At 50.5% G+C, this 441,137-nt stretch overlaps 39 protein-coding genes and 2 long non-coding RNA genes across 110 annotated transcripts; 25 read left to right on the forward strand and 16 right to left on the reverse strand.

Annotated features, from left to right (window-relative positions):
- Positions 1-18,894: 18,894 nt before the first annotated feature.
- lamc3 (laminin, gamma 3) lies at positions 18,895-54,538 on the forward strand. The gene is made up of 28 exons (XM_086135239.1): positions 18,895-19,435; positions 22,027-22,331; positions 28,403-28,533; positions 29,650-29,834; positions 32,172-32,360; positions 32,844-32,964; positions 34,386-34,484; positions 35,457-35,593; positions 35,751-35,870; positions 37,653-37,851; positions 38,897-39,000; positions 40,802-41,032; positions 46,508-46,696; positions 46,774-47,019; positions 47,096-47,249; positions 47,326-47,468; positions 47,688-47,866; positions 48,580-48,742; positions 49,170-49,381; positions 50,168-50,244; positions 50,337-50,471; positions 50,878-51,040; positions 51,135-51,281; positions 51,348-51,450; positions 51,565-51,767; positions 52,342-52,482; positions 52,569-52,668; positions 52,790-54,538. The coding sequence occupies exons 1-28, from the start codon at positions 19,060-19,062 to the stop codon at positions 53,050-53,052; spliced, it is 4,815 nt and encodes a 1,604-aa protein (XP_085991365.1). The 5' UTR covers positions 18,895-19,059; the 3' UTR covers positions 53,053-54,538.
- A 2,381-nt stretch (positions 54,539-56,919) lies between these two features.
- Positions 56,920-63,318, forward strand: aif1l (allograft inflammatory factor 1-like). Its single transcript, XM_086135538.1, has 6 exons — positions 56,920-57,105; positions 57,244-57,305; positions 58,866-58,932; positions 60,591-60,632; positions 60,761-60,926; positions 61,680-63,318. Exons 1-6 carry the CDS (start codon positions 57,081-57,083, stop codon positions 61,768-61,770), a joined length of 453 nt encoding a protein of 150 aa, XP_085991664.1. The 5' UTR covers positions 56,920-57,080; the 3' UTR covers positions 61,771-63,318.
- Positions 63,319-64,135: 817 nt separating this feature from the next.
- prkaa1 (protein kinase, AMP-activated, alpha 1 catalytic subunit) lies at positions 64,136-70,919 on the forward strand. Its single transcript, XM_086134247.1, has 9 exons — positions 64,136-64,277; positions 65,567-65,708; positions 65,988-66,081; positions 66,648-66,792; positions 66,964-67,051; positions 67,140-67,364; positions 67,556-68,075; positions 68,417-68,543; positions 68,700-70,919. Exons 1-9 carry the CDS (start codon positions 64,181-64,183, stop codon positions 68,969-68,971), a joined length of 1,710 nt encoding a protein of 569 aa, XP_085990373.1. The 5' UTR covers positions 64,136-64,180; the 3' UTR covers positions 68,972-70,919.
- Positions 70,920-71,983: 1,064 nt separating this feature from the next.
- Positions 71,984-82,660, forward strand: LOC147191316 (secretory carrier-associated membrane protein 1-like). 2 transcript variants are annotated; one of them, XM_086134252.1, is made up of 10 exons: positions 71,984-72,220; positions 73,432-73,544; positions 73,652-73,735; positions 74,088-74,195; positions 74,279-74,390; positions 80,184-80,312; positions 80,390-80,549; positions 80,632-80,733; positions 81,246-81,363; positions 81,430-82,660. In XM_086134252.1, exons 2-10 carry the CDS (start codon positions 73,482-73,484, stop codon positions 81,568-81,570), a joined length of 1,017 nt encoding a protein of 338 aa, XP_085990378.1. In that variant the 5' UTR covers positions 71,984-72,220; positions 73,432-73,481; the 3' UTR covers positions 81,571-82,660. The 2 variants fall into 2 exon arrangements, with proteins under 2 accessions (XP_085990378.1, XP_085990379.1); XM_086134253.1 differs by lacking the exon at positions 73,432-73,544 and having other exon boundaries at positions 71,985-72,220.
- On the reverse strand, positions 82,571-84,349 carry lhfpl2a (LHFPL tetraspan subfamily member 2a). Its single transcript, XM_086134254.1, has 2 exons — positions 83,923-84,349; positions 82,571-83,349 (listed from the first exon to the last, which is right to left on the reverse strand). The coding sequence occupies exons 1-2, from the start codon at positions 84,347-84,349 to the stop codon at positions 83,093-83,095; spliced, it is 684 nt and encodes a 227-aa protein (XP_085990380.1). The 3' UTR covers positions 82,571-83,092.
- Positions 84,350-84,626: 277 nt separating this feature from the next.
- arsb (arylsulfatase B) lies at positions 84,627-100,282 on the reverse strand. Of its 3 annotated transcripts, XR_015103411.1 has the most exons (9): positions 99,754-100,279; positions 98,637-98,823; positions 98,337-98,527; positions 97,892-98,099; positions 97,423-97,666; positions 96,559-96,629; positions 96,294-96,416; positions 88,363-88,483; positions 84,667-84,814 (listed from the first exon to the last, which is right to left on the reverse strand). XR_015103411.1 is itself a non-coding variant. In XM_086134249.1 (8 exons), exons 1-8 carry the CDS (start codon positions 100,003-100,005, stop codon positions 84,630-84,632), a joined length of 1,461 nt encoding a protein of 486 aa, XP_085990375.1. In that variant the 5' UTR covers positions 100,006-100,279; the 3' UTR covers positions 84,627-84,629. The 3 variants fall into 3 exon arrangements, 2 of the variants coding, with proteins under 2 accessions (XP_085990375.1, XP_085990374.1); XM_086134249.1 differs by lacking the exon at positions 88,363-88,483 and having other exon boundaries at positions 84,627-84,814; XM_086134248.1 differs by lacking the exons at positions 84,667-84,814; positions 88,363-88,483 and adding an exon at positions 94,807-95,916 and having other exon boundaries at positions 99,754-100,282.
- A 136-nt stretch (positions 100,283-100,418) lies between these two features.
- dmgdh (dimethylglycine dehydrogenase) lies at positions 100,419-109,161 on the reverse strand. 2 transcript variants are annotated; one of them, XM_086134244.1, is made up of 16 exons: positions 109,018-109,161; positions 108,269-108,437; positions 107,839-107,937; positions 107,472-107,636; positions 107,022-107,226; positions 105,221-105,469; positions 104,553-104,751; positions 104,313-104,482; positions 104,029-104,182; positions 103,794-103,959; positions 103,590-103,720; positions 102,580-102,797; positions 102,029-102,186; positions 101,890-101,949; positions 101,375-101,509; positions 100,419-100,933 (listed from the first exon to the last, which is right to left on the reverse strand). In XM_086134244.1, exons 1-16 carry the CDS (start codon positions 109,140-109,142, stop codon positions 100,721-100,723), a joined length of 2,616 nt encoding a protein of 871 aa, XP_085990370.1. In that variant the 5' UTR covers positions 109,143-109,161; the 3' UTR covers positions 100,419-100,720. The 2 variants fall into 2 exon arrangements, with proteins under 2 accessions (XP_085990370.1, XP_085990371.1); XM_086134245.1 differs by lacking the exon at positions 100,419-100,933 and having other exon boundaries at positions 101,373-101,517; positions 101,889-101,949.
- A 7-nt stretch (positions 109,162-109,168) lies between these two features.
- Positions 109,169-114,386, forward strand: bhmt (betaine-homocysteine methyltransferase). Its single transcript, XM_086134250.1, has 9 exons — positions 109,169-109,308; positions 111,076-111,168; positions 111,666-111,798; positions 111,951-112,063; positions 112,175-112,366; positions 112,707-112,854; positions 112,923-113,105; positions 113,249-113,477; positions 114,145-114,386. Exons 2-9 carry the CDS (start codon positions 111,145-111,147, stop codon positions 114,323-114,325), a joined length of 1,203 nt encoding a protein of 400 aa, XP_085990376.1. The 5' UTR covers positions 109,169-109,308; positions 111,076-111,144; the 3' UTR covers positions 114,326-114,386.
- A 1,757-nt stretch (positions 114,387-116,143) lies between these two features.
- Positions 116,144-125,578, forward strand: jmy (junction mediating and regulatory protein, p53 cofactor). The gene is made up of 10 exons (XM_086134246.1): positions 116,144-117,282; positions 119,892-120,065; positions 121,333-121,483; positions 121,559-121,728; positions 122,052-122,217; positions 122,291-122,490; positions 122,598-122,672; positions 122,743-122,835; positions 122,963-123,407; positions 123,969-125,578. Exons 1-10 carry the CDS (start codon positions 116,539-116,541, stop codon positions 124,277-124,279), a joined length of 2,529 nt encoding a protein of 842 aa, XP_085990372.1. The 5' UTR covers positions 116,144-116,538; the 3' UTR covers positions 124,280-125,578.
- A 708-nt stretch (positions 125,579-126,286) lies between these two features.
- homer1 (homer scaffold protein 1) lies at positions 126,287-131,735 on the reverse strand. 3 transcript variants are annotated; one of them, XM_086134371.1, is made up of 10 exons: positions 131,311-131,735; positions 129,974-130,016; positions 129,753-129,884; positions 129,584-129,676; positions 129,243-129,284; positions 128,829-128,971; positions 128,458-128,617; positions 128,138-128,248; positions 127,979-128,059; positions 126,287-127,581 (listed from the first exon to the last, which is right to left on the reverse strand). In XM_086134371.1, the coding sequence occupies exons 1-10, from the start codon at positions 131,313-131,315 to the stop codon at positions 127,393-127,395; spliced, it is 999 nt and encodes a 332-aa protein (XP_085990497.1). In that variant the 5' UTR covers positions 131,316-131,735; the 3' UTR covers positions 126,287-127,392. The 3 variants fall into 3 exon arrangements, with proteins under 3 accessions (XP_085990497.1, XP_085990495.1, XP_085990496.1); XM_086134369.1 differs by having other exon boundaries at positions 129,974-130,130; positions 131,311-131,734; XM_086134370.1 differs by lacking the exon at positions 129,243-129,284 and having other exon boundaries at positions 129,974-130,130; positions 131,311-131,708.
- On the forward strand, positions 131,709-134,967 carry dtwd2 (DTW motif tRNA-uridine aminocarboxypropyltransferase 2). Of its 4 annotated transcripts, XR_015103419.1 has the most exons (7): positions 131,709-132,695; positions 132,927-133,017; positions 133,265-133,359; positions 133,594-133,792; positions 134,124-134,252; positions 134,328-134,419; positions 134,637-134,786. XR_015103419.1 is itself a non-coding variant. In XM_086134372.1 (6 exons), the coding sequence occupies exons 1-6, from the start codon at positions 132,508-132,510 to the stop codon at positions 134,814-134,816; spliced, it is 882 nt and encodes a 293-aa protein (XP_085990498.1). In that variant the 5' UTR covers positions 131,709-132,507; the 3' UTR covers positions 134,817-134,967. The 4 variants fall into 4 exon arrangements, 3 of the variants coding, with proteins under 3 accessions (XP_085990498.1, XP_085990499.1, XP_085990500.1); XM_086134372.1 differs by lacking the exon at positions 134,328-134,419 and having other exon boundaries at positions 134,637-134,967; XM_086134373.1 differs by lacking the exon at positions 134,328-134,419 and having other exon boundaries at positions 132,510-132,660; positions 132,927-133,174; positions 134,637-134,967.
- A 1,112-nt stretch (positions 134,968-136,079) lies between these two features.
- On the forward strand, positions 136,080-143,494 carry LOC147191324 (cytotoxic granule associated RNA binding protein TIA1-like). Its single transcript, XM_086134368.1, has 11 exons — positions 136,080-136,312; positions 137,255-137,351; positions 138,137-138,235; positions 138,934-138,988; positions 139,510-139,597; positions 139,753-139,828; positions 139,918-140,023; positions 140,766-140,864; positions 141,043-141,127; positions 141,510-141,794; positions 142,451-143,494. The coding sequence occupies exons 1-11, from the start codon at positions 136,287-136,289 to the stop codon at positions 142,572-142,574; spliced, it is 1,140 nt and encodes a 379-aa protein (XP_085990494.1). The 5' UTR covers positions 136,080-136,286; the 3' UTR covers positions 142,575-143,494.
- Positions 143,495-144,262: 768 nt separating this feature from the next.
- c17h2orf42 (chromosome 17 C2orf42 homolog) lies at positions 144,263-149,542 on the forward strand. Of its 6 annotated transcripts, XM_086134358.1 has the most exons (10): positions 144,263-144,372; positions 145,130-145,480; positions 145,674-146,340; positions 146,639-146,761; positions 146,837-146,941; positions 147,467-147,571; positions 147,660-147,760; positions 147,832-147,994; positions 148,081-148,260; positions 149,101-149,216. In XM_086134358.1, the coding sequence occupies exons 1-10, from the start codon at positions 144,280-144,282 to the stop codon at positions 149,199-149,201; spliced, it is 1,989 nt and encodes a 662-aa protein (XP_085990484.1). In that variant the 5' UTR covers positions 144,263-144,279; the 3' UTR covers positions 149,202-149,216. The 6 variants fall into 6 exon arrangements, with proteins under 6 accessions (XP_085990484.1, XP_085990483.1, XP_085990486.1 ...); XM_086134357.1 differs by having other exon boundaries at positions 146,639-146,941; XM_086134360.1 differs by lacking the exon at positions 149,101-149,216 and adding an exon at positions 149,419-149,542 and having other exon boundaries at positions 144,264-144,372; positions 146,639-146,941.
- Positions 149,458-153,797, forward strand: LOC147191326 (GRAM domain-containing protein 2B-like). Of its 3 annotated transcripts, none has more exons than XM_086134365.1 (14): positions 149,458-149,541; positions 150,123-150,274; positions 150,398-150,491; positions 150,982-151,069; positions 151,170-151,273; positions 151,333-151,428; positions 151,603-151,674; positions 151,943-152,023; positions 152,100-152,259; positions 152,487-152,582; positions 152,811-152,883; positions 152,970-153,074; positions 153,182-153,251; positions 153,341-153,797. In XM_086134365.1, exons 1-14 carry the CDS (start codon positions 149,467-149,469, stop codon positions 153,377-153,379), a joined length of 1,305 nt encoding a protein of 434 aa, XP_085990491.1. In that variant the 5' UTR covers positions 149,458-149,466; the 3' UTR covers positions 153,380-153,797. The 3 variants fall into 3 exon arrangements, with proteins under 3 accessions (XP_085990491.1, XP_085990492.1, XP_085990493.1); XM_086134366.1 differs by having other exon boundaries at positions 149,459-149,541; positions 152,142-152,259; XM_086134367.1 differs by having other exon boundaries at positions 149,462-149,541; positions 151,000-151,069; positions 152,142-152,259.
- Positions 153,798-154,468: 671 nt separating this feature from the next.
- LOC147191327 (TNF receptor-associated factor 2-like) lies at positions 154,469-162,614 on the forward strand. The gene is made up of 11 exons (XM_086134364.1): positions 154,469-154,612; positions 155,579-155,791; positions 155,944-156,022; positions 156,264-156,362; positions 156,466-156,627; positions 157,068-157,142; positions 157,213-157,287; positions 157,857-158,423; positions 158,811-158,988; positions 159,088-159,236; positions 159,298-162,614. Exons 2-11 carry the CDS (start codon positions 155,604-155,606, stop codon positions 159,514-159,516), a joined length of 1,791 nt encoding a protein of 596 aa, XP_085990490.1. The 5' UTR covers positions 154,469-154,612; positions 155,579-155,603; the 3' UTR covers positions 159,517-162,614.
- A 65-nt stretch (positions 162,615-162,679) lies between these two features.
- Positions 162,680-185,575, forward strand: LOC147191328 (tenascin-like). Of its 8 annotated transcripts, XM_086134350.1 has the most exons (28): positions 162,680-162,794; positions 163,880-163,996; positions 164,791-164,862; positions 168,029-168,155; positions 170,246-171,918; positions 172,535-172,798; positions 173,172-173,287; positions 173,864-174,017; positions 174,109-174,378; positions 174,673-174,858; positions 175,025-175,114; positions 175,192-175,455; positions 176,219-176,494; positions 177,776-178,048; positions 178,689-178,961; positions 179,057-179,329; positions 181,121-181,393; positions 182,219-182,341; positions 182,739-182,882; positions 182,960-183,079; positions 183,161-183,298; positions 183,381-183,514; positions 183,636-183,768; positions 183,916-184,067; positions 184,268-184,364; positions 184,444-184,605; positions 184,789-184,952; positions 185,023-185,575. In XM_086134350.1, the coding sequence occupies exons 5-28, from the start codon at positions 170,283-170,285 to the stop codon at positions 185,131-185,133; spliced, it is 5,826 nt and encodes a 1,941-aa protein (XP_085990476.1). In that variant the 5' UTR covers positions 162,680-162,794; positions 163,880-163,996; positions 164,791-164,862; positions 168,029-168,155; positions 170,246-170,282; the 3' UTR covers positions 185,134-185,575. The 8 variants fall into 8 exon arrangements, with proteins under 8 accessions (XP_085990476.1, XP_085990477.1, XP_085990482.1 ...); XM_086134351.1 differs by lacking the exons at positions 162,680-162,794; positions 163,880-163,996; positions 164,791-164,862 and adding an exon at positions 167,626-167,854; XM_086134356.1 differs by lacking the exons at positions 162,680-162,794; positions 163,880-163,996; positions 164,791-164,862 and adding an exon at positions 179,929-180,237 and having other exon boundaries at positions 167,943-168,155.
- Positions 185,576-191,471: 5,896 nt separating this feature from the next.
- On the reverse strand, positions 191,472-205,726 carry pik3r1 (phosphoinositide-3-kinase, regulatory subunit 1 (alpha)). Of its 4 annotated transcripts, none has more exons than XM_086134344.1 (15): positions 205,496-205,726; positions 203,607-204,181; positions 200,886-200,978; positions 200,678-200,752; positions 200,170-200,301; positions 199,779-199,980; positions 199,609-199,691; positions 195,158-195,359; positions 194,892-195,072; positions 194,691-194,816; positions 194,477-194,619; positions 194,176-194,352; positions 193,911-193,985; positions 193,665-193,835; positions 191,472-193,576 (listed from the first exon to the last, which is right to left on the reverse strand). In XM_086134344.1, exons 2-15 carry the CDS (start codon positions 203,950-203,952, stop codon positions 193,387-193,389), a joined length of 2,196 nt encoding a protein of 731 aa, XP_085990470.1. In that variant the 5' UTR covers positions 203,953-204,181; positions 205,496-205,726; the 3' UTR covers positions 191,472-193,386. The 4 variants fall into 4 exon arrangements, with proteins under 4 accessions (XP_085990470.1, XP_085990471.1, XP_085990472.1 ...); XM_086134345.1 differs by having other exon boundaries at positions 205,492-205,726; XM_086134346.1 differs by lacking the exons at positions 203,607-204,181; positions 205,496-205,726 and adding exons at positions 201,741-201,854; positions 201,944-202,328.
- A 3,157-nt stretch (positions 205,727-208,883) lies between these two features.
- Positions 208,884-210,174, forward strand: LOC147191330 (uncharacterized). Its single transcript, XR_015103557.1, has 2 exons — positions 208,884-209,005; positions 209,165-210,174. It is a non-coding gene; the product is annotated as an uncharacterized LOC147191330 (long non-coding RNA).
- Positions 210,175-210,933: 759 nt separating this feature from the next.
- On the reverse strand, positions 210,934-241,533 carry LOC147191331 (microtubule-associated serine/threonine-protein kinase 3-like). Of its 4 annotated transcripts, XM_086135557.1 has the most exons (30): positions 241,072-241,533; positions 234,168-234,306; positions 233,032-233,168; positions 229,728-229,759; positions 227,030-227,110; positions 221,590-221,678; positions 220,630-220,699; positions 220,435-220,513; positions 219,899-220,053; positions 219,741-219,816; positions 219,459-219,668; positions 219,035-219,136; positions 218,818-218,950; positions 217,652-217,713; positions 217,465-217,556; positions 217,166-217,374; positions 216,933-217,071; positions 216,665-216,797; positions 216,358-216,523; positions 216,179-216,280; positions 215,975-216,097; positions 215,550-215,662; positions 215,356-215,486; positions 215,105-215,283; positions 214,457-214,645; positions 214,145-214,374; positions 213,936-214,058; positions 213,662-213,798; positions 213,369-213,553; positions 210,934-213,285 (listed from the first exon to the last, which is right to left on the reverse strand). In XM_086135557.1, the coding sequence occupies exons 1-30, from the start codon at positions 241,210-241,212 to the stop codon at positions 211,082-211,084; spliced, it is 5,961 nt and encodes a 1,986-aa protein (XP_085991683.1). In that variant the 5' UTR covers positions 241,213-241,533; the 3' UTR covers positions 210,934-211,081. The 4 variants fall into 4 exon arrangements, with proteins under 4 accessions (XP_085991683.1, XP_085991684.1, XP_085991680.1 ...); XM_086135558.1 differs by lacking the exon at positions 227,030-227,110 and having other exon boundaries at positions 215,356-215,662; XM_086135554.1 differs by lacking the exon at positions 227,030-227,110 and having other exon boundaries at positions 215,356-215,662; positions 215,975-216,280.
- Positions 241,534-242,332: 799 nt separating this feature from the next.
- On the forward strand, positions 242,333-246,926 carry bcl7a (BAF chromatin remodeling complex subunit BCL7A). Of its 4 annotated transcripts, XM_086135989.1 has the most exons (6): positions 242,333-242,515; positions 243,771-243,852; positions 244,293-244,389; positions 244,474-244,623; positions 244,807-244,889; positions 244,968-246,926. In XM_086135989.1, exons 1-6 carry the CDS (start codon positions 242,424-242,426, stop codon positions 245,034-245,036), a joined length of 573 nt encoding a protein of 190 aa, XP_085992115.1. In that variant the 5' UTR covers positions 242,333-242,423; the 3' UTR covers positions 245,037-246,926. The 4 variants fall into 4 exon arrangements, with proteins under 4 accessions (XP_085992115.1, XP_085992113.1, XP_085992114.1 ...); XM_086135987.1 differs by having other exon boundaries at positions 244,293-244,623; XM_086135988.1 differs by having other exon boundaries at positions 244,807-246,926.
- On the reverse strand, positions 244,065-260,458 carry clip1b (CAP-GLY domain containing linker protein 1b). 3 transcript variants are annotated; one of them, XM_086135984.1, is made up of 21 exons: positions 260,312-260,458; positions 259,221-259,371; positions 258,504-259,024; positions 257,987-258,111; positions 257,447-257,648; positions 257,172-257,369; positions 256,721-256,824; positions 256,573-256,633; positions 255,599-255,703; positions 254,944-255,105; positions 254,779-254,874; positions 254,365-254,422; positions 254,059-254,144; positions 253,409-253,483; positions 252,217-252,302; positions 251,177-251,267; positions 250,930-251,095; positions 250,579-250,631; positions 250,384-250,496; positions 249,757-250,040; positions 244,065-245,315 (listed from the first exon to the last, which is right to left on the reverse strand). In XM_086135984.1, exons 2-20 carry the CDS (start codon positions 259,327-259,329, stop codon positions 249,806-249,808), a joined length of 2,646 nt encoding a protein of 881 aa, XP_085992110.1. In that variant the 5' UTR covers positions 259,330-259,371; positions 260,312-260,458; the 3' UTR covers positions 244,065-245,315; positions 249,757-249,805. The 3 variants fall into 3 exon arrangements, with proteins under 3 accessions (XP_085992110.1, XP_085992109.1, XP_085992111.1); XM_086135983.1 differs by lacking the exon at positions 244,065-245,315 and having other exon boundaries at positions 247,569-250,040; XM_086135985.1 differs by lacking the exons at positions 244,065-245,315; positions 255,599-255,703 and having other exon boundaries at positions 247,569-250,040.
- Positions 260,459-260,980: 522 nt separating this feature from the next.
- Positions 260,981-263,699, reverse strand: denr (density-regulated protein). Of its 2 annotated transcripts, none has more exons than XM_086135711.1 (8): positions 263,506-263,699; positions 262,949-263,043; positions 262,349-262,368; positions 262,191-262,275; positions 262,018-262,098; positions 261,812-261,928; positions 261,585-261,724; positions 260,981-261,312 (listed from the first exon to the last, which is right to left on the reverse strand). In XM_086135711.1, the coding sequence occupies exons 2-8, from the start codon at positions 263,031-263,033 to the stop codon at positions 261,268-261,270; spliced, it is 573 nt and encodes a 190-aa protein (XP_085991837.1). In that variant the 5' UTR covers positions 263,034-263,043; positions 263,506-263,699; the 3' UTR covers positions 260,981-261,267. The 2 variants fall into 2 exon arrangements, with proteins under 2 accessions (XP_085991837.1, XP_085991836.1); XM_086135710.1 differs by having other exon boundaries at positions 262,018-262,106; positions 262,190-262,275; positions 263,506-263,698.
- Positions 263,700-265,382: 1,683 nt separating this feature from the next.
- On the forward strand, positions 265,383-275,936 carry hip1ra (huntingtin interacting protein 1 related a). The gene is made up of 33 exons (XM_086135982.1): positions 265,383-265,777; positions 265,891-265,954; positions 266,632-266,774; positions 266,977-267,033; positions 267,120-267,200; positions 267,574-267,650; positions 267,734-267,795; positions 267,976-268,116; positions 268,353-268,410; positions 268,494-268,569; positions 268,706-268,828; positions 268,992-269,114; positions 269,489-269,672; positions 269,770-269,858; positions 270,208-270,324; positions 270,396-270,497; positions 270,905-271,087; positions 271,599-271,709; positions 271,791-271,985; positions 272,164-272,311; positions 272,664-272,750; positions 273,020-273,127; positions 273,245-273,381; positions 273,529-273,639; positions 273,757-273,815; positions 273,909-273,939; positions 274,024-274,086; positions 274,228-274,328; positions 274,402-274,507; positions 274,614-274,737; positions 274,803-274,864; positions 274,983-275,525; positions 275,607-275,936. Exons 1-33 carry the CDS (start codon positions 265,697-265,699, stop codon positions 275,646-275,648), a joined length of 3,789 nt encoding a protein of 1,262 aa, XP_085992108.1. The 5' UTR covers positions 265,383-265,696; the 3' UTR covers positions 275,649-275,936.
- A 1,179-nt stretch (positions 275,937-277,115) lies between these two features.
- rilpl1 (Rab interacting lysosomal protein-like 1) lies at positions 277,116-285,038 on the forward strand. 3 transcript variants are annotated; one of them, XM_086134977.1, is made up of 9 exons: positions 277,116-277,751; positions 278,245-278,392; positions 279,461-279,579; positions 279,797-280,027; positions 280,345-280,506; positions 280,831-280,881; positions 281,851-282,011; positions 282,082-282,180; positions 283,806-285,038. In XM_086134977.1, the coding sequence occupies exons 1-9, from the start codon at positions 277,437-277,439 to the stop codon at positions 283,906-283,908; spliced, it is 1,389 nt and encodes a 462-aa protein (XP_085991103.1). In that variant the 5' UTR covers positions 277,116-277,436; the 3' UTR covers positions 283,909-285,038. The 3 variants fall into 3 exon arrangements, with proteins under 3 accessions (XP_085991103.1, XP_085991100.1, XP_085991101.1); XM_086134974.1 differs by lacking the exon at positions 280,345-280,506 and having other exon boundaries at positions 277,119-277,751; XM_086134975.1 differs by lacking the exons at positions 280,345-280,506; positions 280,831-280,881 and having other exon boundaries at positions 277,124-277,751.
- Positions 282,351-289,693, reverse strand: kmt5aa (lysine methyltransferase 5Aa). The gene is made up of 7 exons (XM_086134978.1): positions 289,553-289,693; positions 288,803-288,944; positions 288,139-288,382; positions 287,960-288,047; positions 287,370-287,429; positions 286,649-286,839; positions 282,351-285,863 (listed from the first exon to the last, which is right to left on the reverse strand). Exons 1-7 carry the CDS (start codon positions 289,559-289,561, stop codon positions 285,653-285,655), a joined length of 945 nt encoding a protein of 314 aa, XP_085991104.1. The 5' UTR covers positions 289,562-289,693; the 3' UTR covers positions 282,351-285,652.
- Positions 287,019-290,044, forward strand: LOC147191338 (uncharacterized). Its single transcript, XR_015103505.1, has 2 exons — positions 287,019-287,449; positions 288,169-290,044. It is a non-coding gene; the product is annotated as an uncharacterized LOC147191338 (long non-coding RNA).
- A 646-nt stretch (positions 290,045-290,690) lies between these two features.
- sbno1 (strawberry notch homolog 1 (Drosophila)) lies at positions 290,691-302,552 on the forward strand. Its single transcript, XM_086134997.1, has 33 exons — positions 290,691-291,060; positions 292,666-292,785; positions 292,864-292,962; positions 293,055-293,285; positions 293,354-293,486; positions 293,578-293,678; positions 293,755-293,851; positions 294,542-294,702; positions 294,788-294,921; positions 294,989-295,079; positions 295,177-295,338; positions 295,525-295,660; positions 295,743-295,848; positions 296,245-296,398; positions 296,490-296,672; positions 297,238-297,335; positions 297,431-297,582; positions 297,653-297,865; positions 297,941-298,111; positions 298,195-298,364; positions 298,447-298,578; positions 298,657-298,792; positions 298,884-298,996; positions 299,082-299,153; positions 299,319-299,418; positions 299,489-299,563; positions 299,805-299,951; positions 300,060-300,154; positions 300,771-300,857; positions 301,055-301,192; positions 301,285-301,361; positions 301,730-301,923; positions 302,154-302,552. The coding sequence occupies exons 2-33, from the start codon at positions 292,666-292,668 to the stop codon at positions 302,294-302,296; spliced, it is 4,221 nt and encodes a 1,406-aa protein (XP_085991123.1). The 5' UTR covers positions 290,691-291,060; the 3' UTR covers positions 302,297-302,552.
- A 1,340-nt stretch (positions 302,553-303,892) lies between these two features.
- On the forward strand, positions 303,893-305,882 carry cdk2ap1 (cyclin dependent kinase 2 associated protein 1). Its single transcript, XM_086134998.1, has 4 exons — positions 303,893-304,118; positions 304,815-304,909; positions 305,091-305,217; positions 305,399-305,882. Exons 1-4 carry the CDS (start codon positions 304,052-304,054, stop codon positions 305,464-305,466), a joined length of 357 nt encoding a protein of 118 aa, XP_085991124.1. The 5' UTR covers positions 303,893-304,051; the 3' UTR covers positions 305,467-305,882.
- A 408-nt stretch (positions 305,883-306,290) lies between these two features.
- On the forward strand, positions 306,291-314,010 carry mphosph9 (M-phase phosphoprotein 9). Of its 6 annotated transcripts, XM_086135773.1 has the most exons (23): positions 306,291-306,354; positions 306,953-307,219; positions 307,622-307,772; positions 307,878-307,967; positions 308,067-308,485; positions 308,644-308,846; positions 309,125-309,237; positions 309,456-309,566; positions 309,651-309,853; positions 310,020-310,169; positions 310,756-310,843; positions 311,018-311,194; positions 311,275-311,322; positions 311,624-311,688; positions 311,759-311,860; positions 311,931-312,059; positions 312,200-312,336; positions 312,412-312,546; positions 312,706-312,826; positions 312,898-312,989; positions 313,053-313,213; positions 313,320-313,394; positions 313,488-314,010. In XM_086135773.1, exons 2-23 carry the CDS (start codon positions 306,993-306,995, stop codon positions 313,590-313,592), a joined length of 3,102 nt encoding a protein of 1,033 aa, XP_085991899.1. In that variant the 5' UTR covers positions 306,291-306,354; positions 306,953-306,992; the 3' UTR covers positions 313,593-314,010. The 6 variants fall into 6 exon arrangements, with proteins under 6 accessions (XP_085991899.1, XP_085991897.1, XP_085991898.1 ...); XM_086135771.1 differs by having other exon boundaries at positions 309,456-309,853; XM_086135772.1 differs by having other exon boundaries at positions 312,898-313,213.
- Positions 314,011-314,354: 344 nt separating this feature from the next.
- Positions 314,355-329,705, forward strand: pitpnm2 (phosphatidylinositol transfer protein, membrane-associated 2). Of its 2 annotated transcripts, XM_086135760.1 has the most exons (27): positions 314,355-314,946; positions 318,670-318,812; positions 319,733-319,947; positions 320,049-320,170; positions 320,237-320,470; positions 320,604-320,936; positions 321,368-321,463; positions 321,604-321,708; positions 321,793-321,857; positions 321,926-322,010; positions 322,329-322,482; positions 322,585-322,774; positions 323,317-323,436; positions 323,517-323,728; positions 323,814-323,989; positions 324,106-324,276; positions 324,343-324,462; positions 324,581-324,739; positions 324,810-325,010; positions 325,271-325,419; positions 325,515-325,631; positions 325,731-325,847; positions 325,917-326,065; positions 326,146-326,295; positions 326,631-326,814; positions 326,892-327,020; positions 327,154-329,705. In XM_086135760.1, the coding sequence occupies exons 2-27, from the start codon at positions 318,735-318,737 to the stop codon at positions 327,523-327,525; spliced, it is 4,203 nt and encodes a 1,400-aa protein (XP_085991886.1). In that variant the 5' UTR covers positions 314,355-314,946; positions 318,670-318,734; the 3' UTR covers positions 327,526-329,705. The 2 variants fall into 2 exon arrangements, with proteins under 2 accessions (XP_085991886.1, XP_085991887.1); XM_086135761.1 differs by lacking the exon at positions 324,810-325,010 and having other exon boundaries at positions 314,380-314,946.
- Positions 329,706-329,936: 231 nt separating this feature from the next.
- Positions 329,937-342,909, reverse strand: LOC147191343 (kinesin-like protein KIF2A). 2 transcript variants are annotated; one of them, XM_086135776.1, is made up of 21 exons: positions 342,360-342,909; positions 341,596-341,690; positions 341,410-341,529; positions 341,269-341,323; positions 340,143-340,277; positions 339,575-339,675; positions 339,397-339,492; positions 339,254-339,308; positions 339,024-339,186; positions 338,574-338,664; positions 338,442-338,505; positions 338,255-338,346; positions 337,888-338,030; positions 337,574-337,778; positions 337,370-337,480; positions 337,169-337,236; positions 332,284-332,361; positions 331,770-331,914; positions 331,584-331,685; positions 331,370-331,505; positions 329,937-331,299 (listed from the first exon to the last, which is right to left on the reverse strand). In XM_086135776.1, the coding sequence occupies exons 1-21, from the start codon at positions 342,418-342,420 to the stop codon at positions 331,214-331,216; spliced, it is 2,202 nt and encodes a 733-aa protein (XP_085991902.1). In that variant the 5' UTR covers positions 342,421-342,909; the 3' UTR covers positions 329,937-331,213. The 2 variants fall into 2 exon arrangements, with proteins under 2 accessions (XP_085991902.1, XP_085991904.1); XM_086135778.1 differs by lacking the exon at positions 332,284-332,361.
- Positions 342,910-343,057: 148 nt separating this feature from the next.
- Positions 343,058-349,499, reverse strand: LOC147191344 (zinc finger SWIM domain-containing protein 6-like). Its single transcript, XM_086135779.1, is given in 9 exon segments — positions 343,058-344,862; positions 345,244-345,390; positions 345,523-345,558; positions 345,561-345,668; positions 345,794-345,946; positions 346,354-346,516; positions 346,613-346,761; positions 346,883-347,239; positions 348,732-349,499. Coding segments are annotated over 9 exon segments (2,178 nt in total). The 5' UTR covers positions 349,120-349,499; the 3' UTR covers positions 343,058-344,185.
- Positions 349,500-350,219: 720 nt separating this feature from the next.
- LOC147191345 (aryl hydrocarbon receptor-like) lies at positions 350,220-358,079 on the reverse strand. The gene is made up of 11 exons (XM_086135775.1): positions 357,343-358,079; positions 356,132-356,310; positions 354,350-354,450; positions 354,183-354,272; positions 353,981-354,092; positions 353,797-353,906; positions 353,219-353,406; positions 352,943-353,052; positions 352,710-352,851; positions 351,451-352,561; positions 350,220-351,294 (listed from the first exon to the last, which is right to left on the reverse strand). Exons 1-11 carry the CDS (start codon positions 357,399-357,401, stop codon positions 351,211-351,213), a joined length of 2,286 nt encoding a protein of 761 aa, XP_085991901.1. The 5' UTR covers positions 357,402-358,079; the 3' UTR covers positions 350,220-351,210.
- Positions 358,080-358,506: 427 nt separating this feature from the next.
- Positions 358,507-362,163, forward strand: LOC147191346 (vesicle-associated membrane protein 8). Its single transcript, XM_086135792.1, has 3 exons — positions 358,507-358,649; positions 360,024-360,188; positions 360,864-362,163. The coding sequence occupies exons 1-3, from the start codon at positions 358,647-358,649 to the stop codon at positions 360,999-361,001; spliced, it is 306 nt and encodes a 101-aa protein (XP_085991918.1). The 5' UTR covers positions 358,507-358,646; the 3' UTR covers positions 361,002-362,163.
- LOC147191347 (heterogeneous nuclear ribonucleoprotein D0-like) lies at positions 361,367-369,683 on the reverse strand. Of its 13 annotated transcripts, none has more exons than XR_015103577.1 (9): positions 369,246-369,683; positions 368,248-368,416; positions 367,597-367,758; positions 367,379-367,510; positions 367,191-367,290; positions 366,904-367,050; positions 364,158-364,269; positions 363,742-363,806; positions 361,367-362,269 (listed from the first exon to the last, which is right to left on the reverse strand). XR_015103577.1 is itself a non-coding variant. In XM_086135784.1 (8 exons), the coding sequence occupies exons 1-7, from the start codon at positions 369,416-369,418 to the stop codon at positions 364,187-364,189; spliced, it is 966 nt and encodes a 321-aa protein (XP_085991910.1). In that variant the 5' UTR covers positions 369,419-369,683; the 3' UTR covers positions 361,367-362,269; positions 364,158-364,186. The 13 variants fall into 13 exon arrangements, 10 of the variants coding, with proteins under 10 accessions (XP_085991910.1, XP_085991908.1, XP_085991909.1 ...); XR_015103576.1 differs by having other exon boundaries at positions 364,154-364,269; XR_015103575.1 differs by having other exon boundaries at positions 363,706-363,806; positions 364,154-364,269.
- Positions 369,684-369,765: 82 nt separating this feature from the next.
- Positions 369,766-372,460, forward strand: enoph1 (enolase-phosphatase 1). The gene is made up of 6 exons (XM_086135791.1): positions 369,766-370,107; positions 370,569-370,670; positions 370,764-370,966; positions 371,218-371,350; positions 371,790-371,913; positions 372,196-372,460. The coding sequence occupies exons 1-6, from the start codon at positions 370,024-370,026 to the stop codon at positions 372,333-372,335; spliced, it is 786 nt and encodes a 261-aa protein (XP_085991917.1). The 5' UTR covers positions 369,766-370,023; the 3' UTR covers positions 372,336-372,460.
- A 614-nt stretch (positions 372,461-373,074) lies between these two features.
- On the reverse strand, positions 373,075-383,152 carry sec31a (SEC31 homolog A, COPII coat complex component). 9 transcript variants are annotated; one of them, XM_086135765.1, is made up of 27 exons: positions 382,916-383,152; positions 381,707-381,786; positions 381,484-381,607; positions 381,196-381,397; positions 381,027-381,122; positions 380,549-380,689; positions 380,325-380,467; positions 380,123-380,222; positions 379,884-380,045; positions 379,393-379,545; positions 378,716-378,940; positions 378,530-378,604; positions 378,203-378,451; positions 377,876-377,978; positions 377,577-377,755; positions 377,326-377,452; positions 377,062-377,207; positions 376,745-376,921; positions 375,969-376,157; positions 375,778-375,885; positions 375,594-375,690; positions 375,205-375,435; positions 374,677-374,732; positions 374,377-374,589; positions 374,191-374,301; positions 373,941-374,012; positions 373,075-373,854 (listed from the first exon to the last, which is right to left on the reverse strand). In XM_086135765.1, the coding sequence occupies exons 2-27, from the start codon at positions 381,783-381,785 to the stop codon at positions 373,675-373,677; spliced, it is 3,738 nt and encodes a 1,245-aa protein (XP_085991891.1). In that variant the 5' UTR covers position 381,786; positions 382,916-383,152; the 3' UTR covers positions 373,075-373,674. The 9 variants fall into 9 exon arrangements, 6 of the variants coding, with proteins under 6 accessions (XP_085991891.1, XP_085991889.1, XP_085991890.1 ...); XM_086135763.1 differs by having other exon boundaries at positions 375,160-375,435; XM_086135764.1 differs by having other exon boundaries at positions 375,594-375,693.
- A 665-nt stretch (positions 383,153-383,817) lies between these two features.
- lin54 (lin-54 DREAM MuvB core complex component) lies at positions 383,818-395,076 on the reverse strand. The gene is made up of 16 exons (XM_086135487.1): positions 394,962-395,076; positions 391,322-391,956; positions 390,399-390,510; positions 390,162-390,301; positions 389,591-389,746; positions 388,809-389,001; positions 388,672-388,745; positions 388,396-388,593; positions 388,209-388,303; positions 387,790-387,858; positions 387,085-387,187; positions 386,865-387,002; positions 386,568-386,770; positions 384,293-385,922; positions 384,095-384,133; positions 383,818-383,888 (listed from the first exon to the last, which is right to left on the reverse strand). The coding sequence occupies exons 2-14, from the start codon at positions 391,925-391,927 to the stop codon at positions 385,721-385,723; spliced, it is 2,289 nt and encodes a 762-aa protein (XP_085991613.1). The 5' UTR covers positions 391,928-391,956; positions 394,962-395,076; the 3' UTR covers positions 383,818-383,888; positions 384,095-384,133; positions 384,293-385,720.
- Positions 395,077-395,513: 437 nt separating this feature from the next.
- Positions 395,514-398,689, forward strand: cops4 (COP9 constitutive photomorphogenic homolog subunit 4 (Arabidopsis)). Its single transcript, XM_086135718.1, has 10 exons — positions 395,514-395,641; positions 396,038-396,117; positions 396,217-396,368; positions 396,458-396,561; positions 396,632-396,785; positions 397,000-397,150; positions 397,253-397,423; positions 397,643-397,758; positions 397,977-398,061; positions 398,300-398,689. Exons 1-10 carry the CDS (start codon positions 395,568-395,570, stop codon positions 398,431-398,433), a joined length of 1,221 nt encoding a protein of 406 aa, XP_085991844.1. The 5' UTR covers positions 395,514-395,567; the 3' UTR covers positions 398,434-398,689.
- Positions 398,690-399,865: 1,176 nt separating this feature from the next.
- LOC147191352 (placenta-specific gene 8 protein-like) lies at positions 399,866-415,245 on the reverse strand. Of its 3 annotated transcripts, XM_086135719.1 has the most exons (8): positions 414,600-415,245; positions 413,022-413,137; positions 409,428-409,495; positions 403,164-403,290; positions 402,463-402,578; positions 401,330-401,454; positions 400,109-400,250; positions 399,866-399,946 (listed from the first exon to the last, which is right to left on the reverse strand). In XM_086135719.1, exons 5-7 carry the CDS (start codon positions 402,545-402,547, stop codon positions 400,146-400,148), a joined length of 315 nt encoding a protein of 104 aa, XP_085991845.1. In that variant the 5' UTR covers positions 402,548-402,578; positions 403,164-403,290; positions 409,428-409,495; positions 413,022-413,137; positions 414,600-415,245; the 3' UTR covers positions 399,866-399,946; positions 400,109-400,145. The 3 variants fall into 3 exon arrangements, with proteins under 3 accessions (XP_085991845.1, XP_085991846.1, XP_085991847.1); XM_086135720.1 differs by lacking the exons at positions 413,022-413,137; positions 414,600-415,245 and adding an exon at positions 404,050-404,163; XM_086135721.1 differs by lacking the exons at positions 409,428-409,495; positions 413,022-413,137; positions 414,600-415,245 and having other exon boundaries at positions 403,164-403,713.
- adamts6 (ADAM metallopeptidase with thrombospondin type 1 motif, 6) lies at positions 404,463-439,402 on the forward strand. 4 transcript variants are annotated; one of them, XM_086135715.1, is made up of 25 exons: positions 404,463-404,584; positions 404,815-404,946; positions 405,905-406,368; positions 406,544-406,920; positions 408,846-409,017; positions 410,257-410,645; positions 410,745-410,893; positions 412,027-412,070; positions 415,243-415,348; positions 417,058-417,204; positions 422,424-422,565; positions 424,178-424,285; positions 427,208-427,353; positions 428,452-428,515; positions 429,635-429,737; positions 430,094-430,227; positions 430,403-430,526; positions 430,859-430,939; positions 433,003-433,166; positions 433,243-433,381; positions 434,176-434,305; positions 435,181-435,385; positions 435,932-436,108; positions 436,195-436,351; positions 437,760-439,402. In XM_086135715.1, the coding sequence occupies exons 3-25, from the start codon at positions 406,269-406,271 to the stop codon at positions 437,867-437,869; spliced, it is 3,468 nt and encodes a 1,155-aa protein (XP_085991841.1). In that variant the 5' UTR covers positions 404,463-404,584; positions 404,815-404,946; positions 405,905-406,268; the 3' UTR covers positions 437,870-439,402. The 4 variants fall into 4 exon arrangements, with proteins under 4 accessions (XP_085991841.1, XP_085991842.1, XP_085991843.1 ...); XM_086135716.1 differs by lacking the exon at positions 404,463-404,584 and having other exon boundaries at positions 404,640-404,946; positions 410,257-410,462; positions 410,562-410,645; XM_086135717.1 differs by lacking the exon at positions 404,463-404,584 and having other exon boundaries at positions 404,640-404,946; positions 410,257-410,462; positions 410,562-410,645; positions 422,486-422,565; positions 424,182-424,285.
- Positions 439,403-441,137: the final 1,735 nt, after the last annotated feature.

The following is a 441,137-nucleotide window of genomic DNA, read 5'->3' on the forward strand; positions in this document are numbered from 1 at the left end:
CCTCTCGGTGGAGCGTCTTCAAGGTCTCGCCACGTCACACCAGCAGAATGGCGACAGGGGACATTTCGGGCTTCCAGAGCCGGAGCGGCTACCTGCCCCCGCAGAGGCCGGCTGCCCGGCGGGCATTGCGTCTGTTGGGGTCGATGCTATGCCGTGCTATTCAATTTTGGTTTTCCTCCGGGAGAGCGGCCTAGAATTTAGGAGGAGGAGCCCGTTGATACCATCGAGAGGCACAAAACAGACGACAGCGCAGTGAGAAAGAAAGACGAGCAAAAGAAACAAAGCACAACTCGGCCAGCAACGAAATTGCGATATTCAATTGATTCTGCCGCCTATTTTTCTTTTTTTGCTTGAGTGGCTTGTTGGTATTGAGGATGATCATTTCTTGGCTTTTCATTGAGCGTTATCGTGCTGTATTGACCCGTGGGTGCGGGGGCACCGTGAGGCTTCGTTCTGGCCGTGACAAAAAGCAAAAACAGAAAAATGAGTCTTTGCCCCGCCTGTGGGGGCGGGCCACGCAACACAAGCAAACGGGTGCGATTAAGGCTCTTGTGCGACCGCTCCCCCCGCTTCGGTCGCATCTTAAACGAGATTACTTTTAATGGGATCCCGGCGTCAAGAATATGACTCGGCCTTCGCGCGCCCTTTTATGTCGGATCCGCACCTCTTGAGCGGATTGGGAATTAGGCAGGTAGCTCATCCCGATGGAGCACTTTGTTATTCTTAAATCATGGGCGGAACGTTCAACCTTTCTGAGCCGTTTGTTGTGCGTCTTAGCTGACGGGCGTCTCGGGATTTGCAGCGCCCGTCCAACGGCCCAATTATCCTTTCGCGTTTCTCGGATTTATTTGCCGTCTGCCGCGTTTTGCGTGTGGAAGTAGTCCGACGATGAGCCAAAGCACCTCCGCCTCGCGCGTTCCAATCTGGACCGCCGCGTCTCCAAAAGGGGCACCGTCCACTGTGAGGTGGACGTGCTCGCCGCTCCGTCACCTTGCCGCCTATTTGGGAGCGCATTTTTGGACCATATTATTCGTCGGGATGTAACGATAACGGCGGTATCGCGGCACGAACATTGCTCCGATGCCGTCGTCATGTCAAAGCGCCGCATCTGTTCAATGGGCCAGCTTCTTTTCCATCGATGCAGCTCCCTCTGGTGGAGAGTTTATGACGTGACGTTTTGGCCACCCGCCGCGAAGACCCACGCGAATGGTTTGAGTAAAAACGGTTCTCGCTTTTGTTTTGCTTTGTTGACGACAATACTGTCATTTGTGTGTGTGGCATCCGTTCAGAAAAACATTTCTCGTAGCTGACATTATTGTCCACTGTACATTTTTGATGTCATTGTTTGTGTGTGAAACTTCAATTCAGGAAGACATTTCTCGTTTTATTTTTTTCATGTGTAACTTTTTGTTTAAAAAAAAAAAAAAAAGAGAATACAAAATCAGCTGATTATTATTATTATTTTTGGTCGGGTGCTAATTTGGTCGTTTTGCTTGCGTGATTGGTTGGCGACCGGTCCACTGTATATCCTGCTCCCTTGTGCCCCCCCCCCCCATAATGACAATTGTCTCACTCGTGCTCCTCGGCAGGACACATTCGTCATCGGCGCGGCTTGTCCCTTGCATACGTGATCACAGTGAAGCTCATTTTGCAGCCCCCAACGCCGCGTTTCAAAACAACAATTTCATCGCTCTGCTCCCCGTCGGAATCGTGCGCACCCGTTGACCGTGCGACCTGTAATACAGGCGCCGAGCTTTGCGTGGTGGGGGGGGGGGGGCGGGGGCGGGGGCCTTTCCAGAGGACAGAATGAAAATGGCGCACTCCCAAAAATGACAAAATGAATAAATACAATTAATGGGCTGAAACATTACGGCGGTTAGAAGGAAAAGGGGCTGGGGGTGGGGATGAAAGTGACTCCGGTTCTTTCATCTTGGGGTCAGAAAAAAAAAAAAAAAGAATCCGATGCTGCCGAAGAACCGGTGTCAAGGGTGCGGGACATCGGCAAAAGTCAATAGTCGAGGCAAATCAGCAAACGTTAGCAAATTTGCCAGCGGAAAACAACCATGAGATGTGTGTCCTTGTCCGCTTGAAAGGTGCAAGATACACGGCGGGCCAGTGAGCGCGCTCTCCAACACAAACACAATTTTACATCCCGATATATATTTGTCTTGAATGAGCGACAGACCTACGGAAACACTGCACGTCGAGCCACAGTCCCATGAGTCATTCTTGGCAGAGGACAAAGAATACGCGTCAATTGTTTTATTTTTTTGTCATGCGTTGCTCTTCGTTTTGAGTGTTACTTCAAAAGTCTGTTCGGACCAAGGCCTTTATTTTGCCTCGATTCCGCTGCCGACCAATCGCAAAAAGAAAGAAAACCTTTCATGGAAGAGATTTTTTTTTTTCAACATCTAAAATAATAATCATTTGTCAGCCAAGCTCGGAGAGTTTGGAATTCCACGCGGACCAGGCTAAACATAGCGACGGTGGCGGCGAGCAGCCCGCTCCCTGAGGGGAAACGGGCTAAAATTATCACTTCAAAACGTGTAAAACGGCCAAAGTCTGACACGGGAAGTAATTTGACGAACGCTGAAAGAAAAATGAATAATAGAATTGCTGACAAAATGTCTCAGAGGATCAGCATTGAATTGAAACCACAAATAAACCAAAGCAAAAGCAGGACATGCTACCTTTAGCTAAGTGTTAGTTAGCGTGTGCTAATTAAAATTTTGAATTCATCAGGCGTTTTATCGTTTGACTTACCTTTCGCAATGCTATTAGGGCTAATTTAGTGCGTATATCGTGTTTTGCAGATGACAAACTTCGATTGAGTCAAGCTATGCTAGTCTGTCGTTATCTCATTTGTGTTTCGCAACTCTTAATAGCATCCTATTAAATTAGTTATTCAAAGATTCCATTCAACAATAACGAGTCACATTTGACAAAGTCATGCTCATCTAATGCTATTTGGGCTAATTCAGTGTACAATCCTACACGACGCAGTTAGCAGAGCTACGTTGACGTGTTACGTTTAGCAAAGTTACGATTGTCCAATGCGGTCAATTGAAATTCATCTCTTCTTTTATCATTTATCATTTTATCTGTGGTTTTATTGCTTTGTTCTTGATCGTAAAGTGTCCTTGAGTGTTTTGAAAGGCGCTTATAAATAAAATGTATAATTGCTTCAATCAAGAACTATGTTTCCGATATTGCGCGAAGCAACTTTATGCGTGTCGAATGCTATTTAGGCCTTTCGCAGCTCGTGTCTGAGCAAATTGCGTGGCGGTTAGCGAAGCTAGGCTAGGTTAGCCGTAATGGCAATGCGTTGCTTTCAAGGGTTCCTTTGTCCGTTTTGCAATTTTCAGCTTTCGAAGCTCACGCGCGCCGTGACGGGTTGTTCCCGGAGCACCCACACGGGATGCCATTTTCAGTCGGCAGCAAGTGGCAAAAAATGTCTTTTTAAAGGTGTCATTTCTTCAATGAAAAATAATCAAATCAGACAAAATATTGACTTTTTCCTGCTGAAAATGGCAAAATGAGTCACGTCTTCCAAGTGACCGTGTCGTACGTAAACGCCGCGTCATAAGGATGATGCTCCACCCCCTTGAATGTGGACCCTCCCACGATCGCAGCACCTTAGCCGACGTCACGTCCCGTGTCAGGATAAACTCGGAAAATCCGTAGCTTTGCCATCTGCGGCGTTAAAATTTGGATCGAGATTCATCGGTAATCCTCGAGGAAAAAAGGAAAATTTAAAAAAAAATGGTGTTTGAGCAGACTTCAACCAGGCCAAGAGTTTCTTTCCCTCTCGTTGGCTGCCGCGCTGAGAAAACCGGCCCACTTTGTGCCAGTCGTGCCAGGCGATAATCTTCCTCTTGGCACGGCCGGAAATCAAGCGCGGAAAATATTCTTATCGGGGAGCGACAGCAAACATCCTCCCCCGTATCCCGGCGGACGCCCCGCTTAATTGATTTTGCACCGTCCCAACCGCAGCTAGCGCTCGCTTATTCACCGGCCGGCTCGTCAGCCCCCTTTTTTTTTTTTTTTCTTGCCATGCCGACCACTGATGTTGTTGTTTTTGTTGCGCTGAGATGATCATGATGATGTAAGCTTTTTTTTTTTTTAAATGCTTTGAGTCATATCCCATCACTGTCATTGATGAGCAGCGTACGCGGCCGTGCTACCGACTGTTTTTATTCCAATAGGTCCCGTTATTTCCCAAATGTCCGGGTGTCTATTCATGTGGAGGAAATGAGATGATACGCTCGATAGGGCAATAAAAGCCAGAAAACGTCATTATTTTACCACAGCCTCTTTACCTAAAACAAAAGGAGGGCCTGTTTTATGGAACCAAAAGTAAGGCGGAATTCTTGTTGGAGTTGTAGTGGGTAAATACAAGACCGATATCAATGATACCGATGCATTTGAAGAATTGTGCATCATCGGATGAATCGCAAGTTTTTTTTTTTCTTTTTAAATGACGAATTATCCATCGATCCATCCATTATCCGCTTTATCCTCACGAGGGTCACCCTGAACTGGTTGCTTGCCTCTCGCAGGACACGCGTAGACAAAAAAAACACAATCACAACCGGGGCGTGATCAGTTAACCGACCGTGCATGTTTTTAGAAAGCGAGTACCCGCAGAAAACCCACGCGGGCAGGGGGAGAACATGCTAGCTCATCACAGGAATCGAACCTGCGACCTCTGCGCCTTTAGGCGGGCGTGCTGACCAGTCCATCACTGTGCCGCCTATTGCAAATTTGTTTACACGCATTATTTGACGGCTACGGCGGTATTTAAAATCGCTTCGTTGCCGTTGTCACGCTAGATGAACTTACAAAGTCCACAAGTCTTCACCTATCGCAAATCGCACTTTATTATAATTATTTGTATTAGTGCGGAATGCCTCTCGGGCTCACAAGTTGAAGGGATGGGGGGGGGGGGGGGGCGAAAGCCCCCAACAACACAGGGGGCAGCTGGCCAGGACGTGTATTCCAGCCTAATTCTATGCCCGTCAGTAGTCGCCTGCGAAGAGGAGCCATTAGAGGCCGAAGAGGGACGGATGGAGGGCAGAGATGATGAACAAGGGCGCCCACGGCGCGACGTGATTGCGCCGCAACCTTTGATCCCGGGTATTCGGCAGCCGGGAGAAAAATGGCCCGGCGCCTGTCACCGATGTCATCAGCTCCATGGATCTCGGTTGTCGAGAAGACGGCGGTAAAGGATACGCGATATCCAAGGGGGTGCCATCGGGCCTCATTGTGTTATTTTCAACACCGCACAAAAGCCAAAAAAGCCAGAACGAGGACGGGCTCGCAAAACCCTAGAAATGTAAATGTGCCATTCATTGCTCACGGCACCGCTCTATGGCTGATTAAAAAAAAAAAAAAACATCTTAATAGCTAAAGGTGCTACAAAATGTGCTTGATGTTTTGAAATTGTTTTTTCTCTACTGATCACTTTGAAAGCCTCCTTTTTGTTGAACTTTGGCAAAAACTGGAGGCGGGGGTGGGGGGGTGGGGTGATTCCATTCAAGAGGTGGGAGGTTCTCCATCGGGCACAGTCGAGGTATTCTTGTATTGACGATGGCCGCCCAAATATTTTCTTTTAGTGCAGTAACAAAGTTGTTCCCCGGAAGGCTAATCGGGACTTGAGCGCCGGATGCGTAGTTGTCACTGGCTCTGATGTGTTTTTTCACTGCCGTTCAACTGTAGCGCGTCCTCTCATTGGCCGCGCTCCTCGCACCTCCCCCCCCCCCCCCCCCCCCCCCCCCCGCGCCTCGTTACCAACTCCAGTTTAAACGTCTGTCGCGTTTGTTCTATTTTGGTCTTGTGTCGCCAGCCAAATCATCCGTTCCCGTCTCACCTGTTTTGGGACTAATCTCGAACGGCGGGGTTGATTTGTTATCGTTTCTTTTGACATCAAAGTCGACACGTCGGATCAAATTCGCCGGTTGAAAAATTCCGCCGAGCGAGTGTAGCTCGTACACGAGCGGGCGAATGGAAAAGGTGCCGAGAAGCACCGGCGGCGGCTAGGCATCGATATCTCATGACTCATTCTCTCAGCGAGCGGCTTCGCCGGCATACGTTTACAAAAACCACAAAATCGACTAGAATAGCGCTCGACGGGCCGCGGGCGAGCCCTCCGGTTGACGTTTCGTCGGTGCGTAACGCTGCCCGCGTTTCCGTGAGAGCTGATCACGCTATACGCGGGTCAAATATCCAATATCGATACGGTATCACGATACAACGTGGCATCTCTTATGCCACTGCGGCTATCGTACCGCGACGGCTGGATTCCATCTCGCGCTCGCAGTGTCTTTTGATCAGCACGCGTGGAGACAAATATCAAGTCGCACAAATGATAAGAAGACGATATTAATCCGGCGAGGCCCATATCATCACGCCGTGGTCTCACCGATTGAATCGGCCCAGTTGGATCGAATATCGACATAGTGACGCACCGACGAGACAAAAACTTTCCCTTTCTCAGTTCCATCGGAAAAAACGAAACCGGTATCGAACGATGGAGAGACGTGCAGCGAGCGTATGGACTTATTCATGCGTTTTTTTCCATTCCTGCCCCCCTCGAGTATTTAACTTCACATGATGCGAGCGGGTCCGCCGCGGTCAACAAGGTAAGCCGTGAAGCCTCGCTGCGTCTGAATTAATAATGCGCTTGCCGGGCAGGAGAAGGAAGGAAGGAAAGAAAGGAAAAGAAATCATGCTCACACATACGGAAAACCCCGTCGATAATGAATCACCTGGCCTCATTAAAACGCATCCATAATGCATGTTCAATGGAAGAAGTAGGATACGACTCGTGTGTGTGTGTGGTTTGCTTTGACCTCCAAGAAAGAGCGGGCGGGGCCGTGCCCCGCAGCCTCCGCGGCCTAATTGGCTGGCTTGTCACTTGTCAACTTTTGGCGTAATTGATACGAGCTAAGCGCCGCCCCTGAACCCGCGCCGGCCGCGCCTCGCTCTTCGTATTCGTCTTTGATTTAGTTCTTCGCCCCGCCGACCTCTCGTTTCCCCCCGCCGGCAACGTTTTGATCAATATGTTGGACAAATGTTGATAACCTTGCGTGATCTTGTCAAATGGACGCCGGCGGTTCGCACGCGCGCGCGTGCCGGCGCATCCGCAAGCGCCTCGGTATTTGCGGTCGTGCTTCGGCGACTCGATGAGACCGGGGGGAGCCTGCGAATCGGACCATCCCGCTTCGGAGCTCTCGTCGATTCGTAAAGGGGCCGTGAAAATGGAGCGCCCTAACACGCGACTGTGATAGACGGGCGAACCGAGGTTGGAAATTTGGTTGAGCGGGTGACGCGATGTCAGAATGTCCCGGCGGCGAGTTGGTGAACACGAGCGACGCGAACCTCCGGACGGAATACGACTCGACGTGGGGCGCCGACAACCTCGGTCACGCCGCTGACGGCTGTCGGGCCGACGAGGCTTTCGCCGCTTCCTGCCAAGCTTACGTCCTCACATTTTGACATGCTTGAACTGCCTATCTCGACTCCAGCTCATCTACCTCCGCGGGTGTGTGTGTGGGGGGGGGGGGGGGGGGGGGGTCGGTATAATGAGTCGGCGCCTCTTTCACGCCCCGCTGTGAACATGACAAGGAGACATGAATGAGCCGACCCTTTGACATGCACGGGAAGACAAATATCGACTCCGCCGGCTCGCCGCGTGCGGACGTCTCGCGAACCGATTGAACCTCCCCCCCAAGGGGGGAAACTCGAGAGCGGCCGTCGCCATTTTGGCTCAGCGTTTCCGCCAAAGTGTCCATCTCGCGCGGTCTTTCCCAACCGGTCTTGAGCCCAAGCGTCCACTTCGCATTTGAAAACTCGCACGGCTAAACAGTTGGAGGGGCGCGCTGGAAAAATGAAATCCGAAAGGCCAACGAAGCCCCGGAAAACGCCAATAAACTCAAAGTGACAAACCAAAACCCACGACAGTAACGCAACAGTCCCTCGAAGAGAAAACGAACCCTTGACGTGATGACGCCGGGGGAGAAGCGCCGCTTTGGAGCCGAAAGTCGTCTTGCTTCGGCCCGGCCGCTAACCACCAAAATGGCTCATCGGAAGCGCTTTCCTCCGGGATGGAAGGAGTACGCGCGCTGCCGATCGGCACTTTTGTAAAACTCGGAACCAAACCGGCAGACTAACTTCCCCGGGCTCCGAGCTCATTGACCTTTGCCCTTTCCAAGGTCAAAGTCCAACACCGCTGCCTTATCGCGCTGCCGCGCCACAGTTACGCAAGTCGTGGGGGGGGGGCGGCGGCGGCTTTAATGAGCATCAAATGGGGGAATGGCGTCGGCGCGATGGAAATCAATGGCTCTGCCGTGGGGGGGGGGCAAAAAACCGATCGATGAAGGATGCACGGCAACGGTACTTTCTCCCTCATCTCGGCGTGTGCGTTTGTACATCTTCAACATGTTTACAGCAAAGCCTCGCTCGCCGCCCGCTGCGTCTCCTCCCCGAGGTCGTCCCGGCTGTTCGTATAAAATTCACAGGTGTTTTTCTCGGCGAGAGCGTCTTCTCGTCCTGTTTGAATAAAAGACTACAGATTTTTTTGGGGGTTGGTCTCAATCCACATTTTTAGCCCCCTCCGTTATTCTGTCCGGTTGGGTGGCTAGAATATATCACGCAGACCCGAGGCACCGGGCGGGGGGGGGGGTTGCGACTGCGCCGGATCCTCGCTAATATTGCGACGGGAGCGCACCAGTGAAGCTTTTCATTTGAAAAAAGAAAAAAAAAAAAGCTTCAATCCGTGAAACGACAAGCTCGTCTTTTATCCCTCCGCTTGTTTATTTGTACACGGCAACCCTGAGAAGACCGATGAAGGAAAGCTCCTTCTTCATATTTGCACGTCGTTCCCTTCTAACGCCGCATAATCACACAGAGGATGTTCAAAACGGCAAACGATTCGCAAGCTCGAGGGATTTACGCTATCCCCCGCGAGACACCTTTTTTGGGGGAGGGGGGCGGTCCCCCAGCCATCAAACGGCTCACCTGCCGCTTCCATTGAAACTTGCGGCGGCGCCGTCAAAAGACTTTCCTGTTATTGACGAGCTTTTCTCACAAATCAGTACGACCGCCTGTGCTCATGCGTCGCAGGGAGGGGAGACATGTTATTGTTCACGACTGGTTTGCGCTCGCAGGCCAAACGGATATTGAAAGAGGGCGGCGCGGCTTCAATGGCAACGTCTGCCGTCGGGCACGCGGAAGGACAAATTGATTCCTTGCAAACAGTTGGCGGCACTCTTTTTTTTTTTTTTTGTGTGATTTTTATGAGTCGCTTTGCCGTTGCGGCGCCAAGTGCTGGCCGCTCGTCACGTCTCCACATGCCTCGGGGCTCTTCGCGCAGCTGGTGGCGGGCCGGAGGTGGAAACGGTCGGCCGGGGAAACCGCAGATGCAGCGGGTGGAAAGTGCCGCGCCGGACGCATTTTTTGCCGGGCAAAAAAGGTGGCGAGGAAAAGAGAAAGAAATGCCGAAAATCCATCCGAGTTTCACGCCAGTGCTCCGCCCCTTTTCATGAAAGCTAACTGCCAATTTAGCACCGCCGTTCTTTCCGCTCTCGCCGTTTCCGATTTAGGCAAATTCCCACGTTTGTTCCCCCGCAATTGCCGCAAAATCGCCAACGTCTTTTAACCGCGGCGGGTGGCTGAGCCGATCGTTTCCGTGCGTGCGTCCGCTCGTTTCTGTCGGAAACAAGTCAAGTCGCTAGAGGGCTACTAAAAACGGCGGCCATATTTGATAGACGGCGGCCCCGGGCTCAAGAGGCGGGAGCGCCGCGTGAAACGGCCGAAGCTCGTTGAACTTTTGCCGGGGCTTCATCAATAATGTCTGAAGGGGGGGGGGCGCAGGTCGGAAGCGGGCGGATTGTAGCCGAGCGCCACGCAAACGCCGGCACGTTAAACCCGATCCGTGCGGCTCGGGGCCACCGCGCCAGAGGAAGTGAGCCAGCTGGAAATAAAATTGGTGTCGCGGGGAGACAGCGGAGGGCAATCGGAGGCCGGGGGGGCTCGGACCAAAGTGCCGCGGGGCATTTCCTGAATCCGGAGGAGATGTCCCGCTGGCAGGCCGCCGGGGGGCCTGATTTGGGATAAAAATGCTGAGACGGGGATGAGCGAGCGTGTCAAACGGCCCTTTTCCAGCGCGCTCGTTCCGGGCCAGTAGCGCCACTTCTTTCTTTCGCCGCCAGCCAAATTGGCTCGCGTTCCGGGGCCTGAAAGTCGCCCTGGCGCCCATCAAACACCAAGTCCTTTTTTTGGCCGATGTTGAGAACACGCTCGCGCGGTGGAAGCTAGTTTGAAAAGCGAATGTTCTCTGACCGTTCCGGCAAGAACGCTCCGGAACTGTCACCAAAGCACGTCCGTCACGCTAGCGTTGACCGGGACTAAAAGTCACCGTCAACGCTTACGAAAATGCTCTCCATTTGGTGGAATTTTGGCGTCCCCCCGATTTCTGGCCCCCCCCCTCCTTGCCGAATACACGAATGCGCCGTTATTTCCCCTCCCCGCCACCCCCGTTCGGCTCCGCCCCCACTCACGATCGTATCTGCGGACCCGCGGCCGGGATGTTGAGCGCGCCTCCGCCGTCCCGTCCAAAGCGCCGACGTTGTCGAGACACAAACGGATCTTTACGAGAGCCGCTGTGCCGTCACGGCCGTAATTGAGCGCCCACCCGGCGGCGCGACGCCGCTATTAAGTTTCGCCGGGGCTCATTGTGTTGTTGAAGCCTTCGTTTGCACGCGCGAGCTGCGGGACCGTAACACGATACGACGCTTTCATTTCTCTCCCGTTGCGCGCGGAAAAGTCGTCTCCTCGCTTGCGTTCCCAAAATAGCGCTCGGCCATCTTGACCCTTCAGTCGATAGGGGAAGGCGGTGAAACCTGATTAGGCACGGACGGCATTCCGAGCTGTGCCCGCTTCGATTTCCCTCGGGGTCGGGGGGGGGGGGGGGGCTCAAAGGCGGGTCCGATCGCACGCGGGCGGCTCGCTAGCCGACAACCACTTGGGATGCATTAGAAAGGGAAGGCCCGTCCACACTGGTGCGCCGTCAGCTTGGATTTTCTTCCACCATTCTACACGATCTAAAATCTCCTACCCCGAAAATCTATAAAAAGGCTCATCGCCCGTCGCAGCGCCCCTGGCGTCGTCGCGGACGTCCGTCGGTGTCAGCGGGTTCGCGTTGTGGATTTTTCACAACGCGGCCCCCGCGCGGCGTCTTTATGACTCGGCCAAGGTCGCATTGCTCCTTGTTGTCTTGGCGACGGCCACGTCGGGAAACGACGCAAACGAGGCGCGTAAGAGCGCGCGCCCGCTTGCCGTGCGAAACGGGTGTCGGGTGCGTGCGGACCCCCCCCCCCCCCCCCCCACCAGGGCCACAAAAGTGCAGCGGGCGGCCAGAGAGAGTGGGCGGGCGGGGCCGGCGCAAAGGCTTAACGGGCGTCCGTCGTCCTGCCGCGTTTGCGCTAAAGCGCATCGGCTTGTTATTGAACGCTTCTAAATTGACTCGCCAATTGTCTGCCGGGCGCCGAGTGCCGGCGCCGAATAACAATGAAGGCGAGCGAGGCTGCCGGCGGGGGCGAGGAGCAAGTGGAAAAAAGGAAAAGGGCGGACTCATCGATGAGCCATTCCTTCTAATTGCGAGTTTGAAGCCGGCCCGGGGCGCAAACGCGCCGAGCGCTCGCACGTCGATCGACCGCTGGCCGCCCGCGGTCGCTCGAGCTCTCCGAGCGGCAAACGCCCCCCGACGGACGCAAATTGGGCGGCTTGAGAACCTGCTCGGCGGGCAAAAGGGGGGTCGCGCGCCCGAGTCGGGCCGAGCGGCCCGGCCGCAGTGGCGGCGAGCGCCCTCGCCGCTGCGGGTGGCGCCGCCTGTAATTTGCCCGCCCGCCTCAAGGAGCCGGCTGTCACTTCCAATCAGCGAGCATATCACTCGCGCTCGCCGCCTCTAATTAGCAAAAGGCGAGTAAAAGTCGCCCCCGGGAAGCCCGCCTTCCTTTTTCCCTAATTGGCGCATGAATTAGACGAGGAAAACGCAAGGCGCGTTTGCCGGCTTTGCTCCTCTGCTCCTGCCGAAAATCGCATGCGGTTGCGGCGCAGGCGCAGGCACGGGGGGGTCATGAATCTGATATGACCAAAACAGTTGCCAGCGGTTGAGGAGACAGAGAAAAAAGACATCTCCGTAAGAGCTTCCCTCTTCCTGGCGGGGGCTGCCACAAGACCTCACAAGGGGGGGTGGCCACCCTGTGGCGCCGCCCTTGTGGATCCTTAACGTCCAAACAATTTGCCGTCTGCGGTGAAGCCAACCTCAGGAATCCGTACCGCTGGCAAAGGTCGCCCGTCGGCACGACGAGCGCTACGCCGGGCTGCCGAAGGGGAGCGCCCGATTCCCGAGCGGAGCGCCTCTCCTCTTGATTTTGTCGCCGCCGCTGTCGAAGAGCGGCGCGCCTCATTAGCGCACGCTTCGCCGTCGTCATCCCTCGGCAGCCCATGAGGAGTTCGGGCTCGAGTTGGCGCTCCGACGGGGACGGCGGCGTTCGCATCAGACGAACCTCGGTCTTGTTGAACCGGGCGACTTTTAGATCAAATGCAGCTGCGGAGGTGTGTCACCCACCCCCCCCCGCCCCCACCCCTCCTTATTCGCAGCGATTGAATTATGCACCTCGGCTCGATTTTCTGGTTTCTCAGCCCACAGGCGGCACCGCTAAAAAATGCATGGCGAAGAAAGACGGAGGCGGGGGTGGGGGGGGGGGGGGAAGAAAGGCTCGTCCAACTTCTTGCTGCGCCGATCATTCCGGGTGCAAGTCCTGCAGTCAGAGGCAAGCATCTCCTCAATCCCGCCAGGCCCGCGCGGCAACCGTTTGCCAGCGTCGCCGGGCGGCGCCCGCTATTAATAGCGTAGCTTTAATAACATACTTCCGCACGTCCGCCTTCTCAAAGTAATCATACGCGAGACAAATTGTTGAATTATTCATAAGGGCGCACGCGTTTCAAACATGATATTTCAGCCCGGCTGAGGAAAAAAAGTGCTTTTGCTACTTTGGGCGGACAGAACAAGGACGAGCGGATGATTATTTATGGTCGGGTCGCGAGCGCATTTGTCACCTGAGCCACCAGGGGGAGCAAGAGGGAGGAAACGGCACCCCTTCCGGGGTCGGCGCTCCAAAACATCCCGGCCTCACCCGTCGCGCGCTGCTCGCCGCGTCGCAACGTCAATCGGGCGACGGACGCCGTTTGGCGAGAGCGTCGGCGCCAACGGCTACGCGCGATAGCAAAATCCCGCTCCTTTCAACGCCACCGAGCGAAGTGGCGTCAGAAAGCCACGCGTTCATCTCACCGAAGCAAAAAAAAAAGACTTTTAACTCATTCAGTACCAGCCAATTCTGGACCAAGTCTGAAAAGACGTTTAAAAACGTCTTTGGGAGTGAATGAGTTAAGAGCTGCTAATTGCAGTCATTTTATCTTGCCTCGTAAGTCACTCTCGCTGCCTTTAGTGAGGCAAGCTGTCCGACATCATAAACTCAAGCATCGCTGACATCGGGGTATCCATATGGGACAAGAGGGGGGGGGGGGGGGGGGGGGGTTGCGATGGCGCCATCTTGTTTGGTGTGTTGCCTTTTGCTAATCAATTTGCGGCGCGCGTGACAGCTCCCCCACCTGCCGCGCTCCAGCTCATTTGCTTTGCTAATGAAAATCAAATTGGCAGCTCCAGTCAGAGGAGCATAAATTACGCCGCCGCAAATAGGCCGGCCAAGTGGACGCGCCGCCGGATGAAGGCTCGGGAGGAGACGGACGGCGCTTCAGTCGGGTAATAACGGCCGCCCTTTTCACCGCATTCCCCAGGCAAGTCAGGAAAAATGGCGCGCGCTATTAATGCCAACGTGCGCGCTGCCCCAAACGTCACTGCACGCTTTCGCTTTTTCTGGCCGTTTGTCTCGGGTGTCATTCCGAAAAAAGGGGAGGCCCTCGCTTCTTCTCGACGTCTGGTTGCGTTGCAAAATGTTTTTCTCCCGTTCCCGATCGAATTCAGCAACCGTTTGAGAAATATCGCACCGCTCCGACGTGTCCTACAATTGACGCTAGCCGCGGCAATTTTCTCGAAACGGGACCCGACGTTGAGCCGAGCGGGCGTTCCTTTTCTCGCATAGTTGTCACACCAACTCGTTCCGGGGAGCTGATCAAAAACCACCGGCGTACTGCAATTCCCTCTTCGACCTTCTCTCCCGTAGGGGCGCTGTCGACGCGGCGCGCCCCCCCGGCCGCCATCGATTCCGCCCCACCTCTGGCCGGTTCTATGAAGGCCTTTTCAACTGCCCCCGAATCGAATGCGCGCTTTGCTCTCCGATTCACGCCAAACGCCTTCCGTTCGCCCGCCTCGGAGCGAGGGGGGGCGGCACCCGGTCATCACTTGACTCATCAGCCCTTCATGTTTGCTCCTTTTAAATCCCCCCCGTGGCTCAACGTTGCGTCGATGGAACGAGGCATCAAATGCAAAAAAGAGGCGCAAAAGTGGCCACGGCGGCTGATCCAAGTCTTTGGGGAGGGCAAGCGCGGCTTGACAAATGGCACGGTAAATGTCATTCGAAGCCGACCGTGCTTGAGTGCGGAGGACGGGGACGGACGGAGCTAATTCGTCCCGGTGCTAATCCCCATACCGCGCATTCTCAAAACATTATTAGGACTCCGATTGACGGCCAAGAACATTCTGGTCATGGCGGTGCTTTTATTTGCGGATTTACTCCCCCGTACTTTCCCCCAGATGAGTGTGGCTTAGACCGTGCTGGGTTGTTAGGATGATGCCGGGATGACAACCTCCAGCCATTCGCCGCGATCATTTGCTCGAAATAAAAGGAGGGGATCAAATTGTTGCAAGTGACACAACCGGATGGTCGGAGTCCACGTGCGGAAAGTGATCTGGGGAGGATACAAAAAAAAAAAACCCTCCCCACTTGGCTTTCCCAGTGTGGAATTCCCAAAATGCGGAAGCCGAATAAGGCCGCTTTAAAACCCCGATCATTGCTCCAACCCCGATTTGAAACGGAGCTTCGAGCTTGGGGTTTGAGTTACCGTTTCAAGCCTTTGAATTCCGACCCCGGAACTCCGCTTTGAGACCCTCACCTTGGCTTCTAAGCCCTATTTCAGAAATTGACTCCGCCCTTAATTGACTTAAAAGTCAGGTCAACTCTTGCCGCATCTTTCTGCTTTTTGCACCGGGGAGAACCGGAAGGACACTTTCACACCATCTTATCATTTTTGCTGATGACCGGAACACCTATACATAACAGTCTTGACATTGTTTCGTGAGCCCAAATGGTGGCGGACGTAAGTTAAAATAAAAATAAAAACAACAACAACGCCAAATTACAGTTGTAATGACTTTACATGCAAGTCTCTCGCAAGCTAAATGAAGACAATTGGGCGAGGGGGGGGGGGGGGGGAGATAAATATGCGGAGTGATTGCTGAATGTGTCTTTCTCAAACCTACAGTCGACTCATTATAAAAGCAAAGCACCCGAAAAGCAGGACGGGGGCGGCTTATAGCGTGGGAAGTTGGGAAAAATCAGCACGCCGCATTCCGAACGTTCGCTTTAAAGATGGTTCTTCATATGCCGAATTGCACTCCACTAAGTGTCACGGTTATTGCCCTCTTTTTTTTTTTTTTAAACTCTCATTTTGGGCCGATTTGTACAGAGGTAAAAAGGGGAGATAAAATGCATCATTTGATGTCAAGTGTCTTCCAAATGCAGATTTAAAAAAAAAAAAAAAAAAGGAAGCCCACACTACAGAATAAAAGTTTGAAATTTGCTCCAGTAGACGTGCACGCAACATGAAATTGTGTAAAATGCTCTCGTGGAGGTGTGGAGAACATTTCTGCTGTGCGTATGCAAACTTCAATTTGTGTTTTTATGAAAGAGAAAACGTGCGACATTCGCTGTACGCGCCCTTCGATGTGCATATTGCACAAGATACCCGATGGCAGGGGCGCCTGAGCTTGTTTTGACTTTTCGATCAACCGACCTCCGGCGCTAGCGGTCCCGACGTATCGGGCGCCCCTGCTCTATGGCAATACATCCTTGAATAAGAAGCGCATATTAAACATGACATCTACGCTATGTGGTGTCCGGATCAAGCTGGCGCGATCGGAGGAGGGGGATGCGAGCGGAAATGCAGTGACATACACAAAAAAAAAAAAAAAAAAAAGGGTTTCAAATCTCGAATCTGAATTATTCACGAGCGCGCCTCTCCGTGCGCAAAACGTACATTTTGGCTTGTTCGGTCGTTTGCGCCGTTTGGATGGTCAATTTGTCTCAAGTACATAAATATGCGGCGAGGATATAAAAGTGTAAATTGGAGCTGCTGGCCAAGTCGAGTCACTCCTAACCTTTTTGTTTGGATAGAGTCGTTTTTGAACTAATTGCTCTCATTCCTCAATATATGCAGCACTCAGACGGGAGGAAAAAGACAAATTCAAAAAAAAAAAATGCAGTGTTGTGTTCACCTCACGGATGGATGGTTTCAAGTTTCTACAAACGGAAAACACCAACGTTTTTGGCTTGGGTTGCGATCGATGCCGGCGGCGCACAATTAAACGCCCTTCCACTAGAGGGCAGAAGTTACCATTCGACGGTTCGTTGCCACTCGCGCGGCAGACCGACACGCTTTGGGCTCGCGTCATTTCTGAGCAAGAAAATCTGCGCCGACCCATTAATCCGCCAATATATTTGACTGCCCGCCCGGAGCGGCGCGGTAGCCGTCGAATCCACGTTTTGATGGCTTCTCTTCCTGCGGTTCGTTGCTAGCAAATAGCCGTGTAGTTTTAGTTTCGAACGCTTCAAATTGTACTCGGATATTTCAACGCCGCTCCCCCACTTGATCGGAATGCGCATCCCGATGAGACGGCTTAAAAGTATTTCGGTGTGAAAACCTTGAGAAAGAAACAACAAAGCCTGTTTTATGTATGAATCCCGAACAAACACCAGAGCCTCGAATTTTGATGATTTGGCGGAGTATGACAGATATTGTTTTTTTCCCCTCCGCGCTCTCCGCGCCGCTGCATCGCGTACAAGGCATCCATTAGTGGCGTTCTCTCCCCCCCCCCCCCCCTGCGCTCCCTCCTCCGAAAAACAACACAAAGTGAGCAAGCATCCATTCATCCATTAGCTTTGGTTATGAACTCGTTGGCACTACTCATAAAACGCCTACGTGGAAGAAAGCGTAGGCTGGAGTGTCGTTGAGCGCGGCCGCGCCCGCTAATGATGTCACGCTCGGTTGAAAGAAGAGCTTTGAGAGGAACCCGGATCATGTCGACCAGGCGCCGCCGCCAAACAAAGCGCGTATGGATCAACCAACCGGATGGATGCTTTCGGCTCGACGCGGTCGTGAACCCATGTTGCAAAAACAATTTGTATGTTGTGGTGAAAATGCTCCACAGGAGAAAAGAAAAAACATCGCAGTCGGGCAAACGAGCAAGTATGGGCACCCGCGCTATACACAAATGAGACGAACATTTTTGGCATTCGCATACAACCATAAATGCTCATTTTGCTCGCCCATCTCGGCCATTTTAAGTTCTGTGTTAGCATTAAGCTAGCAGCAGGCAAACCTGAGTGACGGTAACATGTCAAGCGCGAGTGTCAATAAACAGCTCGAAGCCTCTTTTTGGAGGACTTCTTTATGATCTGCCACGCTGTTGTTTGTCGTCGAGTTTAGCGCTCGACACGTCCGTTTTTTTTTTTTTGCTCGAGAGTCCTTCGCCGCTGTAATTTATCCGATCACATCGACTATTGGTCAGATCAACCGACATCGCGGTTCTCCGTATTTTTTAAGCGTCGTTTTTAGCGTTAGCCAACTAGCGCGAGCTGTCCTCCTGGCGCGCCACGGAGCGTCTCTGCAGGCGGCGCGGCAATAAACGTGAGCTACATATTTCAGCCACACTAAATGTCTGTGTTTGCGCGGGGTTGAGCCGAGCCGCAGTTAAAAAAGCCGCGAAGCCTGGAGAGCGACGAAGGAATTGACAGCTAGCTGATGCCGCTGCACTTACCCCCCCCCCCCCCTTCGCCATGTGCCAGCCTGAGTGCAGACGGCCTCAATAAATCAAGACAATCACACGGCGGCGTGTACAAAACTTGGCCGTAAATCCCCCCTCGGATCATAAATGTTCACATTCCGAGCGCAGCCGTCCGTCCTGGCTGTCTTTGTTTGCCCAACGTAATTGTGTTATTTCCGTCTTGTTTTTTTTTTTTTTTTTTTTTTTTTTTTTTAAACGGGATCTGTGCGCAGTTCATACATATCATTGATCTCTGCAATCACTTAAAGAGCTCGAAGGACAGTTGGCGCATACTGAAATTTTGTTTTGCTTTGATGTCAACGTGATGTCTTCCCTTTGGACAATCTGCAAAACAAAACATGACCGAGTGTTCCGTACCGTAGTTGAAAGCATCGCATCCAGAAGACGCCATTTCTTTTCCCCGCCGCCACTTCTTGCTCAGCTGGCGCCTAATGTTGCTCTCGTGTCAAACGTGGACGCCAGAAGCTTCTTGTTGTCTTAGCATGCCAGCTAAGAAGAGTTAGCGCGCGGCGACGCTCACGATTGGACATCGAACGGCTCGTCACGGCAATGACTGTTTGTTTCCGCTGAATTTATTTCACGTGAAAACGACGCGACGTGTTCACCGCGCTGACATCGGGCCTCAACTCGCCGATGGATAACGCCGGAACCTTTGAAGCTTCTCGCTTTCCACCAGCAGATGGAGGAACGCTCCCAGTCTGCCGCGGTCACCGGCGCCGCCGCCCACCGACGAGCCCCCCCCCCCCCCCCCCCCCCCCCCCGTCCCCGGATCCTCCTCCGATGAGAGGAGTTCCCGCGCGGACCTTGACAGAGGGGGAACACATGTTGAGGCCGGAGAGAGCGAGCTGGGATGTCTTTGGCTGCGGGGCTGCTCTTGGTCGATTTTCATCCCTCCCATCAAAGTTGCGGTCTGTGAGAGAAGAGAGAGACGCATCCACACAGCGATATTTTCTCGGGTGAAGCGACCAGTGGAAATGGACGCCCGTCTCGCCGTGTGGTTTCAGCTCCTGGCCTGCCTCCTCCTGCCGCCGGCCGGCGCCTCCGCGGACCCCTGCTACGACGAGCGGACGGCCGCCCCCGCCCGCTGCTTGCCCAAGTTTGAAAACGTGGCCTTCAATCGGAGCGTGCTGGCGTCCAACCGGTGCGGCTCGGCGCCCGAGGAATTCTGCACGCAGATGGGCTCGGCGGCGCGCCGGTGCCACCTCTGCGACGCTTCGGCCCCGGGCTTGGGCCACGGCGCCGCCCTGCTGACCGACTTCCACAGGAACGAAGAGCCCACCTGGTGGCAGAGCCAGTCCATGTACTTTGGCATCCAGCACCCCAATTCCGTCAACCTCACGCTGCGTCTGGGTAAGAGCTCTTCGGTCTTTGTCTTGAAATGTCTTCCGTTTCAACGCTGTCGCTAACCGACAGGGCGGCGGCGGCGGCGGCGCTTGCCTTCCGCTGGCCACCTAGCTTGACATTCGGGTGCCAGCGCCACGTGCCGTCCGCGATGGGCGCTTTGACGTCCGGTTTTGTCGACAGCAGTGGGCGCTGCTGGGTAAAATGCCCCCCCCGAGATGGCTGAAAAGGGGCGGATGCTTCTTCCGATTACGATGCAGTGAAACTTTTTGCAAAGTAGCGCGGCTCAACTTTGAAAATGTCACTCTTTCAATTTGGAAGGCTGACAAATGTCTGCCTTTGTGCTCTCCGTTCGCCATCTCCGGGAATAGAAAGAGAGCGCTCGCGTCGGTAATGCGACCTAATTGAATGCAGACGCTTCGCCGCGGTTCCCCCGTGATGGGATTTCACGCGGACAAAGCGGCTGAGCCGCGACGCTTTGGCTTTCGCCGCCGCTTTAGCGCGGCCGCTCGGGCGCCCGCGTCTTTGCGCGTCGCTCGCCCCCGTCGTGCCGTCGTCGCTTAACGGCAAAAGACGTTGACGCGGCTTAAGGTCGGAATGTGTGAGTTTTGCCGAGGGGCATCTTGACGTGGCCCGACAGCGAGCGATGTCGAGCAATCTTCGCGTCAGCTTGCCTCCCGCCGCTTGGAGACATCCCGCAGACCTCCGCCAAGGCCCGAACACGGGCCGCTTGCAATATTAATGCCTTCGTGTCTGTGATCAAGGGACAAAGTGCACTCAGATCTTGATGTCAACTCGGTGACAGTAGACCAAAATCAAAGCCTGCGAACTTGTCCGACAGCATTTTCTTTGTTCCGTTTGCTCCTCGGAGCCAACGGCTTTTCATCGCCTTCCGCATTAGCTTTAGCGTTGGCAGGCACGCGCTACTTCTCCAAATTGAGAGGAGCCAGACGAAGGGGCTCGCTCGCCTCCCTGTTCCGTTCACGTTCCGTGAAATCCCCCCCTCAAAAGTTTCACATTGGAACGCCGCGTTACCCATCTGGATGTCGGCGGGGGGGGGGGGTCCGGACACATTTGTTGTCTTTTGCTCGGCCAATCTAAACACGCGCTCGCCCAGAATGACAAAGATGGCGGCGGGAGTCTGGAGGCAAACAAAAATAAGGAGGGGGAAGCGGCGGGGGGGCCTTAGAAGAAAGAAATGTTGGTGAAGAATCGGGGTCAGCTCCCCCCTCCACCAAAAAAAAAAACACGAGCGTCCTTGAAGTCCGCAGCTGGTTCTCATTGGGCGCAGTCAACCAACAGCAACATCCTGACTCGCATATAAACAACAAGCAAATGTTTCTAGAACACGGCTGGAAATATTTAGTCCCGCCCGCTCTCCCAGACTTCAGTCTGGACAAGAGTCCGCGTGAGGTCAAAACCTTCCCAGACTGCCCCTTTAATAGCGGCCAACGAGCCCGAGAAGCCCAGTCCATTATCTTTCAGGGATGAGCTCTCAATGAGACTCTCGCTCAGGTCAGATATGCATCGTAGGTCTCGGGATGAACTTCAAACGCTTGGCAGGGCGTCCGGGGATCCTTCGTTCAAAAGTCAAACAAATGGCTCGGCACGGACGAGGGCGCTTCGCGGCTCAGCGCGGCCACCGAGACCCGGCAAAATCTTCCCCGCATGCTAAAAATACAGAAAGACATCGCTCCGGGTTTTGCAGGGTTCAAAAAAAAAAAAAAAAAGGTCCATTTGGAATACGAGGCGAGGCAAGCTGGAAGAAAATCTGAAGCTCTACCTGGGGAGAAAAATCAAATGGTTTGCAGTCTCTCGGGTCAATGGGTCTTTCTTTTCAGCGCCAGCTGCAATTTTCCATCACTTCCCTTGCCCTTGCATTGATCGTCTCGGCGTGTTGCCATCTTCGCGACTGTAGCTACAGCAACACGGGAATGAATTCGCCCCCCCCCCCAGAATGTGGGCCCTCGCCACCTGTCCAAAACAATTCACGAATCATTTCACGTCGAATGCACGAAATTACACAAATATCCTTTGCGGATGCAAGTTTGCCTTTCATCCCTGCTGGCTGTGGGGGGGGCACGCATCCGGCGTCGTCTTGCGCCTCCGTGATGAGTTGTGCCGGCAGGGCTGCGGTCACCTCATGCAGAGAGTAAATGAAAGTTTAACGATCTTTTGGTTCACAGAGGAAAGAAACCATTACGGACGGCTGCGAAAACAAGAAGCCTGCGCGGTACCTGGGAGGGGGAGGGCGCCCCCCTGCGAGTGTGCGGGGAGATGTCGTGTCTAATGACGTAGGACAAATTTGCCTTTTGTTTTAAATGTCTTAAATCGGCAATAGCCCCTTTCACGATGACCGGAAAAGTTAGACACGTTTTTTTTTGGGAGGGCGGGGGGTTGGGGGGGGGGGCGCTTTTTCCTGTGAACAATGCCGGCATGAAATCGTGCCTACAGAATCCACCTGGCAATCTTCCCGAGCTTGGCGACGCGTAGCGGAAGAATGGAAGCGGTTCTTGCGAAGACACGTGGACCGGCCCTGGGGCCCGAATAGGGCCCTCTTCGGCTCCAGCCGACACCAAGTTGTACATACGTTCCCACAGGGAAGGCCTTCGAGATAACCTACGTCCGACTGAAATTCTACGGCAGCCGGCCGGAGAGCTTCGCCATCTACAGGCGCGCCGAGGCGGACGGCCCCTGGCTGCCCTATCAGTTCTACAGCGCCTCCTGCTGGGAGACCTACGGCAAGGCCGCCAACGGTTTCTTGCGCCTGGGGGATGACGAGAGGACGGCGTTGTGCACCGACGAGTTCAGCGACATCGCGCCGCTCACCGGGGGGGACGTGGCCTTCTCCACCCTGGAGGGACGGCCCAGCGCCTACAACTTTGACCGCAGTCTCGTCTTGCAGGTCGGTCCTCGCCGTTTGACAGCTTTGGCCTTTAGAAATGTAGTTTCAGGCCCCGCCCATATTTTGTTTGTTTGTTTGTTTTTAAATGACTTACAGTATGTCGGTGGTTGTTTGGCGCATGGGCACAAATAGTCAGCGCCCCCCTCCCCGCCGCCCCTCCTATCCTCGATTGCCTATTGTCCGCAGAGCCGACACAACACGGCATTGTGAAGCGCAACACGACGACGCTCTTTTGGAGCAAGCCGCTCCCTTTAAATCTTTGTGCCGTGGCTTTTTCAAACGGGGCCCTCAGACCCCCGCCGAGTGCAAGACGGCAGCCTTCCTCCTGCCTGATCCCCTTTTAATCTGAGAAAAGATGGGGGGGGGGGGGCGGCCAAGGCCCCATCATCTCCTCAGGCTTAAGCCGCGCCGTGCGGAAGAATAAAGACGTTTCCGACCCGCCCCCCCCTCACGGCCGCTATGCGAGGTCCTCTGTGTGCCCTCCCTAAGAAAAATTGGAGACCGAGTGCGCGATTGGATTATTCCCAGTCGACGGCGCATGGCGGCTGTCAAGCGTCAAGCGGCGTGGACGCGTGAAATCCGCACAACAAAGTACATTTGCTGAAATGTGCGGCTGCTCAAAATCATCTGCCCGTGCGCCTATTTTGTAGGTACCCCCCCCCCTCCCCTCTGAAACTGAATGTACGAAACGTCGAGTTCCTTTATCCACCAGGATGCCACAAGATCGCAAAAGCGTTTTTTTAGACATGGCTTTGGCCGGGGCACAAAAGCCATGAACAAGCCCCTCATTTAGTCGTCAGCCCGACACGGCTGCAGCGCCTCAGCAGCGACTCGCGTGCGCTTTCAATGAGTAGTTTTCACTGTCGGTGGACAAATGACACCTGAAATTGCTCTCGTTTGCCTGCGATTGGCTTCGCCGCTTCTCCTTGTTTGGCCCCAGCAGAAAACGCTTCCTTTCCCGTCGCTTGCCGGAAAGCCGTCGGCGCGGCGCGGCGCAGCCCAGGTGCCGGCGACGGTTGCAATCGCTGATTAATCCGCGAGCCTTTTAATGTTTTCGTTTCCATTGTGAGCGCGGCGTAATCGACCGGGGCCCCGTCGGGTGGGCGGGAGATCGGCGCCGAAGGCTCGCTTACGTCCAAAGGCGCCCGCTAATGGTGCTGCTGGCGGATCGCCAAGGCGCACGGGATCAATAAGATGGACGCGTACGTAGACTGGGTGGCAAATCTCTCGCCGGTGCCCGCCCGGCGCCATCTCTGACCGGAGGACAAAAATACGGCCCAGTTACGGGCTTTTTTTTGAAGTGGCTCCAAAGCGAGAATGTGGCACAAACCATCCCGGCGTTCCAGACGTCGTCCTCCGGCCGTGGCTCGCAAGCGGCCGATCTTTACTCCGCGCGGCCGCCAAAGTCCTCGACGCAGAAACGTGATGACGTGAACAAGATTTACTTTGCGGTTTCGTTTCACAGAAGATGTGTAGGCAGGCGCTCGGGAGAGCCAACTATTTGTGTGCTCGCAATTTAAAAAGTCCATTTTCCACACGCTGTCCCCGATAAATACCCCTTCAATGTCTCGTCGCGGATGGGTGTTGTCGTGAGTAAAAAAAAAAAAAAAAAGAGCAGCCCCCATTCAAAGCCGCAATTGCTCTTCGGTACAAAGTGAGCCGTCAAATTAAATGCGGAAGAGCACGTTCTTCTCTGGCGGTGACAGCGGTTGTTCCCGCTTGAGCTACCGCTAGGAGAAAATGATGCAAAATAAAGTGCTTATGAAAAGGGGGGAGGATTCCCGCAAGACCACCGCTGCATTTTAAATATGGATTCATTCATTTCACGAGACTATTGCCGGCGCTGCTTTCACCGAGTCCGGTGTATTTTTTTTTCATTTTGAATTTTGCGCGGATCCCTTCCGGTAGACCCGCTTGACGGCAAGCACTCTGCAGAACTTCCGCTAACAACCCGGGTTAAACTTGACTCTTTTCTGACCTGCAAAAATCACTTCGATGACGTCTTCTTTCCTATTAGCTCGGCTTTAGCGTGACCAAAAAAAAAAACCCCTCAATAGGTGTATTTGCAATTGACAAAGAGCAAATAGGTGAGAGGGTCGGCTACCTTTGAGCTAAGAAGCACGCACTAGCCGAAGCGCTGACTTTTTCCCGATGCCGTCATTCCGAGAGAAACAAGCGTGCGTCGGCGTCGGCCCAAAGCAGAACAAACGTAGCCTGCGGAAAGAGAGAAGCGGGCCACTGGTCATTTGGGGCGACTCCGCTTGGCATTTCGCGTCGGTGTCCCTCCGTTCCGCTTTATGGCTCGTTAAATTAGAACGGCAGCGCGCCGGGATGACACGATTGGTGAAAGGCGCTTTTCGCTTCAGCCCAGGTTAGCGGCGCTTCTTTCTTTTTCCACCACCGAGAATTTCCCCGGTACTTGAACGCGGTCTTAGGCATCGCTACAAAGTTTCGGCGCTAGCCGACTGAACGACCGCTCCCAATTCCGATGGCCGCCGCTGAAATGATGACGTTAATCCTGCCGAACGATCGCACGCGTCTTTAGCGTTTCAAAATGTATCGGCCGCGCAAAAATGAAAGAAAAAAAAAGCCAAACGCGGCCGTTCCTCCGGTAGGCACGGGGGCAGGAGTTTTGGTCACGCTCGGGGGGGGGAACTGTCCTAATTGTGTAAGAAAAGCAAGCGGAGCCGCCTCGCCTCTAAATAGCGCCGCCCAAGAAGGCCACTTTGTTGCTGGAGGTTAATTAGCATTGCAGTCAGCACCGTGACTTTTGATTTGTGCAAATCGCAGCAAAAGCTTAATTAACTTTCACATTCTGGTGCGGGGGAGGCGCCGGCGCCGGCGCCGGCGTCGGCTGCGACTCAGCCAGCGGTGGCGCAAAGAAAACACTCCCGATTCAATTTGCGGCCACCGAGATTCCGAGGCCATCGCCGGCGTCGATTTAACCTCGGGGACGAGATGTCGTCCGGTCTCCGCCTCGTTTCCCCCTTGCGCGCGCGCACACTCGGGGCGGTGCCCTCCATTGCCAAAGCTAAATCACTTTTTTAATTTGGTCGCTTCTCTTCGCCCCGCGCGGGGCGTCTTTCGGCAGATTGTCATTCCGCGCCCGTTGGCCACTTTTCCGAGGGCGAGGTCGAAAGCGGGCAACTCCGAATATCGTTACCAACTTTGGCTTGGGGGGTGATATTGATTGTTACGTCACGTCGTGTTCCATCAAATATGTGGAGATTTTTCTTTCAAGTGGAGGTCGTTGTTGGTTATTGACCCTTTTTTTTTTCCCACATTTCACTTTACTTTTTCTATTTCCCGCGTTCCAATAAATTCCAGCAAAGTCCCGAAAAAAAAGTACATGATGAATTAAAAAGTAGTTTCCTTCAAACACGTGTGCGAATTCCACCCTGGCTTTGAACAAATTAGTCAACTACAAGGGGGGGGGGGGGGTAGGCCCAACCTGAAAATTGGCTTCAGAGCAATTCGTTTTTGTTTTCGGTGGCGTTTGGAAGGAACATTTTGGAGCTCCACTGGCTTGCTTTCAAAGTGGTGAAATCGGATTTGTTCCAAGGTCACTTCATTGCAACATCCTCATCTAATAAGTGTAAATAGGCCGTGCTCCGTACGCAGGCGCGCATTCCCCGAGTATGCCTTTTTCTCCCCCGATTGTGATTTGTTTTGACCTTTATGCAGACTCATCGCTGCGCCCGCGCGCGCGGGCGCGTGCGTCTTTTACGGCTGACGAGTGAAGTGGCGTGTGAAGTGTCTGCGTATTGGAAAGTCTCCGGAAGCCGAAGGCACAAGTGGCGGCGCCGCGGAGGGATTAAAATGCTAATAAAACGGGCGGGGATGCATTTTCAGGTTTTTAAGCCCCGGTGAAATATGCATGAGTCCCCGGTGAGGCCGACGCAGGGGACGCCGCACGCCTAATGCCGCTCACACCGCCACCGACAGTTTCTTTTTTTTTTTTTTTTTTTTGCCGCGGATAAATGTCATTTGAACCTTTGGACACCGGCCGCGCCTCTTGACAACTTCCCCAATCGTCTGTCCATATGCCCAGCGAACCGATCAATCTCCCTCCCCGTTTCCGCCGACATAGTCGGCTACCGATCAACTTGCCGATCTATTGACTTCATTACCCACCGACGTATTAGCTCGCCCGGCAGCTGATGCTTCGATCCGGACGGCAGACAAATCTTTTTTTAATGCGCGTTTTCATTATTCCCGACAGCCCCTTTTTTTTCGAGTCCAATCCCGCATTAACAGCGCAGAGCCAACTATTTATCCGCCGTGATAGATTGTCTGTCTCTGGCCATTTCAGCAGAAGTTGTCTGCTGCGTTGTGAGCTGTAAACAAAGAATGGCCGCTAAGCTGAAACGCAGATCTTGAAAAAGAAGATGGAGGCCGTTCGTGCGCGTCGGAGGAAACAGAAATACGCCGACACTTCTGTAGAACAAAATGAACTCCGTCATCCAAAGGACGCTCGCTTTGCGTCAGGATGAAGCTCGTAAATGAGCAAGTTTTCCAAAAACGTTCATCGGTCGTCTCTTTCCTTCGTCAAACAGTCAGTCGGTCATTCGGTTAGCTTGAATCTTGGTGTGTTTGTAGTTGGTTCCTTAGTTCTTCGGGTGAGGTGGTTCATTTAGCTTTTGGTTTGTTAGGGTTAGTTCCCGCCTGAGCTAGCGTTGATTTAGGATTAGCTGCATAGGGTTCATGTTGAGGGTTGATTAGGATTTGGGTCGGAGTTAGATCGGGTCAAGCTTCTTTGTTTGTTTGTTTGTTTAGCTTCCCAGTTAGCGTTCTGGTAGCCACCCCGAAGAGCAAAGGCAGACGCCGCCGGCGCCGACTCTCTGTTCCTGCCGCTAACGACGCGGGCTAAACTTAGCTCTTTTTTCGACGTACAAAGCACTCGGAAACCGTAACGATGTAAACGGGGGTGGACTGTCATGCTCGGCTGACGCTTGCCATCTTTGAACAGGCTGTTAAAAGGCACGCTAGCGCTCGCTCGGCTACATGAGAGCTTGTTTAAAGGTCATGAAGTCGACATCCGAGGTGACGACTGGCTCATTAGCATCCGCTTTTGATGCCGCGAGGTGCCTTTGGGGTAACGACAGTACGCGGTGGTTGATTCTCTAACCTGTCTTAATTGGTTCGCGACAACAAAGCCACGACTACCCGGCTTTCAGTGCCACTTTTCAAAGACTGCCAAAGTCACAAACCAGCCGGGAATCAAACTTTTTCTCTCGGGCGAGCCTCTTCAATTTGCCCGCTCTCTCTTTTGCTGTTCCAAGCGACTGCGGCATCAAGCGCTCTCCTTTCTTTTACCTCGCCTCACTTGCATCTCCCGCTTCCTCTTGTTGACGCTTCCCGCGTTTGTTTCCCCGCCGGCGCTTTCTTCTCGCTCCATCCCGTCTTTACCGTTGCGGCCGACTCAAAAGGGAGGCGCTCCGCGTCGTATCCGAGAAGGGGGAGCTTAGCGCGGCCGCGACGGCACCCCGCGACGTCTTTTTGGTCAAAGTAATCCGCCTCGAGCCTCTTTTTCACATTCGTCAGAGTTCTGTTCTGTTCTGTTGGCCGTTTTCATCGCCGGGAATGAAACCATCTCGCTCGAGCGGTCGGACGAGTAAATCGGCCAAACGGCTCCGGCACGCTGCCGAGGCTTTGGGGAATTGGCACATGGGCCGGGGCGACGTGGCTCGGTGATGGAGCGGTGGTCTCCCACCCCGGAGGTTGGCGGCTCCATCCCAAGTGTCCAAGTGTCCTTGAGCAAGACGCTGAAGCCCCAGTGGCTCCTGGTGCTGCGTCATCGGTCGCTCAATGAGGCAAGCGCGTAAAGCGCTTTGAGAACCCCCCCGGGTCGAAAAGCACCGGACGGGTGACGGCCCATGTACCGCTTATGTCTTCTTTCTCTTTGAAAGATACTTTGTCGGGAAAGAGGAGTCGGGTCTGGGCCGCACGTGGTCGTGACGTTTCATTGTATCGGCTTTGGCGTTCTGAGGAGGCCTCTGGACCCCCAAAGGCCCGATCGTGTTGACGCATCCATTTTGTTCCTCTCCCCCGCTGGCGTTTGTGTTTTGCAGGAATGGGTGACGGCGACCGACCTGCTGGTCTCTCTGGACAGGCTCAACACCTTCGGCGACGAGGTCTTCAAGGACGCCAAAGTCCTGCGCTCGTACTTCTACGCCATCTCGGATTTCTCCGTGGGTGGCAGGTAACGGATGCCCCCCGATAGTTGCAACTGCCGGGCGGGAGAGAGGGCTCGTCGTGTCCTTTACTGAGCCAATGAATGAGCAGCTACCCGAGCGTGTGCGTTTGCTCATTCTGTTCGTTTTGTGAGGCATTTCTGACTTAGTTTGCTCGTTTCTGTCGTCTGTTGGTTGGTAAAGTATTGTTTGCCGGCGGATTCGTTCGTGAACGTCAAACGTCAGGATCCCAATTGGCGTGACTTAAAACTGCGGTTGTTTGCCACCCGCCGAGGAAAGAGCAGCAGACGGCACCGTGCCCGGCGCAAGGTAGCGCCGTTAAGCATTTGCGACCAACCCTTCAGCCGGAGTCTGAAATTGATCTGGCACCTGTCACGGCTGCTCAGGCTCAGCAGGCGCAGGCGTGACAGATCGCCCGGCAACCTCTCGACACCTGAGGGAGGAGACCCGCGTGACAACGCGTTAGTCAGGCGACACGTGCCGCTTCCGCGACATGTGTCGCGGGCGGGACCGCCGTGACATTTCAATAAAAATTGCGCGGGTTGCACGGCGACGACAAGCGCGGCGGCCTTTATGTTGACGTTCGCCGCGTATTGCCGGCGCTCGGAAATTCATTCCGTCGCACGCGGTCGAGCGACGGCGCCAATAAGAGAAGCCCCCGGGTCAACTTCGGCGTCGCGATACGACGCGCGGCGTCAGTCGTTGACGAGACTGGTCGCAGTCGCTTGACAGAACCCGCTGACGCTCCCGCGAAGCGCTGGACAACTCCGGGGACGATTCCGCTGACACCTCGGCACATGCCAAACGGCCGGCGCAATCAGATTTTGACGCTTGTTTGTTGGAGCTTTTCTGGGTCAGGTTGTTGTCTACTTGGCTGTTTGGCTTCGTCTAGTTAGCGGTAGTCTAAATCACTACTTGTTCAGCCAGTTGGCTTTGCTCAATAAATCCGCTACGTACGGTATTTATTCATGTTTGTCTGTGACCAACCGGCCGATTATCTGCTAACTTACTGCAGTAAGTAACTTCAGAGTAAGTCGTGACTGCAGCCCTGAATCGCTCGCTTCGATCAGAATTTTTCGGGATGATCAGTTCAAGGTGATGACCGCGCACCGCCTCGTTCCCAGATGCAAGTGCAACGGCCACGCCAGCGAGTGCGCGTGGGCGGCGAGTGGTCCAGATGGCGGACACGGGCGCCTGATCTGCGCCTGCCGGCATCACACGGCCGGAGACGACTGCCAGAGATGTCGGCCCTTCTACCAGGAGAGACCCTGGGCCAGGGCCACCGGGGAGTCGGCCAACGAATGTCTGCGTAAGTTGGCTTTGCTATCAAACGCGCACGACAAGCACGTGAAAAACAGAAGATTGAAGTCCAAAAGTTCAACGTTTGTTTATTCCTCTCGTTAATTCCTCAGCAAAGCTTTGTTAGTTTCTTCAAAATGTTAGTTTTAATTACATAGTTCGCTAGCTGGCTAGCTAGCTAGAAATGCTTCACAAAACTACCGAAGCGATTCATGGCCAATATGAGTGAGTCAGTTAGCTACTTAGCTAACTCGCTAGTTAGCTAGCTAGCTAGAAATGCTTCGCAAAACTACCGAAGCGATTCATGGCAAATATGAGTGAGTCAGTTAGCTACTTAGCTAACTAGCTAGTTAGCTAGCTAGCTAGAAATGCTTCGCAAAACTACCGAAGCGATTCATGGCAAATATGAGTGAGTCAGTTAGCTAACAAGCTAACTCGCTAGTTAGTCAGCTTTAGAAAAAGAACAAGACCGATTCCGGCTCAATGTTACTTAGCGTCGGCGGCAAAGGTTGATCATGGTCGCTTCAGAAGCGATTCCCATGAAAAATGTGACTTAGTCGCATGAGTTTTGTCCGTTATTTGTTTGAGTCATGTTTTGTCGCAAAGTTGGTCGTGATTTCGAAATATCGCTCCTAAAACCGTGTCGCGCGTGACCGGCTTAAAGGATGACATGAATTAAAAAGTAAATAACTAAAGGCCGCTGTGGCACATTCTATAAATATGCGGGGATTCTGGAACACACTGTACCTTTGAAGCAGCATCTGTGGCTTTTTTTTGTGTTGACGCGCACATTTGAGGCGGCGTTGCGCATCTGTTTGCCAGAAGCATCGGCGGTGCGTGTGAATTGGAGTATTTATCAGTCTTGGCTCATCACGCTTTGACGGAAGGCTGTCAGGGAGGACTCGAAATTGGCTCGCTTTGGGGTTCAGAAAAAAAAATAACATCAAGTCGACAAGTCCGCCCACCCCCTCCCCCTCTTCCATTCCAAGTCGATTTTGCACTGGGCTTGTTTTTAATTACTCTTCCCCTTAATTCCAAGCAGCAAGCGCTTTAAATAAAACGGCGACTTAATCGGTTCCTTCTAATACTAAATACATCAATGAATCATAGAATGTGAAGTCTGTTGGTTCCGTCTTCGGTCCACAAGTCTTTGTAATTGTGCATTAGCCACCGTAATGGGCTTCCGCGTCGGAGGACTGTGTTTATTTTCTGCTAATTTTCATCAACGGAATAATAAACTCCAGAATGATATCTTTTCATTCCGCAACATAAATTTGAGCTGGAGTAACTCCTAATGAATGGGGGGGGGGGGGGGGGGGGGGAAGCAACCCGCTAATAAACGCGTCGTCCCACCCGCACTGGAGTGAATACCTTGTTTGGCATACGTTTGTGCATACCAAGGGACCGCTAAAAAAACAACAACAAAAAAAAACGGTCGGGTCTCAACCACCGGACCAAACCCAGAGGAGCCATCCGGAGGCGAGGCGTAGCTCCTGCAGGGTCGCGTTATGCAAATTAAAGAGTGCCGAGAAGCAGCTGACGGGACTCTGATGTGCTGGGCCAAGGAGACGTTAGAGACTAAACGGAGGCTCAGAGGGGATGGAGCCTTTTCTGTTGCCGGCCGGTCCCTCTCTCTGGAATGAGCTCCCACTGAACATTGGGCAAGCCTCCTCGCTGCACCATCTCAAAACTCACTTGTATTCTTTGGCATTTGACTCAGCATGACTTTGATTTGTTTTTGGTTTTGCTGTTCGAAAAGCCCAACGGAGGCAACCCTCATTTGAAGCTTCAACTCGTAACCCGCTCTTTGCAACCTTACTTTGTAACCCATGTCTGAACCCCCCCCCCCCCCCCCCCCCCCCACGCAGCCTTCAAACGGTCCATTTGCTACCGGGCCTCACCGATCAGTCAAGAATTGACAGCATTTTCCTTTCATAGTCGGCCTATTAACGTTGAGCGGTGGTGGTTCGGGGAGCATATGGCTAACGCTGGCACAACAGAGAGAGCGACAGAGAGAGCCGTAGTCATCATAAAAGGGGCAATTTCACCTCAATCCCCCCCCCCCCCTCGGGTTGGCTGGGCAAAAACTAGAGAGGGATTTGCAGCCGGGAGCTCCGACGCGGCCTTATCAGATGACTAATATGCTCTCGTATCAACACAAATGACAAATTATGCTATCTCCAAGCCCCGCCAGCCGAGCGGCTCCTCATTAGGCCCGCGTGAAATGAGATTAGCGGCCGGCTCGGAAACCATCACCCAATCCCAGAAATCCCGCTCTCGACGCCGAGAGCCCCTCCGCCGGCTGACGAGACGTCTTTCTGCGGCCTTCTTTCCGACCTCCTTCCAGGGTGCAACTGCAACGGCCGCTCGAACCGCTGCGCCTTTGACCCGGAGCAGTACCGCAGCACGGGCAGCGGGGGGCGCTGTCTGGGGTGTCGGGACAACACGGACGGCGCGCACTGCGAGCGCTGCCGGGAGAACCACTACAGGGGCTCGCCCGACCGGCCCTGCCTGCCCTGCAACTGCGACGGCAATGGTGAGTTGAAGTTGACTGACGAGAAAGAAAGAAATCGCGAACGAGCCAAATTTGAAAGCCTAAACCTGCCCTCACTTGAAAGGCTAACCATTCGCTCCGAAAGCCGTATTTGAAAGCCTAACCCGAAAGGTGAAGTATTTCATTCGGCACCAAAAGGCAGGCTTTCTCCCGGCGCGTGCCGGCAATTTCGCGACGCAATTCCTCCGGGCCGCCGGGCGATCGTCCCGTCCAATCGATCGGCGGCGATAACGGACTCCATCCGCCGTACAATCCGCCGCCGCCAGCCGCAATCATTTCCCGCTCGTCCCGGCCGCCTCCTTCGCAAACACAAATCCAATAGCAGGTGTTCTGTTATTCCCGGAATCGATTAAGCAGGCATTGACCGCTTACGGCTCGCCATTTTCTCTCTCTTGTGTCTTTCCGCCATACCTGCCCCCCCCCCCCCGCACACACACACACACACGCGCTGCCCCGGTCGTCCAGGCTCGGTGAGCCTGCAGTGCGACAGCGAGGGGCGATGCGCGTGCAGCGGCCGAGGCGTGACGGGGGACAAGTGTGACGCATGTCGCCCGGGATTCCACTCGCTCGGCCCCGGCGGCTGCAGGTGAGCAGCGACAAAAACCCGCCGGCGTTGCATTTGTCTTCGTTGTTCCGACTAGTATTTTCTTTCTTTTCTGATCAATCCCCAATTCCCTTTCAGCAACAGCATTTTGGTCCGATTGTGTTTGTAGCTTTTTTGGGAGACCTGCTCCGAGCTTGAGTCCAGACAGCCCCCCCCCCAAAAAAAAAACTCCATGAGTCGCGTCGGGATCACAATGTTTGTTTGTTGACGATTTCCAAACAAGCTGCATGTTTGCGGATTTTACATGAAGGCGAAGCGAGCAGTACGCCCAACAGCAGCATTAGCACCTGCAACACGTTTGCATAAGAGCATTAGTCGGGGGCTCACATTAGCATATTTTTAGAAGCAAATCCCGCCGCCGCGGCTGACTGTGCGTCACGTGCAACCGAAAATGTTTTCAGGCAGCTTCCCATCATTTTTTTTCCTCCCCCCCCCCAAACTGCCTCGCCCGCCCGCTGTGCCGCAGTTGCTTACGCGTCGCAGCGCGCGCGCGCGCGTGGATGACCTCTGACCAAACCTGCTTGTTGCCATGGCGACCTCATCCATCAGCTAAAGTTCGGCGGAGAGATGGAGACGCGGGAGAAAAAATATGATCCTCCCTCGTCAAACTGCCCCTGCCCGTGAAACCAACGGGAAGCCATTTTGAATCCAATTCGGCTCGCACGTTGGAGGCGTGTCGTTGATCCTGGTCGAGGGATTCTCCAGAAGCTCGCCAATTCGGAAGAAGTCCAGCGATGACCGACAGGAGAACGGCCCAATCTTTGGGCCCATCCTTGGCTTCAAATTGAAGCGGCTAACTTTTCGGAGGCTTTTTTTGTGGTCATTTCTGATGATGATCGTCACGCCTACCAAATTGGATGTGGCGACATCAAACTGCGTTTAGGGGATTTTCAAAAGATGAATGTCAGAGCAAATCAAATGAAAGGGATTACATTTGGCTTTTGTTTGCTATTCAATGTTTTTTTTTGGGGGGGGGGGGTATTTCCTCCAATCCTACATGGAACATGCACGTTGAACAGAGATAGGAGCACGCCGAAGCATCACACGTCGGCTTACCTGACCGCTATTTATTCGATTTAGCGAAACGCAGAGGGCGACCGACGACGCCCCGACCGCGCACACGCAGAGCGCTTTCCGTCGCAGATGCCGAAAAATCAGGCGGCTGAGCGGCGGTGTGAATTATTCAGCCCGCTGGAGCAGAAACGAAAGGGAGACGACTTTGCTGGGAGATAATTAAATTATTTGCAATAGCGCCTCTCATTAAAATTAGATTTGCTGTTCCAAACAAAAGCAATCAATCGCAAAAGGCCGCCGAGCACCTAGCGCCTACACCCCCGCCCCCCCCCCTTTTTCTTCTTTTGGGGGCGCCTCACTGACTGCTTTTGTGGACTTGCTACCCACAGACCGTGCGAGTGCACCCCCGGCGGCAGCGTGGGCGACTGCTCGCCGCTGGACGGCGCCTGCCGCTGCAAGGCCAACGCCGAGGGGGGAGGCTGCGGCAGGTGAGGCTCCGCCTTCGCGGTGGGTGATGTCGTTGGCTCTGACTCATGCATCGGCCGAGTGGAAGGAGGGGGGGGGGGGGGGGGGGGACTTGACAGACTCCAAGCATCCTCCTTCAACGGGAGGGTGGTTTGAACCCGAGACCCCCCCCCCCCCGCGCCCCCTCAATTTCAATCAATTTCCCAGGCCGATCCAACGACTTGTTCTTTTCCATTTTGCGAAGCGACTCCGACACCGCACCCGCTTTGCGATGGAGTTGGTGTTGACCCCCGCCCCCCCCCCCCGCCACATTTGACATTATTCGGCGTAAACATCGAGTGTGTTCCCCGTCGTTCTCTCTGTGAGTGTTTTTCTTCAGGCTTCCTGATAGGAGCGCTAGTTGTGACCTGATGAAGTTGGGAGCGCCGTCTTAGCGCTTTGCCTCCCCCCCCGGGGTGGCAATCACGCAGCTTCACTTCAAGTACTTTGGGCTTTGATGGCATTTCAACAGGATTTTTCGAGTTTTTTTTTTTGGTTGGTTTTTTTTCTTGTTGTTGTTTTTTTTTAAGACCTGAATAGACGCAGACGTTTTTCGGCAATTAGGGACTTGTGACTATTCGGACCTGACGTTTTGGATTACGGACGATTTCTGCCCTGATCCCGACTGGCCTGTTACGTTTGCCGGCTTGACTATTTATGTGCTTTTCTCGTCTTTTAAATCGTGCGTTACTTTGTGCCGCGATATTTTTTTTTACTTGCCTGTATGTTCAATACGCAAACAATTAAACCAGAAAAATGGACTTGAGCTCAGATGGCCTTCGCACACGGACGGCTCCGCTTGACTCCCCGTAGGTTGCAGCGCCTCGCAGCTGCGTTCCATTTCAACCCAAAACGCACCAACGCGGCCTCGGTCAAAAGAAAAAAAAAATACACTCAAAGATGTCGGCGAATGTTTTTTAAAATATATATTTTTTGGACCGTGCGCGTGCGCGCAGGTGCAAGCCAGGCTTCTTCAACCTGCAAGGAAGCAACCCGGCGGGCTGCCAGCCGTGTTTCTGCTTCGGTCACTCGCTGGCGTGCTCCTCGTCCGCTCGCTTTGTGGCCGTCAACGTCACTTCGGATTTCATGGAAGGTAAACGTTAATCCGGCGGGCCGGATATTTTTCCGTTGGATTTTGCTACGTTTGGCGAAAGCCAGCTCCGGCCTGGCGTTAGCGGCGGCGCTCGTTTCAACCGCATTTTTCTGGCGGAAAACCAGGCGCTAACCGCCCGCTTTCTTCTCGGCTCCAGATCAGGACGGCTGGCTGGGCGAGTTCTCGGGCGGTCGGCTTGACGCCCTGCTGTGGAAGGAGGGCGAAATCCATTTGCTGCCTCTCTCCGAGGAGGACCCCGGCTTCTTCAGAGCCCCGGGTGAGCGCCGCCGGAAAAGCATCGGCGCCGAGTTCCGCTCGGCGGGAATGCGATTATCTTATTTTTAGAGAGTAAACGCCCCCGCCGTCGTCAAGACGGGATTGACGCCGGCTTTAGCCGCCGTCTGGAATACGCCGGCCTCGTATCTGTTGTTCCGAAGATTAATTGTGGCATTTGGCGGCGGGTCCGACTGCGGATATTCCTTTATCGGAACCATTAGAAGATAAGGGAATAAGCCGGCCCCCGCGGCAGGCCCCGGCGGCGAAGGCCTGACGGAATTGACCGCGTTGGAGAGGCTACAAAGTGGAAATTGGCCTCGCCGCCAAGCGCGCGAGGAGCTCCGGCGGGGGCCCCCGCCGTCCGCAGCCAGAAGCAAAACGCGCGCAAGCCCGTTAAACGATGCCTCCCGCGGGGTTCCCGCCTAAATTGCCGCCATCTTTGCAAAGACCTGTCGCAATCGGGCCGCTCGAGACTTGCAGATTTTTCTCTATGTTGTGAAATTAAACTAAGGACAAAATGGGAAGAAAAAATCTTCCGTCTGTAATTTGTTACGTTATTTTTTACATATGTATACCTCTCAATGAATTGTCCGATTCGTCGGTGATCAGAATATTTTTCTGGCAAATATCAACATGGGCCTCCAAAAATCTCGCGCGGTCGGGCTCATATTTTTGGGATGTAGGCTGGTCGGCACTAATGGCGTTACGTATCGCTATTTTTAGGTTGGGTGTTTGGGGGGCTTTTGGCGGCTCAACTACGGAGATTAGAGTGCGCGCAAATATTCCTCACGTGTCCTCTACTCCGTTGCAACAAAAAGGCGCTTTTCTATTTCTGTTGTTCATAACATGTTCTGGGATGGAAAGTGTCAAATCTACGGGAATGCATTGCTGTTTGCGCCCCCCAGGACAGGAGTCCATCCATCCTTTTTAAGAAAGTCACAAGGGGCCAAAGACGGGCCTTCGTGATGCCCCCCCCCCCTCCTCCGGAGACATAAGCCGACAGCCGTCGGGACCGCGCGTCACGCTCGTACGCTCCCCCAAACGGCGGCTGACAAGCGGGTGCGGGACTTGGCGGCGACAGTTCCGCGGTTAGCGCCGAAGGAAGACGGGTGGGGGTGGCGGGATTTCATTTTGCTCACTGCGTCCTCGGCGACAATCGGCAGCCGCCGTCGCTCTCGGTTTGGAATCGACGCTTGCTTTACGTCACCCTTCCAAATTTCCACTTTTAGCGGGTTGCATCGGGGATTCGTTGTATGCTAAAAAAATTAAATTCCAGAAGCAAAAGTTCAGTCGCGGACATGATGAATGTTTGCTATTGAATTTTGCTGTCTTTTCATTGCGGCGGCTTTGGCGCCAAACCAAATTTCAACACGGTTTTTCATTCGTTTACTTTCATCGCGGCGACTTTCGCTTTGCGGCGAGCGCGATGGGCCGCTCGCTGTTAGCGACGATGCCGAGGAGGCTGGAGAGGGTGGGCGGTCCTCTCGCTCGAGTCCTTGCGGCAATCGGGCTCGGAAAGGAAAGTGCCCAAGAGGGTCGGTCGCATTGGAGGAAAAAAAAATCTCCCCGGCAGAAGGCGAACGCAGATACCGGCAAACGGTTTGCCACATTTGAGCAAAGAACGACTACAATTGCTAAAAATGCAAACATCAAATGATGATGATGTATGTCGAAGATACGTTTCTTTTTCCTAGCTCGAAAATGACGGGGGGAATCTCCCCCCCCTCCCCCCAAAACCAAGCACCAACGAGCCCAAAATACCGACTCGGTCTTTCTCCCGCAGACAAATTTGTGGGCGACCTGAGCCGCAGCTACCTGCAGCTCCTCTCCATCACCTTCGCCTCCGAGTCGGCGCAACTGCTTCCCGAGCGCATCGCCGTGCTCCTGGACGGCTCCGGAATCGCACTCGCGACCGAACTCCAAGCCGGCCCCGCGCGACACGCCGAGCCCGGCCTCTCGCCGCGCAAGACCTTTGTCCTCAGGTATGAAACGCCGCAACCAAAAATGAGAAAAAGAGGATGCGTGGCTGTGTGTGTGTGTGTGTGTGGAATACCGCAGTAGCCGCAACACCCTCCCCGCAGAGCATCCGTGCGGGGAAGGTGCGCGTGTTGTTCACAGAGAGCTGCCGCATGACATGACTTTTTCATTTCTTTTTTTTCTTTTTTTTTCTTCTTGCGCATGTTCTCGGCCTTGTCCCGAACATGCCCGTGCTCAGAATGGGAATCGGTTCGCCACAGGCGAGAAGAAATTGGCTGGGCGTTTGGGGCAGGCAACAAAAAGGAACGTCCCACGTGCGGTCACTCCGCAACGTTGTGCGCGCGCGTGCGCTTCAGTTGTCGGCGATCCCGTTTTGATTGACGCCAAGGGCTAGATCAACGGAAGCGCCGAGCGCACACGCGATGGACGCGGGCACGCCACTTTCTTGACTGACGGTCCGCCAATTGCCGCGCGGTTAAATCTGTTAACCGGTTAAGCGGCGGCGGCGGCGGCGCTGCAGCCGGCTCAAAGATCATCGCGCCATCGCGGCAGGGCCGACGGATTAAACGGAGGCGCGAGGATTGGAGCCGAGGTTCCGGGAGATAAGGCGGCGAGATGATTGGTTGGCGGGAGCGGGCGCGCGGCGCTGCCCTCAAATGTGCAACTTTTTCAACTAACGGCGGCAAGAATGAAGAACGGCAAAGTAGCGGGTGTTCACCGCATCGTACTCGCCGTTCTTCGTCTCCGGGGAAGGAGCCGAAACGCACGGCACTACGCGTGCGCTAGGCGTCGCCGCCGCGCGGCATTCGCAGATCGTCCGGCAGCCCGGCCGCGGCGTCGAGAGCCCCGAAGACGTCAAAGTCGGCGCATTCGCATCCCCCGCCCGGTTCCGCCTTCAGCCGCGGAACGTGTGCGGCGGCCAACTTGTAATCATCCCCAAATGTGAAGATTAGCGGCGCGGCGCGGCTAAAGCGTGATCAAAGAGAACGCTACGCATCTGCCGTTTAATCTGCGGGAAACTAAGCGGATGTGTTGCGGGTGTCGTCGCAGGCTTGATGAGAGGCAGATGACGCCGAAGCTGTCGGCCTCGGAGTTTCGCCGGCTCCTGTGCAACGTGACGGCGCTGCGCATCAGCAACGCCGGAGGACTCAACTGTAAGTTCGCCGACATCAAGTGCGGTGGCGCCTTGACATACGAACACATGTTGTTGTTTTTTTGGCTTTGACTTGCAAGTAAAAATAAATAAATAAATGGAGGTCCAAGCTTCACAACGGTGACGGCGAGAAACAAAGTGTCGCGAAAGCAACTTTGGCTTCAAGCGGGCCGGCTGAATGCGAACGCGTGATGGGAAACGGCCACGGGCCGCTTCCTGAGCCGTGTTGCGACGTGATGACACTTTTAGGAAACGAGTGTCGCGGCAGCCGCATGAATAGCCCGCAGGCCGTGTCGGATTTTATTTGTGTCGCTTCCCCAAAAAAAAAAAAAAAAAAATCTGCGTTCTCAAGTGTTTTTCTAGAGCGCTTAAAAACTACCAGCGCTGCGGACAGAGCAAATATTATTGATATGGCAATCAAACAATCAATGAACAACAAAAACGTAAAAGTAGAAAGCACAAGAAACACATGCCGAGTCAAAAGCCAAAGAACAGAAATAAGTTTGAAGACGCCTTTGAAAGATGGGCGGCGAGGGGCCTTGCCCAACGGAGAGGGAGCGGCATTACAAAATGGACCCCCCCCCCCCCCCCCAACGAAGTTTAACCTGGAAAACGGCACTCGAAACAAGGACACAACTAGGAAACAATGTAATGGTTTTTTTTTTTTTTGTTTTTCTGGGACATTTGCTCATGGAGCCGACGTTTCAGTCACACGCTCATCAATAATTGGAATGCGGCAGAAAGGATTTGAGCAGAAAATGTTCAAAGCGGAGAACACGGCGAGCCGTACCCGGTGCAAAAAAAAAGAGGACGCTTATTCCCAAATGTTGCTCTGTCGTTCTAGAAATGGTTGGGGCCGCTTCCTCTTATTCAGCTCCGTTCCGATTGGATGCCGTTTTGGAGAAAAGGCCTCGACAAAAAAGAGCACGTCGAACACGATCGTGCACTCGGACGAATTTTTTTTTTTCTCCTCCCCGTCCCGCACGTCCGAGGAGCGCCCCGTTGTTTCCCTCCCGCCGAGGCGGGACGCGAGCTCAGCGGTCCCGTTTCGCCGGAGACGGATGAAAAGGATCGGCGGCGTAATGAGGGCGACGCCGGCGAAGAAGGCGGAGCGTGACCCGCGTCTAACGAGCGGCCGTTGCCGACATTCCGTCCGTTTTAATGAACGGCGACTCGGTTTGCGGCGCGGCGGGATAATAAGACGGGCCCCGGGCCTGTCCTCCGGAATTTTAATAGCGCCACTGAGAAGTGAGTCCAAAGTGTGAAATGGGGCTCCTTTTCAACACACAAATTCAAAGTTATCAACTCATTCAGTAGCGGCCGATTCTAGACCGAGTCCGAAAAGACGTTTAAAAACGTCATTGGGAGTGAATGAGTTAAATGGACGCTCTTCATCAGTCGTGCATGTGGAATTCCATTTTTGGATTTGAATGGCATAGGATGTTCAGCCCAGTCATTAAAATAATGACAGGCAGCTCTCTCGTTCTCTGCGCGCCGTTAGAGGGGGGGGGGGGGGAGTTCAAGAGAGCAGAAAGGTGGCAGAGGGAAGGAATTTACATTTCGACAAGCAAGTTTGAGAAGCAGATGATTGATTGAGCCACTGTACAACGATGATGGCTTCTCTCTCAGCTCGGATGAATTGAAGTTGTTCAAGAGCTGCGAATTGTCGTGTGTGTACACGCGGCAAGCGGTCTGCGGCGTACGACCCCCCCTTTCGCCTTCGGGGCCGCTTCTCCGGCTCACCTCGGATGATTCCGAGAAGGCACGGATGAATTTTCCATCGGCTTTTGTGTCGTCCGCAGACACATCGCAGCTGGCGGGCGTCCATCTGGTCTCTGCATCCCCCGCCGGCGCCGGCGGGACGGCGCCCCCCGCCCCCTGGGTGGAAAGCTGCACCTGTCCCAGCGGCTACGTCGGCCGCCTCTGCGAGCGATGCGCGGCCGGATTCACCCGGGAGGTCCCGAACGGCGGGCCCTTTTCCACGTGTGTCCCGTGCGACTGCCATGGGCACGGAACCTGCCACCCGGAGTCTGGTAAGCAACGGGCCGCCATTTTAGACGCGGCTTTGGCCCGAGCGGCGCTTCACTTTACAGTTGCCCCCCTTGCACCGATCATTTTGTCGTCGTCGTTGTAGTTTTGCGGTCTCTTGGAGGAATCCTTAATCCCCCCTTGACGTAAATAGACTGGTCGGATCCGGAAAATCTCCCCCACGATGAACTTTAAACCATCAATGTGACACTTTGTTTTGTTTTGTTCCCCCCCCCCCCCCAACCGAATTCACTTTTTGGGCTTCGGGTTTGTCGCTATTCTGATTCACTTCCCGCAGGCGATGCCCTGTAAAATAGTCAAGCGGCAGCTGTTGGGCGGGTGGCGCAAACAACCCCGAGCTTCATTTATTTATTTTGACGTGCATGTGCGAGGCCCCGGGGGGGGAGGGGGGGAGTATTTCTCCCATGTTTTATCTTTCCTCAATCTCAACCCAGTTAGCAGACGCCGGCAGCTTCGCTTATGTTGTGTTTGTAATCAAGGCCGGCCGGGATTGTAATACGGTGATTTGGGTTCATTAATAACAGAGGGAGGGGGGGGGGGGGGGGCACAAAAGCGATTAAAACCCGTTTGGTGGCACGCCATTCGACCGAAACTTGAGGTTGTGCTGTTGCTATTGGCCTGAGCGTTGCCTGACTTTTTTCTTCTCGAGTTGTTTTAACGACGGCGGTTTGAAAGCACGCACGCGGCACCTGCGGGACCACCACTGGAACGGCAACCGCCGCCGCGTGGATTTAAAATGCGGAATGATTGTGTGAAGAAACAAGTCTTCAATTGATTTTGATCCGTGACAAAAGCCTCATTAAGTCGGTGGTGGTCTTCCAGCAGTGTTTTTTCTGAGCGCCTGATGAAACCGGTTCACCGTCTCGCCGCCGACCACGTCTCATTTGCTTGCACGTTCCGTACGGCTCTTCGTGTCGCGGGAGACTTTTTTTTTTTTTTTTTCCTCCCCGAAACACTGGCCGGCTTGTTCCCGCTCTTTTTCATCTTTCTTCGTTGTCGTCGCACCTGCTCATCGCTTCGTCTTCATCGCGCGGCACTTCCTGAGCGCTGCCTGCCCTTTTCCCGGAATCCTGGGCATTCCCGGGACGTCATTAGAATTTGCGGTTATCAAAGATCAGGTCTACTCGGTGGAGTTTAAGGGCTGACCAAAACAGCGGCGCCGAGCAAGTGGCGGTCGTAAAGATAAGATGATCAAATGTTGAAACATGGTTTCCGCGGAGTCCCGGTGTTGACGGAAGGCTGATATTTGATCGGCGCTGCGTATTGTGTGAATTAAGTTTATCTCCGCGTTTGCTACAGCGGACCCAAAGTAAATAGGACGTAGGAAAAAAAAAATCACGTTTTATAAAAGCTAGCAAAAAAAGAAATAAAATAGCGGGGTCACAAACCCTGAAGCCAGGTTGGAGTGGTGTTGACGGTAAATCCTGTGGTGGAGGTTCCGCATTATTGTGGCCATCTTTTAATTTCGTTTTCAACTCCAGTTTCACTGTAATTTAGCGACTCTTTCCAGTAGATTCTGACATTGTTGTCACGCCGCACTGGTGCTCGACAATGGCGCATAAAGCCAATGCGCTAACTATAGCTCCCACTTTGAAGATATTTACATGCCGCTCGTAGCGCGCACGCAAATGAGGAAACGCGTACGCAAGACGGAGCGCCGGGCGTCCCTTTGAGTCGCGCTGAACACCAATCCCGCGGCTTGTCCTTTTAGCGCCAGGCTACGGAAAGCCGCTAGCTAAAATTAGCCTGGGCTTGTCGCCGGGCTTCAGTTTCAAAGAACTGAAAATGCTGTCGAGGGAGTCGGTAAGGCGTGACCCACCTGCGGTTTCTCCGCCCGGAATCGTAATCGCCGCGTGATCACGGGAGGAGCCGGAACCTGATCTGGGGAGTGGAATTTATTCCGCCTCTGTGGCGGGAAATCGGCGCGTCCGAATCGTGATTTATTAGCACCGGCGCCGCTTCAGTTTTACCGCGGTGCGACGGCAGCACCTTGCGAAAGGTTAACATCCGTCCCAGAAATGAGCAACGTTGCCCCGATCTCGCGCGGCCTCATGATTGAACTTTGATCTCCGCCCAGAGGCTAACGACATTCGGAACGTACTCCGCCCGAAGCGGCCCAGCGGACCACGCTTGACCGCGTTCCCGTCTTTGTCGGCTTCCTGTTCGGACCGTTGGCGCCGATGGCCTCAGAGAGACGGCATTTGAGAAGGGAGGGGGGGACTCTTTTGTTGGTAAACATTGAGTCACCGGCTAGCATGCTAATGAGGCCAGTGTTTGCTTCTGCATTCATGGATGCAATGAGACAGGTCTTCTTTTGAAGGCAGTTCTCTTCTTTTTCTCACTGCTTTTGCTTCACAAAAAAAAAAAAAAAAGTCAACTTGTGTTTCTTGGCGTCTTCTGCCAGACTGCAGCGCTTGTGACATTTAAGCCGTGCAAAGCAGCCGCTCATTGTTCCCGCTCGCCGAGCCCCTCCCGCGGCCCCCGAAAAGTTGGCCTCGCACAAATGTCAACGTGACAAACAAGTACGTGCTGAACTCCGGACTGTAAGAATGTTATTTATTTGTTTGTTTGGGCTTTCGTCCGCTTCCGGGCCCGTGCGGTTAGCAAAAGGCGGCGACTGATGGATGGGCGCAAAAGCTGCAAACAAATCAGAGCGTCGGAAGGCGGGGGGGGGGGGGGGCAGAGTTATTGCGTCTTTACCTCCTTTTGCCAGTTGACTCTGAATCCCGGGATGTTTTGTCCTTCCCCCCGACCTTATTAGTTTTGTGCGATTTGCGCTAAGTTATCAAAGTTCACCGGCACGCTCCGCCCACATATGCCATGAAAACTCAAATGGTAGCTTCACCCATCTGGCCAGTATTAGCGTTCACGTATTTAGCACTCGGACTGGAGGACGAGTTCCTTTTCGAAGGACTCTCGGAGATGGTCAAAATGACTCGAAAATGGCTGCCGCGAGCCAAAATGGCCGACCTCCCGCGCATGGCTTCTTGAGATTGTTTTGTGGGTCCCCCCCCCCATTGAAAGACATGCCCACCAGCCAACAGATATTATTTGACTCCGTTGAAGTGGCTTTGGTGTGATTCCTTTAAAAAGAGAAACTCTGTATGACAGCAATGGGATAGTGGCGGAAAAATGTCAAACGGTCTTCTTTTTTTGGGGAGTATCAGCCAGCCGTCATCCTACAGCTTGTTTGCAGCTAAGTGAGCTGGCACGAAACCCGAGGCCACCTCATTATGGTTTGGAGGCAGGAAATCCCAGCCAGTCTGAGCCCAATAGAAAAAAGCTTTCTGGAAAGCGGCCGCGGGGTTAGGACGGGTCGGCCGGTCCCGTAGGTCCATGCGCTCGCTCTGCCGGGATCTTCTTTAATGAGTCTGCGGGAGAGAGAGACGCTCCCGACGGTGGAGCGGGGGGAATCGGCTTTTCAGAGCGGGTCCTGTTCCGAGACGTGCAGGAGGAGGACTTTGGCCTCACGTAAGAAACGAACGAAGAGCGCATACTGTAACCGGCCTTGTTCGTTTAGCTTAGCTTGGTAAGGTTTCTCGCTCCACAGATATGCACAATTTGACATCACTAGCAAGCCCTGTTTACTTAACTGGCTTACTTACCTAATTTGGCCCCGTAATATTAAAATTCCACAAAAACAGAGCTAGCCCATTTCGCTTCTCGGGCTTAGCGTGCTAATGCGACAGACGGCAACCTGAGCTCCTAACATGAGCGTTTTGGCAACGGGCGGTTCCAATTGTTGAAAACAGAAGCACGTCGCTGGCCTCGTTCGCTTAGCTAGCTCCGTAGATGCTAACTTGGCCCCATAATATTAAAATTCCACAAAAACAGAGCTAGCCCATTTCGCTTCTCGGGCCAAGCGTGCTAATGCGACAGACGGCAACCTGAGCTCCCTAACATGAGCATTTTGGCAACGGGCTGATCCAAATTGTTGAAAACAGAAGCACGTCGCTGGCCTCGTTCGCTTAGCTAGCTCCGTAGATGCTAACTTGGCTCCGTAACGTTCGCTTTGGGCCGACACGAACGTTTGCATCCGAGAGCCAAGCTAGCCCCGTGGATGGTTCTGTATGTGGATGTTCGAGGTTTCTTTCAGTCAAATCGGGTCCGTTGCCGCGTTTCATCGAACCCTTCAAAAAACGGGCTCAGAATGACAACGGTGGTGGCGCGAAGCCCTCCCCCCGCTCGGTCATCTTCACACGCAGTAAAGTCGGCGCATTTCTGCCACCACCGTTAAATTCATCACGCCTCATCGGGGATCCATACCGCACTCACAGCGCCCGCCGGCGATGTCATAGCTTTGCCATTTATTTAGAAAACAATTCGGAACCCCCTTTGGGCAAAAAAAAACAAAAGAAAGAAAATGTATGAAGCGGTGGTTTTAGGCAGAGCCGCCATGTCGTTTTAGCCTCAAATAACAGCTTCAAAGTCATCCGGGCGATAAAGTACCTTGTCGTTAAAAAAGGGAGTTTGCGGGCTCTGCTGTCGCCATGGCAACCTGATCACTTGGTCGGCATAATAATAATAATAATAATGAAAGCCTCCACACCCCCCACCCCTAAAAAAAACATTAGAAAATGAAGTTCCCAGAACAATAACAAAAATGTTTGCTGTAATTACTGCTTTCATTGGAAGTAAATCCCTCACAGCTCGACTTCTTTTTATTTGAGCAACTCAGGGGCATTATTGAATGGCTTTAATCAGAATGATTATTACAGCAAATAAATCGCCATTTTGGGGCGTCCTTTCCTCTTCCTGTGATTATACCGGCGATGGAAAGCCCTTTTGAGGGACTGGAAGAATCTCTCTCTCGAAAAAAAAAGCTTCACTCTTCTTTCCCTGACGTGTTGCTCGACATAAATTTTTCATCCAGATCCACACAGTCGACCCCCCCCCCCCCCGAAAAATGGACATTACTTATGATCTACGAGAGAAAAATCTGACTTTTAATCGTGTATATGTGCTGGGGGGGACACGCTCGGTAATCCAGCAGATGAACGCCTCCTGATCTCGCAGCGTGTTTAATATGCCGGCCGTGAATAAAGAACGCCGCAATCCCGTGTCGAGACGTACGATGAAATCGAAGCCGCTCGTGAACAAGGACGCCACTTCGCACGGCGTCGCGTTGAGTGCGGGCGCGATTAGGTCACTGCGCCACTGGCCTGCACAGCCTCCGTCATTTATCTTCTTCGCCCGCTCTTGCTGCCGCAATAAATCGTAGAGAGAAAAAAGCAAAAACAAAAAGCGTAATTAATCTGGGATGGGGATTCCCCCCCCCCCCAAAAAAAATGTTTATGCACACAAATGGCTCCAGGATTTCAATGCGCATTTATTTTTTCCCCCTTGGACTCCTTCATAGGCGATGCCGTCTCATTTAGGCGTGACGTGCCACCAAAGTTCGGCCGCGTTTTGAGGATGGAAACTGTCGACGCCTTCCGAGATGTTCATTTCCATTCCAGGCGAGTGCGAGTGCTCCGACTTCACCGGCGGGCCGACCTGCGAGCGTTGCCTGGACGGTTACTACGGCAACGCTTTGGCGGGCACGGCGGGCGACTGCCGACCCTGCCCCTGCCCCGGCGGGAGCGGCTGCGCGCGGGTGGCGGGGACCGAGCGGGTGGTCTGCACCGACTGCCCCGCCGGGCAAACGGGTGAGCGCAGCGTGCCCCCCCACGCCCCCCCGAGGTCACGGTCCGACCCCGCCCTCCCTCCTCCCTCCCTTCGGCAGGTGCCCGCTGCCAGATGTGCGACGACGGTTACTACGGCGACCCGCTGGGGCGCCGGGGGGCGGCGCGGCCCTGCGCCCGATGCGACTGCAGCGGCAACGCGGACCCCAACGCGGTGGGCGCGTGCGAGCGGCTGAGCGGCCGTTGCCTCAAGTGCACGGGGAACACCGAGGGCGACCGCTGCCAGAGGTGCCGCCGCGGTTACTACGGCGACGCGCGCGGCCGCGCCCCCGGACCCAAGTGCAAGCGTGAGTCGCGGTGAAGGACTCCGACGAGGAGGCCCCGAGCTCTCGGGCGCCAAACGTGCCGATTGTCATTTTCCAGCGTGCGGCTGCGACCCCGCCGGCACCTCGGGCCGCGCTCCGGAGTGCCACCCCGAGACGGGAAGGTGCGAGTGCCTGGACCACGTCGCCGGGCGAGACTGCGGCCTCTGCCGGGAAGGCTTCTTCAACCTGCGGCGCGGCGTCGGGTGCGAGGGGTAAGGAGACCCCCCCCCCCCCCCCCTTGGGGAGTCGTCGGAGAGCACTTTGAGGAGTTGCCCCGCCCCCCTCCAGGTGCGCCTGCCATCCCGTCGGCTCCTCGTCCGCCGCCTGCCACCCCATCTCGGGACAGTGCTCGTGCAGGGCCGGCGTGGAGGGGCGCTCGTGCGACGCCTGTCGAGCGGGCTTCTTTGGATTGTCCTCGCGCGGATGCAGAGGTACGCTTTTTTCCGCTTTCATTTCAGGCGCGGGAAGAGGAACAGTTCAAGCGTCCTTTGGGAAGAAGAGAAAGAAGACGTCAAAGGCGATTTGTCTTCTGTCAACACAACAGCGATTGTTGCGATTGCCAGAATAGAAACGAGAAGAAGAACGATCATACGAGCTAAAGGCATTTGTTGGCCGGTCCCCGTTGATGCGAAGCAGATCTTCCTCCCCAGCCTGCGACTGCGACCCGATGGGCGCCGTCTCCATGCAGTGCGACGGCGACGGCGCGTGCCGCTGTCGGCCCGGCTTCGCCGGCCCCCGCTGCGACAAGTGCCGGCCTGACTACTTCTACCAGCGAGGCACGCACCAGTGCCAAGAGTGTCCCGCCTGCTACGGATTGCTGCGGCGGCAGGTGGGTTCGCCAGACGACTCGTACTCAAAATAGTCTCCCCAAAGGGCCATTGCGGTTGCAAAGTTCCTGAATATCGTTGAGCGGAATTGACTCATTCACTCCCAAAGACGTTTTTAAACGTCTTTTCAGAACCTCAACCCACTTCAGACCATGTCGGTGATGACAAGTGTTCCAGCGCCCCCCCCCCCACCCCCCCAAAAAAAAGTCAGCTGTTGACAAACGTCCCGCACTGTCACTTTAGGGGTGACGTCTCATATCTGGAGAAATTCCCTTCCCGCTTTGTTAGATAGCAAGCGGCCTTTCACCGCGCGCTTGTTATTCATTTATTCATTGCTTCTGTCGGACGACTTCATTTCCCGCCTCGGGATGTCGAAGAACGGATTGCCGTTGTGCAGTTTTTGTTGTTGTGTTTCCGGGGGGGGGGGGGAGTTGCGGCCGGAGAATCTCGACCTTTTCTTTGTTTGTTTCCAGCCGCTGCAAACGGGGCTAAAGGCAAGGCCACAGAAATGGCAACGGCGGAACATTTCCAGCAGTGACTTTGGCCGCTTTACTCGGTTTCAGTTCTCCAGAGCAGACACGCGCAAAAAACCTCGCCCTCATTTATTCATTGCCTCACGGCCGCATTTCCCAGCTCGGAATAAGTCCCGATTGCCGCCGTCGTCGTCGTCGTCGCTGCTGTTGTTGTTTGACACCAAACGGTCGCTTTCTTCCAGGCGGAGCAGCTGAGGGCGCGCCTGCGTGACGCCGAAAAGCTCCTGGCCGGCTCGGATTGCCGCCGCCCCCCCCCGCCGGGCGACCCGACCGTCGGCATTCACGACAACCAGCGCGACCCGCCGGCGCTGCCCAACGCGCTGGAGGAATTTTTGGCCTTTCGAGGTAACCGGCGCCCCCCTCTGGCTGTCCGGCTCATTAAAAAAAGTTTTTTTTTTGTTTTTTTTTTGGGGGCGGCAAATGTCATGAAACAAAAGAAAGCAAAGGGCGGCCATCGGAGATTGTAATTGCGCACTCTTCTACAAGAGTTTTTTTCTGCCCTCTGATGTCATTTTGGTGCCGTGGAAACAATGTTGAAAAGAGGTGAGCGGCTTCATTCGGATGAAAGTAGTGCTTTGCCACCCACTTCTGCCGTCTTGCTGCCGAGAAAGGAGGTCAAAGTGAGTCGAGGAGCTCGGTATCGTCCGCTCGCTTGGTTTTTGCGGTGGCGAAATGTAATCAAGAGTCCATTGGTGCTCATAAAGCTCCAAGTGGCAAATATGAACCCCCTGCCCGCCGGTCCGGGAACTTCTGGGATCTTCTTTGCTCGCAGAGGCTCAGCGGGCCTTCGCCGGGCAATTTTACGCTCTGGAGGCGTCCGCGGGCGCCCTGGCGGCGCGGCTGCACGAGCTGGCGGCCGCTCTCGACTGCGGCGTCGAAGAAGGGGGCTCGGGGGCCCCTTGCCGGACCCTCGCCCGGATGGCGCCGGTCGTGGGCGAGTCTCGGACGCAACTGCGGCAGGCCGCCGAGGAGCTGGAGATGGCGGTGGGTGACTTCTTCAAGGCGCCTATTTTATCCTTCTCCACCCTGTGAGTGGCAAAATCGGGGGGTGGGGGGGGGGACACGCAGGATTTGCATGATCCCAAATAAAATCGAGGCAGGACTCCAGGAAGATGATGTTTTGGGTTTGTTTGTTTTTTTTTGGTGCCCTCGCTTTGAACCGTGCGGGATATTAAAAAGTTGAGGAGGTGAATGTGGCTTGCGTGGCAGGCCGCCATCTTGCCGCCGCTTCTCTGAATGCTGCCAGACTTTCAAAGTTAGCGACTGTTTAGAATTCAGCCCTGACCCCAGTTTTACTTGTGGGTGGGTGGGGGGGGGGGGGGTAACAAGTTGGGTGATGCGAGGCAGCCGAGTGGGTGCGAGGAAATTGGGGCCCCCAGTCCACCCACAAAAAAAATGTCCTGACTGAAACGAAACGCGTCTGCTGTTTTCAAGTGTCCGTTTTCGGCTCATGTTGGCAATTTCCAGGTCCCTCCATTTCTATTCTCTGGAGAGTCCCTTGATTCTTTTTTTTTTAAATTCAGCCCCCGAAGCCAGTTCTACTTTGCAACCTCATATTTGCTAGGCATGTCAATCTTGGGGTTGGGGCGGGGGGGGCTCTGCTCAAAGGCCGGAGGTCTGCCATTTTGTTTTGAAGTGGCCGTTTTTTTTGGTAATTCGAGGGCGGCCGTTCTCAAGCGGCGCGCCGTGAGAGATTGTCGGGTGCTCGGCGGGAATTTTGTTTTGCCTGCCGTTTTTCTTGGAAGCGCCTCATTTTGCCTTTTTCCTTAGATGGTCCCTTTTGAGGCGGATTCCGGACCAAAGCAATGGAAGATGACGCTCAACGAGTCTCGAGCCTTAAAGAAAAGGTGGGTGTCTCCGCGCTCCCTCACGCGGAGGAAGGAGCGCGCGAAAAGCCGTCCCGCTGCCGCCATTACATGCGCCTCTTCTGCCTTCGTAGCCATGGCGACGCCGCCGAGCGCGCGGAGGTCGCGGCCGGCAGGGCGCTCGCCACTTCAAAGCACGCCTTCGGCTTACTGATGGCGCTCCTGCGGGACGACTCCACCGACGAGTACGTCGAGGACCTGACGCAACGGTAGGCCAAGACGGGCGGCGCCGACGCTCTCGTTTTAGGCGACGGGTCCGAGTCAACGTCAAACCAAGGGGATGACTCATAATGTATGTAAGATGACCGAACGACTTTAGGAACACCCCCCCCCCCCCTGCTAGCTTCACGCTAACACATAATAAAGGAGGGAATCGGTGACTCTTACTCGGTTGCGTCTGTATGAATGTGTGATACTGCCCCCGGTGGCCAAGGCAGGCACGTCAAAAGGAGCAGCGCAAGATATCGAGTGGAAGCATTAAATCGAGATGCGCAAATAGTTGCATTCTTTCAATTCCGCGTCTTATGCGCTCCGGTTTTTTGGGATCGAGGGCATTTCCATCGATGTCACCATCGTTCCGAATGGCGACGTCGCCTTCCTCCCGATGCCTTTCAGGATGACAAAGATGCGCCAGCGGAGACGACATCTGACCGCCGGGGCGAGCGAAAGCCACGCCGATGCCGAGGCCCGGCGCGAGGACGCCGTCGGGCTGCGGCTGGCCCTCCGGAACATCACGTCGCAGCTCGCTCGCGCCAACGCCAGCCAGGCGCTCGCCCGGGTAAGCGCGTCGAGCGCCGAGACCGTCGGGCCGGTCTGAAGCTTGGAGGTGTGCCGGGCGGGCGGGACGAGCTCACGTTGTCCTTCCTGGTTAGCGGGGCGGCTCGCTGCTGAAAAGCTCTCAAGAACTGGATCGCAGCCTCCGGTCCAAAGACGACCTGGTCGGCAACATCGCCGACGACGCTCGATCCCTGGCCCGGGCCGTCGACGGCAAGCGGGAAATTGTGAAGCGCGCGGCGGAGGTGATGCAATTGGCGACGGGGGGGCCTCGGCGTCAGGCGTGCTCACGGTTGCTTTGATTTCTCCAGCTGCAAGCTCGCGCCCGCTGGCTCAACGTGGTGGCCTTGGCCTCCGTGGTGGAGGGGAAAGCGGCCGAGTCGCAAGAAATCGGCCTGCGCCGGGATCTCCAAAGTGAGGATGTCCCCCTTTGCCGCGAGAAACGCTGCAAAAGTCCAAATCGCGGCAGCGATGACGCGTTCGCCGCGCGTTTTTCACGTCTCCATCCGCTCTTCCTCTCCCACGCAGACGTGCTGCGCGACTGGCCGCGTCTGCAGGCCCACGCCAGAGCCGCCATGAAGAAAAAGAAGCCCCTGGAGGTGAAAGTTCTGGCCGGCGTCACCAATCTGCTTTCGGAGATCCGAGAGATACTCGGGCCGGCGCAGGAAAACTCCCGCCTGGCCAGAAACCTCTCGCTGGAAGCGGAGCGCGCCGCCCGCGCCGTGTCCGAGGTACGTCAACCGCGACGCCTCCTTCGGGACCGCGGCTCTGCGAGCTCGGATTCCCGGTGGAGAAATTTGGTTTTATTTGACCGGCAGCGCGGCATTCAGCGGGTGCGCCTCGCAGCGCGGAGGTGCGGGGTTCCATTCCGGGCCCCGGCCTTCCTGTGCGGTCTTTGCATGTCCGCCGGCGCGCCTGCGTGGCTTTTCTGCGGGTACTCCGCGTTCCTCCCGCTAATGGATGGGTGTCTGAAACGCGGGCCGGGGGCCATTTGCGGCCCGCGACATGACCGTTAAAACCAGACTCGGTTTGTTTCTATACCGTCGAACTTTTCTCGACGTTCGAAGCTACAGATAAGCCGCCTACGATGAAACCGTTTCTTTCCGAAGCACCGCGGCGACTCAAGATAATTCCATTTTCAAGGCGAATCCACGTTTGCGCTCGATGGATGAAATTCTGAACGCTGAGCCGGGATTCGTCCGACCCTAATTTGTCTTGAGATTAAGCCTTGAGTCGCTCGCGGCTGTTGAGTGTCAATCGCGCCAACGGCGGCCCCCCCCGTGTTGTTTCAACTCTGCGAGCCAGGAATCGAAAGGCGCCCTGACGCAGGCGAAGCACACGAGGACCGCCTTGGCTCACCTCAGCTCCCACGCGGAGTCCGTCTGGCAACGTCTGGAAGCGCAGACGTTGCGAGCTGACGGCGCAAAGTTCCACGCGCCCCCCGAGGTAGAGTAGACGGACGACTTTGCTTCGCCGCGCCGCCCCGCCCGCACGCTTCGCGATGCGCGCTGAACCCAGCCTGGCCTTCCTAGACGGCGCCCCCTCTGGCCGACGTGAAGAAGGACGTGGAGGCGGCCAAGCTGCGGTTGGAGGCCTACTCGCAGACTCTCACCGAGCTCATCGGCAAAATCGGTAAAAGCTTTTTTATCTCCAAACGGCCGCCACTTTTTTACGATCGGGAATGACAAAAACAACCTCGGCGTGGGATTCTGATTGGCATCCGTTTTGCCATTTGCCGTCCCCTCCGCGCCAGACGCCGACGTGCCTCTGGAGCGTTTCCGCCGCGTCCTGAACGAGACGGCGCAGCGCCTGAGCGCGCTGCGCGGCAGCGTGGACTCTCCCCAGTTGCGCGCCAAGATCGGAGCCCTGCGCTCGGCGGCCCGGGGCCAACGCAGCCGCCTGGCGCTCCTGGAAGAGGACGTGCGGGAAATGGCGCGCGAGAGAGACGGCCTCAGGGACATCGCCCTACACTTGCCGCCGTCCTGCGCCGAGGCCGGCGCAAAGGGGCGGGCCTAACCACTGCAACGTCTTCAGCCGGCAAAAAAAAGGGGTACGCCGGTACCTTGACTTAAGAGCGACCCGACTCGGGAGTTGTCGCCCCGCCCCGTCCATTTTGTGGGTTGTGTTGTTTCTGTCAGTCAGTTGGTTTCCCTTTTCCACCGCTGACAAAAAGCACCGAGTGCTCCAAGTATGAGCAACGACAACACAAAAAAATCATCCGAGCATCAGCTCCTATCTCGTACGCACCCACGCCCTCCGTCGGGTCACTCGTAAGTCGAGCTAGCGCCGCGCTTGAATGACCGTCCCCGCATGAACGAGGGCAAGGAGAGCCGCAGTCGCCGACGCACTTTCAACCCTTTATTTGAAACAAAATGGAAAATGAGAACACTGGCAGGGAGCTGCTGGCTGGCACAAGCCCTGATATAACCGGCCAACTTGACTCCGCCTCCGGATGTCGCGCAATAGGCCACGCCCCTTTCAAGGCACACATCCGCCGCACGAGTGCTGCAGTACTCGGTGTTTTTGTTTCCATGACATCTTTCCACCCTCTTTTTTTATGTTTCATGCAATACTGTGCTATTTTTAATTAAAAACACATTTTTCCCCCCAAAAAAGTGTTTTTGTTTTTATAATAATAATAATAGATTTTATTTAGTTGCGGCTGAGCAGCGGCAGCCGGTCCATTTTGACACTTTCTCCAAACTACGTATTCTTTTCGGGAAATGATAAAAATTCTTGCCACAAGTCTTTGACTTGTACGAAAGTTCAAACGGGACTTGGGCTTATAAATATGTTGCAAGATGATCGATCAGAGCGAGAGCATAAGCGGAGCGGTGACTAAGCGTTGGCGTTCCCCAGAAGCCGGAAACCCAATTAATGGCGATACCTTGCAGAAGAGAGAGAGAGAGAAGAGAAAAAAAAGCACCCGCATCGACACGCCATTAAACACCAGGGCCTGCTGAGTCAGAGCAGTGAAAAATGTGACTACTGAGTCACAGTAAGCGTTTTTTCTTTTTTGGGTGAGGAGGGTTCTCCTTCTGGAGCAGAGCCCTCAATAACCACTACAGCTAACGAGATGCGCCTTCATGATAAATAAATTTAAAAAACGGCCCGAAAATGCGGACGAAAGCTGGCGGTGTTGTCATGAACACATCGGAAAAAAACGACGGCCGATTTGGGATCACGTGGAGCACATCACAAAATATCGGGATACACCCGACACATCGACGCAGGCAACAGCTGAGCAATTAGGATGTAAATAAGCAACGTCGCCTTACTTCATTCTACGAGAAAAATATACCTCATCGATGCACTGCAAATAGATCAATATACACTGTGTGTACTGTATATAAACTGTACGTATGGATATGTATGTACAACGGTAGTCTTTCCTCCCGTAATTGGATTTCCTTCTGGGCCTCTCATGTCACAACCTTTAGTAACAACTTTTTTTTTTTCTTTTTGCAAAATGTATGATTGAATTAAGCGGATCAATATTGATAACGCCGCTTCATTATTGTCCTGGTCGGAGTGCATCCGCTGTTGTTTTGCAGCTCGTCACATCATCTAATTAAAACATATCGAGCCAATTAGTCAAGCCAATTTGTCCTCTCTTTTGTTTTGCACGAAGCGAGGAAACGCGCGACGCCTAAATCCATGCAGACAAAATGGACGACGTCAGCGTAAAGTGTGACACCGCGAAGCATCTAGTTCAGCGTTTAATTTGATTCGGGTAAAAAGGAAAGGAGGTGTGGGCCTTTTATTAATCACTTGATGCTTTTGTGCCTTTTTTTTGTCTACTTTCAAAATTGAGACATGAGCACGCTCAGCAAACTTTTGTCTTTTTAGTGCCACCCGGGCACGGCGCTCAACACCTTGAAAGATACAGGAAGCCAGCCACTTTGGTTCAAAGCGGCCATCAACATCCAGCGGAAGTTGGCCGATTGCGATCCAATGTCAACAAGGGCACCGTTTTTCCTCATTCGTCACAACTACTCGTAGTCTGTCAAATTTGAGCGATGCGCAAAACAACAACATGAAAGTAACGACGCCAAAAAAGAGACAGAAAGTCCGCCGTTTTGGTGGAAAGCCGTATTTTTGCCCCGTTTCCAGGTGGCCTTCAAATGCAAAATCATGCCAGAGATGTTGTCCATTGGCTTCTCAATTTGAATCGCAGGTTTTCATCGCTGTATGTGGGCAATGAAATGTAATGACTCGCCATAAAATAGGAATCCGTAATAACTCGGCAGTTAGCCCTCCTCCCAAATTGTGTTGAAACGCAGCAGCCCCCAAAGCCAGTTTCACTTGGCAACATGAAAGTTGGCCATGGTGTCTCTCATGAGTAGAGCCACGAAAATGTCTCAAAAAGCCATGCCGAAGAGCACACAGACAGTCGGCCATCTTGGTGGCCATTTTAGGCTCTTTTTGGCCATTCCCAGCTCATGAAGTGCCGTATTTGTTCGTGTTTTCAGGAGCATTGCTGCAGCGAAAGTGGCCTCCCAATCTGGGGGTGGGAAAAAAAAAGCACTCCAACGCGACTCGATGCTGCCCTCGTGTGGCCGCTGCGAAGAACCACTGCCACAGCCACTTCATTAGGTACACCCTGTGTCGTCGGCCCGAGCTGTCGAAGTGTTGACGGTCAACAGAGCCCGCAGGAGCATTTTGTTATCTTTTTATTTGATTGTTTTAAGCTATTTTTATAATAATTACCTGTCTTGAGGAGGAACAGAGTGGCATAAAATAGTGTCATGCTTGGATGAAGGTAGTTTCCTAAGTTTGGCAAAATTCCACGGAGTTTGAAGATCGAATTGCTCAACTTCAAGGCTGTTGTGTGAAAAACAACGCGAGTCAAAACGGCTGCTCCAATTTGCTGACCTCCATCACATGCACTCCCATTCGCATTGCACCTCTAGCGAGTGCGGAAGGTAACACTCATCGAAATCGTCTTTTCTGCTCACGTCGCTCTCATTTTGCAATTTTAGTCATCCCGCCTCCGTTCCCCGCAGCTATTCATCCCTCCTCTCTTTCCACGGATTGAGATTTTTTTTTTTTTTTATCCAAAGCCTCCGAGGATGCAATTACCCCTTAACATCTGACCCGGTTCACCTTAAGCCTCGGGGTTTTTTTCTGCACGCGGTTTTGAATTATCACCCACAGCGCGGTGCGAGCCGCGACTTCATTTGCATCGGCCGCCTTCAAACGTGTGACCAGTCGGCTTGTTCTTCGTTTTTAAGACATTAAAACTTTGCTTCGAACTCTTTCAAACTGGGTGGCATGAAAGGAGAAATCGGCGATCATTTTAGTTCGATAGGAGCGGTGCATCCTTTCTGCAATTATTTTTCCCTGTTCTATCCGGTTTGCACGACCGCTTGTTCGTTCGATTTGATAGGTTGCATTCACCCCAACGACATTTGTTTCTACTTGAGCCAATTGTTCTCATGATGCTTTTATGATGTAGTGCCGTTGCCGAACTATCGGCACATTGGCCTTTATTCGATCTTTGGTGTTATTTTGAATGGTTTTATTTTGTGAGTTTGGAGCAGACTTTTACTTTGAGTCACTTCGTATAATTGAATCAAACAAGATATTTTTCAATGAGGTGAATTCAGGTTCATCACATCGCCACGCGAGGGCGAGCGTGAGCAGCGTTTGGAGCGGAAACCAATGTTGCAATTTTCAAAATAAAAGCTAGCAAATGCTCTTGTGCGCGCTTGTCGCTTCAGACAAGTTTCAGAAAACGTTACTATGTTTTCATATAAGAGTCAAGAAAAAAATAGTTCACTTCTACGGTTCATTACGCCTCGAACGCGGAGCTTTCGGTGATGTTGTAATTTATTGTGAATAAAGATCACCGGATATGCATTATCCCAGTAGGTCTGGCGCGACAGCGGTTGCCGGTGGCCACCGAGTTGAGAGAGAAGCACACGCAGCCTTGGACCGAGCGAGGTCGGAGCATCATCGTCCGCCCGCCCGCACGCTCGCGGTCGTCTTTTCGGCTCTCTAACTTGACCCGAAAACTGGATTGAAACACGCAAACCGCTGGGATGCCTGCGAGTAAAAACGTACAAGGTAAGGTGACATGTTTTTAAATTGGCCTTTATTCCTTTTGTTTCGGTGACTAGCTTCAATTCCGGTCATTGCGACGGCTCGTCGAAGCTAGGTCACGTCTATTTTGACGTCTTTTCGCTCCGTCTGTGTTCCATTTAGGAGGAAAAGCCTTCGGGCTGTTAAAAGAGCAACAAAGGCAAAAACTGGAGGAGGTGAACCAGGTAAACGGTGTCTTTTGTTTGTACGTTTGACGGCAAACGTGTCGGCTCTGGAAGTACGCGCGCGCACTTGACGGTGTGACGAAGCTTGTGGACGTCACCTCAAAATGTCTGAGCTTATTGTGCGGCATGCCGGTGTTGTTGTTGTTTGGGTTGGTCGGTCTGCGAGGACGCTTTTCACTCCCAACGTCACACCTGTCTCATCGCTGCTTTGACCCGACGGAAAAGGTGCGCGCGCGCACGTGCGGGCCTTTTGATGGAGTCTCGATGGGGATGAAGTTCCACTTTTGCATGTGTTATTTCCCTGTTGCATTTCCTCGTAATCGGCCCCCGCCCCCCTTTGTGAGAACATGAAAACGCAGTGCATGAGGCCTGTGGGACATTCCTGTGCATCACTGCGTCCTTTTGTGTGTCATGTGCTCGGGTTGCCCCGGGAGGGTGGGATCCCCGTTCCCCCCAAGATGAGGGTTGTGAGCCAAAAATCGGTGTTTGTCGCTTTTGGAAAGCCTGCCCTGATATCCATCTGAAGGCTGGCTGGACTACGCTCCGTCTTTGTCCCCACTCGGAAGACGGCCAAGTGCACTATAGTTTGACTGTGTCTGGCTTGAATATACAGTATAGATATAGAAAATCGTCTTTTACAAGTCTGACCTTAATATGATCGTCAAGAACAATGAAGAAAAGCCCAGAAAGCTTTGTTATTGTTGATAAGCAGCTGCGCGCTACTTGACAACCGCATCTGTGGGCCAGAAGAAAAGTAACGGACGCTGGATCTTAACGTTTATGAAACTAATGTTGTGTGTTCCTACAGAAGAAGGAAGCTCAAACGGTTGTTTGAGAATTCTGCTTGACTTTATCGGTTTCATTCGACCTTGCGTTTGACGCACACTCCACCTCTTAAAATAAAACAGATCTAGACTAAAATAAATACAAATTAAAACGCAGCGCCCCCGCCCCAAAAAATGGATATAACAAATCAAAACGAACTAACCTTGCCCTAAAACCCAATTGAAATCAAGTGAATTTAAGTCAAAAAGAAATAAAAGCCACCCTATAATGAAAAACCCCATCGTATCGTTCAAACGTCTACGGTGTCGGCGCTGACACGATACCGGCATGGCTCGAGGCTGGAATACGTGTTATTCGGACACCCGGCAGCCGATTTTACAGTAGCCGCATTGCTTCTCTCACCACGACTTGGTGTAATGCTCATCGCGATGCCGTTGGAACGGACGCGAGCGCGCGAGGCTCGCAGCGGCCCCGTCGCGATCCTCGTCACGCTTCGTTCGAAACGCAGCAGACTTCTGGAGGTCGGGCGAGAATGGGACTCCACATGGCGGGATTGCTTCATTATCATTTCATTAGCGTGGATCCCTCCTGGCATTCCCCCCCCCCCCCACCCAGCCCCTTTCACGCCCTGGCGAGGTGTCCTACTTTTTATAAGCTCACTCAGTTGCGACAAATCAACTCGGACGAGCGCCCCTGTTGTTGGCATGTTTTGTAACCTGCTTTGACAGCAAGAATTGACTTAATCCCTGCGTTTCTTTTTCCACCCGCAATCAGGAATTCCTGGAGGACCAGAAGTACCGGGATGAAGATGACCTCGCGGAGAAGCTGGAGGGTTTCAAAAGTAAGCAGACGCATGTCGTCGATTGTACGGCGCAATTTTACGGAGTCCGCTAACCTTCCGACAAGCGGAAGGGGAAATGCTTTGCGAGCGTCCAAACATCGCACAAGCTTAAATGCGATTGAGCTTGGGCGGTAGCGGTGAAATATGTCAAAGTTGTTTTCTTGCTTTATTGGCGAGTGTTTCAGCCTCAATAGTTTCATAAATGACTTGGCGCACGCACTTCCTCGTATGGGAATAGGCTGCGTTGCGGTTCGCGAGGCCGATTCCAGTCCGCGATGGAATGCGGCAGAACTTTTTTTTTTTCTTTTTCTTTTTTCTCAGCTGCTGTTATCGCGCAATGCGGACCTTTGCTCCCACCCGCCGGCCAAAACAAAAAGCGCCGTCGCAGCGACCTCGGCGTAACAAATAAAAGCGAGTTGGAGTGCGCAATAAAAGGGGTGAGCATTTCCTGTCGTCTCCCTGGGCGCCACTCTTGTTGTTTTTGCTTTTGAACTGTGGCTGCAAAATTTAGCATGACGTCAAGCTGCTTGGAGAAGCCGCAGCAAAAGACTCCCGCGCTCCCCGAAGACCACAAACGCCGCGTTTCTTCTTCCTCCTGGGTGTTTATTCATGCTGAGAATTTTCAAATATCAACCAGTTTTTTTTTTTTTCCCTCTTTACATTGAGCCAAGGCGCGCGCATATTTTGCACTGGAGAACAAGAGCACGAAACGAAGCTCCTCAACTCACTTCAACAGAGTTTGTTGGCACCCGGGCAGCGCACCGTGGCGGTCAAGCGAGACCTTTTTGGAGATGAAGCTCCTCATCCGTCTTCAATGTAGTTCCGCCGCACCAAGATGACACAGATGGCGACTCGACGTGAATAGAGGGCGCAAATAAAGCCCAGTTTTCTTTTCTTTCTCATCAGACTACGATGTCGGCTAGCGGCGTTAGCTGTAGGGGTCAAGGCGGGGGACGGGCTGATCGCGTTTGGTCTTGGCCGTGCGCCATCTTCACACGGGACAATATGCGGTGTGTTCCAAAATTCCGGATGTCCGCGAAGGCGCCGGCCGAGAGAAAATATGCACACCCCCCCCCCCCCCTGCGGGGCTCTCAAGAGGCCGCGGACTTGGGTCGGCTTGTGTTCCGTGACTGCAGATGATCAGCAGGCTGTGTCGTGCGTGCGCGTGCGCGGATGAGACGAGGCCTACCCCCCCAAGTTGGGGAAACAGGCTGCTCATTGTCCCCGTCCCGCTCCCCCTTTAGGTTCGCCCCGTTAACACGGTTCCGAGCACATTGTGTGACAGAACGTGCCATGCCATGAGAGGAGAGGAAACGGGCCACCTTTCAGGGGACCACAAGTGGACTCTCCCAAACGGCAGATGTAGAAACACGCTTAGTTTACCGTTGAATGCGTTGCTCGCTCTGAGCGCATGTTATGAAAAGCCATGGATGGAAAACGTGTACACTTGTGAATGATAATAATTCATCGGGGGGGGGGGGGGGGCCCAAAGCGTCTCTCTCAATCTGGGTTGGCCTCAGGTCAGCTGATCTTTGGCAAATGAGACAAAAGCCACCTGTCGTGATCAGCTGCTCGTTCCTTCTTTCGGCAGGACATGCTCTGTGTGCCCCCCCCACCCCCACCCCTCCTCCTCATCTCCTCTTCTGCTTGTTTCCCAGATAAATATGCTGAATTTGACCTGAATGACCAAGGCGAAATCGGTGAGTCACTCGGATATGAAAGTCAATCACCAAACGACGACCGACGCGGTGACATTATTTGGGGGGGGGGGCAAATCGTAAAACTGTCTTTTCCCCAACGTGCGTTCTATTTGACGATCTCGCCTCAGATCTGATGGGCCTCAAGCGCATGATGGAGAAGCTGGGCGTTCCCAAGACCCACTTGGAGCTGAAGAAGATGATCGTGGAGGTGACGGGCGGCGCCAGCAGCAACAGCATCGACTACAGGGACTTTGTCAAGATGATGCTGGGCAAACGCTCGGCCGTGCTCAAACTGTGAGTGGGGATGAACGCCCGCGTGCCGCCTCGCCCGTTAATCTCCGCGCCAACAAAACCCGGCCGTCGTTATTCTTAGCTGCGGGATCATGTGATTAGGGAAGTGATTATTTGTGAGTCGCCGAAGACCGCCAGAAGTTTCGCACGGAAAGGCGCCAGCAAATTTGAAATGTTTTTTTTTCTCATTATTGTTATTATTTTGAATCGGGTTATCGCGGATGATCATTTTTAAAGCAGCTGGCCTCGGCCTCGGGGGTGGGGGGGGGGGGGGTGAGATGCACGTCAGCTCTGCGGGCCTAAGCCGGCCGCACTGTTGAGTGGGCAAATCTCCTCACCCCTTCAATGCAGCGAGCGCAGGAAAAGCCGCAACTTTTCTCCTTTGCCCTCCATTTTTTTACTCGAATGAAACAGATTGGCGGATATTGTCGGGGGGAGTTGAGCGCTCAACAGTCGGTACAAAACTTCCTATACATCCGCCATCGTCATGATAACCCCCCCGGCGTCCTCGCTGCCAGCTTAAGCGCCAGTTTCAAGCGCCGGAGATCGATTTCAATTTTAGTTGTGGAAAACGAAAGATCTGCTGCTAACCCGGGCTCTGGCCCGGAACTAGCGTTGGCACAAAAATATCCGCTCGGGGGTTTATAACGCCGCCTGCTACTCTGACAAATGAAAGTGTTTTCACGCGGGCCGTGCAACATGGCACCCTGGCCCATTTTGCTTTTGACTCTTTTTTTTTTTTTCCTCCTTCCACAGAGTCTTGCTGTTCGAGGACAAAGCCAACGGGGCGGCGCCCTGCAAGCCGGACGGCCCGCCTCCGAAGCGGGACATCGCCAGCCTGCCTTAAACCCCCCCCCCGACCCGGCCCCAATTCCAACCCCTCCCCTGCCTTCACAGGCTGCTTTCCAATTTTCTTAACCCTGGTGGACCACAGATGGACGAATGAGGGTATTTTTGTGATGTACGGTGCGTGCGAGGTGGCTATCGTCGCTAAACGATGCTTGACTGTGAATATTATCCTTGAGGTAAATAGTAGCATCCGTAGCGTATGTCTTTTTTTTTTTAAATAGTGGAGTTTTGCGTATTAAGGGAAAATGCTTTTATTTGTTAGCCAAGCACAAGCAGCTTTCTTCCTCCCGTTTCCACAGTAGCCTCGCAGGGATTCCCGCCACGCCAACCTCAGGCCGCGTTTCAGAGATTACAAGATTACAAGCCACCCCCACTTCCTGCGGCGCCGGAACACTGATCTGGAATCAGTAACTAGTTTGTCGAGTCTGCGTTTTGGACTTTGACTCACGCTTGCGCCCTCGTTTGAAGTCAAGCGCACGTGTAGGAGGACCGTGACCAAGTGGTACAAATGTGAAAAGGCAACAATAACAAGAGTACAATCACGTTCTTTCCAAGTGCCTCAGTGTGGAAACAAGGGGGGGGGGGGTGATCCCGAGCCGTAAGTCAGAACTCCACAAATCCCTGAAAATCGGTCTTTGATGCTGCGCCACATTCTTTGAGTGTTTACAAGTGATTGCTCCGCCTCTACCCCTTCCCCCTCCTCCTGTTTTTTTAAACTCTTTAAATGTTATTGTAAAAGCTGTTGACTGAACATTTCGGTTTTGGCACAGTTTATAAACAAATTTAGTCGTAGTAACGGCACCTATTTTTCTGACACCCTCCCTACTCGCTCCGCCCACCTTCACCTTCGCTCAACTAACCTGGCCGGTCCATGTCAATTGTCATTTTTACTTGAGTCGCGGACCGCAAATGGCCCCGTGCCATAGTTTGGGACACCGCTGTTCTAGTCCGTTCTAGGCTCTTAGCAGCGCACGCCCGACTTTTTGGTGCGTATAGAACTGTAAGATCCGGCGAGCACCAAATACAAAGTTTTTATATGAACTTTCCAACCGTCCCGAACCACTCGAGTCAAAAGAGACAAAACTCAAAAGTGACACGCGCGGCAGCTAACCAGTCGACGGCGAGCACGAAAAGCTAAGCAGTTTACCTCGCTAGTCAAGTATTTAGGTGGGAGGGGGGTTTCCTGAAATGAAGCCACTTATGAGGTCCACTTTGGGTACACTGATGCTAATCTTTGAGTGATTTAAAGGGTTGTTTTTCCAAATTTTACCAGCTTCAGGACCTTGGACGTACCACTCAATTATCACTTTTGTTGTCCTCTGTGTATGTGCGCTATGATTTGTGCCCGTCTCCACTCGCACTCGGTCTAACTGTGAACGTGTCATATTTTTAGGCCCATCTCATGCATTTTTGTTTTATTGGGAGCTGCTGCTGTTTTGCAGCATGCAAGCATTTTTTTGTTGCGTTGTTTATTAAAAAGATGCACATAGTTGTTGTTGGTTTGTTTTGCAGACACCAAAGGAATTAAACATTTCTTCTGACAGTGTCTACGGTGGGATGTTTAATGTGGTGCTTTTGCAAATCACAGGAGCAGGAACCATTTTGCATCTCACTATACCCGTCAAAACGTGCTCGTCTCTTGAGAACACCGTATTCGATTGCTTTGAGTTCTGAATAGCGATGAGTGGCGTGTGTTTTGCATCGCTGCTACCACCTACCGATCATTTTATGCATGCATCGAACCGAGGGTGTGCCCCAAAATTGAAGACCTCAAAAAGAACCAAATCAACTTTATAAAATGGGGTTGATATGACGGCAGCGGCGCTTTGAAGTTGTCAGGCTTGGAATTTTTCCCCAACTGTATTTATAAAGCGTTTTCGGCTCTATCACGAATCCACCCCTTCATTCTTCGCAAATGCTGCCAAATATGAGCATATTTTTGAGACTAACGCCTTTTCTGGTTTACTCTGATGGCCAAATGTGGTAAACGGGTCCTTGTTTTGTTTAGATTACTGTACTGGGAAGTGCACGTTGAATGTAAACAGAAGATAAGGACGCGAGGGTGTCCCCGAAGCCTTAGTGGTCTACGCTTTTTGAACAGACTCGACAGGACACCGTTACTGTGTTCAAAAGCTGATTTTATTTCATGTTGACGTGCCAAATAAGTCTTTAAACACTCGAAAAGATCAACGTGAGTAAACTGAAATTGAAACCGAATCAGGGGTTCGCCCTTGAAGTTTCCGAGGGGAGCCCGAAGGCACCGCGCTACGTCATTTACGTTGGACGACGTCGGGCGAGCGGCGTCGACCCCTCCCACTACGTGCGGCGAGGAGGCTCTCTCCGAGCTCGGCGCTCTCAGTCCAACTGCCCGCCGCTTGCTGCTTGGTTCCCGAGGCCACTGCGGGAAGATGTCGACGGAGAAAACCAAACACGAGGGCAGAGTCAAAATCGGACACTACATCCTCGGCGACACGCTCGGAGTGGGCACGTTCGGGAAGGTTAAAGGTAAGAAGCAGCGAGACAAGAACCCACCCCCTCACACTTACTTCGACTGAAAGATGGTGGCCGGCGAACCATTTTAGCATCGCGGCTAATTCCCCAAGCTAACTTGTCAACTGGGGAAAGGCATCGCACTTGCTGTCTCCTCCTGCTCCCCGTTTGCTCAACTCGTAAAGACGTTACACACCGCACGTTTTGTTCGGGGCGGTTCAGTTGGCGGCGCGGGGGGGGGGGGGGGGGGGCTAGCCGGAGAGAGCCACAAGTCGCTCGTCAAGGTAGCCACCGGGAAGTGAAGCTCTCCTAATTGACGCTAACGCGAGCTAACATAGGTCGAGAGCTATTAACCACGCCGCCGAAGGCGTCAACTTATTAGACTGTCATCCTGGTTATTCCATTAACAGGCGTATTATTTTGAAGCGACACTCATGGTATTTCGGTGAGGGTGGGGACTGTGAAGTTTTGTACTTTAGTGGTGATGGGTAGGCGGGGGGGGGGGGGGTGTGAGTGACGTGACCCGAGTTTAATTGATCCCTCTGCTATTATTATTTTGTTGTCTTTGATTCTTTTGTGGTCTTGTAAAGTTCCTCACCAAGCAGCACCGCCATGAAGTAGATCTTGATCTGAAAATTTGTCTTTGCATCGATGACACGGTGGTGCTGCAGCTTTGCTTTCCTCTTGCTTTTCTTGAATCACTCCAAACTATAAAGATGCAGAGTCAAGTAATTAAATGTCTTCGACGTAAAAATAACAAAATATGTTGTCACGTTATTTACAAAATTGCAAATAAATAAATAAAAAGTAGCGACCATTGGAAATCGGGGTGATTTTTTTATTTATTTTCTATGGTTTCACTCATAAATATGTATTTGTCGATGCAAATAGCTACCATCGAACAATACATTGCTGTTGACTGTTGTCCGTCTGCTAGGGGGAAGGAAATGGGAGGCACAAAAAAAAAAAATCAGCGAGCCGGGTGGAACAAGGTCGACTTGGTCATTCATAAACCAAAGGCTTGCCACGCAACTAACTTTGGCCAAATTTGAACCGCTTGTACTGTTCACCCCTCTCCGTGATATTTTTGTGAGATTTTCCTGTTGTAGAATATTTACCCTGGCTCAATAAAGGTTGGTAAGCACTGTTATAGACTCATAAAAACGTTTTATTAACTGTACCGGCACTGTGTTGAGTATGTTACACTGCGTTATCGCCTGCCCTTCCAGTTTTGAAATCTCTATTGATCATTTTGGAAACGGGGCAAAATGTCATTTCATTGTTTTCTTTGCGTCCTCTCGCAGTGGGCCAACACGAGCTGACCAAGCACCAAGTGGCCGTGAAAATCCTGAACCGACAGAAGATACGCAGTTTGGACGTGGTGGGCAAGATCCGCCGGGAAATCCAGAACCTCAAGCTTTTCAGACACCCTCACATTATCAAATTGTAAGTCCTCGACTCTGACCCGCGCGCATGTCCCCTCCGTAGCGATGCGTCACGCGGCGGCTGCCCGCCGTGCAAGAGGGCAAGGGAGAAAAAAAAAACATCTGGGGGAAAACGAGAACCCTTTTGAGAAGGGGCTGCAGATGTGGGAATCCCCCTTCCAGGATGACCAGGCTGCAACGGTCGCCGAGTGGGCACCGTTAAGCAAATGCATTTAGTCCCGACCTTTTGCTGTTGATTGCGCTTCCTTCTAACCGGCCGATCCCACGACGATCCCCACAGGTACCAGGTTATCAGCACCCCGACGGATATCTTCATGGTGATGGAGTATGTCTCGGGTGGGGAGCTCTTTGACTACATTCTCAAGAATGGAAAGGTGATCTCCTTCTTCCCAGCGTTTACATGGACCGACTAAAAAAGAGAGAGAGGGAGAGAGAATCACATGGCGTATTGATAAAACCACATATCACTTGAGCGTCAGATAGCTTCATGCTAACACGCAGTGCGAAATTCCCTTGACGGGCTAACGTGTTTAGCAGCAACATTGTGGCGTTATAACCCTTTAAGCAACCAATACGGCGACATTTGTGGACAGACAATATAACAATACTCTTGAGCCACAGCGGGAAACGGCTAATATCGCTTTTTTGTGGAACTCTTCATCGTATGTGTTGTGCTGTACACAAACACCAGAATGGGCAACGAAAAATGTACTCGCGGTGCACAAACGGTTAAATTGCTTCCATCCTCTGGATTTATGTTACCGCCGAGGAGCTTTTTGTTATTTTACGAAGAGCAATTTTGAGAGCGGCCAGGCGAGAAAGAAATGGGCCACGTTGTCGGCCTCGGCACGTTTTACTGAGACGTCGGAACACGACGCGAGCGGTCGGTCTCTTTGCGCTTCTCGCCTGGCACTCAATTTGCGTTTTTTCCTTCCGGCAGTTGGACGAGAAGGAGAGCCGCCGACTGTTCCAGCAGATCATCTCGGCGGTGGATTATTGCCACCGGCACATGGTGGTGCACCGGGACCTCAAGCCGGAAAACGTCCTGCTCGACGCGCACAAGAATGCCAAGATAGCCGATTTCGGTGAGCGGACGCCCGTTTTGGTGTGGCGCGGCGTCAAAGTGCATTTTGCCTTTGAATGAGTCCCGTCCATTTGTTTCATCCGCGCGTCCTTTCTTTTCACGGGCTTAAGAGTTGACTGCAGGCCGGTACCGCTGCATCGAGTCTCCTAACCAACCGCTGACGTGTGAACAGGTTTATCAAACATGATGTCCGATGGAGAATTCCTGCGGACGAGCTGCGGTTCCCCCAACTACGCTGCCCCGGAAGTGATCTCGGGAAGGTTAGGAGCGTTGGCTGGCGGCGCCTGTAAACATTCCGTCTTAGTTTCAATGTTTTTTTTTTTTTCCCCCTTTGCCTTTTGTGGTGAGATTATACGCCGGTCCCGAGGTGGACATCTGGAGCAGCGGGGTGATCCTCTACGCCCTGCTGTGCGGCACCTTGCCGTTCGACGACGACCACGTGCCGACGCTCTTCAAGAAGATCTGCGACGGCATCTTCTTCACGCCGCCGTACCTGAACCCCGCCGTCACCAGCCTCCTAAAGCACATGCTGCAGGTGGACCCCATGAAGAGAGCCACCATCAAAGAGATCAGGTGAGGACTTTGGCAAGTGGCGCGGGAGGCCCCGCGCAATCCTCCTTATCGGCCGGGCGTGTCAAACGCACAAGGAATCTGGCTCCGGCAGTCTGCGATACTTTAGCATCGCAGTAGCAAAGCGACTGCGGCGAACCGAGAAAAAGCCGCAGGGCGGCACCGTGACTGGTGGGCTTTGTTTCCCCTCGCAGAGAGGATGACTGGTTCAAGCAGGACCTTCCCAAGTACTTATTCCCCGAGGACCCGTCCTACAGCAACAACATGATCGACGACGAGGCCCTCAAGGAGGTGTGCGACAAGTTTGAGTGCACCGAGGAGGAGGTGCTGGCCTGCATCTACAGCCGCAACCACCAGGACCCGCTGGCCGTGGCCTACCACCTCATCATCGACAACCGCCGCATCATGAACGAGGCCAAGGACTTCTACCTGGCCTCCAGCCCGCCCGACTCCTTCCTGGACGACCAGCACCTGGCCTCGCCCGGCGCCTCGGTGGCGGCCGCGGTCAAGCCGCACCCGGAGCGCGTGCCCTTCCTGGTGGCGGAGACGCCGCCGCGGCCGCGCCACACCCTGGACGAGCTGAACCCGCAAAAGTCCAAGCACCAGGGCGTGCGGCGGGCCAAGTGGCACCTGGGCATCCGCAGCCAGAGCAGACCCAACGACATCATGACGGAAGTGTGCCGCGCCATGAAGCAGCTGGACTACCAGTGGAAGGTGAAGTGGATCTTTACGCCTTAACGGTCATTGGGTCGATGCTCATCGAACCCGCGACCTGGCCTCTTCCGGTGCGCTGAACAAAGCAAACGCCGTGACGTTGTAACATTTCCCATGCACACCTCCTATTTTTTTGGGGGGGGGGGGTTGCGGAAAAAATGAGTGTCTTGGCTGTTTATGTAGTCAGGCCAGAGTATTGGTTTTGCTCCATCTTGTGGCATCTGCTACTTTGAAGTTGCCGTGCTGTGACCTGTGCCCGCCAAGCGTCTTGAAAAGTAGTAAACCAGCAACAATTGAGAGAAATGCTGACGCTGACAGGAATTGCTCTCCCGTGCTTCCAGGTTGTGAACCCCTATTATTTACGCGTAAAGAGGAAAAACCCGGTGACTGGCACGCAGACCAAGATGAGCCTTCAACTTTACCAGGTGGACAGCCGAACCTACCTCCTCGACTTCCGAAGTATAGACGGTACGTCCTAAGCTCACCCGCCCGTGCACGCTGTGTTGAACGTGAATCCAAACGGACCGCAGCCATTTGCTGCCTTTGGGTACTTGAATCCCTTCGGTTGAGGGCATTGGGACGCGCAAACCAAACCTTTTGCCCGACGTGTTGTTTTTTTTGTAGACGATAGCTTAGAAAACAAATCCGGCACGGCGACACCTCTCCGCTCCGGATCGGTCGGCAACTACCGCACCGCCATCAAGAGCGAGGCGGACGCCGCCGACTCGGCCGCCCCGCAGCACAAGACGGCCGCCGAGGGCTCGCTGGCGTCGTCGCTCGCCTCATCCATCGACTCGACGGGAGGCGCCGACGCGCCGTCGGCGCCTCGCCCCGGCAGTCATACCATCGAGTTTTTTGAGATGTGCGCTAACCTCATCAAACTGCTGGCGCGATAGCTCGGCGCACGCGCGCACCCACGCGTACGTGCGCGCTTCGATCGCTATAGCCTTGTTTGCTCTCCGAGTGTGTTTTTTAGCAATAAGCGGGCAATCCGTCGGCGCTTCGGCCCGGGATGGCCGGCGACGCCCGGATGAGCCGAGAGAGAGGGAAGAGCACATTTTGGATCGGTATGTCAACACCTTGTGAAGTGATCACACTGAATTCGCTGTCCCGTCGAGGTCAGCCAGCTTCCGGTGCAAACAAACAAAAAAAAAAATCTACTTTTTCTTTTGTTTGTTTGGGGGGTTTTTTCCTGTGCGAGAGAGGGATGAAGAAGCAGCACTTTTGCGCACCTTTCTTCTCATTCCTGTTGTTCTCGTTTTGGGGGTTGGTTTGGTTTTCCTCGAGTGGCGTTCAACTCGTCAGGAAGTGCAGTGGACCCCAACCCCTCCTTCTCAGTCTCACCATTTTTTTCTTCCAATTGTGTCACCTCGCCCCATCTTTGCAACAAGTAGCTGAACATCACAATTCACAAAGGGTGTTTGATCCAGTCAATTTTCAAAGACGCGCATTTCTTAGTCCTTCTGTAGTTGCTCCAGTTGCTCTTTAATATGTGTTGTGTAAATCCATCTCAAGTGAAAGTAACTTTGGTTCTCCAGATGAATTGCTGGATTTTTGTTTTTTTGTCCCCTCGTGTACTTTTTGTAATCCGCATCACTTGTCAATCAGAATCCAGCGTTGTTTCACAATGTATTCAATTCCTATTAACTCATTCTAACAACACGTATTCATTGCCGTCCCTTTTGCCAAGAAATCGGGTTTCTTCTTGGTGATCAATTAAAAAAAAAAAAAGACAATCTTTAAATCCGGATCACCCCCTCAGTTTGGAAATGCTGGAGCTACTGAACGCTGTTTGACAGTTCAAAATTCTGACGGCGCCGGCCACCCGCCTCAACCCCCAATAGTCAACCATTAAAATGGCATTTGTTGTTGTTTGCTTGTTTTATTGTTGTGTAAATCATTTGAAATTGTGTCGGTCATGATGAAGCGTTGCCTTTCTGTCTGCAGTTTGTTCAAAATGCCATAAGCAAGCATTTCCCCACCCCCATGTATGTACTTTTTCTCAAATGACAATTACTCGAACAGCATCAGCTATTTCGAGACCCGACGATCTTATGAATGTGCCACCCCTTATGGAAATCTTTCTAGTATCTACTGTCCGGTTGCCTTAGTTGACGGGGGCAGGGAACCTACAGCAACTTAATATGGCCCCAAAACGTTGAACATATGTAAATCCTTCTGATTGACACGAATCATATTTTGGTGGTATTTTTTTCAGAGGGCTGAAAATCGGACAAAGGGTTCCCCGCTGCTGCCTAACAATCATAATCAGTACTGTTGTTTTGAATGATTGGCTCAATTTAATTGCCAGGGTGAAGTCCCACATAAGGAAAAAAGATCCTTTTTTTGGGGGGGGGGGTGAATTGACACACTTGAAATAATTGTTGCCAAACTACTGCAGACCTCTGATTCTTGACGGCTGTTGGAGATTTTTTTTTTCGTTGTTTTGACACAATCCTTTGTTTTAATGAAGCAGTATCAGTGGTTGCTGATTTTGACAGCTTTAGAAAAGATATTGATTGTTACATTTCATTCCGACTGAACACCTTAACATTTTTGTTGAAGTAAGAGTTCATGGAGTATGGTAAGAACCAGGGAGTTTGGGGAAGGGTGTACATTTTGACTTAAAAAAAATTGTGCGTGTATGTGTGCGCGCGTGTAGAAAGACGAATGGGGGGGGGGGGGGGGATATGTGACTGGGTTGAAATTTGAACTGCTTTATGGCAAGGGACCCAACTTTCCAAGAGTGATCTGTGTGTGTGTGTACATATGAATGGATAGTGTCGGAATCGTTTGTATACACAACTGCCTAAATAAAATGCTAAATTGCACACAAACCTTAAAGGCTTGTCAGTGTATTCAGTTTCAGTCGTGTATTTGAGAGCAACTGTGGCGTCGGGGTGCATTTTTCAACGTATTGAATTTCGTTATAGTGATACAAATAGAAAAATTTTGATTATTGTTACGCCTGAGAATACAAAAGCGTGTGAGTTAATGTCTGGGTGAGGTTAAATGCTAGCATTAAAACCGCAGTTTTTGCGTTGTTTCATTTATGATTGGCACCGACCACTCTAATGAATGCTAGCCCTCGACATCGGTACACCCCGCAATGCGCAGTTGGTCAGCTAATGCAATACGTAAGGGCGTCTGCCATATTGAATGTGTCAAATATGCCCCGTTAACATATGCAAGCCAAGTCAATGGCCTGAACTTTATAAAGGGACAACCTCCAAAGTTAATGTCATTCAGCCATTCACAAACACATGCTAATGTATCTGGGAAACACAGTGGCATCAAAAACAATGAAAGGTGTATACTGTATTACATAGAAAATGTTTGTATTCCAAACATACTCGTTGCACTGAAGATTCATCTCTCTCCAAGAGCATCTCCGAGGGCGCAACATAATACAGTCGTATGCAAACACGTCACACGTCTTGAGCTGCGTATTTTTAATTTACTGTATAATATGACACATCGTCTATTTAATTATGATTTCACAACAATGGTTTCACTTTGTTATTTTTAATAGTTTAGCATCATGCCTGTTTTTGTGTATTTTTTATTGACAAAATATATGCAATACAACATCACGCAATCCTCTTAACATTTTACATAAATAAGAGTATAATTAAAATAAAACTCTTCAAATAATTATAATTATCATAGTAATGATAAAGAAAATAAATAACCCATCTTTCAAAACAGTGACACCCTCGGGTTACTCGATCAACATTTCCAAATGTATAACAAAAAATAACGGGGGGAATTCAAAAATGTATACATAGGGATGTGGGATTTTCTGAGCAAAACGTATGAATTAACAATAGTACAGAATTTTTTTTTCATCAATTCGATTTAGCATCTGAAACGTTCACTTTCTAATGTCGAACTCGCGACGTCACGTCCACCGTTTCCGCATTTGCGGGGGCTCATCTCTTCTCAAAAGAGTCTGTGAGGACAGGGTCAACATTAGAACGTGACTGCCAGCCTTTTTGTGATCTTTTCAGTTCACGAATAATCGACTCTTTTTTTAACATAAAAACTAACATTTCAACGAGCGACGCGTTGGTGGAGGCGGCACAGTCATGTCGGAACAAGACAGTAACCCGTTCACCGAGTCGGAGCTCAGCAATCCGTTTGAGGTAAGGCTGTCTGGCGAGCTCCGTAGCTTAGCCACATCCTCCCCGCGTCGCTATTTACATTTGGACACGCCTAGCCGGTTTTAAAACGTGGTCAAACGAAAATGAAAAATGAATTTCCCCGTACGCCCCTTTTAGATCCTGTTCAATGACCACAAAACGTTTTTTTAGGGGGCCGGGGGCGGTGTGAATGAGTGACAGGAGCTGATATCCTTTCTAATGTACAAAAACGAAGCAAATCGATTGAACCCTCAAAACATTGCCTAACTCTGCTTGCTTGACTTTACGTGCATTTTCTGGCACATTTTGTAGTTTACTCGAGTCTCTTGCAGCCACCAAGATGAGTGTCGCAGATTGAAAAGAAACCTACTGTATACAGTAACCGGTTGTGCTTTCAACCATCTGCCTTCCACCGAACCTTGACGGCCCTTTCGTTTTCCAACATCAGGCCGACCGCTGTGAGTGTTGAGCCCCAAAGGACGATAGAGGCAACTTGGCGTCATTTAATAAAATAAAAGCCAGCAGCACCTCATCTGAACTAAACAGAACTGGAGAAGTGCTAACACGTTACAATTACCCCCTCCCGCGTCCCCCTACACACACACACAAAAAATAGAATCGACTGAAATCGATGAATCGGAAAGGCCTTCAGAAAACGAGTTGAGAGTAAATAACAGCGATTGGACCACAGCCGCACGGCAAATGGGTATTTTTTCGCAAATCATGAATTGTTCAGAACCCTGCGGGGCCAACATGTTTCTGGCGCCCGAGGGCCCGCGGAAGGGAGGAAGCATATGTTCCGGTGACGGGCCCCAAAGCAGGCTACTCGACAGGCTACACTCGGCCCACTTTCTCTGCCAATTGGGACAATCCTTCTGTAGTTTGACTTCAGTCTGACTTTCTAGAAAAAAGAGGTTTGTACGGTACTGGTATTTTGGTGGAAAAAATAGTCGTATATTCAAAAAATCGTGATATACTGTGTTTTCTACCCATTTGGGGGCGCACGTGACCTGGAGCCTGGTAGAAGTGTTAAGCGGGTGTCCGTCCATCAGCTCAGCTTTTATAAAAACGCACGTCTTGCAATTGGAGAAAGGGGGGTGGGGGGGTCCCCCCCAACAACCTCCGTGTGAATTATTTAGGACGGCGGTCAGCTGACAAGCTGGAGCCCGGGTGCGCGTGCGTTTAACAGAGGGCGATTTGGGGGCTCTGGTCAGGAAGACGGCGACGTCCGCCTCACTCGGAATCGGAGGAGCGTGCGAGGCTGATGCCAAGCGAGCGGGTGGGCAGGACGTTGGTGTTTGCGCTGAGTTTACGGATGGCAACCAAGGTACTTGGGGGCAGCTTTTATCACCGGCACTACTTAAAGCCTTTTTTTTTTTTTTGCCCCACCCCCGTCCCAAACTGCAAGTATTGATTTCGTGCCATGTGTTTCAGGACCCTTCGGTGACACTAGCAAGACAGACGGCGGCGGCGGCAGTGGGATTAGAAGAGTGCAATCCCTTCACAGACTCCAAACAAGTGAGCCTTTCACTATCTGAAGGACTCTGAATCGAGCTGATCGGTTGTGGTCATGCCAATTGAGGAAAACCAACCCAAGAAGCTAACGTTAGCTTAGCCTGGCGTCGATGCTTTCAGGACCAATTGACTGCAGTGTGGCGAGCCAACGTTTTATCGCTTTGTCTCGTTCCTCGCTGAATTGCCAATTTTGATGTCATTGTTTTCAACGGAATTTTTGTTGACGGCGTACGGGCGGGTCCACATTTCGACTCGGGTTCACTCGTATTGTAAAAACCCTGACAACTTGAAAGCGGTGCTCGCCCTCGTTTTCGCCATCCGCCGTGTTCACTCTCAACGCCCGCTTCCCGTCTAGGCGGACACGGGGAGCAAGCCCCCCACGGCGGCGCCAGCCGTCCCGACCCAGCCCGCCGTCGTGAAGCGCGGCGAGGAAGCTCCCGTCTCCTCGCAGCCTCGGGCTCAGGTACCGTCGTCCCGCGGCTGACCGCCGCTTGTTCCATAGAAGCTGGCGACCTGACGCATGCTGTGACCGCCACTGCCGCTCAGGAAGCCACGGGGGGGGCGGGCGAGCTGCTTAAGAGGCAGGAAGAGCTGGAAAAGAAGGCGGCCGAGCTGGACCGGCGAGAGAGGGAGATGCAGTCGCTCAGCGCTTCTGGAGGTGCGTCACTCGTCGCATTGCTACGTTTTCGGGCTGACACTTCAAATGTTTGAGCCATGAAATGCTCCTTTCTTCTCATCGTCGGCTCCACAAGGCATCTATCCATCCAGCCGCAGACGGTCCAACAGCACCATGTATAGTAAGGCGTTTTTAGCCCCAAAAAACAACCGTGTATAGTAAGGCGTTCTTAGGCCGAAAAAAACGACCATGTATATAGTAAGGCGTTTTTAGCTGAAAAAAACGTCCATGTATAGTAAGGCGTTTTTTTGCCGGAAAAAAAACGACTTAATATATATACATGGTCGTTTTTTTCGGCCAAAAATTGCCTTACTATACATGGTCGTTTTTTTCGGCAAAGAACGCCTTACTATAAATGGTCGTTTTTTTCGGCCTAAAAACGCCTTACTATACTATGTCGTTTTTTTTCGGGCTAAAAACGCCTTACTATACTGTCGTTTTTTTTCGGCCTAAAAACGCCTTACTATATACTATGTCGTTTTTTTCGGCCTAAAAACGCGTTACTATTGTATGTCGTTTTTTTCGGGCTAAAAACTCCTTACTATACTATTTTGTTTTTTTCGGGCTAAAATCGCCTTACTATACTATGTCGTTTTTTTCGGCTCGAAAACGCCTTACTATACTATGTCGTTTTTTTCCGGCTAAAACGCCTTACTATACTGTGTCGTTTTTTTCGGGCTAAAATCGCCTTACTATACTATGTCGTTTTTTTTCGGCCTAAAAACGCCTTACTATACTATGTCGTTTTTTTCGGGCTAAAAATGCCTTACTATACTATGTCGTTTTTTTTCGGGCTAAAATCGCCTTACTATACTATGTCGTTTTTTTCGGCCTAAAAACGCCTTACTATACTATGTCGTTTTTTTCGGGCTAAAAACGCCTTACTATACTGTGTCGTTTTTTTCGGGCTAAAAACGCCTTACTATACTGTCGTTTTTTTCGGGCTAAAAATGCCTTACTATACTATGTAGTTTTTTTCGGCTCATAAACGCCTTACTATACTATGTCGTTTTTTTCGGCCTAAAAACGCCTTACTATACTGTCGTTTTTTTCGGCCTAAAATCGCCTTACTATACTATGTCGTTTTTTTCGGGCTAAAAACTCCTTACTATACTATTTAGTTTTTTTCGGGCTAAAATCGCCTTACTATACTATGTCGTTTTTTTCGGCTCGAAAACGCCTTACTATACTATGTCGTTTTTTTCCGGCTAAAACGCCTTACTATACTGTGTCGTTTTTTTCGGGCTAAAATCGCCTTACTATACTATGTCGTTTTTTTCGGCCTAAAAACGCCTTACTATACTATGTCGTTTTTTTCGGGCTAAAAATGCCTTACTATACTATGTCGTTTTTTTCGGGCTAAAATCGCCTTACTATACTATGTCGTTTTTTTCGGCCTAAAAACGCCTTACTATACTATGTCGTTTTTTTCGGGCTAAAAACGCCTTACTATACTGTGTCGTTTTTTTCGGGCTAAAAACGCCTTACTATACTGTCGTTTTTTTCGGGCTAAAAATGCCTTACTATACTATGTCGTTTTTTTCGGCTCATAAACGCCTTACTATACTATGTCGTTTTTTTCGGCCTAAAAACGCCTTACTATACTGTCGTTTTTTTCGGCCTAAAATCGCCTTACTATACTATGTCGTTTTTTTCGGCCTAAAAACGCCTTACTATACTATGTCGTTTTTTTCGGGCTAAAAACGCCTTACTATACTGTCGTTTTTTTCTAGCTAAAAATGCCTTACTATACTATGTCGTTTTTTTCGGCCTAAAAACGCCTTACTATACTATGTCGTTTTTTTTTTCGGCCTAAAAACGCCTTACTATACTATGTCGTTTTTTTCGGGCTAAAAACGCCTTACTGTACTGTCGTTTTTTTTCGGCCTAAAAATGCCTTACTATACTATGTCGTTTTTTTCGGGCTAAAAACGCCTTACTATACTATGTCGTTTTTTTCGGGCTAAAAACGCCTTACTATACTATGTCGTTTTTTTTTTCGGGCTAAAAACGCCTTACTATACTATTTTGTTTTTTTCGGGCTAAAATCGCCTTACTATACTATGTCGTTTTTTTCGGCCTAAAAACGCCTTACTATACTATGTCGTTTTTTTCGGGCTAAAAACGCCTTACTATACTGTCGTTTTTTTCTAGCTAAAAATGCCTTACTATACTATGTCGTTTTTTTTTTCGGCCTAAAAACGCCTAACTATACTATGTCGTTTTTTTCGGGCTAAAAACGCCTTACTATACTATGTCGTTTTTTTCGGCCTAAAAACGCCTTACTATACTATGTCGTTTTTTTCGGGCTAAAAACGCCTTACTGTACTGTCGTTTTTTTTCAGCCTAAAAATGCCTTACTATAGTACGTCGTTTTTTTCGGGCTAAAAACTCCTTACTATACTATTTTGTTTTTTTCGGGCTAAAATCGCCTTACTATACTATGTCGTTTTTTTCGGCTCAAAAACGCCTTACTATACTATGTCGTTGTTTTCGGGCTAAAAACGCCTTACTATACTATGTCGTTTTTTTCGGGCTAAAAATGCCTTACTATACTGTGTCGTTTTTTTCGGCCTAAATACGCCTTACTATACTATGTCGTTTTTTTGGGCTAAAAACGCCTTACTATACTATGTCGTTTTTTTCGGGCTAAAAATGCCTTACTATACTATGTCGTTTTTTTCGGGCTAAATACGCCTTACTATACTATGTCGTTTTTTTGGGCTAAAAACGCCTTACTATACTATGTCGTTTTTTTCGGCCTAAAACGCCTTACTATACTATGTCGTTTTTTTGGCTAAAAACGCCTTACTATACTATGTCGTTTTTTTTCGGCTAAAAACGCCTTACTATACTATGTCGTTTTTTTCGGCTAAAAACGCCTTACTATACTATGTCGTTTTTTTCGGGCTAAAAATGCCTTACTATACTATGTCGTTTTTTTCGGGCTAAAAATGCCTTATATACTATGTCGTTTTTTTCGGCCTAAATACGCCTTACTATACTATGTCGTTTTTTTCGGCCTAAAACGCCTTACTATATATACTATGTCGTTTTTTTTGGCTAAAAACGCCTTACTATACTATGTCGTTTTTTTCGGCCTAAAACGCCTTACTATACTATGTCGTTTTTTTCGGCCTAAAAACGCGTTACTATTGTATGTGGTTTTTTTCGGGCTAAAAACTCCTTACTATACATGGTCATTTTTTTCGGGCTAAAAATGCCTTACTATACTATGTCGTTTTTTTCGGCCTAAAACGCCTTACTATATATACTATGTCGTTTTTTGGGCTAAAAACGCCTTACTATACTATGTCGTTTTTTTCGGCCTAAAACGCCTTACTATACTATGTCGTTTTTTTTCGGCTAAAAACGCCTTACTATACTATGTCGTTTTTTTCGGGCTAAAAACGCCTTACTATACTATGTCGTTTTTTTCGGCTAAAAACGCCTTACTATACTATGTCGTTTTTTTCGGGCTAAAAACTCCTTACTATACTATGTCGTTTTTTTCGGCTAAAAATGCCTTACTATAGTACGTCGTTTTTTTCGGGCTAAAAACTCCTTACTATACTATTTTGTTTTTTTCGGGCTAAAATCGCCTTACTATACTATGTCGTTTTTTTCGGCTAAAAACGCCTTACAATACTATTTGGTTTTTTCGGGCTAAAAACGCCTTACTATACCATGTCGTTTTTTTCGGCTAAAAACGCCTTACAATACTATTTGGTTTTTTCGGGCTAAAAACGCCTTACTATACCATGTCGTTTTTTTCGGCTAAAACGCCTTACTATACTATGTCGTTTTTTTCGGCTAAAAACGCCTTACTATACTATGTCGGGTTTTTTTCGGCTAAAAACGCCTTACTATACCATGTCGTTTTTTTCGGCTAAAAACGCCTTACTATATACCATGGTCGATTTTTTCGGCAAAAAACGGCTTACTATACTATGCCGTTTTTTTCGGCCTTAAAACGCCTTACTATACGATGTCGTTTTTTTCGGGCTAAAAATGCCTTACTATACTATGTCGTTTTTTTCGGCTAAAAACGGCTTACTATACTATTTGGTTTTTTCGGGCTAAAAACGCCTTACTATACTATGTCTTTTTTTTCGGCTAAAACGCCTTACTATACTATGTCGGTTTTTTCGGCTAAAACGCCTTACTATACCATGTCGTTTTTTTCGGCTAAAAACGCCTTACTATACCATGGTCGATTTTTTCGGCAAAAAACGGCTTACTATACTATGTCGTTTTTTTCGGGCTAAAAACGCCTTACTATACTATGTTGTTTTTTTCGGCTAAAAACGCCTTACTATACTATGTCGTTTTTTTCGGGTTAAAAACGCCTTACTATACTATGTCGTTTTTTTCGGCTAAAAACGCCTTACTATACTATTTTTTTCGGGCTAAAAACGCCTTACTATACTATTTGTTTTTTTCGGGCTAAAAACGCCTTACTATACTATGTCGTTTTTTTCGTCCTAAAAACGCCTTACTATAGTACGTCGTTTTTTTCGGGCTAAAATCGCCTTACTATACTATGTCGTTTTTTTCGGATCATAAATTATCCTCAGATGAGGATAGTTCGAGCGTGGGGTTTTTTTCCCCTCTCCCCTACCCAGCGTTTTCCTTTCTGATTTCTGACTGTAATTTCCCCATTGCGGGACAAATAAAGGGATATCTTATCTTATCTTATATAGAGACAATGCTGCTAGTTGAGTGGTTAGCGCGTCTGCGTCACAGTGCAGAGGTGCAGGGTTCGAATCCAGCTTCAGCCTTCCTGTGTGTTCTTAAAAACATGTGAGGTCATCCATTTTCTGATCCTCTTCACGCTCTCTTTCACACCAAGAAACAACTCACAAAACGCCTTCTGATACACGGTCGTTTTTTATTTTAAAACATTTCTTCCGACACAAACAAAAGCCAGGCTATTCATGGACTCGTATTGTGAAAAAAAAGTGTCTTTTCTTGGGACAATGTGGAGTGCTTCTGGCCAGGCTGGTAGTCGAATGGTTAGTGTGTCTGCGTCCCAATGCAGAGGTGCAGGGTTCGATTCCAGCGCCGGCCTTCCTGTGTGTGTGTGTTCTGAAAAATGTGCGTGGTCATCCATTTTCTGATCCTCTTCTCCACACAACTCTTTGCACTCACACTCACACCAAGGAACAGTTGACAAAACACCTTACTATACTATGTCGTTTTTTTTCGGCTCAAAAACACCTTACTATACTATGTCGTTTTTTTTCGGCTAAAAACGCCTTACTATACTATTTGGTTTTTTCGGGCTAAAAACGCCTTACTATACTATGTCGTTTTTTTCGGCTAAAACGCCTTACTATACTATGTCGTTTTTTTTCGGCTAAAAACGCCTTACTATACTATGTTGTTTTTTTCGGCTAAAAACGCCTTACTATACATGGTCGATTTTTTCGGAAAAAAACGCCTTACTATACCATGTCGTTTTTTTCGGCTAAAAACGCCTTACTATACCATGGTCGATTTTTTCGGCAAAAAACGGCTTACTATACTATTTGGTTTTTTCGGGCTAAAAACGCCTTACTATACATGGTCATTTTTTTCGGCAACAAAACGCCTTACTCTATTATTATAATTATTGGAGAATACCATGTAATCACAATACTTTCTCCCTATTGTGGAAAACAAAGTGGCCCTACGGTGGATTTCACTGCTTTGTAAAGTTAATTGTTCTCTCTCATAACAGAATTGTGTGTTGAATCTCTTTTCTTTATCTGATCTGCCCCCACCTTCCCCCAGGTAGGAGAAACAACTGGCCCCCGCTCCCGGAGAAGTTCCCAATGGTCCCGTGTTTCTATCACGATATCACGGTGGACATTCCCGTGGAGTACCAGAAGACGGTCAAGATCATGTACTACCTGTGGATGTGTGCGTTTTTTTTGCCCTTGGTGGGAGGGGGGGGGGGGGGGCTAAATGGAATTGCCATGTGTGTCCTTCACTTCCAGTCCACACGGGGACGCTTCTGGCCAACCTGGCGGGCTCGTTGGCGTGGTTCGGCGTGGACACTTCCCGCGGCGCGGACGTCGGTCTGGCCTTCCTGTGGTTCATGCTGTTCACGCCGTGCTCCTTCGTGTGCTGGTACCGCCCCGTCTACGGGGCCTTCAAGTCAGCTGCCGGCCGAGCGTCTTTGACGTTCCTGCGCCACGTCGCCGTCTTTTGACTTTTTCTTCTCGTTTGTGCGTGGCAGGAGCGACAGCTCGTTCCGCTTCTTTCTCTTCTTCTTCGTGTACGTGTGCCAGCTGGGCGTGTACGTGATGCAGAGCGTGGGCATCCCGGGATGGGGAGCCTGGTAGGAAACACCGCATCGCGCGGCGCTGCCGGGCAGAAGATCATGACAAAATCAATAAATAGCGCCAATGCTGATTGCGACTCCAATCAGCACCTTACCCCTCCGATGTACTTTCGGGCGTTGAGGAACTCAAGATCGTCCCGCCCACTGAAATACGACAAATAGGCTACGAATGCAAATCAGTTCGGTGAATGAAATCAAAGAAACATCTGAACTTTTAAAGCTGTCAGATACTTGATGCTTATTTATTTATTTATTTATTTTAAATCTTGCCCCAAATCGGTTCCGTTTCATTCGGGTAAAGGCGACGCAGACGTGAGGGGCAGCTCATTTTGAAAAAGTTGAGTAAAACACCCTCCTCGCCAGTGAAATTTGGGAAAAATTCAAATGAATTGACTGAAGAATAATAATAGCAACGCACTTTACAATGGAGAGGGAGAGAGAAAAAAACCCACACACCTTCGTCTTCATCGCTGCTTGATGCTCAAGAAGGCCTTTTGGTCCGTCCTCAGCGGCTGGATCTCGGCGCTGACGTGCCTGAACACCAGCGTGGCCGTGGGCGTGTTGATGATCCTGGTGGCGGCGCTGTTCACCGCGCTGGCCGTCATGTCGCTGGTCATGTTCAAGAAGGTCGGACCCCCGTCGCATCCGTCGTAACGGCCCCGCCGCCGTCGTAACGCCTTTTTGCTCCGCCAGGTGCACGCCATGTACCGCACCACCGGCGCCAGCTTCCAGAAAGCCCAACAGGAGCTGGCCACGGGCGTCATGTCCAACAAGACGGTGCAGGCGGCCGCCGCTTCCGGGGCGGCGCGGGGAGCCTTCAAGGAGCGCATCTGAGCGGCAGGATCGCGCTCGCGCGCTCACTCGTCGTCGGCCGCCCTCGTCGGCGTGCCTCGACTTCTCGCCTCGCCTTCTTTTAAAAACTGCAGGGCGACTTCTTTTTTTACACTTCTGAGAATGTTAGGGCCACACTGAGAAGAAATACTTCACAATTCCGATAATATCACGTCGAATTTTCCGGTGAAATACTGTACATGTCCAGATTTTTTCAGAAAAAAGGCATAACATCAGATTTTTTTTCTGGCAGTCTTATTTAAAAATAATCGATTTTGCGGAAAAAAGAAACCTTAAACATTTCCGATAAGAAAGCCCAGTTTTACAAGAATAGAGTGGCATTTATTTGAAGGGGAATAAAAGTCATGCAGGTACAGTGAATAAAATTGTGTTTTTTCTAATCAGTGTGACCCTAATAACACTCTTTGCTTTCAAGAAAAAAAATTCTTTGAATGGCCCTGAAAAATTCCCAACATTTCGAAATAGCTTAGCGCACTTTTGACATTCTGAGCACTACACGGTGACAGTTTTAAGTCGATTTCTTCCTCAATGGGGCGGTCAGGCCAGCTTGCACTTTAAACGTCTCCGGTCGGTGCGCCTTTACCTCACTTTGACTCAGGACGGCCCACCGCCACTCTCATTCATCTTGTGAATATTGAGCTGACTTTTCTCGCGCCGACATGACGCGTTGGGATGAAACGTCACTTTTTTTCGACACTAAATGTGAGCGCACTTGCCTTATACACGACTCGCACAAAAAACAAACACGTCAAGGTCTCGACATTTCAGCTGATCAAAAAAGTGATGCGTAAGACCTTAAATGGGTCTGAATTTGGAAACGCCACTCCGGAGTTTTTTTTTCCTCTTGTTTTGTTGCCGTTTTGGAATTGTGTTCATTTCAAGATGTCCCGAAACACTGAAAAGAAAAGAAAAGTGTCATCACACTGACAATCAAAATGTGTGGGTGATTAAAAAGACTAAACAAAAAAAAAGGAGGCAAGGCAACCATTTACGATGCCGGTACGGACAATGACATGATGGTCATGTCGGGATATTTATTGTTTCCAGATCACATAAAATTCTTTGAAAAATTCTCGAGTGGTTCTTTTCCATGAAAATGTTCCGACTTGATCTCTCGGTTTATTTGTGGACCTCTGTTTATTTGGGGTTTGGGGGGGGGGGGGTGGCTCCAGGATTGGCAAACATTGCAAAAGGTTCGGGGTGCGCAGCTTTTGCATTTTCAACACCAAAATCGCATCCACTTTGGATTTTGACGCGGGCTTCCATAGCCACGACACCAAAAAAAAAAATGGCGTTTGACACATCTTGGCTTTCAAATGAGACCCAAAACCCAAAGAGAATGTCAGCTGGGCGCTGAAAATGCAAGTCCAACTTCATGGATCGCCATTTTTTGTCCATGGAATTGTTCTCAAAACATCTGGCAATGCAGAAGGAGAGGGGTGAGAGGACGCGAGCGTTATGTACAGCTATTCGCAGCGCGGCGGCGGAACCGAGTCTTTGGCCTTCACAGCAGGCAGATGAGGCTCTTGCCCTCCTCGATTTCCTCCTGCACCTTGTCGCTGGACGTGGCGATTTCCGCCTGCGCCGAGAAGACGGCGCACAGGAAGGTGAGGGCCGTGGCGCCGGCGGCCGTGTAGAAGGCCCAGCCCATGGAGCACAGGCCGGCCCGGTACGGCGCCGCCTCCGCGCCGCAGTACAGGCGGGCCTTGTCCGAGCCCCAGCCGGCCGGGTACAGCATCAGGCCCAGGATCAGGAACAGGCCTGAGGAAGAAAATGAAAACGCCGCGTCAGTCGGGGGCCGGCGCCACGAGAGCATCAAAGGAGCTTCGGGAGAACCGGTCGGCCTTTCCCAACAATTGAGGTCTCCGAGAACAGTTGCGCGGCGGGGGCTGGGGTCGGGCTTCGGTGATGGGCTGGGGGTTAAGGTTCAAGGTTAGGGACTAGTTTTAAGAGCGAGGGTTCTCGGGTTCGTTTTTGAGCGTTAGGGGCTCAGGGTTGGGGGGTTTTCACGCGGCAAAAAGCTGCCATGTTACGACTCCTGTCTAAGATGCGTCACGGTGCCTTTCTGTGGCTTTGTTTCTCTTTGTGCGGAAGGCGGGCGGGGGGGAAATGAAAAGTAGGTCAGAAATTCCTTCCACATGTTGCTCGACATCTGACGGGACGGGGCGGGACGGCTTTCATGGGCTGCACGCGTGCACACAAACACCCACAAGCACACAACACGGTCATGGCACACACGCTTGAATGAGCCATAAGTACCTCGAAAGAACATGCAACAAACTCTTATCACCAAACAAAGTGTTTTGTCTCCGTTTTTTTTCCCGCACGTCTCACCGGCGATGCCTTGCAGCAGTCCGCAGACGTTGAAGATGCTCTTCTTCATGATGCTCTGGAAGCAGACGGTGAAGACGGAGATGAAGGCCACGGCGCACAGCAGCAGGATGCCGGCCGCCAGGAAGATGGACGTGGCCTGCCAGAAGCCGCTGGCGATCTCCCCGAAGCGGGCGGCGTAGGGGCCGCACAGGACGCCGTTGCCGCCGGCGCGCTGCAGGTGCGGCAGCTTCACGCAGCGGCCGTAGATGCCCAGCGTGGGACGGTAGGCCTCGCCGGCCGAGGGGGAGCCGTGGCGGCGGTGGTCGGGCGTGCGCGGGAAGCCCACCAGCCAGTCGCTGCTCATGAAGGCGATGAGCTGGCCGAACGCCGCCACGATGCTCAGCAGCGTCCACAGCATGGAGCGGCACGTCACGATCACGTGGCACATGCTCGGCGTGCTCGGGGGGGGGAGGGGGGGGCGCCTTTCTTTTGGGCTGTCGTGGCTGGCGCGCGTCGCCTTCCTCCCAGTCGACGCGACTGGCCCTCTTCAAGTGCTTCAAGTCGCTGTCTGGCTCCTTCTTTCAGCTCCACTTTCCGAGTCCTTCTTTTAGTCCCGCTCTACGTCCCCCGCGTCAGGCATTCAGTTCTTGAGGTGCTGGCTTGGGTTCTTCTTTTAGGCCTGGTCTCAGTCCTTCGTTGACTTCTTCACTTTCAGTCCTTGAGCCGAGTCACGTGCGGACTTCTCCTCTCAGCCCTTTGCTTCCTTGTCCCGCACATGCGCTCCTTCTTTCAGTCCCTCTGGGACTCTGGACTCCGGCCGGTCCCCTCCTGGCAGGCAGTTTGGCAGCGGTTTCCACCTCTACATCCTTTTTAAGGCGGCGTTCCCCCGTGAGCCGGCTCGCCTGCGACACGCCTGCCGGATGAGACAAACAAATGGAGGTGAATGACTTTTTATTCCACGGCAATTTCGCGAGCATGTCCGCGTCGAACAAAAGTCTCATCAAAGGCGCTCTCGGGATGCCGCTTCCTCTCAAAAGGCGTCCGGCCGAGCTGGGAATTGAATCCCGAGCTGGTCGCTTTTAACTCATTCACTCCCAAAGACGTTTTTAAACGTCTTTTCAGACTTGGTCTAGAATTGGCTGGTACTGAATGAGTTAAACGCGGCGCTGGAAAAGCCGAGGCGAAAGGATCAAAGGCCGCCCAAAAGGGGGCATGATGGGAAGCTCGCTGGCCGCCGCACGTCAACATCCGCCACGGTAACGACGACGAAAAAAGCAACTCGGGGTGACGGCGGACATCCCGACAATGGGACGAGTCGGTCGCGCGCGCATTTTGGTGGGACTGATCGATCCCGGCCGGCCGGCCTCGTCGGCAGCCCAAGAAAATATCGCGCGCGGGTGAAATGGGAGCGGGACGGCCGAGTCAGCTTTTCCAGCGGCAAGCGGGCCAATCTTTCCGAACGCTTCAGCACATCTGTGGCCGTGTTTTGATCGGCGCATGACGTCAGCTCCACCGCGCCGCGTGTCCTGCAAAAAAAAAACAAAAGTCGAGTCAAAGTCCCCAAATTAAAAACAAAAAGCCGAGGGTCCAAGCAGTCCGCGTTCCGCAGGAATGCGCGCGCCTCGGTGGCTCTCCGGGACGAGGCCGCCGTGAAGCGTTTCGCCCCTTTCGGCCCTCCCGCGTCTCTCCTCCGATGGGCTCCTCCGGCGGGGCGAGTGGACTCGGCGCCCGCACCTTGCGTGCGGGTCAACCGATCTGGGTTAAAACAACAAGCCGAGCGGCCGGATCTCCCTTCTTTTGTCTCGCCGGGCTTTTCGTCAGCGCTCCGCGACGGGCCAAGAGCAACATCCCGTCACGCGGCCCCCGCCCGGCGACGACCGCTCACGATCAAAGGCGATGAGCTCATCCGCATCGCAAAGCCCCTCGGGGAGGCCGTCCCGACGTGCGCCGCCTTTGCGTCCACTGGCGCGGGAAGGAAGTTTTCCAGCGGAGGGAAAGAAATAATCAAATCAAATACGAGCCACGTAAAAGCCGACCGTGGGACGCGGGTTGCCGAGCGACGGCCCGAAAGAGCCGCAACAAACGCGCTGGGGCCAAAAGGCCCGAGAGCTGACGGCTGCGCTCTAGAACTAAAAAAAAAAAAAAAAAAAAGATCTGCCAGGGGGACGGGCGGATGTCACCTGCAAGCGGCGCCGGCACCATCCGGACGCCGCCAAGAGGCCTCGACGAGCACGTGGGAGGCACGCGCCAAATAGGCAAACAATCACGGCAAAGAGCGCGCAACACGCCCGCTCGCCAAAGCAACACGCCGCGCGGTTGGACCAAGAATATCTCCCTTGCACAATCGTACGAGGACACCAACGCCATTTTTTCAAAACACCTTCCCCCCCCCTCCCCCAACGCTCGCGTTACGTCATCCAATTCTTGAGAAAATACGCGGCGCTTCATATGCCGCCGGCGCACCACAAAAGTGTTGAGCATTTGACGGATCGTCCAGGATCAAACTGGGGAGCGCAAACGTTGCTCCAAAGACATTTCGAGGGCCCGAAGACAATCTGGAGTTGTTCCGCCTTTACAACTTCTGGGAATACTTTTTCTACATAGTTGAGGTTGCAGTCGGCTACGGTGCGGGAGTCTCGGTGCTCTCGGGCCTTCTGAGGGGCGGGGGGGGGGGGGGGGGGGAATGCCGCAAATCCACATGCGGATGTGTTGAAGGTAAGGAAATCCCAACGGCGCCGTCCAAAGGAAACCGTGGGAAAGAGCGCAAGAGAAGAATAGTTGCGGTCAACAGACCACGCACCTGCGGGGGCCCCCCGACACCTCCGGCGGCTCCATTTGAGGAGTGCGCATTGTGCCGGCTAAAAAAACCAAAAGCTCGCCGGGGGGGGGGGGGGGGGGGGTCTTTTGACTCCAAACGTATCGCGCAACAAAGTGCCTTCCGGCCCCAAAGGCGAATCGAAAACGTTGACCCATCCGGCGCTGAAAACAAAGACGAAGCATCAACGAGGCGTTGCTTCCGCCGCCCCGTCCTGGTTTTGCGGCAAACCTTGCCCACCAATGGGGCGAAAAGTCAAACGGAGCTCAAGTGGGGCCTTCCATTCTTCACACCTCCCAGGTAAAACTGCCTTTCCCACCGCTAGGAACTCCAGTGCCCCCCCCCGGGGGGGGGGCCTCAGCCTCGACACTGCATCCATTATGTTTAACCGCTTCCAGCCCCACCTTTGCCCCCCCACCCCCCAAAACAGCCCCAGGATCCATAAACGGAGACTCGGGGTGGGGGGGGGGGGGCGCTGCAAATCCTGCACTTCTGTTTTCCAGGCCAGACGCAGGAAATCGGGAAGTCGGCAGAGCTCGGGCTGGAAGGTATTTGGGGGGGATATGGCCAAGCATTGTTCCCACCGTCTTTGCGCTGGGGATGAGCTCCCACTTCGCCCCCCCCAGGCGCCGACCTGTTGCGATTCCCACAAACGAGGCCGAGCCAGAATTCAAGCGGCTTTTATCCGAACAGCACCAGGGGGGGGCAGCCCCCGTCATCTTTTGCTGGGAAAAACTAAATTGACAAACGCGGGGCGAAAAGGAGCTTGGGATGATCAGTCAGACGTGTTTTCACCTATTCCCCCCCCCCCCCCAAAAAGAGTGACAACTACTTTCGACGCAACGGGCTGGCAAAAGTGCGCATGGGGTCCCGCGGCGCACGGCTTCAAGCCGCCTCGCCCCGCCGACGGCTCCGATACGAACGGGCGCAACGGGAAACGCGCAATTGGCGCGCAGGCCCGCGAGCGTCTGGCGCCGACGTGGCCATTTTCGACGAGGACGCTCAAATTCAACGAGCACGGACTGCGAGCAAACCAGCGGGGGAAATTCACGGCGCGTTTCGAGAAGAGCGGCATCGGTGCCGAACTCGAGCACGACGGAAGCCGAAAAACAAGCGAGCGCTAACAGGAAACAGGCGGCCGCCGTATCAAGTATTTTGCTGCACGGACGTGACGAATGATCAGCGTGTTTGTTATGGCGGGGGCGGGGGCGGGGGGGGCTTTCCACTCGCAAAATGACCTTCACAGGTGGTCCCCGCCGTCTGTTGGCCATGCCATTGTTTTTTTCCCCATATTGGAAAAACATACAAAGGGCCTAAAGCCCCCCCCCCCTCCCCCCTTCACACACGTGCGACTTCCTTCTTCAAGCCGCAGCAATTTCCAGAGTCGGTGGAAGATGACGCTTTGCTTCCGGGAGCCAAATATGGAAGGCGAGCGTATTGTGCCAAGTCCAAAGGGGACGAGGCGGCGTCGGCTCGAGGCGGCGCGCTTTGCGGACGATCGACGGGGCCGCGAAGGGGGCGGCGGCGACAGGCCGAAAGAGGCCCCAGAAGGCCAAACGCAAGCAAAGCGGGAAACCCGGGACAAAACCTTTCCGACGAGCTCGGCGGCTCGGAAGGACCGCGGCGGCCGGCGGCTACGTACTTACCGCGAAACAGCGCGGAGCGGAAGGCGGAGACTCCGGACGAGATTTTCATCGGGCGTGGCCGCGCTCTGAAAACGTAACTCTCAGGTACGGTCGGGAGGCGCTCATCAAAGCGGGTCGTCCTCTGCGAGGACGGACAAAAAGACACAAAGCCGAGGCCGAACGTCACAGATTGCGCGAGGAAGGAACGTCAGCTTTCGCAACCAAAACTCTGCAACGGGCTTGGAATCGGATCCAATTCCCGCAGCGGCTCGGGCGAGATCGCGAGACGGGAACCGGAGGAGCCCGACCCGAGTCACAAAACACGACTGGGCAAGACATGATCTGCGAATGTGCTCCAGGAAGCGATTGTTGTCGTTTCTTTGTTTGTTTTCTTATTGGCGCAACATCACATGCTAATCCCCTTCATCACCCCCCCCCCCCAAACACGCTTCAGAGGCAAAACAAAACAAGAAGCAAAAAGTGGCCTTCCGCCCCTCCCGCTGATGACACACTGCGCCGCTAATGCAATCATTATCCTCGTACTCGCCAATTTCCTCGGCCGCTCGAACGCAAGGATGACATCGTGGCACGGTGATGAAGTCGGACGCGCAGCAGCCGGCTGCCGATTTGCGAGCGTCGATTTCTAATTGTTGTTCTTCCAACGTGTCGGATGGAGAACGGACCGCGGCGAAAGAATGACGACTCGCGTAGCGAACTTTCTTTGGGCTTCTTTTTAAAACCGAAACAGCTGTCGTTTGAGAGGTGTTGTGCAAACAACTCCAACTCGTTTGGTCGAAATGGGCCCAGCGGGCCAGCGCTACCGAACCGATAACGTTGCCGCGCTTGTCAAAAATGGCGGTTCCCGACGTCAAAGCCAAAGGATGCGTGGCGGTGGCGGTCCCGCAAGACAATAAAAAGTAGCAGCACATTTCTGAGGCGACTAGCGGGAAGTCACTGCTGGCGGACTGAGAGTTGGTGGGGGGGTGGATTCTGAAGGGGCGGGGGGGGGGGGCGGGGGGGGCGCAGCTCCAGACGCCTGCCCCCCGGGAGATGGATCACAGATGTCTGACCCCGGAAGGCCGCACTTAATTGTCAAAGGAAAAAAGCCTTGCGCTTTTATCTCCAAGGTATTCGTCCCTGGCGTCTTGCTTCGGTGTCGGCACCGTCCTGCGTAGGCGGACTCACTTTGAAAGCTTCGGGGGCTTTCGTCAGCCCCAAAAAGCCACAAGCCTGACAAAAGTCATTTCGGGGGGGGGGCACGTTCCATGAGCTAAAAGCTAAATTGACTATTTCAAAGAAGTTCTAAAGTCAAAACTAAAAAAGGCAGATAATGAGGGGAACAAATTGAAGGAAAACGCTCCGAATCTTGTCAGAATGAAGATGTGATGCAATGAGGAGAAAAAAAATAAAGCTGGACTGTTCGGATAAGAATGTATTGTTAGCGGCTCGGATAAATGCTGACGACGTGTAAAACGAGAAGGGACCAAATCAACCCTCCCCCAGCCCCTCCTGGTAAAAACACGCTTCTCAGCATCGACCTTTTGCCGTTTCGAAAACAGCGACTTTTTTGCCAAAGGAAAATGCTCTCAAGTGAGCGTTTGGTCTCGCCCTTGTGAAAGAAGTGGCGAGTTTTATTTCGATTCTGGTGTGTGAAAAAAAAAAAAAAAAAAGACAATTTCAGAAAATACCACTCGGGCCGACGCATGACGTTAGCTTTGTGCGACGGCGCGAGGTCCCGCGGGTCGCGTAACATTATCCCGAGTCGGCCTGCGAGTCACCGACGGAGTCGTCGCACCACAAATCAAACCACAGCTGCTCGGGCCATTAGCCAGTTCCGCGCTATGGGAACACGACACCAAATTAACTTTTACGCCACGCACACGCAGTCGACACACGTGCACTAACTCTTTCGTTCTTACCATTCATCAATTGTAGTCACTGGATGTTTTGAAAAAAATACACTCTGTTTTTAGGGAGCTATTGTTCTTAACTGAAGAACACGTTGAAATATTTTTATGGCGGGGTTGGGGGGGGTGGGGTGGAACGGATTAATAGCATTTCCATTCATTTCAATGGGACAAGACGATTTCAGGTCCAAATGTGATTACAAAAAAAAATCCCATTTTGAAGAAGAAGAAGAAGAAAAACCTTTATTTGAGTCGTTGGCTTTTCCGTGTTCATTTGAGGCGCGCGCAGCTGCGAGGCGTTCGCGTGACCCGGGCCCGCCTAACCATCAAACATCAGCACGCAGCTGCGTACGGCGGGCGGGAAGCGCTTTGATCAAGAATATTCGCGACGTGATGGCGGCCGCGGAGATGATGACGACGCCACATCGGCCAACTGCAGCGCACATCACAGCGAAGAATAATCAACACCACCAACCCCCCGCTACACAAAAAGGCATTCCGCCCCCCCCCCCCACATCTTTTTTTTTTCTTTTCGAGGGAGTGCCTCGTTTTGGGCCAGGACCCCACCCCGGAAGCCCCAGGGGCTGCAAGGAGGTTTAGGTGCCCCCACCGCTGACCCCCCTCCCCCTCCCACGCTGCCCCCAGCACCACCGCCAAAGAGAGCCGCCTAATCTAATCAAGAGTGCATGACTGCCCCGGCAATAAAGTTGCACGGCAGAGCGTCAACTCCCAAATCAGCTGTTTGGCAGCAGAAGTAGGACAGGAAGGCCACGTGGAAACGGCCACGGCGCCCTCATGCCAGCTTGCAACCTTATGGGGGGGGGGGGGTTCTTTCCATAACAGTCTTTTTTTTTTCAATAGCTTAAAAAAAAAAACATTTTTTAATAGAGATGTAATTTGTGGCAGTGCAAGTAGGACAGGAAGCCACGTGGGAACGTCAAAGGCTCTCCGCTGCACTTTGTCACATTTCACACGGACGTGACCTGTTTTCGTGTGTGTGTGTGTCCCCCCCGTTTGGAAGCTTGTCCAACATCTCAAAGTCGGAAAAACGTGGATGGATGACGCCATCGAGCCCAAAGTAACAATCGACTGGAACAAAAAAAAAAAAAACAGCTGTTTTATGTCAAGGCGGAAGAAGGCAGCATTGAAAAGAAAGAAAAACGAAATTAGCAGAGTTGGGAGTATTTTATAAGGGGGGGGGTGGCTTGAGGTCACCACAAATTTTTTGTTAGAACGAGTGAGTATAAGGCTGTACTTTTACACACACACACACAAAAATACAAATTGAAATCTGCCCGAGTTATTCATGGTATTTAGAAGAAAGCCATAGTTTTACCATTAAAAATATGTGAAAACTGATCATTTTTTCAATGATTCAATAAAAAAAAAAAAGAAACAAAAGGAATTTTACAAGCATGTTCATGTTACGAGAAAAATTGAAAACTCATCTCAAGTGTTCCATTGCGAGAACGGCGTCAAGCAAAATTTTTAATCTTATCAGCAACTTATTTTGGAGGGCAAAAAGTCCAAAAGTCGGGGAAAAAAATGGTCATGTCATGTCATATGCTCTTGGAATGTTTGTCTTTGAGAAAAAAAGGTGCACACAAAGGAGTCACATTACGAGAAAATGTCATCTCTTCTTGGCAAGGGGAAAAGTGTTTTTTTTGTCTTTTCTATAGCTTCTAAAATGCCTCTGAGAGGGATTTCAGGATTTATGAGTGAAGACCAAAGCGTGGACAACATCTGAAGCGCACGAAAGGCTCGCCATGTGGCCCACGTGCGCGAGGTTGTCGTTTTCTGCCACAAGCTACGCTCTCTAATTTCTGTCCAAGCGCACACGTGACGACAGGACGGTCAGCTTTTTCCGCACTTTGAAAGTTTCGTAACGCAGCTTTCCTCCATGCATCTGTGCCATACGCCTGCCAAGAATTACAGCGCAGCACTTTTTTGTGGCTTCAAAGAAGGGGAGCGGTGCTCCGCAGGGAAGGGATAAATGAACCCTGGATTTTTTTTTTGGGGGGGGGGGGGTGCTTTTGAAAGGTGCCCTAACACGGAACCATGAGGGACGCCGTGCGCCAGCACAAAAGACAAGCATTGTCACACAGGTTTATAACCCTAACCCTGCAAAAGAGCCGAGATGCATCCAGTGTGAAACTTCAGCCCTCCCGAAACAACAGAATTCACAGGTGGCCATACGTCAGTAACTTTTTCCTATTTTACACGGGAAAGACATCCCTTGTTTCACACAAACAGATTCCAGGCGTGGGCCTGTTTTTCCCTTTACTGCCCGACACCTGACACCAAAGTGCTTCGTCAACGCACTTTCAACAGCAGTCACAAAGGTAGTGAACTCACAAATGTATTCAACAAGCTAAGCTCACTAATTCGGTCAGCTATCTAACAACTGATTTACTGACACAATAAACTCACTGGGCACACTCGCGCAACTAATTCACCCAGATACTCATTCTTTTACTAACTCATTCTACTAACTCGCCGACAAAACGAATTCACCCATAAACCTAGCCGACTAGCTAATTCATGGGCCTACTCAACTAACAAAAATTCATCTTCAACCGGTAGCGGCGCCATCGCTTCCGCTTACCTTGCCCATTCAAGAAGTCAGCACGTCAGTCAAGGCCTACGTGACACTTGAGCGATGCGATATTGGGCTCAAAACTGGGGTTGCGAACGATCAAACGATTACGCTTGCCTATCCCTTGTATCGAGCATGAATAGCCAAGAATACTGATTCTTCATCGTGTACATCCATTATTTGGCAGTAAACTATCCATCCATATTCATGCTTAACCTCAGAGCCGATCCCAGCTGACTTTGAGCGAGATCATTCACGCTTCGCTTTATGGACAATTTGGGAGTCCTCACTAAGGCTAACATGAATGTTTTGGGATTGTGGGAGGAAGCCAGAGGACACATTTCCACCCCATAAAAGTGAGACAGTGCTAACAATTTGGCTTTTCAAACGGACGTCATTTTGAGAGGGCAAATATATTTTTTGCCCTGTGTTGTTTGGCTGAAAGTTGCCATCCCCAAAGCCCATCATCAATTTTTGAAGCAATGCCCCTTCTGTGTTAGCATTTCATGAACCCCAAACTCATCTGTTTGTACAGTACGACCTCGCGAGCTCACACCAGTGTCAACTTTTTAGCAGCCGTGAAACAAGCTAGCACCGTTTGGTATCGATCCACTATCGACCTTAAATAGTAGTTTCAGCTGAAATAATAATAACCGAAGATGTGTTTCACCAAGAAAGTGGCTTGTATCAAGTAGGGCGCTTTCCAAACAAATATGCATATATACATATGAAGAGAGAGGGCAAGAGAGCGTTCGACGGATGTAATATACAGTATATGCTATATAAGTAGAAAAGATATATTTTCACAATTTGTGACGTCATGTTTTTTTTTACCAAGTAGCAGATTCAGCACAATTCATCGTTCAATTCAATCCAACTTATGTTCACCCAAATAAGCTTGTTCGTCCCTTAGTCTTAACGGGCATTTCGACATCGAACTACAGTATTTCAAGCAGACAACAAAGATGAGCTGGATGGACGCCACATCAGAGGAGCTTCGAGACGAAAAAAAAGTGTGTCAGCTCGACTGCGACCAGGCGAGTATCCCGGTTGGGCTCCGAAGTGGAAAAGTAGGAAAAAATTGGGGGACACGTACGAAAATGTGCTTTAGTAGCGAAGTAAGACGAAATATCTCTGAACTTACGTGAATCTGAGGATGCTGCTGAGGGAAGCTTTTTAAAAACTCCCACACGACGATAGGTGACGACTCCCTTTGTCAAAGCGGCTGGACGTTTCCCCCTCTTTTTAGGCGTGAGATGAGAACCGGGCAAACTTTCCCTTTCCCTTTCCCTCGAGTCTGCTGCCTTCTGCTCTTTTTGGTTCCACGTCCTCCGGCGGACCGCAGAAGAATGAATGGCCGTCGCCAAGGTCCACCAAGTGGGCCAGCCCAGGCGGTGGCGAACCGCTGCTTCGGTGGGCGTGATCAACATGCCGGAGAGTCACCAATCACAGACCGGCAACCGGTAACAACAAATCCAAAGCGAGCCCCGGTGGAACGAGCCAATCAGGACAACGCTCGCGTTCCTCATTATGGGAGTTGGGCAAACCGCTTCGATGAAATTAAAAGAATATATAATAGTAATGTAATATATTCATGTGTTGAAAAAAAATCTTTTAAAAACAATAATGTAAATAATCAATTTTCGGGCAGATTAGTCACCAATGAAAGAGCGCTACCGGTAAGAACCAAAAGCAAGCCGCCGCGTAAGTAGCCAATCAGGATGCCAGCAGCCGCGATTTGCGAGGAAGACGATCGAAGTAAAAAAATAAAATAAAAAACAGTTATTTTTTCCCCCAAAGTGTAGTAATAATACTGTAATATGAAATAGACACAAACACTATGAACAGCAGCAAGGTTGCCACATCTGTCTCAGAGTTCTTCGGTTCGAATCGCAGCGTGGCCAATTTGCCGGGCGGAAGCTGACATCGCCAAACAGGGCACCAGCAAACGTGATTGTGGTTAGAAACAAATTCTTTTATGATTAGATTTTATTTAAAAATAGACAGATTAAAAAAAATATACCACTATTTACAATAATACAAATAGCAGTTATAATATAGTTCATTTTGCAAACGATTAAAAAATATACTGTATATCTGAAATCATGACAAATAAAGGTGATGATTAAAAAAATATATAACAATTGAATCAATACTATGAATATACCATGCTCTTTCCATGCTATATTCTATTTTGTACGTGAGCATATTTCCTTTAAGCTCTCCAAAAGGATGACTTGAATATCTGAAAGCAGCTGAGTGCTCCCTGTTGTCATCCGGCTCTGTGAGGCAGCCATCTCTCTTTCAATCCGAGTCTGAACCTTTTGATCAGGGAGGCTAACAGCTGAGTGACTAGCTGACATTCTGAAGGGCTCCAAAATCATCTTGTGGCCCACTCAACCAAATCAAGTATGGTTTTTTTTTTTTGGGCCAAGGCGGAGATGATCTGGAGGGCAGAATTTCTCTCTTCTGGACTGGCTTCTTAAAAGATTTTTGTTGGTCTTCTCCTATTGACGTGACGGTTCAAAGGTCGCTGGCCCTGCATGAGGGCTTGGGGGGAGGGGCGTCTTATTTGGAGAGGTCAACCGCCAAGGGGTCAAGGTTCAAAACGCCCAAGGAAAATGAGATTCTCCAACAAATTCCTGGTTTGCAAGTAGAACTCCAAGCCAAATTCCTCACCCGCTGACCACAAATAGCGTGCTAACCCCCTTTGGCAACAGTGCAATGCAGCTCTGATAATACATGAGTTTGCAAATATGTCCTGGAAAAAATGTCCAAGAAGTGGGTGTCAATCGCCATCCCTCTGACCATCTTAGGCCCAGGGTCCCCAGGCTCCAGCGGGGCCCGGGTCGCAGCGCGGGTCCTCGTCGGGGAAGTGGACGGGCAGGGCGCTCTGCTGGTGGTGGCTCAGGCGGCCCAGGAGGCGCTCGACCACGCCGGGGTAAAGGGCCGACACCTCGTTCCTCTCCTCGGGGTCCTTGAGCACGTCGAATAGCATCACGGGCTTCAGGGGCTCCGAGGCCCCCGGAGAGGAGCCGTTTTGGCCGGGTCGCGGGAACCAAACGTCGCAACCTGGGCCCGCACCAAAGGATTCAATGTGGGCTTGGCTTTTTCTTTGGATTTCTTTGCCTCAAAGGATTGAGGAGGACCATCGCCGGGTTTAGCTTTGTCGCATCATTGGACAAACCGCGTTTTCTTTGACTTTTTCGCACGATAGGCTCCAACACCGAGTAACACTGTTTTGTGGCATTTTTGCATGAAATAAATGTTTTTTTTCATTGTCTTTGGCATGAAAAGATGAGCTCTCGTTTGCGTTTTTTGGCCTGCACTTTTCTTTTTTTTTTTCATTTTATTCCATATAGGAGGAGAAATGTATTTTTGTGGTGATTGACTCTGCCACTGTCTTTTTTTTGTGGATGGCTTTTGCGCTCGACCCACGTGGCGCTCACCTGGGTATCCTGTCAGCAGCTTCCAGTTTGAGGATCTGATGGCGGCGTGGACGGACACGTTGAAGCCGGACCGGGAGACTCCTCTGTCGCCACCGAACGCTCGCAGACGCTTCGAGCCGGGACCTGCATGCAGACCGGGACACTCACAGTGTGTGGGGCCCGACACAACTACCGAGACCATCTCACTGACACAAAGAAAAAGTGGAGCCGAGGCTGAACTCTCAGCGAGGCGGACGAGTGTGGCGCTTGTGCGTCATCGACTTACACGGGGCGATATCGTTGTACATTGGGTCAATGTTGTGCAGCAGCTCCAGTCTGGGCGAGGCAAAGCCTTTGCTGGAATATAAACAAAGGTGTGTTAAACACACACACGGGGGTGTGTAAATCAAAAACAGCACACCCACCCGTAATGTGCGGTGACCGCAGCGTCTGATAACACAAATAACTCTCGGCCGTCCGCCTGCTTTCGCTCTCTGCGGCCAATTTGAAAGAAGCGGCGGGCGGCCGATGCGCGGCGGCCAATGGGAGCGCAGCGCCGGGACGCAAGGGAGCACTTTGTGGTGTGGTGACCTTGGGTTTCACCTCCTCCGCCGCGTCCACAATTAGGCAGCGAGCGAGAAGAAGCGCTCGTCAAAGCGGACCCTGCCGTCGTGAAGGAAAGACAAACGCGCAGTCGTGCGGAATGTCCGATGTTGGGCCTTCTTGCATCAACCAAATGAGGGCTGAATGATTTGGAAGAAAAATCTAATGGCGACCCCCCCCCCCCCTCAATACTGTGATTGCGATTTTCCGTGTGATTATTTTTATTCCAAGGTCTTCTTCCCATATATTTATTTTAAGAAACACAAGCCATAAATTAATCTGTATTATAATAAAGAGCATCAAATGTAGTCAACATGATAGATAAATGGCCAACAGATGGCAGTATTGTTCTCTTTTGGACGAGACCGCAGCGTATCAAAGCGGAAGCTCATGACCATGGCAGATCTTTTGACTGTTACAAGCAGCTTGTGATTGATGACGGACACACATGACTAGATACTACAACGACTATTAAACAGCGAGCAAATATTTTGTAAAGTCGTCTAATGTAAAATTGATAGAGTGGTGATTATCAAGCATCCGTCACCTGATCGTGTTCCAAACGTCGAATCCATCCAGAGGCTTGGTGGCATTGAGGCGCCCCCCCGCCAGTCCCACCAGCGTGGGCAACCAATCGGAGACGTGGACGAGCTCCCGGCTGGCGCTGGCCGGCCGCCGGAGGAGCGGGCCGGACACGAATCCCACCCCGCGGACTCCTCCCTCCCACAGCGACCACTTCCTGCCTCGCAGCGGCCAGTTGCTGGCCCCTTGGAGCGTCTGGCCGCCGTTATCTGTCCAAGGGACCGAACCGTGACACAATTCAGAGCAAGAAGCAGATTTTTTTTTAGAGGGGGGCGTTTTGCTTTGCTTCTGGGGTGTCATTCCACAAATGTTGATCAATTAAGTTCACAAGGTAATTTATTTCAGAAAAAGGTGTACCAATATGAGAATAAAGTTGTTTTTTGGACTATATAATCAGAATTTCTTATCCATGAATTGGTGGTGTGCATGCGTACCTGTGGAGAAGACCAGGACAGTGTTGGCCCAAAGTCCGGCCTGGCGCAAGGCCAGGCTGATGTTGCCCACCGCCTCGTCCATGGCCGCCACCATGCCGGCGTACGCCCGGCGATTCGTGTCGCGGATGAAGGCGTAGGGCGCCACGTAGCGCTCGGGCACTTGCAGGGGCGAATGCACGGCCTGCAGCGCCACGTAGAGGAAGAGAGGCTGAAACAAAAGCACCAAAAGTCTTGATATTACAAGAAGAGTCATGATGTTTCAAAAAAAAAAAAAAAGAAACGCGTTTCGGGTGTGTGTGTGTGACTGGTCAAAGACACCAAGTCACCAACAATTTTTTTTAACCTTATCTTGATAAAAACTGAATGTACTATCGCTGTATTATTATTATTGCTGTTGTTATTTAGTCGTTACTATGATTAGCATTTACGTTAAGGGAGCGCTCACCTTTTTGGGGTCGTGTTTGGCGATGATCCGGACGGCCCTCTGGCTGAACAGCTCAGTGGAATAAGCGCCTTTGTATCCCGGTGCGGCCGCTTCCTCCTCCCGCAGGTCCAAAGCGCAGCGGCTCGAGTTGAGGGCAGCGATGGGGCTACAGCGGATGTGAGTGTAGTAGTCCTCGCTGCCGGTCAGGTAGCCTGGGGAACAGATCAAAAAAGCGGCGTTAAGATATCCGAAGGGAAGAAGGAGGCTGCACAACTGTCGCCTCGCACGATGACGTGAGGGGAACGCGTGGCGCGTACAAACCAAAGAAGGAGTGGAAGCCGCGGCGCGTTGGCAGGCAGTCCTTTTTGTACATGCCCAGGTGCCACTTGCCCACCATGTGCGTGGCGTAGCCCGCCTCGGACAACAGCTCGGGCAGCAGCGTCTCGTCCAGCGGCACGCAGTACGGCTGACACGGCCAAATGATCTGGTGCTGCATGCCCGTGTGGATCTGCCGACCGTCAAACACGCAACGTGCTGGTGAAAAAAGACCAACCCGGGGGGCGAACGACAGTGGCCGCGCCGAAGCCGCTTCTTATTTCACCGTCTGCAGGCGACAGCGCTGATGCGAGGGGGAGGCTCTGTATCACTTTTGGATGGATATTTCAAAGGGGAGATTTCTAAGCCTTCAACTTATAACGATTTGAAAAGGCGTCAGGGTGGCTGGGAAGATACCTTTATTCGGAAAACATTTTATTTATTTTTTTAAAAAGGACAATTGATAAGTCAAGGTATCGTATCGGTATTCGCAGATACACTCAAAATAATGTGAATCAGACTTGGGTGCCCCAAAATGTGATCAGGGAACAGTAGGTCAAGCGAGGCAGGGTTATTCACATGGCAAAATCTATTCAAAAGGCAACTCAATGTGCTTCACACAATCAAAAGTAAAGCATTCACAAACCAAACCGACATTCAAAAACAACAAGTGACTTCCCAAAATTCCTTCAAGTGACAACAGCTAAAAGTAATTACAAGACATTCAAAACCAGAGCAAAGAATAAAACGTATTCAAATAAGTATTACAAAAAGGACGTCCAGCGAAATTGATCACAGGCATTACGAGAAGCAGTACTAGAAATATTACTCAAAACACTATTAACCCTATTATTAACAGTACTAGAAACAATACTACAATTAGCATCGTTAGCAGTTTCCGAAACGGTACTAAAATTCTGACGACAAACAGCACCTGAAAAAAATACAACACACCGTCGTCATTATTATTCTAACAATTAATCCCCATTATTATTGTCAATTATCACCATGAGCACGATTACGTGGCCGTAGATTTGCTAAGGCCCCAAAGAACTCACTGGGTTCCGGGTACACCGGTGTGTGACGATGCCGGGTGCAGTGCGGTATCGTTCGGGTGTCTCACCTGGTAGCGGCCGGTCATGAGCTGATTCCTGGACGGGGTGCAAAGCGGCTGGACGTAGTAGTTTTCCAAGCGGACCCCCGCGGCCGACAGTTTGTCCAGGTGAGGTGTGTTGATCTCCGAGCCGTGGTAGCCCACGTCGTACCAGCCCAAGTCGTCCGCCAAAATGAACACGATGTGCGGCTGCTTGGAGCCCGACGCCGCGCGGCAACCGACGGTCAACAGCAACGCGAAGAAAGGAAGCTTCACGGCCATTATCTCCTACCAACTGTGGCGGAAGTGGCTGTCGCAACACCAAGTGAAGCGGGAAGACCGCCTTGTGGTTTGAACGGTTCAGGGCCGCACAAACATATGCGGATGTCAATGTTTCGTAAAATTCATCTGAACTAATCGGCACATTTTGCTGTGAGAAGGGGAAGCCACTCAAGCCACTTAAGCCCGCTCCTTTTCTCCACGACTCTTGAAAACTCTGCTGTCGACTCAGCAGCCATTCAGGTGACGGGAAGGAATGTCCCCCGGGTCACGTGACGAATCGGGAAGTGGTCACCAGCAAAACGGAAATGACGTTTTTTTTCTTTACTAATATAGTAGGAATTTCTTGAAAAATCTGACTGAAAGGTCTTCTAAATAATAACAAAACAGTAATCGGTACTGATATCCAGACAATAGCGAATTCTATATACTTTATTTCTCAAGGTAATAGCGTACAGTATATTTATTGCATATGTGACGGGTTCTGCATATATCAATCCGTTACACATATCATTAAAAAAATACATTGATTATAAAAACTGTACAAATGTTAATTCTGTCACGCACTAAAATGGCAATGACATTATTTCTCTGATTGTACCAAACAAAAACCATGGAATTAGAAAATAACATTGAGGTTCAAGTTTGTCCTAAATCGAGAAAGCAAACTTCTTTGTGCCCACGTCACGTGATCCCTTGTCGGCATGTGGCGATGTTGTCACGCTTTGCTCGTGGCTCTGTTGTGCAGGCGGGTCCGCGTGGGCTCGGTGAGCACCAAGGGCTCCTGGATGACGGCGGCCGGGTACTTCCTCCCCAGCAGCTCCACCTCCACCTTGTGGCCGACCGAGGACAGCTCCACGGGCAGATAGGCAAACGCCAGGCTGTGGTGGGCGCTGTAGCTGTAGGCCCCCGATGTGGTGTTGCCCACCACCTGATTGAGTAGAAGCGAGTGAGCGAGATGGTGGGGCGTGTGGGGGATGGGGATGGGGAAGTGGGAGGGAGCGGCTCGGATCGCAAATTGGGTGGAAGCTTTTTGGTGAATTATCATGAGAATTTGGGGGAATTTTGTAAATCTTCCAAATTGGAAATTTTTCATGGGAATTTATGTGAATCTGTCAAATCTGTAGTTGGAGAATGGTGCGAGCAAGGGTCTTCTGTCCCCTTCCTCAAAGCGATGTTATCCTCTGTAAATCTATCTAAATATAAACATTTTGTTGTCATAAGCAGGCCTCTACGCAAAACAGATTGCTCATCCAGCATATGCAAATCAACAACTCTTTGAATTGGAGTTTCTTCTCACGGGGAGTCTCTAACTTTGAAAACACAAGGGATTTTGCAACCCGATCAGCGGCCGACAGTGGCGGCGGCTAACCTTTCCGTCGAGCCACACCGTCTCGTTGCCCTCGGGGTCAACGTCCTGCGTCTCCACTGCAAGGTATGACAACTTCCTCTTCAGGCCCTTGGCTTTTATCTCCTGAAGCGCCGCCTTGCCGATGAAGTCGGCGGGCTGTTACTCCCACAAAAAAAAAAAAAAAAAAAAAAGAAACTAATAGGTGTTGTGATTCAAAGTGTAGTGACAAGGAACCCCATTTTTTAAAAATATGTAATCTCGTCTTTTTGTATCGTGGATTAAACGGGGGTTCAGCAACTGCGTGCTGGCTCGGCTAACAAACGGACAGAAGCAGGAAGACACACGATGATGACAGCGGCAGAAGAGTCGCTAGCGGAATGGCTAGCTTTGTTAGCACGCCAATCACAAGTTGCATGACACATGATGGACTGAGGAACGCCGGCGGAGGCGGCAAATTGCTAACGCAAAGATGAAGGTAGAAGAGTCGCGAGCTCGCGGAGCAGCTTGTTAACCAAGCGGAGGTTACACAGTGTTACCTTGTTGAGTTTGATGAAGTAATCTAAGCCCGCCTCCAGTGGGTTGGTGTCACAGTTCATCTAGAGAGACGAGCAACGGAATGATGAAAAAAAAAAAAAAAAAGCCTTTGAAAAGGGATGCGCGCGTCAGTCTTTGTACCTCGGCTCCCCAGCCTCTGAAGCCCTTCTCCAGCCTGAGGGAGGCCATGGCGTAGGTGCCGAAGTTGTCGATGCCGTCCTCTCTTCCCGCATCCATGATGGCCTGATAAACTGCCGCCATGTCCTTCTGGTCGACGTACAGCTCCCATCCCAGTTCGCCTGAGCGCCACGTGCACCGGAGAGGTCAACAACAATGCACAACAACATAGGAAACCCCCCCCCCCCAAAATAAAAACATACAGCCCTTGTTTTTTTTTTCTTGCACAACAGGTTTTCATAAAAAGGATCCTATAATAATATAATGATTATAATGAATTAAAGGTCAACTTCAGGAACAGGTGGAATTGTTTTCTGAAACGTCACAGCTTGAAATAACGTCTGTTGTGCATGGTCAAACCTGTGTTAGAAAAAAAGTCGTCATTTTTTCAAATCTGCCCTCCTCCTCTAAAAAAAAAAAAAAAAAAAAAAAAAGGTTTCGGGACACGTGAAAGCGACAAAACAGAAAATAACATCGAGACAATATGACAAGAGAAAATCGGCCGGGCCGCGTACCCGTGTAGGAGATCCTGATGGCTCGGAGCACAACGCCGGCCAACTGGATCGACTTGCACTGGAGAAATTTAAACGCCGGATGGCTCATGTCCTCCCGGGTGAGCTTTTGAAGGACCTTGCGGGAGTTGGGTCCCGCCACCCCCAGCACGCCGATTTCTTCCGTCACGTTGGTGATGTCAACGTCGTAGCCGCCGACAGCCGCTTCTGTCTCGATCCACCTGTCGGACAAAAGGAAACGTTGCTATAGTGACGTACGTCGTCCCAGTCCCAAACAAGCGCGCGCAGAAGCTCAACGCACACCAGAGCGTTGTTGCAGAGTGCGGCCCGGCAAAGACGTTGTCTCTCAGCACCGGTTTGAGAAGTGTCAAAAATGTGTCCTTACGGCGGTTGCGTTGGCGGGTTCCGTCACTCCAACTAGCAATAATCGCTTGAGACTGACGAGCAGCAAAACCGTCTCCTCCTTATCTGACAATATTCTTTGCCAAGCGTCCAAAGCCAGGGAGTAATTGTGCAGTTTAGTTAGGAAAGTGCGCTTTGTTTGGAAGCTGGTTCGAGCGCAGGAATTATGGAATATTCTGCACCTTCGGGAGTTGGGTGTATCAGCAAATGTTGTTGGCATGAGGATGTTAGCACGTTTGAATACATTCCAATCGTGATCCTCATCAAGTCTTTGCGCAGTGCGCCAGATCTACTGGACGGGCAACATGTGGAAATTGGGCCAGATTGCCATGAGAGTCCGCTGCGGGAAACCGATCGGGGGGGTTGAAATGAAGCCTCTGATTTACGGGCCGCTGGCTGGGGCTGCGCTAGCAGCTGCCGCAACGTTTTGGGTTTCGACCATTGTAGCGGAGTTGCCCAATGCCATCCTTTCAAGGGGCGTCGCCGAAGCGTTCAAATCCGTGTTCTCTCGTATGAATTCATTTGTCCACGCTCAATGTTTTGCCCGTTTCACGCCGCCAACCCGCGAGGCAACGGCAAGAGACGTCTTCTCAGCACGGTATCGTTTTCACCTGAGGTCGTGGAGCTCTGATCCTGAACCGGTGATGAGCAAAAACTCTCCCGGCGCCACCTGGGTAACGGTGACTTCGGCGTAGACTCTCCCGGCGGGCGTCAACATGTGGCTGATGTTGGTCTGGCCCACCTGAAAGCGCGAGAGCGTGACGCCCGGCCGGGGCCGTTGGGCCCGACCGCCGCGGTTGGACGAGGGCTCTCACCTTGGGCAGGGTGTTAGCAAACAAGCGGTCCAGCAACTTGTGAGAGTCCTTCCCTTTCACAACGAATTTGCCAAAAGGGCTCAGGTCTATCACGCCCACCTTCTCCATGACGAGCTTGCACTCTCTGCCGACGGGTTCGAACCAGTTGGTGCGCCTGAAACTGGGCCTGGCCGCGGAAGCCCGAGAAAAATCAGCGCTCAACTCGTCCGGGCTCCCGGATCCATGGCCACCTTACTTGTATCCGGTGTCGTCTCCCGCTTTGTAAAACCAGTGAGGCTGCTCCCAGCCGGCATGGAAGCCCATGGACGATTTGTCCTCGAGAAGATCATAAACGCCGCTCCTGCGGTAGGTCGGTCGCCCCGCAAAGCGCTCCTCCTTGGGGTAGCCGACTAGGGGGGACAAGGAGTTGAGGCCCGTGTCATTTGGTTCTCCGGTCAGCACCAAATTCATCACCACGTCAACGCAATCGGCCACGTTCTTCCGGGTGACAAAAAGTCCAAGCGGACCCGTTGTTCTTACCCACGTTATTGAAGCCGTAGGACTCCCGGGCTTTGGCGCACAGGAAGGGTACGTCGACCCAGCTTCCGTAGCGGTTGGGGTCACATTCGATCAGGTCGTACGGAGGCTCGCCGTTTCTAATCCAGTCGCTCAGGAATTTCCCAACCCCGCCAGCGTGGATCACTCCATACCTGAGCACACCAGGCAGTGGGGAACGGGCGTCGCCGTTGCCGCCGAAACGCCGTCCCCTCGCGACCATACCCGAATCCGATGGCCGTCCAGTAGTTGCGAACTCCTCGATGCGGTCCGAGCATGGGCAGTAGGTCGGGGGTGTACGTGATCGGGCCGGACACAATATTGATGATGTCGGCTTTCTTTAGCACGGGGACCATCTCCATGGCCATTTCCACGTGCTCCATGATCCGGTCCAGGTCCGACTCAAACAGCTCCTTGCCGAAACCTGGAGCAGCGCGACAGAATCTTTCATGACTTGCACCCCCCCCCCCCCCCCCCTGGCCTGTTCACTCATTCAGTACCAACCGATTCTGGACCAAGTCTGAAAAGACGTTTAAAAACGTCTTTGGGAGTGAATGAGTTAATGGACGATTGACTAAAGGAGGGCTGAGGAGACGACGGGGAGGACGCGATCGAGCTACTCGGTCTCACAGGGGATGCCTCGGTGTAAAATCCAAACTATACTTAAGTTCCCCATTAGGAGACAATCTTCAATTTTGTCCATTTCCGCTTTCTTACCGTTTATTCCCACAGATTCCCCCTTCATTACATGTAAAATTTCCAACTTTGCAAAATTCTGTAACCCTGGACCAGAGATGGGGGGGGGGGGGGGGGGGGGGTCCAGGCTTCCCTGCTCGGACCGTAGCCGCGACCCGGATAAGCGTAAGACAAAGGTTTCTTGCGAACGCACAGACCCGGGGGTACGCCGTCTCGAACCCAAGAGTCTTGCAGGACCATCTTCTCCATCTTTTCGTAGGGCCCAAACAGAAGGCCGTCCCTTTCCTGCCGCAGGTAGTACGAGCCCTCCAGGTCTCGGATGACGGCCAGCTCCTTCTTCAGGGCCTTGACCTCTGGCACGGTCGCGGTCACCACGTACTGGTGATGCACCGGAATGGTCGGATGCTCAAAACCGATCAACTTTCCCACCTCGCGGGCCCAGAAACCTGAAACCGCAGACGTGGACATCAGAATCGCAATGTCACGGAAACAAGCGCGATACCGTATTCCCCATTGGTGGCGACAATTGTTGAAGGTTCTCGGCTCCAAAAAGCTTTTCATTTCTCGATCAAATGATCTGGGGAAAAAAAACAAAACAGAAGTAAGATCTGTTTTGTCGGTAATGTGTCCCTTGTTATCTTGAACTAACGAAGCAATTTTTGTTACTCGCTTTAAAATGGAAGCAAAGCTATGGCAACACGTTTTGGAGTCCGGCCGACGCTAGCTTGCACTTTTAAATATTACAAGAAACGAGACAGGTAGTGCGATTTCTTGGTTTTATTTTGAAGATGGATGTAAATGAATTAGAGGGAAAACGATAAAGTCTATTCCAAACTGTCCTTTTACTATTTCTTTCCACAAATAGTCAGTGTAATTGCTTCCGATTTCCTTCCACCGATGCCCGCACTTGCTCAATGCGTGAAAAATATCTCCGGGTCCATGTGTCGCCGTTGTGTGACATAATTCAAAAGTATCGGTAAAGTCCAAGGTGCGTGTGTACTCGCCACCTGAACGCTGAGGCTCACCGAGTCAATAAAATGTACTCGACTGATAAAAGCTCACCCAAATGAAGCTAAGCGCATGTCCACCAAGCAGCTGTCAATTCCAGGCCAGTTGGTGAAGTTATTTATATCCGTCGTGGCCGGCGGATACCAGGCAAATCTATTGAAACTGATCTTATCGGGTCACATAGCGGAGGACTGATTGACTCATCTGAGCTCCGATGCCAACTACTTTACCCGCGCGTGTACTTTTTGCCCCTTTTACTCAACTACTTTTTAGATCTTTGCTTTGAACTATCTTGCCTTGTCCCGATGGCGCTGTCAAGCAACATTCTCGCTCGGTTTTAGGAGGGAGCGGATCCGCAGCGCGGTTAAGACCGGCGACGATGTGGCCCTTTGGTTTTGACCCGAGCATTTATCAAGGAAGCGACCTCCTAACTCCTCGTATTCGCGCCACAAAATGTCATCTAATTTTAGCGGATCCTTGCGGCTGATACTGCGTTCCATCATCGGAGATTTGTGCTGCTTTTCTACCTCGGCCTAGCCACGCTTGTAATCTAAGCCGGTACCGTTTTTTGATGGTTTACTCCGATGTTAATTATTGGACAATGTGCTCGCGAGAAGGTTCCAGAGAATGGCTGCCAACAAAATCCCTTCTGAAAACCGCCGGGACCCGGTTGGCGTTAGTTTTCCCTGAACTCACCCAGCAGTGAGTGGTCCGCGGGTACAAAAGTCAAGAGTTAGATAAGATTTTTTTTTTGGATGGAATGCTGGCTGAAATTGGGTCGACTCAAACTTCCGACGCCGAGTAAAGCTTTTGCGGAGTACACGACTCGCAAAAAGTTGATTTTTGGTGGGACTTTTCCAGTCTCTCTGTTGCCGTTGTCGTCGCTCAGTGGGGACTTGCCTCTGAGAACACCAGGCCGGAAGCCTCACGCAAGCCTCGAGCGGGGCCTCGCCCAAAATGTTCACACGCGCGGGACGATGGGGTTCAAACCTGTGGCATTGACGACGCGGTTGGCCCGGATGGTTCCGCGAGGCGTCCTTACGTCCCATTTGCCGTCGGCCGTGGGTACGAGGCCCGTGACCGGGGCCGGGTTGTAGATCTGAGCGCCGTACATGCGAGCGCCCGCAGCCAGCGCCATGGTCAAAGAGTAAGGGTCGATGTGGCCGTCTCCCGGCGTGTACAGACCGGCCAAGACCTAAAAAAGGTGGACGCCGACCGCAAAAGGCTCAACGAGGACGGGTCAGGGTTAGGAGAGTTAGGGGAAGGGTGGTCAAGGTTAGGAGGGTTGCTTGAGATTTCAAGTTAGCACGGTCAGGTCCGGTCTTCGTTCGGTCCACGAGGCACGATTAGCGAACCTCGTATTCGGAGTTCACGGGCCATCGGGTCAAAGCCTTGACGGGATACATCTCGCACGCACGCCAAGTCGAGTCCTGACTCTACCTTGTCCATGTTGAGCAGAGGGAAGAGCTCCTGGACCTTGTCGGGCCCAATCATGTACTGCTCCGTCACGTGCCAGTGGGTGCGGGTCATCTGGTACCTCATCTCGTCCACGCGGGCGGCCGTCGACGCGATGCGGACGCTGCCCGGCTGGTGGAAGCCCACCGCCTGCTCACGACGAGACCAAACGTGGGCAGAATTTGTCCGCGTGAACTCTCAAGTCATCGAGATCTCTCCGATTCACGCAGCGGACAATTGTCGCCGAAACGTCTTTGACGGCCAAGGACAATCCGGTTGCCTCAATTCAACTTTTGCCCAGCGCCGGCGCTGAGCATCTTCGGACGGACCGTCCGAGACTCGGGGAGCTCACCTGTCCGGTCTCGGATTCCAGCCGCTCGTACAGTTTAATGCTGTCATAGTGGACTTTCTTGAGGTTGATGCCCGGATGGTAATAGGTGGTCAATCCGGCCTAGGATGGCGAAAACCACAAATCACACTCAACTCTCAGCCCGCGGACCCTTTGCTGTGCCCGATAACCTGAAGCGTGCAACGAAGGCAATAAGACACACTTTTCTAAATGGCAGATGCGCAAGTTCAACGTCGCAGCATACTGCTGGGTCGCAAAGGTTGGAACACCCAACGTGGAACATAGAAGTCCTTTTTCCCAAAATACAACCGAAGCAACTTTCGCTTCCGGACGCAAATTTTCAAAGCGAAACGGCAAATCTCGTCAAGTCGCGCGCTTCAGGTCCAAGTCGAGTGGAGTCATAATGCGCAAAGCAAAAGGGCAGGCCCAGTACCGCGTGCCAAGTGGATCCGGCGGTCAGCTCGGACTTCTCCAGCAGCACCACGTCCTTCATGCCGCTTTTGGCCAAGTGGTAGGCCACGCTGGTGCCCACGCAGCCCCCTCCGATGACCACCGTCTCGGCCGTCTCCTTCCATCGCTTGCCCAACGCGGAAGACGGGTCGCTGACGGGATGGGGAAAGACATGTGGCGCGCCAAACTTTTTTTACGGGGGGGGGGCGGCTCGCAGACTTCTTTGCTATGATTGCCATGTTGAACTTCCAGTGATCGGCGCAAGCGTGGCACAGCAATTAAAGCAAAGTTAACACACTAACTTATTTTTTTTTTGGGGGGGGGGGGGAGTTGTCCCATGATAAAATATAACTACGTGTTGACAAAATTGGGAAAAGTGACATTTAATTGTGAGGTAAGTTACAGAAAAATATTTTAGCTATTTTTTTTCTCATGATTACTCATAAAAAAAAAAAAACGAATGTTCGGATAACGCCTAAAAAAAAAATATCAGCAAATATATGATTTCGTATTAGGCTGAAAGCGCTGTGTATAGCGCTGCTTTAGGTCCAAGTATTTTGTTCTTCTTCTAAAAAAAACGCAAGCAAAGAGTAAATCAACGGCGCCTCTGCTGGTCGCAGCCGAGCATTGAAATACCTTTGCGTGCATTCTTTGCTGTCCATCACCATTTGTCTTCATTTGTCATACATGTGCTTGCAAAAAACAAGTCAGTCAGCCGGTGGTCCGTCTCACCTTTGCTCATCTCGTTTTGTCGCCGTGCAGCCGAACGTCCGCGAAGGCCGAAGCGGGGGAAGTGGACGGAAATGCCTCCTGGATCGTAGGTGCACCGTGAGCAGCTTCAACATGCGAGCGGACATGACTCCCCTACAAAAAAAATAAAATAAAAAGCCACCGGCTGGAGAAGTTGACGGTGGAGTTATAAATGCTTCGCTGGCTCTCCCAATTGGCCTTTGGACCCGCCCCTGCAGGGTCGTCGGGCGTCTGAGGACGTCACTTCAACTCTCCCCCGCAGGCCTCTCCAATGTAGGTCACTCACACGCACACGCCACTTTACGATTCTGCATATAGAATATTCCTTGTTGAAAGACAGAAAATATGCATTAAAATGATTTTCTACAAATATTTAGGTTTTAGTGGATTTTAGAAATTCAGAGCTGACCTAAACTCATTGAATTGAGTTCGGCTGCAGTGCTACAAAATGAATGATTATGAGAGCAACGTGAGCAGTATAAAATTATAAATCAATTCAAGAAAAATCAATTGAAATTAAGGCATATGAAATAGGCATTTATTATTTTTGAAATAAATACATATACAAAGAAACTGCAGAAAAAGTGATGGAAATATATATTTTTTCCTAGTTAATTAAAAATGTAAAATGACCTAAAATGGACTTGTGAAAATCACTAAATAAATAGATCGATTCGAATGAAAAAAAAGCAAGCGTCTCCTTTCTAAACCAAACAGAATGCTTGGATCATATACGACACAAGCGGAGCAAAACTAGTTCCTGGTCTACAAGGCTGAATGAGGTTGAATTCCCACAGAAACACGTTTTATCTCTGTCCTCATTGAGCTTTTTTTTTTTTTAATCGCTTCGAACGACAAACCTGCTTGGAACGAGTCTGAACTGGGAAAGGGGGGCTAACCCTAACCCTGCTCCTGATAATGGCATAACATATGACAACAACTTGACTTTCTCTCGTTGTCTTTATTCCAATGAGAATGCAAGACGCTGACATTGTTGCTCCACACGATATGCGTTTTGAGATTATCTATCGTCACAGCATTGAAAAAAAAAAAAATCCCCAAATGGGTGAATCCCCAGGCACAGGCATTTATTCTTTGTCCTCGGCAAAGAGCAAGAAATATGACTGCGGGTGACTGAACCTGGCTGTGACAATCTCCATGTATAGTCATATGTCTGTACGATACTGCCCCCATGTGGACAAGGTGTGAACACCAAAAGGATCAGCACAATGTCTATCGGTGGAAAGATGCGGTCCGCTTCTCAGCGGGAATTCACGTCTCTGCGGCGGTCCTGGCATGCGCGGCCTGATGTGCCATGAGAGCTTATCGAGAATTTCAAGACGGGTCTCACTTCTCCCCGTCTTGCTATCGTGTGTCAGGGATGTTTGGTTGTTTGTTTGTTTACAGAACGTACAGGTAAAAAAAAAAAAAAAAAAAAATAGTCATTGTTCAGCACAAAAGAAGTCAAAAATGCATCAAGTCCTACCCATTGTTCTTTATGAATTTTAACTTGTTTGATATTCATAACATAACTCAACTCAACTGTATTTATAGAGCACTTTAAAAGCTCGTTCATTTAGTAGATCTCAATGTGAAAAGACAAGGCCCTCGTGGATGAGCAATTGAGGAGCGCAACGAATGGCTAATGCTATGTAAGCTGGCAAACCATCAGTTAGCATATCATGGGTCACGGTTGTCATTAAACTGAACGGTAACTTCATTTGGGGTTTCAAGATAAAAAAAAAAACAGAACGAATATTACACTACGAGTTACATACTTCTTATATGTCGGTTAAGACGGTATTGAATCGGAAAAAGGTGTTATTTTCTCTTCAACGGCTCAGGAATATTTGGATTCGCGGTTAGCACATGATGCGCGAAGCTGAGGAAGGGATCGGATATCGCCGGTTGAACCAAGTGTTTTGACACTTGGTGAGCAAAGTGTGACAGGGGGAGGTTGAAACCTGACCAGTGGGTCAGGCTGCTTGTTCTAAAAGTGAAACTGCAGCCCCTTTCTTTGTCACCCCCCCCCCATGTCAGGAGGGTATAAAAGAGCGGCGGCTGGCTGCAGAGAGCCCTTCCCCATCTCCGAGAAGACCGAGCGCAACCATGGCACCGGCAGGGACAAAGAAGGTACAAGCGAACGTCAACTCTTGCTCTGTGACTTGTGACTTGACTTCAGATTCCGGTTTTTTTTTTCTGTCTAAATTGACCGAAAATGGCCGTCTGTACTTTCTTACCGCTAATTGGGTCTAAATGGGGTTTTGAGAACATGTTATTTTGATTGCGTGTTGATTTGAGTTCATGAAACTGTATCTATTTCAGGCAACGGGGGGGGGATATTCTGCATGTCCTATTTATCCTCAAATCCTATTGGTACACGCTAGGATTCCCCCTCGGCCGAAAAATGGTGGTTTAAAATCGATCCCTTATTTCCTGAAAGTCACAGCTTGCTGTACGGGCGGGACGTTTCAAGATGTCAGCCATTTTGTTCGGTCACTTCAATTTGTCCCCGTTGACCCGGTGGACGTTTCTCCAGCCGCACGAGTGGAAACTGTACTTCCGCTTTGACACGCAAGTAGCAGCGCTTGGACTTAGTCACCTCTGATGTGGACTTTGCGGCCACCCAGGGCATCCTGGAGCGACTGGACGCCGGCGAGGTGGTCATCGGCGATGGCGGCTTCGTCTTCGCCCTGGAGAAGCGAGGCTACGTCAAGGCGGGGCCGTGGACGCCCGAGGCCGCCTCCGAGCACCCCGAAGCCGGTATCCCCTTCGTATGGTTGTGGAGGAGTCAGTCGCAGTCGCCAACTCGGGAGCCCGGGTCCTTCTCCTTAAGCGCTAACGCGTCCTGTAGACGGAGCCCAAGCTGTCAATCAAATCTTGAACGGTGTCGTCTTTTCACCGCTCTTTCGCAGTGCGGCAGCTGCACAGGGAGTTCCTCAGGGCGGGATCCAACGTCATGCAGACTTTTACCTTCTACGCCAGCGACGACAAGCTGGAGAACAGGGGCCACACCCAGTGCTTCACCGTGAGTGCCGTGCCGATTCTCTTCCCTTGTGACGGAGGTCGGTTAGCGGAGCGGGGATAGCGTGTCATTTGAACCCACTCCTTGGCTTTGCTTTACTTTTCCCGCCTGCAGGGGCAGCAAATCAACGAAGCGGCGTGCGACCTGGCCAGACAGGTGGCCGACGAGGGCGATGCCCTGGTGGCGGGCGGCGTGTCTCAGACGCCCTCGTACCTCAGCTGCAAGAGCCAGGACCATGTCAAGGCCATCTTCAAGAAGCAGATGGAAGTTTTTGTGCGCAAGAACGTTGATTTCTTGATCGCCGAGGTATTGAAACGGACGCGACGCGAAGGACGCCGCATCCGGCCCGATGAATGCCTCACCTCATTACTACGTGGCGGTCGTAGCCTTTACTGGGACGTTTGATACCAATCACGTGTGGAAGAGGTTTTTACGAATGATGGGCGGGTACCGATGCCAAGTATCGCCGTGGGCCGCCACGGGCCTTATTTTAAGCAATCGGGTGCTTATGGAGGCTGCCGATCCCAGCCACCGATACTTGTGGCCCAAAAAAATATAGATCTGCCATCGAGTGAGTCCTCCTCAGCCCTAGTTGGCGCTATTCTGCGCCAGTTGGACACGTTATGTTTTGTTTTTTTGCCTGCAGTACTTTGAGCACGTGGAGGAGGCAGAGTGGGCGGTGGAGGTCCTGAAAAGCACGGGCAAGCCGGTGGCGGCCACGCTGTGCATCGGACCCGAGGGCGACCTGAACGGAGTCGGCCCGGGAGAGTGCGCCGTCCGCCTCGTCAGAGCCGGTACGAAAAGCTCACGCTGGAGATATCGCGCGGCGCTTTTCAACCCTCCCCGCCTCCCTCGGCCGCAGGTGCGGATATCGTGGGCGTCAACTGCCACTTTGACCCGGCCGCTTGCGTGCGCACGGTGGCCATGATGAAGGCGGGCGTGGAGAAGGCCGGCCTGAAGGCGCACTACATGAGCCAGCCGCTCGCCTACCACACGCCCGACTGCAACAAACAGGGATTCATTGACCTGCCCGAGTTCCCCTTCAGTACGTACCACTCCACAAGTCATCTTTCGTTCCTCATGATTACAAGACTGTTGCATAATTGCATCTGGAATTTCTAGAATAAAAAAGAGGGGAACCTTCTGCGGTAGTAAACGCAGCACCTTGGGAAAATTGTCCCCCGCCAGGTCTGGAGCCGAGGATCCTGACCCGCTGGGACATGCAGAAGTACGCCCGGGAAGCGTACGCTGCCGGCATCCGTTACATCGGCGGCTGCTGCGGCTTCGAGCCCTACCACGTGCGCGCCCTGGCCGAGGAGCTGGCACCCGAGAGGGGCTTCCTGCCGGCGGGCTCCGACAAGCACGGCCTGTGGGGCGGCGGCCTGGAGATGCACACCAAGCCCTGGTGCAGAGCCAGGTACCATATTATGGCTCCTCCGCATCAAATATCCGCGCGGCGCAAACCGGCGCGCCGATTCGAAACGGCATGGCTGCGACTATCGAGATCGCTGCCGTACTGCTCGACGCTTTTTTCTTGGCAAAAAAATTTCATTCATTCAAAATTTCATTCATTTCATTGACCAAGAAATTGGTCAATGGAATCAAATGTGGATAGCACCCCTACGTATTGCTCAATACACCGGATCAAATATCGACATTGCCGCTCACCGACGCCACGACGTTGTAACTTTCAATGCTACAAATGTAAACAATACAGTAACGACAAAAAACTTGACATAAAATGCCGCTTTGACTGCGATACAATGACAAAATATTGAAAACACATGTACTGCAGTACCGTATCAATACGCCAGACTAGTTGACTGGGTAATTTATGTAACGTCTCGGTTGAGTATGTGTTGATTTCTAGTACCTCAACAGATGTGGTATTATTCATCGGACTATGGCTTCGAATTTCTCGCAGAGTGACGTTGTGTTACCTTGGCAGACCGGGTAGTGCTATCGAGTACCTGGGCTGACCAAGGTAAAATGTTGCCAAGTCATCCAAGAGACGACTAGGTATTATTTCAGGTTGAAGTTGCGTTCAAAGCAAAACGTCGCTCACCTCATCGTCTTTGCTTCAGGGCCCGCCGGGACTACTGGGAGAAGCTGAAGCCGGCGTCAGGTCGCCCCCTGTGTCCTTCTATGTCGACGCCCGACGGCTGGGGGATCACCAAAGGTCACGCCGACCTCATGCAGCAGAAAGAAGCCACCAGCAAGGAGCAGCTCCAGGTTCTGTTCCACAAGGCCGACAAAGGCCAGTGAGAACCAGTCACGTGTGGGAATGTCATTTTTACAACAACATTAAATAGATACAAAACCTTAATTTTCATGTCTTCTGGGTTCTTCTTCGAGGATTTATTGCGCTTCTTTGTCCCAGCCCATCGCTCGAACCTAAATGGGCCCCGCGAAGGAATACAATGCTGACATCTACTGGATATTTGAAAAATTGCCAAAATAGGTACTACTGTACAGTACTGTACTGTATTTAAGTCTCTTGGGTGACCAGGTCATCATTTCTAGTACGCAGGCTGACCTTGTACAATACCCGGTAACTTGACTAATCGAGTATTACTATTAATAACTAGTCTGTCGGCTGACCGGGAACTATTTTAAGTACCTCGAATGACCAAGTACTAATTCTCATTTGGGCAATTTAGAGTATGTCGGCTGGCCAGATAAATGAGTCCTATTACCTACAATATCTGGAAGTACCCGATTGACTTGTGGGGTATTTTTTTCTAGTACCTTGGCTGACCAGTTGTTGATTTCGAGTACATTGGCTAACCAGGTACTATTTCTTCAGCTGAAAGGCTACTTTTTGTCTAACCTTGACTGTGCGGGTACAATATCTTGTCTCTTGACTGACCAGCTACTATTTTACGATGAGGTGCTCCATCTTTGATGTTGGCTGTCAAGTGCAGTGACGAATTGAAGCAATATCTAGTCGTGTCAATTGCTTGACAAGTTGCTCCTTGACTGACTGGGTGTTATTTTTAGTATCTCACTTGACTGGGTAGTTTTTGTAACTAACTCCCCGCTGGGCCAGGTTCAATTTCAAATACATGTACACGGTGGCGAGCCCAAAATAACGTTTGTTCAACAGCTTGCCTTTGGGTGATATATAATTTGATGAGGTGTCACAATTTCTTAAGGTTATTTATTACTGATATACTAATTAGGATAACTATTGACTTTCAAGTCAAGTTTTAGGGCATCGCCATGGCATTCTATAATTCAACCCCGGAAGCAACTTCGCCATACGTTATGTAAATAGGCATACAGTATAGGTACATAGAGCTAGCTAAAGTTACACGTCGAGAAAATGTTTTACAATTTCGACTCGTGTAATTAAAGGTCATAAAACAGCTCCCAGGAGCTTCGTGCGGAAGAAAAAAATTTTTTTTTTGTGTCGAATTCCAAGTCGCGGTGAACAATGTAAGACAAGCGTCGTTAAATATTTACAGTACTGTACCTCAAACCTCTTGTCTTGCCGTAGAATGCTCTCAGCCGTAAGGCCCGCCTCCTCGGTACCGCAGTCAAATTTGCGCGATGACGTCATGGTTTTTCCCACGTGCAGATGTTTATGCTCCTCGTGCTGGTGCAGACATCAAGAGAGAGAGAACATAAGGGACCAGATTCACATCTGCTTCACTAAACATATGTATTCATTTCATCGCTCATACATAAATGACATCGAATGAGAAGAAATGTTCGATGACTGATTGATGTGAATCCTGCTTAGTTGCAGCCACTTGTTGGAAGTAAAATGTAAACTTAGTATTTTCCTTATGGTCACTGAAGGCAGCAGCCCTCCTCCAGTTTTAACACGCACGCGCTCGCCTCGGAAACAACAAGACTGACGGGATTCATTACTAATACATGTACATTGACTGACGACTACGTATCACTAGTACCTTGGCGATCCATGTCTATTTCTAGTACCTTTTCGATGAGGTACTATTTTCTTGTACCTCGTGTGATTGGGTACGAATAGATAGTACAATAGTAGATGTACAATTTTCTCGTTGGCTCCTGAACGCGGCAGCTCCCCTCCGGATTTCGCGTGCACGCGCTCGGCTTGTAAACACAAACTCACACGTGACGGCGTTGAAGCTGAGGTGATCTGATTCGTCGACGTCGTCGTCACGGACACAACAAAAGAAAACTAACGAGAAAAGGTTCGAAAGAACCCAGCGGACCGAATGGAGCCGGGCGGGCCGAGGGTGTCATGACAGCCGATTGGACGTCCGTCGTTCGGGCCTGCCTTCGTTCCGGGCCGCCGTTGATTCGCGTGTCCGGCGGATCGTGCCGAGAGCCTTTGTTTCGGCCGCTTGTTTTGTGCTAATCGGCTTGGTAGCTTGTTTCTAATTGTACTTTTCCAGCTAGTTAGCATTAGCGCTTGGCTTCAACAGCCTGGTAAGTCCCCCCTTGTCCCCCCGCGGTAACCGTCCGCCCGTTGTCAAGCTTCGGCTTCGATGTCCTTCGCCATGGAGGACAACCTGGAGTCCGACTGGGTGTCCGTCCGGCCCAAAGCGTTCGACGAGAAAGAACGACACAAATTCGCTTTCATCGTGGCGTGGAACGACATCGATGGAAAGTTCGCCATAACCTGCCACAACCGGACGGTCCAGAAGCGGACCACCTTCCTCGACCCGCTCCTCGACTGGAGCCCGGCCGCGGACGACGGGCTGCCCGTCGCGGCGTCGACGAAAGACGCCGGTCGTCCGGCGAAAGTTCGCCCGAAGGGAAAAGTTGACGGTTGGGACTTCGTGTCGCCCAGGGTCACCGACGTGGAGTTCGTGGAAACCGCGGGGGAGCTCAGCCCCCCCGCCGAGGGCCGCGAGGCTGACGGCCGCCGGGATTTCAGCTGGGCCGGCCTCTTCTCGTTCCACGAGCTCCGCGCGGCTCACCTCCAGCTGTGCGCCGTCAACGCCGAGCTGGAGCCCTGCCTGCCGGCCTTCCCGGAGCAGCCGTCCGGCGTGTGGTCGGTGCTGTTCGGCGCCTCGGCCTCCTCGTCGTCGGAGCGGGAAACGGAGGCGCTGTGCTACCAGCTGCAGGTGTACCTGAGCCACGCTCTGGATACCTGCGGCTGGAAGATCTTCTCGCAGGTGCTCTTCGCCGACAGCGACGACATGGAGGAGTACTACGAGAGTCTGAGCGAGCTGCGGAGGAAAGGCTACGAGGACGCCCTGGACCGAGCCAAGAGGCGCTTGCAGGAGGTCAGGGCGCACTAATCGTCAACAACTAAGGTCATGCATGCTTTTGAACACTTTTTAGGATCAGCGCTAGTACCTTCGCTGACCTGCCGCTAGTTTCTCGTGGCTGTCGAGGCACTCGTTGTAGTGACTTGCCCGACCGGATACAACTTGACAGACAACCAATCGTTTTTAGTACCTTGGTTAGTCCTAGTGCTATTAAACTTATCTACTAATTTCTCGTACTGAAAGAGACCCTCTTTTGACACGAATCATTTTCGAGCAACTTGACTAAGTACTATTTGTCAGACCCGATACGATTTCTTAGACACTTGGTTGACGGGCAACTACTTCCTTGGACCAGTCAGTCGTACTTAAAACATTTCGCATAAGTCCAGTTGAACAAGGTATCACCTCTACTAGAAGTAGTGCTTTGCCTGATTACGTCTTATTTTCTACTACCTTGGCTTACTGGTACTACTCATCCGAGGTAAAATTACTTGCTAGTACGTTTCTAGTACGTTGACTAACCTGATGCTATTTCTAGTACCTCAGTTGACTGGGTCCTATTTCTGGTACCTTAATTGACCTTGTACCGATACTGAGTACCTTGGGTGGCGTGAGTACAATATCGATCTAGTAAGGGGTCAAATGAGTTCCACAGTAATAAGAGTACAGCAATAAAAAAATTTAAAAATGCCTGAGGAAAATGGCGGCAAAAAAAAAAAAAAAAAAGCACAAGGACCACGTTCCTTGCAAGTTCCTCATGATGTCATCGACAGCATGAGGTATTTTTCCATGAGTAAATATTTGGAGAAATGTGAAATCTCAGACGTGTTTGCGCCACCGCCAAATAATTGTCCCAGGACGTGCCGGACAAGATAAGCTAGTGGAACCGGAGCCGAATGGCGACGCGTACGGTTGGCGAGTCCGTCTCGCAACATAACCGATGGTTGAGTGGCGGCTTTGCATTTTCAAACGGGATGTTCTCAGAGGGAAGTGGCAACGGAGCTTGGAATGCCACAGACCCACGTCGTCGATAGCTCACAGTTGGGCCGGCGAGACCGGAGGAGTCACAGAGAGGCATAGGAACAGACGTCCTTGGAAGTTTTCAAGGCTCAGTCACCTGCCACTGCTCGGCTTGGTACGCAACCAGGGCGCTCCAATCCGAAAATATTCGTTTTCAACCTTTTGCGAGTAGTGTATCGAAAAGGAAACTGTCGTCAAAGTTCTACGCAAATATTTGCTTTGGTCCATTAAAACAAAATCACATTTGCGATTTGGAAGTTAGCCTCACGCTGTCTTTGATGTTTTGAAAAATGTTCATTCGCTTCCTTGGCCAAGAGTCGAGTCTCTGGCTTCCAACAAGTAGCAAACCTGCCTGGTGACACATCGTCTCGAGTCTTTTGTTTTTTTGTTTTTTTTTTTCTAACCTGGCAAACGGGGTGTGTTGTTTCCGGAGAGTCGACTTAAAAAAAAAAACAAAGTGCACCAGCTAGACCGGGCGGCAGCTCCGGTTCTGAGCAAACTGGTCGAGTGTGTCGTGGCTGACGGGTGTGCTGCTGCTGCTGCCGCGGCAACGTGGTCCTGTAATTACACGCGGGGCCCTTCTTGCTGCTAAATTCAGCACGTGAGAGCTCCTTGGAAGCCAGCGATGCCCAAAATAAGGCAAGCCTTGGATTCCATGCTGTTTTTCTTGGCTTCAACTCATTGAATGAATTCATCAAAAAGGGTCAACGGTTCTCATTTTTAAGCTGAGTGTGACCGTCAAAACGGGAATCGCACCGCTAATTTCGATTAGCCTGTCTATGGGGTTGCACATTATTTGTTAGCATTAAACTAGCAGACTTTTGCTATCTTCTATTGACATTTTGATGGTTCGATGTCATTTTTTTTTAAATTCCAGGGTAGGTGGATGAGTGTCTAGCACCCCCCCCCCCACACACACACACATAGTTTTGAGGTCAGGGGTTCAAATCTGGGGTGCAGCCTCGCGATGCTCGTGCGGGTTTTCATTCGGTACGCCGGCTACGACCCGAGTGACCATCCTTGACCCGCCTGTCAAGCATTCCCTTTGCACACCCCCCCCCCCCCCCCCAACAGACGTGCGCGGGGTGTGTGGTTGCCATGGAGATGGCGCACGGCCGTAAACAGTAGGAGCAGTGTTCACCTCGCTTGAATGGTTGAGTGTGTGAGACTCCTCATAAAGGCACCTCTCTTCTATGTCCATAATATATGCCTTTTTTTTTTGTGGTAAACTATAACAAGCAGACGCCGTCTAATTTGAAAAAAAAAAGAAAATCAAAATCGCTCCAATCCCAATCATAAATCCAACCCTCTCTAATCTGGGATTAGGGGGAATCTGCGGCCGCCGCTCTTAGTGCAGCTCACCGGGGGCCTCGCTTGGTCTTGGTCGTCTACAGTGCCGGTCGTCACTAGACACGCCGCTCGCGCCGAGCGGAAACGCATTCGGACTGGCCGTTTTTCCGCTCCTCACACTGTCGGCGGTCAGGAGAAGTCGCAATCTTGGATGACAAAACTGTATTTGCTGTCAATTCAAATAAAAAATGTCGGCAAAGCCTCCGGCCCACAATCTCATCTCAATTTGCTAACCTGTCGCGTGGTGCCGGCAGATGTTGGACAAGCACCGGGCCTCGGATAGCATGGTGGAGCTGCTGCAGGTGTACGGGGAGGAGGACGAGGCCTACGGCCAGATGCTGGACGCCGCCACGCAGCTCTACCACTACCTGCTGCAGCCTTTCAGGGACATGAGGGAGCTGGCCATGCTCAGTCGCCAGCAGATTAAGGTGACACGCACACGCACGGAACCAAAGGCCATCTGTTTGAGGGCTTAGTAGCAGTGCCGACTAACTAGTTTGTCCTGGAGCAAAGCCGAATACGCACGCTGGGGTTTGTTTTTTTTTACACACTTGCAGCCGTATTTCGCCTATGACATTTTCCTTAAAAAAAAAAAAAAAAAAAGTGGCCACAAAAATTGATCGACACGTTCACATTTTCTGCTTCAAGAGTAAAGCAAAATAATATACAGTATGTTGAATACAAGGCCTTGGAGGCAACTTGTCCAGTATTACGCGGCACTCAGAGCCGTTTGTATTATTTGGTGGCAAATAAAGCGCGAGCGCCCGCTCGCCGGGCTCTGGCGGCACACCTGTATGCAAATCACGCCGGGGCTGGCCTGGCCTGGCTCCGGGGGAAATTGACCATGGGGCATTTTGGAACGCCCTCATCTTCAAGGATAAAGACGGACAATTTGCTCCGGCGTCGCGTTTTCCGGCAAGCTCCGCGTGTCGAGGGCGAAAGTCAACGACACGGTGAACAGGAGGGGAAGGCAAGGTGACAAGCGTTCGACCGCGATGCAACACTAAACGGCATCGGCGGCGAGCTCTCGCGTACCACGTTCCTGAAAGCCGAACTGCGAGACGGGTTTTATGGCCCGTTGCGAGCTCGAGGGCCCGCTCTGCGCCTTTCTTCTTTCGCAGTGACTGGATTCATGAGAACTACGATGACGGTGGGACAGATAATCCTTTCGAGAGAACTAAAATTGCAGATTTGAAATCTGATCTTGACTTCGAAGGGCGTGTGATACACAGTACAGCACACAGAGGCCTCTTTGTGCGGTCGTACACGTTTCCGGCCGGTGATGCAACCCCCCCCCCCCACCCCCTCCCGCATTTCTCCCCTTAACTCGTTCCCGAACGTCGAGCTCCTTTTCTGCCTCACGTGCGCACGCACTCGCTGGTTGCGGTACAGCCTGTACGCACATCTGCTTTACATTTAGGGCCCCGGCTTCCTCGGGAGCGCGTCAGGCGAGCCCGTTCCAGGGGGACCGAGGGGGATGGCGGACGTTGCAGCATTTGTTACTCGAATGGCCTCACTCGTAGAACGACTTTGGCGTACGACCGGGAAGACACGTGACGCCAAACCGTGCGAGAGTTGACCGAGAAATCTTGCAACCGTCCACCTCGGTGGCGCCATCTGCCGCTCACGGTCTACATTGCATCTCCCTGACTCGCACCCGGCCGGCGATCTCTCTCTCTCTCTCTCTGGGGTCAGATCTCGCTGGAGACGGAGCGCCTGGGGCCTCGCCGGGTGGACGGCCTGAGGAGGGAGGACGAGGAGTGGCAGAAGAAAGGGCACGCGGCCGTCCTCGCCGTCCAGGATCTGACCGTCAAGTACTTTGAAACCACCAACCGAGCGCAGAAAGGTAAAGCGCCTTGGCGTCGCGCCGGCCCCGCCATCCGGCACGCCACAAAGCGGCTCTCGCGTGCGTGCGTTTCAGCGCTGCACGAGCGCATGCGCGCCGACCAGCGGCGGCTCGGCAAGTCGGCGTGGGGGGCGGCGGTGGAGCGCATGGAGCGGCTGCAGTACTCCGTCTCCAAAGAAACGCTGCAGCTGATGCGGGCCAAGGAAATCTGCCTCGAACAGAGGAAGCACGGCCTCAAGGAGGAGGTAGAGAGCGTGTGTGTGTGTGTGTGTCACCAACACGGGCAGAGACGAGGGTGTGTCTAAAAAAATACTTTCCTTCAAAACACCCCCCCCCCACCCCGTGTTGATAAGAGCCAGTACTAAAAACGCCTTTCGTATTGTTTTCTGAGCGCAAGGTTTTGCTGTCGTTTGGTTCCGCTGGCGTAAAGCGTCGCCCCGCCCCTCTGTAATTGTGTGTTGAATGTTTGCCAAGTGAGGGGCACCGGCCGGGAGTTGGATTTCATTCTTAGTATGACAAATGTGATCACGGGAGCCTCACCCGTGCGTTGTTTCTCTTTTTGGGGCAGATGCGAAGTCTGCAGGGCGGCGAGGACGCCATGCTGCACCTGGACCGCTTGGAGGCGCTCTACTACGAACTCCAGCTGCAGCTGTACGACATCCAGGCCGAAGTGCTGCGCTGCGAAGAGCTGCTGCTCACCGCGCAGTTGCAGAGCCTGCGCAGACAGGTTACAGGTGAGACCCGACGCCTTTCCGCACCGGTCGAAAAAGGGGGGCGGACCTTTTTCTTGGTTTGTTTTGCCGACAGAGAGGCAGGACGAGGTGGTGTACTACGATGCCTTTGAGAGCCCGGACGCCATGGAGGGGGCGGAGGACCCGGCCGGACCCCCGCCCGCGCCGCCCCTCCGCGATGATGAAGAACTGGGGAGGCTGCGGCAGAGGACTCGGCAGCTGGAGGCCCGCAGGGGACGCATCACCGCCAAGAAAGTCTACCTCAAAAACAAGAAGGTGTGACCCGGCCACCGGCGGTTGATTGGCGAGCGAGCATTTCATCCCCCGACGGACCCTCAAACGCCTGAGGAGTCGTCATCCTGTTTTCCTTCCTCTCGGAACAGGAAATCTGCATCGCCAATCATAAGCAGAAAGTCGAAGCGCGTCGGGGCGCCCTCGCCCACAGCGCGTCCCTGCAGGTAGGGCCCCCCCCGGCCACCGGAGCCGCGCCGGCGTGCGGACGTGACGCCGGCTGCTTTTGCGCTGCAGGTGCGCCAAACGGAGGAAGGGGAAGCGGAGCGCAATGCGCGAGTGAGTCTGGAGAGGCAGAAAACTCTGGAGCGACTTCGCAGCCTCAAGCAGGTAAAGCGCCTCCGGGCCCTCTTCAGATGACGCCTCGTGCCGCCCCCCCCCCCCCCGCGTCCCGATTCTTTCTTTCCTCCGGGTCTCGCACCCGTGTCCGATAATTGCCGCGCCCGTTTCCGCTCAGCGTTATCCAGGTCACGTGACGCTCAAGTCCAGTCGCCTGAGGCTGCTTCAGACGCGGCGGCGGGCCAGTCAGGCGGCCGGCGTCCAGACCGAGCGCGTCGCCTCGGACCTGCCGGAACTGGCCGCGCCTCCCGCGGGGGACGCCGCCGAGTCCTTCCCCGCCGTCCGCCCGGACGACCTGGACTCGTCTCCCGCGTTCCTCTCCTCGCCGACGTCCGCGGTCACCCTGGGCGGAGCCCCCGCGCCGCCCCCGCCTCCTCCGCCGCCTCCTCCGCCGCCGCGATCCCAAGCGGCCGAGCCGCGTCCGGCGTTGCCGCGGGAGTCCGAGCCCGCCTCGCTCCCCCTGGCTCCCATCTCGCCCCGCTTCTTCGACAGCAGCCAGCTGCTGACGGCCAGGAAGAAACTGAGGAAGACGTCGGCTGACGACGCTGCGCAGTGGAGAAGAGGTGAGAGACGCCACCGACGCAGCCCTCGCAACACATCACCGATGAGTTTATTCCCACAAAAGCACTCAACTTATCCCCAATAGGTTTTTCTCATTTACAGAGTCAACAAATTGTTGAGGTCAATGTCTTTGAGTCATATTTTGATTTGATTTCCTACACAAAGTCAATTTTACACCGGGAGAGTATTGTCTTCACAAGAAAATCACCATCTCTTTAAATCTAAATCTTTTTAAAAAATGTTCAAATGGATTGAATGGTATTTAAAATGTAGTCACAATTTACATGGTACGAATAGATCTTTTATTTTTGCCACTTAAAATGCCAACTTGAAAAGCAAAGTTGCTTGCTTTCATTTTTAATGTCCGCCAAATGAATACATTTATTTCATGAATAAGGAGCTCATAATGATCCAATTTTAAGGGGGGGAAAAAAAAAACTTGATCATGCCACAAAGTATTCCAGGACGGTTGATGATGGAATAATGTATTCAAAGGCATACTGGCATGTGGTTGTAAGCAGGCGCGGTTTTTAAAAAAAAATTCTTTTATCCGGTACGGTCAGCGAGCTCCCCGATGGACGAGGTCCTGGCATCGCTGAAGCGCGGCAGCTTCCACCTGCGTAAAGCCGAACTGCGCGTCCTCGCCCCCGACCCGGACGACGACGGCGAGAACATCCTGGCGCAGATCCGGCAGGGCGTGCGTCTCCGGCAGGTGCGCGCGCCGCCAGAGCGGCCGCGTCGCGCCGAACGCTTTGCGCATTCGGCCGACGCCCTGACGCAAAGCATCCACGAGGCCCTGCGCAGGATCAAGGAGGCATCGCCCGAGTCCGAGTCGGAGGACGAGGGCCTGCCCTGCACCGATTGGGAGAACTAGAAGCGCCAGATTTTTTTTTTTTCGGGGGAGATTCAATGTGGGTTTTGTACAAGTGGACCACTAAACGTGTTTGTCATCCCTGTACGTTGATGTTTGTCGTCGTACTGTACGTTCCTTGAAGGAGGTGCGCATGGAAATGCGCAAGTATTCCAAGGTTTTTTTTTTCCCATTATTATTTCATCATCTTCTATTACGAAATTCAAAATGTTCTGTCATGTTTTCCCTTTCGTGTTGTGTGGGCTAAGGATGCGCGACCTCTGAGCCTCCGTCGTCAGCCATGGAAAGCAACAATACGATAGTTCTGGAGCTCCGTTTTTATTGCCGGCGAGTTTTGGAGCTCGGTTTGGAAGCCATTGAAAACAACCGCATGAGTTCTGGCTCGCCGTTTCAAAACAATGATAAGTACATTCTGGAGCTTAGCGTTTTATCTATCTAAAGCAACAATATGCAAGTTCCAAGGCTCATTTTAATCAGCCCTATTTGGAGCTCATTTTTTCAGTCAACTCAACTAAGAATATGCAACTTCGGGGGTTGATTTGATCAGCTATTTTGGAAATGATCGCATGGCCAGGTGTTGAATTTTATCAGCCGTTTAAAGGAACCATACTTGCGTTCTGGAGCTCAAGATAGTTTCTACCCAACACACTGCCTTGGCCCTCTATGCCGATTACAATGTTTTGTTTTCCATTTATTCCTGTTCCCTATATTTTCTTTTTTTTTTTTTTTAAAGATATATGAAGTGTGCCGTGTGCGCGTGTGAGATGTGATTGTTTTTAACATCGATCCCATGTATGAAATGTGTCAAACGTACTGTTCCAACCGTGGAGCAACACTCTAACTCCCGCGGGAAAAGTCGAGGTGGGAGTTAGCTTAGCATTAGCATCGCAGCTCGAACAGGAATTTTGAGACGGAGTTAACTTAGCCTCACAGCGCTAACAGAAGTGGAAAACTAGAGTAGAAGTTTTGGATTCTTCTTTTTCCCCTGAAAGCTGCTAGTGTGTTGCCCCCCCCCATTTAAAGGAATAAGTCTGCTTTTGTGATGACTTATTTTGAAGTTTGACACAATGTGTACTCGGACCTCGCAACAGACGTGCAATAAGACGCCACGTGTCATTGTACACGTCCCAAAAATATGTATGTCTGCATGCCTATGTGTATTCAAGTATTTATTGATGCTTCAAATTCAGAAAAAAAAAAGATTTGTATATCTGTTTTTTATGCTCTCCTGACATTCCTCCTTCCTTTTTGCTTTACTTTAAAAATAAACACACAAAAAAAAAGGTTGAGTCAGTAACTTAATGACCATGGTTTGTAATTCATTTCAATGGGACATGTATGGTGTGCCTTTGTAGTGCTTTTCAAAAAGGAAAATAGCACGACTTGGCTGCCAGAAGATGGTGTGGTTGTTTTCAATTCACAAAATGTAATTTTCAATTTCAATAGATACCAAACCAATTCATTGCTACCATCTCAAGTTTTTGCTTGAAAATAATAATTTATAAAAAAATATCCTACCTCAATAAATAGTAATTGGTCGACTGACAGCTCATATCTCAGGGCACCACGACCACCTGTACTGTATACAGCCACCTCCTTCCTCTGCCAATGACGGGTGAGCCTGGCTGGGCAAAGTCGCGGGGCGGAAGAGCCTCTTTGTTTTGACGGCTGAAGCGCTCTCGTGTCACAGCCAAAAGGTAAGCAGAGCTGCAGTGTTGTGTACACAGATAAGAGTATAATAATGTTGGGCTAAGTTGTTGACAGATATCAGCAGGCTACTTGCCTTGGGCCTGGACATGCTGAAGACCGCCGCATTCCTTCAGAAATGCCGTTCGGGTGGCTTGGTGATGAAACGCGGCACAATCGTTGGCAGCTCTGTTTCTTTGATTCAGCGCTCATTACACTATGCCACTTTACATTACTTTGCCCAAATATGACACTTTTTTTTCCTTCAAATCTTTCAAAGTATTCATACTTGTACGATTACAAAAAACAATTCTCAAAAATATGTCCTGTCATTTTTCTTTTTATTTCAAAAAATGCATACATCTCAAATTTAAATCGACTTTTTACTTTGAAACTCCAAAATGACATTTAGTCAGTATCAGCATTTTAATTCAAATACGTTTGACGACAAGCCCTTAAAGTCGCGAGGTGTTTCTCAGGCGTTTTTTTTTTTGGCAATAAATCAACTGACTATAAAAGGCAATGCCAGCGAAAAAAAATTGTCGAGGGAAGAAAAAACGTTTGGCAAAAAAAAAAAAAAAAAAAAGGTGGATTTAACAAGCTTTAGTTACTTGACAAATAGTTCAAAAATATTGCCAGTTTTGAAAGAATGATTTCTTCAATTCACTCAAAGGTTTCACCACAGAAGGTGAAAAGCAAAGTACCTGAAAGTGACGAAGCCTGGGCTAAACCCTCAGCCGCGCCGTCGTCTTTGTATTGCTGCTTGGCGGCTCGCCGTCGCCCTCCCGGGTCCTACGAGAGAACAGCGTACCGCCGTCAAGTCCTCGCACCAATGGCTAATTCGGCTGATGTCGTTTGTAAAAAGCGAGCCCCCCCGAGTTGGATGATTGAATAAGCAAGCAAAAAAAAAAAAAAAACCAAAACATGACGACAGTAAAGGCTTCATCATGATCCCAGCCGTTCACTTGGCCGCTGTAAACAAGCCGAGTGGGTGTGGCAAAAACGGTGAGCGAGTACCATAAATGCGTCGAAAGCATGTAAACATTGCGGGGACGTGATGGCGGCAGTGAAAAGTGGCGCCCACAATTGAGCTGCGTTCCAGTGACGTCCCCAGTTGCATCTGAGCCGCAATCGACAACCTCCGTGGTGTATCTGAGCGGCAGTCGAGCGGCAATCGAGTCCCCCCCCCCTCCTCCCCAGGTGCACCAGAGGTGCAATCGAGTTGCTTCGCCGGTGCATCCGAACTGCGATCGAACGGACCCCCCGGGTGTGCGCGAGGTACCGTGGAGCCGCATCCCAGGTGCGCTTGAGTTGCGACCCCCCCCCCCCCGAGTGCATCCGAGCTGCAATCCAAGTGCATTCAAGGCGCGGGCGAGGTGCACACGTGCCGCAACTCGATCGGCATCGGAGCACCGCTGGGTCGGCCGGCCTTAGCTGCACTCCAGCAGCTTGGCGAGAGCGTCGCGCAGCTCGCTCAGCTCCGAGATCTTGCCGTCGAGCAGCTGCAGCAGCGAGCGCAGACTCTGGCGGAAGACTTCGCGCTCCCGCAGGTTGGCGTTCAGGCGCCGCTCCAGCTCGCCCAGCTGCACCTCCAGCGCCTCGTTGCGACGCTCCACTTCCTGGGAAAAGAAGAACAACCCCAAAAACATCAAATGGCAACTTTTGGGACGGAGCAGGGAAGGAATCCAGATTCTTTGACAATCCGACTTTTGCCGCGTCACGGTATTGGATATAGATCGGTAATTCAGCTGTGCCGTTTTATTTTGAAAGTGTACAGGGAGTCGACCCACAACGGTTAAAAGTAAAAAATGAAAAGGAAGTCAACCGCTTTCGGGAAGGCCGTGTACTGGAAGCCCGCTCGCTCTTTGCTTTGAATATGAACAAAAGTGAACCACTTAAGTTAGAACCTGGAAAGGAAGTCGACCGTTTTGGTGACGTCATGAACAAGCATTGAAGTTAAAAGCAGGACAGGAAGTGGGCCGTTTTTGGGGTGGAAGCTGCCATTCCCACGCTCACCTGTAGCTTGTGCGCGAGCGAGTCTCTTTGGGACTGAAACCGGTTGGCACTCTGCGCCTCTGCTTTGAGACACTCCAACTCCTGTCGCCAGAGACAAAGAGTGGCTCGAGCCGAGGTTCCGGTTCAAAAGTCGAGGGGCGATGGCGGCGGCGAACGTACGTCCTCCTTGGCCTTCAGCGCCGCCTCCGTCTCCTCGATGGTGCGGTTCAGCTCCGTTTTTGCCGATCTGGCCGCCGCGCTCTGGCCGCTCACGCACTCCAGCTCCGTCACCTTCGACGCCCGCCAATTAAAACGTCACGAGAAAAACAAAAACGGCGACGCCGAATACAACAGCGGCAACAATGTGGCAATTGTGCAAGCGGGTCGTGAATCGGCCCGCGGCTTCTCAAATTTTTGGGGTCCAATGGGATGTGAATACTTTGGAGGAAAAAAAAGTCCGAATGTGATCCTCCCGCCCCCCCTTTTGCGCGCGCGCCTACCCGTTTGTGGAGCCGCTCCGCTTCCTCCTGGTAGGCGGCCAGCTGCTGCTTCCACTGCTTAACGTTGGCCGTGGATTCCAGCAGCGCTGCCGTCAGCTTCGCGTTGTTGCCCTTCAACGCCGTCAACTCCACCTCCAAGTGCTTCCCGATGCTGGAGGAACTACGGCCGTTGGGAAAGAGGCCCCCGCCCCCTTAATGGGCGCTCGGCGATCAGAATGTGCCATTACGAACCCCATTTCGGGGTGCGTCGCGATATTTGCGGCGGGGTGCGCTCCCTATCCGCAGCTGTACAATTTGATGCGGCGCCAAAAGTGACGTTGCCTGCGTTTGGTCGGGTGTGAACTCGGCGGGTGAATTTGACGTGCCGTCACCTGTGCGAGAAGGGAAGTGCGTTGTGGGAGGGTTCGGCTCGGGCCCCTGCGGGCTGAGGGCTGTCCGCCGCTGCTCTCTCGTCTTCTGCGCCGTTCATGCTCTCGGGCGTCGGCGGTGACGGCAAAGGGCGGCTAGGGGACGCCTGAACAACAATCGTTCACGCCTTCAAAAATAGACATGTGCAAATACATGATTGACACACAGAAGTGGCGACAGCGGGGGCCCCTTCACCGCGGGTGCACACGGCCTCAAAAAGAGCACAGAGGTTCGTCCGAGGGAACGCGAGTGCGAGTATCAGAGAGTGACGAGGCCGGTCCGCCACATAGGACGCGATGGCGAGGGTTTGGGGACGTCATGTTTGTAAGAGTGAGGAGAAAGGGGCCACCACGGAGGGGGCTTCACGTCACATTTACCTTCTTGGACGCGGGCATCACGCTCCTTCGGACAGTGCCGCCCTGCGGAGTTGTCGGGCAGAACAGAGGCGGGGGGGTTACGCTGAGGGAAGTTGAAGGCTAGCTTAGTTGCCGGATTGGCCGGTAGCTCAATTGCGCGCGGTTGGTAAATTAATGACAAAATCACTTCTCTGAAGAGTTTGCCGACTGAACGATTTTAGTGGGCAGTCAAGTTTTTTCAGCGTGCGGCTTTACTCTTCGACAACAGACAATTAGACCAGCTCATAGGTGAAGATTTGACGTTCAAATTGTTGAATGTCTTGAAATGTGGATGTCATGTGTTTTGACTGAACAAAATCCACCTGCGGGGGTGCGCCGGTGAGCTCCACCTTCTCTTGCGACTTCTCCTTGGCAAGTCGCGCCGCCTCCTTGAACTCGGCAAACTTTTCCGCAAACTGGGAAAAAAAAAAAGAGAACCATCCAACGGGTCGCGCCATACTCGCGGTGAAAACTAACACAGCATTCAAAAACCTTGCTCAAGTGGCCCTCGCACGAGAAGCCCAGCCCGTAGACGGTGTTGGCGCGGCTGTCGGCCCACTGGCCGAACTTCTGCGAGGTCTTGGTGAAGGTCATGTTGGGGGTGATGGTGCTGTTGATGACGGCCTGGGGAAGGTTTGACTTCATTCCCAAACACATTTCGCTCTAACTTCAGCAACTACGCGATTAGGCGCCGACATTGAGTGACAACAGACCTTGGCTCCGTCCAGGCTGATGATGCGGTAAACGTTCCTGGTGCTGTCAAAAAAGTAAGAGACGGTGACGGCGTGTTTGCTGGTGGAAAGCCAGTTCTTCTTGGTGGTCGGGTCGATCTGGAAGATGTGCGCCCGCGTGCTGAAGATGGGCTGCTCACTGCACGGGGACAGACGCGGGTGACTTTTCAAATAATACACGGAATAATGTGAGGGCGTAACTGTTGCCGTTGACCATGTGGGGTCGCCATCCTCACGTCGCACGCTAAAATATTGGTGACTTTGAGTGTGTGGGGCTTAAAAGGCGGGGCCTAATAATGATGTGACAAGCAGTGTCATGTTTCCAGCACGGCCCGGATCCAAAACGACCGTGGGTTTTCCATGTTGCCATTGTTCAAAGTTAATCCCTTTTCGTCGCCCAAAATGAAAAGCGACAACGCGATCGGGGAGCCACAGGAATTTGTTGTGGCAAAAGACGTTTTCAAAAGAAGCTGTTCCCGGTCACAGTATCACCATCGTAAGAACCTTCCTGTGATTCGGAGTGAATGATTCTATCAATAAAAGCTGTGCACGTGATGGGCTCCTCCCCAGCGTAATTCTAAATAATCTGACTGCAAAACACGCAGCCGTTTTGGCAGCCGTAAAGCGGCATGACTGATTTAGATGCTGCGTCGCCATGACAACGAGGCAACAGGCCACGTGACCGCATCTCTCTCACTCTCTCTCGCCTTCCCACAAAAACTCACTCAGCCAGTCTGATGTGATCCGCTATTAGGAGGTGGACTCGTTTAGATGTTATGTACAGTTTAAAAGATGTTATCATGGTAATGTAAACCATGTATGTTTTTCCCCAGACAATATTTTGAAGATAAATGACATTTTATGATTACGAGAATACAAAAATTAAACTTGTGGGAGGTACAACCCCAGCGTTAAAAGGAGGTCCACTGAATTGGTCAGAAAAAGAACCAAACTACTGACTTTTAGAAAAAAACTCAAAAAACAGTCGTGCCAGTGCGGTTCCATCCACACCCCGAACGGCGACAGCGTGTTGCCGAATTGACACGCGACATGATGCTTCAGTCAGTCTGTGTGAGTGGATTTATTGACAGCTGCTGTCCTCGCGAGCGGCTTTAATCTCCCGTGAGTGTTTATTAGCGAGCCAGCGGTGGCTACCCAGCTAGGCTAGGCTAGTAACGGCTATCAGTGCTGCCGCTGGTGAGCGAGCGTAGACGAGCTGACAAGTGACGCGCAGGACTGTGCCGAGGAGCGCGAAAACAAACCCCGCTGGCGCTTTGGCTTTAGCACCGCACGGCAAATATCAAGCGCAGAACACGTACCCCATGGTTGCTGGTGTAGTCGGTCCCCAAGACGCTTTCCTCCAGCCGCCCGCCCGCCCGCCCTCGCTGGTCCTCTCGCTCCTGTCCGCGCTCTCACGATTCACTCCGACATGGCTTGACGCGTTGGCGGCCGTCGGTGCACGCGTGCCCGAAGTGGCATGATGATGATTACCGCGAACGCTCTGCCTCCGCCGCCCGGCTAGCACTCGGCTCGACTCATGAAAGCTCCGCTCGGCTCGAAGCAATTAAAACTCACTTTTGTTACGAATTGTTGCGAAATGCGCTCAAGCGAGGTTATTATTAGTATTGCTTTTTTTTTATGTTTTGTTATTGTAAAATCCCCGTGTAAACTATTATACATCGTTCGTTGCTAGCTTTATGGTTAGTGGGTTCCATAAAGTGGGGAGACGTACGACAGTGGCGTCATCACGTAAAACCCTACATATCACGCGATTGGCTGAATGTTACGAGGGGGAGGAGGGAACTTGATAGACATGTGTCCAGGGTTTGATTTATCAACGCTAACATTTTAATATATCGATTCGCGTATAAATGTTGCCACTCATATAAAAGCTTCATTAAAATTATGTACAAAGCAGCATATATCATTATCGACCACTTCTACGTTTGCTACTTAGTCAGTGTGCTTTGTTTCATGTTCCAAAACTGGACATGAGTTCCAAATATCGACAAAGCCTTGTTTGCCCTCCGATAAATAGTTCGTTTTCTCAACCCCGCCTTGAACCATGCCTGCATCTCCAGTGGATTTAAACACAAATTCCTGTACATGAATTCACTGCGAAAGGTCTTTATCTAGCTCAGGAAATCGGATTTTCTCAAATTCACACTTTTTAGTTATTGATAAACATAACCATTCAAAATCTTTGCAGTCCAAGGGTGGCGAGGGTCCCAACACATGGAGCCCACCTGGGAAATTAAGTTACTATGGTAGCCTAGTAGTGTCACATGTCATAATATTATGCTGTAAAAATACGTGTGCGTGAATGAAATCATATCAAATCGATTTTATTTGATATCGCAAAAAAATGTGCCAAAAGGATTTGACAAAGCGACGAAATAACCCAAACCCTCTCCTGCCTTCGCTTCATGTAAACAACCCCTGGGAGAGGAGGAGGCGGCGAGCTGGGCTGTAGCGTTCACCACCACCGAGCTCGCGCTAAAAGTTAGCTACTCGCAATGGAGCATGCCTCCCCCAGCCCGCCACGTTGCTGCGCCAAAGACGACGAGGAGGAGGAGGACGAAGACGACGACGACGATCCCCCGGACACTTCAAGTGACGACGACTGCTTGGACGACGTGTTCGGCGACCTGGCGGCGCTGCCGGTAGAGGTTAGCGAGCGAAGACCGACGTGTTTACGGTGCCGGTGAGCAAAATTATCACACTGACTGAAGCTAAGCTAATGGACCCCAGGCCCCCAGCCCAGCAGTGCAAAGACGCCATTGGCCAGTTTTTTGTTTTTGTTTTTTTAAAGGAGGGTGAAATGCTCGCTCCAAACAAGGGAAACCCATCCGACCATGTGTTTGCTCTAGTCGTGAAACTCACGAGAAGAAATGGCGGCTAGTTGAATGATTTTTTTCCTCCTCTCATCATGTAGTCGCCCTGAGAAGGTGTGTCTGTGTCCCTTTCTACCCGCACAACCTCTGGACGTGTCCACATGTCTCTACATCGTTCAACACCCTGCAGAGGTGAGCCCCTGTTTTCGGTGTATTTACACCCCGAATTCTAATGCCTGGTGAGTATGATGTACAGGTATTTAAATCGTTTTTTTTTTATACTCTATTTTCAAGCCATTATTGGACTCTCAGAGATTGTTTCTGTGCGCCAGTAGGTGTTGCTGTTTTGGTGAGCAACATGCAGTGGTGCTTTGCATGAAATTTGTTTAAAATGATATGTCCTTGTATAGATCTCGTTCCATGTGTGCCTTGCTTTCAGGAGAGCCGAGTTCTTCGCACAGTACCTCTTCTCGCCGCATGTTTACCGCCAGGAAAGTGCAACGTCATAATCGGGAGGCGCTTTAACGAGGCAAAGTAAGCAGCACCCACTCGAACCCCTGATGTGCTGGAGCTTATCACAGCTGACCTCGGATGGAGGGCGGGGTACACCCTGATCTGACCCTCTGCACTGTGAGGCTGACGTGCGAGGCAGTTGCCCACCGTGTCGCCAAGAAAAATATCAGAATTATATTTTGATATTTTATTTTTCCTTGGGCCCATACCATAGCTTCTGTTTTTCTTCTTTCCCTCTCTCTCTCTCTCTCTCAGGAACCCGGAGCTGGCCAAAGTGTGCCGGGACAGCCGGACTCTGATCCTGTACCCGGGCCCCAACTCCCAGAACCTGGAGGAGTTGGTACAGTTGCCAGAAGAGGGCGCCAAGACGCATAACATCATCCTTATCGATGGCACCTGGAGCCAGGCCAAGAACATTTTTCTCAAAAACAGCATGCTGCAACTTCCCCAGCAGGTGGGTGGAGTCAATGCGATAACAATTAGGCTGCCTTTGGAATCACTCCACCGCATTGTGCCCTAAATAGTAAGTTTGCCCTTGTAGAGTGTTGTGATGCTGAGTGGATATAGGTTTTAACCCTTATTTCGTGTCCTTAGTGCATCCCAATTTATAAAAACATACACCACTAACACACATCGAATGTAAAGCGTTAACTTTTTTCTTCACTTCAATTGGCATTGTGCTGCTCCTTCTGGTGTGCGCGCCCTGGCCGCCTGGGGGTCGCATGATAAGGACAAACGGTATATGGAGACGGTCTCAGTGGTCAATGCACGTTTGTTTCCACCAGGTGCAGCTCAACCGAAGTCTTTCGAGTCAGTATGTGATCCGCACGCAGCCCACCAACATCTGCCTGTCCACGCTGGAGTGCGCTGCCGTCGCTCTGTCCGTACTGGAGTGCAATGATATTTTCCAAGAGGTACGGTACAACACAAATAGGGATGGACCATAAGTTCGAGTAGATATGTCTTAGTAGATTATTATTATTGCACAGGACAAGCTTTGGTGACATTTTGGGGTGAAGGAACATTGTTGAAATGAGGGGAGAAGCTAACCTTGCCTGCAAGCTGATTTCTCGCTGTATTTGTGAGTTGTGCTGCTGCAACAAAAGCTTTTCTCGGTTGACAATCCGCTCGAATCGAAAAATCTACCTTGGCTTATTGAAGACCCTTTATCTGCATATTGACATTGCAAAAAGGTCTAAAACAAAAAAAAATTGCAAGTTACAAACACTCAAAACCAAATGGCAAATGATACAGTTTGGATTCTAAGGAGCCTGTGTTCTTCCCGTGTTGTACCGCAGGTACTGCTGAGGCCACTGAAGGCCCTGTGCACCTTCCAGCTGGAGCACGGCGCCCAGGTGCACCACAGCAAGGAACACCTGCTGAAGAACGGCATGTACGACAAAACCATGCCCAAGAACAAGCGCAAGATCAAGAGGCTGGAGAAGCTAGTGACCGACCGCAACTGCTTGCTGAGATGACCACGTGCGAACCAGCGTTGACAGGCTATAACAATAATCTTTTTTTTGCTCACTTTTACAGGGACACTTTCTTTCCTGGGATTTCTTCTTTAATTGGTGTTGATTTATTGAATGCGAATAAATTTGTGTTTTAATTGCACTTCCAAACATTCTTGCTTGTATTGTATTCTTGCTTATAGAGCACATTAATCAAAACAAGAATAAATAGTGTAAATTCACCGGACTGTGAATAAATGCTAGTTTTCGGCCGTAGTCCCAAGGAAGGTTTCTTAATATAAACATAACAAACAGCTAACATAAGATAACAAAATAATATTACATAACAGGGATTTTCATTAACTTCAATGTAAAAGATGCCTTGAGATACGAGTGTTTTGGGTTACGATAGTAGTCACGAATTAAACTCAAATCAAGGCACTACTTTATATCTGTTGAACGACGGCTGCTCTGACAGGTCGGCATTCATGATCCTTGCCTGTGGAGAGACAGCCTGGGCGAGATGCTGAGAGCCGGAAGTTGTAGTTTGGCGATGGAGGGAGGGCTTGGGGAGCCCTGCTCCAACTGGCACGCATGCAAAGTAGATGAGTGTCTCCAAAATCAACAGAGATCAAGTTGGAACGAGGATTATGAGGAAAAAAGTATTGCCGAGGTGGTACGCGCGCCCAATGTTCGTCTCAGTCACGGGTGGAAGGATATTCAACTCGCTCCTTTGAGGGGCGTGCCTACAGCCAAGCTAAGCTAGGAGGGTCAGTCGTCAGCACATCCCTCTTGTGGACGGTAATAAAACCAAAAGACCAAGGATGCCGTCACATTGTGCTGCATATGCATACATTTGCGGACAATTACGACAAGGAAGCTGGGAATAACCGTCCTTATTTTAACATGTTTTAATTTTGTCTTTGAATTCAAACATTATGCATTGATAGCACACGTTTTGACACTGAAAAAGTAAACTTTATGAACATCGGCAAAAAATGTCCATGTGTTTCCGTTGATGGGAACGTCGCCCCTGCCAACATGACCGCCACGTAGGCACACGGGTCACGTCGGTCTGCTACGAAGTACTTAATGTGTGGCCTGGAACCACATAAATGAACGTATTGATACGTTTACATTTGTAATGCCTGGATAAATCTGATAAGAAAACGATCCTGTGAATTTCTGTGTATATGGATTTTATATCGACGAGTTGACGTGCAGTTAGTGATATTTTTCCTTTTAAGAGAGCCGCGCGTGCGCCTCACTCGTCAGCCGAGGGCTCCGCGTTCCGCCATCTTTGTCGGCTGCCCCATTGTTCGCTCCGTGGCTTGTATTCTCCCCCGCCCCCAGTCTCGGCGGTATTATCGTCTTCGTACTGCGCCACAAAAACACTAGCGGACACGGTGTCACTGGCAGCTGCTCGCGACGGTCGTGGACTTGTCCTCCGCCCGGCGTTTGCAACTCGGTCTTGGCCAACAAGTTTGAAACAGGATGGACGATGAGCAGCCCAAAACCCTGTGAGTGTGCTTCGGTTGTCTTGTTAGCTTAGCTCACTTGTGTTGCTCACGTAACATGGAGCTAACGTGCTAACGTAACCAATCAGCCGACGGACTCCAAACCCATACTGACGCTTATTAAAATGACACAATAGGCATAAATAACGTTGCTTCTTTTAAATTATTTTCTGAATTAATGGAGAGAAAAGGCACGCTTTTATTACAGCAGTATGGACAATGTAATGCGCTGACAAGCTAATTTCAAGAAGCGACCAATTAAAAATCGAGCATTTTGGGCCTTGATATTCATTTTTTGGGTCCACATCTCCTTATTGTTTGCTCCTTCATGTATTCGCATCGCATTTTGATTCTTTTACATAAAGGGGGCCAAGCGATACTCACGATGAAAACCGGTTGTCTGGACTGTATTTCCTGGTTTAAGATTAGCTCGGTGCTATTTTAAAAGCTAGCAGCTCGAGGTAAGTTCAGGTCAAATTAGAAGCATAGAGTACATATCGGCTCGTTATTCGCGGGGGATAGGGACCAAGAGCCGCCGCGAATGGCAAAGTTTCTCAAAAAAATAGGCGGCACCCTTAAAATGTTGTCTGTATTCATGTGTACATACTCAAGTATCACTAAACCATTGACAATCGAAAACTCTTCCTATAACACCACCCTTTTACATAAATGGGTTATAGATCATTTTGTCACTATTTCACAACCTTCAAAATAAGCCAAAACCCTCCTGGCTCTTATTTGCCCCAAATCCTCTGGCACTTTTTCATACTATCCCATTTAGAAACCTTCACCGCCTCGCACACAGCGTGAAAGGACTCTATACAACACCCGGGGTCTCGAAAATATTTTTTTTCAGTCTTTCAACGTGCCCCATTAACGTGTAATCCATTAAAAAAAGTCTATGTTTCCATCTGTCATTTCCCCCTCTTGTTTGCTTGTGCACAGGTACGTGGGAAACCTGTCGCGAGATGTGACGGAAGCCCTTATCCTGGAGTTATTTGGCCAGATCGGACCCTGCAAGAGTTGTAAAATGATCGTAGATGTGAGTCCCTTGTTTTTTTGTTTTGTTTTTCCCCCCCCCTCTCCCCTTTCATGTAGCTTATTCTGTTTGTCAAATCCAGTCCAGGAGATCAAGTGTGGACTAGCTTTCGCGCGGTGATAGTGCGTATTTCCTCAAAAAGTGACTCTACCTGACACCATACTCCAACATATCGCAAGGATACGTTGTCCTCTTAAATAAACAGTACACTTCGAATAGACTCCTTTTTTCCCTCAGGAAAAAAATATCATGTTAACTTTTCTGATTGACTCTCGTCTGTACAAATAGCTTATGTACGGATTAGCTGCTGTTCGCACCTTTTGCAATTGAGTAAATACAGGCCCAGAACATTATTTACTCAAAGTAATGTTTCTTTGTTCATTAATTTATGCCGGTGACTTAAAGTGACAGGCAGAGAAATTCCCTGCAGTTCTGCTAGATGCGAGGTGGTACAATTACCCAGTGTATCTATCCACTGCAGCCCAAACAAGGGCCAAGTTGCGTCACTAAACACGCAGACCGGCCGACACGTTCGCCAGGTACGAGCCGCCCAACACACACTCTCATTCGCTGATGTCCACATTACTCACCAGGCCAGGCCCGACCTTTTAAAGTCTTAGACACGCAAAGTCACAGAGGCGCTGTCGTGTGGACAAAAATAATACCTGCAACTCATATGCATATTACTGTGTTTAATAATGCAAAACAAAAAAATTCCCCGATTATTCATTGGGGTAATTGATTCGGAAAGTGTATTTGTATTTTTTTGTCTCTCTGGTCCATTCCAGACGGCGGGTCACGATCCCTACTGCTTTGTGGAATTCTATGAGCATAGACACGCCATGGCCACCATTGCGGCCATGAACGGTCGGAAAATTATGGGTAAGGTAAGCGATCTTATCCCCTTTGGCGTGAGCCTCTCGGACCGGGCTGGGTGTGCCATTCTTGACGAGTAACCCCCTCCCAACCCGACCCCAAAAAAAGAGAAAATATTTTCAACCTTAAAGGCCCCAAGTGTTTTATTGTATTGGGTGAAGGCGAAAGGATGATGATCCTCTCCTGCCTCTTTGACTGGTCTGTGTGTTGTCTTTTATTTCTTTGCTGTACCACCTTCTTTCCATTAGCCGGCACACTTGTAGCAAGACAAACATTCAGTTGAAAATATTCTATTCCTCAACAGGTATTGAAGGAGCGTTTGAGGAGTAGAACAAGTTCGTAAAATTCACTTGTTTGTAAGTCCCTTGTTATTTGGACCTTACTTCCTTCAGTTTTTTGCTCCCAAATTTTTTGACTGCCATTTTTCCTGATTTATGAGGGTGTGACATCTTGATAGCCCATTCTTAAATTCTTACTGTGTGCTTAGTTTATGAAAAGGTACGTACAATTTATTATTAAAAAACTAATAATCTGCAGTGGTGTGTAATGATGCAGAACAGAAGCCACCACGTTAATAACAACAACCTCAAAATCAGCAAATTGAAGTAAGAGTGGTTTGTGACAAGTGGCCTAATCAGAACATAAGCGCTCTGCGCCTCCTTGATCACGTCTCATAGGCTTTCTCTTGCCATGTTGTGTCTCTTCGCAGGAAGTCAAGGTCAACTGGGCCACCACGCCGACCAGCCAAAAGAAGGACACGAGCAGTACGTGCCAATAAACACCATAACTAAGAGAGCAAAGTTGTCTTCATGGATCGCCATCAAAATGAGTCGATGTGAAAAAGACAATCGAGCGATCGCCAAGACACGAAAAGTGTTTTCACTCGTGGAGGCGACACTTCATGCGCTACACTTTGTACGCTCAAGCTAAAGCTAATCTGTTCGTTCAAAAAGCTTGCTGCGGGTCCTCTCTACCTTATGGCTTTGATACGATCATGTTTTAAACACTGCAGCGAATCTTCACACAGCCTAGCTTGCAAATCTTGGGCGGAGAACATGTATGGGCGGTGTTATGGAAATTAGCCCCGCGGTTCCGTCAAAACTCAGAACGGCTGGCTCGCAGTCATGTTCAGAACTAAGCAGCTAACAAAAGATTGACACGGTTTAATTGAACACGCGATAGGTGAGCTGGCACTCCACTCCACCCACCCCCTGCAAACTCTTCCCTCCTTAGTTGATGCGTTTGTATGCGTTGTAAATGCGACAATGCTGAAAACATGTTTTAGGTCACTTCCACGTCTTTGTCGGAGATCTGAGTCCTGAGATCACCACAGACGACATCAAGGCGGCTTTCGGTCCCTTTGGGAAAATATCGTAAGTGAATAGTGTTATGCTTTCTTTTTTTTTTTGGTCTCCCTAGCTTCATGCTAGACCTCAATGCTGCCTGACTTGTGGCACCACACTGAAGGTGCGACGCTCTTAAATTAAATTTGCCGCCTTGTTACTCTGTGTGCATCATTTGTCTGCAGGGATTGTCGGGTGGTGAAGGACATGGCCACCGGCAAGTCCAAAGGCTACGGCTTTGTGTCCTTCTTCAACAAATGGGTGAGCGCTTCGTCTCGTCACGTCGCTTCTTGCCGCGGGTGGGATGCGGGGCCGCCGGCTTGACGTTTTGTTGTTGTTGTTGTGCTCAGGATGCGGAGAACGCCATCCAGCAGATGGGAGGACAGTGGCTGGGAGGAAGGCAGATCAGGACGAACTGGGCCACACGGAAGCCCACACCCAAAACCACCAATGAGAGTAAGTCTTGCAAGAACTACAGAAATGCCATTTTTGAGGAAAATGTCCGTGAATGCTGAAAAGCTGACGAGGGACTGAAATATTGTGGAATTGGATATTGAAGTGTATGTCGCGATTTGGTGAATTTGTCAAATGTCTTTTGCATCTATTGGCAATCTAGTCATGGAAGATGCATAATCCTGAAAAAAATGTGTCCAAAAACTCTCTCTCCAAGATGCATCTGAAAGCACTGAACTCGATGAAGTTGAAATGTTTTGAGTGTGTTCAGGAACGTGGAAGGATTTGCTCAGTTTTCTTCATGTGGACTCATGAACACAATGTGGGAATTTGGGCAACGTGAAAGAGTGCCATCAATGTCCAGAATTTATTGAACATTTTAAATTTGGAATTGCTGCGAGGGTTTCGGATCAATGTGGAAAGAGTCGAAACTCCTCGAATGCAAATGCAACTTTGGCACCTTAAAGCTGAAAATGGACGTGCGTCTCACAGAATAGGTGCTTTGATTTTCGGGCATCTGCTTCTGACGAACATTTCTCTTTTGTTTTTGTTTTTTCTATTAAATGAAAAAAAATTTTTTTTCGTTGCCCCGGGGTCCATGTTTGGACAATTCCAATGAATTGGAATCGCTAAATGTGTCAGAAAACTTGACCCAGGGGCACAGGGAATGTTTTTAAGTGACATTGTACCATTCCAAACTCATGAAAGTAGAAAACGAACATCAGCGCCTTGTTGTGTCTGGCAGCGAGCAGCACGAAGCAGCTGTCCTTCGACGAGGTGGTCAACCAGTCCAGTCTCAGTAACTGCACCGTCTACTGCGGCGGAGTCACGGCAGGTCTCACTGGTAAGGATGTAGTACGAGAAATGTGGTGAGCGCGGTGACCTTTGCAAAGTCGTCACGCCAACACAGTTCAGCGCAGATTGTTTCAGGAGACACCTGGGAACAGTTTTAAAACGGGGGCCGGGGGGAGACCACCCACCTTTGAGTTGAGATCAACATTCAAATGCTTGTTTCTTCACAGAGCAAATCATGAGACAGACCTTCTCGCCTTTTGGACAAATCATGGAAATCCGCGTTTTCCCGGACAAGGGCTACTCGTTTGTGAGGTCAGTTTTGAAGCCATGAAGGCTTACCCATTTTTGAGGCGCTGCTTTTACTCACAACGCGGCTGTGGTCAGCTGAGCGCAGTCAGCGGCGCCATATGCAGCCGCGTGGTCGCTATTGGTCTTCAGATTTTGCCAGTGTAGGATTGTCACCTCCGTTTGGTCGAGCAGTTTATTCAAGCTCGTATAAAAGCTAATTCTATTGATGAGCATCATGTGCGGGAGGTTGGGTTGTGTTGAATAATTGTAGCTTCAGAGCGCATGAGGGATTTATGAAGAAGTGCTTTGCCGCCATCTTGTGGCATTGATAGGCAGCGACGGCTGCCCCAAAGCCGTTCTAGCGTCTGGTGACATTTGATCAAGAGCGAGACCTGACTGTGTCTAGGTTCAACTCGCACGAGGCGGCCGCCCACGCCATCGTCTCCGTCAACGGCACGTCGGTGGAGGGCTTTGTGGTCAAGTGCTACTGGGGCAAGGAGACCACGGACATGGTCAACCCCATCCAACAGGTCCAGTTGCCTCAGAGCACAGTGAGCTTTGCGGCGCAGCCCTACAACCAGTGGGGGCAGTGGTACGGCAACACGCAGCAGATCGGCCAGTACGTGCCCAACGGCTGGCAGGTACCCAGCTATGGCGTCTACGGGCAGAGCTGGGATCAGCAGTGCTACAAGTGAGTGTTTGCGGGCCGCTTTTCCTCATCGCAGAATTAATTGCCCGAGGAAAGGGGAGAAAAAACACACCGCAATTTCAACAAAAAAGAAGAGTCCAGTTTGTTGGGCGTCAACTTTTTCAGATCAACAGGAAGTGGAAAACTGATCTAGATAACCATAAAGAATCAACACTTTTTGGGGAGGGGGGGTGTCAGGATTTTTGATAACAGTAATTTGAGCAGTTATGCTGTTAGGCTAACGATGTGCGTGTTTTAATTTTGAGTATGCTTGTAGCGTTTTTACCCAGATACCAAAATAAAGTCAAATCTGTAACAGTAAAATGTTGCAGTATCGAATATTAAAAAATAACCTCAATTTAGACACATTTGTACATTGGACATAAAATACACACAACTCCTAAATATTGTGATAGAGGTGGTCATAAAACGGCTTCCTTGTTCTTGACTCGGCATGACTCAGACTTGATCTTAGTTTTACTGTGTTTGTGTTTTCTACTGTCTTCGTTCTTAATTGTTTATTGTTGTATGTATGATATTTGCTCCATGTACAGCACTTTGTATACCGCGGTGGTTGTTTTCAAGTGCTCCAGAAATCCAGTTGAGTTGAGACTTGTGTCCGAAACATGAAGGCCCCCTCCATTTGTGCTTGTGTTCAGTCCTCTCCCTTCCGCCGCCGGGTGGACCGGCGTAGGCGCCGTCAGCAACGGCGGCATGGTGGAACCCGGCCAGGGCGTCAACGGCACCATGCTCGCCAACCAGGCTGGCTTTCACACCCACTGATCTCGCCCGCTGGACGCCACTCATTACACTCTGGTTAGGGACATCGGTTCGGCAATATTTTCTCTTTCTCTCCCCCAACGCCCCCCCCCCCCCTTTTTTTTTTTTTTAATTGACTTGGTTTGGTTTGGAGAAAAAAAGCGCGCACCCCACGTCTTTTCCGCCATCACCGGCTATCATGTACATGACAAGCTGAGCACAGCTACCATTTAGATCAGCAAAAGGCGATGTTGGTTCAGGTATTTGCCGTCGCCAGGTTTTGTTTGCAGAGCCAAAGAGATTTTTTTTTCTGCTCCCCACCCGCTCCCTTTCCCCCGATCCGTGTTGTCTCGTCCCTCCCCTGTTAGTCCTGGCCAGTTCTCAGGGTGCTGAAGTCATTCTGTGAAATGTAGGAAATCACTGAGGAAGAAGCAAAGAATACGGACTGAGTAACGTGTGCATGAACTGATACTTTGACACACAAGTCGGGCTCTTATTACACCCTTTCCGCTTCCCCCACCCGCTCCTACACCCCTCTCGATCCGACAGAAGGACGACACCGTTTTTAATTTTGTCATTTTTCCACCTTTCTCGGCTTGATTAAAGAGCTTTTTGCCTTTCTTTTGTTGTTAATTTTGGGTGACTTGACTGCGCAGTCACACCGCGATTTTGTTTCGGAAGCATAGAGCGGCTGCCTACTTTATTTTTTATCTTTTAAATTGGATTTTCAACTTCTCGCAGGGAAAACAACTGCCACGCTTGTCTTTACTTACCAGGCAGACAAATATTGCACAACTACTTTAAAAAAAAAATCACTCAATTTGAAGTGTTTTTGTTTTGTTTTGCATTCCACCTTGTTTTGTAACATCATTTTGGAAGTCTTATTGTAAATAACTGAGCGCTCTGTTCAATTGTATCTGTATAAAGACATGATGTTCATTCGGGACACTTGTATGCGTGAATATGTGAGTATGCATATGACGGTATGAATGTGAGTTGATGTGGTGAGTACAGTAGAATGTTTTATGGCAGTCGCTGTCTGAAATGTGAGTGCGATTTGAAAATGAGTGCCCGAACGAGACTGAATTTGGGATTGTCTGCACATGAGTGTGTCAATGCGTGTGCGATTGTAAGCGAGCGTGAATTTGCATGTGTAAACGAATTTGAGAGCGAAAGTGAATTTGTGACTAAATAAGTGTGGAAATGTGAGTGCGAAAGTATGCGAAAACGAATCCTGTGAGTAAATTTGCCTCTGTGTGGGTGAAAATATGGGAGACAAATTGAATTTGTGTCGATGACACTGTTGCTGAGTCGGAATCAATCCCGCGCACAAGTCAGGCGTTGTGTACCGCTACACTATCAGCGACTCGGTGTGTATGTCAAAACGTGTGAGGCCTCACGTGTGTTTTGGAGCTGTGAGTAAGCACATATGCGAATAAAAACGGCTGCGCGTGTATTTTCCGGTTGCCGAGCACGGAAAATGACTCGCCGCCATCCTTGGACAATTTGCTATACAGAAGCCAAGCAAAAGAATCGGCTGGTGGTTTAGCTAAACAATGTTTACAAGCTGTATTTTTGCGATGAACGGTGTGACGGGGGTGGGATAATAAATCTGTTGCCCGTCTTTTGATATTTACTACACATCCCAGGATGCCTCCCTCCAGGAGTCACCGCCCACATTTTTTCACGTGACTCCCTCGGACCAATCCGAAGTGTCGTTACAGGCGCAATGCGGCTGTTGCGATGTAAGGAGCAATGGCGACGGACGAACGTATCCGGAGGCAGAAATGGAGCCCCGCTTGACCAAAGGGAACCTTCACAGGTACCTGACGCGATATTTAGTCATAGTCACCTGAAGTGCTTGCACTTATAGTAAGACAATATAACGACCCAAGACTTGTTTTATTCAAGTAGCTCCGAATTACGCCAAGACTTTGGACTAACGCACGTCTGCCCCGCAATTTCTCTGGTTCGGGTTTCGAAACTCAGGAGTGTTGTACGTGCTTGCATGACGGTGAAAGTATGCTCCCGCGAGCGATGGCGCTACACCGGGGGTACTATAGCCCCGTCAGAAATCGCGAAGCCCCCTTTAAGCTCTTCCAGCATTCTGTTTGATATCGTAACATCGATTTTACAATTATTATCTCAGTCTGGGATGGCGTCTCACGCCCATCGTTTACCAAATCAAAGTGAAAGAAAGAGGGCAAAGGTGTATTTTAATTGATGCCACGGGGTGGAGGAAAAGGACTCCAGTACCCTTTTCCCAGTCGGGCCCACAGTTCGGAGGTTGTCCGAATGGACCTCCTCCAATGTGCCACCAAGTGGTGCCAAAGCACCGCTCTTATTGCTTGGCGTTGAGCTCAAAACAGAGGACGTGAGTTTCAGAGGAAAATAGAGGACCGTTTCAAAAACAAACAGACTCAGCAACTGTCAGCCTGTGAAAATGGGGGGCGGGGGTGTGCTGCATCATGATTCGGGAGTAGGGGATGAGTGAATGGTACTAAACACAGCCTAGACGTGTTTTATTTTGAAAACCGTACACGCTAAATAATCCAATCATTTGCCTCTTGACCAGTCAGACAATGGAAAGCGTGTCACCCCCCGTCATCCCACCGTTGTCCGCGCCCCCGCTAGCTGCCAAACAGGGGGACGCCCGCACCAAGGCGGCGGGGCCCGCCTCAACCCCGGCCTTCCTCTCCAACCTCGGGAGGGCCACCCTGCGCGGCATCCGCAAGTGTCCCCGCTGCGGCGTCTACAACGGCACCCGGGGACTCAGCTGCAAGAACAAGGCATGCGGGATATCGCTCCGGAACGCCACCTCGGGGACCAAGGGGGGGCGGAAGGGCTCCGTGGATGCGGTCCGAGTGATCATCGACAGTGAGGGGCGAGACGGGAGGGAGCGGGATGACGACGGAGCGAGCGGCATTCAGGTTGGTTGCACATGTATATAACGTAGCTTCCTGTGGACGGACGAACCCGCACGTTGAATTCATTGATTGATTTTAATTCCATACTAATTCCATACGCTGCTTTTGCTGTGTGGTTGCTGTTCCGTTTCGCACGAGGATAAATCTCAATGCCGATCTCCGAGATGTCATTTCGGTCGTTTTACATCGAACGCAGGTGTTCTCCGTGTGCCACCGAGGACGAGGATGCGCCCGGCTAGGCTTTGTGGAGCTGTCGCCCACCGACGCCGCCATCTCCACGGGCGAGCGGGACCCCCTGCTGTCTCAGATCAACATGGGCCGCTGCTTCGTGCCGGCCTGCGGGCAGGGTTCAAAGTCGGAGCGGTCCAAGTCCGGCTCGCCCGATGCCCTTTGCGTCCACATCAAGACCGCCATCGAGTGTCGCCGCTCCGCCGTCCCTCTCAGCGTCAAGAGCTCGGCCCTGGAGGCGTTGACAGCCTCCATGCGCGCCAAAGAGGAGCTGTGGAGCCTGGCCACCGAGTCCCCGGGCCCCCTGGTGCAGCGAGTGTCCAGCGACACGCTGGTGGTCAAGTGCCGGCCGGATGCCGCGCACCCCCTGGGCCTTCTGCACCTGACCGTCGGCGGTGGCGCCGGACCGTCCGAGGCGGCGAAAGGCGCCAGGAGGACTCGGGAGGCTGTCGTCACACAGCGGCAAGCGGCCTTTCACTGCACCTGCCGCCCGCGGAGAGTCGAGACGACGTGCGCCACCGCCGACTTGGACCCTTTGCGCCCCTGCCTGCACTTCTATGCCTGCGTCTGCGCCTTCGCCAGCGATGAAAAACTGGCGTGCGAATTCGCCACCTTTATCAACCCCGCAACAACTGGTACGAGTCGTCATCTGATGGGGTCGCAGGGTTCCAAAGAGATGGAAAGTTTCCTTTCAGTTTCCATGTGAAGTTAAGCTTGGGAATATTCCGAGTCTGAAACTGTCCCCGTTGATTACGGAAATGATCTCCGTCACTCGCCAGGCCGAGGCACGCCTTTTGAATCTGTACCCAGAACGAGATGATGGCAACCCCAAGCGGACAAATGCGCGTTCTTGCGTTTAATATTGCAAGGTCCTCAATGGTGTCTGATGAATCCGCTAAATCGATAAGAGCCTTTCACGGCCGTGTCTTTCAGGCATTCTACCTACCCCAACCGGCAGAGTCCTCGTTCCCTGCGAGAGGCCCCCTCCTCTTCCCACGGAAGTGATCAAATACCCTCACAAAGCCAAGAAGCCGCGCCCGGACGAAGCTCTTTCGGGTACTAGTCCAAATCATTTAAGGCTTCTTCTTCCTCCTGTGACTTGTTCCTGGTCATTGAACCGCCGTGGCCCAGGTGGCGGTCAGGTGGCGGACGAGGCCTCCGTGTCCATGAGTTTCTGCCAGTGGTTGGCCAGCGTCACAGAGAGGATCCAGCAGACGATGCACTACCAGTTTGACGGTAGGCAAGCAAATTTCCACAGCTCGCCCCGTGGTCCAGTTGCATTTAGGATGCTAAGTCGCTCCTGTAGTGTTAAAGACGCGGTCGAGTGAATTTCTTTCGAAATGCATGACTGAAGACAAGGTGAAGGGAGGTGCTCATTGACTCCGGTAGGAGTTGCCCTGTCACTACTCTACAAGAACTTGAGCGATTACATTTGCATCAGCGCTTACCCCTGCCGCATTGTAACATGCGGTTAGCGAGCTAGCTAGCAATGCCGAGAAGTCACTGAATGGCTTGGGGTCTGAATACATGGAGGAAATGCGAAGTGAATACAAACCCACTCGGGGTTCCGCAAACGCAGGTTTCAAAGCAAACATGGTGAAGTGGCATTTAGCTGTTCTGCCGCCCGCAAATAGAATACAGAAGTGATTTCAGCCCAAAGTATAAATGCCTCTTCAGCCAAGTTCACAAAATAGGCCCTCGTCACATTCCTTTGGTTCAGTAACGGTAGTTTCGGACCATTTTTTTTTTCTTTCCCCGCAGGGAAACCCGAGCCTCTGGTGTACTACATTCCGCAGCACTACTTCAATGCCCTGCAGGCTCGCCTGTCGCCGGGCTCCAAGAGGCGGCTGCCCAACTTCACCACAGGTGGGGACCACACGGTCTGCCTTTTTCACCAGGCTAATCGCTAATTGATGTCGGCCCACAATCCCTGACGTCTCGGTGTCCGCTTCAGTGCTGGTGAGGAATGATGGCGTCCCTCAGGGCTCCTTCTCCAAGTACACCTGGCATATCACCAACGTCGCGCAGGTCAAACGCATCTTTGACACCCCTGAGGTAAACAACCCCCCAAATGTGCTCTCCCTTCCTGGCGTCCGATGTCCGCATCGCCGTCGTCTGTCCGCCAGTTGCAGTTGGAGCTCACTCAGAGTTTCGTTCGCAACGTGGATGGTTCCTACTCCCGCTTTCACTGTCCCGAACCTCCGCCTGAACCCGAGCCGCCGGATGGCATCAGGGCGGATAGGACGCTAGCCATTCGTCCCATGGAGCTCCGGACCTTCCTCAAAGTTGGTGAGTGCCTCGTATTCTAATTAGCATTAAGCGTTAGCGCCCCAAGCACGCGTTCGAGCGGGTTTTTCATCTCCGGGCCATACCAGGGCCCACCTCGGATGACCCAGATGACCCCAGCCCTTTTGTCATCGAGTGGACCCCCGAAGTGCTCCCACGCTGTCACATGGGCGAGCTGAGGATCCTCTTCCAGTTTGGACATCAGCAGAGCGGACAGCAATCGGAATGTGCCGCGAAAGACGATCACGGCACCACAGGACTCGTCAAAAGTGAGCCAACATCATCAAATTAAATTAAAAGATGACGATAAGAGATTAATAAATATATGCACTTTGGGCTTCAACCAGAAAATATTTCACGAATAAATCTGTCCATTATTTTGCTGATTCATCTGTGAATCGGATTTTCAAAAACAGGTTTTAATTTCCATCACTTATTAGAAAACAGGACATTGTTTCCAAGTGACATTGCAGGAAATGCACAAACATAGATGATGATTCAATTACTTTTTTTTGGGGGGGGGGTCCAATGCAATCAATAGTTTGATCATTTTAAGTGTGTGGGAGAGCTAACATGATGAAAACAAAATTGCATTAAATGGTCTCTTGATGTTCGGAATAGGTCTGGAATGCATCTCCCGCAATGAACGGGCTCAATCGAATATTCTGGGGAGGGGAGAATGATGATGGTAGTTTCAAGCCGCTGTCCTCCACTGTCAATCATGCACTTTTAACTGACTGATGCTAGATGCTTGCTTCATCCATCCCAAATGGCAGACAATCGATGGCGCCCCCCAGGTCCTCCCTTCCGCCTTCTCCTCCTTTGCACATGTGGGGAAAAAAAGAGAAGGATTTGTTTAAAATGGTACCCAAATAATAATCATTGTTAAACTTACATTGATGGATTGGTTGCTACTTTGCATTTCAGACTCCACTTATTTCAAGAGTACAACAGTTGAATAAATACTTCTACTACTTCTACTTAACATTTTTTTTTGGGGGGGGGGGTCGCAAATCAGGAGCTCTGTAGGTTTGTAAATGTAGCAAATTGTATTTTGTCAAATAAATCTAAAATATGATTCCCTCTCTGTCATCTAATTTTCATGCCAGATTCCTCTCAGGAGGGCGACTTGTGGGCCCACACACACACTGACTCCATTGTGTGTGTGTGCGTGTGTGTGTGTGTGTGTGTGTGTGTGTGTGAAGAATAAATCATCTCCAAAGGACATGGGAAGATTTTATCAAGCGTCTTTTTGTTTCCTCATAGGTAATCTGAGCCATATCAGTCAATTTGAGCGGTTAAAGCTCCTTCATGCTCCGAGACTGAAAGAAAAATAGTTTAGAAAAAAAAACAACTCTGTGTGATATATTCCAGACCGACCTGCGACAGGTGAACATCTGATGCAGTTGCACTTTTATCCCACTCAGATTGTCCCAGTTATGTCTGACAAAAGAACCGGACAGATGTGGGCAGTTATGTTTCGCAACCGTCACGAAGCTGTCATCAGGCCGCCACCACACACACACACAAAACGTGGCTCACCGAAAAGGGTAATCGTGCAACATTACACACATCAGCAATCCTGTCTTGGAACCCTGCGTTGAAAATCTCAGCATATCTTTGAACTCTTACCCCGGTTGGAGGTCCTACCTTTGAAACACTAACTCTGTTTTCAACCTTTTGTTCTGTCTTGAAAAGCCCATTTCAGGGTTGTTTCACAATTCATGAACAAGAAACCCAATAAAGTATTTATCATTTTACTTCATTTGAACTCTTGACGATTTGAATCTGGCCTACGAAACGGATGTTGAAAATACTGTATTATTGACGGTGCTGCCCTCTAGTGGACATTTTGGTCAATCACATCGACGTGGCCCAAAAAGCAGAAGAAAGGATGGTTTTCTTAGTGTTGTTTTTAATCGTAATTAGAACTTATGAAAACTACGAGAATTGGTGAATGAAATGACGAGGAATGCAGTCACGCAGTTATTTTTTGTATCAAAAGGAGGCAATTTCTTCCTCCAGCGCTCCCGGCTACGCGCCCCATTTCCCGGCCTCTTCCCCGACTCCTCCCCGGTTCCTCCTCCTCCATCTAGCCACTTTTCCCACAATCTCTCCCCTCTGTGCAAAGGCCCTGGACCCGCGGGTCATCTCGTATGCCTCCTCGCGGGGGTGGCCGGCGGCGGGGGAGGAGGGGGCGAACGACACGGCGGTGATGGGCGAGCCGGCCGAGCGACCGTTGACTCCGCCGTGCCGGACGACGGAGTGCCGACGCGGGAGGAGGTGAGTTCGGGCCAGCTGGAGCTCACTTCACTTCCTTTCGGTTATTACGAAGCGTTGGATGAAAAATGTATTCCAAGTTGTATTCAAGTGCTTCTTGCGTGACTTTGTTTGACTGTGTGGCAGTTACGAAGCAGACAACGAAGGTCCGCTTGGCCGGAGGAGGCTCTCTCACCTCCGACTTCGACAGCCGGAGGGAAAAAAGTCGCCGTCCGCCCAGGTGCGTTCCCATACTTCCTGCTTTTCCAGCAACCACCAGCCGAGCTCCAGTTCCCGAGGCGGTACCTTCAGGAACATTCGGAATTTAAGAAACAGTGTCACCCCGCTTGCTCCGCGGATGTGTTTTCAATTTGGAAAATATGTACAGTATATATTTCAACATATTGTGTGTTTTTTGAGGAGTGCCAACCCGTTTTTTCACAGAAAACGCTTATGGATCTATCTCCCACTTTTGTCTTTGGATTTAAAAAAGTGAATAAGCGGGGTTTTCCATCAGTAATGGGGGAGAGTTCCCCACAAAAAAAGTGGACAAAGATAGTCTGTCTGTCTCCATGTGTTGCTGCACCACATGATGAGCTCCATTCTTAACAATGAAAACAAATAAATGCGATGACTGCCCGGAGACGGCTGGGATAGGCTCCAGCACCCCCCGCGACCCTAGTGAGGATCGAGCGGTTCGGAAAATGGATTATGCTTGATGTGTATTCCAGTTTTCTGGTTTCTTCCAGCTGTCCAAGACGAACGTGCAGTTTCACAAGTTGTTCAAGGAAGTGAGCCGAGACGAAGCGCTCGCACAAAGTATGTCCGCCGGCGCGGTGAAGAAACTGCTTGTTTTCCGAATGTGACTTTTTCTCCCCGGCCGCCCATCCACCCACCCTTTTTTTTTTTTTGTTGATAGGCTACACATGCGCCCTGCAGAGAGACATCTTGTATCAGGGCAAAATGTTTGTCTCACCAAACTGGATCTGCTTCCACTCCAAAGTCTTTGGCAGGGATACAAAGGTATGACGTACTCTCTTGGCAGGTGGCCGGCTCTGAAAAACTGAAAAACTCCTCCGTAGATCGCCATCCGTACGGCGTCTGTGACATTCATCAAGAAGACGAAAACAGCACTGCTGGTGCCCAACGCCCTGGTGATCGAAAGCACACGGGAGCAGGTAATGCCACCGATTGTGAAAATGTACCAATCTGGAGGATGCACCTGAATCCTGAAAAAAAACAAAAACAAAAGAAAGACCTCGCAGATTCCAGGAGTGAAGCGGGCTCGAGCACAGTTTGAACGGCCACAGTCCAAATTCATCTTAACTTGAGCCCACGTTGTGTTTTTCCAGCATGTCTTTGTGTCCTTCCTGTCTCGTAACACCACTTACAAGTTCCTGAGGTCCGTTTGCATTCATCTGGAGGTCAGTCCAAACAAACGCATTCCCGAAGTGATTCCGTGGAGCCCAAAGAAGCCCCACTCTAATATTTCAGTCGCTCATATGTCCGAAATGAGCCGCACGGGTTTCGGTTTTTGGGTTAGCATTTGTTGTGCGGCGGCTCGAGTCATCCGGTGAACAATTTAGTTAAAAAAAAAAAGAAGAAACAATTCCATTCAAACAAACGCAGTCAGAAGGATTTGGATGAACAAAATCCCGCACATGCTAACTGTAACATGCGACAACCTTGTAGCTGGAGAAGACATGCAGCGGCCACGTGGCCTCCGCCTGCGAGGACGGCTTTGGACTCAAGCTCCTGCCATCTCTTCCTCTGGTCTGGAATGTTGTCATTTTCTTTCATTCCATTTTTGTGCCGTAGCGCGTGTCGAAAGCAAGGTCCTTGTTCTCAGCAGTGGGCCCATTGTATAAATATTCCTGCGCGCGCTCGGCAGGACTTCGGTCGCACATTCTCAGAGCTGGACGGCGTGGTGCGACAGAGGCGACGGGAAATGGAGGCGGAGAGTAGTAGCAGTTCTGGGCCGCAGACTCCCGATTGTGACAAAATGGACGGTGGGTGACGGGAACGTGCGTGAGGTTGCCGGTTTTCACCCACGCTCCTTGACAAAATGATAAATTGTTCCACGGATGGGCAACTGGTGGCCACCAATCTCTCTCTATATTCATTTACGTCCCTTCATTTGTTGTTGGATCGTGGGTCTTTTTGTACATGCGTTGAGAACTGCGTGACTGCGTTCAACTCTGTCCGTCTCTCCCTCACTCTGCATTTCATCGAGCAGAATTCGCAGGCCTCCCCCACTCGTTTCTGAGCAGGGAGGTGTCGGTGCACGCGGACGTCCACCTGCCGCCGGGCCAAAAGAGCCGAGGCAACAACGGTACCGTCGCGCTCATTGGTCTTTCCGTCTCGCGTGGTTCATCTCGTCAGTTATTCGTGACAAATTGCCGCCTTGGAACAATTCATGATGAGAAATCACCCAGTCACAAAAGTCCACGGCACATCTTATTCATTTGTTTTGTTTTTTTTTAATGACAAAAAGCTGGCATTTGAGCAGGGGTGTGTAGACTTCTTATAGCCGCCGTAAAGAGTGCCATCCCTTCTCTAGCCCAGAATTTGACAACGGACAAAGCCGGGCCTCACCCGACCTCGCTCTCCGTGCTGCTAATCTATTTGCTCCTGTGAGTAGTCTGTTGACCACGTGCCACGCCGGATGAAATTTGTTGTCGAGGCTGTTTTGAGATGTTTGCCTATCCTCCAAAAACAGAGTCGGCGTCCTGCTCATGTCCTCGTGTTACATGGCTTTCAAGATGGCGGCCCTCCAGCATCGCTTGGATGCCATGATGTCCGCCAGGGATCGTTTGCACGGAGGGTATGAGGAGAATTTTTTTGAAAAGACAGTTTGAAATGCTTCAATTGCCAAGAATACGATTTTTCGGTATTGCGTGAAATACGAACAAAACGCCAATCTCTTTGCAGAAACACGGTGACGGCCCAGGATGCCGCGATCGTTGGCGAACTCTCCGCTAGCCTGATTAAGCTTGAAAAGGTTTGTGCAGATTTTCAGCGGTGGGCACGTCAGTCCCTCCGTCATCAAATGTTGTTTTGGCATCGCACTGCTACTCTTTCTGTGCTTAGATTCAGGGAAACCTCCAGAGGATTCTGGATGAAACCTAAAAAAATATATGACCAATGATCTCCTCCACTCAGGACTCTGTGACTCCAGTGTGCGCTGAATATTGATCACCTGTAGTATTCATGCCCTCAAAAAAATAAATAAATAAATAAAGGGCCCCCATTGGAAGCACTCCGGAGCTTCTACTGTTTTTATGTACCGTACCTTTAAAAAATGGTCCTGAAATGATTTTTATGGAAATGACATATTTTTAAATACTTGTCCACGTTATTTCATATGCATTTTCACAGCTACATTTCTTGTCCAAAGGTCCAGTCTGTCATTTCTGAATATGTGCCCATTGTGAATGCTATATTTTTAAAAGAATTTAAGTTAGAGTGCAACTTTACACGTGTTGTGTGTAAATACATTATGTTCCGCGCTCAACTTTTTGTCCATTAAAAGCGTTTCACAAGGGTGCGTGTGGTGTTTATATTAAGAATGTAAGCATCCCTCAAAATATAGTGTATCATGAAGGAGTCTTGGCTTTCATACCATGTGAGCATTTGTATGAAAGAAGGATCAGAAGCAAGAATTCCTTAATTCTGGTCAAATATGACTCTTGCATCCAAAATGATATGTTTTGACCAAAAATACTTTTCATACAAAAAAATGGTGTTGCTAGATCATTAACAATGTTTTGAAATACAACTGTTCTCATGATTTTTTGGGAAAGAATATGACTTTACCTAAAGACATCTTTATTCTCACAAAAAAGGGGGATTCTTGCATTGGAAATGACTGAAGTGGACACCTGCGGATTCCTCTGTAAGCCCCCCCCCCCCAAAATAAATAAATAAATATTTATTTTGGGGGGGGGGCAAACCCCATAGGTCGCTTATTGGAAGTCACGAAATTTTGGGGGTTGGAAAAAATGCGATTCCTTCAACGCGTTGCTAATGGGCGGCATGTTCGCTGGTCACGGGGTCCGCGTCCCCGCAAATGGCGGGGATGCGCCGCTGTTTTTTTTTTTTCTCATTTAGCCTCGCGCTTGTGTGTCATCAAGCCCACCGTCAGCCCCGCCCCCCGTGACGTCACCGGCGGTCGTGTTGCGAGGGAAGCAATGGCGTCGCTCGACGAAAACAGCCGCCGCTGCCGAGGAGCCCGTCCGTGTTCTTGTTATGTGGCGGCATGAAGAAGCCCGCCGTCGTCGCGCCTGTAAACAACGTCGAGTGGAGCCTCGGGACAAGGACAGGCAGGCCATGGCGGCTCATTAAGACCAGGAGACCGAGCAGGTGAGCTTGGGGTGGGGGGGGGGGCATTTCCGACCCCCCCCCCCCCCCCTACTACCCCACCCCTTCCCTCTCTCGCTCTCTCTCTCCTCCGAGTACCACTTCTCCTCCTCCTCCTCCTCTTCGTCTTCTTCTTCTGACTGGAGGATGCCGTGACGGCTTAGCAACAAGAAGACAATGGAGGCGAGGGAGGAGGCGGCAACCAGCCAGTTAGGAGGCCGACGTGCCCACAAAAAGGCGGCGGGGGCCTCGCTGCTAAATGCTCGAACGATGCTCGCGACACAATCGTCGACTCAATTTCCTCCAGCTTCCCGTTTAAACGTCAGGGGGCTTCATTCAACGTGAACAACTTCATTGATACAGCTACACCTTATGTCTTAAATTTCAACAATAAAGTTGTTCGAATGGGTCATCCAGACTGTCGCCGTCGTTCTCTTAATTTCATTCGTTTTCCATCGTAATCGTATTGATTCTTTTCCTCACGCTTTTCTCTTACGATTATGAATCTTCTGACTTAATTATTTTCATATTATGATTGGTAATATAACTTCATTCTCTTTAGAGCAAGACTTTCTGTTGTGTTTGTTAACTTGACTGTAGGGCTGCAGCTAACAATTATCGTAATAATAATCGATCTCAGATGTCAACAATTTTCTTGACTAATTGTCTTTTTAAAAAATACGTTTTGATTTCCATCCCAGAGTTTGACAAATGTATTTTCTTAAAATGATCAAATTTTGGTCAAAAAATATTTTTCAGAGCGACCGCTTTTACAGACATTTCTGAAATAATTCATTGACTCAAATTATTTTCACCAGTTTTTATTAATTACATTCGTTTGTGAAGACACCGATCGTATTCCTGACCCCTCACGCGGTCCTTGGGGGGCACCTGGTGCCGACCCGATCGGCGTAACTTTTTTTTTGCGCTGCGACAAATTGGAATGACCGCGCCGTCTGGCTCACCCAGGTGCGAACGCTTGTGATCGGACAGCATGGCCTCCCAGGAACCGTCGCCTCCGTCGTCCATGGAGAGCAACAAGCCGGGCTTCCCCAAGAAGATCCTGGGCAACAAGCTGGAGGACAAGCACCTGTGCAAGTGCTGCCACAACATCCTGAGACGACCCTTCCAGGCGCAGTGCGGCCATCGCTTCTGCTCGTACTGCTTCAACCTGGCCATCAGGTCAGCCGGCGAGCAAACAAACGACAACGAGGGCTCATTTGCTTCACATGTATTTATGTTTTGAAGGCGAGGCTCCTTGTGACTTTTTTTGTTTTGTTTTGTACGTCCAGTCGTGCTAGACATGCCTACATTGCCGACCTGTTGTCTTGCAGTAACGGACCGCAGAAATGCAACGCCTGCATCAAGGAGGACATTTTTGAAGAGACCACGTCAATCCTGAAACAAGGATGTGTGAGTACACTGACATACCCACCCCACAACAGGTGAACCTCTGAAACACGGTCCGAAAAGAAAACTGTCCCTCCCACGCACTTTTCGATCTGTGAAACTTACTTCAACACAATTAAATTCATCTGACCACACTTTGTAAAAGTATTCCTTAGCACCCCGCTTCCAGTCGACCTCGGCGCTGACTCCCGCGCTCCATCGGAAGTCAAGGCAGTTGCTTACCTTTTCCCGGATATTTTTCAAGGCTTTTCCCGACAACGCGGTTCGACGGGAAGTGGAAAACCTGACTGCTGTATGCGTTAATGAAAGCTGCTCTTGGAGAGGATCTGTCAAAGAGTATGAGGTGAGTCACAGGAGTCGGGGGGTGGGGGGGGGTGGGGGGGCGCTCTCGGGAAAATGTTCAGAGGATGTGCCCGGCATTTTATTTTGCATGCGGTATGTCTCAGGTGAACCACGAGGGCAAGTGCGAGTTCATGATTGTGCCGTGCCCGTCCTGCAAGGAGCGCATTCGCTTTAACGAGCAGGAACGGCACAGCGAGCGCGAGTGCCCGGAGAGGACGCTCAACTGCAAGTACTGCAAGGAACCCTTTCACTTCAAGAACATCAAGGTGAGGAAACAAACAAAAAAGCAACACCTCACATCCTACTCATCAGAGTTGACGGTTAGGAAATACCTGACCAATCTGTTTTGTTTTTTCGTTTGTTTGTTTTAAGCCAATGTCAATCGATATTTGGCACGGTAAAATTCCCACGGCCGATTAATTGTCCGATTGTTAATCAAATAATTTATTTCTGGCTCCCTTTAACAATTACAACAAGAAAGGTATGAATTACCTGCAGAATATTTGACTGTCTGTACTTTTTTTTTTTGTCCAGAAAATTTCACCCAGATTTATTTATTTTTGAATGGCATTATCTTTGTTTTACGCAATATAAGTCAAGATGTATGGTATTGTATTATGACGTAATGTAAAAAAAAAAAAATCGCAGATTACGAAAACGGTTGACCGTTGCCAATAAACGAGTCCGATTTGTGTTTGCTCACCAGGCCCACGATGAGATCTGCCCCAAGTACCCGATGATCTGCGAAGGCTGCGCCAAAAAGAAGATACCCAGGGAGAAGGTAAGCTCGAGGCTTTCCGCGTCCTGCTCCCGCAACTGTCACTGGTGCCGTCTTTTGTCACGTCTTCCAGTACGTGGACCACATCAAGTTCTGCAGCAAGTTCAGGATGCCGTGTCGCTTTCACGTCGTGGGCTGCGACATGTCGGTGAGTGACCTCACTCTCCTCCTGGTCGCCGCCGGTGAGTTGCAATCGCGCTCACATTCAACAACGGTCGCTGTCTCTTAAGAGTCCGGCTTGACGGGGGGGGATGTGCTTGAATTTGCACGCTTTCTATTTTCCATGAGTGGAGTGTCCCCTTGCTAACTTTGAGCAAGCGATGGGGTGCACCCTGGACCGGTCGGGGGGTCAACCGCGGGGCATATCCCGTCCTGTTTATCGACGATGAGATTGGTGGAAAATCGACCTCGGCTCAAGATGGCACAGCTGCTTGAGACATTTTCACGGGTCGACTCACGATGGACATGCCTACCACACTTATTTTCATCTATCCGTCCATTTCCTGATCCGTTTTATCCTCACAAGGGTCGCGGGGAGGGGGGGGGGGGGCCAGAGCCTTTCCCGGCTGTCTCCGGGCAGTAGGCGGGGGACGACACCCTGAGCCGATCGCCGGCCAATCGCACCGCGCTTATTTTGCAACGTGACCTCGCCGAGCTGGTTTTGTGTTTGATATGTCGACAGACTTCCGAAGTCATTCGGCGCCTTCTTGTGCGCAGGTGGAGAAGGAGAAGACTCACGAGCACGAACGGGCCTTTGCCTACGAGCACTTGAACCTGCTGCTGCACTATATCATGGGCATGAAGGTGAGCATGGAGGGGCTGCAGCCGCAGGGTCTGGAGGTGGCCGGACACAAACTGGTGGAACTGCAGCAGTCCCTCAGAGAACTGGAGGCTCGAGTCTCCCAGCTCAGCGCCTCCACCTCCGGGCCTCCCGTGCAGGGAGCCGCCGCCACCGCCGCCTCCTCCTCTTCCTCCGGCTCGGGCCCGCCGGCCCCGGCCCCCCTGCCCCCGCCTCCCGCCCTGGCCCCCGCCCTATCGGTGTCGACCTCCTTCACGCCGCTGCCCAGCTCGGTGGGCGCGGCCCTGGAGCTGCAGCTCCACAGCGAGAAGACCAAGGTGGCCGAGCTGGGCCGGCGCTGCACCGAGCTGGAGGTGAAGGCGGGCACCTTTGAGAACGTGGTGTGCGTCCTGAACAGAGAGGTGGAGCGCTTCGCCACCACCATGGAGGCCGGTAACCGCCAGCACAAGCTGGACCAGGACAAGATCGAGGCCCTGAGTAACAAGGTCAGCGACGGCGGTCCCGCGTGCCACTCGGAGTGGGAGAGTCACTATTACGCAATTGAGTGGAGAGCGGGGTCTGGTTGTCATTTACGATAAACGTCATGGGCGAGAGTTCCTTCATCTTCCAATGAATTGGCTCTAAATTCGAAAAGAAAAAGATACTGTTCCTGTCACTAAGAGGAAAAAAAAATAAAGAAAGACTCGCTACTGAATTGTGGCGATGCAGCGCAGTGCAGTTAGCTAGCTAGCATAAAACAAATAGCTTTTTTTTTGTTTTGAAATGGGATTTATTTGATTGACAATTACCAGTTGAGGAGAGACAAAATGGCCCCAGCATCGTTCGTTCGGTGCCCCCCCCGTCTCGGACTGAGTCGAGAACTGGCCTCGCAGGTGCGGCAGCTGGAGAGGACGGTGGGCCTGAAGGACCTGACGGTAGCCGAGATGGAGGGCCGGCTTCGAGAAATGTCCGCCACGACCTTCGATGGCGTCTTTGTGTGGAGGATCTCCGATTTTGCCAAGAAGAGACAGGACGCCGTCGCCGGCCGAGCCCCCGCCATGTTCTCGCCGGGTAAGAAAGGCCCGGGGCCGTCTTGTCGCGGCGCTCCCGTCCCGTTGCCCGCTCGCGATTCCGAGAGGATCCTTTGCTCTGGTCCCCCCCCCCCCGCAGCCTTCTACACCAGCAAGTACGGCTACAAGATGTGTCTGCGCATCTATCTGAACGGGGACGGGACGGGGCGCGGCAGCCACTTGTCCTTGTTCTTTGTGGTGATGCGGGGCCTGAGCGACGCCCTGCTCAAGTGGCCCTTCAACCAGAAGGTACAGCAAAGGTGCGATTGTTCTCAGTCGAGACTTGGAAGTTTTTTCCTCCCCCGCCCAGGTGACCCTGATGCTGCTGGACCAGAGCAACCGGGAGCACATCATCGACGCCTTCCGGCCCGACGTCACCTCGTCGTCCTTCCAGCGGCCGGTGAGCGAGATGAACATTGCCAGCGGCTGCCCGCTCTTCTGCCCCTTCTCCAAGCTGGATGCCAAGAACTCCTACATCCGCGACGACACCATCTTCATCAAGGCCATCGTGGACCTCACCGGGCTCTAGGGGGGGGGCGGAGCCACGCCAGATAACTCAAGTTTGGATGACCGGACCGGGGTCTTCGTTTTTGCTGCGAGGTAATCCCTCCGGGGTGCCGCGATACGGCGTCCTTCTGCCGCAAACGCGCGCCCCCGGCGCCGCTGCCATTGCGGCCGCAACGTCCCGCCACCCGCTGTTATGTTTCGGGGGACAACGGACGGGACGTCGAGGACCGCGCGGGGAAAGTTGTGCGCCGGGTGCGGGGATATCGTCACGGCTGTAGTTCATTCGCGTGGGGGGTGGGGGGGGGGGGGGGTTGGGGGTGTCCTGCTTCTTCTTGAGATTGTCGGTGTCGTGAGCCTCTCTGGTCTCGTGTTGAGTACATTTTGCATAGACAAACGTGGAATTACGTGATCAACAAGGCTCCCCCCTTCTTCTTTCGTCCCCCCCCCCCCCCCCCCCCCCCTAAGCACCACGTGCATGCTCGTTGGCGCCCGATGTCCGTTGAAGCGTGGGCGACAAGGACGCTGCGGTTAGTTCTCACCTGCTTGTGTTGTGTAGATGACGGCGGCGCTTCTCAAACCGGGGTCCTCGGACTCCCGAGGGTCCGCAGGCAGAAACCTGAAATTGTTTAGTTACCACACCTTACGATCATCGATAAATATTGATTTGGATTTCCAGTTGCTGTGTGTTGCGATGATGAGCGGGACATCGGAAAGAGTTCTCCCCTTGTAAAGAGACCGTCGGCCTAAAGAGTTTGAGAATCGCTCGTTTCGAAGCAGGCGTCCCTTTTCGTGTAAAGTTTGCGCTGGTTCCCACTCGGGGAGGCAGGGCTGAGAAGGTGGGGGGGGGGGCTTTGCGACCGGAGCTTTGGTACATCTGTGGAAGATACAGTGGAGTGAGCGAGGTGTCCGAGGCGCAGGCCTGACATTGTGACCCCTACAATGACACTCGCTGGCTCGCATCTCGACAGGTGGCGCGATTCCCTCCCCTCCCACGCCTGCCCCCCCCCCCCCACGCTCACCGAGAGAAGGAACGTTGTTTTCTCGCGCGTCCAAAATGCGATGCGTGCGCCGCTAGCCGAGTCGGCGTTCCGATATGATTCCGCTAGTTTGTGGGTGCACGTGTAACAGAAAGCGGCGCCCGAGATTGTTATTCCGTCAACACTCGCTACTCACGGCAGTTAGGCACCAAGAGCTCCCTCAGAAAGCTCCAATCGGCGAATAAGAGTTGGCCCCAAAACACACACATCTTGGCGGCAAGATATCCCAAGATGATGTTCAAGCGCTACTTTTGGCTGATGAAGCGCCTCAAATCACTTCAACATAGTTCCTTGGCATCAAAATGCCACAAGATGGCAGCAAAGCACTTTTTTTTTGGTGTGTATAATTGAAGCACCTCAATGTATTCCAGCATAGCTCCTTGGCACCAAGATGGTGGTCAGAGCACTACTTTTGTCTAAATGAAGACTTCAATATATTTCCTTGGCATCCTCGTGCCACGGGATTGCTGCAATCTCACACTCCCGTCGTCTTACTGAAACTCCACCACTCATTTCAACCTAGTTCGTTGCACCAAGATGCCACCGGATGACGCCCAAGCGCTACTTTGCATCATGAGGCTCCTCAGCTCGCTTCAGCGTAGTTCCGTGGCACCAAGATATGACGCAAGAAGCCAGGAAAGCACCGCTTTTATCAAAATGAAGCGGCAACATATTTCCTTCTCGCCGAGATGGCAGCAAGGCGCTACTTTTGCCTTAAATGAAGGGCCTCAACTCACAATCAATAGACTGTAGTTGCTCGGGAGCAAGATGCCACAAAGAGCTGCAAAGCACTACTTTTGTCCAAAAGACGCGCCTCAACCCACACGAATAGGCGGCGGTTCACCGCACTCCCCTTTGGGGCCGCAAATGTACCGAAAGACAAGTTGCCGTGCTTGCGGCGACCAAACGGGCCTTCAAGCTTGCGAGTTTGACTGCTTTTCGAGTCTTTGGAGGGGGTCCCGCTGGCCTGTTTTCAAACCAGTCTTGACCGGTATTGAAGCCTCTCTGTGCATGGGAGACTTTAATTGGGAAAAATCACCTCGAGCGGCTCCGCGCCGGTCCCCGCCGTTGCCGCCGCCTTTATTTCTATTTGTTTGGAGGAGAATACGCTAGAATAGCTATTATGTTATATCCGGCCGCGCCCGTCACGAGGCACCGGCCTATATAGTTCTGAAAGCAATGTATAAAAATATGCATTTTCCATGTCATAAATCGATATATAAAAGCCGCGCGTCCGTGTGGATGTGCGGCAGCTGTTATAATAAGTCTAGTATTACCGAATACGCTATGAATTCTATATCTATGTATCCGTTTTTTGGGGGGTTTGCTGAAGATGGTTTAAAACAGGCCAGAAATGATTCCGACGCGAGTCCCGCTGGAGTGCAATAGGACGCTTTTAGGGGTCTGCGGGGGTCGCCCGCGCGACTTAGTTAGCGCTATTTGTTGCCGCCGCGCCAATCTACTTTGAACTTTTCCCATTTAAATATGCCAGCGGAAATGACGCAAAGGACTTTTCTTCTTGTGCTCTGTGTGGCTTGACGGTGTATTCTTAGCTGAAGGGAAAAGCAAGCATGTAACCAGTACCATTACAGGAGTGGGGGGGCGGGGGGGTGTATATTATGATAAGCTTTCGTGTCGTGCCAAACTCAGATATGACCTCCATGTTGTATTGCAAGGTGTTTCTTCGTATGTTGCCAAATGATTATTTCAACCTCAGCTGCTGTTTGCGCGCGTGTGTGTATGAACACATGGGTCACTACTGCTCAAGACTATAAGAAGAAAAAAAAAACAACAAAGTGCCCACCACCAAACTCTCCTCTCCATATTCACGTTCATGTAACCCGAATGTAAAAACCTTACACCATAGAAAGTAAACACATGTGCGCGTCTTATGGGATGCGGTCGACGGGAAGCAACTTGGCTTATTTTTGCACTTGGCGTTCGTTCCGTGTTCAAACAGGGTATTTTTCTCGGTGTACCTTGAAGGCAAGAGCCATACGAGTATTCCGCTGTTGATACTTGATGTGTTTTAAAGCTCAGAAGAAGCTGGCAGTCTGTAATAAAGTTTGGTGATTTGACCACGGTTTATTGTTGAGCTTTCTTATTTTCCCCTATGTGCTTTTCAGCCACCAATGAACGCAAAGGACGCTCACTGTCTCGCACGACCAGTGACAACAAGCCCCTTTTTTTTTTTTTTTATGCGGCCAATGACACGGATTAATGAAAGCAACTGAAATGACCCTTTGGCGCCATGAAATGGCAGGTAAGTGAAAATATTTGCAGAGTTGAAACTTAATAAATGACAAGGGATACGCGTGGCAGTGGTTCGAGCTGCTCGGGTAACATTGAAACCCACTTTTGACTGGAGAGTGACCAAAATAAATGAGTTGTTGTCCATTTGCGGCGATTGAAAATAATGTAGCTTCATTGCCGTCAACTGCCGTGTCCCAATTGCAGCTTCTTCCTCGACATGAGCGGCATCAGTTATTTTCCAACAATGACCACCAGAGGACGCCAAAAACGCCTCCGTGATTTTATACGAGCATGTCCGCTTTTAGAAGGTTCGAGATGACGCAAATTGGCAAGCGAAACGTTTCTTGGTGTTTCCGTCATGTCGCATAGGAGTCGAAGTCTGGTGAGAACTTTTCTGCAGTTGCAAATTTACACACCCAGGAAGCATCAAAGGCGAGGTTGGGAACTTGAAAGGACAAGGCTGTTTTGGAGCCACAATGAAAAAACATTTCAGGGAAACACTTACTGTACATACTATCGTGTTTGACCTGTAAATTTAGCCAAATATCAGAAAACAAAATCCATATGGATCGGGCTCAAATAATTACCGTAACATCTGTCGTGTTATCAAGTGAGGCACACGTCACTTTCTCGTCCCCCGCCATGACGTGGTCGCCCCGCGACTCTGTCGTCATGCTGTACACGATTACACCACAACATCTACTCGTATTTCTGTTTGCCCATCTATTGATTTTTTGTGTCGAACGGATTAATGTAACTCATTAAGTGAGGATAGTGATAATGATCCGCATTTCCCTCCAATGTGTTGCGATCCTCCCGTTGGCTTTGAATGGCTGCGAGCGTCCCTCTCATGTTTCAACGCTGTCCCATTCTGACCCGGTTCCAATAGAAGCAGGTCAGCCCCCGAGGCGGTGTCGATACATAATTAAAAACAGGATAGCGCCGGCCCCCACGTAACATATGTCCAAACCGTTAAGTGGGCCTTTTGTTCCAGGCCGGCTCACCCGTAGCGAGGGCGCGCCTGCAAACCACCAGCGCTGATGACATTTCGAGCCTCAAGGCGGACTAACCGTCGTGCCCGATTGTATTTCACAGACTGTCCGATGTGAGCGGCTTGGAAGGATTTTGCGTGAGCGGCCTGTCAATTCCACTGATTCATCCCCCACCTGGACCGTGAAGCGTGAACCGCGTCTGAGGATTTGAAGCAAAAAAGTGGGTTTCACATTTAACTCATTCAGTACCAGCCAATTCTGGACCAAGTCTGAAAAGACGTTTAAAAACGTCTTTGGGAGTGAATGAGTTAAATTTCCGTTAGATTTGATTGATTGATTGATTTTTGCATCGCCAAGGTCATCTGCCCAAATCCAAATGTTAATTTTAGTAACTGGCCCACTATTCCTATTTTGTGTTACGCCACAAGTTCACAAATCGCCCGCACTAAACGGGAATGGGACCGATTGTGGTTTTCCTCATCGTTTATGTCGCGGGGGGCCTTTACCTCGAACCGTTTTTGTCTCCTCGTTTCTGTCATGCGAACCGTTTTTGTCTCCTCGTTTCTGTCATGTCAGACTCTCGTCTATTCAAAACAGAAAATCCCCAAAGGAAAATGTCCGGCCATCAGCTTGCGCCCTCCTCATAAAGTCTTGCCGGCGCGTCGCTAAGGTATCGCCGCACAAATAGGCGACACCGCTCGCATGACAGGAGAAAGAAAACATTTGAATTGACGACGCTTGCGTTCCAGAGCCGCGCTGGCAGCGAGGATCAACGGCGCTAACCGTTCCAGCATCCTCCGGCGTGTTTGCAATCCGTCCTATCCGGCGCTGTTATTGTTTGGCGGAAAAGTCGAGCTGAGCGGCGCGGTGTCAAAAGAGGGCCTTTCCAAATATTTGTCGCACGTCTCCTTGGCAACAAAATATTTGACGCAACGGGGACGTCTTTTTCGGAACGGCAAAGGCACTTGATGGCTGACCGGAAAACTTCTCTAACCTTGTTCCTGTCACTTGTAGATTCCGTGTCGTGTATCCCGACGTTCCAAAATAATTGTGGACATGGTCTCTCTGGATTTTCATCAGTCACAGGTGAGTAAGCGCGCCTCCCTCAAACGCTTTGTCACCCACAGATGCCGCTCCCCATAAAATTAGAGCGACCGCACGTATTTTGGCTGAATGAAATCGCACGAGCTCGATGCGAACACGCAACGTTTGAAACGGCGGAGGTGGGCTCACAGGAACGTTAGCGGGATGATCATCCTTCAAACAATCTGCAATATGTAATCCCAAACGGAGAAAAGTCATCTGTCTGACCTCGTTTGTCGCTTTGTTAGCGCGATTGATTCGGACGGTCCGACCCAGTTGAGTTCAACTTCCTGCCGGAGGCGGCGGATGTTCGCAGATCAACTTTGTCGGAACGCCAAGCAACGTCGGCAAATCCTCCACGGCCAGATTACCGCTTGGGTTGACTCATTCTGGATTTTTTTTTTTGGGGGGGGGTGATTCTAATCCCCCGCGGATTAAATTTCATGCTCCAAACCAGATTTCACTCAGTGTAAATATGAATTTGACTCATTCTAATCTGATCATTCAAATCTCAATCTTGCTAGGCGTCATAATCCATCACAAAGCAGGAAGTGTGCGTGTGTGCGCACGGGAGGGGGGGGGGGGTGGTTGGGGAGGGGGGGTCGACTCGAATAAAGTCGTGTCAATGTCAAATTAGTATCAAAGCAAAATCAAGGCCGGTATCGCGATACATCAATACAATCTGTGAGACGGCAAGGCAATGGGGAAAAAAATGTATGCCATGAAACGTCTTTTCATTGTGCATTTAGTGGATGGCGGAGTAGCTCGTGAAAGCGTATCATGCCGCTGTTGTGTCGTCCCGTGACAAAACTGCAATTGCACCCGATGGATTTTTTTTTTTCCATTTAGCAGACCTAACTAAAACAATACTGAGAGGTATTTACAGCTGCGGCCAAACGACACCCCCCCCCCCCTCCACCTCATGTCATGTTCTTAAAAGTGTCTCGCTATTATTGTTGGCTAGTCAAGTAATGAATACAAAGTGGATGCTTCAGCGGAGGCGCGCGGGAGCCACTTTATTTATTGTTTTAGCAGAACTTTTGATTATAGCCTGCGCGCCTCCCGCCAATAATTCTTAGTGACGGAGAGCCGTTGTTTAAGATAACACCAGACGTGTTTACGCGGCGAGGCCTCCGGTAGCCCGTCTGCGACTGTGACATCACCCGAATATCCCCCCCCCCCGGCAGCTTGGCAGAGGCATTCCGTCCGCACAGTAGCTAACCTGAAACGGCGCGATAAATTATTTTTTTTTGGGGAGGTGCTTTTCTGCGGAAAAACGTCACCTTCTTCTCGCATGTTGTCGGCTCTGAAGTTGAAGCGCATTTGTCTTTTTTTTTTTTTTTTTGGTTTTGTTTGACTTTGCCTCTCACAGAGCTCTCCAAAGTTCCATGAACTCATGCGCTAAACATTTGCGCTTGGATGCCGCGCGCGCTAATGCCTTATGTCGACCTCATTTACGATGGCGTCGTTAAAAAAACACGCTCAAAAACAATTGAGCTGAACTTCTGCCCATCGAGACTTTATTTTACTGGATGACATCCCGTCATGAAAAGAGAAAAAAAAGCATTCACCACATGTCGTTTCTTGATAGCGCAAACAGCGGCGCCTCGAGATACAAGCCGACATTCTGCCAATTTAATTTCGCTTTGACTCGCAAGCGCAAACTTGCGCAAACCCGGGCCAGCCGGAGTCGCCTCTATGCTGGCCATCCATCCAGCCGGATGGACGTCTCCCACGGCGACGTCGGCGAGATTGAAAGAGGCCGGGGGGGGGGGGGGGGTCAGGGTGAGCGTTGTCGTTATAATTCATTCATGACTCTTGTCAGCTGGATGTTATTACTTGGGAAGGAAATCTTGCGGGGGCACGTTCCAGATTTACCCGCATTAGGCGAACATTTGAATTGATGAACGGTGATGTCGTTGACGGCGTGTTAAGATCGCCTCAAACTGTCTTTTTTTTTACTGGAAGCGCTATTCCAATCCAGAGCCGTTGCGTTTGCTTTGCGTCTGTTGGCGCTCTCGCAAAATGAAAAGTGACAAATCCACTTAACTCATTCAGTACCAGCCAATTCTAGACCAAGTTTGAAAAGACGTTTAAAAACGTCTTTGGGAGTGAATGAGTTAATCCGCCCTTTCCGGCCGATTTCAACGTCTGATGACCAAATGAGGATTTACCTAGCAGACCCATTGGAAAGAGTCAAGCTAATTGTAATTGTGGCCGCTAATCGCATGAAGATGAGCAATCGAGTGGCAGCTGGTGCTCCCGAGTGGCGACTGACTTGACTAAATCACATGGGCCCTTTTTTCTTTTTTTTTAGACTGATACCAGTACGAGTACTCTCTCTGACGACTCACCGATACCGAGTGGCGGCTGCTTCGAGTACTTTTGATGTCTAAAATTGTGAACCGAGACCCTTCTTTCTGGCACGGACGATGATTCGCCGATGCATAAATGTAGAAAATAGAGCTAACTGCTGCTGAGGAGGATTTACTCAAGATCAGATTTTTTTATTTTTTTTTCTCCTTAAGTATCGGTATCACCTTACCTGGTAACAGTACTCGCACAAAACTTGAGTGAGATTCATAAAGCCATACTGTGGCCACAGACTTGAGCGCGAAGATCTTCCGGCCTGGAAGCGGAGTGAATGTGTTGATGTGGGCAGATGCGGAAAAGCGAAATCTGACATCACTTTCCTCGCTCCCCCCCCCCCCCTCTCCCCCCTCTCGACCGCAAGCTCTGCTCACACTCGGTAATGATTCACAGGAACGTTGCGGCGGAGTCGCCGAGGAGGGGAAGACCAGAGAGAGTGACGCTTATTAAAGGTTGTGGTGTGGAAGCAGCGTAGGATTTATTTCGCCAGATTGGACTGATCGCCAAAAACGGCGACGCAACTCGTGTTAGCCTCAATGTTTTCGGTAGTTGAATGATTCCACACAAACGAATCCAGCGCAAACAAACCTCCGAATCCCCATCGAAAAAATCCCTGCGGCACACGGTACGAAAAGGAGTGAAGGATTCCAAGCACATCCCAGCCTCAGCGGCTGAGTGGGAGATGGGGGGGGGGGGGGGGGGCGCTCGGAGCGTGGAGGCAGCAGCTCGCTGACCTCACTTTTTGAAAGACACTCTCTCACTCCCGCTCTCGCTCTCCATTTCTGCATCACGCTCGCAGTCGCAAACCGGCCGAGGAGCCGAGACCTCGCCGGGGAGAAATTCTGCCGAGCATCGTGCTGTCTGTCATCTTCTTCCGTGGCGCGCGTTGAGGGACGCTTTGCCGCCAGTGACGCGAAGGCTGTACGGTAAGGGACAGCGCTCATTTTACGCACACACACACACACAAAAAAAAAAGCACTTGCTAGTCTTGCGGTTGTTCTCGAAGTCAAGTGCCCATCACGCCAGGGGGGCCTCTGGAGCACATAACCTCACTTGTTGATTCACGTTTGACGTTTTTCTGGAAAAGATTTCATTTGAGTGTATTCTCACCTCCAGATTTGGATCATTTTGATTGGAATATCTTTTCATGGCATTATTTACATGAGATACGTCAGCAACTATTTCATGAGCGACGTCCATCTGAATTTTCGGTTGACTTTTTGATCTAAAAACAATATACATTTTCTTTTTCTCGTAAGATTGCAAAAGTGCGAAGGAAACCACTTTGAAAAGTGGATGTTGACTGCGGCAAAAAAAAAAAAAAAAGCTAAGCATGGAGTCCATTAGCGCTGCTTAGTGGAACCTCAATCTGGCTTAGTGTGGTTTTAATGTGGACTCTGATCCTCTCATCAGAGCTTTTTCGAATGAAGCAATGTTTTTGCCCCTTTGCAGCCGCTGTTCAGCTGCGTCACCTTTTTGGGTGTCCCGGTGCGTCCCTGAATCTTTTTTTAGACGCAAATGTCACGGAAACATCACCCAGAGAGCGACAAAAAGGCCATTGTCAGACCCTGCCCGACACGTGACAACAATTTCCAAAGCAAATTCAAACATCCAAACTAAATTCAGCCAAACAACCCCGTTGCCCCCCCAGAAAAAAAAATACATGAAGTCTCCCCAAAGCATGTGGGAAAGTTTTCTAATGAGTCTTTTCAGATCTGAGAGATTTTCTGGCAAATATTGGCTGTTTCCTCCAAGTGACAACAGTCTTCCAAATTCATTTTTCCATTCTTAGAAAAAGAAGCAGCCCAGCTTGGCAAAACTTTGCAAAAAAAAAAAAAGCCTCCAAAAACATGCAGGGAGGAAAAGTCTTTTTGGAGCCTGTGACTGCGTGAATTCTAAAGTGGCTGCAATCGAACACATATGACAACGATCTTCAAATTTAGCAACAAAACAAAAAGATAGGCCGTCTCCCAAAAGCACTTTTCTGAATTTCTGTCAAGTAATGGCCGTGTCCCCGTAGAAAATCTCAAATACTTCCTGTGGGAAAATGCTTTAAAATGACTTTTTTTTTTCTGGCCTCAGAGATCACATTGCTATAGGAATTTCTGGCAAGTTCTCCATGTGACCACGATGGCTGATATTCTTTAAAAAACAAAAATGGAGGCTTTTCCCAAAAGCATTTAGGAGAAAGGGCTGATGGAATGCCTCAGAGAAGCATTCCGTCAGTGGTGGTGGATATCTTCAGTCTGACGGTACAACTGTTGGATTTCTTTCTTTCTTTCTTTTTGCTTTGACGCGCAAGCAAAAATTGGAGGCACGGAAAGCAGACATTACAACATTAAGGTATGGATTACGCGAAGAACAATGGACTGTCTTCCGATATTTTGTTGTCCTGTCGGATTTGTTTCATTTGTCACCCCGGAAAAAAAAAATTGGCGCATTTTAATATCATTTTATTGATTTATTTTTTGCCAATTTTGTGTTTTGGCATACGACGTTCCGCCGAGTGTTTTTGGGCCAATTCAACAGCGCTGTCGTGGCCCAGAACCTGCGCACAAACAGAATTGTTGCGGTTTGACAGCAGGAAACGGGGTGTCGCTTTGCCTCCCCGGGTGGCATCCCGATGACTTCCGGATGCAATTTGGTGGAGTGGAAGTCGCAAGCTCAGTCACACATTTGTCACTTTCTAACAGCGGGAGACGCCGGCCGCTCGGCAGCCGGGCTGCGACGTTCCCCCGCTTTCTCCTTTCCGGGCTGGAAACTTCCGCTTCGTCTGCCAGACCGCGGGAAGCCACGGCAATCTCTGGTTTCTAGCTTGCCGCGGTACGAGCCGCCCCGCGTCTGCTTTCCGTGCCTCGTTCGCCTCGTCGACTTGCCGTCGTAGCTTCCGCCAAACTGCAGAGCGAAATCATCCGCCCCATCCAACTGTCGCCCAGCCACCTCCGACCACCCGCGCGATGCTTTTGTCTGGCGGCATTTTGGCGATTGAAATGCAGCCCCGATTCTCCCGTTCCAGATCAACCGCCGTCCCCCCGGTCTCAAAGTGAAGCGCCATGGCCGCGAGAGTTCTTGTGATCTGCCTCCTCGCGAGCGCCTGGCTCGGGTTCTCGGCTGCCGGCCCGGTGAAAAAAGTGCTGCGGCATCGCCGGCGGATGCCTGCGGAGCGCAACGTCACCTCGCCCGGAGCGGAGCGCCGCCAGTCGGTGGTCTTCAACCACGTCTACAACATCAACGTCCCCGCCGGCCACCTGTGCTCCGTCGACCTGGATGCCGCGGAGAGCTCCGCGGAAACGGCCGGCGCCTCCGGCCGGCACCTTTCCGCGGACGGGGAGAGCCAGATTATCTTCACCCACCGCATCAACATCCCCCGCGGGGCGTGCGGCCGCGCCGCCGACCCGCCGGGCATCGGCGACCTGATGAGCCGCATCGAGATGCTGGAGGGGGAAGTGTCGGCGTTGAGGAGGCGGTGCGGCGGCGGGGACGGGGACGGGGACGTCCGTTGCGGTGCGCGGGCAACGGGGAATGCCAGGAACGGGCCCCTGTGCGGCGGACGCGGAAACTACAGCGCGGAGACGTCCGGATGCACGTGCGAGCCCGGCTGGAAGGGAAGCAACTGCACCGAGCCGGAGTGTCCCGAGGGTTTCTTCGGGGACGACTGCTCTCGCAGCGTATGCCCGGACAACTGCAAAGATCGCGGGTCTTGTCGGGACGGCCGGTGCGTCTGCAAGGAGCCCCGGACCGGTTCGGACTGCTCCGAACCGCTCTGCCCCCGAGACTGCTTCGGGCGCGGGCTCTGCCTCAACGGAAGCTGCCGCTGTAAGGCCGGATTTTCCGGGGAGGACTGCGGGCGGCTCGCCTGTCCGGCCGACTGCCACGGTAACGGCATCTGCGTCGACGGCCGCTGCGCCTGCGCGGCGGGTTACGGCGGCGAAGACTGCTCCCGCCTCACCTGCCTCAACGACTGCGGCGGCAGAGGCGCCTGCTTCGACGGGATCTGCGTCTGCCGCGACGGCTACCGGGGCGACGACTGCGGCCGCCCGGCGTGTCCCGACGACTGCAACGGCCGAGGCCGGTGCGTCGACGGGCGCTGCGCGTGCGACGTCGGCTTCCGGGGCGACGACTGCGGCGAGATATCCTGCCCGAACGATTGCCTCCGGCGGGGGCGCTGCGTGAACGGCCAGTGCGTGTGCCAGGAAGGCTTCGGCGGCGAGGATTGCGGCGTCAGGACCTGCCCGTCCGACTGCTACGGTCGCGGGGCCTGCGTCGAGGGCCGCTGCGAGTGCCACGCCGGCTTCGGCGGCGACGACTGCGCCCTGCTCGGCTGCCCCGACGGCTGTCGAAACCGCGGGCGCTGCCTCGACGGACGCTGCGTGTGCGACGAAGGCTTCGCCGGGGAGGACTGCGGCCGGAAGGCGTGCCCCAACGACTGCCTGGCTCGGGGCCGCTGCGACGACGGCGCGTGCGTCTGTCGCGAGGGCTACTCGGGCCGCGACTGCTCCCGGCTCACCTGCCCGGACGAGTGCGACGGCAGGGGGCGCTGCGTCGGGGGGAGGTGCGAATGCGAGAGCGGGTACCAAGGGGAGAGCTGCGCCGAGCGGAGCTGCCTCAACGGGTGCCGCAACAGAGGACTCTGCGTGGAGGGACGCTGCGCCTGCGACGAGGGCTACGTCGCAGATGACTGCTCCGAAGGTAAGATAACCCCAACAAGTTTTCCCATCATTGAAGACTCGAAACCAGGGTTTCTCACAGATGCGGTCCGAAATGAAGCTCCCACCCCAAACTTCACCATGGTTCCTTGGCACCAAGATGGTGCCAAGTTCATGTTTTGTTTCTACCATGTAATATAACAAGAACAAATTCAAGTTTTTTTAACTGGGGGGGGGGGGGAAGTCTTCTTTTTCAAGAAAAGCTGAACCCCCCTCTACCCCCCCCCCCCCCACAACATCTGGGCTTTTGTCATGTGTTGTGCATGTTCGTTTTATTGGCACGCCGCTTCCCATATGTAGCTACGCATCTTTTTTTAAATGGCATCAGAAATGATTTTGCTGACCCCCCCAATTTATGGCTCCTGGAACAGTTTCAGAACCGCTGCTCTAAATTGTCTTACCTAATATATGGTTGGAAGCCTTTTTTAAAGTCACTCCCCACTGCCCCCCCCCACCCCCACTCCTCCAAAATCTATTCATGTGAGCACTTTTTGGCATCTCTCTCACAAGTTCCAGATGTTTCTCTGGTGCTCGCATTAGCTGGTGTGCACCGGACCATGAGAAAGTTCCAACTTTTTATTGATATTTTTTTTTTCCAGTGTCTCCTCCAAAGAATCTCACCGTGGGTGAGGTCACGTCGGACACGGTGAACTTATCCTGGATCAACGACATGCTGGTGACCGAATACCTGGTCACGTACGGGCCCGCTCAGCCCGGCGGGCTCCTTTCGGACTCGACCGTGCCGGGAGACCGAACGGGCACCGCGCTCAAAGACCTGGAGCCCGGTTTGGAGTACCGCGTTAACGTATATGCCGTCCTGGGCGACGAGAGGAGCGCGCCGGTCGGCGCCAGCGCGGCCACAGGTACCGAAAGGCTCACGTGCGTCTTCCGACTCCTTCAAGGAAATGTCATCGACGTTTCGGAATCCAAACGGCCACATTTTCACACAATGAGGTTCCCAAATCGAGATATCTTGCATACGTCCTTCCACATATCTTGATGAACTGAAACCATTCCAGCTTCTCGTGAACACTTTCCCCCATTGGCGGATTTTCCCCAGTTAGGAAATTTGACCTCCTCTTGACGTCTGTCTTTAGAGAGTCGAACCATTTCAACTTTGAGTCTCACATTTGAAAAGTTCAGTTCCACGGCGTTTCTATTACGCATTTTCCCTTTTTTTTTGGCAGACAAAGCATTGTCGACCTCGTCTGATGGTTTTGGTTTGAATCCTCGCAGCTCTTCCGCAGCCAGAAGGTATGAGATTCACGTCCGTGAGAGAGACCGCCGTCGAGGTTGAGTGGGAGCAGCTGAACGTTCCCTTCGATGGCTGGGAGATCCGCTTCCGTAACATGGTGGGTCCCCTCCGAAAGCCTTCCCGGCTGCTCGACCGGCCCGCTTTCCTGGAAATCTTTGCTCGCCGCAATTTGGATTTCGCGTCGCCGCGGACGTGTGGAAATGGATGGAAAAAGTCGCGTTGATTCTGATCCGCCGACCGCTGGGCTTTTGCGGCTGGTACGGCGGAGGGGCGCTGTAGTCGAGGCGAGCTACGTCGCCAAGACTTGAAAGAGACCAGATGAAATAAAGACAAAGACTTTGAAGGTTTGGATCGGTTCCGAGACCTTGGACTTTGAGGGGTCAAGATCAAGTCAAGACCAAGACTTTAAGAATGTGACATGAAGGCAAGACAGATTTGGAGGGGTTGAGACTTTAGAGAGCCAAGGCCATCTTTGAGAGGTTGGGACCAAGTCGAGATCAAGACTTTGAGGTGTTGAGACCTGAAGAATGGAAGACGGCTTCAAGACGCACAGCTGACAGAGTTCATTTGTCGCAGGATCACAGACCGCAACATTGTTTCAGAGTTCTCGTTTTTGCCCTTCCACTTCTCCGTTGTCTCGTCTGACTTGTATTTGTTTTGTTTTGGTTTTAAGAAAGAAGAAAACGGAAAGGTGGTCAGCACGGTCCCCCCCTCTCAAAAGCGCTTCCTCCAATCGGGCCTGGGGCCGGGTCAGGAGTACGAGGTGTCCGTCAGCGTGATCAAGAACAACGCCACGGGACCGCCGGCCATCCGACGAGTCTCAACCGGTGAGTGTGACGGAAGCTGCCGCAAACCACCAAGTGACGAGCGACGGTTTCGCGAGCGTCGTCGCCGCCGGCGTGACCCTTTCTTCCGTAGATATCGACGCCCCGCGCCAGCTCCAAGTCTCGGACGTGAGCGACTCCTCTGCATTGATCAGCTGGTCTAAGCCGGCGGCGCCGACGGACCGCCTCACCCTGTTTTGCAAGCCCAGCCGAGCCTCCTCCGAGGGCGCCCAAGTGGAGATCTTCCCGCCGGACGGGCAGCACAGCCTGTCGGGCCTGAAGCCCGACACCGAGTACACGGTGTCGCTTGTGGCCCGCAGCCGAGACGTCAGTAGCGAGCCGGCCGTCGCCACCTTTACTACAGGTCGGCTCAATGCGGACAACTGTCAAACTGTCGGTTCCGTGTCACAGAGGCGGGGGACTTAAGACCAGAGGGGGTCGGACTTAAGTCGGCGGTTTTAAGGCTTGGTACTCGCTTGGCTAAAACTCCAGCTTCTCAACTTGACTTTGACTTGGTATTCTTGAGTTTGTCCCACTTCTGACAAAGTCAAAGTGCTCCATATCGTATTGCGCGCTTCGGAGTTGCTTTTAAACTTGATGGTGAGGACTTGAGGCCGACTCCCAAGCGACTAACACGAGGGTGTCGTTTTCTGCGAAGCGCTGGACGCCCCGAGGGAATTGCTGGCCGTGGGGCAGACGGAAGACAGCGTCACCCTGATGTGGCGCAACGCTCTGGCCGACGTGGACGGCTATCGTGTGAAATACGGTCCACTATCTGGCGCGGCTCACGGGGAGGAAGTGTTCCCGCGTGGACCGGGACAAAGCACCACGGCTACCGTCGCGGGTAAGTCCGCCCGACGGAGTTGACCTCTCAAAGACCCGACCGGAGCGTGGGTGTTTTCATCGCGGACCACGTCCTAGTCATTGACGGTCGGTGCCGGGTGACGATCGTGAGGCCGGATCTGGTCCGTGTTCTTGAAGTTGGACAAGTTAATGTGTTGGTTGTCCAGGGCTAAAGCCGGGGACCGAGTACGGGGTCGGAGTGACCAGCGTGAAGAACGAGCGGGAAAGTCTCCCGGCCACCGTAAATGCAGCGACCGGTGAGCGAGTCGCCTTGCAATCCGGAAGAAACATTTTTTTTTCAAAATAGGATTCGTGATTGACGGTTTCCCGTCAGACCTGGACCCGCCTCGAGGTCTGGAGCAAACGGAGTCCGCGGAGACGGCCATTCGCATCCGATGGGAGAAGCCGCGCGCTAAGGTGTCGCGATACCGGCTGGTGTACGTCTCCGGGGATGGACGGGTCGAGGAGGCGGAGATCGCACCCTCCGAGACCACATTCGTCTTAGCCGACCTGACGCCGGCGACCAGTTACGCCGTCACTTTGACGGCGGAGCGAGGCCACAGGATGAGCTCGCCAGTCACTCTAAATGCATCCACAGGTGGGTGGAGCCGGCAGGGGGGGTGGGCGTATGCGTGGGGGAGAGGGGGGAGGGGCACCACCTTAACCCGCCGATTTCCTTCCAGATACTCTTGGGGTCTTTTGAATTTGGGGGGGGGGCGGGGTGAGAAAAAGCCTTTCTAGCCTTGTCTGTCATGATACTCGCAAACGTTGAATGGAGATCACGGGGACTCCTTTTGGTTGTTCGTCCCAAGATGCAAACTCTGCGGCGTTTGTGCCGCGCGGGGTCGTGAAGAAGGCTGCGGCGCAGCATAGCAGGCCAACATCTTTGGCTCCACAGTCAGCAGTTCATTGGCATCTCCACAATATTGTTCCAGACTTGAAAGCAGTGTGGAATAAACCACGGATGTCAAACTAGAGAGCCCCCCCCGTTGAGAGAATAGCATTACGCCATGACTTATCCGTCACTACTTCCAACAAAGCGCTGACATCCCCCTCACAAGGATCGTCTCATTCCGCTGGAAAAGTGGCCACCTGGGAGCCGTTTTTGCCACCAGGCAGGCCAACGACATCAATGCTCGCGTGATGCTTCTTGCTCTCACTCAAGGCGGTTTCCAGCCTTTCTCAATCGACCAGCCACAACTTTCAAGTTCGGAGTAGTTCCCAAAGCAGGCTTCGATGAGCCCGTCTGTCGCTTAGCCGACGTTCGATCGCTCAGCTCGGTTTTCTTCCAGGATCTTGCGATTTTTTTGCGAGCCGCGGCGCCGCGCCGCCTTTAGCGTTGGTTGTGTGTCACCCGGCAGAGGCAGCCGGGCCCCCGGTGGCCAACCTCACCTTCTCCGACGTCACGTGGGACGGCTTTACGGCCTCCTGGAGCCCCTCGGGCGGCGACTTTGACAGCTTGGTGGTGGAGGTGACAAACTTGGACAATACGGCGCAGAGCCAGAACCTGAGCGTGTCGGGCGGCGCGCTCAGCCTGGGCCTCCGGGGCCTGAACGCCAACACCAGCTACATGGTGGGCCTCTACCCCCTCCACCGAGGTGTCTTCCTGGAGCCCGCGTTTGCCGAAGCCACCACAGGTACCGGGCGGCCTCGCCTCGCTACCGTTTGCGCCCGTAACCGCTTGGCGACACGCGGCGCCGCTTAACCTTGCTCGGCGATGTCATCGGCATTCAGAAGCGGCATCGGCGCATGGCCGCGACGCTCGGCACGAATGGAGGTGGCTGATTCGGACCCTTTTTAATGCGGATATGCTGATTTTGTTTCTTTCTCCGTTTGCTTGTCTTGTAGCCTCGACATGCGGAAAACTTCATGAGCATGAAAATCACGCGCAGTGCGTATGAAAAGCCTACACACCCAAACGTCAGCTCCTTACGTTTAAAAAAACAACGGCAAGATAACGACTGTCCTGCGCAACTCAAGTTGCCGTACTGCGATTGGACGAGTGCAATAGCCTCTTTTAACCGGGATGTGACCGATTTTAAAAAGTCACGTTAAAACATCTCAACTGGAGTCGGCACACACCTGCCAGTGTACCTCGCTCTACCCCAAATGAAGTTCAGACGATTGAGTCGGCTTTCGTTTCCTTTCCAGCAATACCCTCAATGTTTTCGATTCCAAAAGTTTTGAAATGATTTATCGCGATTGCTTTTGAACAGGGGTGTGTGGACTTTTCAACCAACGGTGCACGTCTCACCAAAAGTAAGAGGTATGAGGATATTCGCCTTCCCAAAACTTCACCCAAAAGCCGAATGTCCCCAAACTTTTTGCGTGACGTCCAAATGATCACCGATCTGCTTCGACCGCGCCGCCTGTTGTTTGTCCGGTCGGCTCCTCTGGTTTTCTTCTTTTCTTTCTTTTGTGTTTCCATCACCATCTTGAGTGGCGCCGTCCCTCGAAAGCATCCCATCCTTCCATCCAAATGCACGAAGCTCGGCCCCGCCCTTGCATTGACGCGCCGCAACCGCGGCAAAAGCAAACGGGTCACGTTTCCCGCCACCTCATTGGTGCCATCTTATCGTGGCCGTTTGGACAAATCAAAAACATGTTGGACTCGTTCTACTTTGGTGGAGCCACACACACCCCCGGGGGGGGGGGGGGGGGGACGTAGACCGGCCGATCGCAGGAGCCGGATCCGAGCGGGCTCCGGATGAAGCTATTCTGAGTCACTCGAATCCCTTCCAGATCAAGTCTGTAGCCGGAAGCAGTTTCTGGATAAAACGCATAGTCAGTCGATTCGTGCCAAATGGAAACGGAGTCAAACAAGGCCGGCCGGCCCTGGATGGAGCAATTTGGCGCCCGCCGTTTGGGATCTTAGTCAGGTAAAGCCCAAAAGGTCTAACGATGGTGTCTCCCTTCAGCGCGTCAGCCGTCGCTCGGCCAACTTTTCGTGTCCAACGTGACGTCGGAGAGCTTCTCGGTGGTCTGGGATCACACCGAGGGCCGCCTGGATGGTTTTGTCCTGGAGATTATCGATTCGGATCGGCTGATGGAGCCGAGGGAGTATAACCTGTCCCGCCTCGTGACGGCACATCGGGTTTCGGGGCTGCGGCCCGACTCGGACTATGTAGCCTACCTCTACGGCACGTACAAGGGGGCCCGAACGGGCGCCGTCAGTGTTGTTGCGACCACAGGTATTTCATGTGTACTCCCTACCCTACCCCCCACCAAAAAAAAGAAATAATCGGCAGTAAGATTTGAGAAAAATGTGTCGCTGTCGTCCCTGCGAAGGATTTCATATGCTTCAAATGCTCTTCCTGATTTCCTTTTCGTCCGAGACGGATCTTAGGCCACTTCCGCGTTGCTGCTCGTCGACAGACGCCCGTTCGCATCCTTTGTATTTTCAGCCTAGGAGGCGATACTTCATCATCAGAATGCAGCTAGCGTGCGGATCCGCGCGGGCGGCACTCGCGGCGCTGCCAACCGGTGGCCCACGGCATCAACACTCGAGTGTTTAGCAGTCATCGGAGTTGGGCTTAGCTTTTGACTTGGCCACGGCCGTTCTGGGGCGCGCACCGTCTCTCACCCCGAGTCGGTTTCCTGTTCACACGTGACGCGAGTCAGGATGAGCGGCTCGGAAAACCGACGAATGCTTCCCCGCGCTCGATATGGGCGGGCGCTCCTCCATCGTCCCCTTAAAAATCGACTTCAGCGCGGTGACGCTTTGATTTTTTTGGGACGACTTTGCAGGGACGACACCACCGCGACCTAGTTTGTGTGCCTCCTCTTAGTTTGCCAATCATGTACTGTATATCTCTTTCTCCCCTCTTGTAGCTGAAGAGCCAGATTTGTCCCGGCTAGTTGTTGCTAACGTTACCTCAGACAGCGTGTCGCTGACGTGGCGGGCGGGCGCCAAGGTGTTTGATAACTTTGTAGTAGAAGTCAGAGAGTCTGCTTTGCCCTCGCAGGCAATGGGTCAGGCCTTGCCGGGCCGAGCGCGCTCCACGGTCATGGCCGGCCTTAAAGCACGTACACGCTACGACATAAAGCTGTACGCCAGTGCCGGCGGCCGCAACACGCCGCCGCTTTTCGCTGTCGCTACAACAGGTAGGGAGCAAAGCCGCTGCCCCCCCCCCCCCCCCCCCCCCCCGGCGGCTGCGGACCAGATGCCGCTCAACTGGCATGTTCTTCTTTGTGTTCAGAGGATGCCCCCCTCTTGGGGCCCGTGACCGCTCTCTCTGTCGGTCCGCATAACCTCAGCGTGAGCTGGAGCGTTGCGTCCGGCCACTTTGATGACTTTGTTGTCCGAGTCGGTGACGCCGAGCAAGAGTCTGAGCCGCGGGAGTTCAGACTGCCCGGGCACGCCGCGAACGTTACCGTCTCCGACCTGATGGACGCCACGGGCTATAACGTGGAAGTTTATGGCTTTTCTCACGGCCGCCGCACTCCCTCCACGCTAGTCCACGCCATCACAGGTACCTCGCCGGCTTCACTCTTGTTCTCGGCGCTTTGCTCACTGCATGAAGCCAACGTCAGAATTTAGGAGGATTTGTCTTGAATTAGATCGGATTGCGATCGGGCAGGGATGCAGAACGGGCACTTGCGAGACTTTAACCCGACCCTCACAAGGTTGACCCACAAAAAAGTCAAATAAAATGGAGGTCACGGGGTTTCACGGTTTTCGCGCATTTTAGGTTCGTCCTGAAATCATCCAGTTTGTCATTCCCAAATGTACCTACGAGCCGTCTTTCTGAAATGAGCCAAGATGCTAATTCAGCCCGAGCCCTTCCGAGATGATCGAGTAGTACGGCACCAAGGAAGAACATTTAAGCGATGCACGTGACCGAGAGACACCTTGGTGTGTCGCGCGCCGGACTATGCGTAGCCTTAGTGGGAGTTCTGGAGAGTCTTTGGCGCGTACCCGATCCCCTCACGGGTGGCGGGCGATTACTCTGCAGACATATTTATTTGAGAAATGAAGCAGCTACACACTTTGCGGATTTGCTGTGGCAAGCCTTGCCTGCATGCTAACTGATGACACCCGCCGACTCCCCCGACTCCTCCCTTCCTCCAGCACCTTTGCCCAAAGTGGAAAACTTGACCATTTCCAACGTCACCCCCTTCGGCTTCCGCGTGTCGTGGGGAGTGAAGCAGCGGCAGCCGCGGGAGGAATCGGCGCACTCCGTGGGGGCTTTCAGCCACTTTAACGTGGCGGTGACCGACTCGGGATGGCTTCTGGAGCCTCAGAAGTTCACGGTTCCGGGAAACCAGAGCCACCTGGACGTCCGGGGGCTCATCACCGGTATAGGCTATGAGATCAGGCTGACGGGCGTGTCAAGGGCGGGGCTCTTCTCCCGGCCCCTCACCGCAGTGGCCGTCACAGGTAGCAACAGCGGGGGGGGGGGGGGCCGCACCGTGGGAAGGGGCCCTCTTGTCGCACTGCTACTCATGCAACCGCGGCGGTACCTTGACTTGCGATCCGAGTGCCCGGACCGCCGCTTCTTCCACTTACGAGTCCTTGCTCGGTCGATTTTCGTTTGCTTCGTGTTGCCAGTCAAACTTTTGAGTTGCGAGCCGGGAGATACGGCACGCCTCGAGTGGAGTGAATGTAATGCCCTCGCACGTGGGCAAGGAAAGACAGAGTCGCGTCTTGGCGTGCAGCTGCGGGAGCGGGCATTGTGGTGTTCCGGTCCCTTTTTTTTCCTACCTCGTCAAATAAAATGTGAGCCAGATCGTTGGTTTGCATTCATATTTGACGGGTGTGTGTTTTCCTTCCGATGTTTTAAAAAGGGCGCCCGCGCTTGGTTTCTAGGTGTCTGTGTACGATAGGAGATGGGCACACTCACAGTTGGAGCACTCGGGGCCTCGTTCCGTATACGAAGCCTTTCTCTCGTCTTGTTGACTTGCCCAAATCCAAAGCGTGTCATTCTTTTTTGCTGCATTGGAGTGCGGTAAGCAAAACTGTCAGAGGAAGGAAAACACTGAGCATGACGCATTCCGCCGAGCTAACTTCGAATCTGTCTCATTTTCTTTGAATGCGCTGGAAACGCGGGCGGCGGGAGGACGCGTTGCACGAAACTCTGTTCCTGCCCAGCGGATTGCCTCTCGTCTGAACGTGACTTGATTGAAACTCTCTGAAAAGCTCGTGCGCCTCTCGTTTTGCTCGGACTGACTTGCACTCGCGTCCTGATCGGAGCCTTCTAATCCGTCTCCGAAATCTTGATCATCCACACGAATCGACCGACAAACTTTCCTTTCTGGCCCAGAGGCAGAACCCGAGGTGGAGCACCTCTTCGTCTCCGACATCACGGCCGACGGTTTCCGCGTGTCCTGGGCGGCAGACGAAGACCTCTTTGACAGATTTGTGATCAAACTACGGGACAGCAAAAGATTATCCCGTCCTCAGGAGCACGCGGTCCACGGCGATGAGCGAACCAGGCTAATCGCTGGACTCATGGCAGGCACAGAGTATGAAATTGAACTTTACGGCCTTTCTTTGGACCACCGTTCCCAGCCCATCTTTGGGGTTGCTCAGACAGGTACACCGGCTACACTGGTTCCAGATTGAAATCTTGAACCTCTCGGAACCGGATCCGCTGGTCCGCACTAACACCTTGCTCCTTTCGGAACTGAATCCGCTGGTTTAGACTAACCTCTGAAAGCCTCCAGGACCGGATCTGCTTTTTGTATACTAAACTCTCGGGGCCCCCCGCCAGACCTGGATTTGTTGCCTCCGGAACCTCTCAGAACCGGATCCAGTGATTCAGACTAACCTCTTAAACCTTTCACCACTGGAAACCGACTGTTCTTTATTAACCACTGGGACCTCGTAGAACTGCTGGATCCAGTGGTTGTACGTCAACCTCTGGAACCGTGCTAAGTTCTGAGAACTCCTTCCTATGGCTTTTTTTTTTTTTAACTTCTGGGACCTCACAGAAACGGAATACACTTATCCAATACTAAACTCTGCAACCCTTTAGAAAAGGATGAACTGCTTGTATAGTAACTTGGGAACCCCGGAGAACCATACTAACGACTTAGAACTGGATCCACGGGTTCAATACTAACATCTGCTTCTCCTCAGAACTGGATCTGTTGGTTCTATACTAACGTCTCAGGACTCGGTCCATTGACCGCATGTTAATTCTGGGAAGTCTCAGAGTTTGATCCACTGCTTGCTTCTGTACTAAACGTTTGGATGCTTTTGAACTCAATCCCCTGGTTCCATCGTCACATCTCAGAATTGGATCCACTGCTTTCATACTAACCTCCGGGTTAAGTCACCAATTAGTCATTTTCGTTACTCCGATGACCACTTCAGTCTAAGCCGCCTCCAACGTTTGAACTCCTTTTTCTTCGTCCAGGCCTGACAACTCCAAAGGGCCTTCGTTTCTCTGACGTGACCGACTCGTCAGCCGTGGTCCACTGGTCCACGCCTCGGTCTGCAGTAGACAACTACCACGTCACTTACGTGCCATTTGAGGGAGGTAAGACTTACAGAGCAATCTTGGCGACCCAAGGATGAGTCCTGGGTTTCGAGGCCAGAGGTGATGACTCCAGTCACTCTTTTGATGATTCGTAACTTGGCCTGACAAAAACTGAAAGGCTTGGGACTCGACTTGGAACTGGGAGTTAAGACTTGGGTCTTAAAAGTGGACTTGGCAGCTTCAAATGTTTTGAATGGAGCTCGGCTGTCCGATACCACATTGGCGATGTGACTTGACTTGGGACTTAGCGCGGGAATTGACTCGAGATAACCTGTGACTTGACTTGCCGATGACACAAGGATCTGGGACTTGCTTGAAAGCTAGACTTTGAGCCTTGAGGCATGTACGTGTGTGACTCGACCCCGTCTTGCCCAAAGGGAATCCTTCTCATCCGCAGGAAGCCCGATGAGCGTAACTGTGGATGGCGACGCGCTACAGGCTCTGCTACCCAACATGAGTCCCGGCAGGATGTACCAGGTGACGGTCAGTGCGGTGAAGGGTCTGGAGGAGAGCGACCCAAGCGGCGACGTCGTAACCACCGGTTTGTCTACGCACCTCGAAGAGCCGTCTCAGTCCTCAGCCACCTCGGATGACTCTTCGTTGTCTGTTCCCCCTCAGCTTTGGACGCACCTGAAGGTCTGACCGCGGTTAACATCACAGACGGCTCCGCTCGGTTGCAATGGCGACCGTCCGTAGCCACGGTGGACGGCTACGTAATAACGTACAATTCGGAATCAGGTTTGTCTGTTCTGCTACTTGACTTGAAATTGTCTCCACCTTGATTTGCTGTTGATGGGAGCGCCCGATGTGTTTCCCAAGCGTCCCCGACGGTGGAGCGCGTTTCTGAAACCGAGTTGGAGATAGCCCGCTTGCTTCCGGGAACTCTGTACTCCGTGGAACTCGTGGCCACCAGGGGGGCGCAGACGAGTGCCTCTGCTTTGACAGAATTCACCACAAGTAGTAGAAATCGGATCAATCTTTGAATACTTTTGATCATCTTTGAACTTTGATGACCTCACATCTGACACTGTGTTCCCAGAGCTGGACGCCCCTCGAGATCTGGTGGCCCTGAACATTCAAACGGATAGCGCCACTCTGACATGGAGACCGCCGCAAGCGGCCATTAGCGGCTACTCCCTGACCTTCTCCGCGTCTGATGGCTCAACCCGGCGGGTACGATACACCTCCGGTCCTCAAAAGTTTTGAATGCAGGGACTCCTGTGGGTCTGCTCTTGTTTTTTTTTTTTTTAATGGTGCCACTCGCTGTCCCGGTTTGTGGCACATGACTTTGTAGGAGGTCATGCTGAGTCCGACCGCCTCCTCGTACAACATGGCCCAGCTCGCCAGGTCCACGGAGTACACGGTCCAACTGCAAGCCATCTCCACGGCTGAGCGGAGTCGCCACGCCACCGCCGTCTTCAGTACAGGCAAGGACCACCACTTCACCACCGCAGTCCCAAAGTGCCTCCGGAGCTGCAATCTGCGGGGAAAGTGCTTTCGCACCGCTCCCAAAGTCTCAGGCCGTTTTGATTTTGTTCCGTTTGCTTTAGTTTTCTTTTTTTGCTTCTTTTCAGTGGGCCGGTTGCACAGGTACCCCAAAGACTGCGCTCAGATCTTCCTGAATGGGGAGCGCACAACCGGCGTGCATAGCATCTACGTGGCCGGCGTTCAAAGCCAGCTCGTCCAGGTCTACTGCGACATGGAGACGGACGGCGGAGGGTGGACGGTGAGCATCTGCCTACAATTTGATCAGCAATTTACTCCCCGCAAATTGACGGAGATTTCAGGATGAACCACACGTGCGCTCATTGCTCGTCCCTACATTTATTCTTCGTTGTTTTGTTCTGAAATGCATGACAGCGTGCGTATTTTTTCACTTCTGCTCAAGTGAAGGAGTTTGGGTCACGGAAGGTGTGTCTTCTGCAGGTCTTCTTGAGACGGCAAAACGGGAGGTTGGAGTTCTTCAGGAACTGGAAGAACTACACCGCTGGCTTTGGTAACATAAAGGATGAGTTCTGGCTAGGTGCGTTTCTCCGCCCTTGGACCGATTTCAGCGTTTTGCGCCTTCCCGTGCCGACGCTCGATCAAATTGACCCTTCCAGGTCTCGGCAACCTCCACAAGATCACGACTGCTGGCCAGTACGTGCTGCGCATCGACCTGAGGGATGCCGGAGAGTCGGCCTTCGCTCAGTATGACAAGTTCTCCATCGCAGAGCCTAGAACGCGCTATAAGCTTTACATCGGCGCCTACAGTGGCACAGCAGGTAGGCTTTGTTTTTTTTGTTTTTGTTTTTTTAAGACACAATGTTATCAACTTATGCATCCGAACCAAAAGCTGGCCAAAGAATGTAATTTGACCAAATAGCCAGTCGAGCAATCTTGTTAAAAAAGAGAAGGTGGACAAAGTGATGAAGTTTGGAATGTGTTCCTTCCTGCCTGTGCGCCAGGCGACTCCATGACGTACCACCAGGGCCGCCCCTTCTCCACTTTCGACAACGACAATGACATCGCCGTCACCAACTGTGCTTTGTCCTACAAGGGAGCCTTCTGGTACAAAAACTGCCATCGTGTCAACCTGATGGGAAAATACGGAGACAAAAGTCATAGCAAGGTACGGAGACTCCAAGGAGACTATCGAGTACAGTAACTAAGTATTTCTACTTGCTTGCTTCCCATCACAGGGTGTCAACTGGTTCCACTGGAAGGGCCACGAGACCTCCATCGAGTTTGCCGAGATGAAACTCCGACCGGACGACTTCGGGAATTCCGAGAGCAGGAGAAAGAGATCCTGAAAACTTCAACATCAAGAAATACATCGATAAGAATGACACCAAAAAAAAAAAAGAAATAAAAAAAAACCAAGACACTGACTACAACCCATTCGGCACAACAGCCACAAGATCAGCAGTGCCCCGTGATATGTATGAAGATGAACTCTGCACAGGTCGTCATGAAAGTGAGTTTTGTTTTTCTAGAAGGTAGGAACGGGAAGCGCAAATCCAAGTGTTGGATGGGGGTTTTTTTCTTTGCAATGTGCATGTCATTTCTGTCAGCCGCCAGCAGGTGAGAGTGTTTACCAGTTTTTAAAAGAGTCCTGAACTTGGTCAGCGACTTTTTCGACTGAAACGACATGATGTCATTTTAAATGTCATTCATTGTGAACAAAAACATTGTCGACAGAATGTAATGTTTAGTTTACAAAGAAAAAGTAAGAAATAAAGGACAAAATCGATATTTGAGGCTTTGCTCAACTTTATTTTTGATAATTCAAAGGAACCTACAGACACTTTGTCAACACACCGCGAGCACCGTGTTAACGCCTGAATGGACACTTGACTGGACCATTTGTTTCCCCTTTGTGTGCGTCTTTTGGATCCTTTGTTAACTCTTTGTTGGCACTTCGGTGACAGGTGTGTAAGGCGTTTTTAGCAAGACTTTTTTGGCCCCCCAAAAACGACCATGTATAGTAAGGCGTTTTTAGCCGCAAAAAACGTCCATGTATAGTAAGGCGTTTTTGGCCCGAAAAAAACGACATAGTATAGTAAGGTGTTTTTGGGCCGAAAAAAAACGACATAGTATAGTAAGGCGTTTTTAGCCCGAAAAAAACGACATAGTATAGTAAGGCGTTTTTAGCCGAAAAAAACGACATAGTATAGTAAGGCGTTTTTAGCCCGAAAAAAACGACATAGTATAGTAAGGCGTTTTTAGTCCGAAAAAAACGACATAGTATAGTAAGGTGTTTTTAGTCCGAAAAAAACGACATAGTATAGTAAGGCGTTTTTAGCCCCAAAAAACGACATAGTATAGTAAGGCGTTTTTAGCCGAAAAAAACGACATAGTATAGTAAGGCATTTTTAGCCCGAAAAAAAACGACATAGTATAGTAAGGCGTTTTTAGCCCGAAAAAAACGACAGTATAGTAAGGCGTTTTTAGCCGAAAAAAACCACATAGTATAGTAAGGCGTTTTTAGCCCGAAAAAAACGACATAGTATAGTAAGGCGTTTTTAGCCAAAAAAAACGACATAGTATAGTAAGGCGTTTTTAGTCCGAAAAAAATGACATAGTATAGTAAGGTGTTTTTAGTCCGAAAAAAACGACATAGTATAGTAAGCGCTTTTAGCCGAAAAAAACGACATAGTATAGTAAGGCGTTTTTAGCCGAAAAAAACGACATAGTATAGTAAGGCATTTTTAGCCCGAAAAAAAACGACATAGTATAGTAAGGCGTTTTTAGCCGAAAAAAACCACATAGTATAGTAAGGCGTTTTTAGCCCGAAAAAAACGACATAGTATAGTAAGGCGTTTTTAGCCCCAAAAAACGACATAGTATAGTAAGGCGTTTTTAGTCCGAAAAAAACGACATAGTATAGTAAGCGTTTTTAGCCGAAAAAAACGACATAGTATAGTAAGGCGTTTTTAGTCCGAAAAAAACGACATAGTATAGTAAGCGTTTTTAGCCGAAAAAAACGACATAGTATAGTGAGGCGTTTTTAGCCCCAAAAAAAACACATAGTATAGTAAGGCGTTTTTAGCCGAAAAAAACGACATAGTATAGTAAGGCGTTTTTGGGCCGAAAAAAACGACATAGTATAGTAAGGCGTTTTTAGCCGAAAAAAAACGACATAGTATAGTAAGGCGTTTTTAGCCCGAAAAAAACGACATAGTATAGTAAGGCGTTTTTAGCCCGAAAAAAACGACATAGTATATATAGTAAGGCGTTTTTAGCCGAAAAAAACGACATAGTATAGTAAGGCGTTTTTAGCCCGAAAAAAAACGACATAGTATAGTAAGGCGTTTTTAGCCGAAAAAAACGACATAGTATAGTAAGGCGTTTTTAGCCTGAAAAAAACGACATAGTATAATAAGGCGTTTTTAGTCCGAAAAAAACGACATAGTATAGTAAGGTGTTTTTAGTCCGAAAAAAACGACATAGTATAGTAAGCGCTTTTAGCCGAAAAAAACGACATAGTATAGTAAGGCGTTTTTAGCCCCAAAAAACGACATAGTATAGTAAGGCATTTTTAGCCCGAAAAAAAACGACATAGTATAGTAAGGCGTTTTTAGCCCGAAAAAAACGACAGTATAGTAAGGCGTTTTTAGCCGAAAAAAAACACATAGTATAGTAAGGCGTTTTTAGCCCGAAAAAAACGACATAGTATAGTAAGGCGTTTTTAGCCCAAAAAAACGACATAGTATAGTAAGGTGTTTTTAGTCCGAAAAAAACGACATAGTATAGTAAGCGCTTTTAGCCGAAAAAAACGACATAGTATAGTAAGGCGTTTTTAGCCCCAAAAAACGACATAGTATAGTAAGGCGTTTTTAGCCGAAAAAAACGACATAGTATAGTAAGGCGTTTTTAGCCGAAAAAAACGACATAGTATAGTAAGGCGTTTTTAGCCCGAAAAAAACGACATAGTATAGTAAGGCGTTTTTAGCCCAAAAAACGACATAGTATAGTAAGGCGTTTTTAGTCCGAAAAAAACGACATAGTATAGTAAGCGTTTTTAGCCGAAAAAAACGACATAGTATAGTGAGGCGTTTTTAGCCCCAAAAAAAACACATAGTATAGTAAGGCGTTTTTAGCCGAAAAAAACGACATAGTATAGTAAGGCGTTTTTCGGCCGAAAAAAACGACATAGTATAGTAAGGCGTTTTTAGCCCGAAAAAAACGACATACTATAGTAAGGCGTTTTTGGGCCGAAAAAAACGACATAGTATAGTAAGGCGTTTTTAGCTCGAAAAAAATGACAATATGTCGTAGTGTAGAGGCACACGCGCCGGCTTTCGGTCCAGGCTCCCTGGGTTCAAACCCTGCTCAGTCACATGTGAAAATAAAATACACTTTTTATTTCCCGAGTGAATGCCAAATACGCCAATAGTGCGGGGCAAGTCACAGTCACTGGTGGTGTAGGGGTACACATGCAGGTGTTCCGTCCAGACAACCCCGGTTCGAACCCTGCTTGGTGATGTGTGAAAATACAACACCAAACACTTTTTCTTTTTAACTGGCAACCCTCCATAGTGCATGCCAAATATACCTATCGTTCAGATCAAGTCACAATCACTGGCAGTGTAGGGGTACACATGCAGGTGTTCGGTCCAGGCAACCAAGGTTCAACTGACCGTTTTTTTCGGGCTAAAAACGCCTTACTATACTATGTCGTTTTTTTCAGGCTAAAAATGCCTTACTATACTATGTCGTTTTTTTCGGGCGAAAAACGTCTTACTATACTATGTCGTTTTTTCGGGCGAAAAACGCCTTTCTATACTGTCGTTTTTTTCGGGCGAAAAACGCCTTACTACACATGGTCGTTTTTTTCGTCTAAAAACGGCATCCTATACATGGTCGTTTTTTTCGTCTAAAAACGGCATACTATAGGTTGTCGTTTTTTTCGGCTAAAAACAGCATACTATACATGGTCGGTTTTTTTCGGCTAAAAACGCCTTACTGTACATGGTCGTTTCTTTCGGCAAAAAACGGCATACTACACATGGTCGTTTTTTTCGTCTAAAAACAGCATACTACACATGGTCGTTTTTTTCGTCTAAAAACGGCATACTATAGGTTGTCGTTTTTTTCGGCTAAAAACGCCTTACTGTACATGGTCGTTTTTTTCGGCAAAAAACGCCATACTACACATGGTCGTTTTTTTCGGCTAAAAATGCCTTACATATACACGGTCGTTTTTTTCGGCTAAAAAACGCCTTACTATATATACCTGGTCGTTTTTTCGGCAAAAAAGGCCTTTGCGTTATTGTTATAGAGTTATTGTGAGGGTGAATCCTTGTTTTTCTTGGTATCCTGCGATTGGCCGGTCGGTGACCAGTTCAAGAAATACCTGAAGACAGCTTGGATAAGCTCCGACCCTTGTGAGGAGAGGCACCTTAAAAAAATGCTCCGGTGGTTCGCACCGACCTCACAATGTAGAGGTGTGCAGGGTTCACTTCCAGCTCCAGCCTCCATATGCGGAGTTTGCATGTTCTTCCCGGGCCTGCGTGGGTTTTCTATGACTAGATATACTATATACATATCTATATCTCCTTCTATCTATCTATACATATATATGCAGTACACGCACACGCACATGTACACACATGCAGCACGCAAGCTCCCGGCACAATGATTCCTGGAAAGAAAAGAACACGCGCGCACACACACACACACAACATGTTGAAAGCTGCCCGGCGTGTTTGAGCGAGGCCGCGCGAGCAGGCAGCTTTCCCGCAGGCAGTCGTCTTCTTCTTCTACTTGGCCAGCTCAGTCGCCAACATGTACTTGAATTGCACCGCGCCATGCTGACGTAAGCAGCACAACAGCGCCGCAAAGGTTCCGCCAAAGGTCAACAAAAGGGTATGGAAAGTCTCCAGTGTTTCACAGAGACAAAAAAAAAAAAAAAGACCCATTAAAATGGTGTCATATAGGGACAATGCAGGGTGTTTGTGACCGGCCTGTTAGTCGAGTGGTTAGTGCGTCTGCAGCCCAGTGTGGAGGTGCAGGGTTGGATTCCAACTCGGGCCTGCCTGCATGTTCTCAAAAACATGCGAGGCTGTCCATTTTCTCTTCTCTGCACAACTCTTAGCACTCACACCAAGGAACAATTCACAAAACGCCTTGCAATACATGGTTGTCTTTTTTGAGCCAAAAACGCCTTACTATACATGGTCGTTGTTTTGGGCAAAAAACGCCTTGCTATACATGGTCGTTTTTAGCCCCCAAAAAAACGACCATGTATAAGTAGGGCGTTTTTTGCCTAATTTCAAAGCCTAACCCGATTTGAAATCGTAACCCGAGTTGGAAAGCTGACTTTGAAACCCTGCCCAACACGACCGGATCTGAACCCGGCTCGGTTGCCGAGCCGATGGCGGATTAGGCTTCGATTCCCAGCAGCCTTGGGTTCATTTGGGGTTTGACGGGATTCAAACGGGATTACGGTGAAAATCAAGCCGGAGGCGCTTTCACATGTTGCGGAGAGGCTTCATCAGCTATTATTTGCAGCGCTTGGAACTGGGCTTTTTTTTCTTTTGCGGGTTCATGAATTCCGTGGTGAAAAAGTGATTTTCGCCCTTTGAAGGCTTTAGCGCTGAGCATCGTGAGCGCCTGCTGCTAAAATCGACATGGCCAATTTCAGGTTTTCGTGGTCTTTTGCTCCGTTTCAGCCCAGGAGACTTTCTTGGATTTACTCTAGTTTGTACGTGCAATCGTCGATGACGGTGACCTCTCTTATCTGCTCACAGTCGCGCCGAGTTGGCGCATAATCACCTCCGTTATCGACGACGCAGTGACCGGCCTCGCAGGCCGTCCGATGGGTCGCCGAGAGAGAGCGCCGATGAGAATTTCACATCAAGATAAGAGTGGGCAAAATGATTTGGAGTAGGATGGCCATCGTATTCTTCAACATAGGTTGCAGATAACATGCTCAAAATGTTAGCCCACCCCCAACCCCCCCCCCCAAAAAAAAAATATATATATACACACACGCATAAGATAATACGAGAATATTTGAACAAAAATGCAAAAACAAAAATTATTTCAAAATATTTGATAAGAAATGTGATAATACATAAATAATATTACAAATAGCAAAAATGCAACATAATTGACCAAAAATCACTCATTTTACAAATAAATGAAAAATTCATATAAATGAACACGTGGGACACGTTCTGCAAAAATACCATGTAACCCCCCCCCCCCCCCCCCCCATCACCCGTCCCTAAAAAAACCCGTAACCGTGCGCCGATCACCGGGCGAGAAGTGAACTTTTGCGGCGAAGCGCAGCCGTGCCGGCTCTTTCTGTCAATGATCAAGCAAGACCTGACGCGGCTGCTCTCTGCCACTATCTGGCCTCTCGCTGATAAGCTTGTCTGAACTCGCTGCCTTATCTTTTGCGTTGCTTTTTTCTTGCCCAACCGCTGGCTGGCCAACGGAGCTGCCAAATGAAGAGGGGGGTGGGGGGGGCTTTTGTCGACGGGGCGGCTGACTGAAAGTTCCCGATCTTAATGCTCACGCACAATGCGACGCGCCATCGACGGGCTAACGAAACTAGCATCGCGGGTCTCGCGTTGACCTGGGAATGTATACTTGAACACAATCGGTGGCAACGCGTTTTCTTTCAAAAATGGCAGCAAGGTTTTGTTAAAAAGGGGGTTTATTTTTTTCAAAGGAGCCCAATGCAGGTTTTGAAGCAACAATGGGAAACCATCATGTCAATTCACCAAACACGTTGGGGATCTCCTGGCAAAAAAGTCCCGATCGTCGTCCAAAGCCGGAGGAGAAAACAACAAAAAGAATGCTTCGTTATGCTGAGGAAACGATTAAAAAAAAAGCTCATAATAAATGACGACAACAACAACAACTCCTCATCATCAAATGAAACGACGACATCAGCAGCTTGTTTAAAAAGGTGAAACAAAACGTCACATGTGACACATCGAGTAGCCTTGATGAGTTTTCTTTTTTTCCTTTTCAGTTAAAAACATTTCAAAACAAAAGCGATGTACACCCACTCGTTAGCCACGACATTTTTGCATTGCGCTCATCGTTTATAGCTAGCTTGTTTGTTAGCAAACGCAGCGTGTCTCGGGAAATGAGCCAATTTCACTTGATTGGTCCGAAAATGTTTTTTTTCCTCCAAACGATGGAGATTTTTCATGACACCGTCGCACACATTTTACTTTTTTTTTTTCATCCAAATATGCCGAACCTTTTTGTAAGTAGCGTAAATGTCAAAGTTGGGAAATGAAGGTGGGCGTGCAATCGGGGGCAGTCGTTTCAAATGGTGATGCTAATAATGCTAATAATGCTAATCACGATGGCGTGGAAACGGAAAGTGAAATGAGCTAACCCACCCGGTGTCGATATTTCATTTTCTGATACAGAAAAATACTAAAGTGAATCACGGATGTTCTATTGATTTGCCACGGCTTTGTAGGGGGCGGGGGGTAAATATTTCTCTCTCTATAGTTGTTATATGAAAATACGTCAAAACCGCGTTCCGTGTCAACTGCATTTCTGAGCGAAGCAGCCTGGACCATTCTGCCTGAGACGGGAGCAGTTTGAAGCAACGCACGACTAATAAAATAGCTTTTTCCTCCCTCCGTCGGACTTTTTTTTTTTCCAATTATTATTTTGAAAAAAAACAAAATCAGATGTTGACGGCAGGTTGGCATTTGTACATTTCAAAATACCACTGTGGATATTTACACAAGCTTATATCGGGGTTTGCAACAGAGTGTGGACAAACAATTGCATAGCAGATCAGAAACCAAAAGGAAAATCAACTCAACGGAAACTTTTTTTTTTTTTTTTTTTTACTGCTTTGGTGCGCTTGGTTCATAGTTTCACCGCCTCCGCCCAAAAGTCCATAGGACTCGTCCAATAGGAAGGGGAGGGGGAGGGGACCGGTTGCAAAAAGTGCCATTATGCTACATTGATCAGCTGATCCACGTCTGCTATTCGACAGTCGATACCAGCGAGTACCTCCACGCACGCAATCTTCTTCTTTCACCCTTTCATGAGTTTTGGTCACATGGACAGTTCTTGCTAACGACGCACAAACTCACTCACGCGCATGGGTAGAAACGTACTCTCACGTGCACACGCTCACATTCGGACACACGCAATCACACGTTCACTTTTTTCCCGTGCCGCAAACTCTTTCACAGTCTCACACGCACTCGCACCAACATGAACTCAACACAAAGAAACATTTCATGTGCACACGCACATGAAAAAACAAAAGGGGCGGCAGGCGGGGGGGGGGGGGGGGGGGGGAGTTCCACAGCGGCCGGTAAAGCGCTCTCAAATCCGCAAGCACCGTTTAGGAAAAGGCCTCAAAGTGTCCTGGGGCAGGGGGTCCCGGGGGGTTGGGTTGGGAAGGGAGGGGGGGGGGGGTGGCTCCTTCCCGCACAGAAACGCTTAAAAGAAGATGAAAAGTACATTCAGACTGGTCGGGCAGTCACCGAAAAGCTTGTCCTATTTGGGTGGTGTGCCCCCCTTGCGGCCGCTGAAGCCTCCTTTGTCGTACGCGGGGGCCCCCGGCCGCCTCACCGCCTCTGCTGCGCGTAGACCGGGTAGGCGAGCGTCACATTCAGAGAGTCGTTGTGCTGCACCAGAGACGTGTGCTGGTAGTGGAGGACCAGTTCCTTGAGCGAGCCGTACAGGTTGTAGGGCTCGGCGAAACCGAAGCCCGACGGCGTCTTGTTGATGACGCAGTGCTTCACCTCGCCGTCCACGCTGCGCAGAGGGGGGGGGATTTCAATTTCACGTTTTAACGTCATCAAAGGGAGAGGAGAGACAAACAAACAAAGGCGGCGATACGTACACGACGCTGCAAGCGTAGCAGCCCGCCTTGCTGCTCTCGCGCACCAGGAACGTTCCGTCCCGCTTGCCCTGGAGGAGCGCCTCGGCCTGCAGCCGGTTGATGTTGCCCAGCTTCCACGAGCGCTCGTCGTGATGGGGCAGGTCTTCGTCGTCGTCCACCATCGAGTACTGACTGCCGGAACAAAGCAACCGAGCGTGAGCGGGGGAGGGGGGGGGGGCATTTTTTTGGCCGAGGCGCGCCGCTTACTCTTCCGCGTTGTCGTTCTTGATTCCCAGCCACTCGTTGAGCTTCTTCTGCCGGACGCCCTTCTGGGTCAACCACCTGCAGCCAACACACTTGGACGTCAGCCACATCAGACGCAAAGCTGACGCCGAGCCGGCAGACCACGTTGCTGTCATTTTCGCAACATCGGCTGAACTTTGGAGTTGCGATCGCGAGGACGACGTGACAACATCGTACCAAAGACGAGGCGGCGTCAATCGGGTGACTTTGCAAACAAATGATCCCTTACATGAGGTACTGGTCTCGGGTCTTGCGCAGCTGGATGAGGTCCGGCTTGATGCTGTTCATCCTCTTGTCGATCTCCCGGTAGTCGGCCGCTTGCTTCTTCAGGTCCTCCTCCAGGCGGCTCTTGCTGTCCACGATCTCGCTAATCCTGGACTTGAGTTTTTCGTAGTTGCCCACGATCCTGAAAGCACGAAGCGGCCTCGCTCAGTCGGGGCCTCGCGCCGCGCCCAATTCACGCAGGCTCCCGTCAGAAGTCGCGGGCGGACTCCGGCGTCCGCTAATGCTAACGCTAACGGCGGGTTCACCTCTGGATCTCCTTGTCGTTGCCCTCCCTCCGGAACTTCTCGATGTACTCCTTGCTGTAGCGCTCCTGCGTTTGACACTGCTCCTCAAAGATCTTGATGGTTTCGTTGAAGGCCTCGATGGCGGTCCTCTTCATTTGGATTTCCTGGACGGAGAAGACGGCGGGCGGGGCGTTCAGGCGGGCGGGCCCCGCGGCTCAATGCCGATGCTGCGTACCTGCGAGGTTCTGGTGTACTCCTCGTACAGACGGTCGTACTCCTTGTTCTTCTCCTGGTACTGCTGGTGGTACTCGCACAGCTTCCTGCCCACGGCTTCGATGTTGTCCTCTTTCACCACCTGGTCCTGAGCGCGTCGGCGTTAAAAGGGCAACCGTCGAGAGCCCCGCCGGCGGTCGGCGTCGGCGCGGGCCTAACCTACCTGTTGGTGTTTGGAGACCGGGTAAAGCAGCTTGACGTCCAGCTTGGGGTTGTACTGCGCCAGCGACTCGTTGCGGTAGTGGTTGATGAGCTCCACCACCGAGCCGAAGGTGAGCGGGTCCGAGAAGCCGTACTTGCCGTCGCGGTGGAAGATCTTGATGAGCTTGTTGTTGCCGCCTTTCCTGTGGAGCGCCGAAAAAAAAAATTCCAAAATGACACGAGAAGCGAGCGAGCGAGGCCAACGGGGAGCCCGGACCGGCCGCTTACCTCAGCGTTAGCGTGTAGTCCCCGTGCATCTTGGTGGAAGCGTCGCGGACCAAAAAGGTACCGTCCGCCGTGTCCCGCAGCTTCTCGTTGACCTCCTCGCGGGAGATGTCCCCCCAGTACCATTCGGCGTCCTGGAGCGCCATGCCGTTGTTATGAACGTTGTTAGGAACGGGAGCGGGCTTGGGCGGCTTGGGAGGTAGAGCTGAGTGGGGGGGGGGGGGGGGGGGGGGACACGTTTCACATGTTTCGTCAAAAATGCAGTTCCGCTCGACGCTCCTCCTGCGGCGACGCAACTCGAAAAAAACGGACGGGGATGGGGATTTGTGTCGCGGCAGAAGCCAAGCGCTTCTCCCGGCGATCAAATCCCCACCGATGGTGATCGGCGAGGACGTCGGCGGACGGGCGGAGATCTCGATTCGGAAGAAGGAAATCCACTAAGAAAAGGTGCAGATGTTGCCGCGGAGCCGCTCATGTTGTCATTGCCGGAACATTCCCGATCCGGGTCTCCTTTTTGGAGCGCCGCAAGCGTGCGTGCGTGCGGCTCTCAGGCAACAGCTGGCGCGCGTGCGCGACAGAGATGGCGTGCGAGCCTTGGGAACATTGCGAACGGCGGGAATAATCTCAACTGGGCGACGGCGCTCCTCGCGTGTTGACAGGTTCACGGCTGGCGCTAAAGGTAGCGCGCTATGTTTAACCGGCCTTTGCGGCGGCGGGGGGGGGGGGGGGGGGGGGGGGTCCTGCTGCTGTGAGGGGCCAGCCTCCACCTTAACATTGACACGCCATTAAATGGGGTTGTTTTTTTTCTTTTTAAACACCAATCCCTCGGTGGGGTACAACCCGGACTCGGCCGCCGGTCCGTTCATAGCACCGGCACGCCGCTTTGACGTCTTCCACAGCGCTAAAAGCCTCTCTGGCAAGATTTGAGCCCGTGTATGCGCAGCCGAGTACACCCCGTACTGGACGCTCGTCAATTTGTACTGGCAGCCATGCCACCTTTTCGTCCATTTGATACCGCTTTTCCCCGGCAGGGTGCACCCCGAAGCGCCCCCCCCCTCTACGGAAACACCCTGAAAGCCTTCTCCTTCATTTTGGACCAAGGGCCGCGGGCCGAGTCCACCCACCGACTGGCCGCCAGTCGCCACGCGAGCGGACTCTCTGGTATTTCTTTGCTAGCATTTCTTCGCTAGCACGCCATGCGCGATGCACCCGGGACCGGTCGCCGGTCCATCATCGGCGCGAGCATTCGGCCACGGATCGCCGTCAGAGGCGCGCGGCGACGGATCGCGACACCGAAGCTCTCTCGCGCGCCCACCTTGTAAAATGGCCACGCGGGAAGAAGAAAGGAGATCCTGCTCGGTAACGCGTGACATCACTCACCGCAGCCAATCAGGCGGGAGCCGTGTCACCGGGCGCCCTGGCATCCTTCATTTCCCGACGGCATGAAGTCATCGCGAAAAAGTCCCTCCCGTGTTCCCGCCTCGCTTTGATTGCCCCCCCCCCCCGAGAAAACAAACCAAAAGAAAAAAAAGCACGGAAGAGGATCATTAAACGGCTCCTAAAATGTTCCGTCCGTGTTGCGGTGACGAGACCTCGCGTGCAGCCGACATCTCTCGTTCTCTGGCTGCCTCGCACTCTTTCTTCCTCGTCACCCCCCCCCCCCCTCTCTCTCTCCCTCTCTCGCTCGGCCCCTCCCCTTCCGCGCTGTAGCCTGCGCACAAAGCCGCCGAGCAAGCTGTGCCGCAGCAATGCACGTTCGCACGACGCGCTCAAATCCCCCCGCCCGCCCGCCCGCCCCGCACAAGGCTCCAAAATACGCTGGTAATCCCGCGGCGTGACACGGATAACCGCCTCCATTTCCTGAGCGCTGCTAAAATAGACGGCGCTTCTTGGAAAGGTGGAACGGCTCAAGCGGAATGCAGTCGGGTCGCCAAAGGCGAGCGCGCCGCGCTCAAATAAGAGTCTGAAAATGCGAGGCCGGGACGGGCGAACCCGCGCCGTTCGCCGCGACAAACCCAACATTTGTTCTCGGGCTGCAACCGACGATGACTTTGATCATCTGACAATAAAAACTTCAAGAGCAGGACTTTGGTCCAAGTGAAGAGCGCACAAACAAACACGTTTTCGATTCCGTTGCCGCTTCGGGCCGTAACGGGTCGGAAATCATCTTTTATTCAAAAAGAAAAGCAGACATTTATTTGGATTCAAGTCTGCTTTCGTGGACGACGGCAGAAGCGGAACAATAGTGACTGCGGATTTCCGAGCATTTGGACGATTTTAAGAGGTTAGGAATTTGCTCATCGGCGAGTTCTCGATTAATCATTGAGCCTGAACACATTTTGGGATTTGTATTGACAGGCGAGCGGCGTTTGAGAGTGAAACCGAAAAGGTGAACACAAAAGACGACGATGACGGCAGCGTTCTCATTCGGTTGCCGGCTCGCAAAACGAATGTTGGGCAAAATGGCCACCTTTTTCAAAATGGCCGCCTCCCACACCTGGACGAAGGCGTCCGGTCGGGATGCGCTCGGGTGGCGGTACGTCACCTTCATTGGCCAATTTTGGAACTGCAAGCCGCGTTCCTCCCAGAATTCCAACTTTCGAGCCCATCGAGTACTGTGGGGCTTTGAGCTGCCCCCCGCCAAAGCCCCACAACAACAAAAACACATTTTTTGGAGGGGGGGGGGGTTGAATTCTTACTTTAGCTCAGCCCGTCAAGTTTGCGTGTCCCGAAAAGCGCATTTGTGCCCCGATCGTTTCTTGTCGCCAATCTGCAGACGCTGCACGTGGACTTACGTTGCAAGTTGTGCATGTTTTTTTTCTCTCGCCGGCGTCTCTCTCGCCTTTGCTTCCGAAAAAAGTCGCATTTAAGTCCAACTTGAGTTCTTGGGCTCACGTCGCATGGCGCACGCGTCCCGTCCCGTCCCCCCCGCTCAAATCCGGCGAATGGGTCGCGTGCGCTAACGACGAGCCTCCCCCGCGTGGCGCTGCGAGCGGCACTCTCGCTCTCGCCTTTCTTAGTCCCCGCCCTCGCGCTCTATCTCTCGCTGCTGTGTTTGGAGAAGAGGAGGCGGCTTATGATTAACTTGCAAACTTTCAAATATTTGCTGAGCTGGACACTTTGAGAGGGTGGGGGCGGGGGCGGGGGGCTTGCAACGGGAGGCGGCCGGGGCCCAAACAAGAGGCGCTCTGTGGCAGCTCTGCTTTCCAGCCAACCAAATCTAAGTGGACCTTTTGTCGCTGCTTTAAAATAGATGAGCGGTCGCCGGGAGGAGGCGGGCACGCACGCGCACACGCAGCTTTCACTTCAAAAATGTTCGCAATGCGTGTGTGTCTGACACTTCCTGAGCAACCTGAGGCGACCGCTGCTGCTTTTTTGCTTGAGAGCAAGGGCCCCCCCCCCCCAAGCACTTTCATCTCATTTAAGAGCTCTCGTTTGCAAAATCAGGCCGACGGGAGTGGAGAAGTTGGGCTCCTCCCCGATTCTTCTCATCATCACGACGACGATGATGACCGCGCGAAGGCCGAATCATTTGAGTTTTCCCAAAATGTCGCCGCTTCCTTCCCAAAGGGACATTCAGCTCAGATGGCAGGATTATTATTTTGAAATATAATGACAGTTTTTATTTTGGAAACTCAAAGACCACTCACTGCCCCAGTAACACAGCTAGAAATACATTTTTTTTTTTTTTTTTTAATGGAGAAAGTACGCTTTGTGACCAAAATAACAGACCGGAAACTCGAGAGACGACCGACGTATCAGCAAGCGCGCTCTCTTGAGGCCACTTGCGCGCAGTTGCGTGCACGCCCAAAAAAGCAGACGGGGCACGACAGCGTGTTCTTTGCCCCCCCGAGTGAATGATTGAAGACGGCGCGCCGCTGGTCGACTTTTGAGACGGCGCCGTTTGTCTCGCGAGCGTCAGATTTTCCCTGACAAATTAGACGGCGGCAACGCATCCGCGGTACGGCCGGTCAAACGTCAACGGCTGTAAAAGCGCGCTCGGGCGCAAAGCCGACGGGACATCGCCGGAGGACCCGAGCGCCGGCCTGGAAAAAGCCAAGGCGACGAGGCGATTTGATCATCGTGTCATTTCTTGGCAACGGCCGCAAAGCGCACGCGCGGCGCTTGGAAATCCCCGTGGGGAGACTTTGTTCTCCACTCCTACGAGATGCTATCAAGAAGCTTCTTTGAGCGCTGCCCCCGCTTTCCCAAAACACGCCGCGGCGCCTCTGCAGGAGACGCGGCAACTGTAAAGCTGCCATTTCAAAAAGAGCGCGAGAGAGAGAGCCGGATGCCCAAACAATTCTCCCCCCCCCCTCCCCCCCGCCCCTGGATAAAAATGAACATTCAAGGACGGCACGAACCCGCTGAACAACCGAAAGCACGAATGCCGAACGAGTACGGTTAAGTTCCCGTTCGCGCCGACGCCTTCAAAGGACAAGAGGCCAAATTACCTGGAGCTGCCTGACTTTCGGTCCATTCGCTGGCCACCAGAACCTCGATGATCCTGACGTGGGCTTCCAGGCTGGGCTCGCAGCTGAAGAAGACGAAGAGGAAAGACGTCGTCACGTTACGATTGAAGCAAACGTTTTTGTGCGTGCGTGCGTGCGTGCGACTCTCCCACCTGGCGCTCTGCTGCCTGAAGAAAAGCGGGCTGAAGATCTCGCCCAGCGCTCGGGCGCTCAACAGGTTCTTGGCGGCACTCTGGCACACGCGGGCCAGGTGGCGTAGAACGCACTGGAGGGCCAGCCAGTACTGGGGGGGCAGGGCGGGGCCGCTGGCGATGCAACGCAGCTGTTGGGCGCACTCGTCGGGATTGGACACCTCTGCGGAGCGTCCCCGAAACAAAAACAAATCACACGGGCGAGAACGCCATTAGGACAAAAATAGCGCTTGGCCGCCATCTGCCGGCATGAGGCACAACGCTGCAGTGAGTTGAGGAGTTTCGTGTCGATAAAATGCGTGCCGCGCCGCCATCTTGTGTCTGGGAGAGAACGGCGAGGGGTCTCGCTCACCTTTGGCGGCGTGCAGCAGCTGCGCGTACGCGGCGGTCGGGACGATGGGCTGAGGGAGGTCTTGGAGGTAGCGGCGCAGGCCGTCGCACAGGGCGGGAAGCTCCATCTGGTCCAGGTCCGCCGAGGCCGGGTCTGCGAGCGCCGCAACGCATCCGGTAAGATTTTCCGACGGGCGCCTGAAGCCGACCTGCCAATTTCCCGGCCTCCGGAGGCGGGACGCGCGAGCCTTTGTCGGAGGGGACACGTCAAGTTTGACGCCCGACACCGACGTAAGGAGCGGCGGCCGTCGACAAATGCGTACGGCGGATCCTTTCAAAACTCAGATGCCAGTCAACTTTTCGAGATGATTTTTGTGGAGGCTGATTCCGAATCCGCTCTGGCGTTTTTCTCTAGTGCGATTTTCACCAACGGCAGGTGGGTTGCGAATGTCCTCCGCAAAAAAACGGGGGGGGGGGGGGTGTACCCCGGTATCATATTGGCCATTAAACATTGTGACAAATCCACTTACCGGACTCCAAATATTGCCTGACTTCATTACCGCCGCCTGCAGTAAAAGTCCGGTACAACGTGGGGTTCTCCAGACCTTTAAAAAAAAGAAAAATAAAGGAAAGGGGTCAGACTTTGTTTCTGGAGGCATCTACTATGTAGCGGCTCGTTGACAGAACTACAATGAGCAGACGACGGACCGAGAGCGCCCGCGGTCAAATCAAACACACCTTTTTTTTCGATGGCGTCGAGCAGGCGGCCCAGGTGTGGCGGGGCAGTCTCGGGGAGGGAAAACTGCTCCGTCAGGTCCAGCAGCCACGCGCCTGCGCGGAATTTAAAAAAAAAAAAAAAACAAGGTGAAGATTTCTTAAGAAATAGTCCGGTGGCCCAAAACTCGAGCTAAGCCCGTTTCGCGGTGAGGCCGAGAGTTGGCCCGGCACACCTCCGACTCACTGGCCACACCCCCTTTGATTTGAACGCAATCATCTGTTAGCGCGCATCTCATTACCTGATAACGTAAAAGCCGCCGCGGCTACGCGATCGCGCGCTTCAGAAGTTTTGTCGGATGGGAGCAGACAAAGACGAGTCGGTTTACCGATAGACGCATACGTGCTCGGAGGACCACGCCGTCGCTTTCGCGTTCGATAGACAAGACATTTTGGCCAACGAAGCTCAAGTGAAGGGAAATAAAAAAAGCCACAAGCCTCGGAATGTGAGGCATGTATTGTTATGCAAAAAATACATTTTCATGGCGATGGCAAAAACGTTCTTCTCGACGACTTCAAAGACTCGTGTCTAGTGGCGAAATGTCATTCGGTGCACTTTGGGCTCGCGGCGCGCTTTGTCTCTTAGCCAACACTTCAAAAAAAGCAGCAATTTGGTCGACAGCCGCCTTGCTGAAATATGCGGCAAGTTAAAAAATGTTTTCAAAAAAAGGAGGCGAGTTCTGGAGTGCGGTTAGGAGCGACGCACAGGAAGCGCTGCGCTCGGCTAACGAGTTGGCAGGAAGCTGAAAAAAAATAGCGGCGGCTCTCCAGTGAAGTTTGACAAAAAAAAAAAAAAAGTGAGTATTTCCAAATACATACGCTGGGATGTGAGGTAAGCCAGGTCCGAAGGTTTTTTTTTTTCCCTCCCCCTTTCGAACTTTAGTAGCAGGTGTGGACATGAAAGCGCAGCGCTGAAAGGTCGGACTGTCTGCGCTTTCAAAAGAGACCAGCAAAGTATGAATAGAAGTCTTTCTTAAAACCATATTTTGCTTTCAAAACTCACTCCCCCCCGCCCCCCTTACTTTTTAAATTCGGGCAGTTAAAACATGAGCGCCGACGCATGTGTTCACTCGGGCAAATAATGAAGCGCTTCATCCAAAGCCACTTCCTCTTTGGCCGCCATGTCGCGTGTGAAGAAAACTCTTTTGCGACCGCACTCAAAAGTGCATGTAGGACAAGTGCTCATCTGGAAGACATTAAGGGGGGGCGGGTTCTTCTCAGAAGCAGTGAACTTTGAGACGGACTACCAAATGTTACTCTAAATAGAGGCGCGGACATGGTGTGCTGCCATCGCACACCATTTTTTTCCTTTTTTTTTTGTTTTCCCCTTGAGCGGCTCTCCAACTCGGATGGCAGCTTTTTCTCAGAAACTAATTCGCAAGCCGGATTTATATTTGAAGCCCCCGCCGGCAAACACCCCCCCCCCCCTCTTCCCTCCATCGCAGCCATAAAAATGACTGCAATATCTGACTGAGTCGGCCTTCCTGGAGATAGCGTTTCGGACAGAGCCGAGCCGTGGCCGTGCGCCGCCTCCTCCTTGCGTAAATCACCCCCCCCCCCCCGCCCCCCCGGCAGGTCCGCGACCGCCGCTGTGGCGTTGACGGGGAGGCGCTCGGTCAACGCCGCCCGTGTCTGAACCGGGGCGAAATGTAAACCGCGTGGGCAAGACGGGGCAGGACGCTAAAGATAGCGCGTGCTTGGGTTAAATATAGAGGAGCTGCTCAAGCGAGCGCCATTTTCGGCTTCACATGTCGACCAGGCGGCGACAGCGGACGGAGAGCAAAGCTCCCGCACGCGGCGGAAAGACCGGCGCGCGTTTTGCCGAACGCGCAAACGGGCATCGGGACGGAGCCGCCCCGACGCATTCCGCGCCGGCAAGCGGGGGAGTCGCCCGACGAGAGCGCGGCTCCACTTTGGCTCTCGCGCGGGTCCGCTCGGGTCACGCAGCGCCGGCGCAAACATTTAAAGAGAGCCTTCGGTATTTCACGTTCCCGTCCAAACGACCGGAGCGCTTCCAAAATGCGCCCCGTGGTGACTTTCCACAAAAGTGTCGGCAAACAAAACGCCGAGAAGCGTCCTCCTTCTCCGCCCTCGAGCGCTCGCAAACGCCGCGTCATGTGCCGGCCCGAACAAACAAAAGCGTTTTCACGTCTTCCGCGGGTCCTCGGCTGGACCGAAGCCCGTTCGAGGCGGCGTCGCGGACGGCCTTTCCGCGAGGTTTCGGGGAGTCGCCGCGCTCCGAGCGTTTCCAGATGTGGACTTTGTCGCGTCTCGACCCGCCGGGGCGCTGAAGAAGCGCGTTCTTAGCCGAAACGAAACACCGTAGCGCTTGGCGAAAATACGCTTGCAGGCAGAGCCAGAAGTGCAAGTCTGTCTTCCAAATTCCGTTTGCAAGCAAAGCGTTTGTTTCGAAAAGGCGCTTTCTGAGGAATTCCGCTCGCAAAACACAAGTTCCTCGGCAGAGGTAATCGGGTGAGAAATCTCCGGGCTGCTCTTCCGCGGGTGGCTGTTTATTGTTGCGGCGACATCGTTACAGCAATGCCTCAAAGTCTCCCGAGCGAGCAGTCTGCCGCCAAACAAGAACATTCCGGAGGCTCGCCGCATCGCGCGGAGCGCCGTCTTATGTAAAGTCTCGCTGGCTGGGCGCATATTTGGCGCAAGTCCCAAGCCAAAGGCGGGACTCACCTTGCTCCAAGTCGGAATCGGACTCGGCCCTCAAGGTGGCCGGGGCGACGGGCAACGGGCGTAGCGGGCGGGGCTTGGGCGTGGGCGGCGAGATGCGCTTCTTGCCGATGTACTCGACATAGGTGCCGGGGAAGTCGCCCTTCTCCTGGGTGGTCTCGTTGAAGCCGGGCAGCCAGCCGATCTCCTCGGGCCTCTGCTCCAGGCCGTCGGTGTAGCTCAGGGACGCCAGCCCCACCAGCGCCCCCTTGCTCACCAGCAGCACGTCCCCGGCGTGAAGGTCAATGTCTTCCTCGCGCTCCTTCTTGTAGTCGTACAGCGCTCGGTACTGGTAACCTTCCGTGCTCATGTTGTCCGAAAGATGTGGCGCGTTTCCAAAGGAAAGGGGGGGAGGGGAAAAAAAAAAAAACTCAAACCGCAGTCACTCGTGGGAGACGGGAAACGTCTAGCTGGTCTTCATTCTTTCACACTTGTCGTCTTGCTCGGGTGATTTGCGTCTGCGTGTCGCGTCCTCGCAGGGTGCACCCATCGGGGAAGATGAAGGCCTCACCGAGATGCTGCAAGGAGGCTATGCAGAGCTGCGGGGAAGACACGCCGCCTTTAATATGGATGCCGCGAGGAGTCGGAAGCACGTACGAGGCAATCAACGCTGATGCAAATGGCTGATATTCAGAATGGATGTTGGATTTATGACTACAGCGATACCCGAAGTTCGGAGCGAGCCAACGCTTGACAAGGTCGAGCTTGTGCGCGCGGTGCAGACGCATACTGTCGATGCGGAAGCTAATCCCTGACTCTTTGTGCGCACCGGTACCGAATGTCGAGCCACGGACGGGTGGTCGGGGACTCTTGACTTAGAGGAGCTGCGAACTATTTGTCTTCATTTGTGTCCTTCTGTTGAGGAGCGTCGCAATGAACTGAATTGCAGCAAAAAGGCACTCCTGCGCACTGTTTAATGCTTTCTTTTCTGTTCCTTTGTTCATACTCGGCGGCTTTATAAAATACGATATGAGAGTGTTATACAAAAATGTTTGTTTTGGGCCAGCTGTAACAGATTATTGGCATTTCAACAGGTTAAAGAGGATTTAGGAGACAAGTGTCATGTGTCACTCGTATCTCACGGCACCATTGGACAGTGGACTGCTGCCATTTGTGGTGGGGGGCTGGGGGGGTTAGGGATCCGCCTAGCCTACGAATCGCAAACATCCGCATTTAATTGACACCCATGATAAATGCAGTGAAAAAATAATTCGAAGAAAGTCTTCATATGTAGGTCTAAACCTTGACGCCCTCCCGTTGTCTTTAAATATTAAACTGAGAAAATCCGCGTGTGGAGAGCCGCGAGTATGCGGGCGTCCACTGTCATCTGTCCCATCAAAAAAAAGCGTTACGTGTGCATCCCTGGCACATAATAGGGTCCGTTTAGCACCATAGCGGCTAACACCTCCTTTCTAACTTGCTCCCGAGACAGCTCAACGTACGGCGGCGTCAAAGTTATATAACGAGCACGGGGGCGACCCGGGGGCGACCACTACGACGTCGGTCGAATGCCGCGCGGCGTTTAAAGACCAGGCGGGGCACTTTGGACGTTTTCCGTCGCGGATTTTGTTGGGCTAAGAGTGAAAATGAGAAGGTGGCTAGCGAAATGCTAGCGGCTAGCAAGTTTGGGGAGGGGGGGTTTGTCCGCTGTCGAGAATCGCAAGTGGACTTACCGAAATGATTTTAAGTATACGATTATGAGGAAGAGTCTACATAAAAGTCGCAACTGGATTCAAATAACCTCAGCAATTTGAGTCATCGAGTTGAAAGTCTGCGTTTTAAAGTCACACCGAGTGGGTTTGATGTACGTTAAGCATTTTACGCATGCGCAGTGGCGTCCACCACGTACCCACCGAGCCCGCTTGAATCCTCCCAGTCGGTTTTTTCGCCCACTTTCCCGTCCCGTTTCTTCTTTTACTTCCACTCCACGAAGTGTTTCAACGTGCCGACGGCCGGGGCACAGAACGTCGAAAGAGCTCCCCCGCTCGAGTTGACGTGCTTCACGAAGAATAGGAGCACCGGCTGCTCGTCGAAGTTACAGAGCTGCCTGCATCGGAGTCCGGGACAAACGTTGTCCTGTGCGGCCAAACTGGAAGGGAGGGCACCGGAGGGGACGCGAGAGGGGCGAGCCGAAAACGAGGCGGCCCATTGGTTCTCCCGCCTTGTCAATCTCACTCGCGACCAATGGAAACCGCGGTCAGGCCCTTTTTTTCTTGCCGTCCGGGACGCGTGCAACCCGAGCCGCCAGTGGATGTTACGTAACCACGACAAAGTCCTCCTGCGAGGTTTTACGACTTGCTTCTCGCTTTCGCGCTATTCAATCGTACGCATACGTATTCATAGTACCATAACGTTAAAACGGGTTTGGTAATCCCAGTTTCCATTTTCCGTCCAGGTGTCAACACTGCCACCGAGAACTTCGATAAATTCTGGTCTGTGTGTGTGTGTGTGTGTGGGGGGGGGGGGGGCGCACGCTGCTTAATGCGGTTGGCCTAATTATGGTAGAAATCCCCGGCTCCTATCAAGAATAAAGCTCAGTGCCTTGCTAAAGGAGGCCGTCTAAGCAGCTTTGGCGCAGGCCGGGCCCACGCGGGATGGCCTAACAGCGTGGGAAGTGGACGTTGTGCCTTACTGCCCACTACGCAGAAATCAAAAGGCTTATCTTCCTTTCCGACCACGGTTGCACTTTCCCAAGAAGAGGACAAACGATTGGCGTTGCACTGTCCCAGAAAGAGGACAGACAGACTATCCATGTTAGAATTTGATCAAAAGACAAAATATTGATGTTGCTCTCTGACCTAAAAAGGCCGCTGTCGGCCGAAAACGGAGAAGCGTGTTTGGGAAAATGTTTTGCGAAAGTCTCAAAAGTACCCCACCTTCCCAAGTCTGGTATTGCGTGCATTTTTGCATTTGTGTATGTGGCTAGCACATTTCCTTCCTCTCTCCACCTCGCTCAATGATTCATGAGCGACAATTCCCCATTTGGACGCCACCATAACGGTCTGACCCACTTTGCCTGCTCGCCGGGCGTCCTTTGCCTGCATGATTCATGGCCGGCGCCGATGCTTGTCTTCTCTCAAAGAAGAGCTCAAAAAAAATGTGCTGAAAGGTATTCACTCCACACGGCATCTTTGAACGGTCAACATTGCACTGCGCCAAAAAGAAGGAAAACTCTTGCTTGGTGTCGCACTCTCGAAAAGAAGGCACGCTTTTCGTGGGCCTCGATGACTGGAACGCCAACGCATTGATGGCTTTTTGAATTAGATGTGAGCATGAAGCTCGCAGACTCCCCCCCCCCCCCCCCAAAAAAAACGGACTATTCCTTCACATGTACACTACATTTGAAGGATGTGTCCGCATCTCGTCGGGATGCCTCGGAGGTGGGTGGCAAGATGGAGGAATGGGAGGTCACATGAAGTAGGTCGCGGCAAGAGCAGGCCCGGACTCGGGCCTCCGCCGCGAGCTCGGCAGGCACCTTCATCATGTGACCCATTTCCCTCCGTTGTCTGTGAGAAAAACGCCCACCGCCACTCGCTTTCATCAAATGCAGGACAGAGAGAGAGAGAGAGAGAGAGATGTTACTGGATGGATCAGGACAGACAGACAGTTGATGTGTACGCGCCTGGACAGGGTTTTTGTTGCTGTTGTGCGTACGCGTATGGGGTAGACAATAGACATGTTTGTGCATTTGTGTCTATGAATGGATAGACTTGTTAACGCGTGTAAGTGAACGCTTTGTATTATAATATCATGTGTGTGGATGAACAAACACGCTTATATCACGGGTGTATGATCATCCGTATATTGAAGAGGAAATAACTAAAATGAAGACAAATTCAACCGGAACAAACCAGCTGTAAAACCTCATAAAAAATAGAACTGCAACATTGTTGCTGCCGTTATTGGATGATCTCAGCAAAGGAGAAGCGCTCACTTCACGGAGCTCGATGTCCGCAGAGGAAAACTGCAAATTGGCAACCAAAGGCACACTTGGGCAATCATCGGACTATCTCATCTGCAGATGGCACACCCGTTTTGGTGGATGACCTCGGCAAAGGACAAGAGCTCGTGAGCAGAAATTTTGATTTGTGAATGTGAACACAATTTTGAGAGAAATTGGCCTTTTGCATCAAGGAAACAGTCTTAGATCTTTTTGACTTCAGCTCGTGAAAAATCCAGAAAAAAAAAAGTGTTGCATTTATATTTTTGTTCAGTGTTCTTTACTTCTGGAAGGTATTCACACACAAATCAAATAAAATGAAACTAAATAAAGGGGGCAAAACCAAAGTGGTGAGAGCAAAGAGGAGCCAATGACGGGATGCTTGTCCAATCATTTGATGGCAAAAGATGTGGGACAGCCTCAATCCCACTCTTAACGCTAATCTTCCACCAAAGCTGATTTGTCGCCGCTCGCTCCGCCAGCTCTTATGCAAGCTGCAGCTTTTTGGGCCCCACGTTTATGCCACAGAGCCAAAACTCACGACCGCCCCTCTCACACTGCCTCTGCTGTTACCCCAAAGTCAGCTTCTGGGTGAAGGGCACCAACAATTTTCCACCTTTGGAGTCTGCAAATAAGATGTGTTGGCTGTTGTCGGTCCAGGATAGACTTTTTATTTTGCACTCAATAAATATGCTATATTTAAAAAAAAAAATCCCTAAAACAAAAACATTTAAAAAGACTGAAAAAAAAATCACAAACCTGCTCTCAAAACTCAATTCAAACTGGCTTGAGAAAACAAAAGTCAAAACGAAATAAAAACAAATGACAAAACCAAAACAAACCCTCGAGCAGATAACCAGAAAAGGAGGGCACCCGACCTTGAACCGTGTGGAACACCAAAGACCGTTAACATAGATTACTAGACACAAAATGGGCGTGGAGGGGCAATTTTCCCTGAGGTCATATCGGTTGTAACAGTGGCATTGGCTTGTCTCGCATGTAAGAGACAAAATGTCCTGTGTTGACACTTAGCCGTGTTGTTGCGAGAGCAGAGGGAGGCGGGAGAAGGAAGACATCCGTTCAGCTGTCCCGCCTTCGAGCAGAGTGGACGGTGTTCGTAGAATGTTGGTGCGCTCCAGCGGAACACTGTGTGACTTGGGGCCAGGCCAACGCTGCAGCTCGCCAATCTCATGTTCCAAAACTCAGCCGCTGGATGAGCTTTAGCCTCTGCCGCGGGGAGGGAGGGAGGAGGGGAGGGGAGGGGGGGGGGACGGGTTGGTTCAGTCACAGGTTAGAAGATTTGTGTTTCCGTGTACCAGCATATGTGCTCCGGGACATCATGTGCACCTGAGCTTTGTTTTCACACGGATTCTTGTGTTCTTCTGCCACTTTTTTTTTTGCGGTGCGGTCATGTGCTTCTAAGGTACGCTCAAATATCATCTCCGCAAAAAAAGAATGACATTTTAATAAACAGATCAGACGACAGATGAACAATATTGATTGATCTTTCGATAGCTCGACGGGCGGTGATAGATCGAGACTGACGGAGTGAAAAAAGAATAAAATATCTCTCGTTTCACAGCGATCGACACGGATTGATGGAAGAGTGTCAACTCTCGCAAACTTTCTCTCCTCACACTCGCCCGATGACTGGAGTCACGTGGGCCGTGAAACTTGTTGATGATGTCAATCACGGCACGCTCCTGCAGATTGGGGGGAAGGGGGGGGGGGGGTGCAAAAACAGGGAAACCTGTCGGGTTTCATTTTTCACCAAATGGACACACACTGTAGGTGTGTGTGCGTGTGCCTAGTCGAGAATTTCCCTGCGATTGGCTGGCGACCAGTCCAGGGCAAAACTGCTTCTCTCGACAAAAAAACTAATGAATTAATTCAAGATTCCAAATTAACGACGGGGAGATTTGCATCGACGTATGGCTTGGTTACAAATGGATCAACAGCGCCACCTGACGGTCACCGGTGAATCCTCCTCCTCTATGGTGACTTGAGACAGAAGAGCAAAAAAAGCCAACGTGTCGTCAGATTCATGATTTTCTTTATTCTCGCGATGACGCAACATTCGAAGTATATAAATATCTGGGGTTGTTCTTTTTTTTTTAATATACAACATCTATGACATCCATAGAGCGTTTCTCCTCGGGCAAAATACAAAAACTCAATAACAACTTTTTATTGCACATCTTAAAAGACCAAAAAGCAAGTGGGAAGCAAACATGGCTCACGCTCGTGTTTGCACAGTGGAAATAACAGCACAGTGGAGACGGACGGGATGGGCGCACTGCTTGGAGATGACTTTTTTTTTTTTTCTTCCCCCCTCCACACCAAAGCCCGTCCGTGGGTGCCACACGACACAAATTTTGGCAAAATGAGCACGATACAAAAATATACAGCGGTGAAGGCGGTAAACAGACATCAATGTGCTTTCGACTGGACGCTTGAATGGCTCCGTTAGAGACAAATGAGTCCCCACCCCCACCCCCACCCCTTAATTCACTACGCCCGAGCTGCGAGCGTTTTTAAGGTGCATTTGTCAATTCCTACAATAAAAAGCCAAAAATCAATCTCAAACTTCAACTCACTCGTGTTGATTTTTTTTAAAGGCCTCAAAATGGGTGAATTGCGCAAAGCTAAGCCTTACTAATGCGACAACAAAGTGAAGCGACGCTACGACTTGAGATCATGTGAGCGCCCCCCCCCCACAACCAATCACTGCACCACGGAGGCCCAAGGACCCCCGGACGTAAAAGATTATGATCCTTGAAGCGACACATGCTCACAATCCAAAGTCACGTGACACTTTTCCTGCAAAACATCGAGAGCGTACAAGGTCACGTCTTGGAAACAATCCAGGCACCACCGAACCCCCCCCCCCCCCCCCTCCCACCCCGGGGGGGCATCATGCGTCAAAAACATACAGAACGTTAACAACATTCTCTCAAACAATGATAAGTCACTTAAATCCCTCCAATCTGAAGTCATGCGACGCCGACCTGTCAAATGTTACGAACATCTCATGACAGTTCTTATAAGCGACGCCGTCGAGACGAGCCTGCATGGTCTGAGGTCTTTTGAAAGAATGGAAACCCCCTCCCCCCCCCAAAAAAAACCTCCTCCCTACTCAGTCTTTGTCATCTAAGCAAGATGCTCACAATCCGAGGTCACGGTGCATCTTTTTGGGACCCGCGTGCGCTGCTCGTCGTCCTGCATGTCGGGGCCCCGACGACATTCTCCGTCTCACAGTTTTATTTGCGTAATGCTACATCGATGGCCGCGCGTTCCCAAGGAGGAAGCCGTTCGCAACCGGACGCTCCGAGACCAATCCAAAGCGCACAAAAAGGAATGTGAGGACGCCTTTGACCGCCAGTGGATGCTAAGCGCCGCGGCGGCGGCTCGACCGCATCAAAGCAACAAGGCGGGTCCAAGCTGGTAAAACGAGAAGGTGTCGATGAAAACGCGCAAATGTTCATTTTGCGTCGGGGAGTCACACGCGGCGCCTTCCCTCGGCCAGAGTTTTTGTCCGTGCCCCCGCGCGGGTCTCGTTTGCGGTTTCTCGACGCGCCGGTTTTTTCTTGGCCAGCTTGTCGGGGGGCAGCGCGTCGTCGGGGGCGTCCACGGGGTCGGCGCTTGCCCCGGCTTGTCCCGGGTTGGGGTTTTTTGGCTTGGATTCGCGCTGCTCCTTTTTGGGCGAGGGCTCTTTCCGCTCGGGCGGCTTGGCGGCCTTCTGAACTTTGGCCTTTGAGTCGGCGCTTTCTTTGAGCGCCGGAGGGCATTTGGGTTCCGGCGGCTCGGCGCTGGCGGGCGGCGACTGCGCCGATCCCTCACCGGCGGGGGACGACGTCGGGTCCTCTCGGTATGAAGGTTTCGGATCGTGGCCCGGGTCGGACTGGGGGCCGGATCTGGTTTTCTTTCCGGGGACAAAAGTGTTTTCTCGAGGACACGCGGCAGCGGCGACTGCGCCGTCCTGCCCACGAGAGGTGCAAAGTTCTGAGCTCCTCGGAACGTCCGGCGGCTCTGAAGCGACTTCGGCCTCGGGATGGTCCGGCGCCGGACGCTCTTCCTTTGGCGCCGGCGCGACGCCCGCCGACACGTCGCCCGGGTTGAACACGGACGCCGTTTGTGCAGCAGCCAGCGCCGCTTTTGGATCAGTAACCTCTTTCGAGGCGGACCTGTCACAGGGAAGGGGAAAGCTCGGAGCGCGGGCGGCCGCGAGAGAACAATTCCCGCCGACTCGCGGCTGATCCGCTTCGTCATCCTGGTCTTCGTTGCTGACTTCCCGAATGGAGGGCGTCTTCCCGTAGGAGAAGTGCGAGCTGTGGCGGGCGGCGGCCACCTTGGCGCAGGGTCTGCTCTCCTGCTTGGAGCCGTCACAACGATGTCCGCTCTTGGGTTTGTCCCCGAGCGGACGCTCCTTGGGGAAGACGTTCGGGCAGGGGGCGGCGTCATGACCCGAGGGGCACGCCAGAGGACTTTTGGGCTTGTCCGGAGCTCTCGGCTGCCGTTCGGCGGCGTTCTGTAGCCGCGGGGGAGGGCCGGCCGATCTGGCTAAGCACGGATCCGTTTTGGAGACCCTGGGCCCCGAGAGCAGGCCGATGTCCAGGGTGCCCTCCAGAGGCTTGAGGGGGGACGCGTGGCGTCCCTCCAGTTTGTAGTCGGACGACGCCTTCCTCAGAGGACACTCGCCCGACGAGATGAGCTGCAGCTTCTCCACGGCGCTCTCCCCTCGTCCCGAGAACGCCTTGGGGGCCGTCGGACCTTCGGCGCCCGAGCCGGCCTTGGGGCGCTCGTGAGCCGCCGCGTCCGGCAGGAGACTTTTCGAGCGGGCGGCGGCGGAGAGTCGACACGCAAAGTCGTCTCGCTCCTCGAAGGAAAGTCGCTTCCTGGTGAAGTCCACGCTGGCGGCCTTGAGGTCGGCGGAACGCTCCGTCTTGTCTTTGGCCGCCCGAGGATGCGAGCGCTCCGCGTCGCCGGCGGCGGCCGAGTCGCTGGCCAGGAGTTTTTTGTACAGAACGTCTTTCAGGGCCACGCTCGCCGTCTCGCGGCAGAGGAAGCCGTCGGCGCCCGACGGGTCGGGTTCCCGCTTGGTGGGCGTTTTGTCGAGCTCCTCCGGCGTCTCCCGGCGTTCCCTGCGGCCCGCCGGCCTCTTCAGGCATCCCTGCTCGACGGGCCGAACTCGCGGGACCGCCGCCGCCTCGCAGGCGTTCCCCTCAGAGGCGGCGCCGCCCTCGCCGGCGCACCCGTCCTCCCGATCCCGATCCTCCTCCCGCGTCACCTCCAGGCTTTGCTTGCGGCCGCACAGATGCTTCTTGTCGGCCGCGTAGGACGGCGCCAGCTTCTCCTCCGACTGCACTCGTTTCAGGAGCGGCGAGCGCGGCGGCTCGGCGCTTTTCGGCCTCGCCATGTGGCGGACGATGGCGGGCGGCGAGTGGATCTTGGCGGGGAAGGCCTGGGCGCCGAGCAGCGGGGAGGGCGAGCGCTGAGGGGAGGGGGGCTGCGGGGTCGGCGAGGGCGTGCGGGCCAAAGGGGAGAGAGGAATGCTCCCGGCGGACTTGCGCCGCCCCTGCCGGAGCCGCTGGCCCGGCAGCTTGGCCCCCAGACCGTGCAGGGTGCTGGGCCGGATGTGAGCGGAGCCCGCGGGGGAGTTTGGCGTGCTGGAGCTGGGCGAGCTGCTTTGGGACGAGTTGCCACCTGCAAAATGCCAAAAGAAAAAATCCATTGAGCGCACCGGAGAGAAAAGTCGACCAAAGACGGCACCGCCGCGACGAACCCACCCGAGAGGGTGAAGTCGGGAGGCGGGCGGAAGGCGGCGGTGGGCGAGCGGGGCGAGAGGCTGTGCGTGGGCGAGCCGGGCACGCTCTCTCCGGACGACAGCGAATGGTTGAGCGACGTGAAGCTGCGACTGGTGTGGAGCAGCGGAGACGGCTGCATGGCGAAACGCCGGAAAAGCGATCGCCGCCTGGCCGGGAGAGAACGATAAAATCATCACGGCGGCCGGCTTGGATTTTTTTCAACCGCGCAATTGAAATCCCCCCCCCCCCCCCCCCCTTGTGAGTCACTCCCGTGCCTCTCGGGAGTCTTCTCCTTTTTGGCCTTCTTGGCACGCCGCACCATCTTGCTCCTGTAGCTGTTCCTCCTGGCGGGGCCTCTTTTGATGGACGTGTTCTCGAAGGGGGTGGTGGCGATGGACACCTTACTGCCGCTCTGAGGGGGTGACCGAGAGGAGACGATCGCCACTTGAATCGTTTGACGTCGAGTTTGAAGGTGAAGCAGCGGAAATAAATCGCCGTCGTCGTTGTCGTTGCGCGGGCCCGTTGTCAAAATGGCGTCCGTACACTCACCTTGACTAAAAGCTCCACAACCTCAGTGTGGACGAGCCCGTGGACCGTCTCGCCGTTGACGTGCGTGATGAGGTCGCCGGCTTTGAGTCCGGCTTTCTGAGCGGGACCGCCGTCCTCCACGTTCTGTCGCGCAAAAAAAGAGGCAGCGGTCGGTTCGGTGGCGGCGTGGCGCGCCTCCGGGCCCGACGGAATCGCGCCGGCGGCCTTACCCAGACCATGTGGTAGACGGTGTAGACGTCGCCGTCGCAGGCGTACACGCGGATGGCCCGCAGCGTGAAGCCGAATTTCTTGCCGCTGCCGTGGATGACCACCGGCCGCCGCGCCGACGGCGAGGCGGAGGACGGGTCCCGGCAGGGGGAGGAGTCTCGCGAGGAGGAGGGTTCCGACGACAGCGAGTAAGGGGACAGCGGGCTGGCCAGCGGCGAGGCGCCGAATATGTCTGAGAGGACAAACCAGGTCAAGTCGGGGGGGGGGGGGGGGGTGGTGGGGGGGCTCCTTCGTGACTTTTGTGTTGCGCTGACCTGAGGGGATCATGAGGGACAGCGCGCCGGCGGAAACGGACTTGGGGACTTTGGGCGCCGTCCGAGGCTTCTCGTGCCCGCCGCCTGCGCCGGGTCTCGGGGAGACCGCGGATGCCGTCTGGTCTCCGTCCGGGCTGTGCACGCCTTCGCCCCGCGGCGTCAGCTGGTCCAAATGCTCAGAGAAACTCCCTGACAGGATGCAGAAAGTCAACGTACGTCGGAGTGAAGTGATTTCTTGCCGTTGTTTGTCATTTTTGATGACGGGTTTTTCGGCCTTAAAAAAAATAAAAGAAAAACGTTTTTTTTTTTTGGGTGGGGGGTCAAATTTGATATTTTTAAATGAATTTAAAACAATTTTCCATCAATAATCCAATGAAATTCATAATAATAATAAATAATTTAAAATAAATCTAAAAAATGGTTACATTTATTTGTCAAATCTGATATTTCCCGTCTAGTTTTCAACTCAATGTTTCTTTGATGCCAGAAAATAAAATACCGTCAACAAATCCTCAATAAACTCAAGGGAAAAAAAATGCAATTGTAAGGTATTGCTTACTTTATCTGCCAATGAGATTTTAGAATGATTTTTGCATCCTTTTACAATTTGAATAAAACAAACAAACCCGCCCCCCGTCCCCCCCGTACCGGAGAGCGTGGCCCCACTGCGGGTGCTGCCGGGCGTGCCGGCGTCGGGCTCGTCCCGCGGCAGCTCCCCCACGGCGAAGGAGGTTTTGCCGGACGACTCGTCGGCGTCTTGGCTCTCCGAGGCCGAGATGGCGAACTTGGGGAGCGAGGCGCCGTCGGCCGACGGCGACGGCGACGGCCTGCGGGACGCGCCGCAAATACGAAAGTGAGCTTTCGGGGAGCGCTTCGGTTTATCGGAGGGAGGCGTTTACATGTCGGTGAAGTCGGGCGTCCAGCCGAGCGAGTCTGGCGCGGGCGGGCTCTGGCTTTTCTTCTCTCCCGCGGCGGCGTCGTCCTCTTTCTCCTCGACGTGGCCGCGCGATAGGTCCAGACTGCTGTACACCTGAAAGACGAGAATCATCTCCCGATCGCGAACGTCGACGTCGCCGATTTTGGCGGCGCTCACCTTGGAGAAGCGGTGAGAGCAGGAGGAGAACTGGCGGAGCTCCACGTTGAAGTCCTCGTCGTTGGCGTCGTCGTCCTCCTCCGCCTCCAGGTGGCGGTAGCGCTCCGAGCGAGCTGCGGAGACGGAAAACCATGCTGACCCGCCCGCTCTTTGGCTCCATCGCCAAAACTTCCCATGAGCGGTTCTTACAGATCCCGTGAAACGGGAACAATGACATTCGAGTTCCTCGCTTTGGTGCCAATTGGCGCAAACGGTTTTAGGGGCGGGGCGCTCGTTCGCTTTGGGACTACGGCGTTTACATTTTTTTTTTTAAATCTCCACAGCGTTGTAGCACGGCAATAAAATGCAGGAAATTTCTCTCTCTTCGCCGCATCGATTCAGCATTTGGTCCCAAGTCTCAGAAAGTCCCGCCCGAGCCGACTCACTGTCAAAGTAGCTGGTGTCATCCTCGGACTCCAGCTGAGGGATGAACTCGGCCTTCTGCCGCAGGAGGCCGTTCCAGTCCAGGTGGTGGAAAAAGGGATGGCGCTTGACCTCGGCGGCGCCGCCTGCGGATAAAAACGCCATTCGCGGCAATCTTTTCCCGGCTCTCGTCGGAACGGTGCCGCCCGGGTCGGGTCGGCGCGTACCTGCGCCCATCCTCTCCAGAGGATTCTGTCTGAGCAGAACGCCGATGAGCTCTTGGGCCTCGGCGGGCGGCGCCTCCTCTCCGTCCGGCCAGTTGATCTCATCTGCGCACACGTCGGGAATGACCCCCCCCGTTTTCGATCGCCGCGGCTGCTCTCCGTTCGGGGCGTTCTCCACTGACCGCTGATGACCTGCCCGAAGAGCTCCTCGGGCGTGTCCCCGAAGAAGGGCACGCAGCCCACCAGGAACTCGTAGAGAATGATGCCCATGGCCCACCAGTCCACCGGTTTGCCGTAGCCTTGCCTCAGGATCACCTCGGGGGCGATGTACTCCGGCGTGCCGCACACCTTAAGCGCAAACAAATCCAAAGGATCGGCGATCCGCCGTCGCGGCAAAGTCGTGGGCCTTCAGCGGAAACCCAGAGGAGGGGCCGCAGATGGAACAATCCCCCCCCCCCCCCCCCCCCCCTTGCCGCCACGGCTGCTCACCTGCTTGTCAGAGAACTCGCGGGCGTCCTTCTCGATGTGGCCTTCGTACAGGTTTGTGGTCATGTTCATCAGGCCCACTTTGGACAGGCCGAAATCCGTCAGCTTGATGTGGCCCATGGACGTCACCAGCAAACTGACACAAAGGCACAGTTTTTTTTTTCCAAGATCGTAGACTCGAAAGTAGAGGGGGGGGGGGCCGGCCGGCCGAGGGTGAAAATCCGGCACAAAGCTCCTCCCCTCACATCAACATAATTGCTCAGGTCCTCACTTGTCCGGTTTGAGGTCTCGATGCACGACGCCGTAGTTGTGCAGGTACTCCAGGGCCAGCACCGTCTCGGCAAAGTACATGCGGGCCATGTCCACGGGAAGGGGGCCCATGTTTTTCAGCAGGGTGGCGCAGTCTCCTCCTGAAAAAAGGTCAAAAGGAAAGAAATTGCGTCAAAAGCCACGACGGAATCGCAAAGGTGCATTTTGAAACGGTCGCCGTTCGCGGCCGCCCACCTTCCACGTACTCCATGACCATGCACAGGTGGCGCCTGGTCTCAAAGGAGCAGAACATGGAGACCACGAAGGGGTTCTCGGCAAAGGTGAGGATGTCCCTCTCCACGAAGGCCTGCTGGATCTGGTTCCTCAGCATCAGGTTCTGCTTGTTGATTTTCTTCATGGCGAAACGCTGCTTGCTCTCTTTGTGCCGCACCAAGTACACCGCCCTGCCGCCGCAAACGGACAGCCGCTGAGGGGCTCGCTTCGTCGGCCCTCAAATCGGAAGCGCGAGTGCCGTTGAGGACGTTCGGTCTCACCCGTAGGCGCCGTTGCTGATCAGTTTGGTCAACTCAAAGTCCAATTCGCACGGTTTGCGTCTGGACCTCAAGGCGCCGCTCAAACTCTGGGACTGACGGCGGCGGCGGGAACAAAAGATGGAAATGTACTGTATATGCACCAAGGGGGGGGGGGGGGGGGATTCCAGCAATGATTGATATCACTTACGCAGTCTTCAGTTTCTGGAGTCTGCGCAATGCCGCTGTCACTGCTGCTGAACTGAGCCATCTCTGTACACCAAAAAACAAAGCCCAAAACCACAACCGGCATCGTCAGAAAAAAAAAAAAAAAAAAAAAAAGAAGACACAGAGAACGCATGCTCGCGAGTGCCGTCGCAGCATTTCATTGGACTGTGTGCGTCGCTTGTGAAAGGAAAACATTTGTTTGGAGGTTCGCGTCAGGCGTGTCCAAACTACAGCCCGGGGGGGGGGGGGGGGGGCATTTGCGGCCCGCCACGCTATAAATGGGCGACAAAAAAAAAAAAAGGTTTGCGTCAAAGACAAAACGGAAACCGGTAAGGGTGCTGACTGAGTCGATTTGGGGCGAAACGAAATGAGGTGGAAATGAGACTCATCTAAAAGTCATTAGCGGCCACCTTGCATCCTAATCAAAGCCGCCGAGGTCGGCGCGTGCCCGTTACGCCAGCGAGCGCGCAACACGCTTCTGCCGCCATTTGACATCTGCTCATGCTTCCTAATGGACGTCGATGTTCCGGTAGGCGGCGGGTCATTGGCGAGACAATCTGTTCAAAAAGACACGCTTTCACTTTCCTTGCTTTTACAGCCCAACTGAGACATCTATGGCACACCGTGACACCCCCCCCCCCCGCCCGGGTGCTTACATTTGTCGCCTCTGGAATTTTCATCCACCGTGTTGCTTTTTTTTTTTGTTTGTTTTGGACTCAAGAGCCATTAAAAAAAAACAAAAACTGTCGGTTATTAAAGAAGAAAAATATAGTGACCAAACATGTTGTTCATATAAGCAGTGTGCCTCAGCGTGAATTGCGGAATCTGAACAACCCCCCCGCCCCCCACACCTCGAAAATAAATGAAAACAAATCTCTCAATTATTATTCAATTTAATCCTGTTTATGTAGATTCGCGCAGGATTGAAGAAATGTACTCAACTCAAATGTATAGCGATAATATTATGCCACCAGATCATCTATGTTGTTGTTGTTGTTTTTTTTTTTTTTAAACTTACCTGTCTGAAATAGTTGATCCATTTTTTGAATTGAGTTGTACAGATTATAGGTCACACAGTTGGCGGAAAAAGTTTTGAAATGATTGGTATTGGTTTCGTTGATTTGAACAGAGGCGCGTGTGTGTGCGCACCTTCCAAAGGATCTCGGGTGAGTCCCAGCTGGCTGATGATGTAACGAGGGATGTCGGTCTTGATGCCCTGCCCCTCCTTAGCGTGGCCCTCGGCCGCCTCCAGGAGGTGGTAGAACTCCTCGGGGTCGAACTCCTGCACAGGGGCGGGGGGGGGGGGGGGGATGCCCGACGTGAGCGGAACTCCACAAAGCGGGCTTTGACGGCGGCGGCGGCGTACCAGACATTCCAGCAGCCGGGCGGGTCGTGCGATGACCATGAGGATCTTCTTAGCCAGCTCGCGGATGAAGTTGACCTCCTCGCTCTCGGAACGTTCGGTGGACTGCGCCGAGAGAGAAAGTCACGGTGGTGAATCGGACGGAAAGACGACGACAAACAACAACAACAAAAACGTTCAAATGTGAGACGCGTGTTTCGATTTTGCGCTCGGTCCGTTTATACGCGACGTATACATTCTTTATTTGGGTGGGCGGTACCGAAACTTGTCCCGCTCGCCACCTGTTGGCATTTCTCGCCATCTTCTCCTTAGAAACTGTGCCCGGAGCAACAAAGCGCGGCCATCCGCAGGGATGCGGCGGTCATCGCCGCGCTCGGCAAAGACTCGGATTCGGCGTTTTGGAGCCGGACCGCGACGGCGCGCTCACCTCCTGCACGAGCCTCTCCAGCTTGTCGGTGAGCTCGCAGAAGTAGCTGGAAGTGACCAGGCCCAGCCGGCTCTTGTCCAGGCAGTCGCGCGCCAGCTCGATGATCTGGTGGCGGGCGAAGCCGAGCACGCCGTCGGCCAGCGGCAGGACGCTCTCGGGAGAGTTGCCGCGGATGATCTCCTGGATTTTCTCCTCCATCTGAGCGGTGGCCTAAAGACGAGCGCGCCAAGGTCACGACGGGGGGCGCCGTGAGGTCGGGCCGCACGGAATGTCGGCGGCCACCTTGGGGAAGCGCTCCTTGTACACGTGATTCATCATGATGATCTCGTGGTCGTAACAGGACGGCGACCTGCCGGGGCTGCCGAGAAGAAACAACCAAAGCGCGGCGGTGATGCGGGCGCCGCAACTTTTTTTTGGGCAAAGCGCCGCGGGCGACCCACCTGAGGCTGCGCGAGCGCGGCCGCATGCCGGCCCCCCGGCGACGCTCGTCGGCGGAGATGTTCTCGGTGCAAAAGTGCTTAGAGAGGAAGTGCAGCTCGTCCGGCGTGGGCTGAAAGGGCAGCTGGTGCAGCTTCTCCTGTGATGAACAGGACGACTGGAAGTGAAACAAATATACATTCAACAAGAAAACAACACACTTGTTTGTCAGTCAGCGCAAAGTCTTCGTTGTCGCGCTAGGCGGTAGGAAGCGAGGCCGTTAGCGTTGGCGCTGCAAAGCGGAAAATTGAACAAGGCGTAAATGTCATTCGTGAAGAATGAAACGTGCTAAATGGATTAAAAAAAAAAAAAGACGTACAGTTAACTCATTCACTCCCAAAGACGTTTTTAAACGTCTTCTCAGACTTGGCTGGTATTGAATGAGCTAACGGCTATTTATGAGTGACACCCCGTTTGTACGTGCCTATCAACACCACTAGATGGCAGCAACTCCAAAATGTCATCGGATAACGCCCGCGCACGGTTCTCGGATACTCACCGAGACGGTGGAGTTGGGCGTGTTGGTTCCATATCCCGAGGAGGGAAGGGAGGCCAGCGACCAGCGACGACCATCGCTCCTGACGGGCGCAAACGCAAAAAAAGCCAAAACAATGCACCACTCGTCTTCCGAGCCACAAAACGACGACGACGACGACAACAACGACGACAACGACGACAACGACGGCGCCGCCACCTTCGTGCAAAGGAGAAATGAGCCGAGGCGCTGGGGGAGAAGTTCCTCGGGCTGTCCTGCGGACTCGTGCCTGCGGGAGCAAACACAAATGAGTTTCCCCTCGCGCGGGACTTGATCCGTCAATGCTCCCTGACTGAAATTCTGCATCCGTCGCTCATCAAGGTGGCGCCGGTAAAAAGCGCTCGCCGGCCGCCGCGGGTGGAGCATTTCAAGCAAACGCGTGGGGGTTTTTTTTGTTTTGTGTTTTTTTTTTTTTTTTTTTTGCGCCGCCAAGGGCAGGAAATAAAACGCCCCCGCGGTCAAGGAGAGCTTCCTCTCCGGAGGCTCTCCGCTTCCTCCAAACACACAAATCGCTTCGGTGACGCCCGTGCGCCTCTTGTGCATTTTCATCACCCGACATTCTGTTGGCTCGGTCGATTCAGTGGTGAATTCGATTTATAAAAGGCCGGGGGGGGGGGGGGGGAATCCAAACAAAAACAAAAGTTGATCATTGTTTTCCTGAGTGAGATTTTGATCCGACACAAAGAGTCAAAAGTTCGGAGTCTGAAATTCCAAGGATTCGGACAACTCGATGCGAAGCAAAACGCTTCATCCGGTCGCAAGATAAGTAATGATGACATTGATCAAAGCTCAGCGTTGCATCTTGCGGATTTGAAACAATCACATTACGCTTTACTTCAGGAAACTCCACTTTGCTTGATGCACAATGCCAGAGACGGACGGCCTCGCAAATAGCTTCCACGTGGAAGCGCTGACACTTCCAAAAAAAAAATCGCCTATTGGAAGACAAACTGTAAATATAGTAATAAATCAAGAATCCATTTTGGACTAAGGATAAAATAAAACGTAGACAAAGCGAAATTTGCGTGACGACAAAACAAAAGGACGCACCAATCGGTCATCGTATGTCGGATGAGCGACGACCACGACGTGATGCGAGTGAACGAACGAACGAGGCACCTGCGAGAGACGAGAGGGGCGAGTGGGGTCGCGGTAAACCGGTGGACTGGCCGCTTCCGATCAGGCTTTTCCTGTTGCTCGTCCGACAGCTGCGAAAAGAAATCAGCAGTCAGTGAGCGCGAGATCGCGATCGGAATCCGTCTCATCGCTGCAATCGCAAGCATTCACTCGGTGCTCTCTCACCATTTAGTCATACGTTTCGGGGATGTTAATTTCTTGATTTAAAAAAAATAAATAATCCTGACACAAAACTGCGTGTGTGCGCGTCACAGCTTCAAAGGAGGAGATGACGACGGAGAGGCTTGAACACACCGACAGACGCACAACAGTCCCGCCAGGCGGGAACAATCGGGCCGCGTCGGCGAGCGTTCCGTACGCCAGGAACACTCCAAAGAACAATGGGGAGCTCTGTGCGCGTGTGTCAAAATGCCCGAGTAGGCAGACCGGGCGCGGTCGTCAACGCATCGCTGCAGAGGTCACACAGAGCGCCCCGTTGTCGCGCCTGCCGTCACTGCTGAGCTACACACTTTGATGACAACCGTATCCGACGGTAACAAGGTTTGGATGCATGCTTAGATATCATACTTTGCCATTAAAGACCCCCCCCCCCCCCAAAATGAAACATTTTGCAAATTGGACAACACAGATTAAAGTGTTGTTGACAAAATAAGAAGAGCGGCGAGCGAGGCGCCAAGGCGTCGCGTGTCCTCGCCGCCATCGAGGGAGCTCATTAGGTGGCCGGCTCGCGCGCAAGCAAACGCAGCGTGCGTTCCCTTAACTCATTCACTCCCAAAGACGTTTTTAAACGTCTTTTCAGACTTGGTCCAGAATTGGCTGGTACTGAATGAGTTAAGTGTGGATCGACACGCGGCCCTCCGCCGGACCGCCAGCCCGCTCGCTCGCGGCTAATCCGCTAGCAGGAGCGCGCCGACGCGCGGCAAAGGGCCGGCCGATTTGCCGCGCGCGGACCGTCCCGATTTGGGTGGAGTGAGACCCCTTCTTTGTTTAACCGTGCGCTCATTCACGGTGACGGAGTGAAAAGCATCTGGTCCACAGGTGCGGGCGTCAAAGCGGATCAGGTTTAACGGCGTCTATTTATACGCGCCGGCTTCGGATTAGGCCGGCTGGATGCCACGCCGCCGCCCAATCGGCCCTCGGCACGCTTGATCCTCGCGCGCTTCCTGCCGCTGCGTTTGGATCAAAGAGTCGCTCGGCGGTTAGCGCCCACTTACGCTGAGGAGACAGTGAGGATCCCCCCCACCCCCCTTTCACGCCGGCCTGAGTTCAGAGCCCAATGGTACAACGGTACGTGCGGAATAGGAGGCCGGCGTAAAAGCTAGCTCAGTTGGTCAGTGAGAAAGGGGCTAATGCTAAAGGGGGGCGGGCGGGGGTAGCAATTTACAAAAACAAGCCCCACTTTCTGTCGTATTTGTCGAGTTGAAAAATCGCAAACATCGATTTGAATTGGATTCATCGTTCAGCCCGAAAAAAATGACGCGATCAGGCTCACGATATGCAAGAGCGGGGTTTCGCCTCCAAGCAAAACCGAGAGGGGCCGGAAACAAACGGCCGAACGTCTTTTGAATAACAGGCCAAGGGGGGGGAATCATCAATTAGGTTTTTGTGGGCGGAGGCTTTTATTTTCCATCCCTGGTACAAAGTGCTCTCAATCTGTCAAAACGAGCCTTTTAACTTATTTTGGATATCAAGCGAGGCAAAAATAGACGGCGATAAAGGAAACAAACGCAGCCGGGGCTCAGAGACGTCGCCTTGTGCCGTCAGAGCTGTCGGGGGGGCGCCGACTCGCATCAACCACAAAGCTACTTCGTACGACGGCAAAGTGGCATCTCTGACAATTACGGCCTCGATTCGTCGTGATGAAAAAACTAAAAATAACGCGCACGCACACAAATGGCGGACGTAGAAGCGGACGTCCTTTGGCCACACCCCACGCCGATGACGGCTACGTTGTGAAGGATGCCCCTGAGAAACCGGATGATGACCGCCACTCAACTGCAGGCACCTTTTTTTGGGGGGGGGGGGGGGGGGTCACGTCAGACCATTGGCAAACGTTGACATCAGCGCGGTTTGCCTGCTCGACGACCCGGGGAAAAAAATAAGTTTTTCTTACAAAGTCCTCCTACAAAGTCCGATTTTTCCACGCGCCATCTGTATAAACCCCGAGTGTGTTGGAATGTTTCACGGACTGCAACAAGCCAGCCACTATTTACTGCTAAGCCGTTTTCCAAGTAGGTCAGGACGTGGATTAAAAATGAAAAAAAAAAATGAATTTCTATCGCAGTTCAATCCATTTGCAAAGACCTTGCGGATGTCGCGGCGTAAACACGGCGTCTCACGACGGTCGTTCGGGGACGCCAATTTTCGACGCGGCGAGAATGTCAGACGCCGCCGCCGAGTTCCCTTCGAGGGCCAACGACAATCTTGCGGCGATGCCGCCGCGCGTTGAGGAATGGAAGCGTGCTGCTATCGAGCGGGATTAGGGAAGGCAAATTGAAGACGCGGTGATGTCGCTCAGGTGTCTTCAAAAGGGATTTTCGTTGCGGCATACATACAGGGGTTATCTTCTCTCCGAGTAGTGTGCTTCAAATACACCCCCCACCCCCAAATATATCATATATATAAATCATCATAATGAATAATATGACTTCATTCTCAAATGGTGCCGATGTACCTCCAAAAAAAACATCAATTTATCGCATTTAGTACGGCTTTAATGTTGATGACGATGATTTTAGCTGGCTTTTTTTTTTTTTAACTAAATCAAGACGCCACACCCAAATTCGCCCCAACCCATCCCAAGATTTGGTTGTTGTTTTTGCAAACAGAAACAAAAACTGCGAGCCGACTGCGGTAACACGACACATGACAACCGTCTGTAAACACGGCCCGAGTCCAGAAAGCACGTTGCGGCACGCTCCCGTCTCAGGTTGAGCGCTCAACTTTGGGCGGCGAGAAATGCGGCACAGTCAAAGTTGGACGGCGCCGTCCCAGCATTACATTCCCACATGACGTCAAAGTCGCGACGGTAAAAAAAAAAAAATCTAAAAATGCCTGGATACGACTTTGTTCTCATACATTTGTATTATTATTAGCATCTATCTGGTAACTATATGACGCAATTCTTGTTAGATAAAATAAGAGTATAAGACAACAACTTTGGATCTGGATTTGAGGAAAAAAAAAATTCTGTTTCTATTGCTGAGTCCCAGAAGCAAGCGGAATTATCTTTGTCTTTTTTGGGGGGGGAAGACATTTCTTGTAAATTCTGATTATTTAAATTGATAAGCACGACAAAACAGCCTCTTATTACGCGGGGGAAAAAATTGTATATATTTTTTAAAATGTCATTTTATAACTCAAGAAAATAGGAAATAGGATTGCGACTTTTTTCTACAAAAGATTTTTGTTCAAAATATGCAATATTTAACTTGATAACCGACTCCTTAGCTCTCTTTCAAAGTTAACAAAAGGTCGGGAAAAAAAACAATAAGATTACGTCTTTTTTTCTAAGAATAAAAATTCTCTTGGAAAGTGCGAATATTTGGAAGAAACGTCCAAAAAAAAAAAAAAAAAAAATTGGCCCACTCTCACAAAAGATTTCATTTCGAGTCATTTTAACAAAGAAAAAAAAAAAAACTCCATCTCAGTTGCTCCATCCAGCCAGAATAACGTGACAATGCCCTAAACCAGACGCAATAACCGGCTATAAACACTCCCCCCCCCACCCCCGGTCCAGAAAGCACGTCGCGGCACGCTTCCGTGTCAAGCTCATTCCAAAGCAATCCGTCCCAAGGACAAGGGCGGAGAGCGGCTGGCTACCTTTGGGAGCGTCGCAGGCGAGCTCTTCCCAAGAAATGCGGCGCGTAAAAGTTGGCCATGGGCGTCCACGCGCCGCAATCCCCCCCCCACACGCCGTCCGAGTCGGGACGGAGCAGCGGGAGCTGAGCGGCGGCACCGCTCGATTGGAAGCGGCGACATTGGCGTTGCGCGTTCGGCTGCGGCATGAGGACGCGCCGTCCTCCCGCGGATAAAAAAGAGGTAATCCCCCCCCCCCCGGAGGGATCTCCGGTTGGACGATCCAGGTCAGGTTGCAGGGGAGCTGCGACGGGCGAGGGCAGCTGACTCTTTGTTTGCAACGTAACCGGCACCTAGCGCCGATTACGCGGTGGGCGGAGACTGACGGAGGAGGAGGAGGAGCTGGAGCATCATCCTTCTCTTGGGTCGCCTCCAAAAGTCGGACAGGTCATCGTATGCATGTGGGAATTCCTCCAGTTGTGTTCGAAACACAAAGGAGGGAGAGTGGACCCATGTATACCGGAACCAAATCTGCTGTTTTTGCCTGATTTCTTTTTTTGGGGGGGGGGGGGGGGGGGTCGGTCATGTTTGACTGTCACTATCTTTGTGTTACGGTATGTAATGTGTGTTTAAAAAATATACAAAAACCAACAAAAAGGACAAACGCTCCCCAACCCTGGAGAACACCCCCCCCCCCCGCTCCCAATTTGACCCCTTTTGATACGTCTCACATTGGGGACGTGCCGATTGGCACCGCGGCGAGCATTGTGTCACGCCGCCGATGAATTTGGCGGCTGGGAAAAGCTCGGGTGGGGGGGGGGGGGGGACTTTAGGATGGAGGCACGACCTCACGGGAGGGAGAGCAAAGTCCCAGCTGCGCTAAAAAAACAAAAGTCGCCCGCTCTGCAATAAAAGACGAGAGATAAGAGCCGACGCGGAGCGGCGTGATTTTTCTCGGCTGCCTTTGGCACTCTCTTCACATTCGAGTGAACCGACGCCCGCGAAAAATCATTGCAAATGTTCGGCACACCTCTTAATGCAATTTCATCACGGGATCAGATCGGCGCAAAGTCCGAATTTGACCCTCTTGCGATCCTATTCGACATCTCCGCATTTTGAATTCACGCGACTCGGCCGTCTTTCGGGATCATTTCAACGGCGGCGAGATAAGCCGCGCATCGTCAGCTTCGTTTTGACCCCCATATGACGCAAAGACAGACGGGGGACTCTCAAAAGGTTTACGGTTGCCTATGGAGGCCACAAGATGGCAGCAAAGCACGACTTTTCTATGAAACGGAATGAAGCTCCTCCATTCACTTCGCCATAGTTCCCTTGGCAACATTACAGGAAAAGACGAGTAGAGAAAGCTGAACCCTATTTGCGCTTAATCAGACCCACGTTGGTGGAAAAACGTTTCCAAATGAATCGTCTCACATCGTTTAGTTTTTGTTGTTATCTTTGGACAGTTTTGCCCATTCTTTGTTTCAACCCCATAATGATTTCATTCCATTTTTGCCGTTACGTACAATGTGGGGGAAAAGTCAAGCGCGGCGCTCGATCACCACGCGGCTATTTTGACGCCGTGCAGCAGGGCGGGCGGGCGGGCGTGGCGCCACTCGCTTACCTCCAGAAGTGAAAGGCGTGCAGAGGGCTGCACGGACTGCAAGGACTAGTGGGAGTGGGGCTCAAACTTCGAGGCGTGAGGCTGCAAGTTAAACGGAGCAAAGTGAAATAGTTCACACTTTCCACCCCCCCCAACACGCACACACCCACAGGGTAGATTACGAAGGCCGGTCATGTGCACTCGGCCGAGGCGTTTGTCTCTCTTCTGGAGTCAGATGAATGGCTTTGACATTGTGTCTCCTCTGTGGTAGGAATAAAAAATAAATAAAAGACACCACGCAGTGTCGCTGCAGTGTTGAGGTCACGCTGAGGTCAGCAGATTTTACTGCAGTGGGTTTAGAAACTCATTAGCATCAGATTACGCCTACATGAAAGCCACAAATCTAATTCTGCTTTTTTTTTAATCACATAAAATGTAACCATTTTAAGATGTGTTTTTTTTTACCCCCCCAATGCACTGCGGTCTTCACTTTCTGAAGCCACACTGGGAAGACAGAAAAAAAAGTGACTCTTGTTACCGGCAACAACAAAAGGATTCATTGATCATTTTAACAAACTAAATGTAACAAGATTTTAGTCTGGACGACGAGCTTTATTTTTAATTTGTCCACCAGATGGCGCTACGCTGCCTGGATTCAAAGCATGCAGCAAGGTTTCACCCCTTTTAAGGTCGCAACCCAACGGCACCACCTGGTGGACAAATCCTCAGTGGCCAACGGAAGATTTATTTGACCTGCCAAACGGCAGACCGACGACGTCAGTAATCCCCCCCCCCCCCCCCCAACAACTGAAAAAGACAGTCCAGAGGGTCTTGGCATTGGGCCGGTTCCCAGTTCAAGGTAAAAGGTTTTGAAAACAGCCGCAGTTTCAAAACGGCTGAAACTCGAAATAATAGGATTAGCGCGGACCCGCAAAATAACCTTGACAGAGGGTCTGGGAAACGCACAGACACATTGCGGGTACAGAAAGAACTGCATTCCAAGAACCGTGTCCCCCCCCCCCCGCTCTTTCACCCACCATTGCGGATTAGACACCAGAAGGGGGACAAACACCTCAAGTCTGCCGCATATGGCAACCAAAAGACGGCAGGAAGAAGCTGCCGCAGTCAGCGGTGACCTGCTAACACCGCGGCTGCTTCCGACGTTTACATTGCGGCATGTGCATCACGCGCGCACGTGCAGCAGCAGCAGCCCCCCCCCCCCCCCCCACACGCACAGACACACGATAAGTGACTTCCTGCTGTGGATGCTAAGGCTAGCAAGGCAGCATACTCACTCGAGCGTCAGACCAGGAATTCTCAGCCGTTCCCGTTGCGCTTTCATGGCTGCCTCTTTGCGCGATCGCGATCATCATAAGAGCTCGGCGCCTGCCTGCAACGCGCCCATGCCGTCCGTCCGTCCGTCCGTCCGTCAGCTCAGCCAGCCCAGCTCCCCCCCCCTCCCTCCCTCTCTCTCTCGCGCTGACAAAGAGCAGTCAAAACAGTGCGATGAAACGACGACAGCGACACCCCGCCCCCCCCACCCCTACCCACAAAAACAAAAAGGGGGTTCAAAAGGAAGAATATCAAGATTGGGGATGGCGCTTGTTGTTTTGGTCTTTCCACCTTGAAGCTGTCAAACGAGACCCTCGGCTGCCTGCTGGAGGGACAATAGCCCCTCCTCCTCCCTCTCCTTCATAATCGACCGCCCCCCCCCCACCTCCCTCTTTTGACAGAACCCACCCACCCCACTCCCCAGCAGCAAGTGACACCGCCGCCTGGCGACGAGCTGCAATGCAACCATAGGTGGCCGATCACGTGAGAGACGATCACACTTGGGGGTGTTGACATACGTGCCAAACGGGGAGGGGGGCAAATGTATATTGGATGACTCTTGAATGCGCTGCGTACAAACAGTCGGGTCACTGCGGCGGGGCCGCAAAGAGCTGGACATTTTCCGTTCCCCATCTCCGGGGAACGATCTCGCCGTTGGTTTTCGGCCGTGTTCAATCAAAGCAGCTCCTTTATCTAAACGCGCGGCGGTCGCGATTGATTTGAGGCCGCCACTCAAAAGCCTGACGGCATCGCCATGGTTACTGAGGTCACTGGAGGACGCGGCAACCTGTTTGCAGAAGGATCGGACGCAGGAAGTATCAACCCCCACCCCCCACCCACATCCACACACACACACACACACAGTTTTGGCCAACAAAGAGGTCTCATGGTGGAATATTTGTCCAGGATGTAGATGGCACCAAAATGGTGGCACAGTGGTGCAAAGAGTATTATGATGGTTTGGGAAGGGGGGGGGGGGGGGGTTGAAATAAAAAGAATGTACACAGATGCGAAGCAGTGCCGCAAAACGATCAGCGACTAACAGGAGAGCAAGAGTTTATAGCCTCACGTTCCTTTTTGGCTGAATATTTTTTGGGTGTATTCCTGGGGAGAGCTGAAAAGATGAGCGATTGACACCCGAGACAATGGCTGCATATCGAACGCCGCCGTTCCTCATCCATAACTGCCAACTTGCAACGGCGACAAATCGCGAGACACCGGGGGAGGGGCATTGCCCCAGCAGGAAAAAAAAAAAAAGATTTGATTTATCCAAAGACGCGTAAAGCCTCACGGCCCTGCAAAAACTTGGATAAAACGTGGAAGGACGTCACCGCGGCGGCACAACAAGCATAACTTTGATTGACGCGTCACACATGCGTGTACTCACAGGCTGCCTCTCCGGGGAAGACTGAGCTCCTTCTGTGAACAAAAAAATAAAAAAAAAACGAGTATTAAGAGAGCAGCACTGAGACGATGTAGCGCACGAGGTTAAACTGAGGTCAGGCTTGTCGTGAAAGTGCCCAACAAAGAACTCACTGAAGCCCAGAGGGATTAAACGGCCCCCCGCGCCACTCGTTACTGGAAGGATAACGCGAAATCCTCACAGCCCGTAATCACCTGTGACTCCGTTTGATTTAATGCTCTATTGAAAAGTTTAACTGTAGTCCAAGGAGAGGAGGGGGGGGGGGGGTGGCGGGGAAGCAGGGTAATTAGCTCCCGCTTCAGATAAAGCATACGGAATGCCGGTCCAAGTGATCGAGGCAATTTTTCAAAATGGTCGGCCATTAACTGGATGACATGGCCCTGCTAATGAGCTCCGCTGAAATTCTTTGGCCATGTTAACCCTTAAGAAGCATTTCATATCATTCATTGGCAAAAGGAGGGGGGGGGGGGGCTCCGCACGAAGCTCGTCTGCGAAATTCAGATTTGTAAACGCCCGCCGCTATCAGGAAACCCCATTCAAGACCGGAGCGCCCGCTCCCAAATACAACGCTAGCCACGCGCGCTACGCGGGAGCGGCCCGCTTGACTTCGGGCGAGATGTTTCAAATCCCCGTTGAAGTTTCATTGTAAGATCGGGACCAAATTCTTACAGTCTTCCATTCCACGTTTTACAGTCACTAAAACATATAGCTCGTATGTTTTAGCCTGAAGAGAACAGCCGAGACTAGCTCATGAAATCGGTATTGCTGTGGAATACGGTGCTGTGGAAACCTTTAAAAATACATTTTAAAAAAAAAAACTAACAGGCACAATAGAAGCACCAAGGCAGCACATGCAGTATCCCTTCTAGACGGGTGGAGTGATACCACGTTACGGATGTGGCAATACTTCAAGTTCTTTCTTTTTTTAAAATTTTAATTTCATTGAATATTTGGGTGGAAACGATGCCATTTTCAAGTTTGCGTGTTTTCTGCAAAACGCAAGACGTAACGGCATTAACTCATTCAGTACCAGCCAATTCTAGACCAAGTCTGAAAAGACGTTTAAAAACGTCATTGGGAGTGAATGAGTTAAAAGTGACTGGGAACTTGACAATGACATAAATATAAATACTTTTACTTGTATTCTGTCTGGGAGAGGAGCAAGGAGGGGGGGAAAAAAATGGGACTGGTGGATCCCGACTGAGAACAGTTTCTTTGTTAAAACGTCGTGTGAAGAAAGCTTCAATTCAATCCGCTTCCTCCTTGGGCACACATGGCAGGACGTAAAGGCAACAAAAGTGAGCGCTAACTTCGGTCACCTTCAACGACGAGGACGACGCGCGCGCCTACCTGTAGCCCCCGCCGTCTCAGAATGCTGGACTCGTCCATGGCGGCGTCACGGCTCGCCTCGGCGCGGATGCGGCGCCGGCCAACTCGACCTCGCTAATATCTGATCTGCGATGCCGCTCGCTTATATGCCTCTTCTGGCTCGTCTACTCTGCCCCCCCTCCCCCCGCCCCCGCGGGCAGACGAAAGAGAGGGAGGAAACCAGGGGACGGAAAAGGGAGGAAGGTGGCGAGCTTTGGGACAATTCTTCCAAGGCATGAAAACGAGAGGATGTCCTTCCTTCCGGGCATTGTCACGCTTCACAAGGCGGGAGAAGACGCTCCGGGAAGGCAGCAGGCGAGGGATTATTTGGCGTTCGCAACGCCATGCGAGACGCCAGACGCGAGAGCCTGCATCAGACCCGACGAGTCCGCACGGAGGCAGGCCGATCGTCCAGTTCCCTTTTTTCACACCTCCGGATGCGGCCTGCGGCCACAATTCTGTATTCCATGACTGTGTGTGTGTGTGTGTGCGCGCGCCCCCCCTCCCCACCCTTTTTAATTCAGCGCAGAAGCACTGCACGAATTTTAAGTGGGCCTCTCACGTTCTCCTTATCAGCAGCCAAATTCCCACAGAGGATAGCCCAGAGGGGGGGGGGGGGGGGGGGGGGGGTCGGGGGTGAGCGCGCGTCAGAGACCACGTTACAAAGAGTTTTATTCAAATCCACTTGGGATTTTGGTGCCAACATGAAATACAAAGCCAAATAAAATCACCCAAAAATGAATTCATTAGTTGCATTAAAACGAGAGCTTTTAGGGACATTTGCACAATTTGAAAAGCCTCCAATAGGCCCCAATTCATGATGCGTTTTCAACACAAATGAAATGGAAATAAAAATGTGTACTGAAATGCAGTATTTTTGTTCATTGTACAATAAATACATTGACTATACAATCAATCATGATTTAAAAAAAAAAGCGCTTTTAAGTCATGTGACAGAATGCTGCAATTATTTTTTGCGCATTCGGAGAAAGTCGAGGCCAATGAGAGTAGAAAACGACAAACCTCAAATGGCACAAAAAAAATCTCCAATCTATGTCAAGTGGTTTAAAATTCCAGTACGAGCTCCAGCGGTTGACTGCGTCGCCCGTCTATGGCATTTCGCGTTCGACGTGAGCACGAAGCTCATCGGACATTTCGAAGCCAGTTCCGTGGTTCGCTTTAACGTGCGTAAATCTTTTTTGTTTGATGGGAAACTTCGACCGGGAGTAGCAAGCATTTGAATTTGCCAAGCAAGAATTTGCCAACTCGGTGCGTCTCATAGCACGCACTCGACACAATTTCTTTTCGTTGCCTCAAATGATGTTATGCGAAGGCCTGTAAGCAACGGCGCCGGACTGCTTTCGAAAGAAAGTCGCAATGGCCGCCATTGTGGCCTTATCTCGCCTCGGCGCCTCCACCCTCGTCAGCGGCACACCTCGCCTTTTGTCTTTCGCATTCTCGCACCCGGAGGATGCCGCGGCCCGCTCGCCGGCCGGCAGCAAATCAATACCCCGCTGGCGGTGCGATATGGAGATAAGGCTGTCATAATCCCCGCGCCGCCATCTTGTGCCTTCTCCTCTCATAATGCCGCTGGGAGATGTCCTTGACAGGTTAACGTTGACGACGCGTAGCCGCGCGCGGTCTGGCAATGACCCTTTAAACTGACCGTGCTCGCGAGGCTTTTTTTTTTTTCCTGGCTCAAATTGAGGCCGAGGTAGCCAAAAAACACTCTCACAATTCTTCAAATAAGAGGCCGAGGGTGCTCGCTTCAAGCATGATGAACCGCAATGTACTGCAACGGATACTTTTTTGTGACATTTTAGTTTGGTGGTGTGCCATTTTCCAAATTAAAATCGGTTGTACGGTTGTAGTATAATAAATCGAGTGGCGCGCAACTCACCAGACTGGAGGTCAGGGACGGGTCCGACTTGCCAAGGTTGAGCGCGCGCATGCGGACCAGGTTGGAGGAGGCGTCGGAAAACGATTGTGGCGGCCACGGCGTTTGCTGGGCGTGGGCCGGGAGCAGAAGGTACTGTCCTGCCGCCGTGAGAGGAACCAAGAAGCAAACCCAATCAAAATGCAGCAAAATCAACAACAAAAGAGGACTTCACGATAGCCACGAGCAATTGACCCCCCCGCCCCCCACACCCCCGAGAAAATAAGGTTTGTTATTGTCCAGTAGCTAGCTACTAATGCTAGTTATGTTGAAGTGACGTCAGTTTTATGAGGGGCTCTCTGGAAAACAAGCGCCCAAAAAAAAAAAGATCCTCTTAAAAGATCAGGGGCAGTCTCAACATTGCTTAACTAGTGCGGCTGTACTCAGGAGTAGAGCAACAACGCGAGGACCTGGTCACAAAATGAAGATACTCAATACCAGAAAACCCAAAACAAACCAAAAAAAGAACTAACCAAGTACACGTGTGCGTGTACAGTATAAGACTGTCCACTAGAGGTCACTGCTGCATCGACTGTGGCGCAAGGTGAAGGCCACCCAAAAGCGTTTTTGGCTTCGTCTCCTGCATTTCGGTTTGCAACTAATTGTGCTGCGCCATGCATAGGGTGTGTATATGTTACATTAACGTCATCGCGAGCATGAATATTATATAAATGTGGATATCACTCCAAATATGTAAATATGGTGCATTCCAGGTGCATACATTCAAATTAAATTAGGTCGATGGAAAATGTCAATCCTTGACCACTTGCGGGCGCATGACGATACATTCTAAACTAGCGGCAGCAGGTTATATGAAATTAGCGAACGTTGATACTTTGTGTTTGCGGTCATAGGCCTGCTGTTGGCCGCATTGATTTATTTTTTTTTTGCATGAAACTGTCATAAGTGGTCAAGTGCAAAAAGGACGAGGAAGGAAACCCGCGGTCCTTCCTTCTTCGTAAGCCCCGTTTCTCTCACTAGAGGCCATGGCATGTCGACATCACACAAACTGTCATCAGTCCACGCTCGCATGCAGAAGTCACCAAGCGTGCCATCACAAAGTCACGTGAACGACGGAAGCGTCGTCAATCCGCGCTTACCTGTCAGTCCTCCGCCCAAGCTGCGGCGTCTTATGTGCTTGCCATCGTCGCCGAGTTGGCGCTTGAGACGCAGCGTCAGCTCGGGTTGGCTGGACTTCCTGAGCGACGCGGAGCACGGCGGGTTGAGGATGTGGTCCAGCTGCATGGAAAACAAAGAATATAGGCCGCGTTAGCCGTGTAGCGACGTCAGAATGCCACAATCATTTTCTGAAGTAAATAAAGTTTTACAACATTTCAAAAAAAAAGTAAAAAAGGCCATCGCCCCGATTATGCATCTGTCACTAATTACAAACATTGAATAAGATGCAAATGTGCGAACTTTGGTCGTTTAACTGTGAATGTAAATAAGCTTCATCTTCCTGACACAGTTAACTTATTTGAACTAAAGATAGATCAATAAATTGTGCAGTGGCGCCAAGGGGGGGTCAAGGTTTGAGCGGGTTATGACTGCTGATAAGCTATCAGAAGTTTCCAATAAAGAGCGCTCCAATGTTAGCGCCGCAACTTTTCGCCTCACACATACATACATACACACGTATATCATATATAGATATGTTCATTCATTTTCCCAACCGCTTTTTCCCAGCTGTCTTCGGGCAGTAGGCGGGGGACACCCTGAACCGGTTGCCCGCCAATCGCAGGGCACACACAGACCAACAACCATCGACGCTCACACTGGCACCTCGGGACAATTTGGAGTGTTCAATCAGCCTGCCGTGCATGTCTTTGGAATGTGGGAGGAAACCGGAGTACCCGGAGAAAACCCACGCAGGCTCGGGTGGAGAACATGCAAACTCCACACAGGGAGGCCGGCCGGAGCCGGGATCGAACCCACGACCTCTGCACTGTGAGGTCGACGCGCTAACCGCCGGGCCACCCTCATATATATCCATCCATCCATCCATTTTCCGAACCGCTTGATCCCCACTAGGGTCGCGGGGGGTGCTGGAGCCTATCCCAGCCGTCTCCGGGCAGTAGGCGGGAGACACCCTGAATCAGTTGCCAGCCAATCGCAGGGCACACAGAGACGAACAACCATCCACGCCCACACCCACACCTAGGGACAATATAGAGCGTCCAATCAGCCTGACATGCATGTTTTTGGAATGTGGGAGGAAACCGGAGCACCCGGAGAAAACCCACGCAGGCCCGGGGAGAACATGCAAACTCCACACAGGGAGGCCGGAGCTGGAATCGAACCCGGTACCTCTGCACTGTGAAGCCGACGTGCTAACCACTGGACTACCGGGCCGCCCCCCTCATATATATATATATATATATATATATATATATTTTTTTTTTTAATATATAAAAAAGAATAAAGCCTTGCCGAGGGCAAGAGCCACTTTTGACCTTTGACCTTCCCCCCTGGGTTCCTCAAGGCAACATCAAAGCTAACCTGCCCTGACCTTCCTTCCTTCCTGGCTGGCTGGCTGGTCGGATGGGCCGCCTGCTGTGGACACTGCCAACAAGAGTTTATTTCCACAGCAAACACCGGCGGGTCACCGCAACCAAGCTCTACTGCTATGAACATGACACGCACATGATCCTTCGCTTTTGTTTTGTTTTCAATGAAAGAAAGCAATGACTGGCTCAGACCGGACCTTGCGAAAGTGGCAAGTGTCCATTCGACTTTCGCTCTTCACAAATTTAGCGACAAAGGCAAAATAATATATGTGAAGAGTAGCAACGAACAAACGATGTCCTCGCGGATCACTATTCTTTCTGATGATTAAAGCCACGTGTCGTGCGTCGAACCCTTCCCGGCTCATATGGTCGAGACACTTGAAAAAGCGCCGACAATGCACTGTCGGCGGTTCTTGCAGTGGTCGCTAGGACGCCGAGAGTACACGCGGGCGCTTAAAACAGGAAGCTGGAGGGCCGCGCGCCTATCACGACACACCTAATTTCGGTTAGCCCGCTGATGACGTTTCGCATTCACGTTACGATTAAGCTCGTTTTGTTGGACAACGGGAAATGGTTGAGCTGAACGTTTTGCTGTTCGAATACCCCGACGTTCAATTGTCTCGCGGCAGTTTTACCGCCAACTCACTGACGTTGCGCGCGCAATTGCGCAGCTAGGCTAACAATTGCACAGCTAGGCTAACAATTTGGGGAGCTGCGCAGTCGAGCGAAGGAAGAAGCCCTTGAAAAGCGCTTCGAATTAAATTACATTGTGTCCATGTTAGTGATTTTCCACTTAGTGCGGGTGGGCCCAAAGAGTACTACCACCCCCCCCCCCCCCCGCCCTCAATAAACAGGGGTTCACTTTACTTGCCGGTGTGGTAAGACGCACTCTGTGACATAAACATCATTACTCTCTCTTTCTGGGCTCACGGTGGTAAAGTAAACTAATGTTCCACCAGACCTTCTCAGCTGACATCCGTCTTGTTCAACCCCCGTGAGGGATTTTTTTTTTTTTCTTCTTCCTTCCTTCAGTGTTTTTGTCCGGGGAGGGGGTGAAATCAAACTCTCACAGCGGAAAGGCAACAAGCTCAGCAGACGCCATGGCCCCAGCGGACACCGACACTTTCGGCCCCCCATCAACTGGCCGCAGCTCGCGGTTGTTGAACTCGGAGAGCGGTCGCGTTTCCTGCGTCGACATGATTTAAAGTTGGAAAATATCGGAGGCTCTTTCCAACGGTGACTTCACACCGCTGCGGCAGAAAGTGTCCAGAAGCACCGACAAGTGTTTCTATATTTTGCCGTGTCGAAAAAACGTGAAGAGCTATTGGGGTCATGATTGTGGAAAATGTCATTTAGAACTTTTTCAGGTCGGGTGGATCAAATTTCAGTAGGAGTGAACCCAAAAATATTCTTGACACGAATATGTTCTATGCGACCCCACTCGTCAAACAAAACGCAGCGTTCTGATTTATTAACAAGGCATATGTGAGTTACGCGGTAAAATCTTGATGGTTCTTAGGCAAAGGGAAAGTATCAAAATGTATGAAAATCTGACAGAATTTACGCAGAAAATCCAAATTCCCAGTGACCGAATGACATCTGAAGTCTGCGGTTAAAGTCTAACTCCGCCTACCTTGTTTCCCTCCAGAAATTGGCCGCAGGGTAAATTCTGACCATGCGACATGTTAGCCGGCGTTCGAGGTCCAAATGTACCTCTGTCGTGTGTCATTCAAAAGGCGGCAGGACGGGTGTCAAAAATCAAAAAAGATGCAACGCCAGGAAGGGAAACGCTCTCTGGTAAAAGGAGAGTTAATCAGATTGCGCTAATCCCGTTAGCCGCTAAAGCGTACAGTTAGCGGGTGTCCGCCCGGCTGTCCGGGCTGACAGCAATACAAAGTTAAACATTATCCAGTGTGAGCAAATAGTGGAGTGAAGCACCGCCGGGCCAGCAATGAGGTCACTTTGATGGAATCAACAATTTGAGCCCAATCTATCAGCTAAAGCTAGCAAGTGGCCGCTGTCTTTGTGGAATTTTCTTTTAAAAAAAAAAAAACATTTTTTTTGCTAATTTTCAAAGTTGTGTCTCATTCTTGAATATGAATTGTGACCGAGTTGTGTGTCTTATATGTGCCTGCATCACATTTTTGGGCATGTATATGTGCCGCCGTGCCTTTCTTCGATGCTTCCAGGCTTGTTTGGAAAATAGCCGTGTGTCTATTTGCGCCCGTCTTCGTCACGAAGGGGGAATTTTGCATCTGTATGCGCCTGCGACGCAAAGGTATTTGCACGTTTTTAACCGCCGCTGTCGTCGTCTCTTTCTCGGATGTTTAAACTAGTGTTACCCGACGATATTATATGGTTTCGTTAAACGTTCTGGTGTTTGATATGTCGGCTTTACAGTCACCTTCAGCTGAAAGTGACAAAGAACAGCTTGAAGCAAGTACACTTGATTTCTTATTTGGAGAAGTGTCTAGAACAGGGGTGGGCAAACTTTTGGGCTCGGGGGCCGCATTGACTTTTAAAATTGGACAGAAGGGCCAGGTCAGCACGAGCTATGGTACATTAAAAAAAAAAACGTCATTTGTTGAGAGTCCATATCAAACATCAACAGAACAAAAGCATGAAAGTACGGTATTAATATACTTTTTTTAAATGACAAAAGTGTTGTTGAGGACCTATTTTAGCCTGTGCATCGCTGCAGATGGGTTGTGATCAGACCAGTAGAAGTAGAGCGATACAGAGGTACTAGGTGGTCGAAAAGATTGCCCCCCCCCCCCGTGTTCTGCAACTTCAAGTCAATGCGCCACCTGGCGGTGAAATGTCAGTCATTACAAGTCCAATTGAAATGAATGCAATCATTCACATCGAACCTTAATTGTGGACCAACCTTCGGCGGGCCGGATTAAAAAGACCAACGGGCCGGCTTCGGCCCGCGGGCCGTAGTTTGCCCACCACTGGTCTAGAATATATCCTTTTTCTTTTTTTACACCAATTGTGGGTGGGCCTGGAACGTATGCAAATATAATAAACTGAGCTTCACTGGGTATTCATTCCCCTCAAGACGCGTGGGTCTTCGCCAATCACCCCCCCCCCCCCCCCGCTCCCCCGTTATCAGTCACTGGCAGCCCCGCAGATAGCGGGTCTTGCTGGGGCGGTGCAATCATTTACAGCCAGTCGGTTTCCTTCCCTCCAAGTCAAGTCAACAGGTGCTTGGAGACGGAAACGCACGACAAGCCCCCCCGACTCGAGTGTTTTTCAGGCACACGGGCTGCCTGTCGTCTTCGTGCCACGCCAACAGCCCCAGGATGCTTGTTCAGCAAAGCAGGATGCTCACACCTACGGGACGAGCGGACAGGTTTTTGATACTTCAACACTGCCGCCGAGCAATGTCAACAGCTTCACCGTCACTAAAGCTAGTGGCTAACAGCTTAACCCATTTGAAATATCCGAGGCATTAAACATATATACAGTATATATACTGTATATATATATATATATATTTTTTAATGGAGTAACTGCTCCACTGCTAATTCTCCACACTCGCAATAAGCCCGGCACTTTTCTGAGCCGGTCGCAAACATCCATAAGTTCCTCATTTTCCCACCCTTCTATTTCCGGAATAAAAGTCATCTAAACATTGCCGACAAACCCCTCAGCCCCACCCCCCCCCACACACACACACATGCTCTTCATCTCTAAAAAAAAAAAAAAAAAAAAGAAATGAAAACACATTGCTTTTCTATTACGACGACTACTAACATACACACACACACACACACACACACACACACACACACACACACACACACACACACACACACACACACACAAAAAGCGTGATGACTCACAATTGGATCCGTCACTTTGGTAAGATTTCACCGAGTATGGGGATCAAGATCGGTGGCGTCGCAATGCGACAACCTCCGGACGCATCAATTTTAATTTCTGTCTGTTGCGGGGAAGCTGGCACGGCAACCTTTGAGGTTTTAATTTGCACTTGGGGAGTGTAGCTGGGCCGCCGTTTTAATGCTTAAAAAGCGTGTGGCGTTTCACACGACGTGAGCATTAAGCTGGCAGGCTTTCAGTCGATGAAATGATCTGGCTTGGTTCAAGTTTTTCTGTTTAAATATGCAATGTTTCTTTTAAACAATTGATTCTCTTGGACTTTGTATTTTGCGAGCCAGTTTTGCAGGAAACGTTTTCTTCAACAGACAAACACACTTGGCCTCGTATTTGGACAATTGCGCCAACAAGAGTGAGAACAGACACGAAGAAAAATACTTTTTATGATGCATCTAAAAATGTAACCGTAAAGAAAATTGTACAGACGTTCATGAGTGTCACAGTAAGCTTAAATGTGTTTGAAGAACAATTTTTAAATCTTTTTTTTAAAATGCTCTCTCAATATCGCGGATTTTCACCTATCGCGGGTGGGCCTGGAACATAACACCCATTTTAAACACACAAATCCACTTTAAGTAATGACTGTGAAAGGATACGATTTACATTTTTGGTGCCATAGTTGCCAAATAATGGTTATTTGCGGTGGTTTTGGTTTAATTTTTTCAGAACCTGGGGAAAAACAGGGAAGAGTACACACGTGGGAAAAAGAGACAATATGCAGATCATAACCTCGGCCAAAGCACTTTGTCAACTTGGCACAAGCTGAGGAAGTGCCTCCTCAATGTTGGTGTGGCTCTGGGAAATCTTGTTTTTATTCAAACGAGTTTTTCTCCTTTGAGTGGGGAGTGCGCTGATAAACATGCCTCATGCCTTCAGCCAAGTTTCTAAAGAAAGTTGCATTAAGTCATTAAGCATCCAAAAGGCAAGTAATGGCCTGTCGTAGCTGTAAAAGCGGTGAATGACACACTTGTTTTTCACTGCTCCTTCACCTTCAATGGGATGTTTGAAAGGGGATACAAGGTGGAAAATGGATTCGTTTTATGTTGACATACCTACAAAGTATTATTAACGTGCAGTTTCATATATCGTTTCAAATACACGAGGAAAGTGAAGCGGTTATCCCAGTTTTAGATTTCAGCCCTAACATAATTGACAACGGCCCCATTGGCTGATTTTGGTGTCATTTTAAGTGTGTCATGGACAAATGTAACCTGATGGCACAAAACAAGAAAGAAAAAAAACAAAAAGTGGAGCAGCACAAAAGTCAGAAACGGGACAGGAAGACAAAGAAAAAGGAGGGCTAGAAATGAGCATTTGATAAAATTCTAATGTTAATCGTTTGCTTTTATCTTCTGTGGCGTCTTCTTTTTTCACGAACAAAAGAGAAACGTCTGCTTGCAGCAGCCCACATTTGAGACTTTGTCCATGGATGTGAAAATAAAACTTTGCACTGCAGTACACAGATGTGAAGGACCCAGTGATTGCCAAGCGTGGGTCCCAAAATGAGGTTTTACAGCGAAAAACGGTGAGGGGTGATGGTTTTTTTGGCCTGAAGTTATGCATGCTTTTTATTTGATTGATTTTTTTTTTTTACCTTCTCGTCTTCTTCACACTCATCATCTTCTGTACTCTCTGGATTTCGATCCTCTTCCACTTTGGAAATCCTCCCGAAATCCGAGTCGAGTTGGCCGCCTCCCAAATCCACTTGGGAGGACATTTCTCCGCTCTCCTCCATGGTCGTCTCACGCAAGGACGAAGAAAAGAAGGAGGAAGAGAAGACCCCCCATCGAGGACGTCCGTCCGCCCCCCAAAAAGTAAGCGTTAGCCGCTAATTATCCCGCACCTGCGCACTGACTTCATTCTCCGCGCGGCGGGTATAAACACAACAAACGGCCGCGGAAGTAAGCGATGGAGTTGTGTCTCCTTCGCACGGGGTGGCGACCACTGTCACCTGCCGGAAGAGAAGTCCATATTTCGGTTCCAAGCGCCTCTTCCCTCGGCTCGGCCGCTAACGCTTCCGCCACTGGAGCTCTCGCTACCGTGGCGTCAACTAGTCCAGCGGAGAGCAGCGCCCTAAAGAGCCAAACGTAAACCGCGCCCACATGGAGGGAGCGCCGACCAATCGCGTCGCGGCGAGTTTTGACCAACTTTAGTAAACGGAAGTCATCGCGAGTTGAGCGTGTCACGCTAATAACGATGTTGTAAAAGTTAATATGAAAAGAAAAAGTTGCAACTACATGCTTAAGATTTGAATAAAAAACCGTTAGAGCGTTTGTGCTCGTGTCTTTGTGTGAGTGTGTGTTTAAGTGTTTATTTAAGGTTTTGGGATTGTCGCCTATGTATGACGTCACTATAAACCCCGTGTCTTGGGGTGTACAGTCATATCATGGCTTCGAACTACTGTCACTGCACGTTTAATTTTTCATATTTTTGATAAATAAAATGTGTTCAAGAAAAAAAACAATAATATGTATTATTACTACTACTACTACTCGTATTATAATGCAAAAAAAATACATAAAAAAGGGGGCAGGGGTTGCAACGTTTGCATGATGGCACCGGGTCCCCACTTTAAGGGATTTTTCACACTCTTGCCGAGTTATCGGCTTTTTGCAGCAGTAAAAGCGGCCTCTATCGGCCAAAGTCAGAAACGTTGGCTGGAAAAGACCCAATCATGCTTTTACGAACACCCGTTAGCCTCTCAAATTCAGTCTAAAGTCACCAGACATTGTCATTTTCATCCAAACTTTTTGGAGCGCAATTGGTGCTGCTAGCATAGACTGACTTGGTCCTGCTCGCCCCGCCCTTACCCATGTGCTTAACCCCAGGCGGCGCATGCGCACAGTGCCCTGCTCGCTCCACTGTTTGCATTGTGTCTGAACGGAACAGAGCCGGACCGGCGAGCCCGTCCTTCGAATATTAACCCCCCCTCCCCTTAACGCGGCAATGTCGGGCAGGTCGGTCCGAGCGGAGACCCGGAGCAGGGCCAAGGATGACATCAAGCGAGTTATGGCCGCGATCGAGAAAGTACGAAAATGGTAAGAGGCGGTGGAGGGGAAGGCGGTGTGTTGAGGGAGGGGGGTGGGAGACAAAAAGCCGTCTCTGTGGTTATCTAACGAGAGAAAGCCGTGTTGCCGGGGTTGCGATTGGGGAACCGACTGAAATGAAACAATTGGGAGGCTTTTGACGGTCGAGCTGGTTCGCGACGCGTGTGTGTACCAGCATAGGGGAGCTGTCGCCCGGCTGCGGAGCAGCTCCTCCTGCCCGCGCGGTGGAAACCAGGAGCCATTTCGAAATCGGTCACATGAAACAGCCTGAAGCCGAGCACACACGGCTTTGAACGCCCCGGAGAGCCGCGATGCTCGACCCGGCGACGATTGGACGACTAAGTCCTCGACTCCGAGCACTTTGAAGCTCGGAGTCGGGGTCTTAAACCAAGCGCCTTTTTTGGTCGAAGTGAGTAAGAGAACAAGGCTCCCGGGTGGCGGTGGGGGTGGGGTGCGGGAAGTCGGCTGCTGGGACGGGGCGGTGAATGGCTTGAAAAACAATGATTTCGCTGAATTGCAATTAGTTCAAACTATCACGTTTAATTAGCATTAACATTTGGGCGTGTTAAATTGTCACCGCATGTTATGCCTGGTCGCAATGTAACTTGTGGCTTGAGCGCATTTCACCTGCGCCAACAGTTCATAAATAAATAAATAGAACATCACCCACTATATCATGCTCAATTAGAATTGACACTCTGCGTGCGTGAAATTAGCAGAGCGCGAAATGCTTGCTAGATTGTATAGTACAATTGCATTGATAAATGCACATAACCCCGGCCGGGTCAAAGGTTTCCACACAACGAAATTCTTGTCATGAATTCAAATTTGTTTTGAACAGCTTAATCAGCTTCGACAGTTAGTATGTGTGAATTCTTGCTCATAATACTAATTGGACGCACAACACTGGGTCAGAACTTTGTAATATTACAACTTACAGATCAGTCATTATTTTATTATAACAGTTACACACCCAGTTGCCATTTACGTGGGTGTGTGAAATTAGCACAGCATTAAACGCTTGCTAGCGCGGGTCACCCAGTGACAATACTGGTTGGAAGCATGATCCCTAAATATTTAGTTCACAGCGCATATCATGAATGGAATAAAATGATAATTCCCCCCCCCCCCCCCCCCCCCCAAATGCATGATGGAAAACTTTATCACGTTAAACTGGACTTATTTAGAATTGAGCAGTTTTGAGACGATGTACTGCTGCCATGTAATTCTGCTGATTTGTGTCCAGGGAGAAGAAATGGGTGACTGTGGGAGACACGTCCCTTCGTATCTACAAATGGGTGCCGGTGACGGAGCCCAAGTCGGATGACGTGAGTAGGATTGCAAAATTCCAGTAATTTGCAAAGCTGGAAAATTTCCATGGGAATTAAAACAAATTTTAAAAAACAAAAACAGAATGTTGGTTTTTAACACAGCTTATACTGTGACATCGTCCTGGCTAAAATAACCAGATTTCATGCATGTACCTTGATTTAACAACAAAAAAAAATACTTGGGGAAGGAAAGAGATTTTGTATGGGTGTTCGCTGAGGACAAAACTTTTCTTTTATTTAAGTTTCATTATAATACATTTCTTAGCTTCACTTTCCATTGAGAGTTTGCAGTTTGGAATATTTCCCATCCGAACATCCCTTTGGGATATAAACGGGGTCACGGCTCAGTGGTAGCGTGGTCGTTTCCCAACCCGGAGGTTGGCGGTCTGATCTGTGTGTGACTTTGGATCGCTTTATTCATTCTTCTTGTTTTGAAGAAAAACAAGAACAAGAAGAAGGGCAAGGATGAGAAATACGGTTCCGAGTTGACCACCCCCGAGAACAGCTCCTCTCCCGGCATGATGGACATGCACGGTGGGCATCAAAAATGCTTCCCGTCCCGCATTTCACCACGGGTGGGAAAAGAACAGTCAAATATTTCAATATTGTGCATTCCAGATGACAACAGCAACCAGAGCTCCATCGCCGACTCTTCGCCCGTCAAACAGGAAACAAGTTGTAGCACCAGCCCGGCACCGGAGTCCGCCGGAGCCTCTCACCGCGAGAATAGCGACATCAAGACCGAGCAAAGTCCAGACACTAAGAGGGGTGAGAGACTCACGCTAACGTGTCCCGACAACAATTTGCCTCGGAGCAGTGAGGTTTAAAATTAAAAGCGCACGGCGCACCAAAGGGCGCCCGCAAGGGGCTAAACGTTCACATAGTTAGCCCAAGCGGCTCGCATTGGCATTGTTAGACCACGTGTCGTTTCTGTTGCGGCCATCCTCTCAGGTAAGAACGCGGCGTCGGCGGAAGCGTCTGAGCGAAGCGCAAAGCGGGACCCCGAAAAAGACTCCGACGGCAAAGCCGCTCAGGTAACCATGACAACAGGTCCGCTTGTACCCACAACAGACGGAGGAGCCGCCAATCGGTGTTTTGGGTTTGTCTCTCAGGATGTGGACCAAGAGGCCCCGCCCACAAAGAAGTGCAAAGTGGAGTCTCAGGACTTTGAGGAGAGTTAGTTTCCTCGATGCCTCCCCCTCCATTAACTCTATTAGGGCTAATGGACTCCCACCCCTCCGTACCAAAAGGGAGTATCGACACACACACACCCTCCCCACCTCATCCGCCTTCTGTCCACCCACGGATGTTAGAAATCTGATGCCGCGCTTCCAGTCCACCAACATGGAGCATCCGCCGGGATAGAGGAGGATTCCAGGGGTTTCCGGGAAGGGGGGGGGGTGCCCTGATGGTCCCACTAGATTGATTTTAGGGTTTCTTTTCCTCAGGAGGGTCACGCACTGTTACGAAAAACGGATCACAGGAGAAAAAAAAAAGTGCTGCTGTTAGTGGAAGTCTCTTCTCTCTCTCCATGGAGACAGTGTCCCGCTTTTTTTTTACCGAAGGCGGCTTGTGGTGCCATCTTATTGGTTTTGCCTTAAAAATTTTCATTCCGGACAGACATCCTGTAGGTTCAGTTAGCTTAGCACAAAGTCAGGAAGCAATATCGAGCCTTTCTGTCCTCCTTGTAGGATGAGAGGCTGGCAGTTGGCGGTGCCATCTTTTATTTTGCCTTAAACTTTATTCCATACAAAAAATGAAAGGGGGCATGTCATCGTACACTACAGCTTCAGTTAATGTTGCATATTTTAGCATAAAGTCCGCAAGCATTTATTTTTGGGGGGTGAGGGCGGGGGTGGTTAATCCAGGAAGATTTGTCCTCTTGTTCCAGGTTTAGTGGTAACTTCTTAGCCTGATGGGGGGGGGTTTTTTCTTTTCTAAACAGAATAAACCAGGTGACCTGACAAAATTAGTGTATCTTAACCAGAAAATAGGAGTACAAATTGCGGCCTAATTAGCTGAATGCTAAATTTTCCATGTGGCAGTTGTAGCGTAGTTTAGCATAAAGTCCAGAAACATGAGAAAACCAAGAGACAGGAAAGACTGAGGTGCACCCTGCTGCTTGTGGGCTTGACGCTACTGTCCTCGCATTTTTAATGTCAACGATGCCCAGTAATGTTCGTGCATCTTAGCATCTTTTTTACAAAATATTCTAGGAACCCAACAAGGTTAGCATAGCTTGACGAAAAGTCTGAATGCAGGACGAAACCAGTAAATAGGATGACAAAACGAGGCGTTTTTGACTTGATACTAAAGTCGCGGCCCTTTTTTTTAATGGACCTATCCAGGCAACCAACCGGGTTAGGATATTTTAGCATAAAATCAGAGGAAAATGGGAAATGAGATGACAACAAGCCCCGTTTTGAAACTACCGCGTTGTTTTTTTTTTTTTTTTTTTATCATCACTGTCATCCTAACTCCCAATTAGGTTAGCGTGTCTTAGCATCCAGGAAAGGTAATGTCAGAAATAGGACAAAGCGATGCTAACTTCCAATTAGAAAATGTTTTCCATGAACATTTTGTTTTCTGGTGCTGTCTAATGGCTGGATCCGCGTGGCTCTCGATGTGAACTTCCCGCAGGTAGCAGACTGGCTAGCCGGCTAGCTAACGGGTGCGCGCACATGGTCGGAGAGAAGAGACGCTGTTCGGAGGACGGATTAGCATATACCTCATTCCCAGTCCAGCCGCGCTGGAGTTTCCAATGCTATTCTGTATGACATTGACAGTGAAATGACATAGCATTAATATTTGCGCTCCTTTTTTTTTTTTTTCCCAACACTTTGTAGCTTTTCACCCGATTTGAGCCCAGGAGTCGCTTCCAAGTGTGTTCACAGTGTGAAATCGTGTACCTCTTTTGTTTCCTCTTCTCACACCTTCTGGACCAGTTTTGTTTGTTTCATTCTAGAACTTGTACAGATTTATGCTTTGTTTTGACTTATTTATTCCATCGGTAGTGCTTGGTTTTTATCGCCCAATGGTTTTGTTTTCTTAATAAAACTAAAAATTTTGGACTCTGTTTTTCTTTGCGCCACTTGCACCCCGCTGGAATTTTGAAAACTGAGCCCCCGTAGCCAGTTTCATTCAGCAATGTGAAATTCTGTAAAGTCATGAGTAGAGCCACGAAAAAGTCTCATGGAGTCATGCCATTTGGGTCTGAAGCAGGAATTATGGCTTGGTAAAACCTGACACACGCACACACACACACCCTTTTTTTTTTTTTAAATAAATCCAATTCACAAAACCAGTTTCACTCGGCAACATGAAATCAATGAGAAATTCAGCTGCGAAAGCCAGAATGTTTTCAAAACCTGAAATTTAGAAGACACGTATACCATCGCGTAGACGCCCCCCCGCCCCCCAAAAAAACATTCTCAAGAGGACAAGTTTGGAAGTTTGTCATGTTGGTTCCTTGTGGCTGTTGTAGGTACAATTGCCATTTTCCAGAGGCCCTTTAAAACAATCCTTTCCTCGAGATTTTGTCCCAACGTCATACCGTTTTTTTTTTTTAGACAAACGCGCAATGTTAAACTGGGAAAAAAGTGTCTTTTTTAATGACAAATTTTGGTGACTTTGCAAAAAACAAGCAACACTTGAAGTCGCAACCCTTGCCTCATTCTCAATATTAAAAAAAAAAGGCTGGGTCGGTGAAAGAGTGGACTTGCTGCTCGTTGTATTGGACTGTTAAAAGTACAGGTAGAGTACATAGAAAAAGGGACATTTGACAAACACATCCGGAGACGCCCGCGACATATAAAACAATGCATCACATACCAAGTGCACAAGTTTTTGTTTTCTATACAATAAATGGGAGGGCATCTTATAAACAGTGCAGAAAAATAAGCGTTTTGTACACTTGAGCTGTATGATGGCAGTGTGCGCACATTGGTCACACAAGAAGCTTCTGATCTGTATTATATACTTTTTTTTCTCAAAACGCGAGTCGCACTGTACGCGCGGGGATTCAGCAAGATCCACCAAAAGTTGTGCTTCCCCATGACATTGATATGTTATAGAAATTCTGTTTGCGTTAGCATGAGGGCGGGGCCAAGAAAGCTGTTTCGCTTTAGGAAAATGCTCAATGAATTGATTCTCTCTTTCCCGCCCCAGCCTTTGAATTCCATGAACGAAACAAACGAGCCAGCCTTTACGCTAAAGCTAAAACAAAAGAACAGCTTCATACAGTGATCATTACAAACACGGTCATCTGAAAGTGATTACGTTAAATCATTCTTCCAACACGCGCAAAAAAAAAAAAGCAACATATTTGTCAATAATGGTTGCAAACACCGCGTCGACGCCGTTATTCGTGGTTAAAGTGAACAGTGCAAAGACGGCAAGTTCGCAGAGCTGCTACAGTAAGAACGGAATCGTGATAGCTCGCTTACATCGCTGAGGCCATCCGCGAATATCGGGGGTAAAAAAAACAAAACGACTCGAAACAAAGATTAATCACAAGGGAAACATGATTAATTATTAAAAGTGTCGACGCTAAAATGTGTTTTAAGAGCAAAAAAAAAGTCTTCACATGGCATCCAACCATTATGCGAACCGCTTAATCCTCACGAGGGTCGAGCCGGCCGTTTTTTGGGCAGCAGGCAGGGGGTGCCACGAAACGGTCGCCAGCCAATTGCATCGCACAGATAGACCAACAATCATTTGCGCGCACGCTCACACCTCGGGGACAAATTCGAGTGTTCCATTAAGCTGCCATGCATATTTTTGGAATGCGCAAGGAAACGGGGCTACCAGGAGAAAAGCCACAAAGGCACGGGGAGAACATGCAAACTCCACACAGGAAGGCCGGAGCCCGGAATCGAACCTCTGGACCTACTGTGAGGCGGACGTGCTCTCCAGGTGATCACCGGGCCTCCTCTTAGCATAGCAGGAACAATATATATATATATTTTTAAGTGTAACTAACTTTTGTGAAAGCAGAACAGTCTAGTGGAGTCTGAAAATAAAACAGTAACATCACGGACATTCCAAACGCGTTGGATTCATGGATGTGCTTTGCTTCAGAAAATGCCCTTTTCCTGGGGGGCGGGGGGTGTCAAAACATTTTGAGAATGTGCTGTCGATGCAAGTTCAACTAGGAAATGACGCAACAGGACGCCCGGTTATGGAATTGCATAAAAATGTAAGCTGGTTTGTTTATTCTTCAAAGCCAAACTTATCCTGGAGATTTTGTTTGATTTTGACCAAAATTTGAGCTACGTTAGCGAGAGCAGTTCGGTGAGGTCAAATGACAAAATATTGGCGTTTTCATCAGTGCGGTGACTTTTGTTGACTGTTTGTGTAAATTCAGCCCCATGGGGCAGTCTGGACTTTGAGCACACAATATTTGGTAGCCATGTCTATTAAGAGTAGACCGACAAAAAAAATAATAATTCTCACAATGGCATGCCTGAAAAGACACGGGGCGTCACCCATTTTAGGTTCATTTCGGCTGTTACGTGGGGTCGTTAATACCGAGTCCTGGGGGCTTTTGTCCAACCGCGACCAAATTTGAACCTCTTCTACCAGACATGATGAACGACACCAAATATAAATTATATCAATTTTTTTTTTGGGGTCAACGCATGTGGGTGGAGCACAGAGCCGAAAAGGTCTGAAGCAGACATTTTTGGGCCATTTTGGCCGTTTTCATGGGTCCTTGAAAGAGAAACTCCACCTCGATTTTGATCCAAGCGCGACCATATTTGAACCTCGTGACCGAGACAGTTGTGAGTTTTCGTCATTCCATGTTGGCCAAGTCCGATGACATCAAACATGAGGTGACCCGATTGGTTGGGCGGCTCAAAGGGAACGTTTGCTCCCGAACGGCCGCGGTCAACTACTTACGTCGGTCGCCGAATATCGGGAGCGGTGAGGTCTCGCATCCGGGAAAGGTCTAGAAGGTGCGATCGTCGCTGCAGGACTCGGTGGTGTGGTCAAAGACCTCGCAGATTTTGCAGTACGGCCGCTCGCTGTCACGGTGGCCGCGGTAGCTGGAGTGCGGCACGGCGTCGGGACTCTGCGCCTGCGTGGGGCAGTCCTCCGTGTCGTGCAGGTCGAAGCGGTCGCAGATGTCGCAGAAGGGACGCAGCGGAGCTTTTTTGTCACGCTTGGACTCCGCCGGCTCCACACTGACCAAATGAGGGGAACACTTTTCTCAGTCCGTTTGTACGCAACGAAAGAGACAACTACAACAAATGTACGATTTAATCCGGGTAAAGAACAAGAAAGTCCACAAATACGTCGACATGTACTGCATATCGATATCTACAGATCCTTTTCATGGGTTTTAATTGGCCAAAAGTGCTCACAAGTGACCCGAGTGGCAAATTTCTAGAGATCCAATGCCAGAGCGAGGCAGCCGTCACATCTCGGATGGGGGCAAGTTTGGAGCCGCAAACGGCAGAACTGCGATGCGTGCCACCCGACCGGTCCACCGTGCCGCCCGTATATGATTTCGATGTGCGCTCTTACCCGTCCGCGGCGTCGTTGCCGATGAACTCGGCCACGGCCAGCTTCTTCAGTTTGATCTTCAGCTCTTCGTTCTTGCGCTGCAGGTCGACGATGACGCTGTTCAGGAAGTTGATCTGACGGGAGAAAGGTTTGGACAAACGTCGGCGTTGGTGAGGACGGCGACGGCGGCGGCACGCGGACGGGCGCCCGCCTCACCTGACCCTCGGCGAACTCCTTCTCCTCCTTAAGCTGCTCCAGAGCCTTGTCACCTGAAGGGGGCGGTGGCGAGTTAAGGAACAAAATGGACGCGTGGTCGCTCCGACTCACGAAAATGACAGAGAAGGTCCCGCTCTCGCCTCCGGGTTCTAGTCCCAAGTGAAGGTCGAGTTCTTTGAGAAGATTCTGCTCCAAAGGTTGCTCTTTATATTTGTATTCAAGTCACATTTGATTTCGCCCTTCATCACAAACCGCCTCAAAGGCCTTCACATGCCCGCAGTTGACAAGTATTCCCGACATCCCCTGACCTTAACTCCGGGGAGGGTGAGGAAAACTCAAAACCTCGGTCACCTGAAAGAGCCTCCTCCCGCTCGCCGTCCTCCGAGGCCGACCGTCTCATGAGCCTTTGCTCCAGGCCGCGGACGCGCTCCCGCAGCTGAGCCTTGTCGCGCTCCAGCGTGGCCACGGCCGAACGCAGCGTCTCGGCCGCGGCGTTCTGGCCCCGCAACGCCGCCACCTGACGGGAGAAAAAGCGGAGTAGACGCCATGATGAAGAGCAAGGAGGATGGATGGCGGGGTCCTTCTTCCGGCCGAGCACCTCGGTCCGCAGCGTCTGCAGCTCGCTCTCTTTGTCGTCGGCGACCGCGTCGGGGGATTCCTGGGCACCAGAGTCATCAGCGGGCATCTTTCTGCACAAAAAAACCCCAAAACAAACAGACTTTTGATATCTATTTCCACGTAGTCCCATTTTTGATGAAGACGAATGAACGTCTCGATGGTGATTCCTACTGATGGCTCCGTTTACATTCAAAACTCGCATTGAGAGTCGTTTTTATATAAGCTTGAATTGAATCGAACTTTTATGAAGCGCTTTTTCCTCAAGAGGACGGCGGGCGTCTTCGGGCAGTAGGCGGCGGACACCCGCAACCGGTCGCCCAGCCGAACGCAGGGCACACGTCGACAAACAACAAACATTCACACCTCTGGACAATTTCCAGTGTTGCGTCAACCTGCCATGCATGTTTTTTGGAACGTGGGAGGAAAGCCGCGTACCCGGAGAAAAGCCACCCGGGCACGAGGAGAACATGCATCCTGTAATCAATGATGTTTGTCCTGAAACGATCCTCGCATAGCTTGGAGACACGTCAACAACAAAAACGAGAGCAACTTCGCTGCCTCGTCATAACAGATGTTCTCGCTCTACATAGCCACACGCACACACGGTGATGTCATTGCTGGAGCCAGGCGGCGCAAGAAGGACAGCAATTACATAACACCGGCAGAGTGATGGGAGGAAGCGGGAAGCGGGAAGTCTTTGATTGCTTTGTGTGCGTGATGATAGCTCAGCCAATTACATGCATCCGCAGCTCTGACAAATCACGGTGGGGAGGGGGCGTGTACCATGCAAAAACACCCGCGCACATGTGCAGACATTCTAAAAATAAATGTGAACATCGGGCAGAAGCTCACCAGAAAAACAACACGCATCATCTGCTACTTTGAATAATTACGGCCTCTTTCCTCCGAAGGGAGCCTCTGCTCCGATAAGACGCCATGTTCTCAATTCATCGGCAGGTGTGTCGTCCACGCCAATAAATGAACGAAAAAAACGAACAGCATATCATGAATGCGACTTACGCGTCCTTCTGGGTGTGGTGCTGCTGCTCCCGAGCGAGACTTAGCTCCTCCTGGTATTGGCAATTCTGCTGCTTCAGTGTATCCACCTGCACAAGCAAACACGCGTGGAGGTCGGAAAACTGAATACGGCATGAATAAACCGTCCACGACAAGCGGCGGCGGCAGCAGCGGCAGGGGGTCGCGGGACAACAGGGAAGCAACACTCACAAGTACCGGCGAACGCATATGAACCGCCGCAACACTCCAACGTGGCTAAAAATAAACTTTCAAACGCGCGCGGCAGGGGTCAATAATTTATTATAACTTTCACATTCGTGATGACGCCGCGTCAAACACGTGAAATGCGCTAGCCGTGCGCATCAAGAGCAGACCTGCTAAAAAGGAACCAGGAAGTCTGCCGTTTCGGTTCAAGGAGCTCATTTTGGATCTTGTCGTGCCATCCGGAATTTGAGAAAGAATTCGAGCCCTTGACATCCCTCCGATAGGACAGTGGTGACTGTGACTCCCAACTTGTCCCAATGTGCAGTGAAGGCATTTAAAAACAAATGTCCCGTGAGCAAATAAGTGTCTGTGTATCACGGGGTTTATTCCGGTTGCAACATTTCTGCACGATGAGCTGCTGACAAGAGTTGCGGAGGTCTTGAGAGGTGAGTCACTATGTGTGAAAGAGGCAACGAGTCGTACCTGGTAGCAAGGCGAGTACACGCCTCCGGAGTAAGCGTGACGCAGCGACGCAACGTCCATACCTGCGTGGTAGCTCCCCCTGCTACGCTGGCATCGATAAAGTGCTTCCCCCCCCTACTAGCACCGCCAATACTCTACAAGCGATTGTGAGGGAGACAGAACAGCCTTTTTCTCCATCTCTCCCTCTCTCTCTCTCTGGTTTCAATTATGTAAGCAGGACTAAGACCCACCCCCCCCCCCCACGCCGCCACTGCTGCTGCTTTTAGTTTTCACGCCGGCGACGGCAAGCATCACGCATCAGGCTGGAAGCATCAGCTGAGGTTGCCGCTCGTTTAACCACCTGAAGGGATTATTTCTCTTTCGATTAGTCGGCGTTGTCACGTGAGGTGTGCCGCGTGAGGATTACATCATCACACCTCACGCAGATTCGGGAGCGTCATCGCGAGCGCGCCGGGCCCGCTTTTAAAATGCGCGTGGCGACTTCCTGTGGGAGCCAACGCGTTCTAACCTGCGTCTCCAGCGCCTTCTTCTCATCGGTCAGCTTCTCCACGGACAGCAAATTCCCCTCCGACGTCTCGGTGGCCTGCGTCGACAAGATGGGAAGCACGTGACTTATTACCGCTGCGTCAGCCGCCCGAGAGCATGAAATAATACGTTTGATGCTCCGCGTTCACCAGAGCGTGCACGGGAACGCAGAGTACGCCGGCCCCTGGGGGCGAAGGTGCTCCATTTTAAAGCGAGGCTCGCCAACCGCAGACCCCGTTCGGGAACGGGCCGCACAGAGGGCGTAAACCAAAAATGTTTTCCGGGCCGGCACTGCGGACCATTTTGTGGATGAATCAATCAAACTCCATTTTAATGTCTATCCCTCGATTCAAAAGATTCAAATTCGAATCGACTGTGCAGGAAATGGACAAGCGTAAAGGAATTATGATTAAGTGACTTTCGCGGTTTGGTCCTTATCATGTCAGGGAAAAAAAAAAAAAACGGAATCAATGTTTAACATTGTTTTCCAAAGTAAAAGCAAATGCTTTGTTTTGATTCGTCACAAATATATTCCGTCTGCTTTCATGGAGAATGCCAGTCCCAGTGCCAGTGAGAGCAGAGATTATTCCGATGGGACATCGTGCCGGAGTGCAATTCAATGTCAACGTTAACCTGAGACAGCCGAGCCTTGAGGTCCTCTTCCCGGCACCGGCTCGCCTCTTTCAGCTCCTGCAAGTCCTTCTTCCGCTGCTCCAATTCTGTCAAACGGCAGGCGACATTGTAGGATAGGGTCAGTGATGGCGACGCCGACGCCCAAGCGGCGAGTGAGGTGACGGGTAAGGCGGGTAACCGGGCAGGTTCGGAAGAAAGCCGAGACAGAGGTCAGGCGACACGACGGGCTCTGAAGGAAATGAGGTGGCGAGAAGGATCGACAGAGAGAGAGAGCGGGCGGTTGAGGTGAAGTGAGGCGGCGTTTACCTTGCGTGGCCTTCGCCGTCTTGCCGCCGTCTCGCTCGGCCCGCTGCAGCTGTAGTCTCTGCGGAGGAGAAAGACGCAAGAGGCGTTCTTGTCCTTTGACTCCCATCGGGCAGGAACGAGCTTGGTGAAGCAAATGCCTCCTAATGAGGCCACTCGAACAATGCCCTCGAGTCCAAAGACACGCAGACAACCGCGTATGCTGTAAACGCGCTCGCACGTCCTGTCTTGACTGAACTTGAACAAAACGTGACATCGTTTGCGGGCAGGAGAACATGTGAGGAGGTAAGACTAGTGTCCGATTGCAATCCCCGGGCGGTCAGCAGTAGCCTATTGGCTAGCTGTAAGTAGGATGACTTCGGCGCAATCCCACTGGACAGTTAGCGGCAAGGTGTTTTACACTTTTCTTTCTCCTACCAAGCTACTCAGCTGCTGCTGCAACAAGTCCTTCTCATCCCGAACGGACCGAAGCGCCTTGTCTCGACTCTCCAGGTCCACGCTCAGCTCGCTGATCTGCGGCAGACAAGACGTTGGCCCGTGTATTGACATCTGAGGAATTGCGGTTGCGTTTGACCAAGCGACCTTCTTCTCCTGGGACTGGGCTTGGGCCTTCAGGCTGGCTAGCTGCTGCTGGGAGAGCGACGCCGCGTCCTCCTTTTGAAGCGACGCCCGTAGACGCGGCTGCAGGTCCGACACCTCCCGCTCCAGCTCCATGATGCGCGAGCGCTCCGACACCGTGGCCACCTGCGCGGCAAGGAGGAGAAAACGAGTCCTGTCGTACACCGCCAGCAGGTTGCTCGCGCTAGCGGTGGCTACTGTCGAGTGGCGATAACGGAAGTAGGAAGAGTCACAAAAACCTCGCTTTTGGTGATGAAAAAGTCTTGACGAACACGGAATCCTACAAAAATGCAAGCTCGATTTCCCTTAGGAAGGAATCACCCTGCTGTGCTCTTTTTTTTTTTTTTTGTCCATGTTTTTTGCTATGGAACAGGGTGTTGAAGTTGAGATAGCATTTAAGTTGGGACAGAGGCAGGATAGCGTGCGATTCACTCGGCTGCGGCTAAAAGGCAAAAGCGGATGCTGGAGCGTCAGTTCCGGCTCCGGCGTGCTCATTTTGCTGGATCTCTGAGCGAAATAGGAATGGGCGACCCAACTGAGCTTCAGTGTCTGTAAAGGCGGTGTGTTTTTTGTTTTTACTCTAGCTCCGGTACCCCGGTGGCCATTTTCAGATTTTTACCCTGGCGTCCTCTAAATCCCGCTGGAGTTTGTCAGCTTTGGTCTTTTCAAAGAGCAGGCTCTGCTCAAGCTCCTTAATGCAGGCGTGCTCCAGGCGGATCTGCGTCTGTTAGTGCGAGAGAGAAAGAGAGAAGCCAGAAAGCGGCTGGCGTGCATACTTGAGGCCACATTCAAGCGGCACAGAGAGGAAGCACACTCGGTCAGAGACAATCAAACGCTGCGACGGTGTGACATCAACAAGCCGTGTGCCGGCGGCTAATTTAGCACCGATGAGAGAAGACAAGAGAGAAGAGCGTCCGGTGAGTTGACGGTAAGGCGGCAAAGGTGAGGTGACGGGTTAACTTGACAGGTCTGTGGGTAGATGAGGTGAGGTGAAAGGACACGTCACAGGCGACTCAAGGGCCGGGGGGTAAGGTGCCAGAGGAGGTGATGTCGGGAAGGGTGAAGTGAAAGGAGGAAGTAAGGTGGCGGGTGAGTTTGCTCAGTAAAGCGTACGGCGGAGGTGGCAGTTGAGGTGAGAGGTGACCAAATTTCCTAATATGGAAAATGAAGGCCGAGGTTGAGAGCTGACCAAAGACTCCGCCCCCGTTGGTCTCCTCTCGTCGCTGCTAAATCGGCTTTGAAAAGACAGAGGGGTGACAAGAGGAAGACGTACAACGCTCTCCGTGCATGGGAATGAAGCAGGAAAGAATGGACAGCTAAAACGTTGGAGGTAGACTTTCACGCAATGCAAAAAGAAAAAAAAAATCCAAATTTGGCATTTTCGGCACGGTCACCTAGGTTGCCAGCAGTTGATACCGTGGTGGCCGTGTGTTGCGTTTATTTGGAGGGGGCGGTACATGAACCCTGTTCTAAGAGTTTGGCGCGGAAGAAGAAGCCCATGGAACAGCTGCGACAACGAAGATTCGCCGACAGTCATCTTGAGGTGGATTCAAGTTTTATGAATCGGGGCCAATTAAGGAAGCGTCAAGTTACCTCCAGGTCGCCTTTGGTGATGCACGCCTCCTCCACGCGAAACTGCAGGTCTTCAACTTTCCTGCCGTGGGAGGACAAAATAGTCCGGAAGACTTTCGTGAGCAGAAAGGTTTTGAAGCGACGTCAAGGCTCGGTCGGGGCGCCTTACCTTCTCTCCTCCTCCAGCTGGTTGAGCAGCTCCACTTTATCCCGGTCGGCCGCTTCCACCATCGACCTCAGCTGGTCCAGCTTGGCCTCTGTCTCCACAGCGTACTGCCACGCACGCACGCGCATATTTAGCAAGTTGGTACGCGGTGCACTCAACTGGGAGCACTGTCACCTCACAAAAATGTGACTCGGGTAAAAGTGAAAAGTAGTCCCGTAAGTAATTATTTGAGCAAGTACTCGGTGGGAAAAAAAAAAACCCCATAAATAAAGTCCTGAGTAACAAGGAATCATTTCAGATTTATTTCTTTTAATCAGTGAATGAACATCTAAGTGCCAAAAATATCAAATAAAGACATTGCCCAACAAGATGACTTCACTAAAAACAATGAGTAAATGTCAATCAAGCTAAAATAAGACTCTTAGTAATGTTTGGAGGTGTTGGCGTCACACACCTGATCGCGGCCTTTCCTGAGCAGGGCGAGCTCCTGTTGCACCTCGCCGGCGTGGCTGGTGGCCTTGGCCACCTCGCAGCGCTCCAGGTCGCGCTCGGCCAGCAGCTGCTCGATGTGCTGCTGCTTCTCCTTCAAGGCCTCCTGCAGGGCCGTGGTACCTGAGATTTTGCGAGCGTATCTGGCCGACGTCTCCGTCAACTGAGGAAGGAAGAGGAACAAAAATGACACGAAGTAAAAATTCTCATTGAAACGATGCCGAAATGCCACCGCCTCACCAGTCCCGCTCGGCTGGGTTTGCCGCTGACCGAGGAGGCGGTGGAGCTGATGGAGCTGATGGAGGAGGCGCTCGGGCTCTTCTTGAGGAGGGACCTGCGGCGGGAGCTCCTCGCTTTGGTCGGCGTGGTGCACGGGAAGCCGATACGCGTCACCTTGTGGACGGGGGCGAAGAGGCCGTACCGGGGCATGCACTGAAAGTACCTGGGGGGGTTGGGGGAAGGGCACCCAACACAATTAGGATGTCTGCAGGATGAAATCATACGACGGGATGGAATAACTGGAAATCAGGGAAACGGAAATTCCCCATCTCATGTAAATGCCGAGTTTGTCTTTTGTTACCATGGTGACCAGGGGCGGCATTCGGGCGTTGTGACAATGAAAGGGCTACCCAATTTGGACTTTTCCAACGATCAAAAATAAATAAACAAATAAAGGCAACCGGAAACAAATCCGGTGACGTTTTGTGGCATTATTGGAGATTTGACCGCAGCGTGCATGTGAAGGACAAGCGGATGGCGGTGAGCGGGCGCGCCGTGTACCTGGTGCCAGCGACCGCCCCGTCGTTCTTGCCCAGAGGCTCGTCCAGCTCCACGCCGCACCAATCCCCTTTGGCGAAATCCGTTTCACCCAAGAAGCGCACCACACCCGCCTTGGTCCCGCCCACCTAACCGCAACAGACATAACGTAACCGAATGGAAAATTCCATTTACATTCCTGGCTCCAAAACATTCGTGCAGGCTGAAAAAGTCTAGTAGTAGTTTGCGACTTTCTGGAAGGGAAACTCATTACTGGTATGATAAGAATATGTTACAATACTCGATTAACAGCTTCTTTTTTTTTTTTGTCTACAAATGGAAAAACAAAACTTCACTCGTAAGACACAGTCATTCGACCAGTGCGCCCAGGTTGTTGTATTAGCAAGCCGAATTGTCTTACGACTTGAGGTCAACATACTGCGAGTACACGGAACTCAATCAAATATATGGAAGAAATAATCAAACGGCTTTCAGTGGAGTATAGACAGAACAACTTGAGCGGTTAATTGGGAATCCTCACCAGGACACGCTCTCCTCTCCTGAGCTCCCACTTGTTCCTTTTCATGGATTCCGTGTCAGACAGGTTGGACACCGTCTCAGTGGATTGGACTGTTCGGTTCAGCGTGCCGGTTAGCTTTCCGCCAGGTGAGATGGTTCCCGTTGATGGCGTCCCACCCGGCACGGTCTCGCTTGCCACTTGCGTGGGCTTCGCCTGCCCCCCGTTGGCTTCCTTCTCCAGCAGCGGGCTTCTGGTTAGCTTGGAGGGCCGCGTGAAAATGCCCTTGCCGTCGTCGCACTGGAAGTAGCGCACGCCCGCCACCGAGCCGTCGTTTTTGCCGATGGGTTCGTCCAGGACGATGCCCGCCCACTGACCCGGGGCAAACTGCGTGCCGCCCACGAACTGCACGTGGCCGGGCTTGTTGCCGTTGACCCATACCCGCTCCCCAGTCTGGAAGTCAGCGACGTCATCCTGAGCAGGGGAGGGAACGGTGCCGCCACCGCTGGGGGGCTTCTCAGAAGTTGGAAGCAGCTTTGGAGTTCCTGCAATGGCAGTTTTCAAGATTTTTTTATGAGATTCATTCAGGGGAGCGGGTCTCAACTGTTGTCATCTGATCGCCCATGGTTCCCTCTTTTATTAATACTGTATTTATTGTTTCCACCGCGCAGAGAATATACGACTGTGAGTATCGTTGTACGCTCAACTAAATAGAACATTAATCCTCGCTTGGGTTCGTACCTGAGGAAGGGGTGGTCTTCATGGTCACTACAGGTGGACGGCATATTTTAGTGGGTGGCTTGAGCCCACTAACTTTGCCCGCTGTAGTCATGGCTCCTGCTTTGTCCATCTTATGGGGGGGAGTCCTTCCCCACCATGTGATTGGCGGGACCTGAAATACGTGCATGTGTGTTTACAGATGAAATACAGGATCTTGCACACATCATCACACACAGCCTCTGTATGAAGTGAACCTCCGCCAATTCAAGATTCACATTCTCGAGAACTGTTCTTACTAATAACTGAGGTTTTCATTTCTGTCGCAAAAGTATGTAATGATCTTTTGAATCAGGTGCATTGAAGAAGCGTGACAAGTACAGCAGGTTGGATAAAGGCTCTCGAGGACCGGACTTGGGCACCCGTGTGCTAAAGTAACAATACTCTACCCACTTCTGACCGGGTGTGAACGTCGCTCACTGACATTAGCAATCCATACCTTTCTCTGCATCAACCCCCTCCCCCCCCAGCAAACAGCGGTTGGTCCGGTCGGACTAGGTGAGTACGTGACTGGTGAACCGCGAATGTGCGGGAGGACGCTGCGGGAAAAAGGGAACTACAGCACTGTACATCAACAAATCTCTGCTCGCTGACCCCGCCCAGGCGGCGCACTCGCACCCAAACAACGAGCAGTCCCTCTGCCCTGTCAAATGGCCCTGATGTCAGCCTCCAACTACTTCTGACGAGTCCTAATTATGTTCCCATACGTCACCCATACACAAAACATAATCAAAAGGAATTTGTTGCGTTTATGTCGGGAGTCTTGTTGGACTGACTTTTAAGACAGTCCCCCGCCAAATACTGTATACCTTTTCACAAAATGTGTCTTTTCACAATTAAAATGGCGTCCCAAAACCGCGACGTTTTAAACTCATTTTATGCTATTTTTAGCCCCTTTCATGTCCGTGTAATTCCCGAACTAGCTAGCAACAGATTAGCGATAGAACGTCGTAAACCAACAGGGGACGGCTTGAACAGAAATGACAGCGTGTCGCCGCTTTTAACGCGACAGTTACGTCAAAGATGGACGCGCGTGTGTGGCCGTGGACGCTTACTTGCTGTCGGCCGGAGTGGATGCTGCATAGTACCGTTACAGGACATGTTTTTTCCAGGCAGGCAGTCTTTTCCCTCTCCTCCTTTTCCTCCTGGCGCTCGATGCCGCCTAGTGTGACGTCACCGGCAGACTCCACGTCGCCTTCAGGAACCTCGCTGGAAGCTCGGTCATCTGGCAACGGCAAATTCGGCGTGATGTGGAAAATCCGAATTATTCTCGCGATATCCATCTTGGTGTCACGCACTTGTCCGCTCTTTGTTGTCGCTGAAAGACAACTCATCGCACTCGTAGTGGGGCAGTCTAAAGCGCGCAGTGTCAAAAAAAAGTTTAAGTGGCCTAATGTCAACTATCGCCATAAAAATTCACGTGCACATCTTACCCTGTGCCCACATCAATGTCTGAAAATATCAAAACGATCACACCAATAGTTGAGATTGTAGGGACATTACCATCATCCTCCCAATGGGTGCGCACTCAAGCATAATATCGGTTCATGAGGAAAATCTAAATCTTCAGGGTATTGTTTTGATATTGTCAGATTGGTGTGGGCACAGGGAATTGTAGTGACCAGGAGAGGCATCAAAGAAAAATAGTAAATGCAATCCGCGTCATAAACAAACCGGCAGACAATTACGATCAAAGGCAACAGGTGAGGACAGATGAGCAGCCCTGAAAAGAAATCTTTTTAATGGTTTAAACAAGGGAAAAACCAGAATCGATGAGCCTACGCTTTCACTTCAGGGAACAACAGTGTGTGGAGGGGCTGACATGAGACCACACCCTTTGGCGAGAAACATGAAAGAAACCAAAAACAAGGTCAAGTGAGTGGCCAGGTACTGCGCAGCGTTTTATGTACAGTAAATAAAATAGGTATAAAATGACGTTAAGGTGTACATTTGGCCGAGTTGTCATTTCTGGTCACATCCACGTTTTCAGTAAAAGTGCACATTTTGGTCTTCACTTCTTCACCTCGCCCAGATCATCGATGCTGTCGTCATCCACCTGAAACACACAACGCATACTTTACTACTTTGAGCTTATTTGTTAGAGGGTTAGCAACTTTGAGCTAATTTTGCTATGGGTAACTGTCACGAGCTTCATGAGCCAGTCTGAGCTTCGTAGCCAGGTTGAAGCAATTTATCTGCAAGTGGCGAGCCTCAACCGATTTGTATGCAATTAGCCAGTGTGAGCAAATGTCGCTGCTTGACAGCGACGTTGTTAGCATGAAGTTTGTCGTCTTTGTTTTCCCAATAAACCGAGAGACATAAACTCACCTCGGGCCACTTCTCTTGAATGACGTCGACGATGTCGTCGGTGAAATCTCCCTGAATGATGATCTCGTCCTCGGCCGTGACGGAGGCGCCACAGGAGAACTTCTGAGCAAAGAACCGCTGAGCCTCTTTCAGCTCAATGTCTGTAGACCATCGCCACCACATGACACAGTGTTTCAGCATACAAATTGTAGGCAGTATACATGCAATCATTCGTGCAACAAACTCACCAAAGGTTGCCAGGCCGCACACCCGCGTCACGTATTTCTTCTTAGCTCGGGGGATTTTGGCTATCGTCACCTTCTGAGGGACCGTCTTCTTCTTCTGTTTGATCTGGCCTCGCCCGCCTGGAGAGGAAAGCAACACAAGTGAGTGCAATGGAGGAGGCGGCATAGGCCACAATTCACTATCCAGACTACATCGTCGTTGCTCAAACCTCTCTTCTGCTTCTTCTTCTCCTCCTCCTCGGCAGCAGGGGGAAAGTCTCCAGCCTCAGGGTCCTTTTTGGGGGCTTTGACTGCGGGGCCAGTAGGACAAAAGGACACAATGCAAACTGTTAAACACCAACATCACAAAGGAAAGAAAGAAAACACATTCATTGACACTTACCGAGAGTCATCCGGGCAAAAACATCCGGGAAGTTCTTCTCCAGCCACTGCCGACATTTGGCTGGCTCGGGCATGTATTCGCAGTACTGTCGATGTAACAGATTACAATTAATAATTGGACATACAGAATAAACAGAGTATTTAACATGCAACACTCACCTCTGAAGGGAGAGAGCACACTGTGGAGGGGAGGGAGGAAAAGGGAATGAATCCAACTACTGCATCACAGACAAGATGCGATACATACTTACGAAGGTCCGTTAGCTTAATGCTAACACCCAATGCAAAATGCCATAGATGGCCTAACAAAGGCACTACTAATGAAATCATCATAGTGTCGGTGATCTCAAGTTGCAAACATCTGATGACCAAAGCCAGAAAACTAGTGAAGCGTGAGAGTGCCAGCCCGAGTGCCAGCCCGAGATGTCAATTTCAGTCGACAGCAGGGGGCAGTGTTGTATAAAATGTCATCTTGCATTGGTTAAACACAGGTGGATTTATTGGTTTATCGATCATTCTTATTCACCAATCCAATATTAACACCAACTAGTGGGGCAAAGAGAACATATTAAGTTGGCAACACTGACACAGCCTTAGTCCTCTGGCTCCTCTCACTTCACAGCCACGTTGTTAGCATAACCAGTGCGCATCAACAGGGAGGTGCAATGAACTATGGAACCGTCTTCATTAAAACAATTAACAAATAAACCTAATTTCCCAGTTCAACATACACACCTATGGAAAATCAAATAGTTTTACCTCCGCAATAAAGAACTTTCAATGGGTACTTTGAATCGGGATCGACCGTTTCATGCTCTGTAGACTCCATCTCAGTCGTAGCCATCACAAAACGTCTGGAAAAAACAAGACATTGATTAAACATTGTTTGAGTTTAAAGCTGTCACACACACACACACACATTATATATAAGACCTATTTTAAACAGAGGTGTTTACAGATTACTATTTTTCTTTTATTTATTTTCAACACGGGGGGTTTGGAGTGTGATGGGGTGTATTATTAGCTTCCTCGGTAGCACCTACAGCTACATGAATGTACATGAGCCGGCTCCGGTTAACACACGCCCGTAAATATTGTCAAACTTGAAAAGCTTTTTTAAAAAGTACGGAGGCAGAGTTGTTTTTTTGTGCTACGAGTATCGTAAATTGGCTTTTCAAAACACACACAGTCGCGTTCGAGCAATTGTTCCTTCAGCCTAGTGTTGAGTCACACACAGCTGTCACCGTTAGCGCCTCGTTAGCTTAGCAGGCTAGCTCCGCTGCCCCAAACTCAAGGGAAACAACCGCGCAACGCACCCTGCAGAATATCCGTTAAACGCGATTTCTTCTTGATAAACACGTTGGCATTGTTGGCGTTGGTGGACGCTTCAGATAGTAATTCTTTTGTTGGCTTGTTTGCTTTCTTCCAGGAGCTATCGTGGTACAGTTAGCGTACTTTGAGCACACCCAGCACGCAGCGCCTCGCTCGCTCGTTTGATGGAAGGGTGCGGACGAAAGAGCGCGCTGGCATTAGTGCCCCCTGCAGACTTGGAAGACAACAACGGATCCCGGTGTGGCTCGGAAATGTACGTGATAGTCATCGTTTCAAATTGTCACTTAAATTCATTCACCATGTTTTCTATGCATTAAATATACGAAATAGGTTATATTTAGTACACGACAACGGTTAAAAAAATTCAGCGAAAAGATGTAGAATTGCTAATCCAAATCCTTTGTTTAAGTTAAAGTGCACAGACTCTGCAATGTACTTCAGCGCAAGGAAAAATGAAGCAGACATACAGATAGTTGAGGAGAAATAGAAAGTAAAATAAAAAGTGCAAGTAAAACGATACAGTCTCCGAAATGTACCTTACTTCAGTACAAAAGTTTAAAAAAAAAGGACGATAAGGTAGCAAAACTACTAAAAACTATCCATTCATCCATTTTCTGATCCGGTTATCCTCACAAGGGTCATGTGGTGGGCTGGAGCCTATCCCACCCAGCTGTCTTTTGGAAGTAGGGAGGGGGGGGACACCCTGAACTGGTTGCCAGCTAATCGCAGGGCACACACAGACGAACAACCATCCGCACTCACACTCACACGAGGAAGAATTTAGAGTGTTTGCTAAAAAACTATTATTGTTTTCAGCTCATATTGCACGGCCCTACTAGCTTCCTGTCAACGTTCACTCAGTCACTTCCCAGTCCCAATAATTCACTTCCTTGTGTAGGCGAATCATTGTATCACACTGCACATCCAGTTTGCATCACGTCTAAACTTGTTTCCTTTGCTCAGGGGAAGACGACAGCTGGAAAGACGAACTGCTGCAAGTGGCCCACTCCAAACAGTACCGCGCTGCGTCGAAGCTGCACTCTCTGCGACGGGTACCCAAAGCAGCCTCTCTATCTGCCATTCCCTCACCCTCGCCACAAGGAAGTGAGGACCAACGCTGTTTGCGAGCGACATGCTTCCCGTTGAGTTACATTCCTCCAGTTTGTGGATCACTGTCACGGCCCAAATTAATTTTGCTCTTTTTAATGGGCATGTCGCCACCACCGCTACGACGGCTGGCGGATGACTCCGGAGAAGCCGGGGGGGGGGCTTCAAGGCCCCTGGTGACCTCCTTCTACTGTCAGGACCGCCAGACAGACCGCCACCACCACCACATAAACACCCCACCTGCCCAGGTTAAAGCCTGTTCAGGTGTTCAACTGCCACTCAGTGTGGTTTGGGTGTGTCCACACTTGACATGTTTTGCTTTCAGAGTGCCGCAGCTCCACCCAAAGATAGCTACTGTTCATCCCAGCAGGGGGGGAAGGCAGGCTGGGCCAGATTTGCTGACACTTCAAGAGGCAAATGTGAAGCGGGATGTGTGGCGTTAGCATCCGCATACCCCGTACTGCAAATTCACCATCATGAACAAGGGGGCATTTATGACCCCCGGGCAGGGGCGGAGGGGCTCAGAGAGGTACGGTGGGGCCGGGCACAAATAAGAGAACCTCAAAAAGAAAGTGAGTGTGTGTGTGTATACTGCATGTGAGAATTTGATTGACAGAATGAGTGGGCATGTGTGAATGAGTGAGTGAGTCTGTATGAAGGAGTGAACGTGTTAAGAGTGTGCGAGTGTCGTGAAACCTGTCTTGCAAGGTTCACACTGGTTTCCTTGTATTGTCATACCAGTTACACCGCCTTCACTTCATTTCGCCACTGCCTGGCCACTGATTTATACACACACATCATTTTTGTGATTTTAATCGATGACATTTTTCGTGGGGGTTTTTTTCTTCTTTTTTTAAGACACAAAAGACGCTCTTCACTGGGCTTTTTTTTTTTGCAATTGAAAGGGATGTTAACCGAGGAGTAGACTCAAAAGCTTTTTGTGCTGGATTTGACACAAGCTCCGATTGGATTAAAAGCCATTTAACGGACTACGGTTTTATTGTTATTGGACGTGCCTGTTTACAGCTGAGACAAGTGGATTAAATTTTGCTTGACAAGAGCGGCGAGATGAGCAAAACCAAGAACAAAAGCGAGAACAAGACAGAAAAGGCCCTGGCGGCGGAGAAGGAGCAGTTTGGAAAGCAACAGGTTAATCATACGCATTTACAAATGAGCAAAGTCAAATGGATATTTGTGCGTTCAATGTCATTATGTAGCGTACCAAGCCAAGTCTGTATCAAAGTTGTTTGTGTGTGTTTCAGCTGCAATACATCAGCAAGTGCCTGACCTCAGCTGAAGCACCTCCCAAATCGAAATATGTGCGCAATATCCTTTTTATTGGCGTTCGCAACCTGGACCCAATTCTGTGACCGCAACGTAAATCCACATTGTGAGCGCCATTGTCTCGGTTTTCTTGTCATCATCCCGCGCTAGCTTTTGTGGTGGCACCGGCACTAATTCTAGGACCAGACGCAGTCCGGCACCAAATGCCGTATCACAAGCCGGAGAACTATTCTTTGAACCAGAACCAGTATCAACCCAGTTCTAGCACCGGAGTCAGATCCCTCACTGAAAAGAATTAAACAATGTGAGCCCCATTTTGGGGGTCATGTCTAGGTTCAGCTCTTCCCTTTGCCATCAGTATTAACTCAAGAGTGTTCACACCCTGAGTTTGATGCTGCTGACTCCAATGTCAATGGGGACGCGACACTGGACCCTAGCTGGTCTCGAGTCGGCTGCAGGTTGCCGCGGGTGATCGGTTGTCGTGATCGGCAATGAAAGAGTCTTGGGCTCCCTCTTGCAAGTACCAATCAAGAGGCCAGTGGCAGCATTCTGGACCAACTGGAAACGCTCAATGGAGGCTGGTCTGACTCCATAGGAAAGTGCAGTATGACTTCCCCGTGATTATGACTTTGGCGTCTTGTTTGTTTTGTTCGATTTTTTTTTCTAGAAAGTTGCAGATTTGTGGCGTTTTTTAGTATTTCCTTTGACAGCAATTGAAGACATCCTTCTTGGCAGTCACAAGGAGGGCGGGGCGACTACCATGTGGTCGTACATCCTCAACCTGCCGCTGTCCAGCAACGCCATCATTAGCTGGAAGTTCTGCTACCTGCTGCACAAAGTGCTGAGGGACGGACATCGTAACGTAAGGGCCTGTCAACATTTCGAGGGGGCGGTCGGTGTCTTCCCAAGGGTTTCCGATCATATCCGATCTTTTAATTTGGTGTTTTTTGTTTGATTGGCACACCATACACCCCTCCGTACCGGAGCCAAGCACTTTCAAAAGAAACGATGCAACCCGCAACAGAGCTGTTCATCAACAATGTCCTCACTTGTCCTTTCGCCAGGCTGTAAGGGACTCGCACAAATACTGCCGCAACGTGAAAGACATGGGCGCGTTGTGGGTGCGTGAGTGGCCGTCGTTTGATGATGACGATGATGATGATGATGTTGTATCATGGATTATATCGGCACGTTGTGGCTCTTCCAGGGAAACCTGCACGACCGCTACGGCCACATCGTCGCCTTATCGGCAAAATTTCTCTGCCACAAAATGGAGTTTCACGACCAGGTAAATCCATGTCTGTGTGTGTGTGTGTGTGTGTGTGTGTCCAAAAACACACACAATAAGTTTACATTGGGCGACACAGTGGGCGACTTGTTAGCTTGTTGTGTTCGATTCCGGCGAGTTTGTATGTTCCCCTAATGCCTCCATAATCTATGTGTGCCAATAAAATAAAATAATAATAATAATAATAATTTAAAAAATCAACCTCTACCCCAATTCTTGTATCAAATTGAATTCAAATGCATTCAGTTAGTTGAACTTAGTGAATTGTATTCATGGACACCTGTGATTTTAGCTTGTCGTCTTATTTATGATTTCAAGTTTGTTCAATGATTCAAAGTCATTTCATTCATTTGTGTTCAATTCCATTGGAAAGCACAAAGTCATTCCCGGCAACCTGGAGGCCTCCGACGAGACTTTGGAGCGAGAAGCCGGAAGCGACATGAACAGAGTGTGAGCGCTGTCACAAATGTGTGTCGTTCTTTTTGTTGGCCTTATTGCTGAGTTGCTACGATGAGTGTTTGGATTGACCGCAGGCTGGATATGACTCAGGAGCTGTTGGAATACTTGGAGGCCGGGCTCAAGATGGCCGAGACTGGTTCGTTGATGTCTATTACATGCAGTCAAGCCCCGGGTGTCGTGGAGGATGTATTTCAGACCCGCGCACAATTGTCAACAATCGGCAATACAAAAATAAACACGCGCTTAAAAATCTGCCTGAATACGCACGCGTGGGCCAGGATTTTAGAAGGACTGTAATTTGGTCTGGTCTTGTCAGTCCTGCGTCAGCTGGAGACCAACGGAGCCAAACCCAACACGCCGGCGGGTCAGTGCCGCCTCATCCCTCTGATCCCGCTCATCCCCGACTGCGGTTTCCTGTACCACTTCTGCGTCCGCCTCCTCTTCAAGCTCCACAGCCGTGAGTGACGGGCTGAATTCTTTGTATAATGTTTTGGAGGGCGCGACTGAGCCAAAATGGCCGCTACTAACCAAAACAGCGGATTTTTTCAGGCATGGCTCTTTTGTTGGTCTTATCATGATGGACAGTGTTAAACAATGTTCAATTTTAAACAACCAAAAAAAAAAAAAACATCAATCACTGTGCTTTGCATGCTCATCCACGTTACCACTAGCCTAATGTTGTGCGCCTTGTAGGGATTGCGGCGGATGTTCTTCTTGGCCACAGGGAGCGTTTCCGGGAGCTATTCAACAGGTGCTGAATAATCAATACTGGTCCATAAACATACAGATGCTACAGTCGATGTTCGATGCTCTATCTCATGTCTTTTTTGCCAGCCTCAAGCATTTCTTCAACAAAGCCAGAGAAATCGAGTTCTTCAAAACCATCATCCAGATCCCGGAACTCCCAAATGTGCGTAACTTTGCTAGTCTTTCAACAGTCTTTTCCCTAATTTCAGTGTGCTGTGTTTTCTTTTGGATAACATGAATTTTTACGTTGATTTTCTTGTTTCTGATTTTTTTTTCTCTTCTTTATGACCCCTTTATAGGAACCTCCGAACTTCCTGCGTGCCGCCGCCTTGGCCGAGTACAAGAGGCCAGTGGTGGTGATTGAAAATGAGGAGCGCTATGATGACATCGAGCCACAACCCGACTTACGGGATTCCCAGCAGGTCTGTTTTCAAATGTAGAGACTAAACTCAGCATAAGAATAATACTCAGACTACAGATACCTAAAATAATAATAATAAAACAAAAGACAAGTACAAAATAATTGACCACCACAAGCTAACCTGTGCTAACATGCTATATTTGTCAATGTTTGTCTCCCGGTAGTATTACCTGCTGAATCAGATGGGCATGCCTGACGCAGACCAAAAGGAGCACTACAATGAGAATGAGAGCCTGAAGAGAGAACTGGACGTCCTAAAACCAGAACTTCAACTCATCAAATCTGAGGTACGCCGTAGTCGGAAACCTCGCGGATTTCTTCGAAACAACAAAAAACAGCATGGCCCGAAATGGGAACCTTGAGGTACACCACGCTCCAACATGCGACATGCCCTGGGAAGACCCACACGGGCATGGGGAGAACATGCGAACTCCACACAGGTTGACCGGAGCTCGGAAACAAACTTTGAACCTCTGTACAGTGAGGCGGACAACATGCTAACTGGTCAAGCGCCGTGCCGCTGAAAAAAATAATTGATCTAAATATATGTAGTCAATGTTAAAAACATTTAAAGAATATGATATAATACTGTAAAGAGTTCATATATAAGTCTTAAAATAAAGTAAAACCCAACCAAATCTAAATACATCCTAAAATTTAGGCTCAGCGGTGTGTGACGGAGCTCCGGGCTCAAATTAACCACCTTGAGGCGGAGGTGGAGGAGCACCGCACCCACAAGCAGATGGCGCAGGTGGAAAACGAGCACCTGCGCGTGGAGGTGGAGGCGCTGCGCCATGCCAACGTGGCCAACGTGGGCGCTCAGATCGGATTCAAGGAGGCCGACGGTAAACGAGGCGCAATAAACTCTCGTTGATTTTTTTTCGTTTTGTGTGTTTTGCTTTAATCCCGTTCAATCGTGGTTAACTTTCCTTCACCCGACAGGCCGCGCACAGGCGGCCGAACTTCGATTCACTCAACTCAAAGAGAAACACGCCGAACTGGTCACCAGTCACGCTGATCTCATGAAGAAGGTACGGTAAATCCCCCCGCACCCCCCCCCCCCACACACATATTCGTAGATTACAATTCTCAAAATGACCTTTTTGCAAAAGAAACCCCCACCGTCTGCCCCGTCAAAATAGCAAAGTAATACAGATTGGTGTCAAGGAATGATGTTGATTTTTCACTTTTTATGTGAGTTTTTTATGTGGGTTGTTTGGAGAAATTACGGAGAGTCTTGGCCATGTGCATGTACACGTGCACTTCTGGTGCATTATGTCAATAAATCAATGTGTGACACCGGTTGCTTATATCTGGTCGTGGAATGCCGCGTCGCAAAGTCGTGACAATAACCCGTCTTTCCGGGTTCCGGGTGTGTAGAACGCGGACACTACCAAACAGCTGGCCCACACAAAACAAGACCAGGAGGACATGTGGAGGACCAAACAGAAACTGGAGAGCGAGCTGGAAAACCTGCGTCGGGAGAAAAGCAACTTGGTGAGATCTCGCAGGCTCACGCGCACCAACGGCAAAGCATTAACGTTTGCGTGATGGCTTTACTCCGTCAGATTCACCTGCAGCAGAATGAGGCGGACCGCCTGAATAAAGAACTCCTGGAGCAAAGAGCTGAGTTAGCGCTCCTTCGCAGCACCCTGGAAAGCAAGGAGATGGTAAGATGTTAGTGTAGCATCAACTTTTGACATTTGAATTGCGTGGTTAGCATTGGTGGCTCAGCTTGCTACGCTTGTTAGCGCCACAGCTAGTGGCCCCTGTTTGTGGCAGATCATTTCAGTCGTCCTCGGACCCGACGAAGAAGGTTCCTGTTGGCTTTTATTATGAATATCTAGAGCCCACGTTTCTCAAAGCAGAAGGAAATAAATTCCATCATTGCTCAGCCACCACGATAGATAGTAACTCGGCCTTATCTCACTATCATAAAATTCCCCGATGAATGCATCAGCCCGCATCCATCTGGGTACATTTTTACACGACAAAAATTGAATAACCCCCCACCCACACCCCCATCGGGGCCTATTGCCAGCTTGGTTAGCATGATAGAATGTCCCCCGTCCCCCAGGAGGGCTCCCGGGCCAGCGGCAGCCTGGCCGCTCTGCAGGCGGAGCGCGACGCGCTGCTGCGCTCGGCCCAGCAGCGCGACCTCGATTTGTCGTCACTGAGGCAGCAGCAAAGCACCGCCGACCTGGAGAGGGATCGCCTGAGCCGTGAGCTGGAGACGCTCAGGGCGCAGCTGCAGCAGCAGGTAAGAAGACGAAGAAGAGTGGAGAGGGTGGAGAAGGTAGGAGAGGGCAAAGGTCATAGAAAGAACGGATGAGAGGATGAGGTGGTTTTGGACATCTTATTTTCCAGTCAGGGGATTTCCCGAGGAGTCCGGACTCATCCATCCGCTGCTGACCGTAATGCTCTGTGGAGCGGCTAAATGCCTGACCGACGTGGCAGCGCGGTCTTCAAACATTAACGCTGGTCCCAGAATACAAGGGGCGGCCCACTTGTTGTCGACTGAAAATGACATCGCGGTGCCTAAGGGCTTGGTCATGTGACCTTCACAAGCCGGGGCCCGAGGCACTGCGATGACATTTTCGGGCGACGGCAAGTGGCGGTACTTTAGCGCTTCATTTCTTCAAAGTGTTGAAGAGGAGAAAGATAGGAATCGAGAAAAGTACAATCCCAAGCGGGCGAGTTAGTTAGGAGAAGGTGGGAAAGTGGGAAAAGGGAGGAGACACTTGACGCCCACAGCGGTCTGTGTGCCACAGCTGAACATCAACGCCCAGCAAAAACTGGAGATTGACAGGCTGCGTCGCGAGCTGGACACCACGCGGGCCGAGCTGGCGCGCGTCACCGGCAGCCTGCAGAGCAAAGAGCTGGTACGGTTCATAACTCAAATGGCGTTCGAGTCCGCCTTTCGCCGCGGGAGCACTCTTGACAAACTCGCTCGCTGTTTCCAGAGCGGCTCGCAACTGAGCAGCACGCTGGCGGGCCTGCAGGCGGAGAGGGAGACGCTGCTGCGCTCGGTGCGGGAGCAGGAGGCCGAGCTGAGCTCGCTCCGGCAGCAGGCGCAGCTACAGCAGAGCTCTCTGGAGCAGGAACGCCAGCGCAGCAACATGGAACTGGGGACCCTGCACGCCCAGCTGCAGCAGCAGGTGCCGAGCGCCGTTTGCCGTCCGCGCGGACTTATTAATAGACTTTGTTTTCGATTGAGACTCGAACATTAAGACCCGAGACGCGTGACTTGATCCACCCCCTGGCGTTCGCCACGCAAGCCGCTTTGCGCTTCCCCGGCGCCTTCGGATGGCTGACTTTGCGCGTGTGTGCGAGCAGGCCAATCGCGAAGGCGAGCTGGCTCACAAGCTGCAGGAGGAGCAGTTCTGTCTGCTGCAGTGCGCCGTGGTGGAGGCGGAGGGCATCATCCTGGACGCCCTGGCCAAACTGGACGATCCCATCCACGTGCGCTGCATCTGCTCGCCTGGTACGTGCACATATACGAAAAGAAACACTGAAGCAGTCAGTGTGGAGCTTGCGAAGCAACAAAGGCGAGTGAACTGTCCTCATTGCATCCAAAGCATCAATTTTTTTTTTTTTTTATGGCCGCACTTTGACCTTCTCGGGCATCGATTTGACCAGAGCTACACAGGTTGCCCCCGGAATCATCATCCGTGTCTCTGTGATCATCTGCGCTCACTTTTACCAGATTGCGCGTACGCTGAAATGCTAGTGCAAAGTACTTGCGAAATGTTTCAAAAGGATTTTGTTCAATTGATTGAAAAAGGAAAATTCCTGAATCCATCGTGCTTCTCTTTTCTGCTACTTCTGTCTGTCAGATTATTTGGTGAATCGCGCTGAGACCACTTTGGTGTCGGTGGACAAAATGCAGCAGAGCCATGTCATCTACCTGGCAAACAGGAATGGTTAGTTTGGGATCTGAGTGTGTGTGTGTGTGTGTGTGTGTGTGTGCTGTTGGGAGGTTGCTTGTTTTATTTTTTTAAGTTGGGTGCTTCTTGTTTTTTGTTGGGTTGTTAGTCGTTTTATGTCATTGGTTTGTTGATTTTTTTTTTTTTTTTTGGGGGGGGGGGGTGCGGGGTTGCCTTGTTGGTTGTTATTTTTGTTGTGTTGTTATTTGTTACTGGTCACCAACGTTGCGGCTTTTGGTCGGCAACGACGACGTCATTGTTCCCAGACGCCAGCAGCCTGCTCCGGGCGGTCACTCAGTTCTCCCACTTGGCCGCCGACACCATCGTGAACGGCGGCGCCACGTCGCACTCGGCCCCCACCGACCAGGCCGATCGTGAGTCCCCCGAAACGTGAACGCCATACGTGGCCTTGGCACGCTTCTGCGTCAGCAACCGAATGGAGTTTCTTGCTGGGGAAAAAAACCAAACGGTTTGCGTGTTGTGTGGTGCAGGTTTGACCGACAGCTGTCGGGACTGCGCCAATAACTGCCTTCACTTCTTGAAGGACTTAAAACTGCAGGCCAGCTTGCAGAGAGCCGACTCCACCGCCATACGCTACGCCGTACAGCGCATCCTCGCCTTGGGGCAGGTGGGCGATTCGAAGCGTTCCGCCGTCGTTCAGGACTTTTCCCACAGTTCCACTGTTTCCATGAAAACCCAAAAAAAAGAAAAAACCCCATGGGAATGACTGGAGCCCCCTTTCAAATAGGTAGATGACAATTCTCTGCGTCAATAGGAGCTGCGTCCCAAGGGGCAGGACGTCCTTAAAGAGGAGCTGGGCAACATGGTGGACAAGGAGATGCTCGCCACCTCCACCGCCATTGAAGAAGCTGTCCTGCGTATGGACGTAAGTCTTTGTGAGACTTGTCTGCTCCTAAGACACGCCTACCAAATTAATATCTCGCTGACTGAGAAGTGGGCTGAATTTGGAATCATTCGGATGATGCTTTGTGTGTGTTTGTAGGAGATTTTGTCCCAGGCCAGAAGGGACACAAGTGGCCTGAAGCTGGAAGTCAACCAGAGGTGAGATCACCGCAACAGTCATCGCTATTTTATATTTGTTTTTTTTTTTTGTTTGTATTTCACCTTGACTGAAACCTTTGTGTCCCCTCGCAGCATCCTGGGCTCCTGCTCCGACCTCATGAAGGTACCGGTAGTCATCGGCGAGGCTCCGATCTGACGTTGACAAAATGTCAATCCGTGTGGTGAATGTGTTGCGCTGTGTCTGCAGGCCGTCCACATGCTGGTGACGGCCGCCACAGATCTCCAGAAGGACATCGTGGAAGGAGGCAGGGTGAGTGGAATGCATTGCTCCGTAACCGTTTTCGGATTGAAATTTCTTCGTACGTGGTTATCACGGAGGTCAATTATTCACAGCCGGTCCCTCTCCCGCTGCGCATCAAATCAATATTCTGGCTTTGTTGTTTTCCTGCAGGGAGCAGCTTCTGTCACGGAATTCTACGCCAAAAACTCCCGCTGGACAGAGGGTCTGATCTCGGCCTCCAAAGCGGTGGGCTGGGGCGCCACGCAGATGCTGTGAGTCTCTCGATTCCAAATTAGCCCGGCGTGATTTCCGAGCGGATGACAAACCGCTCGTCTTTATCTCCAGAGGGTCCGCCGACCGCGTTGTGACCGACAACGGGACGTACGAGGAGCTCATCGCATGCTCCCACGAGATCGCCGCCAGCACCGCCCAGCTGGTCGCCGCCTCGAAGGTGCCCCCCCCCACCCCCCACCCCCCGCCGCGGCTTCACCCTTTGAAAGCTCGGCGAGCGCTAGCGGGCTAACGTGTGCGTCGCTAACACGACCGTCCTCTCGCAGGTGAAGGCGGAGCGCGGCAACAGGAAGCTGTCCACGTTGCAGCAGGCCTCGCGCCACGTCAACGACATGGCCGCCGTGGTGGTCACCTCGACGAAGCACGGACAGCAGCAAATCTCGGAGCAGGGTGAGAAGCCGTGTTACGTTCTACCGGATTGTTACGGCTTTGATTGATCTTTCGCGTCCTCGCAGGAGTGATGGACTTCTCCGGAATGTCACTCATCAAGTTGAAAAAAGAGGAAATGGAGGCTCAGGTGAGTTCTTCATCATACGGTAAACCGTCCGGCTGCGGGTTCATTTCATCGTGTTCATATTTGGGCATTGTTCTTGATGGATATTGGCTGAAATGAACTCTGGCGCTTTGGTTCCCAGGTGCGGGTGCTGCAGCTGGAAAGTCAGCTGGATCAGGAGCGCGTCCGCCTGGGCGAGCTGAGGAAGCGCCACTACGACTTGAGCCCCCCGCAGGACGGCGACATTCTGGACGGTGACGAGAGCTTCCCCCCGCCGCCCCCGCCCACTTTACTGGACGCCGCCTCCTTCCCTCCACCCGAACCTGCCGCCGTTCCCGCATTTGCGTCCACGAACCCCTTTGCGCCTGCCGCATCGCAATCCTTCGTGCAGCCTCAGTCCTACGCGCCGCCGCAGTCATTCTCACCATCTCCGGCTTACGCGCCATCGCAACCTTACATGTCATCGCAACCTTACGCATCTTCCCAAGCGTACGCCCCAATCCCTGGCCAGAATTACCTGAAAAGTCAGTCCTACTCCAGCTCCCAAACCTCTTCGCCGGCACCTAGCCACTCCCAGCGCTTGCCGCAGTCCCAGAGCACCGACTCCAAGAGCGCGGAATCCGGAAAACTCAACATGAGGAAACCAAGCATCTTCTCCAAATCGGGGAACCTGTTCAAGAACGCGGTAAGAGACCAACAGTTCGCTTCAGTCTGTGTGCTTTGGAAGCAAGAGGATGGTTTGCATGTTTTGTAATTTCCATTGCAGTTCAGACGAGGGGAAGCGGGAAGCGGGACCGGGGAGTCTTGAGGCCCGGCCAGAAGCGGGGCTCGCGGATCGCGGAGATGGAACAGTTTGATCTCGTTTATGTCTGCCAACATCTTTCCGTTCCAAAGTGATCAAAAGAAGCACGGAAACTCTTTCGCCATCGAGTGTTTGGGTGTCGGAACTCGTCTGAGAGCTAACGCTAACTTGGACCCATACTGAGACGGTTTTCTTCACTGTTAATATCCATCAAATTCCTGCACGTTTTCTGTCCGACTCTTTTCTGTGTTTTGATGGAATTCTGAAGCTTGATTAAATGCCTGAGAAAGCCAATCGTTTCTTTGAATTGCCGCTCAACGTTTGTGTGCTAACTGTCACAAGCGAAAATGAGCAAAAGTTTCCAAAACGTCGCTTTGACTAAAAATGTACAAATTGATTTACAGTAGTCGTGTTATGCTAATACAGTTGTCATTTTTATGAGAATGAAGTGATCATGTCACAAGAATAAACTTGTAATGTTACCATAATATTCGTATACGAAAATGAAGATGCACTTCTGCACAAAGAGTCGTAGGGTTACGAAAAGGGGGAAAAAATAGTCTTAATAGTTGAAGAATCAAGTCGTAATGTTACCAGAATAAATTTAGAACCTTTTAGATTACGGTCATAATCACAGATGAAGTTGTAATATTATGAGATTATACGGATAATTTTATAATCAAATTACACTTTGAGATTAATGTTGTCATTTTACAAGAACAACCGCTCATTTATGTGACTGAATGTGTCGTCGAATTCTAGTGGATCCCAGTATTCAAGAAGGGAAATATGAATCACTTCACCCCGCAGCCCAAAATATGCTGCCAGCTGCCTCACGTGTTATTTTGGTTCAGTGAGCTCACACAGTGGAATGTGCACACTATTCAGCAAGTTGGGCCGGAGTTAAATCCTTCACAATAAAATCGACAACGACACTGTGGCATCCTTCAAACACAAACAGAAATGCCACGTCTTTCAGAAATAATTACAAAAAATAAAAAGAACAAAATCCCAATAAAACTATCAGGAATGCTTAAACCTTCAAAATAAAATGTCATATTATGCTGCATCATGAAGAATGCTGCATCCTAATCATTGTTATGATTATAATTATTAATATCGTCATTATTATTATTATTATTATTAAAGGGCAATTTTAGTAAGATGAATGTGTCATCCAGTTCGGTTTTATTTTATGCACCAATAACATTCACATTTTTGAAAAAAATTTCTTCGTTCTAACGGATGGAGCGTCCTTGTTATGATCTAATTTGAATGAGCATCAATCCCGTCTAGTATTAATTTGATGGACAAAGCATTCCTTTTACGTTTTAATTTGAAGGGCGTGCATGCATTCCTGTTTGTTTATTCAGAAGGATGCTGTTTTCCTGTTAATTGATTGTGAAGGATGTGGAGTTCCCGTTTATTCGGAAAGACGAAGCATTCCCTGGGTTTTTACTTGGAGGGAGACACGATGCCCTGTTTCTGCTCTCTTGTTTTGAAAGGAAAGCGGAAAAGAAGCTCACAAGATGGCGGCTAACTTTGCCCCATGTCAACGCGACGGAGGAGAGAGGACAAGCGGACAACGGCCGATTTTACGCTGAACAAATGACTTTTAAGGTCTTCCTTTACGACTACATAATGGACGCACGGTAGCCTGGTACTTTTAGGTGGCGTTTTACAGCTTACCGGTGTAAGTCAGAGGACGTGTTGTGTCGCGGAGGAAGGGAAGGGAGGAGGTTTGTGTCACACAGCGGGAAGAAGAGAAAACAAACACAAAAAAAAGACGAAGTCATGGAAGGCCACCGATACATCCCGGAGGACCGCGGCGGTTCGGCCCTGGAAAAGAACCCGGCCGACCTGACAGTGATGGACGTGTACGACATCGCCGCGGCGGTGGGCCACGAGTTCGAGCGGATCATCGACCAGTACGGCTGCGAGGCTCTGTCCCGCCTCATGCCCAAGGTGGTGAGGGTACTGGAGATCCTCGAGGTGATGGTGAGCCGCCACAGCATCGGCGGGCCAGAAGCAGACGAGCTGCGCCTGGAGCTGGACAAACTCAGGCTGGAGAGAACCGAGAGGCTGGAGAAGGAGAGGAAGCACAGGAAGGTACACACCCACCTCCGCAGCATCATATCGGCATGAAGCTTCCTGGCTTTCATCCCCAAAGTGGAGTGGTTGTCTGTGCCATAACAAGATTTTTGGTTTGAAATTTGATTTCATCCCAGTTTAAGTTCGACAAAAGTAGTGCTTGTGACATCTATAGGAATTTTAAGCCTTTTGAATGTGCACTCAATTTCCTATCCTTAGTAGAGGAACGCTGTACTGAAACTTAGATCCGTTTCTTAGATTGTGCAGGTGTTCCCAAAGTTGTGGCTGCCAACCATTGGCATTTACTTCACTGTTTCCCTGGGAAACCTCTATTGTTCGAGTTGGCGTGTTTTTCGACCAACTTCAGTTTTCCCCTGCTTATAAAGTATGGTATATCAACTGAATGTAGAATAGGAAGGGCCCTAGGATTGAACCTTGGAGAACACCAGAAGGCACACCGTTGCTAAATTTGATTTATTATTATTATTTTTTTGATTGAATTGTGATGCAGGAGCTGGAGCTGGTCGAGGACGTGTGGCGAGGTGAGGCTCAGGATCTACTCTGCCAAATCGCTCAGCTGCAAGAGGAGAACAAGAGTCTTCTGGACAATGTGTCCCTGCGAGACTCTGCGAGTGACGACGACCTGCAGAGGACCGATGGTGAGAGTGTGTGCGCAGCCTTCAGAAATACAGAAAAGTACAAAAACTCAACTCATTGATATGCCACAGTATGTGGTCAGTATTTTATATTTGTCAACTGGTCACTCCTTGTAATGTTTTGATATTTATTTTATTGACATTTGTTCAATTTAACGGCTGTTGACCTTGAAAGGGAAAAAAAATGCACTGCTTTCAGAAGGTTTGATTTTCACAGCACTCCTCAGGTCAAATAACATCAATTCCTGATGACATTTCCTCTATTTTTCTTATTGTGAACATTTCCCAAAAACAAGAAAAAGACCATTTTTAGAAAGTGTGTCATTTTTTTCAGGAAGTTAAAAGTGACTATTTCGCGATGTTTTTTTCAGGATCATTTGATATTTGTCACTCGCCGATTGATTCTCCAAATTTGTTGAATTTTTTTCAACATTTCTTTTTATATTTTAGATTTGACCACTTTTGGGTGGATTCCTGGTTATTTTTTACCTCAACTATTTCTATTGAAGAAAGAAAGCAAAGTACAAAGATGTTTTTGGTTTGCACGCGCGCACAAAGGGTGCCTTCTCTTTGCCGCTTGTACACAGAAGCCAGAGTCAGGCTTGAGCGCGCACACACTAGCCTCAGTGTCCACACATACTTGCTACACGCGCGCTTCCTGCACGGCATTCTCGACATGCTTTCAAATGATTTTGGTGTGATAAACTCAACCACGGCTGAGATCTTGATTGACTGATTGACATCCAGTATTTTCATATAAGGCCTTAGGAAAGGCCTTTTGTCAGCTCCAAGAATGATTGGGGGCAAATGCATTGTCAGCATGCCAGCCTTAAAACCAGAACAAAAAGTGTCCGTCCAGTTATCAAGATTGCCGGCTATTTCATCAACCCAGTCAAATTCATTTGGACCTTTTCCTCTTTGTATTCCAGTACATTTCAGCATTCGTACCTCTTTCCTTCAGGGCTTGAATCAGGAGTTTGACTTTTACCCGAGTCTGTTTTTCACACAAGTATCTGTGCTCAAACTTAGGTGTAGTTGACTAAGTCGTCTGGCTGCCTGTGTTTGTCGTAGGCATGAGCGAGCGTGAGCGTCAGGTGATGAAGAAGCTGAAGGAGGTAGTGGACAAGCAACGGGACGAGATCCGGGCCAAAGACCGCGAGCTCACGCTCAGGAGCGAAGACATCGAGGCGGTAAGCCTGTCCAACAATCAAGTCGCCTCATTGAGAAAACTTTATTGATTTATCACACGGCTGAAGCCAATTATCATAATTTTTTTTTTTTTTTACACAATAGACACCCAAACCAAGTTAAAAAAAAAAAAACATCACCATTTTTGTTTTCATTTCAAATTGTCGTTTTACATGCGGACGACAAATATGGCGGTGACTGCAACGTTCCTCGTTGCAGCTTCAGCAGCAGCAGTCCCGCCTCATGAAGATAAACCACGATCTGCGCCACAAGATCTCGGCGGTGGAGGCTCAGGGCAAGGCGCTGATTGAGCAGAGGGTGGAGCTGGAGGCCGGCGCGCAGACCCGCGGCCAAGAAGTGGGAGCCCTGCGACAGGAAGTGGCGCGCTTGCGGGAGCGGCTAAAGGGTGACATCCGGGAAGCTCCGCCCCAGCCCCCCTCGCCGGCCGAGGTAATACGCACCTTCTTGACACCGATTCCACAATGCTCTTTGGTTGATTTCAAAAATACAATCATAACATTTGGAATTGATGCCTCTCGATTCGGCAATCAAAGAAATCAATGCCTCCATTTAAGGCACGGGGGCCGTATTTCTTCGAATGAAACAATTTATGGAAATGAGGATAGCCATATATTTATTCCGTATGAATTTGAAGAACTACGGTCGGTGTATGTATGTTGTATTTCCTCAAATGAAGGCTTCGTGCTTAGATTGCGAGCTTCGCGGTCTTGTAGCAAATGATGCTCGGTTGTTGATCTCGGTCATAGGCAAATGCACACAACTGTCATTCACTCGCCAATCTCCTGAACCAGCGTGAAGCGTCAGCTGTGGTGGGGGCGGAGGGTTGGTTGGAGTCCTCCACCCCCCCGCCGCCGCCCGGCTCGCTCTGGCCTGACGAGGACGAGGAGGACGAGGCAGCCTTGCTCTGGGTAAAGCGCACTGACCGCTAACGCTGGGGTGGTGATCAGTGACTGCATGGCGTGCAACTAACTCTCATGCGGGGGCCAGCGTGTCACGGCGCTGTCGCACTCGGCTGGGTTCTGTGTGAAATTTCAAGGCGCTTTTGACTCGGTTGATGCCGTTTGCCCGGATCTGTGTGCGAAAGAAACAAATACACTGATTTCCTCAAGTAAACGCCTCAGCTCAAATATAACCAGTCACATAGCCCCACTTAAAACGTTTAGAAGTGCATCTCGACATCAAACTGATGTGGAAGGCAAACAATGAGGCGTGCTTTGTTGGTGTGCCACCAGGAGGCCATGTGCGATGACGACATGCCTGCTGTGTACCAATATTTCACCAAGGTATCCTCACTTTCTGTCTCAACTGTGGAAAGCCGTTTGAGCATTTATTTAATTTTCTTGAGAATCCATCTCAAGGTGGATTTACTCTCTTTGTCCCCACGAGCGAGTGAAGCCCACCCAATTCTATTGTCAATTTTTGAAACAGTGCTGAGGTTGACCTCTTTGGAATTGTACGCGATTCATTTATTTATTTGTTTAATCTTACGTCACTGACAAAACTTTCATGGAAGGCATAGATATCCATTCAAGAATGTGGTGTACCGCAGGGATCACGTTTAGGTCCTGCCCTGTTTAATTTGAATATGTAGAACGGTGTCTTCACTAGTAACAATTTATTCACGACTGTTTCCCTTTGGTGTATTGGTAGTTGTGTGCGTTTGACTTGTTGTGCACCACTTACCGTGAGTTGGACCGTAACTTCAGTGTTTTATGTAGTGAACCCCCCCCCCCCCCCATTTGTTTACAATTTACCTGAAGCTTGTTGCGAGTTTGTGGTGGCTGTTGCTAACGTAATATTTGAAACTCTTCATCAACTTTGTGCATGACCAATATTCCTGCGATACAACCCAAAGTAAGCACTACTTCCATAGTTGTAGAGTACTCGTAGCATGCAGATGTCAACGAATGCACTCTTGCCTCAACAGTGACATGTTGTTGTCCTTCGAGTATTCAGGAATATCGTACAGTATTGGAAGGTAGTGGGGGTGGGGGGGGACACAGTTGTTCTACATATACTTGTACAAACTAAACATGGTAGGGCCTAAAATGGATCCCTGCAGCACACCACGTTAATCCATGGATTTCTGAGGAGCATTTACTGGATCGAAGCTCAATAAATACTAAAAGTAGTGTGCTTAACTGTATTATGAGGAAGGACAAAGAGCGTACAAATACATGGATCTTGAGCTGCCTATGAATGATATGGAATGAATATTTAAACAGCTTTCCGTACCCGCTCTCTTCTCTCAGGAGGCGCTGTGCCAGGAGGACACGACCACGGAGCTCCCGGACTTCAAGGACCCCAACCGGGCCCGGTTCACCCTGCAGGAGTTGCGGGACGTCCTGCACGAGCGCAATGAGCTCAAAGCCAAAGTCTTCTTGCTGCAGGAGGAGCTAGCCTACTACAAAAGGTCAGCGGATAAAGATGTCAATTCCATTCCCATTCATAAGATGGCACTAAAATGGCCAATGCCCCTCTAGCGACGAAACGGAAGAAGACACGGCCGCTCCTAGCCCCGAGCCCGAATCCAGGACGCGATCGCGCTTTGCTGTGCAGCCAGAGTCTGGGATCAAACGCCTGTATGTTGTCCACACACACACACACACACACACACACACGCGCTCACAGCCCCACAAACACTCTCACATGAGCGCATACGTAATAATAATAACACAGACGCAACAGGCTCACACACTTACTCAGACTCACTCACGCAACAGCAACGGACTGAAAATAATTACATAAAATATACATAAATACAACAAAATATATTTACAATGTAGTGTACAAAATATACAAATACATCAACAATTACATGGCCAAGTAAGATGCTTAAAATACAGAACAACTGTTTATATGGCGCATTCCTTTGCAGCTGTAACAAAGCACTTTACACAGAAGCTAACATAACAACAATACAACAAGCAAAGAAAGTGAAAACTGAATTAAAACACAAGTTCATGATACTGACACACATACGGGAGACACCAGGAAACAATAGAACAGTGTCAATCTCCTGTTGGGTCGAAAGCCAAGGACTAAAGATGCGTCTTTAAACGAGGTTTGAAAATGGACAGGAGGGGCCTTGCCGAACATTTAACGGAAGGTCATTCCAGAGGCAAAGACCGGCATTGTGCAATTTGTGGTCACTTTTGTCAAGGTGAAGGCTTTGACAAGGTCCTTGTTCCCCCCCGCCTCCCCTCCTCTCTGTGACAGGATCTTCACGGCTTTCATGCCCATGGTGGCGGCTGGTTTGATCCGAGGCGATCCCACTTTACAGCCTGCCCGAGGCTTTGCGGCGCTCGTATGACCCCATTTGTTATTTTTCCCACTCTAACCTCCTTTTAATTCCCGACAAATCCCAGTCAGATAGCTTAACGATGGCAATGGTGTGGTTTGACACTAAAAACTAATCGAATGTGTCCACAGAGATGTTTTCAAAAAATCTCGGGCAAAATCCCTTCGAAGAGTTTGTCAAGGAAATGACTCCAAAATGTGCAAACCAAAATTGCGGACTTTTCAAGCATGGTTTTCCAAAAACTCGTGACGGACATGCCGACCGAACTACAGGTTCTGAAGTGAAACTTGCTCTGACCTCATTGAACGTCTTATTTCATCGTGAGTGGTCAAACGTTGCCCACACCAAAAAAATACAAATTGTTGGTCATCTCACGTCGCCAATCTCTCTCAATTACAGGACTCAAATTTGGTCGTAATCGTTTGCCCTCCAAGATGCTGGGAATTCTCTGGCGGGAGCTTAAAATCCTGACTTCAAACCAAAACGGTTGACCTCCTGGGTCTTTTCGAGCATGGCAGTCCACTCGTGAACAAGTTGGCTACCGGATGTCATGTTGCCAAGTGACACATTTGAAACAGACTTTAGTGGCTGAAGTTTCTCCCGAATCTGGGCCACCTTGGAAAAGGCGAAATTACCCGAAAACGTCCTCTTTGATTGGCGGTCTCTTGACACTTTTCTATTGGTCTCCTCGTGGTAGACGCGTTGACCGAATTTTGCAAAATTGAAACTGGCTTTGGGCACCTCATTCTTTTTACAATTCTGGTGAGCGGGCCTCAGCCAAAATGGCCACTTTGAACCAAAATGGCAGACTTCCTGTCCGTTTTCAGGCATGGGACTTTTTGGTGGGTCTACTCATGATAAACACCCAATTTCACGTGACACGGAGTTCTTTCTTTGTGTTCTCAGGTTTAATTTGTTTTCCCGTGACAAGCAGCGGAGTTGGCAGCGTGGCAACGCGCATGACGACGCGTTCACCGAACAAGCGCAGGAGGCCTTACCGCACGTTTAGCTGTCACCTCTGAGACCCAACCCCGCCCCCTTCAAACAAAGGTCGTTATTATTTATGCGTGTTTCCCATGGGCCCGATCCCTTCAAGCATAACTGTGACATACGGTGCGCAAATGAGGCATTATTTTACACGTACGGCTCTTGAAAGACTGAAAAAGGGGACCTACAGCCAATCATAGCATTTTCTGGGAAACAAATTAAGGTGGGTTCATAGTAGAGGTTTGCCAGTTCAAGCCCTGGAATGGACTCCAAAATGGCTGCTTCAAACCAGACTGTCCCGAAGTCTGCTTCCATTTCGGCCGGGGGTCCTTGAGACTTTCTGGTGCATGCTGTTGTTGTAGACATTCTCAATTTGATATTCATTGGTGGTTTTGGGGGCTAATTGAAAACACAAAACATGAGTCTCCCTGAAGGACCGCTAGAAATGTCTCAAATGGCCACTTCGACCCAAAAATGCTTGGCTGTACGTCTTTGTGGGCGCCGTGTCGAAAAATGTTCCCCACCTCTAAACTGAAGGGAAACTATACATACAACTGATATTAACACTAACAAACGTACACAAGAAAGAATTTGGAACGCTGTGTGACTCATCAATATGGCCTTGTTTATAACTTTGTAACTTATTTTCCGTTTTTATTAACTGTTTTGCGTAGCCCGACATCAGCTTTGTGACGGAAACGTGTTTTTTTTTTTTTTTTAGATATTAACTGCACACATAATATGGGCTGACTGGACAACCAAGTCCTGTTTTTAGTGTACTGATTACTTGTCATCTATGCAGAAGAAAAAGATATATTATTTTTTAATGATGGGGGGGGCAGACAAGTGAAGTGTTAGTTGCATTGACAGCTTTATTCCTTAAGACCAGCATTAAGATTTATTGGATGATGTAGCACCTACGATGATGATGGCTATTATTGCAATAAGTCAATGCAATACATATATATATATATATATATATATATACTGTATATAGAAAAACAAAACATTTTAAAGAGAGCCACATGATGCTAACGAGATGCTCGTTTCTTCTGAAATTCAATAATATATTGAATATGTTGGTGTGAGCTGTTCTATTTTTACACAACCCTTCAGCTGCATATAAAAAAAATAAAACTACTTTCTAGACTATGTCGGAGTAGCGGTTCAATCGGCACAGGGTTATAATGAGTAGAAGCTAAGAAACAATTTCAGCATTACGACGAATCCTTTTTCAATATTACAGGCTGAATTTTCTTTAACGGTCATTTCATGACATTGATGCTTTCCCGGTTGTACAATTGCTTTATTTTATTTTCAGTGTGGCCCCGAATGTAAACTGTAACACTGCCCCGGCTAGTTAAGTAAAAAAAAAAAAAAAGCAATTTTAGCTAAAACCAAACAGCAATATGTTTGACATTCATCAAAGTGTAAAAAAAAAAAAAAAAAAAAGGGAAAAAAGACAAGTGCCCTAAATTATTCCATGATACCGTGTGGAGAATATTCTCGTGTGAATTCAATGTCCTTTAAAAACTTGTGCCTTAATTAGGGTGAAAATTGTATAAAACTGCACCTACCTGTAGAAGCATGCCCAAGTGCGTCATCTCCAGAAAATGTCCAAATTAAAAAAATTAAATAAAAAAAGGACCAGAATGTGCTGCTCCCAAAAAATTAGGGATATTGGGTAAAATTTCATCCATCACCCAAAACACCCAATGTGACCTTCTGGGGGTAGTGTTTCAAAGTAAAAGAGGTTCTCCTCAGGGTTAGTGTTTGAGCCACGGGTGCGCGGCGATGGACGCCTTGCTACGGTCGCCGTAGTCGTAGAGCAGCTCCTCGCCCTCGTCGATGTCCCGCGACGCCACCAGGATGAGATGCGGTGCGCCGTCCACGTCGTGCAGTTTGGTTTGCAGGTTGCCGCTCTTGCTGTGATTGATCAGACGCCCCAGACGATTGGTCTCTTTGGTGGCGTCCACGCTGGATGTGACGCAAACATTGCGTAAGTAGTCACGTGATCCCCCCCCCCCCCCAAAAGTAATTGCATGTGAATGCTGAAGAGGTGATCTCAAATTGAAATGCTGCGGGATTAAGTCTTGTTGAATGAACAAAGTGAAATGGGGAAAAGGTTGGAACGTGACGAATGGCTCTGTCGATATCCAGAGCGAGCTGAACATTTTGAAATTGGAATAGTTTGAATCGGATCAGAAATGTGGATGGTAAAGATGTTAAATATCTGCATTTATTTGAGAAAAAAACCCCGTTGCAGTCTGGACACTTGTCGTAAGTACTTCATTAAGTGACGTGAACGTTTTGAGGTTGAAATGCTTAGAACAGTTGACACACGTGGAGGGCGGATGTCAATTTTTCTGCCATGGGGCAGTCCACAAAAAAAAAAAAAAAAAAATGGGAATCTGCAGAATGTGATGAAAAGTTTGGTCGATGTTCTGAATGAGCTGCACATTTTGAAGTTGGAATGGCTTGTGTGTCCATGTGAAAGGTGGACGTAAATATTCCTGTACTGATTTGGGAATGGAAAAAGTGGACTCTTGAAAAATGTCACAATAGCAGACAATAAAAATAGTTCCTGAGTTGTCCTGAATGCGATGAATGGTTTTATAGGCTGTCATGGTTTGAATAGATTCTGAAATATGTTAGGATTCGTTAAATGTGGAAAATCGCGTCATTTGTTTCAATGGAATTTCTCCCGTGGGAAAAGTGCACATTTCTGCTCTTCAGCATTGACATAGTGAGTGAGCGTGTACCAGTATGCTTTGCAGAGGTACTGAAAGTAGTACATGTAGCAGCCCGTCTCTGGGTTTTGGGCATACTCCGCCTCGCGCTTTTTGGCGTCTGCCATCTCCAAGAGATCACCGTGGTACTCCACCACATACTCGCCTTTGCGGAAGCCACGTGCGGCAAACACCGCTCGGCCCTTTCCCTCCATGTGCCGCACCTTCAAAATAACATTTTTGTTTTTTACATGATGTGTTTACATCGCTTCGAAATGTGATATCCGGATCAGATCCGGATTAAACCTTGCCTTTGCGTCCATCCCCCCGCACATTACAGGATACAAAAAGTATTTTCGGCAGTTAATCCTTTTGTGGACTTTCACTAATTTAAAACACGTACACATTTAGATCTGACCTGGATTCATTTTTGTTGTACATGTTCTACTGTTACTACACTAATTTGCGTTTTTTTTTTCTTCTAATTGCATCAGCCATGCCTGGAATTTGATCAAAATTGCAAATGCTGACCAATCTGGATCAAACCAGATGCGACCCATGTTATGATCTCACTCTTCATACTGTCTGTGTCATTAAGTAATCATTGTGGCTTCCCACCAGTGTTGACAGTGCAGACAAATGCGCAGTCAAGATCTGATGCGAATTAACTTTCAAAGATTTCACTAATTGTATCTTTTTTTTTTTTTCCTGGCATGTTCAAGGTGTTGGGAGTCAAAGTAGGAAAGGTCCGTACCTGCATTCCTTCCTCGATGCCGTTTGTGATGAGGTGGTCGATGAGGTTCTTCTCTTCGCACTGGACACAAAAGGGAGCAAGTTAGTGCATCGTTGGTAGCATTAATGTGACTGAACATTATTACCTCCTGGTAGAATTTTTAAAAGACATCACATGGAAGATCGTTTGAGAAAGCAAAAAATGACAAACATTTACATTGCTTTTTGATTTGCAATCGGGATCCGATCTAGAGTAGATTCGACTGATTTGACATTTTTTAATCATTTTACAAGACTAATTTGATGATCTGGAATTGATCCAGCCTTTATTTTTTTCCCCACGCACCCTAAAAAGATGATTGACGTTATCAGTCTTAATTTCATCAATGTGCAGATTCTTTAATGAGTGCAAATTAAATTGTGGATTCAACTTATTTGACATTTTTTAAGAATTGGAGTATTTTGTATGATTTTTTTTCCCCCTTAATTTTATCCTATTTGTAATTACATCAATGTATGAATTTACACCCAAATTTAAATATTTTACTAAGATGCAATCTGGATCAGAACTGGATGAAACTGAATTTGAGAAAACTAAAGGTTTCAAGTTACCTTGAGCTCCGTTTTACTTTTTCGTGAGCTGCGCCTTATTGGAAAGAAGTCAGTAACTTTTCGGTTCTGGGAGGTTTTTCCTTGGGCGCTGTTTGGGGACAGGAGAAGGAGGGGGGGCGACGGATGAGCCACGCACTAAATCAACATGAGGTGATTAATAGTGACAAAAACCAGCGCACGGTTTGGACATGACTCTCTTCTTCTGATAGCGGCGGGACACGGCCGTCCTTCGGTTGCTGCTGTGCAAAGGAGCCGGAGGCCTGTCGGGAGCCAACTGCGGGGGCCGCTCTGTGGCAGGCTGAAGGCGACGTTGAAACGGTAGAGGTGATGTGCATTCGTCTGACCAGCAAGAGGTAGGCTGCCTTGCTGCATCCGAAGAGTTGCAATCTTCCGTCATCGAGCCGATGCCGTTTGCCATCCGGCCTGGTGGGAAGGGAAACAAATCTGTCAGAAGTTTCAATGATTGAGGTGTTTCACGTCCACAGTGTTTTTCCTCCATATCAAATGTAGAGGTGGCCACCTGATTGGTATTAAATTGTGACGAGTTGCTTTGTACTACAAAAGTTACACCGTACCTTGCAATCGAAAATGATTTTTCATAAATAATATGAACAACAGTGAAGTCAGAATGACTCCTGTAACAACTATGATAAAAATGTATTTTTTTTAGTTGCGTGCATAAGCTGTAAAGGTTACAAAAAAAGCCAGCGGGGGACGTAGCATACAAAGTATCAAACCGGGACGTAGCATACAAAGTATCAAACCCGTACCCACCCTGCCTCACTTTGAGCCATGAAAAACCCTGGTCCACCTTTCCCTAAACTGCTGCAACCAGATATGTACCTTCTCCCAGCCTCTGGACATCATTAGTCTGACAACACAGGGAAGGGCATCTTCCCTGCTGCGCCATCTTGTCATCGCGGACCGGAGACGTGGACTGCGGGCAACTTGAAACGGTGACACATTGTGGACAGCATATGATTTCCTGTGGGAGCAGAGGCGAGAGTCACATCCTGACAACTCCTCTTGTGCGTATAATGGATTTGCATTTGATTGGTTTGTCATTTCTGTTCAATTTAAGAAAAAATAATTCAAAGCATGTGTGCTATCAGGAGAAATCAAGCCAATCCAAGAATGAAGTTAAAAAATAGATAAGTGGTGAAGCACACTACTATGCCACATTCAATATGGAAGCGCCATTTACGGACGAGTTTACGTGTGCTGGAGGCGGAACCACGCCCACACCCAGTTTCCTTTAAATGTTCAGTCAAACTACAAGGCGACATGCCTGATGTGAAGGGTCAATAAACCAACAAAAAGAAAACGAAGCGACTATGTAGTTAAAGCTGTTCTAGGGTTTAAAATTGTTAACCCAGCTGTTTTTAACTTTAATAAACGTCACGACAATTCATAGCAAGCTTTAACCACCATTAGTTGCCCCTTTTCGTTTTGGCTAGCCAATAAATATGATACAATTCCAAACGTTTCCAACTTTGGGGTATAGAATTAAACTCTAGAAATTCACATTTGGTCATTTTATTTGTTCCTCTTCTGGGAAGCTGGGACATTGTGTCAAAAATGTCTCCAACTTACCCCGTTCATATCCGACCAGTGGTTCCACGCACAGCTCTCTCCTACCACCCCCGTCCTTGCGAAGATCAAAACACCAGGTCCAAAGACACTAAACCCTCTGTCGTCTTCAGCTTTACGCGGCTCAAACCAAAGCTGCGTCCAAGGCTGCTACGGCGAGTTCGCCATTTTTCCCTCATGTATCGTAACAGCGGCGAGAGGGGGGAAATGTCGCCCCCCACGTAGCACGTACTGTACTGTAATAATAAAATAACGACGGTACGTATTATCGTTTTGATTTAATAATATTTAAAGTTTTGAGTGTAGCTATCTTACTGTGCACCTTTTCTTAAATGTGTGACTACTAGTGTGCATTTATAAAAGTTTGACATGAGCTGGAGAACCAGAACCGCCCGGCGAAGAAATCAGTGTTGTCACTTCCGCTTTCGAACCAACCACTTGATAACATATTTAAAAGAAACGAGTTTAATGCAAACAATAAAAACATAGTAACGACTTAAGTTTCCTCGTGTTTTTGTATTTTACAAAATATTTTTTGCAGGTGCATTTCCAGCAACCCGCGAAGTTAGCTTCGTCACTTTCGCTTCTGAGAAACGCTTTCTGAAAACCACAACTGGAATTTGGATGCCACTTTGCCGTTCAAAAGGACGTTGTCAATCACACCTTCTTGACGTGTATTTTTATTCTATTTCTTGTTTTTTCCCCCTTTTTATTTTCAAACATTTGCTGTAACACCCGAATTACCACTTTGACAATCATCTATAACAAAAGAGGGGGGGGGGGCGGAAAGAGACACCGAAAAATCCAATCTCTAAAAAACAGTATGTCACTTCCTCTTATGGTATCGCCACGAGTCACAATTCTTAAGTAATTCACTACATGGTTAAAATAAACACATTTAATGAAAACGGAATATGCATAGGCAATATTAGAATTCCAGATTGGGGTCCAACCTCAGAAATTGGTGTCTTCATGTTTCCAGATTTCAAGGGAATTGGAGATTGATAGATAGATGGATAGAGAGAAAGATAGAGTTCATAACAATTTTATTTTTCACACTTCGAGTCGGCAGGTGGCGCCAGGCTGCCAAGCGTTCATTGAACTCATATGGGAACAAGAAGAAGACTTCAGAATTGTCCGGGGATCACGTGACGCTTTGCTACTACGTTTGATCGATACGATGTTTGTCGTTTGCGTCAAAGGCATCACAGAAGGCCGCGCTTTTCCTTTGTGCCGATGCTCTGTCGAGGGGGTGCGCCGGCTCGAACGACCGCATCGGTGCTGGAGGGCCGACGCCGGGACGAAACCCTCGACGACGGGAAGAGCGGGGGGCAGAGGCGGCTAACCGAGGCCTAGTGCACGTCACGTGACCAGCATGCGGCGTAGAGTTTGATTAAAAAAAAGAAGAAGAAGATGGCGTGAGCGCGGCGGCGCGGACAGGACAACAACCGAACGAGCGCTGCGAGGCGCACTTATTGCGGACGTACAGTGCCCCGTCAACCGCCCCTCAAGTAAGTCCACTCTCTTCGGAACTACGTCGGGAAAACAAGAATTTACCGGACGCTTGGGATTATTGTGTGTGCGCTTTTTCAGAACTACCCGGTGTGCGGTGGCAGCATTTTGCCATTCAGCGTCGCTAACGTTAGCTTAGCCGTGGCAATGACACAAACAAGCGAGGCAAACCCGCGAACTTAGTCGCGTTTATGTGCCCCCTCTACGCGCAATAGTCGGAGGGGTCGCCCGACGTCTTCGCCCTTGGTGCACTCGTGTCTCCGGTACAAGTCGAGCTAGCTAGCTCGCTTTCGGCTGAACCTTTCGAAATCGGAGCTTTTCTAACAACCACTCTGAGCTAAACGTGCTTAAAAGGAGGCACGTAAAACAAATAAAATGCTGCCTTCAGGTACCATCGTGTTACGTTCAGCTACGCGGCTGACATTGCGAGTTCGCCGGGGCTGTTTACCAAGTCGTGGGTCCCTTTTTCCCCCCCCACTTGGACCACGGCTTATGCTCCGGCATACCCCGCGACACAAATAATAATATTGCTCATAAAGAAAAGCGCACGCATAATCATTGTGTGTTGCGTTTAGGAACTGACATTGCGGGCTCGCCTCGGTTGTTTATTGTCACGAACAATGACAGCGTTTGTTTATTCGGCAAGGCACGGCACGATCAAATTTTAAACTCATATTTAGCCCCATTTGCGTTCGGGCATCAAAATTACAAAATTGGTTTGCTTTCGTTTCGTATTGCCTAGCCAAGCTAGCCAGACTGGCCCGAGCTGTGTCACCCTGCCCGAGGGCAGTCGAGCAAAAAAAAAAAAAATCAGACAGCTAATAAACAAAATGAGTACTACTACAAGTATTGAGTCGGTCCGAACCCCTTTGCGTGTTTATGTGCTAAATAGTGATTTGCAGGGTGCTGTTATGCGTTGTTAGCAGCGACGTTGTCCTGAGGAAGCAGGAAGTCGGACGCAGCAAACACGTGTCTGGATTGACCCGACCTTCTCAATTACATCGTCATATTCAGATTTTACCGACCCCCCAAAAATACTTTAGCTGGCATTTTGGCAAAGTAGCGATGTCTTTGGTTGTGGTTTCAAAGTTTGCATCTGTCGTTTTTTTATCGCTCCATTTGCATCTTGAGATTTTTTGAAATCTTCATAACACGTTTTTTTCATGCAAGAATCACCATAAGGTGCCATTGAGACTTTAACGTTTCACCCCAAAATTCAGCGATTTACCATGGAACTCATTTCCGTCGTGTTATGTGGATGTCATGCTGTTGGCAATGCATTTTGGTCAAGCGTGGTCACATTTTTTAAATTAACTGCAGTCGTACAATGTTCATGCACGTGGGAAGATGCTACAAGGTTCCACAAACATGTTGACTATACGGTTTAAGAAATACAATTTGAATTACATTTTTTAATTTATTCCTGGCCTTTCCCCCGCTTGTAATATAACTTCACTTTTTTTTTCTATGTAAAATTGCAGCGTTTAAAAGCTGATTTAGTCTTGCAATAGTTGAGCTTTATTCCTCCAGTGTATTTTTATGTCTTGTGGTGTTGACAATATATTTCAATGATTTATTTATTTTATTTTTTCTGCATCTTGCAGATGGATCCCGGGCAGGATTTACTTCTCACGGCTCTCAGCGAGAGCGGCATTTGCCCCAACGACATCGGAGTTTTTGACGTCGATTCTCAGGATGTCGCGCAGCCCTCCACAGCTCAGCAAGTAAGATGGCCCTCCCCCTCTTCCCCGCAAAGAGTCAACCATTTTGGTGGGCTAATAACGTTCCTGCTTATCTTTCAGTCTATCTCCATCAACGCCCTGGACGTCGGCTTAGGGACCGAGTCCGGGGAAGTCGCTCGAACCGAAACGCAGTCTCCAGGCCCCATCGTGACTATCAGGGTAATGAATTAACATATATATCCAAAAAATATGATTACATGTAGCGGGGTTTTGCTGGATTAAAACCGTAGTTTGTTTTTTCTGTCCCGCAGCACCATAAACCTCAGCCCTCGACCACCACGTTTGTCTTAAATCAGCTCAATCAGCTGCCCTCGCTCGGGGCGGCGCCCACCAAGCAGTCGGCCGGCAACCCGGTCAAGCACACCATCACCGTCACCAAGGTGGTCCACGTGGCCAACAGCGCCATGCGGGGCTCATCCACGGCCACCTCCACAAGCGACCCCCCCTCAGCATCCGCAGCTGTGCCTTCAAACCACGACCGGGTAAAAATGTGCCATTTTCTCGGCCTTTCCGCCAGCTTCTCTGATGCGCGCGTTGACCTGTCGAACAGATTCAGTTAAAAGACCTCCTCAGGGCGGGAGGGGGGAAGAGTTCGGCCCTGAAGGGCAACAGTCTGGTGGAGCTCATGAAACTCAAGCCGCCGCCGGACATCGCCACGCCGGTTGCTACCGCTACGGGCCCCAGTGAGTTTGGTGTGCAGTGTGCAGCCCCGCCCTATGCCAAGGTGACACTACACCCAAACGTTAACATGCCACCCGCGTGTTCCGGCCGCAGGTGAGATGAACAACGGCGTCAAGAAGGAAAACCCGGCAAAAGAAAACGTCGGAACCTGGAATCATGACGAGCTCAAAATGCACGCTTTCTCACATTCGCCGGTGCGCGCGAGATGCCGCTCGATCGCGTCCGCTTAAAGCAGACGCATGTCTTTACCGGTTGTCCGTCGCTGTGCAGAACGCGCCCGGGATGAGGGACGAGGACGAGCCCGAGGAGGAGGAAGAGGAGGAGTTGGGTCATGCGGAGACGTACGCGGAGTACATGCCGATGAAGCGTACGTATGGCCAACGGAAGGCTGCTGAATTGGGTTGCGTTGCGTTTGTCGTCTCATAAATACCAAATGCAATGTTAGAGATGAGTTTGACATGCTGCATGACCGTGATTGTATCTCAAAACATCTTTCCACGATGGATCTAAATGCCATTAATACATCACAGCCTCCCTCTCAATGAACAAAATTGTGCTGCTCATTCTGGTGTGTGCGCCATGGCCACCTGGGGGCAGTGTGGTGCAAGCGGGTATGTTCACCGCTCTTCAGGGGCTACTCCAAAAGTGCCTGTGACCATCGTTGTCCTGCCTATGTGCGCGACGTAAATAGCTGTTGATTTTTGGGTTGGAGCACCACGACACAGATGCTATTAGTTGGCCACACCTGTTAGCCCATGCTGAAGCGACGTGGCTGTTTTCAATTCTTTGTTTCATGTTGAATATGCGAAACTTCAACTGGGAGTGCTATTCCACAGCTTGAATCCTCTTTTTCGAAGTAACTTTGCGCCGTCTGCCAAACTGCCGCTTGTTGTTGTTGTTGTGGCGAATGGAGTCGGCTGCCACCATACACCGCTTTGGCTGTCAAAGCAAAAATGATCCAACGGGCGGCCCGTATCTTGAAAAACTTGTCCGTGCAGTCGGGCGCCTCTTCAGGCAGCCGCCCCGCCTCTGAAAAGTCGCCCTTTGTGCCACGCAGTGAAAGTTGGCCTGCGCCATCCCGACCCAGTGGTGGAGACCAGCTCCCTGTCGAGCGTGAGCCCACCTGACGTGTGGTACCGCCTGACCATCCCGGAGGAGGTCATCGACCGCGGCTGCCTGTCGGCTCTGCAGCTGGAAGCCATCACGTACGCCGCCCAGGTGCGTTGAGCGCCTCTCGCTCGTCCTCGCCGACGTCACGTCCGCCCCCCCCTGTCAGGAAGGTGAAAACCTTTTGCCGCCGCAGCAACACGAGACGTTCCTGCCCAGCGGCGACCGAGCGGCCTACTTGATCGGTGACGGTGCCGGCGTGGGGAAGGGCCGCACCATCGCCGGGATCATCTATGAGAATTACCTCTTGGGCAGGAAGAGATCTCTTTGGTAACGACACCGACGTCTCTTTGCCATCTTGGCTACATTTTGTTTCATCTCATTCGCCTGCGTTCAGGTTTAGTGTTTCCAATGACTTGAAGTATGACGCCGAGCGGGATTTGAGGGACATCGGAGCCAAGAACATCCAAGTCCATTCCCTGAACAAGGTACGATTTCACGTGCCATACTTTCCTAAGGAGGCGTTCGGGGCCAGTCCTGTGTCGGTGTCAGGACTTGACTCAACCGCCACGTTTGTTTTTCCAGTTCAAGTACGGCAAGATCTCCTCCAAACACAACGGCAGCGTGAAGAAGGGCGTCATCTTCGCCACCTACTCTTCGCTGATCGGAGAGAGCCAGTCGGGCGGCAAGTACAAGACCAGGTTTGAGCAACTGCTCCACTGGTGCGGCGAGGACTTTGACGGCGTCGTATCCTTCAGTCTTGTTGTAACGCGACGGATCGGTGCTTCCCGCACTCTGAGCCGGGTCGCATTTTACTTCGGGGAAGTCTTAAAGCGTGAGAAAGGTTGAAGTGGGCGCTTCTCGCCGGCTCAGGGGGCCCGTGTAGAGAATATTTCTCTTTGCGGCGTTTGCTTTAACCCCCGCTCTCCTCAGATCATCTACGATGAATGCCACAAAGCGAAAAATGTGTGTCCCATCGGCTCATCCAAACCCACAAAAACGGGGCTGGCGGTGTTGGAGCTTCAGAACAAACTCCCCAAGGCTCGTGTGGTGTACGCCAGTGCGACAGGTGACAAGGATGGAGAGATGGCGGGGCCACGACCCCTTGATGTCCCGCCAAGCATCGAATGCGTGTTCTCGCCTCTCACCAGGTGCCTCGGAACCTCGAAACATGGCCTACATGAACCGCCTGGGCATCTGGGGCCACAAAACACCCTTCAGGGAGTTTGGCAACTTCATTCAAGCAGTCGAGCGCAGGTGATTGCGAACGAAAACACGGCGCCTGTTGTCATTTCCTCGCCGGCACGGTTCTCCAAATAAAGAGGCTCGGCGTGCTCGCTTCAGGCTGGTTGACGCTCTTGCTTCGAGTTGGCTTTAAAACTGCCACGTGAAACAAAAGAGAATGAAAACATTGGCCACATGAGAAGGTATCACCAAACCGTATTTTGTTTAACGCAAATCTGCTCGCTGAATACTAGCGCATCATGCAAATTAGCAACGTTGTTCCAGAACCGAGCCCTGTCAGTGCTTACCCATAAAAACAAAGACAAAAAACCCCCAAATAAACCATGAACCGGTCTTGAGTAAAATCTGTATGCTCCGGGCCAGTCTTCGCTATCTACTCAAGACTTTTCCCCGGGTCTTCTCATTCAGGGGCGTGGGCGCCATGGAGATCGTCGCCATGGATATGAAGCTGAGGGGAATGTACATCGCGCGGCAGCTGAGTTTCACGGGCGTGACGTTCAAGATCGATGAGGTCCCGCTGACCCTGCGCTACATCCACATGTACAACAAGTCGGTCCGGCTGGTGAGTCCGCCGTCGTCCTCTAGCATCCGCGAGCCTCGCCGCGCTGCAACCGCGGCCAAATGATCCGGAAACGCCGGCGCTTCCCTTCCAGTGGGTGAGCGCCCGTGAAAAGTTCCAGCAGGCGGCCAACCTGATGGAGGCCGAGCAGCGTATGAAGAAGTCCATGTGGGGCCAGTTCTGGTCGGCTCACCAGAGGTTCTTCAAGTACCTCTGTATTGCCTCCAAGGTCCGCAGGGTGGTCCAACTGGCCAGGGAGGAGGTCCAGAATGGCAAGGTGAGATTGGAGCACCTCAAAGACAAATGAGCCCTTTTCAGCACTCGAGATAGCTTTTTACTACGTGTTTTGCTTACACGTAGGATGAGATGAGGGTCGATGATGACACCAGTCATATTTTCCGCTCTACTTCCAAAACTATCTTTTTTTTTTTGAGGGGGGTGGGGGCTATGAAAGAAACATTTTTGTATTGGGATGGGGCTAGCGACATTTCTTGAAGCTAATGCTGCAAGAGAAGGCCGCTGGCAAGTTGGACCTTCGGGTGGCCCAAAGAAAAATGTGACCGATCAATCTCAATGATGAAGGATTAAATACATTTAACACAAGGAGTCGATATGTATACACTTTCAGTTCCGGAACCAACAAATAAATATTCCAATACAAATCCAACATAAAGGTTTAGACAGTTGACCATTTTATTTTATTTTTTAAATAAAACACATTTGGTCACAGTCTTCATTCGTATTTTATTACTCTGGTTGCTTTGAAAGTACGAATAAAAAAAAAAAAAAAGAGCGGGCATATACCGTATCCAACCGCGAGTCATTTTCCTCCTCCCCGGCAGTGTGTGGTGATTGGCCTGCAGTCCACCGGAGAAGCGAGGACTCTGGAGGCTTTGGAGGAGGGAGGCGGAGAGCTTAACGACTTTGTGTCAACTGCAAAGTAGGAACTCCCTTAGACAAAAAAAAAAAAGGAAGAAGAAGGTTGTGTTTCACACAACAGAGACGCATTCCCTGCCTTTGCCGGTCGTGTTGCAGAGGTGTGCTGCAGTCGCTGGTGGAGAAGCATTTCCCGGCTCCTGACAGACAGAAGCTTTACAGCCTGCTGGGTATCGACCTCTCGGCCAAGAAGACCCCCTCGCCCAATGACGCGACATCCCAACCCCAGCAGAAGGGAAAGAAAAGAAAAGGTGCGGGAATCGGGAGTGGCCGTCTGACTTGTGGCCAGAGAAATGAAGCCGCGTGTTGCGGTTTCTCCAGCGCCGGAGAGCAAGCCCAAACAGCAGCAGAAGAGGCCTCGCAAGCACGGCGGACTCTCGGGCAGCAGCTCGGACGAGAGCCAATCGGACGAGTCGGACAAAGACTCGGGCAGGGACCTCGACAGCGACGACAGCTTCAAATCGGTCAGCTCGGCGGACGAGGACGACGACTTCAACCCCTTTCGAGATGAGACTGATGAGGACGACGAGGACGGTGAGAAACTTGACTGTCGAATTTGTGGAAAGCCCGTCTGCGCCGTGCCAACGTGCTTTTCTGCCATTCGTTCAGATCCCTGGCTCATCCGTAAGGAGCCCAAGAAGAGCAAAGAGAAAAAGAAGAAAAAGCGAAGGAAGAGCATCGACCCGGACTCCATTCAAAGTGCCTTGTTGGCTTCGGGCCTGGGCTCCACCCGGCCGACGTTCTCCGCCCCCGTCGCCGCTACGCCCGCGCCCGCCGCAGGTACCGCGCGCCAGCGCTCTCATTGGCGCCTTTTTCCCCCAATCCGGGAGAACTTTTTTCCAACGGGCCGCGTGGTTGTGCAGTGAAAGCGGAACCTGAAGACAGCTGCTTGACCAGCCAGGACGCCGTGGAACACGCTCAGAAGATGAAGCGGGACCTCCTGGAGAAACTGGAGGAGCTGGCCGAGGAGCTGCCGCCCAACACGCTGGACGAGCTCATCGATGAGCTCGGAGGACCCGAAAATGTTGCAGAGGTAGAAAATGTTTTTTTTAAACTTGACGCGTAACAAAACAGGAATGTTGAACTCGTCCTTCCGCTGTCTCCCCATCGTCTAGATGACCGGTCGCAAAGGCCGCGTGGTCAGCAACGACGACGGCACCATCACGTACGAGTCTCGCTCGGAGCTGGACGTCCCCGTGGAAATCCTCAACCTGACCGAGAAGCAGCGTTTCATGGACGGGGAGAAAGTAACCGATGACGCTTCGCAATAGCGGCCCCGCTGGTTGGACGCGAGTCTTTGACGGCTGCCGCTTTTCTGCCGCCAGCACATCGCCATCATCTCGGAGGCGGCCAGCTCGGGCATCTCGCTGCAGGCCGACCGCCGGGTCAAGAACCAGCGCCGCAGGGTCCACATGACGCTGGAGCTGCCGTGGAGCGCCGACCGGGCCATCCAGCAGTTCGGTCGGTGCAGTCGAGGGGGGGGGGGGGGGGGTCGCCGCGGAGACTTGCGGCTCGCGAGGATGTCCGCTCACGCTCGCCATGTGACCCGCAGGAAGAACTCACAGGTCCAACCAGGTCACGGCCCCCGAGTACGTCTTCCTCATCTCCGAGCTGGCGGGCGAGCAGAGATTTGCCTCCATCGTGGCCAAAAGATTAGAAAGTCTCGTACGTGAACGCTTCTCGGTGCATTCCGGTGGTTCCGTTTTCAACCGTGGATGTTGGACTGACTGTGGCGGGTTCTCTCCGACAGGGGGCGCTCACGCACGGTGACAGAAGAGCCACGGAGACGCGAGATCTCAGCAGGTTTAACTTTGACAACAAAGTAAGCGCAACATGCTGGCTTTTCATGGAATAGGCGTGTCTCTCGCGAGCCGATATGCATAAAAGCTGCCGCGTCTTTCAAAACCCAGGAAGTGGCTGTTTTTGACCATGGGCTCCTTGAGTTGGCTAAATTGCGACTCAACAGCGCACATTTGTCTTGTTGCAGTACGGCCGAAACGCTCTGGAAATCGTGATGAAGTCGATAGTGAAGCTCGACACGCCGCTCGTGTCGCCGCCCTCCGACTTTCAGGGAGATTTCTTCAAAGGTACCGTTCACTCGCGAACCTTTGCCCACTCGCGTGGGATGCGGGCTTGATATTGACTTTTGTTGTTTAGACGTTCAAAGGGGCTTGATCGGTGTGGGCCTCATCAATGTGGAGGACCGATACAACGCGTTGTCCCTGGATAAAGGTGAGCTTCACAACTGGAAAGCATCGGACCCTATTTTCACGACCACACGGCGTACCGGCTTAAAGGGCGTCGTGTCACTTACGGGGGCCTCACAAGGCGCATTGTACAATCGGAAATGGAAGACTTTTAGATGCGCCTTATGGTCTGGAAAATTGGGTATTTCGGCGTCCCGGCTGCTGTTAGCTTTTTTTCACCGTATTTCACGTGATTCCCCCCCCCCCCCCCCCCTGCCCCCCACTAGACTATAACAACATTGGGAAGTTCCTGAACCGCATCCTGGGCATGGAGGTGCATCAGCAGAACGCCTTGTTTCAGTACTTCTCCGACACGCTGGCGGCCGTCATCCAGGAAGCCAAGCGGAACGGCAAATTCGACATGGGCATTCTCGGTGCGAGGCGTCACCCCTGACCCCCCCCAATTTGTCAATGTCTGTGCTCTTGACAAGGAACAATCCAGCTAAAATGATTCCCTCCTTTTTTTTTTTTTTTAAATAAAGATCTCGGTTCCGGTGATGAGAAGGTGAAGAAGGCGGACTGCAAAAAGTTCCTGACCCCGGGCTACACGGCGTCGGGCCACGTTGAGCTCTTCACGGTGGGTTTTCTGTCAACGTATTTCGGCTGGGGACTAATGTACTTCAGGTTATCCGTGCTTTGCTTGAGTGCGTCACAAAGGTAAAATCAACAGCAGTTGAGATTTGGATTGATTGGTGTCTGGGACTTCCGAGGCAGAAGGTGAAATGCGTAATCGTGGCTCAGCTTGCGGATTGGTCGTTACCTGAGCCCCGAGTAGCCGCGATGTCCTTTTCTGTTCGACCGCGAGTGGTTATAAAGGAGTCATTTTGCTGCTGAATTCATATTCCACAAAACGGACTATTAATCGGAATACCCTCTCGTGTGGGGCGCATTGAACATATACATGTCAAGATTATATTTCATTTGACTCCCCCGTAAATCCTTTTTTTTTTTTTTTGTCTGCACAGTAATGTTTTGAAGTGCATCATCTTCCGTGAAAAAAGCCGCCTATTGTAGTGGCTGTGCAATTACACTTCTTGTATGCCCCCCACCCCAAAAAATGGTCCCCAACCCTGCCATCAGACTAAACCGCCCCCGCCACTATTTGAGAGGGACGAACTTAGGAACATTGCATGACCCACAGATGTAAACAAACTGAGTGAGGTTGCTTGGAATTTGTGTGTGGGCGGGGGCAGGTGGGCGTGGAACGGGGGATGTCCTGGGAGGAAGCGACGCATGCCTGGGCTGAACAGAACGGACCCGATGATGGTTTCTATGTGCAGGTATGATCAAAAATGATATATCATAGTACCTTGACTTACAAGTTTTTTGTTTTGTTTTTTTTCACCAAGTTTCACTCTTATGTTGGGAGCACACGAGGGTTTGGGGATGCCGAGTGACTTAAGTCACATCACGTGGTTACAATTCTTCTGGGAGGTGATTGAAACGGCGCACGCGTTTATGCGTTCGACTCTTCCAGTCGCGGAACAACAAGAAGACGGCCATCCTGGTGAAGGAAGTGAACGCAAAGAAGAGGCTCTTCCTGGTCTACCGGCCCAACACGGGCAGGCAGCTCAAGCTGGAGACGTACGCCGACATCAAGAAGAAGTTTAAGAAGGTTCCCCGGAGCTCTTTTGACGCAAGGACTTTTTGCGCACAATGCCGGCCAGTTTTTTTCATTTTGAGCATTTTCATGTCGCTCATTGTCAGGTCTTGTCGGAAGACGCCAAGCAACACTGGAACGAGCAGCACACCTCATCGGCCAAGATTTGTTCGCACGCTTTCTGGTACGTTTGTTCACCAATCAACACAGAAATACCTAATAGCGTCCGACCGATAACAATTTATTGATTTATTTATTTTTCGGCGGTCGGGTGTTGATTCTGATATTTGACGGAGGAAAATTCTGAAAAAGATGAATTAGCGGATTCATTAATCATTTTTAATGGAAAAAAAGTTACTTTTAGGCAGTTTCAACAAAGGTACGACTTAGGATCCGAATGTTTTCCTGTTTGCAATAGGGGAGAAAATGGTTGGTTTTGTTTGCGGGGGGGGGGGGCGGAGATATAAACAAACATACTCCGTTTTATACAGCATGTGGCTTGCACTGCTCAAGATTGCCATCCAGACGTCAGTGTGCCGTTTACGTCCGCAGGCGGGGCAACTGTAAGAAAGCTTCGGTGGGGCTGCAGTGCGAGATCGGCCTGCGCTGCCGCACGTACTACGTGCTGTGCGGCTCAGTGCTGAGCGTGTGGAACGAGCTGGAGGAGGTGCTCACGCCCGTCAGCGGCACCAACGTCAAGGTGCAGATCGTCCGTCTGCGCACCGAGGACGGCCAGCGGATAGTCGGTGAGCGCTTGGGTCGGGCATCGCTTCTGATCATCCCGAAACGAATGAAAGTTGGGGCATTCCATCCAATATTCTACACGTACGCCGTTGATAGTTGGGTCGCATTGACTTCCTCCAGATTTTCATTGCCGGAAAAACCTTGGAATCGCTTCGGAACTGGTGATGATGAATGACTCCATCGTCAAACTTTAAATGACCTCCCCGCCCCCCTCTCTGTCTCCCCCACGTAGGACTGATCATTCCGGCCAACTGCGTGTCGCCGCTAATACACAAGCTGTCCACTTCGGACCAGTTCCAGCAGCTGGCTGTGCTGGAGCAGCACAAGAGGCAGCAGCTTCACCCCCAAAGTCTGAGCCACGCGCCCAACACATAGTGGCGCCAAAGCAGACTGGTGTACATACAAAAGAACTGTTTCAGGGTTGTTGTTGTTTTGTTTTTTATTATTATTCTCTTTTAATTTGGAAGACTTGCCATCACCCCTTCTTCCGACGGGGGTGATGTTTTTCATCCTCTGACATTCAGAGTGGAAGATTCACGACGACCCCCCCCCCCCCCCCCCTTCCCGGCAACACTTGAAACTAACCGCTACGTTACAATCCAATAATAAACCCTTCAGACTTTCACTTTGATCCTTGTTTCATTTCCTGCGATTCTCACGAGGGATCGTTCGCTTGATACTTGATAGTTCGTGTTCAAAGTTTTGAAATTTTTGGACTGACCTGAAATCAAGTGTCATTTTTCGGGGTGAACTTAATTTGACCTTTTAAATGCACATCTCCAACTTAGTTTGCAATAGCTTTGACACAATCTGAACCACTTCTTGCGTTTTACCATCTGGCACCATCGCATAGAGGCTGGAAAGAAGTAGGTCTTACATTTTCACCGCTGTTTTAAATGTCGTCGTCCATCTTCAGGTCAGTACGGCAAATTGTGCAAAAAGTCCCAGCACATGAAACGGGTGGACATTCAGTCATGAAAATGAGGTCAAATGAAGTTCCCTTGCAAGCCATTTGGTCAGAATGTTCTTTTCTCCCACCACTGTCTGCTAGCGGGGAAATAAATCAAGTTCTTGGTTCAGAGATGAAAGTAGGACTCTCACAAATGTTGATTTTTGTACTTTTTTTTTTTTTTTACAAAAAAACTGCAAATGGGAAAACTCGTTGTTTTAGTGGTGTCAAAATACTAATTTAATAAGTAAAATGAAATGTTCTAGAGTCAAAATTGGATCCAACCTTTTGGGCATCCACTAAAAATGTTCATGATCCTAATTTAAGGTTTCATCATCTACTGAAAGAAAACATTTCATGTGGTCAAACCAGAAGATTTTGGCATTACTAATAAAATACTTAATAGCAAGTGGAACTCACCGTTTTACTGTAGTCAAAATTGGGTCACCTATACGACCTTGACATGTTCTAAAAATGTTCACGCTATGTCAAGTGTAGTTCAATATTTACTGCATGGGCTACGAAAAATACGTTGTAGTTCCACTGTTAAAAAAATGTTAATTTCATCATAAATGCTAAATTGGATTAGGTGTAATTACTTTGTTGACCTGGAGTCAAATAGGGCAAACCATGCGATTTTGGCGTTTAGTGTAAAGTGTGTGTTTCATGATAAATATTAATTCGATTAATTCACTATTTTACTGGTGTCAAAATTGGGTCAAACCATTTGTATGCGAGCCAGAGGTGGACACCAATATAATTATTTCACCCCAAAAGTGATTAGTCAGAAATGTATTCATCACCCGGTTTCTCGATTAGATTATGAAAACAAAAAAATAAATCATATCAAACAATATTGAGAGGGGGCAAACAAAGCCAACTCGAAAGTGACGTCAAAATACTTGAAATTGCTTCTTAAGTCGCCTAAAGTGACCCAAAAGCGCGGCTCAACTTTGCTCTAAAATGTGCTTCGGATTCCGGTCAAACGTGCCGCTTTTGCCCGACAAAAGTGTGCCTTTTCGGGGCTTTTCTTTCGCCGGGGCTCGGAGCTCGCCTCGTCGGCTGGCTGGGTGTCAACATCCAGTGACGGCCATGTTTGCCGGCGCCGCCGTAAACAACAAAAAAAGTGGGAGACAGACGCCTCGCTGAATGTCGGGTCATTTGGATTTCTTTCATTTACGATGTCTCTGGGAATGTCTTACAAGCCCAATGCCCACCAGCACACTCCGGGAACTTCAGGGAACCAGGGTGAGCACAAAACGTCCAAGTGGGTCCCGGCATGTAGCGGTTAAATCGTCGCTTAAATTCGGGGGTTCTCGGAGAATACCTGAAGAGAAAGCCCCGTGTGTGTGCGTGGAGTTTTTTTTTTTTTTTTTGTCCGGTTACATATGTCGGGTCACATCCTGGGAGCTAGGCTAATTCGTAGCCGCCATTATTACGAATGTCGAGAACGATGAGGGGGGAAATAAACTCGGCGGACGCTGACTCGACCGGGGCAAAGGCGGCGGCGGTGTCTCGCGCGAGGTTCACCGGCGTCCGGGGTCGCGCTCCCGGCCCGGGCGGGCGCCGTTTAGGCGGCGACCGTTAAAATGTAGCGGTCGTGTCTCGTCGAGGAAGCCTCGCTCCGCTTCCTCCTTCCATGATGCTCCCCGGCTACGAGCTGCTTGATTGATCCTCGCCGACGTGAGGCGCCTCTTTGCGGACATCTGCCGACCGAGTTCCGCTACTGCAACCTTATACAGTGGTGCAGTACTTGCAACTAACTACACTCCCCAAAAATCCTTTGCTCGCCAAGTACTGTACCACGTTATTAACCAACATTAAAGTACAGTAACTTAGGCCTACGCGGCATTTTTCCCATTAAAAGTACACGTAATAATAAAACGGTGACTGTTATTAACATGAAAAAAGTTTTAAATATATGCATCTAATTATTTTCAACAGTTGGCAGCCTCCAGTCAGCAGCCAACCTGGGCCCGTTGCAGTCATACAGGCCTCTGCTGAGCGACTATGGACCACCTTCTCTGGGATTCTCACAGGTTACACCAACACACAACCTCTTTCTTCCTAATTTCCCCAAATTCGTTGGATAGGTGTGGCAAAACATACCGCGCTCTGGATCTAAACTGAAAGTGAATTTTCCTACTTGAATTATGTTGGCATTCTTAATCATGTCCACTTTTCTCATTGCTTCACATTTTTCTCGATTGACTTCTGCAGGGCTTGACTGGCAGCCAAGTGCCTCAAAACAAATATGCCGAGCTGCTGGCCATTATTGAGGAGCTGGGCAAGGAGATCCGACCCACGTACGCTGGCAGTAAGAGCGCCATGGAGAGGCTCAAAAGAGGTCTTTTTTTGTTTTTGTTTTGTTTATTTATTTATTTCTTAATTGTCGACTCAGTAGTTAACTAAAAGTCCACTAGAAATCTTGATGTAGCGATGAAAGTGAAGTGTGTCTGAATTCATACCTACGGGTGTCGTGACGTTACGATGTCATTGGTTTTTCTCCTCTTTGTTCTTGTTGGCAGGCATCATCCATGCCCGCGGCCTGGTGCGCGAGTGCTTGGCTGAGACGGAGAGGAACGCCAGGTCCTAGCGACAATCACACATTCCGTGCAAGGAGACTTCACAATGCGTGTCTTGAAACAAAAGAAAAGGAAAAAAAACAAACAAACAATCATCCAAAATTGAACTTGCATGTCATTTCCCAAGTGGAGGGAGACATCCTGTCTCCATCTTGTACTAATGAGTCAAACTCTCAGCTTGTTTCCCCGTACCCACTTTTGGGGAACTTAAGTTTCCTGGTTTTTTTCCCCCGATATAATTTTTGCATGCAAAAAGGATAAAAGTGTAGACACCACATGTCTTGTACAGAGGTTCGACTTCTTTTTGATATGAGTGAGTGCGTGTCAATTCATTCGTGTTCAGGTTGCTTTTGTTATCAAAATGAAAATGCTGTTACTTGCATCTTTGTATGTATTTATTACACCGTGTAATAAATTGTATTTTCAATATAGTTGTCCTGGTCACTCCTTCTCTTTTGCTTTCTGAGCCAGAACGCTACAGAATGAAACTGGGATGTTTGGAGAGGGAAATGGAGTTTCAATAAACCCAACGTGTTTTATGTTGTCTTGAGAGGGAAGAAATCTGTGCTGTAGCACATTTGACAAAGTTGTATCCAATCCAACATGCATGTTTTCAGAAAGGGAGGAAGCCAAATCCATAAAGTAAGACCCTAACCGAAATTTGAACACCAAAACTCAAAATGAGACAGAAATGAAAATCTTACAGTTACACTTTGCTGCCTAAATTCAATTGTCGATTTCCTCTCCCCTAACAGCCAATGCAAAAAACCAGTCGACACAGTCCACCAATCACATACCAAGATTTAATGACGCAATGTTACGTCAGTTTCAGTAGCCAATGAGCGCCTGCCTAGCATCTCCCTGACAAATATGGATGACAGGACAACGCGAGTAAACGGGTAAGGTGAACTTCTATTTGAGTACTAATAATCTTGCTAACGGCGTTACGGTTCCTTCAAATGCATTTCAACCAAGCTTATTAATCAGCTAGCGTAACCCGCCAGTGTGGCCTGAAGAGAGACTAGTCAGCTATCCCTTAGCACGCTAGCGTAGCCCGCCTAGCTCAAGTTAACCACAACAAGCTCGCGACGTCATCCGACGTTGGGGACCGAATCTGGCGCGCGGCGTCTCGGGGTGACGTCTGCACCGTCTACAGCTGGCGAGATGAGGCTTTTCCGCTGTCACCGGTTCATCCAAACTCATACACCAGTTGCAAGAGCTATGGTCACTAAAGCACTAAGCATCCCATTAATAATGGTCAAAGGTTTCAGTCAACAAAGAAAATTGCTTCCAAAGCTGTCTTGGACAAGTACCAAAGGAAGCAGAAAAGTAGTTTCAAGGATAGGAAGAAATGATCCAAAGTAAAACGCACGTCCAAGGGAACGAACGAAAGAAGAATTCAAAACAACATGAAAATCCTTCATAACGGCTTGATGATTTTTTTTGCGTAACAGCGTGACGCACGCATCCATTTTGTTTTTCCCCCTTGTTTTGTAGCTGTCAGAGTTCCGCCCACCTCCTCACGGGCCCTTAAAACATGTCCACAGATGACAGCGTCTCTGAAGACGTGTCTAGCTCGGGGCCCCACAGTCTCTGCCGGGCCAGCGGCGGCGGCAAGGAGAGCGAGGCGTCCCCGCTGTCCTCCGAGGCTACCACAGCATCTGGGCTGGGGGTTTCTGAGGGCAGGCGTTCGGACTCCCAGACCACAGGGGGCACTGTGGCCAACCGGACCGTCAAGGGCACTCCGGCGTGCAGTAAAATCAGGTGCGGCGTTTGGCCTCTTTGGCGGCTTTTCTGTGTAATTTGGTAAACCCATTGATGACGAACAGACTCACAAAAGCGTCCCAAAACCTATGCCTGAAAAGACACGTGAAGTCAGCCATTTTGTCCGTTTCCCAGGTTCCCTTAGATTTATGGGAAAATTCAGTCCCCAAAGCCAGTTTTGACGAACCGCGTCAGATGCGGACGGTCAGTCGATCTTGAGTTGAGCACAACAAAAAGTCGCAAAGAAGCACAGCTGAAAAGACGCACCAAGCCTGCTGTTTTGGTTTGAAGCGGTGCTTTCATGTCGCAAAGTGGAACTGGCTTCGGGGCCTGAATTTTCCAAAACAAGCCAACCCCGGTCAGATGTCGGAGTGCAGAAGCAAAGTATCTGGCACGTTTCAGGGGTCTTTGTCTGAGCCCCGAGGATGACGCGTTCGCTCCGGGCAAGAACCTCCCGTTCATCAACCCGAGCTCCCTGGAGACCCTTCGAGCCCTGGTGGAGGAGATTCGCAGCAGCGGCGAGACGGACCCGCAACTGTGGAAGGACTGCGAGGTGCGACAGCGCGAGTCCGTTTATCCCTCCATTAAAACCAACATCTGGTCGAGCGCAGTGGTTGAAAATCTTCCCCCCCCCCCCCACCCCCCCTGCTGACCTCAGGGCCGATGGCTGCATCTGTTTCAGCTGGTGGAGAAGCAATATCAGGAGCAAATCCTTGCTCAGCAAGAACAGTACCAGTGCCAAATCCAGGTACCCCTTAACCTAGACCCTCCCGGCGGCATTTACGTGAGCAAGATTCGTGTCATATTTGCGAAATGTTTTGCTATTCATTCAACTTTGGTTTTCAAGTTGATTCAAGACGAGATCAAGGCGCTGGTGCAGCTCCAGAACCGGCCGCTCCATGCCGACTTCACCCACAGCGCCGTCCTCCAAAGCAGCGAGGACACCAGCAAGGACTCGCTCTTGCCGCTCATGGCCGGCGACTGCGCGTTGACCACTCGCGTGCCCAGCGACAGTGACAGCCTGGCCGCCCCCGCCGCCCCCTCGCCGTTCGGCTCCCCCTCGCCGCCTCACAGGCCCGACGGCGCCGATGAGCGGGCCGCCACGGGGCTGAGCAGCGGCTACGGCACGCTGTCCGCCTGGGAGTCGGGAGAGACGCAAGAGCCCCGCTGGTCCCGAGACGCCCGTACCGCTCCCGCGGCGCAGGACCGTGCCAAGTCTCGGGACGAGGCGGAGCCGTCAGCAGCCGGCCAGCGCAAAACCTCAGGGTGGGCGGAGCCATCATTTTCAAAAATAGTAGTGCCTTTGACTTTTGCGCTTTTTGTGTGTGTGTGTGTGTTTTAACTGCTTGTTGTAAGATGTCCTTGAGTGATTCGAAAGGTGGCCACAAATAAAATGTGTTATTATTATTATTCTTTTTGTCCAGTCAGGGTCTGACCTCCTGGGCTTTGAGGCAGAAATTGCGAGGCAAGAAGATCAAGACGGGAGCCTCCCAAACTCTCGAGTACGAGGAGCTGCCGCGCAGCCCGGGCCAGTCGGGTCCCGCCGACTCCCGCCGTCCAGCCGCCGCTTCGCCCTCGGCCTCTTTTGCGATGCGGAGGAGCGACAGCCTTTTGTCCGAGGCCTCAGGTGACGTGTTGTGGCGATCAGGGCTTCGCCTACTTTTCCAAGGAGCCCCACCGCCTCATGCCGCCGAGTAAACGGACCACCCGCGCATACACCGAATCAAGTTGAAAGTGAAATTGAATGAGGGAAGACTCGAATTTTTTTAACAGGCGGATCTAATCAAATACAGCCTCGTTGTCATAATATTACGCCTTTTACCGTTGAAAAAAGGTACGCCTATTCTCTATATTTTCAAATAATACGCAAAAAAAAACCCGTCACTGTCGTCGCGTTCCTCTCAGGGCTGACCTACTGGCGTCTGAATGAGTGCGACCTCTATCACCGTCTGCCCGATGCCCTCGACGCCGACGGCAGCGGCGCCGCTTTCTTCCTGCAGGAAGCTCCCGCCCATCAGGTGACCCGAGCCTTTCCATCCGGAAGGCTCTTTGAGCCAATCGGAACCCAAAGAAAGTCGAAACGAATTTCAAGGCGCTGTATGTAAATTGGGTCAAAACATCCAAAATAACAATGTTAAAAAAAAAAAAGTTCTAATACGACTGGAAAAAGTCCAAATGTCCTTTGTTCCAAGTCTGAAAGCATAATGACAAAGAAATAAATCCTGCTCTCGTGCAGGCCGAGGACCTCGGTGTTTCTCTGCGAGAGCTCTACCGTCACAAACGCAGGGCTGACGTTAAACGTGGCGAGTGGGAACGCTCCGGGACTTCCACTCCGTTGTCTCTGCGGGTCGGTCACACAAAACTGCTCTTCTCCGTTTCCGACTTTTTCGCCCGTCGCCCTGTCACTTTGGAATTCCATTTTTTGCCGCAGCCGCCGCTCGCGGAGGCACGGCGGCCCTCCTCGCCGACGGCTCTCGGCCTCGGCGCCGTCTCCGACGCATCGCGGGAAGTCCCGTCGTCCATCCCGCGGACGAGGATTGGCGAGGAGAAGGAGGAGGGAGAGGTCACACGCGCCCGAAGTTCCACTCTGAGGCCCGGTTCTGGTTCCCTCGAAGATCCCGTCATCCTCTCCCTGTGAGTACGAACTGGAGCCGGGGAGCTTCGTGTGTTCATACGAGTGACAAAGATGCAACGGATAACATTGGGGGTGGGGGGGGGGGGGCCTTGGTTGTGTCACGGAACTTCAAGTACGGACCCCCCCCCCCCTGCGCCCCTCCATATCACATCTGCTCCTGTCCAGGCTGCGACAGAACTTGCGAGAGAAGCACTCGCGACACGTGGCCGACCTGAAGGCGTATTATGAGTACGAAATTCAAGTCCTGCGAGACAAGTTGCAGCTCCAAGATCCCCCCGGAGACCTGGAGAGGAGCAACCGGATGCTCTCGGACAGGTCTGTATGCTTCTCCCAAAGAAAAGCCCGATGAAATTGAGTCGCCGTGTCTATCGTGAGTACACCCTCAAGGAAGTCTCGAGAAGAAGAAAAAAAAAAAAAACAGAATAAAAAATTGAAAATGATGTGAAAAACAATTGTCATTAGCACCTCCACCTTATCTATATTTATATTTATATTGCACTTAATTGAACGCTGTACATTTATGTTGTCAATGCAAGCACTTGTTTTTCTTCTTTCTACCCGCAATCTTGCTGCTGTAGACTGTAAATTTCCCCAGTGTGGGACGAGTAAAGGATATCTTAAAAGACCAAAAGGTCGGTGGTTTTGCTTGGAAGCGAGCATTTTAGGGTGAACACCCCCCCGAGGCCCAGTCGTAGCCACTTGGAGCGGAGGCCAAGACCCGCAAAATTGTCTCAAGCAAGTCTGCCATTTTGAGCTCGAGCAAACAAAGCAGGTGGTTATTTTGGAACGTTTGCAGGAGTCCAAACCTTTGTCGGCTACATACCGAGTTTCAACCGAATAGAGCAGGTGACAAACTGGAGTCTGCCTAACCTTTGAATCTTTCTATTTTTACGCTTCGCAGGTGTCGGCATCTGGAGAAAGCTCTGGCTGAAGCGGGGAGACGCATCGACCGGCTGGAGGAAACCAACGCCGCGCTGGAGAAACGGCTGGTAATCGCCTCGTCGGTACTTCGGACGGCTTATTTTGCGGCGAGAAAACCTGAAAAAGAACCAGCTCCCCTTTTGGCGAGATGCGACGCGACGGCCATTGGCGTATCCTCGCTGCGAAGGCGAATGAAAGCGGGAATATTTTGTCTGAACGCGTCTCGGATCCTGCGCGTGCAGGCCGAGTGGCCCGAGCGCTACGCGGTGGCGGGCGCCACCGTCAAGTCGCTGCGTCGGCGTCTGGAGGACGGCAAGCGATCGGCCGAGGAGAAGGCGGCGGCGGCCGTGACCGAGGCTCGACGGCAGATTGACGACAGCGAGGCCGGGCGGGAACGGGAGGTCCAGGCCAAGAAAGAGGCGAGGACCGTTCGCCAATGTTTGGGGCTCCAGTTTTTTTTTGTTTTTTTTTTAATGGTTTGTCTTTCCCCCCCTTGCAGCTTCTTGCGCAATACAACCGTGTGCTGAAGGAAAACGACAGACTAAAGGTAAGCGACGCAGGAAGGTGATGGCGGCGTCATCGTTTGTGACGGAAACGGATGGAAAAATGTATTGACAGTTTTTGATGCAAGCGTCGCACGACAAGATAAGATGGGATTTATTCCAATGCTGTGGTCCTTTATCAGTTATTTAGTTTTTCACGCATATCACGTGACTTCGGTCCACGTTATGAAAGGTCCTAGATACAAATGAAATCGTCTATTTAAAGATAATGCAAAAAAACGTTGTTATTCGCCGCGGTGACTGCCCATCTTTGTTATTCCTGACCTTTTTTTTTTTTTTTGACAGAGCAACTTGCTGTCAACGGAGGACAAACTTGACCAAGCCAACGATTCCATTTCAGACTTAAAAAGGTGATTGTTCATTCTGGCTTAAAATACATATTTTGTTTTTGAAAAAAAAAATGGTGTCATCTCCATTCAGAACCGTTTCTAAGCTGGAGTCTCAAGTGCGGCAGTTGGAGCACGAGCACCGGGCCGGGGCGCGCCGCACTCCCCGCGCCGCCCCCCAGCCGTCCGCGGCCGGGTGAGCGTAGCCGTCTCCGCCTTTCCCCGCGGGGGGAGCGCCACTGTGACGTCTTCGACATATCTCGCAGTCTCTTCCACCATCCTGACCTCCTGCGCTCGCCCGGCGGTGGCAACGCAGAGCCGGACGTCGCCTGCCGGCGGTCACCCCGTCCGGCGGCCGCTGCAAAATCTGCCTTCCCTTCCGAAACTTCGATGAGGCGAGCGCACTACCGATTGGTATCATAATGTTTGATAATACCGTACTAGCCTAGCGTCCCTGTAACTTGCGATTAGCATTCACGAGGTTTCCCGTACTGGAACAGGGGCAAGTAGCATTTGCGTTGCGGTTCTTCTGCAGGCGCACGCCCCCCCGAGACCCCGACCAAACGCCGTCCGCGTCCAGAGCGCGGGAGGAGGGCAACGGGATCTTGACGCCCATCATGAGGGCGCTGATCGAGATGGAGGAGACGCGCGCCACCGAGACCAGAGCCCCCTGTAAAGAAGGTTTACATGTTAGCGACCGCAGCCCGTCTTTTTTCAATCACCAATCCCGCGTACGCTCGCTCGCAGGGCCGACCAATCACAGAACGTCACTCGGCGGCATCGGAGGTCCGCTAAGAAGTCAGAGGAGTTTGTCTCCGGACGGCCATCGGTCGTCCTCGCTGCCTCCGCCGGGACTACGGAGCGCCGTCGCGACCACGCCCAGTACTGACTGATGTTATTTTGTCCGTTATCTTGATGTATCGTATGTACTATTTCTAGTCGGTAGAGTTTTATTTCTATCGGACGCACGCCGCAGAATGTCATCGACTCTGTGGCTTATTTCTCGGCCTTCTGTGAATTTCTTCTTGTGTTCCCTGTCAGCCAAGAGAGAGACCTTACTTGCGCCGTTGCCCGCCAAGGGCAGCCCTAAGCGCTGCCCCACCGACAACTACTCCACCGCCTTTGGTCACATGATGCCACGGGAGGAGCATCTCAGCAACAGGTCAGTTCTCTCTCTCTCTCTCTCTCTCATCTATATAAACGAAAGCATTAATTGCCGATTTCATCTTGCAGGTGTGACGCACATGCCGACCACACGAGGCGCCACTCGTTCCACAGCGGCAGTCCCAGGAAGAAACTGCACTTTGGATCAGCTGACCATCACGGTAAGAAAGTGGATCAAAATGGCAAAATAGACTTGACGGGACTACGGTTCTCCCCACGTGCAGCTGCTGCTGTCGTGTCGGAGCCCCCCATCTGTGGTGATGCACAGCTGCCACGCGAAGACGGAAGAGGATACCCGGAAGGATGCCCGGCCTCTGACAACAAAGCTCTGTCCTTGGCGGAGGCCGAAAGGCTTTTTGATGAGCTCACACAGGAGAAACTCGAGGCCGGTTTACCACATCGCCTCCGCTGTCCGTTTGTCTTTGTGTGTGTGTGTGTGTGTGTGTGTGTGTGTGTGTGTGTCTTATCCGCTTTGTATGTGCACGGTGCAGATCGAGGCATCTCTAAGCCGCATGCCGCCGTCGTCGTCAGGCGGACGAGTGAGCAGGAAAACCAGACTGGACCAGGTGAGCGACACTAAGATGTTACATCGGTTGCACAAGCTCCTGGGCGGAGGTAATGTGTGTGTGTGTGTGTGTGTGCGCGCGCGTGTGTCTCAGGTGGCCTTAGAGGAGCGTCTGGAGCGTCTCAACCGAGACCTCGGGTCAATCCGCATGACGCTCAAGAGGTTCCATGTTCTGCGCTCCTCTGCCAGCCTAGCATAGCAGCATGCTAATGTTAGCATGGCCATGCTAGCATCTTTTTAACCTATCACTCAGGGATACTTTTTATACGTCTTTTCTGGAAGTCTATATTTTTAGTACCACGCAGATTTGTAGATTTTGTTTTTTTAAAGGACGTGTATATACAGTATATATTTCCGATCAAGGCTGTTTCACACACTAGCAATAATTTCGTCATGCTCTCGTTTACATCATTTACATTGAATGAAATACTTTTGTGTTACTTGACATTCCAACTTTTTTTTTTTTTTGTCCTCAAACATGATTATTTTTGTTTGTTTTATAGCAGAGCTAGCACAATCATCTCTACACTCACCCTTTTTTATGCCTATCCAAATCGTCCTCGGCAACTATTAATTAATATGAGCCTCATTGCACAATAAATTCTGTTTATTTTCTATTCAAAGTGTCTTCCTCCACTTCAGAGTAACTCTCGTGTCATGATATGGCAAATCTATGCAACTGAGAAAGGGGAATTGCATCGAAATTTTCCATGCACACCCCAAAAAATCGCAATACGGTGATTGCAAGATCATGGACAAATAGCAAAACAATGTGTGATCCAGTCGAAAACTGCTATTTGCGGTGGATAAAAGACTGAGCCGGACGGTTAACATCAAAAAAACGCATATTGTTGATGGCCATTGAAATGCATTGAGGGGAGAAAAAAAAAATCTTCAAAGAGACTCTAATAACCATTTAGTGGCGTAAAATGGGGGCAAAATCCTGAAGAAAAGAAACAACCTTGCAAAACTATTGGAAAGTCTTCAAGATTGGTGGAAAGAAAAATCTGCTTTTATGCAATGGTTGTATTGCAATAATGGAAAGCTATTCCTGTGCAGCCTTTTTCGCCTCTCGTCCGCAAAGTCCATTGGCCACGAAGACGCTGGTCAGAGCTGATCTTTGCAGGCAAACCCAAAGGGGCCCAGAACCCGTCCTTGATGCAACAGGTGTTGTTGGAGGAGGGAAGCGTGGACAACGAGCCTGCTCGGGCTCTTGGGGCCCAGGTGAATGTGCTTGCAGTGACTCGCTGTCACGCCGGAGGTCGCCCTTTCCTCCCTTTCACCTGCGCTATGATGTCGACGCCGGCCTGAAAGCCACATCGCGGAGGGACGGACGGACGGACGGACAACAACAAGAGTCAGACGACGACACGCCGGAGCGGAAGATGGAGCGTACCGAGGGGACATGCGACGTCCTGTGAAGGAGGACGAGGACGGACGACGGAAAAGCCTCACAACCCCCGGCCCTCGAACCCTTTTCGTCGGCGAGCCGTCATGCCGCGGCGGGGAGAAGACGACCGGGGATTGACCGTCACCGGCCGGCCGAGCCTCAGGTGAGCGCAGCCGCCCGATTCGTGGATCGATGAAGGGGGTCGAGCGTGACGTCAGCCATCAACCAGACGGAAGAATTTGTGTGTTCGATAATCGGTGATGGGGCGCTGTGGAATGGGACGCGGGTCACGCGCGCACTAAAACCCACGCAGGCACACCAACGCCTTTCCACCGACACACGAATACGAAAGGGGCTCCAAACCCACGAAAATACACACGCGCGCGCGCGCGCGCACACACACACATTTGCATCCGCACAAACACCACAATACAAACAAGCATACGCTGCCTATGTGCACGAAACACACAAATAAATGCAAACAGACAGAACCCCCCGCCCCCCCCCCACACACACACACATACACGGAAATACACACACCAATATACACGCACGCACAAATACACATTCAAATACATACACTTTAATATTTGTACACACAAATCCGCACGTCCACCACATCCAAATATATACAAAGCCATCCATAGAAAGCAACTTTATAGCCGGCGGCTCTTCACCACTCACCCAAGTGATTGAGTAGCAGCCATTTACCAACACGCCGCAATGGAAAAACTGCGACCCTGTATCAGGTTTCGAAATCTACTTTCCTGTAGTCTCTCTTATCAAACCATAAAAACATGGCACAGTTGTCACAGAGGAAGTGGATCGCGAAACTCGAACGCCCACCTGGCTTCCCAATCTGCGTGCTCCATCGGGGTCACTTTGAAGCGGCCGATGACCTGGCGTCGAATAACATCACGAGAAGAAGAAAAACAAAAAGGCAAAACATTGATTTGCGGCATTTTAGTATTCTGCAATGTTACCAGCTCGCTCATGGCCATCGCATCGAAACGGCGGACGGTCCGGTGGCCTCGCCCTAAATAAGAAGTGTGGATTTGCCGGGTGCGAGCATGCGAGCGGTTCGCTGCCGTGCTGTTTTCAGACATGATGAGCGGCTTATCTTCATTTCCTGGTGTGATTATCGGGCCCAAAGATTGCGTTTGTGCTAATGAATGCTGTTTGGAAGTAGCCACCGCAGAAAGAATGACTCACACTATTGATTACTATTACACACACACACACACACACATGCATTTGGAAACACAAACATACACAAAAGCGCCCACACACATCCACTCCCCCACATAGAAAAGCACAGACACACACACAAGTGCACGCGTCCCTTCTCTCCTGGGTGCGAGCGGCGCATGCATGTCAATAGCAGTACAGTAATGATGATGATGGGGGCCTCGGGGGGTGGGGGAGTACAGGGGGGGGGTGTGCTTGTCACAAGTTGCTACGTCATCGGACGCTATTTTTAGTTGGGTAAACACAGCATGTCAATGAACACACACACACACACACACACACACGTGACCTTTATTATTCTTATTTTGTTTTTAGCCCCCATCTTACCATGTTTCACTGTTATCTGATATGTTTTGCCGCTTTGCCATTTTATGATGAGATTTTGTTCCTCTTTTAAAAAAAAAACAACATTTGGCAGTATTTCTAGATGATTGTTATTATTTATTTATTTCTACAGTGGCATTTGAATTCTCAAACTTGGAGAAGCGTGATGGCAACCCCCCCCCCCACACACACACACACACAGACACACCCCCTGACCCACTGCCAGAGCTAAAAATAGCCCTCTGCCGTCACCTAAGGGAGTTGTCGTTGGCCTTTCGGCGCGTTGGCATCCCTTCTCTTGTCAAATGTCGGCGAGAACGTTTGGACCTCTGGGGGCGGGATGGCCGGCGAGCTCAGGTCGGCGCCGTCTGCTTGTTGTGAGGACAGGCCCATTGTTACCCACAAAAGGTCGGGGCGGTGATGAGATGACGCGCGGGCCGGGAGATTTCGAGTTAGGCTTGCGACATCGGCGCCATTTTCCAATTACCGCAGAGGGAGGCAAAAAATTTTGAATAAAGTGTCACCGATACACAGAACTCTCTTGCTCACCACATCCAAAGTAAAAGAAAAAAAAGAAATTGTGGATATTTGCGTCGGAGGGCAGCCGTCCGTCTTTGAGAAGGAGCGCGTGAAGAAATGAAGACTCCGCAGGGGCGCATGTTGACGTGTGGACAGCTTGATTGTGTTAGCGTGTTAGCGTGTGGCTCTGGCCGTGCTTGTGGCGCCCGGGCGACGTGCTTGAGATGCGCGCCGAGTGCCGATTGGATGCCACCAGTAACATCAAGACGTTGGCATCATGCAACAGGGAGGGGTCACGCACACACGCGCGTGCGCGCATCAAGCTCATTGTCATGCACGGCGCTCTCCTGCTGTTGCAATGATGTTGTGCGCGTGTGACATCTTCCTGTTGTGTCATGCCAACATCTTCATGATGTGGCTTGCGATAGCAAACTGCCACTTTATTCTCACGTGATGAATTAACAGCCCCCCCAAAAAAAAAAAGAAAAAAAAAAGCACGTCATTGCAACTTAAGCGTCCTAAAATGAACGTAAAAATGCGGACGGTGTATTATCTAGCTTCAATAACGAGCATCCTAAAGTGGGTGGCGATCAATAGAAACGATAGGGGACACGGAGTCGCGGCGCCTTTGAAAACCTTTTGAGCCGCACATTTGACTCGATTCGGTAGCCAATATCAGATTTCTGACACGGGATAGAAGGAGGAGGAGGGAGGCGGCGGCCGCGGCCCCGGCTCCCCGCATCACAACAAAGTCCACAAATCAGGCGAAGGCCTCGTGCATTTCCACGGCAACAGAGCTTTAGTGAGGGAGGGGCGGGGGTGGGTGGGGGTGAGGGGGGGGGGAGGAAGAGACACGCCAGCTTCTCTGTATTACGCTAGCGGGAAAAAGGACGAGGAGGAAGAGAAGGAGGAAGAGCGGGGGGGGCGGGTTGCGCCCGCCATCGAGGCCGGCAAGTTTGCAGGCCCGCCGTCTCGGCGTCGCCGCGGCAGACTCGTGCTCAGGTACGCGTATGCGCAACGCTTCGTTGTTGGTGCGCATTATGGCTGAGTTTGCGCAGGCGCATCAATTCAGGAATTAATGACACTGTGACTTGAGTGTGAATATTTTTTTTCCCCCTCATTCAATTGCGACCGACTTTTTCTTGGAACATTACGGGCTCGATTTTGGTGACCGTGGCAAATCTGCGGTCGCTGTCGGTCGATTTGCAGACCCGCGCAAGCGAGCGCATTTCGAAAAGGGCGTTTTGCACCGTTGTGGGTGTGAACACCGTTGACCCCGCGCGCTGCCAATGGAAGCGTGCAACCCGCTCTGAAAACCAATTGAAACAAACTGTCATGAAAAAAGGCCAAACTATGACCCGGCCGCTCATTTTGACTTCTGTGCGGGGGGGCCGGCCTCGAAATTTTCAAAAAACACTTTGTGATTTCATTTTATGGCGCTGAAAATGCACGACTGGGGTCCACGCAAAAGTCGTTTCATTTCATTGTCGCGTGTTTCAACTTGGACGCGTGTTTGTTCCCCCACAAAGCGATCACGCTTGCTCATATGTAACCCCCCCTCACCCCCACCCTTCCCTTACCATGTCGATCGTCCGGTACGGCGTCGAGCGGCTTGCGCCGCCGCGTCTTCGGGGAGCGAGGTTTTTGGTCGTCGCTCTCGACCGGACGTCGGCGGGGGCCGAGCCGCTTGAGGATTTAGGTTGCCGGGGGATTTGGACTCGGAGGGATTACCTTGTAATAGATCGGCAGGAGGAGGGCGGCGAGGACTGAGCGGCCCTTTTTTCTCTCTTGGCAGGCGCCTGCGATGACTCGGCTCCCGTTTTTCCCGACGCGCTGACCGTGGGTCCGGGTGCCGCCGCCATGCTGATCAAGGAGTACCGCATCCCCATGCCCATGAGCGTGGACGAGTACCGCATCGCTCAGCTCTACATGATACAGGTCAGTCCGCCACTTGCCCAACAAAGGCGTTGACGTCGCGTCGTCGCACGTCCACGCTGGGGCAAAACCAAAACTCGCGTTCTACTGTTGATTACTAAAAAGGAAGCGGCTCTTTTTTGGAGCGTCCGCTGGGTGGGCCTTGAAAGAGGCCATCCACCGACGCAAAATGTTTTTTCTTTTGTCTCGCGACGCTACAAAGCGTCCAACCCCCCCGATGCAGCGCCTTAACGTGACATTGCGTCAAATGTGCCTCACGTTGACTCTCGTGTACCGTCTTGCCGTCATCTGGAAGCTTTTGATGGAAGTTCAGTGCAGGCAACGTGTTTCCGGGAGTCCATGCGTGAGTAATTAGTACCTCAGTGCAGAATTAAATTAGCGCCACGCCCCCCCCCCCCCCCACACACACACACTTCCCCGCCCCTCACACCGCCGTCCCCCCCCCCCCCCCGCCCCTTTTCTGGCTCAGCGTCACAACCGTGTGCCGGTCGCCCCGGTAACGGATGACATCAGCGCACCGTCATTCATCAGCCAAGTCCCGGTTGCCATGACAACGGGCCGGCCAGTCCGCTGTCATCTCAGACTTGGCTTTAAAAAAAAAAAAAAAAAAAAAACAAGCTCAGGCTTTAGCGGATCGGAACGCAGCCGCCACCTGCTGCCCGCCTTCGGGCAGAGTGGGGGGGGGGGGCATTCTGCTTCCTGTCCGGTGTTGTCAACAACTTGAGGATGCCGGCTGGGGTACATTCTGGCTGGTACCCAGAGGCCACGGCTTCATCAACCCCCCCCCCCCCCATCCCCTCCCCCTAAAAAAAAGTACCTTTTTTACCGGCCACAAAGAAAAATATAAGCGGAGCAAGAATTTCCAATCTATCTTGATGTCGACGTATTTACGTATCTGTGCTGACGGTGACGCGGCCCGTCAGAAAAAGAGCCGCGAGGAGAGCTGCGGCGAGGGCAGCGGCGTGGAGATCCTGGAGAACAAACCGTACCGGGACGGACCCGGAGGCTCGGGCCAGTACACCCGCAAGGTGTACCACATCGGCAAGCACATCCCGTCCTGGTTTTGCTCCATCCTGCCTCAGGCCGCCCTGCGCGTGGAGGAGGAGTCCTGGAACGCCTACCCTTACACGCGCACCAGGTGAGGCGGGGCTTCCTCGGCCTCGACAGGCGTCCGCCACGATGTCGGTCCCGCTTCCGAGAAAAGAAACGTTTGCGATGAGAATGCCCGTTATACCGCAGGTACACGTGTCCCTTCGTGGAGAAGTTCTCCATTGACATCGAGACTTACTACATGCCCGACACCGGCGACCAAGCGGATGTCTTCGGTCTGTCTTCGGCTGAGAAGAGACAAAGGACAGTGGGTAAGTCGCGCCCGCCGCCGGACGTCCCCCCCCCATAAAGTCGACGGCCTTCGGTTCCCCACGCAGACCCCATCGACATCGTCACGGACTACATCGCTCCCCACGAGTACCTGGCAGAAGAAGACCCCCGACTGTACCGCTCGCTCAAGACCGGGCGAGGCCCGCTCTCCGAAGACTGGATCCAGGAGATCAACCAAAGTCCGGCCCACCGTTCGGTCATGTGCGCCTACAAACTGTGTAAAGTGGAGTTCCGCTACTGGGGCATGCAGTCCAAGATCGAGCGCTTCATCCACGACGTGGGTAGGTGCGGCCGTCCCACTTCTGACGCCAAAGCGGTCCGCTCGGGTCTCACCCAGAGAGGGGCGGCGCCCTCGGAGTTTTCCGGGGGAACCTGCGCCGAAGGTAATCGGAGTTGTCGCCGGCGCCCTCGCAGGTCTGCGTAAAGTGATGGTGCGAGCCCACCGCCAGGCGTGGTGCTGGCAGGACGAGTGGTACGGCCTCACCATGGAGGACATCCGGCAGCTGGAGCTGGAGACCCAGCTGGCCCTGGCCAAGAAGATGGCCCAGTACAGCCTCAGCGAGGAAGGCGGCCCCGAGACCGACGGCCGCCCGGGCCCTCAGGACCGGGACCGGGAGCCGGGGGCCGCCGCCGCCGAGGCCGACGCCGGCGAAGACAAACCGGCCGGAGTGCCGGACGCCCGGGGCGAGCTCACCAAGCAGTGGTCCACGTCGTCCAGATCCTCCAACAGGTCATCCAAGAGAGGCGGTACGTTCGTGCGTCCTGCGCCGTTCTGGGGGGGCTGACGTGTTCGCCGCGTGCGGACGTTTTTTCTGGCGCATGGTGAAAATGCAAAATGCGCTCTTCTTCTTCGTGTCGGGGTTGACGCAATGTTTGATGGGCTAGCATATGTCGTGGACTTGCCGTTTGGGCGGCTGGCTCACTGGAAATTTCCTCAAGCTCGCTGGAACTCGTTAAGGTCACGGTGGCATTTGGCTAGCCGGATAACATCAGCGGCGGCTTATTTGACAGATAACGTCGTGGGGGGGGGGGGGGGCACGCGACATCATCGCGACAGGTCCGGTCCTCTGTGATGTCATCATTCTGCTCCCTCGAATGCGCAAGTTGAACACGTTGCGTTAGCATCGCGCGGACGCGTAACTCCGAGATCTCTGCTTTGGCGTCTCCCCCCCCCGCAGGGAGTCCTTCTCACCACAGCCTGAGCGAGTGGAGGATGCAGAGCATCGCGCGGGAATCCGACGATAGCGCGGATGACGAATTCTTTGACGCGCACGGTAAAGCCTCCCGGTGACCCGCCGACACCCGGCGCACACTCGTAGCACGCGCGCTAACGGCAAATCGTTAGCGTGTCCACACGCCCGAAGACGAACGGGGACAAAGTGACTTAGGCCGCCGCGGCGGACGTGTCCTTCAGACAGCTTCTCTGACGGCGAGGAGGCCTTCCCCAAGGAGATCACCAAGTGGAGCTCCAACGACCTGATGGACAAAATGGACAGCACGGAAGCGGACGAGGTTCAAGGTGAGGCGACGGCCGCCTTGGCCTCACCCGCGGCGCGGCCGGGCGGGTCTCCATCGCCAGTGACGCGCAGCCTTTGTGTCACAGAGTCGCTCTATCCCGAATCGGCGGGACAATTTGGCGCCGCGACGCACGAGGAGACCAGCGCCGAGGTGGGTGCTTTCTACGCTTTCTTCACACCTCGTCACATGACGATATTTGTCGGCGCCTCCTCCCGCAGGCGCCTCAGCGGTGTCTTCAGCCGTCCAAAATCCACGTCCTGATTCTTGTCCTGCACGGAGGAAATATTCTGGACACGGGCTCAGGTAGGACAATCGGCTCAGGATTCAACGGACATCGTGCAGCTCCTTTTAGTCTGCGCGCGCCTCAGCCACCTGGGGGCGGTATAAGACACGCATATGGAAAAGCTCTTCTTCGCAGAGGAAAAAAAGCACCGCCGCCTGAGCGTATCGTCGTCTTGTCTGTCGGTGTCGCTCCACCGTTTGTGTTCGATTCCCCGTCGCTCCGGCCGTTGCGAGCCCGTCACGGCTAAGGTTATTTGTCAGCCGGTGGATGGCAGCGTCCCCCCCGCGAGGCCGTTAGCTTTTAGCGCTTGCCTTCAACGGACGTGCGTCCGCGCGCAGGCGAGCAGAACAGCAAGCAAGGCGACGTCAACACGCTGAGCGGCGCCTTTGAGACGGTGATGAGGGTCCACTACCCGACGGCGCTGGGCCGCGTCGCCATCCGCACCGTGCCGTGTCCCGCCGTCTGCGTGGAGGCCTTCTCGCTGGTGTCCAAGTGAGTTTTTTTCCTTTTTCCGACCTTGTGTGACGGCAGCGCGCTTTTGGAGTCGCGCTCTCCGCGGATTTGAAAATTGCGGCGTGCGCTCCCTTCCCGCAGCCTGAGCCCGTACAGCTACGACGAGGGCTGCCTGTCCAGCAGTCAGGATCACATCCCGCTGGCCGCGCTGCCCCTCCTCGCCACGTCGGCGCCGCAGTACCAGGACGCCGTGGCCGCCGTCATCCTCAGAGCCAATCAGGTCTACGCCGACTTCATCAGGTCGCCGGAAGGAGCGTCCTTCAACGGGCAGGTCGGCCGCTCCGCACGCTAGCTCTCTTCCACGCTTGTGTGGCCGTGAGTGTGTGTGGGTGGGGGGGGGGGGGGGAGATAATGTGGCTCCTTAACATCACAAAAAAAAGGAGGATTTTTTTCAAGGTGAAAAATGTGAGTGTTTTTATTATTTTTTTTTTTTCCAGACCAAAAGTAGTCGCAATATTTTTTGTTGGGATTTGTTGCAGAGAACAAAAAGGGGAAGTGTTTTATAATAAGTATGGATTAAGTCTGATATTAAAAAAAAAAATAAGCACGACAAATAAGCCCAAAAGTTGTGCATTTTTTTTCTGAGAAAAAATCTGAAGGAAAAAAAAAGTTATTAATTTTTTTTAGGGGGGGAGGTTGCAATTTTGTTCCAATAGAATTGAATGTGATTTTTCTTTTCAATATTTTGTTCAGTGATTTGTTTTTCCTGAGAAAGCAAAGTTGCATATTTCTTCGGGAAATTTTGTTTTGTTTTAGATTTTTTTAACTGCGAGCGTGTCGCCCCCCCCCCCCCCCCCCCCCGTCTTTTTGCAGGTGTGTGTGATCGGAGACTGCGTGGGAAGCATCCTCGGCTTCGATGCGCTGTGCAGTAGTTCCGTCCTGCTGCTGGAAAGTCCAAACAGCAGCAGGCGGGGCAGCGCCGTCAGCGTGCAGGTAACGTCCGCCGCCGTCGCCGCCGCCGGTGACACGTCGCGACGCGCCGACGCTCAGGGCGGCGCATCCGACCCGCGCAGGACACGGAGCTGCTTTCCCCCGGCATCGTCGTCAACAGCGCCTCGCCGTCGTCGCCGTCCCTGGGGGCCAGTCGACAGCTGAGCCGCAGTAACATCGACATCCCTCGCTGCTCGGGGCCCGACGAACTCAAGAAGCAGCTGCCGCGCAAACGCAGCGACTCCTCCACCTACGAGATCGACACCATCAAGCATCATCAGGCCTTCCTGTCCAGGTCAGGCGGGGGCAGGGGGGGGGGGGGCATCCGCGGCCGGCGCCCGTTTCCTCGGTGTTGATCGGTGGCGTCGTTTTGCGAGCAGCCTGCACTCCAGCGTGATCCACGCCGAGTCCTGCTCTCGCCGCTCCAGCAGCAGCACCATGCTGGAGGGGGGGTCGCTGGGCAAGTTTGACTTCGAGGTGACCGACTTCTTCCTCTTCGGATCTCCTCTGGGCCTGGTGCTCGCCCTGCGCAAGACGGTGGTGCCCTCGTTGGACGGTGAGGCCGCGCGTTCAACCGGGCTCAAGGCAGCGGGCGGCGCTATTGGGGCCAACGGGAAGCGGGTCCTTGTCCCGCGCGTGACGGCAATCCCCCCCCCCCCGTGTCATCCTCAGTGACGGCTCTGCGTCCGGCCTGCCAGCAGGTGTACAACCTGTTCCACCCGGCAGACCCGTCGGCCTCCCGCCTGGAGCCTCTGCTGGACAAACGCTTCCACCTGCTCCCCCCCTTCGGCATCCCCCGATATCAGCGATTTCCTCTGGGGGACGGACACTCGGCTCTCCTGGGTGGGCACGCGCATCCGTTTGTTGCCCCGAGTTCCCTTTTGTGAACGTCCGCCTTGCGCCCCACAGCGGAGACGGTGCGGGGCAACCCTCGGCTCCTGATGGAGCCGCCGGCGCTCCATCGCGCTGCGGAGACGGACGCGAGCGAGACCTGCATCCCCGTGCCCGTCCTCAACCGGCCCTCCTCCGGTGAGTAGCCGTCGCCAAACGAGCCCGGTCTTACGTCTCGAGAAGAACCGAGCCGCGTGTAGCCGCCATTTTTGAAAAGCCAGCCCCGCCGCTTCAGCCTGCTTCGTTTCCACCGCAGCGGACGGCAACGCTCACCCGGCCCCGCCCCCGGCTCCGCCCCTATTCGCGTCCCCCGGGCTCCCTCACATCCGCTGCCACCGCCGAGCGAGCGAGGCCAGCCTGGCGAGCCAGGTGTCGGGCCTGGCCGACTCCTACGCCGCCTCCAACGTCGCCAACAGTAAGTGGGCCTCTCTCGCCGCCGCCGCCGCACGCCGTTTCGCTGGCGTCACGCCTAAACGTCCCCTCAGCCGACCGGGTGAGAAAACGGCCCAGTCTGCTGTCCCAGCTGCCCGTTACCTCCCGTAAAGTCGCCTCCCGGACGCCGTCGTTGCGCTCGCGCAGGAAAAGCCGGCGGGTGTTCCCGAGAGCCGCCGAGCCGGACGCCGGCTCGGACGCCGGCTCGGACGGCGCCGCTGACCCGGCGGACCTCGGCTCAAACTTGGAGCAAGGTACCGCGGGATGTTGAGTGTGAGGACACGAGGCTCCCTCCTCGCCGCCCTTCTGGGCGCTTCCTCCATAGGCTCGTCTCCCTCCGTAGACCCCCCCCCCCTCCGTAGGCCCGCGGCTCCAACCCCCTAGTTGGCTTTCCATCTCTAGCGGGCCTCTCTCGGTCTTCTGAGGCAGGACCCCAAAAGGCCCCTTTGACCTCCTCCCAATCCGCCGACGCGGCCCGAAATGTTTTCAACGCCATCTCGTTGCAATTGCGCAGTTGCGTCCCGCTGGTGGGGCAGCAAGCGGATGGACTACGCCCTCTACTGCCCCGACGCCTTGACGGCCTTCCCCACCGTGGCCCTGCCGCATCTCTTCCACGCCTCCTACTGGGAGTCCACCGACGTGGTGTCCTTCCTGCTCCGACAGGTCGGCCGAGTCTTCGCTTGGCTTGGCTTTTCGCTTCCTGTTGCGGGTCCAAAATTTGAGAAGCCACGTTTTCCGTGCCCCCTTTGCTTCCGCAGGTGATGAGGCACGAGAACTCCGGAATTCTGGAGCTGAATGGGAAGGAGGTGTCGGAGTTCACGCCGTCCAAGCCCAGGGAGAAGTGGTTGCGCAAACGCACTCATGTCAAAATTCGGGTCAGTGCTTTCTTTTGTCTTGTGGTCAAAAGAGCCGCGTTGACTTTTGACCTGTGGACAGACAGCCTATCCGTCAGCGTTCTTTTGCCCCCCCGTCAGAACGTGACGGCCAACCACCGCGCGAGTGACGCCGTGTTCACAGAGGACGGTGCCCAGACGCTGACCGGTCGCTTCATGTACGGCCCGCTGGACATGGTGACGCTTACGGGAGAGAAGGTCGGCGTCCGAGGCGAAGATTCCCGAGCGAGCGTCCGTCGTGAGCCGCGCTTTTTCGTCTTGCCGCAGATCGACATTCACATCATGACGCAGCCTCCCTCGGGCGAGTGGGTCCACTTCGACACGCAGCTCACCAACGGCGGCGGCCGCGTCTCGTACGCGCTCCCCGACAACAGGCGGCTGGGCGTCGGCGTGTATCCCGCCAAGATGGTGGTCAGGTATTTCGGAACGGCGGGCCGCCTCGGGGATCGCTCGCGTCAAGCCGCGCCGCCTTCACATTTTTTTTTCCCGCCGCAAGGGGCGACCACACGTTTGCCGACAGCTACCTCACCGTGGTGCCGCGCGGGACCGAGTTTGTGGTGTTCAGCATCGACGGCTCCTTCGCCGCCAGCGTGTCCATCATGGGCAGTGACCCCAAGGTGCGAGCGGGTGCCGTGGACGTGGTCAGGTAAGAACTCTTGTCCTTTTCATCCCGTCTTCATTTTCCTTTATTTCTTTACTTCTTTGTTTATTTATGTATTTCATTTGGGTTGAATCCTACTAACACCGCAATGCATTTAGGAGTGCCACTCGGCTCCATCCTAGGGTCTTGTCCATTCAATATAAAAGTGTCCCTTTCCAAATTCCGACATGGCCAAAAAGCAAAAAAATGAAAGATTTGCTTCCCATTGCATCCCTTCATCTTGTGATTTTTCTCTTGACTTTTTACGACATCCACTCGATTTATCCTCTTCAACAACAGATTCTGTTGGAATAATTGAGATTTTCGCCGACGTGTCTCAGGTACTGGCAGGACCTGGGCTACCTGATCGTGTACGTGACGGGGCGTCCCGACATGCAGAAGCAGCGCGTGGTGGCGTGGCTGTCGCAGCACAACTTCCCGCACGGCGTGGTCTCTTTCTGCGACGGCCTGGTTCACGATCCGCTGCGCCACAAGGCCAACTTCCTCAAGTGCCTCGTCGGCGAGGTGGGCCACGAAACGGCATCCCCCCCCCCTCGAAGAGGGTCAGCCCTCACTCTCTCTTTCTCTTAATGTGCGCTCAGGCCCAAATGCGGATCTTCGCCGCCTACGGCTCCAGCAAGGACATTTCGGTTTACGCCAACGTGGGCCTACCGCCGTCGCATATCTACATCGTGGGAAGACCCACAAAGAAGATGCAGCACCAGTGTCAGGTATGACGAGGACGGAAAAAAAAGCAAAGCGTTTATCCGACTCGGTTCCCGCTTTCCTCGGGTGGGTGGGGGGGGGGGGGGGTCTGGAAACACTGCCGGGAAGAGGGCTGATCGCAATGCGCATCTGTGGCAGTTCATTCCAGACGGCTACGCCTCGCACCTGTCCCAGCTGGAGTACAGCCAGCGTTCCCGACCCGCCAAGCCGGCCAGCGCCCGCATGGTCCTGCGAAAGGGCAGCTTTGGCCTGGGCGCCGCCTCGGGAGACTTCCTGCGCAAGCGCAACCACATCTTCCGCACTATTTCCCCGCAGCAGCCCGGCGGGGGGTCCTGCGGCTCGCCCAAGCCGCAGGGCCGGACGGAGCGAACGCGGAGCCAGTGCGAGACGGAGCGCGACGCGACGGCGGCGGGCGCGGCGCAGCGCAGCATGAGCGTGGCCGGGCACGGATGCTGGGCGCGCAGTGGAAGCGCCAAGGAGGGAAGCGCCGGCTCGTGCGGCCCCAAATGAGCTGGATGGAGCCCCCCCCCCCCCCCGTGATCCCCGACAGGGAGCGGACTCGAGGCCACTGTGTAGCGTGACTCTTTTCCACTCACACTTTTCTAGAGGAGACCACAAGGGAGCTTTCAATCCATTGATGTAACGAGCCTTAAGCTAACCTCATTCACGACACATCCGTACCGCACCGACACATTTTCTACCGCACAAAGGCAGACCTCCCGCTCAACGTAACAGCTCAGGTTCATTTGTTCGGTGCGCGTCGCCGCGGCAACGCGCTCTTTGTTTCTTTTGGAAAGCGGGTTGAGCATTTATTCATTTCTATTTATTCATTCATTTTATACATTCAATTGGCGCTCCGTTGTTCCTCTGCTCTATTTTGTCCCTTTGTGGCATTTAAACTTTCACAAATTGCGAAAAAAAAAAAGCCAATGCCGAGGAGCTGAAAATTACGCGATTGGATCGGTTTCATCGCTTAGTACGAGTGGGCCAAAAAGAGCACGAGAGGTCACCAAAAAACATGAGACTCTGAAATAAATGCTCAAAGCGCTTTCCGGACGTGTTGCCGCCGTCCTGTGACACACACACCACTGCCAGCAGTGTAACACGCCGTATGTTTGTTGATTTCTACGAGCCCTCCAGTTTCCGTCCATGTGGCCAACAAGGCCGTTTTCAACAGGTCACGATCACCGCACCAATCCCTTTAGTGCTTAGCTTTGCAATACCTCTCATCGACCTGCTGGTGGCACTGTGTTCCTCCTACGTACGGTACCGCTGCTGCTGGGAGTTTCTACTTTTTTGCTCCTTTTCCAAGATATTTGCCGCTTGAATGTTTAACGAGTGTCATTTTCCAATCTCTCCACGTGGATTTTCGTGACAAGCTGGCACCGTGATTTTTGTTTTTTTTGTTTTTTTACACTTCTCGCCAACAGGGGGCAGCCTACCGAATGTTTTTGCCATAAAGGAGCTTTACCGGTTGCGTGGCCGGGTTGAAAGCCAACAAAAATTAGGATGGTGAAAGAATCGAGCATCCAAGGCAGACTGAGTGGAACAAATATGTGGTGCTACGATGACATTAGCTTTCCAAGTATCCCCACTGCAACACTATTGTCTCCACGAAAGGTGAGATTTTTTTTTAAACTTTGAAAGACTCCACAGTTTGCCTTGCTTGATTCGGAGTGTGTGTTTAAGACTACTGCCTTTGCACTTGGAAATTAGGTTTATTGATGAATCAAGTCAAGGCAAACTGACTGGTTTAATGAGCAGCAGCATTCAGACAGGCTGTCTTGGCACCCAGCTTGGAACTTACACCAATACAGTACTTATTTTTCCCTTTTTTTGTTGCAACATCTCCTGTAAATGGCACAAGAAGGCTGGATTGCTCAGCTTTGTATGTTGGATTTAGTCAGCACTCCTAACTTTGCACGCGGCTTCTTTTCCGCAAGCTAACTGATGCCATTTTCTCGGGTTGCAATGTTAATGCCTCGGCTCGGTTCCCAACGAGGAACCTGGTATTCCAGGTGGACCCGGTGCTAGCTTGTAACGAAATCTACTTTATTAAAAGGCCTTAAAAGGGGGAAAAAAGGACGCTATCGCTAACACTCCAGCGCAAAAGCCAAATGATACTTTCACACTGTAGTTAACCAACTGCATAACCTCACTCGAGAAAAATTACTTTAACTCTGTAGTGCATGTCTTATTTATGTATCAATTTCAATCATTTCAGGGGATGAAGATGATTCCGTCAATGTGCCAAATAGTGGACAGTACATATGTATTGTTATTTTAGAAGGAAGGGGGCACTATTGTACAGTGTTACTCCACTTGGAAGAAATGATTTATGCTGCAAACGAAAGGAGGCGTCGTGGTGGTCAAAAGAACTTGAATGTGTCACGTGATGTACATACTGCAAAGATGCATGATGATGTACGACTGATTTACCTGCTCCAGATTTGTTTACCGATGAGAGAAATTACCATTCCACGACGCCGTCCATGCATTTAAGGTGGGGGAAAAAAAAATATATACTGTATATATATTTGAAATATGTAGCATCCCGTTGTCAAAGTCGTTGGAGACACGCGAATAAATCAGGGGTGGGAAAACCTTTGAGCTCGATGGCCGCATTTTGATTTTTAACTCTGTATCAGATGGGCCAGGTCATTTGTCGAAAAATAAAATGTGTGTGTGTGTGACCTATGTGAAGTAGTTTTTCAAAATAATAAAACTAGTCATTAGCATTTTATTTAAGAATAAATTTTGCTATAGTCGTTTTGAAAGTGGTTTGTATATATATCATTCAAACCAAACAACGAAGCGCCTTCAAGGCACCAGAACGCAGATTCAACAATTGTTACTATGCTGTAAGTTAGCTACAAGCAGACAGGAAGCACCTAAAAAGTACAGAATAATGAACTCGCAACTTCAACCACAGGAAAAAGCTTTTTTTTTTATTATCAGCATTGTTACTACAGGATATGAAATTCGTCGAGTGAAAATTGGATTACGGCGACCCCAACGGGCCATTTGATGCAGTGCAAGCTTTGAGCTCATATCGATGAAGGTCAGTATCGATGTCAACACAGCGGGTTTTTGTCTTTTTGGGTTCGTGATATGTTTGATCTACGACAGAAATCATGTTCTACATTTTCATTGGAATCTTGAAGGCAGGCCTTTTTTAGAAAATCTTTTACTTTTTTTCCAAATCAAACCTTTGTTATTTTTATATCGATGATGACGGCTCTTATTTTAAAATCCAAATGTCATGTCATTTTTATGTATATTTAATTACTTGATTGGAAAAAGTCCCCCCTCCCCAAATAAAACACTTCTGTAATTTGTAAGGATAATAAAGGCTTTTACTTTGGAAAATCACATCAAGATTTTACCGAATCTTGACAGAAGGTTGAAGTTGAGATTTTCAAATACATTTTTGTGTAATTTGGATTTTATTTATTTTTCATAACGAAGGCCATTTCACTTTAATGTAAAGTTCAGCCCTTTACTTTGGGAAATCAACATTTTAAATGTTCTTCAATTACATTTTTTGCATTCCAATACACAATTTAGCATTTTAGTTTGGATTTTTTTTTTCAAACTGACAGCAATAAAGGATGATTGACAATTTTTTTGGGGGGGGGATTACTTTCCAAGCAAAGTTTTGCATCCTTTTAAAGGTTAATTTGGATTTTTTTTAAATTAATTTTATCAAGGTTAAAACCTTTATTTTGCAAAATCAATTTCCCCCCCACAAATTAAAATTTCATGTCATGTTATTTAGATTATTTTGCTCTACGTCTTTATTTTGTCACATTTTTTACAATTCAAAACTCCCCATCATTTCAGGCCTTGATTCTGGATTTTTTCCCCCTCTCCAAATAAAATTGTGTCCGGCGGTTTTGCATTTCCTGGCGGTAAAAGCAACCCAAAGTGCTTGAATATTATGAGCACACATACAGTGTAAAACCATTCCTATTCAACCTCAAAGGTCACATCGTCACTGACGTTCCAAACTTCGTTGGCGTAGGAGAAACAAGAATCATCCCAAAATGTGCCAACGAGTAGATGACTGCAATATGAAGAACGGTCTGCGGAGGGATGACGATGACAACGATGACAAAAATCAAGCGTGTACAGCAGAGACGACACACACTTGGGACGAGCTGCTGCCTCCCTGTTGGATGCGTGTGTGTGTGTGTGTCTAAAGTGCACGAGGCCTCTTGGGGGTGATTTGTTGGCTAGCTTGTTCCTCTTCCTGCAGTGCACAGCGGAAGGACTTGACTTTATCTGAAAGAAGAAGAGGAAGAGCCTGAGAGGTGGTCAAGATGGAGACGCGTCTCTCAGACTGGCTTTTTACCTCTCAGCTCGGTGAGGATGTCGATCTTCTGCTCCAGGATTTGTTCCAGCTGGGTGGCGTACGACTCTACGTCATAGTCCACCTCCTCCGTCATCTCCAGCAGCACCTTCTCATCCTCCAGGCAGCGGATGGACTCCTGGAATCGCAACATAGTGTCTTAATAGTGTGTGTGTGTGTGTAGAGCGCGGGAGCGAGCTGTTCTGTGAGCTCTTACCTGGAAGACGGCCCTGTGATCCTCAAGAACCTGTTCCTCCATCTCCACTAGCTGCGACACCGCCTCGTGGAAGGTGAAGAGCTGTGGGGAGACCTCCTCCTCCTGCAGATGAACACGCTTGAGGTGAAACGGGGAGCCCCCCGTAAACCCGCCTCCTAGCTCGCCTTCTGCGGACGCTACGCTCACGTTCTGTTCGCAGAGCAACTTGAGGTCATCTCTTTGCGGGGAGCTGCCCACGCCCCACTGGGCCTCCAGGACGTCGAGCTGGTTGACGTGTCCGCCCGCAAGAGGGTCCGTGATGGCCGCCGGCTCCACCGACAGCTCCTTCACCCTGACCGCACCGCACGCAGGAATGGATATTTAATTCATAGACAAGAAGAGCGGGTGTGGAATGCAATCGGGCAGGACGTGAAGGAACCAGACGAGTAGAAGTGATGAGATCAGCGTGATCTCTCAGGACGGCATGCAGCCGTGTGATGGGACAGGACGGGAACCGGTGGGAGTGAGAGCTGATGAGATGGGAAGCAATAGCGAGACGGGACAGAAAGCAGCGAGATGAGACGAGTAGTAAGCAGCGAGTCACGTGTGGCGGCGGCAGTGAGATGGGCCAGGACAGGAGGTGGCACGAGGTGGCACAGGACACGGGGAAAGGAAGCCATGGTGAGCAGTGAGCACAAGACGGCTGCAAGTGACGTCATACTCATAAGTCGGAGAAAGGTCTGAGCGAGCGCTCTGCGAAAAGGGAATATCTGAGGGGCTGATCCCGAACTCCTTCACTCTGGAAGCACAGCGGACGCACACACGTGGCAGACATGAAAGCGTCAGGCCGACGGGGCTGTGAAACTTATGCGGATTCTGTTGTGAAAAATGTTCACATCAAAAATCATTGTGGGCTAGGGGGAGGGGTCTACTTGGCTTGCGCAGTGACCGTGTCTCCTACAACGCGGCTCAATAGAGCTGGACACGCCCAGTTTTACGCCAGCTGAGCGCAGATCATGTTTTGACTGCGACTTGGTAAAGCCGTCAAGAACTTAACGTGGCCTAAAAATAGCGTTACCTGCCACCGCGGATGTGAATTTTTCCTCATTTCACACCCCTGATGGACAGTAAGGTGTTTTTTACAGCCAAAAAGGACGACCATGCACAGTAAGGCGTTTTTTGCCCCCCAAAAAAACGTCCATGTAGAGTAAGCCGTTTTTGCCCCAAAAAACGACCATGTATAGGAAGGCGTTTTTAGCCGGAAAAAAACGACCATGTATAGTAAGGCGTTTTTTGCCGAAAACCCCCCCACCATGTATAGTAAGGCGTTTTTTGCCGAAAAAAACGACATGGTATATATAGTAAGGCGTTTTTAGCCCGAAAAAAAAACGACATAGTATAGTAAGGCGTTTTTAGCCCGAAAAAAACAAATAGTATAGTAAGGCGTTTTTAGCCGAAAAAAAACGACATAGTATAGTAAGTCGTTTTTAGCCCGAAAAAACGACATAGGGTATAGTAAGGCGTTTTAGCCCAAAAAAAACGACATAGTATAGTAAGGCGTTTTTAGCCCGGAAAAAACGACCATGTATAGTAAGGCGTTTTTTGCCCCAAAAAAACGACCATGTATATAGAAAGGCGTTTTTAGCCGAAAAAAACCGACCATTTATAGTAAGGCGTTTTTTGCCGAAAAAAAAACGACCATGTATAGAAAGGCGTTTTTAGCCGAAAAAAACGACATAGTATAGTAAGGCGATTTTAGCCCGAAAAAAACGACCATATTAGCTGAAAAAATCGACCATGTATAGTAAACCGTTTTTAGCCCGAAAAAAACGACCTAGTATAGTAAGCCGTTTTTATCCGAAAAAAACGACCATGTATAGTAAGGTGTTTTTTGCCGAAAACCCCCCACCATGTATAGTAAGGCGTTTTTTGCCGAAAAAAAAACGACATAGTATAGTAAGGCGTTTTTAGCCCGAAAAAAACGACATGGTATAGTAAGGCGTTTTTAGCCCCAAAAAAAACGACATAGTATAGTAAGGCGTTTTTAGCCGAAAAAAAACGACATAGTATAGTAAGGCGTTTTTAGCCGAAAAAAACGACAGTATAGTAAGGCGTTTTTAGCCGAAAAAAACGACATAGTATAGTAAGGCGTTTTTAGCCCGAAAAAAACGACATGGTATATATAGTAAGGCGTTTTTAGCCCAAAAAAACCCGACATAGTATAGTAAGGCGTTTTTAGCCCGAAAAAAATGACATAGTATAGTAAGGCGTTTTTAGCCCGAAAAAAACGACATAGTATTTTTAGCCGAAAAAAAACGACATAGTATAGTAAGTCGTTTTTAGCCGAAAAAAACGACATAGTATAGTAAGGCGTTTTTAGCCGAAAAAAAACGACATAGTATAGTAAGTCGTTTTTAGCCCGAAAAAAACGACCATGTATAGAAAGGCGTTTTTAGCCGAAAAAAAACGACCATGTATAGTAAGGCGTTTTTTGCCGAAAACCCCCCCACCATGTATAGTAAGGCGTTTTTAGCCCGAAAAAAACGACATAGTATATAGTAAGGCGTTTTAGCCGAAAAAAACGACATAGTACAGTAAGGCGTTTTCAGCCGAAAAAAAACGACATAGTATAGTAAGTCGTTTTTAGCCGGAAAAAACGACATAGTAAGGCGTTTTAGCCGAAAAAAAACGACATAGTATAGTAAGGCGTTTTTAGCCCGAAAAAACGACATAGTAAGGCGTTTTAGCCGAAAAAAAACGACCTAGTATAGTAAGCCGTTTTTAGCCGAAAAAAACGACATAGTATAGTAAGGCGTTTTTTACCCCAAAAAAACGACCATGTATAGAAAGGTGTTTTTAGCCCCCAAAAAAAACGTCCATGTAGAGTAAGCCGTTTTTTGCCCCAAAAAACGACCATGTATAGGAAGGCGTTTTTAGCCGAAAAAAACGACCATGTATAGTAAGGCGTTTTTAGCCCGAAAAAAACGGTCAGTTGAACCGGGGTTGCCTGGACCGAACACCTGCATGTGTACCCCTACACTGCCAGTGACTGTGACTTGATCTGAACGATAGGTGTATTTGGCATGCACTATGGAGGGTTGCCAGTTAAAAAGAAAAAGTGTTTGGTGTTGTATTTTCACACATCACCAAGCGGGGTTCGAACCGGGGTTGTCTGGACCGAACACCTGCATGTGTACCCCTACACCACCAGTGACTGTGACTTGCCCGCACTATTGGCGTATTTGGCATTCACTCGGGAGAGTTTACAGATATAAAAAAAAAAAAAGCAATGTGTTTGGTGCATTTTATTTTCACATGTGACTGAGCAGGGTTTGAACCCAGGGAGCCTGGACCGAAAGCCGGCGCGTGTGCCTCTACACTACGACATATTGTCGTTTTTTTCGGCTAAAAACGCCTTACTATACTGTCGTTTTTTTCGGGCTAAAAACGCCTTACTATACTATGTCGTTTTTTTTCGGCTAAAAACGCCTTACTATACTGTCGTTTTTTTCGGCTAAAAACGCCTTACTATACCATGTCGTTTTATCCGGGCTAAAAACGCCTTACTATACTGTCGTTTTTTTCGGGCTAAAAACGCCTTACTATACTATGTCGTTTTTTTCGGCTAAAAACGCCTTACTAAACTATGTCGTTTTTTTCGGCTAAAAACGCCTTACTATACTATGTCGTTTTTTTCGGGCTAAAAACGCCTTACTAAACTATGTCGTTTTTTTCGGGCTAAAAACGCCTTACTATACTATGTCGTTTTTTTCGGCTCGAAAACGCCTTACTATACTATGTCGTTTTTTACCGGCTAAAACGCCTTACTATACTGTGTCGTTTTTTTCGGGCTAAAATCGCCTTACTATACTATGTCGTTTTTTTCGGGCTAAAAACGCCTTACTATACTATGTCGTTTTTTTCGGCTAAAAACGCCTTACTATATATACTATGTCGTTTTTTTCGGGCTAAAAACGCCTTACTATACTATGTCGTTTTTTTCGGGCTAAAAACGCCTTACTATACTATGTCGTTTTTTTCGGCTAAAAACGCCTTACTATGTCGTTTTTTTTCGGCTAAAACTCCTTACTATACTATGTCGTTTTTTTCGGGCTAAAAACGCCTTACTATACTATGTCGTTTTTTTCGGGCTAAAAACGCCTTACTATACATACTATGTCGTTTTTTTCGGGCTAAAAACGCCTTACTATACTATGTCGTTTTTTTCGGCTAAAAACGCCTTACTATACTATGTCGTTTTTTTCGGCTAAAAATGCCTTACTATACTATGTCGTTTTTTTCGGCTAAAAACGCCTTACTATACCATGTCGTTTTTTTCGGCTAAAACTCCTTACTATACTATGTCGTTTTTTTCGGGCTAAAAACGCCTTACTATACTATGTCGTTTTTTTCGGCTAAAAACGCCTTACTATACTATGTCGTTTTTTTCGGCTAAAACTCCTTACTATACTATGTCGTTTTTTTCGGGCTAAAATCGCCTTACTATACTATGTCGTTTTTTTCGGGCTAAAAACGCCTTACTATACTATGTTGTTTTTTTCGGGCTAAAAACGCCTTACTATACTATGTCGTTTTTTTCGGCTAAAAACGCCTTACTACTATGTCGTTTTTTCGGCTAAAAATGCCTTACTATACATTGTCGATTTTTTCGGAAAAAAACGCCTTACTATACATGGTCATTTTTTTCGGCAAAAAACGCCTTACTATACATGGTCGTTTTTTTTCAGCTAAAAACGCCTTACTATACATGGATGGTTTTTTTGGGGCAAAAAACGCCTTACTATACATGGTCGTTTTTTTTCAGGCAAAAAACGCCTTACTGTACATGGTCGTTTCTTTTCAGCAAAAAATGCCTTACTATACATGGTCGTTTTTTTCAGCTAAAAACGTTTTACTATACATGGTCGTTTTTTTCGGCAAAAAACGCCTTACTATACATGGTCGTTTTTTTTCAGCAAAAAACGCCTTACTATACATGGTCGTTTTTTTCGGCAAAAAATTTCATCCAAAAACGCCCTACTATACATGGTCTTTTTTTCCGTCTCAAAACGCCTTCCTATACATGGTCGTTTTTTTCAGCTAAAAACGCCTTACTATACATGGATGTTTTTTTTGGGGCAAAAAACGCCCTACTATACATGGTTGTTTTTTTCAGCTGAAAACGCCTTACTATACATGGTTGTTTTTTCCGTAAAAAACGCCTCACTATACATGGTCGTTTTTTCCGTAAAAAACGCCGTCCTATACATGGTCGTTTTTTTGGGGCTAAAAACGGCTTACTATACATACGTATTTTTAGCCCGCGTTAAGTTCTTGTCGGCTTTGCCGAGTCGCAGTCAAAACATGATCTGTGCTCAGCTGGCGTAAAACTGGGCGTGTCCAGCTCCATTGAGCCACGTTGTAGGAGACACGGTCGCCGCGCAAGGCTATTCAAGCCAAGTACCCTCCCCCTCCCCCCTAATGACTTTTGCTGTAAAAATAGAGGTTTTTTGAAAATCCTATTTTTCCCAACAGAATGCGCGGAAATTTCACAGCCCTGGTCCGATATTTGACCTCACTGGCACGGTTTGGCCGAGGCTGCTCACCTGTTGGCGTACCGAAGCGTATTCAAGGTGTTTTCGCAGGACGCCATCCCGGGAGAGATGGTGGCGATCTGCGAAGGAGAGAGAGACGGTCGTCACGTCGCCCTCATCCGAATCCCGCGAAGCGACGCGGGATGGAAAAGCCTTTTTGGTCAAACGCTTCGCTGGCGAGGATATGGAAGAAAGCGCCCAGGTGGATCTTACCATGCAAGTCCGAGAGTTTTCCCCGATGAAGGAGTCTCTCAGCACCTGAGTCAACTTGCTGGCGCGGAAAGGAGTGTGCGGTTTGTTGCGACCCAGAGCTCGGATACACTCCTGCCCGGAGTCAGCGACATCATCGGTGACACCGTCGCGTCCGCTTCGGCGCGGTTTTTTTTCGGGGGGGGGGGGGGGGGGGGGGAGTCGTACCTTGAGGGCCAGCAGGCTCTTGTTGATCTCGGCTCCTTCCAAGCGCGTCTGGCGGTCGGCGCTGGACGTGTCGGCGCCGCGCTCGTTCCCCGCCAGGTCGATGAGGGAGAACTTGCCGTGCATCTTGCCGCGGCGCCGCAGGATGATCTGGAAGACGGCGTGGCTGCGCGAGGAGTGGGCGTTGGCCGAGGTTTGGCCGGATGTCCTGAGGGAGACGCGCTATTCACGGAGGAACGCGAGGGCGGACGTTCCCGCTCTGCATCTGCTTGTACCCCAATTTGTTTGTCGGCTAAGATCCGCCGGGCGCGACGCACCTGCAGCTGTTCCCCACTTCGATGAGCTTGAGGACATCTTCCGTGCCTTTCACCTCCCGCTCCTGCAGGCCCACCACCTGCACCTGCTGCTTGCCGTCCTCCAGCACGCGCAGCTTCGCTTTGCGGTTCAGCAGGTCAAACACCTTTTGCGGGTTAGAAGCAAAAAGGCGAGATCTCGCTCATGACGTCCCGCGGGGAGCGGGAAGGCCAACCCCCCCCCCCCCCCCCCCCCGGCTTGCGCCGAGATGCGTCAGAGAGAGACGCGATTTCCTCAAACTTTTCAAAACGTGGCGGCGACCCGTCACGCTGCCATCAAAGCGCTCGGCTCGCGCGTGCAAAAGCGTCCGTCTCGCTTCGGGCGACTTACCTTGCCGCTGTAGATCTCAAAGAAGGTGGCAAAGACTTGGAGGTCCAACTTCTTGTAGATTGGCTTCTTCAGCATGAGAAACACGTCTCGGGCTGCACACGAGAAAAGAAGAAGAGGAGCTCGAAGAAGGCTTCGGGTGAGAACAAGAGTTGGCTGAAGAAGGAGCGTCGGGCCTGCGGCCCTTTACCACAGAGTGCGTAGACGCCCTTGGAGCAGTCCTGGTTCTTTCCGGAGAAGTCCCCTCCCATGGTCTAGAAGGAGACACCGACTCAAAAGAAGGCACGGCGCCGGTCTTGGCTGTCGACATCGAAGCACTCACGTGCGTCTTCCCGCTTCCCGTTTGGCCGTACGCGAAGCAGGTGGCCATCCCCCGCTCAAAGATGGTCTCCACCAGCGGCTGAGCCGTGAACCTGCAACAATGTCGGCGCCACCAGACATTCGGACGTTTACGTTGAAGAAGTATCGGCGGCCGCTATTTCTTCTCGCTCGGGAGAGCGAGCGGGCGGGCTTCGTTTGGAACATTTTTTAAAGGAAGCGCAGAAAAGCTCGAATGACAAATATGTTTCCGGTGTTGTCCGTCATTTGATGAGTCGTCAGTGCGGCGCTGAGCCAACATCCCAGAAAGAGAGCTTCAGGAATCAGGACTTTAGCTCGGCCGCCAGGTGCTATGGTAGCAGTTAGCGCCGCGCGTGCGGGCCACTCGGACGGACGGACGGACGGACACGTGACGTGTGATATTGCGAGATGCCGTCTCGCCGGTGCGGCGTACCTGTAGACCATCTCGTTGGTGGAGTTCTCATCGAAGGCGTAGTCAAAGCGGAAGGTCTGGTTCTCCAAGTAGCGCGTCAGGTCCACCTTCTGCTTGGGCTCGTGGACCATCACCACGTCTTTGCTGGGAATGGTGATCACGTCCAGATCTTTGACGGACACTTCTGCAAGGGCGGAGACACGGATCGGGTCGGCGCGCGGCTCAGCGACTCCCGCGACACGCCGCCTTACCTTTTTTATTGAGCGGCCGCGCCCGCACGCACACGCATATCCGATGTTCCTCGATCTGCAGCGGAAACAAAAGGTTGAGTGCTTGTCGCTCGACGGCGATTGGATTTGGTTTCCCTCGCACTGAATAGAAACGCAAAGTATACCAGGTCAGTGGAAGTCAAGGGCCGGTAGTCCAGACTGGCCCGGAAGTCTCGGATCATGCACATGATCTCGTAGTTTGGCAGGTTCACGTCAACTTCCTGCAAACCACACGCGCGTTGTGTCACATACGATTGTGTGTGTGTGTGTTTTGTGTGTGTGTGCGTGCACGCGTGCTCCCGCCTGAGCTCGTTTTTCTCGGAGTTCCTGCTGCTGAAGTCGGCGCCTCTCTCGCTTCTCCTGCAGCTTCTCCACTTCCTTCACGCAGTTGGACTTCTTTCGCGCTGCGGGAGCACAAAAAGTCGTCAGCGTCACCGCTTCAAATCCGACAAGAATGGGGACATTTTTGTTGGACGGGAAGAGTTTATTTTGGATTTTTTAAAAATTTTATTTAATTTTTAATACTCAACATCATGATTTCATGTGAATGTCTGCTTGTCTGAAAGACGAGGCGAGGTGTGTTGCCAACTCCAATGGAACACCTCTGTAAACATTAGTTGAGGTCAATCCAAGCAGGTTGCGAGTCTTGAGTATCGTACGTGTGAGAATATAAGCTGAGATAAGATCAACTTTGATAGTTCCACAATGGAGAAATTTGCAAGCTCTCATACAAATATGTGTGTGTGTGTGTGTTAGGACTCATCTCCCTCAAAGACTCTTTTGAGGCGGTCTCGTCAAGCTGTGAGCATCATGACATCATCGTGCTCAAGGGCCAAGGGTGTGTGTGTGTGTGTGTGTGTGTGTGTGTTACCATTCTGCTGCTGGATCAGCGATTGGTTGGCTGCTGTTGGAGCTGCTGCGGGCTGGGTGGTGATGGACGGGGGAGGGGGCTCAACGTGCTGGCCGTGCTGGCTCGGACGAGCTCGGGTGGTTCCCACCGCCGCAGCTGAAGAGTCACGCGATCATCCACAAGTGGAAATCGGGAATCAAGTGATGACAAGGTTTCAAGTTGCCGCGTAATCAACCCGCAAACACTTCTCACGCTTGACTGCCGTGGTCCTCCATGAGTCTGTTATTCGTGGTTAAAATTTGGGCGGACTCTTGGAAGGACCCCCAGAAATTGCCGACATCTGCCTAAAACCCAAAATGGATTCTCGGGGCAGACTCGCCTGGCAAATTTGGTCTTCGCCAAGGTCACAAGCACGGAAACGGGATGAACGTTTCGAGTATGGACAAGCGAGCCACAAAACGGTGCAAAAATCGTATCGAATGAGCCCGGCAAGCGGCGACCTCCAACATGCTAAACCGGTGGTGGGCAAACCACGGCCCGCGGGCCGAATCCGGCCCGTTGGTCTTTTTAATCCGGCCCGCCGAAGGTTGGTCCACAATTAAGGTTCGATGTGAATGATTGCATTCATTTCAATTGGACTTGTAATGACAGGCATTTCACCGCCAGGTGGCGCATTGACTTGAAGTTGCAGAACACGGGGGGGGGGGGGGGGCGGGGCAATCTTTTCGACCACCTAGTACCTCTGTATCGCTCTACTTCTACTGGTCTGACCACAACCCATCTGCAGCGATGCACAGGCTAAAATAGGTCATCAACAACACTTTTGTCATTTAAAAAAAGTATATTAATACCGTACTTTCATGCTTTTGTTCTGTTGATGTTTGATATGGGCTGTCAACAAATGCAGTTTTTTTTTTTTTATGTACCATAGCTGGTGCTGACCTGGCCCTTCTGTCAAATTTTAAAAGTCAATGCGGCCCCCGAGCCAAAAAGTTTGCCCACCCCCGTGCTAAACCGAAGACGCATCTGTTGAGCCTAATCTGCCAAATGTAGTTGACATCATCATCATTATCGAGTAGATCAACAACACTCGGCGACATCCTTGTCGGCCAATGGTGCGATGGCTAACTTTGTCGAGCAGGCGTACCTCTGTTCTCCCGCGGGGCGTTCTCGGGTTTGGGTATCGCGGTGGTTCGTCGAGTCTGGGGAGGGCGGAGAAAGAAAAAAAAAAAAAAGCAAGTTGAAAGCGCAAATCGAGGCCCGTTTAATACGACGGAGAAGAGCGCACCTTGGGCACTTTGCTGGGCTTGGCAACGTTGGAAGGAGGGGGAGCCGTCTCCGGACTCGGGGGCACGTCTTCCTCGGGGGCGAGATCCGGGTTCAGTGCAAAGACGCTCTCCAGGTCGATCTACGACAAGAGAATAGTGGGAGTATTCCGATGAAGCAGAAAACGTCTGCGGTGGAGGATGCGTACCTCTTTCCCTTTGGTGTCGCCGTTCTCGATCCATTCCACCGTCACGCTGTCGTTGTCCTCGTGCAGCGACGTGACCATCGCCTGGTGGATTCGACCTGCGCGTGGGGAATTTCAAACGACATGATATGACCCGAGTGAGAAACTACGTTGAAGTGAGACAGGACATAACTTTGTCTAATAGGAATATAAAGCTTTCCCGCCATTTTGCGGCATCTACTATCCAATCGCGGAAGGGCAAGGACTGAAATTGACACGTCAAACAAGAAACACAAGCAAAAACAACGGTGGACCTTGAGGATCCAAAAGGCTCCGTGCTGGACCCTGGTCAGGGCGTGGCAGCATGACAGGCCCACTTGACTGACAGCCAGCCCAATGTGCCGCATTTCAAAGCGCAAGAAGAATATAAAGAAGCCATTCGAAGGAAGACGCTATCTACTCCTGGGATGGAGACCTCTCCCTCCTCCTTCTTTCACTCCACCCTCCCTCATCACCGGCGGATGCAGGACACACATCCGACACCGGTGGACCGCGAGAGGAATACCTCGGCAGGGGGGGGGGGGGCAAGTGACATCTCTTACTAGGTCGAGTGACAGCCACCCGGTGTCAGAATGGCAAAAGCCCGCCGCGGCGGACATGTTAGGTCGGGAAAGAAAACGATGACGACGGGGATGTTGCGAGTGCTTGCTTGCTAGCTGCCGTGAACGTTTGCTCCATTCCGGCGGTGGCACACGGATGTCAGTCATTCGCGGGCTCGGCTTGCCTACCGTCACTCCGCTTTATCTCCACGTAGATGCCCACGAAGATCTTCCCGTAGATGGCGGCCATCGCCACCCCCGCGTCTCTCCCCCAGCCCCCTCCCCTGCTTTATTTATTTAAGTAAAGGGTAATTTGGTGAGCTCGCGCGTGCCAAGTTGCGTTGGCCGCTGGTCACCGGGCAGAGGGAGGGCGGGGCTCGAGCGCGCATGCGCGGACGTCGGCCATCCAGCGTCACCGTCGACGCTGCTCAAGCGCAACAATGACAGCGTTTCGTCGCATTAGCATAATCATCACATAAGGAGCTACTTGAAGCATAGGACGGCATACATTGAAATGGGGTTTTATCTGGAAACCTAATCGGGAAGGGCCGTGGGCGTGCCGGAGCCCATCGCAACCCCTTTTCGGGGTACGGCCTGAACTGAGCACCAACCATTCACACCTATTCGAGTGTTCCATGGAGCTGCCGTGCATGTTTTTGGAATGCGGGAGGAAACCCGACTACCGGGAGAAAAACCCACACAGGCACGGGGAAAAACATGCAAACTCCAAGCAGGAGGGCCGCAGCCTGGAATCGAACCCCTCTGCCCTGTGAGGCGGAAATGCGAAGTACGCCGTGCAGCCCCAAGTAATATTCAATAGAGCAGTATTCGATGGAATTATTTTGAACTCAAAGTTCAGAAACGATGCGAAGTTCAAATAAGCAAAATAATTCCAATGTCTTTATAATTTAAAATGTAAAAGTTAAAATATTTTCGTCAGGGTGCCCCGCCAACATCTTCGTTTTTGAACTGTTTCTTGACAAAAGCATGCTACAGCCTAGTAATTAAGACCAACAATGCTTTTAAATTCTGGGAAATAACCTGTCTCATTTCAAGTTCCAATTTACACATTTGTTTGAATTTACTCATTATGAACACACGATGGCGGTAGACGACCAAAAAAAAGTTTCTAAAAATCATCATCTGTAATTGGCAAAGGACCCCTGCGACGCCCCCCTCACAAAAAATGTCAACAGTTCATTTCTGAAACAAAAAAATAATAATCCAAAACGAAAATGTTTTTTGAACAAGTTTGTAAAACAGTGATTTTGTTCCATAAAGGAATCAGTGTATCAAACATCAGTTTCATGAGCATGTAGATGTTTTAAGTCGAGTGTGATAAATAACATTCTCTAAAACAAAAGGCGCTAACAACATGCAAAATGGGGGGGGGGGGGGTACTGCAGCTTCAAGTATTGTGCCTCACATAGACTCTTCTGTGGCGTCATAACTTAACATATATTTGTTGTCCATAAACTTTTGCTATGTACATTAAAATGCTTTTGTTCTCTTTTCTTCTTGTGTTGCTTTTTTTCCCTGAGCAGGTTTTTGTGTAACGCGCAACTCGCGAGCGAGACCACCACGAGGGCTTTCCCTGAAAATGGGACGGAACCCGAACACGAGGATTGGGGCCTGAACGGCAAATTTAACCCAACCCATACCGGGATCCACCTCGAACCAACCTGGACCCTAACGTGACCAATTCGATCTCCCGAACCTAAACCGACCCTAACATGACCCCCATTCAAATTCAAAGCCCCCCCCCCCACCCCTCCCAAAAAAAAGCAACACAGAAATTCTCACAGGCACAGCCAGTAACAGTGAACCCAGATTGAGCGCATCTCATCGTTGGTCATTTGCATCTTGGCCCGTTCACGTGAAATGTTTCAAACACTCAATAAGACTTTAGGTTCACTTCAAGTTGTAAGTAAAAGTGGCGTTTTGGTCACCCCCCCCCCCCCCGCAATTCCTTTTGCTCTCCATCTGTCAGCTGAAGCGCTCTCGCACGAGCAGCATCAGTTTCTTTTTGCCCTTGTAGATTTGCTTGAGGTTGTCGATGAACCGCGTGAACGGCGCGTGGCTGTGGTGCGCCATGAGGAAGGTCTCGCGCGCCTTACCGAGGAAGTCGGCGTGCATGGGGACGCTCTCTCGGTACAGCAACTCGCCCAGACCGCTGTAGGCACCGGCTGGAGCAGGATTTCGGGAAAGCGCGCACGTCTCACAGAATATTCAGAGCTCTCCAATTTCCAGAGCTGAGCCAAAATGGCTCCTCGGCCCCAAAATGGCAGACATTCCTCTCTCTTTTCAAGCATAGCGGACCGCCTTATCCAAAACACCGGGCAGAGCGCGACTTCGATCGGATTTGACGAACCCTCCAGCAAGATGGCGGCTTGCTTGCGGAAGACGTTCAGCAGCACGTCGTCCAGCTCCAGCCGCCGCAGTTTGGCCAGCAGCCGCTCCTCGTTGCGACACACCTTCTCCTGCGCGTAGAGCCCGTCGGGCATGGCCCGCTGCTGCCCGAGGCCGAGCAGCGCCACCTCCACCGCCAGCGCCGCCGGCGTCTCGCCCCCGTCCAGGACCGCGTCCGTCTCCGTCTCGGTGAGGGCGCTGAAGAGGGTGCCCACGGGGTCCAGCGGGTGGCCCACCCAGCCCTCCAGGTTGGTGATGGACGTCATGCCCTTGTGGCGCTCCTCTGCCCGCGCGCGCACACACACACACACACACACACACACACACGTCATTTCTAGATTTGACTACAGCACGGAGGGGCTGAGGTGGTTTTAAGAAATCAGTTGTTCGTGATAATTAATTGATCCGATTTTTTTCCCCAAGTAGCATAAAATAATAAGCTGCTTTACATCCACATCTGGCCCGTGAGGAATTGTCATACTTGTTACACTAATGTAGCCATTAACTCATTCACTACCAGCCAATTCTGGACCAAGTCTGAAAAGACGTATAAAAACGTCTTTGGGAGTGAATGAGTTAAAAAAAAATTGAATTCTTATCCCATTAAATAAAAACATGCAGTAAAAAAAAAAAATTGATATCTCATTTTTGAAAAATCAGAAACCTTTCTTGAGACTGCGGAAGAGCTGGAGCTCCTCGTGCTGCTCCTTTCGTAGCGTGTTGACGACGGCCACGGCCAGCCGGAGCGCCTCCTTGGGGTACCCGTGAGCGCGAAGGGCGTCCACGCGGACACACGCCGTGGGGACGTGCTCTAGAAAATCACAATTCTTGCTCTGGTGATTGTTCCCGCGCCGCGCGCTAAAGTTTACACGTTCGCGCTATCGCCCGTGCTAATTTCCTTCGACGGCATTTAGCACGACGCCCGTTTCGCGGTTCATCTCACCGCGCCACAGGGGCCGCCCCCGGCCGTCAAAGAGGTCCGGGCAACGGCGCGGCGGTCCTCGGTGAGGATGAGCTGCAAGTGGGGGTCCTGCCAGTGGAGGTCGCAGGCCTCCACGGCCCACGTGAACACCGTGCGCCGAGGCGAGTCTGCGTGGGGGAGGGAGGGCAGCGCCGTTGGCGGAGTTTAGCGGCTCGCGACTTGGCGTGAAGGGAGTCGCCCGCCGGTCCTGTTGATCTTCAAAAAGAGGAGCGGGGGTGAAGCGGCTGCTCACCGCGGCCGAGGTTGCCGAGCTGGCTGCCGCCCTGGTTTCCGTCCTCCAGGGGGCACACGTCCACGCCGTTCCAGCGGCGGAGCTGCTTCAGCCACTTCGACTTCTGCTCGGGCTTACAGTGGGGGTTGAGGACGACGCACATCCACAGCGCCCCTGCGGGGGCAACGCGTGCAAGGTTAGGGGCCATTTTCTATTCTCTTTGCAACTTTGCCCAGACAGTATTCGTTCCACTTTTGCCGCGATGTCGTGACGGACGGCACGAGCTATCGCAGAGAGCCTTGGATGTGCGCAGCGGGTGACAAATCAAGCAAAAGATTCTGAAAAACGCCTTCTGCGTGCAGAACAAGCTGCTGCCCCCTACTGAGGAGGAGGACAGAGAAATGACCGACGTTAGCAAGTTCATGCTAACGTCGGTGAAGTTCGTGGAGATGTTCAATGGCAACGACTCCCAACGCAATCAACGGCGGCAACCCACTTTCGGATCATTCCGACAAACCCTTGACACATTTTATGACGAACGAGCATTTCCTTTGAATTCTCGACAAAAGACCTCCAAGTACCGAGTTGGTTCCAGAGCTGCCTGTGCTTGTCGGTCATGGTGCTCATCAGGGTGGGCCTTTGTTGACGCCGCAGCGCCACCCGGGGGTCCCCCATGAACTGCTCGGTGATCAGCGTCAGCATGCGGGCGCCGTTGGAGTCGCGCATCTTCAGCATCTCTCGCATCTGAGCCCCCCCCCCCAAAAAAAACAACGCAGTGTGAGGGGAGGAGGGGGGGGGGCGACGATAACGCGTCGGAGGAGGGTCGGCGGGTCGGCTCGCCTTGCTGAAAAGGAGGTTGAGCTGCTTGCCGGGGCAGCCGCAGCCGCCCTGGGACAGGAGCTGCTTGACCTGCTCCTGGACTTGCGCCTCATCCAGATGCCAGCAGTTGTCGTCGTCCGCGCCGGCCCCGGCCGTTGGGTCGGGGGCACCTGGAGACTACCGCAAACGGGATGACAAGTCACGCGTATGCGCGCGTATATTTATTTTCACGTTTTGCCCGGACGAGAGGGGCAGCGGCGTTTTTCGTCGCGGGGCGAGCACGGCGCTCACCGTGCACCTGGTTGATCTCAGAGTTCCGCGACCTGATGTCGTCGGCCAGCTTCTGCGCGGTGGGCAGCACCTCGGTGTGGTGCACCGTAATCAAATACTGGACCAGCTTGTGCAGCTGGTCGCGGTTCATCTGGAGCAGCGTCTCCGAGATGGGCGGCCGCAGTTCCGCCCGTTCGGGGCTGCGCAGGCGGCACAGCGCCAGCGCCACCACGTGGGCGCAGTAGCTGATGTCCTTGTTGCCGCAGCCGCACGTCACCGCCGTGATCTTGCAGCGGTCGAAGCTCACGCTCACCTTGCGCAGCAGCTCCGGCTCCGAGGGCGTGGCCGGCTCGCGCACCGTGCCGCTCAGGTGGAAGCCTGCGTCCCAGACAAGAACGTTTGAGCAACTACGGGACTTTGAGGCCCAAACGGGTTGCCGAGAGAAGGAAGTCGAGATGTTCCCTTGTTGTTCTCCGAACAGCAAAAGTAACAACAACAACAACAACAACGCTGGCTCATCTTGGGGGAAAAAGAGCAAGGAAAAACTTTTTTCCCAAAGCAACCAAACCACCTACTAGTACTTGGTTTCAGAAGGGACAGATCAAGAGGATATATACAGCCCAAAAAAATCAAAATAAATACGAGCAATGGTCACCATCACTAGCTGGGGGGATTTATTGCATCACCCATGGCTCCAAGGTCCTTGGGAAAAACTTTGGGCGAAGGAAGACGTGACACGCGCATTTGCTTTTGTGACATGTCAAAGGTTCTTTGAACAGTCGGGGACTTGGCGCGATCTCAGACCGAGACGAGGACGGCTGTCGCCGGCACGCCGCGTTCATATCGTTTGAATCAATGCAAAGGTACGTTAGCGACCGAACGTGATTTGGGGATGTCAGTGTGCAACGCTATATGATGTCAATATAAGGTGTCATACCAATTTGATCAAGGCAGTGTTTGAAAAGTCAAGCAAGGTGGCATTTTGGGGAGATTTTCTTAAAAGCTGTTGTTTTTATTTGTTTTTGTTTTTCTTTGTTAATAGATCCAAAAATTACGCGTGACAATGACCATCTGTAAGATTGCCTTTGAATTTTGTAAAAATTTCTAACAGGCCAATGTGACAGAGAACAGGAGGGTTTTCAGTGCAACACGATTCATTTTGGTGGCAATTCCACAGAGAATTCCGAAGCATGTGACATCTCCTCCCCACGGTATTCACACTTTACTCCTTTCCTGTCCTTACTCGCCAGGGTGGCTAATAATGCTCTCCATTTACAGGGTTACATTTACCGAAGTAATTTTAGGACAACACTGTATTGTTGTTGTAGCGCTCGAACTGCTGTTATCTCCGTCAGCCTGCTGCAAGTGTTGACATTTCAGTTTCATGCTTGAGTTTGAAAATAAATGTACTCTCCCCAGAGTTGTTCCTCGCTTGGATATACGTTGTGAAGTACTTGCATAGCATCATGATTACATGCATCGGGCATAGAAACGAAGCTGAGGGAGCTCAAATGTTTTTCGAAAAGTTCAAAGTAACAAACAAACGTTAAGAAACACGCAAACAGACTAAGAGAGACTAAGTAGTTTCGAATATATTCTTGATTTGTTTTTGTTCGAACCAAGAGGCTCAAAAGCGTCCCTTTGTGTGCATGCATTTTAATTCCATTTGGGGAGTTTAAAGGTTGCAATGGAAATGCAAAGTGCCCGAAGCAGAAGGCGTTGCGTTCAAAGCCTTCTCAGACATCCCCATTGAGGGAATTTAAAGCCCCATTGTCGCCTCCTTTGTGACCACTCCGCAATTTACGAGTTGTTTGGGGCAAGGGTTCATCACTCCCGGTATCTGGTATGTAAAAGAACATATTCAACTCACCCGCTTGCAAGACGTGGTCCACGCAGCCGCCATCCAGGAGGGCGACGCCGCGGCGGAAGGGCAGCCGAGGTTCGTCGCCGCTCTCCGGTCCGCCGAGATCCTCCGCCCCGCTTCCGAACGACGAATACATGCAGATCTCTCGCTCGCTCCTCGGGAAGGACCAGTACACTATCCGCCGTTGCACGGGCTCCGGAATCCGCTCGAAACGCTCCTCCACCCGCTGGAAAGGCCACTTTTCTGCCACCCGCCTCGCCGCTACGTCTAGCAGCGACTCCGGGCTCTGCATGACGCCCGCCGACGAAGCCCCGACCCCGGCTTGCTGGTCTGGCCGACACGTCGAGCCGTAGCCCGGCCTGCAGCAAAGCCGCTTGGCCGCGCGCTCCGCCATGCTAGCTCGGCTCGAACGGCGACGAAAAGTCAACGCAGCGCCACGCGACGGGGAAGCGAAAGTGTTAGCCACAACTCGGTTGTTCGCCAAATCATCATTTTAAGGAACTCAAGTGGGGGGGGGGGGGGCAAACCCCTTTGTTGACAAACGAAGGGAAGGCGGGTCACTCCGGTCCGGTTAGTTCCGTGCTAACTGAGGATTCCGCGCACAATTCCCAAACAGACTTTGCGAGCCGCGAATGTGAGACGCTCCCAAGCCGGAACGGAGGAGGATCTAATTCGACACCTCTACCGGTGGGCGTCGAAAGGTGGGGGTGAGCTTAGTTTAGCCAACCCCAGCGATGCGTGCACGGAGGCGGCCTGCCTGTCAACACTGGAGCCTCGTGGTGGGGTGGAGGGACCGGGAAAGAGGAGGGCCATGAACTCAACACCGCCCCGTGTAACGTTTACGTATCCGCTGGAAAGTCGGACCGTTTAAAATCCGCACGTCCAGATTCAGTCACTCCGCATGAACCAGAGGAGTCGGCAGTGTGACCAAAAAAAGTCGTGTCGTGTCAAGTTGGGCTACAACTTAGGTTTGACAATCAAATCGTCCGAATAAATGAAAAAGTTGTTGACCAGGTTCTCGTACTTCTGCCACACGGTGGCGCCAAACCACAGCAACGAGCTGGTTGGAAGGCAGGCCGGGAGTAGAGTTGAGTCATCCCAGCATTGTTTGGACAGACACAAAAACAGAAGCTCTTCATTTCCTCTTACACTAGACACACATTTTCCTCGTTATCAAATACTTGCTAAAGTGGGTGAAATGTTACTTGCTTTTGCCGCGATGAGTAGTAGGTACTACAGAGTACTAGAAATGGTACTTTTTGAAAAAGCAGGTCGTTTCGGGGACTGCAACCACTACCTGGCATGAGATAAGATAACCTTTATTTTCTTATATATTATTTTTCCCGATCCTATTTTAATAAGATCAACTTGCTACTAACACCTTTGCATCGGCAAAAACAGATAGTCGAAAGTGTGTCTGTCCAAGTAGCGAGTTGCCACTGCGGCATTTCCATTGGCAAAAGCCAGAGACGACGAGGCCGTCCAGACCGCTCGTTCCATTCACTGAGGTTGGGTTTAATAGAAAAGCAAGAATATAAAGCACAAGGCTTGTCGGCAGAGATCACGTTTGACGCCGACGTTTGGTCTCTTCCTTTAGCTGCCTGAACAGCGTCAATCACCTGCATGAGTACACGTCTGAATATACGCTGACGCTTGACAAGCGAGTCCGAAGAGTTGGGTGAAACATTTGAATGTGGCTATACAAATATGTCGCTCTGACTTATAAAGGCAAGGTTAGTTTTCACTTTTCAGTAACATAAATTAGATATTGTCTGCAGTTCTTTAAATGTGGCCAGATAATTGGCAAGCTCTCATATCCCCCCGCCCCCCAAAAATGCACCCAGAATGTATTTACAGCGCTCGACTTTTTCCACATTGTTTACATTCTATCCTCCCCACAACACATCATCGTGGCGTGAAAGAAGTTGTTTTTCATTTCTTTTTCTAAAGTTAGCCCAAACTGAAACAAAGACATTTGATTAAAAAGTCAGCCAATTCATTTGGACTCCACTTGCGTCAAACCAAAACACAAGTTAATAGAAGTTCTTTCGTTGAAAATGTTGTGGGTAGATCCACATTTTGAGTCTTGATCCAGTTTGGTCCTTGGATCCTTACCAAAGTTTTTAACATTTTTGAAAAGTTCCTCAAAGTCTGTTTATAATAATACTTTATTGCAAAAGTATTTATTTTTGCTGAATTTGAAATCATCCAAAAAAAAAAAAAATATATATATATATATGTATAGAGAGAGAGAGAGAGAGGTTGCAATTATGACGCGAACTGGAATAAAATGTGGAAAAAGTGAACCGCTATGAATCCTTTCTAGATGTGCGACATATATACATTCATATTACAAACATGTCCCAGGTCTTGAAGGACGCAGCAGAGATGGAGTCCCTTTGAAATGAGGCGGCTTTTTTCTTTCCTCTCCAAGAGGTGGCGGCGTTCCGGGCGGCATTCTGAGCGGCAAGCTGCGCCTGGGTGGCTAGGGGCCGCTGCTCCGGGGCAGGCTGATCATCCCGGGCGGATGAACCGGGAAGGCGTACGGGTTCGGGGGATCTTTGGGCCTCTGGGAAAAGTGCACAAGCAGATCCATTTCAACTCTTGAATCTTTCTTTAGGCGGCAACGTGACTCCTGCCAGTTACTCGTGACTCCTGCCACCTTTGAGCCACGCGGTCACGAAAGCGGCAGCAGCGTGAGTTTTGGCCCGTTTGTTTTACTCACCTGGGCTTGACCGTTCCAGCAGAAGAAGGTCGACTGCAACGCTCCGTTTTCAGCGTGACGCTCCGGTCGGGACGCTCCCGTTTCCCACGCGTCGCCGAGGGCGGGAAGCTGCGTCTGGCGGGCCGCTGCGGCGGGGGGCCGTGCTTCCCCGACCTCGTGCGGCAGGGCGAAGCCTGCGCTCGGAGCGCTGACGTGGGCTAGTCCCATATACGGGGGGGGCTGGGGGAGACCGGGGCCAGAATTGGCCAAGTGTTCATACATGCAGCTGCCGGAAAACCGCGGGCCGCTTGCGTCCGTGCGGGGGCGGGGCCACGCGGCCTGTCGGGAGGGATTCGAGTGGGCGCCCGCTAGATCGGTGTCGGGGGTCACCGTTGAAGGTCGCCAGGCCGTCTCAAAACGGCAGGGGCGGGAGGGAACGCCGCGGCGGAAAGGCGTGTCGCTCGCAGGCCAGTGTCCAAGATGAGAGTCGGGAGCGGGTTCCGCACCGGAAAACAACACGCCCGAAAGAACTTCTGGCCCAAACTCTAACAAGCCGGCAGAGTCAGGGGAAGCCCGAAGAGAGCTTTCGCCTCCCGCGCTTTTCAATCCGAGGGCCTCCTCCACATAGGCAAAGACGTCGCTGGCCAGGATGTGATCCAAGTCTCGGTTCTGGTTCATCCTGAGCAGCGTGTTCTCCCACTCCCTCAGCTCGCGTCGCTCTACCTCCAGATCGTCCAGGCCACCGTCACCCAGGTCTCCCAGGATCTGCTCCAGCGAGTCCAGCACGGGGTGCGACGTCGAGCCGCACGTCTCTTCCAGCTGACCCGGAACGCTGAGCAGCGCGCGGCTGTCCGAGAAGGCTCGCTCCAGAGGCTGCTCCGGGTCGCTTTCGTCTACTTGGGAGAAGTCGGTGAGTCGGGGGGCGGCGTCCTGGGAATAAAGCGAGCGGTCTTGCCGGTGTAAGGATCCTAAGACGGAACTGGGATCCAGAGGACTTTCTCCCCGGGCGCCGGCCGGGGCCGGGATGGTGAAGGCATCCAGGGAAAGGTCATACAGGACGCCTTCTCCCGTGGCTAAGTTGAAGGGCAGTTGCTGTCTTCTCTGCTGGAGGTGCTCCTCTCCCTCTTCATTCCTGCGAGGCAGTTTGGCATTTTTCATTCAAGCACATCCCAAGAGGAAAAATCATCTCGGATCTCTCGGCCCGGGGGCCCCCATCGTGATCGCAAGTTTCAAGGAGAGAGCTTCATTTTCCAAATTCAGAATTGTTGAGGGTTGCTTACGTTAGCGGCTTCTGACGGGCGATGATGAAGTCCGGCCGTCCGTCTTTGAAGACCACGCGGGCGGTGGCTTGTACCCACAACCACTGTCCCGTCCTGGTGAGCAGCCGGAAGAAAGTGAAGCCGCTGTCTCCCGTCTTGATCACTTTCGGCCGCGGGAAGAAAGGAACCAAATTAGATCGCGAGTCAAGTGACGGGAATTCGTCTCGGGGGGCGGGGGAGACTCGGCAACGTACTCTTGAGGTGGTTGTCGGCGCAGTACATCATGTCGGCGGCGTGAACAAACTGATAGCCGGAACCCGGGGTGATCAGCTCGGTTTCAGTGTAACCCAACACCAGTTTGCCCCTGACAAGAGCACCGATGCGGATTTTCGTGGCGATACAATTCCAAAATGGTGGAAAACAATAACAAACTACTACTTTGTCGCCACGCCACCGGCGATTGAACGAAATCGTTCAGCCCGGCTCGTAAGTCGGGGCGGCGCCGGATGCGACGCATCGGGTCTCGGTACCTGGTGTCCACGGCCATGGGGGCAAAGTCCATCCGGTGTTTGGACTGGAAAATGAGAGTCCTTGTGCGGATCTCCATGACGGGCGGCGGCTGCAGAGGCGTGGCCACGGCGAACAGGGCCAGCAGAGGATTCCCCTCGGGGCCGCCGTCCTCCCGCAGGTACTTCAGGTGGCCGGAGAATTTTAAAGCCTGAGAGGAGGAAAGTCATGCCGACGTGAAAAAAGCTCATTTGAGGCTTCGCAGCCGTTTGGATTGGATTGCATGCAATTTTATTTTCAAATGTGCTGAATGCGTACATACAGCGCAGATGAAAATTTCTTTCCTCTCAAAATAAAACAAAGAGTTACAACACAGTGACTATACGTTGGCCTGTTTTGGTGTCGGAACTTTCAGCTCCTCGTTTGAGAAAAAGCAAGACGGCCAAAGTGTACTCAAAACTCGGAATAGTTGGATGTGGGGAAATCCATCAATCGTAGAGACGGTCAAAATGTGCAAGCTAACAAGCCTTTTAAGGTTCCTCCTGTAATTCCGGCCGATACTTGTCGAACAAAAACTTTTTATGAGTCGCGTATCAGTCACCAGGAATCCGGAGGTGTTGTCCAGAAGGCAGCGCAGGCGACAGCAGAAGTTCCTCTCCAGGAAGAAGGAGTTCTCCGGAGGCAGGAGACTGAACGAGCTGCTCTTTGTCACTTTTACGGCAGAGCAGCGAAAATGTCATCATCGTCATCGTCATCGTCATCGTCGGGTTTTCCTTCGAACTTACGGGCGTCCGCTCCGGTCTCGCCGAGGTGGACGCCGAGCTTCAGCTGGCAGTTGAACAATTCTCTGTCGTCGATGTGGATCAGGTCAAAGACGCTCTGCTGCACCATGTCGGACTGAGGAGGACACCGAGACGACAAACCACGAATGTCCATCCGTCCGCGCAGGGACGCACGGCACGCTCGGCGAAAGAAGGCGAGTCTGACCTGATGGAAGCCGAGGAAGTCCTGGATCGTGGGCGACGTGTAGAAGATGGTGCCGTCGCCCGTCACCACCACCACGAAGCCGTTGAGCGACTGCGGAAGAGGCCGAGCCGATTAGCGCCGACAACGGCGGGGAGAAACGCGCCCGCCCGTTAGCGACGGCCTCGCACCTTCAGGAGGAACTCGCCCTCGGAGAAGCCGACGCCGTCCAGCGACACCGACCGCCCGTCGCCGTTGGGGGGGCGGAGCCCCACGCATTTCCTGTGCTGCGCTGCGAAGAAAGTTAAGACGTTTCAAACGGATTCTTGGCGCCGTGGAACGCTGCGCCTCCGCGCCGCGAGGCCAACGCGAGAACCCGGGTCGTCCGCCGCGCCGCCCGCATCCGATTAGTTGGACGGATTTTTGGACTTTTGTCATAGTCGCTGCTTAACTCATTCAGTACCAGCCAATTCTAGACCAAGTCTGAAAAGACGTTTAAAAACGTCTTTGGGAGCGAATGAGTTAATGGGCTCTCGCTCAAAACACGGCCGTGCGACTTCCAGTCAATGTCATGTGTTGCTTTCGCACATCTGCGGCGAGGCTCTACATGGATAAACGTTGCCTCTACTGAGGGCTCGGGCCCCACCGTCCAGAAAATCACGTCAGGGCCCCTCGAATGAGCAAAAGTATTCCAGTAGTTGTAGGGAAGCCGAGGGATGTTTTTGCCGTTCGGGACAAATGAGACTGGCTCGTTCAAGGAAAGGACCTCTTTGAGGGTTAATCTAATCTCCCGTCGGTTCAACAATGACTCCTTTTCCCTTACGGTAATGACTGTATGGCACGCAAGGCAGCTTCCTCATCCCCGCCCCCCCTCCCTCCCCCCCCCTCCTCCTCCCGCTCGCTGCGCCTGGCTTTTTCAAAACAAACCCGCTTGATCGGCCGCTCATCTCGAGAAGCGGGCGTCACGTGACCGCAAGAATCCTCCCGTTTGTTGTTGTAGCAGGAGCCCGCTCGGGGGACGGCTTCCAACTGCCGAGTTCGTCTTTCAGGGCTTCGAACGATTCGCCTCGGACGCCGATCCGACGTCCGCGCCCTCCAAGCAAGCGCCTCCGTAATTGGTGGAGCGCCGCACTGTTCCGCCACGGCGAAAACGCGTTCTCTTTAAGCTCTCGATGCCAAAAACTTGACCGCATGTGCGCTCCTGCTACCGGGAGCCTCTTTCGATTAGAGATGGTGCACATCGGAGGCGTGGTTTTGACTAATCGACTATCAAAGGACTTTACAATCGATTATTCTCTCACATCATTTAACCAAACACAATCGGATAAAATTTGATTTGCATTTTTCTGTTGATGATCCAATTATGGTTTATTTGGTTTGGTTTGTTTATCGATAAAAAAAAAAAACGATGCAACGATGAAAGAATATCACATAAAAGGGGACTAACGTCCTCGGCAGCATTTTTGAAACCGATTCAGTTTCTGGTGTTTTCCAAAGTAAAAGCAGATGCTTGCAAACGGCCTGCTTTGACTAAACACAAAAGAATGACTCGAAAAATGAATGAAGAATTACCGTACAGTTGAGAGAAGGAAAGGAGGGCAAATTTAAGTGGGGGGAAAAAAAGGCCTTTAAATGGTTACTTGAGTATTGCCTATTCATTTGATTTTCGATTAGATGTGAATGAAAGCGCAAACAATACAAATTGAAAAAAAAAGACAAGTAAAATAAAAAACACCATTCGCGGGTCCTCCGTGACCACGTTTGTTTTCTCGTCTTCGCATTTGCGGAAAGCTCCGCAGATTCCTCACGAAACATCGCGTCAGACGGAAAAGAAGCGCTCGCGCGGCTTCGGGCACAAACGGTGTCCACATTGGCGCTTTCTTGATCCCATGCGGGAAATTACAAGAAGCTTACTTATCAGGCTGGAATGAGTTGGAAAGCGTTGGAGCACAAGGCGCCACGCCGAACCTTACTGTGGAAGTAACTCTTGACTTTGAGGTATCCCACGCTGAGCCGCAGCACCGACAGCTTGTCCAGGCGGTTGCGGATCTCCTCGGAGAACGGCAGCAGGCCGGTCAGGCGCTCCAGCTCCACATTGAGGCGGTCCCGATGCCGCTTGGACGGGTTGGTCTTCACGGGCGGAGGCGCGGCACTGGACGACAACAACAACAACGCGAGGGGTTCAGTGGGACCAAAACCACACATCTTCCTTCCTCCCACATGGAAAGATGAACCAGGCTATTTAATGACAGAGTCAGCGCCACTCTAAATTACAGTGCAATACTGTGGTCCACTGCTTTAGTGCAGTCATTGAAGCAATCTTTTTTTTTGGGGGGGGGGCACTGAAAAAGGGCGGCTTTTGTGTTTAAACCAGAGTAACACGAGAAGTCCTTTGTCACCACCTTGGTGCTAGGGAACTATGTCGAATGAGCGGAGCCTTTGACAAAAGTAGTGCTTAACCACTCTCTTGGTACCAAGGAATTCGTGTTGAACTGAGGTGAGGAATTCCACTTAGATTACAATGGTGCTTTGCCAGATCACCTGCATTGGAGTTGAGGAGCTTCATTTCAACCAAAGTACTGTACTGCTTTGCCAAAATCTTGGTGACAAGGAACCAAGTTGGACTTGAGGGCCTTCGTGTTGACAAAACTAGCGATTTGCCACCAGGTAATGGCATCAACAGGCAAATTACTGTATTACCCTCCTTGGGAGGACGTCAATTACTCGTGGAAAGGCTTGGCCCTTAGGACGCGGTTCAGCCAGCCAGTTAGCTAAAGGGGGGCGAGAGACACGACTGATGGTGCTCCCTATCAACGACCTCAATGAAAACCCATCGGAGACTGCAATGACACGTCAGGGTTTGGGAAACTCCCTAATGCCCCCCCCCCTGCAAAATAGAAAAACAGGGTTATGTCCAGCAGGTTTTTGATATAATTTATTTCATAAAAAATATCTTTCCTTCTTCATTGTCCTGATTTTTTATTTTGGGAGAGGGAGGCACCCCCGTGTGCCTTATTGCGAAACACGGACAAAGCTGACCACATTGTGGTTATGACGCCAACGTTACAATAACTGTGGCACGATGACGTAGCTGACTTGTTGATGGACGACGGCGACAGAAAACACTTGTTAGAAGTCAACGAGTGACTACGCAAGTGTAAAGAGTGCGGATTTGAGCACGTACTTCTTCTGAATGGGCTTTTTCCTCCTCTTCACCGCGTAGACGCCAACATTTCCCTGCATGGTGGCGCTCGGGTTAGTTACAGTTGAGGTTCACTTTACTTCAACGGGAGGAAGGCAACTAGTGTCCTCCGAAGTCGCATTTAACACCGATATCCGGATTCCTCGACGCCTCCGGAAGCGGATTTTCATCAGCGGCGTCTCCACTTTGATATGTAATCCTAACCACTCGACTCGAGCCGAGGGAAAGAACATTCACAAGAGCATGTCAAAAAAAAAAAAATCTCGCAAGTTTTCCAGTAGACTTGGTCGTGAGTGGACGACGGCCTCTTTTCCGCTTCGGCCAATCACGGCGCCCGATACAGGAGCAGCCGTCTAAGTCGCGCGTTGTCATTGGAGCAAACTTTCCCCTTTGTTTCGTTCCAAATCAACAAACGCCAAATAGACTTTTTCAGTACCCTTGTAGATGCTCTACACGCAAAACTAATTAATCTATCGCTTAATTGTATTTTTGAGGTGAGAGTGTTTAGCTAGAGTTGTACGATAGTGACGCCGCTTCCTGTGACCCGGGTTTGGTTTCGTACGACATCGCCCCCGAGCGGTAATGGGCATTAATGGCAGGGACGCTGCGATCCCAATCCATCCATCCGAGCCCCGCTTTATCCTCACGAGGGTCGCGGACGTGCTGGAGCCTCTCCCAGCTGACTTTGGGCGGTAGGCGGGGGACACCCTGAACCGGTTGCCGCCCAAAGACACCCGCGACTCTTGTGAGGAGAAGCGGATCAGAAAATGGATGGATGGACAATGTCAAAGTATTTGGAACACAAAAACAAACAACAAATTCAACAAACAAGAAGTGTCCAGTTGCCTTAACTTTGGCGCATTTGGACATCATGCTGCACGTCAATGCAATAAAGTTGCCAGACGCGAGAATGAGGAAACCAAGTGACGCCATCAGCTGACAGCGCTTCACGGCTGGCGATTCTCAAGTGACCTTTTGAGCTTACACGTGCCTTCTGCATTGACCCAGAGCCAGTCTCTCTCTCTCTCTCTCTCTCACACACACACAAAACCCTCAAGTGTAGTCTTTTTTTTGCTTTCCAAAGGAGGAAATGAAAGTGCAGAGATGGCTTCTGGGCCCCCGCCAGTGGCAGCTGTTGTCAAGCCAGTGAGACTTTGATTGAGGCGGGTAGGAGTTAATGAGTAACGCAGCGGAGGTGCAACCCTCAGCAGTCGAGTCACAAGAAGCAGCAAAGATCACTGCTTGCCAATTTTAGTTTTGGATATTAACCCGCAAGTGGCGTCACGATGGTGAGTGCTCAGTTATTTTTGTCCCCCTCCCTCCACCCTTCTTCTTTCTGGCCCTTTTCCTTTCCTGTGAGTGTTTTGACAGTGTCGAGGCTCGGTGGCTGACGCCCAGCTGCGGGAGAAGTTAAGAGTTTTCTTTTAGCTTGTGCCGTTCACCGATGGATTAGATTGACGCAAAAGCCCAACGCTGTACCGTTGTGAAGCAGGAAGTGTGAAGACACTCGGACTTGATCGTGCCGTAAAGTTGACACTGATAAAAACAAGAAGGTTCCGGGTTAGTATGCAAGGTCCATGAAATTGCCTTCAATACCCCCACCCTAAAAAAATAGACCTATTCGGGTATTTGAAGACTCTTAAATTGTCTGCTCGTGTCAAAAAGCATATTTTCTTTGCTTACTGCCAACACAGACATTCAACTCGTTCATGTTTCTGGAAATAGCATTAAGTCGCTCTATTGCAGTGAGGAAGAGGGCACGAGGGGGTACACGGACTTTGTCTTTAATATGATCAAAAACGGTATTCATTAGACTATTTTTACATTTGTTTTACAAAAAAACAGGTTAGGCTCGCTAAAAACACGCCTTTGGCGTTTTGGCGAAAATCCCAGCGCTCGGTCAATCGAGGCCGCAGCCTGTGGTGGCCCGTCGCTAAATCGTCTCGGGTGTTTACGAAAGGCAAACCTTTTAAGGCAATCCAACGCAGTATTTTTCAAAAATGCACTTGCTTCCTTGTAGGACTCTTGATTACAAAAATGCACGTTAGTTTCATGACGGTCTAATTTGTCTGTGATGTTTCGGAAAAAGACACATGGCGACTAAATCGTCTTCAGGTCAATCCGTTTCACAACATTGCTTCTAATGTGTAGCAAAACTCTTCCGGCGTATTCGTTTTATGACAGACTAAACCATTCTCGTTTTAAAAAAGATATATAAATCGTTTAGTTTCGTTTGCTTGCTCCTAATACGAGCGTCAGGATTGGCGTATTTTTGCTCCAATGAAGCACGACTGCGGACGCTGCGGTTAAACGATGATTCTCTGCCACGTTTGGTTCCTTGCTCTGGTGCCAAAGTAATGATTGTGTCCCAAGATTTGTACAAAATGAAAGAGCAAAAGGACAGCTAAGCTTGGACTTTGGTTGAAGTCGTCAAAGGACAAATCTTGAGCGGATTTGGAAAGATACATTGAAGAATGCTTGCTGGTCCTTAAGGTTGACGGAAAAAAAACAGATTAGATACGAGACTAAATTGTCTTTGAAAACCAGTGTTAGGTTTCTTCAAAGTGAAAACACACCAGGTTCTACTTTGACTCAATAGTCTGTGATGTTTTTGAAAGCCAGTTCATTAGTTTTGTGGACCCCCCCCCCCCATCCCCCGGCAGGCTGACCCGAACGTCCCGTCGTCCGGCTCCGCTTCTAAGCTGGAGCACGTGCAAGGTCAAGTGAACGAGGTGAAGGTCATTCTGAAGGACAACATCGACAAGGTTTTGGAGCGAGGAGACCGGCTGGACGACTTGATCGGCAAGACCGGAGACCTGCAGGCCTCTGTGAGTTTTGGACATTTGGCGTCAGGCGAGTTCTTTCGGGGGGAAATCGGCTTTTTTTTTTTTGGGTCTTTGGTACCGAGAGTTCCCGAAGACTTTCGGGTCCGGTCTGCAACTCGGAACACCGCTGATTGGAACGTTCCTAATAGAAGCGCTGCCTGGAGCGCGCACGTCTCCCATATGAATTTTTTTGGTCATTGCGCTCATGTTGCATGTACTGCGTCCGAATTCAGTTTTGGGCTTTTTTCATGTGGGGCAAAAAAGAAGATCCCGCTTAGTTTTTAACGTAGCTGACCTCACCAAGACGGGAGCAGTGCTGGAGCGCGGAGGTGCGGAGCTGGAGCAGGACGGGAGTCGTTTTCACCGGAAGCAGGACTTATCTCATTATGGCCGGGCACTGGGACAGGATTGTTTTCTGTGGGAGCGCGATGGGGACGCTATTCTCGACACCGCCCCAAACGTTTCTGGAACTCCCAAAAAAGAGCCTCTTTCGCAGGGGACGTTCTTTTGGCTGCGGGAGAATAACAAGACCATTGTTGGTAATTCAAAAGCGACGTGGCAAAAGTCAAATTACTCGGTTTGCTTTGGTGTCCTAAAGTGGCCCAAAATGCACATTTGTAAAAGTTTTGTTTCAAACGCGGTCGGCCATTTTGATGACATTGACGTTGCCGTTTGCAGGCCGACTCCTTCCAGAGAACCTCCGCGCGGGTGGCCAGGAAGTACTGGTGGAGAAACATCAAAATGCTCGTCATCATTGGCGCGATCGTGCTGATCGTCCTCATCCTCATCATCCTGGCTGCCACCAAAGTCATCTAATCGGTGCACGCCGCCGTTTTGGATGAATTGAAAGGCAACGAGGGGGAAGCCTGTTTGAGAAGAATCGAGCGATTAATCAAACGCCTGCAGCTGAAGGTCCATGTACATTTTTTTTGGGGGGGGGGGGGGGGGTCCCTCACGAGTAAGACAATCTGGTACACGCACAACCGACTTCTGCATTCAGCAAAACAAGTGAAAACACTTCCTTCCGGCACACGTAAATGGCGAAAGCCCGGTGAGGCCGACTGGAACGAAGATGATCGTAAAAGAAGTGCAAACGTCTTGCTCTAACTTGGTGCATTAGCTCAAAAAAAAGAACACAGTACTAATCTGAATAGTGACATTAAGAATGGAAGCCAATGTGGTTACATTAATCGGACCTTTTATTGAACATGAGCTGATCAAAACAATACACTGCAATCATTTGCACTCTCGAGCGCAAATCACATTGTCAAAGCCATTCCTGACTGTCTCGCAAACTCTTTTTGTTTTTTCAAGCCAGAACTGGCCCGAGCTAACGATTCGGCACTGCCTCTCACTGGTGATTTCTTTGGGGACCATGTCCAGCCTACAAAAAGTATGTCATCAGACCAAACTGGTACACTTCTATGCTCGTAACACTGCAAGGCCCATCGAGTAAGCAGGGCCCATGCTAGCAGCCTCCTTGGCCCCACCCCCCTCCCAAAAAGCCACAAGTAAGACAGAATTCCAAAAAACGCGTACTACGATGCTCTCTGGCTGCACTTGTTAGTTAAGGACACGAAGGGCAAAGCGTAGACTAGTCCATGGACCTCAAGCTGGATATGGAATAAATGCTCATAGAAATTGTTGGCATCACACTCTTCCTGCTGCCTCTGTGCCATGTTGACCCGCAAAAATATCCCCCCCCCCCAAAAAAAAAAAATCATTTTATTGTTTCCTCACGCTTACATTGAATACATTTTGTGTGTGTATATATACCAATGTTGTATAGGGCTAATGAACAGAATGTGATAAATGTGCATCTGCATTTGTAAATAAGTGTCGACCTAATCATAAAGCCTTAAAAAAAAACGGAGAAAGGGGCTAAAACTCCTTTAAATGCAGGCAAAAATCAAACCGGGGGTGGAAAAAATAAGTGTCAGATTCACGGAACACTCCAGAAAATAAAGAGTAAATATGGGCTCTTCGGTTTGTTTGTTTTTTTTTTCTTTTCTTACAATCGGCAACGAGCGCTTGGTGGCCTCTCCGCCGCCCCCGTCAGCCGCCGTCCTCTTGCCCCGCCGCACCTGAGAAAAGACGCGCACACGTCAGAGCCGGCGCACAGCGCAACCGAACAGGAATCCCCCGTGTGCCAAAAAGGTCAATAGACGTAATTGATATATTAACATTAAAACACGTTAAATAGAAAAGCAATCTTGAGGACGACTAGAAGAAAAACTGGTCATTACAAAAAATAAAAATAAAAATCCAAAAGGGAAACACTGCGTGCAAATGTCTGTCAATGTGGCAATTCTTGTGGCTTTACATTGGATACGTCTACTTTTACAGAAAAGTTACAGAAAGTCAGTTATACAGAGGAGAAGACATGTCGAAGAAAGCAAACGTGATCCCCCAACACAATGGCGGCGTCCAGAGAAGCTGTTAGCTCATGGACAAGAGACAAAAGCATCAGGAGTGCAGAAAGATTAACAACCGCTTGGCCGTAGTACCCTTTGGAGAGCAAATACTTAATTACAAATAATCATTACTTGTGGTGGGGGCCTGTAAAAAAAAAAAAATTGACGGAAATTTAACCACATACAAGCGGCGCCTCGAGATAACGGGTTTCATTCATTCCTTGACCATGCTCGGATCGTGAAAGTACATTCCGGACACCCCGGCCAACCAAAAGAAAAAAACCAACGCAAATGTTTGCAATGTCTTTGCAAACTTTTAGCGCTTTATAATGCACACGGTCGTTAACAATGACTTTGAAATCGTTTCTGCCACTTTTTTTCCTTCAATTCAATTGATATTGTGCTGCTCCCCGGTGCATGCCACTTGACCTCCTGGGTCCAGTATAATATGAAAATACGGATACAGTGGACCCCCCAGATAATTGCATTTGGGGGGGGACCCCATTTTGTCAACAATTACTGACCCCCCTGCCCCCGAATAAATAAGTGGTGTCCGAGGTATACCTCGACACGGTCACTCCTCAGTAAGCAGCAAGAATAGGCGTCATTCTTAAACAGAGGGTAAAGTACAAATAGCAGTACAGGTATCGTATCGTTATATTATCTGTCTACATGTGTTGCTCCAGTACTGTGGTCAACTTTCCATTGGTTGAAAGATGATGTCACCACGCACACATGCAAGTCGTTCGCTCGACAGGGGGTATTTTAGCCTGTTTGTTAGCACGAAGCTAAACGTAGTAGTTCACCAAAGCTGAATGTATGTGGTTCTCTTTTACGTTTCGTTTGGAAATCAACGTCATCTGGGAGTGGCAAACAGCTCGAAACCGCCTTTAAAAAAATAAAATAAATAAAAAACGGAAAATCGGCCTATCGTCTGCGCCGTCACTCGTATCTCGAGGCACCACTGTACATCTTTCTCAAACAACTCAAAAACGAGATGAAGCAAAATTGGAGGAAAAAAATGGCAACATCGTATCCCTTTTTTTTTTTTTTTGGTTTTGTTGTTTTCATTTTGAGTTGATATACAGGATGTTGTGAGACCATACCAAACGGCAGCAAGCGAGAGCGTATGCGTCTCGTACCCGGTCCGCATTGAGCGGGCCCTGAGAGTATCTGGAGTCAGCTCATGGCCTGCAAGGAAGCTCCGCTGGCAGGTACAAACAAGGTATGTCAGAGTTAGGAAAGACAACATACTTCCTCTTTTTTTTTTTCTTTCGCTTTTCCGTGAACTGTACATCCATTACTGCAGTAGTAGTAGTAGTAGTAGTAGTAGTGGTTTACCTGTTAACGTTACAGTTAAAAAAAGAAGAGACCAAAACAAACAAGGTGCAAAGGAGGCTGCAGGTGTTAAAATAATCGCCCCCGTGTAGCCTCTACGTTACCAAAAGGAAAATATCAATGACAACATAATATTATCAAACAGTTAAATCAACAGGACTACTTTTTTTTTTTTACATCTTACGGGAAAGTGCGGGCGTGTCGGAGCGGACATACCTACTTGTGTCCTTTGAGGCGACCCCGAGCGCTTTAGTACGGTCGGTAACTGTTGCTGTGAACGGGGCGCCGCGGGGACTTGCCGTAGCCGACCGGCTCATCTACAGATGAGGGCACAAAACCACAAAACAATAATAACAAGAGTAAAACCAAAACAAGAAGCAAAAACAGTTCCAAATCGCCACATATCTAACAAAGTCCCCCCCCCCCCATGTTGTGCAGTATTCTGAACATTTGAGGCCGACTTGGCTTCCAGAAGCATTTCATTCCCCCCCCAAAAAAGTCGATGTTACCGCAGAGTGAGATTGGGAGTCGGCAGACTGGCTAACCGTGAGCCGGTTACGAGCCAGCCGCTGACCCGAGTGAGGCAAGTGAGGCATCCGCAAGCGGGAATCCGGTGGGGCCCCACGTGGACAATAACAACACCTGCAACTCGCCTGCAGATTTTGTCGTTGAATAATGAAGATGATTTGATTTTTTTTTTTTTTTAATCTATCCAATTACTCAATGGGACACTCGGTAGAATCATCGAGCGTAACGCTCTCATCTCCAGTCTGACCCCAAAATTGGCTTTCGAGTGAAATTTTAGGATAAACATCGAACGTCCCGTCTACTTTCATGTTGAATTTTCACCCCAAACGTCACATAATGTCCCCGTTTTGCGAGGAGTGCAAACTGACGAATAAGAAAGCAACTTCTGGAGTGTGAACCCACTTGAGTTCCAAACGGGCAATCCATCCAACAAGTGTGACATTTAATACGCAATACTCACTGGCCAGGCCCCTTTGCAACCGTTGCCGTCCCAGACGAATGCCGCAAATCCGAAGCGGCGCATTACAGACTTGGCAAAAAATTAAAAAGGGACACGTATCATGACGTAATCCAACGCAAAGCAGCACGAGAGGCTCCGTGGCGGGCGTGGGCAAATTCTGGTGGGCGCGTTTCATTTTTAAAACGCACCGAAGATGAGAGAGAGAAAAATGAAAAAATATATAATGTAACACGCTGTTACAAATGTTTTTATTTTATGGTTTTAAAAATGAATGAATTAATTTTGTTACAATCAGCTAATTACACTGGGCAGCTGCAAACGTTAATCCGAAATGCTTTTAGATGTCCCTAGACGTATTTTTGATGCCATTTTTTTCCCTAGCACAACACGTTTTTGAGATATTCATTTTTGTTGTTTTAAGTTTGACCTAGGAAGGCCTACGCAATTTACAATTCGCTGTCATTTTTAGCGATGAGGTTCCAGGAAAACAAACCCCGCCAAAAAAATTCCACCTCCTAACAGCAGGATACAATGTTTTTCACAGCGTACTCACAAATAGGGCGAGAATTCTTGCAGGCAGGGGTACTTAATTCATGAGGATTAGTCAATATATTACAAATTATCGCAACGCAAACCTGATATGCTAGAGAAAATTTTGGGGGGGAGAAGTTTACTTGTATCTCTGATATTTAAAAAAAAAAAAAAAAGTGGTGACCAGTGCTTCATGATATAGCGTGAACATTTTAAATTATTTTAATTAATATATTGGCATCTTACACCGTTAAATAGTATCTCACTCATGTTTTATTTTATGATTTATAATCAACTGCGGCTAGAATGGAGGGGGCCATATTTTGCCCACCACTGGCACGATGAAGTCAGCATCGAAATGATGAAACGCTGCAGGACAATCAACTTAACAATCAACCTTGCGGGAAAAAAAAACAGACAAAACAAAAACTAAACACTGTAATGTGCATGCCAGGCCAGCAGTCGGCGATGTCACTGTAAGTGCTTCACCATTAGCGTGTCAAAACACATTAGTGGCAAAGTCAAGTTGAATTCCGCATTGTAAACGCAAACGTCAGCAGCGCTGCGGTGTGCCATCGACTTGAGTGTGACGGTTTTTTTCAAGATTTAAATAAAAATAAAAAAAAAGGTGAAATGCTGTCGTCAATAAACATGGAAGACCACGGCAGACAGACCAAGGGTGGGTGTCATAGCAGGATTACGATGAACTATTTTCGCAATATTTACAATGGTGTTATCTGCTCTATCAAACATTATACAGGTGCATCTCACTAAGTGGGAAAGTCCATTGATTTCACCAGTTCAATTCAAAAAGCGAAACTCATTGATTCACTACACACAGAGTGTAATATTTCATGATTTTATTTTATTTTTTTATATAATTTTGATGATTGTAGCTTACAGCTAAAAAAAAATAAAAATAAAATACACCATCTCAAGAAATTAGAATGACACAATCCAAAATGATTTTTGTTAATATAGAAATTATGTAGGAATTTGCCTTGTGAAAAGAATTTTTGTTGAAAAATGTTGAAACAATTTTTGAGTTTGATATTGAACTACTGAAATAAATGGCAATATTCTAATTTATTGAGATGCACCTGTATAAGAAGAAAGAAGAAGAAGGGAAATCCCATCAAAACTGTCCTTCCATATTAGGTACAAAAAAAAAAAAAGAGAAAGAAAATAAAACCAAAAATACACTCACAATGTTAATAAAACATGTTTAGATGCAGTGTTGACATTAAAGATTGACAAGAGTGACAGTGACAATATTGATATTTGATGCGGGTGTATCGATACTGTATTGTAGCAGACAATACATCAGGATATCCATATCCCCCCACCAACAGAGCCCTCCCCCCTCCCACCCCAATCCCCCACCCTCAATAAAAATATGATCTAGTTCGTTCAAACGGTCTACAGAGATCTTCACACATGGACTTACTACTGTCGCCACCGTATCCGTAATAGTTGCCGTAACCAGAGTAATCGTAGCTGCCGTATCCGCCGTAGCCTTGATTGCCGTAGCCGTAGTTGCTGTAGCCGTGATTCCAGTAGTTGCCGTAACCCTGGTTCCAGTTGGGACCGGCACCTACGATCACATCCTCGGATCACTTAACAGCCTCGGCGACGCGCTCGGGACCGTTGATCGGCGTGCTCGTGAAACTAGCGTGGGGTGCAACGTTGTTGGTGTACGTATTTCCCAAATGCCTTTTTCAGGCAAGGACTCACCGCCTCCCCTGCCTCGAGACCTGGGCGAGTAACCTCCTCTGCCTCCCCAGTACTGCTGCTGCTGGTACTGCTCCTTGGACATGGCCACCTTCACTTCACACTGCACACCACACATCTTTTTTTTTTTTTTTTTTGTCCAGACACGCGTCCCGCCGCGGGTGACGGCGACTTACGGAGAAAGGCATTACCTTACTCAGCCCAATGTTGTGGTACTTCTTCTCCATGATGGTCTTAACCGGTTCCTCCTCCTTGAACGTGATGAAGCAGAAGCCTCTCCTTTTGTTGGTTTTGCTCTCCATGGGAAGCTCGACGGCCTCCACCTGATGGGATTCAATGGAAGTATGACTGCTGTTCGATTAACAATTTAAAAAAAAAAAAAAAAGGAGGCCTGGCACGGGTTATCGACCTCTCCAAAGGTGGCGAAGTACTCTCGGACTTTTTCCTCGGGAGTGTCTGGAGAGAGGCCGCCCACAAAGATCTTCTTGACCGGCTCCTTGCTCTTCATGGCCTTGGCTTTTTTGGGGTCAATGACCTTCCCGTTGAGTTTATGCTCCTTCTGCGCAGTGACCTGGGCAATGAAATCATCCATCCGGTCGGGATGAAAACAATCCTGATGAAGTTGCACGTCCAACGGGTCCTGGAGCATTAGTAATCCCACGGGGCTACAGGCAAGGATGGCGGGTAACCCGCTCAGATGCCTTTGGAGCATTTATTCGATACCCTTGATATGCAGCTTAAGGTCCTACTATTGGGCCAAAAGTAGCACGAAAAGGGAAAAAGGACCGTTGTCCTGCTAGTCAGCTGAACTGTCGTACTACTGGGGACAAAGAACAAACAGGACGAGACAATAGACCTTAAGCTGGATATCAAATAAATGCAAAAGTCGTTTAAGTGTCTATTCACAGCACATATATCAGCTAAGTACTCAAAAAGGCTTAATGGCAAGCGCTCATTACTCATGAGAACAAATAACACAGTAGCCCACGAATCTTCCTTGGAACATCAAGGGTATCGAACCAAATGCTCGAATGGCTTTTCAAACAATGCCGCCGTGTACCTTGTCAACACTTGCGGCCTCCTTGAAGAGGACAAAGCCGAATCCCCTGGAGCGGCCCGTCATGGGGTCCAGTTTCAGAGTGCAGTCGATAACTTCCCCAAACTTGGAGAAGTAGTCTTTCAGGTCCTTCTTGGTCGTGTCCCAGCTGAGGCCGCCGACAAACACCTTCCTATTGGCAATGTGACCATTACGGCGATGTAACTTTTATACATTCACAGGGCACGTCATGAGGTACACAACATAGCGAACGTGCTGCATTCCCAACAATCATTCTTCTCAATGAAACAGCTGCTATACTGGTGTTTCAAAAAAAAAATAATCCCAAGGTCGGTTCCCACACTCTCACCGTCAAGAAATGGGAGGCTATCTAACATGTCTTTGAAGAAATGAAAAGCGGACAACTCGCTCGCACCGTTCTCCAAATGAGACGCAAAGCTTGCTGGCTTCATGGTGTTTATTTGTCATTCCCAGGTGTGAAGTTTATATATAACTGACAAACAAAAAAGGATTTCACACCAAAGTGTTTCAGCAAAGCATCAGATTTGCCAGTTCAATGCAACACCATAATGCAAATTATTGTAATTGTTATACATCTTCAAACAGCTGCTACGTTAACATTCACGGTACAACAACAGATGCTCTGAATGTTACAACTACGAATGGTGCGTGATTGGGGACCTTCTCTGCCTCTCCTTGTTACGGAAAGTGCTATTCTTCCAGTCGACCTCGGCGGTGTCGAGCATGTTGTGGTACCACTGCTACTACACTTAAAGCATACAAGTCTAAATTCAGACAAAACAAATGGCTTTAAAAGGCCATTTAGCAGGTCAGGAAAGAGCACGCGAACACCATCTAGTACAATTGAGCGGGAGGCGGAACGTTTAATCGAATTCACTGTACAATATTTTGGCAACATTACTTGACGAGGAGCGGGCACGCGGCGCTTGAATTCCACTTGTTCTAGCCGTTGAAACATATTTAAAACATTAAAGTCTTACCCTTCATCCTCCTCATTTTTACTCGCGTCGATCCTCGCCCCGTCGGCCTCGCCCTCAGTCAGGCCGCTGTCGACGGCCGCCGCGGCCGTCATGGGGTCGTCGATGTAAGCCTCACCGTCCTCCTCCATCCTCATGATGCCCACGTCTTCACTGAACTCGCAGTCTTCCGACATGTTTGTTCCTCCTTTCCCTCTTTCTTAGCGTAGTTCTTATTTGTCGCTGGGGTTGCGTCAGTAAGGAGAAGCTAGGCTATAGGCTAGCTAAAATTCCGGAGGCTCACCGCGAGGCTAGCTGGAGAGTTAGCCTCTGAAATTGGAGCATGTACTTCAGCTTGGCCGCGGGTTACACGAAATGTTGATCTAATTCGTTTTAACTGGTAATGTTTGTCGTTTATTTACTTGGCGACGGTTCTCCTTCTTCGCCCACGTCTTCTTCGCTCAAACTGCGCTTGTCTCGGTGACGAAACACGATATACCGCAGCGCCACCGTCTGGAAGGGAGGCGCTATTATCATGACGTGGACTTGATGGACATTTCCGCAGGCTCTAGCTCACGCTTTGTCGCGCAACCACGATAGTCATGCTAGCAAATTAAATATAAAAACCAATCGAGAACGTAAAAGAACAAAAAAAAAAGCTTTTAGCACATTTCCAAAAGATTCGCGAGCTTTGGACAACCGGCGAACGTCACATACACGCCGATCTACCGGCTCGGAGAAGCTAATTACGCTAAAACGTTAGCTAAACTGTAATACATAAGAAAGAAATAAATCAACATTAATGGCCACTGTGGCGATTCCCGCTTGCACCACTGCTCTTTTGCTGGATATCGAGGGCACAACCACTCCAATCACCTTTGTAAAGGTAGGTTTAAAAAAACTACAGCAAGCGATCATATTAAGTAGCCCTGAACATATCTGCTCACTGCAGGCAGGCAGCAATAACGTTTTGTGTTGATCAAACTATTTATTTGTAACAAAATCCCAGATGTGTTGGTTCACTGACGGTCGTTAACCGAAACACGGCAGACTTGCATTTTTAAAATGTCTTTCACTGGGACAGTGCCCATTAATCAACACAGGAATAAACAGTGTAATGCGCCTGACTTAGCATCGATGCCAACGATTCGGTTGCGCCGTAAGACTCAAATGATTGGGTTCGATTGATTCATTGAGTTGACTCTCTCTCATCGGAAACGTTGCAGACTTGGCGCTGATTCTGTTGATCCGCGGAGTCGGCGGACTCACTGGCGATGCTCTGACTCAAGTTAGGAAACGTTTTACCCGGATGACAGTTTTATTTTTCATTTGCACTTTGGACTGCAGGATATTCTGTTTCCATACATACGGGAGCATCTTGAAGATTATCTGTCAGATCACTGGGAGGAAGATGAGTGCAAACAGGATGTTCATCTTCTCAAAAAACAGGTCATTTAATGCATTATCCCATCAAAAGGGGGGGAAAAGCTTTCCTTTGAAAAGGTCTCCAGGTGTCACATGTTATGGCAACTCCTGTGACAGATCGAAGAGGACACGAGGCAGAACCGGGCGCGTCCCGTCCACGCCGTGGACCAGACGGTGCACACGGATGAGGAGAAGGCCATCCGGGAGGTGGTGGACGACGTGCTGTGGCAGATGGCCGCCGACCGCAAGTCCACGGCGCTCAAGCGGCTCCAGGGCCACATGTGGCGAGCGGCGTACTCGTCGGGCACAATCAGAGGCGAGTAAGTGGGCTCCTCAAATCGTCTGTGACTGACTTTTATCAAAGTGAAGCTTTTCACCTCGCCTCAACGCAATTCTTGGACACCATGATGGCGGCAACCAACACGTAACTTTATAATAGTCCGTTTTGGGGTTTTGTTCTTGTTTCAGTGAGATCACAATTCAATTCCTGGTTTTACTGTTCATTTTTACTTTCTTGGTTGTTTCTACTTGTCCGGAAAGTTCCAAATGTTTGCGATACATTTGTACGCAGGATCTACCAGGATGTGACGCAATCCATCCGAAGGTGGCGAGGGCACGGCCTCAAGGTCTTCATCTACTCATCGGGCAGCGTGGAAGCCCAAAAACTCCTCTTCGCACACTCGGTAGAGGGCGATGTTTTAGATGTGAGTTTTGCTTTCAAGCACCCCCCTGGAACTTTTGGAAAATTCCTTAAGTCTGTTTCATGTTGCAGCAGGGAATTTGCGAGGCAGGTCATCCTGAGTGGGCCCCCAAAAATGACCTCTGAAGCCACGATTGAATGAAAAGTGCCACTTTGTTTTGAACCGGACATTTTGGGGCAATTTTCAAGGATACTTGAAATGCGGAGTCATTCTACATCCCCCCCCCCCCCCCCCCCGCAATTGCTGCCAAATTTGAACCAAATATACCAGACCGTTGGGACAGTGCTAAATTGTGAATTTTTGTTATTGTTTGCGGTTGGGGCACATTGGCAAAATGTGATGATTCACCAGCGGAGTTTTCGTCACATTCTTAGAAAGTTACTTACGTTTGTTCTCGTCTACATTGGTGTGTTAGTATGAGCGGTGTTTTCTCCTTCCTCAGTTATTTGACGGTCACTTTGACACAGCCGTCGGTGCCAAGGTGGACGCCAAAAGCTACGAAAGAATCGCGGAGAGGATCGGCTGTCCGCCAGGGGAAATCACCTTCCTGACGGATGTCACCCGCGGTACCGGCCAATCTTTTTCTTCTAGAATTGTTTGAACAATGCAGCTGGGGGACATATTTAGCAACGGGTTTTGTCGGACTAATTTACACAGTGAAGCACCACCGCATTTCTCCTCAGAGCTGGAGAAAAAAAAAAAAACGAGGCATTTATTTAAGCGACCCAAACATTGGTTGATTCAGTGGAGCGTGGCGTTCCGTTTTAAACTCAATCATAAACGTTACAGAAGCTGCACGTAGTCATACAGGAACTCGAGCAAATCTAACCACCGGTGTGTGATTGCAGAGGCCAAAGCTGCGGAGGAGGCCGGCGTCAACGCGGTGGTGGTGGTGCGGCCGGGTAACATTGAACTGACGGAAGAAGAAGCAGCGCACCACCATGTCATCACGTCCTTCGGCCAGCTGCAAGTGACGGGGGGGCCTTAACGGAGGCGCCAGAAAAACCTCAAGTATACTAATATATATTTTAAAAAAAAAACAGCCCAAAGGTCTCCACCTCAGTGGTGTCTAATTTGTCAGTCTTATTTACAGTAAACGTGTTGTCGTAGTGACTCCGTTCCTCCTGATTTTCACATTGTGCATCAATTCCGAATGAAGTGTCCAATGAGCGTAACAAATAAACGCCTAATCTTGCACAAAAGCTTCGTCGTCCCCAACGCGGTCAGCGATCTTGTAAATAAATAGAGTATTGAAAATATTGCATGTGGACCATCTACGAAAGACTAAAACCAAGAGACTTGACCGTGGCTCATCAATCCGACTGGGACAGGGGGCTTTTTTTTTTTTTGTACAAAGTTGAAATGTCACTTTTTCCACATTTTCTTGTTATAGAAAATTGAAGAAATGTTTTCCCCTTCAAATTCTTCACAAAACTGCCAGTTATTACAGTAAGGTTGGAGGAATTTCGAGCCCAAAAACATAACCTTAATGTGATTTTTTTTAAAGTACATTTTGGAATATGGCTGGTGAATTGTTAATTATTTTGTAAGGAAGTGCAGACAACATAATTACTTTGGCTGATCTTTGCATACTTAATCCAAATAAAAATCTGAATTTGAACCCCCCCCCCAGAAGTGCTGTGAATACTTTCCCAATGCACGACAGCCTGACTACAAAATGGTTTCAATAGTTTTTTTTCGCCGCTGAATTTCACACACAACAGCAGTTTTGAAAAGGGGGCGGGTGTTGTACATTTATTGAATTAAAAAAAAGTGAGGAAAAGACAAAGTGAAATGATATTTTGCGGATGGACTGACATTGAATAGAATCATGTCATTTTTAAGGAAGCAACAAAAATTTCCTTCAAAATTCTTGGCCTTGCGTGTGCATAATGATTACAAAAAGGGGGGTGGGGGGTGTTAAAAGACAAAATGTGGAAAAAGTGAAGCGGTAAGAATACGTTGGCGGATGCGCTGAACACCGGCATTGCATTGCTGTGCTAAAACTTGGTCCAATAAGGCAGAGGTGAAAGAATAAGGGGGGAGAGGGTGGAAAAAAGTGCGATAAGCTGATCAAAACATTGAAGGGTAATGCTAAAACACTGAAGATTAAAAAAAAAAAAAAAAAAAGAAAACAGCCTAGTTCTACTCACTGAGACACCCACAATGTTCCCTTTTTTTTCTTCCTGTTGGTATTCCTCGTCATTGAAAATGATTCATCTGGATTGCATCACTTCATATAAAGTCGATTTAAAAGCAATCGGCGTGATTGGTCGTGGGGGGGAAAAAAAATAGCCCTTAATTGACGGTTAAGGTACCACGCGGGCTCAAACACCCAGCTTGTTGGCCTGCGTCAGCACCACCTTGAGGACGGGCATGAACGCCGAGGTCTCGCTGAAGTTGCTGCTGCTCACGATGTGCGTGTGGATGCCCAGACCCTCGGCGTAGGCGCGCGCCTCCACGCGTTGCGCCATGGTGTGCAGGCCCCCCACGATGGCAGGAGAAAGCTGCGGGGAAAGGAGACCAGTTAGCGTGGTCTTCATCCAGAGAGAGAGAGAGACTTCAGCAACACCGCCTGGAAATGAACACTCACAGTCTCTTCCCGCAGTTTGTCGTAGAGCGCCTCCAGACGCTTGTTGGCATCCTCCAGCTTCCTCCGAGTTTGCTGGAACAGTTCAAAAGAAAGCGTGTTGGCTGTCTAAAGCTGTTGAGAACCTGGTTTTTCCTGCATAAAATCTGCAAGCAGCTCCCTTGGCCTAATTTGGGGCCAACGCCGGCGAAAGCAAACGTGTAAAAATAGAAGCGCAAAGCTTCAAATATGACGGTGGCCTTTTGGCACTGACCGGGTCGCTAGCAACGGCCAAGCACTTCTGGACCAGGCCCTCGAAGGTGGTCTTGAGGACCAGGTGCTCCTCTGGGATGGGCTTCTTGGCGATCTTCTCCGCGGGGATCGACTGCACGGGATGGACGCGGTCTTTCGTTAATTTCATTTATCCCGCAATGAAACATTAAAAAAAAAGGATACCCACCTGGATGGAATCGCCCGTGGGTCCCCCGGGCGCTCCCTCAGTGGGTATGCTCGGGTTGAGGGTCTGCGGCGGGATCTGCTGGAACGCCCCTTGAGGACCGAGGACGGAGCCCTGTGGCGCTCCGGAGGCTACGGGCTGGGCGTGAGGGTCCGCACCCAAAGGAGCCATGATGGGCGCGGTGATTGGGGCGGGTGGGGTGTAGTTCTCCGGGATCTATGAAGAAAAAGATGTCCATTCTGGAATTTATATGTATAATACGGAGAACTGTAAAGTGTTCTTCCAGAAAAGGGAGTCAGTCACCTTCTTCTTGGATGTCCTGCTAAGAGATGGCGGGTCATTCCAACCGTTCTGGGGCCCTGCGCATGCAAACATAATGTAACGATTCAGAAACATGCCACCATATTTGTTAGTAGCTCAGACGTTATTAACTAATTGATTGTTCATCAAGTTATCAGTCCTTTGTTATCAAGTCATTGGCGATCAGGTCACTGGGTGTTATTGGTCGTCAACCAGAGCAAAGACTGAAAGTGATTAAATCATTCGGTGCATGCGAGCATTCACTAAGATGCAAAAGACCACAAATTGGAGAGCCTTTAATTTACTCAACTGCAGAGTAGCAGGCATCTACGTGCAGTTGGTAAATTGCAAATAAATTCATCTAAATCAAAAGGTGATTTTTTTTTTGTTGTTTTGTTTTTGTTTTAGGTTATTAGGAAAAATAACAGGAAGTGACACACACGAGGAGCGAGGACGACGAAAGGGTGTCGCGGGAGTCTCTCGCACCTGTTCCTTTGGGGTCGAGTGTCTGCTCAAGCTCAAACTTTGTACCTGAGACTCCGCCGGGTGGAAGCGGCGGCGCAGAGGACCCCGGAGAGCCCGGCACGCCGTGCTGGAAAGACGCTCCGGAAGAGGAGGAGGTGGGAAACAAAGGAGGAAAAGAGGAAGGAGAGTCGGGCAGGCACTGGGCGAGGAAGCCGGGGGGCTGAGGAGGGTAAGGGGGCTCAGAGTAGTGAAGAGGCCGACAGGCTCCAGGAGGGAAGTGCTGTACCTGGAGGTGGGCTGACATTCAACAGACGCCGTTAGTTGGGGGAAACAATCCGGGAAGAAGTCACAGCCACATGCTAAGATGTCAAACATTTCCGCCATGAAATGTTTGCCGGTCGAAAGGAAACAAACAAGTACTACTTGTTGTTTCGGTGTTCAAATTAAAGACGTACGCTGGTATTGCTGGGAGTACACGTAGGCGGGGCCGGCGGAGGCTGCGGGCGACGAGGCGGACGGCGGCACTCCATACGTGGACTTCGGCGCTTGAGCCTGCTGGGCAAAGATGGGGAAATTTGTTCGCAGCTCAGCGGTTTGACTTGCGCGGGTGAGGGGATTTGCGGGAACGATGGCGGCGACCTGCTGCTGCTGCTCGGAGGCAGGACCCATTTGCAGAGGAGATGTGACGTTGGGCAGCGCCGTTGGCGTCTGGTTACTCCACGAGGTGACGGTGGAGGCAGACCTCACCTGAACCACACGCAATTTTTGTTTTCCTTCCAATCAATAATCCGTCACCGGGCCAAGAATCCCGGCTTGATGGCGGAACGTACAGGCTGGTAATACTGCTGCTGGGACGGGGCGGAGGCGGGTGCCATGGGCGTGGCAGGCTGGACCGGGATGAAGGCCTGGCGGAGCTGAGGGCTCGGGTGCTGAGGCTGAACTCTGGGGGTCTGGACCGGAGCCGCCTGCTGACCCAGAGCCCGACCGAGGCGCTCACGGAGCTCCTTCGAGGCCGCCCGCTGGGCAGAATATACAGACGGACACGTTAGCTTCGATGCGGCAGTGTAGCAATTTACATTTTTGCCCGACGTGGTTGACTCAAACTACGGAGTAGTTCTCAAAATTATGTTCGAAAGCAAAAATTGTTCCTTAAATTCTATGAAAAAACAGCTACTCAGCTTTATTACACATAGAGCTAGCATTTTGTGCATATTATCGTTCCGTAAATTCTACCAAAAACATTTGCGCAAAATTAGGCTTGTGAAAGCAACCGGCTTAAACATAAAGGCAGGCGACATATGTAAAATGATGAAATCCCTCCGAAAGCCATGAACTTCCAACACATCGCTTGTTAGCAAGCCTTAGTGCATGTTAGCTTTCTCAGATGCGGCTCGTAAAAGCTTCCCTCCAAACGAGTTTACTTGAAGATCGAATCGTTTCGAACATGACCGGCTCAAACAGAGAGCGTTGTCGTTATTTCAATTCGAAAGAGCTCGTGGGGAGTCGACCTTCCGGGCGATTATGAGCTCTTCCTAGCTTTGGCTCGTAAAAAGCTAACGATCTCAATGGCGCCGCATTCCTCGAGCTTAGTTAGCCGCTAGCTCACCTGTCCGCTGCCGTCGGGCAGGTAGCTGATGGCGGTGGACAGGCTGCCCTGCGAGGCCAGAAGCCCAGCGTAGCGACCCAACTCCTCGGCCAGCAGGGAGCCGACGCTGACGGCGGGAGCCGAGCGTTGCGTCTGCTCCGCAGCGCGCCGCAGCACCACCACTTTCTCCACCAGGTCCTGTGTGGAGTTTTGCACGCAAAATATAAAAAGTCGCACCCGTCACATACACGTGTGTGTTCATGATAAAGAAAAAAAAAAAACTGTCGACGCATTTACGCAGAAACATCATGGAAAAAAAAACAATCCCCCAAGCGCACCTGCAGGGCCAGCGGGCAGTGTCGCCGGCCAGCCGTTTTCCAGCAGGCCACCAGTTTGTCCACGTTGCCGGCGCAGATGTAGCACAGACAGGCATGAGCGCGCAGAGCAGCATCGCCCGACGCCTCCAGACGGACGCCGAGGAGGTCTGAGAGACAGCGCGGGCAGCAGCACGGGTGCGTTGAGGAGAGGAGACGCCCCTTACGTTTTGTGAGTCGGTGTTTATGAGGCGAGGCGACGACGGCGAATTCGGCGCTCAACTTTACCGCACAGCGAAGAGAACTCGTCGGGTTTGGCGTAGGTCATGACGGCCGCCAGCGCCTCCTTCCAGTTGTGCAGGTTGCATGCGGTCACGACATCACGCCAGTCCTTGGTCACCACAGCGCTAATCAGCTAGCGGACAGCAAAAAAACAAACAAACAAACAGCATTTTCAAGTGCCATATTGCCATTGATTGAGCGATTTTGGATAAAACGTGTTGTTTTTTTGAGCCCGCCGCCTCTTCCTTCATTTGCACCTTGGTGATTTTGCCGCGCGTCTTGTGGAAATACTTCCTCTGCGTCTTCTCCAGGAGGTCGGCGCCACCGGCGATGGCGAGAATGATGCTGTCGGCCATGCGGTCATCAAGGAGGCAGAGCTCCACGGCCACCTCAAAGTTGCCCGTGAGCAGGGCCTGCGTGATCAGAACGTCCATGTCTGGAGAGCGGGGGGGGGGAAAAAAAAAAAAAAAGAAATTCTGTTCCATTAGAAACAATACAAATTTTAATCATAAAAATAGATCAGGTGCTGCTGAGAATGACAAAGAGAGATACTTACCTTTACTGATGCTGAGGTCGACTCCCTCTGAAGGAGCCTCGGTGGCGGCGTCCTTGACCTGGGCAGGAGTCTCGGGCTCCTTCTCCTCATCCAGCGGCACCTCCTGAAAAAAACAGGACACGAGTGTCCTTACATGACTCGGCAACAATTTCCCTCTTTCAAAATTGGCAGCGATTCACTTTTTTTGGGACAGTTGGAACCATAACCCAGATGATCATTTCCCATGGAAAAAAAAATCCTTCCAAATCTGAAGAGGACTGTTTGATTTTCTCTGTTCCTTTGATAGTGTCAAGAAAGACTTTGGACTGTTCCGTCATGGAGGCTTACCTCCTCCAAGGAGATCTCCTCCTCCTCCTCCTCCTCTTCCTGCTCCTCCACTTCCTCCGGAGGAGCTACGCTCTGGCCCGGTCCTCCCACGGCGGTGTCCTGGCTCTCCGGCTCGGCGCCCTCCTTCATGTTTGCGGCGGCGATCATGTCAAACGCCGCCTCCGGATTGTCGAGCTGCAAGCCGGCCGGAGCGGGCGGCGCCTGCGCCGGCAGAGCGTCAGCGGGCTTTCCCTGCAGCGCGGCAGATATCTGCAGACACGGTCGCGTGTTATCTGTGTTTGGGTCTCTCTATCATAGATTTTCACCGACGGCGGGGTGGGGTCTCACCTTTACAGCGAGCTCCTCTTTGTTGAAGCCCAGAAGCTCCAAGAATTTACTGCGGATGTCACTTTCAAAGTTGGCCTGGAAAACACACTCATCTCGTCTATCCTTTTCATTCAAGCATCTATCCGTCCATTCACATTGGCACAACATAAGAACCCGCTCGTTCGTAAACAAATGGCCAACCGTTACCTTGAGGAAAGACCAGACGGTTTTCTCAAACTGATCCTGAGCCGCTTGGATCTTCTCCTGGCAGAATTCCTGGAAGGTGCCGGCGCTCAGCATAGCCTGCAGCTGCTCCGACCGCGTCAAGAAGGTCGTCTCGGTCACCACCTGGCTGACGTGAACCAGGCGGGGGCCACCGGGCTCCTGCCCGTTTACCGGACCGTTCTCCAGGGATACTAGCTTTCCGCCAAACTGCATGACAACAAAAATCTCCGTTTGTGTGGATTGCAAATCATCCAGGTGATGGTAATCCACAAAAGGGAAATCTTTGGGTGGGGAATCCCTCGACAGACCTATACAGTATGGATCTGGTGGGTGTGTCCCCTTGGGCTGGTCACACGAGGGCGGCTATTGTTGCCAGATGTGGCCGGTGAATGACCTTTTTGTAGACCAACCAGTGTGGTGGCAAAACAGCTCTTTTGTGACCACTTTTCCCATTCTTCAGAGAAGAACATGCTAGGACATTTTTGTTGTTTTTACAACAACTTCCTGACATCTCTTCCCCAAAGAATTTCCCGTTGTTGTTGTTCTGCCTGATAGGCCCTAAGATTGACCCTTGAGGAACACCGCAGGCAAGGAAGCCAGACTTGTGCCAGGGGCAACAAATACAACCACCAAAAGCGAATGCGACTTCAAATACTCACGGCAAACGACGCCCCAACGGGCCTGCGAATCCACTTGGGGGGCTTCTTCAAGGGGTTGACACTAGCAGCGGGAGTGGTGGTCTGAGGTAGCTGCAGCGGGGGCAACGTTTGTCCCGTCCCAAAAGGATCCACGTTGCCGAAGGAGTTACTAATCTGTAAAAATAAGACACTAGGTGAAGACAAATGCATCTGAAAAACTCGGGTGAACCCAACCTGGAGACTTCCCGCTTATGCTTTGTTTCTGTGTGGAAAATGCAGTTGATCGATACTGGTACACGGCATTCGTAAAAGTGTCCCAATAGGCCATAACGTATACTTTGGAGATAGAAGGGATGTGAGGCGAGTGCCAATGATGCTCGGCAATATTAATGATTACCTCACCTCGGTGTACACATTTTAGCATGAAGACGTCATTTCGGGATGATGCGTTGCTACGTGAAAGTGCAAAAGCAGTATGTTTGGCTGGGTTCTGCATGAAACGCGTGACCCACCTGGTCGGCGTGCCTCTGGCTCTGTGCCAGGCTGCTGCCGCCCATGATGGAGTAGACGTCGATGTGTCCGTCGAAGCGGGCGGCCGAAAGCACCGCCGGATTCCTGGGGCACCACTGCACGTCAAAGCACCACTGGCTGCCGGCGGGCAGCTCGTACAGCACCTGAACGGGTCGGGGCGGCATCGGTCATGGAGGATTTTCAAAATGATGCGAGGCGGCTGGCTGGGTTACTCGCTCACCTCGCCCGTGTTTGGGTTCCAGCACAGGATCCTGCTGTCTTTGCCGGAGCTGAGGAGCAACTCGGGATCGGCCGCGCTCCAGGCGATGGCGAGGACGCCTCTGCGGAGGGAAAATCATCCAGCGTTCCTTTATTTTTGTATGACGACTAAAATGTGATTGCGGAAAAGATTGTTTGTCTTCGTTGCTACGCGAGACCGGCACCTGGTGTGATTCTCCAGAATCCGGAGCGGGGAGGTAGCGAATCGTAAATCCCACATCTGAATGACGGGCATGCGGTCGTCCTCGGAGGCCAGGACCAGCTGGGTGGCCACCTCCGGGTTCCACGCCAGCCCGGAGCAATGCATCTGCGAGCAAAGAGACGCCGCGTGACGACGACTCGCCGCTTTACGGGAGCCTTTTACTTCTCGGCGGGGCGAAGCACCTACTCTGTTGCTGTGGTCGCTGACTTTAATAATGAGATCATTCTTGCGGAGGTCCCACACGGAGGCACGACCGCTCGGGCTGGCCGAGGCCAGGATGTGCTGGACCTGCCGGTTCCACGACAGGCAGCCAATGTCCTCGACTGGCTGCTCACAAATAAGCAGTGAGCATTACAACGCGGAGCGATACAGTCCTGTAAAACCGCCTCCATCGCGGGGTCCGGATTTGCCGTCGCAGTAGTTCACGTTTTTCTTTTTATTCTTACTAATGCGTCCTTTAAATTTTCATCATGTGCCGGCATTTTGCTGGCATTTTTTGGAGTTCAAATCCCGCGCGCCACTAAATACAGCCCTACGAAATATAATAACAATACACTCAAGTTGTATAAAAGAGTCTGAACAAACTGATGAAGAATTCTTCATCTTTGCTCAGCCCATTTTTCTTTTCCCTTGAAGCAAAGAAATGCAAATGAAAGTAGCGTACCTGCGTTTTGGGTCCTGGCGTCATGGGGGACTCGAAGTTGTTTAGATCCCAGATGTAAATTTCGGACTCATTTGCGCCAGATGCAAAGAGGTTGCTCTAAACCGCAGACGAAGAAGACGAAGCGTGAGCAAAGCGAGAGGCGGGAGAAGAGAAGCGGACGGCGGCGTGCCTGGAAGGGATTGACATCAAGTCCTCTCACGGCGCCCGTGTGCCGGTCGCTCTCGGCCACCACCGCGTTGTCGCTCTCGCCGGCCATGATCTTGGCGGCGTCGTACAGGATGACGTTGCCGTTCTCGCCCCCGGCGATGATCAAGCCGGCCGGGTGACCCTGGGCGTCTGCTCCGCAGGGACCCCAGACCAGCTTGTGGTACCTGAGGGTGGGCGGTGCGTCAATAAGACAAGTCTAATGACAATCAAACACCTCCATGCCACACCCCCAAACATTTTTTTTTCGTGCCTGTGAGACGAAGAGAAGCTGCCACGTGACTTCATGTCCAGGGACGGGTCGGACAAGTCCAGCTCAAAGAGCTCCAGGGAGGCGTTGGTGCTGAAGGAGGCATCCAGCTGCTGCGCCGACGTGCCTGGACAATAATTCATGCGGGTATGAAACATGACATCGACTGCGGAGCAAAACACAGAAGAAGATTTTGCTAGTAAAGTTTGCTGGCATGCGCTCGCACCGGTTGCCAGGTAGATCGGGTGCTGCTGAGCCGGACTCCAGCTCTGGATGGCAGTACGGTTGATCTCTTTCAGTTTCATCCTGAAAAAATTAGATCAATAAAAATCTTACTTCTGTGTAGTGTAGACTTCTTTTGCATTTGAGGGGGTGGGGTGGGGGAGTATGAAATCAAAGTGAATATTTAACATTTGACATTTTGGGGCTTTATATTTTGTTCAAGCCATTCCCTCGTGGAAGGAACTGAGGCGCAATTGATTGCCCCCGACGAAGATAAAACATGACAAAGTGCACGACGCAATATGAGCAAGAGCTGCATTAAGTCATAAAACGTGTGGAGAAACGCTGCAAGCGAATGGCCAAAGTGTAACAATACATTCAAATCTGATAAACTTCAACCTAGGATAAGGATGGAGGACGGATGGATGAATGAACGAATTGCAAGTTTTGTTCGAAACATGAATGAAATGCTGAACTACTATATTTCTTTCAGTTTTCTGTGTTGATTATTCACAGGGCGCATATACAAAAAGAAGCATTCTCACATACTGACAATCAGGCACTGGTGATCTGCAGATCACTGCATGGACACGTATAAACAAAACAACCGTTCATACTCGCATTCACACCAGTGGACAATTTAGAGTCTTTAATTAACCGAAGATGAGCTCTGGCAAGACAAATGGGAGAGGTCACCCTGGACTGGTCGTCAGTCATTCACAGGGGGCATACAGACAAGTAGTCACAAACAATGGAGTCAAAGTATAACATATCTGCCAGTGTTTGCATTTTCCAAATGATTCCTGATACGCTATAGCGAGAAAACCACAATGTCTCATCACTGTTTAGCGCTTATGAGGTCCACCGGCCACTTTTGTAGTCGTCGGAGGCTATCTGGTGCCACTTTGGCGACCCCCGATTCGATTTTGCCGAAGGACCAGTAACGCTTCTCTTGCCAGAAATCAACTTACGTTAATTGAAGAAAAAAATGCGGTCTTCAATTAACCTAAAATAACTATTGGCAAGAGAAAAACACTGGTCGCAATCTGCAGGGCACATCCAGACTGACACACAATCACTCTCCCATTCACCTCTATGGAGTGTTTTTAATCAACCTCACATGATATATATATATTATAATATATATTATAATAAATAAACGTAACTCTTCCAACACTCTTAGCAGAGAGGTGACAGCTGATCAATGGCTTACCTGGTTTTACTTTGGTCCTTTCTCCGTGTCACATACACGCGCAGGCACAAAATGAATTAAGAAGTAGCGGTTTCGCGCCTCTTGCTTTTCTCTTGACGCTGGTGTTTCAACGACGAACGACCCGCGACGTAGGACAAGACAGCGGCTAGTCGTAGCTACCGGTACCCGCTGAGCTCGCTCTCGACTCGGCTTTCCACGTCCCCACTGGGCTCCATCAACGTGGCACTACGCGTCGATTGGAGGCCTCCTCCCACGAAGAAGAAATACCTTGAGTGTCGAAGAAGAAACACGGTCGCTTCTGGTTCAGCTTCCGCTTAGCATAGCACGCTAGCATGTTATTTTGCGTTTTACCTGACCGAAAAGCGAGACATTCGTATAATGTAATATCCTTAAGAATATTTCTAATCGCGATGTGGAGGTTTGGTAACTGTCCTTCCCATTATTTGGTCACTCCCGTCTGCTACCAAACCAATGGTTCAGAAGGTTCTTACAATAAACAAATAAATAATACTTCGGTCTCCAAGTACCACCTAAAGAAAGCGTAGGCCTTACGCCCATTTTTGAAGCCGCTGTAAAATTATGCAGTTTTAAGACAGTTTAGAAATATTTGAAAATAATTCAGCTGTATTGCAGAAAAGTTTACTCCATGTTTGCAAACATACTGTAACGTTGCACCTATTCCATCTATTTGGCAGATCCGCAAGTTATGGCTCAGTTCAAAACCCAGTTGAGGAACCAATGCTCCAATACAACACGTTTATTTAGATAGCGCTTTCGCAACAGCTGCAGCTGTAACAACGCGATTTACAGAACATCTAACATAATTCATTTAGTAGCTAGTTATCCTCATCCCAGTGTTCTCCGTTTGCGTGAACAAAACGATAGAAAACCACAACACAAAATTGAGGTCACACATTTATTTATTGGGTTAACAACTTCATAGAGACGCTTCCACGGTAACTTTAGGACAACTCTGCAAGAAGCAAAACAAGTGATTAAAATGTGATACTTCACACATTCGTACAACTAATATTTTCAGTTAAATGCCCCAAACCCTCATCATTATGCCGTGTATAATCTTTCCCAGACTTTGGGAATGAGTCAGATGGGTAGTGATTGCTATAATCATTGGGATGGCTATTAAGTCATATTAATTTGCACGAAATGTAAAATACTTACTTTTCTGGTACAGTCTGTTAGCGTTGAGCTCTTCGTCGACTGGAGAGATTAAAAAAATGTGATTGGCGGAAATAACATACCGTTTGTTATAAACAAGAAACACAGCGCGCCAAGATAATTTTAATTTCGATACACCCAATACACACTTATTTCATAATAACACTTAACATTAGTACATTAATAAAGTTTTGAACATACTGTGCATGTTCCGCGCCATGCTTCCGAGGAGTCTTCTGCACCTTCTTCTTCTCTTGTTTGTTTTCTTCGACTGTTAAAAACAGTAGCCAGCACGATGCTAAATGTGCTTTACTGGGCTTTCAAAACGTTACCAATAAGCGAAAATGTTATTACAGTACTCGCTTAAAATATCAAAGAAAACTTCAGGACGTCGAGCGACTCAATAAACAAAAACAAACTAGAAACTACTTTAAATCAAGTCGAATCGTGTCCCTGAATATTTCACAGCGCCGCCTACTGCACGTGTGTCGTAAGCACAAGAGTAGAAAAAAACCCACTATTTTGCATTCGAGTTAAACCCATCCATCCATTATCCAAACTGATTATCCTCAGGGTAGCGGGCGTGCTGGAGCCTTTCCCAACTGTCATCGGGCAACAGGCAATGTGCAGTCTGAACTGGTTGCCAGCCAATCACATGGCACACTCAGACGAACAAAAGCAAGCTCACGATCACACCTCAGGAAAAATTAGTGTCCAATCAACCTACCATGCATGTTTTTGGTCTGTGGGAAAACCCACGCAAGCATGGGGAGAACACGCCAACTTCACACAAGAAGGCCGGAGACGGAATCGAACCTTGCATCTCTGCACAGTGAGGCAGACGTGCTAACCAGTCACTCACCGTCCCGCCCCTTAGAATTAAATACATAGCTAAATAGCTTTGTTTTTGTCATTTTATTTTTGTACAATTTACCTATGTCACCATTTCCCACAAGATTGCTGTACTGCCGAGGCGTTCTTTATAACAGTGATTCTGATCAACAGAAGGATAAAAGCATCAATCAAAAGTGTATTTTGGTGGTTTTGAAGGTCTTAAAAACTGGCGTTATACCGTGGTTCCACCACCAGGTAAAAAGGCACACTACACTGTCAACCAATCCTTGCCAGGTTTCAATGTTTTGATGATTTTTGTGCTTTTGGACTTCCATCGTTTTTTTTTTGTTTGTTCTTTGTTTCTTCCCCCAAATACAGCGTTCCTTGTCTTGAGCACAAAGATTGCTAATGTTTGTTTAGTATTTTATCTTTCGCAGCTGTGGCCCATGTGCACAGATTTCGAATAGATGTAGCCTAGCCTTGGTGAATAATAACCATGATGATAACAATAACAATAAAAAAATAATTAACAGTGTAAGCAACAAAAGATTAGTGCTAATTACAAATACTTTTCAAAATAAATATCAAAAATGTGTTGCGTTTTATCAAGTGAGAGCACAAATATGCCATTTACACATTTTTTTTTTTGCCATAAAACATCAGATAGGAAAGAGGAAAGCAAAGGAGTATAAAAAGGGGGGAATAAAAGCTGGAAGCGCAGCGCTTCTTTTGCGCAAAGATGAGCGTCTCTGATGTTCCGCGTGTGTCCGTTCCAAGCCGGCCACGATTGTGAACCTAGCCGTTGATGGCGGTGAAGTCTGCTTTGGCTTTGCCCGCCGAATTGATAATCCTCATGAGACAGTGTCCGAACTCCTCCAGGATCAAGCGCTCGGCTTCCGCCTGAGGCTGCCGCGTCTGCTCCGCCCGCTTGGCCTGTTCCAAGAGGCACTCGCACGTCGCTTCCAGCACCTCCTTCGTCACAAATGTGTACGGGAGCCTGGAATAAAAATCGTTATTAGCAGTGATAAAATGTCATTTTATAAACGACAATGATGGTGAATGTGTACCACAGTTTACATGAAGTGTCTGCATAACATGTCTAGTGAGTGCAACTTGATAAGTTGCACATGCCCCTTACGAATTTTCACAAAAAGGACAAAAAAAATTAAACGCGTTCATGTCATTTCTGCGCCAGGGTTTCACAACGTGTTGTAGGCAGGCGCCCTCTAGTGGTACATAAAATAATCACGGAAACAGTTCAGTTGTTTTTACGTTTGCAATTACAACACATTTACATACACTGAGAACTCCTCGTTTCCAGTTAGGTGCCATTTTTTTTAAACTTGTATGTGCAATGCATCATAACTGAATCGTGTGAGGAGAAGCAGTTCAGGCCAGCGCTGGATGGATCAATTAAAAGTCCATCTTTTTTTACGGACCTATATTTAAGCACAGTGTTGTTGTTCAAACTGTGCATCATCTTATTTATACCATCGTATAAAACCCAAAATGATATACAACAACAAAAACCTCTTTTTTTTTTCATGATAGAAGAGGCGTATTCACATATTTTTTTTGTGGTAAGAGGCTACTTCCTCACGGTGGAGAATGGATCCCACCTTTCAGATAAATGATTCAGTACCTGCCGCCGCTGCTGGAGATGACGGGCGTGGTCCTCATGAGCAAGTCTGAGATCTGCGAGGAGAGCTTGGTCTTGGCTGCCGTCTGCTGCTGGACCCGGACCTCGGCGGCGTCGGCCAGGTGCATGAGCGTCTTCCTCTCCGGGCTCTCCTCGAAGTTCTTGCAGCCCACGCACTTGCAGATGGACGAGCACATGATCTTGGCCTGGACCCAGAACACGACAGAGTAGGAGGAGACCAGGGGGGGTTGAAAGGGATGTTTTGTCCCTTCTGGAGGCCACGCTGGTTGGAAGACTCACCTCGTAGCACTCGCAGTAGTTCTTCAGGCAACCCGACCGTTTGCAGTTGCAGCCTTTGCTGTGGCGCCGGTCCGATTCGCCCTCTTTCCCTTTGCCGATCTTGGGCTTAAATGCCTCCGGGTTGCGGTCCAAACACGTCTGCGGCGCACAACCAAACGGGGCCGACCGTCACGGCTCGGCTCGAATCGGACGCGCTTCGAAGGGCCGGGCTGAGAATTACCTTGATGGCTTTGGAGCGCTCGGTCTCGTGCTCCAGGTTGTTGAAGCAGTTGTTGCAGTTGCAGTTGTTGCAGAACTCGCCGTTTGCGAAGCAGTCGCAATATCTTGGGAGAGGGTTTAAAAGCGGATGCTTCATACACACCTTCTCCAAAGTTAGATTCAAGCGATCCAGGGTTCGACTTCTCAATGGCTAAAAACACTCAACTAGGAAATTAGATTGGATACCCTTTTGGACTTCAAGTGAACTGGGAGTTCCAAAAGTCTACAAGAGACCAAAACTCCACAAAGTAGCGACCACACAATTATTTGATTATTTATTTTGATTTGAAAGCTTTATGCACGAAACCAATACAAGAAATCTGCATGTGAGGTACAGCTATTATTTTGGTCCGCTTGGGCTCGCCAATCTCATCTGGTGTCTATCGGTGACTTTGAATGTGTGTGGCTTGAAAAGGCGGGGCCTGGTCTGGTGAGTGACGTGGGAGTCAGTGAATGAGGATGGGGAAAAAAAAAAAACACTGACAGAGATGCACGATGACAACATCTGTGAAACAGTGAAATTGCAAAACCATGTAAAAAAAAAAAAGTTCAAATTTTAAATGCCAGTCAATTTGTAGCTTTTGACAGAATGAAAGTGGTCAAACACTTGCAAATCATTCCATTGTGACACAAAGAGAAATAATAAAAGGTGCTTGGTCATACTCACAGCTTGAGACACTGAGACTTGGTGCAGTTGCAGGGTTTCCTCGGCCGCGACGTCGCCTCCGCCGACATCCTGCGAGTGAAGAAGAATAAGACTTCTCTCTTGGATTTTTGCAGTCCTATCCTCTTCCGAATATAACTCGCACTTTGTTTCATCGTTCGGCTGGTCCTACGACTTCTACTCGGGTGCGACTTGTATCTCTTGAAATTAAAGCTAGGACTTCTACTGCTCTTGGGAAAATACATTTCCCACAGCGGCATGCATGTTTTCCATGTGAAGTCCAAATCGCTGTGACTGGAAGCAAACGTAGACCGAAATCAAACTCTACAAATGTTGTGACGTCCCGTCCCCCCCCCCACGGATCTGAAAACACAATTTCCAATCAACCCGCTCCAAAATGAGAAATGAGGTGGCTTACTCACCCATTGAGCGGGAGCCGGGCCTGAGTCTGGACGGCGGCGGAGGAGGCGGGAAAAGCGGAACTGTTGGCCAGGGTCACGATGGGCGCCTGCTGCAGCTTCTCGACACACACACACACACACGCACACACGAATGACCGACGCGCCCCCCCCGGTTAACGACGGCCTCAAAATGAAAACGGCTCCGAACCTGCGTGACGTACTGCGCCGGCAACACGGCGTAGCCCACGTTGCCGCCGCCCGGGGCCGGCGCCAGGACGGTGCCCGGCGGCAAGTTGGCGAAGTTAGGCTGTATCTGCGGCAGCGCCGTGGCGGGCATGATGAGGCGCTGCTGGGACGGCGCGCCGCTGACCACCTGAGCTCCCGACGTCAGCGGCTTGGGGGCCACCTGCGCGCCAAGCGGAGCGTTAGGCGCGGGTCTCCGTTTGAAGCGGGAAGAAGAAGCGTTTGAGGCGCCGTGCCCGACCTGCTTGACCGTCTGCGCCGTGATGATGGGGACCGACATTCTCACCGCCCCCGTGCTGACCACCATGGGTTTGGCTGCGGGAACACGCCGTATTTAGCCCCGCGTTTTCTCCCGTCTTCCACAAAACGCGGACTCACCCGTCTGCACGGCGCTGCTGCTGGGAGCGCTGGACTGTATGGCGCCGCTCGCCGTGGTGGCGGTGACCAGGCGAACGTAATGGAAGCGGCTGCCCGGCACCTGGATCTGCTGCAAGTTGGACTGGGCTGCCAGCGGGATGATGGTCTTGAACTGGGAGCCGCCCACCGCCACCGACTGGACCGGTTTGATATTCTGGAAAGAGGCCGCAGGATTGGTTTCAGAGACGAGCGTTTAGGACGAGGCGCCATTTCCCGGACATCACGGAAGACGACGATTTTTTGAGAACATTTTGATTCGAAATGAAGGAGCTTGAACAAAATGGATGATGCCACATTAAAGCAAAAAAATAAAAAAAATAAGACATTTGACAGATAATTAATTTTAGGCAAATTTTCCTCAATTTTCCAGAGGAATTTTCATGAAAATTTGAAAATCCGCAATTCCAGGAAAATCCGGAGGATTTTCATCACTGATTAATCAGTTTTGACACTTTCTTTTGACAAGTACATGAACATGTTTTTGGAATATTTCTGCTTTTACTAATTACTTTATGTTTCTTTGAATTCTATGCAATACTGAATATTTTATTTGACATGAATGAAATGTTAAATGTGATTTTTTTAAACTGTAGGATTATTTTACTTTTTTTTTTTTTTCATTTACAGATTAGATCAGGCGCATCAAAAGTGATTTTTTTTTGGGGTTGATGGCTGTGCGCCCCAATAATATGCGAGGTGAGCAAGAGATCTCATCTCCAATGTCAACGAAATACTCATTTCACCTGCGCTGCCGCCTGGCTGGCGGCCACCTTGACGGGCGACACCGCCGTCGACTGTTGCATGGAGAGGATCTGCTGGCTCAGCGCCACGCTGACGGGCAGCGTCATGGACTTCGGAGCGGCCCCGGAGGTCGGCGACGCCACAGACACCACCGTCACCTGAAGGAAAAACAAGAAAGATGAATCAAGTGCCAGTACCAGCCAACATTCCCCCCCCCACCCCCGCCCAAAAAAGAATTCTCAGTTTGGAGACAAGCTGGTCTTGTGTAGTCTCGTGTTGTGCTGCAACCTACCGGGCGGCGTCTGACATTTATGCTCATTTGTATCATCCCTGGCTCCTTATCTCAAGGCAACGGCCTTGAACTTGCGTCTTCAACTGGACCGTGAAATTGGACCGGCAAATTGGTGCCGTCGTTAAATGCGGCTCCTTTCATCCTGGGCAGCTGGCTAAAGTCGATTCTCCTTACTCAAGAGCACTTTGAAACAGTAATAGGCTGTTCAAATGTGTTTCAATTATGCGGGACCGGTAAAACAACTATTTAAATTTTTTTGACAAGTTAGCATGAAGCTTCACCTTGCTTGGAGTCTTGAGGGGGGAGATGGCGATCTTTTTGCCGGCGATGCTTTGGATGCTGATGGTGGCGTTGTGGGGAGACTCTGTGAGCGTGATGGGCCTCTGAGGCATCGTGGGCGAATTCTGCGCCAGCACCCGTCCTGCCGACACGATGCCGCGTTAGCGACGGAATCGCTAAGCGCGCGTGTGAATAGGCGTGACCGCGGGGCACTTGCGAACGAGCGTCGTTCCGCTCACCCGCGATGACGGGAGCACCCGAGGTCTGAGGACTCAGCGCTTTGCTGTTCGCCGGTTTGTTGATGATGAACTTGATGGGCGCAGTCGAGGACACCGGCGTTTTCTTTGCAATCTGTGCACAACAAACGACATACGTCACACGTGTCCAGTGTATTCCAATTGGTTCTGTGCATGACTGTCAGTCTGAAACGACTAATCCAAGCATTTGAATAATTCGACCACCCAAAAAAAAAAAACTCGGGAGAAAAATCTCAAAGCTCGGCAGTGGAGGCCGGAACGAATAAATGGCATTTTAATGGTAAAAATGTATTTGACACAAGGAACCCGAGTTCCAATCTTTACCATGGAACAAACATGGTGCCGCTGTAATCTGAAAAGGTGCGTACGGGCACAGGCCCATCGGCCTTTTTAATTTTTAACCCGTTGGAGTTAACTGGCATCAACCCCAGACAAATGAGGGCAAAACAGACTACACCCTGGATTGGTCAATCACGGGTCAAATACCGACACGCAAACGTCGCCGTTCCTGAACGGGAATCGACTTCACGAGACGGACAAACGCCAGCCGTGCGAATGAATACACTACCGGTGAGAACAAGACTGACGGAATCCGAGCGAAATATCAAGACCAAAGAAACAAACCAAAAACAAAACACAGTAGGCTCATGCAAGGACAGATACATAAGGAGACCAGCTGTCATAAAGAAAGACAGCATCATGGAGCGCTTTAATGCACACTCTTTCAATTTTGGTTTAGAAAAAAAAAAAAAAAAGAGACTGAAATGAAATGTCATTTCGGTTAAAGACCTTCGAATGTACATACTGGTGTATAGTAACCATGACAGAAAGCCCCAAAATATCTTGCCGAGAAGCAAGGCTGCAGGTCACGTGGGCAAGGGATAATCGCTCTCATCTGAACCAACCTGCACCGTTTTGAGCTGCTGCCCTTGCAAGGCGGCCACCTGACCGCTTGCGCTCCCGACCACCGGCTTCAAATCCGACCTCGCGCCGATGGTCACCAACTTGATGGACTTGGCGTCGGCCACTCCCGCCGCTCCTCCGGACTTGGTGGCGCTGTGGGGCAGCTGCAGCACGATGGGCTGTCCCGTCTTCCCGATGGTGGTCACCAGAAGCTTTTGTCCCCCCGCCGAACGCGCCGCCTCTGTGGCCTGGGCCGAAGCCACCTTGTTGAGGATGATTTGATGGTTGGCGGCGGAGATGCTGAGCGGCACCGCCAGCTTCTGCAAGGCGCTGGTGGTGACCGTCGCCCCCGTGACGCTGTCCGTGGTTTTGGTGGCGGCGGTGGAGGTGGCCAGCGCCGGTCTCAGGCTCACCAGCGGGGAGGACAAACCGGAAGCGGAGACGGCAACGCCGACGCGTTCCGTCGAGGAGCCGACGCTCTCCGGGGTCGTGTCCGTTTCCATGGCGACGGGGAGGTCCTGGCCGGACTGAGCCACCTCCTCGATGGCCTCCATGTCCATGATTTCATCTGGGAGGAGGCTGTTGAGCTCGGGTGACACCACGTCCATGTTGGCGACGACTCGGCACCCCGGTACACCTTGAACAAAAAACAGACACGCCTGTAACATGTGCAATACCGCACAGAAACACGTTTTGGTTCCATCTTAATGGACACAATAAAGACGGTCACAATTGCCAAGTAAGCTGCAGTTACTGGTCAGGAATAACAAAGAATATGCCGGTGAGCATTGTGCTTATATTTGTCTAAATCTTTTGTGCCATTTTTTTGCACAAATATATGTTGCCGAAAAGGTTTAGACACGGTGACACCGATGCTATTTGTTAGCCCATCTATGGCATTTGCCAACGCTTGTCAACAATCAGAACATGGAATTCTCCTGCTTTTATCATTACTTTGACCGTAAACCTTTTTTTGAAGGATCGATCACCGTCTGCCAAACCTGCTACTTGTTGTGAAGTGAGATGAGTTGCGTTCATTGTCAACATTCACCGCTTGCGTACAGGACTCCAGACTGCCCAGAAATGTCGGCATTTTGCCCCGAAGAATTTTTTCCATCTACTCGGGCATGTGCAACCAGTAAACTTGTTGATTTTTTTTTCTGACGACTGACAAATATCTGCTCCACACTTCAGACCATTTATACGTAGTATAGTGAAAATGAATGAAAATATGAATACCTCGTTACTTCGCAAATTGAATTACAATGTGCATCCATAAAATCTGCACTTGCAGCCTTACTATTTCAGGGTAGGGGCCACTGTGCTCCTATAAAAAAATAAAATTAAAAAATAATTAATCTGGAGCCGTGGATTGTCCCCCCCCCCTCCCCCATCATAAGGAGAGCCAATTACTCACATCCATCCATCCATTTTCCGAACCGCTTGATCCTCACTAGGGTCGCGGGGGGTGCTGGAGCCTATCCCAGCCGTCTTCGGGCAGTAGGCGGGGGACACCCTGAATCAGTTGCCAGCCAATCGCAGGGCACACAGAGACGAACAACCATCCACGCCCACACTCACACCTAGGGACAATTTAGAGCTTTCAATCAACCTGCCACGCATGTTTTTGGAATGTGGGAGGAAACCGGAGCACCCGGAGAAAACCCACGCAGGCCCGGGGAGAACATGCAAACTCCACACAGGGAGGCCGGAGCTGGAATCGAACCCGGTACCTCTGCACTGTGAAGCCGACGTGCTAACCAATTACTCACAGAGGTTTGTTATTGGCAGTTGGGCTCATAACCTTTCCCAATAAAATAAACAGTTTGACTGTTCAATACTTGGAGTGTCATCTGAGCTTTTGCCAGCCGGAACCAAATCTGATGTCAAGGTGACAGAGCCGATAGATTATTACTGCATAATTATTCAAATTGCACTATGTCAGTCCAAAATGAGCACGAATACCTTTGCAAAGGCCTTATTTTGATACCGAGCAGCAAAAGCAGTGTCTGGTTCAGACTCACAAAACTTTAATTATCCACGTGACCTTCTTGACAGGAAGCAGGTACCTGCAGTTATTGACCAAGTTTACAGCATAAACACAAAAGGTCGCCCCACTGGAGGTCTAAATTCAGAGTTGTAGTAGTTCTAGAATGCAGAACAACACATTTCAGCACAACATTCATGATCCGTAAGCGCAAATGTCTTAATAATGAAAAGGAAACTCAGGTGCCTTGCATAAGAACGTTTGTGTTCCCGTTTAAAAGCTTTGCGGAGAACGTCAACAAACCAGCCAGGATGACCGAGCTAACGTTAGCCCACCCACCCCAAACATCGTCTTTGCTAAGTTAAGGGTGCCAGTAAACGATCTTTACCGTCACCAGAAAAGCGTTACAAGTGAGACTGACAGCTGATAAGAGGTGAACGACGACGACATTCATCATCATCCTCATCCCCGGCAGAATCTTTGTGTCTTCCCCACTGAGGGGCTCGCTTGCTCAAAGCTTGGCTAACCGGCTGCTTTTGTACAAACAGCCGCAAAGTTGTATTACCGGTACTTTCTATGTGTGGAGGGAAATGAAAACAATCCCGGCAAGAAGGCTCCAATCCGGGGGCTAGGAGGAGAGAGGAGGCCAGCAAGCTATTTGGCTGCGTTACTATTTCAGGCCGGGCTTGGATTTCGAAAGATCCGCCATTTTTCTCTCGTCATCAGTCTTGCTAGCTTCACGGCTAACAGCGAGCTAACAGAAGGGAGGGTGCTGTCTTTTTTATTTGAAACAAAAAAATTAAACGAAGGGAAAAAACACGTTATATAGTGACCTAAAAGTTCGCACAAATGTGATAAGAGGTTATACACTCTTGGCGAACGTGGCTAAATTTAGTTTTGCGATACCCTTCTCCCCATCTGTCACTTGAGATCATTCCGATAGTGGAAAACAAAATAGTCTCGATTCTAAGACTCATTAAGATGGCCTTTTTAGATGCATTATTTGATTTTGTGTGTGTGTGTGGGGGGGGGGTATCTTTAACAGGTTGTATTGTGACACGAGTAATAAATCAGCTGCTTAAAAAAACCACACATATGTGCATATATATATATATATGTATGTATGTATGTATGTGTGTGTGTATGTATGTGTGTGTGTGTGTGTGTGTCGGATCTCATCTTTAAAACGTCAGCTCACTAGCACTGCGGAAAAGTCCACCAGAAAAAAAGAGAACAATGTGGACATGATACCCAAGTGTGGTGAATTAACACCACACCACCAAAACAACACTTGCAAAAATAAACGTCCAGTTATCGACTATGGGACGTGAGCGCCTACTTCGGACAACTAGATGTGTCCGTGAAAGCGGAGATTCGCCTCTGTTTGTAAAATGACCTAAACTGTTTGGTCATGGAGACTTTGAGGGGCGGGGGTTGCTTGTCAGACGGCCGGGCCCCAGTATGAAGCGGCATCATTCAGGGCGAGGAGCACAACTGCTGTCTGTACTCCTAGCAAACTTGCCGAGCAGCGCTAACCCAAGCTAGCTTCAGCTCTACGTTTATTTTGTCCACATTAAAAACACAGTTTCGCGTGTGGTGGTGGTGGTGTCTTCCGCCGGAACCGCGGCCAGCCTCCGGCACCGAGTTGCACTTACCTGAGTTATCTGACGCGGGCCAGCGTTTGCGGGCGAAACGAGCAGCGCAAAAGACGATTGTTCAAAATACCGCGCCGAGCGCCATTCCTCCCTGACATTTCACAGGTCGGCCACGCCTTCCTCACTCAACGTCACTCTTACGTCATTCTTAAAGTTACCGTAGCAGTTGTCACACGTATGTAAATTTCTGTGCGCGCGCGCGTTATGTGCGCATCTCGAGTACTTTTGCCATTAAACTTTCAGTAGACCAACACACTACAACCGACATTTTCCACGAATGCACAATTGCTCTTAATTTGATGTAACATAAACGGATAAATTAGCAAACTTGAAATCATAGACCTGAAAAAGTCTTTTAGGAAACGTTTGCGGATTCCACAATCGAGTGACTGTGAGCAATATTATCCCCGAATTGTGAGCGATATCGTTGGGACCCTGTCATTCTTTCCATTAAATTGAAATTGCATTTTAAAAGTGCCATACGAAACTAACATTGAATAGTCATTATGGCTATCATGACTAAAAAAACTCATCACTCATCACTAAGCGGAAGTTTCCACTTTTGGTGGCGGAAGCAGCGTTGTTGACAACCCGGACGGCGCGACCATGGCCACTGAAGTGCGGCAGGAGCTCGCACAGCTGATGAATTCGTTTGGCTCCCACAAAGACCTCTCAGCCAAGTACGCGGTGCTTACGTGAAACGTGTTATTTATTTTTTCATTCATACCCGGATACAGAATATGAGGCACCCCGTTTGACTCAAGCGGTGCAGGGCTGACTATGACAGACCAAGCTAAGCTAACGTTAGCTTCTTTGCTTCGCAAGCGAAATGGGTGTTTCTTTTTCGAATGAAATGTTTTTATGATTAAAACGGTTTTATCTTTGTAGATTAAAATATGTAAACTGAAAGCATGTGCCAGACAGACGTTGGGACAATTTGCACATTTCTATGTTAGTATCTAGCAAGGACTTTGAGCTCAACGATGGTCAACATTCTATAAACATTCTACATTATATCGTTGAGAGTAGTTTTAAAGTGTGAAAACATTTGCATCATATTGTATATCTCTTTTAAGATATCGACAAATCTTGGAAAAGGCAGTCCAGTTCACAGATGCAGATCAGCTCGAATCCTTGAAAGCCTTTGTTGAAGCAAGTATGAAGCACCGAAATACACTTTTCCCGTCCTTGATAATGTGGAGTATTTTTCTCCATAGGAATACAGATTTCTCTTTTTTTTTTTAACCCCTTGTAGTGGTCAATGAAAACGTAAGTCTAGTCATCTCAAGACAGCTGCTCACCGACTTCTGCACACATCTGCCCAACTTGCCTGACGCCACGGCCAAGGCGGTGTATCACTTCACCTTGGAGAAGATCCAGCCGAGGGTCATTTCCTTCGAGGAGCAGGTATACACACACACACATATATATGAATACCAGTCGGTCGCTGTGTCTTTTTAGCGTCACGTTACGGCGATGTTCTTAACAATGCGCAGGTGGCCTCCATCAGACAGCACTTAGCGACCATTTACGAAAAGGAGGGCGACTGGAGGAACGCCGCCCAGGTTTTAGTCGGCATTCCTCTTGAGACGGGGCAAAAGTAAGGCACGAGTGCCTTCTTTCAACCCACCGGATCCTTCCTAATCTTTTCACCGTTCTTATTCGTCTAGGCAATATAATGTCGACTACAAGTTGGACACCTACCTGAAAATAGCCCGTCTCTACCTGGAGGACGACGACCCGGTGCAGGCCGAGGCCTACATCAACAGAGCCTCGCTGCTCCAGAACGAGTCCTCCAATGAACAGCTGCAAATACATTACAAGGTGAGTGAGGGGGTGGCGATCAAAAATCCTCATGCCGCTTGTCAAACGATGGCGGTCGGTCCACACAGATTCAAATCTCATGTGGATTTTTTTGAGGCCGATTTTAAAAGATGGGCTGGGCTAGTTCATTAGTCGGACCTGAAATGACCATCTCACTTGTGGCACCAAAGACTGCGGAGTCCCCCATTGTGTAATGCGTGGCTCTCCCACTTAGGTATGCTACGCCAGAGTCCTCGACTTCAGGAGGAAGTTCATTGAAGCCGCGCAGCGGTACAACGAGCTGTCTTACAAATCCATCGTCCATGAGAGCGAGCGTCTCGAGGCGCTCAAGCACGCGCTCAACTGCACCATTTTGGCGTCCGCAGGTACCAACTTATGTACCTTAAAGCTAGCGGTAAAAGCGCTAAATTGGCATCGGCGGTGGGGGAGTTTGTCGACGGTCATCTTCAATGTTGACGGAATTCCAGGCCAGCAACGGTCCCGCATGTTGGCCACCCTCTTCAAGGACGAGCGCTGCCAACAGCTGGCCGCCTACGGGATCCTGGAGAAAATGTACCTGGACCGCATCATCCGGGGGAACCAGCTGCAGGAGTTTGCCGCCATGCTTATGCCTCACCAGAAGGCCACCACGGCGGACGGTCAGTACCCACCAGGAACTTTGTGTTCGTAGCATTCGGGACGCCCGGACCTGCATTTGAGAGCGGAAACGTCTTTATGGCAAACGCATCGGCGGCGGCCGCTGTCGATGCCCTGTAATAGATGTCGTTGTTCTTTTTAATCGAGCCGATGTATTGATATCATTTCTATCATTGAATACCGATGATTGATATTGATATGAACCCGTAACTTTTCTTTAGGCTCCAGCATCCTGGACAGAGCTGTGATCGAACACAACCTGCTCTCCGCCAGTAAACTTTACAACAACATCACCTTCGAAGAGCTCGGCGCACTCTTGGAAATCCCTCCGGCCAAAGTGAGGGAAAATTCGACGCAGCCAAAGGGCCGCCGATGACGCCGACTTTTTCTCAGTGGCGACATCGCGCTTCCCAAATGTGCCACTTTGAACTGGTGTTTGTTGCTATGTTGATTTAGTTTTCCTCCTGCCATGACAACGTTGACTTGCAAGTACTGTCAACAATGCATCATTGTGTTGAATTATTATTATTATAATTTTTTTACTTCTGTCGATAGGCTGAGAAGATTGCATCGCAGATGATCACCGAAGGACGCATGAACGGCTTCATCGACCAGATTGACGGCATCGTACACTTTGAGAGTGAGTGGCTCGTTGTTTTGCAGCTGTGGTGAAAAACGAGATTTTTAAACATTTATTCAGTGCAATGTGTTGCACGGACAGCAGGGGGCTCCCTTATACTTCAGGCGTGACTGTTTTTTTTTTTTTAATTTCTTCGAAGCATTTGTCTTCCTATCAGCGAGGACAAAGAGCGCCCGAGTACGTCGACCTGAGAGGCCTGAGATAAAAGATAACGACGCCATTTTTCTTTCGCTTTCAGCGCGAGAGCCGCTTCCCACGTGGGACAAGCAGATCCAGTCGCTGTGTTTCCAGGTCAACAATCTCCTGGAAAAGATCCGACAGGCGGCTCCCGAGTGGGCCGCCCAAGCCATGGAGACCCAAATGAGTCAGTAAAAGTCGCCCCAGCCGCAGCCCCCCGTCTTGAAGTTCTGTCTTCCCACTCAGAAGCATCATTGCAAGGTGCGCCCAAAGGAAATCCATCCCTCCGCCGCTCGCATTCCCATTGGCTGAATATTCCAAGGGCAAACTTTTCTTGCCCCTATCCGCAGTGACTCATGTTTGCGTTGACGACACAAGTGCTCCGGTGTGTAAGCCGTGACGACGCTCAGTGTTGACATGAAATCTGATTAAACTTGCACACGGCCAGCGACTCCATCTGCCGTTTTTCGTGACACCGCTGAAAAACTACAAAAAGGTTCACATGTTGGTAAAGAGGATTTTGCAAACATTGGAGATGCTTGGGTGCCTCAGATGAATGTCTTTTTTTTTTTTTTTTGGATTTGTGAAACACTGATAATCTTGTCGACAACATTCCTCTTTATGCAAACCCGACACTAGCAGTCTTTGATGGTGTATTTGAAAGACATTTTAGCTTTCGCCATACTGGAATGATGTCGTTCCATATACATTTCAGACTTGATTGAACAAGTACAGTTTACATCAACTATTTTTTTTAAAACAACAGACAAATTTTCGATTTTTTAAAAAACATTTAGTTTGGTGTGTAATTATAATTTATTAATGAATTAATATGTAGGGTTGTTTTTCTTTTGGGGGGGGGGTATGAGGGAACAAAATGACTCAAACAAATCTGAAAAAAAGCACTGTTCCCTCTCATTTCCCATGCGACTGAGGCGAGCATTCGTGGCACCTCCCTCCCTGAGCCTTGTCCCGCCTTCCATAGTCCATGGTGGGAAACATCACACATGCGCACGGCGGCCAAACCATGAGTTACGTGACATATGTTATTCAACCGTTTATATCAAAGTAGAACATATAATTGAATAAGAGATTTGTGACACGAATAAAATCATCCCTAGTTTCTTTTAGTGGAGCATAATTGAGTCTCAGTGCAATCAGCGGTGCCACGTTGTCCACTCATAAATCACGGAAAGCATGTCATCTGATAAAATGCGACCATTTGGACTCACCTGGACTTTGAAAGGTGCGGCGGAGTCTCGTTCGCGTCAGGCGCCGATAAACCGCGCCCATGTTTGGACATGAATGAAGCGGTTTTGCACGTCACCTCAGCGGTGAGCGCGAGTGCGTCTTTGTCAATATTTGCTTCAGCTGTCAAGCGAGCACGCGCCCTCGGCCGCGCGACCGAATCTGTCCGGCTCGGCGGATGAAACGGGGGCTGGAAAAGAAGGAAAAGGGATAGAAGTGTCCTGTGTGTGCGTGGTGCGCGCCACTGTCAACCTGGGCGCCGAGCCAAGTGCGCACGCATGTGCTCAGGAGGCCGACAGACACCATCTAGCTCTTTGCTCAGCAGCTGGGATGATTCAAACCTTCACACCGACAAACAAAAGCATAAACACCAGCCGGCTCCCAATTAAAAGCTGTTTTATTGAAACAACGCCACCGCCACGATCATACACAGAGTCGCACTTCGCAGAGATGATGGCACCTGCAACAAGTCACAAAAAAAAAAGGCGTTCACAACACAAGGTCCTGACCAATCGTGAGCTCTTTTGATGACGATAGAAAGCGGTTTTCCCATCCCGCTGCAGTCGGATTTAGCTTATCTTTTTTCTGTTCCCATTCTTGGGGTGAGTCATGTTGAACTCACCGGGTCAGGAGGTTTGCTCGGAAGCCCTCCTTTTTTTTCAGAAGATGCCTTGTTCCTTTCTCCGGTCGATGTCTCGCTTCAGTTGGCAGGTGGCACACACCAGGCAGCACGAGTTCGCCATGAAGTCGCTGCACAGGGAACCCTGCAAAGACAACGTCGGGCGCAAACGCTGAGCCACACGTAAACTCGCAGTCTCATCGTCACAAAGGAAGTTTGGCGTCAGCAATGAAAAAGCAAAACCGACACTGGTTGAAGTGGCTCATTTCGCAATTTTAGTTTTTCCGTAAAAGGATGACAGTCACTGACAAGTTCAAAGTTTTAAACCCAAGACAATTTAGTGTCTCCCAACCAACCCAAAGTCCGTGTTTTTGGTCGCGTCTATAAAATGAAAGTAACTTTGGTCTCTAACGATAGCTAGCTACATTTTCGCAAAAAGTCAACGTGGTCTTCAAGTGAGCCTAAGCTGTATTTTTATGAATGCCTATGACGTCAAATCAAGTTTTTGTTTAAAAAAAAAAAAAGGAGACATTTGAACCCGACATACCTATTTTGGAAAATTTGAAGCTTTTCGTATTCAGCGAATGTAACAGACGAACTGACTTTAACAGTTAAATCTTCAATGAACCCAAGCTGCTTTGTAAACATGACGATGATTTAGTCTTCAATGAAATTAACTTGCGGCCTTAGAATATTCAAGTAGTCTTCACAGAACCTAATATGCATGCCTTCATAAAAAAAAATGAAGAAAATAGTCTTTACTACATCTATTAGTTTTCAGAAAGATCAACCGCATTTTAGTCTTCAATTAACCTGAATTTTGTAAAAAAAAAAAAAAAAAAATGTAGACCTGACTAGCATAGCATGTTGCCTTAAGAAATGAAGAGAAATTTGTGTTTTCGTAAAATCCGCGAAATCCGATTTTCTATCCTCAACAGACCTCACGGGCATGTTTTCATAACAACGTGTCGGAACAAGGATCTGAAAGTCAAAATTCACAACAGGTGTTTCCAAGGACGTCCACTTCTCAGACTTTCTGTGACTCTTCCAGTCCCTCCCCATCTCTGCTGCCACCCGGGAGCTTCAAGCAAAATGAGGCAGACATGCAAAGAAACTGGAAGGCGGACGTCCTTGGCAACGTTTTGGTCCAGCTTCTCGATCGAAAACCGCAAGTGGTGCAAGAAATCCTGAAACATTGAACAATTGGACCCACTGCGCACATACGTTAATGTTGTAGCGGGTCCGGTAGACGCTGCGGATGGCCATGCTCAGGCCGCACAGGCAGCACTCGTCCATGTCGCCGGCGATGGTGCAGCTCAAGCACGGGAAGCACCACAGGCCGTAGCAGCCTGCGGACGCCAGAAGGGGAAGGGGATGAGCAACGCAACTGCACCTCCACACACTCTCAGTTGTTACTTTGTACTCGTAGGCTCTCTGTCCTCCCTTAGTAAGTGCACTAGTAGAGCAACCCTAATGCGGCGACCTTTCCGGGGCCTTTGAGCATTTCGTCAATATTCTGGCTGAAGGTCCTTAAGGTGCATTTTTTTTTGTGCTCATTCGAAAGACAATTTGGGGGCACTCATCGAACGACTTTCTGACTTTGGATTGTTTTTTCCTCTACTGCCTTCCACTACTGTGCTGTGTGACAGGACTGCACACTCGTCAGACAATCACACGTTACGAGTGATGCAAACGTCTGCACTAAGTTGACAATGGCTCGTCAAGTGCTAAATGTTAACAATGAGGAGAGTTTCGGAATTGCCCTCATTCGCTTTCCCGAACCGTCAATGATATCAGTATTTCCTCGTCTATTGAATGGTAGGTCAGTAGGGCGGGGGACACCCTGAACCGGTTGCCAGCCAATCGCAGGGCACACAGAAACAAACAACCATTCGCACTCACACTCACACCTAGGGACAATTTGGAGTGTTCAATCAGCCTGCCATGCATGTTTTTGGAATGTGGGAGTACCCGGAGAAAACCCACGCAAGCACGGGGAGAACATGCACGGGAAGGCCGGAGCTGGAATTGACCCCCCTTCCTCTGCACTGTGAAGTCGACGTGCTAACCACTCGACTACTACTATCTATATGTTGCAAAATTGCTCGCGTGATGCCAAACCCACTTGATATGTCCTTTATTAGCTGGTTTATTGCCATGTCGGTTATTTTGGGCTGCGCCGTGGACTTTGATCGTTTTATTGCTTGCTCATTTTTATTTATTTTTGACGACTGCGGGTCAACTGTTTGTGGCGCATGGGCTCAACGTGCGACTGTCAAGTTTGAAATGGAAACGACAATTTTGCATATTGATAGAGGTGACTTAAAAAGACAAAAAATAAAATTTAAAGAACTTACAAGTTCCACAATCGTCGCAGAAGTCGCACAAGCCGGTCTGGAAGTCAGAGGCTGGATATCTGCCTGGTTGGCTGGTCACCGCCATGAGGATGGCTGGGATAAGAAGGAGCTTGTCGCTGTAGCAAAGGTTTTGTTGTCAGAAAAAAAAGTTGACTTTCTTCCGGTGGTAAGATAGCTTTTGTTGCATACAAAGTACAAAAACGTGCTCATGCATAAATGTCAAAGAATCATAGCAGAGATTTATTTTAACCTAAAACTAAGGTAGGCAGGAGTCATGGGGTGATTTGTTTTATGGGCATGCCAGTCCACAAAAGCATTTATGCTTATTTTTCTTTTTAAATGATATATTATTTATTTCAAAAGCTTTTTTGACCACCACACTATGGCTCGCAGAGCCCAGTTAGAGAACAACCGCTCGGTGTGTTGCAAAATATGTTCCTCGATGGTAATAATAAAATATATATTGGATTACATTTCACATCCTCATTTAAGACACTGAGAAAATTAGCCATATTGCGAGGGGGTATCTAGCACGGTAAAGATGTCATTTTTCATCATTTTAATTGAGCAACTTTTATGCACCGAGAGTTTGGGGAAAAAAACGGCATGACAGAGGATATTTCACATGGATTTCTGTAGCCAATGAAAAGAATGTAGCAATCCTACTAATTTCTGAAAAGAGAATAATAGGTGACTCTTACCGTGTGAGGTTGCGCTGAGGAGGAACTGATGAGGGGGGGAGACGTCCGTGCGGCCTTATCGAGCTGGGATGTTTTATTGAAGGTCACGCCCCTGCTTTTTTTTTCTTACTCAGAGCAGCACCTGACACTTGAGAGAAATCCAAAATGTATTGGGTTATATTAGAGGAGAAAAAACAAAAACATCACGAGTAACGTCACATGAAAAACGCGAGGGAAAAAATGTGTCATTTGTTGGAAACGTGATGATTGTTGGGTTAGTACCGCGGTTACAAAGTTGACACGGCTGCTTCCACGCTTTCACCTTGGTTCACTACACAAGTGGAGAGGAACTACTCAAGTGTGAACGTCTACTTCCCTCTCTCTTATCAAGAGGCGACCACAACCGTTTTGAACTCGGTTACTAGAGACAAACGTACATTTTATGTTCTACGAACTCGGTCTTTCCCAACCTTTGCTTACATTAGAAATACACAAAGAGTATAGGCGATACACCGATACAACGTCCATCCATCCATTTTCCGAACCGCTTGATCCTCACTAGGGTCGCGGGGGGTGCTGGAGCCTATCCCAGCCATCTCCGGGCAGTAGGCGGGGGACACCCTGAATCAGTTGCCAGCCAATCGCAGGGCACACAGAGACGAACAACCATCCACGCCCACACTCACACCTAGGGACAATTTAGAGCGTCCAATCAGCCTGACATGCATGTTTTTGGAATGTGGGAGGAAACCGGAGCACCCGGAGAAAACCCACGCAGGCCCGGGGAGAACATGCAAACTCCACACAGGGAGGCCGGAGCTGGAATCGAACCCGGAACCTCTGCACTGTGAAGCCGACGTGCTAACCACTGGACTACCGGGCCGCCCCCGATACAACGTTTACTCACAAATTAACAAACGGACTGCAGTTCCTCTGTTCGGCCTCACGGGGGTGCTGCCAGGTCAGAAAGTGCAGAGACTGACAGATTGCACATCTTCGTTCAGCCTGACGGGGTCGCTGCCTACCACAAAGTGAAGCGAGTCGTGTTTTGGCACTTAATGATCACTTGCGTGTGACAAAAAAGTCACCCTCAACACTAAGCCTTTCAGAGTCACCATGGAACACATTAGTCGATTTCTCATGACTACTTTAATTAATTTTAAAAAAGGCAACGATGAAAAGTAGTTCGTCACCGTTACGACAGAGCAACTTTGTGGGAGAAACCCGGAGGGGTTGCTGAGGTTTTTGCCCGGATGGACACGAGCACAGATGATTTGGGGATAGGATGGGGGGTGGGGGGGGGGGGGGGGGGGGGAGAGAGAGAGAGAGAGAGAGAGAGAGAGAGAGAGACAGACATCTGCACTGACGTCACCGCCCCCCTAAAAGAGAGACAGAGAAAAAGAGCTGCCAATTTGAACGCCGGGCGAGTGGGACATACCCCGGTGAGTGCAATGAGTAGGAATTACCCCCCCCCTCCGCCCCCCCTCCAAAGCCGACAGCCCTACTCGCTCTCTGGCTTTGCATGCATCCTCTTGCAACCGTAACTCACTTTTTAAGCCAACCTGAGTCAAGATTTATAACGGGTTGGAAATAGAGAGGGAGCCCCGCTGCAAGAGTGTGCATTGTTTTGTTTGGTTTTGACTTCGAGCGACCGGGTTGCTTCCATGCGCAGGCGAGAGGATGACCGAGGAGCCCGCCAGGACATGAGCGCAGGAGCACGCACCGGGCCGGTGCTTCGTGGGGCGGACAACGGCTTTCTGGACGCACATCCCGCACACTTGGACCTGAGCTGACCACGACCATGGTAAATAGCGCTCCACTAACTTGACCAAACTGTATGACAGGTGCTTGTTGTTTAAGGAAATGACTTAAGTGCTGTCCAAAAAGCCACTCTTTACTGGTTCCACCTGTACAAAACAAAAGTGCGGCGAGGTCACAAGTTTCTTAGACCTTTGAAGGGTTTGAAAGACTTAAAATTGTCCATCCTCTTTCCACCAACGTTAGCAGGACGCGTGTGTCTTTGATGGTTACAAAGACACGCCTTGCCTGAGTAAGCACGAGACGATACGCGCGTCGTTGATGTTTTCACATTTCACCAAATTCTTCAAAGTTCACCTTAGTAGATTTGGCTACTTGAAGACAATAACTCGACGAAGAGCTTTACTACCCACACGTTGATTTTCACTGAAGACTGTCTTTGATATTGGCAAACATCTAAGTTGTCATTTTGCTCATTGAGGACAAACAATCATCATCACCAAAACAAACTTTGGGTGCTTGGAGACTCTGAAGTCAGTCCCACGATAGCTAAAGACTGAAGATTGTCTGATAAAAAAAATAATTGAAACAAAAAACATGTTCTGGTCATTGAAGACTGTGTCTTTGATGTATCCAACCATCCATTCGCTGCATTTATGGATGGAAATGTTACCCTTTGATTCATCCATCTTAGTTGGATTTTGTTCCAATCCCGTCAAATACTGTATCTTCGTGTCATGTCCTCTCATATTTTAGTCGTTAGCATTAAAGATGATGAAAACCTTCCTTCACCGGTGACAGATGCACACAGATGCCGCTTACTCATCAGTCTTGGTTGGATCTTCTTTGCGCATCGTCACATTTTGGACCTTCATCTTAGTCAACGGTGGTCATGTCAATCAGACTCCGGTCCAACCTGTGAGCCTGTGCTTTGGTACAACACAAGAGTGGTTGACAAGTGAAGCAAGAGTCGTCGTAACGCCTTGATGGATTCCCTTTGGCAGGAATGCAGATGGCTGCGCCGAGGCGAGTTTCCCATTTAGAGCTTCCTCTCCGGACTGCCACCTGAGCGTCTGATGGATCGCCGCGTTTTGGCCAAGTTGCGGACATGAATCGTGAGGCCTCCGCCGCAACGTGGACGCTTTTGCCTCCGGGAGAAATCTGAGCATCCGGGATACGCGCAGACCTATTCTCCCCCCCACCCCCACCCCCAAGCCAGCGAGGAGGTGCAAACCATGGAGTTGTTATGGTTTGGCCTCGGACTGAGCGCATGTTTTTAGTCCAGCTGTAGCGCCCACTTCCCCTTCCTCCTCCATCCCATCCCATCCCCCGCCACCCTTTCCCTCATGTCACATCTTTCCCAGAATTATGGAAATTTTGTGGAAGGCGCTGACTTGGACATTGAGCCTGGTGGTCATGGCTGCTTCCGAATTTCAGAGCGTCGATCCACTTCTACACAACTCCCAAGGTAGGATATCAAAACAAACCTTGAGTTTGGAATCCTGGAATGGTTGACATCTGAGGGTTCACATTTGCCAATCATATAATTTACCAACTATTGAGCATGTGATAAGCGGAGCATCGCTGTTGTCCGGACTTCTGGCGGTCCCCTTAACCTGAGCATTCATCGCGTGCGTTCACAGAGGAGTTCCTGTCCTACCTGCAGCACTATCAGCTGACTGTTCCCGTGCGAGTGGATGAGAATGGAGAGTTCCTGAGCTACGCCGTGAAGCACCACAGACCCGGACGGCGGAGACGCGGGGCGGCCGACCCCTCGGCGGACCCGTATCCGGAGCCGCCCGATTCCCAGCTTTTCTACAGACTCTCCGCCTACGGGAAGCACTTCCACTTAAACCTGACTCTCACCCCTCACCTGGTCTCCAAGCGCTTCACGGTGGAGTACTGGGGGCGCGATGGCCTGGAGTGGCGCCACAACCTGGTGGACAATTGCCACTATGTGGGATTCTTGACAAACCGGCGCGGGGCCACTCGAGTGGTGCTCAGCAACTGCAATGGCCTGGTGAGCGCAAAGTAACTACCAGAAACTTTTCAGGTGTCACTCACAAAGATCTTACAGGAGGTAAATTGCTAGCAAAGGCGATGGAAAATTGACATTTCAACATGTGCGTTGAGTCAAAAGTACACCCTGTTCTCTTAATCGCTCCGCCGTGGTGAAACCACCCACCGGGGTTCGTTGACTAGTGGTTCCACAGACCCCGAAGAAGGGGTGGCCTGGTGGTGAAATGGAGTATGACACAAAAGCCTTGGCCGGGCCGAGTGGGCGCCGGCCGGCCGAGCGTTCAGACGAAGCGGCGCGCAACATTAGCGCCATTGTAGTTTGCCGCCAGAGGAAAATCAACTAGGGCATACGTCGGTGTCGGCTTGTCGCGCTCGAAAAATGTCCGATGTCGTCCCCGACTCCTCTTCAGCCGTCCATTCTCGTAACAGAGGTGGGAAAACGACTCACTGTGTGTACCCGGGTCAGGTAACGATGTATTTTGTGAAACAGCGACTGGAAGTCAGAGGACTCTTTTACGGGCCGTGGCGGACAAATGACTGTAAAACCTGCCCCGGTCAGTATGTATTCTTCTGCCATGCCATGGCTTCTGTTTCGGTCAACGCACCGTCGTTTTTCTTTCAGTCACTATTTGTGCAGTTATTGGCCAGTCAACATGTCACACTGATAATGTAATGCAACAAACGACTTGGCAGGAACAAGAAGTCAAGACAGGAAAATGAAGCAGAGCTCGCACATGTGAAGATGTATTCGCCTCGCAGCCAAATGTGCTGGCAGCATCGAAACACGGCGTCATAAATTGAATTAGTGTTTGCTCTCTTTTTTTTTTCCGCGCCCCCCTCTCTGCTCCCCCCCCCTGCTCACATCACCAAAAATGGTCAAAAGCGAGCGTGCACTTTAATGCAATCAGCCGTCTGGACAATTGGAAAACCTTGACTCAGTCTTGAAAAGACCCAAATAAAATATGTTTTATATTTTTACAGCGCCAAGACACTCTTGTCTGCTCAAAAGAGGTGCTTTAGGGTAATTGTTTGAATGCCGGTCTTCACTCTAATTGCTTGTTTGACTGGCTGCTAAAGGATTACGTATTTAAATACCAACTATTTGGCTTTGCTCCTCTTTGTGGCCAGGAATCTTGGAGGAGACGCAAAAACAACAGATATGGGTCACCGACGGCTATTTGAGAGTCACACCGTTTCAAAAGGCGGCCGGCGCAGGGGTTCTCAAAATGTTGATGTTCATTTTTGTCAAGCACAATCCGAACGGCAATCAAACATCGCGACGAGATATGATCAGAGATGTGAAAGTCACCATTTACAAAGTGACAATAATACAATATGTTGCTTAGCATCAAAAGCGGAGGCCAAGTAATATGGTTGACTTGTTCGCCGACCAGTTTTAGGAGAGGAATCTTTGCCACGAGGTAATATTTGGCCAAAAGGCGACATATGTGAAACACTCGCGAGGTTAGCCAAGTCTTTTAAGCAAGAAAATAATGGAGAGTTACCCTTTGTAGCTAAATGCGCTGTTAGCTGCCAGCTAGCAAATGATAAAAGGTGCCACAAGCTAATATTTCTTCAAAATGCTCAAAATACGACTCCCTTGTGTTAACTCAGTATTTTAATCAAGTCAAAGAATGGATAGCAGCTAAATATTAGCTCATGAATTCGTTAGCTCACCAGCTTTTTGTTAGGGTACTGCCGATGCGGCCCGCGCATATTCCACATGTTGTATTTGTGACGTTCTTTGAAAATATTATTGACGTTGTGACGATGAAACAATCAACAATAATTTCGCTAAAAACTAACGAGCTGATACTCATTTGTTGTGCCTTTGGATGATATAGACAGCTATGCAAAAAAATGTACGAAGCCAACAAGTGATGAAGTACTTTTCTTGTTTGTCGCTCTTCTTCCCCCCGTGACCAGCACGGCATCATAACGACGGAAGAAGAACAGTATTTAATTGAGCCATTAAAGAACACATCCTCCCCCGCCGGCGAACGGAACCCGGATGAAGCACAGCAACACGTCATATATAAGATGTCCGCCATGCCCTCGTCGCAGGAGCGGAGCCAAGAGTCGAGCTGTGGCATTTCAGGTGGGAGCGCCATCCCCGTCAGGGGGTATTTCGTAAGAGAGGCTAGTCGCACCTATGCAAGCCGTAAGTCTTGACCTTTATTTCTTTCCCTTCAAGTCCCAAAGTTACCGTGGCAAATTTCAAGGAAGAGTCAAGTCATGGCTTAGATTAAGCAAGTCATCAAACAGCCCTGCGTCATCAAAACGGATCATCACATATTAGGCACTAACCTTATAAACTAAACTGATCTCCATATTGTCTCTTTCCTGTCTTCCCGATTAACTCATTCAGTCCCAACCAATTCTGGACCAAGTCTGAAAAGACGTTTAAAAACGTCTTTGGGAGTGAATGAGTTAAAGGCATATCTGATATGCAGCTCAGTTCATGACCAGTTCCCCGGTTAGCTAAACTGTGAAGTTCACGTAGCTTACCTTACTTTGGGCTTCATCGCGATGGGTGAAGCGTAACGTCGCCGTCGTCGCGTCTCTTTATCTTTGCGCTGCAGTACAAAAAGATATTTCATGAATCCTACAGAACTTTTAAATCACACGTGCCACGTATATGATGTCACCCTGTTCAGTTTGTTGTGAATGTATGGTGTTTGTATTTTGCTCGGTTTTACTCTGCTGTCTGCTGCCAGGGCGTTTCTCAACTGCCTTACCGGGATAAAGGTTGTAAATCAATAAACAGACAAGAAACACACGTCTAGTCACATAGGCCAAGTCTAAAAGTCAAAGGCAAGTTAAGTGTTTCATAAGCTTTAGTCAAGCAAGTCTGAAGTCTTAAAAATTGGGGACTTAAGTCTGACTCCGGTTAAGTCATCTCTCAATATATCTTAAGACGTTAATGTCAAAAGACGCAGAAAGGCGAAACAGGCGGATATGGAGCGATTTGGGACGGGGTTCTTTTAGGCACCGGCAAAAAAGCCGTCGTAGACGGGAAGCCAGCGTCCCCGGACACGTACTTCTTTGGCAAAACGTCATCTGAGCTTCATTAAAAACTCTAAATTGCTTCGAGGCGTGAACGCAAGGTGGAGTGATTGTTTTTCTAGACGTGCCCTGCAACGGGCTGGCAAGCAGTCCGGGTGGGGCATCGTGCCTCTTGTCACAAAGTCAGCTCTGATCCGCCCCATAAAGGGTACTCATAGGTCTGTCTAAAACCCCCCACAAGACTGTTTGTCAACTGAAGCAAAGCGGTTGAACCAAGGCAATATTTCTTCAAAAGTCTTTGTTTGACTGACCCGCTGACTGTGATTTACAGATCTGGTTAAAAACAGCAGCCACGCCCCGGCCCGAGCATCCGCCGCAACCCGACCCGACGACGCGGGCCGCAACGGCACGCGGCGAACGCGGCGCTCCGTCAGCACCGAGCGTTTCGTGGAGACGCTGGTGGTGGCCGACAAGATGATGGTCGGCTATCACGGCCGCAAAGACATCGAGCACTACATCCTGTCCATCATGAATATTGTAAGTTTGATGCCGCTTTCCTGGATGCCCCCCCCCCCCGCCCCCCCGGCGGACGCCATTTGTCTGACTTTGTGTTTTTTCTTCTTTTCTGGAGGTCAGGTTGCCAAACTTTACCGTGACGCCAGCCTAGGAAATGTTGTGAACATTATCGTGACACGGCTCATCGTTCTGACCGAAGATCAGGTACGAAGACCTCAGCGAACCTCGCCGTTCGGATCGGATGTTGTGACGAATGCGTCTCGGCTGGAAGAAATTCTCATCTTCATCTCGATCCCCCCCCAGCCTAACCTGGAGATCAACCATCACGCCGACAAGTCTCTGGACAGCTTCTGCAAATGGCAAAAGTCCATCCTGTCCCACCACGGCGACAGTGGCAACAGCATTCCGGAAAACGGGATGGCCCACCACGACAACGCCGTGCTCATCACTCGGTGAGGACAACTCGGCGCTCTTTTGGCGCGCTTGGCTGTTACGATGCCGAGGGCCCCCAATCAAGAGGAAATGAAAATAGAAGGTGCTCTGTACAATGTCATGCGGCGAGAGCCAAAAGCTGCGCTCGTCTTTATCTGCGGTGTTGTTGGCCGGGCTGTTTGGCCTGGTAAACTATAGCAACTCAAGTGTTTGCGGGCGGATTCTGTTTCAAGAACAGTCTCTTCACTTTCTGTCATCAGAGCTCTCTTGCTCGCTGACGCTCTGCAGATTGTCTCCTGGATGACATTGCCTTTCTCTCTCTCTCTCTCTCTCTCTCTCTCGCTCACGTCTCTTTGTTTTCCCGGAATTCATTTGGTAGTCTCCTTCAATCAGAACGCCCTCGCTGTGTTTGAAGTCGACGCGGCGAGTTCAATCTCAAAAGATGCCGGGAGCCATCGAGACGATGCCGATCATCGTTCGGCGTCGCATTTGCGAAAGCTTGCGCTGCCAAAGAGCTCCTCTGTCAAACTCGACATTTCAGAAATTGACCGCGAACGTGATTTTTGCCCAACGGTGAAATATACAAAAGCCTTTGGCGATGTTGATCGCAATCAAGTGGCTGGACATGACCTTGAGGAGGGCACGAAGAAGACAACAGACGTGCCAAGTCTCTCTCGCATTGAAGGTGGAGCGTTGAGGGGCGAGGGTGGCTGTTTGATGCGAGAGGGCGGGGTCTGCTCTCCAGGGGGTGACTCTTAGTGTGATCTTACTTTGAGATTGAGGTTTTGGGTTTGGGTTTGGGCTAGGCCTTTACGGTACCGTGTCTTCTTTCCGGGATTACGTTTCGGGGTTAGCATTGGGGGACTTTTCTATTCGGCCTGTATTTTGTCGGCTTTCTCGCAAATCAAATTTGCGGTGCCCTTGGTTTTAATAGATTAAAAGCTTTCGCTACGATTCGTGGCCATCGTAAGTTGCACGCGGCCTACCTCGGCTGCGCTGTATTGGATTAGCGGCGCGGCACGCGAGTTAGCGTGGGTCAACGGTGAGGTCACAGCGCGACTTGGGAACGGAGCAGTCACGACAAGCGCTGAGATTGCTCGCATCTCGGCTGAAGTTCATCTTCTCCTCTCTCTCTCTTGTCTTATGTTTTCAGGTATGACATCTGCACCTACAAGAACAAGCCCTGTGGAACGCTAGGTGAGAACTTTGGCCTTCAAAAAGAAGTCCTAAAACTGGAGCGTCGGCGTTAAAGTTGACAGTCCTGAACCCCGGCGCTGCTGAATTGCCTTCCACACGGGCAACATTCTGTCTCAAGTTACGCCTCCGATCCGATTTAGGAAACCTGGAACTCGTGTGTTCACTGACTTCACTGACCCCTGATTCCACGTTGGTTGCTTTTCACACACAAAAAAAAAAGGCAGATTTATCGCCGTTTTAAAGACTATGGAAGCCAAGAACGTAGACCCGCAGTTTGAAATTCAGAAACGGTAACAGGAGAGTTGGGGGGGGGGGGGGGGGGGATCTTGCGTGCGCAGTTTTCGGAAGGGAGCAAAGGCAAAAGAAAAACCAACGACGGCCACCACCATCCCCCCTTCACTGCCGCGCCTCCATTTCCCTCTACCCCCCTCCCATCTCCAGTCTCCGCTGGCCATCTTATCTGCGCAAGGGCCCGCAGGCGGCACAGTATATCTTGGAGGTCTTCTTGCGACTCGAGGGAGCGCTTTGACGGATTGAGCGCATTCGTCACATTCCCCCGGTGGCTTTAATTGCCCCGGCATCTGCTGGGCTTCCTCGTTGTCTACTCCCCACCCCCTCGCCCTCTTCTCGGGGATCGTGCTCCAGGGCAACAACTCTGGCCTTTTGGGGTCACGGAGTAATCGCGGAGCCCGCAGATAGTACACAGTCCGCGCCGGTGTTAAGAAAACAACTGACACTCACGCATGCATTCTTCAAGTAATGGCAGAGTAGCCGCTCTCCTTCCTTTCCCTCCCTCTCCCGCCTCCCTTTCCTCACCTTCAGGCTCGCCTCCTTGCATTTGGGACCATCGCGATTTGCGAGTCTATTCTTGTTTAGCCTCTTAGCAAAGAGGATACAAAAGCCGTGACACTCTTAGCCAAGGTGCGGCTGGGGGAGCTTGCGCAAACTCACCGCTGCGGCTGCCTTTGCCATTCGGCGGACCCTCTGGTGTGCCGGCCAGCCGCCGCCCGCCGATGTTGCACTTCAGTTTCAAGGGATTGGCGCCTTGGAGATCACCAGCAAAAGATCTAAAACGATGCAAATATCGGTGCGCAGATGAGAATGTTGAATGCTTTATCTGACATAGAACGGGGTCAAATAGTCAATAGATTGGCAGATGATTGACAAGTACACATCATTTTCAAACGAATTAGACCTCGGCGTTTCGCGACTTGGATGAACACCGGGTGCTGCCGAGATGTTCTTCATATTTCAAGCGTGGATGACAGACAGAGAGAGAAAGATGTTCTTGTATCAGAGACAAAGCAGATGTGCGTTAGTAAGAGCGCTCGGGATGTCAGCACGGACGAGACGAAAAATGCAATCTGTGTTTTTTCCAGTTCTCATGACCTCGGGAAATTTACGGGCTCTTCCGCGCCGGCCAAATCGGCTGAATTTTCGCCGGTTTATTTCTCGTTTGTAAGGCGCCGGTGCGACCGGTTGGGGAATCGCAGCCCGACGTCGGCCACGCCTCTTTTTCTGTTGAAAGCGGTCGTCGCTGCGCATCTGAGCATCGGAATAAGCGAAACCGCGACACCAATGTTGCGCTATGGATTTAGACTCAACTGAACAGTCGCGATAAGACTCGCTGATGACATCGCCTTGTCCGCCTCGGCCTTAAAATGGTTTCGAATATGTCGGACGAGGAGCTAGCTCGGCCGGCGGAATGCCAGACGCTAAGCTAACTTGCGTCGCTTGAGCTGTGAGCTGCGGCTGACCGGCGAGTGCGGCTAAACGTCGTCCTTCCACTATCCGCGCTGCGGATTTACCTTTGCCGTTTTGCACCGTTGGGTCTTGTACAATCAACGTTCCCAAAGCCACAGAAACCATTTAGTCATTTCCACACTCATTGTCATATTTAATACATAGCTTATACCGTGAAGGGATTCGATTTATCCCATACTATACATTTTAGGCCTTTGCCTAATATCGTACAGCAGATATCAAAGCTTAAAACTGCTATCCGTAGTTATTAATTGCCCCCCCAAAAAATTGCTAGTGAGACAGTTGTGTGCTGAATCGTCTTACTCGTCAAAGAAATGCTACGATGGCTTGAAATAAAACTGAGCATTTATTGGAGAAATGCTGCCAGTAAATGACAGTCAATGTAGTAGTTTGTCCTAATGCTACAAACAGCCTTCCATAAAAGCGTCGAAACACGTATTTGGGGCTGGGGGGGGGGGGGGGGGGGGGTTGGGGGGGGGATGACTCGTAAAACACAGTCCTTCTAAAACTGCTGAATTGTCCTACTAGAGAAGAGAAAGAACATATTACATGGACCGCAGTAATCTCTGTAGCAATGTTAGTGAATCAATGCTGAAACAGCATTCCAGAGTGATCACGCTTGAAAGTCACACACACACACACACACACACACACACACACACACACACACACACACACACACACACAAGAGCCCTTCCCCCACTACACACACGCGCACACACACACACCTGCTTTGTGGTGTCATCCAATCCACTCTGCACTCACCTGTAGATGTAATCTGTGAAGAATTGCCTCCTGTCTCCTGATGTGACCTCTCTCAGGCTTTTGGGAAGAAAGGCCTTGCGACACCTGGATTGCGGGGGAGGCTGAAAGTTGAAACAGTCTCTCCCGCTCTCCCTTTCTCCTCTCTTCTCTTTCGACAGCTCCCAAAATGAGGAAAACATCCTTTTTTTTTTTTTTTTAAACTCCCGACAGCTTTTTCGGGCGCGGCGGCTGCTACATTTCCTTCCTTGGCCCGCGTTTTAGGCGAGGCCTGGTGCTTCGTGAAGTGTAAACCTCCGTCTCGATGTTTTCCAGTAGCCGGAAGCCAATCCTGAAAACTTCTCTTGCTCTCGTGTGCAACCAAAAGTGAGAAATTGAGGCGATGTTACATAGTGGCCCCTTTCGCACTATTGCCCCCCACCCCCAAAAAAAACCCAAAAACCAATCACAACAACAATAAACACAGAAAGTAGTAGTACAAGCAAAAAGCTAGCAGTTGATGCTAAGCTCTCTAAAGTGAGGAAATCTAAGAAGCCTAATAAGTGTGCTCTCATTTGACTCCTGTTGTGTGTGTGTGTGTGTGTGTGTGTGTGTGTGTGTGTGTGTGTGTGTGTGTGTGTGTGCGTGTGTGTGTGTTTGCATCCAGGCTTGGCCTCGGTGGCAGGAATGTGCGAGCCGGAGCGGAGCTGCAGCATCAATGAAGACATTGGCCTGGGCTCGGCTTTCACCATCGCACACGAGATCGGCCACAAGTGAGTGCATATGATTTTTTTTTTCCTGCGGCACGAAACTAAATGGCTGGACACTAACCACTGAAAGACCCTCGAGTGAATTGAAAGATTTGTTCCTAAATACACGATCCGCGTTTGGGAGACCACTGCTAAAAACATGGAGAAAAACTGCAAATGATGTCGGGTGAGGCGTTTTGGCTCGGGCAGATATCAGAATTAGTACAATGAAGATAAAGAGTTTTCCACAAATGGTCACCATTTCTCCTGTGGCCTCACACCTCTGCGTGAACTATAATAGACGGATTGTCAATAAATAGAAAGCACAGTTCTTTGAGAGAGAAAGCGATGCCAAAACATCCGCCTCGTGATCGGGCTCCATTCATGTGACCCGAATCCAACGTCGCGCGTGACCTCCCGTGTGCCTTCCGACCACCTTTAAGCCTTTCTACCTCCTCCCAAGCCGCGTGCCTCGGGACTTGGCGCGGGCTCCGTTGGGCTGCGAGTCCGGCGTGTCGCGCGTGCATACCTTTGGCTCGCGACTCCAGCGCGCAATAATGATGATGTATTAGCCTCCCCGGAGAGTTGTGCAAGATGGCGATTTCCTTTTATTATGTCTCGTGTCTGCTTCTGTTGCAAAGGGGCCCGTTGTAAAAATAGTCAATGCCTGTAGAAGATGTATAAGGAATAACAGCGTGGCCAGGCCTGATTTATTTCCAGAGCGTTCTAAAATGTCACATAGGCGGCCCGCGCTAGAAAAACAGCTTGAGACGGCGCGATGCGGTCGGGTTTGTTAAATACATTAGAGCTGATTTGTGCTCTCGGGGCCCGGCAAGGAAAAGTTTAAATTGATTGTTAAGATGATTAGTTTTCAAACTCTCCGGCCCGGGATCTCTCCGGTAATTGATCCAAAGGAGTCACGGCCATCCCTCCCTACTTTCCAGCCTCTCTGGCGGCCCACTCAGACCTGCCGGCGCTGATTGACAGGCAGGCATCACATGGGTGACGAGAACTTGGGAAGTTTTCAAAATTTGGGAGCAAAGTTGGATGGCTGTCCGTAAAACATGGAACTGTACGGAGTCCGTTTCACTAAAAGACGTCAAATTTGGTCGACGAGTCTATCACATCAGGACCCACAAAAAGTCTTCAGAAGCCATGTCTGAAAAGCCACAAGAGGGGAGGTCCATTTAGTTTGAAGTGGCCATCTTGGCACATGCACCTCTTTCAGAATTTGAAAAAGAATTCAGCACCCAAAGCCAATATGATTTGGGGAAACAACATTTGTGAGACATCTCTATCATTGAATAGACCCACAAAAAAGCCTCAAGACGCCATGCCCAAAAAAACTGAAGAAATCTGCTATTTTTGCCATTTGGGCTCATTTAAAAGTCAAAGTCAAGATCAGCTCTGGAACAAATATTTAAATGAAAAATGTTTTTAAGATGATGAGCCCAGGAACCCTCCAGTAATTGATCCAAGGGATTCCTGCCCTCGCTACCCCCCCCCCCCCCCCGGTGACCTGCTCAGACCTGCAAGCGTTGATTGACAGGCAGGCATCAGAGTGATGATTAGACCTTTTTGCTCATTCCTGCTGAGCTCCAGACAGGGTTTGACCCTTGACCCGGGGCTGCTTTCCACACAGCTGTTTTAAGAGCCCTGGGAGCGCCTTCTTTACGGCCGAGGGACCGAGGCGGCGGGCCGTTGTGCTCACTCATGATGCTTTCCAATCGCAGCTTCGGCATGAACCACGACGGCATCGGCAACTCGTGCGGCACCAAAGGCCACGAGACGGCCAAGCTGATGGCGGCGCATATCACGGCCAACACCAACCCCTTCTCCTGGTCGGCCTGTAGCAAGGACTACATCACCAGCTTTCTCGAGTAAGTGGATGATGCCTGCTTGCCCTGAAGGACCTATGGAAAGCCTTTTTTTTTTTTCAATCTTCTCGATCGAGCTTGAAGTCGTACTTGTTCACCAAAAGTGGCCTTTGAAGTGGAAAGAACCATTACGAGTACAACACAATTGTCCTACTGATGCACACGAGTCATACTAGTTTGTCTGACAAGAGTCGCCCCACAATAACGCCTCAGGAAGCCACACCTTCAAAGAAACAGGAAGTCTGCTGTTTTGGTCTGAGGCGGCCATCCTAGGGTCATTCTGGCTATTTCCCAGGGTCTTTTGAATTCAGTCACTCGCTCTGTACACACACACACATACACACACAAAAAAAAACCCCACAAGTTCAGAGCCAGTTGTACTTGACAATGCAAATTTGGTAGGCATGTCTGTCATGAGTAGATGCACAAAAAGTCTCAAGAAGCCATGCCTGAAAAGAAACAGGAAGTCTGCCACTTAGGTTTGAAACGGTCATTTTGGCTCGCAAGTGGCCTTCCAGAATTTCAAAAAGAATTTGGCCATGAAATTAACAGCATGAAATTTGGTAGGCATGTCTATCATGAGTAGAGCCACGAAAAAGTATCAGGAAGCCATCCTTCAAAAAACATTAGGAGACCTGCCATTTGAATTTAAGCGTTAACATCCTACAAATTTCAATGTATTTCTTTTAAGAATTCAGCCACCAAGAGCCAGTTTCACTTGGCAACATGAAGGTTTGAGGGCATGTCCATCATGAACAGACGCGCAACAAAGTCTCCAGGAGTTTGACATTTTGCTTTGAATTGAATTTCAGCCATTTCCAAGGGTCTCGCACATATAAACTCATTCGATACGTTTTGTTCGATGACCACCTAATTTGAACCTAGTCTACTAGACGACGGTAGATGGTAACGCATTTGAGAGGGTTTATTTATAACGTTTTTTGGTCAGAGCAGCCACGCTTCTAAACGTCCATTCCACAAGAGCAAATCTCAACGAAGGTGACGTAAAAGGCTGGTCGTCTACCCGCCAGTGACTTTCCCCATTAACTTAATCGCCTCCATTTCATCAACTCGTCAGATGTTCTGAGGGCGTGAACGACAGTGGCGTCCCTCCCACCACAAGGTGAACATTTTAGCTCTTGTGGAGCTCCGCTCTGTTTGGATGACAAAAAGTACTCATCTGACTCAGTACGAACACGTCGTCGTCCTACTCGTATGCCAACGTTGTCCTCCATAAAGCCGTCCATGACATCCATCTTAAGGGATAATACATGTACGAGTACACTCTTTGTCCTCATTGATAAAAACACTCATAGAATGACTAGTGCGCACTAGTAGAATGAGTGTGGCGCTATAGTAGTTGCCCAACTCGTTTTTTGAGCGTGCACAATTGTTTTACTCATGAGGACAAAGAGCATACTAGTACATAGGACCTAAAGTTGGATATCAAGGATACTGAATAAACGCTCAAATGGCTTGCCATGCGCGCATACGCACACACACGCGCGACTGCACGCTCATACTTTTTTTTTTTTTTTTTGGTGTCGGAATGAGGCCCCGCTGGCTGCCAGCCTGGCACGGTGAAAAACGTGCACGGGACTCAAGTCAGACGAAGCCAGACAAAACATCTGGAGTCGGCCTTCAGCGTCTGGCAGAAAGCAGATACCCGCCAGCCTGACGGGGAGCTCCTGGCCCGGTTGCTCCTCGCACGTCACGGCCAGTTCCCGACCAGAAGTCAGGCGGACACTGGAGTCAGGCGCTCGTTGCCGTCTCATTCAAAGCCACCCCCAAAAAAGATGAACTCATACATCAACAAATAGTCATAACACACATGATGATGGAATATTGCCCAAAACGAAATGTCACCGCTGCAATGTTGTTTTGTCACAAAATCTTTTTGACATCCAAAGTGAGGATAACTACTGGGGAAGTGCTACGGCGTTTTGTTTTCGCGCGCAACAAAAACACGTGCCCTTTGAAAAAAAAAAAAAAAAAAAGACGCTCGGTTGAAGCTGACTTTCAACTAAAATAGTCCATATCTAGTTGAGTCCTCCCCCATATTCTAGGAATGGAAGCCAAACTTAAATGATCCATGTGCAGCCAACAAAAACTGCTGTCTGCTTCTGTGTTCCGTCATCATTTATTCGCATGTGCAGCGTGCAGTCAGCTGTCAACATGAATTCAAAAGGACTACTGCCGCATCGCGATGTCAAATACATATTTGGAAAATAAGAGCCAATTATAATATTCATTTGACCATGTGACTTTTTGCTCGCGAGGATCAGCGCGCAACCTCGACACGTCAAAGATGGAGACACCACCTTCATTTTCACACACGTCATCTGTGCGGCGTGAGCCACGTTTGCTTTGAACGACGTCCATGTCGCACGTAGAGAGACACAGCGGAAGGACGAAAGTGCCATTTGTGGCTCTGGAGCCGCAGGTTGCAGACCGCTGCCCTGAATAAATGGAGGCATTCGGTAAAGTACAGATAATTAGGGACATAAATGCTAAACGTTTTCCGTGTTGCGCCGGACCACCCTTAAGCCTCTTTATATGCCCTCGGTGCGTGATTCGGGCCGTGGCACGGTCGACTTCCAAGTCCGGCAGAATTCTTGCCGCGCAAACGTCCGACGAGCCGAGCGTCTGCTTGGCAGAAGCCGACAGACCACTCCGGCGAAAACATTTCGCGGCGATGGAGAAAACGCCTTTCAGACGGAGTTGATGTAAGAACAGACCTTTGCAGGGGGGAGATTCTCTGACCTCAGAGTCGCACCAAAGTAGCAGACGGCGGCCTTTTGAAAGACGCCCCACCCACCTCCTCACTCGCTCGCTCCCTCTGCACCCATTGCCCCGCCGCATTCGTGCGCAGCGCTTGGCGCGGCCACGTGATTTACGAAGCGGACCCCACGCCGCTGTCTGCGGCAATAGAAAAGGCTTTCATGTGTGCGTTTGAACATCCAGGCGGGTTTACAGACAATGTCTCGGCCTTGACGCTCTCGTGAACTCTGTGAAGATTGTTGTGTGAATGGCCTCAATCGTTCAGAAGGAGTTTCACGCAGATAAATTGGCTTATCCAAAGGGGCGATTGTCAAAAAGTCCACCTTTCGTGATTGTTCTTCATCAGATAAACAGGAATTGCTCCTGAATAATCCCTTGTTGAAGGTTACGCATAACTCCCTCTCTCTATTGTCCATGACACAATCCGTACATTAGGTGAACGGCATCACAGCGTCACAGATGTAACGGCCAATCGTTTAGCGGTATGAGGCGAACGCATCTGCATTGTCGTGTGTTTTTACAGTAATCAACAAGATGTATGATTTCATCTGTACCTGTGGCTAAAAAAAGCAAAGTGTGGAGAGTCTCTGTTGGCGAAGACGACCCTTACTGCCGTTGAGCTCGCAAGGCCCTCGAGCAAAGCGGATAATAGCATGCGCGCTTGTCGCAAAATGTTTCCGACTGAAAGCTGTGAACCGAGCAGCACTCGGGATGGAGATGACAAAGAGCCATTTAGCGTGCTCAAAGGAATCCGGTAACCGAACCCCTGCACGTCTTCTCTTATGTTACACCCCATTTGACATGTTTTTTTTTTTTAACTTTAATTTCGTTTTTTATGCCTTAGTGTTTCCAACAAAAGGGTTTTGTCCGTAAACTCCAATTACCCTGCCGTAGCCAGCCTCCCCCAGACAGAGCTTTTGGATATCGCACACCCGCTTCTCTCCCTGCCAAGTAAACAACTTTGGCCATCACGTTGGCCTACATTCACTTTCTTGCAAGGCTTTGTTTGGCTTTTTAAGAAATGCTTTATGAACACACTCTGTGGAAGAGTTCAGGTCGAGTTTACGCGACTGCGGCCAACCTGAAAGCAACGCTTGGGATGGTTGAAACGCCCGAGAGGAATCGGGCCCATGGAGCCATAAGTACTCTTGGCACCTTTTTTTGTGCTCAAGGCCCACGTTTGACTTTTAAAATGGACAAGTTTGGAAGGTTCAGTGTAGCTCTACTGACATTATCCAGATACGGAACGGAACGAAACGGTACGGGACCTAGTAGCAAAACTTTCTGTTCTTTGCCAATTAATTAACAGCCACACGCTGACGATCCTGTTACAGAGGACAGGACAGAACCCCCACACCAGCCGAATATACCAAGGTTGTAGAACTAGACCAGAAAGGGAGAAGACATTTTGTATCTCACCAATAAATTAACGACCAGTGCTAAATGCTGATGCAATGCTTGAAGGGCAGAGGACAGAAAAACGTGACGGTTAGAATAACTAAAGACATAGTGACAGTGTCCCTGAAGGGACAGGACAGGACCCTGAAATCCGGGTGAATTCAACAAGCTTGGAAAAAGAAGGCAAATAGTGGGCAAGACTAAAGCCCCATTTCGGGTTCATTGCCTTTCACGCCAAACAGCAACCTGTGAAAAAAAGGTGGAAAATTCCCTGTCGGGAAACGTAGCCGTCTCCATGTTGTAGGACTATTTAAGAAGAAGACATTTTTGGAAGAGGCCCGAATTATCTTCAGTCATCTTGTCGTCTGCATTTGTGTTGTCAGCGCGCCCATTTTTCCTGTGGTGGGATGGGAGCCTTCCACCACAGCTGCCACAGCTGGAAAGAACACGCTGTTATAGTAAACAGGCTTTTCCAAATGAAATACACCAGGTCCGTTATATCCTAATTGGGTAATTGTCTAATGTTAGCTCCTCGTTGAAGAAGCTCAGCGAGTTGCTCCGCAGTAAACACGCGCGTTAAATCCAACAACAAGTCTTTTAATTTTCCGGCGCCTTCGGCCAGCCCTATTTTCCGCGCTTTAGGTAGCGCTGAGGGTTTTCACCACGGCAAGTGTGAAAATGAAGTTTGAAGTGATGGAATTGGAATGGTGTTCGAAGGAAGAGGCGACACAAGTATGTCACGGAAATATTTTGGGGCAAGACGGCAACTGCGAGTCTGACTCAAGGCGTCTCGTAGTGCGTGGGAATGGGCTGCATCCGTACCTCGGTATTTCAAGATGCAAAAGCAGCCACTGCGAGCCATCTCGGGTTTGCATGTGCTAAATCCGTCTGGGTCCAGAGTGAATTGTGCAATTCAGCTCAGCGTTCACCTGTGTTTGCATCCCAATCACGTTTGCAGCCCTTTTTTGGTCTGGTGGCTACTGACACGGTCCAAGTCCATTTGTGCAAGAAACAATCCTATTGTAGCTTTGTGTTTTTGACAGCTCAGGTCGGGGGACGTGTCTGGACAATGAACCTCTGAAACAAGACTTCCTGTACCCAACAGTGGCTCCGGGGCAGGTGTACGACGCCGACGAACAGTGCCGCTTCCAGTACGGTGCCTCCTCGCGCCAGTGCAAATATGGGGTAAGAAAGAGTATAGATTTTTTTTTTTTCCCAATGTTCAAAAGTGCGGAGCAGGAGTCTATTATAGAAATATGCGCAGTGGATTCACGAACAACGCCTTTGGGCGTGAGCCAATCGGTCTGCCTGAATTTTCCGCTCTGTTGATGGATGACCAGCCAATCGAGACGTCGTCGCATCTGGAACGTTCGGGCATGGTCTTACAAGTTTTTTCAAACGAGTCCTTGAAAAGTCATGGAGAGTTTTTGAAAAGCACTTAGCGGTTATCGCATTTGACACCCCCCTCTCTTCCCAAACCCCCTTGCACATATTTAGACTCACGCAGGCGGCCTGTCCTTGTGGGAAATGATCTAATAGGCTCTTCGGGTTTATATTTCCTGTTTGAGAGAAGAGGGTAGGGTATTTTTTTTTGGGGGGGGTTGGCTGTTTAATTCTGGTCTGACAAGCGGAGTCGGTTGTGAGGTTTCCGTCAGCACCTCCAAAGAGACGAAAGATTGAAGTCAACGTTCCACGTTGGGCTGTGATGACGATGTAAATCCATCAGGCCCATATCGGCGTTGGCGAGGGCCCGGGTTGATGACCTTTCATCTTCGGCCGCAAGAGCGGACACAAGTGGCGTAGTTGCTTATTGAAAGCAGCTGGCAGTGGGAAGTGGCTGCAACCAGAGAGGGGTAGTTTACCGCTTTGTTTAATCTGGGGGGAGGCAGGGGGGGCCTCTAGCATATTTACTGACCCGGCGGGTCAGAGTCTGCGCACCAGATCACAACTCTTCTTCATGGACCAGCTCTTCTAACTGAGCATGATTGTCCTGTAAAAGCCTTTGAAGTTGGAACATGGAGGGAGACCTGGTGGGGTTTTCATGGCAACTGGAATAGCCAAACTTTCTGCTCGATCACGTACAGACAAAAGGGATGCCCCAATTCTGTCAGGAAATGGGTTTGGGAACAACAAAATAAACTGTGTTTTCATTCAAGAAACTTCAAGTTTACAACAGAGATTCCCAAACTATGATGCGACCTGGGGGTTCAATATCTCAACAGGCAAAGTGAATTTTGGGTATCGACCTCATGTTCGAGACGGCAAAGGCGTGGAGAATAAACACGGTGGTGTTTGTCCAGACAGTCAGTGAGACTCAAGATATTTGAGAGGCCAGCAAGTCATCTTGTCGACCCGGGAGCCCTGTCTCTCAGCTGAGAACGGTGCTTCCTTGACCTCACAATCGGGCTTGGTGGCAAGGTGAGCAAGCGTTGGTCACGACTGACTCAAGACATAGAGAAAAACCAGGACCTTTTGCACCGACATTCATCCAGATTCAAACACAAATTACCTCTTTGCAGACTAATGAATTAAAGAAACTCCCCATGTCACCAGTGAGTTACCCCCCAGAAGACTGTTCGTAGCATAAATTGTTTCCTGGGTCATTCATTTCAAGATTTTTTTTCTCCCTCAATATATGTTATGTATCGGGCGGCACGGTGGTCAACTGGTTAGCACGTCGGCCTCACAATGCCGAGGTGCAGGGTTGGGGTTCCGGCTCTGGCCTCCCTGCGTGGGATTTCTCCTTCAGAATGTTTGTTCATGTGTTCTGACCAACTGTTTTTGCCTTCTTTCCTAGGAAGTGTGTAGAGAGCTCTGGTGCCTTAGCAAAAGCAACCGCTGTGTTACGAACAGTATTCCTGCCGCAGAGGGAACGCTGTGCCAGACGGGGAGCATCGAGAAAGGGGTGAGTCAGCTTCTTCTTCAGCCCTATTGGCCCCCCCCCCCACACACACATTGTGCGATGCTTCTGAATCCGAATAGCACCCGACCATCGCAAAAAAGTACATTGGGCGATTTAGCGTAAGTGCTCATTGCGACGATAACTGTGCGAGTCTGTTTTGCCTTGTGAGGCTCCTCATACAATAATGTTGAAACGTGTCACTTTTTGTAATCCATAAAAAGATGGAGTGCCAGTCAGGGAAAGGTTACTACGATCCAATTCATTCTAATGTAAGCAGCACGCTACGTACGCCACTCACATATATTATTACCATTCGCTATTACATCCACAGGTACAGTACATATAAAATACTAAATATGGTTGGGTATTGTTGTAAACCACAATATGTGTGGTTCATCCATCCATCCATTTTCTGACCTGCTTTTTCCTCACAAGCCCACATGCTCAGGTTTAAAAAAGAAACCCAAACATTTGTTTATTGGATCAATGGGGGGGGGGGGGGGGGGGGTTGTTTTTTCTCCGGGGGCAGGGGGTCTGTACTGCTACCTAAGTAGAGAGTGTGAGTAGTTTTGCAACCTCTGCACACTCGAGAGGCAAGCTTTTACGTCACTGGTGCCCTGTCCATGGCAGCCAGGTTAGGGAGAGACAGTTTTAACGCGGATTACGGCAGTTATTGTGGACGGATGGTTGGCAGGGTAAAAGGGAAGAATGGGAGAGTGTCACGAGCTGTCAGTGGCCATTAGCATTAGCTCAGTGGAGCCTTTGAGGGTTGGGGCCCACGGACAGGGTCCTGGACAACACAGGGGGCCCCAGGTTGAGCCGGGGGGGCTTTTGGAAGCGCTTTTGGAGCACTTTTTAGGAGCGCTACCCCACCGTCGCCTGTCTGCCCCCCGGCCGCGATAGTTTCAAAGGAACATGACTGTCAGCCGTTTCTCACCCGCCGTGTAATGAAGAGGGGCCCGGCCAACAGGAGAGGGCAGAGGGGAAGGGGGGGGGGGAAGGATGGCGAGGGCGGGGGCGGCTATGAGCGGAGGGGAGACGGACAAAAAGTGACCCACTGAACTGAGCCTCTTGTATGCTCTCACCTTGCTGGAGGTGGTTGTGTAATGCAAACCTCGTGCCTGCAGCATAATCTCGTTTTCCAGAGCCTCTGCGGATGTGCGGCACAAAGCCAGGGAAAGAAAGGAGTACAGTGGCCCGACGTAGCTCGAACGCACCTTTAGCAGTACTGGAATACGCCTCTACTCGCCCGTTCAGCTTTCTCACCGTGGCATACGTGTTATTGGTGACAACGAGGCTCTCCAAAGCGACCCGTGCGGGGTGTGGACGGATAACTGCTCATGTAGAAGGTGGCACTCAAATTCATATGGACTTTAATTGAGTACTACTTAGTTCTCAGTCTGTGCCCCATGTTTTCAACAATCATCTTCAAACATGTATAACAAATCTCTGAATTTACTTCACACGGTCTTGAATCAGTACTTCTACACCAGTCTTTTTTTTAATATGAGTACTTCTGCTTAAGTATGGAAAGCAAGTACTTTTGCTACCTCTGCTCACCTTGAAGCTCACGCTCGGTCGGGGCTCTTAACCCACTGACACAGTTGGTGAAACAAAAGACCTGCCTCTGATCCGTTCAGATCTCCCAACAGGCTTAGCATGCAGCTTTGCACCCTCCCGAGGCGCCAGGCCGCCCCTTGCAACCATCGTCACAGAAGACACAAAGAAACAAAAGAGCTCTTCCCCATTAGATAAAACGGCTGACTAAGTGGGCTTCTGTACACGCCACACCCAAAATGCTGGCAAGTAGGACGAAGAAGGTTTCAGGTCAGATGGAAACAAAAGATATGACGACCGGGATAAGTCATCTAGGTCACACCAGTGATTCCCAACCACTTAGTGTGCCGCGAGAACAAAAATGTAATAATAATGAAATACAATGAAATTGACTGCCTCTGCAAAATTCTCTTAACACGTCCGTACAGTACATGAAGCTGACAGTCGCATTTGCTCAGTAAGTCTTCACAGGGGGGATAAAGCACATATGCCGGTGACTGTTGTTATGTTGTCCGTCAACTTGTTCGTGTTCAAATCTCCGTTGCTGAAAGATTACACAGCAATGCTATATGTGATCCCATCTGTGTTGTTTTGCAATGTTTCTTAGCACGAAGCTAAAGAGATTGCCACGAGGCAAAGCTATGCGCTTGTTTTAAATATCTAAACTGAAATTCTCCAGGTTTTATGTTTAGCTTGACAGTAAACTTCACCCGGGAGAGGCATTAAACAGCGTGAAGCCCCTTTTTTTTTGAAGAATTGTTCACCGTCTGCCAAAGTACTGTGAAGTCAGTTGAGTTCACCGCTATGGTACAGCGCTCGTACCGCCAACTTTGGCTCACAAATCATCCCGACGACGGCTCATATCCCAAAGAACGTGCAAGTCGTGTCGCTCTTAACTCAAGGCACCTAGGTCCCTGGGATTTGCAATGCTTTCATCCTGACCCACAAAACTTTTGGCTTACTCAGCAAATTCCAGAAAGACAAGCAAAGAGAGAAATAATTGCCCATGTGACAAACACACATTGGTTTAAAAAAAAAAACAACAACACACACAAGCGAGCTGAGTCAGACATAAAAGCCCTACAAGGATGGCTGCAGAAGTGGACTAATGCGTAAATGAAATTATGGGCAGAGTAATGCCGCGATTGGGGGTTTGTGTGTGTTTAAAAGGGCTTGAAGAAGGATCGCGCACGTGTTGCTTAGGGGAAAAAAAAAGTCATCAGTCAAGCGCTGTGTAGTCTACATTTCATGCCGCAGCAAATTTACAGCCTGGACGGGACGCTTGGAAAACAGTAAAACTGACACTTGCGCTGTCCCAGCTTGTAATAAGTTGCCGCTAGCTTATCGTACTCTCCCGGCTCCTCGTAGTGGTGCTACCAAGGCGAGTGTGTGTTGTTCGGCACCTGGCCGCAGAGCGAGGACGGAGGCTGGGGTCCCTGGTCCATGTGGGGGGAGTGCAGCAGGACGTGCGGTGGCGGCGTCTCCTCATCCATGAGGCACTGTGACAGCCCAGCGTAAGTAGGCAAAGTAAGCCACAGCAAGCCAAACACACACGCACCCGTGGGCCCGCCGACACACGCGTGCGCTCGTCAGCACGTGTGCGTGGAGCAGGAGCCGCCAAACAAAACCGGAGACGATCGTATCGCTATCTCATACGCGGGATTCTCAGCTGTGGCAGCAAGTAATGACTGGCCGACAGCTTGACAACATTGCAGATGTAATGACCGATCAAAAACGCACGGAAGCTTTCGCGACAAAATCATTTTTGAGTACCAAGCCTGAGTGAGACCCAGCTTACTCATTTTCACTCTCTGTATTAAATTAGCATCACGCCAAGTCAACACGAGGCGAAGCAAGCAGCCCATGTCAGCAAGCTGACCCGGAATCGAACCTATGCTCACCAGTCGACCGCTGTGCCGCCGATTCCTAAACACTTCTATTTTTTTGATTGAAATATTTCATCTTTGTCTTCAAGAAACATGATGCGGTGACCACGCTTGGTATGGCGGTGCCCCTACCAGCCGCCACTGTGACTACAAAGCAAAGTGTGGAGAGTCACAGTCGCTGTAGTCAGTGAATGGACAGATCGATCCTTGCCGTCATTTCATTCTCTATTTCTTTTCGCCCGTTTCGCTTGTGCCCACCCATTTTTTTCCCCTGACAATCGCACAATGGTTTTGTGGTTGAATATAAATAACAGCACAGTCAAATATATCAGATGAGAGCCTCTAAATGTGATACAGGGTTGCAGTTTGTCCATTACAGCACGTCAGTAGATGTGCGCTACTCAACCGTTTGCGGTCTAAGTCCTCTACTGTCGTTTTTCTTTGACAATGGTGCAGATCAGCCACGTTTGGACGCGTCGCTCGGTGTGCAGCAGGGCCCTAACTTGGAAGCTGAAAAAAAATTCCCAAGTTATTGTGTATGTCCTTCTTTTCTGACTTTTGTCTTTGATGGGATTGTGGAGGCCCCGGGAAGCTGCGGGGTTGCTCGAGAGGGTTCGCTGCGATCGGCACAGATGCAACTCTGTCTAGGCCATGTGTTTGCTGAGGTTGTTGCCATGACGACAAATGATGTCATCTCTCATTCAAGTGTCCTGTGTCCCCACTCAGGCCTTCCGGAGGAGGAAAGTACTGCCTAGGGGAGAGGAAACGCTACAGGTCCTGTAACACTGCTGTGAGTTTCTCTTCTTCTTCTTCTCCTTCTCCTTCTTGTGCAACCCGAAGCCTGCAGGGGGCTTTGCTACACTTTCTGGGCAAGGTCTTTTGAAGGTCAACGCAGAGCTTCCTGACTTCCCGTCTCGGTGGAAGTCCAGTGAGACAGAGATTAAAAAAAAAAAAAAAAGGCAATGATTCAGTATTCCCGCGTGGGATCATTCCCGACAAACACATTGCTCATGACACTTCCTTGGAGCGCAAGCGGACGACAGCTTCGCACTTTACTGCGTGAAAAGCAACAGGCCGAGGGGTTTGGAGCAACACTTCAGATAAATATTTAACGTGGCCACGCGTCGACACCCCACCTCCGATTTTTTTTTCTTGTCAATGCAAGAATCTGAATCATCTTTATTGGCCAAGTATGTCAAATACTACACAAGGAATTTGGAGCTGGAGTCAGTCCTGTCCCTTTGCAAAAAATAAAAAATACACTACACTGACCCACCATTTATAGCCGGGGATAACGTCGAGACCCACCCACGATAGATCAAAACATGGACAAACCGTATAAAAATCTTTGACAATTAAATTTATGAAAGCCTACTTTTAAAAACCAGAAATGAGCGCCTGTTCTAACCTCCTCACTGTCAAGAAATGGGATACATTAGCGCCACGTCACTTTGAGGAAATGAATAAAAAGATTCTCAGTCACATAGTTATCCAAAAAGACGCACAGCGTGCTTGCTTTGAGCTGTTTATTTGTCACTTACTGAGTTCAGTCAGGGAGCGAAGGGGCTGCATTGTAAACGTCAAGTCAAGTTGGGTCATCATCACGTCAAATCCAGTTAGATGTGTTCCTGGGCAAGGTGGCGTCAGGTAAAGTGGCGTCGGATTACAAAACAGGTTAAGACGGGTCATGCGTGGTCGGTTGTCAAAGAATAATCTGTGCGTCATTTGTTCTGTACCTGTATCTTTTTTATTTCACGCACATGACCGACGATGTGTATTTGGAACTTCTGTTACAGTAATGAGTTGCCGTTTCATTTTTCATGTTGTGAATCAAAAGTGGAAAGAATGAATGCTACAGATAAAAATCTGTCAATAACAAAAATGTCTTTTGTCTTTTTATGTGTGGTAGGCCTGTCTTTCGGGATCCCGTGATTTCCGGGAGAAGCAGTGCGGCGACTTTGACGCCATGCCTTTCCGAGGGAAGTACTACAACTGGAAGCCTTACACCGGCGGTGGGTTCGATAAAATCATGGAAAATATCATTTGACAAGCCAAAACTCAAGTGAGAGATGTGCTCATTAAAAGAGGTGTTTGTCCCTAGAGAAGGCTCCAGTCCTGATATAAGATTCTGGTCCTAATAGAAGATTTTAGTGCAGAAAGAAGGTTCAAGTCTCGGGCAGGGGTGTCAAATCCGGAGGCCGTTTGGCTGCCGGTTGAGTAAAAGCACCTGTGGCTCAAGCAGGGTTTTTAACTTTCGAGACCTGGATTTGACACCTCTGGTCCCAGGAGAAGATTCTCATCTCGATCGAAGATCTTCGTCTCATCAGAAAGATCTTAGTAATAGTAATAAGGTTGCCTTGTTTCACAGGGGGCGTCAAGCCGTGCGCCCTCAACTGCCTGGCGGAGGGATACAACTTCTACACCGAGCGCTCTCCGGCTGTCATCGATGGCACGCGATGCCAGGCCGACTCCCTGGACATATGCATCAACGGCGAGTGTAAGGTGAGCAAGCTACTTCATCGCTTCATGATACAAAGCTGCATTGGGTTTATTTTTCCATTGTGCAAGGCGGTCGCCCTCATGAAGAGCTCCAGCGAGAGGACGACTCTGTGCGTCTGCAACCGCACCTCTGCGTACGACTACATATGAGTGCAATAAATATTTTCTTGCATTGCAGCACGTGGGCTGCGACAACGTGCTGGCGTCGGACGCCAAGGAGGATCGATGCCGAGTGTGCGGCGGCGACGGAAGCGCCTGCGAGGCCACCGAGGGACTCTTCAACAACTCTCTGCCCCGAGGAGGTCAAATAAAAAAATAAAAACACAGACGTACATTGTAATTAAAAAATGGCGAACCCGCAAAGGCGGTTAAAGTTAGCGACGTGGAATCTGCTAGACATTTTCTGTTATGAGTTGGCCCCGCAAGAAAGTCGTCATGATGTGACGTAGTCTGGAAGTGACAAACATCTTTGTCCTTCAATGGTGGGCTGAGTGTGTGCATCTAAAAATACCTGTTACGCGTCCTCCCCCCTTTTTGTCCTTTTTTGGACCATTTGGCCTTTCATTTTAACTCCATTCTATACATCCACTCATTTAAAAAAAAAAAAAAAAGTCACACTGCACTTCTCTTGCAGGCTACATGGAGGTGGTCCATATCCCCAAAGGTTCCGTTCACATCGAGATCCGAGAGGTTACCATATCCAAGAACTACATCGGTACGTTGTTATCCATTGTCGACGGTTGCATTGCATCTGGGATCGTCTGATTGTACAATATGGAGCGTAAAAGTCGCTGAACAAAATGATCACAGTCCAATCATGTGGTCGCTTTTCTTTTGAAAAATATTGGCCCCAGCACATTCCTTCCTTTAATTACAAGCAAGGTAATTTATTTTTTTCTTTTTAAATACAAAAGCCCTTTTTCCATTGTACTGGCGCTCCACTGAAACAGTCTGGTTCTATTCTGTGTGGTTGCTTTGCTATTATACTTTTTTCGGGGGCCGTGCAGTTACAATGGAGCCGTTCCGGTTCGAAGACACAGGCCATGCGGCAAAGAACTCCACGGCACACGCCCATATCCTAGTTTGAAGTGAGCGAGACGCGGCCGCCGGCTGCCAAGTCATAAAAAGACATTATATACAGTCCACATATGTTCATCGCCACATTCTATTGCATTACGCTACACGTCTATCCCCAAAACCAAAACTAGATCATAATTCCTACGGTTCAAACACACACTGTCGTCTCCCAAAAGAACCGCGTCCATTTAGTTCCTGGAACTCAAACATTCCAATTATTATATATACAGTATACGTTCCAAGTACCAAGATCTGAATTTTCTCGAGAATTTCCTCTGATGCACATTTCACATTTCAGCGGGAACTTAACCCTGAATGAGCACCTTTGGGAGCACCGTGATGCCTTTTAGACTACAGGAGCCGTTCTGGGGTAATTTACCCGCACTTCCTGGAAAGGAATGGTTCCGATGAAATACATGTATATGAGCAATGCCAAGACCTGTAATTTCCCTGGAGTTTCCCCTGGAAATGTAGCTTAATAGCACATTTTGGCAGAAGAAACTTGACCAAAGTTGATCTTACGCAGCACTCGCAACGCATCCTGGCTCATTTTTCTCCCTCGGAACAATTTATGACTAATCTGTGACGAGCTTGAAAACATTTTAACCAATTGTACACACAACAGCACTCACAATCAGTGCCAGATGTGCGCTTCTGTCCGAGTCGTAAACACGTGACGCTGGGATTCTTTCACGTGCGTTCGGAGAGCGCAGTTTGTTTTGACAACCGCAAAGCGGGATGCCGTTGAGCAGATTAGCGGCGCCTTTCACCTGGAGTCTTTTCCCATACGTATTGCGTGTCTGCGTCTGTCTGCGAGGACAGAGGCTTGTCGGACGGCTTGAAGACGAACGCGGTGGATGACGTCGCACCCGCTGATTGTCTCCACCTGTAGACTCCTCAGCTACCGTGCACATCTGCTTCTCGTTCTCGGGCCTCTCCAAAATTGCTTGGTTTGGTCGTCGTGATTATCTCGCAGCAAATAAAAGGACTTTTAAAGGGCTTTCCCGTACTCAAATCTTCCATAGGTCAGAGAGCACCAATGATTGGCCCGGTGACATGTCTTGGATTTAACGCGCGCGCCCCTGAGGTGAGTTAGCGACATGAAATTTGGTCGACGAGTCTTTCTTGAGTAAAACTAGGCAAAAATGGAAAGACCCATGCTAGGAATTGAACGGGAAGTCTCACATTGTGGTTTGAAATGGCCATTTTAGGCTTGGCCTTGGCGGGATGGAACGTACAAAGTATTTTGTCCAAATCTGAAATGCCATTTTTGTCATATCTGGTCAGGAATGTCATCTCTTTGACTCAAACATTCAATAGCAGCAGTAGTGGATAAAGCTTAGATAACTCACGACACAATATAATGCTGATCTCTCTCTCTCTCAATATCATATCAAAACAGGAATCATTCGTCATTCCTCATTGATGGACTGATGAGCTTTCCGTCAGTAGTGACGGCATGCCCAACTGTCGAGTCATTTTAGGCCACGTTCAGGGATGCAGGGCTAGGAGTTAGTCTGCTTTGTTTTTCTTCTTAAAATCTGTTAAAATTGTTGGTAGCATACTTCACGCACACAAGGTGAAGCAAAAAGTCCGGACATGCGAGAAAGTTCTTTTCGTAAGCCATCTACTGTGGTCGTAGCCTGCTCTCAAAGTTTGATCATCATTCTGAGGACCGGCCTATTCGCCCTTTCCGTCCAGCTTTGAAATCCGAGGGAGACGACTATTACATCAACGGCGCGTGGACCATCGACTGGCCAAGAAAGTTCGACATCGCCGGCACCACCTTCCACTACAAGAGGCCCACCGATGAACCCGAGTCTTTAGAGGCCCTCGGGGCAACTACGGAGAACCTGATTGTCATGGTAACACTTTAAGCCAATCAGTTCAGTGACTATGCGGCTCGGCGGAAACCAAATTTTCTCTCCGCGTCCGTCACAGATCCTCCTACAGGAACAAAACCAGGGCATCCGCTACAGGTTCAACGTGCCTATTCAGCGCACGGGAAGCGGCGACAACGAGGTGGGCTTCTCCTGGTACCACCTGCCCTGGTCCGAGTGTTCAGCGACATGCGCCGGAGGCAAGTGGGCATTCTGCAATCTTGATTTCAATCAGTTGATTGTCTGCTCCGTTTAAATATTTGAATATAGTTGAGTCCTTTGTTCACGGTGGAAAATTGTGTCATGGAACATGACCGCGTATTAAGTACGCAACCTGGAAAACCAAGGACCCCCACCCCCCTTGTACCTGCACTCAGCAGCCGTAACACTGGGCCCACCTGTTCTGCCATTTCAAAGATAAAAACGCTAACCAAACCTGACAAGCTCGCTTCGTTCACTCATCCACGCCAACGTCAAAAACGCTCCAGTCTGCGGCTGCGCGGCAACATCAGCCGCTGCCTCGGGAATGACTAACGCAAACCTTTTAAAATACCGCGTCATCGGAGATTGTCGAAGGATTCCAGAGCAGAAGAGGCAAAAGTATGTACACTTTCAAATGAACTAGAAGTACAAGGACAAGCGCTATCTCCAGGGAACAGCAACTCCGGCTCCCTACATCTGCCCAACATGTAACAAACAGGATTCCAAAGCCTGCAATGTCTAAGTTGCGGCGCAGGTGGTGTAATGCAATTTTGGTGAGTTTGATCAAGGTGGAAGCAGACCGTTTCTGCACTTCAGGTACATGCAGACGCCGTTTCTAACTGCGCATGTTTGCAAATATACAAAATGGGGAATTTTTTTTTAAATCCACCCGTCCACCATAGTCACTAAGGTACCATTTTGTATTCTCTGCGGTATTTCCACTTATTACCTATTCTATATCACTTATCCTCAAAGCTATCCATCTGTCTTCCCCACCCTTCGTCGTCGTCAGGCTCCCAGAAGCAGGAGGTGGTGTGCAAGCGACTGGACGACAACTCGGTGGTCCAGAACAGCTACTGCGACCCGGACGGCAAGCCCCCGGACAAGCAGCGGGACTGCAATAGCGAGCCCTGCCCTCCTGAGTATGTCAAAACGGGCCTGAAAACTCACCGGTTTTCACGTGTATCAGGATAGGTTCCAGAACCATCAGTTGAAAATTTGCCATATTTAAGAACCCCCCCCCCCCCAAAAGAAAACAGCAGAATCACAACCAAAATTGAATACCCTGTCCTCAAATAAACTCTGGAACGTTCCGTAAAAGTGATATCAGTTGGCTTTTGCCCTTAAAAAAAGTGTGTGGAGGAAAATAATAAAGCAAGCAGATTTACAACTTTCCGCGCTCACCCGGCGGCAATAATATGCAGCCTGGAGAGCGACCACCTGCGTTTGATGCTCTTGGCATCAGCGTGCGCGCAGGTGCGGGGCGACACGGTAGCCAAGTGGTGCGAAGCGTGACGCCAGCAGACCTTTGTTTTTTTTGTTTTTTCTGTGCTTAAGAGCGTGCGTATTGCTCGCCTGGATGCACTCCTCGCCCTACATGCTCTTCGCCGGGTCTTTTATGGGCTGGCGCAGATGTTTGAATGTGGCAATTGCGCGTGGATGATGATGTCATATCAGTCACACAGTCAAATTATGCAGCAACAGTTGCGTCTGCAATGTAGCTTTTTTTTTTTTTAGAGAAAAGAAATATGGTCATTGACAATAGGAACTGAAAAAACACCGGTGACTAGTTAATGGCTAGTTAACAAATCAATTATTGGAAATGATTATTGGAAACACTATTGAAAATTTTCTTTTTAATTCCCCTGCACATTATTTTACCTATTCTTTTTTTTTTAACGTGATGTTTTTTTTCCCGCAGTGTTCATTATGCAATGATTTGCAGTGAACAGGTCAAAGGCCCTCGCAGACAAACGCGGACCTCGCATTGAGTCTTTGTATTGCTGCGCCCTACCAGGTGGTTCATTGGGGACTGGTCCCAATGTGGTAAGACGTGCGACGGCGGCCTACGGACCAGGACGGTCCTGTGCGTCAGGAAGATCGGGCCGGCCGAAGAGGAGACCCTGGAGGACACTCACTGTCTCACCCACAGACCCATTGAGCAAGAGGCCTGTAACAACCAGTCCTGCCCGCCTAAGTGGGTCACTTTGGACTGGTCTGAGGTAAACTGTCGGCCATAGCTCATGTCCTAACAAGTCCGGTTTCCCTTTTCAATTGGCATTAACAATCCACAAATGAAAAAAAAAAAGAGACTAATTACAAAATTTGGGGGGGGAAAGTGCATGCTTTTTCCTATGCTCGGATTAAGAACAAAAAGCAAAAAAAATATCTAAAAGCATGTGAAGTAAATTACGCAAAATAAATTGTGCAGGAAAAAAAACAAGCAGATGCAACGCCGAAAGATCATGTAGGAAAAAACCCAAAACAACAAATTAAGAATAGCGTATAAAACAGAAAAAATAAGGATGGAAAAAAAGCAGGTGATAAACAAGTAAAAACAATGGTGAAAAAATATATTTTGAATCATGTCGGACAGGCCCGTACTAACGAATGTAGAAAAAGGGCAAATCAACCAAATACAATGCATACGATGTAGGAAAAAAAAACATTCCAAAAATGACACACCTAAGTAATACCGCATGGAAATTTTGAAGAAAAAAAAAACATGGAGGAGGAAGACCGATTTGCGGCACTTGTTGTGTTTTTAGTGTACGCCCAAATGCGGGCCCGGCTTCAAGCATCGCATCGCCTTGTGCAAGAGCAGCGACCTGAGCAAAACCTTCCCGCCCGCCCACTGTCCGAGCCAGAACAAGCCGCCGGTTCGAATTCGCTGCAGCATCGGCCGCTGTCCTCCTGCGCGCTGGATCCCCGGCGAATGGGGGCAGGTACGTTTCTGCACGGGTGTGTGTGTGTGTGTGTGCGCGCATGTGGTTTATTTAATTTTTCTTTTCCCCCCCCCCCCTTCTTTCAGTGCTCAGCGCAGTGCGGCCTGGGCCAGCAGATGCGTACAGTGCAGTGCCTATCCTACACGGGGCAGCCATCCGGCGAGTGCGCCGACGCCCTACGGCCCGCCGCCATGCAGCAGTGCGAGAGCAAGTGCGACGCCACGCCCATCTCCAATGGCGACGGTAAGATGCCCAGGTCATGCGTGTTGAGAAAATAAAAAGGAAAAGTAGGTTTTCAAATTTGTACCACAAAAAATAATAATAATCCTGGAATACACAATGATGTGTCGTTTCTAAAATGAATTTTTTTTTAAAAAAATAGTACACTTTGCATTTTTGTTCTGAAATCGGTGTTTTAAATTCAGACATTTGTATTTTTAAATTAGTTTATTTTTATAATATGTAAACAGATTTTCATTTGTTCATCTCATATTTTTCCTATCCTATAATATTTGAATTAAATAATAAACAGAGCATAAATGAATGCATTTATAGTTTAACAGATTCTATTTTGTTTGACTTTCATTACAGTGTTACACTTGTACTTTTCAATCATTATTTTTTGTGGTACGACACGGTCAGTGGAGCTTGCATGGAAAACGTGAGCGACGTGAGCAGGCCGGTTAATGGGATTAGCCGCGGGCTAATTGTCGTTTCACGGACGGCGGTGAGGCAACGTCTGGTCTCATTGGGCCCGGCCCAGGTGGGGGGCCCGAACCTAATAAGGGAAGACACTAGGATCACGATAAGGCATTTGGAGCCGCGGTGCGCTTGGTGTGTGCGTGCGAGTCGTGGCAGCGAGCCCGGAGAGCCGAGCGGGCCAGAATCCTTCTCGGTCTTCGCCTCGGCATCCAAGGCGAGCTGCTGTGTTCCCCGAGGGAGGTTTTCGCCGCATAAGTATTACAATTACGTGTGAGTCACTGCGGCAGGCTGTTCTTCAAGTTATTTTTAGACCTCGACTGTTTCAATCGGCTCACGGGTGAAGTCGTACGCTATGTTGGAGATACAACAAGACCAGATGTGGCGTTTTGCTATCTCTTATGGGACATTACCGATGCAGCTGGAACAAATCTCAATATTATCAATACAACAAATATCAACTTTGAGACATGGCGTTGTCTCTCTTGCTACATCATCCACACTAATAGACAGACGGCACTATCCTAACAAAGTATGGCATCATTACCGCTTATCAGTACAACTGGCTATAGTGATGCATTGTACGGTTCTCGCTTACAGTAGTTACCAATATTTTGGGGGAAATGCGGTGTAAAGTCATATTACCACCACAAGTGGAACACATATCGGCGTTGTGACGTATCGCGTTATCCATCAGTGTGAGTCATCAAAACAACCGGATGAAGTTATTGTCATATGTCTGAAAGCTGATTCGTATGAAATCGGAGTGCACAAAAATAAATAAATCCAACATCCACATCCACATCCTAGAAGCAATGCAACCAAGAAATACGGCCCAAATGACTGAATTGCACAAGAATCTAGGGCGCAAATATCACCTAGCGCTTCCAATTTGTATTCAGACAGTCCCGCAATTGCAACGTTCTGACTCGTTGTCGTTTTGTCTGCGCAGAGTGCAAAGATGTCAACAAAGTGGCCTACTGCCCACTAGTACTCAAGTTCAAGTTCTGCAGTCGGGCCTACTTCCGTCAGATGTGCTGCAAGACGTGTCAGGGCCACTGAGCCCAACGCAAAGATGGGAGGCCCGCGAGCCAGGAAAGGAGTGCCAACACCGACGACGACTCCGCAGCACCCAAAACGAGAAGTCGACCTTTCGCGGAGCCAAACCACTGCTCAGCCGTCAAGCTGACACAAAAACTGTTCACTTCTGTGAAGTGGAGCTCGGAGGAGGATCGGTTGGTGATGTTATTTTATTATAATAATAATTCCCGGTATCATTGTGGCGTCTTCCTCCGAGTTGCTGTTTGATCCAAAGTGCTGGACACCTGGCTGACAGAGGACGGATGGATGGACAGGCGAGAAACGCTGTCGACGGGCAGACCTTTGGCTTGGCTGCACTTTTTTTTTTTTTTTTTTGGGTGTAAAATACCGAACAGCCAAGGATATACGACAGCGCAGAGCAAGCCCCGCCCTCGATCATCAGCGTAACTGTGTATTTATTATCCAAGAGTCACATTGTAGCCTACTATCTTGGAAGTGAATACGTGTCATCGAACAAAAGCCTGACCTAATGCCATGCAGTGTTTCCCCAATCTTTACGAAGCCAAGGCACATATTTTACATTAGAAAAAAATCTCAAGGCACGCCACCAAACAAATGAAAAAAAAAGCAATATTGTATTTTGGAAATGACCAAGAAATTAAGAGTAATTTAATGAAAATGTGTTAGTCAAGGATCAATATTTACTTTTGTCATAAGCAGTCATCCATACCAAATAGCTCCCCTTGCCCACATGTGAGGGCATTACAGTACCTTAGTCACTCACTACCAGCTGATTTGAACGCAGCCATTTTCTGTCCCCCTCCACCACCGACCACAAGGGTGCCCTGCTGGCTAACATTCAGCCAGCAAATCTGCATGCAAGACTTGTGATCGATACTCTCGACAAATTGGCATTTAAAAAGAGATCATGAAACTTTATCGCAATTATTCTGAAACTTTGATTTTTTTTTGGTTTGTTTGTTTGTTTGTTCGTTTTATTGGGGGCTTCCTCCCTTCCGGTTTGATGGGGCACAGAATATGTGTCCCATATATTGAATATCTGTGGCTGTTTTCAGTTCCTCCAGCCAATGAGAACAAAAACGCAAAAAAAAAAAAAAAAAGTTCAATATGGTGCTTGTGGTGCTAATCATGGTAAATGCTGGTCGTGTTCTTGTCATGTTGTTTGTTGTACCTCACACTGGGAATGTATTTGTTGGAGTATTGTATGGCAAAAACAAAACAAAACAAAAAAAATGACAGGACATTTGCATCCCATCACTAACAAGCCATTACTGCTGGCTCAGGAAAGCGAAACTTCATATCGGATTCTTTATTGTTGTTGCTGCTGCTGCTACTTTTTGGTAGCAAACATCAACGTTATTCCTTGAAGGAGGCCGTCAAGAGATGTGGAAAAAGGACAGCGGGAGAGTGTTTGGATTCAAAGCGCTCAGACTTTAAAAAAAAAAAAAAAAAAGAAAGAAAGAAAAAGGTACTCGTTGCTGTGAACTATTTGAATGTTACATTGCTCACATACTAAAAAGACAATGAAAAGGATCATGTGATGAGTCGTGTATATTTTATATTCAGTGTTGATGTTGTTACATTGTGACAAATCCCCCCCCTTCCTCAAAATGTAAATGAGATGCAAATTTATTGCATTGCCTCACAGCTACTTCTATTTTCACTGCATGCGACTTTGACATTTTAGGATAAATACAGCGATGCAGTCCTAATGATACATTTTTAAAAACAAAAAGTCAGATACAATAAAATGAGCATTTTTTTTTTTTTAAAGAGACAACTGTGTGAGTATTTGTGGCGCTTAAATGCCAGCAACGCCGACACTAATGTCGTGCCAGTTGGAGAAGGCACTGTGATAGGGGCTGAAGATGCAACCGTGCGAGCCGGGATTTCGCCGCTGGCGCTTTTCACACAGAGCCCACCGACGCGGCGACCTGATTTGTGTGCACTTTCACACAATGGAGCAATCGCGCGCAGCCTGGTGTGAGCTATATAGTACTCGTGGGACAGCGACAATGGCTTTCAACACAACAGGGCACAAGAAGGCAATGTTGGGTGTTAAATTTCACACACACACGCCGGTCCTGGCTTCCCACTGCTATTCCTCTGATTCCACCTCCCAGAGGTGGGAGTCATTTAGACATTTTCTGACCAATTATTAGTTAGCTACACTGTGAAGTACCTTTAGCCCCTATTTCTTGAATTATAAAACTCAGTCCTTGACTTGAAATGTCATGATGTTCAGAACACCATCCTTATTTCATGAGGTGGTCTGCACTCTACATGGTAGCACAAAAATGAAGTCTCAAAATTAAAAAACAAAAACTTGCAGGGCTGAAGGTGACAAGCGCTGGGGAAAAAAAGCTGATAGAATTCAAGTTTTCTTCCTCTCTCCCCCACCCTTTCTTTATTAGAGGTTGCGATGAACTTTCTCCTGACAAAACAAAATCTGTGGACTGAACTTTGAAGCACAGACACAAAGTAACGAGGCCGATAAGGGAGGATGCTGGTGATTTAGGTCCCGCCGTGGAAGTTCATTAGTACAGTGCTTCCCGTCCTTTATTGAGGCCGTTTTACATGAGAAAAATTTCACCGCACGCCGCCACAACAAAAACGTCACACAAATATACCGTTGCAAATGTTTCGGTGTCAAGTGTTAATCATTTTGTAACGAGTTAAGTCAAATGGGGGGGGGCGGCTTGAATGTGCCGACACGACTTGGTGTGTGAGGCGCTAACAACAAGAACACCAACAAGGCACCAATCATCAGAGCCAACCGCGACTCTGTCTACAATCAAGCTTTCGGCGATGAAAACTCAGAGTGTTGTGGACACTTTAGCGCTTTAGCAAAGCACAGCAGGATGAGGAGCTCCAGAGCTCCAGACCGACAGGCGGGAATGCTGGCCCGGAATAGGAAGGTCGCAGCTCCGCCACCTGTTATCTGCTGAGGTCTGCTTGGGGCTCGGTGGAAGTAAGCCCTGCCAAAGTTCTTTCCCACAGCTGATGTCCATAGCGGACTGCCGCCGCCCAGATGAAAGCCTCGGAGGGGAAAGTTCCCACCGGGAGGGTTCGGGAAGATGTCAAAAATGTGAAGAGAACGTTTGCGGCTGCAACGACTTCAGAAACTGGAGGATTTTGGTACAAGAGCTCTTGTGACGTATGTGGTCGGCAATAGTAGCTGTGAAGCAAGAGCCGACACCGGTTACTATTGAAAAGCAATCTCATACTGTATTAACACGGTCCAAGTCTGAAACCTGCTCGCCCCTGA

Source organism: Hippocampus guttulatus, chromosome 17 (genome assembly GCF_054856545.1).
Source record: "Hippocampus guttulatus isolate MCC_2025c chromosome 17, RoL_Hgut_1.0, whole genome shotgun sequence".
Classification (NCBI taxonomy): Eukaryota; Metazoa; Chordata; class Actinopteri; order Syngnathiformes; family Syngnathidae; genus Hippocampus; species Hippocampus guttulatus.

What these genes read in the sequence shown, in the direction of transcription:
- lamc3 (XM_086135239.1), top strand. Translation starts at nt 19,060, where the DNA reads ATGGACGCCCGTCTCGCCGTGTGGTTTCAGCTCCTGGCCTGCCTCCTC. An exon ending in AACCTGCCACCCGGAGTCTG is followed by an intron (nt 41,033 to 46,507) that starts GTAAGCAACGGG and finishes TTTCCATTCCAG; the next exon opens with GCGAGTGCGAGTGCTCCGAC. An exon ending in CCGAGGAGCTGGAGATGGCG is followed by an intron (nt 49,382 to 50,167) that starts GTGGGTGACTTC and finishes CTTTTTCCTTAG; the next exon opens with ATGGTCCCTTTTGAGGCGGA.
- aif1l (XM_086135538.1), top strand. Translation starts at nt 57,081, where the DNA reads ATGCCTGCGAGTAAAAACGTACAAG. An exon ending in AACTGGAGGAGGTGAACCAG is followed by an intron (nt 57,306 to 58,865) that starts GTAAACGGTGTC and finishes ACCCGCAATCAG; the next exon opens with GAATTCCTGGAGGACCAGAA. An exon ending in CGCTCGGCCGTGCTCAAACT is followed by an intron (nt 60,927 to 61,679) that starts GTGAGTGGGGAT and finishes CTCCTTCCACAG; the next exon opens with AGTCTTGCTGTTCGAGGACA.
- prkaa1 (XM_086134247.1), top strand. Translation starts at nt 64,181, where the DNA reads ATGTCGACGGAGAAAACCAAACACGAGGGCAGAGTCAAAATCGGACAC. An exon ending in CACGTTCGGGAAGGTTAAAG is followed by an intron (nt 64,278 to 65,566) that starts GTAAGAAGCAGC and finishes GTCCTCTCGCAG; the next exon opens with TGGGCCAACACGAGCTGACC. An exon ending in GCCACCATCAAAGAGATCAG is followed by an intron (nt 67,365 to 67,555) that starts GTGAGGACTTTG and finishes TTCCCCTCGCAG; the next exon opens with AGAGGATGACTGGTTCAAGC.
- LOC147191316 (XM_086134252.1), top strand. Translation starts at nt 73,482, where the DNA reads ATGCCAAGCGAGCGGGTGGGCAGGACGTTGGTGTTTGCGCTGAGTTTA. An exon ending in CCTTCACAGACTCCAAACAA is followed by an intron (nt 73,736 to 74,087) that starts GTGAGCCTTTCA and finishes CTTCCCGTCTAG; the next exon opens with GCGGACACGGGGAGCAAGCC. An exon ending in CCCGTCTACGGGGCCTTCAA is followed by an intron (nt 80,550 to 80,631) that starts GTCAGCTGCCGG and finishes TGTGCGTGGCAG; the next exon opens with GAGCGACAGCTCGTTCCGCT.
- lhfpl2a (XM_086134254.1), bottom strand. Translation starts at nt 84,349, where the DNA reads ATGTGCCACGTGATCGTGACGTGCCGCTCCATGCTGTGGACGCTGCTG. An exon ending in ACTGCTGCAAGGCATCGCCG is followed by an intron (nt 83,350 to 83,922) that starts GTGAGACGTGCG and finishes TTTCTTCCTCAG; the next exon opens with GCCTGTTCCTGATCCTGGGC.
- arsb (XM_086134248.1), bottom strand. Translation starts at nt 100,005, where the DNA reads ATGGCCGTGAAGCTTCCTTTCTTCGCGTTGCTGTTGACCGTCGGTTGC. An exon ending in CGGCTTCCACTCCTTCTTTG is followed by an intron (nt 98,528 to 98,636) that starts GTTTGTACGCGC and finishes TCTGTTCCCCAG; the next exon opens with GCTACCTGACCGGCAGCGAG. An exon ending in CCAAACACGACCCCAAAAAG is followed by an intron (nt 98,100 to 98,336) that starts GTGAGCGCTCCC and finishes CTTTTGTTTCAG; the next exon opens with CCTCTCTTCCTCTACGTGGC.
- dmgdh (XM_086134244.1), bottom strand. Translation starts at nt 109,142, where the DNA reads ATGTCCGCTCGCATGTTGAAGCTGCTCACGGTGCACCTACGATCCAGG. An exon ending in CATCAGGATCTCCTACACGG is followed by an intron (nt 102,187 to 102,579) that starts GTACGCGGCCCG and finishes CGTGGCGCTCAG; the next exon opens with GCGAACTGGGATGGGAGCTG. An exon ending in CGGTGTGGCTCGACGGAAAG is followed by an intron (nt 100,934 to 101,374) that starts GTTAGCCGCCGC and finishes CTACTCAATCAG; the next exon opens with GTGGTGGGCAACACCACATC.
- bhmt (XM_086134250.1), top strand. Translation starts at nt 111,145, where the DNA reads ATGGCACCGGCAGGGACAAAGAAG. An exon ending in CACCGGCAGGGACAAAGAAG is followed by an intron (nt 111,169 to 111,665) that starts GTACAAGCGAAC and finishes GCGGCCACCCAG; the next exon opens with GGCATCCTGGAGCGACTGGA. An exon ending in CCTGCCCGAGTTCCCCTTCA is followed by an intron (nt 113,106 to 113,248) that starts GTACGTACCACT and finishes GTCCCCCGCCAG; the next exon opens with GTCTGGAGCCGAGGATCCTG.
- jmy (XM_086134246.1), top strand. Translation starts at nt 116,539, where the DNA reads ATGTCCTTCGCCATGGAGGACAACCTGGAGTCCGACTGGGTGTCCGTC. An exon ending in CCTGCGCAGACAGGTTACAG is followed by an intron (nt 122,218 to 122,290) that starts GTGAGACCCGAC and finishes TTTTGCCGACAG; the next exon opens with AGAGGCAGGACGAGGTGGTG. An exon ending in TCTACCTCAAAAACAAGAAG is followed by an intron (nt 122,491 to 122,597) that starts GTGTGACCCGGC and finishes CTCTCGGAACAG; the next exon opens with GAAATCTGCATCGCCAATCA.
- homer1 (XM_086134369.1), bottom strand. An exon ending in TCAGCCTGGACGGAGCCAAG is followed by an intron (nt 129,885 to 129,973) that starts GTCTGTTGTCAC and finishes AACCTTCCCCAG; the next exon opens with GCCGTCATCAACAGCACCAT. An exon ending in TCACCGGCGCACCCCCGCAG is followed by an intron (nt 129,285 to 129,583) that starts GTGGATTTTGTT and finishes ACAACTCCGCAG; the next exon opens with GGCGGCACTGTCCGAAGGAG.
- dtwd2 (XM_086134372.1), top strand. Translation starts at nt 132,508, where the DNA reads ATGGAGCATGCCTCCCCCAGCCCGCCACGTTGCTGCGCCAAAGACGAC. An exon ending in CCGACGTGTTTACGGTGCCG is followed by an intron (nt 132,696 to 132,926) that starts GTGAGCAAAATT and finishes CTCATCATGTAG; the next exon opens with TCGCCCTGAGAAGGTGTGTC. An exon ending in AGGCGCTTTAACGAGGCAAA is followed by an intron (nt 133,360 to 133,593) that starts GTAAGCAGCACC and finishes TCTCTCTCTCAG; the next exon opens with GAACCCGGAGCTGGCCAAAG.
- LOC147191324 (XM_086134368.1), top strand. Translation starts at nt 136,287, where the DNA reads ATGGACGATGAGCAGCCCAAAACCCT. An exon ending in GATGAGCAGCCCAAAACCCT is followed by an intron (nt 136,313 to 137,254) that starts GTGAGTGTGCTT and finishes GCTTGTGCACAG; the next exon opens with GTACGTGGGAAACCTGTCGC. An exon ending in AGTCACGGCAGGTCTCACTG is followed by an intron (nt 140,865 to 141,042) that starts GTAAGGATGTAG and finishes GTTTCTTCACAG; the next exon opens with AGCAAATCATGAGACAGACC.
- c17h2orf42 (XM_086134357.1), top strand. Translation starts at nt 144,280, where the DNA reads ATGCGGCTGTTGCGATGTAAGGAGCAATGGCGACGGACGAACGTATCC. An exon ending in GATGCACTACCAGTTTGACG is followed by an intron (nt 146,942 to 147,466) that starts GTAGGCAAGCAA and finishes CTTTCCCCGCAG; the next exon opens with GGAAACCCGAGCCTCTGGTG. An exon ending in GCTGCCCAACTTCACCACAG is followed by an intron (nt 147,572 to 147,659) that starts GTGGGGACCACA and finishes TGTCCGCTTCAG; the next exon opens with TGCTGGTGAGGAATGATGGC.
- LOC147191326 (XM_086134365.1), top strand. Translation starts at nt 149,467, where the DNA reads ATGTTTCGCAACCGTCACGAAGCTGTCATCAGGCCGCCACCACACACA. An exon ending in AAAAGTCGCCGTCCGCCCAG is followed by an intron (nt 150,492 to 150,981) that starts GTGCGTTCCCAT and finishes TGTGTATTCCAG; the next exon opens with TTTTCTGGTTTCTTCCAGCT. An exon ending in CTGCTAATCTATTTGCTCCT is followed by an intron (nt 152,884 to 152,969) that starts GTGAGTAGTCTG and finishes CTCCAAAAACAG; the next exon opens with AGTCGGCGTCCTGCTCATGT.
- LOC147191327 (XM_086134364.1), top strand. Translation starts at nt 155,604, where the DNA reads ATGGCCTCCCAGGAACCGTCGCCTCCGTCGTCCATGGAGAGCAACAAG. An exon ending in AGAAGATACCCAGGGAGAAG is followed by an intron (nt 157,143 to 157,212) that starts GTAAGCTCGAGG and finishes CACGTCTTCCAG; the next exon opens with TACGTGGACCACATCAAGTT. An exon ending in AGTGGCCCTTCAACCAGAAG is followed by an intron (nt 159,237 to 159,297) that starts GTACAGCAAAGG and finishes TCCCCCGCCCAG; the next exon opens with GTGACCCTGATGCTGCTGGA.
- LOC147191328 (XM_086134356.1), top strand. Translation starts at nt 170,283, where the DNA reads ATGGCCGCGAGAGTTCTTGTGATCTGCCTCCTCGCGAGCGCCTGGCTC. An exon ending in TTTCGCTGTCGCTACAACAG is followed by an intron (nt 178,962 to 179,056) that starts GTAGGGAGCAAA and finishes CTTTGTGTTCAG; the next exon opens with AGGATGCCCCCCTCTTGGGG. An exon ending in CGGCGACGTCGTAACCACCG is followed by an intron (nt 182,883 to 182,959) that starts GTTTGTCTACGC and finishes GTTCCCCCTCAG; the next exon opens with CTTTGGACGCACCTGAAGGT.
- pik3r1 (XM_086134344.1), bottom strand. Translation starts at nt 203,952, where the DNA reads ATGAGCACGGAAGGTTACCAGTACCGAGCGCTGTACGACTACAAGAAG. An exon ending in CAGGCAATATTTGGAGTCCG is followed by an intron (nt 200,302 to 200,677) that starts GTAAGTGGATTT and finishes CGGCGCTCGCAG; the next exon opens with ACCCGGCCTCGGCGGACCTG. An exon ending in AACGACAAGGAGATCCAGAG is followed by an intron (nt 194,353 to 194,476) that starts GTGAACCCGCCG and finishes TCGTGCTTTCAG; the next exon opens with GATCGTGGGCAACTACGAAA.
- LOC147191331 (XM_086135554.1), bottom strand. Translation starts at nt 241,212, where the DNA reads ATGGAGGAGAGCGGAGAAATGTCCTCCCAAGTGGATTTGGGAGGCGGC. An exon ending in CTTGGGCGGAGGACTGACAG is followed by an intron (nt 233,169 to 234,167) that starts GTAAGCGCGGAT and finishes TCACGGCGGCAG; the next exon opens with GACAGTACCTTCTGCTCCCG. An exon ending in CGTCCCTGACCTCCAGTCTG is followed by an intron (nt 229,760 to 233,031) that starts GTGAGTTGCGCG and finishes TTTTGTTCACAG; the next exon opens with AAGGAGCTCAGTCTTCCCCG.
- bcl7a (XM_086135986.1), top strand. Translation starts at nt 242,424, where the DNA reads ATGTCGGGCAGGTCGGTCCGAGCGGAGACCCGGAGCAGGGCCAAGGAT. An exon ending in CGGAGCCCAAGTCGGATGAC is followed by an intron (nt 243,853 to 244,292) that starts GTGAGTAGGATT and finishes CTTGTTTTGAAG; the next exon opens with AAAAACAAGAACAAGAAGAA. An exon ending in AAGTCCAGACACTAAGAGGG is followed by an intron (nt 244,624 to 244,806) that starts GTGAGAGACTCA and finishes CCATCCTCTCAG; the next exon opens with GTAAGAACGCGGCGTCGGCG.
- clip1b (XM_086135984.1), bottom strand. Translation starts at nt 259,329, where the DNA reads ATGGACAAAGCAGGAGCCATGACTACAGCGGGCAAAGTTAGTGGGCTC. An exon ending in GGGGCGGTCGCTGGCACCAG is followed by an intron (nt 257,649 to 257,986) that starts GTACACGGCGCG and finishes CAACCCCCCCAG; the next exon opens with GTACTTTCAGTGCATGCCCC. An exon ending in TGCAGACGCTGCGGACCGAG is followed by an intron (nt 251,096 to 251,176) that starts GTGCTCGGCCGG and finishes TTCTCCCGTCAG; the next exon opens with GTGGCGGCGTTGCGGGGCCA.
- denr (XM_086135710.1), bottom strand. Translation starts at nt 263,033, where the DNA reads ATGGCTACGACTGAGATGGAGTCTACAGAGCATGAAACGGTCGATCCC. An exon ending in TTTGCCCGGATGACTCTCGG is followed by an intron (nt 262,107 to 262,189) that starts TAAGTGTCAATG and finishes TTGTCCTACTGG; the next exon opens with CCCCGCAGTCAAAGCCCCCA. An exon ending in GAAGAAGAAGCAGAAGAGAG is followed by an intron (nt 261,929 to 262,017) that starts GTTTGAGCAACG and finishes TTTCCTCTCCAG; the next exon opens with GCGGGCGAGGCCAGATCAAA.
- hip1ra (XM_086135982.1), top strand. Translation starts at nt 265,697, where the DNA reads ATGAGCAAAACCAAGAACAAAAGCGAGAACAAGACAGAAAAGGCCCTG. An exon ending in ACTTACGGGATTCCCAGCAG is followed by an intron (nt 268,829 to 268,991) that starts GTCTGTTTTCAA and finishes GTCTCCCGGTAG; the next exon opens with TATTACCTGCTGAATCAGAT. An exon ending in AGCTGGTCGCCGCCTCGAAG is followed by an intron (nt 274,508 to 274,613) that starts GTGCCCCCCCCC and finishes GTCCTCTCGCAG; the next exon opens with GTGAAGGCGGAGCGCGGCAA.
- rilpl1 (XM_086134977.1), top strand. Translation starts at nt 277,437, where the DNA reads ATGGAAGGCCACCGATACATCCCGGAGGACCGCGGCGGTTCGGCCCTG. An exon ending in GGAGCGAAGACATCGAGGCG is followed by an intron (nt 279,580 to 279,796) that starts GTAAGCCTGTCC and finishes TCCTCGTTGCAG; the next exon opens with CTTCAGCAGCAGCAGTCCCG. An exon ending in ACGAGGCAGCCTTGCTCTGG is followed by an intron (nt 280,507 to 280,830) that starts GTAAAGCGCACT and finishes GTGTGCCACCAG; the next exon opens with GAGGCCATGTGCGATGACGA.
- kmt5aa (XM_086134978.1), bottom strand. An exon ending in AAGAGAGTCATGTCCAAACC is followed by an intron (nt 288,048 to 288,138) that starts GTGCGCTGGTTT and finishes GTCCCCAAACAG; the next exon opens with CGCCCAAGGAAAAACCTCCC. An exon ending in AAAGTAAAACGGAGCTCAAG is followed by an intron (nt 287,430 to 287,959) that starts GTAACTTGAAAC and finishes TTTTGTGTCCAG; the next exon opens with TGCGAAGAGAAGAACCTCAT.
- sbno1 (XM_086134997.1), top strand. Translation starts at nt 292,666, where the DNA reads ATGGATCCCGGGCAGGATTTACTTCTCACGGCTCTCAGCGAGAGCGGC. An exon ending in GCCCCATCGTGACTATCAGG is followed by an intron (nt 292,963 to 293,054) that starts GTAATGAATTAA and finishes TCTGTCCCGCAG; the next exon opens with CACCATAAACCTCAGCCCTC. An exon ending in TGATGAGGACGACGAGGACG is followed by an intron (nt 297,866 to 297,940) that starts GTGAGAAACTTG and finishes CCATTCGTTCAG; the next exon opens with ATCCCTGGCTCATCCGTAAG.
- cdk2ap1 (XM_086134998.1), top strand. Translation starts at nt 304,052, where the DNA reads ATGTCTCTGGGAATGTCTTACAAGCCCAATGCCCACCAGCACACTCCG. An exon ending in GGGAACTTCAGGGAACCAGG is followed by an intron (nt 304,119 to 304,814) that starts GTGAGCACAAAA and finishes TATTTTCAACAG; the next exon opens with TTGGCAGCCTCCAGTCAGCA. An exon ending in CATGGAGAGGCTCAAAAGAG is followed by an intron (nt 305,218 to 305,398) that starts GTCTTTTTTTGT and finishes TCTTGTTGGCAG; the next exon opens with GCATCATCCATGCCCGCGGC.
- mphosph9 (XM_086135769.1), top strand. Translation starts at nt 306,993, where the DNA reads ATGTCCACAGATGACAGCGTCTCTGAAGACGTGTCTAGCTCGGGGCCC. An exon ending in CCTTTTGTCCGAGGCCTCAG is followed by an intron (nt 308,847 to 309,124) that starts GTGACGTGTTGT and finishes CGTTCCTCTCAG; the next exon opens with GGCTGACCTACTGGCGTCTG. An exon ending in TGGATCAGCTGACCATCACG is followed by an intron (nt 312,990 to 313,052) that starts GTAAGAAAGTGG and finishes CCCCACGTGCAG; the next exon opens with CTGCTGCTGTCGTGTCGGAG.
- pitpnm2 (XM_086135760.1), top strand. Translation starts at nt 318,735, where the DNA reads ATGCTGATCAAGGAGTACCGCATCCCCATGCCCATGAGCGTGGACGAG. An exon ending in GGTGGTGCCCTCGTTGGACG is followed by an intron (nt 323,990 to 324,105) that starts GTGAGGCCGCGC and finishes TGTCATCCTCAG; the next exon opens with TGACGGCTCTGCGTCCGGCC. An exon ending in TGACGCTTACGGGAGAGAAG is followed by an intron (nt 325,848 to 325,916) that starts GTCGGCGTCCGA and finishes GTCTTGCCGCAG; the next exon opens with ATCGACATTCACATCATGAC.
- LOC147191343 (XM_086135776.1), bottom strand. Translation starts at nt 342,420, where the DNA reads ATGGCCGCCATCTACGGGAAGATCTTCGTGGGCATCTACGTGGAGATA. An exon ending in TTGAGATCTACAGCGGCAAG is followed by an intron (nt 338,031 to 338,254) that starts GTAAGTCGCCCG and finishes AACCCGCAAAAG; the next exon opens with GTGTTTGACCTGCTGAACCG. An exon ending in ACGCTTCGGTACGCCAACAG is followed by an intron (nt 332,362 to 337,168) that starts GTGAGCAGCCTC and finishes CTGTGCTTCCAG; the next exon opens with AGTGAAGGAGTTCGGGATCA.
- LOC147191345 (XM_086135775.1), bottom strand. Translation starts at nt 357,401, where the DNA reads ATGCAGGGAAATGTTGGCGTCTACGCGGTGAAGAGGAGGAAAAAGCCC. An exon ending in AGTCAAGAGTTACTTCCACA is followed by an intron (nt 354,451 to 356,131) that starts GTAAGGTTCGGC and finishes CTTTCTTCGCAG; the next exon opens with CGCAGCACAGGAAATGCGTG. An exon ending in CGCCGACAACCACCTCAAGA is followed by an intron (nt 352,852 to 352,942) that starts GTACGTTGCCGA and finishes CGCGGCCGAAAG; the next exon opens with TGATCAAGACGGGAGACAGC.
- LOC147191346 (XM_086135792.1), top strand. An exon ending in CCGGAGACCTGCAGGCCTCT is followed by an intron (nt 360,189 to 360,863) that starts GTGAGTTTTGGA and finishes TGCCGTTTGCAG; the next exon opens with GCCGACTCCTTCCAGAGAAC.
- LOC147191347 (XM_086135784.1), bottom strand. Translation starts at nt 369,418, where the DNA reads ATGTCGGAAGACTGCGAGTTCAGTGAAGACGTGGGCATCATGAGGATG. An exon ending in ACAACATTGGGCTGAGTAAG is followed by an intron (nt 367,291 to 367,378) that starts GTAATGCCTTTC and finishes TGTGGTGTGCAG; the next exon opens with TGTGAAGTGAAGGTGGCCAT. An exon ending in CGGATACGGTGGCGACAGTA is followed by an intron (nt 364,270 to 366,903) that starts GTAAGTCCATGT and finishes TTTGTGGTTTTG; the next exon opens with TGCCCTCATCTGTAGATGAG.
- enoph1 (XM_086135791.1), top strand. Translation starts at nt 370,024, where the DNA reads ATGGCCACTGTGGCGATTCCCGCTTGCACCACTGCTCTTTTGCTGGAT. An exon ending in TAGAGGGCGATGTTTTAGAT is followed by an intron (nt 371,351 to 371,789) that starts GTGAGTTTTGCT and finishes CTCCTTCCTCAG; the next exon opens with TTATTTGACGGTCACTTTGA. An exon ending in CCTGACGGATGTCACCCGCG is followed by an intron (nt 371,914 to 372,195) that starts GTACCGGCCAAT and finishes GTGTGATTGCAG; the next exon opens with AGGCCAAAGCTGCGGAGGAG.
- sec31a (XM_086135762.1), bottom strand. Translation starts at nt 381,785, where the DNA reads ATGAAACTGAAAGAGATCAACCGTACTGCCATCCAGAGCTGGAGTCCG. An exon ending in ATTCTGGAGAATCACACCAG is followed by an intron (nt 380,223 to 380,324) that starts GTGCCGGTCTCG and finishes TTCCCTCCGCAG; the next exon opens with AGGCGTCCTCGCCATCGCCT. An exon ending in GCAGGACATCCAAGAAGAAG is followed by an intron (nt 374,590 to 374,676) that starts GTGACTGACTCC and finishes TTTTCTTCATAG; the next exon opens with ATCCCGGAGAACTACACCCC.
- lin54 (XM_086135487.1), bottom strand. Translation starts at nt 391,927, where the DNA reads ATGGACGTGGTGTCACCCGAGCTCAACAGCCTCCTCCCAGATGAAATC. An exon ending in CGGCGCAGTACGTCACGCAG is followed by an intron (nt 388,304 to 388,395) that starts GTTCGGAGCCGT and finishes TGTGTCGAGAAG; the next exon opens with CTGCAGCAGGCGCCCATCGT. An exon ending in AGCGCTCCAAAGCCATCAAG is followed by an intron (nt 387,003 to 387,084) that starts GTAATTCTCAGC and finishes TGTGCGCCGCAG; the next exon opens with ACGTGTTTGGACCGCAACCC.
- cops4 (XM_086135718.1), top strand. Translation starts at nt 395,568, where the DNA reads ATGGCCACTGAAGTGCGGCAGGAGCTCGCACAGCTGATGAATTCGTTT. An exon ending in GAAAGCCTTTGTTGAAGCAA is followed by an intron (nt 396,118 to 396,216) that starts GTATGAAGCACC and finishes AACCCCTTGTAG; the next exon opens with TGGTCAATGAAAACGTAAGT. An exon ending in CACCATTTTGGCGTCCGCAG is followed by an intron (nt 397,151 to 397,252) that starts GTACCAACTTAT and finishes ACGGAATTCCAG; the next exon opens with GCCAGCAACGGTCCCGCATG.
- LOC147191352 (XM_086135719.1), bottom strand. Translation starts at nt 402,547, where the DNA reads ATGGCGGTGACCAGCCAACCAGGCAGATATCCAGCCTCTGACTTCCAG. An exon ending in CTGCGACGATTGTGGAACTT is followed by an intron (nt 401,455 to 402,462) that starts GTAAGTTCTTTA and finishes TGGCGTCCGCAG; the next exon opens with GCTGCTACGGCCTGTGGTGC. An exon ending in GGACCCGCTACAACATTAAC is followed by an intron (nt 400,251 to 401,329) that starts GTATGTGCGCAG and finishes TTGTCTTTGCAG; the next exon opens with GGTTCCCTGTGCAGCGACTT.
- adamts6 (XM_086135715.1), top strand. Translation starts at nt 406,269, where the DNA reads ATGGAAATTTTGTGGAAGGCGCTGACTTGGACATTGAGCCTGGTGGTC. An exon ending in ACAGGTCCTGTAACACTGCT is followed by an intron (nt 428,516 to 429,634) that starts GTGAGTTTCTCT and finishes TATGTGTGGTAG; the next exon opens with GCCTGTCTTTCGGGATCCCG. An exon ending in TCCCCGGCGAATGGGGGCAG is followed by an intron (nt 436,109 to 436,194) that starts GTACGTTTCTGC and finishes CCCTTCTTTCAG; the next exon opens with TGCTCAGCGCAGTGCGGCCT.